Here is a 563821-nt window from a genome sequence, read left to right on the forward strand (position 1 = left end):
CCAGTCTGACCTCCCGGGATGACAATTCAGTCCAAGTGACAGCTCCAGCCATTGTATGGCACTGTTATTAGAGTAGTGTATGGAGCTGTTATCTGGCCACTGTTGGTATTATTTGGAGCACCGTATGGTGGTATTTACATAAGCATTGTGTAGCACTGCACAATACTGGGCACAGTAAAGTATATTATTTTGGTTTACCAGCACTGTGTCATTTAGACAACAGTATAGTACTGTTATATGGGCACCATGCTGTATGACGGTGATATACTGGCTCTATGTTATGTAGTTATTTCTAGACTGTATGACAATATACCATATGAGGGGATGGGGTGCTAACAGAAGGTACTACACTGGGCACCATGCAACTTCAAATATAAGTCCCTGTAACTACTACAGTCAACCGTTCAGGATAGTCCAACAGTGTACTGTGTGCTGTTGCATGGCGCCATTATTTGAGCACTGTATGGCGATATTATTTGAACACTTTATGGCATTATTATTTAAGCACTGTATGTTGGTATTATTTGAGCACTGTATGGTGGTATTATTTGAGTACTTTATGGTGGTATTATTTGAGCACTGTATGTTGGTATTATTTGAGAAGTGTATTTTTGAGCAATCAAGGATGATAGTATTAGAGTACTGTATGCTGGTATTATTTGAACACTGCATGGCAGTATTATTTGAGTACTGTATGATGGTGTTATTTGAGCACTGTATGTTGGTATTATTTGAGCAGTGTATGTTAGGATTCTTTGAGCACTGTATATTGGTATTATTTGAGCACTGTAAATTGGTAACATTTGAGAACTGTAAATTGATATTTTTGAGTAATCAATGGTGATATTATTTGAACACTGTATGGAGGTATTATTTGAGCATTGTATGCAGGTATTATTTGAATACTATAGGCCAGTATTATTTGAGCTCTGTATGGCGGTATTGTTTGAGCACGGTATGATGGTGTTATTTGAGCACTGTATGATGGTGTTATTTGAGCACTGTATGTTGGTATCATTTGAGCACTGTATGTTAGGATTCTGTGAGCACTGTATGGTGGTATTATTTGAGCAGTGTATGTTAGGATTCTTTGAGCACTGTATATGTAAAGGATCTGCCAGACAAAGCTTCTGTGTCGACGCCCGTGGGTAATCAGTCTGCACCAGCTCCTAAAGCATCATTTACACGAGCGTAATATACGCGCGTGCGACTCGCGTGCTTTTCACGGGTGTCGTACGCACCTATATTAGGCTATGGGGCAGTGCAGACAGTGCGTGAATTTTGCGCAGCGTGAGTGCGTTGCGTAAAACTCACGACATGTCCTTTCTTTGTGCGCTGTTCGCGCATCACGCATCCATTGAAGTCAATGGGTGCGTGAAAACCACGCATGCCGCACGGAAGTACTTCCGTGCGAACTGCGTGGTTCGCGCAACAGCTGTCAAACTCTGAATGTAAACAGAAAAGCACCACGTGCTTTTCTGTTTACAAACATCCAAACGGAGTGTCATAATGATGGCGGCTGCGAGAAAATCTCGCAGCCATGCATCATACACAGATGACACACGCAGCTTTTAAGTGCCTTTTGCGCACGCAAAACGCCACGTTTTTTGCGTGCGCAAAACACACACGCTCGTGTAAATCGGGCCTAAGGGGGGATTCACACGAACGTGTATTGGGTCCGTGCAGGCCGCGTGGTTTTCACGCGCCACGCACAGACCAATACAAGTCTATGGGGCAGTACAGACAGTCCGTGCTTTTTGCGCAGCATTTGTCCGCTGCGCAAAAAGCGCGACATGCTCAATATCTATCGGATTTCGCGCATCACGCACCCATTGAAGTCAATGGGTGCGTGAAAACCACGCAGGTCGCACGGAAGCACTTCCGTGCGAACCGACTGAAACAGCGCACCAGCTGTCAAAAGGATGAATGTAAACAGAAAAGCACCACGTGCTTTTCTGTTTCCAAACATCCAAACGGAGTGTCTTTGAGATGAGCGAACCCGGACAACCGAACCGAACTTCACCGGGTTCGGCCGAACTCGTTTTGGCCGAACCCGGCAAAAAAATTTCCGGTACGCGACGTCAGGAGATAGTCACTGTCCAGGGTGCTGAAAGAGTTAAACTGTTTCAGCACCCTGGACAGTGACTTCCGATCCCAATATACATGAACGTGTTTAAAAAAAAAGAAGTTCTGACTTACCGATAACTCCCGGCTTCTTCCTCCAGTCTGACCTCCCGGGATGACAATTCAGTCCAAGTGACAGCTCCAGCCAATCACAGGCCAAGCACAGGCTGCAGCGGTCACATGGACTGCGGCGTCATCCAGGGAGGTGGGGTCCGATGTCAAGAGAGGCGCGTCACCAAGGACGCGTCACCAAGGCAACGGCCGGGAGGGAAGTTCTTGGTAAGTACGAACTTTTTCTTTTTTTTTAACAGGTTTCTCGATATTGTGATCGGCATTCACTGTCGAGGGTGCTGAAAGAGTTACTGCCGATCAGTTAACTCTTTCAGCACCCTGGACAGTGACTGACGTCGACTAGACTCATCTCTATGATGGCGGCTGCGCGAAAATCACGCAGCCGCGCATCATACACGGATGACACATGCAGCTGTCAAGTGGTTTTTGCGCGCACAAAACGCCGCGTTTTTTGCGCGCGCAAAAACGCAACGTTCGTCTGGATCAGCCCTAAGTCTGAGAGAGTGACACGATCTTCTACCAGTCAGGCTGGGAGGCTGAGGAGTGGGAGAGCCTATCACAGCCTGGCCAGACGGAGCTAGCTCCTGCCCTCTGTCTATTTATACCTGCATTTCCTGCTCCTCCTTTGCCTGTGATTCTTTCCTGTTTCCTGGCTCTGCTGCTCCTGCTATGATTATTGACCTTGCTTCATTTTTGACCCTGGCTTTACTGACTACGCTCCTGCTCTGTGATTTGTACCTCGTGCACTCCTGGTTTGACTTGGCTCGTTCACTACTCTTGTTGCTCACTGTGTTGCCGTGGGCAACTGCCCCATTTCCCTTAGCTTCTGTGTACCCTTGTCTGTTTGTCTGTCATGCACTTATTGAGCGTAGGGACCGTCACCCAGTTGTACGCCGTCGCCTAGGACAGGCCGTTGCAAGTAGGCAGGGACTGTGTGATGGCAGGAAGGAGGTGAAGGGAAAGTGAGCCCTAATCTACCCACCGCCCTGTCCCTGCCTACTTGCAACGACCCGCCCTAGGCGACGAGGTACAACTGGGCGGCGGTCCCTACGCTGTCTAAGTGCACAGGAAAACAAACAGGGAACACGCAAGGGAAGGGGCAGTAGCCACGGAACGCCACGAGGAAACGGAGCGGCGAACGAACAGTCAGGACCAGGACGAAGTGAGTAACCCGAGCGGGCACGGAGACAGAAGCAAGCCAGGGGCAAAGCAAGCAAGACAAGGGGAACTGCAGCAAGGCAGAAGCACGGCAGAAGCAGGCTGGAGCAAGCAGCAGTGGGGCCAGGAATCCAAAAGAATAACAAGCAATGAGGAAGAGAAAACTGCAGGTATAAATGGACAGGGGGCGGAGCTAACTCTGACTGACCAGGCCGCGATAGGCTCTCCCACTCCTGAGCCTGCCACCCTGATTGGTGGGAGCCGGTGTCAGTCTAAGAGGTCTGGCCTCAGGTGTCGACTGATTAACCCTGGGAGTCTCCACAGACGTAGTGCCTGGCAGATCCATTACAGTACTCCCCCTTTTATGAGGGGCCACCGGACCCTTACTAAGAGGACCCGGTTTAGTGGGGAAGAGAAGGTGGAACCTCCTGACCAATACCCCAGCGTGAACATCTCGAGCAGGTACCCAAGTCCTCTCCTCCGGCCCGTATCCTCTCCAATGGACCAGGTACTGGAGGGAGCCCTGGATCATCCTACTGTCCACAATCTTGGCCACCTCGAATTCCACCCCCTCAGGGGTGAGAACGGGAACAGGAGGTTTCCTAGAGGGGGACCAGGACGGGGAGCAGCGTTTAAGGAGGGAGGCATGAAAGACGTCGTGTATGCGGAAGGATGGGGGCAGCTCCAGACGGAAGGATACAGGGTTGAGGACTTCAATGACCTTATAAGGCCCAATAAATCGGGGAGCAAACTTCCTGGACGAGACCTTAAGGCGCAAGTTCCTGGACGACAACCAGACCAAATCCCCGACGACAAACCGGGGGTTAGCAGAACGTCTACTATCTGCCTGAATCTTTTGTGCGCTCTGGGACGCCTCTAGGTTCTTCTGAACCTGGGCCCAGACAGTGCACAGTTCCCGATGAACATCCTCTACCTCAGGATTATTGGAACAACCAGGGGAGATGGAGGAGAACCTTGGGTTAAACCCGAAATTACAGAAAAACGGGGAGACCCCTGACGAGTTACTGACCCGGTTATTCAGGGAAAATTCAGCAAGGGGAAGGAATGAGACCCAATCGAATTGACAGTCAGAGATGAAACACCTTAAATATTGTTCCAGGGATTGGTTGGTCCTTTCCGTTTGGCCGTTAGTTTCGGGATGGAAGGCGGAGGAGAAGGACAGATCAATCTCCAACTTTTTACAAAAGGCTCTCCAAAATAAGGAAACAAATTGTACCCCTCTGTCCGAAACGATATTGACTGGGGCCCCATGGAGACGCAGGATGTGTTTCACAAACAAAGAAGCTAACGTCTTGGCGTTAGGTAGCTTCTTAAGGGGCACAAAGTGGCACATCTTGCTGAAGCGGTCGACTACCACCCACACCACCGACTTGCCCTGAGATGGAGGCAAATCGGTGATAAAATCCATGGAGATATGGGTCCAAGGTCTCTGGGGAATGGGCAAGGGACGTAGTAGGCCCGCAGGTCGGGACCTAGGGGTTTTGGACCTAGCGCAAACCTCACAAGCGGCGACGTAAGCCCTAACATCTTTAGGCAACCCAGGCCACCAATAGTTTCTGGTAATGAGGTGTTTGGTGCCCAAGATGCCAGGATGACCAGATAGAGCGGAGTCATGGTTTTCCCTGAGTACCCTCAGCCGGTATTGCAGGGGAACAAACAGTTTGTCCCCAGGGGCGTTCCCGGGAGCTGCACCCTGATCAGCCGCGATATCAGAAGCTAAATCAGAATCCGTGGCAGAGACGATTATACCAGGGGGTAAAATACAAGCGGGATCCTTCTCGGAAGGAGGATTCGCCATGAAACTACGTGACAGAGCATCAGCCTTAATATTCTTGGACCCAGCCCTATAGGTAACCAAGAAATTAAATCTGGTAAAGAATAGTGCCCACCGAGCTTGTCTAGGATTAAGCCTCCGGGCCGATTCTAGGAAAACCAGATTCTTGTGATCCGTAAGGACCGTTACCTGGTGTCTGGCCCCCTCCAGGAAGTGCCGCCACTCCTCAAAAGCCCATTTAATGGCTAGAAGTTCGCGGTTGCCAATATCATAGTTACTCTCCGTGGGCGAAAACTTCCTAGAGAAGTAAGCACAGGGGCGGAGATGGGTGAGGGAGCTGGTACCCTGGGACAAGACGGCCCCCACTCCCACCTCGGAAGCGTCAACCTCCACAATAAATGGCTCCTCTTGGTTGGGCTGAATCAGCACGGGGGCCGAGATAAAGCACTTCTTGAGAGTCTCAAAGGCCTGGACGGCCTCAGGGGGCCAATGGAGGACATCAGCACCCTTGCGGGTAAGGTCCGTAAGAGGCTTAGCAAAGACCGAGAAGTTGGCAATAAATCTCCTGTAATAGTTGGCGAACCCTAAAAAACACTGTAACGCCTTAAGGGAGGCAGGTTGGACCCATTCCGCCACAGCTTGAACCTTGGCAGGGTCCATGCGGAATTCATGAGGAGTGAGGATTTGCCCTAAAAATGGTATCTCCTGTACCCCAAAGACACATTTTTCAGTCTTAGCAAACAGATTATTCTCCCGAAGGACCTGGAGCACCTTCCTGACATGCTCCACGTGAGAGGACCAGTCCTTGGAAAACACCAGTATGTCATCAAGGTACACAACAAGAAAATTACCCAGGTACTCTCTCAGGATTTCATTAATAAAATTCTGGAAGACAGCAGGGGCGTTACACAACCCAAAGGGCATGACCAGGTATTCGAAATGACCCTCGGGTGTGTTGAACGCAGTTTTCCACTCATCCCCCTCTTTGATGCGGATAAGGTTATATGCCCCCCGTAGATCGAACTTAGAAAACCATTGGGCTCCCTGAACCTGATTAAAAAGATCCGGAATCAAAGGAAGTGGGTACTGGTTCCTTACAGTGACCTTATTCAGGTTACGATAATCAATGCACGGCCTAAGACCACCATCCTTCTTCCCCACGAAGAAGAAGCCAGCACCTACAGGAGAAGTCGAGGGGCGAATGAAACCCTTGGCCAGGAATTCCTGGATATACACCCTCATGGCTTCACGTTCAGGACATGAAAGATTAAATATCCTACCCTTAGGAAGCTTGGCACCAGGCACCAAATCGATAGCGCAATCGTAATCTCTATGGGGGGGCAACACCTCGGAGGCCTCCTTAGAAAACACATCGGCGAAGTCCTGAACAAACTCAGGAAGCGTGTTTACCTCCTCCCGGGGAGAAATAGAGTTAACAGAAAGACATGACGTAAGACATTCATTACCCCATTTGGTGAGATCCCCAGTATTCCAATCAAACGTGGGATTATGCAACTGCAACCAGGGAAAACCTAATACCAGATCAGACGATAATCCCTGCATCACCAGTACAGAGCACTGCTCCAAATGCATGGAGCCAACAAGGAGTTCAAAAACAGGAGTATGCTGAGTAAAATAACCATTAGCAAGGGGAGTTGAGTCGATACCTACTACAGGGATAGGATAAGGTAAATCAATACAAGGCATCTTTAGAGACATAGCAAATTCCACAGACATGATATTAGCAGATGAGCCAGAATCCACGAAAGCACTGCCCGTGGCAGACCGGCCAGCAAACGAGACCTGAAAGGGAAGCAAAATTTTATTGCGTTTCACATTAACGGGAAATACCTGTGCGCCCAAGTGACCTCCCCGATGATCACTTAGGCGCGGAAGTTTTCCGGCTTCTTATTCTTGCGCCTGGGACAGGTGTTCAGTAGATGCTTGTCGTCCCCACAGTAGAAGCAGAGACCGTTCATTCTGCGAAACTCCCTACGTTGTCGAGGGGACATGGAGGCCCCGAGTTGCATAGGTACCTCCGAGTCCTCCGTGGAGGGGCGAGGAGGCGGGACCTCGGGGGGGATCGCAGAAAAGTCAGAGGGGAGCACACTGAAGCGTTCTAGCTGACGTTCCCTGAGACGTCGGTCAAGTCGTACTGCTAGGGCCATAACCTGGTCAAGGGAGTCAGACGAGGGGTAGCTAACCAGCAGATCCTTCAGGGCGTCAGATAATCCTAACCTAAACTGGCACCTTAGGGCCGGATCGTTCCACTGAGAAGCTACGCACCACTTCCTAAAATCAGAACAGTATTCCTCAACCGGTCTCCTACCCTGACGTAAGGTCACCAGCTGACTCTCGGCTAAAGCAGTCCTGTCAGTCTCGTCGTAAATGAGTCCGAGGGCAGAGAAAAAACGATCAACAGAGGAAAGTTCAGGGGCGTCAGGAGCCAAGGAGAAGGCCCACTCTTGGGGCCCTTCCTGGAGTCGGGATATGATGATACCCACCCGCTGGTTCTCGGAACCTGAGGAGTGGGGCTTAAGGCGGAAATATAGTCTGCAACTCTCCCGGAAGGAGAGAAACGTCTTACGGTCCCCTGAAAACCGGTCAGGTAACTTGAGGTCGGGTTCTAGAGGTGAGGTGGTGCGCCCAACCCTTTGGGCCAGGGCCTGGACCTGTAGGGAGAGGCCCTGCATCTGCTGGGTCAGGGTCTCAAGGGGGTCCATGATAGCGACAGCGTAGGAGAAATGGTAGACTAGGTAAGGGCTTGTTATTCTGTGATGGCAGGAAGGAGGTGAAGGGAAAGTGAGCCCTAATCTACCCACCGCCCTGTCCCTGCCTACTTGCAACGACCCGCCCTAGGCGACGAGGTACAACTGGGCGGCGGTCCCTACGCTGTCTAAGTGCACAGGAAAACAAACAGGGAACACGCAAGGGAAGGGGCAGTAGCCACGGAACGCCACGAGGAAACGGAGCGGCGAACAGTCAGGAACAGGACGAAGTGAGTAACCCGAGCGGGCACGGAGACAGAAGCAAGCCAGGGGCAAAGCAAGCAAGACAAGGGGAACTGCAGCAAGGCAGAAGCACGGCAGAAGCAGGCTGGAGCAAGCAGCAGTGGGGCCAGGAATCCAAAAGAATAACAAGCAATGAGGAAGAGAAAACTGCAGGTATAAATGGACAGGGGGCGGAGCTAACTCTGACTGACCAGGCCGCGATAGGCTCTCCCACTCCTGAGCCTGCCACCCTGATTGGTGGGAGCCCGTGTCAGTCTAAGAGGTCTGGCCTCAGGTGTCGACTGATTAACCCTGGGAGTCTCCACAGACGTAGTGCCTGGCAGATCCATTACAGACTGAGTGGCGGGTAGATTAGGGCTCACCTGTCTGTCTCCCTACCCCGTCATTACAGTATATTGGAATTATTTGAGCACTGTAAATTGGTAACATTTGAGCACTGTAAATTGTTTTTTTGAGTAATCAATGGTGATATTATTTGAACACTGTATGTAGGTATTATTTAAATACTTTATGCTGGTATTATTTGAGCTCTGTATGGCAGTATTATTTGAGTACAGTATGTTGATATTATTTGAGCATCGTATGTTGGTATTATTTGAACATGGTATGTTGGTATTATTCGAGCAGTATATGGTGGTTTTATCAGAGCACTGTAGGGCGGTATTATTTGAGCACTGTAGGGCGGTATTATTTGAGCACTGTATGTTGGTATTATTTGAACACTGCATGGTGGTATTATTTGAGCACTGTATGATAGTGTTATTTGAGCACTGTATGATGGTATTATTTGAACATTGTATGATGGTATTATTTGAGCACTGTATGGTGGTATTATTTAAGCATGGGACTTACTGCTAAGGCATTGTGTGTCACTGCAGTTTAGGCATTGTACAGTATATCATTTTTGCAGCATATAGTACGAATATTTAGAAAGTGTTATGGCACTGTGATAGGGGCACCATGTTGCATGGTGCTTATAAATAGGCACTGTTTGGTATTATTATTATTTATGCACTGTATGACAAAAAAAACACCATATGAGGCAGAAGGTACCGAAAAGGGTACCATCCAACATGGCAACAGTTCTCTGTTCTGATGCATGAGCTAATATTGCATGTGGACAGAAGTTGTCCTGATGGAACGACTCCTTTAATTATAATAATAATCCCACACTCAGACTATGCTGTGTCAGCACGGCTCAGCACATTGGATATTCTCATAGAAATACATTCCATTCATGGGAGGGCGGAATTCTGCATTAATCATGTCCCATTCTATGGCATATTGGAACTTGCAAGAACTTAGCAAATAAAGGAGGACAACACTCCCACCAATATACGGAACTGCTCTATTAGCTTGACAAAACAAACAGAAAATATAAGCGTGAAGCCAATTGGACTATAATGACATGTGTGTGTTTAGGTAAAGAACGTCGCCTTGTATTCTGATTCCCACACTCCAGTAATGTACGGGCTCGGAGCACTTTAACCAGTGTCATATCTGGAATCTATTTATAAGACATGGATGACCGGACGCTGCACATAGTATAGAGTTTTAATTATGTGCATTCTGATCTGATGTCGTCTGTTTTAGATGTGTAATACCAATATTTTGCGCTAAAAGAATGGTACACGCCATTGATAAACCTGGCTCATTATACGTCTTCTTGTATGAACACTCGCGTTTTCTTTAAAAGGTGTAAAAAGTGTCTAAAACAAACAATAAAATTGGTGCACGGCATGTATACCAGTTTTTGGACGCTGTTTTGCATTTTTTTGTGACACATTTTTTTATATCTTTTTATAGAAAATTGTAAAAAAAAAATAGTAAAAAAAAAAGGTTAATTTATTTATAAAATGCAAATTCACAATAAAATAAAGTATTAGCATGTTTGTTTTGTTCATTTTGATATATAACTCGGGTGATCGGGGCGGCTATGTCGATAATTTGGGTTGGCACTGGTGGTGTATTTTTTTTATTTTTACTTATTTTTGCATGTATATATTTTATTTTACATATTATGTTCCCTAAGAGATCTGGTATGACCAGGAGGTTGTTTGCCCACCGGTTTGGCTTAGAGCCATCTCTTAGAGCGTTATCTAAATAGTCTCCACAGTTTTCACCATTTAACCCCCTATAAAGGGATCTGGTCTTCGCTATGGAGGAAGCTACTAGGTCGCTACCTCTTGAGGTGGTGCCAGCGGAGTAGCTGCTGGCCAAGCGGACTAGAAACAAGAACTTGCAGATGGTACCTTAAAGGGTGGAAAGTTCAGGCTTGACACCGACAGTAGGAGGCAGACTGACAGCTGGCAGCTGGATGGAAGCTGATAGCTGATTGCTGGACACAGGCAGACAGTGGATAACTGGATACTGGCTGACCACAGGCAGCAATAGTGGACTGGACACAGGCTGGTAGCAGATGACTGGATACGGGCTGACAACATATATCAATAGCGGACTGGAATAAGATTCATGCACGAACACTCATAGGATACAACTAGGTTGCTCAGCAACCAGGTAAATAGTGGAGGTGCCTTAAATAGTCCAGGAGCAACAGGGATTAAATGGGTGAATTTTGAATTTCACAAGCGCTGGCCCTTTAAGAGCTGGCCGGCTCACGCGTGCGGGCAGAGCAGACCAGCAGATGCCGGCGGTCTGTCCCTCCCCGGGGACCGCTACCAGGTGCGGGAGGTGCCACCGGCGTTAAAAGGTCATAAAAGATCACTGAGGAACATTCATGCTTTCTTTTTAGATAGATAATAAGATGATAGATAATAAGATGATAGATGATAGATAGATAGATAGATAGATAGATAGATAGATAGATAGATAGATAGATAGATAGATAGATAGATAGATAGATAGATAGATAGATAGATAGATAGATAGATAGATAGATAGATAGATAGATGATAGATATTATGCAGTTTTCCACTGTAACTGGGATAGATAGATAGATAGATAGATAGATAGATAGATAGATAGATAGATAGATAGATAGATAGATAGATAGATAGATAGATAGATAGATAGATAGATAGATAGATAGATAGATAGATAGATATTATGCAGTTTTCCACTGTAACTGGGGAATCCATATGAGCCACAGATACAGAGAAAACTGCCCACTATTGTAACATTAGTCACTGGTGCTGAACTGGGTCTGGGGGGGCACCTGCAGATCATGCAATCATTGGGTCCAGTACAATAGGAGAATCAAATGGTCTATTTATGTTTGTTTTTCTGTTATTTACTTATAAATATATATATGATATATACTCGCAATCCCACCAAATCCTATGTTTCATTCTATACCCAGGAACACCAACCCACAACAATTTCTACATGGTTTAAAATTGTATCAAACCAAGGTTGGCTACTCTCATGGGGGTTTACAAATTTTAGTCCCATAACAAATTTATCTACTGATTTGGCCCAGGCCCCAACAGAGGCCAGTGAAAGGGGTTCCCACTAAAGACATTGATGGCAACACTAGGATTCGATCAGGGGATTCCTACTGATATGACCCTGTCAATGGCTAGACCAGTGACAGTGGTGCTAGGAACGCACTGTGACACTTTAGCTCCTGTTGGCTCTACTCATTTCGTAGGCCACAAAGTCGACACAATATCTTTAGCCACAATACTAATTGCGTTTTAAGTTTGTACTTGGATAAGACTCGCGTTTGTTCAATCCTTAAAGAGGTTCTCCGCTATGAACAATCTCTACTTGTAAGAAGGGTGCCTTGACAATAAGCTGTTTGCAAAGTGTCGCCCTGCTGGGACCCCCAGTGATCAGCTGTAGTCTTTGTGGAAACCTGGCGGTAAGAGTTCAACTTCCCTGCAGCGCCTCCACAGGAGAAATTAAGGATTACACAGTGTCCATTCACATCAATGTGTTGCTGTGTAATACAGGACAGGACAGGTCCTCCAGAGCGAGAGACACTCTTTATAACCGCTTTCCACTTTTGACCAAGAGATGATATTACCCCAGAATTCACTAATAGGGTGTATGATATGAATCATTTTATCCTGAGTTTTATTTACATCCCACCACAGGGCAAGCATACAAACACAACCATGCGCCTTGAAGCTGAAAGCACTGAGCTGGAAAACCTATTGTTGTATTTCGGAAGGCAAAAAAAAAGGTGCAGCACAAGACTAAAGAGACTTCTAGCCACAGCAAATGCAAAGTGCAGTCATTATCCTAATAACATTCCTGTATCAATTCACTCGTGAAATCTACCATTACAAGAATTAGGCAGAGAATTTTTTTTTTTTTTAAATAGCAAAAACATTCCTGACGCGTTTTGCCCAATTTAAGCCTGATGACTGTAACGGTGGCACTTTCCAGGAGAGTATTTAATTATAATATCTATAGTATATTGGATAGTATAAAGCCATTGAAAAACCCCACAACTTTATTTCAAAGACTTTATATGAAATAAATGTTTATATGAAGAGGTGAGCAGAAGCCTAGACAGAGGGGCCGCTGTGGATATAGTGTTTTTATGAAGAGGTAAGCAGAAGCCTAGACAGAGGGGCCGCTGTGGATATAGTGTTTTTGGACTTTGCAAAGGCATTTGACACTGTCCCCCATAGACGTCTAATGGGTAAAGTAAGGACTATAGGTTTAGAAAATAAAGTATGTCATTGGATTGAGATTTGGCTCAGGGACCGTATCCAGAGAGTTGTGGTCAATGATTCCTTCTCTGAATGGTCCCCAGTTATAAGTGGTGTACCCCAGGGTTCAGTGCTGGGACCACTATTATTCAACTTATTTATTAATGATATAGAGGATGGGATTAATAGCACTATTTCTATTTTTGCAGATGACACCAAGCTATGTAATATAGTTCAGACTATGGAAGATGTTCATGAATTACAGGCAGATTTAAACAAACTGAGTGTTTGTGCGTCCACTTGGCAGATGAAGTTTAATGTAGATAAATGTAAAGTTATGCATCTGGGTACCAACAACCTGCATGCATCATATGTCCTAGGGGGCGCTACACTGGCGGATTCACTTGTTGAGAAGTGTGAAAGTGAGTAAAATATGTTTATGTGACTCCATCTTGTATGAAAGAATCCATCTTTTGTTTAAAGAGTCATCTGTTTCTTTAAAATAAGTATATTCATGCTGGAATCATGTGAATAAATAGGTTTTTATTTCTTGGCTAATGTTATGATTCATTGTTATGGAGAATATAGCTGAATATTTACCAGTATTTTCGAGTCTGCCGCCCCATACCGTCTGGGAATACAGTTTGTTTACCATTTTTGTTATGGGCAATAGACTGGCGATATAGCAGCTGTAGGGGTCATCATAACCCTTCAGTCCGTGACGTTTCATGTTATGAGAAGCTGTTGTCTTACAGTAAGTTGCCATAGAATGCCTTTCTTGCTTGTGATTGGTTCAGCACGACTGACTCCCCATTATACGCTATTGGCTGAGCCAGAGCTAACGTCACATTGTAAACGATTGGCTGAGCTCAAGCCTACCCTCTTTTTAAAAGATATTATTGTAATTTAATTTTATCAATGAAGCAGAGAAGCCTTTTTGAGTATACAAAGTATTGTCCCTTTGTGTCTTACTTCTCTCCGATATATTGATATAACTTAAGGATTTGGATCTGGGGTAGTGTACTGACTAAAACTGTCTAAAACTTCAGTCTAATATATTTTGGCCAGGAGTGCGTCAATAATAAGGATCTAGGTGTACTTGTAGATCATAGATGAAATAACAGCACAATGTCAATCAGCTGCTCCTAAAGCCAGCAGGATACTGTCGTGTATTAAAGGGGTTGTCCAGGTTAGGGGCTGGTTTTTATACTGATGACCTATCCACAACATAGGTCATCAGTATATGATTGTGGGGGTCCAACACCTGCACCCAGCACCAATCAGCTGTTCCGGCTGCCTCCGTGCACCAGTAGGTATGCAGGGGTTGGTGCCGGAAGAAGATGGCTCCAGTCACAGTATAGCGGCCGTGCTGCAGTACTGAAGCTGTACTCCTGTTCAAGTGAATAGGATCAGAGCTGCAGTACTGCAGCACGGGCGCAATACAGTGGTCGGAGGGGGGCCTCAACTTTTTCTCTAACGGCTTTTGAAGAATATTTGCAAAGTTGCATAATTTTTTTAATATTTTAGTTTTAATGGAGAAAAAAAAACAATTGGTTACAAAAAATTGACGTACCCTTTATTTTTTATTTGCTGAAACCGGATTAACCCTTTAAGTTGTATTTGTTACATAGAAAAGAATGTAAAATAACTTCAAAAGGAGCAAATCCAAAATAAGTTGATGTTTTTTTCTGTCGCTTTTGAGGATTTTGCTGTGATCCCTTGTTACAATTATAAAATATGACTTTCCCGAATGTGTATGGTTCGGTGAAGGGCGATGTGGAACAGACTGTTTTCATTTGGCACAATCCGTAGGCAGAATCCCCGCTGGAAAGGAATCAGCAGGAATTTAGAAACAATAATACTGCCTGGAATATGGGAATCGGAGACATATTTCCCATCTGCCCTCACTGTCATGTGCTGTAAACAGAACATCTAGAAAAGGATATTCTGTGGAGGATATTCTCCAGCCACATCTGCCTCTGATGAGTTTTCTTTAGGGAGATGTCCCCAGATTTTGTTAGTCTAGTGCCTGTGCAGAATAATAGGGAATAATTCATAAGATCATGCACAAGTTCCATTGCTAACCGCTCGATACAACTTGAAACGACAACTCAAGATTTTGTTGAACATTTGGAAAAAAAATCGTCATTATTTTACACAATCCAAATTATAAACAACAATGTCATAGGCTATTAACTCCCTAAAAGGGTTATCAGCTCAGGACAATACTTAAGGTTCCCCGACAATAAGCTGATCATAAAGTGTCTCCTGCTAGTAACCCCAGAGATCAGCTGTAATCGAAGTAAGAGTACAATTTCCCTGCAGCACAACCACAGGTGAAATAAAGTATTACACTGTGCTCATTCATATTAATGTGTTGCCTGTGTAATACAGGACAAGACAGGTCCTCCAGAGCGAGAGAGACACTCTTTATAACCGCTCTCCACTCTGCCCAAGAGATGAAGATACTGAACAGGGGAACTTCCATTCTTTAAACTCGCAATTCACTTATAGGGTGTATGTAAATGTATTTTCTAAACTGGACACTCTCATTAAGGACCTAGGATTTTAAAAAAAATTCTAGTTTTTTTATGACTGCATTTAAAAAAACATAACTTTTTTATTTCTCCATCCAAGTAGCTGAACGAGGGCTTGTTTTTTTGCGGGATGAATTGAAATTTTAGTGGCACCATTTTGGCTTTTATTTAAAGAAATAATTTGTTTTTGTGTCTTCGCATTCCAAGGGACATATTCTTATTTATATTCTTGGACATAGATAGATAGATAGATAGATAGATAGATAGATAGATAGATAGATAGATAGATAGATAGATAGATAGATAGATAGATAGATAGATAGATAGATAGATAGATAGATAGATAGATAGATAGAGAGAGAGAGAGAGAGAGTGATATGAGAAGGATAGATATGAGAAGGATAGATATGAGATAGATAGATATGAGATAGATAGATAGATAGATAGATAGATAGATAGATAGATAGATAGATAGATAGATAGATAGATAGATAGATAGATAGATAGATAGATAGATAGATAGATAGAGAGAGTGATATGAGAAGGATAGATATGAGAAGGATAGATATGAGATAGATAGATATGAGATAGATAGATATGAGATAGATAGATAGATAGATAGATAGATAGATAGATAGATAGATAGATAGATAGATAGATAGATAGATAGATAGATAGATAGATAGATAGATAGATATGAGATAGATAGATAGATATGAGATAGATAGATAGATAGATATGAGATAGATAGATAGATAGATATGAGATAGATAGATAGATAGATAGATAGATAGATAGATAGATAGATAGATAGATAGATAGATAGATAGATAGATAGATAGATAGATAGATAGATAGATAGATAGATAGATAGATATGAGATAGATAGATAGATAGATATGAGATAGATAGATAGATAGATAGATAGATAGATAGATAGATAGATAGATAGATAGATAGATAGATAGATAGATAGATAGATAGATAGATAGATAGATATGAGATAGATAGATAGATAGATAGATAGATAGATAGATAGATAGATAGATAGATAGATAGATAGATAGATAGATAGATAGATAGATAGATAGATAGATAGATAGATAGATAGATAGATATGAGATAGATAGATAGTGTCAAGGAAGCCCCCTTCAGGTAGACTGTGTTTGTCAGAAGCAAAATGGACTTCCCTTCTTTGTTGAGTGGTGTTCAAATTAATGTCGGCCTTGAGAAATATATACGGGCCCTCTGTACATCAAATCAGGCACAGCAGTCATGATTGTCTGTCAGAATATCTCTCTGATTTTACTGGCAAGTATAACACATATATAGGACAAAACCACAATTACTCAGCAAGATGTGGTCAAGCTGTTTGCTGAAATGTACAGATAAAAGGCGGGGTCTGTCTAAGATGTCTGACCACCCAAGATAAGCTAAGCAGAGAAATATTACACAAGTCACGCAATGCGAGATAAACATCGTCCTGACACATAGGCATAAAAAGATATTACACATAGAATAATATGAAAATTAAATAATTGTTCATCCTTCCTTATTAAACCCTCCTGTTTTTCATATTCATTCTCATTGTCCAGCTACTTCACTTGGTGTTTCCATCAAATGGGACCTGGGTCCATTCACCGGTAAATGATCTTGAATATTACTTCAGGACATAGGGTATTGGTCGTCAAAACTTTTCGGCTTAGGTTTGTGATGAACAGTCTTTTTAGTCTTCTTACATATCATTGGTACTAAAGAAATGACTAGTTTAACAAATATATATAATACTAATATAATGAGTAGTATGTGTGTCTGGGCACTGCATTAACATTTACATCTTCATGTGGTATGATGCACGTGGCAGGTGTTAGATAACCAGTGTACATGTACCTGTAAAGTTACTTGGGAGCCATTTATACGCCTGGTGTTCGCATACAATATACATGTTCTTTGGTACTCCTACGACTGACCCGTTAAATAAGTTTGACACCCATTTGGCTACCATGTTACCCTCTAGTACAGAGGAGAAGGCTGTAATGTTGGTGGTATTGTTAACATGTAATAGCAAGACTTCCCTGATCATTTGTAAGGTGGTAGTTACGCAGGGGGGCATCTGCCCTAACGTGGCATCAATTCCTACACACTGAGTATCGATGGAACTGGTACCATTGCATTCTGTGTAGTTCATTAATGAAAAAGGTATTCTGCCACATTTAATGTGTATACAGCTGCAGGATGAGAAGCTAGGATAACAGGCAAGGTCCACTCACACAGAAGCCTGAGGCGTCTGTGCCACCTTTAGGGGTGGACCACTCCTGTTAAACAATATCCAGGGCTCTTCCATCCATGCAGCTACTGGCAATGGTACATTTTTATCCTTATTTTTCTTTCCCTGTCAGGGTAGTAATTACAGTATTATTACACAGTTCTCTGATTTCATTCAAGGTGACAGGGATGGCAAGGTAGGGCATACTTTTGGAGTTAACAGGGCTATGAGTACAAATTCAACAATCAGTCAGGTTATCCTGGCCCTTCAAGGTCTGATATAAAACTTGGTGGTGCTTGATGAATGTATTGTCCCAATCGTCCTTATTTAGGTACAGTGGCAGTGTGTTGACTAGCATCAGGTTCAGGAGTGTCACTACCAGGTACCACATCTTGGCTCACTATCTTCTTGCAGTGGCTAGCGTGTATCCAAGTGGCTCTTCCTTGGAATTTTACTGAAGTAGCGGTCACCAGCTGCACTTGATGAGGTGCTGTATAGCGAGGCTTGTGCGATCGTGGATCTTTACCACAACCCAATCTCCTGGTTGCAAGAAGTGGGTTCCTGCAAGAGAGTTAGGATCTGGAATAGAAGACAGTGTCAATTTGTGCACTCTTTCGAGTTGTTTATGTAAGGCCATCAGATATTGTGTCATCTTATCATAATTACTCTGCAATTGTTGCGGAAAATATAAACCAGTCTTTGGAGGACACCCAAAAAGAATCTCAAAAGGGGAGAGTTGATCCTTTCCCCTTGGGGTGCTTCTTACAGAAAACAGGGCCATAGGCAAGCATTTCGTCCATGGCAAGGAAGTCTCATCCATGGCTTTCTGAATTTTCAATTTCAATGTTCCATTTAACCTTTCTACTTTGCCGCTACTCTGCGGATGGTATGGGGTGTGAAATGCTTGCTCTATTCCTAGGCTTTTTAAGATCTTCCCCAGTAACTCCTGAGTAAAATGTGTTCCTCTATCGCTTTCTATGGTCTCCGGGACACCAGACCTGCATACTATTTCATTTAGTAGCTTATCCGCTGTGCTAGCAGCATTTGCTTTTGACACTAGAAAGGCTTCAGGCCATCCTGAAAACAAATCAATACAGACTAGGACATACTTATATGGCCCCACCTTAGGTAGCTGTATGTAGTCCACCTGCAGTCTCTGAAAGGGGTAGTAGGACTTGGGTGTGTGTTTTGCTGGTGTTTTTACTACCTTTCCTGGGTTGTGCTGTGCACAGATCATGCCGCTTTGTACATATTTTGCTGCAGCATGCTGGAATCCCAGGGCGTGCCAGGTTCTAAGTACTAATTGACTCATGGCTCCTTTAGAGCAGAGTGTCAGGCCATGCGCCAGGGCACACATCATGGGAAACAAGCTTTGGGGCAGGCATACATTACCCTTTACACGCCATAGCCCTCCTTCACCTTTAACAGCCCCCACCTCCTGCCACAGTTTATGCTCCGGGGTCGGTGCTTGGGTTTGGAGAGCACATAGCAATTCCTCCGTGACAGGGGCCACCTGTTGGACCGTGAGCACGGGGAGGGTAGCAGCGGCGGCTACTTTTGCTGCTTGGTCGGCCAGTGCATTGCCTTCTGACTGGCTATCACCATTGTGGGTGTGCGCTTGTACCTTTATTATTGTTACCTTTTTAGTCAGCTGTAGGGACTCTAACAGTGCTTTAACTGCGTCTGCATTTTTTTATAGCTTTACCAGCTGAGATTAGGAAACCTCTAGTTCTCCATATAGTTCCAAAGTCATGATATTCACACACAACCCTTTGCCCAACTTACACGCTTCAGTGAGTGCTCTTAGTTCCGCCTCCTGTGCAGAGCTACTGGAGGGTAGGGACTGTTGTGTGACTAGCTTACCATTGTGGACTACTGCATACCCGGTGAGAAAATGTCCTTTGTCTTCACTCCAGTATCGTGCCATCTACAAAATACTCAGCATTAGGGTTAGTGAGTGCAACATATCACTATCCCCCTTTTGGTCCAAATTCAGTGGAAGTAGGGTACCTGGATTTAGGACCACACAACGTTTTATGGTAATGTTTGGGGAAAGAAGAGTGAGCTCAATCTTTGTAAGTCGTGCAACAGACAAATGCTTGGTTTTTACAGTGCTCATGAGCTCATGTACGGCGGGGGGTACCTGTTTCCTGAGCGCATATGTCAAAAGTGACACAACACAAAAGCAAATATTGCAATAGACAAGTGGTGGAGTGTTTGGGGGACCACTTATCCAACAGCTCTTTCATTGTACGGGTGACAATATCAGGGGAATGTGCTGTACCCTGGGGAAGCACCATCCAGAACAATCTGGAGACAGAGGGATAGAGAAAAATACACAATTATCAGTTTCCTTCACAATAAATTAGCAAGGTCATTTATGCAGACTGTGCTAGTTGTATTTCATTTGAGGAAAAGAGAGCAGCAATTTACGTCACACACTGCTCCCCCCCCCCCTGCGTTTCACAACTTCCTTCATTATTTTTTTTGTAGAACTAGAAGCCCCAGCAAACCAAAATGCTGAAAGGCAACTAAGTCTCTGCTATATTTATAAGAGCTAACTTTAATTATTTAAACCTTATAGATAAGGTAAATTAAACGTCAGTCTATTTACACAATCTTGTACTTCAATTCAATGTTCTAGGACTTTTTACACAATATTTTTACATATAATAATGATTTAAAGTTCAATTAATTCAGCTCTCAATCTGGATTGAGAAAAACATCTCACATCAAACAGTACACAATTTAATTTGCTCCTCAGACCAGTCTGCGACACACACACTCTGTATACACGGACACACACACACTGTATAAATGTCTACGTCATACTTCTCTTCATAATCCACATTACTCACTACAATATACCTAGCTGTATTAGTCTTAATCACTCTTATCAAACTCTATGTTAATCTAATAATTCTGCTTTTCCTATCAGTTCATTGTCTTTTACCAGCCAGCATTCTGTTCGATGAAAGTTTTTCATCTTGAACTATATAAACAACTTCCTTTTGACATTCCTGATCATTTTAACATTGTCAGAACCTTCTACCGCCTCCTATGATTGGCAATGCATTTAATTTACCATTACTTCCTATCATCATTTGTCTAAACATTCTTTTTACAGTTTTTGACCACTTCCTCACCTTTCTTCAAGCGTTCCACACAAACCCACTCCCATCATTTTAAACATCCTTTTGCAATCTTTCACGGCATTTTTTCCTTTCAAACTTTCTACTATATTGCAGGCTGATACCCATGATCACACCGGTGGGCAGTCTTACTATCTCCTGACCCCATTTCCTAGGGATCACAGTTCCTTTCCTCAAAAAGAACTGACCTTGTGAGGACCTTACTGTCCTTCACGTTCCAGTGGTTTACCACTTATATATATACTCCTTATATATATATATATATATATACAATCTCCTACGCTGGGAGATTATTCCAAGCCCTTTTACTCAGGGACTTTGTGAGGACCTTACTGTCCGTCACTTTCTAGTGGTTTACCTCATATATATATTCCCTTATATATATGCAATCTCCTACGCTGGGAGATTATTCCAAGCCCTTTTACTCAGGGACTTTATATCAACTGGGCCGCAGTTGAGTTATTTACCACTTCAATATCACTGTTGCTAGTAGTAAGACTACAAATCCTAACACCATGCCTTCTGTACAATCTATATCAACCAACAAATCTCATACCATTCACACAGCAGTGGGTCTCATTCATAGGCATTTGAGTAAGGGCGTTTCTGGGACAGTGTGGTAATTATACTATTAGAACACCTTTTTAGCGGGAGGTTGGAAGTTATACTACTTCAGAACCTTTGGTTCCTAGGTTGTTATTTTACAACGAGGAGAATGTTCCCGGGCTAGAAGGAATTTTCCAGTATTGGCCGCTATTGACGTAGTGGAGGCAGTTATCAGAGGGAACGACGGGGAATGCCCCGCGGCTATCAGGTCTTTCCGTCCTCCAGTCAATTCATGGGGCGTCCTCAATACTGTATTATTACCTTCTTTTTACTATTCATACTTGTTTCTCTAATTTGGGTTTGACAGAATACTTGACTGTAATGTATATTGGGACTATAACAGCCTTTCACAATTATTTCCTCTAACTTTTGTCCCACAGAATCTGTCAGAGCATGCAGATTAATAATGTATTTTTACAATTAAGCCTTCTACTGACCCTCTCGTTTCCACATGTACACAACAAACACACACACTGCAGGAATTAGGTGTTAAGTGCAGGTTTCTTGATTAACATTATATACATTTGCCACTAAAAGATGCTAAACAGTTCTATGAAGATAATGAATATACACAATAACTGAAATTATTAAAATATATATTCTATACTGACTACTATAAAGATACCTTGGGCTCTTTGTTGCTTTCTAAAAGATGCTACAATCCATCTACTCCAATCTGCTTTGTCATTTGACTGTCATTCTGGATTTACAATCCCCTAGTAAGCTTACACCATTTTAACAGGTGCTTGCTCACCCATATGCCATACCTCAAAATTCATCTTCTCTGGTGGGGTCAGAGAAGCCTGCGGACGCCCTACTCTGTAATCTGGTGATCGGCCAGACCCTCGTTTGCCGTGACTGTTGCCCATAGCCCTGCTATGATGGAGGGGACTCATACCCTTCTCTCTCAGTTTTTATTTTCACTAACAAACACTATGGCTATTGGCTGTTAGGGAAAGTCCCACACTACGTATCTCGTACGTACCCATATACACTATCCAACTGAGCCAAATTACAACCAACTAAACAATAATCCCACAAAGGATCTGCTCATTATATCATCTATATCAAACAATCTAAGACAGGTATCTTCTAAGCAGTATGATTTTTCATGAGGGAGACAAGCCAGGAGCAGCTTCAGGACACGCGCACTTTTTGTCCTTCTGCTGCTCAGGCAATGGTTAATATTTGTGCGTTTAAGTTGTAGTGCTCGCTGATACCAAAACACAACTCTAGGATAGTGTGCTGCCCATCCAAGATGGCCACAGCCAGGTCATGTAAGGACTATCCCAACCTCACACTGCGCAACTGTACAAATGTTATACAAGTTTATCAACGCTCATACAATCATACCAGACCAACTCAACAAAGGACCTGACTCTTACTGGAATCTCTGTGCGGGGACACAATTACCCAGAGTCTTACCGGATATTCTGGCAGAGTATTTGAAACAGGTATTGTAACAAAAAGTAGTTACTTACCGCGCGGTTTTGGTTTCAATGACTCTTCCAGATGTTCCGGACTAGCAGACGCTAGGAAACGTTCCTCCGAGAGATCCCGGGTTTTCGGCACCATTTAAACTGTCAAGGAAGCCCCCTTCAGGTAGACTGTGTTTGTCAGAAGCAAAATGGAATTCCCTTCTTTGTTGAGTGGTGTTCAAATTAATGTCGGCCTTGAGAAATATATACGGGCCCTCTGTACATCAAATCAGGCACAGCAGTCATGATTGTCTGTCAGAATATCTCTCTGATTTTACTGGCAAGTATAACACATATATAGGACAAAACCACAATTACTCAGCAAGATGTGGTCAAGCTGTTTGCTGAAATGTACAGATAAAAGGCGGGGTCTGTCTAAGATGTCTGACCACCCAAGATAAGCTAAGCAGAGAAATATTACACAAGTCACGCAATGCGAGATAAACATCGTCCTGACACATAGGCATAAAAAGATATTACACATAGAATAATATGAAAATTAAATAATTGTTCATCCTTCCTTATTAATACATAGATAGATAGATAGATAGATAGATAGATAGATAGATAGATAGATAGATAGATAGATAGATAGATAGATAGATAGATAGATAGATAGATAGATAGATAGATAGATAGATAGATAGATATGAGATAGATAGATAGATAGATAGATAGATAGATAGATAGATAGATAGATAGATAGATAGATAGATAGATAGATAGATAGATAGATAGATAGATAGATAGGTCCTCCTGAGAATTAACACCACCATCATCCTAGACCTCAGGTCCGATATCTTGGAGTTACTCTTGACTCTGATCTGTCCTTTCTTCCTCACATCCAATAAATTGCCAAATCCTGTAATCTTCCCCTATAATACATCTTTCATATCCGTCCCCCCCTCAATCCTGGCTCTTATCATTTCCCACCTAGACGTCTGGGACTCTCTACTAATTGGCATTCCACTAAACATACTAGATTTTGAATATTTGTAATTTTTCTTGTTTGTTACTTCCCGATTGTAGAGATCTACGGAATATCTATATAATAGCTTATAAAAAAATATATTTTATAGTTGCTGCAGATTTGTGGGATGAACATTTATGCTGCAAATCTTTTATTTCACCACCTTCCACTGGTGATCTCTGGGATTTAGAGCTGGTGCCTGTGAAGAACACTGGAGCCTTCTGAATTCATCATGTCCATGGTACCATCCTGAGAAGAGGTCTACTTTGTGACATAGCATGTAATCCTGCTGGAAAGAACCTATAGCAGGTCCTCTTAAAGGGGCGCACAATGATCCGGCAGGCAGTGGTATTTAAAGGGTAAGTAAACTTTCAAAAAACTTCTGCCGTGTTGTGGGGACATGTCAAAAGTTTTGATCGGTGGGGGTCTAAGCACTGAAAACCCCACCGATAGCTTAACTGAAGTGGTAGAATCGCTCGGTTGAGCCACTTTGTTTCTACTCGGCTTTTCTCGGAAAGCCGAGCAGTTGGTGTACAGACTTATATTCTTTCTATTGAGCCCGCACACCAATTGCTTGGTTTTCTAAGAAAAGCCGATCAGAAATGAAGCAGCTCATCACTCACCCGTGCTCTTCTGCTGCTTCCTTTTAGCGATCGGTGGGGGTCTCAGCGCTCCTACCCTCACCAATCAGGACTTCTGACATGTCACTATGGCGAAAGAGAATTTTTCTGAAAGTTTAGTTACCCTTTAACCAATACTCAGGGTTAAGCAGCCTAATTTGTGGGGTAGTAAAGCTTCTTAACTCCCTTGCACCACCCTTACCACCATAGACACAAGGCAAAAAGAATCTATAGACATGTTATTTACAGCAAAGTCTCCCCCGATGCAGCAGAAATCGATGTCCCGGTGTCCCAGCAGTCCATGAGGTGACAAGTGAAGGTTTTGCATGTCTGACCACAATGTGATCGAGAAATCAAAGCAGCTTAATTATAAACTCATTTGCATTCTAATTTGACTGCTTTTCCCTCGTCCTATATGTAACTTCTTTTCTCCAAACATTTTGCGACCTAAATCCCTTGTCTTCCATTCTCTAAAATGAAAAGTGAAGCAATTATGTTAATATTCCATTAAAAATCTTCTGTTTTGTGTCTACAGCTCCACTGCAGACCTATGTGTCTCCATGGTAACAGATAACAACCCTGTGTAGTCTGTCACGTACTTCCTGCTAGTTTACCAAAGCTAAATAAGCAAGAAGCAGGTGACAGATAGATTGCAGGATCAGACTACACAAGGTTTGCTTGTTGTCTGTTACCATGGAAACACAAAGGTCTGCATTGCTGAAGAAACAAAACGGTGAGAAGTGGAATGTTTTGCAAAGTTGCTTCATTTTTAATTTTAGATTCTAACCTTAGGCATTATGCAGAGTATGGATTCATAATCTGCCTATAGAAGATCTATAGTCAATGAAGTCTAAATATATGGATCACTATCAGTATAATGTCTATGGGGAGAATCCTGATCTGTAGCGTCTCTATTTGTCGGTAGCAAATGAGAAATGATTTAGGGTTCCATAAACAGAGAAAAGATATATAATTTGCTGCCAATTCTGAACCTTGGTCGTGGTAGGGCGGTATTATTTATATTTAGAGCAATTATTTTTGGGGTGATTCTAAAGAGAGACACATGTTTCTAATAAAAAAAATACTTGTATTTTGCCCTTACATTAGCAACCTTAGCAGACTGGGACAGGGTCAGCAGAGTCATCTCATTATCATTAGAGGACAGGGCCAGCATAGTCATATCATTATTATTAACGGTCAGAGTTATTTAATTACCATTAAAGGGTAGGGGTAGCAGAGCACGGGCATTTAATGGGGTTTTCCTATCTTGGACATTCATGGCATATTCTGGGACCCGCACCTATCGCTAGAACGGGCCCCTCTGACCCAAGTCCTACCTTCTCTTGCTCTCCGGCCTCTGACTGGTGAGGTGGTCGGGAGCCTGCAAACAGCCCAGCTCAATGTGCTACTCTGTTTCCTTACTCCAAACCACTTTCTCAGACAATGGCTGGAGAGCAGCGGGTCCGGGACAAGGTAGGACGGGTTCAGGGGGCCCCATTCTAGAAATATGTGCTGTGACCCACAGGTTGTCCCGCATAAATGTCCAAGATAGAATAATACTTTAACGGCTCTGTTGTACTACTGGGGGCCCAGATAAGGTGGGAAAGCAAAACTATACACAAACTAATAAAATAATGTATGCAGCTTCCCTGTCACTCTCTGGGGGAGAGGCTGTACTCCATCACTTCCTGGAGAATGTAATAATCTATGAGTTTTCTCCGTCAATTGACTCCCATACATTGCAGCTGCCATAAAGCACACGCCCTGCTGCACTGTCTATACAGACAATACAGGAAAGCTGTTTCTCCAATATGTCTGACCCTTTACAGACAATACAGAAAGAGCAGTGGCGTGCCCCTCCCCCATATGCCCGGTGGCGCCGCTAGCAGCCATTATGGCTGCAAAGCGGTATCGCCGCTACTACGGGGCCTGCGCCGCCGAGCCTCCAACAAGTATTGGCCGGGCGACACAGGCCCTCTCATGCCCGTAGGCGTCGCTAGCACCGGAGGGGCCCCGGTGTGAGCGACAGCCAAATACATGTATTAGCGCTGAATGGCCGGGCATGTTCCCGACCATTCAGCGCCTTACAATGACGCTGATTGGCGGGGCAAAATGACTTGCCCCGCCAATCAGCACCTTTAAACGAGGCTAGCGGCTGGATGATGTAATCGCGCCGCTTCCATGCTTGAAAGGCGCTGATTGACAGGGAAAATCATTCTGCCCTGCCAATCAGCATCATTGAACGACGTGCCGTTCAGCTCCAGCAGATATGCTCAGAAGAGAGCAGATCTGCATTGCCATCGGACTGCGCCGGAACAGGATCATGTGAGTATGTAAAGTTTTTTGTTTTTTTCTAATAAAACTGTGAGTGGCATTATAGTGGGGGCTCTATCTACAGGGGGGGGTCGTCTATATGTGGGCCACTATATACAGGGGGGTCTATATGTGGGGATGTGGGGCATTATCTACAGGGGGGTTTATATATGGGGATGTGGGTCACTATATACAGGGGGGTCTATATGTGGGGATGTGGGCCACTACATACAGGGGTGGTCTATATGTGGGCCACTATATACAGGGGGGTCTATATGTGGGGATGTGGGCCACTATCTACAGGGGAGGGTCTATATATGGGGATGTGGGCCACTATATACAGGGGGTCTATATGCGGGCCAATATCTACAGACGGGTCTATATGTGGGGATGTGGGCACTCAGGGGGGTTCTATATGTGGGGCACTATATACAGGGGGAGCTATATGTGAGACACTACAGGGGTGGGCCTTATGTAGAGCACTATCTATAGGGGAGCTATTTTTTTAGGGCAGTTTCTATAGGGGTGGGCTATATGTGGGACACTATATACAGGGGTGGGTTACCTGTGGGGCACTAGCTACAGGGTGGCTATATGTAGGGCACTGTCTACAGAGGTGGGCTATATGTGGGACACTATATACAGGGGGAGCTATATGTGAGGGGGAGCTATACATGATACATTCCCTTTAACAAGTATCACCACACCCGTCAAATAAAATTACATCTGATGCCAATGAGGATTCGTCTTGATCTGTTGTCTAGTGTCAATTCTGCTCCATGTTTATGATATTGACTATTTCCTCCTGGTTATAGTGATAAGTTCATAGGCGACAACACCCACAGGCAGCCATTATAACTCCATATGGGGTTATCACGTATGCAAAATCATCAATGATGCACCTCTCCCTGACTCCTCTCTGCTGCACTGCCAATTAGTCCCACTTCCTGTGCACTGCTACTTGTACGCTTATGGCTGTGAATGGGTTTGTCAAGGTTTTGAGTATGATCTCTGAAAACCTGATGATGCCAAGAGATTCCCTGTTCACTGCTCAAGCAAATGTGAGTAAGCTGCAATACCAGATTCAGCCTTTGTACCAGAGGGGCGCTATTTCAAGAAAAAAATTTATATTTTTTTTCTAATATCAAACAACCTTTTTAATTATCAAATCCGGACAATGTATTTTGGAATCTTTTACATTATGTACACATTTTGTTTCCTATAATGTTTTTTATATACATTTTTTTAATTAGCTGTGGGGCGATGTGGACCTAATTGAAAAAAATTCCTATACCATCATATACCGATTTCTTCCTAATATCCTACATTTCAGATTGGGAACAATTAAGGAGGTAATTTGGCTAGAGGATTGGGTTTCAGACGTCCTTTGTAAAGGGCATTGGGGAAGACTTCTGCGGCAGCAATCTACCTCCCAGCCAGAGAATGAAGGTCTGGATTATTGATGCTTCTGGGGCACAAAGAGTAGACTTTTTTCTCTTTTGGGTCAATAAAGATAAGGATATACTGGCAAGTGTTGCTGATATTTTGAGATTTTATTACATTTAGTGGCCCTTTAAGTGTCCATGAGGGGGCAGATAAGAAATGGAGCTGAGCTTTGTGATATTGTCATCATGACACCAGTCTAAACCACTTGGCACCATTGGGATTTACGTCTAAACCTCCTTAATAAAATCATAACTTCAACATCTGGAGAATATTTATTGGAGTGACTGTTTATGAGAGGCGAGATTTACAGCATTATTATTACTGTTATTGCATTGTGAATTTTAGTTCTGGGACGTCTTGCCAATTTCTTAAGTAAGTACGATGCTGAGAGAGTAGACTGCTGGATTAAGAAGAGTCCGGCCCTTAATGAACGGCTCATTCTGAGATACAGCAAAGGAAAAAACGGAAATATTTCCTGGTGATTAATTGAGTACATTTTCCCTTTCTTGATACTTTATCAAAATAAGTCAAATTCTTTTTTTTTCCCTCCAGAGCGCAGATTACATGTAGAATGAAGGAGTACAGAGGACGTTGTATGTCATTGGTATGTCCTACAGGGTCAGTCATGCAGATTTATTTGATAAAGAAAGTCTCTATCTATCTATCTATCTATCTATCTATCTATCTATCTATCTATCTATCTATCTATCTATCTATCTATCTATCTATCTATCTATCTATCTATCTATCTCATATCTATCTATCTATCTATCTATCTATCTCATATCTATCTATCTATCTATCTATCTATCTATCTATCTATCTATCTATCTATCTATCTATCTATCTATCTATCTATCTCATATCTATCTATCTATCTATCTATCTATCTATCTATCTATCTATCTATCTATCTATCTATCTATCTATCTATCTATCTATCTATCTATCTATCTATCTATCTATCTATCTATCTATCTATCTATCTACCTACCTATCTATCTCATATCTATCTCATATCTATCTATCTATCTATCTATCTATCTATCTATCTATCTATCTATCTATCTATCTATCTATCTATCTATCTATCTATCTATCTATCTATCTATCTATCTATCAATTCAAAGAAGCTTTATTGGCAGGACCAAAAACACATTAGCATTGCCAAAGCAAGTAAGAAGTAAGGGAATGAGGGATAGGGACTGAGGGATTGGGGGATAGGGACACATCTAGGGTCGGGGTATACAAGTCCATGGCATATCATGTCTCTCTCAGTCTATGGCATGCAGTGACATATTGTGCCGCTATGCCCACTGTGGTTTCCTCTTCACCCAGCAGGATGTAGAGTTTCTCGTCCTCTTCCATGGAGCTGAAGTCCGGTAAGAGATCAGAGAGTCTCCTGAAGTGAGTGTCCCTCACTGCTGAGTATTTGGGGCAGTGTAGCAGGAAGTGTGCCTCATCCTCCACGGCCTCCTGGTCGCACTGTTGGCACAGTTGGCTCTCCCTGGGCTTGTAGGTTTGTCTGTGGCGCCCGGATTCGATGAGCAGGTTGTGGGCGCTCAGTCTGTAGCGGCTCAGGATCTGTCTGTCTCTGGGGTTTGGCAGTTTCTCCAGATATGGTGCCAGTTTATATTCCCGCTGTAGACTCCGGTATATTGTCAGTTTCTGGGATGTCTTTATGTCGTTCCTCCAGTCACTGATATACTCCTCTTGGCCCTCGTTTATTGTCTTCTTGATTTCGGCTTTTGTGAGGCCGCGCTGAGTGACATTTTCTTCAGGCCGGGTCAGGGTGAGATGTTCTGGGGGGCCTGGTTTACCTGGGGCCTCTTGGTGTAGCAACGCTTTATAGTGATAGGAACTTTGCCTGCTGCTGTGTAGATGGGCCCAGAATGATAGCGCCCTCTTTTAGATTTCAAGATGTAGTGGAAATATGCCTAGCTTGGCTCGACAGGCGCTACTTGTGGTGCTCTGATAGACTTGGGAAAGATGTTTGCAGAATTCCAGGTGGAAAATTTCTGTTGTGATGGAATCCCACCTTGTCCAGTTTGGGTATGTGTCCGGACCCCAGACTTCACTGCTATACAGAAGGATTGGGGCGATGATGCAGTCAAAGATTTTATGCCAGACGGTCACTGGTGGTTTGAGGTGATAGAGTTTTCTTCTGATGGCATAGAAGGTTTTGCACGCCTTGTCTGTCATCATCTCTATGGCTTGTTTAAAGCTTCCTGATTGGTTGATTTCTAGGCCCAGGTAGGTGTACCTGTCGGTCGCTGTATGTGGGCCGTTGTTTAACATGAAGGAAAGATGCTTGGGGGGTTCTGAGTTCCTCCTCTGGAATACCATGATGTTCATTTTCTTTGGATTGATGGGTAGTGCCCACGTGGAGTTGAATGAATTTCTCCAGAATTTTGAGGTTGTGGAAAGGCCTTGTAGGGTTGGTAGAAGGTCATCTACATATCTATCTGTCTATCTATACAAAATATCAAATTCATCGAAATACATTACATCACACAATGTACGTGACTCAATGCATCTGTGAGACAGCAGCCCCCGAGAGTAACTAAATAAAATGATGAGCGTTCCATTCTTTTTTTGTAGCTGGAATGTTTTTAGGAAAGCGACACAGACTAATGGATATTCTTAGGAGATGAAGGATTTTCCTTGGCTTGTCCAGCATGTATTTTTCTTGTGCAATAGCAAATGCTGTCATTGTAGAATTTACCACTAACAACCCCAAAAAAATCTCCAGGTGACGCAGTGTCGGCAAGCTTATAGGTATGTATCAGGTGCTGCCTTGGATACATGAGTTGAGTCCTCGCTGCCTCAGGTTCTCATTGTAAATGGCCTCCATTGTATCTTAAGCTTCAAGTATCTGGCTTTGAAATTAGATTCTCAAGAGGGATCCAAGTGTATGAAAATCTGCGCCCTTCAAATTCAAACTTCTTCTCCATTTATAATGTGGATTTCTTTATATTACTGTGACCTCTTCCAGGACTGCAGGTCCCTAATATTAGGATCATGCTGTCATTTATTTTCCTTCTGTTATTAAGGCTTTTACGACTTTCTTTTCTGGACTGACACATCTTGTTGCCTGAATTTGAGATTCACAATCCTTTATACCATGCTTTCCAACTCGATAGAGGTCTACGGGAAAAAGGGGAGCCCTTCCGGACTCCTAAAAATACAGATAATACCTTCATATACTAATTTATCCCCAATCCTGTACTTTTCTTTATGCCCGGGTCCTGCAAATAATTCCCTCACACCGGTGGGTCTGGTCTTGGGTCTATATTTATTTAGGGGGTCTGGTCTTGGTTTTGTATATAATTAAGTGGTCTGGTCTGAGGTCGATACAGTAGTCTGTATTATATGATCTCTTCTTTCTACAATATGTTAGTGATTTTTGGGATTTTATTAGTTAAATGACAAGTTATGTGATCTTAGAGACTGATTTGTATTCAATGGCTCGGTAAATATTAATCAACTGAAAGTTCCTCTAACCATAACCCTAACCCAAACTCTAGCTCGCCATATATCTATCTTTATGCACTAACCCTCACTGTCCCAAACAATGTCCCTTATGGGGTAAATAAATCTGCAGACACTGTCCCTAACATAACACCAGGAAAACACTAGAAACCAGAGCCACTGAAGAAAAAACCCAAAACAGATCCAAAACTCAGTAAAACCAGGCGAAGCAGAATAGAGAACAAAAGAGACAGGATGAAACTGAACAACCTAACAAGACCAAACACGGAAGCAAACAAGGACTGAGGAAATACAAGACATAGATGGAAAAACACAAGACTAGGCTGGTAACACACATACTTACACAAAGTACAGAGAAGCACAAGCAAACACACATGGCATACACTATCGCCGATGCGGCCATGGATTCTTAAGGAGAGTCAGACCAATCAGGTTGCTCTCTCGAAACCAGCCACAATGACTCACATCACTGTGGTCATCTCACCTGCACAGATGAATCAGTCCTAGCAACTGCCCCCGATGCTGATTAATAGCTAGGAGGCGACGAACGTGCAGGAACAGACCTGCCGCTCGTAAAAGCCATACACATAACCCTAGCCATAATCCTATTCATAACCATAACCAAAATTCAAACCATACTCCTAAAGATACAGGTATGTTCACACAGGGCGGATACGCTGAGCAAAAGCACACAGCGTATCCGCCCTGGTTGCCGCAGGGAACTCCAGCCGATAAACCACACCAAATTGTGGTGCAGTTTTTCGGCCAGAATGTCCGCTGCGGAAAACTGCACATAAAAATGTTTTTTAATATTTACCCGTAGCCATGGCGACGTGTCCCTCTGCCTGTCCTGCTCCCTGTCCTCCTGGGATAACGTTTCATCCCATGTGACCACTGCAGCTTGTGATTGGTTGCAGCGGTCACATGGAATGAAACGTAATCCCAGGAGGCCGGCCTGGACGAATAAGCACAGAATTTGCAACTTCTGCTATTTGTTGTGGGTTTTACCTCCCCATTAAATTCAGTGGGAAAAACCTGCAACAAATAAGCAGAAATTACGCAAATACAATTGACATGCTGCGGATTAAGAAAAAATGCACCGCATGTAAATTTTTTATCGTTTTGAGCAATTATGCAGCTTCTGAATGAGATTTGTTCAAATCTCATCCACTCTGCTGCTACTGTATTATGCTCCGGATTTCCGAAAATCCACAGTATTTACGCTATGTGTGAACCCGGCCTAACCCTAAGCCCAACTATAAATCTAACCATAACTATAGCCCTAACCTTAACCATAATCCTATTCATAACCCTAACAATAACCAAAACTATAATCATAATCCTAACTCTGACTATAACCCTAATCATAACCCTAACCTAATGCTGACCATCATCATAACCCTAACCATAATCCTAACTATAACCATAACCATAACCCTAACTGTAAGGCTGGGTTCACACGTGGCGGAATTTCACTTAAATTCCACTGCGGACACTCCGCAGCGTTAATCCGCAGCGGAGCCATTTCTCCATTGACTTCCACTTTAATTTAGCAGTGTTCGTTTAGACGATGCGTAAAATTCCGCTGCGGAGCATAGGCTGCGGAGCGGAATTTGGTGTCCGCAGCATGCTCTGTCTGTTGCGGAGGTGTGGCGGACTGTTTGCGGACTCATTGCGGAATTTCTCCATTGACTTCAATGGAGATTCTAATTTCCTCAATGAAGTCCGCAGCTGTCATGCACATGTTATGTGTGCTGCGGATGCGTTTTGCTTTTTTAACTTGACATTTCTTCATTCTGGCTGGACCTATGTATTTCTAGTCTACAGCCAGACTGAGGAAGTCAATGGGGCTCCCGTAATGACGGGAGCGTTGCTAGGAGACGTCAGTAAATAGTCACTGTCCAGGGTGCTGAAAGAGTTAAGCGATCGGCAGTAACTGTTTCTGCACCCGGGACAGTGACTACCGATCCCAATATACAGCAACCTGTCAAAAAAAATAGAAGTTCATACTTACCGAGAACTCCCTGCTTCTGTCTCCAGTCCGGCCTCCCAGGATGACGTTTCAGTCTAAGTGACGGCTGCAGCCAATCACAGGCCAATAACAGGCTGCAGCGGTCACATGGACTGCCGCGTCATCCAGGGAGGTCGGGCTGGATGCCGAAGGAGGGACGCGTCACCAAGACAACGGCCGGTAAGTATGAATTTCTTTGACTTTCACAATGGAAAGTGCTGTCCCTTCTCTCTATCCTGCACTGATAGGGAAAAGGGAAGTACTTTTCCCGCAGTCCGCAGCAGCTAGTCCGCATCAATTTACTGCACATTTTGTGCAGATCCGCAGCAGAATCTGCAACGCAGATTCTGTGCGGCATTGATGCGGACAGTTGCGGAGGAAATCCGCCACGTGTGAACATGCCCTAACCCTAACCAAAAGACTAACCATAACCCTAACCGTAGCTCTCACCATAACATAACCATAATCCTAACTATAACCCTAACCATACTCCTAACTTTAACCATAACCCTAACCATATCCCTAATCTTAATAATAAACCTAACCATAACCCTAACCATAATTATCCTAACTATAACCCTAACCAAAAGACTAGCCATAACCCTAACCATAGGTCTCACCCTAACATAACCATAATCCTAACTATAACCCTAATCATAACCCTAACTGTAACAATAACCCTAATCCTAACCATATCCCTAGTCTTAATCATAAACCTAACCAAAACCCTAACTCTAAACATAATCCAAAGCATTAATGTCACCAAAACCATAAACAGAAACATATCCATATTCATAACCATAATCCTTGGCGAAGAATCCATCAAGACAAAAAATGGAGCACTAGAAGTGAGTGAAACTTGGGTTGGGTATGAAGATAAATTAATAAAAATACTTCCCGTAATTTGTAGGAATTCTCCATTTTCTGTGACCAAAGAAATTATAGTATTCCCTTTAACGGACAATGTAAATCTTAAACCACAAACAGCCATGTAATCCATATTCCAGGTAATGGCTATGTCAATCCAATTTGAATAGACAATGAAGAGCAGGTGTATTTAAAGCAAGTGTGCGCACAATAGCGAGTAGAATTTATTTCAACTGGCGCGTGACATTTTGTAAATATAAATGCCTCCCGAGCTACAAAGTTCAGTTTTCATAAATACATAGCGGAAGGATGACATGGTCCGTAGGTGGAGACGTGATGTGGGAGGAACATCAATCATTATTTGTCTGTTATTACATCACAATGTTCTATTCTGTTTCTCGTCATACCCAGGTAAAGAACCAATGCACCTATAGGATACCTCTTTCCCACCATTGCCGTTTGGGTCGAGGCACTCCAGATACCGGCCACCGCGCATACCTGTGTGGCCAACATCCCTCCCCTATGACTTTGGTGCTGTAAACTAGTCTGGTGATAGATTAGCTGAAGAGCGTCTAGTAAAGGTGGAACCAGAATACATGAGGAAAGTTTGGAGGTACGGTTGCTAGGGGAAATGACTAAAGAAAGTCAAATAAAAAATGTACTGATAAAGGTAAAACAATGAGTCGGGGAAACAGGAAAAAGTAGACGTAGTCAGGCTCCTCATGGTCGGTAACGGAGGTCGAGCAGAACCAGTATACGGCAATGTGGAGTTAGTCAGGGAAGTTGGGTAACAACTGGTGAGGTCAATAAAAAGAAATGTAGAATAGCACTCAATAAACACAAGAAAAATATTATAAACATATAATGTATGTGTATGTAGTGTATTTGAAAACTATTTCACTAAAAATTATGAATTTTTTTTTCTTTTTCAGCTCTCTTTCCAGACATAAATGTGGCAGCTCTCTGTTTCTCTCCCAGTAGGAACTCACAGCACTATCTCAATCACCATTCAAGATTTCCACCAACTCTTCTCACTATAGCAGATGACACTGCCGGGTCTACATAGGAATGTTTATATCTGGTGGTGTCACTCAATGATAGCGGCCTCTGTTGCTAGGCAACTACCTGAATTAGCAATCACATCACTTGTAAAAGGTATCCGGTACTGAGTCTGAAGGATTTACCAATGAATTATTACAATTGTGAATGCTACAGTTGCTTTTTAGCTCTGGAACTAATGAATGTAACATTGTATTTATTAGATATAATCCAGGGTAGCTAGGCCTATCTAATTATGATATGTGAAATTAATCCTATACATCTGGATTGCAGAGATTTTTGGTCTTCTCAGTTCTGGTGACTATGTGATGATATGTACATGTAGACATAAGTGACATGTATGAATCCTGCACATCCTGAACTTTTATAAGGTGTCTTCTTGGGTAAAACTTTTAGCCATAAACATGAATTTGTATGTATTTTTTTTACAAAGCTTAGAATTTGGTGCAAAATTGAATGATGGCGCCCTATGATTGTAAAGTGCTGGCTGGCATTTTCACAATGTGCCAATGTGGCAAGTGTCTACTCAAAACAATATTGGTATGGGGTTATATGATTTTTTTTTAATTATACAATATATGTTTTATTTGTGTACAGATGTAGCTGTCTTTATCTTGACTTTTAAACGCATTAAATACTCAGTGTCAAGAACCTTTAACTTGACCTGTTCAATGGCTTTTGTTGTGTGGTATCATGCTGCAGCAAGTTATCAGAGTCAAGATAAACTTTGGCTACATCTGTATATAAAATGTGAAATTTGACCCAAATTTTAACACTATATTTATAAGCCCCATTGACTTTATTAATACAACAGATGCATGACACCTAGCTGCAAGTTTGCAAGTGTGATAATCAAAAACTAAAGTAATGGACATTACCATATAGCCCTCTCCTAAAGTGGAAAAAAAAAATGAAAAACACCCGAGTACAGTCCTGTCAACCTGACCCAGTTTCATTGGTAGCCAAACAACAGCCACCCGCCACCTTTCTCTCCCAGCACTGGTCATACACTGGAAGATGTCACTTGTCACATACACCATCACAGTGCCGGGCAGATAGTCCCATTTATTTTAGGGACCACCCAGACAATCCAGGAGAGTAGACAAATATGGTGAAGACCCAGGAAGTATATTTCTAATATCATCTTATACCTCCCTTATGGCATCATATGACCTCCAAACTGGTCATTTTTTTTGTGGGATTGTTCAGCGAAACGAACCAACAAGGGTTTCTACAAATATGGCTCAAATTGTTTACAATTTTTCTGGGGTGGATTGTGAGGGTTCCTGTGCAAATTTGAGACGGGGCTTAAAATGTCCTAAGGGGATTCAAACAATGGAATGTATGCATGTATACTTCAGATATCATGTGCTAGTATGCTAGCAGCATATACTTCACATACTTCCCAACATTTTAGTCCCCATTAATGGGACAGTTTAAAGCCTGATCCGCCAAGAAACGCCCACAAAATCTCCAGGAAATGTCCACTTTTTGGCTTCCTTTGAAGCTTAAAAATGGGAAGATTGGGAGGTATGACTTCACACTCCTGAGAATGTTACTATAGTGATTGACAACCTATGTCGGATATATAATAGATATTTAGAATGAGTGTCCACCCCACTGTTCGGCTACATTCACACGGGGCAGATACGCTGCGTAAAAGTACACAGTGTATCCGCCCTGCGGTCGCAGGGAATTCCAGCCGAAAAACCGCACCAAATTGAGGTGCAGTTTTTTGGTCGGAATGTCCGCTGCAGAAAACTGCACGTAAAAAAAACCACAAAAACAAACATACTTACGGTCTGACTTCCTGCAGCCCTGGCATGACGTTTTATCCCATGTGACCGCTGCAGCCTGTGATAAGACGTCATCCCAAGAAACCGGCCTGGATGAAGAAGCACAGAATTATGGGTAAGTATAAAAATAAAAAAGTTGTGAGTTGTGTTTTCTGCGGCAGAATCATAGCTTTTCCGCCGCAGAAAAACGCAACATCTGCTACTTGATATGGGTTTTACCTTCCCAATAAATTTAAAGGGGAAAACCCGCAACACAGGAGCAGCGATTACGCAAATGCAATTGACATGCTGCGGATTAAAAAAGCTCATCCGCTCTGCTGCTACTGTATTATGCTGCGGATTTTCAGCAATGAAATCCGTGGTGGAAAATCTGTAGTAATTTACACTACGTGTGTAAAAATCCTAAATAAGATGGCATTCGGGCCGTTTCTCTCGGTGCAAAACATCTTAAATTTAATGTAACCAGTCATATCAGTAAACTACAATATAAATTGACATCGATGGGAGGCAAAGAAAGTTTTCGTTCCAATTTTGGCGCGACCGAACAATGCCGCAAAACCATGGCAAACAGTGTGCAGGCAGGTAAAAATCTGCCTCAAAATTCCTGAAGGAATTTTGAGGCAGATTTTCCCCTTCAAAAAACTCAGTGTGAGCACCAAATTCCTTCCTGACGCCAAATATGACAATCAGAGTAAATTCCTGGATAAACGTCCCATCTCTAGATCTAGTACCTATAACTTAAAGTATTATACTGTATCTTTCAAGAAAAGCGCCCAGGCCACTCTTGAACTCATACAATAAGTCAACAATCACAATATCCTGTGGTAGAGAGTTCCACAGTGTGACTGCCCTTACAGTGTAGAGGTTCCATAATGTGACTGCCCTTACAGTAGTGGTTCCATAGTGTGACTGCCCTTACAGTAGAGGTTCCATAATGTGACTGCCCTTACAGTAGAGGTTCCATAGCGTGACTGACCTTACAGTAGAGGTTCCATAATGTGACTGCCCTTACAGTAGGAGGTTCCATAATGTGACTGCCCTTACAGTAGAGGTTCCATAATGTGACTGCTCTTACAGTAGAGGTTCCAGAGTGTGACTGCTCTTACAGTAGAGGTTGTATAGTGTGACTGCTCTTACAGTAGAGGTTCTATAGTGTAACTGCTCTTACAGTAAAGATTCCATAGTTTGACTGCTCTTACAGTAGAGAGTCCATAGTGTGACTGCTCTTACAGTAGAGATTCTATAGTGTGACTGCTCTTACAGTAGAGATTCCATAATGTGACTGCTCTTACAGTAGAGAGTTCCATAGTGTGACTGCTCTTACAGTAGAGCTTCTATAGTGTGACTGATCTTACAATAGAGATTCCATAGTGTGACAGTTTTTACTATAGAGGTTCCATAGTGTCACTGCTTTTACAGTAGGAGTTAAATAGTGTAACTGCTCTTACAGTAGAGTGTTACTGTAAAGGGTTTGCCTGACACAGGTTCTGTGTCGACGCCCGGGGTTAATCAGCCTTCATCAGCTCCAAGGTCTGATAGAGTGACGCGATCTGTTACCACTCAGGCTGAGGAGAGGGAGAACCTATCACAGCCTGGCCTGACGGTTCTAGCTCCCGCCCTTGGTCTATTTATACCCTCATTTGCAGTATGTTCCTTGCCTGTGATTCTCTGCTTTCCTGGCTCTGCTATTCCTGCTATTTACCTGATTGACCGCTGTAACCTTTTTGACCCTGGCTTGCATGACTATTCTCCTGCTCCGTTTGCTACTACGTACTCTCCTGGTTTGATTCGGCTCGTTCACCACTGCCTGTTGCTCACGGTTTTCCGTGGGCAACTGCCCCTACTTCCCCTTTGCTTCTGTGTGCCCTTGTCTTGTGTTGTCTGTCTTGCATTTACTGAGCGTAGGGACCGTCGCCCAGTTGTACGCCATCACTTAGGACGGGCTGTGCATGTAGGCAGGGACTGAGTTGCGGGTAGATTAGGGCTCACCTGTCGTCTCCCCTCCCCGATTCATTACATAATCACAGGCCCTATACCTTTTCTTACCCTGGTCCCTGACTCTACTATGGATCCCCTTGAGGCCCTGGCTCAGCAAATGCAGGGTTTTTACCTACAGGTCCAAGACCTGGCTCAGAGGTTCAACCAGCGTAATGCTACCCAGGTAGTACCCTTCACCTCACCTCTTGAACCCCACCTCAAGTTGCCTGACCAATTCTCAGGGGACCGGAGGACTTTTTTCTCTTTTCGGGAGAGTTGTAGACTCTATTTCCGATTAAGAACCCACTCCTCAGGTTCTGAGAGCCAGCGAGTGGGTATAATTAGGTCCCTGCTCCAGGACAGCCCCCAGGAATGGGCCTTATCCTTGGCTCCTGACGCCCCTGAACTTTCTTCCGTTGACCTTTTTTTTTCTGCTCTCGGGCTCATCTATGACGAGACTGACAAGACTGCATTTGCCTTTGCTGGTGACCTTACGTCAGGGTAAGAGACCCGTTGAGGAGTACTATTCTGACTTTAGGAAGTGGGGTGTAGCTTCTTGGTGGAATGACCTTGCCTTGAGGTGCCAGTTTAGATTGGGTCTGTCGAACGCCCTTAAAGACCAGTTGGTTAGCTATCCCACCTCTGACTCTCTAGATCAGGCTATGGCATTAGCGGTACGTCTTGACCGACGTCTCAGGGAACGACGACTTGAACGTTCTGGTGCCTTCACCTCTGGCTCCCCTATGTTGGCTCCAGAGGTTACGCTGCTTCGTTCTTCCACGGAGAACTCGGATGAACAGATGCAACTCGGGGCCTCCGTGTCTCCCCAACAACGTAGAGATTTCCGCAGGAAGAATGGTCTCTGCTTCTACTGTGGGTATGACAAGCATCAATGGATCTCCTGTCCCAGGCGCAAGAATAAGCAGCCGGAAGAACTTCCGCGCCTAAGTGACCATCGGGGAGGTCGCATGGGCGCACAGGTATTTCCCGTTAACATGAAGCCTAATAAGATCTTGCTTCCCTTTCAGGTCTCTTTTGATTTAAGGTCTGCCACCGGCAGTGCCTTCGTGGATTCAGGGTCTGCTGCTAATATTATGTCTGTAGAATTTGCCATGTCTCTAGCTATGCCACTAATTGATTTGACTAAACCTGTCCCGGTAGTGGGTATTGACTCCACTCCGTTTGCTAATTATTACAGGAGATTTATTGCTAACTTCTCGGTCATCGCTAAGCCTCTTACGGACCTCACTCGTAAAGGTGCTGATCTCCTCCACTGGCCTCCGGAGGCGGTCCAGGCTTTTGAGATCCTTAAGAGGTGCTTTGTCTCTGCCCCAGTGCTGATTCAGCCTAACCAAATGGAGCCATTCATCCTGGAGGTTGACGCCTCCGAGGTGGGAGTGGGTGCTGTCTTGTCCCAGGGTACTAGGTCTCTCACCCATCTCCGTCCCTGTGCCTACTTCTCCAGGAAGTTCTCCTCCACTGAGAGAAACTATGACATTGGCAACCGTGAACTCTTAGCCAATAAATGGGCATTTGAAGAGTGGCGCCACTTCCTGGAGGGGGCTGGGCACAAGGTAACGGTTCTTACTGACCACAAGAATCTGGTGTTCCTTGAATCTGCCCGGAGGTTAAACCCGAGACAAGCTCGATGGGCGTTGTTTTTTCCGAGATTCAACTTTGTGGTTACCTTTAGGGCTAGGTCAAAAAATATCAAAGCTGATGCTCTGTCGCGTAGCTTCATGGCCAGCCCTCCTCCTGAGGAGGATCCCGCTTGTATTTTGCCCCCAGGTATAATCATATCCTCTGTGGATTCAGACTTAGCCTCCGAAATTGCGGCTGATCAAGGTTCTTCTCCCGAGAACCTTCCTGAGAACAAGCTGTTTGTTCCCCTGCAATTCCGGCTAAGGTTGCTCAGGGAGAATCATGACTCCGCACTATCTGGGCATCCTGGGTACCAAGCACCTCATTCCCAGAACCTATTGGTGGCCTGGGTTGTTTAAAGACGTTAAGGCCTACGTCGCCGATTGTGAAATTTGTGCTAGGTCCAAGACTCCTAGGTTCCGACCTGCGGGCTTACTATGTTCTTTGCCCATTCCCCAGAGACCTTGGACCAATATCTCCATGGATTTTATCACCGATCTGCCTCCACCCCAAGGCAAGTCGGTGGTGTGGGTTGTAGTAGATCGCTTCAGTAAGATGTACCACTTTGTACCCCTCAAAAAACGACCCAATGCCAAGACGTTAGCTACCTTGTTTGTCAAACACATCCTGCGTCTCCATGGGGTTCCGGTCAATATTGTTTCGGACAGAGGGGTACAATTTGTTTCATTGTTTTCGAGAGCTTTCTGTAAGAAGCTGGAGATTGATCTGTCCTTTTCCTCAGCCTTCCATCCTGAAACTAATGGCCAAACTGAGAGGACTAATCAGTCTCTAGAACAATACTTAAGGTGTTTTATCTCAGACTGTCAAAATGATTGGGTCTCCTTCATTCCCCTCGCCGAATTTTCCCTTAATAACCGGGTCAGTAGCTCGTCGGGGGTCTCCCCCTTCTTCTGCAATTTTGGGTTTAATCCACGGTTCTCCTCCATTACACCTGGTGGTTCCAACAATCCGAGGTAGATGTCATTCATCGGGAACTGTGCACAGTCTGGGCCCAGGTTCAGAAGAACCTTGAGGCGTCCCGGAGCATCCAAAAGACTCAAGCAGATAAAAGACGTTCTACTAACCCCCTATTTGTGGTCGGGGATCTTGTGTGGCTATCTTCTAAAAATTTGCGCCTTAAAGTTCCGTCCAAGAAATTTGCTCCCCGGTATATAGGGCCGTACAAAATCATTGAGGTCCTCAACCCTGTCTCCTTCCGGCTGGAGTTACCCCCGTCTTTTCAGATACACAACGTGTTCCATGCCTCCCTCTTGAAAAGCTGCTCCCCGTGCTTGGCTACATCGAGGAAACCTCCGGTCCCTGTTCTCACTCCTGATGGGGTAGAATTCGAGGTAGCCAAGATTGTGGACAGCAGGATGGTCCAAGGCTCCCTCCAGTACCTGGTCCATTGGAGAGGATACGGGCCTGAGGAGAGGACTTGGGTACCCGCCCGGGATGTTCACGCCGGTATATTGCTCAGGAAGTTCCATCTTCGGTTCCCCAACAAGCCAGGCCCACCTAGGAAGGGTCCAGTGGCCCCTCATAAAAGGGGGGGTACTGTGAAGCGTTTGCCTGACACAGGTTCTGTGTCGACGCCCGGGGTTAATCAGCCTTCATCAGCTCCAATGTCTGCTAGAGTGACGTGATCTGTTACCACACAGGCTTGCAGGCTGAGGAGAGGGAGAACCTATCACAGCCTGGCCTGACGGTTCTAGCTCCCGCCCTTGGTCTATTTATACCCTCACTTGCAGGATGTTCCGTGCCTGTGATTCTCTGGCTTCCTGGCTCTGCTATTCCTGCTATTTACCTGATTGACCGCTGTAACCTTTTTGACCCTGGCTTGCCTGACTATTCTCCTACTCCGTTTGCTACTACGTACTCTCCTGGTCTGATTCGGCTCGTTCACCGCTGCCTGTTGCTCCGGTTTTCCGTGGGCAACTGCCCCTACTTCCCATTTGCTTCTGTGTGCCCTTGTCTTGTGCTGTCTGTCTTGCACTTACTCAGCGTAGGGACCGTCGCCCTGTTGTACGCCGTCACTTAGGACGGACCGTGCAAGTAGGCAGGGACTGAGTTGCGGGTAGATTAGGGCTCACCTGTCGTCTCCCCACCCGATTCATTACAGTTACATAGTGTGACTGCTCTTACAGGAGAGGTTTCATAGTGTGACTGCTCTTACAGGAGAGGTTTCATAGTGTTACTGCTCTTACAGGAGAGGTTTCATAGAGTGACTGCTCTTGCAGTAGAGGTTTCATAGTGTGACTGCTCTTACAGGAGAGGTTTCATAATGTGACAGCCCTTACAGTAGAGGTTCCATAATCTGACTGCCCTTAAAGTAGAGGTTCCATAATGCGACTGCCTTTTCAGTAGAGGTTCCATAATGTGACTGCCCATACAGTAGAGGTTCCATAATGTGACTGCTCTTACAGTAGAGGTTCCAGAGTGTGACTGCTCTTATAGTAGGGAGTTCCATAGTGTGACTGCCCTTACAGTAGAGGTTCTATAGTGTGACTGCTCTTACAGTAGAGATTCCATAGTGTGACTGCTCTTACAGTAGAGAGTCCATAGTGTGACTGCTCTTACAGTAGAGATTCTACAGTGTGACTGCTCTTACAGTAGAGATTCCATAGTGTGACTGCTCTTACAGTAGAATTCCATTGTGTGAATGCTCTTACAATAGAGATTCCATAGTGTGACTGCTTTTACAGTAGAGGTTCCATAGTGTCACTGCTTTTACAGTAGGGGTTAACTAGTGTGACTGCTCTTACAGTAGAGTGTTACATAGTGTGACTGCTCTTACAGGAGAGGTTTTATAGTGTGACTTCTCTTACAGGAGAGGTTTCATAGAGTGACTGCTCTTGCAGTAGAGGTTTCATAAAGTGAAAGACGTAAAGTGAAGACGTAGAGGATGCCCCATTGTCATTGTTGCAGGCCTAGGTGTAAAAAGATCATTAGAAAGATCTCTGTACTGTCCAGTTATATATTTGTACATTGTAATTAGAACACCCCTAAGCCATCTTTTTTCTAAACTGAATAGCCCCAGGTTTGATGACCTTTCTTGGTACTGCAATCCGCCCATTCCCTTAATTACCTTGGTCGCCCTTCTCTGAACCCGTTCTAGTTCAGCCATGTCCTTCTTATACACAGGTGCCCAAAATTGTACACAATATTCCATATGTGGTCTGACTAGTGATTTGTATAGAGGCAAAATGATGTTCTTGTCATGAGCATCTAGCATCTAGGCCTCTTTTGATGCATCCCATGGTTTCATTTGCCTTTGCAGCAGCTGCCTGGCACTTGTTTCTAAAGGTACTGTCCACCAATATCTCCAAGTCTTTTTCAGTGTTCGTTTTACCCAGTGTTTTATATTTAATATATATTTGATGATTACTTATCAGTCCATAGATCTAGTCAAACATGTCTTGGTTCCATGAAAACAAACTTCTAACCAGTCTATGTCAATATTGCTCTAAGCTGAGGACATAAAACCTGCACAAAAACAACACAAATCCCCAAAAATGTACAAGTAACGTTTTGTATCACGCATGTGAACATAACCCCTGTGTGCTGACATGTCACTGTGACGACTTGCCCTTGACACCTTAAGTGATTACATTAGCCAACACGCATAAAATCATAGCGTAAAGGCGAAGAGACATTACGGGAAATGGACAGGGCATAACAAGCAGTATGTAAACAGCACCTAATGTAGCTTAGTAAATGTGCTACCACACACCACAAAATGAACAAACAAAAAAAGAAACAGAGTGCAGAGAGGAAAAAGCCTGTGGTGCATTACTGTTGTCATACATAAGTATTATTTGTAAGAAGTTCGGACATTTTTACAACTTGTTAAACCACACTAGGACAAACTGACGACGTCCGACTCAAAGAAAACACCCACAGGTTTCACATATCACATTACTTTACAGGTACAATAATTAAAGGGGTTGTCCAGAATTTAAAAAAAAAATCTTTATATTTAAAAACAGCGCCACCCTTGTCCATTGGCTGTGTCTGGTATTGCAGATCAGCCCAATCACTTGAGTACTGCAATACCAGGCACAGCCTGTGAAGAATAGTGGCACTGTTTCTGGAAATAAAGCAGACCCTTTACTTGGCATACCAGATTCTATGCCAGTTGTAATGGCGGCTCTACTGGTGGCCACCCAACGCTCTTAAAAACAGATAGGACTAGGATCAGAATTTTTATTTTATTATATTTATGTGTTTTAAGGAGTAACTAATATTTATAGTCAATAATAAAAATGAATCCAATCTTGAGATCATGCTCGTTGACATTAGTAATGAGAACTTTTCAAATTTCTATTGGAAATGTCTAATTTACCATATTTTTCGAACTATGGGACGCACCTGACTATAAGACGCACCCAGGTTTTAGACAACAGAAAATAGGAAACGTTATATTTTACTTCTTTTACAAAGAAACAACTATTGGTTAAAAAAAATAATTTGTTCAGTTTCACCACATTCTAAGAGCCATAACTTATATTTTTCCATCGTTTGAGCGGTGTGAGGGCTTAGTTTTTGCGGGACGAGCTGTAGTTTTTATTAGCACCATTTTGTTGGTACATACGATTTTTTTATCACTTTTTATTTCATTCTCTTTAGCACTATGGTGAACAAAAGACAACGATTCTGGGGTTTTCAATATTATTATTTTTTTTTACACCGTTCACTGTGTGAGTCAATTATTGCTAAATTGTAATAGTTTCGGACTTTTACGGATGCAGCGACACCAATTTATTTTTTTATTTTTTTTATTTTTACATTGTGCTTGGGGAAAATGTGAAAAGAGTTGTTTTTTTTAACTTTTCATTTATTTTTACACTCCTGAAAATGTATCTAACTTTTTTTTTACACATTTTATTAGTTCCCCTAGGGGACTTGAACCAGCGATCATTAGATCATGTAAGCAGGAAGTGGGCGGAAGACAGCGGAGCCGAGTAAGATAGAACGGGGCTTAGGGGGCCCCGTTCTGGAGATATGCGCGGGTCCCAGAGGTGGGACCCGCATCTGTCTGACATTTATGACATATCCTGTGGATATGTCATAAATGTCCTTCATGGGAAAACCCCTAAAAATGCCGCGGTCGCTATTGGCCACGGCATTTAACTAGTTAAATGGCCAGGAACAGCGCCATCACTGTTTCTAGCCCTTAGTGCAGCGTGTCAGAAGCTGACACCTGCAGTGTATGGAGCGGGCTCAGTGCGCGAGCCGGCTCCATACATCATCCCCTCCCCGCTCCATGATGTGCCAGCACATCACGAGTCGGGAAGGAGTTCAGTAAGGAGCGGTCAGGAGGCCCGACACTGCCGGGTCCCCTGACTGCCGACTATAAGACGCAGGGACTTTTTAGCAAGATTTATTCTTATTATAGTCTGAAAAATATGGTAATCATTTTTAATTCTTAGGTCCAGTTGCCATTTTTGAGCTGTTTTCAAATATGGGTGGAGCTTAAAAGAACAATTCAATCAAAAATGATCTGTCATATTGTTTGACTGTATCTGCCTCCTATACTTCCTGTTACAGTATGGTTTCCACATTGTAGTAGCTGGTGGCTATTATCTCTATGGCAAAAAAAACTCCTACACCTGGAAATCTGATCTCAATACCAGTTGCACACAACCAAGTGCAACTCGGGCCATTTTTCACGGCATCCGAGTGGCACCCGATACTTTTCACGGACCCATTCACTTTAGCGGGAAAGAACATGTCCAACATGGCCGCTGTGGATATAATGTTTTTGGACTTTGCAAAGGCATTTGACACTGTCCTTCATAGACGTCTAATGGGTAAATTAAGGACTATAGGTTTAGAAAGTATAGTTTGTAATTGGATTGAGAATTGGCTGAAGGACCGTATCCAGAGAGTTGTGGTCAATGATTCCTACTCTGAATGGTCCCCGGTTATAAGTGGTGTACCCCAGGCTTCAGTGCTGGGACCCCTATTATTCAACTTATTTATTAATGATATAGAGGATGGGATTAATAGCACGATTTCTATTTTTGCAGATGACACCAAGCTATGTAATATAGTTCAGTCTATGGAAGATGTTCGTGAATTGCAGGCAGATTTAAACACACTAAGGCCTCATTTACACGAGCGTGTGCGTTTTGCGCGCGCAAAAAATGCAGCGTTTTGCGTGCGCAAAAGGCACTTGACAGCTCCGTGCATCATCCGTGTATAATGCGCGGCTGCGTGATTTTCGCGCAGCCGCCATCATAGAGATGAGGCTAGTCCACGTCAGTCACTGTCCATGGTGCTGAAAGAGTTAACTGATCGGCAGTAACTCTTTCAGCACCCTCGACAGTGCATTCCGATCACCATATCGAGTAACCTGTTTAAGAAAAAAGAGGTTCGTACTTACCGAGAACTTCCCGGCCGTTGCCTTGGTGACGCGTCCTTGGTGACACGTCCTTGGTGACGCGCCTCTCTTGACATCTGGCCCCACCTCCCTGGATGACGCGGCAGTCCATGTGACCGCTGCAGCCTGTGCTTGGCTTGTGATTGGCTGCAGCTGTCACTTGGACTGAATTGTCATCCCGGGAGGTCAGACTGGAGGAAGAAGCCGGGAGTTATCGGTAAGTCAGAACTTTTTTTTTTTTTACACGTTCACGTATATTGGAATCGGAAGTCACTGTCCAGGGTGCTGAACCAGTTTAACTCTTTCAGCACCCTGCACAGTGACTGTCTCCTGCCGGGTTCGGTCAAAACGAGTTCGGCCGAACCCGGTAAAGTTCGATTCGCTCATCTCTAAGACACTCCGTTCGGATGTTTGTAAACAGAAAAGCACGTGGTGCTTTTCTGTTTACATTCAGTTTGACAGCTCTTGCGCGAATCACGCAGTTCGCACGGAAGTGCTTCCGTGCGACCTTCGTGGTTTTCACGCACCTATTGACTTCAATGGGTGCGTGATGCGCGAAAAACGCACCATTATAGAACATGTCGTGAGTTTTACGCAACGCACTCGCGCTGCGCAAAATTCACGCATCGTCTGCACTGCCCCATAGAGTAATATAGGTGCGTACGACACGCGTGAAAAGCACGCGCGTCGCACGCGCGTATATTACGCTCGTGTAAATGAGGCCTAAGTGTTTGGGCGTCCACTTGGCAAATTAAGTTTAATGTAGATAAATGTAAAGTTATGCATTTGGGTACCAACAACCTGCATGCATTATATGTCCTAGGGGGAGCTACACTGGGGGAGTCACTTGTTGAGAAGGATCTGGGTGTACTTGTAAATCATAAACTCAATAACAGCATGCAGTGTCAATCAGCTGCTTCAAAGGCCAGCAGGATATTGTCGTGTATTAAAACAGGCATGGATTCGTGGGACAGGGATGTAATATTACCACTTTACAAAGCATTAGTGAGGCCTCATCTAGAATATGCAGTTCAGTTCTGGGCTCCAGTTCATAGAAAAGATGCCCTGGAGTTAGAAAAAATACAAAGAAGAGCAACGAAGCTAATAAGGGGCATGAAGAATCTAAGTTATAAGGAAAGATTAAAATAATTAAACCTATTTAGCCTTGAAAGAGACGACTAAGGAGGGACATGATTAACTTCTATAAATATATGAATGGCACATACAAAAAATATGGTGAAATCCTGTTCCATGTAAAACCCACTCAAAAAATAAGGGGGCACTCCCTCCGTCTGGAGAAAAAAAGGTTCAACCTGCAGAGGCGACAAGGCTTCTTTACTGTGAGAACTGTGAATTTATGGAATAGTCACCGCAGGAGCCGTCACAGCAGGGACAGTAGATGGCTTTAAAAAAGGCTTAGATCATTTCCTAGAACAAAAAAATATTAGCTCCTATTTGTAGAAATTTTTCCCTTCCCTTTTCCCGTCCCTTGGTTGAACTTGATGGACATTTGTCTTTTTTCAACCGTACAAACTACGTAACTATGTAACTATGTAATATCTTTCCACGGATTTCGGATGGGACTCGGGCGGGTCGTGTGCAATAGGCCTAAGTACCTGATCGTATACAGGTGCCTATTGGTAGGTACAGTCATGTGACAGTTACTCCAGTATAACGGACTTACTTTTGGGATGCTACCTGGGAACTTAAGCTGATGACACATCGGGATCCTTTTGCGGTCTGCATAACATCTTGGCCGCACATTTCACCCTTAACCCTGTTTCACCCAAACCCTTACACCAATGCTCCCACATTGCTGTGCATGCCCGCTCGCTTTCTGATAATGTGATCCAGAGAATTGGTATTTATGCTCTAAACTAAAGGAAAAATCCCGCACAGCTCCTGTAAAGTCTTTGTTTGTGCAAATTTATCGAAAAATAGAGCAAAAGCATTAAATAAGTAGAGCCTACTGTTTTTTTTAGAAATTGTTACAGTATTGTCTGTTTCCTCGGGAATAAACCTAAATCCCCAGTGCTGAAATCTAAGGGTATGTTCACACGGCGGGGGTCCGTAACGGCTGAAATTACGGGGATGTTTCAGCCTGAAAACATCCCCGTAATTTCAGCCGTACCGGCATGTGCAGGCGCTTGAACGCCGCGTCAATTACGGCCGTAATTAGCGCTGCTATTCATTGGAGTCAATGAATAGCGGCTCCAATTACGGCCAAAGAAGTGACAGGTCACTTCTTTGACGCGGGCGTCTAGTTACGCGCCGTCATTTGACAGCGGCGCGTAAATATACGCCTCGTGTGAACAGACAAACGTCTGCCCATTGCTTTCAATGGGCAGATGTTTGTCAGCGCTATTGAGGCGCTATTTTCAGACGTAATTCGGGGCCAAAACGCCCGAATTACGTCCGTAAATAGGCCGTGTGAACATACCCTAAGTCTTACAGGAAATTGTTGGGGTAATTTACAGAATTATATGATTTTATTTGCTTATTTTAGATATTTTTTTGTATACTATTATGAGCTTGTATTACTTTGTACTGGGGGTGGAGCTAAAATATAGTTCACAAGATTTTATTATTGTATCCCAATTATCATCACTTTACAGACCGGTTGCAGATTAATTACTAATATAATCGGGTTCAGAACCACATAAAGTATCGGGTTAAAGTGTAGCTACGGGTATGTTCACACAGCTTATTTTCAGCCATTTTTCGGGCCATAAATGGCCTCCAACAGCCGTAAATCGGAAGCAGAATGAGGCGTATTTTTACGCGCCCGTTTTGAAAAACAGGACGTGTGAAAAAACGGCCGCAAAAAAGAAGTGCATGTCACTTCTTGAGCCGTTTTTAGAGCCGTTTTTCATTGACGCTATAGAAAAACAGCTCCAAAAAGGGCCGTAAAAAACGCAGCGAAAAACACGAGTGGCTTAAAAAACTTCTAAAAATCAGGAGCTGTTTTCCCTTGAAAACAGCTCCGTATTTTCAGATGTTTTTGATTTTTGTGTGCACATACACTAAATGTCTAACAAACTTCTGAAATGTCATAGTCACATGTCAGAAGTTTTGATTGGTGGGGGTCCCAGCAGCGAGGCCCCATCAATCGCTAAAACGAAGCAGCTGAATCGCTCGTGTGAGCGCTCAGTCGCTTCATGTCTGTTCGGCTTTTTCCGTAAATGAATGTATCAGTGTACGGACTCAATAGAAACATCTGATACGTCACTATGACATGTCAGAAGTTTGTTAGACGTTTAGTTACACTTTAAGTAAAGCCTTAGGACTAGTTCACACTGAGTTTTTTGGCGCGGTTTTTGACGTGCAAACCGGGCAAAAAAAAGGCAGAAATCTCCTTCCATTGATTTCAATGGGAGGCAGAGGCATTTTTTTCCAACGAGTGTACTTTACCGAAAAAGAAACGTCATGCCCTTTCTTCAGGCGTTTTCGCCTCTGACCTCCCATTGACATCAAAGAGAGGCAGAGAAAGCAGTTTTCGTGGAGGTTTTTTCCCGCGGCGCTCAACGGCCATGGCCAATAAACGCTGCGAAAAACGCTAACAAAAAATGCGGCAAAGAGAGTGCAGGCATGTCAAAATCTGCCTCAATATTCCTGACAGAAATTTTGAGGCAAATTTTTCTGCCTGCAAAAAAGGGTTTTTGCATGAAGACAACAATTTCCCCAGGCGATCATAGCTGACCCAAGATGTTTCTCAGGCCGAACCTTCTACGATCAACTGATCGCCAGGTCAGCATTAGTTTCACAAGATGTTGCATTTATGATACAACGCCTTTAAACCTCCTTCTAGCATCTTTGTAGCCTATTGTGTTTTACCCTTCTCCTATTTTCCTTTAGAAGTCAGGTCCTTTTTACTCTGTACATTGTTGCTATATGGAAACCGTCAATAAGCAGGTTAGCGGTTGCTCCTGGTGAGGAGGATGCCAGCTGCCAAATCTCGGCAGAGAATTAATAGAGAGGTGGCCGCGGCCTTTCATTCATTTTTATGGGGGTTAAGGAAACATAATCATGCTCGGTTGTTTCCATAACTCCCATAGCTAAGAATGAAGAGAACAATACACGTGTGCGGCCACCTTTACATTCATTCTCCACCCGAATGCACTAAATAAATTTGGGGGTTTAATGAATGGCGCTAAACTAGGTAGACAGGCCAACATGAAATATGCCGTTTATGCCAGGTTTGGGCGTAAACTGCACCAGAAAAAAATTGCGTATGATAAATTTGCGGTATAATTTACGACTCTTTTTATCGCTTGCTTAATTTAGAAAGTGACAAGAATAGTGGGCGTGGTCAACAAGGAGAAGTACTTTAGGGAATATTTATTAAGGAAGACCTGTTACCTCTACTGAGATGTCTTTTTTAGTAACTACTTGCATTCCTAATAAAATAACAATTCTGGAACATTGTGCAGTTCCTCTGTTATTCCTCCTGAAAATGTATGAATAAATTGAAAACTGGGTGTTACCATTCCCCTTGTCAAAGGGGCGTGTCCCTACAGTCTCATTCTGTCAGCACTGATTGGACAGTGTCGGTCTCTGTTGGGACACACCCCCAACTGGTAACACTCAGTTGTCAATTTATTCATAAATTTCTAGGAGGAATAAGAGAGGCACAATGTAGAATTCGATGAAAATATGTTCCAGAATTGTTATTTCATGGAAAATGCAAGTATTTACTAAGTCAGACATGACAGGAGAGGTGACAAATCCCATTTAAGAAAAATAAATGAAAGTAGGGCAAATCATAGCAGCCTCCCTCTCTATTTATATTCATGAATTGTGAGCGTGACCACACTAGGACAACTATCCTCACAGTAAGGAAATGAGGAATTACTTAATGAGTCATATTCTCAGTATTAGTAGTGATGACCCATTGAGGGACCCAACAATTACTGTACATCTCATGAACTGGACGGTTGTGTTTATACACAAGAATGTTATAGATTTTCACATGTTTATGTTACGAGGGACACATGGATTTGATTGGAGTCCGCATGATATGTCCATGTCTCTGTAGGGTCGTTCTCCATGTAGAAGTCTTGATGTTTCTTTAGCATTTGCTCTTCCTCTTACTATATGACTGATCTATATATATATATACAGTACGTCACGTAACGTTCTTGTGGTTTCGAATGTGCAATTTCTGAAGTGGGAATTGGAAAATTGGATGGTGAACATACTATTGGTTTGGGTGGGGTTTAGGGGGCCCCATTCAGAAGCTATAGGGGCTTGTAGTGCAGTGGGTGGGCTTCTTTGGATTCATAGTTCATCCTACTGAAAGGCCAAGTATCGGTTAAGGCCTTCCAGTCGCGGAAAGATGACAAGAAGCCCAGGTTCCTTTTATTAAGCCGGGAATCTTTACAAAAATGGCCACTTCTCTACGGAGAGGCATGGTCCCTTTAAGGTTTCAGCAAATTGGCAGTCATTTCAGGCAATGCGGCAATGGTGGCTCACCAGCTTGGTTACCTTTGGACAGACCATAGGCTGCTCCCTGTCATTTTTAAAGCCCAGTCCTTTCTCTCCAGGCCTACTGCAGTACTGGTCGCTGTTGTTGGGAGTCCACAGTCAATATCCACCGATCTTCTCAGCAACTCAATCACGAGGCAAATTCCATCCATTATATCCAAAGCTGACTCTACTTGCCACATCTATAGACCCTCTCAGGCTTCAGGGCCTACTCGTGCCCGCTGCCACAACAGCATTCCTGCTGCTCTATGGGCTTCTCCAGTTATTCTCCTCTTGCATGTGGCCTCCTCACCCATTGGGACAAGGGTCTGGGGACCTGGTACTTCACACAGGTCTCAGAGCTGGGATTTATACCAATCACACAGTTATGGCATATCCTGTGGATATGCCATAAACGTGTGTGAGATGGGAATACCACTTTAAGGCGCAGTAACATACCATCACAATTTTCGTCCGGGACGTCTCTGCCAGCGCAGCCTTCAGTATGGAGAGTGAGCAACCATTACCTGTACTAGTAGAAAAGAGTAGTCCGCTTCACTGACTTGAGGACTGGCACAGATCAGAATATGTGACCACAGGTCCTGTGCACATAACAACACAACAGTACCACATCAGCATTATACTGCATGGGAGCTGATATGGGGGAATTATACTGTATGGGGGGGCTGATATTTGGGGCATTATACTGTATGGGGAGCTGATATGGGGGGCATTATACTGTATGGGGAGCTGATATGGGGGCATTATACTGTATGGGGGCTGATATTGGGGCATTATACTGTATGGGGAGCTGATATGGGGGCATTATACTGTATGGGGGCTGATATGGGGGCATTATACTGTATGGGGGCTGATATGGGGGCATTATACTGTATGGGGAGCTGATATGGAGGGGCATTATACTGTATGGGGAGCTGATATGGAGGGGCATTATACTGTATGGGGAGCTGATATGGGGGGCATTATACTGTATGGGGGCACTATGCTGTATGGGGAGCTGATATAGGGGGCATTATACTGTATGGGGGGCTGATATGGGAGGGGGCATTATACTGTATGGGGAGCTGATATGGAGGGGCATTATTCTGTATGGGGAGCTCATATGGGGGGCATTATAATGTATGGGGAACTCATATGGGGGCATTATATTGTATGGGAAGCTCATATAGGGGGTATTATACTGTATGGGGGCATTATACTGTATGGGGGCAGCTATGTGGGGCATTATACTGTGGGGGCTGATATTGGAAGCATTTTACGGCATGGGGCTGTTATGGGGGACATTATACTGTATGGGGCATTATACTGCGTTGGGGCAGCTATGGGAGCATTATACTGTGTGGGGGCATTATACTATGGGGCTGTTGGGCAAAGCATCTGGGCATAGGCACGCGCAGGGTTCTGATGATGGTGGTATTGGGGAGGGATAGGGGGGCCCAAGCTGAATTCTTGCACCTGGGCCCATGAGCCTTTAGCTACGCCCCTGGACCAGTATTATAGATGGCACATGGTAGGTGGGAGCCATGTTACAGATTTTACATTGGGGTCCTGGAGCTTCCAGTTACGCCTCTGGTATCAAGACTTGATTTTTATATATTTAGATTTCTATGTGTAGGGAGAAGTTATCTTGCGGGTTATCACCATGTGACAAGATGTCAGTTCACTTTTTCACTTTTGACCCCCACCATGTGTTTCTGCTAGAGACGCACGTACATTGCACATTCACATTTCACATTCACAATTATAGCTCGAAACCACCCAAAAAACGAGTAACGTGATGACTTATCAGCAAAATAAAGGGAAATGACACTTTCTATTTAAAGCATGCATGAGTGAGGGGTGAGATGAATGCATGGATTCAATTGTGTACAGATGTAGCAGAGCTCGGAGCTGCATTTATTATGTAGGTTGGTTGAGTTTGTCATTTGGCACAGTGTGCCATGATATCACATAGTGTTATGAGTTTTCCATTGGCCTTCAGGTAAATTAACACATATAATGGAGTAAAAACGAAACGGTTAAATAACATATTCAGCGTTACTACACCTGTATAAATGGGAGAATTAAAGCTTAAGTGGAAGGGCTGAGCTTAAACTTTAATATCGGTGCCATATGAAGCTGACAGTGGAGTAGAGTGCAAGCCAAATGTGCATGATGATTCCAGACAGAGAGATGAGTGGCTCCCAGAAACCTCTGGTGCCACTTATCTCAGGGCATAGAATAGAATTGGACAGATATAATCCAACCTGTCCTGTAGATTATGTTGGGAATAAGAAGCTCAACAATAGGCAGCTGTACTGTACTTACTCTCCGCGCTCCGACCGCCTTCTGCCCACCACACAATGAGTCTCTCGGTAGGGCTGGCAGGGATATCGGGCAGAGAGTGCGGCCGACCGACCTGTCAGAGCACTAATCCCCTGCGTGCTGGTTGTAGGGACAGTTATCAGTGCTAGATTCCCTAATCTGGTTTTGCTATTATTGAACTTGAATTTATTGTTATGACTTGCTTCTTTTGGATTATACCCTGTACAGCAACTCAGCTCTGCTTCATCACCATTACTGAAACCTGAATTGCCTGAGAAGCCTCCTGACCAGTGCTTTTGAACAATGCACCTAGCTCTGCTATTTCACTGTTAACGAACTCTGGATTGCCTGACAACCCTTCTGACTACTGTTCCTGTACTACACACCCAGCTCTGCTACATCTCCATTACTGAACTCTGAATTGACTAACAACCCTCCTGACTACTATTCCTGCACTATGCACCCAGCTCTGCTATATCGCCGCTATCGAATCTTGAATTGCCTGACAACCCTTCTGACTACTGTACCTGTACTACGCACCCAGCTCTGCTACATCACTGTTACTAAATCTTGGATTCCCTTTTGACCCTCCTGACTACTGTTCCTGATGTTATCCAGATAATCAACCCTCGGGCTATCTAGAGGCAACCAAGTCCTGGGACCAGCGGAATACCTCGACTCTAACCAAAGTCATGGGGTAAGAGGGTGCTATAGGTGAATTGTGCCACTTAGTTTATTCTTTCTCTGAGTATCATAGGACCCAGAAAATAACTATAGGCCACCGTACCATAAACTTTTGTTAGTTGGGTAATCGGTTGTCAGGCAGAAGTTCAAAATTGGCAGGATAATGAGGCACCAAGGTAATGTCAATGGCAAGCAAATATTTGTACGGAAGATATGAGACAGGACCAAGGTCAAAGAATGACAATGAAGGTCAAAGGCCATAGAAAAAAAATAACTAAAAAGAGTGATTAAATGGTATGATAGACTCCTTACTAGTGGAGATATATAAATTAAAATAAGTGAATGTGTGTGCTTAATCACTATTCCTTTTTATCTAATTTTTACAAAATTCTGTGTGTAAATGATAAAATTCTGTCTGCCTGGAGCCACCACTAGAGGGAGCTAAGGTGCTCACTGTATACTGTATACATTAAACTCCATAATAACGTAGCACAGTAAGCTTCTGAGCTCCCCCTAGTGGTGGCTGCAGGCAGAAGACATTTTTTCATTTAACTCAATCTCCAGGATTAGAGCTCGCTATATCAGAAAAATGGAGAGTATATATATATATATATATATATATATATATATATATATTAGAAAATGAATCAGCACAGAGTGGTGAAATTTAAAAATGACATGGTGCTATATGGTGGACACCTGCCGATTGAGCAAGAAAACCTGTAATAAGTCACTTTTTAGTTAAACCAAAGTTCATCCTTCAAAAAGGCAATGAAGTTTAATGAGTAACTGAGGTGACTGGATGTAATTCTTTTAGATCTTGTAGATCTTGGTCACATGATTGTCCAAGTCGCATGAAGGTGTTATAAAAGACAAAAACGTCCTCCCGGTAATAACTAAACTGAGTAATCTAAAAATTAATCTGACACGGAGTCACTGGTCTATATAAAGGGTAATACTGTGTGAAGGGACATGAGGCGAGGAATGGGCTTTATAGCAGAACACGTTAAAGTTTTCGGTAGAAAAGTTCAGCATTGGAATATAACTGCAGCGGTGTAGGACTGGATATATCCTCTACAGGAAGGATGTCAGGTGCACGGCATAGATCGATTTTACAGGATACAAGTTGCTCCATTCTTCTTCTCCGATGGGACCCCCACATAAGTCATAGTTGCCAACTCTCCTGTAATGTCCTAGACTCCCGTAAGAGAAGACAAAGCTCCCGGGCACCGCATTCTCTTCAAAACATACTCACCTCTGCCCGTTCCTGCAGTTCCCTTCACCGCCGCATGCTGCCACAGTCAATGTCCTGACATCGGGACCGGCACCAGGTGTTGTCTGCGGCAGTGCCCGGGAATAATGAGGACTGCAGGAACGGGGAGAGGGGAGTATCTGCACGCCTGGTCTGATGTCTGTATTTAGAGGGTCTGGTCTGGGTTATGTATTAGTTTAGTGGTCTGGTCTGGGGACTATGTTTGTTTAGGAGGTTTGGGGTCTGTATTTGTTCACGGTTTATGTATGGTTTGGGGTCTGTATTTAGGGGGTTTGGTGTCTTTTTTTATTTAAGCGGTCTGGGGTCTGTATTTGTTTTAGGGGGTCTTGTCTGGGGTCTGTATTAGTTTAGGTCTCTGGTCTGGAGTCTGTATTAGTTTAGGGGTCTGGGGTCTGTAAATGTTTTAGTGGGTCTGAAGTAGTTCAGGGTTCTGGCCTTCGGTCTGCATTAGTTTAGGGGTCTGGTATGGGGGTCTGTATTAGTTAGGAGGGTCTGTATTAGTTTAGGGGTCTGGGGTCTGTATTAGTTTAGGGGGTCTGGTGTGTGTATTTGTTTCGGAGGTCTGTATTCATTTAGGGGTCTGGTGTCGGGTCTGTATTAGGTTAGGGGTCTGTTCTAGGGTCTATTTATTTAGGGGGACTGGGATCTGTATTGGTTTAAGGGTCTGGTCTGTATTAGCTTAAGGGCCTGGTCCAGGGTCTGTATTAGTTTAGGGGTTTAGTCTGGGGTCTGTATTAGTTTAGGGGTCTGGTCTGGTGTCTGTATTAGTTTAGGGTTCTGGTCTGGTGTCTTTAATAGTTTAGGGGTCTGATCTGAGGTCTGTATTCGTTTAGGGGGTCTGGTCTGGGGCTTGTATTAGTTTAGGGGATCTTGTCTGAGGTCTATATTAGTTTGAGGGTCTGGGGTCTATTCATTTTTCAACTTTCCGAATCTTCCTGATGCCATTTCAAAAGTTGGCAAGTATGACATCAGTCTGTTATATTCTGCAAGAGATGTGCAGAAGGATGAACAAGCCCCACCCACACTGACCTGTCACCATCATAGCATGGTGACATGAATCACCACCAGGAGGGCTCCTGCCCGGGACCTGCTCTTCTTTATGTGTAAAAATATGTTTTAAAGTTTCTCCTGAAAAAATGTACTACTGAAACATGATTCTCAGGACCACCCTCCATCTATACAGAACGTCCCCTATTAATCACATCATAATCTTTGTTATTATCATTGTACACAGAGGACACATCATCTATAAGATCTAATAGGTTATTTGTGATCATCCCATAAGTAATAGATCCTAGTGGTAAGTGATCGCCCCGAAGTCACCTCCAAATGGGGTTGTCTTCTGCTGGGGCTCATTATTGAGTTAGCGCTTAGGCACCCCCGGAGGATCCTCTTGTAGTCCACAGTTCCTCCATAATAGAATATACTGGCCCTCCTGATATTGGCTTTGTATATAATGTATCTTATATTCTTACATACGATTATCTCCACTTATTAAATAATTGTTAATTAGTAACCTGATATTTACAGAGAATATTAGTCATTACTATTCAAATAAAAAATCTGACTCATTCCTCATATCATAAAAAATTCCAACCTTATTAAATTCACTTGCGAAAGTTTTTTTCCTCCCGTAGTTAGAATCAATTCAATGCCTTACAAGGATGGTCTCACTACAGACATTAACGCCCGGATCAACAGGGGTCCGTTTAATGTGACCCCCGCTGATCAATAGAATGAAGTGCCACTTTAGCTCGGCACAGCTTTTTTACAAAGGTTGTAAACAAATACAGACGAGACCCGCTAACAAGGTTGCATGGTCGGCCAGCTTCCCTGACTGATGAGAGCCCTAGAGGTCAGACCGCCACTGATCATGATATTATAGCATATCCTAGTGAAAATTATAAGAGGGGAGTACCCCTTTAAATGGGTTGTATGTTATTGAGAACACATAGCTACCTACTACCAGGAATAGCACCACTCTGGTCCACAGGCTGTGTCTGGTATTGCAATATTCAAGAGAACAGGACTGAGTTGCAATACCAGACACAGCCTTCAGACAAGTGTGGCGCTGTTTCTGGAAAAAAACGTTTTTTTTTCTAGTCTTATACAACCCCTTTAAGCGGTCTTAGCTAAAGGAGTAAGTAAAGAATCAATACCAATAGGGTGTAATGCCTGGGGAGCCCATGGACCACCCGGTCCTATAAGAACAGTAGTGTGGGCAGGAGAGTAGCGTGATCACTTTTCCTGCCGCCTGCGTAATAATCTAATCCCAATTGATGGAGCTATCTCACCCTACAAATAAATGACATTAACTTTACATTATATATATTGATCCCATATATTGTGGTGTCCATAATAATATCCCACATATGATGGAGCCGTTAGATGGAGGTACCAGGTGCAGGTTTTGCTGGGGGCTGCACCTCAGTATTTAGCGGTCATAGTAACGTAATGTTGTGAGGCAATAAATAACACTCTGCTGCACAGTGACTTGCACGCGGTTCTGGATTATCGTCAATAAGAAAGGGAAACGTATTACATGACATCTTAACATTCCCCAGCAGATCACTAGAAATGCACTGTCATTACGTCTGCAGCCCGGAGATAATCACACGTTATATTACGCCGAGATATTTATAGTATATTCTCCGGTCACTATCTGCCGCGGTCACAGTTTGGGATATTTATATATATGTTTTGTACAAAACTATAGAACCTCTTTCCATAGTTGCCACCTTTTTATATCATTCAAGGAGCACTTGACTACTGAGCCGGGATGAAAGCCATAGCTGGACTTTCCTTTAAGATTTCGTTTTCTGCCAGCCTTGTATCTACAGCAGAGTGAATTTTTACCCCCACATGCCCCATCAGCCTCCGACAGCTGTACCCTTGGTGACTTTTATTTTATTTCACTTACCCCTGCTCAGTGGGGACCTGGGTGCACCATAAAAAGGTAAACCTGCAGAATAAGAAATTAAACAATGTATCAGTAATGTAACTTATCAGTAACCGCTTATCTCATTCATTAGGTAAACACAAAATCCAATGAAGAGTAAAACGAAAGATTTTCTGAAACTTTGGGAGCGGCAAAAAATATGGCCATAGACATAATAGCAATAAAAGGGGGCAGATCATGGACTGTGGGGGGCTCTGGACAAACATTGTGTAGGGGCTGCTCCCCTTTTAGGAAACATTCAGGAAGAATAGTCTTTCTACCGTAAAGTGTCCAAATCATAGCACCATACAGTTCCCATAGAATCATAGTGTTGTATTCCAATTGGCATTAAGGTGGCTCAGTGGTTAGCACTGCTATCTTGCAGCATGGTGGATCAGTGTTTAGCACTGTTGTCTTGCAGCAAGGTGGCTCAGTGGTTAGCTCTGTTATCTTGCAGCATGGTGGCTCAGTGGTTAGCACTGTTATCTTGCAGCAAGACGGCTCAGTGGTTAGCTCTGTTATCTTGTCGCAGGGTGGCTCAGTGGTTAGCACTGTTATCTTGCAGTAGGGTGGCTCAGTGGTTAGCACTGTTATCTTGCAGCATGGTGGATCAGTGGTTAGCACTGTTATATTGCAGCACAGTGGATCAGTGGTTAGCACTGTTATCTTACAACGGGATGGCTCAGTGGTTAGTACTGTTATCTTACAGTAGGGTTACCACAGTTATCTTGCAGCACAGTGGCTTAGTGGTTAGCAGTGTTATCTTGCAGCATCGTGGCTCAGTGGTTAGCACTGTTATCTTGGAGCATCGTGGCTCAGTGGTTAGCACTGTTATCTTGGAGCACGGTGGCTCAGTGGTTAGCAGTGTTACCTTGCAGCATAGGGGCACCGTGGTTAGCACTGTTATCCTGCAGCTCAGTGGTTAGCACTTTTATCTTGCAGCATGGTGGCTTAGTGGTTAGCACTGTTATCTTGGAGCAGGGTAGCTCAGTGGTTAGAACTGTTGTCTGGGAGCACGGGGCTTAGTGGTTAGCACTGTTATCTTGCAGCATCGTGTATCAGTGGTTAGCACTGTTATCTTGGAGCACGGTGGCTCAGTCTTAAGCACTGTTATCTTGGAGCAGGGTAGCTGTAATGTCAGGGTAGGGAGACAGACAGGTGAGCCCTAATCTACCCGCCACTCAGTCCCTGCCTACTTGCACGGCCCGTCCTAGGCGACGGCGTACAACTGGGCGACGGTCCCTACGCTCAATAAGTGCATGACAGACAAACAGACAAGGGTACACAGAAGCTAAGGGAGATGGGGCAGTTCCCCACGGCAACACCGTGAGCAACAAGAGTAGTGAATGAGCCGAGTCAAAGCAGGAGTGTACGAGGTATCAAACGCAGAGCAGGAGAGTAGTCAGTAAAGCCAGGGTCAATTTGAAGCAGCGGTCAATAGTACTAGCAGGAACAGCAGAGCCAGGAAACCAGACAGAATCACAGGCAAAGGAAGAGCAGGAAATGAAGGTATAAATAGACCGAGGGCGGGAGCTAGCGCCGTCTGGCCAGGCCGTGATAGGTTCTCCCATTCCTCAGCCTACCAGCCTGAGTGGTAGCAGATCGAGCCACTCTATCAGACCTAGGAGCAGATGCAGATTGATTAACCATGGGCGTCGACACAGAAGCTGTGTCTGGCAGATCCTTTACAGTACCCCCCATTTTATGAGGGGCCTCTGGACCCTTCCTAGGTGGACCTGGCTTATTGGGGAACCGAAGATGGAACCTCCTGAGCAATACCCCAGCGTGAACATCCCGGGCGGGTACCCAAGTCCTCTCCTCAGGCCCGTATCCTCTCCAATGGACCAGGTATTGGAGGGAGCCTTGGACCATCCTGCTATCCACAATCTTGGACACCTCGAATTCTACCCCTTCAGGGGTGAGAACAGGGACCGGAGGTTTCCTCGAGGTAGCCATGGACGGGGAGCAGCGTTTCAGGAGGGAGGCATGAAACACGTCGTGTATTTGAAAACTCCAGCCGGAAGGAGACAGGGTTAAGGACCTTAATGACCTTGTATGGCCCTATATACCGGGGAGCAAACGGACGGGACTTTAAGATGCACATTTTTTGAAGATAGCCACACCAGATCCCCAACCACAAACAAGGAGTTAGCAGAACGTCTTCTATCTGCCTGAGTCTTTTGTATGCAATAGGAAGCCTCTAGGTTCTTCTGAAACTGGGCCCAGACTGTGCACAGTTTCCGATGAACTACATCTACCTCGGGATTGTTGGAACCAACAGGTGAAACGGAGGAGAACCATGGATTAAACCCAAAATTACAGAAAAAGGGGGAGACCCTTGACGAGTTACTGACCCGGTTATTAAGGGAAAATTTGGCGAGGGGAATGAAGGAGACCCAATCATATTGACAGTCGGAGATAAAACACCTTAAATATTGTTCTAGAGACTGATTAGTCCTCTCAGGTTGGCCATTAGTTTCAGGATGGAAGGACAAGGAGAAGGACAGATCAATCTCCAACTTTTTACAGAAAGCTCTCCAAAACAATGAAACAAATTGTACCCCTCTGTCAGAAACAATATTGACAAGAACCCCATGGAGACGCAGGATGTGTTTGACAAACAAGGTAGCTAACGTCTTGGCATTGGGTAGTTTCTTGAGGGGCACAAAGTGGCACATCTTACTGAAGCGGTCTACTACAACCCACACCACCGACATGCCTTGAGATGGAGGCAGATCGGTGATAAAATCCATGGAGATATCGGTCCAAGGTCTCTAGGGAATGGGCAAAGAACATAGTAAGCCCGCTAGTCGGGACCTGGGAGTCTTGGACCTAGCACAAATTTCACAAGTGGCGACGTAGGCCTTAACGTCTTTAGGCAACCCAGGCCACCAATAGTTTCTAGCAATGAGATGCTTGGTACCCAGGATGCCTGGGTGGCCAGATAGTGGAGAGTCATGATTTTCCCAGAGTACTCTTAGCCGGAATTGCAGGGGAACAAACAGCTTGTTCCCAGGAAGGTTCCCGGGAGCTGAACCTTGATCAGCCACAATTTCGGAGACTAAGTCAGAATCAACAGAGGATATGATTATACCTGGGGGCAAAACACAAGCAGGATCTTCCTCCAAAGGAGGGCTGGCCGTGAAGCTACGCGACAGTGCATCAGCTTTAATATTTTTAGACCCAGCCCTATAGGTGACCACAAAGTTGAATATAGTAAAAAACAACGCCCATCGAGCTTGTCTCGGATTTAACCTCCGGGCAGATTTTAGAAAAAACAGATTCTTGTGGTCGGTAAGGACAGTTACCTGGTGCCTAGCCCCCTCCAAGAAGTGGCGCCACTCTTCAAATGCCCATTTAATGGCTAAGAGTTCGCGGTTGCCATCGTCATAGTTACTCTCAGTGGGCGAGAACTTCCTGGAGAAGTAGGCACAGGGACGGAGATGGGTGAGGGACCTGGTACCCTGGGACAAGACAACACCCACTTGCACCTCGGCGGCGTCAACCTCCACGATGAATAGCTCCATTTGGTTAGGCTGAATCAGCACTGGGGTAGAGATAAATCACTTCTTAAGGATCTCAAAAGCCTGGACCGCCTCCGGAGGCCAGTGGAGTAGATCAGCACCTTTGCGAGTAAGATCCGTAAGAGGCTTAGCGATGACCGAAAAGTTAGCAATAAATCTCCTGTAATAATTAGCAAACCCCAGGAAGCACTGTAACGCCTTCAGGGAGGCAGGTTGGACCCATTCAGCCACAGCCTGAACCTTGGCAGTGTCCATGTGGAATTCATTAGGAGTGAGGATTTGACCCAAAATTGGTATCTCCTGCACCCCAAACACACATTTTTCGGATTTAGCAAAGAGTTTGTTTTCCCGAAGGTCCTGGAGCACCTTCCTGACATGCTCAATGTGGGAGGACCAGTCCTTGGAAAACACAAGTATGTCATCAAGGTACTCTACAAGAAATACCCCCAGAAAGTTTCTTAAAATCTAATTTATGAAACTCTGGAAGACAGCGGGAGCATTACACAACCCAAAGGGCATGACGAGGTATTCGAAATGACCTTCGGGCGTGTTATACGCCGTCTTCCACTCATCCCCTTCTCTGATTCGGATAAGGTTACAAGCCCCCGAAGATCAAACTTAGAGAACCATTGGGCCCCCTGAACCTGATTGAAGAGATCAGGAATCAAAGGAAGGGGATACTGGTCCCTTACAGTGACCTTATTCAAGTTTCGGTAATCGATGCACGGCCTAAGACCACCATCCTTCTTCCCTACGAAGAAGAAGCCAGCACCTACCGGAGAAGTAGAGGGGCAAATGTAACCCTTGGCCAGGCTTTCCTGGATATATTCTCTCATGGCCTCACGTTCGGGACAAGAGAGATTAAAAATCCTACCCTTAGGGAGCTTAGCTCCTGGTACCAAATCGATTGCGCAATCGTATTCTCTATGAGGAGGTAACACTTCGGAGGCCTTTTGAGAAAAAACATCAGCGAAGTCCTGAATAAACTCAGGTAGAGCAGTGGCGGATTAAGTAGACTATGGGCCCTGGGCTGTTACCCAAACTTGGGCCCCCCTTCTCCCCCGCCGAGCCGTAACACTACCTTTTTGTGCAAGCATTAACAAATGGGTGTTACGATTCCCCTTGTCAAAGGGCTGTGTCCCTACATACTGACAGTCTCCAACCATCGCTGACAGTATCACACTGTGCAGGGACACATCCTCCTAACAAGGGGAATGGTAACACGCATTTGTCTATCAGTCCTGGACTGCACAAAGACTTTTAGTGAAACACAAGGATTTCCTATAATAAACATGTCAGGAGAGGTGACAGATTCTCTAGAAATCTAGTGACTCACATGTGACGACTCCTCAGATTCTGGTAACTTTTTTCCTCTTTTCTTCTCCATCCGGTCCAGACTTCATGACGACTTCTCCCGGCCATGACCCATTTCTGCAGAATTTGCCACTTAGAGGTCTTCTGTTGCTCACTTTTCCAACATTTCTACACCTATAAACGAAAATAAAATGATCATGGTGCCACAGACTGTGCCTCTAAATATAATAGCACCAAACACTGCGCCCCTGAATATAATTGTGTCAAACACTGTATAGTAAAGCACCACGTGCACAAAGGCCCCTGTAGATAGCGTCACACACATCCCCCTGTATATAGCGTCACACACATCCCCCTGTATATAGCGTCACACACATCCCCCTGTATATAGCGTCACACACATCCCCCTGTATATAGCGTCACACACACATCCCCCTGTATATAGCGTCACACACACATCCCCCTGTATATAGCGTCACACACATCCCCCTGTATATAGCGTCATACACATCCCCCTGTATATAGCGTCACACACATCCAACCTGTATATAGCGTCACACACACATCCCCCTGTATATAGCGTCACACACATCCCCCTGTATATAGCGTCACACACATCCCCCTGTATATAGCATCACACACATCCCCCTGTAGATAGCGTCACGTCACACACATCCCCCTGTATATAGCATCACACACACACAGCCCCACCCCTGTATATAGCGTCACACACATCCCCCTGTATATAGCGTCACACACATCCCCCTGTATATAGCATCACACACATCCCCCTGTATATAGCATCACACACACATCCCCCTGTATATAGAGTCACACACATCCCCTGTATATAGCATCACACACACATCCCCCTGTATATCACATCACACACACCCCCCTGTATGTAGCATCACCAGTGGCGGATTAAGTAGACCATGGGCCCTGGGCTGTTATCCAAACTTGGGCCCCCCTTCCTCACCGCCGCCCTGCCGCGCCGTAACTATTTTTAACACTACCTTTTTGGGCAAGCATTAACAGTGTTACGATTTCCCTTGTCACAGCGCGGTGTCCCTACATACTGACAGTATCACACTGTGCAGGGACACAACCTCCTGACAAGGGGAATTGTCTATCAGTCCTGGACTGCAGAAAGACTTTTTGTGAAATACAAGGATTTCCTATAATAAACATGCCAGGAGAGGTGACAGATTCTCTATAAATCTAGTGACTCACAGGTGACGACGTCTCAGATTCTAGTAGTTTTTTTCCTCTTTTCTTCTCCATCCGGTCCAGCGCTCATGACGACTTCTCCCGGCCATGACTCATTTCTGCAGAATTTGGCACTCAGACGTCTCCTCACTTTTCCAACATTTCCACACCTATAAACGAAAATAAAGTTATTATGGTGCCACATACTGTACCCCTAAATATAATAGCACCAAACACTGCGCGCCTGAATATAATAATACCACACACTGTAAAACACCACATACACACAGCCCCTGTAGATATTACACACCCCCATAGATATCGCCATACACAGCCCCCTCTATATATCACACATCCCCCTCATAGAGAGCGTTACACACAGCCCCCTATAGATAGTGCCATACAGCCCCCCTGTAGAGAGCGCCACACAGCCCTCCCCCTCTTGTAAATAGCACCAAAAAGCCCCCCCTATAAAGAGCGCCACACACATACCACTGTGGATAGCACTACACAGCCCCCCTTGTATATAGTGCCACACAGCGCTCCCCCTTGTATATAGTACCACACAGTGCTCCCCCTTGTATATAGTACCTCACAGCGCTCACTCTTGTATATAGTGCCACACAGCGCTCCCCCTTGTATATAGTGCCTCACAGCGCTCCCCCTTGTTTATACTGCCACAAGGTTATGTACACATTTAAAAACTTTATATTATAATTATATATATATATATATATATATATATATATATATATATATATATATAGTATGTGTGTGTATCAGTGTGATTGATTGATTTTATTAAAAAATATTTTTACTTTTTGAGATACGGCTGCTTTGTATCCTGTATCCGTCAGGTCAGCAGGACTGACAGGATCAGTGACACGCAGGATCCACCTCAAATCTATCACATCTAAGATTATAATTTAGCGCAGGGCCCGTTTCACTGAACCCGTCAGTCCTGCTGACCTGACGGATACAGGATACAAAGCAGCTGTATCTCAAAAAGCGAAAATATTTTTTAATAAAACGTAATTACAAAGTTGCACCAAACACACATTTTTATAAAAAATAAATAAAACCGACGTGATTTTTGCGACGTTTTTTCCGTAGACAATGCAGGTTTCGTTTTTATACACACCTTTTTTGCTATTTTACAATTTTTATCCATAAAGTTTGAAAATAATAGTAAAAAAATAAGCTTTTTTACGTTTCAGCTATTTTTTTTGGTAATAACATAGTTTTACCCTAAAATAGACCTTTTATTTGTGATCGTCATTGTCTACCGTAAATTTTAATATATTACATGTCTATATTAGGGTAATTGGGTCAGCGCTAGCGTTACAACAATGATTGGCGGGGGGAACGTTTTTTTTTGGGGTGGGTATTTTATGTGTATTTATTATTTAATTTTTTTTTGCACTTTACTTTATTATTTTTTTATTACTATGGTCTGTCCCTCAAAGGTCAAAGAAGACCTTTGGGGAACTTTATATATTTTTTTTCTTTCTTTTACACCATGTTTTTCCACTGTAACTGGGGCTGCACAGCAGCCCCAGTTACAGGGGAAATCAGCCCTCTCATAGTGACGATTGTCACTAATAGGGCTGTGCTGGGTCTAGTAAGACCCAGCAACAGTCTGCCACTAACGGCACCCGGCGATCATGCGACCAGTCACATGATCACCGGGAGGAATAGAGACAGCGTTCATTGAACGAAAGCTGCTTCTATCTTCTCCTCAGGGTCCCCGGCAGACCCGACATTCAGCTGCCCGATCGCGCGGGCAGCAAGTTCAAACCCGAGCCGTAGAAAGTCTATGGCTCGGGTTTTAAGGACCCGTCCCTGACCGCTGGCCGTAAAGATACAGCCAGTGGTCGGGAACCAATTGGGCAGGATAAGTCAACTAACCTAAGCGCCAGTGACCGGCGCTCTTCTCTTGCAGCTTTGGAGTAACAGAACAGCCGTCCGTTGCTGTTCTGTTACTCAATGGCGGCACCCGCACTGTCAGGGAGGCGTGTCCTACCCCTGGATCCCGGCCAATTCCCTGCTCCTCCCCATCTTCGGCAGTTAGCAGCGCTAGCGCGCTGAATAGGTTTACAGGACGATGTGCGGTTCGGGCTGCCATGGGCCCCCTGGGAGCCTCGGGCCCCGGGCGGCCGCCCGAATCGCCCATATGATAATGCACAACTGAGGTAAAGTGTTCACCTCCTCAGGGAGAGAAATAAAATTAACAGAAAAACATGACTCCATGCATTCATTACCCAATTTGGTAAGATCCTCAGTATTCCAGTTAAACGTGGGATTATGCAACTGCAACCAGGGAAGGCCTAAAACCAAATCGGACGATAATCCCTGCATCACCAGTACAGAGCACTGCTCCAAATGAATGGAGCCAACAATGAGTTCAAAAACAGGGGTATGCTGCGTAACATAACCATTAGCAAGTGGAGTGGAGTCGATACCCACTACCGGGACAGGTTTAGGCAAATCAATCAATGGCATAGCTAGAGACATAGCAAATTCCACAGACATAATATTAGCAGAAGACCCTGAATCCACGAAGGCACTGCCAGTAGCAGACCTACCACCAAAAGAGACCTGAAAGGGAAGCAAGATCTTATTAGGTTTCATATTTACGGGAAATACCTGTGCGCCCAAGCGACCTCCCCGATGGTCACTTAGGCGCGGAAGTTTTCCGGCTGCTTATTCTTATGCCTTGGACAGTTGTTCACTTGATGCTTGTCATCCCCACAGTAGAAGCAGAGACCATTCTTCCTGCGGAGCTCTCTACGTTGTTGGGGAGACACGGAGGCCCCGAGTTGCATTGGTTCATCCGAGATTCCTGTGGAAGAACGAAGCAACGGAACCTCATTAGCCATCATGGGGGAGCCAGAGGAGAAGGCACAAGAACGTTCAAGTCGTAGTTCCCTGAGACGTCGGTCAAGACGTACCGCTAAAGCCATAACCTGATCTAGAGAGTCAGAAGAGGGATAGCTAACTAATAGGTCTTTCAGGGCGTTCGACAGACCCAATCTAAACTGGCACCTCAAGGCAGGGTCATTCCACCGAGAAGCATCGCACCACTTCCTAAAGTCAGAACAGTACTCCTCAACGGGTCTCTTACCCTGACGTAAGGTCACCAGCTGACTCTCGGCAACGGCAGTCTTGTCAGTCTCGTCATAGATGAGCCCGAGAGCAGAAAAAAAAGGTAAACAGAGGAAAGTTCAGGGGCGTCAGGAGCCAAGGAGAAGGCCCATTCTTGGGGGCCGTCCTGGAGCCGGGACATAATTATACCCACTCGCTGGCTCTCAGAACCTGAGGAGTGGGGTCTTAATCGGAAATAGAGCCTACAACTCTCCCGAAAGGAGAAAAAAGTCTTCCGATCCCCTGAGAACCGGTCAGGCAACTTGAGGTGGGGTTCAAGAGGTGAGGTGGAGGGCACTACCTGGTTAGCATCACGCTGGTTGCATCTCTGAGCCAGGGCTTGGACCTGTAGGGAGAGACCCTGCATAGTTGTGTAGGAACCAGGGTAGAAAAGGTATATGGGGCTGTGATTATGTAATGTCGGGGTAGGGAGACAGACAGGTGAGCCCTAATCTACCCGCCACTCAGTCCCTGCCTACTTGCACGGCCCGTCCTAGGCGACGGCGTACAACTGGGCGATGGTCCCTACGCTCAATAAGTGCACGACAGACCAACAGACAAGGGTACACAGAAGCTAAGGGAGATGGGGCAGTTGCCCACGGCAACACCGTGAGCAACAAGAGTAGTGAACGAGCCGAGTCAAACCAGGAGTGTACGAGGTACCAAACGCAGAGCAGGAGAGTAGTCAGTAAAGCCAGGGTCAATTTGAAGCAGCGGTCAATAGTACTAGCAGGAACAGCAGAGCCAGGAAACACAAGAATCACAGGCAAAGGACAGGCAGCAAATGAAGGTATAAATAGACCAAGGGCGGGAGCTAGCTCCGTCTGGCCAGGCCGTGATAGGTTCTCCCACTCCTCAGCCTACCAGCCTGAGTGGTAGCAGATTGAGTCACTCTATCAGACCTAGGAGCAGATGCAGACTGATTAACCACGGGCGTCAACACAGAAGCTGTGTCTGGCAGATCCTTTACAGTAGCTCAGTGGTTAGCACTGTTATCTGGGAGCAAGGGGGCTCAGTGGTTAGCATTGTTATCTTGCATCATGGTGTATCAGTGGTAAGCACTGTTATCTTGGAGCATGGTGTATCAGTGGTTAGCACTGTTATCTTGGAGCACGGTGGCTTAGTGGTAAGAACTGTTATCTTGGAGCAGGGTAGCTCAGTAGTTAGCACTGTTATCTGGGAGCAAGGGGGCTCAGTGGTTAGCACTGTTATCTTGCATCATGGTGGATCAGCGGTTAGCAATGTTATCTTGCAGCACTGGGGTCCTCGGTTCAAACTGACCATGCGATTTGTATGTCCTTCCCGTGTTCTTGGGGGTTTCCTTCAGGTTCTCTCGTTTCCTCCCACTCTCCAAAAAGATCCTGATAAGTTAACTGTCTTCCTCTGAAATAGCCCCAATGTCTGACAAGAAGTAATCAGATTGTTAGCCCCATTGGGGACAGGGACTGAAGTGAATGATAACAATCACTGTATAGTTCTGTAGAACAGGTTGGTGCTACATAAGCAATGGGAAAGAAATAAAATAGTAATAATTGTATAGTGTCTAAATAGAAACACCTTGGAAAACCTAAATTAAAGGGCTTCTCTGCTTTGAAAAAGCTGTTTGTTAGATTGGTCCAGTTACAGTAAGCTGATCACAAAGTGATCCCCAGTGATCAGCTGTAATTTGTGGGAAACCTGACAGTAAGTGTTTCATTTCACTGCAGCGCTACCACAAGGGGAAATGAAACATTACACAGTGTCCATTCATATCAATGTGTTGTTTGTGTAATACAGGACAGGACAGGTCCTCCAGAGAGAGACGCTCTTTATAAGCGCTCTCTACTCTGTCCAAGAGATGAAAATCCCGAACAGAGGACTCCCCTTTATAACTCAGAATTTGTGCGTATGAAAGCGGGTTTTCTAAACTGGACAACTCCTTTAAGCATAAAATACTGAATGCTGAAGCCATCTATGTGCATTTCCATTACTGTTCCCATTCCAAACAACTCCAAAGTAGTGAAATGGTTAGATAGATAGATAGATAGATAGATAGACAGACAGACAGACAGACAGACAGACAGACAGACAGACAGACAGACAGACAGATAGATAGATAGATAGATAGATAGATAGATAGATAGATAGATAGATAGATAGATAGATAGATAGATAGATAGATAGATAGATAGATAGATAGATAGATAGATAGATAGATAGATAGATAGATAGATAGATAGATAGATAGATAGATAGATAGATAGATAGATAGATAGATAGATAGATAGATAGATAGATAGATAGATAGATAGATTCTGCTGTATATTTGCAGTCACAGGTGTTCCTGCACCTGCATACACATTTTATATCATTTAGTTGGAATGTGCTGTTCAAATTTTTGTTGTGATGTTTATGTGATCCATGTATGTGGGGTTAGTGACTGCCTCCATTTTTTGATCTTGCACTCCTCCCACTCTGCCCTGGGTGATTTTAATCAGTTCAATGCTGGATCCTACCATCCCCAGGTATATATGTAGGCTTAGTCCCAGTTCTGGGTGTATGTGCAGCGTAGGTTCCCACCTTACAGAGGTCGCCTTGTAGTGGCAGGTGGGCAAACACTTTTTGATCAAAATGTGCACTAAGAACCTCCCTATTTGTAAGTAGATTTAGCTTTAGTGCATATTTATTTATATTTAGTGGTTTAGGTGGCATTAGTGTCGCAGTGTGCTGTCGCCATTCTTTTTCTGATAGATAGATAGATAGATAGATAGATAGATAGATAGATAGATAGATAGATAGATAGATAGATAGATAGATAGATAGATAGATAGATAGATAGATAGATAGATAGATATGGCCCATCAGGTGACTCATGAGCTCGCACCCATCACAGACTCTTCCAAATCAAATTTTAAAATGAGAAAATTTGATACCAATTAGTAGAAGATCATAAATAATCCAGACGAATGAACCTGCCACTGGCTGAGATGTATCCGTGGCATCATAAACCCCTTATGTGCCACATGAGTCATGCGTGACGCCAGCACTGAGATGCGTCATTAGGCAGCAGGCTAGAGATCACCACTACGGAAGAACTTCATTGCAATGTGACTTCATGAAACATTTATTTCTTAGCGGAGCTTAATCTTATTACCAGGAAAACATTGGTAATAGGTTTCTGGGCAAAAATAATCTATAGAGAAAGATTAACACAGAGAGACGCTGCGGATCGGACCCGTTATTAAAATCAATCCCTTGTGTCACCCTGCGTACTACATTACAACCATGTGTCACCATTATTATCCCCGGTACATGGGCTGGAAATAAAGGAATTATTGCAGAAATTTTTCCCAGGGCACAATTTTATTATTTACGTGGGTAGAACACCCAAGTGATGATAGTGATGATGCCACAAAACAACTAAAAGCTCTTCACTGCTAATAATGTACTAATAAATCCCTAAAATAGGAGAGAACGGCATCTTTGCGCCTTCAGATCTGCAGCATTATGGGGTCACTTCCAGGAATCATTAGTAGCAGAGTTTGGCTTTTCCTCACCCAGTTTTAAGTCTCCTACACAGCTGTTTCTGTTACAGTGTTTCAACCTACATACAGTGGAGGAAATAAGTATTTGATCCCTTGCTGATTTTGTAAGTTTGCCCACTGTCAAAGACATGAACAGTCTAGAATTTTTAGGCTAGGTTAATTTTACCAGTGAGAGATAGATTATATAAAAAAAAACCTGAAAATCACATAGTCAAAATGATATATATTTATTTGCATTGTGCACAGAGAAATAAGTATTTGATCCCTTTGGCAAGCAAGACTTAATACTTGGTGGCAAAACCCTTATTGGCAAGCACAGCAGTCAGACGGTTTTTGTAGTTGATGATGAGGTTTGCACACATGTTAGATGGAATTTTGGCCCACTCCTCTTTGCAGATCATCTGTAAATCATTAAGATTTCGAGGCCGTCGCTTGGCAACTCGGATCTTCAGCTCCCTCCATAAGTTTTCGATGGGATTAAGGTCTGGAGACTGGCTAGGCCACTCCATGACCTTAATGTGCTTCTTTTTGAGCCACTCCTTTGTCGCCTTGGCTGTATGTTTCGGGTAATTGTCGTGCTGGAAGACCCAGCCACGAGCCATTTTTAATGTCCTGGTGGAGGGAAGGAGGTTGTCACTCAGGATTTGACGGTACATGGCACCATCCATTCTCCCATTGATGCGTGAAGTAGTCCTGTGCCCTTAGCAGAGAAACACCCCCAAAACATAATGTTTCCACCTCCATGCTTGACAGTGGGGACAGTGTTCTTTGGGTCATAGGCAGCATTTCTCTTCCTCCAAACACGGCGAGTTGAGTTAATGCCAAAGAGCTCAATTTTAGTCTCATCTGACCACAGCACCTTCACCCAATCACTCTCAGAATCATCCAGATGTTCATTTGCAAACTTCAGACGGGCCTGTACATGTGCCTTCTTGAGCAGGGGGACCTTGCGGGCACTGCAAGATTTTAATCCGTTACGGCGTAATGTGTTACCAATGGTTTTCTTGGTGACTGTGGTCCCAGCTGCCTTGAGATCATTAACAAGTTCCCCCCGTGTAGTTTTCGGCTGAGCTCTCACCTTCCTCAGGATCAAGGATACCCCACGAGGTGAGATTTTGCATGGAGCCCCAGATCGATGTCGATTGACAGTCATTTTGTATGTCTTCCATTTTCTTACTATTGCACCAACAGTTGTCTCCTTCTCACCCAGCGTCTTACTTATGGTTTTGTAGCCCATTCCAGCCTTGTGCAGGTCTATGATCTTGTCCCTGACATCCTTAGAAAGCTCTTTGGTCTTGCCCATGTTGTAGAGGTTAGAGTCAGACTGATTAATTGAGTCTGTGGACAGGAGTCTTTTATACAGGTGACAGCTGTCTTTAATGCAGGCACCAAGTTGATTTGGAGTGTGTAACTGGTCTGGAGGAGGCTGAACTCTTAATGGTTGGTAGGGGATCAAATACTTATTTCTCTGTGCACAATGCAAATAAATATATATAATTTTGATAATGTGATTTTCTTATTTTTTTTTTATATAATCTATCTCTCACTGGTAAAATTAACCTAGCCTAAAAATTCTAGACTGTTCATGACTTTGACAGTGGGCAAAGTTACAAAATCAGCAATGGATCAAATACTTATTTCCTCCACTGTATGAAAAAGATGATCATTATCACCTGTTTGGAATAATTGGTTAATAATATGCCTGACTTTTATCCTACAAAATCCATGACTTTTATGCAAGTGTACCTAGAAGAATTGATGCTGTTTTGAAGGCAAAGGGTGGTCACACCTAATATTGATCTGATTTAGATTTCTCTTCTGATCATTCACTTTGTTTTTTGTTAATTGATAAAAGAAACTATTAACACTTCTATTTTTGAAAGCATTCTTACTTTGCAGCATTTTTACACAACTGCCTATTTTTGCACAGTACTGTATATACTGTAGCTGTCTCATTTTCTGTTTGTTTTAACCTGTTGCCGACACAGGACGAGAATGCTCGTCCTGAGCGGCGGGTACTTGGCGCATTAGGACGAGCATTCTCGTCCTGTGTGACAGCCGTCTATGCGCGTGATCGAAAGCGGGGCAACGGCTGTAATACACAGCCACGGCCCCGCTCTGACAGCGGAGAGAAGAGAAACATCATCTCTCCGCCGTTAACCCCTTGAATGCCATGATAAAAGCTGATTGCGGCGTTCAAGGAGGGGAACCTGCACTTTGATCGCGTCACAGAAAATAACTGTGACGCGATCAAAGCCCATAACTTGTATGGCCAGACAGCCCAGGGTCCATTGAAGGACCCCAGGGCTGTCTGAACATATTTCCTGTTGTTAGGGCATACCTCAGTATGCCCTAACAACTGCCTGTGTACAATCAGTACACAGGCTAATGTACTGGTATATAGATCTATGCCAGTACATTACAGTTACAAAATAAAAATAAAAATGAAAAATCCCTTTATGGGATTAAAAAAAAAAGTTAATTGAATGTAAAAAAAATAATAATGCTAAATAAATAAATAAAAAGTAAAAAAAATACACAGAAACACATTTTTTTATAATAAATAAACTTTTTAAAATATAAGTCCCAAAATATGAAATAATATAGACATATTTGGTATCGCCACGACTGTAACAACCTGAACAACAAATGTATAACATTATTTATGATGATCGGTGTATGGTGTAAAAAAAAAAAAATGAAAACTGCAGCGGAACTGCTTTTTTTCTGCATTGTCGCCAAAATAAAAATCTATATAAATTAAACGATAATGTATTTGTACCAAAAAAATTTACCTACATGAAGTACAACTCGCCCCGCAAAAAACAAAGTCTCATACAACTACATCGTACAAAAAAGAAAGAGTTATGAGCGTCGGGATGCAAAAAGGGAAATATAAAAAAATTGTTCTGTCCTCAAGGCCAAAATTGTCCGTGTCCTTAAAGGGAATGTGTCGCTAGAAAAATATAAATATTTTTTTAGTTAAACTGTTAGTATATAAATGATTACAAATTGTTCTAATTTTTTACATTTTTTTCACAAGTCAGGAAATATTATAAATTAGATTCTAATTTATAACATTTCCATGTGCTGGTCACTAGAGGGTGCAATTCCCAAAATTGCAGCATTGGCATGTGGTAAAGCAACCTCATTGCTTTATGCTGCAAAATTGGAGAAGACACACTCACTCTAGTGTCCTCAAACAATCCCCCCTCCTTTCTCCTGGCTAGTGCCAGGAGGAAGGAGGGGGTTGAATGTTCAAACCTCCTACACTGTGTGCCGCCATTTTTTGAGCGAATACACAGTGTAGGAGGATTAGATACAGTGGTAATCACACAGTATAGCACGAACATACACACACATCACATACACAAACATAACTTACCTGCTCCTGCCGTCGCCGCTGTCGCTGCCGCTGCCTCCGCGCCTAGTCCTTACTTCTGAACATATGGACGGAAGCCGCGACCGGAAGTAGTCATCTAACTGTCCGGCCGCGGGCTTCCGGTCCACATGAAAATGGCGCCAGATGTCGCTCTGCCGAAGTCCTTCCTTTTGGACTGCGTGGGAGTGGCGCATGCGCCGTTCCCACACAGACGGCGTACGCTATAGTGAATGGAACGGCTCCCGTTCGCATTCTCTATGGGGATGTATGTGCCGTATTCCATCTCTGTATGTGTCGTTAATCTTTTGTTGGCCTTGGTTAGATTCCATATTTATGATCTGTGTGACTATACTTTAGTACTTTGATTTAGTACGTTATGTTGAATATCTTCCATCTGTCATCCTAGAGATTAGCTCTCAGCACATGCCACAAATCTATTATGAGTTAAAGGGGTCTTCCACTTTGGACAATCCCTTTTCGTTAGAAAGGGTCACCTGACAAGAAGAGATAATAAACACATTGATGTCACTCATAGGCGTAACTTGAAGCTTTTGGGCCCCAATGCGAAACCTACCATGTGCCATTTATAATACTGGTATCTTCTTATGGTGGACAAAGGATTTTGGGCCCCCTTTGGCACAAAGGCTCTGGTACTACTGCTACCTATGCACCCCCTATACAGTAGCTACATCCCTGATGTTACTGTACAGGGTTAAGATAATAAACACAGTGAAGTCACAGTACAGGGATGATAAACACAGTGATGTCACAGTACTGGTATAATAAACACTATGATATCACAGTACAGGGATAATAAACACAGTGATGTCACAGTACAGAGATAATAAACAGCGATGTCACAGTACAGGGATAATAAACACAGTGATGTCACAATACAGGGATAATAAACACAGTGATCTCACAGTACAGAGATAGACAGCGATGTCACAGTACTGGGATAATAAACACAGTGATGTCACAATACAGGGATAATAAACACAGTGATGCCACAGTACAGGGATAATAAACACAATGATGCCACAGTACAGGGATAATAAACACAGTGATGTCACAGTACAGCGATAATAAACACAATGATGTCACAGTACAGGGATTTTAATAAACACAGTGATGTCAGAGTACAGGGATAATAAACACAGTGATGTCACAGTGCAGGGATAATAAAAGAAAGTGATGCCACAGTACAGGGATAATAAACAGTGATGTCAGAGTACAGGGATAATAAACACAGTGATGTCACAGTGCAGGGATAATAAAAGAAAGTGATGCCACAGTACAGGGATAATAAACACAGTGATGTCACCGTACAGGGATAATAAACAGCAATATCACAGTACAGAGATAATAAACTCAGTGATGTCTCAGTTCAGGGATAATAAACACAGTGATGTCACCGCACAGGGATAATAAACAGCGATGTCACAGTACAGAGATAATAAACACAGTGTTGTCACAGTACAGGAATGATAAACACGGTGATGTCAGAGCACAGAGATAATAAACACAGTGATGTCACAGTACAGGGATAATTAACACAGTGATGTCACAGTACAGAGATAATAAACACAGTGATGTCACAGTACAGAGATAAAAGTGAAACTCTGGTTTACAGGCACCCCTTAATATAAGATACTCAACTTGAGGTGCTGCAAATGTGCAAAGATACAGGCCGGGCCGCATTTCGGTCTGTGCTGCCATACAAAGCACCACCCTCTTCTAATGAAATGACTCTGCTCTGCTTCTATCCCAGTCTATACAGCAAAGCTGACAAGTAAGCTGCAGAAAACAGGAAGTGTAAGGTTATTGTGTTTGCTCTAGAGGCCAGAACTGCAATATTTCAAGATTTTCTTTATATAGTCACATAAGAAAAATTAAAACAAGCATTACAAATTTAAAAAAATATGTTTATAATAAACACCTGGTTTAACCCCTTCCCGCACCTTGACGTAACTGCACGTCAATGTGTGCAGTAAGTTCGCGCACCTTGACGTGCAGTTACGTCTGTGCTCCGATAGTTAACCGCCGCGCGGCGCTTCACCGCAGCCGCGGTTAACTGTGCGGGGTGTCTGCCCTGCATTCCCCGTTGCCGATCAGCGGCCCATCGCCGCTGATTTCAGCAGTTAACCCCTTCGATGCGGCGGTCGATTCCGATCGCCACATCGAAGGATTTTAGCGCCGATCGGCAGCCCCCACGTGAAATCACGGGGGCTGGCGATGGTACCCATGGCAACCGGACGCCAGAAAATGGCTTACGGGCTGCCATGTACAGAAGCCTATGAGGACCAGCCAGAGGCTGGTCGTCGTAGGCTTCCTGTCAGTGTGACAGTTACGTCACAATGACAGTTAGAATACATTACACTACGTAGGTAGTGTAATGTACTCAAGCAGCGATCAAAGCTGCAAGTCTAAGTGTCCCCTAGTGGGACAAGTGAAAAAAGTAAAAAAAAGAATAAAAATGTTTTAAAAAAAGTGTAAAAATAAAAGTTATAAGTGACATAAACAAGAACTGCTTTTTTTCCTATTATAAGTCTTTTATTATAGGAAAAAAATGAACACGTAAAAAAAAAGTACACATATTGGGTATAACCGCGTTCGTAACGACCCCAACTATAAAACTATAATATTATTTTTCCCGCACGGTGAACACTGCAAAAAAAATAAATGAAAAACAATGCGAGAATCACTATTTTTTGGTCACCACCCCTCCCATAATATACAATAAAAAGTGGTCAAAAAGTCGCATGTACGCCAAAATAGTACCGATACAAACTACAACCCGTCCCGCAAAAAACAAGCTCTTACACAGCTTTTTTGACTGAAAAAGAAAAAAGTTATGGCTCTCAGAATACGGTGATACAAAAAATAAATAATTTTATCGAAAAGTCATTTTATTGCGCAAATGCCACAAAACATAAAAAAACTATATACATCTGGTATCGCCGTAATCGTATCGACCCGCAGAATAAAGTAAAATGTCATTTATAGCGCACGATGAAAAGTGTAAAAAAAAAAGACATTAATTATTTTCTAAATAAGTTATTTTATTGTGCAAACGCTGCAAAACATAAAAAAAAACTATATAAATATGGTATCGCCGTAATCGTACCGACCCGCAGAATAAAATATAATGGTAATTTATAGCCCAGGGTAAACGCCGTAAAAAATAAATCAAAATCATTGTCAGAATTGCTTGTTTTTGGTCACCCGGCTTGCCGAAAAATGGAATAAAAAGTGATCAACAAAATCACATGTACCCCAAAATGGTACCAATGAAAATTACAGATTGTCCGGCAACAAATAAGCCCTCACACAGCTCCGGTGGTGAAAAAATAAAAAAAGTTCCGGCTAACAGATTATGGCGATGCAAAATGTGCAGAGCGTTCCAAAAGCGGATAAGATTGGGCGCCATTTATTAGTGCGACACCGTCCACAGATCTGCGGATTATTATTTATTTACCCCATTATTATACCCTCTTATTATGCCCGTTTACGTCCACCGATATGGCATCGCCATACCCGGGAGAACCCGGTTAATATTTTATGAGGCATTTGTGGCACAAACTGGGCACAACATATAGTGCACTAAAATGGCATATCAGTGGAAAATTGTAATTTGCACTCTGCGCCATCCGCTGCGCATTAAACCCTTCGTGCACCATGACTTAATAGCATGTCGTGGTGTGGGATATATGGAGCGTCTCACGCGCTGAGCCCGCGCCATACGCTGCGGGTGTCAGCTGTGTATTACAGCTGATACCCGGGACTAACGGACAGAAACAGCACTCACGCTGTTACAGAAGCCTGTAAAAATGACAATATACTGCAATACATTAGTATTGCAGTGTATTCTACCAGTGATCTAACGATCGGTGGTTCAAGTCCCCTAGGGGGACTAATAAAATAAGTAAAAAAAAAGTAAATAGTTATTATTAGTGGAAAAAATTAAATAAATATTTAAAGTCCAAAAATAAACCCTTTTCACATTTTTTCTCTAAAGTAATGTAAAAAAATAAAAAAAATACACAAAATTGGTATCGCTGCGTCCGTAAAAGTCCAAGCTATTACAATATACCATTATTGAACTCGCACGGTGAATGCCGTGAAAAATAAAGAATTTTAAACGGCAAAATCGCAGTTTTTTGGTCACCTTGTGCTCAAAAAGTCTTATGTACCAAAAAATGATACCAGTAAAAACTACAGCTCGTCCCGCAAAAAAATAAGCCCTCACACCACTCTATTGAATGAAAAATAAAAAAGTTGTGGCTCTCGGAAAGCGGGGAGGAAAAACTAAAAAGAAAAAAGCAAAACATGGATCAGTTCGGAAGGTGTTAATCACTTTCTAATGAAAAAACATTTATGACCACATGTGAGGTATAGCCGTACTCGGGAGAAATTGCTTTACAAATGTTGGGGTGCATTTTCTCCTTTAACTTTTGTGAAATTGAAAAAATTCAACATTTTAATGGAAATCATATTGATATTAATTTTTTCGGCCTAATTGTAATAAATTCTGCAAAAGACATGTGGGGCCTAAATGCTCACTATACCCCTAGATAGATTCCTTAAGTGGTGTAGTTTCCCAAATGGGGTTACTTTTGGGGGGCTTCCACTTTTTCGCTCTCTCAGTGGCTTTGCAAATTCGACATGACACCCAAAAACTATTCCAGCTAAATTTGAGCTCCAAAAGCCAAATAGCGCTCCTTCCCTTCTAAGCCCCGGTGTGGATCCAAACAGTAGTTTATTACCACATATGGGGTATTTACGTAATCAGGAGAAATTGTTTTACAAATGTTGGGGTGCTTTTTCTCTTTTATTCCTTGTAAAAATTAAAAATGTCTTTTTCTTACAGAAAAAAAGTTGATTTTTACCTTTACAGACTAAGTCCAATGAATTCAGCAAAACAACTGTGGGGTCAAAATGCTAACTTTACCCCTAGAAAAATTCCTTGAGGGGTGTAAATTCCAAAATGGGGTCACTTTTGGGGGGTTTCCACGGTTTTCATCCCTCCAGTGCATTGCAAACCCGACACGGCACTGAAAACTATTCCAGCAAAATCAGAAATCCAAAATCCAAATGGTGCTCCTTCTCTTCTGAGGCCTGCTGTGGGTCCAAACAGCAGTTTATTACCACATATGGGGTATTACTATAATCGGAAGAAATTGCTTTACATATGTTGGGGTGTTTTTCTACTTTTATTCCTTGTGAAAATTAAAAATTTCTACGTTTTTTCACAAAAAAAGTAGATTTTCATCTTCACATACTAATTCAAATAAATTTAGCAAAAAAACTGTGGGTTAAAAATGCTAACTATACCCATAGATAAATTCCTTGAGGGGTATAGTTTCCAAAAAGGGGTCACTTTTGGGGGGTCTTTACTGTTTTGGTACCACAAGACCTATTCAAACCTGACATGGTGCCTAAAATATATTCTAGAAAAAGGAGGCCCCAAAATCCACTAGGTGGTCCTTTGCTTCTGAGGCCTGTGTTTCAGTCCATTACCGCATGTCACGAAGCGGGTTAGTGGACCCACTAGACCGTACCGCTGTAGCGGGAAGGCAGCTGGCCAAACCACAGGAAACCCCAGAAATACAATGTCCTGCACAAGGGTACCTGAATAGTCCAAATGGTGGCCGCAGCTCTGGCACAGATGAGATGGGTGCAGCGGTTGGCGCCAAACGTGGCAGATTACACAGGAGCCGCAAGTTGCGCCAGACGTGACGGATTCCTCCGGACGTGGCAGATGACACAGGACGTGGCGTATTCCTCCGGACGTGGCCGATGACACAGGACGTGGCAGATTCCTCTGGACGTGGCAGATGACACAGGACGTGGCAGATTCCTCTGGACATGGCAGATGACACAGGACGTGGCACGACTAGATACTAAGAAACAGCACGGGAAACAGGAACGGGGAACAAGGCACGGGTAACAACAAGAACGGGAAACACTAAGGGACCATTTGCAAGACAGACTGGGAAAACTAACAATGCTCAGGCAAGGATTAGAAGGCCAGGGGCCTTCTTATAGACCAGGAAATTGTGGCAGTTGATGATGAGGACGATTTCCTTATTGCGCGCACTGGCCCTTTAAGGCCGGGCGCGAGCGTGCGCGCGCACCCTACGGGACACAGCCAAACGGAGCGGAAATGAGCGCTGGCGTCTCCTAGGAGGGAGACGGGGACCAGCGCTCACAGATCCATGGCTGCGGGCATCGGGAGGTGAGTGAACCAGACGGCCCGCGGCCATGGACGCTACAGTATCCCCCCTCTTACGCCCCCTCTTCTTGGGGCCAGAGTGAGAGAGGAACTTTTTAATAAGAGCAGGGGCGCTGAGGTTCTCTTCTGGCTCCCAGGACCTCTCCTCAGGACCAAACCCTCTCCAGTCCACCAAATAGAAAGTCCTTCCTCCTACCCTTTTGCAGTCCAGGATCTCCTTTACCTCGAATATATCAGAGGGACCGCAGGAAGCAACTGTGGAACTAGAAGTCTTGCTGTAGCGGTTCAGGACCACTGGTTTCAGGAGGGACACATGGAAGGAGTTAGGGATTCTGAGGGTAGGAGGCAGCCGCAGCTTATAGGAGACAGGGTTGATGGCTTTGGGCAAAACAAGGAAAGAAATATATTCAGAATGAAGTACTCCAACCTGGAGCTTCAACGGTTTGGTTTTAGAGATAATGGGATCAGGCAGAGGCAGTCCATTAACTGAGGCAACAGCCAAAGATGTCTCCAGGGGAACTGTGGGCAACTGAAGATGATCCACCAGCTCTTTCTGGATGAAGTTTGCAGCAGAGCCAGAGTCAAGATAGGCAAAGACTTGATGCGTCCTCTCGCCGGATACCAGGGTCACAGGAATAGTCAATTTGGTAGTGAATGCTCTGTTAGGCTCCGTTCCACCTAGGGTCGTCTCTCCAACCAATCCTAGGCAATGGGGTCTCTCCGGCCTCTGGGGACACAGACGCACAATATGGCCTCCATGGCCGCAATACAGACAAAGTCCAGAAGTGCGTCTGCGTTGTTTCTCCTGGGTGGACAATTTGACATAATTGCCCTGCATAGGATCCACTGGTGGGATGACTGAGGGGGATTGTGGGACAGCAGAATCCAGCCTGGGGAGTTCTCTCCCCCGGAGAACCTCTTGGGAACGTTCCCGGATCCTCATGCCGACACGGGAGGCGAGTAGGATAAGATTGTCCAGGGTGGATGGCAGATCACGAGCAGCCATCTCGTCCTTGATCCCTGAAGACAGTCCCTGCCAGAATGTAGCCACCAAAGCCTCGTTGTTCCAGGTCAATTCAGCAGCCAGGATACGGAACTGGATGGCATACTCGCCCACGGAGAGGTCTCCCTGATGTAGGGTCAGCAAGGATGCAGCAGCCGAAGAAACTCTCCCAGGTTCCTGAAAGATCGAGCGGAAGGTCCGTAAGAAGCACTGCAAGTCCCGGGTCTCAGGTCCCTGATGTTCCCAGAGAGGATTGGCCCATGCCAGGGCTTTGCCAGTAAGGAGAGAGATGATGAATGCGATCCTGACGTCATCTGAACAGAAGGACCTGGCATGTAGTCTAAAATGGATCAGGTACTGATTCAAAAATCCCCTGCAGGACCTCGGATCTCCGTCATAGCGTGGAGGTAGCGGCAAGAAACACAGGGGGTTGGTACCGGTACAGACAAGAAGTGTAGCAGGCGGAACCGCAGGAACGGGTACGGTGACGACTGTGGTTGGAGCGAGCAACCGATGGGCTATGGCGTTCACCGACAGGAGGAGCTGGTCTTGTCGTGACTGGAGATCCTCCATCTCAGCCAGCATGGCTTGTGTCGTCAAAGTCTCAGGTTGACCAGCGGGGTCCATGGCCTGAGCGTACTGTCACGAAGCGGGTTAGTGGACCCACTAGGCCGTACCGCCGTAGCGGGAAGGCAGCTGGCCAAACCACAGGAAACCCCAGAAGTACAATGTCCCGCACAAGGGTACCTGAATAGTCCAGATGGTGGCCAGGAGCCGCAAGTTGCGCCAGACGGGGCGGATGCCTCCGGACGTGGCAGATGACACAGGACGTGGCGGATTCCTCCAGACGTGGCAGATGACACAGAACGTGGCAGATTCCTCTGGACGTGGCAGATGACACAGGACGTGGCAGATTCCTCTGGACGTGGCAGATGACACAGGACGTGGCACGACTAGATACTAAGGAACAGCACGGGAAACAGGAACGGGGAACAAGGCACGGGTAACAACAGGAACGGGAAACACTAAGGGACCATTTGCAAGACAGACTGGGAAAACTAACAACGCTCAGGCAAGGATTAGAAGGCCTGGGGCCTTCTTATAGACCAGGAAATCGTGGCAGTTGATGATGAGGACAATTTCCTTATTGCGCGCACTGGCCCTTTAAGGGAAAGTCATCCTGCCCAGCCAATCAGCGCCTTTCATAGACGCATCGTTCAACCCCCAGGAGACCTGCGCAGAAGAGTGCAGGTCTCCATGGCTGCCGGACGGCGTGGGAGCGGGAAGAAGGTGAGTTTAAATAGTTTTATTTTTTTATTTTTTTATTTGTAATAAAAGTTTGGCTGTATCTGCGGGGGGGACTTTGTCTACACGCGGGGGGCTTTATCTAGGGGGGGTGTCTATCTACAGGGGGCGGGCTATATACAGGGGGACTATATCTACAGGGGGTGGGCTTTATATAGGGGGACTATATCTACAGGGGGTGGGCTATATACAGGGGGACTATATCTACAGGGGGTGGGCTATATACAGGGGGACTATATCTACAGGGGGTGGGCTATATACAGGGGGACTATATCTACAGGGGGCTATAACTACAGGGGGGGCTATATACTGGGGTGGGCTATCTATGGAGCACCATATACAGGGTGGGCTATAGCTACAGGGGGGCTATATAGTATATAGCCCCCTGTAGATATAGCCCACCCCTGTATATGGTGCTCCATAGATAGCCCACCCAGTATATAGCCCCCCCTGTAGATATAGCCCCCTGTAGATATAGCCCCCCTGTATATAGTCCCCCTGTATATAGCCCACCCCTGTAGATATAGCCCACCCCTGTAGATATAGCCCACCCCTGTAGATATAGCCCAGCCCTGTATATAGCCCAGCCCTGTATATAGCCCACCCCTGTAAATATAGCCCACCCCTGTAGATATAGCCCACCCCTGTAGATATAGCCCAGCCCTGTAGATATAGCCCACCCCTGTAGATATAGCCCACCCCTGTAGATATAGCCCAGCCCTGTAGATATGGTCCCCCTGTAGATATGGTCCCCCTGTAGATATAGCCCACCCCTGTATATAGTCCCCCTGTAGATATAGCCCACCCCTGTATATAGTATCCCACAAATAGCTCCCCCTATAGTGCTCCACAGAAAGCCCACCCCTGTATATAGCCCCCTTGTACATATAGTCCACCCCTGTATATAGTGCTCCACAGATAGCCCACCCCTGTATAATCTTGTGGAGCACTATATACAGGGGTGGACTATATGTACAAGGGGGCTATATACAGGGGTGGGCTATCTGTGAAACACTATATACAGGGGTGGACTATATGTGGAGCACTATATACAAGGGTAGGCTATATCTACAGGGGGGCTATATACAGGGGTGGGCTATCTGTAGAGCACTATATACAGGGGTAGGCTATATCTACAGGGGGCTATATAAAAGGGTGGACTATTTGTACAAGGGGGATATATACAGGGGTGGGCTATCTGTGAAACACTATATACAGGGGTGGACTATATGTGGAGCACTATATACAGGGGTGGGCTATATCTACAGGGGGCTATATACAGGGGTGGGCTATCTGTAGAGCACTATATACAGAGGTGGGCTATCTGTAGAGCACTATAGGGGGAGTTATTTGTGGGGCACTATATACAGGGGTGGGCTATATGGGGGCACTATCTACAGGGGGCTCTATGGCAGGCACTATCTGCAGGGGGCACAGTGTGTGTGTGTGGGACACGGTGTATGGTGCTATTATAATTAGAGGTGCAGTGTATGGCACTATTATATTTAGGCGTGTAGTGCGTGGTATAATGATAACTTTATATTTATTTATAGGTGCAGAAATGTTGGTAAAGTGAGAAGCTGAAGACATGTGAGCGGCAAACTGCAGAAATGGTCTGTGACCGGGAGAAGTCATCATAGAAGTCTGGACCGGATGGAGAAAAAGAACTAGAAACTGAGACGTCACCGGTGAGTCACTTAATGTAAATGTTCATTCTGCCTCTAATCAGTACTGTAGTCACTGTATGATCTGCAGCGAGATGATGGGTGGTGTGATTATGATAGGATTTATTTTTTGTGAAAATACATCTCCCAGCATATCCTTACCATTGTTCGGGCCATGCTGGGAGCTGTAGTTTTACGCCGTACAAACCTATACGGCAGGGGTTGCACTAAATTGAGCTGTATTTGTTCTGGGGCTGTATATATGTACCGAGCTTGGTTCTGGGGCTGTATATATGTACCGAGCTTGGTTCTGGGGCTGTATATATGTACCGAGCTTGGTTCTTGTGTTGTGTATAGAACCATATTGCTTGTAAAATGTACAAATGTTTTTATGCTCGCGTTACATAAAAAGAAATGACACGTCGATTGGTAGAGAAAACAAACACGGCGAGGGGGAAGGAGATGTCGGGAAAGAGGTTGGGGGGGGGCGCCATACTGAATCTTTGCCCCGGGTGCTGGAGAACCTAGCTACGCCTCTGCCCGAAGCGGTTAAATAATCTGTCATTTTCTGATGATAAATTCCTTTAATTGTCACATAGAAACAATGTACAAACCAAACCATGTTCTGCTAATGCCTGACAAAAGAACAGGACTGGCCGTGAGGGTAAATGACCTTCTGCCCTCTCCTACCATACATGTTACCATTACAAAATGCCTTCTCTTATGGCTCCATCTTCACTTTTAGGAATCTTCTTGAGAACTTCGTCTTCACTACAAGTACACACAGGATATTGTGAATCTGAGGGACAGGACGGCTTGTTTCCATAACTTGTTCTCAGAATTGCCTGCTTTCCAGCATCAGTTCAAGGAGGACGTGTAAAGTCTTGTAAAAGGATAAGCACGTTTATGCCTCTCCATTTTAATAGTGTACAGTCCCAATAGAGCAGCACTAGATCTCCTGCCAAGAAAAGCACGCCTCGGGAGAAAGTGCCAAATCTCAAATTAATCTGCAAATCATCTTCTTCTCAATCAACAATTGCAGGGTGTGTGTTATTTGACAATCTCACATATGCATTTCCACAGAACTTACAAATTCTGTTATCTTTCCCAGCATGCAAAAACGTATTTCTCGTCAAACAATAATAAGAGTCACGCACAGCTAAAAAGTCACATAGACTTAACTACTCTCCTGATACGTCCAGGAGACCCACTAAAATGGAGAGATCTCCTGGACTCCCGGACCCCATTAGAGCTGGTAAATCTCCTGGGCACTGCGGCTTCTTTAAATTATACTCACCTCTCCCCGTTCCTACAGTCCTCTTCACTCCTTGGCATCACCACCACGGTTTTTGGTCTGGGGTGTGTATTAAGGGGGTCTGTGTTCTGTTTCTGTTTAAGGGGTCTGGTCTGGGGGGTATATTTATTTAAGGGTCTAGTGTCTGTATTAGTTTAGGGAGTATGGTCTGGGGTCTATTAATGGTCTGGGACCTGTATTTATTTAGCGGGTCTGGTCTAGGGTCTGTATTTCTTTCGATGTTCTGGTGTCTGTATTAAGGGGGGTCTGGGGGTCCGTATTTCTATAAGGGTTTGTTCTGGAGTCTATTTATTTAAGGGAATGGTAGTTCCTTAGATAGTCTGGTCTGGGGTCTGCATTTATTTAGGAGGTCTGGTCTGGGGTCTGTATTAGTTTAGGAGGTCTGGTCAGGGGCCCAGCCAGAATTATGAAAAATAGGGGCCCGTCGCTTCTCAGCAACTTTACACATTTCATTGAGGGCCCCAGCGTTAGTCACTTGGAGAAAGGAACGGACCCTGAAGTAACTAATGCTGGGGCCCTGAGAGGACTTACAATAGGGGAAGATGCAGCATGAGAAGCTCCGTGTGGAGAGATCCCACCCCCCCCCCCGCACTGTGTAAATAGACTAAGGCCTTATTCAGACGGCCATGTTCGGTCCATGTTATATGGACCGTGTATCGGACATATTTCCCGGACCAACCACAGTTCAGGGAGACGGGCTCCTAGCAACATAGTTATCTATGACGCTAGGTGTCCCTGTCTCTCCGCGGGAAAACTGCCCCGTACTGTAATCATGTTTTCAGTACGGGACCGGGGACAGTATTCCCGCCGAGAGACAGCGTTATAGATATATATGTTGCTGGGAGCCCGGCTCCCTGAACTGTGGTTGTTCTGGGAAATACTGCCGATATACGGTCCATATAAAACGGACCGAACACGGATGTTTCAACAAGGCCACTTCAGAAGTGGCGGATTTGTCTCCTATTTCTTGTGCGGATTGCGCACTGAAAATTCACTACAAATGTTCACGAACTTGTGCGAAATGGCCGTTTTTCACGGCCGTGTGGGACCCGTTCTCACGGATCCCTCATAGACTTGAGTCTATTGAGGGATCTGTAAAAACGGACATAAATGGGACATGTACTATTTTTTCACGGCCCTTTACACGGTCAGTTAAAACAACGGCTGTGTAAATAGCCCCATAGAAATACATGCAGCCATGCAACGGCCGTCACACACATTTAACACGTTTGTCTGAATAAGCCCTAACTCATTTTCAAAACCCCATCCACATGCAGCAGAAAAAAAATCTGCATGGAATTTAGGACGTGCTGATGATTATTAAATCCTCATCATGCCTATTATATTGCAGAATGGGAACCTATTTTACCCTTTATGGTATGTTCACACAGCAAACAAAAAACGGTCGTAAATTACAGAGCTTTTCAAGGGAAAACAGCCCCTGATTTTCAGCCAATTTTTATGCATCAGGCATTTTTTGATGCGTTCTTTACAGCCGTTTTTTAAGCTGTTTTTCTATTGAGACAATAAAAAACTGCTCCAAAAACGGTTCAAGATGGGACATGCGCTTCTTTTTTATGGGGTGTTTTTTTACGCGTAGTTTTTACAAACGGCCGTGTAAAAAAACGCCCAGTGGGAACGAAACGCCGTTTTTCCCATTGGAATATATTGGCAGATGTTTGGAGGCGTTCAGCCGGCGTTTTTCGGGGCGTTTATGGCTGAAAATAGGCCGTGTGAACATACCCTTACAATGCAAAGGGTTCATTTGCTGCAAATCCCTAGCAAAATCTGTAAGGCTACACGCACACGTTGAGGAATTTGGTGCAGAAAATCTGCATCAAAACCGCAGGTAAAGCTGCAGGTAAAATCCGCACCTAAGGACTTGTCCACACAGAACGGAATTGCTGAAGAAAATTTGTGCAGAAATTCCATGGAAAGTAGCAGATGTTCCGCTGCAGAAAAAAACGCACAATTTCCTGCATTTTTTACTGCAGAAAATGGTGCGTATTTTGCTGCGCTTTTCACAATGTTGGGGGATGGTGACATCTCCTTTGAAAAACGCAGCAACTCAGTCACTTTCCACAGCAGGAATTGACATGCTGAGGTCTGAAAAATACGCACCACAGGATAATTTCTGGTCGGAATTTTTCCGCAGCGTGTGGATGAGATTTGTTACATCACACCCACTTTGCTGCTACTGTATTTTACTACGTATTTGCCACCCGCAATTCCAGACGGAAAAAACGCAGCAATTCTGCAATGTGTGGACAAGCCCTTATAGTGCATTCTTAGGTGCAGGTTTTATGCTGCGGACTTGTTATTTTTGATTTTTTTGAAACTGGTCAGATACAATTTGCAAGCGGAAACACAAAATAAACTGACATGCTGCAGATTTTAAAATAAGCACCGCAGGTCAATTTATATGCAGAAAAAATCTGCGACGTGTAGATGAGATTTCTTGAGCTCTCATTTACTTTGCTGGTCCTGTATTACACTTCGGATCTACCGCACGGAAATACATGCGGCAAATCCCCACGTAATATGCATCGTGGGCATTTGGCCTAACAGAGTTTTTTAAAATTCATCTTAAGGCCCCGTTCACACGTGTTGGATTTGATACGGATTTCAAAGACAATCTGCATCCCATGCATATGAAGTTTCCGCAAACCCAGTTCACATTCTACGAAAAATTTTCCACGTGTATATTTGTCCGCACCATGAAAAGAAATCCACCACAGCAATAAGAAGAATGCTTCTTATTTTGCACGGAAAAGCCGAGGATAAGCCCTTTGAATGACAAGGGGACTAGTTTTCGTGTATATCTGCTACACACTTGTGCCACTTCTGCGGCAGAAATCCTAGGGTAATACTCAGATTTTTGCTGCGTAAAAACACATTGGACTTTAATGGCAACGTAAGAAAGTTAGTGCTCCGTATATCCTCACAAGTGCTTCCCCCTCTCTTAACGCCCCCTTCACATCGTGTTATTGCCCTACATTTATTGTAGAGAAAATCTCCTAGTGTACACTATAAACAACGTAAACAAAAATTCACAGGGCTCCATTATGCCCTTTTAGCCTCCGTCGGGCTGGTAGACGTCGGTTTGCCTTATTTTTTAAGGATGGAATAGCAGAGTAGACTTTGCTATTCCATCCTGAGAATTTCCACAGAAAAACGTATACCGCTCCTGAGATTAGTATGTGGACAGTGACGTCAGGAGCTCCCCAATGCTGGAGTCCCCAGACAGAGCGTCACAAGTGCTCTACCCGTGGACTTTGTCCCCGGGAAAGCTCTTGACAACACTGTCCATATATGTAACGCGACGTGAGGGGATTCTCCAGGGCCGGAATCTCTGGCCAGACCGTTGCCGACGCTTCAGCCGTGTACTCAGGCTTTGCAAAGCCAGAGTCCCTGGGCAGAGCGCTAGTAGAAGCTCTGCCCGGAGACTCCAGCCCTGGGAAAGCTCCAGACTACACTGTCCATTTATGGACAGTGACTTCAGGATTTTCCACAGGGCCATTCCCAAGGCGACGTATCAGACATTATGCCATACAGTCGGATACGTTTTGGCTAAATAGAACAAAATTCAGAGCATTAACCGGTCACTGCCTGCTCCATGGTTTCCTTCACTGTAATTGACATCAGCACCAAAATCAGTTAATGCCAATAACGTACAAACGTGAGCCCCACACTTTCCATTGCCCATCCCCGGTAATGGAGACATCTTGGCTGTTTGGGGCCCAGAAATTCTTCATGGCGGCCCGGGGTCTGGTGTCTGTATTAGTTTAGGAGGTAGGGTCTGAGGTCTGTATTAGTTTAGGAGGTCTGGTCTGGGGTCTGCATTAGTTTAGTGGATCTGGTCTGGGGTCTGTATTAGTTTAGGTGGTCTGGTTTGGGGGTCTGTATTTCTTTAGAAGGTCTGTTCTGGGGTCTGTATTAAGGGGTTCTGGGGATTGTATTTCTTTTAGCGGTCTGGTCTGGGGTCTGTATTTCTTTAGGGGGTCTAGTCTGGGGTCTGTATTAGTTAGGGGGTCTGGTCTGGGGTCTTTATTAGTTTAGGGGATCTGATCTTGGATCTATTTATTTAGGTGTCTGGTTTCTATAAATATTGAGGGGTATGGTCTGAGGTCTGTATTTCTCTAGGGGTTCTGGTTCGGGGTCTGTATTAAGGGGGCCTGTGGTCTGTATTTCTTTAAGGGGTCTGGTGTCTATTTAAGGGAACTGTGTTTCTTTAGGGGGTCTGGTCTGGGGTCTGCATTTCTTTAGGGTGTTTGGTCTGGGGTATGTATTAAGGAGGACTAAGGTTTGTATTTCTTTAAGGGTCTGTATCTCTTTAGGGGTTCTGGTCTGGAGTCTGTGTTATGGAGGGTCTGGATCCTGTATTTCTTTAAGGGGTCTGGTCTGAAGTCTGGTCAGGGGTCTGTTTCTTTAGGTGGTCTGGGTTCTGTTTCTGTTCAGGAAGTCTGGTCTGGGATCTGTATTTCTTTAGGGGTTCTGGTCTGAAGTTTATATATTTAAGGGAACTGTGTTTCTTTAGCTGTCTGGTCTGTATTTACAGGGTCTGATCTGGAGTCTGTATTTAGGGGGTCTGGTCAGGGGTCAGTATTCATTTTGGAGTGTAAAAAGGGGTTCATATACACTATTTGTGATTCAAATGCTGTAGGTTGAGGGTGCGTCCTTCATAAATGGGTTCAATGAAGATGAGCACATTGGGGGCAGGTTGATTAATAATGTCTTAAAGTTAGACAGCATAAAATTAGACCAAATAAGCAATAATTTTGGCGCATCTTGCTAGACATGATTTCGTTCTTACGCCACCTCTTGGGGCATTTTATGACTACTCCTAGCCACACTAAAAGATGTCTAGCGAGACGAAAAAAGGGCCTAAAACACATAATAAATTTATCAAACTGAATTTTTTTTTTCTGCATTTTGCTTAGTTAATCTCCCCCATTGTGTCTGTATTTTCCAGCATTGTGGAATAATATATTATGTAAATAAATACTGTAGTATACTGACCTCATCAGAGTATTGCTCAGACTTGTCTATTCCTCACCCGCACTCCTATTGGTAGCTTATACAAAGTGCATTATTCAGTAGGGGGCGATCATGAACACAGGAGGAAGCTCCTCGCAATAAAAAAAAAAATACAAATAAATAAGTATTAGGTCCCATGCACTGAATATGGGATCCATAGAAATCTATTAGTCCATACTGTACCTGCGTGTGCATTGTTTCCATAAGAGAATATGTGGTGTACAGGTATTGACGCAATATAGTAGTAGGCCGAACTCTTTTTTGAGTCAACAGGAATTTTAAAAGGAGATAAGCAGCAACAAAGGATATTTGTTGCTTATCTCTTGGAGGGACTAAATTATTTTAGAAGTACAACTTTAATCTATCTCATTCTTGTTTCCCCCAATGGTAGCAAAGCTGGGATTGTAAACCAGGCCCATTAAACATTAGATTGTCTGAAGATCCTGCTGAAGCCATGAAAATCTGACGACTAAAGACTATGGCCAGACTTACACCTCGCAGAAAGTCACTTATTTTCATTTATAAAAAAAAAAATATAACATAGTCTCTCTGTGCTAAGAGAAAACATATTCTCCAGTGAGTAAACCTCTATGGCCTTGTGTGACACCCATAACCGCGGACCGGGGTGATTACTTACCCCCCGACGGCTGCAGCCATGGATCAGTGAGCGCTGGCCTGCATCTCCTCCTCAGGAGACACCAGAACTCACTTACGCTTCACTCTGCTGTGTCCCATAGGGTGCGTACGCTCGTGCCCGGCCTTAAAGGGCCAGCGCGCACCTGAATAGTTTGTCAAATTAGCCCATGATCACCCTGGACTATAAGAAGGGCCCTACCCCTTCCTTCATTGCCTGAGTGTTGTTGTGTTTACCCGTGTTAGTCTTTGCAAATGGTCCCTTAGTGTTTTCCAGTTCCCAGAGTCCCCGTTCCTGCTACCTGTATCCCGTGCTACCTTGTTCCTGTGCCATAGAGAGTTGGAGTCGTGTTGTGCCGTATACTATGCCTGCTGTGTTACACAACGCCTGGTGTCTGCCTGCTGCCAAGGTCCCATCTGAGCGTAACCATCGCTACTGTCTGAATTACCACAGGTACCCTTATTCGAACTATAGGCATTTACTTGGTATCCTGTTGGCCAGCTGCTATCCCACTACGGCGGTACGGCCCAGTGGGTCCACACACCCATCATGACACCCTGTAAGGGTGTATACAAACGTCACGGTCATATTGCAGTTTTTGCCGCTATTGATGCAAAATACTGTATGTAGTCTATGTATTCTATGTATTATATTCCTTTTGTATTGTATGTGTTCTATGTATTCTATGTATTATATTCTATTGTATTGTATGTGTTCTATGCTAGTCTCTATATTCTGTTTTCTTTGCTGTTGTATTCTATGAACTCTATGCTATTGTATTTTTTGTATTCTATCTTGCTGTATTCTATGTATTCTATGCTAGTCTATGTACTCTATGCTATTGTATTATATGAATTCTATGCTATTATATTTTTTTATGCTAGTCTATTTTATTTTATGCATTCTATTTTATTATATTCTATGTATTCTTTGCGATTGTATTTATGTATTCTATGCTAGTTTATGTATTCTATTATAATCTATGTATTCTATGCTATTAGAATTTTAGTTTTTTTATGCTAGTCTCTGCTATTCTATGTATTCTTTGTTGTTGTATTTTATGTATTCTATGCTAATATATTCTATGTAATCTAGGCATTTTATATTCTATGTATTCTATGCTAGTCAATTTATTCTATGTATTCTATACTATTAAATTGTATGTATTCTACGCTAGCCTATATAATCTATGTATTATGTTATTATATTCTATGTATTCTATGTTAGTCTATTGTATTCTATTCTAGTCTATGTATTATATGTTATTCTATTCTATGTATTCTATGCTACTGTATTCTGTGTATTATATGCTGTTATATTCTATGTAATCTATGTATAATATTTTATTATAATGTATCTATGTTTTACTAGGTCTATGCTATTCTATGTATTCTGCTATTATATGTTATGTATTCTTTGCTATAATATTTTATGCGTTCTATTTTGTTATATTCTATGTAATCTAGGTACTCTATATTCTATGTATTCTATGCTAGTCTATGTATTTTATTCTATTATATTATATGTATTATATGCTATTATACTCTGTTATCTAGGCTCTCTATATTCTATATGTTCTAAAAATGTAATGCTATTATATTCTATGTATTCTATGCTAGTCGATGTATTTTATGTATTCTATAATAGTCCCTGTTTTCTATGCTATTATATTTTATGTATTCTACGCTAGTGGATGTAGTCTATGTATGCTATGCTAGTCTCTCTTTTCTATGTACTATATGCTATTCTATGTATTCTATGCCTATGTCCTGTTTTACATATATACAACACATAAACAAATAGAAGTTATGTGAAAGTTCACTGACTCTCATGTGACTAACAGTGACTCAGACTTATTGTTAATGTACTACGAATAAGAACCTAAAAGTAAATCTTAAAGTTAAATATTATTTTCTGATCAGCAAAAAGACAGCACAGAAATAGAGAAAGGGCAGTCGATGCAAGGAGCATCCGTATCCAGAGGCATAACATCACATTCCTTGGCCCCAACGCAAAAATCTGGAACAGGGCCCCCTCTGCATGTGCCATTTATTATACTGGTGTCTTCTTATGTGGCATAGAGGCCTTTGGGCCCCCTTAAGGCCCTTTTACACTGGGCGATTATCGGGTGGACGAATGTTCATAGAACGCTCGTTGCCGATAATTGCCCTGTGTAAACATGGGAACGATCAGCAGATGAACGGGCAAACGCTCGTCAAACGCAAATCGTATGGGGACGAGCAAACGCAAATCGCTCGTCCCCATACCAGCGCTTTGTGACAGGAGCAAACGACCGCCGATCAACGAGCTGCCTCGTTAATCGGCGCTCATTGCACCGGCCAAAATTGGCCTTAAGGCCCCAGAGGCCCAGTGAGACTGCTACCTCTGTTCCGCTAATTCCTACATCCCTGACAATATACTTAGAGAAATGAAGCCCAATACAAGATGTTTAAGGAGAATATATTGTCAATATGAATCACATTATGTTAGAATTCAACATATTTTATGAGGGAAACATTTTGGGGGGAGTCGTCACATTGCGAAACCCATAACTTTTTTATTTTTCCGTCTAAATAGCCGTATGTGGGCTTGTGTTTTGTGGGAAGAGTTGTAGTTTTTATTACTTCCATTTTGGGGTACATTTAATTTAAAGATTTATAAAAAATTTTAGGGGGAAATGGGAAAACCATTCTTTTTTTATTTCGTTTTTTTACACCATATTCTGTGCGGTATAAATAACAAGTTAACTTTATTCTACGGGACTTTACGATTGCGGCTTGCTCTATATGTATGTTTTTTATTGTTTACTATTTTTAAGAAACAAAAAAATGAAAAAGAGTTTTTGTTTATTTTATTTTTATGTCATAGTTTACTCTGATCCCAGCAGTTATAGCAGGAGTCAAGCTGTCAATCATAGCCAGGATCTTGCTGTTGATCGCACGACAACAGCTTCTATGCCTCCCGCAGTCATCATAACGTACTTGTACGTCATCTGTACAGTCGTACCTGTCTGGTCATCATGACGTACCTGTATCTTGTGCACCCTTTACGTAAGGCAATCCAGCAAGAACAGATACATAATTATGCCTTAATGGGTTAAAGGGGTTGTCCAGGATTAGAAAACATTGCTGCTTTCTTCCAAAAACAGCAGCATACCCGTTTACAGGTTGTGAGAGGTTTTGCAGATCAACCACCTTCACTTCAATGCAGCTGAGCTGCAATACCAGACCAAACCCATAAACAGGTATGGCGCTGTTTCTAAAAAGTAAAGCAACCATGTTTTTCTAATCCTGAACAACCCCTATAAGGTCACCTATACTTCAGAGTTATTTCTCTTGCAGTCCCGGCAGAGGACCTCATATAACCAGTGCTTACCACGTAACGTGTCCATGTCATAGCAACTGCAGAAACTGGGATAGTTCTCCAATTATTGTTCCATATGAATGATTCATCTTATTTATTGCTATATTTTTTAGCGTTCCATAGATAGAAGAATGTTCTTTACAACAGATTTGTTGCATAACATAAATCTGAAGGTAATTGGCTGCAAGTCTTGTTGAGCATGATATGTATATATACATCTATATATAGCCACCACTTAACAAGCACATAGCTGAAATTGTTTAGCCGGACATGATTATATCACCTTTCTAGAAAGTTACCGATGATGTCATCAGGTATCAGGATGAAATCATTCCATGTACACAGGCCATGATGTCATTGATAATGTATTATCGATATATATTTTGCAGAAGAATACAGTAGTGACATCTATAATAAAGTTATCCTACCAAAATGAAAGACTTTGTAGGAGATTAGATAAGAGATAAAAATTAAAAAAGTGCCACTTCTGTCTATAGCTGTTCCTGGTATTTCAGCTTTGCCCCATTAGAATAATTATAGCGGGGTGCCACGCGTGTCTTTGATGAGACAACACCTTAAAAAATGGGATAGGGCTGTCTCTTTTGGACAGCTCCTGTGCATATGCTCTATTTGATTTGATAGAGGTAATAGAGGGGTGGTCGTCTGATTTGAGCCCCTTTTTTTAGCCAGAGAAGAGAAATTTTGCAAAGACCACATCCCACTAGTATCCACTCATTACATGGAGACTTCAAATGGAGCAGTGTAAGGCTATGTTCACACGCTTAGCAAATAACGTCTGAAAATACGGAGCTGTTTTCAAGCAAAAACAGCTCCTGATTTTCAGACGTTTTTGTAGCAACTCACGTTTTTCGCGGCGTATTTTACGGCCAGTTTTGGAGCTGTTTTTCAATGGAGTCAATGAAAAACACCTCCAAAAAGTCCCAAGAAATTACCTGCACTTCTTTTGAAGCAGCGTCATTTTACGCGTTGTATTTTGACAACGACACGTAAAATGATGCCTCGTGGGAACAGAACACCGTGGGCAGATGTTTGGAAGCATAATGGTGCCGTTTTATCAGGCGTAATTCAAGGCGTAAACGGCCCGAATTACATCTGAAACCACTGCGTGTGAACATACCCTAATGCTTGTTTGACCTTCTCGATCAATATGCACCAGTTTGACCCAAACTGCAGAAGTGGACATTCTTGCCTTTTCTTACATGTTTTACCCTGAAGCTGTGTACTTTCTTGTGATAGATATAGAGACAGACAGACAGACAGACAGAAGCATAACCGGGTGACAACATCAGAATACAGTAGTCAACAACCGTAAAATAGAGTTACAAGTAGAGTTAGAGATAGAAGTACAATACAATTTTACCAGAACAATCAATTTCGTGCAGAGTAAATACGTGTAGTAAGATACATACACTTGGTGAAGTAAGAACAAGCAAGTAAAGGATAAGAATCACGAGGCACAAAATATCACTGAGTGCAATAGCAAGTATAGGGGAGACATAGAACATGGAATACACCTACTGTATCTATAAGGCATCGCAACAGCATGGGAGCCAACCTCGAGGCAATACCCACCGGATTGTATCTTCTCCTACATTTCACACTATGGGTAAAATAGTCACCCACAAAAACAAAACACATTGCGAAATAAAGCGATTTCTGGTATAAGTAGTCTACAGGTTAAGTATGAGAAGAGGGAAGGGGCATTGAGTATTGTACTTTGGAATACCTAAGAGTGGACATGGTATATGAGTCGAGCCACCTGTCCAAATCCTAGTAAATTTCGCTGTAGAGTCTCTATGTGCATATATGGCTTTTTTTATACCATAGAGATGTGCTGACTTAAATTTTTCATTGGTGAACGGTGGGCACACGCTCAACCATTCAAAATTTAGCAACACATTACCTAGCTATAAAGAGTGTTTCCAAGAGGAACAGTCTGTCATAAGTAGAGGGGTAATTTTCAGTGTATAAGGCGTCGTTCACATCTGCGCTAGGGCTCCGTACCGAAATTCCGTTTGAGCTTTCAAAACGACGGAGCCCTTGCACAACGAAACCATTGGCACCGGATCTGTCACCATTGAAATCAATGGTGAAGGAAACTCAAACCTATGGTTTCCATTTGTGTCTGTCAGGGCTCTGTTCCGTCGGAAAGCTTCGACGGAACGGAGCCCTAGCGCAGGTGTGAACAAAGCCTAAGAAAAGAAGACAGGTTTTAGGGTCCTCCGTGACCAGCATAACCATCGTATCATGCAGAAATACAATGACCTGGGACCAAAAGCCCCTGAGCGCCAGGCAATGTTAGAATAGGGGAGAAACGTGCTAGGGGTCACATAGGACTTATGGCAGAGGGGGAGAGGGGGCATCCCTGGAAAGTCCGCCTAAGCAAAGGGAAACTGTCTGCGGTATACCCATTCACCCTCACTCTGGCAGTCGGGTTAGCATACAGTAGCTGTACCCACTTGATGAAGGTGCTTCCAAATCCCATTTTCCTCATGGTTGCCCATAAAAAGGATCACTCTATCGAGTCAAATAGTTTGTTGGCGTCTAAGGAGAGGACAGCCTTCGTTATCATTATTCATTTCAAGGGACGTAAAAAGACGTCTTAGATTAAGGGCAGTGGAGTTCCCTTGCATGAACCCAGTCTGGCCCGGTCTGTATAGTCTGAAGTATAACCGATCAGAGACGGTTTGCTAGTAATTTGGATAACAATGTAATGTCAGTTTGAAAGAGAGAAATAGGTCTGTAGGAGGAACAGAGGGTATGATCCTTCCCCGTCTTGGGTATGGTGACTATAATGGCTTCTGACATGGAAACCGGTAGGAAGCCCGCCGCAAATGCCTATTCAAACAGGTGTTCAAGCATAGAAGATAGACAGTTTGAGTATTGTTTATGAAATTTTCCAGGGAGGCCGTCAGACCCTGGAGATTTATTATTTGGGAATTTCGGATACGGAAGATGACTGACTCTATTTCCTGTTGCGTCAGAGGCTGGTCCAGGATATCTCTAGGTTCTTGGGAGAGAGTGCTACGGTAGGTTCATGTGGGTTAGGGTTAGGTTTTAGATAGGAGTCGATGTCAGCTGTGGATTTGGTATTATATGTAGCATAGACCACCACTGCACCAACAGGAGAAATTTGGCCAAAGGGTTTGATTGGCCATGTAAACCAGCTATTTCCCACAACGTTCTCCCTGCTCAGATAGTTCCCGTCTGATGGCAAAGGATCTCACATGCTTCTTATCTCACTGAAGTTTAAACTATGCAAAAGGTAGAAAGGAGCCACACAGACTTACGCCCCTATTACACCGGCCGATAATCGTCCGGAGCAGCGAGCGCCGATCAATGAGACATCGTTTATCGGCGCTAGTTTGCTCCTGTCACACGGAGCTATGGATGGGGACGAGCGGTCGTTACTCGATCGCTCGTCCCCATAAATTATCATGTCGGCAGCGCGTCTCCCTGTTTACATTTATGTGCTGCCGACAACGATATTTTACTTTTTTAAAACGATACGATGAGCAGATGATTGAGCGTTTGCTCGTTCATCTGATCGCTGCCTTACACAGGGCAATTATCAGCAAGGAGCGTTCTATGAACGCTCATCTGCCCGATAATCGCCCAGTGTAAAACCCCCTTTAGATTCAGAAGATGGATTTTGTGAAAGTTCAGCTTGCAACACCAGACCTGTCAGCTTTAGAAGCGTAGACTCTGCGAAGAATCTTCACAATGAATTCTGTTTCTTACAGAAACATCTACTCTATGTCCATTGACCAATTTAAGCACATAGATTTCATACGTTCCCTGAAGAAACAAAGAGATTAGCCTCATGTACTGTGTGAAATTACTTTCCATGCCCCACCCAAAAAACTTTTCTGACACTTCTTGTGCGTGATAAAAAAATAGCCCAGTTACTTCCACATTCCACAATGACACAAGCCGCTCCACAACACCCACACACTTACCAGTTCACAGCTGGACTTTGCTTCTCCTTATTTATTTATCACCTGACATATAGTCACATATGCATTACCATATCTGCTCTTCTGCCCGAAAACACTGCAAGTATCAGTAACATGTCAGGACATATGTCCTAATAGCAAACATTGACAGAGATCATAAACTTTCTTGAAGGAACACTAGTTCAATTCTTAAAGATCATCTAAAGGAAGTTTAATAGAATTCTATATTATAATTAATTTCATGGACACGTCCTGGTGATAAAACCAGCCATTTTCTGGTTGTCTCTCCAATGGATAATTAAGCTGGTCTTACATATTAAGATGTTTCACCGTTATCTATGACTGGGAGCAGTGTCAGGCTGAGGCTCCTTGGGCCCACCAGAGGAGATGATTCTGAGGCCCAAAGTTCATCTATACAGAACATGTGCACATCCCCTATAATTAAATTGTAATCTTTGTTGTTATCATTGTACACATATGACATCTCATGGAAAAAAATCGAATAGGTTATTTGAGAACCATTCCATAAGAAATAGATCCTAGTGACAAGTGATTGTCTTCAAAGTCACCTTCAAATAGGATTGTTTTCTGCGGGAGTTTTGGGGCCCATAATTGTATCAGAATCTGGGCCCACCAGAAGATCCTGGTACTCCGGTGGGCCAGACCAAACTTGACTCAGAGATGTCACTTGATTGATCTTGCTGGTACATCAACTATACTGCGGGTCTTTTTTGTCTCCAAATTTTTTTTCCATCATCTCCTTATAATCACCCGATTGTTAGAATTACTTGATCACCACAAAGTGTTCTATTATTAATATGACATCACAGTGGCCCAAAATGTTGATCTGTGTATAGTAAACTGAGGAGAAGGACCTCTGGTGACCAAAATGGTTGGCTATGATTGCATTTTTTAAATTTACCATCACAAGAAAAATAGCTTTGTATCGTGGTAGACATGTATAAACACCAGAAAGCAATGTGAACCCTTAGTATGTATTATCAAAGTCAAATGTCATGTCATGCCCAAACTTATAGTCGATTATGCTAGACCACACAGTAAAAAAAAATGGTATGCCAGCACATAGCTCCCTGAAGTTTTTCAAAAGGACAATCCATTATCATGTTGGTTCAGTAGGCCATATTCATACGTTCAGCATATGCGCCAGCATACGCTCCGGCAAATATGACAAATGTACACTGCAAACACAGTGTCTGTAGAGACAGAGAAATCTGTGTTCATGTCCTCAGTAAAAGGTGCCACTCAATTCTCTTCCCTGTTTTTCTAATGCTCTTCAGGTTTCAGCCCTTGACTCATCATTTTGGTTCCAATCATCAAATGTTACAGTAAACTATGTCTTCTGGATCTCATCTCCTGGCATATTTGCTCTTCTGCTGTGAGACTACTAAACCAGATATGCTCCTGACTACGACTACAGTATTGCTGTTACTGTGTAATGAAAGCTATTGGAATTCTGGGAAATCTTTGATTGTACATACCTTCTTGTGATGATAAAGAGTAATAAAAAAAATTACTAAAACTACACCCCCTCCCCCCAGTCTACCTGGCATCAATACAACTGTGGCAGAACAAGGTCCATAATAATAAGGATACGTACAGTAGGCAACTACATATGATGCTAAAATGGGATTAGATAAATAATGGTAAGGCTTTTTGGACTTTCTGCAAGAGGATTCCCAGTTTGTGGTTCCCAGATTAGTCTCAGCAAGACAGTGTTCACAGTTGGGCATATGAGCAGAGTCCTAATGAGATAATATACCAACGAAGGTGTCGGAGGTCATACCAGAGATGAGGACCAGCACTGGAGTGTGTAAAATTAGATGACAAAGCAAACCCAAAAGCTATAAAGGACCAATTTAGTACTGCTACATCTGTATAGTTGGTCACTAAACCTAAATGAAAGCCTCAAATGTCTCATTTCATAGCCCTTCTGACACTCCAAATTAATTTAGAAGAGCAATACTCTAATATGATGAAGCCATCAGCTAGATTTAGGCTCATGTTCTTAAGAAGGTTCCAACACTGTAGCAAAAACATTACTGATGTCTGAATATACACTATATAAACAAAAGTATGTGGACACCCCTACTACTTACAAAGTTCAGGTGTTTCAGCCACACCCTTTGCAAACAAGTACAAAAAAATCAAGCACACATTTATGCAATCTCCATAGACAGATATTGCTAGTAGTATGGATCGTACTGAACAGCTCAGTGACCTTACACGTGGAACTGTCAAAGTATGCCATCTCTGCCACAAGTTAATTGGTGAAATTTCTGATCTGCTAGATTTGCCCTGATCACTTGTAAGTTTTATTATCTTTAGATCTGCCCTGGTCATTCTCTGCTAGATCTGTCCCGGTCACCTGTAAGTGCTATTAATATCTGTTAGATCTGACAATCACCTGTGTGTTGTTGTTGTTGTTGTTGTTGTTGTTGTTGTTATTATTATCAGCTAGATCTGCCCTGGTCACCTATAAGTGCTATTATTATCTGCTAGATCTGTCCTGGCCACCTGTAAGTGTTATTATTATCTGCTAGATCTGCCCCGGTCACCTGTAAGTGTTATTATTATCTGCTAGACCTGCCCCGGTCATCTGTAAGTGTTGATATGATTATCTGCTAGGTCTGACCCGGTCACCTGTGTTATTATTATTATCTGCTAGATCTGCCCCGGTCACCTGTAAGTGTAATTATTATTATCTGCTAGATATCTCCTTGTCACCTGTAAGTGCTATTAAGATCTGATAGATCTGCCCTGGTCACCTGTAAGTGTTTTTGTTGTTATTATTATCTGCTAGATCTGCCCCGGCCACCTGTAAGTGTTGTTAATATTATCTGCTAAATCTGCCAGGTCATTTGTAAGTGCTTTTAATATTTGCTAGATCTGACCTGTGTTATTATTATCTGCTCGATCGGCACTGGTCACCTCTAAATGATATTAATATCTGTTACATCCGCCCAGTCATCCGTAAGTGTTATTATTATCTGCTAAATCTGCCTGGTCACTTGAAAGTGCTATTAATATCTGCTAGATCTGTCGCGGTCACCTTTAAGTGTTAATATTATTATCTTCTAGATCTGTCCTGGTCACTTGTAGGTGTTAGTATTACCTGCAAGATCTCCCCGGTCACCTGTAACTGTTATTATTTTCTGCTAGGTATGCTCCGTTCACCTGTAAGTGTTGTCATCACTAGCTGCTAGATATGCCCTGGTCATCTGTTAGTGTTATTATTATCTGCTAAATCTGCCCCAGTGCTATTATTGCGAAGTGGAAGCGACTATGCTTATCTTTTCTTGTTGCAATTTCAGAGAGTTGTGTTTACATTACCTCTCTAGCCAATCACGTTCTGCCTTGTCACGGCTGCACAATAGCATGCCATCTGAAGGCAGTGCGTCACCATCTAGGTTGGATTTCACGGGGACTGATCACGGAGGTAAAGGCATGCTGGGCGGTGCTACTACTTGACTCTGATGCCCACAACAAAAGGCGTCGGTGGTTGCTGAGTGGTGGCGGCGAATCAGAATGCCTGCTTACAACACACACCCCCGGGGAGAGTATGCTTAGGGTAGGGGATAGACCGGCATTAAAAAGCATGTGGAAGCATATGTTTAATGATGACGTCAGATACCTTGTATTGGCGCCTAGCAGAACTTGGGCAACAAACTCTGCCATGATTCTTCCTTTTCCACTACAAGTTTGTTAATTTTGTGAGCCACAGCTCAAATTTGGAATAATAAATCTTTCCCATTATGGAAGAGGAGTCTAATGGCTTAATCTCCCCTGATGAATCCAGGCCACGAGGAAAAAACGCGTCTGTAGAAAAACAGTTAAAGAGTGGTTCCGTGAAGTTTCCTGGTCTATTGCATTAGGAGCAACCCACAACAGGATGCCTAGGGGGGTGTAACGTCTGTGGTCACTGACCACGAACTCCTTCCATCCAGTTGACGCCATTCTCTCCAGAGATGTCTGCACAAACGGCCGTCCTGTTCCACAGTGACCACCAGGGTGCGCTCACGAGCTCAGTCCAGACTTAAGAAGCCAAAGCGCATGTAGGTGGGAGATTGAGTTGATTGCTCCCAGAGCACCCTGGGCTATAAGAAGGTCCCAGCCCCTTCTTCCCATGCCTGAGCGTTGTTTGTTGTGTCCTAGTTTGTCTATGCAAATGGTCTCCTAGTGTTTTCCAGTTCCCAATGTTTCCGTACCTGTATCCTGTATCCCGTGCTATCCTGGTCAAGTGCTGTGCTGAGCTGTAGTCGTGCTGTGCTGAATACCACGCCTGTCCTGCTACACCACTCCTGACGTCTGCCTGTTGCCTAGTCCCAGCCGAGCCTGCCTTGCTACAGTCCGAGCTGCCACAGGTACCCTATACGAACTATAGACTGTTTCCTGCTCCATGTTGGCCAGCTGCCATACCGCCAAGGCGGTAGGGTCCATGAACTCAACGTGACAGTGGGTAAACAAAACCCCAGAAAAAGCTCTATATTTTTATATATAACACTATCTATGATATGGGAACTATCTAAATATAAGAAGTGGAACCTAAACTCTTTTTCAGTTGGAATATATGTGGCTAACCTGTCAATATATCTTGCGAATATTGGGAGGAAATACAAAAATGATACCATTAATTGGCGCTTGTGACAAGGGAATACTTCAATGTATGCAAAAATCTGATTTGTATATATATATATTGTTTATATACATCTTTTATGAATTTTCTACAGTAAAAGTTATGTTTCAAAAGAAAACTCCAGTCCAATGATTTTTCTGATTAATTGTTGAGGATACTTTTTGGGATCAATCCCTATAGTGAGGGATCATTACTACTCTTTATGCAATTTCAGAGTTTAATTCCCATTTAATGTGCATAAAAAGGAAACATTTTAGCCCTACAAGATATTTCTCAAGTCATACGGCCTTGTATAACTGAAACTTCGCCTTTCAATACAGATGTACAATTATATTCAGATGGCACTATAACTTTGAATTGCCACACGAAAAGGGGAGTCCGTTGCCTTGGTGTTTTATCACTTTGGGTAATGTTAAAGGGGTTTTCCAATCCTTTTTTTTTTTTTTTTTTAATATATTAGTGCACTCTGACTATCTTTTTCTTGATAATAAATGGTTTTAGTAACATTACTCCCTATTGTTTACCTTGAGAGGTTTGTTTTGCTCAGTAAGTTCATTCCTCTTCTCTTCCTGTGTTTCTCCTCCCTGCATGCACTGCTCTAGTCCCAGCATGCAATGTGCATGCAGCAGTGCACTTGCTCCGCCTACTACACCCAGCTCTACTAACTTCTGCAATCTCAGTCTTCATTTTGGTGCTCTCATTCTATTACTGATAGCACAAGCTGAAATCACTGGATATCTGCGTTTTTAACCTCTTAACGCCGAAGGGCGGATATATCAGTCCTCTAGTTCGCGCAGGAGGAGGGATATATCCGTCCTGTGATGGCGCGGGTACTGCCAGTGTACCCACGCGATCAGCGGCAGGAGCACTGCTGTTATACACAGCCTGGCTCCTGCTGCAACTGCGGGAATCGAAGCGCGCTCTGATTCCAGCAGTTTAACCCATTAAATGCCGCTGTCAATAGTGACAGCGGCATCTAATGTGTTTGACAGAGGGAGGGAGCTCCCTCTGTCCCCCCATCGGCGCCCCCGCAAAGAAATCGCGGGTCGCCGTCGGGTTTCCATGGCAGCGGGGATCTAACAAAGACCCCCAGGTCTGTCTTCAGCATCTGCCTGTTAGGCGATGCCGGAGACATGACCTAACAGATTGCCTGTCAGTTTTACACTGACAGGCAATAATGCTTCCGTATACTAAGTATACCAAAGCATTATATATGCAATCGGCACATCGCATAGTGAAGTCCCCTGATGGGACTAAAAAAAAAAAACTGTCAATCCGTTAAATAAAGTTGGTGAAAAAAAAAAAAATAAATTACAGTGAAAATCAAATAAAACTACTTTTTTTGCCCAAAAAGTGTTTTTTTTAGTAAAACTGTCAAAACAAATCACACATACACATATATGGTATCCCCGCGATCGTAACAACTTGAACAATAAAATTAACACATTAATTAAACCGCCGGATGAACGGCGTCGAAAAAAACAACGGCAAAATTCGCTCTTTTCTCCCATTCCCCCCATAAAAAATTAAATAAAAATTAATCTAAGTCCTATGTACCCCAAAATAGTACTAATGAAAACTACACATTGTCCCGCAAAAATCAAGCCCACGTACGGCCACATAGACGGAAAAATAAAAACGTTACGGCTCTTGGAACGCGGCGATGCAAAAACAAGTAATTTTTTTCTAAAAGGCTTTTTATTGTGCAAACGTAGGAAAACATATAAAACCTCTACATATTTGGTATCCCAGTAATCGTGCCGAGCCATAGAATAAAGTTAACATGTTATTTACGCTGCATAGTAAACGGCGTAAATTTATAACGTGAAAATTAATGCTGGAATTGCTGCTTATTTTCAATACTCTCCTAAACTAAAGTTAATAAAAGTTAATCAATATATTATAAGCATCTAAAAATGGTACAATTACAAAATACAACTCGTCCCGCAAAAAACAAGCCCTTATACGGCTATGTCGATGGAATAAAAAAAAAGTTACGACTCTTGGAATGCGACCGCGAAAAAACAAAAAATAATCCTTGGTCAAATGGCCCGGTCATTAAGGGGTTAAACGGTTTGAAGAGGTCTTCTGGTACCAAAACAGTGGAAACCCCCAAAAGGTGACCCCATTTTGGAAACTAGACCCCTTGAGGAATCCATTGTAGTTTTCTTGGGGTGCATGCGGCTTTTTGATCAGTTTTTATTCTATTTTTAGGTGGCGTGGTGACTAAAAAACAGCAATTCCACTATTGTTTTCTTATTCTATTTTTGTTACAGCGTCACCGTGCGCTATAAATGACATATTCACTTTATTCTGCGGGGCGATACGATTAGGGCTCATTTACACGAGCGGGTTATACGTCCGTGCAACGCGCGTCGCAGGGACCTATGTTAGTCTATGGGGCCGTGCAGACAGGTGCGTGATTTTCACGCAGCCTATGTCCGCTGCGTGAAACGCACGACGTCCTATATTTGTGCACTGTTCGCACATCACGCACCCATTGAAGTCAATGGGTGGGTGAAAACCAGGCATGTCGCACGGAAGCAATTCCGTGGGACGCGCGTGATTCGCGCAACAGCACTGTAAAGGATGAATGAAAACAGAAAAGCACCACGTGCTTTTCTGTTTACAAACATCCAAACGGAGTGTCATAATGATGGTGGCTGCGCGAAAATCACGCAGCCACGCATCATAAAGGGCTGACACACGGAGCTGTTAAGTGCCTTTTGCGCACGCAAAACGCCGCGCTTTTTGCTTGCACAAAACGCACACGCTGGTGTAAACTCGGCCTTACGGTGACACCAGATGTTTATAGTTCTTTTATGTCTTATGGCGTTTGCACAATAAAATACGTTTTGTAAACAATCATTCACTTTTTGTGTTACCTTATTCTAAGAGCCAGAACGTTTTTATTTTTCCATCAATAAAGCCGTGCGAGGACTTATTTTTTGCGGAACGAACTGTAGTTTCGATCAGGACCATTTTTAGGTTCATGCGACTTTTTGATCTCTTTTTAATACATTTTTTGGGAGGTGAAGTGACCAAAGAATTGTGATTTTGGTACGGTTTATTATTATTTTATTTTACGGCGTTCACCGCGCGGGATAAATAACGAAATTATTTTGTAGTTCAGACCGTTACGGACGCGGCGATACCAATTATGTATAGTTTATTTGTTTTATATATTTTTATTAATAAAAAAGGACTGATAAGGGAAAAAAAGGGGATTTTTTTTAACTTTTATTTTCTTATTTTTACACATCTTTTTTTTTACTTTATTACTTTGTCCCACTAGGGGACTTGAGGGCAGGAGGCCCTGATCGCTATTCTAATACACTGCACTACATGCGTAGTGCAGTGTATTAGAACTGTCAGCTACTCACTGACAGCAAGCATAGTGGGTCCTGACTTTGTCAGGACTCACTAGGCTACCGTAGATGGCATAGCCGGACGCCATTGTTTGGTGTCCGGTTGCCATAGTCACCATCGCCGGCCGCTATCGTGTAGCAGGCCGGCGATGGTAACTTAACCCCTAAAAAGCTGCGATCTCTATTGATCGGTCTAGCGATCGGTCCCCGCTGTAGGAGCTGCGGCAGCTGCTGTACGAGACAGCAGCTGTCACAGCTCCTGCACCTGTCGGGAAGACGGCCGAAACGGCCGTTATTCCCGCAACTTCATATTCCGTCGCTAATTTATAAGGGGTTATAATTTCACAGAGCATGCGCGGTGGAGTGTGCTAACCACGCATGCTCTAATGAGATAAAGAAGCACGTGGTACGGTTACGTCATTTGTGACGTAACCGTACAGTGTGAAAGCCGGAAACCGGAAGCAAGGCAGAAGACCAAATGGACGGGTCTGCACAGGAAGTGCAGATTTTGCATTACTAAGGGGGCGGTGACGGAGGAGGATATACGACGCTACAGCCATCTGATGAAACGTAAGTACATTGTAAAGTTATATATTTTTCATTGTTTTATTTAAATAAATGTAATTTTTGAGTTCCGGAAAACCCCTTTAATGCTGCAGTATACAAAGACATCTGAGACACGAGTCGATTCCAACTTTGCGGTAACAGTTTGGGGTTTGGCCCTTTCCTTTTCCAGCATGACTGCTCTCCTATGTGCACAGCGAGCTCCACAAAGACATGGGGTGAGGAATTTTGGCGTGAAGGAACTTAAGTAGCTGCACCATGCCCTGACCACAACCCCATCCAACACCTTGAATTAGAATGGCGATTGTGAACCAGACCTTTCCCCAATATCGTCACCTGACCTCTCAAATGCTCTTTTGGTTAAATGGGCACAAATTCTTATAGACACACTCCAAAATCTTGAAGGAATTCTTCCCAGAAGAGTGAAGGCTGTTATAGCCGCAGAAGTGGCCTAACTCCATATTAACCCCCATAGAATAGCATGTCCAACAAGCTCATATAGGTGTGATGGTCAGGGCAGGGTCCACATATAGTGTAGGTACAGTTGACTTCATCATATTTGGTGTGCTGCTCTTCTTTGGTAGAGTATGTCGACATCTCCATAGCACTGGGTAGATAAGATTCATTAGGAGCTGTTGTCTCCTTATCTGTCGCTACCGTCAGTAGCCTGAAGGTAGATAAGGGTTACCCAGAACTTGTATCTATGAGGTTCGGATTCTAAGAATTCTTCGTTGTGTGGACATAAAAACACTTTAATTAATAGTTTGTTACTAGTGAAACACAATGAAAACACGACATATAATTATACTGAATTGTTTGACAAGTCACGCAGTAGATGCTTCCGATTTACTTCCATCCAACTTCATACAATAATTTTCCTCTGTTGTCCGGTCTTTGCAAATGATCATATTAGTCATTTGTGAATTTTTTATCCTAAGATCAGAATACTAATAATATGCTCGGGGCTGCGCTTATGGTTTCTTGACTGGATACGTTAATAGGATTTGGCAGCCATTATAACATTATCCCAAAGCTTTACAGCGTACCTAACTTTTCAGGTGACTTTTCAGAATGAGCTGTCAGATGTGTGTACATGAGGAATAATACTATTTCTGGCCATTATATGACTTGTATATGACCCTATTTAGCAGTTTTCCCCTCTGCAGGCTTTATCTATAATTATCAGTTGTCAAATTCTCCTCTCCTATCCCTATTTATCCCATATATAGAAGCTGCAGCAGCATGGAGGACATTATACAGCAGTACTGAGTAGGGTAGCTGAGAATTCAGCACTGGGGTGACAAAGAAATTTTATTAGCAGCCTGTGTGTTTCTTACTCTTCTCTTGCTTCTTCCCCCTGCTCCGCCCCACTCCTCTCCATAGACTTGTCTAGGCAGTGTAAACAGATAAAAACAAGGACATTTATACAAAAACACCGAAAAAGGCCATACTTACAAATGGACACAGCCAGGTCAGAAACGCCAATGAAGGAGAGTGAGCAGGTGCTTTAAATAATAATAGCCACTCCCACTGGTCTTGAGGGGAGTGGTGTGTGGTGCATGGGATGTGTAGTAAGAAATAATAAATGAATAGTGTGTGTGCAAGTGTAATAATGTAAGTGAAATATAGGGGGCAGTAATGAGTAAAGTGCCTAAAAAATAAATGAATAATGGGATGCAAGTGTGTGAAACATGGAGGGATAGTGTGTAAGTCATGAGGCGCAACGTGTGTAGCCAGGTAGAAGCCTATTTGTGACGCCTTGATAATTCATAGAGCGGGCTACCCTGCTTGCTATGCCAAACAACAACACACCATGCTCTCCCAGCATCAAAGACCCGGCTGTGTCCAAAAGAAGCGAATATAAGTAATAATGAAAAATATCTGGGGTATTAGTGATCATTTTGGCCAAAAGGACGCAAGCTCGCAATCCACGACAAGGATCCCCAGACTTGCGAGTCCCTAACTCCCTAACTGGAGCGAAAAGCTCCTGATGTACAGACAAAACAGATAAAAACAAGGACATTTATACAAAAACACAGAAAAAGGCCATACTTACAAATGGACACAGCCAGGTCAGAAACGCCAATGAAGTCGAGTGAGCAGGTGCTTTAAATAATAATAGCCACTCCCACTAGTCTTGCGGGGAGTGGTATGTGGCGTTTCTGACCTGGCTGTGTCCATTTGTAAGTATGGCCTTTTTCGGTGTTTTTGTATAAATGTCCTTGTTTTTATCTGTTTTGTCTGTACATCAGGAGCTTTTCGCTCCAGTTAGAGAGTTAGGGACTCGCAAGTCTGGGGATCCTTGTCGTGGATTGCGAGCTTGCGTCCTTTTGGCCAAAATGATCACTAATACCCCAGGTATTTTTCATTATTACTTATATTTGCTTCTTTTGGACACAGCCGGGTCTTTGATGCTGGGAGAGCATGGTGTGTTGTTGTTTCGCTTAGCAAGCAGGGTAGCCCGCTCTATGAATTATCAAGGCGTCACAAATAGGCTTCTACCTGGCTACACACGTTGCGCCTCATGACTTACACACTATCCCTCCATGTTTCACACACTTGCATCCCATTATTCATTTATTTTTTAGGCACTTTACTCATTACTGACCCCTATATTTCACTTACATTATTACACTTGCACATACACTATTCATTTATTATTTCTTACTACACATCCCATGCACCACACACACCACTCCCCTCAAGACTAGTGGGAGTGGCTATTATTATTTAAAGCACCTGCTCACTCGCCTTCATTGGCGTTTCTGACCTGGCTGTGTCCATTTGTAAGTATGGCCTTTTTCGGTGTTTTTGTCTAGGCAGTGTGTCTGTTTGCTGACTCACTCCCTCTCTGCTCCATCCTCCTGCTCCACCTTCCCTCTCCATAGACCTGTATAGGCAGTGTCTCTGTGTATTTTTCACCCCAGTTATAAGTGGTGTACCCCAGGGTTCAGTGCTGGGACCACTATTATTCAACTTATTTATTAATGATATAGAGGATGGGATTAATAGCACTATTTCTATTTTTGCAGATGACACCAAGCTATGCAATATAGTTCAGACTATGGAAGATGTTTGTGAATTGCAGGCAGATTTAAACAAACTAAGTGTTTGGGCGTCCACTTGGCAGATGAAGTTTAATGTAGATAAATGTAAAGTTATGCATCTGGGTACCAACAACCTGCAGGCATCATATGTCCTAGGGGGAGCTACACTGGGGGAGTCACTTGTTGAGAAGGATCTGGGTGTACTTGTAAATCATAAACTAAATAACAGCATGCAGTGTCAATCAGCTGCTTCAAAGGCCAGCAAAATATTGTCGTGTATCAAAAGAGGCATGGACTCGCGGGACAGGGATGTAATATTACCACTTTACAAAGCATTAGTGAGGCCTCATCTAGAATATGCAGTTCAGTTCTGGGCTCCAGTTCATAGAAAGGATGCCCTGGAGTTGGAAAAAATACAAAGAAGAGCAACAAAGCTAATAAGGGGCATGGAGAATCTAAGTTATGAGGAAAGATTAAAATAACTAAACCTATTTAGCCTTGAGAAAAGAATCTATGTAATAGCCTACCGCAGGAGCCGTCACAGCAGGGACAGTAGATGGCTTTAAAAAAGGCTTAGATAATTTCCTAGAACAAAAAAATATTAACTCCTATGTGTAGAAATTTTTTACTTCCCCTTTCCCATCCCACTTCCCCTTTCCCATCCCTTGGTTGAACTTGATGGACATGTGTCTTTTTTCAACCGTACAAACTATGTAACTATGTACTCCTGCTTCACTGTCCATAGACTTGTATGCTGCGTGTTTGTGTCTGACTTGCTCTCTCTCTGCTCCCTTCTTTTTCTCCCTCCTCTCCATAGACTTCTATTGGCAGGCAGTGAAATGACACACCATTCTATAACCAGGCATTGATTTTGCTTGACAACAGGGTGTAAACAGCAGATTACAGGCAGGTAGACATCTGTTTGTTGCAAGAAATTTATGACTGCATGCGTCTTCTTTGATAAATCTGTCGCCACATACATCACTTACATTAACTTTTACCCTATATTATGGCCCATCTGTGCTATATGGGGCCCTCCCTTCTATGTACGCCAATGACTGTTACTTACATATAGCACGTAACGCTTCACATACAAACAGCGCTACATGTGCCTGGGCAGTTTCAGGAGAGTTACACTTAGCACATTCCTATACAGGATTCCTGACTCTATATATTACTATGTCTACAAAGCAAAATGTTATAATATATCAGTCAACAATTTTAGATTTAAGTGGTATTCATCAATTAATATTTTACAATATAATTTCTGTATTAATTCCTCATGATTTTCAAGATCTCTGCTTGCTGTCATTCAGTAGGAACCTTCATTGTTTACTTCCAGTGGCTAAAAATCAGTCCTGGTCATGTGATGGGCACACAGCTGCTGGGCTCGTTACAGTTACATTATGTGTATCAGAGCTGTGTCTTCGATTGATGCCAGTACCAGTGTGTCCATCAGGCTGAGTGACTGCTAATTTTCTTATCATTTATAGTAGATGGTGCAATTCTCCTTATAAAAAGGATCTCAGCTGCTGCAGAATCTCTTTTTTTTTTACCAGCAAGGGGGAGATTCCTGATCACCATTGATTGATTAATATGAAGCATCTTAATCAGAAGGTGAGCAGCTGAGGTGTGTATTATGAGGTTCTGCAGCAGCTGAGGTGTGTATTATGATGTTCTGCAGCAGCTGAGGTGTGTATTATGATGTTCTGCAGCAGCTGAGGTGTGTATTATGAGGTTCTGCAGTGACTAAGGTGTATTGTGATCTCCTGCAGCATCTGAGGTGTGTGTATTATGATGTTCTGCAGCATCTGAGGTGTTTGTATTATGATGTTCTACAGCATCTGAGATGTGTATTAGGGGGGATTCACACGAACATGTATTGGGTCCGTGCGGGCCGCATGGTTTTCACGCGCCACGCACAGACCAATACAAGTCTATGGGGCAGTACAGACAGTCCGTGCTTTTTGCGCAGCGTTTGTCCGCTGCGCAAAAAGCGCGACATGCTCAATATCTCCGCGTATTTCGCGCATCACGCACCCATTGAAGTCAATGGGTGCGTGAAAACCACGCAGGTCGCACGGAAGCACTTCCGTGCGAACCGACTGAAACAGCGCACCAGCTGTCAAAAGGATGAATGTAAACAGAAAAGCACCACATGCTTTTCTGTTTCCAAACATCCAAACGGAGTGTCTTTGAGATGAGCGAACCCCGACAACCGAACCGAACTTCATTGGGTTCGGCCGAACTAGTTTTGGCCGAACCGGGCAAAAAAATTTCCGGTACGCGACGTCAGGAGACAGTCACTGTCCAGGGTGCTAAAAGAGTTAAACTGGTTCAGCACCCTGGACAGTGACTTCCGATCCCAATATACATGAACGTGTAAAAAAAAAAGAAGTTCTGACTTACCGATAACTCCCGGCTCCTTCCTCCAGTCTGACCTCCCGGGATGACAATTCAGTCCAAGTGACAGCTCCAGTCAATCACAGGCCAAGCACAGGCTGCAGCGGTCACATGGACTGCCGCGTCATCCAGGGAGGTGGGGCCCGATGTCAAGAGAGGCGCGTCACCAAGAACGCGTCACCAAGGCAACGGCCGGGAGGGAAGTTCTCGGTAAGTACGAACTTTTTCTTTTTTTTTAACAGGTTTCTCGATATTGTGATCTCCATTCACTGTCGAGGGTGCTGAAAGAGTTACTGCCGATCAGTTAACTCTTTCAGCACCCTGGACAGTGACTGACGTCGACTAGCCTCATCTCTATGATGGCGGCTGCGCGAAAATCACGCAGCCGCGCATCATACACGGATGACACACGCAGCTGTCAAGTGGTTTTTGCGCGCGCAAAACGCAGCGTTTTTTGCGCGCGCAAAAATGCAACGTTCGTCTGAATCAGCCCTTATGATGTCCTGCTGCAGCTTAAGTGTGTATTATGATGTTCTGCAGCAGCTGAGGTGGGTATTATAATGTTCTGCAGCAGCTGAGATGTGTATTATGATGTTCTGCAGCAGCTGAGATGTGTATTATGATGTTCTGCAGCAGCAGAGGTGTGTATTATGATGTTCTGCAGCAGCTGAGATGTGTATTATGAGGTTCTGCAGCAGCAGAGGTGTGTATTATGATGTTCTGCAGCAGCTGAGGTGGGTATTATGATGTTCTGCAGCTGCTGAGGTGTGTATTATACGGTTCTGCAGCTGCTGAGGTGTGTATTATACGGTTCTGCAGCAGCTGAGGTGTGTATTGTGATGTTCTGCAGCAGCTGAGGTGTGTATTATACAGTTCTGCAGCAGCTGAGGTGTGTATTGTGATGTTCTGCAGCAGCTGGGGTGTGTATTATGAGGTTCTGCAGCAGCTGTGGTGTTTATTAGGTAGGCTCCTAAATTGTACTTTGAATTTACTCAAAACAAAGGAGAAGAGGTAGAAGCCAAAACTCCAGCTGTGAGACATCCTATAGGGCTCCAGTCCTGGCAGACACTCACAGAGCGTTTTGCCAACAATGCTATTATACAGCGAGAGGCAATTATTCCTTCCTGAAGACCCCGCTCACCATGTCACCATACATGACAGAGTTAGAGGAAAGTTACTGTAAACTGTCACCTCCACGTCATGAACACATATAATAAAGTTGTGAGGAGAAACGTACAACTGGATATTATCACTTTCATCATGCATTTGAATGGAACGTACTTCCTAAAGGGGCTCCGTACCAATAGTGATTGATGAATATCTCCAGGATATGTGATGTCCGACCTCTGTGACCCCACCGATCAGGAGAACCAAGGAGCCACTTTAGCTTTTACCAGACACAAAGCTTCTATCAAGCTGCAATACCAGACACAGCACACAGATGAAGGTGGCGCTGTTTCTAGTAAAAGCCAAAAGAGGCACAGCATCCACAGTAGACCACTTGGCTTTTTGACAGTACTTCCTACTAGTTTGCCTATAAAGGACTGTGCTAATTATTTCCATTTCTTATTTGTAGTTTACAGTCCACCAATGAAACTGGTAAGGGTTTTCCAAAAAAGCCAACAGAGTGATGATCGAAGATGAGCACTTTACTCTTTGATAATAGTCGGAGACTATGGGGCCCACATACAGTTCTGCACAGGGGCCTTCTGCTGTTTATGTCCACCACTACATGGAGTTTGTACGTTTGCCTCATACTTGGATGGGTTTCCTCCAGGTTCTCTGTGTCGTTTTTTACCAATTGTTTCAACTTTCACCAAAAAGTGGATCCTTGAGCCGCAATTGGTTTGACGTTGGCTGAACTGAAGCGTAGAGTCTAAGGAATCGCCCCGATCTTTACCTTCAACCCCCTTAGGAAGTATGGTCTTCCTCATTTGGATTCCCAGGTCGTGGTCCCCAGAATAGCCACCAATTAGGGATGGTAACGCTTGTTAGGAATATCTGAAGCAGAAGTGAATTCAGAAACCATGGTAAGGATGAGACGGAAACGTAGACAAGAGACAAGGTTGCAGAACAGACTACAATTACCCGGTAACAATCCAGAAGGAACAAGGACAAAACTAAGGTCAAAGTAAGGCTGGGTTCACACAACCTATTTTCAGACGTAAACGAGGCGTATTATGCCTCGTTTTACGTCTGAAAATAGGGCTCCAATACGTCGGCAAACATCTGCCCATTCATTTGAATGGGTTTGCCGACGTATTGTGCAGACGACCTGTAATTTACGCGTCGTCGTTTGACAGCTGTCAAACGACGACGCGTAAATGGACTGCCTCGGCAAAGAAGTGCAGGGCACTTCTTTGCCACGTAATTTGAGCTGTTCTTCATTGAACTCAATGAAGCACAGCTCAAGATTTACGAGCGTCTCAGACGGCTCGCAAAATCCGAGGAGGAGCATTTACGTGTGAAACGAGGCAGCTGTTAACAGTCTGTCTTTTCACACGTAAATGCCTCTCATCGTGTGAACATACCCTAAGAGTCTAAGTCAAGCCACAATAAGAACAATACCTCATCCAGGACAGATTCCATTTTAAATAGATCGACAGGCTTGACTTCAACTGAGGCACGGCAACCCAACACAGCCGTTGGCTACGAGGAGAATGCCACTGGAGCGGAGTGAGGTAACACCAATGATATACTGATAGATTCAATGACTTTTTGATATTTTGGCCAAGGTACTTCTGCATGTCCGAGAACTTCGAGAGTAGGTCCCACTGAGGGCCGAGCACAGTCTATGTACAGAGTAATGGAATATGCTGGAGCTAATCAGAATATGGTCAGGGTTGACTTATTTGACCATGGTTTATAGACTTTTTTTTTTATGTGACACCCCATATAATATTTGAGCACCCCAATCATTTTTATTACGCATTCACTAGAAACAATGATAGGAGAACATATCCGGCATTTAGAAATAAAGTCACCAAGGACCAGAATGTTCCATATCCTCATTTCTGGTTCTGTCTTGCAGATTTCTTTTGGACGTCCCCATGTTAGGCGGGTCTACAGCTGATCACAGGTCTTATGGCCTTAAGCCTGCCTAATTGGCTGTTTATCAGTAGTAGCTGAACAGTAAAATGCGATCTTCAGCTTCAGGGATCAGTAGATCTTGGTGGTAAAGGGGTTTTCGAGGAGTATAAAAATATGGCTGCTCTCTTAATAATAAAAAAGTGCCATATATGTTCAAAGGTCGTGTGTGGTATTGCAGCTCAGCCCTATTCACTTTACTGGTGCTGAGCTGCAATACCAGATACAACCCATGGACAGTTGTGGCACTGTTTTTGAGAAAAAGCAGCAATTTTTTCTAATCCTGTAGAAACCCCTATAAGGCACCATTGAAAGCTTTTTGCCTTCTGGCTCCTAAACAGAATAATGAAGACAGCCTCCTTCTTGTGCTTCAATGGTAAGGAACAGTATAACTGAGGAGCAAGTGCAACAAGTATTGCACAATAAGTAACTAATTATGACTGCTATTTCTGATATGATTTTCCCTGGGGCATGTAAAAAAAGGAGCACCCAAAACAGTCTTTTTGGGTTTCTTAGGCGCTAGGAACTAAATAAATCACATCTAGAAATATCCTAATATTCTATAATTTACTGGTTTGACTAGTCCTAACATATTAGTTGGCAAATCATTTAATTCTAGACTCTACAAAAAGTTGATCCTATACTGAAAAAGTTTTCCCACCTCTGGTGTAAAAACTTGCTATGCCTAGAGCCCTGCAGCACACTGAAATATATCAAAGCTTTACAGGCTGCCTATTGACATTGATAGGTATCTATTTACAATGCATGTAGTCTGAGATGGGCCCTCTATTAGTTAAAGATGCACTAAGAGGACAAATAACCAGAGGATATCTACTGCAGATACCAAAGAAAGGCTGAATACATTGACATGATTGGGTTATTAAAATCTGACCCGTTGGGGTTATTTGAGGACAAGGGTTAATAGACTCTTCTCTGATAAATATATTACAAGAAAGGTAATAAATCATAACCATCTGATCCATTATATGTTACATAGCCTATGGCTGAGGTATGCTGCATCATGGGGAAGCCAACGAAGTGATATGTGATGCCTCTTCTGTGTGGATCAGAAGTGACGAGACGCCATGACGGCAGGAATCCCTCCAGAGATATCTATCTACTTATTATCCTTTCATTCTAATAACAGGCACCAAGATTGTAGTCCTGTGGTAAATGATGCAGTAACCCTCCGGCCGTGTTCACACTCGCTCCTTTCGCATGTATTTCTATAGGATTCCTGTACGGAGAATATATCCATTATTAATTGTTTCTTCATCAATAAGACCTGTCGTATTTTTGGCACCTATCACAAGTTAACTTCACATTTTTATTGTGATGGAAAATTATTGCAGTTGTGTCTTGGTCATGGTAGACTCGCAAATTTACTGCAATTCACGCGATCGCTAAAAGGCCATAAAGGGGCCTTAAAGGGGTATTCTAGTTTTATTAAATAAATGTTATTTTTTTCTATAATAAATAAATACATTTTTGTGCATAAAACATAATAAATTGAACGCCACTTTTTCGCTGCAATTTGTGCCAGAATTCTGGCACATTTTGATTATTAAGCCCCCCCCCCCCCTCATTAAATACAAAATTGTGGCACAAATGTCATCAGCTTTTACTACAGAAAATGACTCCTCCGCCCATTAGTGTAATAGGAAAGAAAATGTAGTAACAAGCTGCATGCACTATGTAACCATGCACTGTGACCTACATAATAAAAGTTCCAAAGTTCTACTGCCAAGTGTCGTGTTGATGCAATAAATCTTCTGTACCTAGGATACTGCCCAATGGAGAAAAATAACAACATGATCAATTCAAAAATCACAGAAAATCCATTCTCCTTGAGTCTTTCTTCTCTTCTATGGAGCTTAGAGACATCCTGTATACATTTATAGCTCACAGGTTGATTTCTGCCATTTGTTGCATAGATCCCCTGAATATGGATGAATTTTCGTTAATGTATACCTCACAGGCAGCTTAAAGGGAATCTTTAGGATCCATAAGTCGGCGCTGATTCGTTTTATAATAAATTGTTACGGTGATCTGAGCTCTGTTTGTCTGATACAAAGCTCCAAATCCTCTGTATAGACCTAGAGTTACATGATAAAACTCACACTGACTGTAGCGACCATACTTATGATTGAGTTCAATGTATAAAACTGTCTTCAATAAGCTCTTTGGCTCCCTCTAGTGGTGGCTCCAGGCAGACAGAATTTTATCATGTAACTCTATTGCTGTGGGAAGGAAAGCAGGGGTTTTGGAGTTCTGTATACCAGTCATTATAAAAAATAGATTATGAAATTAATTTAACTTTAGAGATTTGATATATAAGTAGCAAATATATGAAAATATTGGGTATTTATCAATCTCCAGAATCCCAAATCAATGTGTAACTAAAACATTGATGGCCTTGTAATGATGGGGTAGGGAGACAGACAGGTGAGCCCTAATCTACCCGCCACTCAGTCACTGCCTACTTGCAACGACCCGCCCTAGGCGACGGGGTACAACTGGGCGACGGTCCCTACACTCAATAGGTGCACGACAGACAAATAGACAAGGGTACAAAGAAGCCGGGGAAATGGGGAAGTTGCCCACGGGAACACCGTGAGCAACAAGCGAGGTGAACGAGCCGAGTCAAACCAGGAGATGAGCGAGGTACAAAACGCAGAGCAGAAGAGTGGTCAGTAAAGCCAAGGTCAATAACAAGCAGAGGGTCAGTAGTTCAAGAAGCTGCAGCAAGGCCAGGAAACCAGCAGAGAAGAATCACAAGCAAAGGAGGAACAGGAAAGGCAGGTATAAATAGACAGAGGGCAGGAGCTAGCTCCGTCTGGCCAGGCTGTGATAGGCTCTCCCACTCCTAAGCCTGCCATCCTGAGTGGTGGAAGATGGAGTCAGTCTCACAGACATAGAAGCAGGTGCAGACTGATTACCTATGGGCGTTGACACAGAAGCTGTGTCTGGCAGATCCTTTACAGTACCCCCCCTTTTATAAGGGGCCACCGGACCCTTTCTAGGTGGACCTGGTTTATTGGGGAAACGAAGGTGGAACCTCCTGACCAATACCCCAGCGTGAACATCCCGGGCAGGTACCCAAGTCCTCTCCTCAGGCCCGTATCCTCTCCAATGGACCAGGTACTGGAGGGAGCCTTGGACCATCCTGCTGTCCACAATCTTGGCCACCTCGAATTCTACCCCCTCAGGGGTGGGAACAGGGACCGGAGGTTTCCTCGAGGGAGCCAAGGATGGGGAGCAGCATTTAAGGAGGGAGGCATGAAACACGTCGTGTACTCGAAAAGACGGGGGCAACTCCAGTCAGAAGGAGACAGGGTTGAGGACTTCAATGACCTTGTACGGCCCTATAAACCGGGGAGCAAACTTCTTGGACTGGACTTTAAGGCGCAAATTTTTTGACGATAGTCACACCAGAACCCCGACCACAAACAAGGGGTTAGCAGAACGTCTTCTATCGGCCTGAGTCTTTTGTATGCTCTGGGACGCCTCTAGGTTCTTCTGAACCTGGGCCCAGAATGTGCACAGTTCCCGATGAACGACCTCTACCTCGGGATTGTTGGAACTACCAGGTGAAACGGAGGAGAACCGTGGATTAAACCCAAAATTACAGAAAAAGGGGGAGACCCCTGACTAGTTACTGACCCGGTTATTAAGGAAAAATTCGGCGAGGGGAATGAATGAGACCCAATCATATTGACAGTCAGAGATAAAACACCTTAAATATTGTTCTAGAGACTGATTAGTCCTCTCAGTTTGACCATTAGTTTCAGGATGGAAGGCAGAGAAGGACAGATCAATCTCCAACTTTTTACAGAAGGCTCTCCAAAACAATTAAACAAATTGTACCCCTCTGTCAGAAACAATATTGACAGGGACCCCATGGAGACGCAGGATTTGTTTGACAAACAAGGTAGCTAACGTCTTAGCATTGGGTAGTTTCTTGAGGGGCACAAAGTGGCACATCTTACTGAAGCGGTCTACAAGCCACACCACCGACTTGCCTTGATATGGAGGCAAATCGGTGATAAAATCCATGGAGATATGGGTCCAAGGTCTCTGGGGAATGGGCAAAGAACATAGTAAGCCCGCTGGTCGGGACCTGGGAGTCTTGGACCTAGCACAAACTTCACAAGCGGCGACGTAGGCCTTAACGTCTTTAGGCAACCCAGGCCACCAATAGTTTCTGGCAATGAGGTGCTTGGTACCAAGGATGCCTGGATGACCAGATAGTGCAGAGTCATGATTTTCCCTAAGTACCCTTAGCCGGAATTGCAGGGGAACAAACAACTTGTTCTCAGGAAGGTTCCCGGGAGCTGAACCTCGATCAGCCGCAATTTCAGAGACTAAATCAGAATCAATAGAGGAAATGATTATACCTGGAGGCAAAACACAAGCAGGATCTTCCTCCAAAGGAGGGCTGGCCATGAAGCTACGCGACAGTGCATCAGCCTTAATATTTTTAGACCCAGCCCTACCCTTAGGGAGCTTAGCTCCTGGTACCAAATCAATTGCGCAATCGTATTCTCTATGAGGAGGTAACACTTCGGAGGCCTCTTTAGAGAAAACATCAGCGAAGTCCTGAACAAACTCAGGTAGCGTGTTCACCTCCTCAGGGGGAGAAATAGAATTAACAGAAAAACATGACGTCATGCATTCATTACCCCATTTGGTAAGATCCCCAGTATTCCAGTCAAACGTGGGATTATGCAACTGCAACCAGGGAAGGCCTAAAACCAAATCGGACGAGAATCCCTGCCTCACCAGTACAGAGCACTGCTCCAAATGCATGGAGCCAACAAGGAGTTCAAAAACAGGGGTATGCTGTGTAAAATAACCATTAGCAAGAGGAGTGGAGTCGATACCCACTACCGGGACAGGTTTAGGCAAATCAATCAATGGCATAGCTAGAGACATAGCAAATTCCACAAACATAATATTAGCAGAAGACCCTAAATCCACGAAGGCACTGCCGGTAGCAGACCTACCACCAAAAGAGACCTGAAAGGGAAGCAAGATTTAATTACATTTCATATTTACGGGAAATACCTGTGCGCCCAAGTGACCTCCCCAATGGTCACTTAGGTGCGGAAGTTCCTCCGACTGGTTATTCTTAAGCCTAGGACATTTGTTCACTTGATGCTTGTCATCCCCACAGTAGAAGCAGAGACCATTCTTCCTGCGGAACTCTCTACGTTGTTGGGGGGACACGGAGGCCCCGAGTTGCATAGGTACCTCCGAGTATTCTGTGGAAGAACGAAGCAACGGAACCTCGGGAGGCATCATGGGGGAGTCAGAGGAGAAAACACAAAAACGTTCAAGTCGTCGTTCCCTGAGACGTCGGTCAAGTCGTACCGCTAAAGCCATAACCTGATCTAGGGAGTCAGAAGAGGGATAGCTAACTAGCAGGTCTTTCAGGGCATTCGACAGACCCAATCTAAACTGGCACCTTAAGGCAGGGTCATTCCACCGAGAAGCTACACACCACTTCCTAAAGTCAGAACAATACTCCTCAACAGGTCTCTCACCCTGACGTAAGGTCACCAGCTGACTCTCGGCAAAGGCAGTCTTGTCAGTCTCGTCATAAATGAGCCCGAGAGCAGAAAAGAAAATATCAGCGGAGGAAAGTTCAGGGGCGTCAGGAGCCAAGGAGAAGGCCCATTCTTGGGGCCCGTCCTGGAGCCGGGACATAATTATACCCACCCGCTGGCTCTCAGAACCAGAGGAGTGGGGCTTTAAGCGAAAATAGAGCCTACAACTCTCCCGAAAGGAGAAAAAAGTCTTCCGGTCCCCTGAGAACCGGTCAGGCAACTTGAGGTGGGGTTCAAGAGGTGAGGTGAGGGGCACTATCAGGGTAGCATCAGGCTGGTTGTCCCTCTGAGCCAGGGCCTGGACCTGTAGGGAGAGGCCCTGCATTTGCTGAGCCAGGGTCTCAAGGGGGTCCATAGAGTGTCAGGACCAGGGTAGACTAGGTATATGGGCTTGTGATTATGTAATGATGGGGTAGGGAGACAGACAGGTGAGCCCTAATCTACCCGCCACTCAGTACCTACCTACTTGCAACGACCCATCCTAGGCGACGGGGTACAACTGGGCGACGGTCCCTACACTCAATAGGTGCACGACAGACAAATAGACAAGGGTACAAAGAAGCCGGGGAAATGGGGAAGTTGCCCACGGGAACACCGTGAGCAACAAGCGAGGTGAACGAGCCGAGTCATACCAGGAGATGAGCGAGGTACAAAACGCAGAGCAGAAGAGTGGTCTGTAAAGCCAAGGTCAATAACAAGCAGAGGGTCAGTAGTTCAAGAAGCTGCAGCAAGGCCAGGAAACCAGCAGAGAAGAATCACAAGCAAAGGAGGAACAGGAAAGGCAGGTATAAATAGACAGAGGGCGGGAGCTAGCTCCGTCTGGCCAGGCTGTGATAGGCTCTCCTACTCCTAAGCCTGCCATCCTGAGTGGTGGAAGATGGAGTCAGTCTCACAGACATAGAAGCAGGTGCAGACTGATTACCTATGGGCGTTGACACAGAAGCTGTGTCTGGCAGATCCTTTACAGGCCTATCATGAAGTGAATGGGGCTGGGCTGCAATACTAAGTCGATCAGATGCGCACCAACGTTAGCGAAGTGTCGGGATTGTGAATAGACATCACGTCCTGGCTGGAACCAATGTCTATTCACTCTCAAGGCACTTCAGTAGAGTTAATGTGGGTGTATGTGACAGCACAGCGTGATCTTGCGAGATCACTATGTTCTGATTACATGAATGGAGAGAAGTCTATGACGCTGATTGGTCACTGATTGGTCAGCGTCATACACTCCTCTGTACAACGCCCACTTGGTCAAAAAGTAAAACACGCCCAGTTGTCCATTAAGAAACTCATTAACATAAAGCTAAAATAGGTCATAACTCAGTCAAAAATGATCGTTTTTCGAAATAAAAAACACTGCTGTAATCTACATTACAGCGCCGATCATATTATGTACAAGATAGGGAACTTATAATGTGGTGACAGAGCCTCTTTAAGCTGCAATGACCTTGCAGGATTATGAATCTGGACCTTTCCAAAATTAGCGAATGCAGACTTGTATAAGGATTGTATAATACAGTGGTCTCCAAGATGTGGCTCTTTATCTGTTGCAGTACTACAACTCCCAACATGGTACTGGTATAGAGCATGCGCAATGACCTGCATTGCTTGTTACTATTGCAATAGGAGATAAATGCTCCTTCATATGGGCTGACATGATGAGATGAAAGTAAAATGCAGAATCACAATGTGCTGACGGAGGGATCTGTGTGATATTAGAGGAACAGGATAGAAGGGTGTGCTAGTTCTGAGGGTGTTCCAAGCCTCGTCATCTGTACTGCGAGCTGCGGGCAGGACTGTGAGTGCTCTCACTACAATGTGTTCAGTCAAGTATACCGACAAGCTTGAAACGCATACAAGTACTTGCACATTCACTGTCTGCAATCAGACTTATTACAATGAACCTTAATGTATTCTACCAGGGTGTAACGATTGCTCGGGGGTCATTCGCTAAATCTTGCTACAATGTACCTTATAGGGTTTTTTTTTCAGTTTGACGTAAAAAAAAGCTTAATCATTATTAGTTCTTCAGGTTTATAATGCACTTTGTTTTTCAGTTGGTGACCATTTTTAATATTTATGCTTGCTGTCAGAGAATGGAAATTTTCTGGTGAACTTCCAGAGGATTAAAAGCTATGCCAAACTAAGGGTACGAACACACACATCGTAAACACTGCGGATTTTCCGCAAAAGATTAATTGCGGAAAATCCACCTCGTATTACTATTTCAACAAAACACGCCCCCACACAGCGCAAAAAAGCCGCCGAAAAAAACGCACATATACTGACCTGCGGTGTGGTTTCCTCAAACGCAGCATGTCAATTAATGCTGCGGAATCGCATCTCTTGCGTTGCGGGTTTTCTCATGGAATTCAATGGGGTGCTTAAACCCGCAACTAAGTGGTGTGTGTTGCGACATTTGCAGCGGAATCGAAGCAATTCCGCTGCAAAAATCGCAAGTAATAAAAAATAAAAATAAAGTTAGACTTACCCACAGTTCTCTGCTTCTTCTCCAGTCCGGCCTCCTGGGATGACCTTTCATCCCATGTGACCGCTACAGCAAATCACAGGCTGCAGCGGTCACATGACCTGCAACGTCATCCCAGGAGGCCGGACTGCGCGCAGAGAAGAGGTAGGGGGTAAGTATGAACCTTTTTTTTTTTTTTTCCGGCGCTGCTTTACGCAGCGTAAATTACGGCGGAAATGTGGTGCAATTTTTTGGACAGCGTTCCCTGTGGGGTTCAGAGCGGATACGCTGCAGAGTTTCACACAGCGTATCCGCCCTGAACATGCTGTGTGTGTTCCTACCTAGTAATGAGAGTTTTCTTAATTATGTGCAGTCTAGGCAATCATCGCTGAGCTAATCAGTAGCACAAATCTCTCTCCTGTCGACTGCGCTATTGTTTGCGCCAGAAAACTGAAAACTTACGGAACGAAAACAAATGGAAACCATTTGCAATGGAAACATTACCATTAAAATAAATGGTAATGCAAACGGAAGTTATGGTTTTCGTTTTCGTTTGCCTTTCCACTGATGGGTTCCTCCAACGGAAAGGTCTAGCGGAACCCATCAACGGAAGGGAGACGCTGATGTGAACGAGCCCTTAGAAGTCATTATGGGGTATTATACTGGGTGGGGAGCACTGTGGGGTATTATACTGTGTGGGGAGCACTATGGGGCATTATACTGTGTGGGAGCACTATGGGGTATTATACTGTGTGGGGAGCACTATGAGGCATTATACTGTGTGGGGAGCACTATGGGGTATTATACTGTGTGGGGAGCACTATGAGGCATTATACTGTGTGGGGAGCACTGTGGGGTATTATACTGTGTGGGGAGCACTATGGGGCATTATACTGTGTGGGGAGCACTATGGGGCATTATACTGTGTGGGGAGCACTGTGGGGTATTATACTGTGTGGGGAGCACTATGGGGCATTATACTGTGTGGGGAGCACTATGGGGCATTATACTGTGTGGGGAGCACTATGGGGCATTATACTGTGTGGGGAGCACTATGGGGCATTATACTGTGTGGGGAGCACTATGGGGCATTATACTGTGTGGGGAGCACTATGGGGCATTATACTGTGTGGGGAGCACTATGGGGCATTATACTGTGTGGGGAGCACTGTGGGGTATTATACTGGGTGAGGAGGCACTATGGGGTATTATACTGTGTGGGGAGCACTATTGGGCATTATACTGTGTAGGGAGCACTATGGGGCATTATACTGTGTGGGGAGCACTATGGGGCATTATACTGTGTGGGGAGCACTATGGGGCATTATACTGTGTGGGGAGCACCATGGGGCATTATACTGTGTGGGGAGCACTATGGGGCATTATACTGGGTGAGGAGGCACTATGGGGTATTATACTGTGTGGGGAGCACTATAGGGCATTATACTTTATGGGGAGCACTTTGGGGAATTATACTGTGTGGGGAGCACTATGGGGCATTATACTGTGTGGGGAGCACTATGGGGCATTATACTGTGTGGGGAGCACTATGGGGCATTATACTGTGTGGGGAGCACTATGAGGCATTATACTGTGTGGGGAGCACTATGGGGCATTATACTGTGTGGGGAGCACTATGGGGCATTATACTGTGTGGGGAGCACTATGGGGCATTATACTGTGTGGGGAGCATTATGGGGCATTATACTGTGTGGGGAGCACTGTGGGGTATTATACTGGGTGAGGAGGCACTATGGGGTATTATACTGTGTGGGGAGCACTATTGGGCATTATACTGTGTAGGGAGCACTATGGGGCATTATACTGTGTGGGGAGCACTATGGGGCATTATACTGTGTGGGGAGCACCATGGGGCATTATACTGTGTGGGGAGCACCATGGGGCATTATACTGTGTGGGGAGCACTATGGGGCATTATACTGGGTGAGGAGGCACTATGGGGTATTATACTGTGTGGGGAGCACTATAGGGCATTATACTTTATGGGGAGCACTTTGGGGAATTATACTGTGTGGGGAGCACTATGGGGCATTATACTGTGTGGGGAGCACTATGGGGCATTATACTGTGTGGGGAGCACTATGGGGCATTATACTGTGTGGGGAGCACTATGGGGTATTATACTGTGTGGGGAGCACTATGGGGTATTATACTGTGTGGGGAGCACTATGGGGTATTATACTGTGTAGGGAGCACTATGGGGTATTATACTGTGTGGGGAGCACTATGAGGCATTATACTGTGTGGGGAGCACTATGGGGTATTATACTGTGTGGGGAGCACTATGGGGTATTATACTGTGTGGGGAGCTCTATGGGGTATTATACTGTGTTGGGAGCACTATGGGGTATTATACTGTGTGGGGAGCACTATGGGGCATTATACTGTGTGGGGAGCACTATGGGGCATTATACTGTGTGGGGAGCACTATGGGGCATTATACTGTGTGGGGAACACTATGGGGAATTATACTGTGTGAGGAGCACTATGGGGCATTATACTGTGTGGGGAGCACTATGGGGCATTATACTGTGTGGGGAGCACTATGGGGCATTATACTGTGTGGGGAGCACTATGGGGCATTATACTGTGTGGGGAGCACTATGGGGCATTATACTGTGTGGGGAGCACTATGGGGCATTATACTGTGTGGGGAGCACTATGGGGCATTATACTGTGTGGGGAGCACTATAGGGCATTATACTTTGTGGGGAGCACTATGGGGCATTATACTTTGTGGGGAGCACTATGGGGCATTATACTTTGTGGGGAGCACTATGGGGCATTATACTGTGTGGGGAGCACTATGGGGCATTATACTGTGTGGGGAGCACTATGGGGCATTATACTGTGTGGGGAGCACTATAGGGCATTATACTCTGTGGGGAGCACTATGGGGCATTATACTGTGGGGGGAGCACTATGGGGCATTATACTTTGTGGGGAGCACTATGGGGCATTATACTTTGTGGGGAGCACTATGGGGCATTATACTGTGTGGGGAGCACTATGGGGCATTATACTGTGTGGGGAGCACTATGGGGCATTATACTGTGTGGGGAGCACTATGGGGCATTATACTCTGTGGGGAGCACTATGGGGCATTATACTCTGTGGGGAGCACTATGGGGCATTATACTTTGTGGGGAGCACTATGGGGCATTATACTTTGTGGGGAGCACTATGGGGCATTATACTTTGTGGGGAGCACTATGGGGCATTATACTGTGTGGGGAGCACTATAGGGCATTATACTCTATGGGGAGCACTATGGGGCATTATACTGTGTGGGGAGCACTATGGGGAATTATACTGTGTGGGGAGCACTATAGGGCATTATACTCTATGGGGAGCACTATTGGGCATTATACTGTGTGGGGAGCACTATGGGGCATTATACTGTGTGGGGAGCACTGTGGGGTATTATACTGTGTGGGGAGCACTATGGGGCATTGTACTGTGTGGGGAGCACTATGGGGCATTATACTGTGTGGGGAGCACTATGGGGCATTATACTATGTGAGGAGCACTGTGGGGTATTATACTGTGTGGGGATCACTATGGGGCATTATACTGTGTGGGGAGCACTATGGGGTATTATACTGTGTGGGGAGCACTATGGGGCATTATACTGTGTGGGGAGCACTATGGGGCATTATACTGTGTGGGGAGCACTATGGGGCATTATACTGTGTGGGGAGCACTATGGGGCATTATACTGTGTGGGGAGCACTATGGGGTATTATACTGTGTGGGGAGCACTATGGGGCATTATACTGTGTGGGGAGCACTATGGGGCATTATTCTGTGGGGGGAGCACTATGGGGCATTATACTCTGGGGAGCACTATGGGGCATTATACTGTGTGGGGAGCACTATGGGGCATTATACTGTGGGGGGAGCACAATGGGGCATTATACTGTGTGGGCTAAACTTGGTGTGTATAAGCGGGGGTTGGGCAGGGTACAGACGTGGATTAACACTAAAAAAAATTGCCGGGCCCGCTCCACATGCGGCATGAGTTGTCCCTCTTTGAAATACTTGAAAGTAGGAAGTTATGGTAATAAATCCATTGTCTGACCAGGGTGCTACAACAGCATTACCTACAGTGACCTGTACAACTAACCATATCCGACCTGACATTGAATGCCCTCAAGCATTTACCAGCTCCATGTAAGGTGAGCTCTGTGATATAAACAGCCTGGACTCCAGACTGGTACATTGTAACAAACTACCAGAGAGATGTGTGCAGCTGCTGATTATGTATTTATATCACACAGAATTGTCTGGACTGGAGACAAATGTAACAGCTTCTCAGCTGAGAGCAGGACTAGCTATGTACAGGTTTACTGCCTCTGAAAGTGATCAGTCACATTCACTGACAGCAAACAGAGATCTTGAAAATGTTGGCGAATTGAAACACAAAGTCTATTAGAAAGTTGTAGAACTTTTTCACCACAGGAAAAAGCAGTAAATGGGCCACAGCACTAAACCAGCGCTGCAGCCCCTTCATTCTTGGGGATCCCAGCGCTCGGACCCCGATCATATCCTAGTGACATGCCATCACTTTATAAGATGGGAATATCCCTTTAAGACTACGTGTGCAGGGAAACGCTCAGCCTGCGGGATGCACATCACTGATTCGTTACGATGTTTATTTCACAAGGATTAAGACGCCATATTTAGCGCAAACATTTCAAAGACAATAACAAACAGGACTGGAAGTCGTTATAATAATTGTTCTATTCCCATCGCAGCGGTGACAGAAGGAATTCTACATTATCCGTGGTGCTAATGTGAAGATTACACGAGGCGAGTTAATGCGCTCGTCCCCATACGACCAGGTGATTGAGAAGGCGATTATTATATACTTATAATAAACCGATCTGTTGAGAAGTAATTACTGGTGGCCACAATATAAGGAGATAGTGAACATGTGAGTATATATATATATACCGTCTGTCATATATCAATGGCGGGCCTTCCATAGGGGCTGGTCACTGCTGTGTGGGGAGGCGGACTGGCACCAATCTGATATTCCTATATATATATATACTGGTATGGTCCTCCACTTGTTTAGTAAGAGGGATGAGGGGTTGAGCGAATAACCGTGACCCCATACCAGGAGGAAAGGCGATTTTGACTTTGTTATGGGACACCCCCCCCCCCCCCCCGCCCATCACTGTTTTATACATGAGATAGATAGATAGATAGATAGATAGATAGATAGATAGATAGATAGATAGATAGATACAGAAAATTCTAGATTTTACCGGAATGATGAACTAAGATCTCAGAAACAGGAAGTGTTATCATGGGGATATAAACATGAAGTCTAAAAATGCTGTTTCCAAATGTCGCTTTCAGTTGGATACCAGGCGGAGTGTACATCCGCTTATGACAGCGGCACTCTCAGCATATATCTTCTTGTAGTTCTCCTTTAAGGAACCTTTATTGGTTTACTACCGAAATTATAACATGAATTCCACAACCAGCTGCAGTCCACAAGATTGCATGCAAGTCAATGTATTATTTTGGACTGCAGCTGTAGCTCAATAGTTAAAAACAATCAGTAGCGCTACAAAAATTCTCAGTGCCGCCCTGGCCTTATAGCTTTTTTAACCCCCTGCTTGTATTTTCTAATTAATGTTTAACTTGCCAGGCTGGGTTCACACTGTGCGTTCTTTTGCATTTTTAACATGCATTGTTTTTTTTTAGGTACTTGAACAGTGTGTTCCCAGCCCTAAAGGGGCACTACAGCAAAATAGTACATCAGGGCTTGCAATTAGGACAGGGTGCAATTATTTAATATAATCCCAAATCTGGCTACACAGACTATACAGCTAGACTGCTATTATAGGGGCGCTCTAGACTACACAACAAGACTGGTGTTATAGGAGGAGCTCCAGACTAAACATCCAGACTACTGTTATAGGGGGAGGACCAGATTACGCAGCCAGACTACTGTTATAGGAGGTCCAGACTACACAGCCAGACTACTGTTATAGGGGGAGGTCCAGACTACGCAGTCAGACTGCTGTTATAGGGGGAGGTCCAGACTATGCAGCCAGAATGCTGTTATAGGAGGAGGTCCAGACTACACAGCCAGAATACTGTTATAGGGGGAGGTCCAGACTACACAGCCAGACTACTGTTATAGGGGGAGGAACAGATTACGCAGTCAGACTGCTGTTATATAAGGAGGTCCAGATTAAACAACAAGACTGATGTTATAGGAGCTCCAGACTAAACATCCAGACTGCTGTTACAGGGGGAGGTCCAGACTACACAGCCAGACTGCTGTTATACGGGGCACTTCAGACTACACAGCCAGACTGCTGTTATAGGAGGCGCTCCAGATAATACATCCAGACTGCGGTTATAGGGATAGCTCAAGACTACACAGACAGACTGCTGTTAGAGTGGGAGGTCCAGACTACATTGCCAGACTGCTGTTATCAGGGGCACTGTAGAGCATAGAGCCAGACTGCTGTTATAGTCGGAGGTCCAGACTACACTGCCAGACTGCTGTTATCAGGGGCACTGTAGAGTATAGAGCCAGACTGCTGTTATAGGGGGAGGTCCAGACTACACTGCCAGACTGCTGTTATCGGGGGCACTGTAGAGTATAGAGCCAGACTGCTGTTATCGGGGGCACTCTAGAGCATAGAGCCAGACTGCTGTTATAGGGGGAGGTCCAGGCTACACTGCCGGATTGCTGTTATCGGGGGGCACTCTAGAGTATAGAGCCAGACTGCTGTTATAGGGGGAGGTCCAGACTACACTGCCAGACTGCTGTTATCGGGGGGCACTCTAGAGTATAGAGACAGACTACAGGTTACTGGATGTGACTTACTGCATTGCCTAAGAACCACGTTTGTATGCAGCGTCAGATTGTAATGTGTAACAGAAGATGTCATATAGCTCTAGCATGATCCTATGAGGACTATCTAGGCAGATTTCTAGTTTGGAAAACTGTTTTCTTTCAAGAAACAAATAACGTCTGTTGTCCATTCAATTTACAGCTAATGCAAGGTCGGCATATCACATGATTCTCTAGGGTACATAAATGCCAAGCTATTCAATTTACATTTCAGCATCAATAAAACATGGGAATAAATTAATTTCTTCTGTAACTTCACAAAATAAGTGTAAGCAATAAATCGCGTTGTCACGTTGCTCACGGAGGCAGGAGACGAATGTTAATTGAGCTGCAGGTCTGAGCAGGTGGCTAGCCGTGAATGTAATATAAAGAGACATTGAAGTTGTAGGGTAACGGGAACATTTGCTGAGAGGCCTGGCACAAGATATTAAAAATAAGCATGAATATACAAAGACAATGCAAAGTGGATTTATAGCCTATAAATAGAAGGTTAGCGTGTTACTGAGGAACATAGCCAGAGGGAAATCCAAATGTCATCCTGATGTACACATGTACTCGTGTGCAGTATCAGGTTACAAGCTGCGGACGCAGATTAGGTGTGCGGGATTAACACCTCAAGGCGAAATTATCTTCATTGGCCTTAATGTTTATCAAATCTCAGGTTTATGGAACGAGTCGTGTTTGCTTTTTACCTCTTTTATTATGTAATTGAGCATTTCCAAAATGAGGCAGAAAATTACAACGGAGTTCGCAATTTTACTGACTGCATAAACAAGACATCAACTATGGCAAAGGGCTAAATTGCACCTTCTTGTAAACTGAAAGATCCGGCTGATACTGCACATAGATATTAAAGAGGAACTCCACTTTGGACAATGCATACTTATTAAAAGGATCTCTTGACAATAAGCTGATCACAAAGTGACCTGCTGCTACCCCAGCGATCGATCAACTGTAATCTGTGTGAAAACCTGGAAATAAAATTCAGTAATGTTCAATTTCCCTTCAGCGCCACCACAGGGGAAATTAAGGATTACATTGTGACCATTCATATCAATGTGTTTCTGGGTAATACAGGACAGGACAGGTCCTCCAGAGCTAGAGACGCTCTTTATAACCTCTCTCCACTCTGGTCACGAGATGAGGATTCTGAACAGATGATCCCCCTCTATTAACTTCTTTAGCTCTGTATATACAACAGAAGAAAGAGCAGCTGATGTAGCCGCTGCCAGTGCTGTTAATATATCAGTTGATATACTGAATTGGATAAATGTAGATATGGTCTAAGCTAAATTAAATAAAATAAATGTACACAAGACCCCGGGACCAGACGGGTTACACCCTAGAGTTCTTAAAGAGCTTAGTTCAGTTATTTCTGTCCCCCTCTTCATAATATTTAGAGATTCTCTAGTGACTGGTATAGTGCCAAGGGACTGGCGCAGTGTAAATGTGGTGCCTATTTTCAAAAAGAGCTCTAGGTCTTCACCGGGTAATTATAGACCAGTAAGCTTAACATCCATCGTGGGGAAAGTGTTTGAGGGGCTATTGAGGGACTATATACAGGATTATGTGACAAAAAATTGTATTATAAGTGATAGCCAGCACGGTTTTACTAAGGACAGAAGCTGTCAAACCAACCTGATTTGTTTTTATGAAGAGGTGAGCAAAAGCCTAGACAGAGGGGCCGCTGTGGTTATAGTGTTTTTGGACTTTGCAAAGGCATTTCACACTGTCCCTCATAGACGTACTATAACGATTCTCACCGGTTTGTTTGTGGATCCTCTGTGTCGTCTGGGAGATGGTGCTTGGAACCCAGGGCAGCGCTTGGCACAGCGGGATAGAGGCGGTTGGATGGTAAGGCAGAAGTCAGGACAGGCAGCAGATGTCGTAACGGGTATGGATAGCAATAGGTCAAGTCAAGCGGCAGGCAAGGATAGTCAAGATCAGGCAGAGGAAACAACGGGAAATCCAGACAAAGGCAGTAGGGAAGGAAACCGAGAACCAGGGTACAGGGAAACTCACTAAACTAAATAACAGCATGCAATGTCAATCAGCTGCTTCAAAGGCCAGCAAGATATTGTCATGTATTAAAAGAGGCATGGACTCGCGGGACAGGAATGTAATATTGCCACTTTACAAAGCATTAGTGAGGCCTCATCTAGAATATGCAGTTCAGTTTTGGGCTCCATTTCATAGAAAGGATGCCCTGGAGTTAGAAAAAATACAAAGAGCAATGAAGCTAATAAGGGGCATGGAGAATCTAAGTTATGAGGAAAGATTAAAAGAATTAAACCTATTTAGCTTTGAGAAAAGACGACTAAGGGGGGACATGATTAACTTATATAAATATATTAATGGCACATACAAAAAATATGGTGAAATCCTGTTCCATGTAAAACCCCCTCAAAAAACAAGGGGGCACTCCCTCCGTCTGGAGAAAAAAAGGTTCAACCTGCAGAGGCGACAAGCCCTCTTTAGGCTGGATTCACACGAACGTGGCGTTTTTGCGGACGCAAAAACGCGGCGTTTTGCGCGCGCAAAAATCACTTGCCAGCTCCATGTGTCATCCGTGTATGATGCGCGGCTGCGTGATTTTCGCGCAGCCGCCATCATAGAGATGATTCTAGCCAACGTCAGTCACTGTCCAGGGTGCTGAAAGAGTTAACTGATCGGCAGTAACTCTTTCAGCACCCTCGACAGTGAATTCCGATCACCATATCTAGCAACCTGTTAAAAAAAAAAAGAGGTTCGTACTTACCGAGAACTTCCCGGCCGTTGCCTTGGTGACGCGTCCTTGGTGACACGCCTCTCTTGACATCTGGTCCCACCTCCCTGGATGACGCCGCAGTCCATGTGACCGCTGCAGCCTGTGCTTGGCCTGTAATTGGCTGCAGCTGTCACTTGGACTGAATTGTCATCCCGGGAGGTCAGACTGGAGGAAGAAGCCGGGAGTTATCGGTAAGTCAGAACTTTTTTTTTTTTTCATCGTTCATGTATATTGGGATCGGAAGTCACTGTCCAGGGTGCTGAAACAGTTTAACTCTTTCAGCACCCTGGACAGTGACTATATCCGGACGTCGCGTACCGGAAATTTTTTGCCGGGTTCGGCCAAAACGAGTTCGGCCGAACCCGGTGAAGTTCGGTTCAGTTGTCAGGGTTCGCTCTTCTCAAAGACACTCCGTTTGGATGTTTGTAAATAGAAAAGCACGTGGTGCTTTTCTGTTTACATTCATCCTTTTGACAGCTCTTGCGCGAATCACGCAGTTCACACGGAAGTGCTTCCGTGCGGCATGCGTGGTTTTCACGCACTCATTGACTTCAATGGGTGCGTGATGCGTGCAAAACGCCCAAAGAACAGACATGTCGTGACTTTTTTTCAGCGGACTCACGCTGAGGAAAAACCACGGACATGTCTGCACGGCCCCATAGACACATATAGGTCCTGCAACGCGCGTGCAAATCACGCGCGTTGCACGGACCTTTTTCACGTTCATCTGAATAAAGCGTTACTGTGAGAACGGTAAATCTATGGAATAGTCACCGCAGGAGCCGGTGACAGCAGGGACAGTAAGTAGATGGCTTTATAAAAGGCTTAGATCATTTCCTAGAACAAATAAATATCAGCTCCTATGTGTAGAAATGTTTCCCTTCCCTTTTCCCGTCCCTTGGTTGAACTTGATGGACATGTGTCTTTTTTCATGTGTCTTTTTTATAGAAAAAAGTGGTTTTATTTTAGTTTTTAGTCTAATCTTTTATTTATTTATTGTTTAATAAACTTTAACTGTTTTAGTTGGGTTTTTTTCATAGTCCCACTAGGGGACCTTACTATGCGATCTTCTGATCGCTTATATAGTGCTTTGGTATACTTAGTATACCAAAGCATTAATGCCTGTCAGCGTAAACTGACAGTCAACCTATACAGCCAAGGCAGGCCTGGGGGCCTTAGTTAGGCCCTTGGCTGCCATGGCAACCCGTCGGCGGTCGGCTATTGCATTCGCGAACCGCCGATTGCTAACAGAGGGAGCGCCCTCCCTCTGTCAAACAACTTAAATGTCACGGTCCCTACTGACGATCTCCTTCAGGTACATGCACGGCGGATTGCTGCATTCTAAGCCGTTCATGTACGTGATTCTGCGCCATCGGCTTAAAGAGAGTCTCTCACCAGAAATGTAAACTAGCAGCAGGTTTATATAGAGTAGGCTCTCCTGAATCTAACGTTTATTTCACATGGGTGCCTCCATGATTGACAGGGGCCCGGCAGTGTAATAGGCACGTTCACGCCTGACCCCGTAGTCTCCTGAACGCGTGCGCAGCTCTGCTTCATAATCGGCGAAAAGTCATCCCACCAGGTTATCTATTTACCATATATACACCTTTGTAGGTTATATGTTGTTGTATGTGGGCACTATTCAAGGACGAAGGGCTGTTTTTAGCATATACCTATTGAAAGTTGTGTTTTATAAGAAGTTACTGCTAAACTAGTGATCCTGTTCCCGACAAAAGGACCCCCTTTTTTTTATCGATAAGAAATAAGTTCTGTGAAAACATGGCCATAGATGTAGGATGAAGCCATGGTCCAAAGTGCATTCTGATTTTTTGTTTTTTTGTTGGACCATTTATCGGGAAGGTTCACAAATAAAAATATAATTCCCACAATACGATCATTCATATGGTGGGAAACATTGTTCACGTCTGTTGCCCCTGAACATGTATAAAAGGTCGTTACCGGAGGCCAACAAATATCTGTCTGATTTCTCAAAATGTTCATGTGTACTTTTCAAGTCAACTGACTTATTCTTGTAACCATAATCTGACAATACAGTCTGGGCAAATCCTCACGTTTGTAAAAACTAGACCTCTATCTGAGCATTTTTATGAATCAAACGTATAGGAACTACTCTAAAACCGTACCAGCCATTAGAACAGCTGAGCCGTGGGTCTAACTGTAAAAGTTCAGTTCTCTCTCCCCCTCTCTCAGCAAGAAATCCCAGCATGACCTCAAGCACCAATCAGCAGTTCAATTACATCCAGCCAGTCAGTGTCTTAAAACCAAATCCTTGCCTCTCTATGTCTGCGAAGCTGAAGAAATTGCTTTTTTTTCTTCTTCGTTTTTTCTCTCACTGTCTTCCAAGAGCCATAACTTAAGTTGAATCAAAAGGGCGAACTTGAAAGAAGGTCCGAAAAATCTTCCCGACAGATTGAAAGTAAGAAAGGTTAGAAACCAATTGTTTTGGGCATCAGACGTTGTTATGGTCATTGTTACGTTGATGGTCAGCTTTTCTTTCTGGTGCATTACCTAATCTTTATGTACTCTGTACATTGTAATAACCATGGAAGTAGATGACGGAGCGGATCATCTGTACAATGTAATAACCGTGGAAGCAAATGATGGAGCGGATCATCTTTAAAGTTCTCCATTTAGCATTGTCCCAGCAATGCCTGAAGCTATTACAATTCCTATGGGAGACTACTCTGATTCCCACAGCCTAGTGCAGAAGGCCAGCTTTAATGGCCCCGGGGGAGGCTATCACCATCAATAAGTTTAGGTTTGATTCTATTTATTAGTGCAATTTTACAAAGGCGAATGTCCCTTTATCTCTTCTCTATTCCTTCCCAGCTCCTTTTTGCTAAATCAATAGGATCTGTAAAAATTGAAACGTTCACTGACCGGCATTTTCTGTGTAGTCCCGCAGTTTACATGGGTAAACATTTTTGTTAAATTAGCGCAATCACCAGTCAAAAAACTATATGGGGCCCCGTATTCTCCACTTATGTATACATTACAAAAATACTTTTCCAAAAATATCCCTTTCATACAGAGCAGCCTATATGTCAATCTGTAGGTAAATAAGTTCTGCTCCATCTGGGGGGGGGGGAGAATTTTACTCATAGTTGCAAGATCCCCCTTAGGCCAGGTTCACACAGGGCAGTTTTTTTTGTTTTGTTTTTTGCCAAAGCCAGCACTGGACTCCAAGGTAAGTGTTATACGGGTGTATTTCTTTGCTCATGTTATGACCCCAAATCTTGGCACAACCGGCGGTCTGATGACCCAAACCAATAGCATCATAGGGAACTGAGATGTTGGGACTCATCTATGATACTGTTTGTTCGGGACATCAGACCTACGGGATTTGCAGGCAAAGTACAGGGTCGCAGAAATGCGCAGTTCTACGCTTGTATGAAACTGGCCTGAGGGGAAGAAAAGTATAGAGGACAATATAAATGTACTTCTTTTTTGTGTCTGCTTGTTTTTATGGCTAAAAATTACGCATTAAAAACTGCAGCGTGTGAACCTGGCCTTACTGCATGTGCAGCATTAGGGTTCAGACACATGTAGTGGTTATCATATACAGTTACCACAACCTAACAGGAATTTCAAATTATTGTTAACTGCAGGTAAATCTAAATTTTACAGAAGTTCTACCCATAAAAACTGAGCGGATGTTAACAATAATTTGAAATACGCGCTGATTTATGGTAAAACAGCAAGTTTCACCTCAAACGGACGGGCCGCTACGTGTCTTTTTACTTAGTAAATGGGAATTTATAAAAACCTTATATACACACATTAAATTAGTCACAGCTGTTTTACGGATAGTTGTCAATCAAAACAATTGTAGGAAAAAATGCGGTCAAAATGGCATGTTAACTTTATTCTGCGGGTCAATACGATTACAGCGATACCAAATTTATATACCGTGTTTTTCGGACTATAAGACGCAGTTTTTAGCAAGAACAAATCTTGCTAAAAAGTCCATGTTTCTTATAGTCGGCAGTCAAGGGACCCATCTGCGCCGGCCCCCTGACCGCTTCCCTTTCTAACCCCTTCCCGACCCGTGATGTGCTGGCACATCATGGAGAGGGGGGGTATGTTTGGAGCAGGCTCATGTGCTAATCCCGCTCCATACACTGCTGTTCCTGGCTGTTTAACTAGTTAAATGCCGCATTTATAGGGGTTTTCCTATGTGAGACATTTATGACAAATCCACAGGATATAGTCCAAAAATAAAGTATTTGAAGCAGCACAAATCCCAATATCAGGAGCGGTGTCACGATGTAAAATGAGACAAACCCAGTCTTATGTAGTGTAATCCTCAGAAAAAGCGTGGTTGAACAGCAGCACACGTCTCCCAAAGGCTTGAGAAAGACCCTCCACTTGTCACGGGTCGAAACGTTGCCATTTGTTACTGGATGTTTGACCAATAAAAGAACATATTGATTGAAATTTCGGATGCAGGTCCCACCTCTGAGGGTCCCACATCTATCTCTAGAACCGGTCCCCCTAAACCCCGTTCTATTTTACTCGGCTCCGCTTTTTCCCGGCCACTTCCTGTTTTAGGTGGTCGGGAGTTATTGAAACAGTCGAGTGCTCACTGAGCTACGCCTTTTCCGTAACTCCCATAGAAGGGAACCGGTAGCTACGTAAACAGCGTACATGGTCGAGTTACAGAAACACCGTATCTCGTTGAGATATGCTGTTTCTGTAACTCCCATAGAAATGAATAGTAGTTACGGAAACAGTGTAGCATGCTCTGCTGCTTCTGTAACTGCCATTCACTACTATGGGAGTTACGGAAACAGTGTAGCTCAGCGAGTTACGCTATTTCCGTAACTCGACCATATACGCTGGTTCTGTAAGGGCACGTTCAGATGTGGCGGAATTGCTGTGGAATTCCGCTGCGGACAGTCCGCAGTGGAAATCCGCAGCAGACAGATTGTCCATTGGTTTCAACACCTTTTTAGTTAACTTCGTGCAGACGTTTTGCGGAAAACTCCGCTGCGGAACATAGGCTGCAGTGCGGAATTTTCAGACCGCGGCATGCACTGTCTGTTGCGGACTTGTTGCGGAATTTCCCCATTGAGTTCAATGGAGTTTCACAATTACGCAATGAAATCCGCAGATGTAATGTGTGTTGCGGATTTGCTGTGTGTTGCGTTGCGGATTTCAATCAGGAACAGGATATTTCATCATTCTGATGAGGAAGAGAAAACCTCCATTTTCGGCTTCCAGGCTTATTACATGAACCCAGAGCTATTACCATGGCCAGATATAGGCGGATGGATATGGAAGTGTCCACTCTTATTAACCTTGTAAGTAACTTTACATGTTTATGTCATGTTTTCACTAGTTTACTTGTATGTATGATGTCTGAATAGCAGCAACTGCAGTATGTAAACATTATAACCAAGATAAACATCTAACATATAGAACATTATTCATAAGTACAAATCAAACTTCAATATGCACTTGTTTTTCAGGTACATAACCATCCCGAAATGTGGGACACCTCCAGTGCAGGGTATAGTGAGCGCAACACACGGGATCAAGGCTGGACCTATGTGTGTCGAGGTCATTTCAGCCAAATCCGCAACGGAATCCGCAACGCGGATTATGTGCGGCATTGATGCGGACAGTGTCTGCAGCAATTCCGCCACGTCTGAACATGCCCTAACTCATCCATGTATTGCCGTGTATTGTACCAGCAATCTAATGATCAAGTGCCCTAGGGGAACTAATAAAATGTGTAAAAAAAAAAGTTACATACATTTTCAGGAGTATAAAAAACAATTCAAAGTTTAAAAAAAAAAACATTTCCCATTTTTCCCCAAGCACAATGTAAAAAATAAAAAAATTTTAAAAAATTGGTGTCGCTGCATCCGTAAAAGTCCAAACTATTACAATATAGCATCATTTGACTCGCGCGGTAAACGGTGTAAAAAATAAATAAATTTGAAGCCCCAGAATCGTTGTTTTTTTTGGTCCTCATTGCGCTGAAAAGATTAAATAAAAAGTGATAAAAAAAATCGTATGTCCCAAAAAATGATGGCAATAAAATCTACCGCTCGTCCCGCAAAAAATAAGCCCTCACACCGCTCAATCAATGAAAAAATATAACAGTTAGGCGGGATTCACACGACCGGGTCGTTCCCGAGCCCGAGTGTCGGCCGGTAAAATCGGCCATTTTGCCCGGCCGGTTTGCATAAAGTTATGCATCCGTGCCGGGCCGGGCAGATCCGGACAGTGACATCAGCGGCAGCTCCTGAAGGGGAATCCCCATGTGTTCGGGGATTCCGCTTCAGGAGTTTCCCCTGATGTCACTGCCCAGATATGGACAGAGACATCAAGCGCTCTGTCCAGGAGCGGAATCCCCGAAAACACGGGGATTCCGCTCCTTCAAGGAGCTAAAGTGCGGCTAGCACATAGCAGAGCGGGGAGATACCTCCCCGCTCTGCTATAGTGGCGTCGCTACAGTAGTAGCAGCCGCAGCAGCAGCAGCAGCTGCTGCTACTACTACTAGCGGCGCCATCGAAGGTGTCGCCGAGCCAGGGTGCTTTTAACAAGCAGGGGAAGGGAGCCAGCGCAGCGCTCCCTTCCACCTGCTGTACACCCCGGCCCTGCAACACAGTGTACAGCGATGCCATTCGTCAGAATGGCATCAACTCCTCCTCCTCACATTCACTTTGCGCTGTGAGGAGGAGGAGATAGAGCGCAAGCGCCGGGAAACCCGGCCATCACTCGGAACACATTCCGGTGATGGCCGTGTAATACCCGGCCCCATAGACTTGTATGGGAGCCGGGCGGCCGGGTGCCCGGGCAAAGATAGAGCATGTCCTATTTTTTGACGGCCGGATTTTCCGGCCGTCAAAAAATCGGTCGTGTGAATAGCCCCATTAGGGGTCTATCATTCCTAATGCAGCCGGGTGCCGGCCGATTTATGAACGGCCGGCACCCGGCCGGGAAACCCTGCCGTGTGAATGAGGCCTTATGGCTCTCAGAATGTGGTGAAACAAGAACAATTTTTTTTTTAACAAATATTTTTTTCTTTGTAAAAGAAGTAAAATAGGATTTTTATTCCTATTTTCCGTTGTCTAAAACCTGGGTGCGTCTTATAGTAAGGTGCGTCTTATAGTCCGAAAAATACGGTAGTTTTTTAATGTTTTACTACTTTTAGAAGGAAAAAGCTGATTGTTAAAATTAAAATTTGAGTTTTGTCGCCACATTCTGAGAGCCATAACTTTTTATTTTTGCGTCGATTTAGCGGTATGAGGGCTTATTTTTTGCGGGGCGAGCTATAGTTTATATTGGTACCGTTTCGGGGTACACGAGACTTTTTGATCACTTTTTATTTAATTTTTGTGGGAGATGAAGTGGCCAATGGACATTCACCATGCGGACTAAATAATGATATATTGTAATAGTTTAAACTTTTACAGACGCGTCGATACCAGTTATGTTAGTTTTTTATTTTTTTTACATTGTGCTTGAGGGAAAATGGGAAAAGATTTTTTTTATTTTCTTTTATTTATTAAAAAAACTTTATTGTACTGTTTTTTACACGTCCCCCTAGGGGACTTTAACCAGTGATCGTTATTAATGTATTGCAGTATATAGTGATTCCGACAGTCTCCTATGAAGCCCTGGAACGTTGGAACGTTACAGGGGGTCGCCACCTCCTGTTTTTAGGCATTTAACGGGTTAAGCTAGCAAGATCCCGCTCGTTACCCGGAAGTGTCGGCTGTAACACACGGCTGAGACGATCATCCTATGGACCGGGCTCAGCCCGTGAGATCGCTCCATACTCCCCACCCAGCGTGCGCCCTGTATATCCAACGGATGTCGGGAAGGGGTTGATTTTACTTTTTTTTTTTTATCCCATAGGGGTATTTTTTATTTTTTTAACTTTATTGTACTGGAATATATCTATATACTGATAATACACAGGCAGTTTTTAGGGTGTACCTAAGTATACTCTAAGGGTATGTTCACACGGCTTATTTTAGTTTTTTGGCCCGTAAATGTCCGAAAAATCGAAAGCAGAACGCCTCTAAACAACTGCCCATCGATTTCAATGGGAAAAACGGCGTTCTGTTCCGACGGGCCGTTTTTTTACACAGCCGTTTTTAAAAGCGGCCAAGTAAAAAAGCACCCGCGAAAAAGAAGTGCATGTCACTTCTTAAGCTGTTTTTGGAGCCGTTTTTCATTAACTCTATAGAAAAACAGCTCCAAAAACAGCCGAAAAAAACACAGCAAAAAACGCGAGTTGCTTAAAAAAACTTCTGAAAATCAGGAGCAGTTTTCCCTTGAAAACCGCTCCGTATTTTCAGACGTTTCTGGTTAAGTGTGTGAACATACCCTGACAGGAAATATGGTCAGACAGCCCTGGGGTATTTCAATGGACCCTGGGCTGTCAGTCCATATATGGTATGTCCCTCAATTGCTTCACCTGGTATTCCCTGTGACACGATCAAGGGGGATCCCCTTTTCATTTTCCCTTTGAATGCCACGATCAGCTTTGATCGCTACATTTAAGGGGTTAACGGTGGAGATCAGAGATTTCTCTGATCTCCGCTGTTAGAACGAGGCTGCGCCTGTGTATTACAGATCTATATTATTACAGATTTATACAAGTGCTGAGTTGTAAAAATCCGTAATCTGACACCCATAGGAATCTACGGGCCATACTGTGCCTCCATATACCCCCTATTATACACAGAGATTTGCGGAGGTGATTTGGCGGAGAGGACCGGTCGAGTTCAGAGCGGGAGTTGGTTGTGTGATGATATCTGGAGGGAAGAACGGTTGGAAGGTGCCAAGTTGGACAGAGCTCTTTAGGTTGGGGATAGGATTTTTAATGGTCTTCTCATGTGGCCGGTGAAGGTTCTGAGAGACAGGTGGTATCTGAGAAGATACTCGAGAGGTGATCTAGGTCAGCAGCAACGTTTCGAAAAGATTGGATGGATACCGCTCTCACAGAGGTGGGTGTAGAGCAACCTTACTAGCCTTTGTGGAGAGCAAGGACTCGTGTGAGGAAGGTGCAAGAAATTTTATATAAATTGAAGACTGTCGGAGGTGGTGGCCTGGTGGATGTTATTCGAGAATAAAAATGTTACAACTTAGCAGTAAGGAGTTAGTGAGAAGTTGTCTACAGAGACTGATATTTCAGATGCGGTAGGATGTTAAGAGGAATATATATGTAGGAGATATGATCATTTTTGTCTCTTGAAACCGAGAAGCCACAAAGGTTGAAGCAGCTGATAGACAATTAGACAAATGATTGGGGTCAAGATTATATGCAATGTATTTACCCAAACAACTGAAGTGCCCGGAAAAATACCATACTTATCATGGGTTCTGCCCCCCTCAGACTGGATGTGTTTAGAGATCCGATTGCTCCAGGCACAAATGTAAAAATCTTAGATAGGTCATGGGTAGAGATGAGCGAACTTATGAAAAGTTTGGTTCGGCTAGTTCGCCGAATTTCACGAAAAAGTTCGATTCGGACCGAACTAGTTCTGACCGAACCTGTAATTTCCGTGTGCCGAGCATGGTACTGTCCAGGGTGCTGAAAGAGTTAATGGGCTTCACTAACTCTTTCAGCAACCTTGACAGTACCATGCTCGGCGCGCAGAAAATACAATTTTAATGTATCATACTTACATTCCTCCTGTCCGGCCTCCAGCGATGACGTTTCATCCATGTCGCCGATCGCTGCAGCCAATCACAGGCTGTAGTGACGGTCACGCACGTCACGTGACTGCCTCTGCAGCCAATCACAGGCTGCGTAATGGTACGTAATGGTAAGAGCAGAGTTCACAGCAGCACAGAATATTTCAGGAGAGGAGCGTGCAGCTTCTGTGCTGCTGTGAACTCTGCTCTTACCATTACGTAGCTCTCAGTCTGTTACCTCTCCTCCACTCCTGTCCTCAATAACACCTTCACATGATTGGCAAGTCACCACCCCGCACAAGATCCGCACGCTCATCTCCTGAAATACTCTGTGCTGCCTTAAACTCTGTGGACAGGTCAGGATCCTGTTTCTTTTAAATGCTGCTGGGGAACCCGCTCGATCCACTATATAAGGCTGCGCTACAGTGCTTGGGAATAAGTGACTGGGGCAGAAGAGCATGGAGGCGCAGCCTTATATAGTGGATCGAGCAGGTTCCCCAGCAGCATTTAAAAGACACAGGATCCTGACCTGTCCACAGAGTTTAAGGCAGCACAGAGTATTTCAGGAGATGAGCACGGCCGGGCACGGCCGGCCACGGGCAGCCGGTCGTTTTTCCGAGCCGTGCTCCCATTATAAAGTATAGGAGCACGGCCCGTAAAATAAAAAAATAGAACATGTTCTATCTTTTTAACGGCACGGGCACCTTCCAGTGGGAAAACGGGAAGGTACCCGTGGCTAACAGAAGTCTATGGGCCCGCTATTTCGGGTCGTAATTACGACCCGTAATAACGGGTGTTTTTACGGTCGTGTGCATGAGGCCCCGTAATGACGGGTGGCTACATGTGTGCACCCGTCATTACGGCAGCGTTGCTAGGCGACGTCAGTAAATAGTCACTGTCCAGGGTGCTGAAAGAGTTAACTGATCGGCAGTAACTGTTTCAGCACCCTGGACAGTGAATTCTGATCAGAATATAGAGTAACCTGTAAAAAAAAAAGACGTTCATACTTACCGAGAACTTTCTGCTTCCTCCAGTCCGGTCTCCCGGCCGTTGCCTTGGTGACGCGTCCCTCTCGACATCCGGCCCGACATTCCTGGATGACGTTACAGCCCATGTGACCGCTGCAGCCAATCACAGGCTGCCGCGGCCTCTGCAGCCAATCACAGGCTGCAGCGGCCTCTGCAGCCAATCACAGGCTGCCGCGTCAGGAAAGAAGGTCGGACTGGAGGAAGAAGAGGGACTCGTCACCAAGACAACGACCGGGTATGTATGAAATGCTTTTTATTTTTAATCAGCAGCCTCTTTTCTCTATCAGTGATTGATAGAGACAAGTGGCTGCCGATTTGTATAATATTTTTGACCGGGTTCGGTCAAAACGTGTTCGGCCGAACCCGGTGAAGTTCGGATTCGCTGCGAACCGAACTTTTCCAGATGTTCGGACCGAAACCGGGTTCGGTTGTCCCGGTTTGCTCATCTCTAGTCATGGGGCCGAGTTGTTAACATAGAGCAGATAAATCTGGAATTCTGGACCTTTGTCAGAGACCCCATTAATCTAGGACCTAGGGGAGAAGAAATGATAGATATGCCAATGAGTTGAGAAGCATCTAAGAAAACGGCAAGAAATAACATGCCCAAAGATAAAGTAAACTGTAATCTGATGCCAGATCCCGATATAGGATAAGCTCTACTTACTGGGAGGTACCTATAGCGCTGCCTACAGGGGTGTCGCTATAGGGGGTGCAGAGGTGGCAGTCGCACCCAGGACCTGAAGTCTTTCCTCCGTCAGCCTGATTCATGAATATAATGCTAGAAACAAGGAGCTGCCAGAATTACTGTGACACGAAGCATCCATTAATCCATTAAGTCTTCCATTCTTGGGTCTTTTCTTCCATCTTCTTCTACACAATCCTCACCTATGGGAAAATCTTGTTGCAAATTGACATACTTACAACTTATCAGAAGAATAATTACTAAGGTGTTCTGCAAAAAATCCTATGTCCAACTTCCCAACCAAATTTTTTCCTCCAATGCATTTTAAAATTAAAAATAAAGCAACAAAAAAAATATCCTGCTGTTTTGTGTCTGCAGCTCCTATGCAGATCTATGTGTCTCCATAGTTACAGACCACAAATAAAACCTGTGTAGTCTGATCCTGCAGTCATACTCCCTTCCATCTGTCCCCTAATTTTTCATAACACACATTTGGTAGATTAGCAAGAAGTAGGGTATTCATGGAAGAGAGTAATACATGTCTGCAGGATCAGACTACACAGTGGTTGTTTGTAGTCTGTAACCATGGAGACACGTAGATCTGCATAGGAGCTGTAGACACAAACAATAAGAAGATTTTGTCCACTATCCCAAAAAAAATTGTATTCATCTAATGCATTTAAAATGAAAAATAAATGAAAATTTGTACATTTTGTCTTCACTAACAATCTCCTACCGTTTTAGGCCTCCAACTGCCATGCAGTCTTCTGCATCTCCATGGTAACAGACAACAAACAAACCCTGTGTAGTCTGATCCAATAGTCATACTCTCTTCTATCTGTCCCATATTTCTGACTAACATACACTTGGTAGATTAGCAAGAAGTAGGGACAGAAAGGCAGTATGACTGCAAAATCAGACTACACAGGGTTTGTTTATTGTCTGTTACCATGGAGATGCAGAGGTCTGCCATGGGGCTGTATACACAAAACGGTAGGACATTTTTAATGAAGACTACTTGAAAGGTTGCTTCATGTTACCTTTTTCGATGCATTGAATAAATGAAAAAATTGGTTGGGAAGGTGGATATAGGAAACAAGGAGCTTCTGTGTTTTTCAGTAGATTTCACATGTATCCACGACTTTCATAGAGATATTCCATCCCAGAACAGAAAGGTAAAGCAGTTAAAAGGCTTCCAGTGCATTCATCACACTGCTATGTCATGTCTTCTCTCCCCCATACAAGGATTATATTCTCTTCAGTGGGTCACAATTTACCAGCATGGGTCATAATGTGTGCAGTAAATTATGTTAAGGCAACTCACACCACATCTGTCATGTGCTTGTTATATCAACATACTCATTCACAGGGTCTCCTGTAGGGGGCATCATGCAGCTTGTGTTGCAATCAGGTCTGCAGGCAACTCAGGTCGCGGTCTCCTGCTTTAGTGTCCAAAGCAGAAGGTTTTCTGTAAAGTGTTTGTCACCCAATGTACATAGCAAAAAAACTAAATTAGCACCAGTGCCAGTCTGGTGCTAGGGCCCTTCCTCCACCAAAATGAGCATAGCCCCCATAACCCTACTCAACCCGGTCTAGACTCAGGAGAGAGGAGCCCAGTGCGTAACCATCCCTCTCCAGAAGTACCAACTAAGGAAATTACTATTTGGGGCACTTCTCCCCTACATGAACCCCATAGCAATTGCCTTAGGTACTGGCTGTGAGTACAACCTAAATTTGGGGTCCATCAGAAGATCCACTGGTGGACCCAGGTCCTGAATAGGGTTTAGACACAACACAACCCAGGAGCTTAGCTATAGGGTGTACAGTGGTAGCCATCGGGTCCTGGGCCTACGTACCTGAAGGGGCCTAAAAAAGTATTGTAAATGACCCATGATAGGTAGGGCCTATGAGCCCACAAGGTTCAAGTTAGGCCTCTGATTCAGTCCATAAGGTCCAGCAGAGGACAACCCCATATCAAAAACTTACACTGTAATGCATCACATGCTGTTGGGGTTTATTACTTGTTTTTTAGGATTATTTTACCTAATTAACCCATTAATGCATAGTGGTAACATCATTTTTTATTTCCTCGGGGGTCACTAAACCAAACCTAGGGGGTGGAACTAAGAGGCGACCAAATGAGCAAACCACAAAGCCTGGGGGGACTCACGACGCAGAAACTCTGAAAAAGAGGAAGGTGGGATAACTCTGGACGTTAAAGGAGCAGCACAGAGGACCTCCAGCTATGGCTATACAACTGCTATGTCCCACTATGGTTTTCCTGAAACCAATTTTTCCACTTTCAGGCTGTCAAAGATGAGAAACAGCACTGAATTCAGTGTAGAACCTAAGAGGAGATGCAGGTATCTGCAGCCACCACTAGGGGGAGCTTACTGTACTCAATAATAGCACTGTATGCCGTGAGCTCCCTCCCCCTAGTGGTGGCTGCAGGAAGACAGAAATGTAACATTTTGCAGAGGATTTCTTGTATCAAAAAAGCAGAGCTCCGAACGCTATCATGGTGTATTAGAAAAACAATCAGCTCACAATTTCGGACCTGAAAACGGTGATAAAAGGTGTACTTATTTTTTTTAATTAAATGTATCCTAATAATTTATCTATTTTCATAGTTTCGTCAGCACTGGTAATACCTAACACCATTGCCGGGAGAGTGGTACTTTCTCTACATAACAGCTCAGCCAGGCATGCCAACTAAAGGTGCCACAGTAAGCTTCACTCCGCTGCTTGGCATCTATCTTGCTTCATTTGCACAAATCTAGGTTGGTAAAGGAAGGAAATCAGATTTCCTGCACATCTGCCTCTGCCCTTTATAGACAAAGTCCCCTATAGGTTTCATTATTATAGAATCAGTACTAAACTGGTAGAATTTACATAGTTTACTGGAATATACCCAGACTGCTCACCACGGGGATACCAACGCACTTAGAGAGGCGATTTGCTCAAAACATTTTCAGGAAACAAGTTGAACAGCACATCATCGACCCCATAGGCCACAATTGCCCCTGACCCCACCATAGAAAGGGTCGTATGAGATTAGAAAAAAGATCCAATTAGCAGAAACAGCGCCACTCTTATCCACAGGCTGTGTCTGGTATTGCAGCTCATCGACATTTAAGTGAATTTGGCTGAACTGCAATACCAGACACAACCATGGTCAAGAGTGGTGCTGTTTCTGAAAGAAAATTCCATACAAACCCATTAAAGGGGTAATTCCATCTCAGACATTTATGGCATATCCACAGGATAGGTGCGGGTCCCACCTTTCCGCTGACATAGCCAGTTTTAATTGTATCTGTTTCTTGGAAAGCTGAGTGACAACCAATATGTCTACCAGTACGGACGCCACATTGGTTGCCAAGTAGGAATCCAAAGCCGCAAAACCCCCTAGTCATTCATCGATATGGGAATGAGCCATATACTGTATCATCCCTCAATAACGACGCACGGGTGCCATTCAGGGGCCTGGAAAGCTGGGTGGCATCTGCTGTGGGTGCTGTAATGGTGGAGATATTGGTTGTCACCCAACTTTCCCAGAGACAGATATAACTTTCTGGGATTTCTATCTAAAGGGGGGATTTTGACATTTTATTTGGATAATGTTCAGATTCGCGATACGAGCTTCCGGCGCCTCGTTGAACGTTTTCACGTTATTACGGCTGCGATGTAATTATAATGTCCCTGCTGTAAACACTGTATCATTGTGTCACCCCATAAATCATTGATGAGTCCTAGAACCTCATAAAACTGTCACCCTATGAATAATCCCATATGTCCCATATGTCCCATATACAGTGACTTATGGCCCGTAGCCATGTGCGTTCATTACCAGCCCCTTGTGGTGAGCGCTGCTTTATCGGTGACAGTGAAAGCATGACACACGCTGGCGTCACGCCGCCCTCACCCATGTCACCAGAGGCCCAGTACCGTAATGCCTATTTGTTTTAGTAGCTATAAAACCCCAAAGATGCCATCCCTAGGTGTCCCCGTCACACGATGCTTTTAACCCTAAACCTACCAGATATGGGAGATTATTTAAGCCACAATGAGGAGGAAGCGTGTTCAAGATGTAGCAGAGTTGAGTTTGTCAGATATATTAGGGATTTTTTGGATTAGGGAGGGAAGATTTTTAAAACCTACTATATTATCTTAATGGTCTATTCACACGCTGCGGTCAAATTTTTTGTAAAATTGAGGCAAAACGCTGCAGATTTGCAAAAATCATGGGAAAAAAAATGCGTGAATAAGCCCTAGGGGTCTATTCACACAATGAGATCAAATTGTAGTTTATTGCCACAGTAGCTGCGAAATGCTGCGGTTTTGATGCATTTTCATGATGGACGTAGCAAAAAAAGCGCAGTTTGACCGCACCGTGTGAATAGACCCTAAAGGGGTTATCACATCATAGACAACCCCTATCATCTGAGCCCCCGGGCCAGGTTTCTGTAATACATGGACAGCCCGAGTCCGCCAGAGCTCTCGACAGGTTCATCAAGAGGTTCTTGAGCAGGAGACCCCCCCCCCCCCCCCCATATACTGTCAATACGGACAGGGATTGTCCAGATGGGGCAAAAGAAATCCACCCAAAAATATAAATTGTCATAGAATAGTAAAGTTTCGTTGCGGCGCCATTTTTGCCCTACAGAAAGTGCAGCCATATTGGTTGTCACTTTTGCATGGAGTTTGTATGTTTTACACACAGATGTAGCAGAGTTGTATTTGTTAACTGTAATTTTGTGCACCTTATAGAAAGCTACAGATAACACATCACTGCGCATTGACCTCATGACAAATCCAGCTCTGCTACACCTGCATCTAAGTGTCATCGGATCATTAATAATAAATATATCTATAGACAATGACGCATTAGACAATCACTTTTATCTCTTGTGTTGCTAAGTTCATGTTCACATGAGAATCCACAACTTCCCTCTGCGCAGTTACCCCCAGCCCCTCACCCACCCTCGTAAACAGTATGCAGGACACATACAATAAAACAACTCACCATACTAATACCAGCTCCTTACCCACCTCTCCCCTAAATCAAAGAATCATCAAGACATTGTCCTCTTATAGAAAAGCTGGGTGACAACCATTACAGCTCCTGCAGAGGCTGTCACCCAGCTTTTCCAGTATCCTGACAAACACATTTGCAGTGAAATGGAAGAAGTATCACATTTTTACCACTGGGAAAGCTGTGTGACATCTTGTGATGGCAATACCCAGCTTTCCCAGACACAGATTACACCACAACCCAATGATTTATATTGACTGGATGGTTCAGATCTTATGGGGGGGGGGGGGGGTATGAAATAAAGTGAGGATCAATGCAAACTCTTAAAGGTACAGCAGCACAAGACAAAGTAATAATTGGGGGGAGGGGGGAGAGTCTGTAGCCGTCATTAGTGAAGGCTACACGTGGAGATAAGCCCCAGATGGTGTATATAGGGGGGGGGGCAGCAGATCCCAGTGACAGGAGGCTGGCAGGGGAGCTGCGTACTGTCTGCTGTTCACTGACATCAATGCTACCAATCACACAAGGAGGGGGAGGAGGAGGAGAGCTGGAGACCTCACCCCTCTTGAGTAACTTCAGCAGAGAAACTTGGAGCAGAGGCTCAGAAGTGTGTGTTCTAGCAAGAGAGAGCATGCCAACCTGACACCCAGCAGCAGGATACAATGACATGCCAGTCTGTGCCTACTGCACACACCATGCATGGACTGCCAGGCTGAGAAGACACCTTGCCCCTTGCTACTGACTGGTACTTACCTTTACACATTGCATTATTGGAATAAGACCTGTGCCAACTGAAGACCCTTGGAGATGCCCCTCTTCTGGATCTAACCTCATACTGGCTACAATACAGAGTGGCACCATGTATACAGAGGAGAATATTACAACAGCAACTCCAAATGACACCTTCCTGGGAGGCCAGGGCAGCAGACCCCCCACCATCCCAGCTGTCATGTTCATTTTTGGGGTGGTGGGGAACCTGATTGCCATTATTGTCTTGTGTAAATCCCGCAAGGAGCAGAAGGAGACCACTTTCTATACCCTGGTGTGTGGACTGGCACTGACTGATCTGCTTGGCACCTGCTTGGTGAGCCCAGTGACCATAGCCACCTATATCCAGAACAAGTGGCCGGGTGGCAATGCCCTGTGTGAGTACAGCTCCTTCATCCTGCTCTTCTTTGGACTGTCTGGTCTCAGCATCATCTGTGCCATGTCCATTGAGAGGTACCTTGCCATCAACCATGCCTATTTCTATAACCATTATGTGGACAAGAAGCTGGCAGGACTCACCCTCTGTGCCATCTATGTGTCCAATGTGGTCTTCTGCGCACTGCCCAGCATGGGTTTAGGGAAGTCTACATTACAGTACCCCAAGACCTGGTGCTTCATAGACTGGAGGACCAATGTGTCCACCCATGCCGCCTATTCCTACATGTATGCAGGCTTCAGCTCCTTCCTGATCATGGTCACTGTGCTGTGCAACGTGCTGGTATGCGTGGCCCTCATACGCATGCACAGACAGTTTGTGCGCAGGACCTCCTTAGGGACAGATACCAGGATCACCGACTTCAGGAGACGGAGGAGCTTCAGGAGAATGGCCGGAGCTGAAATCCAGATGGTGATCGTTCTCATAGGCACCTCCGTGGTGGTTCTCATCTGCTCCATCCCTCTTGTGGTGAGTCCCGGGCGTGCAAACCATGTGCTCCACAATAAGACCTGTCAGCGCCTTGGATCACATGTAAATTCTGTTCTTCTTACTTCACATGTATCTTCTGTTCTTCTTCCTTCACATGTATCTTCTGTTCTTCTTCCTTCACATGTATCTTCTGTTCTTCTTCCTTCACATGTATCTTCTGTTCTTCCTTCACATGTATCTTCTGTTCTTCTTCCTTCACATGTATCTTCTACTCCTCTTCCTTCACATGTATCTTCTCTTCTTCCTTCACATGTATCTTCTGTTCTTCTTCCTTCACATGTATCTTCTGCTCTTCTTACTTCACATGTATCTTCTGTTCTTCCTTCACATGTATCTTCTGCTCTTCTTACTTCACATGTATCTTCTACTCTTCTTCCTTCACATGTATCTTCTCTTCTTCCTTCACATGTATCTTCTGTTCTTCTTACTTCACATGTATCTTCTGTTCTTCTTACTTCACATGTATCTTCTGTTCTTACTTCACATGTATCTTCTGTTCTTCTTCCTTCACATGTATCTTCTGTTCTTCTTACTTCACATGTATCTTCTGTTCTTCTTACTTCACATGTATCTTCTGTTTTACTTCACATGTATCTTCTGCTCTTCTTCCTTCACATGTATCTTCTGCTCTTCTTACTTCACATGTATCTTCTGTTCTTCTTACTTCACATGTATCTTCTGTTCTTCTTCCTTCACATGTATCTTCTGCTCTTCTTACTTCACATGTATCTTCTGTTCTTCCTTCACATGTATCTTCTGTTCTTCTTACTTCACATGTATCTTCTGTTCTTCCTTGGCATAGTATCTTCTATTCTTCTTACTTCACATGTATCTTCTGTTCTTCTTCCTTCACATGTATCTTCTGTTCTTACTTCACATGTATCTTCTGTTCTTACTTCACATGTATCTTCTGTTCTTACTTCACATGTATCTTCTGCTCTTCTTACTTCACATGTATCTTCTGTTCTTACTTCACATGTATCTTCTGTTCTTCTTACTTCACATTGTATCTTCTGTTCTTACTTCACATGTATCTTCTGTTCTTACTTCACATGTATCTTCTGTTCTTCCTTCACATGTATCTTCTGTTCTTCTTCCTTCACATGTATCTTCTGTTATTCTTACTTCACATGTATCTTCTGTTATTCTTACTTCACATGTATCTTCTACTCTTCTTCCTTCACATTGAGGCACTTGATGCATCTTCTGTTCTTACTTCACATGTATCTTCTGTTCTTACTTCACATGTATCTTCTGTTCTTCTTACTTCACATTGTATCTTCTGTTCTTACTTCACATGTATCTTCTGTTCTTACTTCACATGTATCTTCTGTTCTTACTTCACATGTATCTTCTGTTCTTCTTCCTTCACATGTATCTTCTGTTCTTCTTACTTCACATGTATTTTCTGTTCTTACTTCACATGTATCTTCTGTTCTTACTTCACATGTATCTTCTGTTCTTCTTCCTTCACATGTATCTTCTGTTATTCTTACTTCACATGTATCTTCTGCTCTTCTTCCTTCACATTGTATCTTCTGTTCTTCTTCCTTCACATGTATCTTCTGTTCTTCTTCCTTCACATTGTATCTTCTGTTCTTCTTACTTCACACGTATCTTGTTCTTGTTCCTTCACATGTATCTTCTACTCTTCTTCCTTCACATGTATCTTCTGTTCTTCCTTCACATGTATCTTCTGCTCTTCTTACTTCACATGTATCTTCTGCTCTTCTTCCTTCACATTGTATCTTCTGTTCTTCTTCCTTCACATGTATCTTCTGTTCTTCTTCCTTCACATTGTATCTTCTGTTCTTCTTACTTCACACGTATCTTGTTCTTGTTCCTTCACATTGTATCGTTCTGTTCTTCTTCCTTCACATGTACTTTTCGGTTCTTCCTTCACATTGTATCGTTCTGTTCTTCTTCCTTCCCATTGTATCGTTCTGTTCTGGTTCCTTCACATCCTTTCTGCACTTGATGCATCTGCTGCTCTTGACTATTCTGAGTGATATGAGCTCCTTGTACTAGCTCAGCCTCTCAGAGACTCAGACCCAAGAAATGTCATTCTAAGGACACGTTCACACGGCAATATTTTGGTCAGTATTTTGCTGTTTTGCATCAGTATTTGTAAGCCAAAACCAGGAGTGGATCCTATTCAGAGAAAAAGTATAATGGAAAGATCTGCACCTTCTACATGGATTGGACCGACTCCTGGTTTAGGCTTATGATGCAAAATACTGCCATGCGATGGTGATCTCTGGCTCTGTTCACACCACTTTTAGCCATACAGTTAGCAGTATACATATACTATCTAATATCGATAGGCTTCCACGGGGCGGTATATACATTTGGTACATTTACATCTGGATAACTTTTGTCTTCCACTACTGAGTAGTGGTGTAGGCTGCTACGCTCTTCAAAACCACAAAAGACTATACGCTTATATAATGGTAGTCAATGTACAAACATATGGGTATACATTTGTAGGGGAAAAATAGATGGGAAAAAACCCTTTACTTCCCCTTTAAATAAAAAAAAAACCCAGATCTGTCACACAGACGCCAACTGTATATGATGATCCGTTCCAAAAAGTGTACATAAAACACAATTATACGCCTGTTATCGGGCACAAAGGTAGCGTGAATCGTTGTGAAAAATTATTTAACTCCTCTGCTGCCAGGAGACTTTACATAGAATGTCGAACCATCGTCAAGTGTATCACAAGGATAGAGTATCATTAGTCGTGACTTTTGTCAATCTGTAGAAGTTTCGTACCCGTTTCTGCAGTAAAAACTCTAAATCTGTAACTTGTCCGTAGAGAAGACGACCTGAAGCTGCAGAATTAGAGAAATGTTGCAGAACCTCATGTTTTAGCATGTAAAATATGCAGAACTACAAATCCCATCATGCTCTGACAAGTCAAACTTTATTTTACTTTCCCGAGAGATAATGGGCAATCTTCACTCCCAGCATTTATAGACTTCAAGTCTCAGTGTATACATATATGTATATACATATATATAGGTCCTAGAATATTCCTACAATTTTTTCTTCTTACCCCTTGAAACACCCTTGCAGAACTGGACAACATCCATAAATTTTCACCTAGACTAAAATTCACACTAGATCCCTACAAACGTCACAGGAGCACTCAGCTCAGAGAGAAAACTGAGTTGGTTTAGACTAAATCCTGCTTTGATCTGACACTACGATCTCGCTGGTAGTTATTAGACCATGCGGTCAATTCTGTATGTGCCACCCTGTGTGCCGGGCAAGTGTCATTGTGACTTTCATAACTACAGTCATTTTCCGAGTATACACCTGCTATGGAGATCAGATTTTATCGTAACTTATATCTTGTAATTATGGTCAATGTGACCATATGTAGTTTAATGCAGTCAAAGGGGTTAAAAAAAAAGTGCAATTTTTTTCCCGAAATAGCGCCAGCCTTGTCCATAGGCTGTGTGGGGTATCGCAGCTCAGTCCCATTCAAGTGACTAATGAGCTGTCATCTGAAAGAAATTGCAATATTATAAGATAAAATCTATTTTGTATGTGTGACAGATACAGCTCTGCTACATCTGTACAGAGCTAGAGCTACACAGCTAATTGTAGGTTGCAATGTCGCATAAATGCAGCTTTGGCGGCCACATTGTCGACGTGCTGCGTGTTTCCGCTGGCGCTAGCTAATAGCGGCAATGAGTGCCTGCTACTATACTCTATGGCGGGGCTACTGGCAATTTAATGTGTTGTCTTACCCTGACGTACACCATACAGCCACACATACACTACACCCACATCCATGTTAGTTGGTCATGTGACCCCTATATCTGATTTATATTACATATTGGGAGATTGAGCAAAACTGGGGCAGTTGCCCATAGCAACCAATCAGATTGTTTCTTTCATTTTTAGACAGGCTTCTGAGAAATTAGAGCTGGAATCTGATTGGTTGCTAAGGGCAACTGCTTCACTTTCAGTTTGCACCAGCTTTGATAGAGCTCCCCCATTGTATTACTTGCTATGAGTATATTTGTGCCCCCCGTTATGCCGCCCGGTTCTGGATTGACCCGGTACCGTTTATGTTTTACTTACTAAAAAATTTTGAAATTCACGGATGATGAGGGATGTTTAGGAGAAAAGTCAAACTGGCTTCTCCTGTTGGTGAAGGGTAAGAACCTGTTCTGTGGATGTGGTGACAGAAGTCATTTTCTCGTCCTGCCAGTTCGCCAGCGTCATTCCACCTCATACAGATGACAAGACGGGCCGGGAATCTGGGATTTCGCCAACTGGGATATTAGGAAGCAAAACTAATGAAAACATACTAAAACATACATCAGGGAGAAGAGTTGCACTAAAGGGGTAGTCCAGTCTCCAGCATTTTTCGCCTATCCACTGGATCACCAGAACAAGGGACCACCGCACAGCGCTCAACTGTTTCCTTCAGCCCCATAGACTTTAAATGGAGTGGCACCACGTATGCCCTGCCTCCGCTCCATTTAAACTCCTTCTAGCCACCGTCTTGCGGCTGGGGGGAGCAAGGGACCAGGTTCACCCGTTCTTGTGATCGTTGGGGGTCCCAGCGGTTGGACCACCAGCGATCTAGTATTTTTTACCTATCCAATTCTAGAGCTGGAATACCCCTTAACGTGGGGCGCAAATTGTATACCACATGCCCAGCTCATTTATATAGGAAACACCCCCAACCTACAGCACTTGAATCACAAGTGAATGTGACCCCCTTCCTCACACCCTAAAATAAAAATGCAGAACCGGACCAAACCCCCTAAACAAATAGGGACCCCAGAATCCCTTAATACATACAGACCCCCCCCCCCCCCCCCAGACCCCTAAACTAATACAGATCCCAGACCAGGCCTCCTAAACTAATAAAGACCCCAGACTAGACCCCCTAAACTAATACAGTCCCCAGACCAGACCTCTAAACTAATACAGAACCCAGACCAGACCCCTAAACTCATACAAACTCCAGGCCAGACCCCCTGAACTAACACAGACCAGACCCCTAAATCAATACAGATCCCAGTTCCCTAAATAAATAGTCCCTAGACCAGACCCCTAAACTAATACAGACTCCACACCAGACCCCTAAATTAATACAGACCTCCTAAACAAATACACACACCAGACCCCCTAAACTAATACAGACCCCTAAACTAATACAGACCCCCTAAACTAATACAGATCCCAGACCCCTAAACTAATACAGACCCAGGACCCCTAAACTAATACAGTCCCAGGACCCCTAAACTAATACAGACCTCCTAAACTAATACAGACCCCCAATCAGACTCCCCAAATAAAAAGAGACCCTCCAGACCCACTAAATAAATACAGAACACAGACCAGTCCCTGCATATACTCCCGTCTCCTCACTCCTGGGCGCTGCTACCGGCCCTGACGTAAGGAGGTACCTGGGTGTGAAGATGACTGCGGGAACTGGGAGAGGTGAGTATTTAGTCAAGATGCGGCACCCTGGAGACTTGACAGCTCTTTTTTTCCTGGGAGCTTTCAAGAAATTCTGGGAAAGTTGGCAAGCATAAACCAAAGGAAACCCAGACTATGAATGTGTATAATCCTACTCTTACAGGTTTAGTAAGGAAATAGTTGCCCCAAAACCTGTGACATAGAGCTAATTGATAAAATTCTAAGCTGCCTGCAGTCACCACTAGAGGGAGCTTACTGCATACGGTATATAACAGTATGCAGTAAGCTCCGAAGCTCCCTCTAGTGGTGACTGGCAATAGCCAGAATTAAATTATTTTACTATGCAGCGGATTTGGACCTCTGTATCAGGAAAACAAAGCTCCAACCATGATAAAGATATATTAATAAATTAATGGTCATAGCATATTGGACCTTTTTAGATCGTTTCACGCTAGCTCCAAAGGTTTAGTCATCATTTAAATTAATAGAAAACTCAGCTTTTCAGCTTTTTCATCTCTTTTTCTGGCAGGTTGCACAGATTTTCTATGGAACACATAACTTTCCAGTAGCTATTCAATCCTCTATAACTATTTAGTAGCGCAGATAATAATGGGCATGATTGTAAGTGGCCGGAGGGCTGAAATCTCTTCCAATACAGCAATTTCCCTTATAATTCTGAGTATAATTTCATCCAGCTGCACAATGCTGTCATCCATTCACGTATGTGTTAAGAACGTCTCGATTGTGGGTATTCCATTCTTACACGTTACCTCCTATATTATGGAATTAAAATCAATGCCAAAATCTTTCTATTTACCAGGACTCGTGCCAGGCCTTTCCCAATTTAACATCCTTAGGTTGTACACGAGTGACAATATTATAGTGGGGTGGGGTCGAAAACAAAAAGGTCAAGAATATGATAAAATTGGCATCGGGAACTAATTACAACAAATTAATAAAAATCTTCATCGGGGAGTTTGGGCAGGAACCGTAGGTTGAGTCACGTCAGCATTTTTCGCCGTTGAGTCTTCACCAGTTAAGAAAATAAACCACAAAAATATTTAAGCACCATGACAACAATAAATGAAAAAAGGGAGCGCTGTGAAGGATCTGCACCTCAGTGCGATCATACAACTGCTGCAATGGGAATAATTTGCTTTACAGCTTTTAATCCCTTGTTGTTTTCTATTGCAGTAATATACTGAGATAGTGTCGGTTCTCATCAATAGAAGAATGACCCCCATCCCTGCCCAAAAACATTCAGTATTGACCAGCGAGTCCTGTTTTGTCCCCTTGGATGATGATTAAGATGATATATGGTGTTCTCACAGAGAGTTGGGTTCGATATCTGCCCATACAAGTAGATCAGGCATCCCAAAAATGCTTGAGGGTAAGTAGTCCATAATGGGCTACTTATATTGTGACGGCAAAATTTGACAGATACAGAAAGGGGACATAATAATGTAAACTCACATATGTATAAAACAGTCGAGTTAGACCTAGGACTAGGATTTTGTATACTATTGTATGGTTAAACCTTAAAGGAATTTTTAGAAACCCATGTTCATACACCCTATTAGTGAATTCGGAGATAATAGAGGGGGGTCCGTTGTTCAAGATTCTCATCCCTTGGTCAGAGTAGAGAGCGGTTATAAAGAGTGTGCCTCTCTCTCTCTCTCTCTCTCTCTCTACCTCTCTCTCAGACAACACAATGATATAAATGGGAAATGTGTAATACTTCATTTCTCCTGTGGTGGCGCTGCAGGGAAAATGAACAGTTACTGCCAGGTTTCACTATAAATCACAGACGATCGCCGGGGAGGGGAACACTTTGTGATCGCTTATTGTCAAGAGACCATTCTAACAAATAGAGATTGTCCAATGCGGAGTACCCTTAAAAAAGGTTACTATGCCTAGGGGGGCAGTGCATGACAAAGAGCTTCTTTCAGTGTTCTTTAAATTATTTTGTTATGCTCCACCCCTCAGGCCCTCCACTAGGAATTACACAGTGTAACAGTTTTACCTGTACTGTTCCTTTAAGGAAAAACTATCCCCCAAAAAATGTAATTTAATAGTCCCTGATTATTCCGAAATAGAATAAGTTGCTGTAAATTATATAGGAACTTCCTCTTATTAGTGGTAATTGCTTCATGTAAATAATCATAATATTCTGAGGTGAATGATAAAAATCACTGACGAAATTGATTGGTCACCCTAAACATTGATCCCCTCCCCCAGACATGCAGGGAAGGTTATAGTTCTGCTCGTTAGGTGTATACAGCAGCCATGATGAATGGAGTCATATGGTTACTCAGCGTTCAGTTTTTCAATACGTTGTATTTTTAGCTACCAGTTTATTTCTGACCAAACAGGTCGGCTGTGGCATCAGGGGTCAGGGGTATCCTGACTGGTCATGCAGGTTTGATTGGTATCTGTAGGGTCATCTGTAAAGGCAGAAATGTGAGAAATGACTGATAGGTGGCAGTAACCCAGGTATCAGGTCATCTGTCCAGATTATGATCAGTCCGTAGCCTTAGGGTATGTTCACAAGCTGCATTAGGACACGCTCTGTCTTCTTCTCACTGCACGTATCAGCTCTCGTCTGGTTTTGAGATGAATTCTCTTATTGGCCTTAATGGAGGAAAAATACAACATAATAAACAGGTATAAATGTAATAAAACTGATGCTAGGATGAAAAAACACAACTGCCGATTGCAGTATTACATTTGTGGTGCAGTAGGGGTGTAGTTTGGTGCCACACGACTACATACTATTTTTGTTGGATGGTACCTGTTGTAGTACCTTCTTGGTGCCCCCCATGTGGTGCGGTGTTAAACAATTATAAACACTATATAGCCATATGTTGGTCAAATAATACTGCATATACAATGCAGCTATCACCACCATACTCTGCAAAAATAATATACTGTACAGTTCCTAAGTAACAGTGCCACACAATGCCTAAGTAAATACCCCATACAGTGCTTAAATAATACCGACATACAATGCACTAATACTACCAACATACAGTGCTCAAATAATACTGCCCTACTGTGCTCAAATAATACCACTATACTGTGCTCAAATAATACTGCCCTACTGTGCTCAAATAATACCGCCCTACAGTGCTCAAATAATAATGCCCTACTGTGCTCAAATAATATCGCCCTACAGTGCTCAAATAATACTGCCCTGCTGTGCTCAAATAATACCACCATACAGTGATCAAATAATACCACCATACAGTGCTCAAATAATACCACTATACTGTGCTCAAATAATACCACTATACTGTGCTCAAATAATACTGCCCTACTGTGCTCAAATAATACCGCCCTACAGTGCTCAAATAATACTGCCCTGCTGTGCTCAAATAATACCACCATACAGTGATCAAATAATACCGCCCTACAGTGCTCAAATAATAATGCCCTACTGTGCTCAAATAATATCGCCCTACAGTGCTCAAATAATACTGCCCTGCTGTGCTCAAATAATACCACCATACAGTGATCAAATAATACCACCATACAGTGCTCAAATAATACCACTATACTGTGCTCAAATAATACCACTATACTGTGCTCAAATAATACCACCATACAGTGCTCAAATAATACCGCCCTACAGTGCTCAAATAATAATGCCCTACTGTGCTCAAATAATATCGCCCTACAGTGCTCAAATAATACTGCCCTGCTGTGCTCAAATAATACCACCATACAGTGATCAAATAATACCACCATACAGTGCTCAAATAATACCACTATACTGTGCTCAAATAATACCACTATACTGTGCTCAAATAATACTGCCCTACTGTGCTCAAATAATACCGCCCTACAGTGCTCAAATAATACTGCCCTGCTGTGCTCAAATAATACCACCATACAGTGATCAAATAATACCGCCATACAGTGCTAAAATAATACCACCATACAGTGATCAAATAATACCACCATACAGAGCTCATATAATGCCAACATACAGTGCTCAACTAATACTGCCATACAGTGCTGTAAAAATACTGCAATACAGTGCTCAAATAATACAACCATAAAACGCTCAAACAATACCACCATACAGTGCTGACATAATACCACCATACAGCACTGAAATAATACTGCCATACAGTGCTCAATTAATACCACCATACAGTGCTGAAATAATACCACCATACAGTGCTCAAATAATACCAACATACAGTGCTCAAATTATGCCAACATACAGTTCTCAAATAATACTGCCATATAGTGCTCAAAAAATGTTGCCATACCGTGCTCAAATAATGCCATCATACAGTGCTCAAATAACACCATCATACAATGTTTAAATAATACCACCATACAGTGATCAAATACCACCATACAGTGCTCAAATAATACCACTATACAGTGCTAAAATTATACAACCATGCAGTGCTAAAATAATACCGCCATACAGTGCTCAAATAATACCGTCATACAGTGTTTAAATAATACCGCCACACAGTGACCACATAACAGCTCCATATATACAGTCATCTAATAACAGCGCTATACAATGTCTAAATAATACTACTATACAATTAATTTTAAAGTTCTATTTCCATCTCAGACATTTAGTGACAGGATGTGCAGGTACCATCTTTGGCACCTGCGACCATGTAGAGAATGGGAGTCCCTCGACCCGACGGTGAGGCACATGTGCCCAGCTCTCTCTATTCACTTCTATGGATGTTACCGAAACAGCAGAGCAAGAGTGCACACCCACCTTTCCTTTCTGTCTGGGGAACCCCCGTTGACCAGAAATGTGCAGGTCCCAGAGGTTATGACATAACCTGTGGATATCCTAAATGTTTGAGATGGGAATAACCCTTTAAGAAGAGTGGTTGTCACAAGATTAGGCCATCAGTGGCGCCCCCTTCAGCAGGAGAAGCTCATACGCCCTATGTGACCAAACAAGTTGCATACCCCTGCAGCCCTGACTATCACCGTGGCATAAAGGATTCACCATCTTTTCCAAAAACTCATCCTAGGTGACTAACAGTAGGCCGCCAGGTCATTATTTATCGTTACCCCATGTGCCCGGAATGTTTTTGTACGTTTCCACATGCAGCCTGTGAACATATAGACTCATCTCCGATTTTTACTTTTCTATTTACCTCGCTATTTTAAGTCATAGCAGAAATTCCCCCATGAGAAGTCACAAGTTCAGTGCAATTCATCCTGCAGACATTGTTTGCGTTGGTCAATCAATGATTTCACCCGCGCGGGCAAATATTAACTCAGCCCGGTGATAAGAGTGGCCTCCAATGATAGCCCCATCTTGTGATTAATACCAACGCAATATCTGAACAGCGATATAGTGTTTATGATAGGACGTGTACATATTGTTGTGTGCACCCGGGACTGCGGCCTGCCAGCCGGGCAGCTGTGTCAATTTGTTTTCGGTTATGTGTGATCTGTTTAACCTTCCGCCCGGAGAAATAGTCACTGGTCGAGGCTGAGGACACTTTATCTATTAGGATTTCAGCCCTGGACACCCCAAGAGAAACCTAGATATTTGGTAGCTGGGAACATTGCTATGCCAGGCACTTAAAGGAACAATACGGGCGGGAGCTTGAGGGGGCGGAGCATGACACAGGTTTCACGGAACATGCTCCGCCCCTGCACTAATCATAACCCAGAGTTTTCTGGGTTCCCAGAGCAGAAGCGTTACTTGAAGCTCTTGGGCCCCAATGCAAAATGTGTAACAGGGTCCCTCACCTACCATGTGCCATTTATAATACTGGTGTCTTCTGATGGGGCAGAGGGGTCCTTTGGATGTGAGTGTTCCTTTAAAACATATCTCCACTGCAGTAACTGCCTACACCTAGTTTCATTAGTATTACAAATGTTTGCAAGATCAATGTTTTTCTCAGACCCCGTTGCTTATTTTATAGGGTGTGTTTGTTTTCCAGTTTCCTAGCAACCACTTGACTTCCTGTCTGGGTGACTACCATTTCCCTCCATGTAACTACTTGTCCTGAAGTAGTCACAGGAAGTTCTATGTACAGTAGAATAGATTAGACCAGGGGTGTAACTATAGGGGGTGCAGAGGTCGTGCTTGCTCTCTGGAGTCAATACTATAAATGATGTGTGATAGTTGGGTGGGGGCTGTTACAGATTTTGCATTGGGGCCCGGAAACTGTAAGTTACGCCTCTGCATTAGGCTTCTGTCAGCAGATCCTGATGTTTTCGCTGCCACTGACTTCATGTTATTCGTAAACAAAGCGTCACAAGTTGCGACAAGTCCCAGAACGGCAGGGATAATATTAGTAGGATTTATTGCAGTTCCCATGTTTGTGCCCCGGGGTCACACTGCTCATTACTATATGTTACTGCTGCAACCTGTAGATTACAGGTACTAAAACCGAATACACATTTAGGCCTCATGCACACGGCCGTGCCCGTAATCACGGGCATGGCTGGCCGCCGACGGCCGTGGGCCGCATTTTCGGGCCGTGCTCCCATACAAAGTATAGGAGCACGGCCCGTAAAATACGAAAACTAGGACATGCTCCATAATTCCCGGCACGGTTCTACGGCACGGACACCTATCCGTTGCGATACGGAAAGGTGTCCGCGCCCAATAGAACCGAACGGGTCCGTATTACGGTCCACAATTACGGAGATTTTTTACTGTCGTGTGCAAGGGGCCTTAGTCATATGCAGATTAGGTAATGGGGGAGGGGACAAATCTCTCTGATGGTACAATCTACAACTAGAGGCTCCACGCAAAAGGACTGCAACTAGCGGCCCCTGGCAATGCGGACCCCTCACCTGATAAAGAGTGGCTTATACCAGTCACATATACATATACATATACATATACTCTGTATATATATATATATATAGAGATGTTCTCAGAACCGGAGACATGCAACATAAAGTAGTGACACTACAGCCAGCCTCTCCCCAGCCAGAAATGGCTGATAACAGGGAACAATAGCAACACATCACAAACAGAGATCAAATAGATAAAAGAAAATGTACTATCTTACAAACAGGCGGCTCATCTATGACTGTAACAACCTCATTGTATAATTGCTAGTCAGGTACAGACTTGCTGCTCTAACCCGCCCTCCGGAGTTACCCAGATTAAGATATAGTAGAGCTGAATGCGTTATCTGATTTTTTTGGAGGCTGCACGATTAGTGCATTGTGAGAAATCAAAGATAACGCAGTCCTATGTGGTATCATAATCACCGGTGCCAAATGACAAACTCAGCTCTGCTACATCTGGTAAAATTGTTGCCAGACACGTATCAGGATGCAGCGGGGTCTTCAATGTATTTAATGACAGAAAGAAAACCAGATTGGGATTCTGTGCTTCCTGCATTTACATCGGCTTCTGGAAATGAACCCCTGGCATCCGCGAGTTTAATTCAATCTGTGTTAGATGTGTCTGCCCCGGTAACGTCTTTATCTCCTTTTTTATAGATTTTAGTAGAAAATACTGTGTATGGAAGGGTCAGCGTCTGGTGACTTGGTAATACATGGAGCCGTAGGGTGTGTAGCTTTAATTATTTGTCTGCATTGCTCATCAGTTTAAGAGATGTAGCAGAGCTAAATTTGTCACTTAATCTTTTAAGGCTGCAGTGTTAGTACATCATGATGCCTCAAGTTATTGTAGTCGATTGAGAACTCAACTCGCTATGATTTGTGCTAGATGACAAACTCAGCTCTGCTACATCTCCATTTAAGAAATTCATTTTTTTAATTGCATTTTCCCTTATATGTTCATACTCTCACTTCTTATTATGGCTCATTGTCTCGAGGGACCCCAGGCCCTGGTTCTGCCATGCTCTTACCGGGAAATGTTCATGTAACATCGCTCTTGCAGGGATCAGCCGAGGTCATAAAACAGCCCCTGATGTCAGGTTGAAAATTCTTGAACTGTGAACTTTTTTTTTTCTTGTAATTTTAAAGAGGTGCGCTGGCCTTTCACACTACACATTGTATACAGCGGAGACGCGTGGGGTATACATGACTCAATGCAAATTCTATTCTGAAATCCAGTATAGCGGCTTATGTGCAGCCGTTTATACCCCACCTGGATGCAGCGACCTCCTCGTCTGGTCAAGGGACCCCTGATCTCCTGAAAAGTGGGGAACCCGGAGGTGGAAACCCATGTGGCAGATATTTATGGCATATTCTGTGGATGGGAATATCACATCAAATCTTTTTTACCTGGGCTCTTTAAAAGGTTCCTCCTGATGTCTCATTAGAAAAACAGCTTCTTCAATGGAGCTGAGCTGCAATACCAGACACAACCCATGGACACATGTGGCGCTGTTCCCAGAAAAAAGCAGCTATGTTTTTCTAATCCTGGACCCCTTTAATGTCAGAGGAATCATCAGTGGGAGTATTTCTTTATATAGAGGATGGGGGTTACACTATTTGATGCAGACGATGAAGGTGTCATGAGTAACGTTGGATTTTAGGAGGTGGACCATAATTCATTTTTGAACATTGAATAGAATTAAAGATGTAGCAGAGCTGACTTTGTCACTTACACCACCATGAACCTGGGGCTGTATAATTTGTACATCATGATAATTCTATGAACTAAAGGGAAACTCCTCCAGCACTTTGGGATGCCTGTCCCTAGAACTGGAACAAGGGGCATTAGGCCTCCTTCACACAGAGTTTTTGGTGCCATTTTTTATTTTTTCATTTTGTATATGTTTTTTTGACGTTTTATAGAGAAGCCTATGAAAAAAACACCCGAAAAAACGCCTACACCCAACCGAGAACGCAAATAAGCGTTTGTGTGAATCCATCCTTAAGGTGGCCACACGCATTAGATGACTGTTGACCAATTCCACCAGTTTCGCCAGGACCGGCTGACTATCTAATGTTTATGGGGTTGTCCCGACTCTCCCCGATGCCAGATGTTGGGGAGGCAGAAGGATCGGGCATGCATTAGCGAGGCGTACATGTGTATGGGGGAGATGGGAGGAATAGCTCTTGGTCGAAGTGTATTGCTACCTTTAGTGATCATACATTACTTTTTTTTAGTACTTTTTGTTGTAATGTGGGGGATGGGTAGAATGGGGGAAGGAAGGTGGTAAGAGAGACAATGTCTCCCTGCTGGAGATTTTCATCAAGATTAGACTTCAGGCGAAGCTATTACATTAACACTTTCTGCTAGAAAAAAGAAGTTGTGCCAAATGACAAATTCAGCTCTGCTATGTCTGCTTAACTTGCATTCTCTCTTTGAGTACTGCAGCTTTGTGCCAGAAAGCCTCATAAAAGAGATAATATTTCATGATGAGATAATACATTTTCTACCTCCGTAACTACTGCATGTAATGGAGACCGCGGGGTGATATCTGTAATCCGCACACAAACAATAATGAAATGGGTGGAGCACCATAAGTGATTTTTGTTCTATTTGTCAAAGGCATAGATCACAAATCACAATATGGAGAACAGTGCGGCCTGGCCGAGACAATTCATTCCTTGTAATGCTTCATTGCAGCATACAATTCATTCTTAGATTTTCCCTGCAAACCCAAGAGGATCAGCAAGGATTTGCAGAAGCTGCCACCTGTTGGTCACTATGACACATAACATCCATTGCTGATGCTTCACTTTCGGATGGTGTATGAAATGTCAAAATGAATTTCTAGCCGTAGCAAGGAATGAGTACAAAATCGCTATCATACAATATGTACTGTGCTCTTAAAGGTTTCCGGAACTCGTCGTACGTTTCTGCAACACTCAACTATACGTGCTCAATCAACTCCCTATTATATCAGTTGGTGGAGGTCCTACCTGCTCGACCCCTCCAGCAATATGACCCTTAGGACATGTTTGATTGACCTGTTGCAGAAAACCCTCTGTATTACATATCCATAAACTACAAAACCTTTTAGGGGAAGAGAGATTAAAGGATACGTCCGTCTTAAACTACCGTTTTGTGTATACAGCTGCAATGCAAACCCATTGTGTCTCCATGGTTACAGACTAAAAAATACTCTACCTTCCCTGTGCCTTTGCTACAACTGTCGGTAGGTTAGTAAAAAGAGGGGGCAGAGGGAGTGCAGTAACACATGACTGCAGGATCAGACTACATAGGGTTTGTAGTCTGTAACCATGGAAACACATAGGTCAACCTACGAGCTGGTGACACAAAGTGAAAAGAGCTTTTTAATCAAGACAAAATTGCTTCCTTTTATAGTTTAGATGCGTTGGAACAATACCAAAAGCCACTAAAACAGTCCAGCTCTGCGGATCAATGCCTTGTCTTGGTCTGAGGGCTATTTATCTTGTGCACAAAGACAGAGGAATCTCAGCCCATACATTCGACAGGTTCATAGGATGGTCACAGCTGTGTGGTTTATAGGTAATCTCAAGATACAAGCTTTCTGCCACCGCTTGAGCTGCAGAAATGAAGCAATTAAACTGTTCAGAAACTAGAATTTAATAGAAGTTCCAAAAATGTTGCCAGATTCTAGGGAGGGCACATGGGGCACGTACCCTGGGGCCTTCACCACTTTGGCTGGCCACGCATGCATGTGGCTCTCCTTTCAAGTCGCTGGCTTGGCTGTGTCCATAAGGGTATGTTCACACGAGGGCGTCCGTAACGGCTGAAATTACGGGGATGTTTCAGCCTGAAAACATCCCCGTAATTTCAGCCGTAACGGCATGTGCAGGCGCTTGAACGCCGCGTCCATTACGGACGTAATTGGCGCTGCTATTCATTGGAGTCAATGAATAACGGCTCCAATTACGGCCAAAGAAGTGACAGGTCACTTCTTTGACGCGGGCGTCTATTTACGCGCCGTCATTTGACAGCGGCGCGTAAATTACGCCTCGTGTGAACAGACAAACGTCTGCCCATTGCTTTCAATGGGCAGATGTTTGTCAGCGCTATTGAGGCGCTATTTTCGGACGTAATTTGGGGCAAAAACGCCCGAATTACGTCCGTAAATAGGCCGTGTGAACATACCCTTATTGGAGGGGAGATTTACTCTGGAGGACCCGGCACATGCATACATTACACTGCCTATCGATTTCAATAAGAACTATGTAATACTAAACTCCACCTGTGGTGGCGCTGCAGGATTATTGAACACTTACTGCTGGTTTCCGCTGCAGATTACAGCTGATCGCTGGGGGTGTAATCAGTTTATTGTCAACGGATAGCCTAGCAAAATGGATTGGCCAAAGCAGTCAACCCCTTTAAATCTCCAGATCCTTTGATAGTACTCAGCACAGATGGGCACAGTGTACAAAAAGATTAAAACCTTATAATACAGTAGATTTTCTTGTCTGGGGTTGCCTTGTTTTTTGGCTCTAGACTTCAACTCAGGACTCTGTGTCTACACAACAACCTCAGAACAGTTTTCTGGTTGTGAGCAGATCTTTGGTCCAGAAAGTTACTTTGGGATTATGACATCATCATGTATACACCATAAATCTAGAAACCAAGAAATGGAGAAGCTACATCTCTGGATACGTCCGGAGAACCAGCTCAGGCACATACTCAATATTGATTGTTAGACCTCTCTTCTAAAAATAAATGTTTCCATTCTATGACCATCATCCACTTAGCAGTTATCGTCTCTTACAAGTCTTAGTTCTCCCGGAACACTTCTGGTGCAGGATCTATTGGTTAAAGCAATTAGAGAAGCATCTCATTTTTGATGGCCATCTTCTCAAGGAATTAACAAGCAGTGAACGTGGAGACAGGAATGTAGATACTAATCCTGAAGTTATTCTGAAGTCCACACCTTATCTCATTTGGCATAAAATATCTGTGGTCAACAAAGCAACAGAACGAAAGTTTAATCTCTCGAAGGAGGTCAGTGGAGGATGAACCCAGGAATAGCCTATCCTGGGTTCATCAAGTTTAACCAGAAGGGAACCTAAGGGTATGTTCACACGGCAGCCTCCGTTACGGCTGAAATTACGGAGCTGTTTTCAGGAGAAAACAGCTCCGTAATTTCAGACGTAATTGCTCGTCCTCGCATTTTGCGAAGCGTCATTGACGGCCGTAATTTAGAGCTGTTCTTCATTGAATTCAATGAAAAACGGCTCAAATTACGTCCAAAGAAGTGTCCTGCATATAATGTATATAAGTGTCCTGCACTTCTTTGACGAGGCAGTAATTTTACGCCTCGTCGTTTGACAGCTGTCAAACGACGACGCGTAAATGACAGGTCGTCTGCACAGTACGTCGGCAAACCCATCCAAATGAATGGGCAGATGTTTGCCGACGTATTGTAGCCCTATTTTCAGACGTAAAACGAGGCATAATACGCCTCGTTTACGTCTGAAAATAGGTCGTGTGAACCCAGCCTAAGGGTACTCTAGTGAGCTCATTTTTTACTCTTAGGGTATGTTCACACGGCAGCGTCTGATATGGCTGAAATGACGGAGCTGTTTTCAGGAGAAAACAGCTCCGGAATTTCAGACGTAATGGCAAGTACAGGCGGTTTTCGCCGCGTCCATTACGGACGTAATTGGAGCTGTTTTTCCATGGAGTCAATGGAAAACGGCTCCAATTACGTCCCAAGAACTGACAGGCACTTCTTTGACGCCGGCGGCACAGTAGATCGTAAAACCCATTCAAATGAATGGGCAGATGTGTGCCGACGCTTTGGAGCCGTATTTTCGGACGTAATTCGCGGCTAAAACGCCCGAATTACGTCCGTAAATAGGGTGTATGAACCCAGCTTAAGGGTATGTTCACACGTAGTGACAAAAAACGTCTGAAAATACGGAGCTGTTTTCAAGGGAAAACAGCCCATGATTTTCAGACGTTTTTCAGAAGTTTTTTGAGCAACTGGCGATTTTTGCTGCGTTTTTTACGGCCATTTTTGGAGCTGTTTTCATTGGAGTCTATGAGAAAACGGCTCCAAAAACGTCCCAAGAAGTGTCCTGCACTTCTTTTGACGAGGCTGTAATTTTACGAGCCGTCTTTTGACAGCGACGCGTAAAATGACAGGTCGTTAGCACAGTACATCGTAAAGCCCATTGAAAGTAATGGGCAGATGTTTGCCGACGTATTTGAGGCGTGTTTTCAGACGTAATTCGAGGCGTAAAACGCCTCCAATACGTCTGAAAATAGGTCGGGTGAACCCAGCCTTACACTTGGCATGTCGATAGACAAGCACATTCTAAAGATCTGTTAACATAGCGTTAGAGTCCTAGGTTCAGCATATGAGACGCAAAAGCTCCTGGGGGATACGCCGAAACACATACATACGACAGTCTTTTGGTATTGGCCAGGTGGATAGAGGCCTATGGATACGAGCATAGTAGACTACACTATTCCATACAGAGGGATGCAGTACTTTGGGAACCTATGGGTGATGTATGCCACTGTATTTTTATAGAGTGACATACACAGTCGCGGAAATCTTCCCCACGAATACCTCCAATGGAAGGCTATAACACTGTGTGAACGGAGCCTAGGCGATTATAAACCTGAAAGAAGCTTCATCCGATGGTCACGAGCTTGAACTGTACACATTGAGGTCTAACCACGTACTAGGCTTGTATTCGGATATTATATAGTTGTCAGGAAGTTTTCTTAAGGCCCTTTTATACCGGCCGATAATTGTCCGGTGCAGCGAGCACCGATCAACAAGATATCGTTGATCGGCGCTCGTTTGCTCTTGTCACACGGAGCTATGGATGGGGACGAGCGGTTGTTTACACAGGGCAATTATTGGCAATGAGCGTTATGTGAACGCTCGTCTGCACGATAATCGGCCAGTGTAAAACCCCCTTTAGGTTTCCATTCTTCAAAATGTCAGGATTCAGGTGCCCCTTTAACTTTGCCTCCTCCCGAAGTATTAGGTTCTCTTCTTCTGAGCTCTTAGATATACATAGTTCTACTTGACTTCTAGACCACAAATTGAATTTACAGTCTGATTGGTACAGAAATCTTTGTCTGGTATTTGTTAGTACTTAGAAGAATCGCCTGCGGCCCATTCCATTCAACTATATTTAGATTTCAGACATTTCTACTTTGTTAAAAAGGTGATTTTGTTCCAGCTCGGAAGACTAAATGACATGTTTTGTCTATGGCAAATAAGCTCGGCCAGGCAGATGGTCATGCGTCATGCCAGTCAATATTGTAAAAGCTTCCTTATAAAATGGTCAGGATGTAGACATGTTGTACGTAGAGGCTTTGTAGCGGTATATTGTTGGTGATCTGAAGATAAAGTGGTTTCATACCCCATAAGCAAATATAAAAGCATGCATTGTCTTACATGTTCCTTCAAATTCTGTTCCCCTTCCATCTGATCTCAATAACCCAGAGCTGGAACTTTCTACCTCACTCTGTCTTCAGCCAGAACTAATTTTGTATCATTCTTCTATCTCATGCAGGTACGGGTTTTCGTCAACCAGCTCTATCAACCACCAGTAGAGAAGGACATGTCGAGCAACCTGGATCTGAAGGCCATCCGAATTGCATCTGTGAATCCCATCTTAGATCCATGGATTTATATACTTCTTAGGAAGACAGTACTTAGCAAAGTCATTGAAAAGATCAAGTGTCTCTTCTGCCGGATTGGCAGTGGCAGGAGGCCACACTCTGCGGGAAGCTTCAATTGTACAGAAGGAAGAGCCTCCTCGGTTCTTTCAAGTCATTCTCCTTCCTTTGTATCTAGAGAGCTCCGAGAAGTTAGCTCCACATCCCAGACTTTACTTTACCCTCTTGAACTAAGCGATGGTAGCTTCAGAAGCAGCACAGTTTTACCAGGGGCTACTATGGCTATAAATCTTCCAGGAGCTCCCGATAGGACGTTACGTGGCTCTGACCAGTCAGTTTCTTCTCAGGGTCCAGACTCTGAGCAAGTACTTCTAGTAAACGAGACTCAGCCAAGAGATGTCACTCAGAATGGTACCTCAACCAAGGGAAACCCACTTCACGTCACTTTTCCTCATGAAGCATTGAATGTATCAGAAAAACGTATATAGCAACTTCAGGTTGTATGCATTACACATTCAGATCATGGTAACCAAGAGAATGTTTCAGCTACGTCAAGGACACGGTCTTGTAGGAGCTTCTTCTTCTCTCTTTCATGTGGTCCATGTCCATCAGAAATCTGATGATTCTTGACAAAACCGGAGATCAGAGATGGTGTGAATGCAGTCGTCTTCACAAATACAAAAACATTGCTCTAGGTTCTTGGGTTTGGAATTGAATATTCCATTGGCACTTTCGAAATCTGATCCGTTCCACCTTCACTTAGAAGGTGGCTGCTTTACAGGAGATAGACGATCAATTGTAAGACTCCTGACACTTTCACCGACAAATCAAATTTGTCTCATAGATGATGAATGTCTATGTGTCTAGCTAAGCTTTAAAAAATGTGAATTTTTATGGATGAATCTATGTATGTATATGGGATTTTAATGTATTTATTGTCTTCTCCATGAGAAGGTTTTTAGATCCAAATGTCTAGTTTAAGAATTGTAAGGCAATATCCTCCTTTTTCAAGAATATTGCTAGAAATATGTCCTAAAAAATAAGGTTTTGCACTAAATTGTGACACTTTTTGGTAATGTGCAATGATAACAGAGGCCAGTTGTGGAGTTTTTGCACGTCAACACTGTAAAACAATACAAATATTTCTGTCTACCCGAGCAAGTGGGCATTGACATAGGATCATTCGAATGTAATCCAGTCCTTCAAAGCCTTGACATCAATTGACCCAACTTGGCAGCATTCTGTTGACTATTAGGTGGACTACAACATAGTTAGATGCCCCAATGTAAAATTTGTAACATACCCCCACCTATCACGTGCCATTTATTATACTAGTGTCTTCTTATGTGGTAGAAGGGCCTCTAGGCCTCCTTAGACTCCAGAGCCTGAGGAAAACTACTACCTCTGCACCCCCTATAGCTACGCCCCTGGGTTGCAAAAAGACACATGTCCATCAAAATTAGTCGAAGGAAAGGTGATAATATGGATGTAGGGAAGGGGGAAATTTCACAATTTGGTTTCCTCCTACAAGGCAGTAGCTAGCTGAGGTCCCTCTTCCAAAGCCTTCTATTTTTACTTAGAGTTCCCCAAGTGGTACTTGCCTTTGCTGCATAGACTCAACCACCAAATAATCCGTCAGGGGACACCAATCATTTCTCGATTTACTTAGAATTTCATTTAAAAAAAATTATGAAATCCAGACAACAGAGATACCCAGTGGTTGCCGGGCTTTAAACAAACCCTTCTTCTACGTTGTGTTTAGATGGTGAGGTCCTTTAATCAGGACTGTCCTCTATTATCTGCAGAAAAGAACAGATGGAAGTCATGTCAACTGAGCTCACGGCTCTGCAGGATCATCAGAATCCATTGAAAGAAATGGATATCTACCGATTTGTGATACTTCAGACGCTTCCCAGTAGTGGTACCCCTGTGATCAGGTTTTCCCTTAAGTCCCGAATAAACTACAATAAACTGCCAAATCTGTATATGAGCCCTCTATACCAGTACTTCGACATTAGGACATAAGGTTACCAAAGTCCGCTCCAATTGTTTTATGATTTACGTCAGAGAAAAACGATCTTATGTTGTGCACGACGTGTGTGATAACCATTAAACCTGTGTACACAAAAAATGCCTCTATGTGATATTGATCGATATATTGCTTATAATTGTGTCATTTACCTATTAAGTCCAGGCTGCAGTTGTCCTGATGCAATTAATGTCTCATATGTACAACAGTCAGAGAATGTCCTAAACTGTATTTATCCGCTACACTTAGTGGCGGCAGATGAACATCATTCAACCACGAAAGCTGCGAACAAAATCACTCAGTGACCACACGTTGAGTAACTACGTGTACAGAAGTAATCACAATAAGAGACTGCCTCTCCATGCTACACAGACTTGTTTTAGGTCCCTCCCACAACATGAAGCATGAGAATGAGAAGTCAGACATGCAAGACAAGGGGGGAAATGTGCCGAAAAAAGAATGGAAATGCTTCATACACATTTTTGTGGGTGATTTGTTTTTGCAGCAAAAGCTGTGGACAGGTTTACATCACTAGAGCCAGGACCCATACTCCACCATTAGCTAGGGCACCCCTGTCCCCAGTCGGCTTCCCGCGCCAATTTTGCAGAGGGTATTCCACCATTTGAAAGAATGTAGCACAATGCATTCCCTGCCCATGTGCCGTCCTCTCCCTGTTACATTTTTTTAGGCCTCCGTTTTAAATATCCATTGAATATTGTGCATTTAGGGTTAATAGAAACCCAATCGTGCCAGGTCTGGCCCTACATAGATTGTCCAAACGAATGAAGCGCTCACTGAGTTGTGGTTGAAGCGTGTTTGATGAATCCTTTCCAGGAGGTTTTGAGGGAATGTTATCACCCGAGCATGTTCTGTTGCTTTCCGTGGCCATGTGAATTGCTTTATTGTAATTGCATTCTGAATCTGTATTCGTCAAACTGTTTTATCGACCAATAGTTTATTTTATGGGGGGGAGGGAGGTCACAATAAAATTACTTTTGTTGAACTCATCACTTTCTGTGCAATGACTCATTTTTCAGCCATGTTCCTGACAAAAAGATTAGAAGACAATGTTTTGAGCCTCCAAACTAGCTTTCGAAAGAAGATGTTGGTTATGGCAATGGTGTAGTAGCAGGAGGGTGCACCGTCCATGTGGTGAGAACTCCACCTCTCCTGACCGCACGTCCCTGTACTCTTACAATATCTAGTTCAGAGAGGTGGCGCCATTTCAGTTTTTGTTTAATGCATCAAAAAAGCTACGAGCACCCCTGGGTAGGAGACACAAACAATGTAAAAGTGTAAACGTTGCAGTAGGGCGACGGTTGTCCTTCAGAACAGTCAATGAAAATTGGGTGCAATGTTAGATTTCATTTTATGGGAAGGGAAAGCAAGTTGCGAGAGTCAAATATATTAAAAAAACACTTAATTTGGCCCAAATCCTGAACCACACGAGGGGAAGGTCTCACCGCGCATAAATAAGTGTTGAGCTTCAGCCTCTTCGGACCACCCATTTCCATATGCCCTGATGTGGCGTTTTAAAATGGTCCCCCCCCCCCCCCAGTAAGGACTCCTGTATTAGCCTGAGCTGAGAGCTGCATTACATGGACATCGATTGATATTAATGGGCACCATAAAACAATCGGGAGCTGAGCGGCTCGCCCAGTGTGAACAGCAGTGGGACCTTCTCAATTAAAAACAGTTGTCCAAAGAGGACCACCTATTTTATAAAAGAGAAATTAACCTAAATTCTAATTCTCTAACTTGAAGACCGAAATACATGGTAAAAATATCCAGACGAAAGCTAATTTTCTGTCTCTGGGAACGATCAGGCTCCATTAAGAGGTGTTAATAGATGATCCTTCTGAGGACAGATGAGTTAAAGGGGAACTATCTGGACAACATGAATTTTATTATGTCTGGTGTAAAGCAAATTTCGGCATTCCACCATCATACCAACAAGTCACAATGGTGGTGGTAGTGTGATGGTGTGGGGATACATTGCTAGCTCGTGACCTGGACCATATCTGTCAACCTTTGAATCTGCTCTACCAGTCAAGCACCAGCTCCTACCCAAGAGACCTGGGTGCGAGAGGGGAGCGGTTTCTAGCTGTTTATAGGAAATACAGACCCCTGACCAAACCCCCTAAACTAATACAGACTCCAGACCCCCTAAATAAGCACAGATCTCAGACCAGACGCCCTAAACAAATGCAGTTACGCCAGACCCCCTAAACAAATAAAGACCCCAGACACATAACACACAGAGATCACACTCTCTGTGGAACCTTGCTGCTCTGCCCCCGCTTCAAAACCTGAACACATATGGTCATGTGGTCACAGCTCCTATATATCTGCGACTTTAGGGATTATTGTACATTGCATGCTTTACGGCAAAAAAACATGGCTAATAACTTTTACTCAATAAAAACAGTTTTAGTGTGAAAATGTCTTTTTTTTTTTTTTTTTACGTAACTCTTTTTTGTATTTTTCAAAACTTTTTTTAACTTTATTTTTTGTCCCTGGCTACCATAGCAACCCATTGACACCCCACGCTCACATCGTGGGGGCTGTCAGGGGAAAAAAGGGAACTCCAGGTAGTGCAGATTTTATCTTCATCAGAGTTATCGCCAATCTTGGGTGTAATCACAGGATGTATGCGGTCAGTTACAGCCGGCTCCTGCGGGTAATGATGCGGGCACAGCTCCTAAGCCCATGCCATCACTTAACTGTATATATACACCAGAATGCAGGAATTACTGTGACGTACATGTTCATCGAAGTGCAGGAAGGGGTTAAAGAGATAAGAAATACCAACAGTTTATCTTTAAATTTAAGGGGGCAGTCACCTTTTAATATGGGTGATATAGTAGTTTAATCATTTTATCAATTTTTTTTTATCTACAAATGGTATGAGCCATGTATAAATCATATTTGCCAACTTTTGATAGGGAGACATTAGGGAAATGTTGCATATAAAGTTTTCAGCCGAATGCCCTGCCCATTTATATGGGACACGACCCCAAACATACAGCATTTGAATCGCAAATCCCCCTTCACACATCCCAAAATAAATACAGACACCAGACCCCCTCTAATCAAATACAGACCCAGATCCCCTCAATAAATACAGACCCCCAGATCAGACTCCATAAATAAATACAGATCCCAGACCCCTTAAAGGGAAGGGTCATGAATTCTTTTTTTTTTATCATATTGCTTTTAATATGATATTAACATAAATTTTATTTATTTATATTCTCGTGTTCTACTTTTTACTTTTTCTTACTTTTACTTCTCTATGGGGGCTGCCATTTTTTTTCATCTCTGTATGTGTCGATTAACGACACATACAGAGATGGAATACGGCACAAACAACCCCATAGAGAATGCGAACGGGAGCCATTCCATTCACCAGGGGCGGACATACCGCATGTGCAGCCGGTGCAGCTGCACAAGGGCCCCGCGTGGGAAGGGGGCCCGTTCCTCTGCTGGCCGACTCAGTTCTCAGCTGCGCGATGCTGAGGACTGAGACAGAGGCCCGTGGACAGTAGCTGCGAGCCCATCAGCGGGCCCCCCGTGGACAGTAGCTGGGCAAAGAAAATGTGGGCAAAGAAAATAAAAAAACTATACTCACCTCCTCCCTCGCCTCCGTTCACCCGCCGCAGCCCCCATCCTCCTGTCTCGGTCTGTGTTACAAGTGTACAAGGCTGCACTGGTGACGCGCTGCCGATGGCACGTGACCGCTGCTGCCAATAACTCCTCATTGGTGTGCTGCTGAGGACAGTAGTTCCACAGCAAATCGCTGTTGAGGGCATTGATTGGCTGCAGCGGTCATGTGCCATCGACCGCGCGTCACCACAGCAGCTTTGTAAACACAGAAAGGGATAGGGGCTGCGGAGGGGGAACGGAGGCGCCGGAGGAGGTGAGTATAGGTTTTTCATTTTCTTTGCCCACATTTAGGGACTTAGTTTAGATAAGAATTTAACCCGGAAAAAAATGTGTTACTTGTGTTCTAAACTGGTAATAAAATGTACAATATAAATCTTCCTTCATAATTTTTATTAGTAAGGTTTATTTTTATATGCATATATATGTTTAGGTAACTTTGTCGGTATTGGGGGGGGGGGCGGGGGGGCCCTGGCACATTATCTGCACAGGGGCCTTTTGCAGTCTGTGTCCGCCACTGCCATTCACTATAGCGTACGCCATCTGTGTGGGAATGGCGCATGCGCAGCTCACATACGGACCAAAACGAAGCTCATTCGCAGAGCAAAATCCGGCGCCATTTTCATGTGGACCGGAAGCCGCTGCCGGACAGTAAGATGACAACTTCCGGCCGCGGCTTCCGGCCATATGTTCAAGGAATGAAGGCCCAAAGAATAGAGGCGGCGGCAGCAGGAGAAAGTAATTTATGTTCGTGTTATACTGTCTGCTGAGCACTGTATCTAATCCTCCTACACTGTGCAGTCGCTCAGAAAATGGCGGCACACAGTGTAGGAGGTTTGAAGATTCAAATCCCTCCTTGTCCTGACACTAGCCAGGATAAAGGAGGGGGGATTGTGTGAGGACACTAGAGAGAGTGTGTCTACCCCAAATTTGCAGCATAAAGCAATGAGGTTGCTTTACCACATTGACCATGCTGCAATTTTGGGAACTGCTCCCTCTAGTGGCCAGCACATAGAAATGTTATAAATTAGAATCTAATTTATAATAATTCCTGACTTGTGAAAAAATGAAAAAAATTAAAACAATGTGTAATCACTTAAATAATAATTGTTAAACAAAAAAAAATGAAAACATTTCTAGCGACACATTCCCTTTAAGAAGACCTGCAGTAGAAACACAACTTTCCTTATCTTCATCCCCCACCTGACTGTATACCACACGCTACACATCTTTTATGTATTCTGTACTTACTTTTTGAACTGCTGCCTTGTCTGCGCTTTCAAAAAGCCTCTATTGATTCTTACATTTCCCCAGCTTTCTCTTCTCTCTGCTTTGCTATCAATCCCATGATGATTCAGCAAAGCAACACATGACCAGCTAATTACCATACCATTTCTGCATACTGGAGGACACTGATTATCATTCTCTCTATATTCCCCTAAATAAGCTGAGAAGCCATAAGTATACAGACAGGGAGGCTGCACTATATTCTTCTACATTATACCTGTGTGACAGGAACCTGTCTAAGTATCAGTGGTAACTGATGATAGAAGTTTCTGTCCCCACCTGTGCAAAACTAGTGTGGTACAGGAACTGCTGAAGTCTGTGATGGGTGACACATAGATCTCCAAAGACTAAAGTAGAGAAAGTAGTCACCGAGCCGGATTCATACTGCTGCTAAGCCACCGTCCCAGTTTGATATATAGAGATATAAATAACAGGTAAGAGACTGACACATCGAATACCAGAATGGGAAAGTTTAGTTTTGTCCGGAGTGTCGTTTTAAAATACAGACCCCAGACCAGACTCCCTGAAAAAAAACAGACCCCCATACCGGAGCCCACTTAATACAGACCTCAGACCAGAGCACCCTTAATACAGACCACAGACCAGACCCCCCTTAACACAGTCCCCAGACCAGATCGCCTTAAAGGGTAACTAAACATTCAACAAACTTCTGACATGTAGCGGTGTACAGACTCAATAGAAATTCTATGAGCTCGCACGCCCTTACATCAACTTTCCAGAAAAAGCCGAACAGAAACTAAGCGGCTCAGCGCTCACACAAGCACTTCTGCCGCTTCATTTTAGCGATTGGTGCTCGGACCTTCACCGATCAAAACTTCTGACATGTCACTATGACATGTCAGAAGTTTGTTGAATGTTAAGTTATCCTTTAATATAGACCCCAGACCAGATCCCCTTAATGCAGACCACATTCACACATACACACCTCTCCCTGTTTCTGCAGTCCTCTTTCGCCACCGTTACAGACAAAGTCCTGACCGCAGCGTCCAGGAGTAAAGAGGACTGCAGGGACATGCAAAGGGGAGTATAACTTAAAGATGCGGTGCCCGGGAGATTTGCCTGCTTTTCCGGCACCTTCTGGGAGAGTTCGCTAGTTTCGTATATGTCTATGCTTTACAGATCTTTTATGTACTGTACAGATGGAAAAAGTAGCCCGCTGCGGAGGATGAGTGTGGTGATTCTTCCACGTCTGTCAATGGTCTGTCCATAAGAGATAAAAGAAATGTTCCATATACAAACATACACAAGCTCCAAGGCAACAGTTCTTTAAACCACATAGAATAGATCCCTTAAATAGTTCTTCCCTTGTACTTCACTTATTAATGTTATTTTTTTTGTCTGTTTGAGCTTTTGCTTTTATAAATGAGATTGACATATAAAAGACTTGTTGAAATAGCAGGCGGCAGCGGCGTGCAGGGCACCTGCTTGTCCCTGACAGATTTTCAATGGGTTCTGATCATTGATCTGACACAACGCGTTTCATTTATTTTCCATTTGTCTTTAAAACCCTTCACTACGAGGAGTATAGGACAGAAGACAGGCAATGAAGTCAATATCCCCATGACATATAGGACTGTCTGCCTGGATAGGTTTACTGTGTCCGTTACTAACACAATAGACACATTGCGCTGGCCATACATGAGTGATTTCAGGCAGACATTTTCTATATGTTTTCTCTGCCATTTTCTCTATGAGTTGTCGTCCACAGTAGGTCTTTAAAGGTTGACGTACTGGGCGACAGTGGCACAAGTTAAAACGAAATATTGCCGGTTATTCTCTGCCTTGATCTGTGGCCTAGTCCGTACGTCTTTTGGTGGGATGTAGATCTGTCATTTGGCATGAACAACTTTCCAATATGGCAGATCAACTTGAGTTGGCACCTGTCACAAAAACGACCAGAAAATGGTCTAAAACTGCCTTTTTGGCTGCCAGAAATCTCTAGTGTTTGGCCGACTTAAAGGGGCTCTCCATTTTGGATAATCCCTACTTGTTAAAGGGGTCTCGTGAGAATAAGCTGATCACAAATTGTCCCCCTGTTGGGACACCCAGTGATCAGTTGAGATCTGGCAGTAAGTGATCAATTTACCTGCAGCGCTACCACAGGGGAAATTAAGTATTACACAGTCCATGGGTTGTGTGTGTAATACAGGACAGGTCCTCCAGAGAGAGAGAGACGCTCTTTATAACCGCTCTCCACTCTGATGAAGAGATGAGGACCCTGAACAGAGGACCCCCTCTATTAACTCACAAGTAGGGTGTATGACAATGATTTTTTTAAACTGGATAATCCCTTTAAGAATGACTATGTTCTGTAGTCAGGAATATTCACACCCTTCTTGCCAAGGGTTATTGGCAACGTCTGCCTGCAATTCACATTTTAACGGCAACAATCTCCATAAATATGTGACATTATAAAGATAGAGTGGGTAGGTGCAGTCACCCCACTGTCCATCGCCACCTTATTGGTAGAAATAGAGAAGTAGATATGTAACTAAAAATATCTGCGACAGAATTTTTTTTGTTAAAACGGGATTATAACTCAGTAGATCACTCCCAAATGAATTTATAGTCATTTCTGTGAATATTGCTAATGTAACAATTAAAAGGGTTGTATGAAAACAGCTCCACACCTCTCCATAGGCTGTGTCTGGTATTGCAGCTATACCCCATTCACTTCAATGGGGATCAACTGCAATGCCACAGACAGCCCATGGCCAAGAGTGGCGCTATTTCTGGAAGAAACTCTTGTCCATTGGTGGTGTCTGTTATTGACGCTTCTTTTCTCAGCCTGTGGGGATCAGCTGCATGGCTGCTTGTTTCTAACCTTGTACAAGCTGTAATGGAATATGAGCAGGGTCTCTTCAAACACAAACGATCACTAGGCTCCTAAGTGGATTACAAGTTTTGAGAAGGATGAAAATGTGTTAAGTCACTAATACAATTATTTCCAACCCTACAACCATGGAGAAACCCCTGATGTTTTTTTGGGCCCCTCCAAGGAACCCTACTTCTATTTCTTTCTCAAGGAAGCTTGGTGTATGGGCACTGTAGCATTTTACAGTTGCCCAGTACTGTATTTGGTCCCAGATCTGTTGACTGTTTTACCAAGGATCTTTGTGCAGGATATAAGTATTCCATCCCAACTATGAAAGTAATGGGTATTGCTGCTTTCTTCTGAGGAATCACTGTCCAGATTCCAGGGAACCCTGTTGGAAAACCCTTCTATAATAGGTGAATGAAGCAGAATACAGAACTTGCTGATCCTGTAACAGGCACTCAGTGGTGTAGCTATAGGGGTTCCAGTGGTCGCTGTTGCGACCGGGTCTCTAAGCCTGGGGGGCCCACGGGCCCCTGTTGCCATACCACATGCTTGTTAAATAAATCTTCTGTGCCGTGAAGCCAGCACTTCCTGGTTACGGTCACATGGTACACTTAGTGTACCATGTGACCGTGTTGTCACGTGACACGTCTTCCAGCCTGTGCAGTGGAAGAGCCGGTGCGGAGGACTCCAGGTGAGCTGCAGAGTCTGTATTGTATTGTAATGTATTTTGTTGTGTTGGCTTGTAATGTATTGTAATTGTAATGTCAGGGTAGGGAGACGGACAGGTGAGCCCTAATCTACCCGCCACTCAGTCCTTGCCTACTTGCACAGACCGTCACAGGCGACGGCGTACAACTGGGCGCTACGATCACTATGTGCACGACAAACAAAACAAGACAATGGCACACAGAAGCAAGGGAAGAAGGGCAGTTGCCCACGGCAACACCGTGAGCAACAGAGTAGTGGACGAGCCGAGTCAAACCAGGAGTGTACGAGGTAACAAATGCAGAGCAGGAGAATAGTCAGTCAAGCCAGGGTTAATATGAAGCAAAGGTCAATGGTAATAGCAGGAACAGCAGAGCCAGGAAACACAAGAATCACAGGCAAAGGACAGGCAGCAAATTAAGGTATAAATAGACCAAGGGCGGGAGCTAGAACCGTCTGGCCAGGCTGTGATAGGTTCTCTCACTCCTCAGCCTACCAGCCTGAGTGGTAGCAGATCGAGTCACTCTATCAGACCTAGGCACAGATGCAGACTGATTAACCACGGGCGTCGACACAGAAGCTGTGTCTGGCAGATCCTTTACAGTAATGTAATGTAATGTATTGTGTTGTGTTGCCTTATAATGTATTGTGTTGTATTGTGCTGTATGCGGTGGAGAGGGGGGGGCATTAAATTACAGCCCCCCCCTCCTCTCTCCACCGCAAATACAATACAACACAATACATTACACACTGTGGGTCGCGTCCCCCTGTGGATTCGTGTGAAGACCTCCTGGGGGTCGCGAGTCACTCACTGAGGTCCCGGTTCCATTCAATGCTGCAGCAAGGAGCTGACGTCTCCTTGATCCAGCATTCACTGTGCCCTGAGCGGCTCGACACAGGCTGGCGGGATGTAGCGACATCATCGCGCCTGTCTGTGCCGAGTCAATGATAGCACACACCGGAGGAGGCGAAGGATCCTCCACCCGGCAAGGGAACGGGGATAGGTAAGTAATTATGCTTTTTTTCTATTATGCACATATGGGGCATTATACTGTATGGGGGGCTGATATTGGGGGGGATTATACTGCAATGGGGGCTGATATGGCATGGGGGGCTGATAAGATAGGGGGGCATTATACTGCATGGGGGCTGATATGGGGGAATTATACTGTATGGGGGGCTGATATGGGGGGCATTATACTGCATGGGGGCTGATATGGGGGAATTATTCTGTATGGGGGCTGATATAGGGGGATTATACTGTATGGGGAGCTCATATGGGGGGCATTTTACTGTATGGTGAGCTCATATGGGGGAATTATACTGTATGGGTAGCTCATATGGGGGGCATTATACTGTATGGGGAGCTCATATGGGGGTCATTTTACTGTATGGGGAGCTGATATGGGGGCATTATACTGTATGGGGAGCTCATATGGAGGCATTATATTGAATGGGAGCTCATATGGGGGGCATTATACTGTATGGGGAGCGGATATGGAGGGGCATTATACTGTATGGGGAGCTCATATGGGGGGCATTATACTGTATGGGAAGCTCATATGGGGGGCATTATACTGTATGGGAAGCTCATATGGGGGGCATTGTACTGTATGGGTAGCTCATAAGGGGGCATTGTACTGTATGGGGAGCTGATATGGGGGTATTTTACTGTGTTGGGAGCTGATATGGGAGCATTATACTGTATGGGGGATGATATGGGGGACACTATAATGTATGGGGGCAGCTATGAGGGGCATTATACTGTGGGGGCTGATATGGGGAGCATTATACGGTATGGGGCTGTTATGGGGGGCATTATACGTTATGGGGCATTATACTGTGTGGGGGCAGCTATGGGAGCATTATACTGTGTGGAGGCATTATACTATGGGGGCTGCTGGGCAAGGCGTCTGGGCATAGGCGCGCGCAGGGGTCTGATGATGGTGGTGTTGGGGAGAGGTAGGGGGGCCCAAGCTGAATTGTTGCACCCGGGCCTATGAGCCTTTAGCTACGCCCCTGCAGGCACTAACTTATGGTGCATTATGATTCGCTGATGTAATATGTGTGTCAAGGAAGCAGGGTGAAGAAACGGAAAGTAAAGTGACAGTGACAAAAAGGTGCAGAGCATGATCCCATATACCAGGAGAAGAGATGTCGGCATAATCGTGTCACTGGAATGGGGTCGAGCTGCAATACCAGACACAACCTAAATACAAAAGTGGCGCTGTTTCTAGAAAAATAAAGCAAACCCTTTATCTCTGTTATTTGACTGGCCAAGGTTTTCCCTGGCAACATCAGTTGTTTGCAAGAGGTTTCGGGAGCTGGACCTACATCGATCAGGTGATCGCTGCGGAAGCTCCCATATGAGAAGAGTTGTCTGTGATGAGACAATCCCTTTAAATGGATCGACAATCTTCCATATCAAATGGCAATATTTATAGCTGCATCAGTCTTAAGAGAGACACTACAAAATGCTGAGTAAATCATTTGCCCAATTCTATCTCCTGAACAAACAAAATTTGTCATTAATGATGGCGATGGCGTTCATCCTGTTTACTGGATCAATCTGGTGTCTATGAAAAAGATTACCCAGAATACCACAATGTAAACATTTACCTTATAGAATTTCCTTGTGTCAGTAAAATTTCGATGGAATTATCTCCATAGTGTAATCAAAAGAAGAGTGTTTTTCTTTGAACCCACTTGTGTATATGTTACAGATGTAGCAGAGCTAAACATGTTATAAAGGTTGGAGCAGCATTGTCCCTGTATTGCGGTCAGAACATAATGATCACTATGAGTTATGCCAATGACAAACTCTTCTCTGCTACAATTGCACGACATATGACTATACTTAGGTTTAATTTAAAAAAAACAAAACAGAAGAACTCATTTTTTATGGGCAGGGAGGGTTTTAGGGGGAACTTTATTGGGCAATTGCCAGGGGGCCCCACTTCTTAAGAGGACAGAGCCCACAGTAGTTCCAGAAGTCTGGTAGAGCGTTCATTTACAGGTATCGCACCACCTGACTGGCAAATCAAAGCTGCACCCTGTAATCTGTCCAGGGTAGAAAGAGGAAACCTGGAGAGGCGGGTAAGAGGAAGCCTGGAGAGGCGGGTAGGAGGAAGCCTGGAGAGGCGGATAAGAGGAAGCCCGGAAAGGCGGGTAGGAGGAAGCCTGGAGAGGCTGGTAGGCGGAAGCCTGGAGAGGCGGGTAAGAGGAAGCCTGGAGAGGCGGGTAAGAGGAAGCCTGGAGAGGCGGGTAGGAGGAAGCCTGGAGAGGCGGGTAGGAGGAAGCCTGGAGAGGCGGGTAAGAGGAAGCCTGGAGAGGCGGGTAAGAGGAAGCCTGGAGAGGCGGGTAAGAGGAAGCCTGGAGAGGCGGGTAAGAGGAAGCCTGGAGAGGCGGGTAAGAGGAAGCCTGGAGAGGCGGGTAGGAGGAAGCCTGGAGAGGCGGGTAGGAGGAAGCCTGGAGAGGCGGGTAAGAGGAAGCCTGGAGAGGCGGGTAAGAGGAAGCCTGGAGATGCGGGTAGGAGGAAGCCTGGAGAGGCGGGTAACCACTGCACACAAGACATTTAACCCATAGACCACCAGGGTTTTTACATTTAACCACTCCATTGTTTTTTGGGTTTTGTTATTACGGCGATACCAAATTTATATATCTTTTTTTATGTTTTACTACTTTTACAAAGAGAGAACTATTTGTGTGAAAAAATTGGTTGTGTGTCGCCATATTCTGAGAGACATAACTTTTTTATTTTTCCATCGATTGGACGATGTGAGGTCTTGTTTTTCCAGGATGAGCCTTCGTTTTTATTGATACCATTTTGGGGTACATAAGACTTTTTGATCACTTTTTATTCCGTTTTGTGTAGGAGATTAGGTGACCAAAAAAGAGCAATTCTGAAGTTTTTTAATTTATTGTTTTTACAGCGTTCATCTTTTGTGTTAAATAATGTTATGTTGTAATAGTTCGGATTTTTAAGGATGCAGTGATACTAAATATATATATATTTTTACATTATTTTTGGGGAAAAATGGGAAAAGGGTTTTTTATTTTCATTTTATTTTATATGTATATAAAATAAAATTTTAAATTTCAACTGGTTTTTATGTATACTTATTGTATTGCAGTATATTGTGTTTTTTACAGGCTCCTATTAAAGGGGTTGTCCACCTTCTAACAACTGATGACCTATCCACCGGATAGGTCATCAGTATATAATCGGTGCGGGTCTGACACCCAGACCCCGCACTGATAAGCCGCTTCGGTGGCCTGCGGGCACCGGATGTAATGGGCGCATAATGCTATTGACGGTGCCCAGAAGCAGTGGCTCCGTACATAGCATAGCAGCCGTGCTGCAGAACTGCAGGTCTGCTCCTTTTCACTTGAATAGGAGCAGAGCTGCATTACTGCATCTCATCCGCTATTCCGTGGCCGGAGCCAACTACTTCCAGCATGTACGTCCGCTGCACGGAGGCATCGGACCAGTTGATCTGTGCGGGGTTCGGGTGTCGGATCCCCACAGATAATGTACTGATAACCTATCCGGTGGATAGGTCATCAGTTGTCAGAAGGTGGAAAACCCCTTTAAATCCTGCCTCTGGCAGCGCTTAATATGAGAGGTAGGATGGCAGACTTGGGTGCCTTCAGTAGGCCCCCAGGTTGCCATGACAACCATCGGTACCCTGCAATCCCGTCCCGGGGAAGGGGCGAGGGGCTGTCGGAGAGTACTAACTACTTAGAAATGGGATGAAAGGTCATCCCAGAATGCCGGCCTGGACAGAGAACAGAAGAAAGCGTAACTATGACAACGGAGAACAGGGTAAGTATTCGTTTTTTTTATTAATTGTACACAAAAAAATGTTTTGCTTCTGATTTACGATTTTTTGCGGCAGAATTGCAGTTTTTGCGGCGCAAAAATTGCAACATTTGCTGTTTGTTGCTGGTTTTACCTCCCCATTGAACTCAATGGAGAAAACCTGCAACACAAGAGAAGTGATTACGCGGCATAAGTTCCCATGCTCCGGAATAAAAAAAGAGTTTCCTTCTGGCATCTGTCGGACCAGTATACATTGATATATCTTCTTTTAAACTGTATGAAATAGCGCAGACTATGCTATTACATACAGAGGCATCCCACAAAAAAACATATCCCGTGTGGTATATACTTTTTTTTTTAACATAGAAGCCTATGGGCAATGTATGACACTCTGTATGACTATACAGCAGCAAACGTCAGAGGTATATGTGGGGAAATCCCCCGACATATACCTTTGACGTGCACTGCAGTGTGAACAGAGCCTTATATAGTCATGGCCAAAAGTTATGAGACGCAAATTTTGGTTTTCACAAAGTATGCTGCTTCAGTGTTTTTGGATCTTTTAGTCAGATGTACTAAAGTACAATTATAAGAATATCATAAGTTTTTAAACTTTTATTGACAAATACATCAAGTTTATGCAAAGACTCAATATTTTACGATGTTGGCCCTTCTTTTTGAAGACTTCTGCAATTCACCCTGTCATGCTGGATATCCGCTTTTGGCCACCCATTCTTGTCTCATCAGTGCTTGGAGTTTATCACAATTTCTGTGTTTTTGTTTGTCCATCCGCATTTTAAGGCTTGACGACAGGTTCTCAATGGGATTGAGATCTGGGGAGTTTCCTGGCCATGGACCCAAAATGTAAATTTTTTGTTCACTGAGCCACTTAGTTATCCCCTTTTGTCTTGTGACATGGTGCTCCATCATGCTGGAAAAAGCATTATCACCAAATTGCTCCTGGATGGTTGGGAGAAGTTGCTCTTGGAGGTTGTTTAGATGCCATTCTTTACTCATGGAATTGTTCTTAGGCAAAATTGTGAGTGAGCCCACTCCCTTGGATGAAAAGCAACCCCACACATGAATGGTCTCTGGATGCTTTACTGTTGGCATGACACAGGACTCATGGTAGCGCTCACCTTTCCTTCTCCGGGCAATCATTCTTCCAGATGTCCCAAACAGTCTGAAGGGGGCTTCATCAGAGAAAATAACTTCACCCCAGTCCTCTGCAGTCCAATCCCTGTACTTCCTGCAGAATGTCAGTCTGTCCTTGATGTTTTTCTTGGGGAGAAGTGGCTTCTTTGCTGCCCTCCTTCACACCATTCCAGCCCCCAAAAGCCTTTGCCTCACTCTGTGTGCAGATGCACTGACATCTGCCTGCTGCCATTCCTTAGCAAGTTCTGCGCCGGTGTCGAACCGATCCTGCAGCTGAATTCACTTTAGCAGACAGTTCTGTCCCTTGCTGGGCTTTCTTGGATGCCCTGAATCCTTCTTAACAGCAATTGAACCTCTCTCCTTGAAGTTCTTGCTGATCCGATAAATGGTTGATTTAGGGGCAAGCAGCAATGTCTTTGCCTGTAAAGCCCTTTTGTTTGAAAGCAATGATAACTGCACGTGTTTCCTTGGAGGTAACCATGGTTAACAGAAGAAAACAATGATTTCAAGCACCATCCTCCTTTTAAAGCAACCCTTTCTCCTGAGCTAATGAGAAACTCACGGAAATTATGTTAGCAGGTCATTTGTGGCAGAGCTGAAATGCAGTGGAAATGGTTACGTTAATTTTCATAGCAAGGAATGACTTTGCAATTAATTGCAATACATATGATCACTCTTCATAACAATCCAGAGTTAATGCAAATTGCCACTATAAAAACTGTAGCAGTAAACTTTGTGAAAACCAAAAACCATACATGAACCAAAAACAGCATGAATAGTCAAGACTTAGCTAATTCACAAACATCTTTGCAAAAATTTTTTAATCCAGCTCTCCAGACCCTGCATGATCTACTTTTTAGGTTGCTAAAATGTATTGTTGTTACATGAATAGCAATTTTTTAAGCAAAATTCCACTTGTTCGACATATTATTTTTTTCTGCAAATTCCCGAAAGAAGGAGAAACTGCACATCGATGATATTCAGATGTTCTGTCACTAGAAATATCCGATAGCGTGGCATCACATGCTCATGATTGAGCACCACCAGATGCTTTGTGTCCGAGCACGAGTTCATTTGGGGAAATGGTGGGGGTAAGTACTCAACTGGATCTTCTGTCTAGAGTATATCACAGGACACGACAGAAGATTTATGCAAAGTAGTAAAAAGTAGCGCAATAATCACATAGATCAGGCCTATAACAATGTGAATAAGAGAGGTCATTGTACGAAGAACCATGTGTTTTGTTAGGACTACAGTTACTATCATGGATGACACAACAAGCATAAGAGTCGGAGTAACGAACAAAAGTGTGGAGAGACAACATTCTCGCAGAGTGAATATATACAATGCATTCGGAAAGTCTTCAGACCCTTTCAATTGTTTTGTTATGTTGACGCCTTGTGTTAAAATAATAATTCTAGTTTTTCCCCATCATTCTGCACTCAATACCCCATAATGACAAAGAGAAAACAGAATATTAGTTCTTTGCTAATTTAAAGAAAAGGAAAACTAAAGTATTACATTGACATAAGTATTCAATCCCTTTACTCAGGACTTAGTTGAAGCACCTTTAGCAGTGATAACAACCTCCAGTCTTCTTGAGTACGATGCCACAAGGTTTACATGCCTGTATTTGGGATTTTCTGCCATTCTTCTCTGCAGATCCTCTCAAGCTCTGTCAGGTTGGATGGTGACGTCGGTAGACAGACATTTCCAGGTCTCTCCAGAGATGTTCGATTGGGTTCGAGTCAGGGCTCTGGCTGGGCCACTCAAGGACATTTACAGAGTTATCCCTAAGCCACTCCTGTGTCGTTTTGGCTATGTGCTTAGGGTCATTGTGTTGTTGGAAGGTGAACCTTCGGCCCAGTCTGAGGTCCACAGCACTCTGGGTAAGGATTTCATTAAGAATATCTCTGTACTTTGCTCCATTCGCTCTCTCTCTCTCTCTCTCAACACTCACCAGTCTCCCTCTCCCAGCCACTGAAAAACACCCCCACAGCATGATGATGCCAACACCATGCTTCACTGTAGGGATGGTATTGGGCAGGTGATGAGCAGTGATGGTTGACCTTCTGGAAGTTTCTCCCATCTGCACTCAGGATCAGAAGAGCTCAGCCAGAGGGACCATTGGGTTCTTGGTCACCTCTTACCAAGGCCCTTCTCCCCCAATTATCTAGTTTGGTGGGGCAGCCAGCTCTAGGAAGAGTCCTGGTTGTTCCAAACTTCTTCCATTTAAGAAATATGGAGGCCACTGTGCACTAGGGAACTTTCAGCGCAGCAGAAATAGTTTTGTACCCTTCTCCAGATCTGTGCCTCCACATAAACCTGTCTCTGAGCTTTACAGGCAGTTCTTTCCTCCTCATGGCTTGGTTTTTGCTCTGATATGCATTGTCAGCTGTGAGACCTTATATAGACAGGGGTGTGTCTTTCCAAATCATGTTCAATTAAATTAATTTAACACAGTTAGACTCCAGTCGCAGTGTAGACAATGTCAAAGATTATCTAGTGAAATGGAAGGCCCACAGAGCTAAATTTCAAGTGCCATAGCAGAGGGTCTGAATACTTATGTCCATGCAAAATTAGAGTTTTTCATTTTTAATAAATTTGCAAAAATTTCTAAAATTCGTTTTTTACTTTATCATTATGGGGTATTGAGTGCATATTGATGGGGACAATTATTTTTTCTATTTTAGCACAAGGCCTCAATATAACAAAATGTGAAAGGGTCTGAAGACTTTCCGAATGCACTGTGTATATACATAGTAAAACCTCTCCAAAAGACCACCTCTTTGACCGACCCCCTTATCCAGAGAATATTTCCTGTTAAAGATTTTCTGTTCCACCATATACTATGGCTCCCCTCTCATTCCTGGTCTCCAGCATGGCTCCCCTCTCATTCCTGGTCACTAGCATTGATCCCCTTTTAATCCTGTCCTCAACATGGCACCCCTTTCATTCCTTGTCTCCAGCATGGCACCCCTCTCATTTCTTGTCTCACCATGGCACCCCTTTAATTCCTCTTCCTCAGCAGGGCATCACTCTTACTCCTGTCCTTAGCGAGGCACCCCTCTCATTCCTGAACCCCAGCATGGCTTTCCTCTTACTTCTGTCAGCACGGCACCTCTCTTATTCCTGTCCCCAGCATGGCACCCACTCTCATTCCAAGTCGCCAACATGGCTCCCCTTTTTCTAATCCTCAGCATGGCTCCCCTCTCAATCCTAGTCCCAAGTATGTCTCCCCTTTTATTATTATACAGTACACCAGCATGGCTCCCCTTATTCTTAGACCCCCAATTAGGTTGCTCTCTCCATTTACCACCACATTACTAAACTTGACAACTCAGTGGCAATCTGCAGGCTCCCTTGCTCAGCAACTGTATGAGCTGTTCAGTGCAGTGTGACGACGCGTGCTGCACCTTTCCCTTCTCTGACAGCCTCTCTCCTCCTTCCACGGTGTTGGAGATGCTCCTCATTTCTCTGCTCCAGTGATGCAGTTTGATACTGGAAAATGTGCTAAAAAAAAGTGGTCTTTATTCGGAATACGGGTGTGCCATGGGTGGTCTGCTTATAGATGGGAAGCTTCTGTGGACTATAATGGTGAGAAGATCCGTCACAGAAAAATTCGGACTGGATGGGGGTCATCCCAAAGGGGTGGTCATTTGGGGAGGTTTCACTAATATATATATATATATATATATATATATATATATAACTGCAACCAGTATACATTGGATACAGACCAGAGCGAGGAAACAGTTAAGGAATTTTATATGTTTTTTTATTCAGTAGTGTGTTTACTTCTGCCTGATACCATTAATCTAAAGTACGTCATAGATATCTCAAGCTCATTCTGACATCAAGGAGTGCGTCAGTATAATTCTATACATATCTGGATGTACAAGAGCACACAGTATCTGTCAGATATGGATGTCTTCAATACAGACAATGCTTTATAAAAGCAAGGGGCGTAACTAGAAAGTGCTGGGCCTCATAAACTTTTGAATGCCCCAGAAATCCACAGTGTATGGCAAAATACTACTCAATCGAAACCTACAAATGGGATCACACTCAACACATAATATATCAAGAATCAAATACTTTAGTAAATTGTTACATATTAAACATACAATGACCACTAAAATGAGAAATATTATATGTGCCAATATGTATCATCAACAGTATAAAGACTATAAAGACATGGGGGGGTACAAGTGAAATAAGGCATACAGACCAAGAGGGCAACCACCCTACCATGGGGACTTTGCACTTTTATAGATGTACTTTGCATACCCTGAAATCCAGGCATCCATATTTCCTTGCAACTACCACATTTAGGGCTCATGCACACGGCCGTAGATTTAATCCGTAATTACGGACTCATTCATTTCTATGGCCGATTGACACCTTCCCGTATATTTTCGGGAAGGTGTCCGGGCCGTAGAAAGTTTCCGTAAAAAATAGGACCCTATTTTTTTTATTTTACGGACCGTGCTCCCATACTTTATAATGGGAGCACAACCCGCAAATGTGTGTGACTGTCCACGGCCGTCATGATTATGGTCACGGTCGTGTGCTTGGGGCCTTAGAGCGTGCAATCTCCTTTTATTGTATGTTTTAATATGTAATAAACTAATAAAGTATTTGATTCTTGTTATACAGAAGTAGTCATCTTTGACTTGACTTTTACCGTGTTAAATACAGTGACAAGAAAGTTTAACTTGACTTTTCCATTGGCTTAAGCGATAAGTTATTACACCGAAGGAAGTTAGAGTCATGAAAAGGATTGCTACATCTGTATTATGTGTTTAGTGTGAGGCCATTTGTACGTTTACATTAACCAGATGCATGCGAAAGTTAGAGGTTTCACTTCTGTGAAACTACAACTCCCAGCATAACATGACAACTGACGAGAACACGCTGGGCCAGTAGTACCACACACATCAGCTTCATAAGTAAAAAATGCAGGATGGGGTGAAGGCATGAAACGCATCAAACCCCAGACCAGACCCCAAAATTAATTCACATGCCAAATAAGACTCCTAAATTAACCAGACCCCAGACCGCTCTTGGGTTTTCTCCACTTTTAGGCCCTGGCACGTAAGCTCCTGACGCTGGATCGGACCTGGAGGATCAGACATCCTAAATATGACGTGCCAGGTGCTTTAAATAGCACAACATTAAAATCCAAATCTCGACTATGGGCGCTGCTTTTCTGACTTTGGTGAAGGCTCTGTAGAAACAGCACTCGTCCGGATCGGCTTCTTCTCTAGTGCACTACTGGGCAGTACAGACAGGGAAATATATAAAAATCGAGAAAATTGTTTTTGGGGTGGCAGGAATGACTGCTTTCTAGGTTCATATAGTCAGAGAGACATGATCTCAGCAAGAATATAAAAGTTTATCATTGGTATTTTGAGTACTGTAAATTAACCCCTTCCCGACATTTGCCGTATGGGTACGCCATGGAAAGCAGTGACTTCCCGCATCTTGCCGTACCCATACGCCGAATGTTTGGGACTGGCTCAGAAGCTGAGCCGGTGCCATCATCACCGGATCTCAGCTGTATCTTACAGCTGAGATCCGGCTGTAACGGCGGGGACTGAAATTAGCTTCGATCCCCGCCATTAACCCCTTAAGTGCAGCGCTCAAACGCGATCGCTGCATTTAAGGTGTTTGCAGCTCATCGGAACCCCAGCAATGAAATTGCCGGGGTTCCGGTGGCTGCAATGGCAACCAGAGGCCTAATACTGGCCTCCCGGTCTGCCTAGCACGGAAACCGGTCAAGATCCGCCCGGCGGCGGACCCCGATTGCCTTCCGTAGCTGCCGGCAAGATGGCGCCGGGTCAGTTGCTGATCCGGCGTCATCAGCGGTGGAAGTCAGCTGTATGTTACAGCTGACATCCACCTGTAACGGCAGGAACCGAAAGCGATTGCTGATCGTAGCGGTTACTAGCAGATCGCCAGCCCTGACAAGCAATCGGGACTGGCGACTGCTGCTATGGCAACAGGAGACACAATGGTCTCCTGCTCTGCCATTGCGGAAGCCGATTAGGCTCTGCCGGGAGGCGAAGCCTAATCGGCTTGCTGTCAGTGAATAACTGACACATCTAATACATTGCACTACGTAGGTAGTGCAATGTATTAGAAAAAAATAAATCTGACAGCTGGACCTTCAAGTCCCCTAGTGGGACTTGGGAAAAAGTGTAAAAAAAAGTATAAAAAAAGTGTAAAAAAAAAAAAGTGAAAAAAATAAAAGTTTGAAAACAATAAAAGTTTCAAGTAATAAAATAAAACACAATCCCCCTTTTACTCTTATCAAGTCCTTTATTATTGAAAAAAAATAATAAACCATACGTATTTGGTATCGCCGCGACCGTAACGACCTGAGGTATCAAAATATTATATTATTTATTGCACGCTGTGAACAGCGTAAAAAAAACCTGTAAAAAACTATATCAGAGTTTCTGTTTTTTGGTCACTTTGACCTACATATATTGGTATAAAAAGTGATCAAAAAGTCGCACGTATTCCAAAAATGGTACCTATAAAAACTATAGCTCGTCTCACAAAAAACAAGCCCTCATACAACTCCGTCGACAAAAAAAATAAAAGGTTATGGTTCTTACAACTTGGCGACAGAAAAAATACATTATTTTTACAAAAGTAATTTTATTGTGCAAAAAGTTGTAAAACATAAAAAAGTCCTATAAATTTGGTATCGCCGGAATCGTACGGACCCGCAAAATAAAGTTAACATGTCGTTTATAACGCATGGTCAACGCTGTATAAAAAAAACTAAATAAAACTATGCCAGAATTGCGTTTTTTTTGTTTACCTGGCCTCCCAAAAAATAGGATAAAAGGTGATCATAAAGTCGCATGTACCCCAAAACGGTACCAATAATAACTACAGCTCGTCCCGCAAAAAACAGCCCTCATACCGCTACGTCTATGAAAAAATAAAATTAGTTATGGCTCCAATATGTCAGAAAATAAAAAATATGCAGTTGTGCTGCCCGAGGGGAACATTTCTTCTGTTTCAAGAGGCGATTTATCAAGGACCTAAAATTAGGGAACCAGGAAAGGGAGGGCCCAAACATATCCGCTGGAAGCGACGGTTCCCATATTATACCAGGACAACACTTCCCAGCAAAATTCCCCAAACTGCAAAGGCGCGGAGTGTGGATCAAAAGGGGGATAATAAAGGACGCTATATATCAGTGTGACACTGGCCTGTGCAGAAAGGATTGTGTCACAGCGTAACACACATCTATGGATTATTTTATTGTTTTTTTTTTACCCCATTATTATACCGCCTGACTATGCCCCTTATATACTCCGCCCGGCTTACATGTACCGCCACATTATAAACAGAAACACCAGCAATACTCAAACAAATCTACTACCAAGCAAAATCCGCTCTCCAAAAGCCAAATGGCGTTTCCTCCCATCTGAACCCTACAACGTCCCCAAACAGCAGTTTCCTTCCACATATATGGCACCGTCATACCCGGGAGAGAACCCTTTTAGCAATTTTTGGGGTGTGTGTCTCCAGTGGCATAAGCTGGGCACGACATATTTGCCACTGAAATGGCATATCTAGGGAAAAATATAAATTTTTAATTTGCACCATCCGCAGTGCATTCATTTATGGAAAAGACCTGTGGGGTGAAAATGCTCACTACAGCCCTTAACAAATGCCTTGAGGGGTGTAGTTTCCAAATGGGGTCACTTCTCAGGGGTTTCTTTTTATTATTTCACATCTGAGCCTCTGCAGTTGTGAACCAATACTTTTTAAATCGCCAAATTAGGCCTCAATTTTACATGGTACTCTCTCACTCCTGAGCCTGGTCCAATGTCCAGGCAAAAGATTAGTGCCCCATGTAGGGTGTTTCTAAAACCAGGAAACCCAGCATAATAATTAGAGAGCTGTCTTGTTATGGTGGCACAAGCCGGGCACCACATATTGTCCACATATCTGTGGAAAAAATCCCATTTTCACTCTGCAACATCGAGTTCACACTAATTTCTACAAAACACCTGCAGGGTTAAAATGCTTACTACACCACTAGGTAAATGCATTGAGGGGTGTAGTTTCCAAAATTGGGTCACTTCTGGGGGATTTCCACTGTTTTGGGCCCACAGGCGCCCAGAAACCAATGCAGCAACATCTGCACTCCAAATGGCGGTCCTTCCGTTCTGAGCCCTGCCGTGTGCCCAAACAGCAGTTTATGACCACATATGGGGTATTGCCGTACTCGGGAGAAATTGCTTTACAAATGTTGGGTTCTTTTTTTTTCCTTTATTTGTTGCGAAAATGAAAACATTTGCGCTAAAGCTACGTCTTATTGAAGAAAAAGGATTGTTTTTATTTTCACTGCCCAATTCTAATAAATTCTATGAAACATCTGTGGGGTCAAAATGCTCACTACACCCCTAGATGACTTTTTGGGCGTTTTCATTGTTTTTTCCCCTCAGGGGCTTTGCAAATGTGACCTGGCCTCCGCAAACCATTCCTGCTCAATGTGATCTCCAAAAGCCAAATAGCGCTCTTTCCCTTCTAAGCCACGCCGTGTCTCCAAACAGCCATTTATTACCACAAGTGGGGCATGGTTTTACTCGGGAGAAATTGCTTTACAAATTTTGTGGTGCTTTTTCTCCTTCAGTCCTTGTGGAAATGAGAAAAAATAAGCTAAACCTACATTTTCTTTGAAAAAATTTAGATTTTTATTTTCAGGGCCTACTTCCAATTATTTCTGCAAAAAAACTGTGGGGTCAAATCGCTCACTATACCCCTAGATAATTTCCTCAATGGGTGTAGTCTCCAAAATGGGGTCACTTGTGGGGGGTTTCCACTGTTTTGTCTCCTCAGGGACTTCGTAAATGTGACAAGGCCTCCGCAAACCATTCCTGCTAAATGTGATCTCCAAAAGCCAAATGGCACTCCATCCCTTCGAAGCCCTGCCGTGTGTCCAAACAGCCATTTATTACCACATGTGGGGTATTGTTTTACTCGGGAGAAATTGCTTTACAAATTTTACGGTGCTTTTTCTCCTTCAGTCCTTGTGGAAATGAGAAAAAATTAGCTAAACCTACATTTTCTTTGAAAAAATTTAGATTGTCATTTTCAGGGCCTATTTCCAATAATTTATGCAAAAAACCTGTTGGATCAAAATGCTCACTATACCCCTAGATAATTTCCTCAATGGGTGTAGTTTCCAAAATGGGGTCACTTGTGGGGGGTTTCCACTGTTTTGTCCCCTCAGAGGCTTTGTAAATGTGACATGGCCTCTGCAAACAATTCCTGCTAAACTTGAGCTCCAAAAGCCAAATAGCGCTCTTTCCCTTCTCAGCCACGCCGTGTCTCCAAACAGCCGTTTATTACCACATGTGGGGTATTGTTTTACTCGGGAGAAATTGCTTTACAAATTCTACGGTGCTTTTTCTCCTTTAGTCCTTGTGGAAATTAGAAAAAAAATCGCTAAACCTACATTTTCTTTGAAAAAATGTAGATTTTAATTTTCACGGCCTACTTCCAATAATTTCTGTAAAAAACCTGTGCGGTCAAAATGCTCACTGTACCCCTAGATAATTTCCTTGAGGTGTGTAGTTTCCCAGATGGGGTCACTTTTGGGGGATTTTGACTGTTTTGGCACCGCAAGAGCCCTTCAAACCTGACATGGTGCCTAAAATATATTCTAACAAAAATAAGGCCTCAAAATCCACTGGGTGCTCCTTTGCTTCTGAGGCCAGTGCTTCAGTCCAGTGGCACGCTACGGCCACATGTGGGATATTTCCTAAAACTGCAGAAACTGGGCAACAAATATTGAGTTGCATTTCTCTGGTAAAACCTTCTGTGTTATAAAAAAAAATTGTACAAAAAATTTATTTCTGCAAAAAAATATGACATTTGTAAATTTCACCTCTACTTTGCTTTAATTCCTGTGAAATGTGTAAAGGGTTAAGACATTTTCTAAATGCTGTTTTGAATACTTTGAGGGGTGAAGTTTTTAAAATGGGGTGACTTTTTGGGGGTTTCTAATATATAAGGCCCTCAAAGCCACTTCACAACTGAACTGGCCCCTGTAAAAATGGCCTTTTGAAATTTTCTTGAAAATGTGAGAAATTGCTGCTAAAGTTCTAAGCCTTGTGATGTCATAGAAAAATAAAAGGATGTTCAAAAAACAATGCCAATCTAAAGTAGACATATGGAGGATATTAATTAGCAACAATTTTGTGTGGTATATCTGCCTGTCTTACAAGCAGATACATTTAAATTGAGAAAAATGCTAATTTTTCGCAAAATTTTGGTGTTTTTCACAATTAAATACTCAACATATCGAGCAAATTTTGCCAGTAACTTAAAGTCCAATGTGTCACGAGAAAACAATCTCAGAATCGCTTGGATAGGTGAAAGCGTTCCGGAGTTATTACCACATAAAGTGACACATGTCAGATTTTAAAAATGAGGCTCGGTCAGGAAGGTCAAAAGTGGCTAAAGAGGGAAATGGTTAAATGTTTCTTGAAAAACAGAAGTCCACAAAAAAACCAAAAACATGACAAAAAGAAGACAAGTACACATTGAGTTGAGACGTACAGTTGTTTATTGGATCAAATGGGAATTTATTTACTGAACTTTTTGTTTTTAGAGACACTTTTATTGGCCTGGATGATCTCTAGAAGCTGGCAGGTTACGGGAGTGTTTTTTTTTACTCTAGCAGGGGGACTCCTCAATGCTTGGCTGCCAGTTTTTGTGAAACCCTATCCCAACTGTAGAGCCTAGTGGTCTACAACATATGGCTCCCCAGTTCTTGTACCTGAAAGCTGTAACGAAAGGTTGCGGACTACTGGGCATGGACCATTTATGGTCTATTAGGTTTTTACCCATTGAACACCTTATGAGTTGAGGCCCCCATAATATTTAATATATAGAATATAAAAGTTAATGATTTCACTAATATACAGTGTATTTACCCACAGAATCTTACCTATGAACACAACCAAGGCCAATATTCGTTCACCTTGAGAGTCTTCAGAAAACGTACACACAAGAACACATACATCAAACAAGCCATTCCCAAGCCTCAGTATGTACAAAGATTATTAAGTCTTCTTCGCAGCCATAACTTGTTTGTCAGAGGCTTTTTTCTTCTTCGGCTTCCAAAAAAACCAAACTGCCTTGCAAGGGCTGCACTGGAAATAATCACCTTCAAAGAAAATCAGTCACCAGAACAGACCCCTTAACCTTACGGCATCTGTTAAATGCCCTCAGAAAAACAAGCTACAAGCTATCGGGTACAACTGCACCCACTACCGCCCTACCCAACACCAACTACCTCAGTCAAGCCATCTTGCTTGAATGAGTAGGACCAGATGGTTGCATTCCCAATACTTCGTTTATAATGAGCCACGGATGCGGCCACCTGGTCTCACTCATCAGAATGGTGTCACTCAGCTAGCTTTATTTTCTTAGGGCATCTAGGAGATGCCCTAAATTAAGTGGGTCTGAACTGGTAACAGATTTTTTTTAGGGGCATTTCCATTTTTAAGCCTTATGCACGCTACCATATTATGTACAACTTACGTTGTAGTATGGGCCATTTCTTACATCTCTATGCCTCCACTGTATGAATCCAACGGAAAACAAATTGTGGCATGTTCCATTAAATGCCATATTATGGAGGTATAAGGAAGCTTGCCTCAAGGGCAGAATACCTCCATAATACAGTGCACATAAAGGCTCCATATGGTGGCACAGAGAGTATCTACAGATCTGTAATACAGAGCCACAGGGACTCCAAACATGACTCTACTATGCGCATGAGGCCTTAGTATTTTTTTTTCAGGTCATTCAGACATATTAGAAACTCAAATCAGTGGGTATCTGGGAGTTGGGACCTTGCCCAATGTAGACATGGTTACACCGATCTACTCAATGAAATGTATGGGAGCTATGGAAACCTACAAAATAGAGAATGCATTGCCATGCCTACAATGAAATGAATCCTGTAGGAGTTTCTTTGGGACATTGGAGAGAGTCTCACCACGTAGGCTTCCACAGATGTGACCTTCTGAAATGTATGAATGACTGGTTAGAAAAAAACAAATGGAAAAAAACTTTTTATAATAAGAGTGCCACAACCCCAGGCTATAGGGCAAAGCTAAAGATTGTATAATGATGCTCATCCCATAAAGTGATATCTTTCTGTGTACAAATATATTAGTCCCTTTCCTTCTAAAGCCCCATGATGAAGGACGGTTCAATGACACAGATGAAAACCATGCTTTCAATAATCAAATTATCGAGCTTTGATAAACAATTTGGAGTCCTCGGAGGTCGAGGCGTTGTCTTTCGTTGGTTCCTGATTTGTCACCTTTCCTGATGAAGAAACAACAATGGTTTTACTATTGGCAGAAGCCACTTTTTGTATCCGTGATATAGCATCACAGGCCGCCACCACCTCATCACTCTCAAAGTCATAGTCTGGGATTAACGCCTGTTCAATACTGAAATCTGTTTGGTTCCTCTCCAGAGCTTCTGCTGCTCCAGCTTCTTTCTTCTGATGGAGAAGCTTTCGAGCCCAGTTCAGATCTTCATCCCATAACTCCACATTAGAAGGGCAGATGTGAATTCCAATCTACATTGCTTTCTAATACAGTGGTGGGGTATTTTGAGGAGTGGTGGGCGATGCAGCTGTTGGACCTCACCAATCTGGAAGTGACGGCATTACTTCTCATGGAGGGAAACCCAATTTATTGGAGGTATGTTTTAATATTGAAATGAACACAAGGAGCAATAGAATACAAAATATACCCCCGACATAAGGATTTGTCAGTCTATTTCCCTAGTCTGTAGATAAAAACCTGTAACTCAATCATGAATGCATATTTGTCAACAGGTTAAATACTGGCCTGCAGCAATGCGGAGCTTCTACAAGCTGGTAATAAGAGCGTCCCACTCATTATATTCTCAGTAACAGATCAATGCTTGGTGGCAGTGGTTTTTGTCACCACGGTTTGAGCAAGTACAGAGATCACATTTCTCACAAGTCCCAAAATTACTATGCGAACACCTAATAATCCAGTGTTTGCCATAAGCTTACTCCATGAAGAGAGTGGATAACATCGGTCGATCTGATAGTAATAGCCATACAGCAACGTCCTACCGGGGACAAGGCGTATTTTACTAGAGCAATGGATAGTCCCCAATTCTGAAGGCAGAGCATATTCACTCACATCAGTCCCTGTCCTTGAAGGACTCACAATATAAAGTTCTATACCTCAGGATTAAAGACTAAGAACAATTGAAGCGACCGGAATCAGGACGGGGTGCAAATTTGTAATGTACAACCCATCCCAATTCTGACTGAGCAGATATCATGGGGTCTCATGGGGTTAGACACGTTACAATTGCGGTTACTTACTCCCTTACATTATGTACTCCCGGGTTTGGACGTGGCGGTTTTCTTTAACACGGGTTGCTGCTGCATTTACAGATGAACACTTGCTGGATGTGACTAAGCAGATCTCCAGTTTTCCCCCTTGTTAAGCCACATGCGCGGCAGTTAACCGATTATCGTCTTTCTTTGTGATTTCGTTTCTTGTGGTGGGCTTATGCGTATACATAGAAGGCAATCTGAACAAGCCAAGCTGCGCCATAAAGCATGGAGCTGGCAAAAATATCAAACTGAGCATTGAATAAGACAGAAGGTGGATAAAGGACTACCTCAGAATCCATAAGACACAACGAATCACATCATTGCCACTAATGGAGCAGAGCGAATATGAAGCTAACCAGTCATCAATGAAGAAAAAAAAATAAAAAGCACATAAGCATGACCCAAAGAAAGTGACTGATATAATATTTTCAAGCCCACAATCCGCTTCTTCCCCTATAGTAAGATCAGTTCCATCAGCTTCTCTGAATCCCTTCCCCAGTAGAATCAGTTATCAGCTTCTCCACACCCTTTTTCCCACCGGTAGGGTCAGTTCCTTTAGCTTCTTCACACCACCTTTCCATATAGTAGAACCAGTTCCATCAGCTTCTCCGAATCCCTTCCCGTCCAGTAGAATCAGTTATCGGCTTCTCCACACCCTTTTTCCCACCGGTAGGATCAGTTCCTTGAGCTTCTTCACACCACCTTTACCTATGGTAGAACCAATTCCATCAGCTTCTTTGGACCCCCTTCCCCTGAAGTAGGATCAGTTCCACTAGTTTCTCCACATTCCCTTCCTGTCCAGCAAGATCTGTTTCAGTAGCTTCTCCACAACCTTTCCCCTCTGGTAGGATCAGTTCTATCAGCTTCTTTGGACCCCCTTCCCCTCCCGTAGGATCAGTTCAATCACCTTCTCTACAACCCCACTCCTTCCCTTAAGATCGGTTCTTCCATTAGTTTCACCAAACCCTCTTCCCCCCCAGTAAGATCTGTACCATCAGCTTCTCCACACACCCCTTCCCCTCTGGTAGGATCAGTTCCATCAGCTTCTTTGGACCCCCTTCCCCTGAAGTAGGATCAGTTCCACTAGTTTCTCCACACTCCCTTCCTGTCCAGTAAGATCAGTTCCATCAGCTTCTTTGGATCCCCTTCCCCTGAAGTAGGACTTGTTCCATTAGCTTCTCCACACCCTTTCCCCTCTGGTAGGATCAGTTCCATCAGCTTCTCTCGACCCCCTTCCCCTCCTGTATAAGTAGCTTAATCTGTAAAAGGAAGGAAAATTAGGTGATAAAACGGGATGACCACCTCACCATTAGGCATTTTTCAATGGCAGTATTTTGATTGGTATTTTGCTTCAGTATTTAGGGGCCAAAGCCAGAAGTGGAAAATAAACAGAGAAAAGTATGTTTTGGACCCACTCCTGGTTTTGGCTTACAAATACTGATGTAAAATACTGACCAAAATACTGCCGTGTGCAAGTGGCCTAAAATAGACGTTCCTTAAAAATATTTCAAAAGTAAAAATTATTTGACAAAAACAAAAATGCTATTTGAACATTATGCTTGGTACCAAGCCAGGATATCGACGTTGCTATAACCTTGACTTGTACAACCGAACAGAACAATAAAGAGATGGAAAAACAGTCATGCCTAAAACGAAGGTTAGTCAAACACAATGACTTCCCATTTTAGGCTACGATACTGTGTGTAAATAATCCCAGAAAGGAAAATGCACGGTGCTGGTCGCGCTAGGCAACTGAAAAGCCACAAATGAGGTTTTATGAACTTCTAAGTAGATGAATCATGTTCACGCTGTCATTAGAAAACCATTCACTGACCATCAGTATCAAAGAATGTATATAGAAGGACCGCTCCCAACCAGAGGTACACAGGGCTGAAGCTCCATAGCCAAGAGACAGTGTTTGATTAAGTCCTACAAATATCCGTCCAAAAATTTCTCTGTAGGTGCCGACACTGGACACTAGAGATAATTTCAGCTTTTTTTGTCAGAGTAAGAATTACACAATTGCTTTGTGTCCACAGAATATCCTATGCTTATATTTGGTAAATGTCAGTCAGTGCTTTTTTAATTTTTTTTTTCTCAAGAAAATCAAAGGGATTACAGCGCAAATCTTAAGATCAGATGACATCATGCATCACAGAGACCTTTTTTTAAGGTTGAATACTGGTGCAACCTTAAAGGGGTTGTCCAGGCTGGGGGCTGTTTTTTCTACTTATGACTTATCCACAGGATAGGTCATCAGTATATGATCGGTGGGGGTCTGACACCCGGACCCCGCACCAATCAGCACCGGCTGATCGAAGATATGCAGGGTCAGTGCCGGAGGTAGATGGCTCTGACAACAGTATAGCGGCCGTGCTAGGTTACTGCAGCTCTACTCACTTACACCGACCTTGCATAGTTTCTGGCGCACGGAGGTAGCCGAAACAGCTGATTGGTGCGGGGTCTGGGTGTCGGACCCCCACCGACCATAAACTTATAACCTATCCTGTGGATAGGTCATCAATATAAAAAACAGCCCCCAGACTGGACAAACCCTTTAAAGTGAAACTCCACTAGTCTCTTTAATACAGATCTCAGACCAGAGTCCCCTTGAAGGGGATGTCCAGGATTAGGAAAACATGGCAAATTTATTTCTTCATTTATCTTTATAGCGCCTGGAGTTTTGTTTTCCTAATACAGAGCTCCAAATCCCCAGCATAGACTTGGAGTTAAAAGATTAAATTCCTGCTGCTTGCAGCCACCACTAGGGGGAGCTTAAGAGCATACAGAGTTATTGTTGCCTTCAATGTATAAACAGTAAGCAGCAAGCTCCTGAGCTCCCTCTAGTGGTGGCCAAAGTCAGAATTGTATCATGTAACTATTTATGGAGGGGATTTGGAGCTCTGTATTAGTTCATAACATATATATATATATATATATATATATATATATATATATATATATATAAACAAAGTTCAGGGACTATATGTGCTGTCATATAGTGATCTGTCATATGAGGGAGACATTCCTATTTTCATTAAGAGTTTAAAATAAGGAGCTAAAATAATGAAAAACAAAATGCCCATTTTGTCCACATTTAGCTCTGTATTTATGTCTATATTCTGTCAGTGTTTGTTCCTTAATGTAAAAGTCAGGCACAAAAATATATTTTTGTAAAATTGACCCACATGGATCACTTAAAAGGCATTTTTGAATTTCATGTAAATAAAGTTTATTAATAATAATGAAAAGATCTACAACTTTCTATTAGACTTTATGTTCCAATTTTGAAGAACTCTGTTTGCGGTCAGTGAAAGTGAACATTCTTGTTTATATCCAGAGGAAATGTGCTGCTCACACAGGCTTGTCAGAGTTCTCTCCTGTAAGTAGCCATGCACATGTAAGAGAAGAATTGTGGGCTCTTCTTGTCACCACGTTCCATGTTTTATTACCATGTCAGTCATTTATACAACAGATTTCTTCTTCCTCTTGTAGCCGATACAGGAAACAGCTAAGTTTCCATTTGTCATACAAAGCAGCTATGAAACCATCACTTGGTCACAGTGTCACCAACGCCTGATAACAATGCATAGTCCCTGCTTACCCTCCTCGTTCCATCTCTTCCCTCTGTCGTTCCTCCTGTCATTTTGATAAACTGCCTGAGAGTGAAAATCCAGAGAAATCAGCTAAGACAGTGCTACAGCTATAATCATTCATGAACTTTAAAAAGTCTTCCCACTATAGATATGTATGGCATATCAATTACATATACTATAAATGTCTGATCTTTGGTGGTTCAGCTCCTAAATAGGGGTGCTTAATTCCCCCTTTCCGGGGTGAAAGTTGGACATGTGTAGTCACTCTATATCCAACTTTGCAACTTTTTTAAAAGGGACATCAGAGCGTTTCTGAAAAGCGTTCCATTATGTCCCAGCCATTTATATAGGACATGCCCTAAACCTACATACTTTGAATAACAAAAAGTGCATATGACCCACTTCATCACACCCCAAAATGATTACAGACACAACACCAGACTCCCTTAATGAATACAGATCCCATACCCCCTAAACAAACACAGAACCTAGACAAGAACCCTTGCTGGTGGAATCACTATACACATATTACATGACTTATCCTGTACTGATCCGGAGTTACATCCTGTATTATACTCCAGAGCTGCACTCACTATTCTGCTGGGAGTCACTGTGTACATACATGACATTACTTATCCTGCACTGATCCTGAGTTATATCCTGTATTATACTCCAGAGCTGCACTCACTATTCTGCTGGTGGTCACTGTGTACATACATGACATTACTTATCCTGCACTGATCCTGAGTTACATCCTGTATTATACTCCAGAGCTGCACTCACTATTCTGCTCTTGGAGTCACTGTGTACATACATTACTTATTCTGTACTGATCCTGAGTTACAGCCTGTATTATACTCCAGAGCTGCACTCACTATTCTGCTGGTGGAGTCACTGTGTACATACATTACATTACTTATCCTGTACTGATCCTGAGTTACATCCTGTGTTATACCCCAGAGCTGTACTCACTATTCTGCTGGTGGAGTCACTGTGTACACAGATTACATCACTTTTCCTGTACTGATCCTGAGTTACATCCTGTATTATACACCAGAGCTGCACTCACTATTCTGTCGGTTGAGTCATTACATTACATATCCTGTATTGATCCTGAGTTACAGCCTGTGTTCTAAAAATTGTGGCATACTCCAAAGCATCCCGCATTAAAGAGACACTCACCCTTCGAAGCGTTGCTCCTAGTGTTGGATACTCTACCTCAAAGAGCTATTCGATATTACTTACGGACCCATACTGCAACCAGTACACTGCCGTAATCCTATACCTACAGTAGCTTGTCCATCCTTGTATATATATACAAAGCAGTCTGATGTCGGCTCATGCTTGGATGATCACATCTATTATTCTGCTCTTCACTGCAAGTCTTTCATTATGGACTCCATAAAACGTTAGTAAATTTTCACGACTTTCACAGCTGCATTTGTATCTCTTCCCATTGTGGTCAGATTACTTAAACCTGCCTGGAAGAGTGAACGACTGTTCATTGTAAGAAACCTCAAAAGCTTCTGGGAAGCTAAAAGCCTGAAGATCTTGGCCGTGCCATACAGCTGAGTAGCTGAGAGACTACAATGCTCCACTAAGTGTACCCACTGGGAAAACCGCCAAAAGGCATTAACAGGTCAAATAATACAGTTTGTAAATGTAATAGGACTTGGTGTCTACGGCTTCTACTTTTGTTTCGGAAAACAAAGCAAAATGCTAAAGTATTAAATATAGATGAGACGCCAAAAGAAGCTGGTTTAACCCTTCAATCACCTGGGAACGGAAAAGCGTTGATCTTTATACAGAACTTTCTCTAGATTGCCGTTGAATTTTCTTTATGTATATATAATTTTTTCCCCCCATTCTTTAAATTCTATCAAGTTTCATAGGGATTGCATGTGAGTAGCTCCTCCAAAAGTTCTCCATTGGATAGAGGTTTGGACTCCTGGACCCTCCAGGATATTGAAGTTTAACGTTTACATTGTTGTGTATATTTTTAGTTTTTTCATCAGAGGTTCCGGTATTTTTGACGGCAAGAAGAGCTTAGCTTGCAGCTTTGTGCTTTGGTCGAATATAGCAGAACCTCGACCGAAATCTAATAGGCCCCATTATCCATTATAAGTCAATGTCCAAGGGAGCCCTTGTCTTCACCCTCAACCCTATCATTGGAGGTTTGGTCTTTGCTGCAGGGCACTCTCCAGGTCGAGGTCCTCAGGATACTCTCGGATCACTGGTAACTGTTCTACAGGAACAAGCAGGCAAAGTTGATTTGAGGAAGACGGCAGCAGTACAAGGGAGCAGACAGGATAGAAGGTCACAGGCGTAACCAAAAGCAGGGATCAGAAGTCAGTAGCCGAGACATCTCAACAATATATAAGCGGAGTCAGAAATAGAGCAAGGAGTCAGGGGTAAGTGACTTTATCGGTGAATGACCAGTGCCCTGGTAACAGGACAACCAGTACAGAGTGCCACGAAGAGCAGTGCGGAGCCAGGAGAGATACTGTAAATTTGGAGTATATTTAGAGTCATTGCGTCAGTTCTCTTGCAGACTGCAGCAGGTTTTTTTTGCTGTATTTTTCTTTACTTTACCCCCCTACCTTCACATGCCTAACAAGGCCTTCAGCAGAGAAGACTCCTCACAGCTTTTTGCTGCATCATTATGTTTTTAGCTTTGGTATTGTCTTGGTGTGGTGCAATGTTTAGCTTATGTCACCCAGGACCAAAAAGCTCTATTTAGGTCTGGTCAAACCATTATAACCTGATGAAGCACACAGGCAGCAGTTTTTTGCACATTCTCACCCATCTCAGCCGTACAAGCTTGTCAACCCATCACTGATGTTTTTGATCTATGGTGGCCTACCTCATACATGAACACTATTTGACTATGTGACCTTCAATTGGCTATTCCAGTGAAAATTTAGGTGTGTTATAGTAACGGGAAGACTAGAACTGAGCGACTGAATGACCAGAACAGAGCGCCAGAAGAGATAATGCAAGTAAAAGTACATTTGGATTATGTTTAGAGCTATTGTGTCAGTTCTCTTGCAGACTGCAGCAGGTTTTACTAGTTTGTTTTTCCTGTTTTCTCCTTTACTTTATCCCCCTACCTTTACATGTCTACCAAGGCCTACAGAATTGAAGCCTCCTCACAGTTTATCGATGCATCATCATGCTTTTGGTACTGGTGTGGTCTTGGTGGAGTGCAATGTCACCCATGACCAAAAAGCCCAAGTTCCGTCTTGTCAAACCATTGGTACCTGATGGAGAACACCGGTAGCAGTTGTATGAACATTCTCTCTTATATCCATCTTATCAGCCGTAGACGCTGGTCTACCCATCAGATGTCTTAGGTCCAAAACCAATGGACTATACCAGGGAAGATTTAGGTGTGTCATAGTAATGGGGGAGGGGGTGAATAGTTTTGCATGTAATAATTGTAATGAATGTAGATCACTTGGTAAAGATTTGTTTAACTTATCTATTAAAGAGCGGTCAGTACCAAAAAAAACCATGAAGGGGTGTGAATAATTTTTTATAGGAACGATATATGTTTGAACTGTGCATAGCATTTATGTACAGAACCTGGCTAAGGCTGGGTTCACACGACCATGTTACATCCGTAATGGACGGAACGTATTTCGGCCGGAAGACCCGGACCGAACACACTGCAGGGAGCCGGGCTCCTAGCATCATAGTGATGTACGATGCTAGGATTCCCTGCCTCTGCGTGGAACTACTGTCCCGTACTGTAATCATGATTACAGTACGGGACAGTTGTCCTGCAGCGAGGCAGGGACTCCTAGCATCGTACATCACTATGATGCTAGGAGCCCGGCTCCCTGCACTGTGTTCGGTCCGGGTCTTCCGGCCGAAATACATTACGGACGTAACATGGTCGTGTGAACCCAACCTAATAATATGTAATCTGGTGGCAGCTAGTTTGTAATTGCCACTGGTTATAATAGAAATCCTGCTGTTCCTGTACTTCCGTTTTTGACTGGTATTGTGCAAATAGGAATCGTTCTTTATGACAAATATTTGCTTGGTGTTTGTGCGCCAACTTATAGCTATGTCTCTCATAGAGCAAAGCCCATCAGGGAGAATAAACATGCTGCATATTAGAAGTCTTGTTACACAGTAGGAGTATGTTGTACACATGGCGTTTTTAGGCTTCCATCAGGGTTCCGGTATTTTTGACTGCAAGAATAGCTCAGTCAGCAGCTTTGTTATTTGGTCAAAAATAACATAACCCGACCCCAATCTGAATAAAATATCAGTAGAATGTGGCTGGGCTGTTGCATAAGGAGTGACTGGGTGACAACTGCAGATCTCCTTGGCCCTGTGTATTCTGCTGTTGTCACTTAAAGGGAATGTGTCTCTAGATTTTTTTTCAGTTAAACAATGAGTATATAACGGATTACACATTGTTTTAATGTTTTTACATTTTTTCACAAGTCAGAAAATATTATAAATTAGATTCTAATTTATAATAATTCCATGTGCTGGCCACTAGAGGGAGCAGTTCCCAAAATTGCAGCATGGTCACTGTGGTAAAGCTGCAAATTTGGGGTGGATACACTCTCCTCTAGTGTCCTCACACAATCCCCCCTCCCTTCTTCTGGCTAGTGCCAGGCAGGGGAGGGGTTTGAATGTCTTCAAACCCCCTACACGGTGTGCCACCATTTTCTGAGCGACTGCAGAGTGGTAGGAGGTTCTAAAGCAGGGGTCTCAAGCACGCGGCCTGCGGCCGCATGCGGCCCCTGGGGCTGTCATCTGCGGCCCGCGGGACACAGAGCCGCTAGTATCGGCTCTGCTCCAAGACTCTGGAATTCCCTGACATCGCTGTCCACATATGAACAGCGATGTCTGGGGGTTCCCCAGAGCCGGAGTCCCGAGCAGAGCGCTGGTGTCGGCTCTGCTCCGGGACTCTGTGGAATTCCCTGACATCGCTGCCCATATGTGGACAGTGTGTCAGGGTCTTCCCCAGAGCCGGAGTCCTGGGCAGAGCTCTATTATCGGCTCTGCTCCGGGACTCTGGGGAAGCCTCTGACATCGCTGTCCATACATCGACAATGATGTCAGGGGCTTCCCCAGAGCAGGAGTCCCAGTGATGTCAGGAGCCCAGCTGGAGTCCCAGGAAGAGCCTACTAGCGCTCTGCCCGGGACTCCAGCTCTGGGGTTGCCCCTGACATCTCTGTCTATATGTGGACAGTGATGTCAGGAGCAGAGCTTGAATCCCAGGCAGAGTGCCAGAAGCGGCTCTGCTCCGGGACGCCAGCTCTAGGCAAGCCCCTGACGGCACTGTGGCAGCATCAACGGAGGGCACACTGCAGCAGCATCAACGGAGGGCACACTGCGGCAGCATCAACGGAGGGCACACTGCGGCAGCATCAACGGAGGGCACACTGCGGCAGCATCTATGGAGGACACACTGCGGCAGCATCTACGGAGGGCACACTGCGGCAGCATCTATGGAGGACACACTGCGGCAGCATCTATGGAGGACACACTGCGGCAGCATCTACGGAGGGCACACTGCGTCAGCATCTACGGAGGGCACACTGCGGCAGCATCTACGGAGGGCACACTGCGGCAGCATCTACGGAGGACTCTGCGGCAGCATCTACGGAGGACTCTGCGGCAGCATCTACGGAGGACTCTGCGGCAGCATCTACGGAGGACTCTGCGGCAGCATCTACGGAGGACTCTGCGGCAGCATCTGCATTTAGCGACACTTAAACTGGAAAGCTGGGGGTTGAAATAAATATCTAAAATTTTAAACCTAGCGGATAAATATCTAAAATTTTAAACCTAGCGGTATTATTCTAGTAATATAGTATTATTATTCTAGTAATATAGTGTTATAGTAGTTCAAATAACTAATTGATTAACAATAATTTTGTATTGTATCAAATTTGAAAGTAATGCGGCCCGTCAACTTCCCATTTTTTCTATATGCGGCCCACTTACCCGGCCGAGTTTGAGACCCCTGTTCTAAAGTGAGCAGCGAGGAGAACAGCGAGGCGAACAGAACGGCAAGGCAGTAAGTAATTATGTGATGGGGTAATTAATGCGGAGATGGGGTTGTTAGGAGCGGTGGCACTAATGCACATGATCGTAATGGGGCCGTGTCACCATGCTACAGGTACTGTAGGCAACGTAGACATTTATGATGCTAGGAGTCCCTACTTCCCCTGTTCTGCATTGTATCTTTTTGTTCAGTACGTGGGGAGGCCGAGACTCATAGCATCATATACAGGGAGGCTGTGTGGCATCATATATGGGGAGGCTGTGTGGCATCATATACGGGGAGGCTGTGTGGCATCATATACAGGGAGGCTGTGTGGCATCATATACAGGAAGGCTGTGTGGCATCATATACGGGGAGGCTGTGTGGCATCATATACGGGGAGGCTGTGTGGCATTATATACGGGGAGGCTGTGTGGCATCATATACGGGGAGGCTGTGTGGCACCATATACAAGGAGCCTGCGTGGCATCACATGCAGGGAGGCTGTGTGGCATCACATGCAGGGAGGCTGTGTGGCATCACATACAGGGAGGCTGTGTGCCATCATATATATGGAGGTTGTGTGGTATCATATACAGGGAGGTGTGTGGTATCATATACAGGGAGGTGTGTGGTATCATATACAGGGAGGTGTGTGGTATAATATACAGCGAGGCTGTGGGGCATCATATACAGGGAGGCTGTGGGGCATCATATACAGGGAGGCTGTGGGGCATCATATACAGGGAGGCTGTGGGGCATCATATACAGGGAGGTGTGTGGCATCATATACAGGGAGGTGTGTGGCATCATATACAGGGAGGCTGTGGGGCATCATATACAGGGAGGCTGTGGGGCATCATATACAGGGAGGCTGTGGGGCATCATATACAGGGAGGCTGTGGGGCATCATATACAGGGAGGCTGTGTGGCATCATATACAGGGAGGCTGTGTGGCATCATATACAGGGAAGCTGTGTGGCATCATATACAGGGAAGCTGTGTGGCATCATATACAGGGAAGCTGTGTGGCATCATATACAGGAAGGCTGTGTGGCATCATATACAGGAGGTGTGTGGCATCATATACAGGGAGGCTGTGTGGCATCATATACAGGGAGGCTGTGTGGCATCATATACAGGGAAGCTGTGTGGCATCATATACAGGAAGGCTGTGTGGCATCATATACAGGGAGGTGTGTGGCATCATATACAGGAGGTGTGTGGCATCATACACAGGGAGGCTGTGTGGCATCATATACAGGAAGGCTGTGGGGCATCATATACAGGGAGGATGTGTGGCATTATATACAGGGAAGCTGTGTGGCATCATATACAGGGAAGCTGTGTGGCATCATATACAGGGAAGCTGTGTGGCATCATATACAGGGAAGCTGTGTGGCATCATATACAGGAAGGCTGTGTGGCATTATATACAGGGAGGCTATGTGGCATCATATACAGGGAGGCTGTGTGGCATCATATACAGGGAAGCTGTGTGGCATCATATACAGGGAGGCTGTGTGGCATCATATACAGGGAGGCTGTGTGGCATCATATACATGGAGGCTGTGTGGCATCATATACATGGAGGCTATGTGGCATCATATACAGGGAGGCTGTGTGGCATCATATAGAGGGAAGCTGTGTGGCATCATATACAGGGAGGCTGTGTGGCATCATATACATGGAGGCTGTGTGGCATCATATACATGGAGGCTGTGTGGCATCATATACAGGAAGGCTGTGTGGCATCATATACATGGAGGCTGTGTGGCATCATATACACGGAGGCTGTGTCCTCACAGGCTGATCCAGGTGGATGATTTATGGCTATTGCCAACCAATAATCTCTGCCTCTTCCTGCAGTGGGTTGGAGATTGCACATCGCCCGTGACATGCATGCTGCTGCAAAGAGAACAGTCCGAAGCCTGACCTGTGCCTTAGGCCAGCATCCTGACTAAATTCTGCCAGTAGCTACAACACGCATCGGGGAGCAGAGAGCTGCAGGTCCGTCCTAGTGAGCGGTCGAATGGGCCAGACAAGTTCTATTGAGTTCTACTGTGTCCATACAGCAGCTTACAAGGACAGACCTGCAGCAGCTAACAAGGAGAGACCTCCCACCACTGTGACAGCTTCCTGCGCCCCTGTACATGTAGTTGCTGCTGGCGGAGGCACAACTCTCCGCACCCCAGTCGATCAGCTGTTTAAAGGATCTGCTTCCCCTTCATCACTCATACTGCAAGACGCCGACACATTCGTAGTGGCGGTTCACAGTATTACAGTTTCCTCCCGTGGCGGAAACCCCTTAAGGACTTGGCCTTAGAACGCAGTTTATTTTGTTTGTTTCTTTGTTTGTTGCATAACCGCATTTCGAGAGCCATAACTTTTTTATTTTTCTGTTGACGTCACTGTATGAGGGCTTACTTTTTGCCGGACTAGTTGTATTTTTTAATTGCATCATTTTAGGCTACATATAAGTTTTATTAATTTTTTTAAGGGCAAAACTGCCTTGCCAACGTGTGATCGCATTGCGGGGGTGTTGATGGGGTGACATAGGGAGCTTTCTGTCCTAATATTTAAAGAACACAGTCACTATTGATGGTAAGGGAGTTATCGGAGGATTACTTGGATTCCAGCCATTGCATCGGGATGTTAGCTGTGTAGCGCCATTCCCATGACGTCAACGTAGAGTACAGTGACTATGGCGTACAATTATGGTGCGGTGCAGGAATGAGAACCAAAAGGCATTTATGGTATAAGTACATGTGGGGGCGGCACCACTCATGGAGTGAAAAATTCCTTCCCGTGGCTGCTGTAATAAAGGAAAGGAAGTATTAATTTGTCAATACATAAAGTAAGAAGAGATCCAATTCCCAGAACGTTCTGCACGGAGATGCATTTTGCTAATAGCCGGTGGTGGAAGCGCTAATTAATGTGTGATGAATAGACGCACGTTCCTCTCTTCAGCACTTATTTCAGTAATAGATACTAGTGAGCTAATGTGGAGAAGTTACGAGCAAGGATCGCAGTATGTTACATTACTGAACGATCTTACGATCCGTATGTCAGGTACAAAACTGTGATATAGGAAACCATTCACTAGAAGGGTCGGATAGAATCATAGTTGTATAGGGACATGGGTAACAAGGTTGAAAAAAGACACAGGTCCATTAAGTCCAACCTATAATCCTGCAGTGTTGATCCAGAGAAGGGCAAGAACCCACATGAGGCAGTTGTCAATTGCTTCATATTATTGAGAAAAAATTCCAAATATGTCAATCAGAATAAATCCCTGGATAACGTCCCATCTCCAGTAATCTGGTACATATAAATGTAATATTTTTTTCAAGAAAGGCATCCAGACCCCTCTTGAACCATCACAACATGCCATGATTTTAATTGCCTTGACAGCAGCTGCCTGACACTGGGTGCTAAAGTTAAGATTACTGTCCACCAATAGCCCCAAGTCCCTTTCACCAAATTTATCACCGTGGCGCACCCAGCATTATAGATTTGGCACATCTTGCTAGACATGTTAGACACTTACCTCTTCCTTACATCACCTATCGGCTGGTGTACTTTACACCAATATTTTGCTCTAAAAACGGTGCACGCCGTTTATAAAACTGGTGCAATTTATGACTTCTCTTCTTCTCTAGACACTTTTCAAAACTGTCGAATGAGGTGTAAAAGTATCGAAAACACATATTTGGTGCACACCATGTATGCCATTTTTTTGTGCAATTGTTGTACAACATCTAATTCACATTTTACATCTAGTAACTGCATATTTTTTACGTCTTTCTATGTTTTTGTTAACCCACAGCATGCCCTATTTGTCGCGATTTCACTTCAATGACGAAAACCACAGAATTGAAACGGATCGTGGTTCGTAGATTCAATACAGCATTAGAAAAAATATGATCAATGTTGAAACTCTCATAATAGACCAACTTTTTGGTAATGAAGGCTCTGGGCTGGAATCAAAAATTCTATGCAAATGGCCACTGGGGAGGAAAATCATCATATTTCAGGAAAGATATTAGTTAAACAAATAGAGCCCATGCAAATATGGACCAGTTAGATCACCTTTTACATTTCCCGACCTCAACTAGAAAAATTAGATCCAGAAACAAATTTTTGCTTTGGGTAACTGCCCCAGTTTATACCTACATACGTTTTGATCTGAGGCCCGCTGCGGTTTTGCCTCCTAGGTTTTTTATAAAAATGGATCCTTTTATACTCAGCACAGTTATCACTGAGATCATTGGCTCAACAAGTTATAAAGCAACATCCACACATGTTTGGAAGACGTTTCAGACATTTTTTTATGCTCATTGACGTTAACACAAAAACTTTTGCTCCAGTGCATTCCAAAAACTTCCAAAAATTGGCTGCTGAAAATAACACAATGGGAACAAACCCAAAGTAGCAAATATGTTTTCTGTTTTTAAATGGTTTTCTTCCAAAATGAATGAACATTGGCAATATTCTACAATTGAAAAACTTTTTCCATCATTATATTTAATGTGGATGTTTTGTTGGTAATTTGAAATGTGAAAAAAAAAAAGATATTTAAATCTGCCTCATAGACATTAGTTATTTTTGTCAGCTGATCCTGTCGGAAAATGATCATCTAATGTTTAAAAATCAGGATCCGCATTATTATGTCGCTCTCTTTGGCCCCCAGTGTTCTCTTCTGTAAACTTGTTAAAGGCTATATCCACCTTCCCAACCTTTTTATTTCTTTGTCTAAAATTAAGCAAATAGACTTCATTAAATATCTCCTACTGTTTTGTTTAGAGCTGCTATGCAGATCTATGCGTCTCTATGGTAACAGACTACAAACAAACCCTGTGTAGTCTGACCCTGCAGTCACACTCCCTTTCATCCATCCCCTACTTCTTGCTAATTAACTAAATGTAAGACGAAGGGGTCAAATAGTGTAACGGCTACCGCCGTTCCTCACCTTTGGCTTCTCGCCAGCGTCTCCCACCTTGGAGACACCAGCTTACGCGGCCGTCCTGCTCTGGACTGTCTCCTAGGGTGCACACATGCAAAAAGTTCCCTAACCAATCCCCAGATCATCCTGGACTATAAAAAGGGCTCCGCCCTTCCACTCCTTGCCTGAGCGTTGTTGTTGTCTACCCACATTCGTATTGCAAATGGCCCCTTACTTGTTTCCTACTCCCAGTGTTCCCGTATCCTGCTTCTTGTATCCTGTTTCTGTGTTGTTCAAGCCTAAGACTTTAGTTGGAGTGTGTCATCTGCGACCACGTCGAGCTCAATCTGTGCCAAAGCCTCTGCTACACCTCGAGTCTGTCTGGACTCTTACAGGTACTCTAGTGCTAAAGACTTTACATTGACTTTTCATAGACTGATTGTTGGCCAGCTGCCACGCTGCTACGCTGGAGCGGCCTAGTAAGTTTACATACCCCAGGATCGTGACAGATAGAAGAAAGCATAGTAGCAGGATCACTCCGGTTAACAGGACTGTAGGACAGAAATGGAAAACGGGGTAAGATTTTGGTTTTGTTGTAGGTGGAGGGCAAACTAGATGCTTCTGCATTGGCTCCAAAAGTCAACCCACAGAAGAATCTACATGACACATGTATTTATCATACATAATTTTTTACGGGTGTAACGTGGTTGTTGGTTGGGTGTCCTTCTTGCAACGTCTTTGTCTACCCATGGGGTGTAGCAGCAACTAGTAGGAACTAAAAAAAAAGACGTTCGGTGGCTCACAACACGATTTGTTGTATGTAACTTTCATTATTTCCAATATAAGTTCCCCCGAGGCTCAACATCTGTTGTATAATATAAATTGTATTGCACCTGCTCTCTATGTGAAAGAAATTATGCAGAGCACTGGTGTAAGATGAAATAGATCGCATGGAGATGCCACAGAAATAAACACCCGCTTTTCCGGACTTTTATCAAGGTGATATAATGCAGAAGATCCATACACACAGATATATGCACATAAATCGTGCTATTGGACCTGGAGTTAGTCGAAGTAATGGAGCTTCAGCGTCAGTGGTATCTGGAGGGAACGTGTTGCCATGAAACTGAGCGTAAACAGAGTAACAAAGACGTCAAAGGTGTGTTCCGATTATTAATGGTGGTACTACAAAATAATATATATTATCTCAGGATAGTTAATTCATGGCTGTACATAGGATGTCCATAAAGCACGGCTGTTATTGCTGTAACTATAGTTAAGTTATTAGGAAAAAAAAACTACATAATAATAAGAATAATCACTAACTATATAGCGTCAACATATTCCGTCACCCAGCCAGTATCTAAGCCATGGTTATGTGACATAGGTCTCCTTGAAGAAATTAAATTTCAAGGCACGCTAAAAACTAGCAATGTTGGGAGCAAGTGTGATGGTTTGGGGCAGTGAGTTTCACAGAATGGGTGCAGCACAGGAGAAGTCCTGTAGACGGGAGTGAGAGGATGTAGTAAGGTAGGATGCGAGCCGTAGGCCATTGGCTGAGCTTATAGGTTGGTAGATGAAGATAAGAGCAGAGATGAATGACGGTACAGAGTTGTGGAGAGATTTGTAGACTAGGAGAGGAGGAGAGCCATGAATATAATTTTGCAAGAAACAGGTAACCAATGTAATAAGCATCAGAGGACAGCGGCGTTAGTATAGCCACTAGACACAGAGATCCCCCTGGCTGCTGATTTCATGATGGAGGGAAGTGTGGAGCCATTCTAATAAGTGAAATGCCAGTTAGAACGGAGTTGCAGTAGTCTAGGTGATAAAGGATCAGGGCCTGGATTAGTGTTTTTTCGTAGTGTATTTTCTTTTTTTTTTTAGGTAAAGACAACAGGATTTGGCAATGGGTTGAATGTGAGGAAGAATGGACAGATCAGAGTCAAGCATAACTCCAAGGTCCTGATGTCTTTGGTGTTACAGGCAGAGATGGAAAGATAAGGTTTTGGAGAAGAAGATGATGGAGAATACAGAAGGAGTTCAGGTTTAGAAATATTAGGTTCGAGATATGGCGAGAACATGACAGCAGGGACAGGAGACTGACACTCAGTAGAGCAGTAGTAAGGTCCTCTATTTAGTTGCGAAATCAAAAATGCTGATAGTCTTCCCAACTGGGATCGTGTAGAGGCTAAACAGGATGGGCCCCAACACTTAATCTTGGGAAACTCCGACAGAGACATTAAGTGGAGTAGAAGAGAAAAAAAACAGCACAAGACACTCTGAAGAGTGTGAAAACCAGGATAGGACGGTGTCGTTGAGGTCAAAGGAACGGAGAGAGCAGAGTATTTGAACATCTATGGTGTCAACCGCAGCAGATAGATCTAGAATGACTAAATGGGAGTATTGACTATTGGATTTGGCCAACAAGAGATTGTTAGATACTTTGATTAATGCATTTAACTGGTCACCAGTGCTCAGAAAGGTCACAGAAGTCACATCGATGTCTCACCTCCCCTCCTAAATTACTAGAACCCATGGATGTGCCTCTAAAGAAGAATCGGACTGAAATTTCATAATAGTCTATATCAGGAATAGAATTGAATAGTAATTACGTCATTATACTTTTATGTCCAGTGGTCGGGTCAGCAAATGTCAGGGACTTAGCTATAGGAGGTGTAGGAGGTACCAGTCTGTTAAGTCTATGGCCGCGGTCCGTCGTTCTGACTTACCCTCCGACGGCCGCGGCCATGGACACGTGAGTTCTCTGCAGCATCTCCCTCCTGTGAGACGCCGGCACTCAATTCCTGGATCTGAGACTGTCTCGCGCAGGGCGCGCGCGCACGGCCTTAAAGGGCCAGTGCGCGCACAATTGCAGGAAGTCTGCAGTCAGTCCAGAATGCTGCTGGACTATAAAAAGGGCTCTGCCCTCTTGATCATTGCCTGAGCTTTGTTGTGTACCTAAAGTTTGTCTTGCAAATGGTCTCCTAGTGTTTTCCAGTTCCCAGTGTTACCTGTTCCTGCTGCCTGTACCCTGTATCCTGTGCTACCGTGCCTCTGTGCCGTCTAGAGTTGAAGTCGAGTTGTGTCTTCCGCTGAATCTACTGTGTCACACCCCGCCGGGTGTCCGTCTACTGCCCACTGGGCCCAGACCCCGCGCCGTGACACAGTCGCACACAGATTTTAATGTCTGAAAGGGCCCAAAGGCCCTATGCCACATAAGAAGACGCCAGTATTATAAATGGCGCATTGTAGGTAGGGATCCCCGTTACAGATTTTGCACTGGGCCTATGGAGCTTCAAGTTACTCCTCTGGCAAATGTCACGTTGTTTCGGATTTCATAAAAATGTATTACAGATATACTGTATGTAATAAGGCTTATTTAATGCCACCATGCAAGCAGTATGCCGATGATGCCAACCGAAACAGATCAGATGAATAACTTCATGAGGATCCCGTGAACCAGAGAACATATTTGGTAACAGATTGTAGTAGATTGGTGTTATTTGGAATTTGTCTTGTGTTCCACTCTAACAGACATATCATGGCGAGTAACCGGTCTCTTCTGTCTTCTTCTATAATTAAAGATATCTTGTAATTAGGAGACGGTATTTCAAGGACTCCGCTCCAGTTTTAATTGAGTAAAGTTATTGATCTTCAGTCTTACGTTCATATAGATGTTCTAGATGTGAGAAAATCCATTCTTGCTTTCAACTCGAGAACGGAAATTTGTAACCACAACACTAGGACATCTCATTCTTTCAACTGATCAAAATGTCAAAAACATAATCCATAAATCCTGGGTCATAACATGATATTATCCGGGACCTAAAACACTATAACCTTGGTCTTACAACGTGAAGTCCCCAAAAGCATAACCATATCAATAACTGTTCACTGATTGATAACGTAATGCTTGGAGGGCACAATCTCCAGGAGTGGAGCATCACATTTGTTTGGTACGTTTTTGGAGCATGGATGTTCCTCTGGTGGCCCAGAATCCTAAAAAGGTGCAATAAACTACAACCCGGTTGCATTAAACTTACACAGTGGAAATTTTTTATGTGTTTTCATGAATTACGAGCAGAAGCAATCCTCAACAAAAGCCAAGAACTCTAGGAGCAACCAACTATGCAACCAAACATCTGCTAATCCCTCTCTTTATTCAGCTAATGGAAGTACTTCAGGAAAAAGCACATGATGCAATTTCCTAATATACCATCCAAATTGAAGGTAGGATATCCCACCGATCGGGAAAAGTCCAAACACTGTGACACATGGCAACTGCTAGAACTAAGTGGCAGTAATGCTAGCACAATTAGTCTGGTGCTGACTGCAACGCCAGTGGCGGGTGCCACTACTGTCGGCAGCGGATGCCACTACTATTGCCGGTCCCCGCCGCATGGTCTCGTAACTTCCTCGCCGACTTCCTGGTTCTGCTGTCTGGCCTAGCTGCCGGCATCTTCACTATGCATCTCCTCCTGCTCGCGGAGATGCATTCCTTAGTGCGCGCGCTCTGGCAGCCTCTTAAAGAGCCAGCGTGCACGCATTGCAAAACTACACAAACCAATCCATGATTGCTCCTGGACTACATAAGACATCTCCTGAGGTCACCTGGTGCCTGAGCGAATGTGGTGCAACATAGTTGTGTCCTGCAAAGGTTCCTGTTTGCATCCTGATTCCAGTCCACACCTGTTCTCTGTTATCAGCCTGTATGCAGCTATCTGCTACAAGCCTGTATGCAGCTATCTGCTACCGACCTGTATCCAGCTATCCGCTACCAGTCTGTGTCCAGCTGTCCGCGGCAAGGCTGTGTCTAGCTATCCGCTAACAGGCTCTATCCAGCTACCTGTAATAATTTCGTATCCTGTTACCCGCCATCAGTCTGCATCCCGTGGGCTACTGCTAGTTACATAGTTCGTACGGTTGAAAAAAGACACATGTCCATCAAGTTTAACCAAGGGATGGGAAAAGGGAAGGTAAAAATTTCTGCACATAGGAGTAAATATTTTTTTGTTCTAGGAAATTATCTAAGGGCCTGTTCACATCATCGTTCGCTTTCCGTTCCGGGGTTCCGTCGGAGGTTTCCGTCGGGTGAACCCCGCAACGGAAAGTGAAAGTGAAACCACAGCTTCTGTTTCAGTCACCATTGATATCAATGGTGACGGAAACATCGCTAATGGTTTCCGTTCGTTACGATTCCGGCAGGTTTACGGTTTTCCGACGGAATAAATAGCGCAGTGTGGTTTCACTTTCGATTTCCGTTGCGGGGTTCACCCGACGGAAACCTCCGATAGTACCCCGGAAAGGAAAGCGAACGGTGATGTGAACAGGCCCTAAGCCTTTTTAAAGCCATCTACTGTCCCTGTTGTGACCAGCTCCTGGAGTAGACTATTCCATAGATTCACAGTTCTCACGGTAAAGAAGCCTTGTCGCCTCTGTAAGTTGGACCTTTTTTTCACCAGACGGAGGGAGTGCCCCCTTGTTTTATGAGGTGGTTTTACATGGAACAGGATTTCACCATATTTTTTGTATGTGCCATTAATATATTTATATAAGTTAATCATGTCCCCCCTTAGTCGTCTCTTTTCAAGGCTAAATAGGTTTAATTCTTTGAATCTTTCCTCATAACTTAGATTCTCCATGCCCCCTTATTAGCTTCGTTGCTCTTCTTTGTATTTTCTGTATCAAACTACCTGAGATGAGTCTGAGGCTTAATAAATGTTAAGAACTGTGTCTTCTGATCCGCATCCATCCGCCAAGGTACCATCTGCCGATGCCTTTACCCTCCGTGTACTACACCATTGTATCCTGTTCCGCTGGGCCAGCCGCTACACTTCGATCACCTCAAGAGGTATTGACATGGTAGTCTCCCCGGAGTGAAGTCCTGATGAGGATACTTAGATAACGCTCTTAGAGGTGGCCCTAAGTCAAACCGGTGGAACAAAACGGATTGCAATCCAGAAACAAGGTGAGGGTCAGGTTCAGAATAAGGAGTAAAGAACCAATGCAATCACAGGGATGCTCCTTAATTCACAGACGAGGGCTGTCAGCTGGATTACTCTTTAAATAAACCGCCAGATCTGACATCTTTAGTGAGCGCCGGTCTCTATAGCAATGTGATGTGGCCGGTAGTTGGAGGCAGGTAGTGGCAATGGCAAGCCAGAGGAAAACACAGGAGCGAGCAAGGGCGAGGCTGGTCGAACAGCATACCAGATTTTTCAGGACCTACGTAGTCTAAGCTGTATGGGTGGCCATACACATGAGATTTCTGTCAATGGATCCTACCAATTTTGGCTTGGCCTCCTGACAATCCCATGTCTACTGGGGCAGCCAATGGATGTATTTATGGTGGAATCCGGGAAGGTTTGGTTGACAAATATCTTATTCTTAGCCTAATTTTTTTCACATTATCACTTTTAGCCAAGATTAATAGCAGATCGTTCTGTTTTTATTAGATATTAAATTTTCAGACAACCATAAAGCTACAATATGTATTATACGTTACAGCCCTGCCACACTATTTCTTACAGAAATTATCAACTCATCGAGTGATTCCTTTACACATGCAGAATGAACAGTTAATAACGGAAGACGCTGATCTCCGAGGATCAGACCTACAGTGAAGGAAGTATTTGATCAATTTTACCAGTGAGAGATAGATTATATTAAAAAACAGAAAATCATTATATTATATTTTAATATAATCTATCTCTCACTGGTAAAATTAACCTAGCCTAAAAATTCTAGACTGTTCATGACTTTGACAGTGGGCAAACTTACAAAATCAGCAAGGGATCGAATACTTATTTCCTTCACTGTATATGACTGAAATGTTTAGCCATTGTCGGATCATTACTCCTTGTGGGCATGGGACATTGGGTATTCAGAGTGGATGCTGTATGGAAGGATGGGCACTGTATGTGATCGTTGTATTCCTCAGAAGTAGCCATGTGTTCACTATTAAGAATACTATACAGCAAAATATGGATTTTATCTATCATTTGTGTTCATGTTGACATTTTAAAAAAACGTCCACAAATGTGTAAGGCATGAGCTGATCAAGTCAAGAAAAAGGTGCACCCTGATGCATTGCTCTGAGGCCAAAGAACTTTGGACACTTTAAGCAATATATATTACCACTCAATGCTGTTCTAGGAGATGCATGCCATCAGGTAACGTGAATTTCATGATATAATACACTATATGGACTGTGAGTGGTATTATTACAAAGTGGAAGCGTTTAGGAGCCAAAGTAACTCAGCCACGAAGTGCAGACCATGTAAAGTTACAGAGCGGGGTGGTGAGTGCTGAGGCGCATAGTGCATAAAAGTCGCCAACGCTCTGCTGACCCAATAACTGCAGAGTACAAACGCATGGGGGCTGAGTAGCTGCATGCCAGCCTTACATCACCAAGCACAATGCCAAGCGTCGGATGGAGGGATGTAAAGCCGCCGCCACGGGACTCTGGAGCAGTGGAAACGTGTTCTGTGGAGTGACGCTTCTCCATCTGGCAGTCTGATGGATAAGTCTGAGTTTGGTGAATTCCAGGAGAACGTTACCAGCCTGACTGCATTGTGCCAGCTGTATAGTTTGGTGGAGGAGGGATAATGCTATGGGGGTGTTTTTCAGAGGTTGGCCCTTTAGTTCCAGTAAAGGGAAATCTTAATTCTTCAGCATTACCAAGACATTTCGGACAATTGTTGCTTCCAACTTTGTGTGAACAGTTTGGGGTTCGGCCCTTTTCTGTTACTCATGACTGGGCCCCAGTGCACAAGGTCCATAAAGACGTGGTTGGGGGAGTTTGGAGTGGAAGAACTTGACTGGCCAGAGCCCTGACCCCAACCCCATCCAACACCTTTGGGATGAACTAGAATGGAGATTGTGAGCCAGGCCCCCTCCCCCAACATCAGTGTCTGACCTCACAAATGCTCTTCTGGATGAATGGGCAAAAATTCCCCCAGACACACTCCAAAATTTTGTAGAAAGTCTTCCCAGAAGAGTGGATGCTGTTTTACTACAAAGAAGGACCAACATATTAATGCCTATGGATTGAGAATGAGATGTTAGTGTAATGGGCAGGCCAGTATAGTGTAGCTATATAATATGCTTGGCCAGTGACCAATCCCAAAAATATAGACCAGTGGTTTCCAAACACATGCTATTCCAAACCCTATTACCAGTTCATTGTTGATGAACCCCCTTCTAGCATATGGCAGGAAAAGCACCCTATATAATGCTACATTCTAGCCAAGGTTTGGAGGCTAATTTGCTTGTCCCCATGAAAAACCTTCTTGGGCAGAATGAAATCTGTTTGTCATCCCCACTTCTCGGGAACCCTGGTTGTAAAACACTGCTTTAAAATGAATGTCCACCTTTTATCATCAGGTCATAACCTGCATAGACAAAAACGGAGCTGCGTTATAAATATAAAGATAAATTAAGAAATTAGATTCGAATTTTTTAACCTATTTCGATATACCCACTCATACTCAAAAATGGACTACCCTAATGTACATTGTAGATGATTTGTCCAACATTTATCCACTGTTACAGTATGGTTTCCACACTATAGAAGCCCATTGCTGTTAAATCTATCAGGGCCGGTTTTAGGTTGGATGGCGCACTGTGCGGTACCTTCTATTGGCGCCATATCATATGTTGTACTATCATACAGGTTACAAATAACCATACCAGTGCCAAATTAGCGTCATGCTGTATGGTGCTTAGAGAACAGCGCCAAACGTTGGCCTGTGCTATACAATATGTCAAAAATGTCGCTATACAATATTTAGATTAGTGGCGGTCACAAGCCTCGGCTGCCAGGCCATCAGTGGATCCATCATTAGGGACAGCTTATACACCCCGTGGGACCACACAGGTCACACACCCCTAAGGCCAAGCCTTGATCTTCATCACATACTTTCCCACACCAGATATATATAAGCTATAGGGATATAGCCTTTCACTTCATAGGTGTCAACTTCACAAGGTCACGTCACAGCTGAGCTTCAGCATGGAGAAAAAAAGATTTAGAAAATGTTAATGGGAAATGACGCATTATGTGTCCGAAATGTCAACTTTGATGGTGGCTTCGGGGGTCTTGCAAATGGAAAACAATGTAATGACTGGAGTTTTTTTTTAATGTAATCCCGAAACACAGTAGACTGGAGACTGGTACATGTAGAATCCTGGTGCCATACTATAAAACTTAATGTGTTATTAATCGAATCAAGACTGGCACCACGTATGACACAGCTCCCTCAATCAAATTGATCAGAACTTGAATCTGAAGCTGGCACCATAGATAGCAAAATAAGACAACAGGTGGCAAGTTTGTTTCACACATAGTCTTGATCTGATTTTAGAGTCTTCAGTACAATTCATGGAAATGGGTCTCCTATAATAGGTCTACTGATTTACTGGCAGATTCTACTGCCAATTGTCACCAGGGTTAGCATAGAATTGTCACTAATGTAAGAACAGTACACTTAGCATTAGTCACTATACAGCATCACTGGTACATGGCATCATACTGGCAGAAGAATTAGACCCATACCCCCAGCATTTGACGCCAGGCTATCAACCATTTCTCTAGTACTTATAGGCTAGACATATAGCACCTGCAGTAAACATTGCAGAGCTGCCCTTTGCACCATTATAATATCACTGTATTACTTACTATTAGGTCATAATAAACTTTTTTGATTGGTTGGTTCTTTAAGAAGGTATTTTAATAAATACAAGTCCGTCACTACACATAGACTTTAATGGAGACTGCTGTGCACATCGCCGGTCCCCGGCGCTTTATGTATACAAAGTGGATAAAGCAGTCCATAATGAATTAGGCTCTGTTCACATCTGAGTTGGAGGCTCCATTGGGGCCTCCATCGCAGATATGGCAGAGATTACTGCAAACAATAGCGAAGCATGCTGCGCTTTTGTTTCGGGAAAATCCATGGACACTCTGAGAGAAAGCCGACAGGACCCATCAAAGTCAATGGGTTCCTTCGCTCACTGGAGGTGTCCGTTGTGGCAACGGAACCGACGCTTCCGGCTATTCCCTTGTTCTGCTCCTCTGACTGAGCAGAACAACGGAATACCCAGCGCAGGTGTCAACTAGCCCTGATCTGTGATGACACGTAGGGGGTATTTCCAAATTGCTCAGGGATCACCGTAGCTCCCAGTCAACAAATAGAACAATAAAGTGACACTGACCCGCTCTGCACATGTTCTGCACATATTTGCACATAGGATATTTATAGCCTCCGAGCACGCTCAATATTCTGAGTGCATAAACCTGATGTTATAGTAATCAATGACCGATCCTATAGACTTCGTGGAGCAGCTGTCAGGATCGGAGGAATGCTCTTTAACACAGTCTGCCGGAGCTATAAATACAAGGTGGAGCTTTGCCTATTAAAGATCAGCACAAGTAAAGCAAACATGACCCCGCAGTTAATGGATTGACATGCCCAATAGTCTGCTACCATAATGGGGCAAAAATAGAAGCGCTCACAAATGGAAAGAGTCTCACCTTAAAATAAGAAAGTCAACAATAAGTAGAAGTCCTTAAAGGAAAATTCCATTCGAGAAAAAAAAATCAGCTACCACATAGTGTCCGTATATGTACATTGTAAAGACTTTGTGCTTCCTGTACTCACTGGAACAGTATGGTTATGCGGGTTTTGCCGCAGATTTTACCCGATGCAGTCAAAGGGTGAGATTTCCGCACAAGAATAAGCACCCTGCAAATTTGAAAATAGGCACCATGCTCATATTTACGCGCAGAATTTTTCCATTACGCGTGGCAGGGAAACCTCATCCACATGTATTGTACTGTACATTGCTGTGGATTTGCGGTACGGACCCTCCATCTGAAATCCACGGTAAATCCTCCAAGCCTGAACGTGGCCTAAATTTGCTTACTTTTTCAACAAAAGGAAGATAATAATTGATTTCAAAGTCATATTGTTATAGATTATTCTGTGGTATTTCATCGCTTTTATCTTTATATTCTATGTGAATCAAGATCAGATATTGAAAAATCCCTGTATGTTAAAAACAAAAAAAAAAGGTTCTAAAAACAGGTGCTTTGATAGGCCCCAGATTGTGACGAACAGAGAGAGAACATGGGAATCCCTAGATCATTACTGACTGTGGCATCTAGAGGGTTAAGTGGTCAGTATCTGAATTTACCCTGGGAGCGCGACGGTCAAACCGTGGTTCCACCAGGGCAGCCGTGGAAGCATTTGGACATGCTTGTAAGTCCAAATACATTAAAGGGGTGGTCCAGGATAACTTGGCTTCTTTCTTTCAGCGCCGCACCTATCCACAGGTCTGGAGTGGTATTGCAGTACACTGAGCTGCAATACCACACACAACCTGTAGGTAGGTGTGGGTCCGTTTCTGGAAGAAAGAATCCAAGTTCTCTTGGACAACCCCTTTAAAGCATTTGACTTCAATGTAGCTGAACTGTAATGTCAGATGCAACCCATGGACAGGTGTGGCGCTGTTTCTATAAGAAAGTCATGTTTTTCTAATACTGGACAACCCCTTTAAAGGGGTAGTCTCATCACAGACAACTTCTTTCCTTTGGGAGCCAGCGTGTCGATAAGCTGATTTTGATTTCGCCGGGGGACCAGAGCCCAGCCAAACATTGGCGGCTTGAGTCAGCCAGAGGGGGGGCTCTGTAAGAGTGGCTTTCCATTCTGGCTCATAGATGGGATCCCGAGCTTGGGTTGTGGGCAATAGGGCATATGTACAGAGGTTTTCTTCATGAACCAATCTCTTGAACACCTTGCACATTTGGGAGTACTGGGACGGACCTATGTTATTAGTTTCTAGTGGGAGCTTCCTGGACCCCTGTGTGACATGAGAGGATGGGATATGGTGGTAAAATCGCATTCACACTGGGGATCTGCATGCACAGAATTTGTCTAATTTGTTGAGGTGATGGAGAAACTCGAAAATAAAGAAGTTGCAGAGGATTCAGTCTTCAACCTCAGACAATTTTATGGCAGCCTGTGTCTACAGCACCCTGTGCAGCATCCTATAGGCTTCTCTATTCTACTGACAGTGCTGCAGGACAATAGCGGAACCTCTCCCCAACGCTGCCCTGTTCAATCCCAATAATAGGATTATACTACATGAATTGTGCATGAGAAACTCTCTAAGACAAGACTCGATTCGTCACTTTTTGTGGTCGATTGACTTTGGAGTAGCACCAAACATTAGATTTCCATATATTATATAGATATAATAGGCCCTGCTATAGGGGAAATACCCTGCCATACTTCCTCTCTGCTTTTCCTTGAGTAACCACATTGACATTTGAAGACAAAGGTAAGAGAAAGCCAAAAGGGGGAAAACAACAGATCTAGAGGAAATCACATACAGTCCCGTGCTTTGTATGTACAGGTAGCAGAATGTAGAGTTTATAAAAGGGTAAGGTCTAGTTTTGGATTGGGATTCTTTTGGGCCACCAGAGATGATTTCTGAGGACCACCCTCCATCTATACAGAACGCCCCCTATTAATCACATCGTAATATTTGTAGTTCTCATTGTACACACAGGACATATCATCTATAAGATCTAAAAGGCTATTTGAGATCATCCCATAAGAAATAGACCCTGGTGGTAAGTGATCGCCCCGAAGTCACCTCCAAATAGGGTTGTCTACTGCTGGGGCCCATTATTGTGTCAGAGCGGGAGCCCTCTGGAGGTACTCTGATGGGCCAGTCCGATCCTGAGGGATGGTTTTCAACTTATATTCACGGCATCCAGTGATATTCGCTGCACGTGAACGAGGAGTACTCAGGCTACCCCCATAGACATGAGATTGAGATTGGCGGTATCCGCTGACAAATATATAATGTCTACAGCAATCTTAAAAGGGGTTTGCTCATAAACACTTATCACATAAGCGTCAGGATCCCGATCCTGAGAACGGGGGTCTGCATCAGTCCACAGTGAGAGCCTTTATCTCCAAATGGACAAGAGGTGGAACAGTGGTAAATTTTTCCAAGAGTGACCAACCTGCCAACACAGAGGAACTTTGAAAAAGCTGCAGGCCGATAGGACAAGGAGGAAGAAATGGGCAAAAGTGTAAAGTAGCAAAGAGCAAACCACTGCCGATCAAGAGAGTAACATTCACTTGAGAGGAGATATGTTGGAGTTCCCAAAACAGCGGGAAAAACCAAATCAGTGTTGTGGCCCCTTCATTCTCAGGATCAGTGGGAGTCCCAACAGTCGGACCCACACCGATCAGAAAGTGACGGCACATCCCAGCAATATGCCATAACTTTCTGGGATGGGAAAACCCCATTAAAAGAGATCTAGTCTGGTCATGCAGTATTATTTTTTCCATCAAAACAACGGACACCACAGCGTTACCTAACGGACCCCATAATAAAAGTCAATGGGGTCATTAAATGACAGATCCGCCATTGCGTCTTTGTTTCCATTACAATTGGAACCCATGCCGCAAATGTGAACAGAGTCCTACTAGGAATCATAAGCTCTGCACTGTAACAACATACGATTTGTCCAATTAGGATAACCCCTGTCCATATGCCCAGAATGAAGAGCCGCTCTGTAAGGCCCCATACACAAGACCGAAGATTTCGTCTGTAATTACGGACCCATTCATTTCTATGGCCGACGGACACCTTCCTGTATATTTACGGGAAGGTGTCCATCCTGTAGAAACCTTCCGTAAAAAATAGGACATGTCCTATTTTTTTTATTTTACGGACCGTGCTCCCATACTTTAAAATGGGAGCACGGTCTGCAAATGCGGACGACTGTCCACAGCCTTCCGTGCCCATAATCATGGACCGTGGTTGGGGACACGGTCGTGTGCATGGGGCCTAAGACCTGGCACGCCCTTATATTACATGGATTTCTATTTATTCAAATGAGTACCATGTAATGCTACATCTATATGTACAAATGTGAGGCTGGCCGCAGCTTCCCCCTCTGATAACAGATGATCCTGGGGGGCAGGGGGGGGGGCGAGAGAAGACGGCTTTCTTAATGAAAAGTGACTGGATAGAGAAGAATTTTTAACGACAATAAAGGGTTGAATTTACCATAAAAACAGATGAATGGAATAGTGGAAAAGTTGTGTATAAAACCCCACTTGTAATATAATAGATAAGGCTTAAATCAGGCTTCAAGTAAATGGGGCTGAGTTGACCCAAGAGGACACGAATAGGCAAGAAAGGTGCCGATTTAGGAAAATAAAGCATTTGATGACATCATCACTTGACATGCTGCAGAGGGTCTGGTATAACTATAGAGTTATGCAGCTTTTCTCTATAAATAAGGCAGCCCTGACAAGGTGAGTCTCTGGTTGTACAGCTATAATGTAGGAACACATCTGAATGACGTCACATTTTTGGGGCAGGTGGGCTCACGCAATTTGATCAGAATGTGCGCTAAGAACCTTGTATTTATAGCTATAGTAAATACAACAGCAATGCAATTAGAAATATTAAACGTTTGCATATATCTTAGCGTCTTCGTGTTTTCTTTTGCATGGCAGTCGCAGCAGACTTACACCTGCCCATTTATTTCAATTTGTCTGAAGGTTCTCACTAACTTTGTCTTTTGCCTTAACCCATCAACTATGACAGGGTTAAGCCCATGCGTTCATCTCTTAGGAGCGGAGTCTTGGTCTTCCACCTAAACCTTCTAGAAAATGCAAAATATACAAAGGTCGTGAAGGAAATTACTCCACGTGGTGAAAGTTAATGTGAGATACGGCTGCATTAAGTTCTGGCAAGCGGCTCTATAAGCCATTACAGCCTGGAAACTAGGCCAGGCTTATATTACAGCTGCATACAATAGCATCTACGTCCTAGTTATGGAAAAATCACATTGTGGTAAATGTCTCATAAAACAGCAGCAGAAGTGTGGAGCACTGTGGCCGCGCATCATGTTCTCACTCTAATGGACCAGCCACATTAACAGATTTCTACATGGCTGCAATTACATACGTGTAATTAGAGTTCCTACCGGAGAAGTTCATCCATATATTTCCAGGAGAAGGAACAGAGGAACAGCACCACACAAAGTTCTTAGGAAAGATGCTCCAGAATTGTTATTTCATGGGCAATACAAGAAGATTACATATCCTCGATACTACACCACGCAGGAGAGCTGACAGATCAACTATACTACACCACACAGGAGAGCTGACAGATCCTCTATACTACACCACACAGGAGAGCTGACAGATCCTCTATACTACACCACACAGGAGAGCTGACATGTCCTCTATACTACACCACACAGGAGAGCTGACAGATCAACTATACTACACCACACAGGAGAGCTGACAGATCAACTATACTACACCACACAGGAGAGCTGACAGATCCTCTATACTATACCATACTGGAAAGCTGACATAACCTCTATACTACACCACAAAGGAGAGCGGAGAGCTCCTCTATACTACACCACACAGGAGAACTGACAGATCCTCTATACTACTCCACACAGGAAAGCTGACATATACCCTATACTACACCACACAGGAGAGCGGACAGATCCTATATACTACACCACACAGGAGAGCTGACATATCCTCTATACTACACCACACAGGAGAACTGACAGCTCCTCTATACTACACCACACATGAGAGCTGACAGCTCCTCTATACTACACCACACAGGAGAGCTGACATATCCTCTATACTACACCACACAGGAGAACTGACAGATCCTCTATACTACACCACACAGGAGAGCTGACAGATCCTCTATACTACACCACACAGGAGAGCTGACAGATCCTCTATACTACACCACAAAGGAGAGCTGACGGATCCTATATACTACATAACACAGGAGAGCTGACAGACCCGCTATACTACATCACACAGGAGAACTGACATGTCCTATATACTACACCACACAGGAGAGCTGACAGGTCCTCTATACTACACCACAAAGGAGAGCTGAGAGCTCCTCTATACTACACCACACAGGAGAACTGACAGATCCTCTATACTACTCCACACAGGAAAGCTGACATATACTACACCACACAGGAGAGCTGACCGATCCTATATACTACACCACACAGGAGAGCTGACAGATCCTCTATACTACACCACACAGGAGAGCTGACAGATCCTCTATACTACACCACACAGGAGAGCTGACGGATCCTATATACTACATAACACAGGAGAGCTGACAGACGCGCTATACTACATCACACAGGAGAACTGACATGTCCTATATACTACACCATACAGGAAAGCTGACAGATCCTATATACTACACCACACAACACAAGAGAACTGACAGATTCTCTATATTAAACCACACAGGAGAGCTGACGGATCCTATATACTACACCACACAGGAGAGCTGAGAGCTGCTCTATACTACACCACACAGGAGAGCTGACAGATCTTATATACTACATAACACAGGAGAGCTGATGGATCCTCTATACTACACCACACAGGAGAGCTGTCAGATCCTATATACTACATGACACAGGAGAGCTGACAGATCCGCTATACTACAGCACACAGGAGAGCTGACAGATCCTCTATACTACACCACACAGGAGAGCTGACGGATCCTATATACTACATAACACAGGAGAGCTGACAGACCCGCTATACTACATCACACAGGAGAACTGACATGTGCTATATACTTCACCATACAGGAAAGCTGACAGATCCTATATACTACACCACACAACACAAGAGAACTGACAGATTCTCTATACTACACCACACAGGAGAGCTGACGGATCCTATATACTACACCACACAGGAGAGCTGAGAGCTCCTCTACACTACACCACACAAGAGCTGACAGATCCTATATACTACATAACACAGGAGAGCTGATGGATCCTCTATACTACACCACACAGGAGAGCTGCTCTATACTACACCACACAAGAGAGCTGACAGATCCTCTATACTAAACCACACAGGAGAGCTGATAGATCCTCTATACTACAACACACAGATGAAGTGACAGCTCCTCTATACTACACCACACAGGAGAGCTGACAGAGCCTCTATATTACACCACACAGGAGAGCTGACAGATCCTCTATACTACACCACACAGGAGAGCTGACAGATCCTCTATACTACACCACACAGGAGACCTGACAGCTCCTCTATACTACACCACACAGGAGAGCTGACAGATCCTCTATACTACAGCACACAGGAGAGCTGACAGATCCTATATACTACACCACACAGGAGAACTGACAGATCCTATATACTACAGCACACTGGAGAGCTGACAGATCCTATATACTACACCACACAGGAGAGCTGACATATCCTCTATACTACACCACACAGGAGAGCTCACAAGTTCTCTTTAAAGCTCATCTTTTCCAAGTTTCATAATGTACAATATTAATGCTCCTGCATCCATTTTTGCAAATTTAATCCAAAAGATATTGTGACTTCTTTTGCAATCTTTTCATCTTTTCATGCTTTCTTTTGTGTCAGTGATTTGTACCTAAAACAAGTCTGTGAGGCAGGAAGAGGAAGTATTTTGCACAGCAGACAAAACATTCTGTGATCACTGTACGTACTGAAATGGTAGTCACCGTAACAGCTAGATATGTGTTTGCTAGGTAACGTGAAGTACCACATAGATTCAAATAGGAACAAAAGGCAAACATAAAATCTATATAACTGAGTAATGTAAATATAATTGTAACTGTGCAGTGGATTTAGCTAAAATAAATGTATTTCTGTGTCACTTCGTAGAACACCAAAGAAACGTCTATCGACTTACCATTGCTATTTCTCCTAGTCCCAGCTGTGCCCGTCCCAAAGTCTGCCAGGCCTCAACAAACTTTGGGTTTCTGCTGACTGCTGTTTGAGCGGCTTGCACTGCAGGAAATATTTCCTGAAGACTCAGAAGAGACTGAAAAAGAAAAAAAGAAAAAAGAATCATACAATTTTGATATTGTTTGTGTATATTGAAGTAGCTTCTTTTAACAGAGACTTTTTGCATGGATACACTTATTTGCTAAGTGCATACATTCATGCAGCACAATTCTGCCAGTAGAGGGAGCAAACTGAAGACAGATGAGTTTTTTCACAGGCTTATTGAACAATGGGAGTTGTATAAATCTGTATTTGGCTTGCTCCCCCTAGTGGCCATCTTGTGCTGAAAAAAAGTCTGCTCAAATAAACATTCATTTATGAAATCACAAAAATAATAATAGTAACACATTTTATTTTCTAGCAGAAAGCACCCTGCGCCTTGATGTGCCCCTATTTAACCATTTAAGTTCTGATGCAGATAATTTATAAGCTCAGAATTGGATGATATAATAAACGTGGTATTTTTCAGTTGATACACAAGTTATGTTATTGATCACCAAGGATTTCACAAGAACATTGCATGAGAAACGCAGCAGTCACGTACTCCGGACCCATATTCTGCGTGCTGTCCCCAAGATTTTTTAGAGCATATAGGTGTCATAGAAGGGTTACCCCAGATTGGGATTACCCCACTGTTCTCCATCTCTCATTTGAATGCTTTCCAAAAATTTCATATGACATTAGATTGTGAGCCCCATTGGGGACAGGATCTGTTGTGTAGAATATGATCATAAATAATGGGTAGTAAATTTATCACATTGCAATATTTAAAGGGGGTGTAAAAGATTAGGAAAGCATGGTAGCTTTTCCAAAAACAGTGCCACGTCTGCTCTCAGGTTGTGTGTGGAATTGCAGCTCAACTTCATTCACTTCATTGGCGCTGAGCTGCAATACCATAGACAGGGGTGGCGCTGTTTTGGAAAAAGGTAGCAATGTTTTATTCAAATCCTGGGAAAACCCCTTTAATCTATTGTTATGAGATCTGGCCCAAGCCATAAAAATATTATAATATGCCTTATTTGGGCATACTGATCTGATATAATTCATAGGGGGGTCCATTCATAGGGGGGACTTTTTTACATACAGTAGTCAGGGAGCCGCATCAAGTTCTGGAGGCAACTGGTCTGCATGGAAATAATTGGACGACCCCATGTTTTGTTCATAAATATCAGCTGATGGCGGGGAGACCAATCAGAAATCTACATAATACAGTTTGAGATTTTTCAAAACCGGCAAATTTGTAGTGAAAAGTGGGCAGAGCTTCAGTGCTGCGGTCAAGGAAACTCTGTTATCAAGCTTATCATTTATCAAACTTGTCATTTATCAATCTTGTCATTTATCAGAAGTATTATTTAGAAAAGTGCTGGAGAACTGCGTTCGGTCAACGTTGGCATTTATTTCTGCCAATGGCAGATTCAGAAGCAGGTTGTGTGTCTTATATGTGGCTGCTATAAGTAGGCAGGTGGTCTCGGTTCCCGAGGTGGGATGGGGCCTCCACTAACCTTTATCCGGCCCTACCTATTAGATTAATCCACCAAGTAATGTCTGATATTACAAACCTTTCCTCACTCCCGCCACCTACTCTGCAGAACCGGCTCCTCTTCGGAGGAGCCTGGCTTGCAGAACAGAAGTCAAGAGCGAGGCAAATTAAGTACATAAAGGGGTATGGTCTGAGGTCTGAATATTGGTGTCTGGTCTGGGGTATGGTCTGAGGTCTGAATATTGGCATCTGGTCTGGGGTATGGCCTGAGGTCTGAATATTGGCATCTGGTCTGGGGTATGGCCTGAGGTCTGAATATTGGCATCTGGTCTGGGGTATGGCCTGAGGTCTGAATATTGGCATCTGGTCTGGGGTATGGCCTGAGGTCTGAATATTGGCGTCTGGTCTTGGGTATGGTCTGAGGTCTGAATATTGGCGTCTGGTCTGGGGTATAGCCTGAGGTCTGACTATTGGCCTCATGTCTATGGCCTAGGGTCTGAATATTGGCGTCTGTTCTGGGGTATGGCCTGAAGTCTCCATGGCCGTAGCCGTGTGCACGGTCCGTGATTACGGCACGGACGGCCGTGGAGTGTCATCGCAGACCGTGCACACAGAAGATGTGCATTTATTTCAATGGGACTGGACCGCAATTGCGGACTGTAAAATGACTTGTCCTGAGTTTTTATGTTCTGCATTTGCGGCCCCCACACGGTCCATGTTAACTACGGTCGTGTGCATGAGCCCATAGAAATGAATGGGTCCACAATTTATCCGGATTTTTGCGGATGAACTGCTGACGCAAAAAGACGTTCGTGTGCATGAGGCCTGTGTGTCTCCATGGTAAGCGATTACAAACAAACCTTGTGCTGCTGTCATACTCTCTTCCACCGACCGAATGTCGGTGAGCAAGAAGTAGAGGACAACGGAAAGGGAGTATGATTTCAGAATCAGACTATACAGAGCTTGTTGGTAGTAAGTAACCATGGCGACACATCGATCTGTGTCGGAGCTGTAGGCAGAAAACAATAGATTTTTAAATTAAGAATATTTGTGAAGTTGCCTCATTTGTTTTTATTTGAGATGAATATTGGCAGATATGCGTTAAGTGTTTAGAATTTTGTATTTTTTAGCAGAAACACCACCATCGCTCTCCTGCTATTCATTTTACAATTTTATTAGGTCCAAATATGGATTGTTAAAATAATTACTGGTTTGGGCATCAACTTGACATTCAAGGAAAAAAGTTAGAGGTCCAGCACACGATGTGATGTGAAAAAAATACAAAACTGTTTATTTACGTCAAAATTAAAACAAGAAATTAAAAAATCCCGGGAGAGAATGCCTACGCGTTTCAAACTTTTCAGTTCTTAATCATAGCTACTCTCTGATGTATAGCGTCTGCTTTTATGGATCAGATATTGGGAAAAACAAGGAAATGGGAGTGCTTAGAATTAACCCCTTCAAGTAGATTTTCTATTGGGTACACCGTTTCTTTGCACATTTTTAGCAGCATACTAAACAGAATCACAGGAAAGGAGACCAAGTACAATGCAAACAATTGAATAAACAATATGAGTGGGGCATTCTATTATATTAGATGCATATGTACTCACCTCTTTAGATTAAAAGATACAAAAAATACAATCTATTTATGTGTCTCCTGGAAAGTTGTGTCTTTTCACAAATTAGTCCATTTATAAATCAGGTGCTTGGATAGTGAGGCAAGGGGTGAATGCGCTGCCAAATCGAGCAATTAACCCTTTATGGTACACAAACTTATTATTATATGGGCAATATGAAACTTTTTTTGAAACCACGTTTAAGGTATCTATGTGAATTGGAATAATAGGGAAAGGGAAGTTCCTTAGATGAACGAATGCAAAAAGCTATAGACGGTAATATTAGTTGGATTCGTGTCAATTTCCAATACAACCCTCTCCAAAGGGTTGTATTCACACTTGCCATATAAAAACGAGTTAATCAACTCCCTAGCCTTATAGTTCATTGGAAATAGACACGACGTAGCTTTCTTGCCCGTGCACCGAATAATCATGGAATGTGGCGTCTTTACTTCGAATGACCAATTTTTCTTGTATATCAACTTGACATTCCCAAACTTGTTAGCAATCAGCTAAAATGTAGACGAGCCTCGGCCCATATGGAAATGATCAATTATGGGCTTTTCCACCCACACAGGGTTTCGCACCTCCAGTTTACGTAGTGTCTTCGGCCTCTCCCTGATTAAATTCACTCCGCCTCGTCACATCACACACAGCAGGGTTCAGATATTTCTACATTCCTCTCAACTTGATTTTTTAAAATAATTTTGGGATTAAATATAGAACATACAAGAAACGAGAAAAAAACTTTACAGAGAGCGACAGGAAAAATTGGTTGCAAGAAGACGAAACATTTAAGTGTCTCTAGCCGTATGTGGTCAAAATATTCAGTCATTTACAACTCCCTGCTCCGCTACCACAGATACAAAAATAAGTGTATGAGAACTGAAAGTGGGGACCTGATTTTTGCTTTTTTTATGGTCTACTAAATTAAAGGAAAGGTTTCATCAGAAAATGACTGATAATTTAAATTAGGATTTTATTATAAACATATATTTTCAAATTTTCTTGTTTTTACGTGACTATATTTATAAAAAATAACTCTTGAAATATTACAGTTGTCACACTGGTCACTGACACTTCCTGTTTTCTGCCACTCTCTTGTCAGCTTTGCTGTGTAGATTAGGATAGGATGAGCAGAGTCATATCATTATCATTAGAGGGTGGGCAAGTTAATGACAGCTTGATTGTACTGCTGGAGGTCTAGATAAAGTAAAATAGCTACACTAAACAAAGAGATAAGACTGACATTGATTTGCGCTATAATTTTTGCCAGTTTTCTGGTGTAAATTATAGTAAATGTATCGGGCTGTGGTGGCCTCGTCCTGTCCAGCTAAGAGTGCTTAATAAATTGCCCCCCTTTTTTCTCTTCTACAGACAAACATCTAATTAATCTCACCCCAAGCAACAATTTGGGACATATATATATATATATATTTTCAGCAGCCACTACTAGAGGGAGCTCAGAGGGGTTTTCTCATAATCAATATTAGGTGATAAATATCTGATCGGCTATCTCCGGCAGCCCCATAAAAAATGAATGAAGAGATGGCCTAGCATGCGCGGCTCCACTCCATTCATATGACTTGCACAGGGATGGCCAGGTAAACGCGTTCTCGAGATCGGTGAAGGTCCCATCGGTGAAATCCCCACTGATCAGAAACGATCACCTATTCTGTGGATAGGTGATTAATATTGCTTATGGGAAAACCCTACTGCATATTGCTGTATGATTGGGTTCTACATATAAATCCGTTGACCGTTAGCACCCTCTAGTGGTGGCTGCTGGCGGGCAGAATTTTATCACTTGGCTATGAGTTAGAAAAACGGAGCTCCGACTGCTATTGGGTCATTCACTTTGAGAGGTTTAGCCAACATACAGCTGCATTTGCACCCATCTGCTATCTAAACCGGAGTACAATAACCTGCTGTGGAGGCCCTGTTTTTGGTATACAATGCCTGGTGGAATAGGGGCCACCGGTGATCCATGAACACAAAGAAGCTTAATAATACGTTAGGCTTAACATGCTAAGAACATTTTCAGACACAAAAAATAATAATTGAATCATAGAAAAGTGAATTGGAACAAGAAGGCGGCGAAGCCGTTAGGAGCGAGACAATAACACAAGAGTAAAACCAATCTCAGCGATGGATTATGAGATCTGTAAATTTGGAAACGCGAGAGGCGTCGTCTGCTGTAATAACACAACAAATAGTATTTGCTAACGTCTCCGGATTATCAATATAATAAATCAGATTACATCCGCTAATAACAGTTCTCTCAGTGGCAGCTTAGCGCTACACGGGCTCATGCGGGCGGCTCACAATGAACCGTTGCAGCATCAGATTTGCTTATTGGTGGAATAATAAAATACACATTGACAATTTATGGCCAATAACCTTCTACATACTGCCGGCTACTGGTAGGAGCGCAGAAGATATACAATGACAATGTTAATTATATTCCTATAATGCTAGTGCCATGCCGAACCATTATCTACCTCGTAGAACTTTTATTACCACATAGATTTCTCCCAGGCTGTGCCATCCATATGTAATATGTAGTTTGTTCTACCTCAATATATAGTGACTTGCCATTGAGTACCGACCAATGACATACAAATGAGTGAGAAATATGGATAGAGGAGAGAAGTAAGCAGGTGGGTGACTGAGTGACCAGAATACTTAACTCTGTAACTCCAAAATGGCTGACAATGGTCACAACTTTCTGATCACACGGACTATAGGAAGAGCAGCTCTGGAGGAATAACTGTCGCCAATTAAAGGAATTCTCTGGTTTAGTAAACCCATTTTTAAAGTGAAATTAAAGTCAACAGGGGAGGGTCAAGCATTAAGGATCCTCCTCTATTAGCCAGAGAAGAAAGCAGATACAAAGAGTGTCTTTCACTCTGGAGGACACGGCACATCTGTTCATTACACATCACATTGATTTAAATGGGCCGCTTGCAATACTGAAAGTTCTTTGAGGAGCGGTGCAGGGAAATGGAACACACTGTCGGTTTCCCTTACAGAATACAGCAGATCACTGATGGTTCCAACTGGAGATTATCCTTTGATTCACTTGTCTAAAGCAGAGAAAATCAGCTCTGCTACATTACTATTTCATGAGATACAGGATGACGTATTTTATTTCTATATATTCACTTCTAAAGCGTACATAACAGTCATAACTTCAGAGAAAAATGCATGATTTTTAAAAGGGGGGGGGGGGGGTTCCAAATACTTTTTAAACCAAGTTATTTTTTGCCACTCTCCTGCTGCCCTCTGGTTTTTACGCTACGAGTATTGGTCTGCACATAGCCACCATCCTAGCCCTTTGTATTACAAGCGCTATTATAAAGGGCTAGGCTAGTGGATATGAGCTGACCACTACTTGTAGCACAACAACCAGCATAGATAGTGCAAACACTCTGTGCCCCCTGTAGATAGTGCCCCTTGTAGATAGTGCCACAAAGTGCCCATGTAGATAATGCCACAGTGCTCATTGTAGATAGTACCACACTGCCTCCTGTAGATAATTCCACAGTGCCTATGTAGATAAGGCCCCTGTAGTTAATGCCACACTCGCCTTTCCCGGTTCCTACTCTGCCCTCTACTCCAGCAACGCAGGACTGGTGTCCAATGACTTGGCCGGCTCCAGCTGAACGACGAAGGCAACTCGGTGACATCGCACCGCCTGTATCACAAGAAAAATCGCTGGTGAGGAAAGGGAACCGATGGTTCCCTTGCCCCGCCACCACTGTCAATTGTAGGTGAGGGACTCTCTGAGCAAAGAGGAGAGCTGGGCCCATGTTACAGGGGAATTTCCTGGCAACTGGAAAAAAAACCCTGTATGCGCTACTGGTCATATAAGCATATACATCAGGGGCAGACAGAGGCAGCAAAGGGCCCATGTGGAAGAATAGCATACATGTAATCTAATTTACAGTAGGAAGCTGTTCAGGCTGGCAGCGGCCCCCTTGCCAGATAATACACCTCGTTTACGTCTGAAAATAGGTCGTGTGAACCCAGCCAAAGAAGTGTCCTGCATATAATGTATATAAGTGTCCTGCATATAATGTATATAAGTGTCCTGCATATAATGTATATAAGTGTCCTGCACTTCTTTGACGAGGCTGTATTTTTACGCGTCGTCGTTTGACAGCTGTCAAACGACGACGCGTAAATGACAGGTCGTCTGCACAGTACGTCGGCAAACCCATTCAAATGAATGGGCAGATGTTTGCCGACGTATTGTAGCCCTATTTTCAGACGTAAAACGAGGCATAATACGCCTCGTTTACGTCTGAAAATAGGTCGTGTGAACCCAGCCTAAGACACAATACCATCCATGAGTTTTATTGAAAAACTAATAATTAAATGTTTATGACACTTAAATCCAATGTGCATAATAATTTGGAACACGGTGTACATATAGAACATACAGTAAGGTAATTTGTGCATCAGACTGAATCCTTAAAAGTAAGCACTGTGCGGGGGGAGGGTTTCCGATTAAATGCCAGGCGGAGAATTCATTGCCAGGGTCTTGGAGAGCTGAAACAAAGTCAGGGACTTGTTCATGGAGACACAGCCAGAGGTACGGGTGGAAAATAGACCAAATTCTCCAAAGAAACTCATCACTGAATATTTCCTAAAAACAATACATGCCCAGAATAATCCAGCGCCCAGACAGCGATCCCATCGTTACGGTATGGCAGCTTTACTAACATAACAACCAAATTATTTCCCGCTATTCTATTAACATTACTATTTATTTTACTACTGTTATACAGGAAATTAAGTATTGCCGTAATCGTTCTGACCCACAGAATAAAAGTTCACATCATTTTTCTCACACGGTGAATGCCGTAAAAACTGAATCCAAAATCAATGGGAATGGATTGTTTTTTTCCATTCAACCCCACAGACACCCCAAAATCTTGTAAAAGAGTGGAAGCTGTTATAGCCGCAAAAGTTGCCAATTCTTTATTAACCTCCATGGTTTTGGAATGGGATGTCCAACAAGGTCATATAGGGGTGATAAAGAATAGAGACCATTGTGTCCAATGTGCCAGACCATAGAAGCGGCTATTAACCCCTTCCCGACATATGATGTACATGGGGGCGGGTAGTATGAAGCAGGCTCCAATCCACACCCAGTCCGTACATTGCGGGTGTCAGCTGTGTATTACAGCTGACACCTTGCTCTAACAGCCAGGATCAGAGATAACCCCATTCCTGGATGATTAAGCACTTAGATGCCATAGTCAATAGTGACCTCATCACCTAAGGTGTTAGACAGAGGGCGCCCTTCTGTCACCCCATCACCCTCCCATGATGAGATTTCAGGGTGCCGAACTGCCGATGGGTTGTCATGGCCAGACGCAGGGCTTAATAAGAGAATGCAAAATACACAAAACCCTGCAATACATTAGTATTGCAGTATATTGTTCAAGCGATCAATGATTGCAAGTTCAAGTCCCCTAGTGGGACTCAATTATTATTATTTTTTTTTAAATAAATGGAATAAAATTTGAAATAAAAAAATGATTACAAGTTAAAAAAGAAAACAAAAAACTTTTCCCATTTTTTAAATAAATGAGTAAAAACAATAAAAAAATTAACATAAGTGGTGTCATCGCATCTATAAAAGTATAAAATATTAAAATATCATGTTATTTATACTGCAAGGTGAAGGCAAACGCAAAAAAAAGACAGAATTATTGTTTTTGTCATCTTGCCTCCCCCAAATATTAGGGGAAAAAAATCATCAAAAAGTCACATGTACCTCACAAATGGTACCAATAAAAACGACAACTTGCAAAAATAAGCCCTCACACCGCTCCATCGACGGAAAAATAAAAGAGTTATGGGTCTCCGAACATGGCGTCACAAATTGTTTTTAACTAGTGAAACATACAAAAAAGGTACATAAAAAATTGGTGTTGCCGTAATCGTATTCGATTTTTATCGCACGGTGAACAACGTGAAAAAGAAACCCAAAAAACCAATTGAGGAATCAAGGTTTCTTTTTCCTTTGCACCCATGAAAATATTTTTTAAAAGTTTCTAAGTTTACTACAGGGTACATTAAATGGTGCCATTAAAAACGACAACTTGTCCCGCAAACGGAAAACCAGCATTCGGCTATGTCGATGGAAAAATAAAAAAAGGTGGGGGAGGAAAAAAACTAAAAAAGTAAAATGGCTGTGGAGGGAAGGGGTTAAACTATGGCGAAACCTATACTGACACGTGAACGCTGTACAAGAGAAGAAGATGATGAGCGGTTCTGCTGCAAAAAGAAAAGTTCCCAAGGCGTCGATGTTTTAGGCAATTATCTACGAAACAACAAAACACTGATGTTTAGTACATTATATTCTCATATCGTTCACACAAGACAAATAACATTGATTTGTTTTTGTGTTTGTTTTTTTCTTTTTTATTTCGTTGCTTGAAACAAAAAATGTTTCTATGAGTCACAGCGTGCTTCTATCTGGCTTTATTAAGGTCGCTGGGCGACTCTCATAAATTTCATGGGAACTCTCATTACAACAGTTTTTTTCCTACGGTAATATTTCTTAACCAGCATTGACTTTACTTCTAAAAAACCAGATGAAACTATTCCCGACAAATCCCAAGTGGCCGGTACTGCATTCAAAATTGGCGGTAGCCCGTGGGCAAAATGAGTAAAACTGTCATAATACTTCCTAAATACTTATGTCTTACACTGCCAAAATGTTAGTACCGCCACAGTGTCAAATAAAAATTCAACAATATGGGTCTTGAACTAAACGGCAATACCAGGCACAACCACAACCAAATGTATGGCGCTATGGGTGTCTCCTTCATTCTGTTGATTGGCAGGGGTCCTGGTGGGTCAGATACCCACTGATGAAATAGGATAAGCCATCAATATAGAAATCCCAGAAAAACCCCTAAGGCTACTTTTCACCCGAGCGTGACAGATTTACACACGTAAAAAAGGCACGGAAATCTGGTCCGGCTGCGTTGCGTTATGCATCAGTGTGCTTTGCGCGTGGCTTGTGTTTTTTACGTACTCGCAAAGCACTTTTTTTTAATGGAATTGATGTGCAAATCACGGACAGCACACGAATGTGCATCCGTGTTCTTTCTGTGTTTTTCACGCACCCACTGGCTTCAATGGGCGCGTAGGTGCGTGAAAACGCAGCAATATAGGACATGCAGTGAGTTTCACACAACGGACACACAACGGACACACTCCATTGAAATCAGCGGGTCCTTGTGCTGTGAGTGATTTCCACGCACAGCACATGGACGAGTTTTACGCTAGTCTGAATGAGCCCTGAGGATATGCAACTCTGTGTGTAAATTCAAGTTTCGAAACAAGAATTCTAAATTCAGTTCTCTCTGCTGTTTATTAGCTTCATTCACTTCCACGCAGCATGGAATAATCATTTCTTTATGGGGCGGAATAAGAAGAGACTTTGATTACTTCATCAATTATGACAAAAGGATAGATAGATAGATAGATAGATAGATAGATAGATAGATAGATAGATAGATAGATAGATAGATAGATAGATAGATAGATAGATAGATAGATAGATAGATAGATAGAGAGGTAGAGAGATGATAGATAGATAGATAGATAGATAGATAGATAGATAGATAGATAGATAGATATGAGATAGATAGATATGAGATAGATAGATATGAGATAGATAGATATGAGATAGATAGATAGATAGATAGATAGATAGATAGATAGATAGATAGATAGATAGATAGATAGATAGATAGATAGATAGATAGAGAGGTAGAGAGATGATAGATAGATAGATAGATAGATAGATAGATAGATAGATAGATAGATAGATAGATAGATAGATAGATAGATAGATAGATAGATAGATAGATAGATAGATATGAGATAGATAGATATGAGATAGATAGATATGAGATAGATAGATATGAGATAGATAGATATGAGATAGATAGATAGATAGATAGATAGATAGATAGATAGATAGATAGATAGATAGATAGATAGATAGATAGATAGATAGATGCCGACATATACTGGCGCACACTTTTGGCATACGCAAGTGCATGGAGCCCTATAGATACATTCAGCCTGTGCACCAAACATATTAAAATAACGAGATGTGAATAGAGCCTAACACGGCAGACAATGATAACTTTCAGTTAGTGAATTAAGAGGAGGGGTCTGAAAAAAAACATCCGTGCTTTGAAGGGATAAGCTCCCCAATGCTACTAAGAGCTCTGGGTGGTTTATATTTTTTACATGACATGCGCTTTAACGGGGCTGTCTCATAAAAAACAACCCTTTTTCAAAAAGAATCCAGCTGTTATTGCGGAGGGGAGCTCCGGTCACCCCCACACATTTCCCTGCAATGGCTGCAAATGTAGCAGTACATTACATCAAATGAATGGCCGTCTAAGAAAAGCAAGAACGCGCCAAGTCCACCAGGGCGGCTCTCCATCCTGGCTCATACAGAGGGGTCCAAAGAGAGGAACCCCCCTCTTTTATGACGTGCATATGCCCTAAAATAGTCAAAATAGAAAAATAGGATTAAAAATGAAGATGGCTATGAATCGAATACAGACTCCCGATGCTGTTATTTATACGTGCCCTGTGTCTTCCACGTAACATGTGAAGCAATACAAGTTCAACATTTTCTTTCTAAATCGTACACTTTTGTTTTATTAAGGTCATTCGAATACTTTCATAAATTTCCTGCAACGCTGATGAAATGTAAACGCTTATGACTTCCTTCCAAGAGGTTCCTAGTCATTTCACTTTATTTCGAGGTGTTAAAATTTATTTTGATGAGAGTGAGATATTCTCGCCTGTTCTTCTCCTTGGGTCAAGCAGCGCACAGCAAATCATTTGCACTGTGTATATAAGGAAAGCAACAAATCCGTAATTAAAAGAGAAGTCAAATGTATGCAAATCGACTTGTGAGCCGTGTAATAGGAAGTCATGACACGAAGAAAGTAAATGAGGAAATTATAAGACGCTATTAAAAGATCAGCAGTGTTAGAACATAAGGAGTAGCGTGAGGGGCTGAGATTACGTTTTATGGTTCCCTGCGTGGTGCCTTCTGCCGGCGCCTGTCACCTTATATGGTATTCTGTCATACAGTGTACAAATAAACATACCAAAAATATAAGCTTCATATAGTATGAAATACTATACGGCCATTCCATATAGGTGCCTAAATAATAATATTATATACATCATATACAGGGGGAAAAAAATACTGCACAGTGCAAGAGTGCCACACTATGCTTAAAAAAGACCTCCAGTAGAAACACAACTTTCCATGTCTGCACCCCCCCCCCCACATGACTGTATACCACACTCTACACATCTTTTATGTATTCTGTACTTTCTTTTTGAACTGCTGCCTTGTCTATGCTTTAAAAAAGCCTCCATCTTGATTCTTACATTTCCCAGCTTTCTCTTCCTCTCTGCTTTGCTATCAACCCCATGATACTTCAGCACAACATCACATGACCAGCTAAATACCATACCATTTCTGCATGATGGAGGACACTGATTATCATTCTCTCTATATTCTCCTAAAAAGGCTGAGAAACCATAAGTATACAGACAGGGAGGCTGCACTATATTCTTCTACATTATACCTGTGTGACAGGAACCTGTCTAAGTATCAGTGGTAACTGATGATAGAAGTTTCTGTCCCCCCACTTGTGCAAAATAGTGTGGTCCAGGAACTGCTGAAGCCTGTGATGGGTGACACATAGATCTCCATAGACTCAAGTAGAGAAAGCGGGTCACCAGGCCGGATTCACACTGCTGCTAAGCAACCATCCCAGTCGGATATATAGAGATATAAATAACAGGTGAGAGACTGACACATGGAATACCAGAATGGGAAAGTTTAGTTTTGGCCAGAGTGTTCCTTTAAGAACAGGGGATGTAAACTTGGCAGCCGTCAGTTATTGGTGAAAGGGGGGGGGGTGTATACTTGGCAGTCGTCAGTCACTGGTGAGAGTAGTGGGATGTATACTTGGTAGCCTTCAGGTGCTAGTGATGGGGGGGATTATGCATGCCAGTCGTTTGTTAATAGAAAGAGGGGGGTATGAGTACCTGGCGGCCTTCAGTTACGTGTGAGAGGGGGAAATTTATACATGGCAGCCGTACTGGTGAGAAAGGGGAGTGTATAAATGGCAGCCGTCAGCTACTGGTGAGGGGGGAAATTAATACTTGGCAGCCGTCAGTTACTGGTGAGAGCGGGCGTATACTTGGCAGCCGTCAGTTACTGGTGAGAGGTGGGATGTATACTTGGCAGCCGTCAGTTACTGGTGAGAGGTGGGATGTATACTTGGCAGCCGTCAGTTACTGGTGAGAGGGGGCGTATACTTGGCAGCCAACAGTTACTGGTGAGAGGGGGATGTATACTTGGTAACCATCAGTTACTAGTGAGTGGGGAGCGGATGTATACATGGTAATAATCAGTTACTGGTGAGAGGGGGATGTATACTTGGCAGCCGCCAGTTACTGGTAAGAGGGGGTACCTGGTGAGAATCACTTACTAGTTTGTGGGGAGCGGATGTATACATGGTAATGATCAGTTACTGGTGAGAAGAGGGATGTATACACGGCAGTAACTGGGGACAAGGAGGGGATGTATACATGACAGCCATCAGTTACTGGTGAGAGGGGGAATATACACATAGCAGCCGTGAGCCGTCAGTTACTGGTGTGTGTATACATGGTAGTCGTCAGTGACTAGTGAGAGGAGCTGGGGAGATTAACTCATAACTGAGTTTTTTGTATGTTTACAAGCTGCTCTTTAGCCAAACAGATCAATACCTTTTGTGCCATTTGGGCATATAGTGCAGCGGACCTGCAGAAGGACACTAAAGAAAGATGACCGTTCCTCTTTAAGAAAAAAAACAGTGCCACCCATCACATCAATACTGCCGATAATGAGACACCACTACCTGAGGTCTACCTTACGGTTTCTCAGTAACTTTTTTATTACAGTTACTAAATTAGTTCTAGACAGATATTTCTTAAGACATGCATATACTATATATATTCCAGTCTTATGGAACACAGCTGGAGAATAGAGAGTCTGCTTTAAAGGTTTATGTGGAAAATATCAGAGTCTACTCCGCTACATCAAGCGATGTCAAGTGTCGCGGTCATTCCACTCATTCTTCGGTCTCTGTTTATGTATTAGGTGTCATGGTGACCAGTCAGATGGTTTGCAATAGGAGGCAGGTGGGGCCCTTGAGCCTCCGGGAGACCTCACAAGTGTAAATATAGCGTATACTCATTAGACTAATCTCTTAATCCCTATACTTTTATCACAGTAATTGCTTGTGACCTCTGTTCTATCTGACACTAAGCAGCAGATTATTATTTATTATTATTATTTCCAGGGCGCTGTACATATGAGAAGGGATGTAAGTACATGACCTGAGACAGTAAATACAACAAGTACAATAAACATGAGCTTAATAATTGACAAACTGGTAGAGAATGAGTGAGGACCATGTCCGCCAGGTTTTACAATCTACAATGGAAGGGGAAAGGAGTCAGAAGGTGCCGGAAGAAGCTGTTCATCCGGTAGAGTAGTGGCAGCAGGGTTATTGCAGGTTGTAAGCTATTATGTAGAGGTGGGTTTCCAGGTCACTTTTGAAGGTTTGGATGGTCGAAGAGATTCTGAGGTGTTGGGTAGAGAGTTCCAGAGTATGGGCGATGGCCAGGAGAAATTTTGAAGACGATGATGTGAGGAGCAGATAATAGGAGAGCAGAGCATAACGTCTTGCGAGGACTTGAGATTACGTGTGGGGAGGAATCGGGAGATGAGGGTGAAGATGTATGGAGGGGACAAGTTGTGGAAAGCCTTGTATGTCGTTGTTATTCTTTTGATCTGCATTCGCTGGGCAAAGAGTAACCAGTGAAGAGATTGTAAGAAGGCAGAGGCTGAACAAGGGGAGCGGTGGATTAACCTGGCAGCAGAGTTGAGGGTGGATTGGAGACCTGCAAGAGTGTAAGATAGGAGGCCACAGAGAAGAAAGTTGCAGTAATCTAGGCAGTGTCACGATCCTGGGGTATGTGGACCCACTAGGCCGCTCCGCCGTAGCAGAGAGGCAGCAGACCAAACAACAGTCTATGCAAAAAGTCTTTAGCACAAGGGTACCTGTAAGAGTCCAGACAGACAGGAAGTGTAGCAAAGACTTTGGCACAGATGGTTCTTAGTGTGGCAGATGATACCAGACGTGGCAGATGGTACCAAATGTGGTAGATGACACACACACACACACACACACACACACACACAAACACGACTCCAACAATAGGCTTAGTCTCGGGAACAAATACAGCAACAGGATACGGGAAGCAGAATACGGGAACACTGGGAGCAGGATACAACTAAGGGACCATTTGCAATACTAATATGGGTAGACAACAACGCTCAGGCAAGAAGTGGAAGGGCACGGCCCTTTTTATAGTCCAGAGTGATCTGGGGATTATTGGGTAAGGCTTTGCATGTGCGCACCCTGGAGGACATCGCAGAGCAGGACGGCCGCCTGTGCTGGCGTCTCCAAGGAGGGAAACGCTGGCAAGAGGCCAGAGGTCTGCGGTCACGGCCGTCGGAAGGAGAGGGACGGCGGCGGTCCATGACCGTTAACAATCAGGAGATAATGAGGGATAGATAATGTACTAGCTTTTTTGTTGATTCGAAGTTGAGGAAAGAGCAGATTCGAGAAATGTTTGTGAGGTGAAGGCGGCAAGGGCTTGGATGTGTGGTTTCAAAGGACAGGACAAAATCAAAGGTTATCTCAAAGTAGCGGACTTTTTAGATTGGGGAAAGTGTTTAGCCATTAACTGTAATTGATAGTTCTGGTAAGGGAATCGAGTGAGATGGGGGACAGATGGTTAATTCAGTTTTCTCCATGTTGAGTATAAGGAAGCAGGCGGAGGAGGATATAGCGGTTAGATACTCTGGGACTCTGGATTGCAGATATGTAATAGCCCAAACCCCTTGGTCTTGATTTCTTTGATCTCGAAACATTAGTTATCAAAATGATTGTCGGGTGGCTACGGTGTGTCAGGACCATGGCAGGCCTTATGTTAGAGTCACAGTGCCCTGTGCTCTACCTTCGCATAAAGTGTACTGCCATACTGTAACCATACCAAACAGTGCCTAAGTATAAGTGCCATACAGCAGGGCTTCTCAATCTTTTTCTACTGGGACTTCACCAACCAGAACATGGTGATGTCTGGGCCTCACCATTGGCCCAAGTACACGCTTCAGTTAAGTAGCATTGTTCCACAATGTAAATATTGTCATACAGTGCTCAAATAATACCAACATACAGTGAGCAAATAGCAGCTTAGTACCTAAAGTCAACTAATAACAGCGCTATACAATGTCTAAGTAATAGTGCGACACAATTATTAGGATTGTTGGTGATCGCAAGCTTTAAGTGACAGGATATCTCTGCACCTTTAGCAGGGGCAGTTTATACGCCCTGTGTGACCGCACAGGTAGCATACCTCTAAAGCCGGACCTAGTCAGGACATGCCTCAACCTCTACACACAATAGTGATTAGTGCACCATTAGGAAGTATCTTGAAATGTATTTGGGTTTGTGTATTACACCTTATAATATCCATCATAGTACAATCCCAGATATTAAAGGTTGTCCATCTAATATCACTTCATAAATAAATTGCATTATCATCATCTTGGCTACAGCCTGTATTAAAAATTCACTTACTTCAGTACATCAATTTTCGAGCACAGTCATCGACCACTGGGGAAGATCCTTAACTCGTTTTATCCATTTAGAGCATAACCCCACCTAGTAATGAGAATTATGGGCCAGGAAATCTTTTTATCTGTACTCATTCCCCTTGCTTTTGGTCCACATGGTGCATATGTTTTACAAGTTCGGCGGGTCCTGAAGAATCCCGCCTCACAATTAGACTCCCTAGTCCTGGAGCCTGAGTGGGCAGGTATGTCTATCATTGACCATAGGGTCTGTTTATTTCATGTAAAATTAAAATGCATGGCCTCCAGTAAGCTACAGCGGCAGGCTTCCAGCGGGAAAGGGTGTTAGTTTGGGCTGTTCGTAAAATAGCCGTCAAACAACTGTTGGTTTGACCAACAGTTATCTCCCCCAGGCTCGCCCACGCTCTGCCAAACGTGCATGTTTATTCAATTAGGGACCCACTGTCTGAACGTTCTGCCAAAGTCTTATCTGCTAAAAACAAAAAAATCAGACATTCAAAATCCGACATTTCCAATCCTCTTCTTCCCCAACATTTGACATTAAGGGATAGTAGGCTTAAACAATGTAATATTAGTAAAATCCTTTAATATTCTTATGTGTGGGTAACTTGAGGCTGATTTGTCTCTGGCTGGGAGGCAGTTTGCTGTAGTAGAAAGCTTCTCCCACTGCTTTGGTTGCAATGGAGATTAAGGAAGGATCAGTCTTAGCTCTTTACAAAGTCCTGCCTCCTCATGATGCTGATCAATTTTTCCCCAAAAAAATCTAAGGAAAAATGTATTATTCTGAAGAGCTACTATTTTTATGGCCAGGGAAAGAAATTGACGAATGACCACAGAGTTCTCTTTATGTCGGTTCTGAAGGCAAGGGATAGCTAATTCAGGCTTTCAGTTAAAGATCCCGTAAAGATCAGCATAAAGACTTCTTCTTTAATGGCCTTTGTTAGCAAGCCAGCAGTCAAATCTGCGGCCACTACCTAGAATTCCACACAAAACTGGGGCTCCTTGGGTCCACAGGACATATTATCAATAAGGTTTAATAGGTTATTTGGAAAGTAATGGCAAGTTATTGGCTCCAAAGTCACCTCCAAATGTGGCTGTCTTCTTTGAGGTCTTCATTGTGTCTGAATCTCTGGGGCTCATATTTGTGTCAGAGCCTGGACGTACCGGGTGATCTATCGATACTCTGGTGTGCACTGATGACTATAATTTGACGTTTTTGAAAGTGGGTATGGGGTGGAGGGATGGCAGAAATGTCGTTTTTAATTAAAATGGCTGTCTGGTACAAAAGAAACAAAAAAAAACAACATTTTATTATATGACTAATTAGGCAATTCTGAATAGCTATAGGAGGGGTTCCCTATTAGCCGTAACCTTAGTTGAAAGACCCGGCATGTTCATGCATTACACGTACAGCCCATTGATTTCAGGAACTGTAAAGCAATGCAGGGAAATTGAACACTCACTACCAGGTTCCCCCATAAGACATTCATAAGGTTTGCCATTAGCAGGATCTAGATTAGGGGATCCAGAAGTTGGCACTTGGCCTTTTTCTTCATCTACAGGTGGGATGTCTAGACATAAATTAATCACACAGGAGTGAATGCTAAAACTATTTCCGTACGTTCCTCCTGTGATTTCTCCGTCCTCTTTGCTGACTTCTTGCTGATCAGTCTCTTGGGAGTGCTTGTATTTTTTTGCCATGTTCGGCGTACTCACTCACTCATTGGAATCTGCTGGCAATTGGCACATCTTCTACACAACTTCCCAAGGGTCTTTTCAGTCACAGCTTTATCCGTTTCTCTGCATGTAACCTTACATCTATTGCTTGTGTTGGTGCTATGACACATTGCGCAGAATGTTTCCAGATATCTGTCACAAATTTCCCAAATTCGGTCTTGTGTTGCAAAACTGCATTGAGTGAGCTACAAAACATCTTAGCCCATCATTGGAGCACCGTGGCTCCTTCATGCAGCTGATCGGCGGGTAGTCAGAGTAGGACCCCCACCAATCAATATTGATGGCCTATACTAAAAAATCAATAAAATAAAAAAAATAAAAATTAAGACAGTAATGCCCAACCTATTTAGAATGGGAGAATCTCTAAAAAAAATTCCCCTCCTGGAGAACCCCTACAATCACCCCATCCCTACTATAAAAGTGACAGCTCTTGCGGTTGTGGTTGTTAGGAAACATCCGTCACTTTACGGTTGTCATGACTACTAGCCAATATTCACGGTGGCCCTGGTTTTTGGTGAAGCCAATCTTATTTCTCGGTCTGCATCCTATCCAGGTCAAGGGTGAAGTATTTGAATCTGCTCAGTTTTCTCATTGTTACTTGTGATTTTCTTATGTTTGCATGTGTCTGATCAAGCTCCTGATTACTCCCTGTATTACCTTGACGGTTTGGACTCTTTGAACTGGACCTCGGCTTTGTCTTTGGATTTTCCCTCTGCTCACCGATTTGGACATTCTGCTCTCGGCTGGTTTTGATCTCTGCAAGTCCTGGTACTCTTCTGTTTTGAGATTTGGACTTTTAGTATGTCCTGATTATGAACCCTGTTTACTGATTACCCCTCTGGTTTGTCTGATTATCCGTTCTGGTATTGCCTGCATTGCACCTCCTGTCCAACACTGTATTCTGTAAATGCAACCTGGGTTCTATGCAGCCAAATCCAACCTGCCTTGCGGTGGGCTCTGGTGAAAACCATACAGTAGCCTTAGACTCTGCTGTCCAGAGTGGTGGCAGAGGTAGCGAATTTACCTGCACGCTTGATCCACACAGTCTCCAGCTGAGTTTGGGGAATTGCTTAAACAGCTATTCCATAAACTTGCACTCTGGGAATTTGCTTCAATCGTGATTACTTGACAGTGGTCTTGCAGGGAACCCCTGACTCCAAGAGCCTCTGGTTCCTTGGTAATCCTGGTTGATAAACGCTATGAAACACAATGCTCAGAAAGCACCTTTATTCTAGCAATCAGTGGGGGTACCAACTCAAAGATGTCATAACAAATGTTAAATTAGATTAAGAGCACTGGCTATCCTCTTGGATGCAGACAATATGTACGGCACCTCTCCATGGTCCTGCCCATCACTGGCAGCTTCCTGCTACTCCTGTGCTGCGTCGCCACTCTGCTGATCCCAAGGATCTCTGTGCCTGCCCACGTCCCATTACTATGGCAACTGACATGATCCGATGACATCAGTCCAAACAGGACATTCAAAGGGACAACGTCCTTCAGACCTTGCTCGAACCTCAGGTCAGTCTTGATGTAGCAAGACCCATGCCTGGCATCTTGCTGTTATTGACCTCAACTCGCCTGACTTTGACTTGAACATCCATGATACTTCTGTACGACTTGTACTGTCTTTCCAGCATGTAACCTAGGCTCTCCTGACCTACCAATCCCCTCTCTTTGTTGCATCACTGCCTAACATCCTTGGCAACGTACCTGCTGCCAATCGGTGACTACTCCGGGATTAGGGGCATTGGGTACCAACCGGGAAAGTCCATATTCCGTGAGAGGGTTGCGGCTAAAGAATGGGAGGGTTGTTTAGACTCTGTGCCCCAGTTAGTCAATGGCATATAAGTTCCACTATCTCAGTGATTTTTGTAACACATGCAGTCCCTCTCTGCTGCAGCACCAGGCTTGTTTAACTTTGTGGACTAAAGAATAGTTTGAGACAATCCCCATGTTTGCCGGGTCACTTGTGATCTATCCTGACATGTATAACTAGTCATTTATGTTTGAATCACTAAAACCTGCATCTACATAGTAAGGAGCCTTTTCCTTATTCTAGGGTGACTTGATAGCACCCCAGTAAGTCCTATACGTGCATCAGAGCTGTGGTAACTTATAGGTATACAATGGTTGTTCTACAATTAAAGCAGATTCAGGTCCTGAAACCAATGATAAAGACGTCATATGTTGTTCTCATTTTCATTAGTAACGGTTCTGCTTCTTTCTCGGTTATGTGTTTATTACTGACCAGCACCGGGGTTACTTCCTGTAAGATGAACATTAAGAACTTTGTGGGCTGCCATTCTATGTTTACGTACAGCTTTTGCTTGTCAATAGGATATGTGCATGCTTATCACCTGCTGATCAATTTATGTACAGAGTAGGTTTACTTGTTTATAAATAAGTGTTACGCCGCTGGTGGTGCTCAAGACCGCAGAACCAGGAAGCGCTATAACATGGGTAAAGCAAGCATCATCACTGACAGAAATGAAAGGCACAAGTATCTCACCAGTGGATGAGGAGAACCGAACTCCGAGGGCAGTAGAAGATGGAAATGATGCACAAATGGAGTGGGTGGCAGATGACCAGCATGCAAGCAGATAACAGACAAATAGACAGTGAACAATAGTTTACAGCACTCACTGACCCTATCTGAATACTATCTCACAGTAGGGCAACACAAAAGCTTGGCAGCAGACCAAACACACAGAAAAGGAAATCTAACCAGTGGAACTAGGATCCCAGGATGCACATCAAACCACTATACAAAAAACAGAACCCTCAGAGGACCAACAGGTCCCACAGTACAAACAAACAAACAAACAAACACAGACAGACAGACAGACAGACAGACAGACAAGGAACATAGTCACAAACAAGAATCTGGAATTAGAAACAGTATAACCAGAACCTAAGTAATCCACGGTTGAAGTATATATAGGACCAAGAAATGGTACTCCTCCCTAATCAACCTGGCAAAGCTAAATTGTGACTAAATCCAGATTCAGACCAAAGGCATTGCCTAGCAATGCCCAAACACAGAGATAACAGAATTGTTGATTAGCAGCAGTCCTGCTGCTAATCGTAACAATAAAAGACCAAGGTCACCGTATAACGATCTATTGTTTTGTTCCTAGATCTGCTCAGTCAGGCTGTCATCACAAATGACGGATACATTCCAGCATTCATTCCCCTTTTTAGTTCTCTCCTAAGGCTTTTTAGTCATCTTGGAAGCAGCAGTTGCATTTTTCTAACCGTGGGAGGGTCAGCTTGTATGTCTGCCTGTTTCTAACCCTGTACAAGCTGCAATGTAACATGACAGGATTTCTTTGCTCACAAGCTATCACTGGGCTTCATCTTGGACTACACGGTTTGATAAGGAATAATAATTGTTATCTCTCGAATAGCGTAATGAAGCGCTATCTGCATGATCAATTCATAAGGACAGACCAGTCATGTACTGGCACTTTATTCATGCTGCATTATAATTGGTTAATGCAACATAATTGACATGGGAGCATGAAGTGAGATGATCATATCTACCAGGAGAAGAAATGTGGGAATAATCTTGTCAGCTCTATAGGCCACTACTACTAGGGTGGCTGACCAATGATATATTGTGCAAATGACAGAAATAAGGAGCAGAGTTTAGTTAGGTCTTGTGGACTCTTCAAAATTGGGCATTTGTTTGCCCTAAATATGCCTTTGAATACCATGTCCATAAAATTATACTGTGAATATCGATATATAGATTTATGTATATATATATATTATACAAATATTTATACTAATCTTGCATTAATCCCAATCTATATAATGTATTATAGATAAGGGCATATGTACCATAGAGGCAGCCCATGTGGCTGTGTGGAGTGAGTCCTTGGAGAGAGGTAGCCTGGTCTTGGTTAGGCCCCATGCACACTACAGTATTTTTCATCAGTAATTACGGACAGTAAATAATGACAGTAATTACGGACCCATTCATTTCTATTGGCCACGGACACCTTTCAGTATTTTTACTGATGGGTGTCCGTGGTGAAAAAATTATAGAACCTGTCCTATTCTGGTCAGTAATTACGGAAAGGACTGCTGCCAACTGTTGCGGGATGTTTGTCTGGAGACGTGTGCTGTTGTCCAACTACTAGCTCTTAAGGATCACTCTGATTGGAGTCACTTTACTTTTTGATTCCTCTCCGGCCCAAACCGCCATGTCTCTGCAGAGTTTGCTGCGGAGACATCTTTGGTTCCTTACTTTTCCAGCACCAACCGACTCTTCACACAAATTCCCTATCTTGCTGATACCCAACTTGACCCCATTACTGTACCTGCTGTGGCCCCAAATACTGTACTGCAGAAATAAATAATAATAATGCCACACAAATAGTACCCCCAAAATAATAGTGTCAGACAGGTAGTGACATATAGTGACCCAGATGGTAATAGTGCCCTAAATGGTGCCCCATTCAATTATAGTGCTCCAAGACAGCAATGATGTTTTTTTGTTGGGCCCTTTAACATAGTAAACTGGGCCCTGAAAGAAACATTCGTACTAACTTGAGGTCTCTTCCAGCCAGTGCATTTAGTGACTTGGCGCAGGCAACATGATGCAGTGACAATAATGAGCTTCATTCCCATGGATGCTTGTGGCCCATTAGATAGAGAGAATGATGGGGCAGAGCACCAATGGCTCTCTGCTCCACCATAGTTTGCAACTATAACCGCGTTCTGAGAATGGAGCTGCCGCCAGGAGGCCCAGGGCAGTTAAAGCAGCCCTGGCACCAACTCCTGAGTCATATCATGAAGTGGGAGTTTCTGATCTAGGTGGATTTACTCATTTTCAATGTTCTGTCATTTCTAATATTATGACCCCATTATAATAATACAGTTGTTTTTGATTATTGGCGGTGGTCATCTCGACGACGTAAACAAGTCTACATATGTATCACCCGCCTGCAGTAATGAAGACGTCACAGGTTCTTCTCAGCTGCATTACTTACGGTCCTGCTGCTTTTTCAGATACATGTTCTTTACTGACAGATCCGGAGTTACTTCCTGTGAGACGTACACCGAGACCTTTGTGGTCTACCATACTATTTTGTATATGGCTTGTCGTCGTCAGTACTTGTGCATTGTTATCACCTTATCCTTCTCAGCCTAAATTTTTTGTGTAAAGTAGCCCCAACATTTTGTGTTTCATTTTCACATCATTTTCAAAATCTCTGCACTTGTTGTCAGTGAATGGAAATATTCTTGTTTACAAAAATCTTGTCCAGATCATGCCCAAGGAGCTTAGCTTGATATAGTGTATCAGAGCTAACTCTTGTACCTGGATATGATCAGGACAGTTTTTCAATCTCTAGGTGTAAGCGAGAATCTTCAAAAATGTAGGTAAATCTGGAAACCCGTAAAAAAGCATGTGTACCTAATATAGTGGATACTACACTGGTATATACACAGATCAGCCATAATAGTAAAACCACCTGCCTAATATTGTGTAGTCGCCCTCGTGCCATTAAAACAGCCCTGACCCATCATAAATTGGACTCCACAAGACCTCTGAAGGTTCCTGTGGTATCATAGACTTTCTATTGAGCTCATACACTGTTCCGAGGAAAGCCGATCACAAACAAAGTGGCACAGCGCTCACCCGAGCACTTCTGACGCTTTGTTTTAGCGATCCGTTGGGGTCTTAGTGGGGGTCTCAGTGCTTGCCCCCCTATCAATCAAGACATGTCAAAACTTTTTTTTTAAATTTCGTTACCCTTTAAGTCTTGTAAATTGTGAGGTGCGGTCTCCATGGATCAGACTTCTTTTTTCAGCACATCCCACAGAGGATTGATCGGATTGAGATCTGGGGGATTTGGAGGCCAAGTCAACACCTTGATCTCTGTCATATTCCTCAAACCATTCCTGAACAATGCAGTGTGGCAGGGACATTATCCTGCTGAAAGGGGGGACTGACATTAGACAATGCCACTACCATGAAGCAGGATACTCTGTCTGCAGTAATGTTTATGTAAGTGGTACGTGTCACTTACCCGATTACCAGACTATCACACTGCCTCCGCCAGGTTGTCTTCTTCCCAAAGTGCATCCTGGTGCCACCTCTACCCCAGGAAAGTGACGCACATGCACCCGGCCATCCACATGAAAACGTGATTCATCAGACAAGGCCACCTCCTCCCATTGCTCTATGGTCTAGTTCTGATGCTCAGGTGCCCATTGTAAACACTTTCAGAGGTGGACAGGGCTCAGCATGGGCACACTAACCAGTCTGAGGCTGCATCGCCTCGTATATAGCAAGCTCTGCGTGATCTGACACCATTCTGTGGGATCTGACCAGACGGACTAGCCTTCCCTACCCACACACATCAATGAGCCTTGGGCGCCCATAACCCTTACTCCAGTTCACTAGTTTTTCTTCCTTGGACCACTTTCTGTAGGTACTAACCACTGTATACCGGGCACACCCTACAAGACCGGCCGTTTTGGAGATGTTCTGACCCATTCGTCTACACATCCCAATTTGACCCGTCACAGTCGATCAGATCCTTGCATTTGCCCATTTTTCCTGCTTCCAACATCAACTTCAAGAACTTACTGTTTACTTGCTGCAGAAATATCTCCCCCCCTAATTCACTTCACCGGTCACTGGATATAATGTTATGGCTGAACAGTGTACACTCTCTTGTAATGTTATGGCTGATTGGTGTATACGGTCTTGTATTAATCACGCTTTCCATAAGTCACATAGCACATGCAAGTGAGTATTTAATTTAACCCCTTAACGCACCATGACGCAAGTGTACGTCATGATTTGCCCTGCATTAAGGCACCATGAAGTACAGTTACGTCATGGTGCTTTTCCGTCACCATGTCAAAACACATGGTGACAGAACAGTGACATCGGCTGTCATAGACAGCCAACAGTCACTGTGACTCGTCGGGGGAACAATTGCGGCGCGGCGCCGCCAGCGATCGCTGTGATTGGTCAGTCAGTAGAGACTGACCAATCACAGTATTGCAGCATGGTTACCCGGCTAAAAGAGCCGGGTAGCCACGCTGGCCAATCGGCTTTTGGCAACAGGAGGCCTAACAATGGCGCCCCCGTCTGCCAAGTACGGCGACCTGTTAAGCCCCGCCTGGAGGCGGGGCTTAAAAGGTTTCCAGCCGTAGATGAAAGATGGCGGCGGGCTCAGAAGCTGAGCCTGCGCCATCAGCCGATGGATGTCAGCTGTTTGTTACAGCTGACATCCTGCTGTAACAGCAGGGAATGGAGCTAGCTCCGGTCCCTGCCATTAACACCTTAGATGCCACGATCGCGGCATCTTAGGTGTTTCCAGGTGACCGGCATCGCTGCGATGTAGTCGCACGGATGCCGATCGTTACTATGGGAACCGGAGGCCAACAATTGCTTCCTGGTCTCCCACGTACAGAAGCCTATTAGGCCCCGCCCGGAGGCGGAGCCTAATAGGCTTGCTGTCAGTGAATAGCTGACAGCTCTAATGCATTGCACTACGTGGGTAGTGCAATGTATTAGAATAAAGATGACAGCTGCAGGTCTTCAAGTCCACTAGTGGGACAAAAAAAAAGTTATAAAAAAGTTCAAAGTTAAAAAATTTAAAAAACTTTTAAAACCTTTTTTCCTATAATTAGTCTTTTATTATAGGAAAAAAATAAAACCGTTAAAAAAGTACACATATTTGGTATCAGCGCGTTCGTAACGACTCAATCTATAAAACTATAATGTTATTTTTCCCGCACGGTGAACACTGCAAAAAAAAATTAATAAACAATGCTAGAATCAATATTTTTTTGGTCACCATCCCTTCTAAAGTATAGAATAAAAAATGATAAAAAAGTCGCACGTACCGCAAAATAATACCAATAAAAACTACATCCCATCCTGCAAAAAAGAAGTCCTGACACAGCCTTGTCAACGCAAAAATAAAAAAGTTATAGCTCTCAGAATATGGTGACACAAAATATATTTTTTTTTTTTAAAAAGGGATTTATTTTTTTTGTGCAAACGCTGCAAAACATAAAAAAAACCTATATACATCTGGTATCGCTGTAATCATATCGACCCGCATAATAAAGTAAAATATCATTTATCGCCCAGGGTGAACACCGTAAAAAAAAAAAAAAAAACATTGTCAGAATTGATGGTTTTTGGTCCCTTTGCTTGCCAAAAAAATTGAATAAAAAGTGATCAAAAAAAAAATTAGAAAAATCGCACGTACCCCAAAATGGTACCAATGAAAACTACAGATTGTCCCGCAACAAATAAGCCCTCACACAGCTCCGGTGGAGAAAAAATAAAAAAGTTCTGGCTCTCAGAATATGGCGATGAAAAATGTGCAAAGTGTTCCAAAAGCGGATAAGATCGGGCACCATTTATCAGTGCGACACCGGCCACATATCTGCGGATTATTATACCCTCTTATTATGCCCTGATGTTCTCCGCACAGATTACATATACCGCCACATAATAAACTGAAATACAAGCAAAACCCCTAACAGAACAAATACCAAGGAAAATCTACGCTCCAAATATCCAAATGGCGCTCCCTCCCTTCTGAGCCCTGCAGCGTGCCCAAACAGCAGTTTACGTCCACAGATCTGGCGTTGCCATACCCGGGAGAACCCGCTTAACGTTTTATGAGGTATTTGTCCTCAGTGCCACAAACTGGGTACAACATATTGTGCACTAAAATGGCATACCAGTGGAAAATTGCAATTTTCACTTTGCATCATCCACTGGGCACTAATTTCTAATGTAAAATCACCTGTGGGGTCAAAATGCTCACTACACCCCTTAAAATGCCCTAAGGAGTTGTAGTTTCCAATATGGGGGTCACTACTTAGGGTGTTTGTTTTACTATTTGACTTCCGAGCCCTTCAATTGTGGGCCGATGCTGTGAAAAATCACCAAAATAGACCTTAAATGCACATGGTGCTCTTCACTTCTGAGCCCTGTCTTGTGCAGGCAAATGATAAATGCTTTGAGGGGTGCAGTTTCCAAAATGGGGTCACTTCTTGGGGCTTCCACTGTACTCTGGTACCTCAGGGGTTTTGCATATGCGACATGGCGCCCAAAAACCAATACAGCAAAATCTGCATGACAAATCGTGCTCCTGCCTTTCTGAGCCCTGCCGTGTGTCCAAAAAGCAGTTTATGACCACATGTGGGGTATTGCCGTAATCGGGAGAAATTGCTTTTCAAATATTGGGGTTCTTTTTCTCCAGCATCCCTTGTGAAAATGAAGACATTCTACAATTTAGTGGAACAAAATGTAGATTTTCATTTTCACAGCCTAATTTCAATAAATTCTGCAAGAGACCTGTGGGGTCTAAATGCTCACTATACCCATAGATAGATTCCTTGAGGGGTGTAGTTTTCCAAATGGGGTCACTTTTGTGGGGTTTCCACTGTTTTGGCCTCTCAAGGTCTTTGCAAATGAAACATGGTACCTGAAAAGCAATCAAGCAAAATTTGAGCTCCAAAAGCCAAATGGTGCTCCTTCCCTTCTGAGCCCTGCTGTGGGTCCAAACTGCAGTTTATTACCACATATGGGGTATTGCCGTACTCAGAAGAGTTTGCTTTACAAATGTTGGGGTTCTTTTTCTCCTTTATCTTTTGTGAAAATTTAAAAATCTGAGCTAAAACGACATTTTATTAGAAAAAAGTTAGATTTTCAATTTCACTGTATAATTCCCATAAATTCAGCGAAAACCGTGTAGGGTCAAAATGCTAACTATACCGCTAGAAAAATTCCTTGAGGCTTTGCAAACACGACAAGGCACCGAAAACCATTCCAGCAAAATCTGCGCTCCAAAATCCAAATGGCCCTCGTTCCCTTCTGAGCCCTGCCGTGGGTCCAAACCGCAGTTTATTACCACATATGGGGTATTGCTGTAATCAGGAGACATTGCTTTACAAATGTTGGGGTGCTTTTTCTCCTTTATTCCTTGTAAAATCGAAAACATCGTATGTTTTTTCAGAAAAAAAGTAGATTTTCATTTTCACAGACCAGTTCCAATAAATTTAGCAAAAAATCTGTGGGCTAAAAATGCTAACTATACCGCTTGAAAAATTCCTTGAGGGGTGTAGTTTCCAAAATGGGGTCACTTTTGGGGGATTTCCACTGTTTTGGCACCACAAGACCTCTTCAAACCTGACATGGTGCCTAAAATATATTCTAATAAAATAAGGCCCCAAAATCCACCAGGTGCTCCTTTGCTTCCGAGGCCGGTGCTTCAGTCCATTATCACACTAGAGCCACATGTGGGATATTTATAAAAACTGCAGAATCTGGGCAATAAGTATTGAGTTGCGTTTCTTGGGTGAAACCATCTGTGGTATAGAAAAAACTGTATTACAAATGAATTTCGTAAAAAAAAAAATGAAATTTGTAAATTTCACCTCTACTTTGCGTTATTTCCTGTGAAATGCCTAAAGGGTTAAAATACTTTCTGAATGCTGTTTTGAATACTTTGAGGTGTGCAGTTTTTAAAATGGGGTGATTCATGGGGACTTGCTTATATATAAGGCCCTCAAAGCCACTTCAGAACTGAACTGGTCCCTGAAAAAATAGCCTTTTGAAATTTTCTTGAAAATGTGAGAAATTGCTGCTAAAGTTCAAAGCCTTGTAACGTCCTAGAAAAATAAAAGGACGTTCAAAAAATGATGCAAACATAAAAGTAGACATATAGGAAATTTTAACTAGTAAATATTTTGTGTGGTATTACGATCTGTTTTACAAGCAGATACATTACAATTGAAAAAATGAAGATTTTTGCAAATTTTCTCTAAATTTTGCTGTTTTTTACAAATAAATATTGAATTTAACGACCACATTTTTTCAGTATCATAAAGTACAACATGTCACGAGAAAACAATCTCAGAATCGCTTGGATATGCAAAAGCATTCTGCAGTTATTACCACATAAAGTAACACGTCAGATTTGCAAAAATCGGCTGTGTCCACAAGGCCAAAACAGGCTTAGACACTAAGGGGTTAAAGTTATTTCTAAATTCTGATCCCTACTCATCAATCCATTTAGTTGAGAAATCTCACGATAAAACAATGACAAGTAAATATCTATGGCCAATGACACAGCTACACTTATTCGACAGAAATATGGCCGTTCTGCCTGTATTCATTCATTGATGCCTCTAATTGCCCTTCTTATTATACAGATAGCACATCGCTTAGCATCTTCCTCATTCCTGCACTATTTCCATTGTCTAGATTGTTTATACTCTGAATCTTCTCATGCTCCCTGTTACCTGAATGAAGTCCGGGTATCATGGAGAGAGAGTCTCTACTGCAACAATTATAATTTCCAGTGACCACTTCAGTACACGTAGCGAATGGTGGTCACCCAGACAGGAAGTCAGATGGTTGCTAGGCAAAATAAAGTACCACAATCGTCAGAATAAATAACAAACACAGCTGCATAAAGAGAAACAAACAGATTGCTTAGAGGGGTTGTATCAATTAGAAACTAATGAAGTCCCCTCCCCCCCCCCGGCGATCAGCGGTTATCGCCACATCTAGTCATACATTCCCTCCCCGCGGCAATTACATAGATGTGCTGGTTTACCAAAGCAGATAGTTCTGGGAATAGCAGGGGTTCCTGAGCAGGGGACCCCATTCTACGACATCCATATTCCTTAATAGAGCATATGGAAAGGGTTTGCCACCGGGAGGCATCCCACTTTAACCCCTTCCCTCTTTAGCCACTTTTGACCTTCCTGACAGAGCCTCATTTTTCAAATCTGACATGTTTCACTTTATGTGGTAATAACGTCGAAATGCTTTCACCTATCCGGGCGATTCTGAGATTGTTTTCTCGTGAAACATTGGACTTTAAGATAGTGGTAAAATTTGGTCGATACATTCAGTATTTAATTGTGAAAAACACGAAAATACAGTGAAAAATTGCAAAAATTAGCATTTTTCTCAATTTAAATGTATCTGCTTGTAAGACATGCAGTTATAACACACAAAATTGTTGCTAATTAACATCCCCCATGTGTCTACTTTAGATTGGCATCGTTTTTTGAACGTCCTTTTATTTTTCTATGACCTCACAAGGCTTAGAACTTTAGCAGCAATTTCTCACATTTTCAAGAAAATTTCAAAAGGCTATTTTTACAGGGGCCAGTTCAGTTGTGAAGTGGTTTTGAGGGCCTTATATATTAGAAACCCCCAAAAAGTCACCCCATTTTAAAAACTTCACCCCTCAAAGTATTCAAAACAGCATTTAGAAAATGTCTTAACCCTTTACACATTTCACAGGAATTAAAGCAAAGTAGAGGTGAAATTTACAAATTTCATATTTTTTTGCAGAAATACATTTTTAATACAATTTTTTTTATAACACAGAAGGTTTTACCAGAGAAATGCAACTCAATATTTTTGCCCAGGTTCTGCAGTTTTAGGAAATATCCCACATGTGGCCGTAGCGTACTACTGGACTGAAGCACCGGCCTCAGAAGCAAAGGAGCACCTAGTGGATTTTTGGGCCTTATTTTTGTTAGAATATATTTTAGGCACCATGTCAGGTTTGAAGGGCTCTTGCGGTGCCAAAACAGTGAAAATCCCCCAAAAGTGACCCCATCTGGGAAACTAGACACCTCAAGGAAATTATCTAGGGGTGTAGTGAGCATTTTGACCGCACAGGTTTTTTACAGAAATTATTGGAAGTAGGCCGTGAAAATTAAAATCAACATTTTTTCAAAGAAAATGTAGGTTTAGCGATTTTTTTTCTCATTTCCACAAGGACTAAAGGAGAAAAAGCACCGCAAAATTTGTAAAGCAATTTCTCCCGAGTAAAACTCTACCCCACATGTGGTAATAAATGGATATTTGGACACACGGCAGGGCTTAGAAGGAAAAGAGCGCCGTTTGGCTTTTGGAGCTCAAATTTAGCAGGAATGGTTTGAGAGGCCATGTCACATTTACAAAGCCCCTGAGGGGACAAAACAGTGGAAACCCCCCACAACTGACCCCATTTCGGAAACTACACCCATTGAGGAAATTATCTAGGGGTATAGTGAGCGTTTTGACCCCACAGGTTTTTTGCATAAATTATTGGAAGTAGGCTGTGAAAATGATAATCTAAATTTTTTCAAAGAAAATGTAGGTTTAGCTAATTTATTCTCATTTCCACAAGGACTGAAGGAGAAAAAGCACCGTAAAATTTGTAAAGCAATTTCTCCCGAGTAAAACAATACCCCACATGTGGTAATAAACGGCTGTTTGGACACACGGCAGGGCTTAGAAGGGAAAGAGCACTATTTGGCTTTTTGAGATCACATTTAGCAGGAATGGTTTGCGGAGGCCATGTCACATTTGCAAAGCCCCTGAGGGGACATAACAATGAAAACGCCCAAAAAGGGACTCCATTTAGGAAACTACACCTCTTGAGGAATTCATCTAGGGGTGTAGTAAGCATTTTGACCCCACAGATGTTTCATAGAATTTATTAGAATTAGGCAGTGAAAATAAAAACAGTCCTTTTTCTTCAATAAGACGTAGCTTTAGCGTAAATTTTTTCATTTTCTCAACAAATAAAGGAAAAAAAGAACCCAAAATTTGTAAAGCAATTTCTCCCGAGTACGGCAATACCCCATATGTGGTCATAAACTGCTGTTTGGGCAAACGGCAGGGCTCAGAAGGAAAGGACCGCCATTTGGAGTGCAGATGTTGCTGGATTGGTTTCTGGGCGCCTGTGGGCCCAAAACAGTGGAAACCCCCCAGAAGTGACCCAATTTTGGAAACAACACCCCTCAATGCATTTACCAAGGGGTGTAGTAAGCATTTTAACCCTGCAGGTGTTTTGTAGAAATTAGTGTTCACTCGATGTTGCAGAGTGAAAATGGGATTTTCTTCCATAGATATGCCAATATGTGGTGCCCGGCTTGTGCCACCATAACAAAACAGCTCTCTAATTATTATGCGGTGTTTCCCGATTTTAGAAACACCCTACATGTGGCCCTAATCTTTTGCCTGGACATATGACGGGGCTCAGGAGTGAAGAGTACCATGCGGAGTGAAGGCCTAATTTGGCAATTTACAAAGTATTGGTTCACAACTGCAGAGGCTCAGATGTGAAATAATAAAAAGAAACCCCTGAGAAGTGACCCCATTATGGAAACTGCACCCCTCAAGGCATTTATTAAGAGGTGTAGTGAGCATTTTCACCCCACAGGTCTTTTCCATAAATGAATGCGCTGCGGATGGTGCAAATTAAAAATTTATATTTTTCCCTAGATATGCCATTCAGTGGCAAATATGTCATGCCAAGCTTATGACACTGGAGACACACACCCCAAAAATTGTTCTCCCGGGTATGACGATGCCATATATGTTGAAGGAAACTGCTGTTTGGGCACGCTGTAGGGTTCAGAGCCGAGGGAGCACCATTTGGCTTTTGGAGAGCGGATTTTGCTTGGTACTAAATTTGTTTGAGTATTGCTGGTGTTTTATAATGTGGGGGTACATGTAAGCGGGGCGGAGTATATAAGGGGCATAGTCAGGTGGTATGAAAATAAATAATAATCCATAGATGTGTGTTACGCTGTGAAGCAATCCTTTCCGCACAGGCCGGTGTCGCACTGATAAATGGTGTAATTTCTTATCCCCCTTTTGGTCCATACTCCGCACCTTTGTAGTTTGAGGAATTTTGCTGTGAAGTGTTGTCCGGGCACTGTATGTTTGGGCCCTCCCTTTCCTGGTTCCCTAATTTTAGGTCCTTGATAAATCGCCTCTTCAAACTGAAGAAATGTTCCCCCCGGGCACAACTGCATATTTTTTTATTTCCTGACTTATTATAGCCATAACTAATTTTATTTTTCATAGACGTAGCGGTATGAGGGCTGGTTTGTTGCGGGACGAGCTGTAGTTATTATTGGTACCATTTTGGGGTACATGCGACTTTTTGATCACCTTTTATCCTATTTTTTGGGATGTCAGGTAAACAAAAAAATGCAATTCTGGCACAGCTTTTTTCGTTTTTTTTATACAGCGTTCACCATGCGTTATAAATTACATGTTAACTTTATTCTGCGGGTCAGTACGATTCCGGTGATACCTAATTTATAGCACTTTTTTATGTTTTACAACTTTTTTCACAATAAAATTACTTTTGTAAAAAGAATGTATTTTTTCTGTCGCCAAGTTGTGAGAACCATAACGTTTTAATTTTTTTGTCGATGGAGGTGTATGAGGGCTTGTTTTTTGCGGGACGAGCTATAGTTTTTATAGGTACCATTTTTGGATACGCGCGACTTTTTGATCACCTTTTATTCTAATATTTGTAGGGCAAAGTGACTAAAAAACAGAAACTCTGGTAACGGTTTTTACGGGTTTTTTTACGCTGTTCACCGCGTGCAATAAATAATACAATATTTTGATACCTCAGGTCGTTACGGTCGTGGCGATACCAAATACATATGGTTTATTATTATTTTTCAATAATAAAGGACTTGATAAGAGTAAAAGGGGGATTGTGTTTTATTTGATTACTTGAAACTTTTATTGTTTTCAAACTTTTATTTTTTGCACTTTTTTTTACACTTTTTTATACTTTTTTTACACTTTTCTTCAAGTCCCACTAGGGGACTTGAAGGTCCAACGGTCAGATTTTTTTTTTTCTAATACATTGCACTACCTATGTAGTGCAATGTATTAGATCTGTCAGTCATTCACTGACAGCAAGCCGATTAGGCTTCGCCGGGGCCTAAATCGGCTTCCGTAATGGCAGAGCAGGAGACCTTTGTGTCTCCTGTTGCCATAACAGCAGTCGCCAGTCCCGATTGCCTGTCAGGGCTGGCGATCTGCTAGTAACCGCTACGATGCAGCAATCGCTTTCGATTGCTGCATCGAAGGGGATAATGGCAGGGATCGGAGCTAGCTCCGGTTCCTGCCGTTACAGGTGGATGTCAGCTGTACAGTACAGCTGACTTCCACCGCTGATGACGCCGGATCAGCTCCTGACCCGGCGCCATCTTGCCGGCAGCTACGGAAGCCGGTCAGGCTCCGCCGCCGGGCGGATCTTGACCGGCTTCGGTGCTAGGCAGACCGGGAGGCCAGTATTAGGCCTCCGGTTGCCATTGCAGCCACCGGAACCCCGGCAATTTCATTGCTGGGGCTCCGATGAGCTGCAAACACCTTAAGTGCAGCGATCGCGTTTGAGTGCTGCACTTAAGGGGTTAATGGCGGGGATCGAAGCTAATTTCGGTCCCCGCCGTTACAGTCGGATGTCAGCTGTAAGATACAGCTGAGATCCGGTGATGATGGCACCGACTCAGCTTTTGAGCCGGTGCCAAACATTTGACGTACATGTACGGCATTTTGCGGGAAGTCAATGCTTTCCATGACGTACATGTACGGCAAATGTCGGGAAGGGGTTAAAGGAATGTGTTACACTATGTGTGTTCAGGTACTGTACTGGTGTTCGGGATTTACCGAACAGTATCAGAATCGATCTCATTCTCTGTATCTGATGGAATCTGTATTAGCAGATGCGATCTTTATGTGTACAGACAACACAGTGGATCATTATCACTCCCCCTCAGCAAGGACAGGGTGCATCACTGATGTCCTGTCTCCTAAGGCTTGCTACCACAAATATTTGAAATAGTCCTTTCCCCCCCCCCCACTGTATGGTGGTATTATTTTAGCACTGTATGGTGGTATTATTTTAGCACAGTATGGTGGTATTATTTTAGCACTGTATGTTCGTAATATTTGAGCACTGAATGGAAGTATTATTTGAGCTCTGTATGCGTATATTATTTTAGCACAGTATGGTGGTATTATTTTAGCACAGTATGGTGGTATTATTTTAGCACTGTATGGTGGTATTATTTTAGCACTGTATGGTGGTATTATTTTAGCAATGTATGGTGGTATTATTTTAGCACTGTATGGTGGTATTATTTTAGCACTGTATGGTGGTATTATTTTAGCAATGTATGGTGATATTATTTTAGGACTGTATGGTGGTATTATAATTTTAGCACTTTAGGACTTCCAGGAACAAAGGGTCTATAAATGGCAACGACGTGGCTCTTCTACGCTAGTACGGTCGGAGTCTGTATCCTCACTTGATAGTGCAGCTTCTGGGACTTCACAAGGGAGTCAACCAATGAGAACCAGGAGATATGAAACCAGATGTACTCCAACAAAAAGAAAATTCAATCCCTCTGATGAAAACGCAGGAGGTGAATTGAAGGTAATTAATCTCTCTGATAGAACACTTACTCCCAGCCAAACTTCGGTGCTCTCGTTGGGGCTTACATTTTGCCCTGTATCGGCCTTTGATGACTTTACAGCCATCAAAGATGTGTTTTTGTTTGCACGCAAACTCATATACAAAAAATATTTTTCTAAAAACGATCCTTATAATTTGTTTTCAGCACAGAAGGAATTGGAAGCGGTCCGGGCGCTAGAATCTTTACTTCAGCAGCAGGAGGGTACTCGTATAGAATTGGATCGATTTTTATCCATCTTGAATACCAACACACAAAACATCAAACTAACAAGCGTAATTAGCCAAACCACCATGGATTTCTTGGACATTAAAATAACAGTACAAGACACAGGTAAGCTTAGCACTACTATTTTTAGAAAGTTGACAGCTGTCAACTCTCTCTTACACGCATCGTCTTTTCACCCCGCCCACCAAATACGTGCCATTCCAACCGGGCAATTTTTAAGGGCAAGACGTGTATGTGACTCTGACTCTAACTTTGAATCCCAATGCCTGAGGACCCGCTTTTTACAACGCGGGTACCCCAATTTTGATATTGAGAAGGGATACCAGAGAGCACGTCACACTAACCGTAATAGTCTTCTCACCCAACATAAACACAAAAGAAAGGATGACACGGTGAGACTCATTACTCCCTACAACACACAATGGGTGGAGATGAGGAAAATTGTGACTCGTTTTTGGCCTATACTGCTCACTGATCCTGATCTTAAGAAATATCTACCCTCTAAACCTCCAAAAAAAGTAAAACCCTGGGTGACCATTTGGTCCGTAGTCACTATAGTATTCCCAATCTGGGGGGCGTGGCTTAGCGGCGTATGTGAGAGGAAGCAGGAACCGGGGCTCCCGCTGCCGACACCCTGGAAATCATCCTGAGACTCCAGTATACTAACGCGGACATACCTGTGGTGACAGGGGAGAAGACGGTGATCCTCCAGGTACAATTCTGGATCCGACTGAGGCTGTTATGACCCGGTCCAGGAAATCTAAGGCGGCAGAGGACGGTGAGCTGGGGCTGCAAGATGGCGCCGACATGTGCTCGTATGCAGAGAGCAGGGATGTGAGAGGGGCGGCAGCATCCAGGCTGGAACGCTTTGCCAGGAAGGCCCCTATGAAACCTGAGGCAGCTGGAGGAATGTCGGATGGAGGGAAGGAGCAGGCTGGCCGCTCAGGCTCGAGATATGAGCCGCTGCGAGCACAGATGGAGTCAGAGGAGGAGGAGGAAAATGGAGGAGACGCTTCAGGAGGAGGATGGGATGGAGGCATGCAGAACTTGGACAAGCCGGGCCCCACGCTGGCAGATGTTTTTTCGGCGGTAAGCCTGAGTAATACTACGCTGGCTAAGCTTACTTGCCAGGTGGGGGGAATTAAGGAGGATTTGTCTATTATACGCCATGACTTGCAGAAGGTGGCAGAGCGCACAACAGCGGTGGAGGGTCGAGTCAGCGACTTAGAAGATAGCATGCTGCCAATGAGACGAGATGTAAATGCGGTGGCGGAGGATGTAAAGTATCTCTTATCTAAAGCTGATGATTTGGAGAATCGTTTAAGACGAAATAATGTGAGGATGGTGGGAATCCCTGAAAAAGTGGAAGGGTCTAATCCGGATTCCTTTTTTGAAAAATGGCAACTGGAGGTTTTTGGAAAAGAGTCGCTGACCCCATTATTTGCAGTGGAAGGAGCCCATAGAGTACCCACACGTCCTGGTCCACCTGGGCGGCCACCGCGACCTGTTCTGGTAAAGCTGCTCCATTATAAAGATAGAGACATAATTCTTCGACAGGCCCGGGAAAGGCAAGATATTCGGGTGAACGGTGTGAAGGTGTCTTTTTATCCGGATTTCTCTGCAGAAGTCCAGAAGCGGAGGATGCAATTTCTGGACATAAAAAGGCGGCTGAGGAACCATCGGGTTCAGTATTCTATGCTGTATCCTGCAAAGCTTCGGGTGGCGGCATTGGGATCCGTGCAATTCTTCGAAAATCCGAAAGATGCACTCAGATGGCTGGACAGTCATGATGATCGCCTACGGCAGGATCGAGAGGAAGCGGCGGCGTGATCAACAGGCGGATGGTTAAAGAAGGGACTCTACTATGAAAGGACGAAGATGAGTTACATGAGGGCATAAGGCCTTGTTTTTATGCATTTTTATGTTGGTCTAAGTTTGGGCTGCAGTTCATGTGTCATTGATGGTTGGAGGTGAGGAAAGTGCTGTCAGTTCAAGGGCAGACTGAGATGTTGGAGTCATTAAAAATACTAATTGTTTATTGAGGAGGAGGTAGCGGGAAGCTCTTGGTTTTGAAGGTTAAAACTGTAGGGGAAAAAGAATGTGTCTCTACAAAGTGAGTGGGAAGCTGTATGGTCATAGTGGTGAAGTTTTCTTCGCCAGCCCGGGCCCTCTTAGGAGGGTATGTTTATGGATAGTTGGGGGGGTTAGGGTGGGGGGAGGGGAGAGGTTTTGGAGGGAAAGGGAGTTTGCAACGCAGTACGCACTAGAGGTAATGGGAATAGCCACTGTCAAAAGCAAGAAATGTCCAGATGGGGGGTAGGGTAAATTTGTTGTCCTGGAATGTGAGAGGTATGGGGGAGATAGCTAAAAGGCGGGCTATATTTGATTACTTGAAAGGGCAGTCCGCTGGAGTGATGGGCTTACAGGAAACTCATCTTACTGCTGATACGGTGCAACAGATACATAGGGTATGGATACGGCACAGCTTTCACTCTTTTCATTCTACATACTCGAGGGGGGTTAGCCTCCTAGTGCATAGAGATGTGCCGTTTAGCTGTTTAGACTCCTTTAAGGATAGGGATGGGAGATATGTTGGGGTGCATTGTAAATTGTTTAATTGGGAATGTATACTTGTGGTGATGTATGTGCCTCGCCCGTACTCTGTGGTACCAATGAGAGAGGTGTTGGAGAAACTGGCTGGCTGGCCTATGATACCGACCATATTGATGGGAGATTTTAATAATATAATGGATAAAGGGTGGGATAAATTGCCAAACGGGGGGGGGGGAGATGTTTGTCTGACAAGGTTTGGTAAATACATGACGGAAGTTGGGCTCACAGATATTTGGCGGGCAAAGTGGCCGTATACTACGCAATAATCATGTGTATCATCTACATATGGATCGCTGTCCCGAATAGATTTAATGTTTAATAATGGAATGGGGATGGAATGTGTGGAAGGGGTGGAATATTTGCCACGATCGCTGTCTGATCACTCTCCAATGTTGCTAAAGCTCCGAACAGGTTTACAGACGGGGGGGCTGAGAATGCACTGGAGGCTCAACCCATTTTGGATACGCTTGGTGGGGGAGGAGACCATAACCATGAGCTTGAGAGAATACTTCGAATTTAATAAGGGTACGGTTCCTACAGATATTCTATGGGATGCTATGAAGGCGAATATAAGAGGGGTGTATATAAGGGAGATTACTCACATAAAAACTAAGACAAGGCAAGTGGGTCAACATTTGACGGACCGGGTGACAATAACAGAGGTGAGCCACATTACCAATAACACTGCGGAAACTTTAGCCCAATGGAAGGCGGCTCAAAAATTGCTTAGGGAACATCAGATGGAGCAGGCAGCTAATAAAAGATTGTTTTTGCAACAAAAATACTATGAGGAGGGCGAGATGACGGGCAGATTGTTAGCAAATATCGCACGGCCGGCGCGGGAGAGTGCGTTCATACATCAGTTACGGACAGCAAATGGGGCTCTGGTGGAGGAAACAGGGGATATATTAGGTGTGTTGACATCATTTTATAAGGAACTATATCGCACTAAGGTGGACTATCCGGAGGATCTTCTGTCAGAATATCTGGCAGAAATGACATGGGTTACTTTGGGGGAGGAAGAGAAGGAGGGGTTGGAGGAGTCAATTACTTTAGAGGAAATACAGGAAGCGGTGAGTTCTATGGCGAATGAAAAGGCCCCAGGGATAGATGGTATACCCACTGAATTGTATAAAACATATGGAGAGACGGTTCTGCCAGAGTTACTGGAGGTGTTCCAGGATAGTTTCGCCAGAGGGCGTTTACCGCAGACAATGTATGAAGCTGCTATAGTTGTGATTCCTAAAGATGGGAAAGATCGGACGCAACCTGACTCTTACAGACCGATATCTCTGTTGACCACAGACATAAAAATTTTAGCTAAAATACTAGCTAATAGGTTGTCGAGAGTAGTGACTACAATAGTAGGGATGGATCAGTCGGGATTTATGCCAGCACGTTCTACAGCAGTTAACTTACGTAGACTTTTCTTAAATTTGAAGACAGATGCTCCGGATACGCGGTGTAGAGCGGTGCTGTCGTTAGACGCCGCCAAGGCGTTTGATAGTGTGGAATGGGGTTACTTATGGGCTGTATTGGAGCGGATTGGCTTTGGACGGAATTTTATTAAATGGGTGCAATTATTGTATAAGGAACCGGTGGCTCGGATCAGAGCAAATGGAAGGATGTCGGACTCTTTTAGGTTGGAGAGGGGGACGCGACAGGGGTGCCCACTTTCTCCGTTACTGTTTGCACTAGCGATTGAACCACTAGCAAATATGGTAAGACAACATCCGGGGATAGAAGGGTTTCGTTGTGGAGAGTTGGAGGAGCGTATAGCACTATACGTGGACGATATACTGTTGTTCCTGGGGGAGATAGATCATTCATTGCCAGTGATAATGACGATATTGGAGAGGTTTGGCAGGTTTTCAGGGTTAAAAATTAATTGGAGTAAGTCAGTGTTGTTACCACTCCAGCCAGTAAATACGCCATTGATGATTGGAGGAATTGAAGTTCCGTGTGTACGGAAATTTAAATATCTGGGAATTACGGTATCAGCAAGGGTGCAGGACTTTGTCGAGTTGAACGTGATACCATTAATGAATAAATTAACAGATAGGACCAAAGTCTGGCTTGGGTTACCGCTGTCAGCACTGGGACGAGCAAATCTCATCAAAATGATTCTGATGCCCCAGGTTCTCTATATTATGCACAATGCCCCAGTGTGGTTGCCTAAATACTGGTTCAGGAGAATACATAATTTGTTTAGGGACTTGGTGTGGAAAAGGGGGATCCCCAAGATAAAAATGGAAAAGCTACAATTACCAGCAGAACAGGGGGGGTTAGCTATTCCAAACGCGTGGATATATTATCTAGCAGCCCAAATACAACACTTTAAAGGATGGAAGAATAGGGAGGAGTGGAACTCTAGTGGGAAACTGGTATACTATCTGGGTCAGAGAACGAATTTATTAGAGGCCATGGAGTCGCATAAATTACGGAGGGAGCCGAGAGGGAAACCGACTCTGCTACTACTACATAAAGTTTGGTGGGAAAGTAAGAAGATATTGGGGATTGCAGGATGCTCCAACTATATGCCTTTATGGGATAATCCATATCTATGGGAGTTTAATATTTTGGAAGGATTTCAGGATTGGGAACAAGCAGGGATCAGATATGTGCACCAGATATACGAAGGAGGTACTCTTAAGCTTTTTGCGCAGCTACAGGAAGAGTTTGGACTCTCACATAGGCGGTTCTACCAATATCTTCAGCTCAGGCATGCGATGCAGACACAAGAGAGGATGGTGGATTTGAGTTGCTCCACTATGGGAGGGATGGAACGGGTGCTGGAGGCCCAGGACACTAAGGGGCTTATTTCGGTGCTATATAGTATGCTACTTACCAAATTCCTAGGAGATCCGTTGGTGGAGACTAGACGTAAATGGGAAGAGGATGTAGGGACTATAGCGGATGAAGAATGGGAGGAATTAATCGGATCGCCCAAAATAATCTCTATTAGTGTAGCACACAGGAGGTCGCAACTCTTTCTGCTGCATAGGGTATATAGGACACCTAAGGTGATGTGGCAAATGCGAATTAGAACAACAAAAGAGTGTCCCAGATGTATGTTTGATGGAGCAGATATAAAACATATGTTTTGGAGTTGCCCGAGGCTGAATGTATATTGGAAAGCAGTTAAGGGAATGGTATCTAGAGTATATGGTAGAGATTTCCCACTGGAACCTAAGATCTTTTTATTGGGTTGTATGGGGGAGGAAGGAGGAGATGGGGTAGAATTACTGGCTATAAAAAAGGTTCTGTACCATGCTAGGAAATTAATTGCAAAATATTGGCTGCAGGCGGATCCCCCGGAGGTGTCTGAGCTAGTTGGATATGTTAATCACACGGTATCACTGGAACACCGAATATATCTGAAAAGAGGGGCAATACATAAATATGAGAAGCAATGGAGTAAATGGGTGAACACTTATAGTAATGCGACACATTAGATGAGATTTGAAGGTGGACTGACGCATATATATGATCAAGGTATGGTGGGATCACTGTCTGGCATACAGGAAGGATGGAGGAGGTGGAGGGACTTGGCGAATCAAGGAACAGAGGAGGTACTGCGAGGGGGGGGGAGTTCGGTTGTTAGGGTTAGGGAGGGGGATATATGTACTGGTACAACTAATGATGATGAAATACAAAGTGTAATGTAAATTACAGGAATTTTGTTCTAAGCACAAGATGTTATGCTGTTACTTTGCTTTTTCTCCTGTTGATTGATTTCTTTGTACTTTATCAGAAATGAAAAGGATGTATAATTCATGTTGTATTCTCAATAAAAACTTGTCTGATTTAAAAAAAATAGTATTCCCAATCTGAAGACCTTTCTGTTTGGTTCTAAAGGACCAACATGGGGATCTTTCTCCTGTGGCCACTGCTCAATCTGCAAATCGATTGTAAGAACTAACACATTTTCTGATTCTGAAAACAAAAAAAGCTTCAAAATCGTACATTTTATTAATTGCAGTACAACGGGGGTGGTCTACATGGCTACTTGTCCATGTGGTCTCTCCTATGTAGGCACGACTACAAGAGAGTTGAAAATGAGAATCCAGGAACATGTCAGGGACATTAAAAAGGCTGGGCTCATTGAGAGAAACAATTGGGACGAAAAAGACAAACTGAAGTCCATTCCCAGACATTTTCGTGATTTTCACAATAATAGTTGGTAAGATCTAAAGGTTCATGGTATTGATAAAATTATTACCGGATCGCGTGGAGGGGACACCTTTCGGAAATTAGAACGTATCGAGTGCAAATGGATTACAAAATTGAAAACTAGCTCGCCTCTGGGGTTGAACGAAAAAATGTCTTTTGCCTCCTTTTTATAACTTTTCCTATGGTCCCATGGCATCATTCGTTTTTAATCTATAGATGTATATATATTGCATTTTGAGTTGTGATAGGTTTGGTTTATTTTCAGTGTTACTCTCTATATTGTGCTGGCCCTTTGTACTTGTTGGTATAGTGATACCTTGAGTTTGTTCTTGACATTGTCTTTTGTATTTCCATAGGATTTGCTGTTGCATCTGGCATCCACCCATTAGAATACCAGGATTTTGTACTACATACATCAAATATTTTGTGTTCAAAATCGTCAATTAGTTTATGCATTATTGCCTTTGTGACATATTTTTTGTAGCTTCCTCAGGGGGTACTCAGCATATATATTCTTTATACGCTTGTTTTAAGCGTGTTTATTATATATCGGGTGGATTCGGCCCAATAATGCCTTACTTATTGTTTTTTTTAATCTATTTTTATCTATATATATATATATATATATATAATTATTATTCAATAAATATATATTTAATACTATTACACATTTTTAAGTAGCTTTGTTCGTGCCATTTAGCACACTTCCCATAGGTATGGTCATAATTGGCCTATTAAATGATATTTCACTGTATAATATATATATTCTTTTTATATACATTTTTATTGTATTCATATACGTCACATTTTTTCACTTCATATTTATATATATTTTTATGTACTACCACTTAATATATTATATTTTTTGGGATAATTCTATTTTATATATAATATTTACTTGATTGCTATAATACTATTTACATTTTTGTTTATTTTCAATATACTGTGATTAACAATTAATTGATTTACTTTCAGGTGTTATTTTTCACGTGTGTATCACTTTATATATATTTTTTGTATTAGTTTTTTAATAAAACTATTATTTTTTCACTTTGCACGTGTGGTCACTCACTTTTATCACGTTTTATTGCTTTATTTATATATATTTATTCATACATTTTACTTATATTTATAACTTTTTATTTTATCATTTATTGCTTATTAGATTTTTTTGGGTCTATATAGTTTTATGCATACAAACAACTGGTTTATTTATTATATATATATATATATATATTTTTGCACATATATGCATATGAAATCCAATGTTCTTATAATTGTATAAAACAACCAGTGTACCATGAGTGCACCACACTCATCTCATTATTGTCTTTATCATTTATATGTCTTGTGTACGTATTTATGCTATGAATATATCTTGTTTTATTATGGTTGACCCTTATTGGCACATTGTCTTGTGTAATCTTTTTCTTTATTGTTTGGTCCCGAGTGTTGTGCGTATACACTGACTGTCTCTAACGGGCCATTGCATTTCATACATATTTATTTTGCCCTGATGTCTATAAGGCTGGGTTCACACGACCTATTTTCAGACGTAAACGAGGCGTATTATGCCTCGTTTTACGTCTGAAAATAGGGCTACAATACGTCGGCAAACATCTGCCCATTCATTTGAATGGGTTTGCCGACGTACTGTGCAGACGACCTGTCATTTACGCGTCGTCGTTTGACAGCTGTCAAACGACGATGCGTAAAAATACAGCCGCGTCAAAGAAGTGCAGGACACTTATATACATTATATGCAGGGCACTCATATACATTATATGCGGGACACTTATATACATTATGTGTGGGACACTTATATACATTATATGCAGGACACTTATATACATTATATGCGGGACACTTATATACATTATATGCGGGACACTTATATACATTATATGCGGGACACTTATATACATTATATGCAGGACACTTATATACATTATATGCGGGGCACTTATATACATTATATGCGGGACACTTATATACATTATGTGTGGGACACTTATATACATTATATGCGGGACACTTATATACATTATATGCGGGACACTTATATACATTATATGCGGGACACTTATATACATTATATGCAGGACACTTATATACATTATATGCGGGACACTTATATACATTATATGCGGGACACTTATATACATTATATGCGGGACACTTATATACATTATGTGTGGGACACTTATATACATTATATGCGGGACACTTATACATTATATGCGGGACACTTATATACATTATATGCGGGACACTTATATACATTATATGCGGGACACTTATATACATTATATGCGGGACACTTATATACATTATATGCGGGACACTTATATACATTATATGCAGGACACTTATATACATTATATGCGGGACACTTATATACATTATATGCGGGACACTTATATACATTATATGCAGGATACTTATATACATTATATGCAGGACACTTATACATTATATGCGGGACACTTATATACATTATATGCGGGACACTTATATACATTATATGCGGGACACTTATATACATTATATGCGGGACACTTATATACATTATATGCGGGACACTTATATACATTATGTGCGGGACACTTATATACATTATGTGCGGGACACTTATATACATTATATGCGGGACACTTATATGCATTATATGCGGGACACTTATATGCATTATATGCGGGACACTTATATACATTATATGCGGGACACTTATATGCATTATATGCGGGACACTTATATGCGGGACACTTATATACATTATATGCGGGACACTTATATACATTATATGCGGGACACTTATATACATTATATGCGGGACACTTATATGCATTATATGCGGGACACTTATATGCATTATATGCGGGACACTTATATACATTATATGCGGGACACTTATATACATTATATGCGGGACACTTATATACATTATATGCGGGACACTTATATACATTATATGCGGGACACTTATATACATTATGTGCGGGACACTTATATACATTATGTGCGGGACACTTATATACATTATATGCGGGACACTTATATGCATTATATGCGGGACACTTATATACATTATGTGCGGGACACTTATATACATTATATGCGGGACACTTATATGCATTATATGCGGGACACTTATATACATTATATGCAGGACACTTATATACATTATATGCGGGACACTTATATACATTATATGCAGGACACTTATATATACATTATAAGCGGGACACTTATATACATTATATGCAGGACACTTATATACATTATATGCGGGACACTTATATACATTATATGCGGGACACTTATATACATTATATGCAGGACACTTATATACATTATATGCAGGACACTTCTTTGCAACGTAATTTGAGCCGTTCTTCATTGAACTCAATGAAGAGCAGCTCAAGATATACGAGCGTCACAGACGCCTCGCATAATACGAGGAGGAGCTTTTACGGCTGAAACGAGGCAGCGGTTTTCTCCTGAAAACAGGCTGTCATTTCAGCCGTAAAAGCCAGCTAGCGTGTGAACATACCCTTAGGGTATGTGCACACGTAGTGACCAAAAACGTCTGAAAATACGGAGCTGTTTTCAAGGGAAAACAGCCCCTGATTTTCAGACGTTTTTTGAGTAACTCGCGTTTTTCGCTGCGTTTTCGGAGCTGTTTTCATTGGAGTCTATGACAAAACGGTTCCAAAAACGTCCAAAGAAGTGTCCTGCACTTCTTTTGACGAGGCTGTATTTTTACGCGTCGTCGTTTGACAGCTGTCTAACAACGACGCGTAAATGACAGGTCGTCTGCACAGTACGTCGGCAAACCCATTCAAATGAATGGGCAGATGTTTGCCGACGTATTGTAACCTTATTTTCAGACGTAAAACGAGGCATAATACGCCTCGTTTACGTCTGAAAATAGGTTGTGTGAACCCAGCCTTACTGCTACATGGTCTTTGATTACATCTTTCCCTGCCTGTTCCAGTTTCAAAAATGGCAACCATAGTATGACACGTCATACTCTTGTGTCTACACTGCCCTCTCGTGGCGCCTTTGTGCTCACGTCTATGCGCGTGCGTACTCGCGCCTCGAGAGCGCACACATCGGGCATTTATCGGCAGTATCTGCCGTTCACCGAGCATCATTCAGGTAATTAGATTCCGTTGGTCCTAGTGATATGTACATCTACGATATCATCTGTGTTCTAATAGTATCCACCTGCAGCAGCAGGCCACTATTGGCCTTCTCTCAATCAAACTCCTCCCACTATCCTGTATAAATGGAGCGTCATTCACCTCTCCTGTCAGTACCCCTTGATAAAGCTACCGCGAAACGCGCGTCGGGGCTCATGGTGTGGTGTTCACCCTAGGATAACTATGACTTATTCTGGTTGGTATAGTCCTTGGGACCGGGTTTGAACCGCGATTACTCCCTGGACATTTTATATGTTTACACTCACACACATACCAGTGTGTGTTGTGTGCTTCCTTCTCTTTATACTCGCTGTTGGTTTATTATCTGTCTTATTGTACTGGCATGACAGTTTGCATCACACTTGTGGTCTTTGGGATTTTTCCATAAATAGCATGCCTTTCTGAGCTCTCTCTTATTGATTTTTCTCCTCTGAGTATATGCCATTTGTCATAGCCTTGGTGCTCCCCACATCTATGTATTTTAACCATTTGTCCTATTTTAGGTATTGATGGCCAACATGTTTTTATATGTATTTCAATAAAGCAGTGTGATTATTACAAGGTACAAATTTGTACTTTGTTTCTATTTTCTTCCTTTGTGGATGTGTGACAGGTCCACATGTACATTTATAGGTATTCATTCATTATTTTAGCACTGTATGGTGGTATAATTTTAGCACTGTATGGTGGTATAATTTTAGCACTGTATGGTGGTATAATTTTAGCACTGTATGGTGGTATAATTTTAGCACTGTATGGTGGTATAATTTTAGCACTGTATGGCGGTATTAATTTAGCACTGTATGGCGGTATTAATTTAGCACTGTATGGGTGTATAATTTTAGCACTGTATGGCGGTATTATTTTAGCACTGTATGGTGGTATTAATTTAGCACTGTATGGCGGTATAATTTTAGCACTGTATGGTGGTATTATTTTAGCACTGTATGGTGGTATTAATTTAGCACTGTATGGCGGTATAATTTTAGCACTGTATGGTGGTATTATTTTAGCACTGTATGGTGGTATTATTTTAGCACTGCATGGTGGTATAATTTTAGCACTGTATGGTGGTATTAATTTAGCACTGTATAGCGGTATAATTTTAGCACTGTATGGCGGTATTATTTTAGCACTGTATGGCGGTATTATTTTAGCACTGTATGGCGGTATTATTTTAGCACTGTATGGTGGTATTATTTTAGCACTGTATGGTGGTATTAATTTAGCACTGTATGGCGGTATAATTTTAGCACTGTATGGTGGTATTAATTTAGCACTGTATAGCGGTATAATTTTAGCACTGTATGGCGGTATTATTTTAGCACTGTATGGCGGTATTATTTTAGCACTGTATGGCGGTATAATTTTAGCACTGTATGGCGGATATTATTTTAGCACTGTATGGTGGTATTATTTTAGCACTGTATGGTGGTATTTTTCTAGCACGGTATGGCGGTATTATTTAAGCACTGTATGTTGGTTTTATTTGAGTACTATATGGCGGTATTTACTTAGGTCACTGTATATTGGTATTATTTAGGCATTGTATTGTAGTATTTATTTATGCATTGTGTTATACTGCACGCAGTTCTTTTTTTAGCTGCACTATTAAAGAAGTAAAACTGTGGCTAGAGAAGTCCGGAATCAACAAATTCATAGAAACAGTAGATTTTAAAAACATCCACATGTATTAGCAAGCCGATATAAGGTCTTTTGAGTGTCTTTAAGAAGACGGTCAACTCTGTGTGACCCTGTCGTGCTGTCCACAAGATAACGAACATCAATCTTTTCCTCACACCAAAGAGGAGAAATTAGACTACAGCTTAAATACAATTTACTCCATAACTATATTTCACTCTTATTGAAATTCTAGACTTGTGTCCTAGAAGATTAGATCAAAATCTCGAATTAGGATCAATGTTCCTCATATCTCCACGTCTCTTACTCTGGAGGTCATTAAAATAAACTCCTGCCAATGTGGCTTAGTCATACCAGCCGTGTGTTCCTTCCAAAACTCTTAGCCTACAACGTCTTCGGGCCTCGGTGGACGGAAGCCAAAAAAAATTATGATTTTATGACACTCTCCCCAACCAGTCATGACCACAAATTCTTACTGTGAGGTTTACAAAAGATCCCAAGAGTTTCAGGCTTTAATATCTTAAGCACTACACATCTTTTCTTCTCCCCTGGACTCATCATCAAGCCTCGAATAGAACACAATAGTAGTTGTACCGTTTCCTGACTTTCCGGCACGAGAAATGAGTTACCGGAAACTTTTGACTCATATTTGTCATTTACCGTACCGGGCAGACAACCTAATATTTGCTTTAAAAAATAATAGCATTTAACATCTCCAATTTCAGGACTGGACGTCTCTCTTTCTGTGGTGGATAATTGTTCCTAAAATGTTATCAAAGGAATGCTTTTAACTTGCACCTCCGGTGATGTACAGCAGCTCTTCTCTCTGTATACAAAGCCCGGTGCTGACCACGCTTGACGTGTAAATGAACAGGCTGCCGTATATCATTCTAGACAATGAGGTATAACAGCCTCATAGGTAATCAGGGCAACCGCTGATGGTGTTTACATTAGTAGAGAACAAATGGCATCACCGATAGAATGCCAAAAATTTCTTTTTCTTCAAGCCAATTAATCCTGATGAGAAGTTATCAATATGTGGAGAAACCTTATTAGACAAAATGTACAAAAAATAATAATAATTTATATCGGTGCCCTAATAAAATCGGGATACGACTGCCACTTGTTACCATGGGTACAAAGGTTGCTAAGAGAAACGTAATTACTATATTTTTTTAATTTATCTTTCAAAAACTGTGTAAAAAAAAAAAAATTTTAAAAATTTGATCTGTGTTTTTGACTGTAAATGATGAAACAATACATGGTGGTATTTTCGAAAGGAAAACGAAATATATTATAACATTGTATTCGAACTTAAGCATTACAACGCTCAGTATTAGAGCATTCGTTTTGTGACACTATTATGGAGAACAGTGGCTAATGCTTTTTTATGGTAACTGTGATGTAATATAAGGGAACCGTGTCTGACACGATTACGTGGGCACATGGCTAACACTTCCAAATTACCCATAGTTGACAAATTTTAAGACGGGACATCGAGGAGATTTCGAAAAGTGTAACATGGAAAAATGTTTCCCTTATGCCCCGCTGTTTTATATAGAACACGTTCCAAACGACAGCATTTGATTCAAAGATAGTGCTTATGACCCCCCATTTATCACCACCAAAATGAATAATGACCCCTAGACCAGATCTCCTAAACAAAATACAGACCCTAGACCCCCTAAATAAATATAGATCCCAGATTAGATTCCTGAATAAATACAGACCCAAGACCAGAACCTAATACAGACCCCCAGAATACAGACCTTAGACCCCATAAATACAGAACCCAGACCCCCTAAATAATTAAAGATCCCAAACTAGCATCCTGAATACATACAGACCCTAAGACAGAACCCCAGAACTCCTAAATACAAACCTCTGAACAGACCTTTAAATGTCCGGACGCCATTGCAGACAATGTCCGGAACGCTGGCGCTGGTGTCGGTTTGTTGTCTGCCAGCAGCCCCTGGCATATAGAGGTCTACAGGAATGAGGAGATGCCAATATATTTTAGAAAATGCGGGGCACCCGGGAGATTTCCCAGCTCTTCCAGAAGTATGGGAGATCTCCTCTTTTTACGAGACTCTCCAGGGGAGTTGGCAGGTATGAAATGACCATGGAGGTCCAAGACGGAGGTCAATTCTTTTACCTTGACCTGTATTTTTTAGATGTGTGAATCGTACAATAATTTTTGCCCTCACAATGAGAGGCAATTATGGGTAAAACATTTCATGTAAATGTTGTCTTGAGCATATTCCAGTGCTGGCAGCTGCGCCCTCCTTCCAGGAAGACTCTGGACTTACAGAAATAAAATAATTTGTCTTCAAGGCCTGAAATGAATCAGGGATTTGTCCTTGCAGCCAGCTATAATATTACAGAAAATGACCCCACTACTATAGGTAAGCGCATATGCCTGGTGTGATCCATGGATATAGGATGATCCGAGAATCCCACAATCAATAGGTTCCTCTGACTCGTGTTACTGGATCTGCTTGCAGACATGGGCAAAGATGTAATATAGATGCAGCAACCCTGCATAGAGAATACTAATTTACAGGCTTAGGGTTGATCCATGTAGAAAACTGTAAAATGACCCCCTATAGGACTATAGGTTTAAAGGGATATTCCCGTTTCAGTAAATAAATGTTATTCCTTTTATAACGAAAAGTTATAAAATTTTGTAATTTCCTTTCTGTATCAATTCCTCATGGTTTTCAAGATATCTGCTTGCGGTCACTCAATAGGAACCTTCATTGATTACTCACCGTGGATGAAAATCTGTCCTGGTCATGTGATGGACACACAGGTGTATGGCTCGTTACAGTATAGTTCTTAGCTCACAAGTTCCTACATTAAAATCACATAATTTTTCTGTTTTATCTCAAGCACCCAGTTCATGGAACATAAAAGGAATGGTCATTATTCATGGGTGCACAGAGGCGATTTAGTGGTGCAAGAAATCATCATCAGACTGTCTTTATAGGGGAGGTCCAAGATTAGAAAAACATGGCTTTCTACCAGAACAGCACCACACACGTCTGTGGGTTGTGTCTGGTATTGCAGCTCTATTGAAGAAAATAAGGCTTAGCGGTAATACCACACACTACCCATGGATAGGTGTGGCACTGTTTTTGGAAGAAAGCAGCCATGTTTTTCTAATCTTGGACAACCCGTTTGTCTCATCTTGCAGAGGGGCTCTCCGCTCTGGCTCATTAAAGGGGGATTGCGAGCGGGGGACCCCCTTCTATGACATCCATATGCCCTAATAGGGCATATGGACAGGGGCTGTCTTTATGAGACAACCCCTTTAAGGCCTCATGCCCACAGCAGAGCCATGTGCACAGAGGCACACGTTCCGTACTATGGTGCCATAGGCACACGGGGTGCCGCCGTATGGTGCTCTGTACAGGGTCATATTACAGAGATATTATGCCCTTGAAGAAATGCTTCCTTATACCTCCATAACATCATGCCACAAATTTTGCATTTCCGTAAGAATTCTGAGGATTCTGAGAGGTACAATAGGGCCACATACACTTTTATAGGTGCCATACACCAAGGTTGCACAGAGTATGAGACAATATTCTGGATTCTTTGATTTTCAAACTTTAAGGGGTTGTCTCATCAGAGACAACCCCTTTTTCTGTGGAGTCAGCTGATCAGCCGATTGGCGCGGGTTCAGCTCCCGTCCCCTGAACATATCGCTTACTTTGCCAGTTGAAACTGCGGCCAGCTAGGAATTTCCCCTGCAGTGGCCATTCAGGTAAATGCCATCCACATAATACATGGACGGCTTGAGTCCGCCAGGGCGGCTCTACGATCTGGCTCAAAGAGTGGGGTCCCAAGCAGAGAAACCCTATCTATGAAGTCCATGTGCCCTAATAAAAAAAAGTATCTAGACTACATAGAGCTGAGCTGCAGACATATTGCACGGTCTTGGTTAATTCCTACACTCATGTTTTGCAAGTTGAAGCGCCTCTGGTAATATCCAGTCCAAGATGAAGAACTGTCAACTAAACCTACAGGTCACATCATCTGATCATGTGAAGGCAGCAACATACTCAATATATGACATTAGTCCAATGAGATCTATTGTACCTGAGCCTTCATCTCATACAGAGGAGCATCTTCTGGTGTTAAGTGGATCCCCTCATCCCATTTCTTTATAGCCTCCGAGTGCCTAAAAACACAAAAACAGCAATTCAAATAACGACATAAAACTCTATAGACATAAAAAAAACAGATAAACTAATCATGATCATAAGAAGGAGAATGCACCGTATTCATTTAACCAAAAGTAGACAGGATGAAAATATTTTAAAATTAGATCAGATCCCCATGGAGAACTAAACTTTATTCTAAAGGGTTACCCATCCAAGATCCAGCGATGATCTTCCAGCCACCAGCCGGGTCAAGTTGACAAAGCAACCGTTGCCTTCTTTTGGCGTAAAGGCTTGCCTATGAATTAAGGTACTTTCTGTTGAAGTAGTTTATGGTCTTGCCTCTGGATTTCGCCTTCGTCCTGCTCCGTTGAATTTGTCACTTCGTACTGGTAGTTCGACCTCCAGGCCCTTCTTGTGATCACATCTTCGTCTAATACACAGGTTTGTCGCATCTTGACCGCTCTTCCGGTGACAACCTCTGGTAACATTCCTGACTTTGCCTCTGTCTTGTTCCAGGCGTTTCTAACAGCATACCCGCTGCCAATCACTGACTATTTTGGGGACTGTGACCTGAGACCTCCTAGCAGGGGTTTAGGGTGAAGAACGGGGAGTTCCCTTGGACTCCACAACTCAACTAAACCAGTGCCAAACTGACTGCAGCTCAAGGATCCACTTTTCTGGTGAGAACCGTAACACAAAGTCCCAAAAATGTTACCCAAAAATATTAGAAAGAAAATAAAGATTAAAGAAAAGAAAGCCATAAGCAAAAAATGACAATATATATGGCAGACACCAGACACATTACTATTATTTATATCCAACTATATTCATACACAGATCGCCATTTACATCAGTCCCTGTGCCCAGTGGCACTCAGAAACTAATTTCCCTATAACACACTGGTGCCAATTACATAGGAAGAAAAATAATGTTTTTGAAGTGTAAGAGAAAACCGGAGGAAACCAACAAATTCACGAAAACCTGCAGCTCTGAACATGATGGATATAAGAGTGTTACATTCATAATGACTATATATATATGGCTGACACCTTCAAAAACCTTCTTTTTATGTGCAAATCTCACGCTCTGCAAGACCATCCAGATTCCCCAACTTACAATGTAGCAAGACTTGAATTGCAAGATGGTTTACACCATTATTTATTTATATGATCTACTATAGAAAGCCATTCATAAAATATAGCTACTGGCCAAACTATCTCCCCCGACCTTACCATAAACATGCATGCTCGGCCGAGACTCCTATGTCGCCTCCGGGCCCCTCTGTTCTCTCAATACACTTCTGTCCCACTCCAGACCCCTCTTTCTCCCTCCAGCCCTTCTGTCCCCCTCCACACCCCAACTAAGTTCATCTAGACTCCTATCCCCTCCAGACCCCTCTGTCCCTTCCAGACATATTTGTCTTGTTCGGACACCTCTGCCCTCCTCCTTAACCCTCTGCCCCATCCAGACATGTGTCCCCCTCCAAACCCTGCTCCAAACACATTCTGTCCCCTCGGTTCTCTAAAGACCCTAAGTCCATCTAGACTCCTGTCCTCTCCAGACCCCTCTGTCCATTCAAGACATATCTATCCTATCCACACCCCTCTAAACTCCTCCTGACCCCTCTGTCGTTCTTCTGACCCCTCCAGACCCTTCCAGTAGCGATTTGTCTATCGACAGAACAAAGGATCAGATATGTTGTAATCCAACATAACCGTTCACCGTTTTCCCCAACATCTGCCATAAGGGAACAGTTGGGAGGCCATCATTAATCGAATAGGTATGGGCAGCTTTACACAGAAAAATAATGGGAGTTACCAATTGTCAGAATCCATTCTCCACTTAATCCCCAATATCTGGCATACTGTCCAGTTACTATCATATGTCCACCATGCCCGGTTTACTTACGGTACCACTGCAATAGACCAACATATTCACTCACCATACTGCAGAAGGACTGGTGCTGCTTAATATTAAGGGAACGCAATTCTTAGGGGAAGGGGTCACTGGACCCCAGAACTAGAGGGAAGAGTATTAGGTGAACATTTCCTACTTTGAAACTGGGACAAAGCCAGAAAGCCCTGCACTTATTCCGGGGTTTACTCTAGGTTGGGTTGTTTAGCGCATAGGCATGGAGGGAGCTTGCTGCTGCAGAAACCTTCCCCTAATGCTCTGCTTGTAGTGGAGACCAAGAAAGCAAAACCCTGCATTTTCAAGCTGAAAAAATCGTAACCGAAGTGGTGAGAGAACTTATGGCAGCATCATTGGTGCGTTGTGAAGAGGATCTACTTCGCTCTGCTGCATTGGTATTTGTCAATGTTGAGAATCATTCATAATCTGCATGACATATTAAAAAAACCTTACTGTAACTCGTTCCGGGAATAGACGTCGCTGTGCCACGACCTCGCTCACAGCCTTTGGTAAATATACCGTACCTCAATCGCAGAGCGCAAGATGGTCGAACCTACACATATACAGATTTGTACTGAGGCCCTGGCCTGGAAATGTTTTCAAGGTTATAATGCCGGATGCAACAGTCTCTATCCTGCTCCCCTCAATTTTACAAGCGTATAATATTTCTGGAGACGGACTCATCATCCTCAGTGTATTCCCTGGTGAGAAGACTTCACATTCCGATTCAATGCTATAATCTTTTTCCAAGTTCGTTATTATCAGATCTTACACAGGCTCATACACAGCAAGTTAATGAAGATACACAACTAGCTAAAAGCACCCCTCAATCACAAATAAAAGCTTGCCACCATATCCAGACAGGTGCAAAGATAGCAGTGTTGAGTTTGTCAGATGTAGCAGCGCTGAGTTTATAACCATGTGTCATGTGGAGTATATCTGTATGTACAGTGCGTCCTGCTTCTTTTAAGAGAGAGCTGTGGAAAATCTATATCAACAAAAAAAAAAATATATATATATATATATATATATATATATATATATATATACACACACACACACACACACACACACACACACACACACACACACACACACATATATATATATATATATACACATATACACACACACACCCAAATATAAATACACACACACATACATATATATATTATATATATATATTCCATTGAAGTTACAGGACTACTGTAAAAAGTTCTTCTCTGCCTGGGTCCCTATGACAACACCTTCTGTCACATGCTCTGGCAGCTCAATGCTGACTGCAACAGTGAGTAACTTTCCCATGGCCCTTAGAACATAAGGTTTAGAGCAGGTCATGCAGGGGCAGGAGAAGCTCTCTTGGTGCTCATGGCAGATATTTCAGCAGCATGTGTGCCCCTGCCCAACTTGGCCCCGTAAAGTTCAGCACGAAAGCTGTCAGATGAAAAATCATACGTTAAATTGAACTAAAGGAAAGCGCTCATCGGACCCAGGAACCTACAACATTATCAGCCGCTACGACACAATGGTTGTCCAAAGACATTTGAAAGCAGAGCTTTGGGGTTTATTAAATGCATATATTGTGTCCTCCACTCACCCCCCGGCCCTACATGGCCACTTATCCCTCGTCCCAGCTTTGTAGACATGTACATCATCTTCTTACTCGTAATATCTTGCATAGGACACCATCCTAGGAGAGTCGCTGATTTATTTAGGCAGCAGTATAATACTGGTCATAGTTATTATTTTAGGACTCCGCCGGCAATCTACGTCTATGGGACCATCAAAAAATCCCCCGACGTCTGCCGTCGGGAAAGCAAGGATCTGATAGGTTGGAATTTTACCTTTGTGATTCTTTGATTACTCCATAAACCCCCTCTCCCATCCCCCATTAAAATATGCACAGCTTATCCTAATCTACATGTTAATGGAGGGGTCTGGTAGACTGGGGTCGGCTGGATTGTCATTCAACAGATGGTATCTCGTGTCTATGGTCAGCTCCAATCGGTGAGACAAATTTCTGCTCTTGGGACTCCTATACAGGGTCAGCCTTAAATTGGATAATGCCCTTTGCGGTACTTTATGTTGGTGCCCCCCACCTTGTCATACGGTGTGCAACTACCTTTACCATACAGAGCATCATGCAGGATGATGCCTCAAAAAAAGCCAGTGCCATTTATTGGCCAAATCACCATACAGTTGTCTATATAACAATGCTATACAGTGCCACCACCATACACTGCAAAATAATATACTGTACAGTGCCAAAGTAAATACGCCATACAGTGCTCAAATAATACTACCATACAATGCGGAAATAGCAGCTCCCTCTCTAAAGTAATCTAACAACAGTGACATACAATTCATTCGAAGATTCCTGGTGGCGCCACCCTTCAGCTGGGATAGCCGATACGCCACCTATGTGACCGCAGACATCGCACAACCCTAAGGTTGGCCCTGCTCTTATACAAAGGTGGCACATAGGGGGCCTCATCATTCTCTCTCTGAGAAACGAGAAGTGTCAGGTCGTCAAACAAAGATTTTCTTAAATCCTTCCCATGTTCCCGATTCTGAAAAACTGACAAGACCAACATGTAAACCCACCATGATTGGCAGCGCCCCTACCCTTTGCTGCCAAAGTCAACATGCAATCACCAGCCCTCTGTTTACAGAGAAATGAAACAAAAACCAAAATTGTCGGTATTCGTTTTGGAACATTTCCTCATTTTTGTTTTGTCTGGTAAATGATTTTTAGGCATCAGGCCTTTCAACCAAATGTTACAATAATTCAGAAAAATATTAATATTTATACAAAGTATAAAACAAAATTTAAAGGGGTTGTTTGGTTTAGAAAAAGCCTTTTCAAAGGGTAAATAGGGTGTCCCCAGTTCAGAACTCTCATCTATCAGCCGGAGCAAAGAGCGGCTACAAAAGAGCGTTTCTCCCTCTGGAGGACCCAGCACATTCATGCATTACACGGACGGCCCATTGGTTCCAATGGCAACTGTGTAATACTTCATTTCTCCTGTGGTGGTGCTGCAGGAGAATTTAACACTTGTTACCAGATTCCCGGATAGATTGCAGGAGGTCACAATAGCAGGACACAGTTTATTCCTGCGGGGGGTTAATTCCAAGGGATTGTTCAAAGTGTGCATCCCCTTTAATAAAAAAGCATGTGCCCCCAATACCGAATATTACAAGAAAATATAAATCCTTATTCTTCCATCAAGCATTCGCTTTGGCTGTTTGACAGTCCTGTTTCTAGGATAAGCGGAGAGCGCCAGACTTTGTATAGATAATAGCGCAGAATAGTATCATCCATAGTTTACTGGAAGTTTTTCTTGGTTGGTTAGCAGGCACATATGATCATCTCACATAAACCTAGATCACATGATATATCACCAGTGCTTGGCTATGGTTTATTATGTCTGTACTTTATATATTATACATGTTGTTATATAGTTGATGTTTTTAAGGATAGGGGCTTATATTTCAGGGTCATGCTTGACGCAAGTGTGTGGGGGCTCATAGACCCTCTGTCTGCATCATTAATCAAACAAGGGACTACCCCGGCAGTCTGGAGAAATGTATTTTATTCTCCTTATCATCCCGTTACCAATGTTTCTTTTTGGGTTATACAAGTATCAATCCTAAAACTGCGGATCTGGGTAATGTATGTAATTATCTGGGCCGCTGCCCAAAGATGAATGTGTATATAACTCTACAGGCTCAGCAAGTCAGCAATAGATAGTATACAAAGTACAGTGTAGACTGTGGGGTATCGTGATGGTTAGGGGCAATGTCTACAAGAGGTACACACGATTCCAACAAGAAGGCTCCTCCGGCCCGCGGATGTGGCAGGTGCGTCACAACGCAAGGTTCAGAATTCAAAGGGGTGGTTGCTTAGCAACGGGCACTGTACAGAAAGGATGACTACACTAAACTCCTTTCCATGGGGTCACAGAATAGACACTCATTTCTGTCTTATTGGCTGGGCCTTATTTCCGATTGTATTCAGCAGTTACTTGCCAGTCAGCTGAAACGCTGATGACGTATCCATGATGCAGCAATAGCCCCATCTTATATATACTTATTTTTATTTTATCCCATAGGGGGCCATGGGGAAAAGGAATAAATATGTATCTTCAATTCCTTTTAAACATTCAAAGTAGGAAAAAACCTGGAGAAACCAGTGTTCTAGAGCGCACATGTCAAACATAAGGCCCGCCACCTCATATTATTTGGCCCGCGAGGTCCGCTGCATGTAAAAACTGGAATCCGGTTTTTACACGCAGCGCCAAAACAGCAGGACTTAAGTTTGACATTAGTCCCTGCGCACGGCAGCCACGGGTGGATTGGCCATGTACTTTACCGGGAATTTTCCTAGTGGGCCGGCCACTCCACTGCTTAGGGGCCGCTCCCCTGTACAGTCCTGCATACATTGTGTATGTGGGCACCGAACCGTGATATAAAGCAAACTCCACATACACAGATGTATGTAGGAGCCTCCGTCCACTGTCTGCTTGTTACAGTGATTTCAGGACCTTTAGGAAAGAACATCATGTGACGATCACGTGATCAAAGGTCAAGACAAATCACTGCAGCTTCAAGACTGGACACAGCAGAGAAGAAAACCTGAGAAAGGTAAGTGTTAAATAAAGAGTGTGTGCGAATGTGTATGTATATATATTTATTTTGTTTGTGATATGGTGTCTCAGGTTATTTAACAACATGTTTCGGCCTCATGGTTGTCTTCAAAGGGCTGATTGTAATTGTACGACTGTATAAATGTAACTAGTCCTTAACAGTTAAGCGAGCGGTTACAGTCTTACAAATACAATCGGCCCTTTGAAAGCAACCATAAAGCTGATGTGGCCCGCAGTGAAAATGAGTTTGACACCCCTGTTCCAGAGTCACTTTCCTACATGGTCTTCATTAGCACCATCCTGTTTTCCAGTCTTTCGGATGATCCTAGACTAAAATCTTAATAGGGACTATTTTTTGCTGGACTGTTGGGTTCTGAACTAGAGATATTGGTTTATAGTTTATTATTGATCCTAAAGTCTAAATTGAAAAAACACAATATTACCAGAAATGTATCTGCAGCTTTAAAAACATTTGCACACGTGGCATTGGGTAACAGGCTAAGGCTATGTTCCCACTTGCATTCATAACGGAAGTAACAACTCCCTGCCGAGTGCGACAAATACCACTGGCACCCAATAGACCCAACGGATTGACTAACAATAGGGTCAGTTAGGTTCCGGCCTGGTATCTGTAATTTTCACAGGAAAAATATGACTGACTCTCCGACACAGATATGAACAGAGCCCAACCTATTGTCATTCATTCTCTTCTTATGTGCAAAGCAGTGCACACCTTTGTCAAGGACCGACTACTGTCGTTATCCATGGTAGACATCTCTACTCTCATAGCCAAGACTTCTCCCGTGCTGCTCCTCTCCTTTGGAATGCTCTCCCCCGTTCCATAAGGCTATCCACCAGCATACAAAGCTTTAAGAGAGCTCTAAAAACCCATCTCTTCAAGTAAACCTACCACAATACCTAATAAACTATATCACTCGTTCCCCGCCATCTACCCTACACTTCCTCCTTGCCTTACAATGTCTCCACCCATAGCACTTCTGATCACAGAGGACCCCACTGGGGGCTGCTCCACTTAGCTGAGTCTGCACTCATGTATATACCTTAATGTCATCTTGTTTGCTGATATTGGCTGGTTCAGTACTGCAAGAAAACCCCTTGTTCCTAATGTATCACCCCCTTTCCTGGTAGAGCATCAGCTTGTGAGCAGGGCCATCACTCTGTATGTTTATATGGTAACATAGTGTCTGATGGTAATTGTATGTCCCTCTGCCCTGTATCAGATTGTACAGCACTGAAGAAAATGTTGGCACTTTCTAAATAAGATCTTATAATAACAATTTTAACATACGTGGAAGGAAGGAAAAATAGGTTTTATTGAAACATATGGACGTGAGCTACCATAAGACGACTAACCGTCACCGGCTTCCACAGCAAAGAGCAAACATCAGCAGACGTAATTATACTGCAGGGCGCAGAGGAGTCATTTTTCCTACATTAGACGTCCAGATGACTCGTTCTGTATGGAAGGATAAATATAAAATCTCAATATGCTTTAAGTGGTTCGGATCTCTTTATGACGAGCACCAGACAATGCCCACTCAGCATAACCAAACATTAGTGAGGGTGCTTCCTGTTCTTAATGGAATTTTATCATACAAGTGGTTAACGTGTTGGTTTTCTCTGTGTGGGATGTACATTAGATGGAAGCGGCTGATAAGAAAAAGCTCATAACACTCTACTTATACTGTAAAACTAATTAGGACATGCTTGGGCTTCTATACTGCCGGAAGTCAGTGCTCTAACCAAACGCTAAGGCAGATAAAAGACCAGTAAACTAAACATAAAGGCCTCTTATAAAAGTCTCATAAAAAGCTTAAAATACTCCATGCCAACAAAGAGAGTTAAAGGGATTGTCCCATCTGGGAATATCCCTGAGCGGAGGATCTTCTCTACGGGTCAGATCAGACAGTAGTTGTAAAGATTCCCCGCTCTGGTGGACTCAATGCAACCCCAAGTAACATAAGCTGCCATACTGAGCTTTCTCCGGGACGAATAGTGGATTGCCATGGGTTAGAAAAGCCAGACCCACAGTGATCAGTTGATCGATGATTTATTTTATTTTTTAAATCAACAATAACGTTTATTGAAGATTTACAATGAACAAACAACACATTGTGAAATCATGGACTTGCAAAATGGAAAAGTACATAGGTAAAATAAGCCCAGCATATAAAATGTATGCACGTAATTTGTGTTGTATGAATAGGAGTCAATGAAGGAGAAAAGAAAATATAACAAAAAGCTTAACAACCTATAAACACGTTATGTCAGACACGGATAGTTATCCGGAACGCCGAAATATAATAAAGGCCGGCCTCCTGGCTCGATGAACTGAAGGACAATGAGCCTACAAAAAATTAAACTTGGTGTCGTGTGCCAAGTCACTAGTGCATATATACAAATGAGGCCAAAGGGCTCTGACCAATATGGGTACATAGTAGATAGAATGTCATTGAATATTTACATATTTCCTTCTCCCTCGGTCGGAGGGAGAAGAAAATCTCTCCGAATCAATAAATAGGAGACATAATCATAGGGTCATGAGGGACAGCAACTCCATGACATCACACAAGAATTAAAAGACTTGTTCCCAGCAATCTCTTAGAGTAGGGCATGTCCAAAACAGGTGGAAAAAAAGAGTCAGAAGACTCTCCACACTTGGGACAAATATCTGGAAAACTAGGTATATATGTAGGCTTAGTCCCAGTTCTTGGTGTATGTGCAGCGTAGGTTCCCACCTTACAGAGGTCGCCTTGTCGTGGCAGGTGGGCTAACACTTTTTGATCAAAATGTGCACTAAGAACCTCCCTATTTGTAAGTAGATTTAGCTTTAGTGCATATTTATTTATATTTAGTGGTTTAGGTGGCATCAGTGTCGCAGGGTGCTGTCGCCATTTTTTGTCTGCTGAAAACTAGGTTTAAACTCGCCAAGTCTGCTGGTAGTCATATATGCTCTTTGAATAATGTATAACTGGGACCTTCTTTCACGGTGATTTGGAGGTACCTGCTTAGGGTAAGCCAGGATCAATCGACCATTCCTCATCTGTGAGGCCCCCCACATCTGCCTCTTACCTAGATCTAGTCGGAGGGGAAGTACTCTTGTGGCGAAGTGTCAGCAAGTCCCCGTAGGGGATAGAAACCGCTCTTTTAAATCGGCGACACCAAGTAAGTTTGTGGGGTAAGAAAAGTAATTATTACAAAAATCACACCAGCAAATTGGGTTTGAATCGCATGTCTGAGTTGTAAATAATAGAGTTGAAGATGAGGTGAAGAGAAATTTTGTCTTGGAAAGATTGAAGTATACCCTATACACAAACATCCCCCATGAAATACACCACCTTGGACCTCCACCCGGCAACACAAGGCAAATCTAAGAGTTCAGGGAGAGAGCGATTATGCCATAGGGGTGTGACCGATGGGGTGGCTTTAACATAAAGAAAGGGTTGTCTTGATGGGACAACCCTTTGAATGTAACGCTTTCTATTTGATTCTTTGCCCAAGAGCGCACCTGGATGCCAATCCCTGGCTAGCAACAGTCAGTATTCAGATGACAGCTTCAGAACGGTGACGCAGAGTTGCCCAACGGAGTGTAGCTAAATTGGACTTGCTAGTAGTTGTGGAAACTTTTCGGAGCTGGAGCTGGAGCACAGGAAATGTCTGAAATCAGACGAGAAAACTTTCCCAGAGATTGTTAAAGGGTAACTAAACTTTCAGAAAACTTCTGACATGTCATAGTGACATGTCAGAAGTTTTGATCGGTGGGGGTCTGAGCACGGAGACCTCCAATGATTGCTGAAACTAAGCGGCAGAAGCGCTCGTATGAGCACTGAGCCGCTTAGTTTCTGACCGGCTGTTCTTAGACTTTCTATTGAGACGGTAAATCAATTGCTCGGCGTTCCGAGAAAAGCCGGTCAGAAACAAAGCGGCTCCAGCACTCACCCGGCCGTTTCTGCCACTTCGTTTTAGTGATCGTGGGGGTCTCAATGCTCGGACCCCTACCGATTCAAAAAACTTCTGACATGTCAAAGTGACAGGTCAGAAGTTTTAAAGTTTAGTTACCCTTTAAGGGGTCGACTACCCTCAGGCGCTAAGTCTAAGGAATACTCCCGTTTCTTAATCGTAAAACCTAAACCCCCTGAAAGAAGGTGTGTCGATAGGAGTCTCAGGTCACGGTCCTCGGGTTAGTACCCAATAGACAAACAAAGCTGCAGGTAGCGGGCTTGGTCAGAGTCGTGCTCCAACAGATTTGGGGCGATAACAGGCAGTCAACTTAAAAACCAGAAATCGGTAGCAAGAGATAGAGTAGGGGGTCAGGCCAAAAGGATGATACACAAGTAATCAGGAATAAGTCAGGAAATTTACCACCAGGGTTGATAACCAAGAAATGACACCAGGCAGGAGTTCCCCTTTACAGATTTCAGGAGGATAACACCACATGCAGTGGCCGGGTCTTGATCCTGTGACTGGAGTCATGATAAGCAGTGTAAGGAACAGTGGCGTCGCCTTGGCAACGGATCTGGTCAGCCAGCGGCTCCGGATATTAAATATTTTATGTTATTATGACCTCTGAAGTAGTAGGCTGTTACTGTGTTTTAGAGTATATGTAATGGTTTACTTACCATACAAGAAAGATAGATTGTCAGATTTTGCCCTTTAAGAGGTATTACCATCCCAGAACTGTACAGGTCCAGGTCCCAACTCTAAAACCTGCACCTATCTTTAGAACTGGGGTTAAACGACCCCCGGCCTGTCCGGGGAAGCAGCCACCATGTCCAGATGGAGAATGAATGAAGAGGCCATATTTCCTTGTATTCTTCGCCTGGGTGTGGCAGCCAGTGGCCACCGCACCAGGCAGGACAGGGATTCGGGTACCCCTCTTCTTTTCTAGCTCTCATCTTGCAAAGACTCTACGAAGGGCTAGGGAACAGAATATCAAACATGATGGTATCTAATGGGAGAATAAATATTCGACACCTTGCAGTTGAGCGGCGTCACAACTTCAGATCATTACTAATAAGGGAGAAGTGGTGTCTGGAGAACCAGTCAACTAAACTCATTATCGGGATGACATCAATAAGGTAATTCTGAAGACAGAGCACATAGGCAGTTATCATATGCGGGAGTCTCGGAGGATATCAGGCAAAGTATCCAAGAAACGCTGATATTAAACTACAGTCATACGGAGAATAAATGACTTCTCCCCTCAGAGCGCTGTGCTGAATCACCATAAGGAATATGATTATTCTCCTATTACCGATCCAGTGTTCCTTCCAAGTTGAAGTGTGACTAACCGGTGTGCTGAATACGTCAACCATAGACCACTAATGTATATTTAAAATAAAATAAAAAGGATACTGATGTATCACAGACCAAACAAATGCCAAAAGGGCACTCTTCTGACATTTGTTGGGTTTATAGGGGTCTATGGACACATTCAGAGTACTTAGTCCCTTGTGAAACGACCCTTAGTGAATTCTGACTTAATAGAGGGGAGTCCTCCATTGAGGACCCTGATCTATTAGCTGGAGCGTAGAGTGGCTACAAAGAACGTCGCTTTCTCTGGAAGACCTATCATGTCTGTGCATGAGTCAGACAGCCAGTACATTTCGATGGACATCATGCAATGTTCCTGTGGTGGCACTAGCTGGTGGATCCCTCCAGAGATTACAGCGGATTGTTGGGGTTCCAGCAGCAGGACACCCTGTCCAAAGCGGACATCTCCTTTAAAGCCACATGAATGGTACAACGATTAGGTGGGGATCAAGAATCTCCAAACCCAAGAAATAGCCCTGGAATATGAAAAGTGACAATTGCTCTGGTTGCTATTCTTTGATGTCCATAGGGGGACAGCTAACCACATAGATGACCTACATTTGATAAAAACGACTTCCCTTTAAACATGAAAAGGTCTCAGGGTAAGAGAGAAGGGTGGATGACCATTGGTCATTATGATATTTCTAATTATATTCTGTAGCCAAGGTCTGACATAAAGGTATTGGCGGCCGTACACTGTATTGATTTTTCTGAAATCGTATTATTTTAAATTGATTCCATTAACTATATTATAAAGGTTAACAAAGGGTAGACCACAAAGTATAAAGTATTGAAAAGACATACTGGAAGTAGTGGGAAATATCCCGGCCACTACATCATTTAGGACCCTTATTTTTTGTCTACCTTTTTTTCCATGATGCATCGATTTCCAGCTGCCACTTTCTAAGGCCTCGTTCACATATGCGTTGGAGGCTCCTTTAGGGGCCTCCAACACAGATTATGACGAAAATACAAGAAACTATAGCGCAGCATCGTTCGCGGTACAACAAGAACATAAAAACCCGACACTACCCATTGAAGTCAACGGGTTCTGTCGGCCGCCGGTGGTGTGAGTCGTGCAATGGAACCGTAGCTTCCGTTTTTTTTCAATTGTTATGCTCCTTTGATGGAGCAGAACAACAGAAAGCTGACCTCAGGTGGAAACCCAGCATAAATCTTTTCTACTCCGGTAGGAGCTTAGTGCATACAGCGTACACCAATGTTTGGAAAGATACGGTATACTAACTAACATTTTCAAAAAAAAAAATGCAGGATTATTTAAAACTCGCCCTGTTTTGCTCGGGAACACTCCTTAACTGCCTAAAAATGCCTCCCTTTAAAAGCAAAGTGGCATAAATCCCAGCCCTTTTGTTGTCCAGTTTATGGGCCAGTCCTGTCAAAATCAGGATTGTTGGCGAATATGGTACAGTAATTTGGGTGGTAGGTCCAGCATTTAGACATCCATTTACATCCTAGTGATCACACTGGGCACAGCAGTTGCGCCCACAGGATTACTTGTGACCGTTTAACCTCAAAAACACTGCGATCAATAGGGATTGCAGTGTTAACTCAAATAGCGACATCAAGCTAAAATGAAGTTTTGACAGCCAATTGGGTAAAAATGTAAAAAAAAAAAAAATCATCTCAACTTATAAATATCACAAACTGCTACATTGTGGAAACCATACGGTAACGTAACCATTTTTCTCGAATTAAGTGGAGTTTTCCTTTAAAGTGTAAATGGAATATTAAAAAACTTTTGACATGTTATAGTGACAGGTCAGATGTTTCGATCGATTGGGTCCAAATACTGAGTCCCCCAACGATCGCTAAAACGAGGCGGCAAACGTAAGCCTTTTTTTTTTTAAGTTACTTATTTCTATTATATTTTTAAGTTTTTTGCTGTATTTTTTCTTTCTTCCACATGGTGGAAAGTATTAAAAATTAAATAATAATTTGACATGTTTTCCTATGTTGGCCACCAGAGAGAGAACTTCCCAGAATTACAGCAAGGTGAATAAGGCAAAGCATCCTGACTCACAGCTGCCGTAAATATGGGAGGGAATCTCACCCCCCCCCCCCTCCTACAAGCCAGGAAAAGGTGTCTTCAAATTGCTAAGCAGTGTCCGGCAGCCATTTTGGGTGTGATTCTGCAGCTGGCAGAAGCTATTGGACACACCAAAAGGCTAAGGGTATGTGCACACGATGAGAGGCTTTTACGTCTGAAAAGACAGACTGTTTTCAGGAGAAAACAGCTGCGTCGTTTCAGACGTAAATGCTGCTCCTCGTATTATGCGAGGCGTCTTTGACGCCTGTAATCTTGAGCTGCTCTTGATTGACTTCAATGAAGAACGGCTCAAATTACATTGCAAAGAAGTGTCCTGCACTTCTTTGCCGAGGCAGTCAATTTACGTGTCGTAGTTTGACAGCTGTCAAACGACGACGCGTAAATGACAGGTCGTCTGCACAGTACGTCGGCAAACCCATTCAAATGAATGGGCAAATATTTGCCGACGTATTGTAGCCCTATTTTCAGACGTAAAACGAGGCATAATACGCCTCGTTTACGTCTGAAAATAGGTCGTGTGAACCCAGCCTTAGGGTATGTTCACACGCTTACTAAATAAAGGGAAAACAGCTCCTGATTTTCAGACATTTTTTAATCAAACTCGTGTTTTTGGCGGCGTTTTTTACGGCCCGTTTTTGGAAAACGTCCCAAGGAGTCATATGCACTTCTTTTTGGCGGGCGTCTTTTTACGTGCCGTTTTTTTAAAACGGCCGCGTAAAAAACGCCCCGTCGGAACAGAACGCCGTATTTCCTATTGAAACCAATAGGCAGATGTTTGTAGGCGTTCTGCTTCCGATTTTTCAGCCGTTTTTCAGGACATTTACGGCATGAAAAATGGCTGAAAACACTGCGTGTGAACATACCCTTAGGCCTTATTCACACGAACATGTTTAACGTCCGTGATACGCGCATGAAAATCACGCGCGTCGCACGGACCTATGTTAGTCAATGGGGCCATTCAGACATTCCGTGGTTTTCATGCAGCGTGTGTCCGCTGCATAAAACTCACGATATGTCCTATACAAGGGCATTTTTCGTGCATCACGCACCCACTGAAGTCAATGGGTGCGTGAAAATACATACACACACTGAGCACTGCTACACAGACACACACACACTCAGCTCTACTACACAGACACACAGTCAGCACTGCTACATACATACACACACACACTCAGCACTCCTACATACATATACACAAACACACTCAGCACTGCTACACAGACACACACACACTCAGCTTTACTACACAGACACACACAGTCAGCACTGCTACATACATACACACAGTCAGCACTGCTACATACATACAGACACAGTCAGCACTGCTACATACATACACACAGTCAGCACTGCTACATACATACACACACACACACACACACACACACACTCAGCTCTACTACACAGACACACACAGTCAGCACGACTACATACATACACAGTCAGCACTGCTACATACACATACACTTAATACTGTTACATACATACACACACACACACACACACACACACACACACTCAGCTCTACTACACAGACACACACACTCCGCTCTACTACATCTGACAAGCTTAGCTCCGCACACCATCCACACTGAGGATATATCTAGCGACAGGGGGGGGGGGCGGCCCGTCGGGTGGGGGGCCCGCCAGGGCTCACGAGAGCGGGGGTCAGTGAGAGAGAGAGACAGACACCCACCTTACCTGCAGTGCAGCTGGTCTTCATAATGACGCCTGCTATCTCCCTACAAACCGGCTTTTCTGCTGTGTGACTGCGCAGTACAGAGCCAGATAGCAGAGGTAATTGTGTCCTATGCATTGTAGCTGCCGTATTCCATCTGTGTATGTGTCGTTAATCGACACATACAGAGATGAAAAAAATGGCAGCCCCCATAGAGAAGTAAAAGTAAGAATACATTAAAAAGTAGAGAGTGACAACACAAATAAATAAAATTTTTGTTTACATTATATTAAAAGCAATATAATAATAATAATAAAAAAAAAATCATGACACCTTCCCTTTAAGGGTCATAGAAGAGGAGATGTACTTCCAAAAAAAAAGTCTTACTAATGGATTATAATGTCTAGTCTAGTTGGATCCATCGCTCAGACCACTTACTCATAACAGGATCCAAAGAAAACAGAGAAAGTTTAAATATAAAAGTTCAAAGTATGATGGGGAACATAGTGTTCATCAAAGTAAATTCCTGTTTCCGTTCTACAAGTCCGTTTAGCTATACGGTCACTCATTAGACATATGCTTACGCATTATAAGGAGAGGAAAGACATACTAATAATACATTACATCAGGAGTGTAGCTAGGAAAGGGCAGGTGCCCCAGGTGTTGGATGCCAGGGGGGTGTCAATAAGCTACTTTGCCTTGGCAGGGGTATTTGGATACAGGGTTAGGACCGAAAACTGAACCCTAGCCCCGGGTGAGGGAAAGCCTAGCTATGGCTATACTGCAATACAAACACATGTTATATGACTCCACTGCCGAAGCGATCTACAAATAATATCATTAGTAATACACGTCTTTGCAGAATCCATGTTCATTTTTCGAGTGTATTTTGTAGACTGAAGTTTATACAATTGCCTAGCAACCACCTGGGTGACTACTATCTTATCGCATGAAGCTACAGGCGCAGAGCGAGGTAGTCACAGGAACTGCCATCTGCTCAACAATCCACTTCTATGCTTCACAACTCGAAGAATAAGAAAAACTGTTAGAATTGATGGACTATGTAGACCTAAAGGAAGGCTGTATGATGAATGGATAGTAGTCATGTAAATTAAAGGGATTGTCTCACCAGAGGTAACTGCTTTTAGAATGCAGCCGTGGAGAACAGAAGATTTTATGGCCAGCCAGACTGTTCTGCCCACGGTCGCGGACCGCCGGCATATTCCACCTACCAGCAGCCGCGACCGCAGACCTCTGGTACCTGGCCGGCATCTGCTCCCACTGAGACGCTGGCACACACTGCTGCTGTTGCCTGTAGGGTGCGCGCGCTCGTCCCCGGTCTTAAAGTGCCAGCGCTCGCACAAGCAACTTCATCCCTGACCAATCCCAGGACACTCGGGACTTAAAGAACAACTCTGCCCACTTCCAATTTGCCTGAGCTAAGTTGTGTCTTCCCAGTGTTTGTCAAGCAAATGGTTCCTTAGCTGTATCCTGTATCCGATGCCCATGCCAAGTCAAGTTTCCAAGGCGACTTCAGTGTTCAAGTCCAGCGTCTGTGCCAAGTCAGTTGTTCAGCACAAGCCAGCTTCCGATAGTCCGGCACAAGCCAGCTTCCGATCATCCGGCACAAGCCAGCTTCCGATCATCCGGCACAAGCCAGCTTCCGATCATCCGGCACAAGCCAGCTTCCGATCATCCGGCACAAGCCAGCTTCCGATCATCCGGCATAAGCCAGCTTCCGATCATCCGGCATAAGCCAGCTTCCGATCATCCGGCATAAGCCAGCTGCCGATCATCCGGCATAAGCCAGCTGCCGATCATCCGGCATAAGCCAGCTGCCGATCATCCGGCATAAGCCAGCTGCCGATCATCCGGCATAAGCCAGCTGCCGATCATCCGGCATAAGCCAGCTGCCGATCATCCGGCATAAGCCAGCTGCCGATCATCCGGCATAAGCCAGCAATCCAGGTACTCTTGCTCGTGACTGTTATAGACATTTTGTTTGACCAGCTGTTACTCCGCTATGGTGGAGCAGCCCAGTGGGTCCACATACCCCTTAGCCGTGATACAGCCATTTAACCTGTGGCGACCACTACACGGGATATGTAGTATTACCTGGCGGCCATTCAGATGCCACGTAATACATTGACGTCTCGAATTTACTATAGCAGCAGCCGTTCTTACAGAGCTCTCCCTATGGGCGAGAGACCCCTCTGTATGACATCCGACAGAGACTGCCTTCATGAGACAATTAATTTATGGTATAGAGAAATCTTCAGGTCTACTCTATCCCATCTAAACTTTCCAATGTCTTGGGCCATCAGAGCAGCTGTAGTGCAAAAACACTGGACTATCCTTGCTCGAATGTTTCCATAACTCCCATAGAACATGCGCCGCCGCCACTCCATCCATTCTCCACATGGACGCGTCGTAACATGGGACCCCCATACTACACATGGGTGGAACTTGCACCTATCAGACATTCATGTCACATTCTGTGGATATGCCAAAAAAGTCTGAGATGGTAAAATCCCTTTAATTAGGAGAAAAATGAGATGATTATTTGTATTAAGGACGTGCCTCCCAATTATAGGAATTATATGACCGTAAAAGACAGAAATTTGTGGTTAATGAAAATATGTAAAGTCTAGAACAGTAAAACTTAATTGAGGAAACATTAAAATATGATATTTAGCCGCCTGGGAGAAAGAGTCTGAAGAAGGCGGCCTACCCATGGGGATTCCAAAAAGCTCAAGATGCAAACATTACTACTGAGAAAGTAGCGGGCGTGAACTTCTGGGTCGGGGTAAATGAAGACAAAAAGGACACGGTCAGGATTGTGTTCTCCATAAAATGTCATGAACTGCGGAGAAACGTCAGAAAATATGGAAATGAGCGCCATATTGATTACTGGACGGAGCCGGTTTCTCCCATAATCTCCGACAGTTTATTTGAAGAATAGGTGCAGTTCTGCAATGAATATTTTTATTGCTTCAATGCAGCTAAAAAAATTAAAGTCACTTTATAAATAGTCTTTATTAAAAATCTTTTTTTTTTTTGGGGGGGGGGGGGGTCTCCAAGACATTTGGGGAGAGTAGGGAAGTATGGGATATCTTCAATGACAAGAATGATTTTCCATTTGGAACTCTTGCAAATATTATTCATGTCCATTGCTGCACTATTTGTGTTTAAATTCTCTGCTTGCTGTTAGTGAATGGATACACTGTTATTTACATCCAGGGGCTGAAAACCTGCCCTGATATGTCCTACTATTTCTGTTACAGCTCACAGAGGACTCCATGAAACAACGTAACACACTAAGCTGCAATAAGTTGAGGTAGGATGGCTGTTCAGTCTCTGGATAGATGTAAGAATGTTTCCATTGACAGAAAGCAGAGATCCTGAAAATGGTGGGAAATTGAAACATAATATTTTAGAACATTTTGAAGCAAGCGCCTTAAATTTGTAACAATTATAATGACATATATGGGCAGCTTTATAGATAACACAAAAAATTAAAGGGTTATTCCCAAGTTGAGTCATATTTTTTTTATAATGCATCTTAATCTGAAATTAAATTCTAAATGTATTGTTAAAATTGTTTTAAAAACTCCTTCCTTAACTACCTTTTTTTACAACTTGATAAGTCAGCTAGTGCTGGTTATCTTTTATAAAAGGGGGCGTGAGCAGCACGATGTCAATCAAGCCGCTCCGCACTGTGCGCACTCCCGATGTTGCTAGATAATCTAGTTCTAGCAGCATCTGGAGAATGATCGACTCAACCAGGCATTGTAAGCGTGGTTGAGACGAAACACCCCCCCCCCCCCCATTCCCTAGATAGTTTTATAGTAACACCTTGAATTTCAACTCACCCACGCCACTCCTCACTGCAAACCCCTGCCACACTTCTCGGTAACAACCCCCCCCCCCCCCCTTCGCGGAAAGCCACTTCCACCACCCCTCACGATAAGCTGCATCCCCCTCCCCCCCCGACGGCAACACTCCCCCCCACCTGTAACAAATGGTCGCGGCACCACCCCTCTTGATCAGCCCCCTCGCTGCAACAATGTCCCTCCTCTTTTCAGCCCCCTGTCCCCCCTTTGCAAACCCCCGTTCCCACCAGTCGCGGCACCACCACAACCACCCCCCATCGTGGTAAACACCCACCCCAACTCACGTCTACTATGCAGTACCTGGAGCCGACCTCTGATGCATCCACACGAGTGGTGGCCGGGCCGGTCTATAAGTCGCATGCACTGATATGCGTGTACACGATAACACTGACATCCTCTCCTAAGGACGGAGAGGATGTCATTGCGCAAGCGCGGCCACCACTAGAGGTGGCCGGATCCCTAGGAAACGAGCAATAAACAAAGGGGCTATGAACAAAAGTTTAACATGAAATAACGGGAAAAGTAAATACTTTTGAAAAATAAAAGTAATTAAAAAAACATATATCTTTACATGCTTGAGCTAAATAAATCGATTTTAGAAAGATGGGAATAACCCTTTAAGGCTGCAGAGGAGGATACCCAGGGAGGGAATAGGGAAAGGCTGTAGAGAAGGACACCCAGGGAGGGACAAGTGGAATACCGTGGAGAAGGATACCCAGGGAGGGGACAAGCGGAAGGCTGCAGAGGAAGTAGACACCCAGGGAGGGACAAGTGGAAGACCTTAGAGGAAGACACCCAAGAGGGACAAACGGTAGCTTTTCTGCAGAGGACACTAGAATTTGTCAGAAACACACCGCAATGTTCTGCTTTATTTTGTTAGAGTAGACAAATGTTTTAAAGCCAGACATGATGGTAGGTGTGGCCTACTCTTTGGGCGGAGTCTAATGCACTAGGCAAACTGTACCTATAGGCTTAGGGCTGCAAAAAAACTAAAACTAAACTAAAAACATACAAAACAAAAATCCAGGCCTGTCAAAACCCAAAGAAGAATTATTTTCTCTGCAGATCTTTGACCCACTCAAGTAGATTGACTTCTCTTGGGGTTCGAGTTCCTCGAAATCTGCTGTGACACAATAGAGAAATCCCTGATCTGTTCAATCCCATCTCTGTTGTTCAAATTGATATTTATGGAAGAGCTTAAGAGCCGTCCAAAAAGACTTATGAGGCAAACTGAATCGTTTGATAAATCTTTCACCCATGATTCATGAGTCATCTTTATTAAGAAAGGCTTCATGCTGTGGAGAGCGGTGCAGGAAGCTAATGCTTTACTATATAAATGTCTACATCAGTAACCAAGGCAAATCAATCTTGGAAGTCAGTGTAACCAACATTAAGTGTTCAGACTGATGAATAATAAGAAGAACGTGTCTAAGCCGAGACCAGCTCCGGACAGCGGCGATGTAGCTGGAACAAGACATTATGTATAATGAGTTTACAATATCTAATGGAACGCTTATCTGCATCTGTGAGCTGAAGAGCAGATGACAAGGATCACAACGCATTTCGGGAGCAGCCTAACCTTTTCATCAACTAATGTTCTAGATATAAAAAATAAAAAAAAAGACTAATGCGAGCTGGCAAAATCCTTTTCATCTTGATAATAAGTCAGTTTTATAAGGCCATACACGAGGAAGTAATATACACCTTCTTACGTTTCTCACCGAAGTAGTCGCTTGGCGGTAGGTGCGCTGAGGGAGTAGCTGAAGTGGAGTCAGGAATGGAGCAAAGGGTCGATACCACAAGATCGGTCAGGATACGTCAAGACAAAGTCGTAGTCAGAGGATGGGCCAGGAGGCAGAACCAGAAAAAGAACAACAGGGACCAGGCGATAAATTCAAAGGAGCAAGACGGGAGCGTAAGCCCAACAAGGTCAGAGTCAGGAACAAAGCAAATCAGAAATGTACCTAAATTTACCAGTTATGGTTGTCAGCTTGATTCCTCTTTAAATAAACCGCCAGGCCTGACATTATAACCAGGCGACACGGGTGTAGGCAGGGAGTAGACCAAAGGGCGTTGATGCGGTGAGGAGGGATGAGGCTGGTTGCATAGCAACAATATGCCGCCGAAGGGTGTAGGTAATTGTGACATGCTCCAATACATGGCGTTTTATGGAGTGTAACGGCCACGGACCGCCGCCACCCCTTAGCTGCTTATGGCCGCGACCACAGAACTATCCCTGGAGACGCCAGCACATCTGGCCGCTCTGCCCTACAGTGACCACTAGGGTGCCGGAGCGCACTAATACCCGGCCTTAAAGGGCCAGCGCGCGCACATGTAAATAATGAATTATTTCCAGATCACCCCGGACTATAAAAAGGGCCCTGCCCTTTCACTCCTTGCCTGAGTGTTGCAGTGTATTCCCATGTTAAATGGTCCCTTAGTCGTATCCTGCTTCCAGTGTTCCCGTGCCCTGCTACCTGTATCCCGTGCTGTGTTTGTTCTTGAGCCGCTTCTAGTGTTGGAGTGGTATTGCGTCATCTGCCCAGCCTGCTGTCATACACTAGGTCTGGGGTCATCTGCCACGCCGGATATCGTCCGACACGTTTGGCGTCATCTACCTTCAAGTCCATCTGTGCCTAAGCTTCTGCTACTGTCTGGACTATTACAGGTACTCGTGTGCTAGGACATTGCATAGACTTTTCTAGACTATTTTGCCAACTGCTACTCCGCTACGCCGGTGCGGCCTAGTGAGTCCACATACCCACGGATCGTGACATGGAGGTATTTTATCATAGAAGCATTGCTCACTACTAATAAGGAACCCTAAAGACTCTTTGTGCTGCTATACAGGATCAGTGCATGGGTTTTTGCCTTGTACATAGACCCCTTAAGGAGTTTTCCCACTATACGTGATGACATATTGCTAGGGTATGCCATAATTTATTGATCGATGGGGGGACGACTGCCAAGACCCTCATATATCCTCAGAATGTAGAGGCACAATGCTAGCTGAAAGCTGCAGCTCTTTCACTTGAATGGGGCTGCGTTGCAATTCCATGCACAGCGGGCGGCGGGGAGCGTCACTGTTAAGGAGAAATGCAGAGAGGACCTTCGTTCCCCCGACTCAGCAGGGGTCACATACATAATGTTATAGTATTTCCTAGCGATATGCCATAACATTAAAACAATGGAAATACGGTACCTCTTCAAGAGCATACCCTTTAAACTCATACAAAATATACAAGCAAATATAAGCTCTTGACTGCTAGCTGGTTTCTTGTTATATTTGTTTTTTGAAAAGCGGAGTGAGAACCAAAATGCTTGCGCTTACAATTCTCATTGGTTTTCTCACCAGTTCTAGATGGCAAATCTTGTTAGTTATGCAGAGACGCAAGCCCCTTTCCCCACAGAGATATCGCTGTATAGTTAGGCATAGTGGTCAGTCAGGAAAGTTAGGTGACAACCGCTATATAAGCTTATGGAAAACTGGGAAGGGGGAACCAGATTAAATAAAAAGGGTATTCCCATCAAAGACATTTATAGAACATCCGTGTCTGGGACACGCACCTATCTGAAGAATTGGGGTCTGCTGACCCAGCTACTGAGGAGAATGGAGAATGAATTGAGTAGAGGTGGCCACGCATGTGCACATCTCTCTCCATTCACTTTGATAGGTGTTGCATTAAAGTGTTCCTACACTTTCATAAAACTTCTGACATGTCATAGTGACATGTCAGAAGTTATGACTGGTGGGGGTCCGAGCACTGAGACCCCCACTGATCGCTGAAACAAAGCTGCAGAAGCGCTCCGGTGAGCACTGTGCCACTTTGTTTCTGATCGTCTCCCATTGGAAAGCCGAGTGAACTCAGACTTTCTATTGAGCCTGTACGCCACTTGCTCGGCTTCCGAAGGAAAGCCAAGCACAGCCGATAAGAAACGAGGCAGCACAGTGCTCACCTGAGCGCTTCTGCCGGTTCATTTTAGCGAACGGTGCTGTGACCCCCACCGATCAAAACTTCTAACATGTTACTAGGACATGTCAAAAGTTTTATTAAAGTATAGGTACAGTTTAACAACTACGAAAGGTGAGACCCGTACCTATCAGATATCCTGTGTATATGCCATAAATGTCTCAGATGGGTAAAACCCTTAAAGAAATGGCTCAAGACAATTTTTAAGTACTTTCAAGGAATTAAAGCAATTGTACAGTTTAAAAAACCATTGTCATACAACCTACAGCATTAGGGAATTCTGAGAAATGGATGGAGTCCACTGTACGGAATCCTCATCTCTTGGTCAGAGTGGAGAGTGGTTATAAAGAGCGTCTCTCTCTCCCTCTCTCTCTCTCTGGAGGACCTGTCCTGTCCTGCATTACACATTGATATGAATAGACGCTGTGTAATGCTTAATTTCCCCTGTGGTGGCGCTGCAGGGAAATTGAACACTTACTGCCTGCTTTCCTCACAGATTACACATGATCGCTGGTGTCCCAGCAGGAAGACACTTTGTGATGTGCTTATTGTCAAGGGACCTTCTAACAAGTAGGTATTGTCCAAAGCGGAGAACCATTTTAAAGCCCTCTTTTTGATATAGAACATGAACAATGCCAGCGCTTCCTAGTTTAATTTTCCTTTACCGGACAGTACAGTTGGTGTACACAGCGTGTTCCAGTAACTGTCTAATGCGGTTACTTCTACATTACCGCCTGCTGATGTTACATCCACAATATTAAATATTTAGCACTAAACACATTTATACGCCGTTCTCGCTGCAGCACATTCATTTGTAATTTCAAGCAAAGATTATGTTATTTTTATGCCGAAGATGAAAATGGAAAAAGGATTATGAAGTCGTTTATATCAGCGATAGGACCGGAGACTCGAGCAAAGAATGAACCATAGGAAGACTTAACACGGTCCAGCAATAATCAACGGAGGACAGGAACCCCCACTAAATGGCGGAGAATAAAGAACAAAATAAGTGCTGTAACCCACAAGACCCATTCTACCTAGAGGGTATGTATGTACGCACCTAGGGGGTATGTATGTACGCATCCAGTGACACTGTTAGATACCAGAGGCGTAGCTATAGGGGATGCAGAGGTAGAAGTTGCACTCGGGTCCTGATGGCTGAGGGGGTTCAAAGGCCCTTCTGCCAAATAAGAAGACACCAGTATTATAAATCACACATGGTAGGTGGGGCGACTTTTACAGATTTTTCATTGGCACCCAGAAGCTTTAGCTCTATTTATTCTGCATTTGCAGTGTATGGTTTTTTTCCCCAACGTATAACTCACACGAATGCGACTGTATGGCGTCCAGTGACTCCCATTATACAAAAATGTGTACCATGCGGTATAAGTTTTTTTTTTTTTGCAGAATGCCTCTATATGGAATAGCGTAGTCGACAGTTTAAAAAGTGCACACATTAGAATATGTATATCAAAGTCCGCGCCAGAACTTTACTGTCAGTCCAACGTGACCTCAATGACATGGCTAATGTGCTGGTGCTGAAGGACATGGACTGCTGCTGTGGACTGTTGACATGTGCTACGGATCCATTGCACAAAGGGATGCTGGACTTTCAAGTGAGGGCCTGTTATTTCAGCATAGGGCTAATTTTTTGCATGCTCAATATGCAGACTTTACAGTCCATCAAGTGCCAAATTAAAAATGTTCTATGGCAATCTGGCCGCTCCTACAGCTTCTGCAGGCTCTTGATTGGCACATCTGCCTAGTTACGCAGTGAAACCGGAGTGGTGTTCCCTCTTCTTCCGGTGATCACGTGTGTTCCTTTGGAAACTCCAGTTGCCTCCAACACCCTAAAAACCTATGAATTAGTTGGGATTTGTAAACCTTCTAAACTTTCCCAAAAAGTTTTTAAAGAGTTATGCAGACGTATACTGTGGAAACAAATGACACGAGGAGATCTTATAGAAGACCTTATTTACACAGTGTCAGGATCTCATGACAATGGTGCTTTAAAAAAACCAAAACACTTTCCTGTGTAATGCTTAATTGCCCCTGTGGTGGCGCTGCAGGGAAATTGAATACTGCCAGGTTTCCCTTACCGATTACAGCTGATGGATAGGGAACCCAGCAGAAAGACACTTTGTGATTAACTTATCATCGGGGGACCTTTGTAGCAATTAGGAATTTCCAAAGTGGACAACCCCTTTAACAGAGACCTTAAAAAGTTACTTTAACTGTCCAAGATGATCCAGCAAATAGTCAGTAGATATTAAAAGGAGTTCTCTGCTTTGGATAATTCCTACTTTTTAGAAGGATCCCTTAACAATAAGCAGATCAAATAAGTGTCCCCCTACTGGGACCCCCAGCGATCAGCTGTAATCTGTGATGAAACCTGTAGGAAATGTGTCTGTTTCCCTGCAGTGCCACAACAGGGGAAATAAAACATTACACAGTGCTCAATCATATCAATGTATTGTCTGTGTAATACAGGACAGGACAGGTCCTCCAGAGAGAGAGAGAGAGACGCTCATTATAACCGCTCTCCACTCTGCCCAAGAGATGAGGATCCTGAACAGAGGAGACCCTAATAAAACTGACCTGTTACACATTCACACCCCGATTTAATGAAACAGGAAATACAATTCCCCTCCGAGCTACCAAGTCACACCGGTAGGTCACTATAATTAATAATATTATAACCACGGCTCTATTTCCCCATTAGGACAAAAGTTTATATGGAGGGATTTACATTGGTCACGGAATAAACCGAAATGACAAAACAAATATCCGTTTGGTGCATCTTCTAATGGACTGTTGTTTACATGTCTATTGTGGAATAGTTACTTTTTTCTGTAAACTAACCCCCCAAATGCTAGAAGCCAATCAATCAAGTAACAGATGCGACCCTTCTTGGGCCACAGCTCATTGCTTTAACTGGAAAATAGCTAAAAATTAGGTCAACAAAAGATGACCACCCCTGTGAGAAATCCATTCACAGAATATATACAGGCTGCCATAAACAGCAGCTACAGGGAAGTGCTAGGGAATCCAATTTCCAAACATCAATGCAGGCAGAGGCGTAACTTAGAGCAGAAGCTCCTGGGAACCAATGCAAAATCTGTAACAGTGCCACCATCGACCATGTCCCATTTACAATACTGGTGCCTTATTATGTGGCTGAGGAGCATTTGGCCCCTTCAGGCACCAGGGCCCGTGTGTGACAGCTACCTCTGCACCCACTATAACTACACCACTGCCCTGGTGCATGCATGGACTAGACGCAGGGGTCTCAAACACACCGCATGAGGCCCCTGAGGCTGTCATCTGCAAGCCGAGGGGCACCGAAGCTCCCTCGAGAGAGGATAGAGCAGGCCGAAGGTCGAGTGCGCTGGCGCATGGTCCATTTCCTGCGCTGGATCGTTGGTGGTAGGTGAGCAATGGCCACACAGCCCCCTGTAGATAGAGAATCCCTCCTGTAGATAGCACCCCACACACCCCACCCTGTTGACAGCGCTACTCCCCCCCCCCCTCCCTGTAGATAGCTCCATTGAGACTCACTCTAGGAGTGGGATCCCCAGCCAGAGTGGGATCCCTAGCCTGCTGGAGCAGCCCCTGAAGTCACTGTCTATATATAGACCGTGATGTCAGGGGCTTCTCCAGAGCCGGAGTCCCAGAGCAGAACCTATACTAGCGCTGAGGGGCCTGGCAGTGGGCTTATTCCCCACCCACCACTGAAAACACATGCACGACAGACCGAGCATAATATTTATGGTGGAGTCAGGAGGAATAGTTGTTGGCCAAATGAGTTTTTAGCTGAAAGTTAATTTAAGTGTATGACAGCTCTATTGTAAATAACGTAGGATAGTAACATTATACTCTAGATACACAGGTAAGGCAGCTCCCCTGTCATTCCCTGGTCTCTGGGGGAGGGGCTGTATTCCATCACTTCCTGGTGACTGTAATAGTTTATGACATTTCATTGCAGCTGCCATAAAGCAAACACCCTGCTGCTCTGTCTATACAGACAATACAGGAAGGATGTGTCTCCAATATGGCCGCCCCTAGGAAAGGTTTTTCTTCTCTTCTACTGGCTGACCTCTAATGAATGAATCTAAAACTAAATAAAAGGAGAGATTTTTATTAAAAATACATTCTTCAGGTTGCCTAGCAACCACAGGTCATTTAGCTTTGATGACCACTCTTGCAGTTCACTGAAGTGCCCTCCAATTTCCACCAAGGACAGTGAGCACCTTCATCAGGCGGAAGGAATGAAATCAACACTGCGGTCAGATACAGAAAAGAAGAGACCGTGTAGGAATCGGTGGAGGAGGAGGCTTTTGAAAAGTTTACAGAGATTGTCTTTAAGCCATAAGAAGACCGTTGATGACCATCTTCTGACAACATGGCTCTATAATGGACTTCTCTTACATCCTCAGGCATGCGGATTATGTGAAGAAATGTATGGTTCAACCTCATTAGCTAAAATAAGATTTGCGAAGATGAAGGGAACGTTCACACGCTTACTAAAAAACGTCCGAAAATACGGAGCGGTTTTTCAAGGGAAAACAACTCCTGGTTTTCAGACTTTTTTTTAGCATCTCACGTTTTACATGGCGTTTTTTTTACAGCCGTTTTGAGAGCTGTTTTTCTATAGAGTCTATGAAAAACGACTCCAAAAACGGCTCAAGAAGTGACATGCGGGCGTTTTTATAAACGGCTGCGTAAAAAAAACGCCCCGTCGAAACAGAACGCCGTTTTTCCCATTGAAATCAATGGGCAGATGTTTGGAGGCGTTCTGCTTCCCATTTTTCGGCCCAAAAACGGCAGAAAATAAGCCGTGTGAACATACACTAACAGGTGATGAGCATTGGGAATGAAGTAACTGATGTGACCAGATTATCCGTAACACGTAGAGCAGGAATTTTCTCATTTTCGGAAGCAGTTCGATTCTGGTGGTTACTGAGAAAACTGGTTAAATGGCCATTTGGGCAAAAAGGATTTTTGGGATTAGGTCTAAAATTGATTTCTTATTTGCAAATGGATGCACACAACGGTGGTCACACAACTCTGATTCCTCATAGAAACCATGATCCAATTACTCTAAAGATGAATGCACTTCATGAGGTCTCCAACACAAGGGAAAACTATGGTTACATCCAGGAATTATCCAAAAGGAGTCGCTTGTTGTTTTATTCCCCATTGTCGCATGATGGATTATATGTCAAATTTACTTGGATCATGAACTTTTGTACTTTATTTAGTTTTTTTAATACTAAAGCAGTTTGTAAGGGGGAAAAGTGGGTTTTTCATTTTTTTTTCACATTTTTTTTTTCATTAACTTTATTAAACTTTTTTTTTTTTTACCTTTTTACTAGTCCCACTAGGGGACTTTAATATGCGATTCTCCGATCGCTATTATGCAGTGTATTACTGCCTGTCCATTTAACACGGACAGGCATCTGCTAGGTCATGCCTGCGGTATGATCTAGCAGGCATTCGCTACAGGCAGACCTGGGGGCATTTATTAGGCCCCCGGCTGCCATCGGAGACACAGACACTCGGCGATCTTATCGCCGGGTGTCGGTGGGAGAGAGAGGGATCTCCCTCCCTCTCTCCAAAACCACTCAGATGCGGTGCACGCTATTGCGCACCGCATCTGAAGGGTTAAACGGGTGAGATACTATTATCGATCTCACCTGGTCGAGCAGGGACGCCCCCAGCCCTCAGCTGCCTCTGGCAGCTGAGAGCATGGAGATTTGACGGCTCCCTGCTCTGTTTATTTATTCTGATGCAGCGCCGTAAAAAAGGCATATGCATCAGAATAAAGCCAGTTAGTGGCCGCCGTGAAAAGGCGTATTGGCGGTCACTAACGGGTTAAGGGGTGGTCTCAAGACGACACACCCTGTCCATATGCCCTATAAGGGTACATCAACATAGCCAATTGCTACTTCGCCTGGCAAAATCAGCTGTTTGCCAGAGGTGTGAGAAGTTGGACCCGCAGAATTGTGATTGCCATCACGGTTTCCATCTGAAAAAGGGGTTGTCTATGTGAAACACCCCCTTAATGCACCCAGATACTAAATCTCAACATTGGATTTAAGGGGTTGTCTCAATGACAACCCCTGTCCACATGCCCTATTTGGGCATATGGAAGTCATAGAAGGGGGTCCATCACTTTGGACCCACTTCTAGGAGTCAGAAGGGAGAATCACACTGTAAAAGCGGCACCTGGAATGGGGGACCCGATGCATCCATGACTTACATGCATTGCATTACATGGATGACCACTTTTTTTAAAATGGGAAGTCAGAACAGCTAATTGCCAAGAGTTAGAGAATCGGGACCTACAGCGATCGCGACTTCTTTTTAAAAAGTGGTTGTTTCCGTTAGACAGTCCCTAAAGCTTACATGCAGTTCTATAGATTATACCAAATTAGAACTCAGCCCTGCTACATCTTCACATACAAAGTCGAGGATTGTTCCGTAGACTCCAGCAATTTTCTGCTTCTCGCCGTTTCGCTCAGAGTATAATATTAATCATTACAGATAATCTGGCTTTACAGGGGTTGGTTTGGGTTCACTTTCCAAATCCTCAGAGATTAATGGAGACGATTCTAGGAGTGAGCCACGTGACTCACAGTAACTGCCGATCCTTAATCACTCAATTAGTCTTTAATTCCAGCCGTGAAATATCTGCAGTTTCTACATCATGAACAAAGCGTAAAGTGAAACAAGACACACTTCCATTTATATGGATTTTGTCCAACAAGGTAATGGATTTGCTTAAGAAATAGATTATAAACCGGCACTGGAGGAAGGCATTGTCAGGCAGCAGAAGCACATCTCCAGCAAGTCTTGGGGAACAGGAAATTGAGACGTACCTAATGGGGTTGTCCAGAATTAGAAAATATGGTCTGAATTTTTTTTCCCCCAGAAACAGCGCCACTCTTGTCCATGGGTTTTGTCTGGTATTGCAATTCATCTTTATTTACCTGTACGGAGCTGAGCTGCAATAGCAGATGTGGCCGCTGCAGGGAAAATGTAGTATTGGATGACAGCCATTCAGATGAATGATCATCCATGTAATACATGGAAGGCTATAGCCCTCCAGAGCAAGAGCCGGGGCTATCTGTACTATTAAATATGTACACCCAAATGATACCTAAAACTTTGATTCTTCCCGCATAAAATAAGGCCTCATACAGCCGCGACAATGAAAATATGAAAAAGTTATGGCTGCCGAAATAAGGCGGCTGAGGCAACAACTAAAAACCTGTACTGCGTCATTAAGGCCCGTTAGGGGTTAAAAAAAACGTCTCAACCACAAGCACATATAGCGGAGATGACTGATGCATCCTCATGACTTCTTAACCTGCTACAATTACATTTTGTTTCACCAATATATTAAAACCAGGCACTGCCATAAAGCGAGAAGTTTCCCGTTCCTGGTACTATAAACGATTTACCAATTATCAGCCTGGAATTAAAAATGGTGTCACCCCAGTCACCAAGGAGCGAGCGGCAGCTGCTGCAGCACGAGATGTCGGTCCTCTTCCTCCTCTAACAGATGCAGGGGCCAGTGGTTGACACTATTATCTTACAGCGCTGGGGTCCTGGGTTCGAATCCATCTACGGGCAACATGAAGTTTGCATGTTCTCCCTGTATGTGCTTAGGTTTTCTCCGGGTTCACACTCCATAAACCCCAATGGGGACAGGGAAGAATATGAGTGATGACAATCTCCATACAGCGCTGCGGAGTGTGTTGGTGGCATATAAATAAATGTAATAAAAGATGAGAATGGACAGGATTAGCTCAATATGAGAGTAATTGGGAATCACTCCATCAGCAGAATTATGGATAGAAAACAAAATCTCCCTTCACTTTATTTATGTAGTCCATGGGCGGAAATACCTCTGTATATAAAGGGGTCCACAGACACTGCATCACCCCAGTCAGACAATCACAGAACTGCTATAAATTTCTTAGCTGCTCTGTGATTGGCTGATGATGAAGTATCGGTATATCTGAGCCGTCTACAGACATAGTTGGAAGGTAACCTCTTCAAAGGGAGTAAAGCTGGCCGTACATGTCGGTCGATTTCGGCAGACCCAGCCAACCATCTGTGTCCTGACTCTCCCCCGGCTCCAGATGTTGGGGGAGAGAAGGGTCGGGCATTTTGAATCTCAGAATGCCCGATCCTCTTGTTCATTTGGAGAGAAGCCCATGCCAGAGGAGTCTGGGAGCGGCTTTCTCCCTTTTCCATATTGAAAACACATGCACGCTCGGCCAAATTAAGCGAGCATGTGTATGGGGTTGACGTTAGAAATAGTTGTCGGACGAATGACTGTTCGGCAGACCGATATCTCAAGTGTATGGCCAGCTTTAACCTATCAGGGATGTTATTAACCCCTTCACTACGAGGAATGTTACCATGAACCCCTTCAATGTCCTAGACCACCAGGGATTTTACCATTAACTATTTCACTGACCCTAACTACCAGGGATGTTACCCATCCCTGCAGGAGAATGAAAACATTTGTCAGTTTTTCGGAGAGAATGCAAAAATTATATATTTTTTTTACCGTCATCATGCATTTTAAAGAGACAGTGTCATGATTTATTTATTTTTATTCATTTGTGTGTTTTTATTGCATAAAATATTATATTTAATTTTTCACATACAAAGTTTTTTTTATTACTTTACTGGGGGCTGCCATGTTTTATTTCATCTGTGTATGTGTCTTTTAACGACACATACACAGATGAAATATGGCAGTTACAATGCATAGGACACAATGAACGGCAGCCGTTCATTGCTTCTGCTATCTGGCTCTGTACTGCGCAGCCGCAGTTCAGAGCCACACAGCAGAGAAGCTGGTTTGTAGGGAGATAGCAGGCGCCATTATGAAGACCGGCTGCGCTGCTGGTAAGGTGTGTGTGTCTCTGTCTGTCCCTCTCCCTCTCACAGACCCCCTGGTGGCCCCCACCCGGCGCCCCCCCCCCCCACACATGCTGTAACTGTGTGTGTCTCTTTATATAGCAGTGCTGAGTGTGTGTGTGTAGCAGTGCTGTGTGTCTGTGTGCAGCAGAGCTGAGTGTGTGTCTGTATGTAGCAGTGCTGAGTATGTGTGTATAGTAGTGCTGAGTGTGTGTGTGTGTGTGTGTGTGTGTGTGCAGCAGAGCTGAGTGTGTGTCTGTATGTAGCAGTTCTGAGTGTGTGTGTGTGTGTGTGTAGCAGAGCTGTGTGTGAGCTCGCGCAGCAGAGATGTGTGTGTGTAGTGTGCGCTTGCGCAGCAGAGATATGTGTGTGTGTGTGTAGTATGCGCAGCAGAGCTGTGTCCTATTTTTGTGCAGCAGAGTATGCACGGGTGCCAATTATCCTTCATAGCCGCTTATCAGCTGTTTTGAACAATCAGCGGCGAGCACCCCCCCCCCCCCCCCACACACACACATGCAAAATCAACTGTAATCAAGCGTTTTTTATGCGGTTTTTGGCACATAAAACGTGCAAAAAAAACGTGTCAAATGCACGCCGTGTGAACCTGTCAACTGAAAAGTCATTCACTTCACTTTCATCATTCTAAGGGTATGTTCACATGCAGTGTTTTCAGCTGTAAACGTCCCGAAAAACGGCTGATAAATCGGAAGATTAACACCTACAAACATCTGCCCATTGGTTTCAATTGGAAATACGGTGTTCTGCTCCGACGGGGCGTTTTTTATGCGGCCTTTTTCCAAAAATGGCACGTAAAAAGACGCCCGCCAAAAAGAAGTGCATATCACTTCTTAGGACGTTTTTGGAGCCGTTTTTCATTGACTCTATAGAAAAACAGCCGTAAAAAACACGAGTTTGATTAAAAAATGGCTGAAAATCAGGAGCTGTTTTCCCTTTGTTTAGTAAGCGTGTGAACATACCCTTAGCCTTTTGGTGTGTCCTATAGCTTCTGCCAGCTGCAGAATCACACCCAATATGGCTGCCGGACACTTAGCAATTTGAAGACACCTTTTCCTGGCTTGTAGGAGGGGGGGGAGTGAGATTCCCGACCACATTTACGGCAGCTGTGAGTCAGGTTGCTTTGCCTTATTCACCTTGCTGTAATTCTGGGAAGTGCTCCCTCTGGTGGCCAACATAGGAAAACATGTCAAATTATTATTTAATTTTTAATACTTTCTACCATGTGTAAGAAAAAAAAAATAGAGCAAAAAACTTGAACAATATAATAGAAATAAGTAACTTACTTTAAAAAAAAAAAAAAAAAGGTTTAATTCGCGACACATTCCCTTTAAATATGAGAAGATGTAAGTTGCAGAAAAGCTGGCCCCTCTGTTCTTGCACAGAGACCCTCAGCTGTCTGTGTGCCCCTCTGATGTAATCTATGGTAATCCAGGCACAAATAAAACATGACCATGAAGACACCACTTTAGTCCTTCTGCTGCCAAACCCTCTTTGTTGTTCCGTGCGGTCTTCATCTCTAAAGTTTGCCCTCTCTTTACATATATCGTATTTTGCATTTTACACGAGACAATATTTCAAATACTATATGCGTATATTTGGATCATGATGTTCTGCAGCAGATTCCACCTGCAAACTCCTAATAAGCCTGGACAGAGAATTCTGTCCCCCTATAGAGGAAGGGAAGGTGACAACATGAAGAGTTCCGATGCAGTAGCTCATATCATCCCACTGTTATAAATCATAGACGTGCAGATTCATAAAGTGAAGGAAATAAATATTAGCTGCCGAAAATCTAGCCCTGATGTAAGACTCATCACTGGTAGTTAAAGGGGTAAGACACACCACCCAAAAAAGGAGAAAAAAAAATGTATATGGTTACCGATTCACATCTTCTTCTAAAAACATTGCTAACATAAGTCGAAAGCATGTCTATGGTCCATATTCCATCGGTGTCAAGAAGCAGAGGCGTAATTTCAAACTCTTTGGCCCCTCACATGCACCTACCATGTGCAATTTTTAATAAAGGTGTTTTCTATGTAGCAGAGGGGCATTGGGGCCATTTCGGGCACCAAGGTCTGGCTGCAACTGCTACTTTTGCACCCCAACCGTTCTGCAACTGTCCAGAAGAAACTGGACAACTAAAGTTTATCGGAACACCAAAAGCATGATAATAAGACATCAAGACCACCTCATCGGTAACCACAAGCTCAGCAATTCTTAGCAAGTGTTTTTGAAATATGGCGGACATGCTATCATCACTGGAGACTTTCCGGCAGCCCAATGCTATAATACAGACACTTCTTGACTTTTGACTGGAAGTCTCTGCATATTGGGTACTTTCGAGACTGGATGTAAGCAGCGTACCATAAAAGTTACCCAAGACACTAATACTTCTGCACATATCCACGCCATCTCCATCAGAGAAGTCATTTTACACAAATAGCCTGACATAAATCAGGCTGCATTTTAATGTCATCTGTGGTTCCCTGGGGAGAACTTTCCAAAAACATTACATATCTGTTTTATATCTGTCAGGTTTCCCATAGACTACATAACTCCTAATCCAGTATAATTTGTGTGGCTGCCACAAATAAAAATAGTCCACCAATTAGGAAGGAGAACGAAGAAACAAACTGATATTTCCAAATGAGAGGCGAGTATGGACATCATTGGAGACTCTGAGCGTCACGGTCTTTTCAAGAGCAGTAAATTAGATTTGCAGCTCAGTGGGTTAATAGTCCACTTCTGACCTTTCCGAAGTAATCATAACTGGTGAAATATATTGGTATAATAAAGCATGGGAACCAGTGATTACAGGAGACAGGACATGACATTTAACATGTATTGTAGAATTAGTTATACTGTAACATCACTTTAGCAGAGCTTTCCTGGTTTTAGAGCACCATCATACCCAATGCCAAGCCTCCTGTGACCCTACCAGAAGAGGAAGTCAGACACGGTATTAAATCACAGTCATCGTCCTGCTTTGGACAATGCCAATTTGTTAGTAGAGTCCCTTGATAATAAGCTGATCACAAAGAGTCTACCTGCGAAGTCCCTCAGCGATCAACTGTAAACTGTGGGGTAACCTGGCAGTAAGTGTTCAATTTCCCTGCAGCGCCACCGCAGGGGAAATAAAGCATTACACATTGCTGTCTGTGTAATGAGGGAAAGAACAGGTTCTCCAGAGTGGGACATGTTCTTTGAAACCGCACTCTAGCCAAGCGATAAGTATCCTGAACAGAAAACCTCCCTCTACTACCTCAAGAAACACAGGTAAAAAATGACATAGAAAAGGACTTAGGAATTTTAGTTACTACTAAACTTAACTGTAGCAACCAATGTCAGACAGCTGCTGCAAAGGCACATTAGATCATAGGGTGCATCAAAAGGGGCACAGATGCACATGACGAGAACATAGTTATACCACTTTATAAGACCGCACATGGATTATTTTAAATAGTATTGGGCACCGGTGAACAAGAAATATTAGCGCGCTTGAGCAGGTTCAAAGATGGGCAACTAAAGTAATAAATGGAATGGGTGGACTACATTACCCAGAAAGATTATCAAAATTAGGGTTAGAAAAAAGTCTGAAAAAAGGCAGCTGAGGGGCGACCTAATAATTATGTATAAATATATGAAAGGTCAATACAGAGATCTCTCTCATGATCTATTTTTACCCAGAACTGTAACTATAACAAAATACATTCTCTACATGAGAAAAGAAGGTTTCTACACAAACATAGAAGAGGATTCTTTACTGTTAAAGCAGTGACACTACGGAACTCTCTGCCAGAGGAAGTCAATATGGTGAATTCACTGAAACAGTTCAACAGACGCCTGAACTTCTTTCTTGAGTGTAATATTACATTATGGTTAATGGATCATTGTAGATGGGTCATTGATTCAAGGATTTATACTGATTGCCCTAAGATGGAAAATTGGCTTTGGGGTTTTGACTTCCTCATGATCAACATTGAAGAATAATAGGCTGAACTGGATGGACATGTGTCTTTATTTGGCCTTGCAAACTATGATGATGCCTACACTTTTGGTGCCCATGCATTCTGTTTTTAAACCAGGGGCATATGTGCCATAGATACATCCTGCACAGCTGCTATGGGGGCCCAGTTCATTCTCACCTACAAATTATTGAAATATGCTGGAATAGGGAACTGGATGGAGGGGTTCATTGGCAGAAATCAGCGCCATTAAGTGGGGGGTTTACTTTGTTGCTTTTTTTTTTTGCTCTATGCGCACACTATGAGCCCCTGAAAACTTCAAACTATAGGAAACTGCCAGATTAAAGGGGTTGTGTGGGGACTGAAAAGTATTCGTTTACTCACTGCTGTATATGAGTACACTCACTAATATACATTCCGGTCCCCCATCACGCTGATTCTAAGATTTTTATAGATTTTTATAGCGCTGGCGGGGCATCAGAAGTCGAGTGGCACAGCCTTTCTTCATGATGACACGACTCTTGGTCATGTGACCGGCCCCGCTGTACACAATGTACAAGAAAGAGCAGTAGTACAGAGATTACATAGAGTACAGTGGGGCCGGTCACATGACGACGAGTCGTGTCGTCATGAATAAAGACTTTGCCACTAGACTTCCCGTCCCCCACCAGCGCTATAAAAATCTATAAAAATCTTTTAATCAGCTCGATGGGGACCGGAATGTATATTAGCGAGTGTACTCATATACTGCATTGAGTAAACTGCTAAGGCCTCGTGCACACTTCCGACACATTTTTCACGGCCGTTTGTGACGGATCCGTGTGGCCGTTTTAGCGGCCGTGTGCACTCCGTGTTTCCGTTTCCGTGCGCCGAGCATGGTACTATCCAGGGTGCTGAAAGAGTTAATGGGCTGCACTGATCGACGGTAACTCTTTCAGCACCCTGGACAGTACCATGCTCGATGCTCGGAAAATCCAATTTTAATGTAATAAAAAAAAAAAAATGTCATACTTCCTTTCCGGGCTCCAGCGATGACGTTTCATCCATGTCGCCGCTGCAGCCAATCACAGGCTGTAGTGGCGGTCACACACGTCAGGATGACGTCAGAAGGCCGGCCTCCAGGGATGACTCTTCATCCCACGTGACCACCTCTGCAGCCAATCACAGGCTGCCGCGTCAGAAAAGAAAGTCGGACTGGAGGAAGAAGAGGGACTCGTCACCAAGACAACAACCGGGTACGTATGAACTGATTTTTATTTTATTTTTAATCAGCAGCTTCTTTTCTCTATCAGTGATTGATAGAGACAAGTGGCTGCCGATTAGTAATATTTCTGTTATGTTTTTCTGCCTGCTCGGCTGTTGCTAGGCAACGACTCGGTCACACACGGACGGCACACGGATGCCTTCCGTTTTTTTGACGGCCCCATTGACTTGCATGGGCCTCACGGTCACGGAATCTCGGACCAAAGTAGGACATGCTCTACTTTGGATCGGAATCAAGCAACGGGACCGTCAAAAAAACTGAAGTGTGCATGGCCCCATTGAAATGAATGGGTCAGTGTGCTAGCTGTCAGAAAAACGGCTAGCACCCTGAAGGAAAAAACTGAAGTGGGCATGGAGTCTAATACTTTTCTGTCCCCACATAACCCCTTTAATGCTTTATCTAAACTATCGTAATGAAATAGTCGAAACGCGAAGATAAACTGCTGCTTTGGGATGTTAGCAGAAGGAACAGAAGCGTAGTTAGAAATGGAGACTAGGGTCGACACCAAAAGAGCGGTCAGAAGAGCGCAAGTCAGTGGACGAGACGAGGACGCAATCAAGAGGTCGGGCCAACAGCTGGAACAGGGAGAAGTGAGTAGCTATTTCCCTGATAGATATTGATAGGTCATAAATGTTTGCGATGGGAGGAAAACTCCTTTGAAGAATAAGAAAAACACATGATCAAATGGAATGGTCCACAATATAGTAATATGTCCGTATTTATGTCTCAATTGATATAATTTCCATATAAAATCCAAGTTTACGCTCGATTTACGAAGTTCCTAGTGGATGTATTTCTCGATATGCACACAGTAATCCTATTCGAGCGTGGTGTTCTGCATTACTTAACCATAGACAGATGTTTTCCAGTTGTGTCTGATCTTCACCCTTAAGAACCATGTTTAGCTTTGCCTGTACAAAAGGAAAAGATGAATGTCTGACATATCAACACATAAATCTCGGATTAGACGGCTTCTGTTGTGGTTCACAAGGCAGTGGAGGTAGGAAGAGAACAACAATGTCTGGCTTGCATCTCCTATGACAAGTCAAGAGAGTGATAACTCAAGGGTTAGGTATGAAATTAAATAATGTGAGGGTTATGGAATTAGCGGTTAATCTGTAATGCTGAACCATGAAGAGGCAGCTTGTAATGTAATACAGTCTATGAAAGAGGTTTACAAATTACAAGCCGACTTAGACACACTGAGTGAGTAATCTGCATGCACTATATGTCCTAGGGGGGAGTAAAACTGGGAGAGCCACTTGCAGAGACGGATCTGGGTGTATTTGTAGATCATAGCGTAAGTAACAGCACAATGTCAATCAGCTGCAACTAAAGCCAATCGAATTCTGTCGTGCATTAAAAAAAAAGGCATTTAGGTACAGGGACATCATTTTACCACTTTACAAAGCATTAGTGAGGCCTCATCTGGAACATGCAATTCACTTCTGGGTACCAGACGACCTGGAGTTGGAAAAGGTACAAAATAAAACAACTCACCTCATAAGGGGCATGGAGAATCTTAGTTATTAGCAAAGGTTGATAGAAAGACATTTATTAAGTCTTGAAATTAGACGTCTAAGGGAAGACATGATAACTTTGTACATCAGTTATAAATATATGAAAGGCCCACACAAAAAATATGGTGAAAAGCTGTTCTGAATAAATCCAATTTAAAAGACAAGAGGGCGTTTCCTCCGTCTGGAGAAAAAAAAGGTTCAAATCTCCAGAGATTACGGGTTTCTTTATTGTAAGAGCTGTAAATGAGTGGAACAATCACCTTATGAGCTGCTCACAGAAGTAACAATAAATGGCTTGAAGATATGAAAAAATTATTTCTTAGAACAAAATAATATCAATACGTAAATGTATAGAATTCTTGTGAATATTGATCCAGTCTAATCGCCATTTGGGGGGGGCGGACATTTTTTCTTTTAAGACATATTGCCTCAGGCCTTAGCAGGTTTTTTTTGGCCTTTCTCTAGAAGGCAAGATTTCAGCGCCACATCTGGCACTGTTTTTTTTTTTTTTTGCGGATCTTGTGTCTGGATCTGCGGGTGGAAAATCTGCAGGCAACGCTGAACATTTGTCGCATGGAACTAAGTATACTCAATCTGTTCTGCATGTTCACCGCAGATATCATTCTTTTCAATGCAGAAAGGGTGAAATCCACAGCAAAATCTGCATGTAACACGCCATACCAGCCTTACAAATCGGCATCCGCTGTTGATTGTGCAGCACATTCAATATACTTACCATTCAATGTACTTACCCATAAATACAAAGGCCCCCTAGCGGAGGTAGTGCATATGATGAGAACCCTTTGGAATTACCTGGATTTCTGCATGGATTACTAATAAAATGTAATCTGGTTGATATCTAAGTCACAACTATAGACAAACACAATCTAACTAAACTAAGATCACAAATACAGTAGTTGTACTTGTTCAAGTCTTTTATCGAGCACATTGAGTAAACAGCCACAGCGCAGGGAGAAAAAGTAAGTGAACCTCTGTGTTAATGACTTCTCCAAAAGCAAATTGGCAAGAGGTAGATTGCAAGTGTTTACAGGTGCTGGGCCCATTTACTAAAAGAGACACACAAAGCCTGGTTACTGACAAATCTGTTCTTCTCAAGAAAGATTGGTTAATTTAAAACGTATCTTTTAGAAAAACTCAGAAGACGTGTTCTAGAAACACATGAATCTGGAAAAGGCTACAAAAGCATTACTAAAGACCTGAATGGAGGGAGCATAATGGTGGAGGGAGCGTCATGGTGGAGGGGAGCGTCATGGTGGAGGGGAGCGTCATGGTGGAGGGGAGCGTCATGGTGGAGGGGAGCGTCATGGTGGAGGGGAGCGTCATGGTGGAGGGGAGCGTCATGGTGGAGGGGAGAGTCATGGTGGAGGGGAGAGTCATGGTGGAGGGGAGAGTCATGGTGGAGGGGAGCGTCATGGTGGAGAGGAGCGTCATGGTGGAGGGGAGCGTCATGGTGGAGGGGAGCGTCATGGTGGAGGGGAGCGTCATGGTGGAGGGGAGCGTCATGGTGGAGGGGAGCGTCATGGTTAGGGGCTATATTGCTGCCCCTATATTGGGGCCTGGACTCCCCGATCATTTGAGGGGACAATAAAAATAAGGGGGTATCAAAACATTTTACAGGAGAATATAAGGTCAGCAGTCCATGACCTCAAGATGAAGAGACGTTGGGTGATGCAACAAGAGACAATGACCTAAAGCACACAAGTAAATCAACTAAAGCATGGTGGATGTAGAAGATTTGTGCTTTGGAATGCCCGAGTCCTAACCTTGAAGGCTATGAACACCTTCAAAAACATTATATTTTTGATTATTGCAATGTAATTTGCATTTTATATTATAATATACACACACACACATATATATATATATATATATATATATATATATATATATATATATAATAGGAATTAGACCTACCGGTAATTGTATTTCCAGGAGTCCATCATGACAGCACTACAGGAGGTTGCCCTATTGACCTCTGTAGGGACAGGAAGACAGAGAGGTTAAAAGGCCCCTCCCACCACCCACTTGCCAGTGTTTTTCAATTACTACACAAGGATGGATGCAACCCTATTTTATTTCTAGGGATAATAACTGACATGTTCATTGCACAAATCAGAATTCAATAAGGGAGGGAATGTAATGGTGCTGTCATGATGGATTCCTGGAAATACAATTACCAGTAGGTCTAATTCCTATTTTCCAGTACATCCCTCATGACAGCACTACAGGAGCAATACCAGATTATAATGCTCAGGGCGGGACTACGGATTGAAGGACTTTCCGTCCAAAACTTAAATCCGTATCGGACAGAACATCGAGCCTATAATGTTTGCAAAACGTATGATGGTTTGACCAAGTGGCAGCTCTGCAGATTTGGTCCATAGAGGCTTCTCTTCTTTCTGCCCAGGATGCCGAAACTGCCCTCGTTGAATGGGCTCTGATGCCTTGTGGGGCACATAGTCCTTGGGACTTGTAGGCTTCTTGTATGGTGGTTTTTACCCATCTCGCTAGAGAGCCTTTTGAGGCTTTCTTTCCTCTATTCTTTCCCCCAAACAGGACAAATAGATTTTTATCTTGTCTCCAGGAGGAGGTTCTATCCAGATACTGAAGAATTGTTCGCCTGACATCCAGGCAATGGAATTTTTCTTCTTGTTGGTTTTTTGGATCTGGATAAAAGGAAGGTAGAATTATTTCTTGTTCTCTATGGAAAGCAGTAGATACCTTTGGAATAAATGAGGGATCCAGCTTTAGGATGATCTTATCCTTTTGTACCTTTAGGTACGGTTCTATGACTGACAGAGATTGGATTTCTCCAATCCTTCTTGCTGAAGTAATAGCGACTAAGAATGCAGCTTTTAGAGTTAAAAAGTGCATACTAATTGTGTCGAGCGGCTCAAAGGGGGGCTCACAAAGAGTCGTTAACACCACATTCAAATCCCAGGTAGGAACGGATTTCTTTAGGGAAGGTTTCAGTTTAGAGACCGCTTGAGTGAATCTTCTGATCCATCGATGTTCAGACAGGGGAGTATTAAAAAAATTTCCTAAGGCTGAAATCTGTACTTTTAAGGTACTAGGGCTAAGCCCTTTTTTGAATCCCGATTGTAAAAAATCTAGGATTTTCGCGATGTTGGGAGAAAAGGGGTCTGGTCCTGGGTCTCCATACCAGGAACAGAATTTCTTCCAAATTTTTTGATAGATTTTTGAGGTAACTTCTTTATGACTTGATAAGATAGTTGAAATTACCTCATCTGACAGACCGTGGTTCCTCAAGATCTGCCTTTCAGGATCCAGGCTGACAATTTCAGAGTTTCTATTCCCTGAAAGAATAAGGGACCCTGGGAGAGAAGATTCTCCCTGACTGGGAGCATGATAGGGTCTTCCAACGCTAGCTTTTTTACGATTGGAAACCAACTTCTTTTTGGCCAATAGGGAAGAATAATGATGAGCTTTGTCAAATCTTCCTGGATTTTTCTTAATACCATTGGTATTAGAGGAAACGGAGGAAAGGCATAGGCCAGATCCATGCCCCAGGGTTGGGACAATGCATCTACTCCCAATGGGTTGTCTCTGAGATTTAGGGAGAAGAATGTCTCTACTTGGGAGTTTTTCCTCGTGGCAAACAGGTCTATTTGTGGATAACCCCACCTTCGGGTTAAGGACAGAAAGACTTCCCTGTTTAGGGACCATTCTCCAGGGACTCCCTTGTCTATGTTGTTTGTGCAGAGCCACCACAGGAGGGAGGATTTCACAGTCTCGGAAATTTGAATTCTTGAATTCAGGGAGTTCTGTTTTCGATCCCACTGGGACAAGATCAGATTCTGTAAGGGTCTGGAGTGAAATTGACTCCATGGAATAGATTGGATGCAAGACGTCATCATTCCCAACATCCGCATACATTCCCTTATGGAACAGGCGTCTTTCCCCAAAAATTTCCTTACTTCTGCCAGTAGGAGTATTTGTTTCTCTCTTGGGAGGAAGGAATGTTGAAGGGAGGAGTTTAGTAGTACTCCTAAGAAGACCTTCTGTTTTTGGGGAGGAAGACTCGACTTCTGAAAGTTGATTATCCATCCCAATTCCTGTTGTAGGGAAAGAACCTGTGACCGATGACTGTCTAAGATAGACTGAGTATCTGCCGTCAACAAGAAGTCGTCGAGATATGGTATAATTACTATACCCTGACTACTTATGAATGCCATGATCTCTGCCATAATTTTTGTAAAAATTCTGGGGGCGGAGGAAATGCCGAAAGGGAGGCAGACAAACTGGAAGTGGAGAATGGAAGGACCGTCCTGAATTACGAATCTGAGGAATCTCTGGTACGCGGGGTGGATAGGAACGTGATAATACGCATCCTTTAAATCGATCGTACACATTGATGCCTCTTCCCTTATTAGAGGAATAGTCGATTTGATAGACTCCATCTTGAATTTTCGATATTTCACCCATTTGTTTAGGACCTTCAGGTTGATTATTGTCCTGTAGGAACCGTTTGGTTTTTTGACTAAGAAGATTTTTGAATAGTGGCCTTTGCATATTTCGTTGTGGGGAACTGGAGAAATGGCTCTCAATTTGAGTAGTTTCTGGACGTCCTGGATAAGGATCTGATGAAGGTCTTTTGCTTGGTACTGGGTTATTAGAAATTTCTCTGGAGGAATGGAGGAAAATTCTATTTTGTACCCTTCTTCTATGATCTTTAGAACCCAGGGGTTCTGGGTTATTCTCGACCATTTAGGATAAAATTGTAGGAGTCTTCCTCCTATGCTCTTGGCGTCATTGCTTTGAGGGCTGGAATGAATTATTTGTGTTAAGGAGATATCCTCGACCCCTTTTTCCTTTGGGGTAACTCCAGCGACCGGACTTCGCTTTCCCGCTGTATTTCTGTAAGGTAGGATCCCTCTGTTGGCGAAACCTCCCAAACTGAGGGGGTTTTTTTGGTTTCTCTTCAGGAAACCCCTTTTTCCTATCTGCTGCATTCTCCAGCATGTTATCGAGGAGAGGACCGAACATCAGAGACCCTGTAAACGGGATAGAACACAATTTGTTCTTGGACTTCGTATCTCCTGACCACATTTTGAGCCATAATGCTCTTCTAGCAGCATTTGAGAGAGCCCCATTCCTGACAGCAAATCTAATAGATTCCGCTGAAGTGTCTACCAAGAATCCGGTTGCCATTTTTAGTAAGGGTAGAGATTCTAATAGATCTTGTCGTGATGTCTTCATCATCAAATGGGTCTCCAGCTGGTTTAACCATATAAACATTGCTCTTGCTACTGATGTGGCCGCGATATTAGTCGAGATCAAAGCAGAGGAAGATTCCTACGCTCTTTTCAGTAGCCCGTCTGCCTTTCGGTCCATGGCGTCCTTCAACTGCGAGGAATCTTCAAATGGGATTGCGTTTTTTTTTAGCAACCCTGGCTACTGGGACATCTACTTTTGGGATCTCATCCCAAGGTTTAGTGTCTTCTGGATCAAAGAGAAGTCTGTTTTTAAAATCTCTTGAAATGAAGAGCCTTTTTTCTGAATCTTCCCATTCAGTTGTCACCATTCTTTTGAGATTTTCATTTATCGGAAAAACCTTTGTTTTCTTTTCCGTTAGACCTCCAAACATCTCATCTTGGATGGTATGTGGTTGGTCTTCTTCGGGAATATCCATGGTTTCCCGTATTGCTTGAATTAAGGTATCAGACATCTCGGAAGAGAAGAAATTTTTTTTCTCTTGAGTGGAAGAAGTTGAAGGCAAGAGTTCCTCTTCTTCTTCTAACTCACCCTCCGATAGGTAATAACACTCCTGCTCCGAGTCAGACCCCTGAGAGGGAGGACAATATTTTTGATCCACTTCCATCCGTGGTCTTTTTGCCCGGGAGTGGGAGGGAGTTTCTTGAGGAGGGGCGAGGGAGGCTACTGACTGACCCACTTCTTCACGAATCATAGCCCTAAGTTCAGACATGAACGTTGGTTGTTCCTCCTTTAGTATTTTTGCAATACAATCCGGACACAATTGTTTCCTATGTGACTCTGGCAATTTTTTTGCACAAGTCGCACATTTTTTAACCTTCTTTTTATCAGTTTGTCTCTGAGAGGAATCTTTATCCTAGAGAAAACAGAAGGTAGGTAAAGGATGGTGTACATACATAAGGAGTCATAACCCTTACCCCAAGGGTGAGACTCACGTGACCCTGGGACATATCTGGAGTTCCATCAGGACGCAGAAGTTCCATACCGCGACAGGTAACATGCAATGCAATATGCAATCCACAAAAATAATCCAAGTTAGAGTTATCAGCTCTAACTACATACCTGTGCGTGTCCCTTTAAATGCGGGCGTTTTGAATTTCCCGCCTTCCAAGATGGCCGCGGACCGGAAGTAGCCCGACGTCATTTCCGGTCGGCTATTCGTTCTTTCCTTGTAGTGCAGCGAGGATCCCTGCCGGTGCGTCCACGTCTATGGAGCTGCCGGTCCCCGCCTGGTCCGCGGCCAGGCCGAAGCCTGCTTGGGAATCCCCAGCCCCCACACACTACCCGAACCCTGCCTAGGATTCCTCCGGTAGGTGTCCCAGGGTGGGAGCTAAGGGACCCCTCGTTCGAGGGGTGTTAGCCTGGGCTTTAGGGGGAAGAGAAGGGGGAGTGCACAGACCCCCCGATCTTGCCCCCTGCCCGAGTTTCTTTCCTGCAGTAATACAGGAGCGACGCCTCTCTGCTCCTGACCCTGTGGGGACAGGAAGAACACTGGCAAGTGGGTGGTGGGAGGGGCCTTTTAACCTCTCTGTCTTCCTGTCCCTACAGAGGTCAATAGGGCAACCTCCTGTAGTGCTGTCATGAGGGATGTACTGGAAATATATATATACATAAACACACACATACACCTATATATATATATTTTATACCACTCAGTAAACGTTCTTTTTTTTTTAACATGGGAGCCTATGTGTGACAAATGCCATTGTTAGGCATCCGTCACAGGTATACCCGCTCAACGTATACGTCAGGAAGCTACAGTAACATAACTGTCCATATATGGACAGTTATGTCACTGGAGCTTGCTGCACAGCCACTCTGCCAGGGGACTCCGGGCCTGGATACACTCCTGACATCAATGTCCATATTTGGACAGGGACATCAGGAGCTTCTTTAGGGCTGGAATTTCCTGGCAGACAGATTATTGACGCTTCCTGTGCCTGGAAACATCAGCCCTGGGGAAGCTCCTGAAGTCACGTTCCAAATATGGAAATCGATGTTAGCAGTGTATCTAGGGCCGGAGTCTCCGGGAGATGTATCGCACTGTTTGCCCTATAGTGGGATATGTTGCAGCATTTCATCTTAGAAATAAGTTGGGAGGACTCCTGACATATACCTCCGACGGAAGGCCAAAACTCGATGTAAAGAGGTCCTAAGCCGACAAGTAACTGGTTCGTCGGACTGATCACTGAATGGCTCTAGCAGCTTGTATTGTAAGACATACAAGCTGCAGAAGACAAACGGTGCAATATTTTTTTTTATTAAAACCAATTGTAAATATGTTTGTTTTTTTAGAAAAATACATTCAATAATAAAAAAAAAGGTGTCCATATCCTCTAACCCTATCGAAATGCTGTGACATAACCTGTAATCTGGCATCCCAGAAATATTGATGAACTGAAACCCATTTGTAGGAAGGAATGGTCCAAAATTCCTCCTTAACGTTGTGTAAATCTTATTTGCAGCTACAGGAAACATTTGGTGGAGGTGATCGCTGCTGAAGACGGGGGAACTACAGGTTATTCAATTCAAGGGTTCACTTACTTTTTCTCCCTGCACTGTGGACATTTACTTAAGTGCTCCATAAAAAAAACATAAAACAGTGCAACTTTTTGTGCGTTTTTAGTTTGTTAAATTGTGTTTGTCTATAACTGTGAATTAGAAAACAATCAGACCACATTTTAGAAGTAATCAAATTCAGGTAATTCCAAAGGGTTCACTTACTTTTTCTTGCAACTGTAGATAAACCTGCCCCACTCTTATGTCTGGTGTTGGGACAGGGGTGGTGCTGGTCAAAGGGATTTTCTATAGCGTTCTTTAGATCCCGATGCAATGTAGCGCCCCTTTAGTGTAAAACTTTTGCCCAGATAGTTCCTTTATCATTCTACACTTTCTGGTGCAGGATATACAGCGGGATGTCGAGAAGAATCACTTTTAATCTTCAAAGGCCATGTAGTGTGCATACTTTCTAGTCGCCAAAGAGATTGTTTAAAACAAAAGGGCTTAAACTGTCGTAAAAGTTATAAAAACATTAAAACCCTGAAGGTGTGAACAGCAGATATGACATAATAAAGATACCTAAAAACTGGTGCTTAGGAGGGGGGGAAAACGTCCAATTCTGTAAACAAGCGAGAATGAAGTAGATGCAATACTTGTCTTCCTCTTTATCCTCACCAGTAAATTGTATATACTTTTCTACGCCCATCCAATATATATTTGAATAATCCAGCACCCATTACAGGTATTTTACTGTATGTCCTTTACAAGGGATATGTGTACCTGTGTGACTATGACATTTACTGGAGTTGGAGTGATTTGTGCTAAATGTGTTAAAAGGTTTACGTCTCTTAAAAAATTTGGCACATTTTCAACTGTCTGATAGTCAGCAAATAAAATATACGCCTGCTATGAGCAAAAATTAACAAATGTGGCTGAAACGACATCTCCTTGGAGACCAAGTCCACTTTCTTGTCTTTAAATTTGGGCAAGCGACAAAAAAAATGTTCCGAAAAATTTGTCACGGGTCATTGTTTGCTACTTTTTTCGGAGCAGCTTAAGGCAAAAACTGGTGTAAAGTGCTTAGTAAATGTAGGCAAACCGTAAGGTGATCAAAATATATTTCCCACTGCTGTGATCTCCAGCGATCAGCTGTAATTTGGGAGGAAATCAGGCAGCAAGTGTTTAATTATCCTGCAGCACCACCACAGGAGAAATGAAGTATCACACAGTTCCCATTGAAATCAATGTGCTGTCCTTGTAATGCACAGACATACCAGGTCTTCTAAAGCGAGAGATGATCTATGTAGCTGCTCTCTGTCCTGAATTCACTAATAGGGTATTTTAAAATGCTTAGGATGGCACTTAGCTCAGGCAAATATAGTTTTACATCAGTCATGTTTTATGTTATTTTATATCGTTTCATATTATTGATATATAGGGTAATACTACAGCTTGTCCGGTCAGATTGTCCTGCTGACACAAGCGAATTGATGTGTTTTGCCCATTTAAGCATGAATATAAGGAAAACGGTTCACCAGTGTGTATATATGATCAAAACTAAGTCAAACTCACTAAAATACATAATCAGATATTATAAAAGGAACAACAACTCCCCCCTCCTTGACTTCTATTTACAGATAGGACATCCATAGTAGACCTGACAGGTCTGCTTTACAGGATATGTCCAACTTCGCAACCGTTTTTTTTGTTTTGTTTTTGTTCGTTTTTTTTTAGCTCTAAAGCATCTAGAATGAAAAATGAAGCAACTTTACAAATAGACTTGATTACAAATTTTCTACATTTTTTGATCTACAGCTCCTATACAGACCTATGTGTCTCTATGGTAACAGACTACAAACAACCCTGTGTAGTCTGATTCTACGGTCACAGTCCCATATTTCCCCCACAACTTGCTAACCTACCAAATGTATATTAGCAAGGAGCAAGGGACGGATGGAAGGTATTATGACTGCAGGATCAAACTTCACAAGGTTGTCTGTTACCATGGAGACACATAGATCTGCATAGGAGCTGTAGACAAATTTTAAAAAAATAATAGGAGAACTTTAATCAAGACCATTTGCAAAGTTGCTTTATTTTTAATTTCAGATGCCTTGGGACAATAGAAAATTGGGTTTCTAAAAGTGGAGAAACACTTTAGGGGGTTTTCCAGAAGAGTGGCATCTATGAAAAAAAGGCCTTTCGCATATGATAATAAACAACAATAAAAGTAGGACAACTGAGCGTTGACTTAAAACAATATATACAGGTTACAGAATGCTATGGTGAAATTTATACGTTTGCGAAATGCAGTGACTTGGTCTAAACAGCGTAAATCTTGCTCTTTCTACAATGCTTTTAGTAGGTGCCACGGTGTCCTCTATGACAGATAATGGTGTCTCGGAAGACTGCAAATAAAGTGTCATCCAAACTCAAGTCTCCAGCTAGTCTTAATCACTAAGTGACATTTAAAGGGATTCTTCAAAAACACTTTTAAGACATGTCAATCAGACATTACCATTACCGGCACTGGTATCAGTCATTTATGAGCCCAGGGTTATTATTAGGAGCTGTCAAGACTTTTTTTAAAATGTAAACCATATGAATAATGTATTTGCATAAAGTTCTGTAGTCTGCAGTATTCTAGGTACAAAGCAATATGGAAGCAAGGGGCGTATAAAATCATAGCTAGGGAGATATTCAATCCAGGAGTCTGCATGACAACTCTTCTGGGAACTGTAAGGTGGGACCTGACTGGTAGTCACCAGCAAAAAATGGCAGGTATAGAATATGCGTATATAAAAAAAAAAAAATAGTTAAAAAAAAATTTATAGAAAACCATAGAAAATTTATATATTAGCACGTGGGTGTTTGCTGTGGTGTTTTCTGTAGACCGAAAAGGATGTTCGATCAGGGAACATGTGGCATAAAACTAGTTCCATGCATCTGACTGGGGCTGTTTCGGCAACGTGTGGATATACCCTAAGGGGAACCCCTTCGCCCAGCGGAAACAGCTTATCACTGGAAGTTCTAGCCGACCCATGGCAAATAGCGAATCTCCCGCTTTTAGAGAAGGGCATATCCAGACTGGACAACCACTTTATGCCATTCATTGACAGTAGAAAAGGAACAATTACGATCTTATATGCCGTCAGTCCGATATTTTTTGCTGTTTATTTGTCCCGGATGACAACCCGTAACAGATAACCTTGAAAAAGACACTTTGGACTAACGATTGGACATTATAATGGAGCAAGTCTCTGACACATCTGGTCTGGTGGCATATATACTGTATCTGACAATGGTCGCAGTGGCATGGTATTGGGTATAACTACAGTCATAAAACCGCACAGTGAAGACAGATGTCATCTAAACTCTACTCCCAGTACCCAGTATTACTCTAAGGGAGGCCACACACAGACTAATGTTGGCCAATCCTGCAGATTCCGGCGGGACCGACCATTATATGTGTATTAGATGTCGGGAAAAAAGAAAAAAAAAAAGGTATGGGACATGTTTAATTTCAACGTGCCCGATCCTTTGTTATCAAGGGAGATAACTTGCCGCCAGAGGTGTGGGGCATCAGCTTATTCCCCTCTCCCCATTGAGAACACATGCGCGCTTGGCTGAACTGAGCATGCATTTGAATGGGAACGTCGGGAGAAATAGCCATCGACTGAACTGCATGGCCATACAATAGCGATTTCAAATGGCCATCTCCCGTACGACTGGCCGTTCACAGGTCAGTCTGTGAAGTTTTTTTTGTTCTGGATGACAATGTCATAAGTTAAAACGACAAATCGCCGATATCTGCCATAAACAACAGACATAAGTCAGCATTTGTCACGCTTGTTCGTGTCACAAAAATTCGATTAGAGCAGACAGAAAATGGTCTATATCTACGTTTACAGCCATCAAAAATGGCCATCAAAAATCTGTAGTGTGGCCAACTTAAGGCGCCATGTAAACGGCAGAGCTATGGACTGGTAGGCACTCCGCATGCTGCCGTACGGTGCTTCCATACAGCTCCCTAGGAACAACGCTTCCTTAATATCCCGTAATACGGCATCCACGAGAGCATGCACCAATGAAAACAAAAAGGAAATATAAAAAGGACTTCTTTTGGGCGCTCCTGTATTTTTTATAGAATCTTCAGATCTGTCATGCCATGCCAAACCCGTCATAAACTCCAAGGGCAAGCACACTGTGGACCATAGAGTCAAAGACTCATCACGTATCAAAATTGAGTTGTGCCGATGAACCTGCACAACTCAAAAGGGTGAGTTATCATAGATATCTATCCTGCACGTAAAGTTCATTTTAAATGTACCCCGACGTTATTACCTTTGAGGAGCGCCGTTTCTTTTTCCATTTTTTCCCCCCAAACCAATGAAAAGAGTACAAGCTCTGTGAAACAGGGAGCCATAACACGGCTATGTGCATGAGCCCAGGTACACCTGTACAATATTTGATCGGATTACCAGAGTCTAGGAGATTAATTACAAAGTATTAGGAATCAATTGCATGTCAAGCATACCTCCCAGGCTGCGGTGATTCACTCCATAATCCACAACCCAGGTCTGACGTACAAGCAGTGGTAACTTCTGAAAGGTGGAACGATTTCCAGCCGGCATAACGTCCCCGAAGCTATTGTGTGCCTTTAATTTACATGATTAGATTTTTCTTTCTTGTATTATAGACTAATAGAAAATGAGCACTGGAAACGTGATGAGCCCAGCTAGGGCTTTTAGGGATCATTCTTGCACTAATGACTTTCCGTGCGGGGAATAGGGATTATCATCAAGTGTCATTGAGCTATTTATTGAAAGAGTTAAACAATCCCGGCACAATGAAATCTGGCAGGTGCTGAAATATCCACTATCCCGGCTCATAAATTTCTCCCTTTTTATCCATATATGTCTTTTTCATACAATGACATTTCTTCCCATTGTGTTATAAAATTAGTTTGCCCCGTCATTGTCTCATGTCTAATTAACAATGGACGTCACTGGAGGAGGTTTTCGGTTTATAGCCGCAGTTGTTGCCGCCAGAACAAAATTACATAACTACAATTGCGTATTGAGGAAATGACAAGAAAGAGCTGAGAACATCTAATGAGTAACATGCAGAAAAGGTAAAGAGAAGATATGTGGGTTAGGATGCTTTCCTGGCCATGAGAGCATACAACTACAAGATGTTAAGAAATAGTGCAAAACACATAATTAGAAAACAGAGACAGAAAGAGAATGGTTAAAATGCCAGGAATAATAAAGTAAACATAGAACGATTAGAATGGCGAAAGTGTAAAGTGAACATAGAATGAATATAATGCGAAGTGTGTAAAGTAAACAGTCATTAGAATGCTTAGAATATAAAGTGAAGATAGAACGGTTAGAATGCTGAGAATATAGAGTGAACATAGAACGATTAAATGCTGACAATAGAAAGTGAACATAGAACGATTAGAATGCTGAGAATTTAACGTGAACATGGAACGGTTAGAATGCTGACAATATAAAATGAACAGGGAACGATTAGAATGCTGACAGTGTAAAGTCAACATAGAATTATTAGAATGCGGACAATAGAAAGTGAACATGAACGATTAAATGCTGACGATAGAAAGTGAACATAGAACCATTCTATGTTCACTCTATATTCTCAGAATTCTAATCGTTCTGAGAATATAGAGTGAACATAGAACGGTTAGAATACTAAGAATATAGAGTGAACATAGAACGGTTAGAATGCTGAGAATATAGAGTTAACATAGAACGGTTAGAATGCTGAGAATATAGAGTTAACATAGAACGGTTAGAATGCTGAGAATATAGAGTGAACATAGAACAGTTAGAATGCTGAGACTATAGAGTGAACATAGAAGGCTGAGAATATAGAGTGAACATAGAACGGTTACAATGCTGAGAATATAGAGTGAACATAGAAGGCTGAGAATATAGAGTGAACATAGAACAGTTAGAATGCTGAGAATATAGAGTGAACATAGAACGGTTACAATGCTGAGAATATAGAGTGAACATAGAAGGCTGAGAATATAGAGTGAACATAGAACTGTTAGAATGCTGAGAATATAGAGTGAACATAGAACAGTTAGAATGCTGAGAATATAGAGTGAACATAGAACGGTTACAATGCTGAGAATATAGAGTGAACATAGAAGGCTGAGAATATAGAGTGAACATAGAACAGTTAGAATGCTGGGAATATAGAGTGAACATAGAATGGTTAGAATGCTGAGAATATAGAGTGAACATAGAACGGTTAGAATGCTGGGAATATAGAGTGCACATAGAACAGTTAGAATGCTGAGAATATAGAGTGAACATAGAACGGTTAGAATGCTGGGACTATAGAGTGAACATAGAATGGTTAGAATGCTGAGAATATAGAGTGAACATAGAACGGTTAGAATGCCATGACCAGCCTTCTTAGAATACATAATTTATCAGCTTTCTGTAGGTGCTGGCAGCTGACTGACCTTTGTGATCTTCCTTGCACTGCTGAACAACTATGAATGGTCAAAGGCCTCACTAGAGCTACAGTGCCAGAAATACCCCCCAAAATATAAGAAACATCATTTAAATGAATCCTTCCATGAGAAAATATTGTCATATAACATTAATTATAACTGAAAAGATGCTTTTGTAAAGTGAACACAACTAGAGCGCTGAAGGTGTAAAGAGAGTGTACAGCAGTTAGAATGCTAAGACAGTAAAATGAATATAGAATGCTTAGAGTGCTGTCAAACGAATAAGAGACTATGCAATGGTTAGTATACTGGGGCTATGGGATGCAATCACATGCGGAGAACATAACCAAGGTGAAGAGAATACATCATAGGGCACACACGTCTGAAGGATAGTAAATGACAAACAAATGATTATTACAATACGGTAATTGCAACAGTTAATAGAACAAACAATGGTTACCGTGTCCGGGCAATAAAGAGGATACAGGACATTCAGTACATTAGATATAGTGTTTCACAGATTCCAGAAATGTCAGTAAACAGAAGATAGTCTGATTAGAAAGCTAAATACTATCCAGCAATAATGTTTATAATGTAACAGTAAAGAATAGATATAGTGACTAAAATGTGGAGAAAGCAAACTAAAAATGTAGTGAACTGAATGTTGAGGAATTGAATAGACGATACAGTAGGGTGCAATAATAACATAAAATGGTTCAAAGGGTTTTCAGGGACTTAGATATTGATGGCCTATCCATAGGATATTTGATCGGTAGAGGGGACCCAATCCCGTGACCCCTGCTGATCAGGAGAAAGAAGTCTCCGTGGCCCCTTCATTCTCTACACACAGGCACAGTGACTCGTCCATACTGGTGGCTGTGCCTGGTACTGAAGCTCAGTCCCATTCAAGTCCTTCATCTATCAAATCTTTTAAGGTTAATATTAAAATGACAGCGTACAGAGTGTATGCAATGGTTAAAATGCAGAGAAAGTACAGACTAGATACAATGGTTAGAATGCAGAGAGAGCACAGACTGGATACAATAGTTAAAATGCTTAGAAACGACAGAGTGTATACAGAGAGTGTATACAACAGTTAGAAAGCTAAGAGAGTACAAAGTGTAAGCAATGGTTAGACTGCAGAAAGTAGAGACCAGATACAATCGTTAGAATGTAGAAAGAGTACAAACTAGATACAATGGTTAGAACGCTGAGAATAGAGTTGATGAAATGGTTAAAAAACGGAGAGTGTGCAGAGTGGATAAGGTGGTTAAAATGCTAAGAAAGTACAACGTGGAAACAATGGTTAGAATGTGGAGAGAGCACAGACTGGATACAATGGTTAGAATGCTGAGAAAGTACAGATTGAATACAATGCACAGCGAGTACAGAGTGTATAGAATGGTTAGAATGCTGAGCATAGAGTGGATACAATGGTTAGAATGCTGAGAGAGCACAGAATGGATACAATGGTTAGAATGCTGAGAACACAGATTAAATACAATGGTTAGAATGCAGATAGTACAGAGTGTATACAATGGTTAGAATGCTGAGCATAGAGTGGATACAACGGTTAGAATGCTGAGAAAGCTCAGAGTGGATGCAACGGTTACGATGCTAAGAGTACAGAGTGTAAACAATGTTTCGAATGCTGAGAGAGTATAGAATGGATACAATGGTTAGAATGCTGAGAGAGTATATAGTTTATACAATGGTTAGAATGCCAAGCATAGAGTGTATACAATGGTTAGAATGCTGAGCATAGAGTGGATACAACGGTTAGAATGCTGAGAAAGCTCAGAGTGGATGCAACGGTTACGATGCTAAGAGTACAGAGTGTAAACAATGTTTAGAATGCTGAGAGAGTATAGAATGGATACAATGGTTAGAATGCTGAGAGAGTATATAGTTTATACAATGGTTAGAATGCCAAGCATAGAGTGGATACAATGGTTAGAATGCTGAAAGTACGGACTAGATACAATGGTTAGAATGCCAGGAAATTACTAAGTGGATATAGTGGTTATAAAAACGGAGAGAGTACACAGTGGAAACAATAGTTCGTTATACCAAACCCATCAGTGCACAAAATCATAATTAAAGAATTCCCAATTGTCTGATATGTAATAGATACATGTATACGTCATAGATACATGACCATGATGAAGCGCGTGATCTCACCAATGAGTTCCAGAAAAAAAGAGCTCTATAGAAGCCTTAAAGTGCCATGGTCATAACCCCCCCCCCCCCCCCCCCCCACAAAAAGTGCCAACAGTAGCCAGAAGGAGGCTCGGAAGAGCACCGCAGCCTCTTCATTGGATCAACCGTGGGGGTCTCAGCACTTGAAACCCCCCAATCAAATTTGGACAACTTTTTATATACCTTTATGACACACCAAAAGTTAAAAAAGAAAAAAATAAGTCAGTGACACTTTAAACCCTTTTGGCACTGCTCAGATTTTATAAAAGCAAAAACGCATAATTCTATTACACTAGCTGGGTTTATATTTAGGTCCTGTCTGACATTCAATGACTTGTTATGTTATTACTTTCAGAAAACACAAGTGAAATTACCGTCATTTGTGCTGACAGCGGGCAGGTATACCAATGCTACCCAGACTGGATGGGCCCAATTATCCCATCGGGGTAATTGTATTTAATCTGTAAGCAGCACTATGAGAATTGTCTTTGCAGCGCCTGTAACGTATCAGTCCGGTTTAGGGTTTGCGGTCAATGCTATGACTCAATCTGTTGTCTTATAATACTAACAACGCTGTTTACTGCACAATTATATAAGAATTCATTATAATCGTTACACAGGGCGAGATGTGACATGAACGGATGAAAGTAACGGCAATAAACTATTTTGCCTCAAGTCTATGGATCAGTCAGAACATTGGATGGGAACCCATTCATGTGCTACACGCATTTTGTGGATACATTGCTAGGAGACGCCTGCGAAATCGGATCACATGACCTTCCTATGGGTGTGAACCGCGAAATACGGATGACACATGGAAATGTGGCTGTAATATACGGACATATGGAATGGTTGCACTTGCTGGTCCTAACATCCCTTAAAAGGGGTTCCCTCATGAAGACAACCCAGTTTTTTTTTAAGTTTTTTTTTAATACATTCTTATTTTTCTTATTTTAAATTATTGTAATACAAACACAATGGAGAATAAAACCGAATAATACTCCACACCATACCCTACAAATTCCCAACCCACCCACCAGATTCAAGGAAAAAAAAAAGAAACTCATCTACACCACACATCAATTCCAGGCACCCCAATGACAACCCCTTTTTTATTCTTTTTTTAAAAAAGAAGCCGGAAGGCCAATCATCTGATCGCCGTGTGCTTGGCTACTCTGCCCCCTGGTGTTCAACTGTTATCACCCCGGGAAGCTACAGCCGGACCCAAATTTCCCTTGGAGCTGAATAGCTGTCCATGTAATATCTGCCGGAGCGGAAGCCGATCTTAAAGAGTAGCTCTCCATTCTGGCACATAGAAAGGGTCCTAATCGGGGGCTCGTGCTCCTTTAAGAAACTAGAGCGACTTTTGATACTGCAGCAATTATGGGAGAAACTATTCCTTTGTGACCTCCCTAAAGACTAAAACAGAAACAGATGGAAAGACTTTAATATTATTTCATTATTTCCCCAAATATTCTCGTGATGCAAAAAAAAAAAGTAAAAAATATCATATTTTGAAAAAAAAAATTTTTTATTTAGAGCTGGATATTCAATTAAAAAAACTTAAATGTGAATAAACATCTGGATTTATGGTAAAAGGTCGGCAAATTTCCAACTGGACCACAAACTGAACAATCTTTTCACACATAATTTCACTTTCCAGTAATACAGTTTTATAGTACAATTAGAAAGGTTATGGAAATGGGGATCAAAACATAATCATTTCCTTTTAACATTATAATGGACTCAACAGTAGCAGATGAGGGATTCGGACAAAATCCTTCTTATTTAAAGGGATAGGCATACTTATTCTGAATGGAAGAAGATCTCACAGCATAACTGGCTAATATAGAGCATTAAAGTGACCCCCATGGAGATGGTCAGTTAGCATCGTATATATCATCAGGGCTGTAGCTCAGAATTGGTGATGTGCATGAATAGAGCATGAAGAGCGGATCGATCAACCATCGGACCCACCTCGCAGCCTATGATCTCACTGATCGCGGCCAGTCGATTCATCAGTTATAAACACTGCAGCAATTGATGGCAGTAGGCATTTGGATAACATGATTCTCATAATGGCAGACGCTTGTCCAAAGAAAATACATGTACATTGCAAAAAGTTGCCCAAAGTGGAGCTTAACAGTTAAGAGTTGTTTAACTTAGGAAACCCATTTTCAGTTACACTATTCTGTACTTCCAAGTTGACAGAAGGGGAACCAGCATGCCCAACTATTATGTAGAGTGGAGGGTGGCTACAAAGAGGGTTTCTCACTCTGGAGGATCCAGCATTTCCATTCATTACTTTGACAGTCCATTGACTTCAATAGGAAAAGTGTAATGCTTCATTTTTCCTGTGGTGGCACTGCAGGCAAATGTAATATTCCCTTCCGGGTTCCTCCACAGATTACAGATGTCTGCTAAACAACAGCATGCAATGTCAATCAGCTGCTTCAAAGGCCAGCAAGATATCGTCGTGTATTAAAAGAGGCATGGACACGCGGGACAGGGATGTAATATTGCCACTTTACAAAGAATTAGTGAGGCCTCATCTAGAATATGCAGTTCAGTTCTGGGCTCCAGTTCATAGAAAGGATGAAAAAATACAAAGAAGAGCAACAAAGCTAATTAGGGGCATGGAGAATCTAAGTTATGAGGAAAGATTAAAATAATTAAACCTATTTAGCCTTGAAAAGAGACGACTAAGGGGGGACATGATTAACTTATATAAATATATTAATGGCACATACAAAAAATATGGTGAAATCCTGTTCCATGTAAAACCCCCTCAAAAAACAAGGGGGCACTCCCTCCGTCTGGAGAAAAAAAGGTTCAACCTGCAGAGGCGACAAGCCTTCTTTACTGTGAGAACGGTGAATCTATGGAATAGTCACCGCAGGAGCTGGTCACAGCAGGGACAGTAGATGGCTTTAAAAAAGGGTTAGATAATTTCCTAGAACAAATAAATATCCGCTCCTATGTGTAGAAATCTTTCCTTCCCTTTTCCCGTCCCTTGATTGAACTTGGTGGACGTGTCTTTTTTCAACCGTACGAACAATGTAAGGCCTCATGCACACGACCGTAGCCGTGTGCACAGCCGTGATGTTCGGGTCGGCCGGCTGTGGACTGTCAGCGGACTGTCAGCCGCAGACCGCCCGCAAATCGCGGGACATGGCCGCCGCCATTGTTTTCAATGAGCCCGGACCGCAGAACCGGGCCGTAATAAGACATGCCCGTTCTTTCTGCGGTCCGGGCTCCCGGGCCGTGCAAGGACCGCAAAAACTACGGTCGTGTGCATGGCCTCATAGAAAAGAATGGGGCCGCAATTCTCCCGTGGATTTTCGGGGGTATTGTGGCCGCAAAAACACGGTTGTGTGCATGGGGCCTAACTGTTGAAAGTCTCAACAGCTGGACTTTCTTTGAACATAAGTCAACCTCTTATCTAAACGCAGTCCTGCTGCCAAACAGCCGCTATCTCTGGGGAAAGCTATAGGTGGCTTCACATTTTATCTGCAGTGGCCACTACAGGAAAAATGTGGTATTTCATGGCAACAAGCAACAATATAATACATAATCCAGAGTGAAGGCCCCTCTTTGCAGTAGCACTTTGGCCTGACAAATACCCTCCTTTATTATGTGCATGTCCCCTAAAAGGGGATATGGAAGGGTTATTCTGATGGGACAAACCCTCTAAGAATCGAGGCACATATACATGGAGACAGGCAGAACTAATGGAGAGAAGGTGCCCATACGCACTGCTGGGGCATAGAAATTGCCATAAAAGAATGGAACTGAGTATTGTCACTTATTTTTATATACTTTTAGATTACTGCAGTTTATTGATTTGCTTGAAAGTAATAGAAGAAAAATAAAGTTAGATAAGAAGCTGGAGGCAAAAATAATTCAGGAGAATAAAGGTTAAATAAGGACAACTTTACACTCACGTTTAAGGTCAGGGCTCCATGGCCTTTATACACATATGACAGCATGACATTCGAGCAGCTCTGTCCGGAGTCCCTTGGGAGCAAGTATAAAAAAATACTACAACTACCAACTGGTTTATTTCCTATACAGACTCTCGGGATGACTCACGACCAGGGTCGGACTGACCCACCAGAGTACCAGTGGATCCTCCGGTGGGCCCAGGCTATAACACAATAATGGACCCTAAAGGTCCATCAAAAGTCAACCCCATTTAGAGGTGACTATGGAGCCAACCACTTGCCACTAGGGTCTATTTCACAAGAGTTGATTCAGATATAAACTATTAGACCTTATTGGTGAGGTGTCCTATGTGTACAATGATAATAACAAGGACTATGTTCTATATAGATATAGAGTGGCACACAAAATCATCTCCTCTGGTGAACCCAACGAACCCTAGTACGACGCTGCTCATGACAACACTGCTCTGACGTCATGTTGTCCGAGGGTGATGTCCGAATTGTGCTGTTCAGGTCAGTGAAACTTTAGGGGCATGAACTGCTGCATAATTCTGCACAAACGCTAGTGGTGAAATGGCCAGAATTATGGTGGAGCTTTGAAGAGATTGTTGAAGCTACTCTTCTGGTTCCCCCTTACTACGCCTCATTTTCCTCAGTCTATGAGTGAAATTACCAAAGACTCTTCCAAAGAAAAAGCATCCCCGAAACACTGATATCTACAAGTGGGTCACTCTACCTTTTGGAGGAGTCTCTTGTTTGGCTGAGATGAGCTATTTTGCATACTCTTTCCCATGAAGCATTGCCTGTAAATAAGTCTCCATACACCCAATAGGTATTTTCAATGAGAGACCATACACCCTCCCCTTAGTTACTGTTGGTTACGTAGTTTGTATTCTTTAATGATTCTGCCATTGGTGCAGTTCTTTCTGCACGGACTCCCTGCTGAGCCTGTAATATACTTGTGCTTATACACAGCAGCCAATCTGAAGAGGCCGAGTTGCAGAGAGGAGGGACAAAGCAGAAGCCTGAACCAATGATGGGAGAGGAGGTGTGTCTCAGACCACCTCAGACTCCCTGTAGACACTGAAGATAAACTGTAGTCACAGATCACAGCTCTACCCTAATGATGTTAAGCTAAAAAGGAGTCAAGCAGCAAGTGGAGAATAAATAGCAGGTAAGCATCATCTATACTTCTATAGCTACTGACTTACATAGCATTTTTTAGCTTTGAACTTTACATCTGCTTTAATGTGTAAATCTATAAACTTCATGAACATTGAGATGACTGTGGACCATTCTTTAACTATTCTACTCTGGCATTAGATACCTGCTAATAGGACTGCAATGTACTTCTGGGAGCTGTAAAACAGCTGCCCCAATGTGTGTACAGTATCCTAAATTAGATAAACTATATGGTCCTTGTCCATTGGCTAAAGTCAAGATCTCACAAGGCGGACTGTGGCTGAGAAGCTGGTGAATGTGCTATGTAATGATCCATGGCTGGACTTATGAAGCCGCAGTCCTGTAGTGTTTTACATATCGGACTTCTATTCTACTTAGATTTCTCGTTTTATTTAACCTGGCAAAGTAATACTGCCATCCACGAACATTTAGACTACATTCACACGGCAGTGAAAAACGGCCGCTTGATGTTTCGGAACATCGTTTCAGAACAATGAAGTTCTATGGGTGTATTCACACGGCCGATCTTTTCTAACGGCACGTGAATACTGGCCGTCAAAAAAATAGGACATGTCCTATTTTTGGTCATTTTCACGGTCAGGCGGCTCCCATAGAGCTCAATGGATCCATTTTTACTGGCCGTTTTTCAGGAATCAATTCTTATAACGGCTGGTAAAAACGGATTCTGGCCCAGGATTCCCTGGACACTGCGCTACTTTGAGCGCGGAGCCCGGGGAAGCCCCGGACATCACTGTCCATTTAGCCCGACAGTAATGTCGGGCTTTCAACAATGGAGTCCCTGGCCTGAGCATCTCAAGATCTCTGGCTGGGGACTCCTGTCTTGGGAAAGCCCTTGACATCACGGTCCATATATAGACAGTGGCATCAGGGGCTCCCTCTTACCCCCCCTGTAGATAGCACTATCCCTGTAGAAAGCACCAACCCCCCCCAGCAGACAGCACCCCCCCCCCCTCATAGATTGCACCCCATTTTTCTGTAGATAGTGCCACTGTAGCTCCCTGTAAGAGCGGAATTCCTAGCTACCAGACCCCGCTCTGGCCGAGGATTCCCCTCCAGGAGAAGCCCCCGGAGTCACTATTCATATATGGACAGTGACGTTAAGGGGTTACTCCTGGAGCATAATCCCCGGCCAAAGTGCTGCCGACGATATGGCCTGTGACTCCCCTCCTGGAGAAGCCCCTGGTGTCACTATTCATATATGCCGACGCTCCGGCAGGGGATTCCACTCTTAGAAGGAGCCCCTGACGTCACTCTCCATATATGGACAGACGTCAGGTGCTCAGTCTATGCGCTGAATCCCCAGCCAGTTTTCAGTGGCCATTTTTTTTCACTGCCGTGTGAATGTAGCCCAATACAAACAGGATTTACAGTCCTCCCATTAATAACCCATCATTAAACATACCCTCCGGCAGGGAGACAATGGGAAAGATTAATAGTGCCTCAAGCTTAGACCGCGTAAAAATGTGCAAAACATCAAAATGGAGCATGCCACTTAATAAACATGCTGCAAAGACTGTGCACCAGGGTGGGACTGGCCCACCACAGTGCCAGAGGATCCTCCGGTGGGTTCAGGCACTGACATAGCAGAAGAGAGCCCAATTTGGAGGTGACTTTGGAGCAGTCTCTTACCACTAGGGTCTATTTCTTATGGGATGATCACAAGTAACCTACTAGATAGTATTGATAATATGTCCTGTATGGACAATGATAACAAAGATTATGATGTGATTATTAGGGGACGTGCATATGTTCTGTGTAGCTGAAGGGTGGGCCTCAGAATCATCTACTCTGGCAGACCCAAGGAACCCCATTTTGTGCCAGAAAATTGTGTAATAAAACTTAAGAACCATCACCATCCCCCTTCTACTCTTCCATGTTGAGGAAGAGCAGCCATCTTTCCCGAGTAATGTAAGGAGTGATTGCAATAGATCGTTATATGCCACCAGATATAAAGGAAGCAAATCTGCTTGATCCTTATAACATCGAGATCTAGTGGTGTCGCCTAATGCCACCAGTTACTAAGTGGCACAGCCCAGCAAGCATAGGGCAGAAAGCCATTATTCATGAAGGTCTACTAAAGTGTTTCCAACCAGTTGCTCTGGAGCCACGTGTGTCTCCTGCATGGCTCCCCAATTGGTGGTACCAGGGATGTCACAATATTACAGAAGCTTGGCACTGTGGTCCAAATCATATGGCAGTTAAAGGGGTTGTCCCAAGTTGATAAATGGAGCTATAAAGCTCCCCCATGTAAAAATAAGAAGAATTCTAATTACCTGTCCGTCGTCCAGCGATGTCGTTTTCTTGATATCGTTGATTGAAGTTGCGGTCGGTCCCTCTTTGTATCCTGCTCGTTGCCTAGGTTCCCGGCCACCGCTATTTACCTTTAGCGGTGGCCGCGCATGCGTAATGACATCCTCTGCGTCCGGAGCAGAGGATGTCATTTACTCATGAACGCGCATCCCGGCGCATCTCGGCGCATGCGCAGGAGATGCAAGGAGATGAAGTGGAAGGCACCCGTCGCGAGAAGTCTGCGCTCCGCTAAAGGTAAGTGTGTGTGTGTGTGTGTGTCTGTGTTTGTGTATATATGGGTGTGTATATATGGGTGTGTTTGTGTACATGTGTGTGTGTACATGTGTGTACATGTGTGTATATATGTGTGTGTGTGTGTATATGTGTGTGTGTGTGTATATGTGTGTGTATATGTGTGTGTTTGTGTAATATATGGGTGTGTGTTTATATGTGTTTGTGTATATGTTTGTGTGTGGTTGTTTGTGTGTGGTTGTTTGTGTGTGTGTGTGTGTAGGTGAGTATAAGTATCGGTATTGTTCACATTGCTAACTTTTTTTTAATGTTGTTGCAGATTTTGATGTACCGATTGGACTACATCTTCGATTCGTTGGACTACTGCGTAGATCTACGTTTTTTGAACATTTTAATAAAATGGTTAACGAGGGTTTTGTTGGGGATTTCTTATTTCAATAAAAAAAAATTGTCTTTGTGTTTTTTTTTCAAACTTTATTAGTGCCTAGATAATGACAGTTGGCTGATTGACAGCGTCCATTATTAAGGCGGTACTTAGTGTTAGCTGGTGCAGAGGCTAGCACTAACCACCCATTATTACCCCGGTACCCACCACCACCAGGGGTGCCGGGAAGAGCTTGGTACGATCCAGTACCCGACCATCTGTTGTGATGGTCGGGTACTGGGGCGGCCGTAGGCTGGTATTATGAGGCTGGGAAGGGCCAAAATCAGTGGACCTTCCCACCCTTGTAATGCTAGGCTGCTGCTGCTGTGTTGTATCGGGCTGGTTATAAAAATGGGGGGGACCCCCACGTCGTTTTTTTGTAAAATTTAACAATAGACGTTGGGTCCCCCACATTTTTAATAACCAGCCATATACAAGGCCGCAGCAGTCTGGCATTACACGGGTGGGAGGGGCCACTGGTTTTGTCCATTCCCAGGCTAATAACACTGTGTTGTATGTGGCTGGTTATGATAAATTGGGTGGAACCCCATGTCTTTTTAATAAAAATAAATAAATAATAAAAAAAAATGACGTGGGGTCCCCCCCATTTTTATAACCAGCCCGATACAACACAGCAGCAGCAGCCTAGCATTACAAGGGTGGGAAGGTCCACTGTTTTTGGCCCTTCCCAGCCTCATAATACCAGCCTGCGGCCGCCCCAGAGCCCGACCATCACAACAGATGGTCGGGTACTGGATCGTACCCAGCTCTTCCCGGCACCCCTGGTGGTGGTGGGTACCGGGGTAATAATGGTGTTTAGTGTTAGCCTCTGTACCGGCTAACACTAAGCCTCGCCTTAGTAATGGATGTTGTCACTCAGACCGCGGCCATTACTAAAGTGATAGTAATAAAACTTGAAAAGAAAAGACAAAGATATAGATAAAATATTTTATTGAAATAAAGCACCCCCAACACAACCCTCATTAACCATTTTATTGATGAAAAAAAAAAAGCGTCATCTAAGTAGTCCTCGAAACCGACGTAGTCCAACACCAAACCTGTAAAAAATCAAAAATATTTAAAAAAAAAATGAAATAAAACATGTCGTAGGCTTACTTTCACTTTCATGTGTGATACTGACTGTTATACCATGTATAGAAGCCTGCGGCAAAGTTGGCTTAGATACAGGGCACCAGCAGACAGTATCATACATGACCATACAGACATATATACAAACAAACATACATACATGCAAACATACATGCACGTATACACATACAAACATGATAACATACATACATGAAAACATACATACAAACATACATACATGCAAACATACCTACATGAAAACACATACATGAAAACATACACATACAAACATGACAACATACATACATACATGAAAACATACATACATGCAAACATACATGCACATATACACATACAAACATGACAACATACATACATGAAAACACATACATGAAAACATACAAACATGACAACATACATATAAGAAAACATACATACAAGAAAACATACATACATGCAAACATACATGCACATATACACATACATGCACATACAAACATACATACAAGCAAACATACAAGCAAACATACATACATGCAAACATACATACATACAAGCAAGCAAGCATACATACATACATACATACATACAAGCAAACATACATACAAGCAAACATACATGCACATATACACATACATGCACATATACACATACAAACATGCAAACATACATACATACAAGCAAACATACATACAAGCAAACATACGTATATGCATACATACATGCAAACATACATACAAGCAAACATACATACAAGCAAACATACAAGCAAACATACATATATGCAAACATACATACATGCAAACATACATACATGAAAACATATACATACATACATACATACAAACAAGCAAACATACATACCTACAAGCAAACATACATACAAGCAAACATACAAGCAAACATACATACATGCAAACATACATACAAGCAAGCATACATACATACATACATACAAGCAAAAATACATGCACATATACACATACATGCACATATACACATACAAATATGCAAACATACATACAAGCAAACATACAAGCAAACATACATACAAGCAAACATACATACAAGCAAACATACATACATGCAAACATACATACATGAAAACATACATACATGCAAACATACATACATGCAAACATACATACATGAAAACATACATACATGCAAACATACATACATGCAAACATACATACATGCAAACATACATACATGAAAACATACATACATGCAAACATACATGCACATATACACATACAAACATGACAACATACATACAAGAAAACATATACATACATACATACATACATACATACATACATACATACATACCAACATACATACAAAAATAAACTCACCTAAGACGTTCCCACGAAGAGCTGAAAGGTCCCGTCACTTTTCTTCTCCCATTCACAATAACATAGCGGTGGGCGCAGATGAAGTAATCACGTGGGCCTGATATGATTACGTCATCTGCGCCACAACGCATTGTTACTACCGTATGAATGCGAGCGGCGCCAAGAAGAAGGAAGATGGCAAGTGACGGGACCGTTCAGAGCGCCGTTAGAACGTCTTAGGTGATTATTATTTTATTTTATATATTTTTAGTTGTTCGCCGGGTGCTGATGCAGCACCGATGCAGCGGGTACAAAAATGTAGTGACAGGGTGGGGGAGGGAAAAGTGGCTTGCCGAAACGGGGTGAGTGCAGTGTAGTGTAGTGTAGTTGACATTCACGGTAAGTTCGTCTCAATCGGGCTTACCATGCCCGCTTGAGACGAACATTCTCCCGATGTTGCTAGAACTACAGTATCTAGCAACATCGGGAGCGCGCACACTGCAGAGCGGAGCGGCTTGATTGACATCGAGCCGCTCACGCCCCTTTTTAGAAAAGATAACCAGCACTTGCTGAGTTATCAAGTGTAAAAAAAAAGGCACTTAGGAAATGAATTTTAATTTTTTTTTAACACCAAATGTTTTAAAATTCATTTCCTGCTTAGAATGTATAAAAAAAAAAATTTGAGTCAACTTGGGACAACCCCTTTAACCAGGGTAAGATACCTGTGACTTGGTCATATCTTTAATAGGATTTTTCCATATGTCGTATTTTAAATTGTAGCTTGCAAGCTCGATAAGGTTGAAAACCTCTGGGCACCAGGCTATAAAAAAATAATCAGTTGGGTACCTTTGGATCCTGTGCAAAAAAATTAAGGAGCTAATTTGCGCATTTGCAACCATTTTAAAGCCCTGATAAGTATGACTGCAATGGGAAACGTCTGGTAATATGTATATATTAGATTTATAAACTTCTGTAGACGGGTAATCTGTTACCATTAAGGCCGGAACACCCCAAGCCGGTGGGACACCATAACCTATCTAACTGTAGCACAGGAAAGGCAATTCCCCGTAACTGGCACTGCCGGTGTAACTCCTGGCGGAGCCGCATTCCAGACTCCTGGGAAATATATTACTGTCGGCTGCTGGGAAATATTTAAGTTAAATTTCACAAGACGTTATATGTGATGCAGCTCACAGCAAACAACTAAGTCACATTTCATTTTAATCTATGAATGATAAGAAGCAGAAGTCCTAATTCTGAATAATAAATTTATTTAGAGCACATCACAAATGTATGGTGCACTATCCCATGTTTTTACTGCCAGGAATTCTCAATAGTACCCACAATGCCGTGCGGTTCCCAGACAACATTCCAGCCGAATAGTTTGGTTAATATTTATTCTGAAACAGACTGGAAACTTCTCAAAGTATAAAAATCCTTATTCTGAAAATAGTTAAAATTTACAGACAAGTCACCTTTAATAGTCTACTCAATGCCAATAGGCTCCCAAAAAGTCACTTAAAGGGAAACTATCTGCAGAAATTGGCTTGTTATTAAACCCTATTTTGAGGATAAAAATGTTTGACTATGATTTTTTTTGTGATCATCCCTGCAAAAACAATTGTCATAATTCTATAATATTACAGTTTTTGCATTGCCTATAGCGCACAATTCTTCATTTTACATATGGGCATTGCTATTTCTTGCATATGATTCTTTATTTACGTCATATGTTCAGACCACTTATGGCTATCACAGCTAAAAGTAATATCCTTTCAGCACCGCCGAGGAGCAGGTCTCAGACGTGTGTCAAGGACCGTCCTATCACTCTCTCTACTACCTACAATACAGAGTGAGAGGGTGGTCCTTTGCCACCATGGCAGGTTATACATCAGTGCTGGGTGGGGCGACTTGAAACTAGGTAAAAATATACATTTTCACCCGAATATTTCTATAAGAGTGTATCCTCATTAATTAATTTAATACATTTTCTACCGGATAAACTTTGAGTGAAGTTCTTTTTAGCTGATCAATGTAAAGGCTATGTACGCCTTTGAAATAGATATTTTTATAAAAATAAAATTAAAAAAATTATCAGTGTGATTGATGCAACTTTCAAAATACTTTTCATTAAAAATTATTTTTACTTTTTAAGATACAGCTGCTTCGTACTCTGTATACAGGCCAGCTGTATCTTGCGCTGAAACCTGTATCTGTCAGGTCCGCGGGACTGACGGGTTCAGTGACAGTGGGTCCTAGATGTCTCTGACACGCAGGATCAAGCGGTTACCGATCACATCTAAGTTCATTACTTAGATGTGACTGATTGCAGGTGGATCCTGCATGACCAGCTTTCACTGAACCCGTCAGTCCTGTGGGACTGACGGATTTAGGTCTTAGCGCACGATACAGCTGCTCTGTAAACAAGGATACAAAGAAGCTGTATCTCAAAAAGTACAAATTATTTTTAATAAATGTATTTAAAAAGGTTGCACCAATCACACTGATGAATGGGGAGGTTAATGCGCATTTACTTACATAACACTTACGGAAACAGTTGAGCAAGCGGGCCCAACGGTTTCTGTTAGTACTATAGAAATGAATAGAGAGAGCTATGCACATGCGGGGCCCTCTCTCCATTTATTTTCTGTCTGTAAACGGCTAGATAGGGGTCAGGGGCCCCCCTTCTGGAGATAGGTGCACGTCCCAGAGCCGACGCATCTATCAGACATTTACGGCATAGTTGGGAATACCCACCACTTTATAGAACTTCTTGACCGTTTTTTTTTTTGCCTGGCCAAGTGGACAAAATCATTAATTTATTTGAAGAAATAAAAATTTTCTTATGCGTATTGAAATTATTTGTGTGTAGTATCTGGAAGATTCTTGGCGGTAAATTTTGTAACGTGCACCATAAACAACATATGGTGATGTGTGAGGTAAATTACAGGGACTTCTTGTTTTCTAACATTTCCCTTTTCATCTGTGCAGACTGAATGTTACTCGAAGGGATATCTCTATCACCTCTAGAGGGGAAGGGTACACTAACTGAATGACAGGTCTACTTGTGCTGCAGGAGACTAGACAGCAGGATCGGAATGACATTGGATGGTGCCCGTCTGTCAGCACCCACCGCATATGGTGTACTGTCATACAGTACACAAATAACCACACAGTATGGTACCTAAATAATAGTGCCATATATGTCAAAATAACACTTATGTATAGTTACCTACATAACAATGCTATACGGTGCCGCCAGCACTATATAAGTTATACTGCAAACATAATGTACTGCACAGTGGCCAAGTAGCAGTGCCATACAATGCCTAAGCAAATACCGCCATAGAGTGCTCAAATAATACTACCATACAGTGACTGAATAACAGCTCCATACATAAAATAAATCTAATAATAGTGTTATACTATGTCTACATAATACTGCAGTAAGGGCACTGCTGGACAGAAGCCTCAGGTGCCATGCCAACTGTGACATCCCTTTCAGCAGAGGTGGATGATGTTCCTTGTATGGTGGCATATGGCCGTCAGAGGGGCTTCTCCCATGGGGTGGCCTGACAGAGAAGTTTGCTGGCCTTTGCCGAAGCCTTGCCGGTGGCAGAGTATTTGTCAGCTGTCTGCCGGGGCTGAGGAGATAGTCAGCCAGGAAGTGGGAACCGATGGGTGGATGAGCTTGAGATGAGGCTTGGTGATTGTAGTCCTAGGAAAGGCTGGACTACTGGAATAGTAATTGGAAAAGTCAGTGGTGTAAAAGCCTCAAGAGTTAGGGCCCTAGTGGAAAGACTATCTTAAACCTGGATTGACTGAAAGTGTAGGAGACTTGGGGAAGAGTCTGTAGACCTCCAGTTAGAACTTTCCACCGGGCGTGTCAGGGGTAGAATATTGGATGGCGGAGGCCTGGAGACACAAGGGCCTAGAGGTTAAGCAGGGAAGGTGGAGATAGAGTGCCTGGAGTATACGAGACGACTGACAAAAAGGCAGGAAAAGCGGTGAAGGAGGCGCAAGGTGTGGTTTATGGAAAACAAGTAGAGACCTGTAACAGGGGAAGCTCTGCTTTATAAAGTGTTAAATCTGACAAACAATATCCATAGGGGTGAAACAATTTTTACCTAGACCAAATATGGTTTCATGAAAGATAATAACTTATTAAAAGCAGAGACTCATTTTGCTTTTATAACAGTGTATGAAATGAAGTTTTTATTATCTTTCATTGAAAATTTTTTGTCAAGAACTAATTTTTTAGTCCCTATGGATACTGTTTGTCAGTTCCGGTGCCTATTGGACCTAATTAACGGGAAGGAACACATATATTGGTGCTATATAAAAAGACTTAGACGAATGGAATAGATTTTCAGTCACAGGACTTTCTGCAACCAAATCTGCAGCGTGTGACTGCACCCTGAGTGTTGTACCCATTAACTCCTTATTGACCAGGAATTCTTTTTCATTTTACATGATCGCATATCAAGAGCCATAACTTTTTTTATTTTTTCATCGACATAGCCGTGTTGAATTTTTCAATGGCCCTATTTTTGGGTACACATAACATATTGATTTACTTTTATTCTAGCATTGTTTTCAGCAGTTTAAATTTAGGCCGTTCACTATGCGACATAAATTACATGTTGGGTCCGTATGATTTTGGCAATACCAAATATGTGTACGTTTTTTCTTTTTCACAAAAACACTTTCAAGGCTATCAAAACGTTTGAAGACTTTTCTTTTTTTACTTTTTGAGATACAGCTTCTATGTATCCTGGATACATAGAAGCTGTATCTTGCCCTGGAACCCAAATCCATCAGGTCAGCAGGACCTACTGCTTCGGTGACATCGTCTCCTGCGTGTCTTAGGCGGGATTCACACGACCGGGTCGTTCCCGAGCCCGAGTGTCGGCCGGTAAAATCGGCCATTTTGCCCGGCCGGTTTGCATTAAGTTTTGCATCCGTGCCGGGCAGATCCGGACAGTGACATCAGCCGCAACTCCTGAAGGGGAATCCCCATGTGTTTGGGGATTCCGCTTCAGGAGTTTCCCCTGATGTCACTGCCCAGATATGGACAGAGACATCAAGCGCTCTGTCCAGGAGCGGAATCCCCGAAAACACGGGGATTCCGCTCCTTCAAGGAGCTAAAGTGCGGCTAGCACATAGCAGAGCGGGGAGACATCTCCCCGCTATGCTATAGTGGCGTCGCTACAGTAGTAGCAGCCGCAGCAGCAGAAGCTGCAGCTGCTAGCGGCGCCATGGACGGTGTCGCCGGGCCAGGGTGCTTTTAAAACAAGCAGGGGAAGGGAGCCAGCACAGCGCTCCCTTCCACCTGCTGTACACCCTGGCCCTGCCACACAGTGTACAGCGATGCCATTCGTCCGAATGGCATCAACTCCTCCTCCTCACATGCACTCTGCGCTGTGAGGAGGAGATAGAGCGCAAGCGCCGGAAAACCCGGCCATCACTCGTGACACATCCCGGTGATGGCCGTGTAATACCCGGCCCCATAGACTTCTATGGGAGCCGGGCGGCCGGGTACCCGGCCGAAGATAGAGCATGTCCTATTTTTTGACGGCCAGTTTTCCCGGCCGTCAAAAAAACGGTCGTGTGAATAGCCCCATTAGGGTTCTATTATTCCTAATGCAGCCGGGTGCCGGCCGATTTATGAACGGCTGGCACCCGGCCGGGAAACCCTGCCGTGTGAATGAGGCCTTAGATGTGATCGATAACAGGTGGATCCTGTGTGTCGGGCCGCTGTCACTGACGGATCAGTTTCGCTGACCTGACCGATTCAGGTTTCAGTGCAAGATAGAGCTTCTATGTACAAAGTCTTCAAAAAGGTTTCTATATCCTTTAACCCCTTCCCCCTGCTTGCAATCTGGGCCCTAATGGCCAAGCCATTTTTTAAATTTTTCCATTGTCACATTCGAAGAGATATAACTTTTTTATTTTTACGACGACATAAGGTCTTGTTTTTTGCGGGACAAGTTGTATTTTTTAATAGCACCATTTTGAGGTACATATTATTTATTCATTAACTTTTATTAACTTTTTTTTTTTTTTGGGGGGGGGGGATAGAAAAAAATCTGAAATTTCACCACTCTTTTTTTGCGCCCTAAATCTACGTAGATTATCATGTGGTATAAATAACACAATAACTTTATTCAGCGGGTTGTTACGATTGCAACGATACTAAATTTGTATAGTTTTTGTATGTTTTACTACTTTTACACAGTGAAAACACTTCTTTTTCAAAATTATTTGTTCTTGCGTTTCCATATTTGAAGAGCCGTAACGTTTTTATTGTTCCGCCGATGCAGTTGTATGAGTGCTTTTTTTTTGCGGGACGACTTGTAGTTTTTATTGGTACCATTTTGGAGAAGATGCGACTTTTTGATCACTTTTTCTGTCAGGATTAACAGAAAACAGCAATTTTTCCATTGTTTTTTATTTTATTTTTTACGGCGTTCACCGTGCGGGTTAAATAATGTAACCGCTTTATAGTCGGGGTCGTTGCAGATGCGGCGATACCAAATATGTGTAACTTTATTGCTTTATTGTGGGTTTTTTTTAATAGTAAAGCATTTTGTAAGGGGAAAAAGTGGGTTTTTCATTTTTTTTTTCACTTTTTTTTTAATTACATTTATTCAACTTTATTTTACTTTTATACTAGTCTTACTAGGGGACTTCACTATGCGATCCTCCGATCGCTATTATAATGCACTGCAATACTTTTGTATTGCAGTGTATTACTGCCTGTCGTCTAAAACGGACAGGCATCTGCTAGGACATGCCACCGGCATGACCTAGAAGGCATTTACTACAGGCAGACCTGGGGGCCTTTATTAGGCCCCCGGCTGCCATCGGAGACACAGACACTCGGCGATTTTATCGCCGGGTGTCGGTGGGGTGAGGGAGCTCCCTCCCTCTCTCCAAAACCACTCAGATGCTATGCGCACTATTGTGCACCGCATCTGAGGGGTTAAAACGGGTGAGATCGATACGGATATCGATCTCACACGGTCGAGCAGGGACGCCCCCAGCCCTCAGCTGCCTCTGGCAACTGAGAGCAGGGAGATTTGACAGCTCCCTGCTCTGTTTACTTTATTCTAATGCAGCGCCGTGGAATGGCGACGCTGTAGAATAAAGGCCATTAATGACCGCCGTGAAAAGGCTTATCGGCGGTCATTAAGGGGTTAAACAAAAATTATTTGTTTTTAATTGCCGCGTTCAAAGAGCCATAACTTGTATTTTTCTGTTGATGTATGGGTTTGTTTTTTGTGGGTTGAGGTGTAGCATTCATTAATAGAATTTTGGGGTACGGCAATTCTGCCATTGTTCTTTTGATTTTTTTTTTCTGTACAGTGTTCACCCTGTGGTTTAAATAACTTATTAAACCTTATTGTTTGGGTCGTTACGATTGCGGCGATACCATATATGTGTACTTTTTATACTTTTACAAAATAATACCACTTTTTATAGAAAAAAATTGTTTCATTTCTACGGTGCATTTTATTTTATAGTTTTAAATAAACTTTATTTAACTGTATTTATTTATTTTTAGTCCCACTAGGAGACTTTACAATACAAACTGCTGATCGCTGATATAAAGCTTTGGTATATGCAGTAAACCAAAGCATTAGGCCCTGTTCACACAGAGTTTTTTTTGCAGGCAGGCATATCTGCCTCAAAATTCGTTCAGCGATTTTCGCTGTGTTTTTCACCTACGGCCATTATGTGCCGAGGGCAAAAAACGCAGCGTAAAACGTTTTCTCTGCCTCCCATTGATTTCAATGGTAGGTCAGAGGCGGAACCGTGGCAATAAATGGCATGCTGCTTTTTTTTACCGCGAGCGGCTAAAAACCGCCACGGAAAAAAAACTTCCCCAATTGAAATCAATTGCAGGCGTAAAAAAACTTACTGTTGATCAGTGCAAAATGGACAGGCAGTCTCTTAGGAATAATATGCATACAGTCAAAAAGGTCGGGGGGCCTTTGTTAGGACTCCAGCAATACATTGGCAGCCTGCGTTAGCGGGCCACAGATGGATGACAGAGGGAGCACCTTCCCTATGTTAAACCACTTAAATGCCGCGGACAGACTTGACCGCGGCATTTAATGGATTTAATGGCCAGGATCGGAGGTTTCTCAGATTCCGGCCATGGAAACGGGAGTCCGACTCATTTACAGCCGGGCTGCCCACGCGATCACCATCCCGTATATGTTTGTCGGTATTCAGGAAGGAGACCCTTCCCGTGACGTGGATGAGAAAAAAAATAATAATATATAAAAAAGATGTTTTTATTAATTACAAATCATAATAAATACACATTATATATCCCCGTAACCGTTACAACACATACAATAAATTTTAAACCTAATTGTTCAGATAACAAACTGAGCCACGTCCTTGAAAGAGTTAAATCTGAATAACCCTGCACCCAATGGCCTGGAAATCCCGCTAATCTATTATACAATAAATGCAGCCTTGACGCCGGATTAGCAGGAAATAACCTCATAACGAGTCCTGGGAATGCTCTCCTCGGCGGGGGGTGACTTGGTCTTATTAGGTCAGATCAGCAGTGGTGACAGTTCAATGTCAGTATTGACTTCAGCATAAGAGCAGAGAATCCGAGTTTCCGGGGATTGCATGCTTTATGGGTACATATCGTTTTCTGATAATCTGGAATTTGCGATATAATTACAGTTGCCAATATTGGAATTGCTGCAGTTACAATTGTGAATGATCCGAATATATCTTTCTCCTGTAGCCCAATAGCAGCTAGAAGCTGTTTTATGAGTCCTGCATCTGCAGCTCCATAAGCAGAATACAGGCTGTTGTAAACAGTCCTCTCAATTCCATTGGGAAACAGAAGATTTTTTAATTCCTTCTATTCAAAAAGGAAACAATAGTACAACAATGGCAACCCTGTATTTTAAAGACACAGAATGGAAGTTCCCTTGTATGATGGGAAACAAACACAGAGAAGCAAAATCCACAAGACAACTTACAATGGGCGTTGTCTCGTTTTGCAACCATTTTATTATTAGCTAATGTTTCTAACAGAAAAAAAAAAGGAGGAAATTTTGTAAACAGATCCTTTACCGTTTTTTTGTATACAGCTTCAGTGCAGATGTACAAGTCTCCATGGTTACAGACTACACATAAACCCTGTGTAGTCTGATCTGCAGTCATGTTTTACTTCCTTCCATTTTTCCCCTGTAAGTTATCAAAAAGACATAGGGGACAGATGAAAGGGAGTAAGTAGAACATGACTGCAGGATCAGACTACACAGGGTTTATGTGTAGTCTGTAACCTTGGAGACACATATTTCCTTATAGGAGCTGTAGAGACAAACCGGTAGGAGGTTATTATTTCTTTAAGAATGGTAAGATTCTGAAATATTCTTGCCAATGTGTGGAGGTTTAAATAGAAGCTGAGAACATCTCCCATGAGATAATGACGCTATGATGAGCTTTAAATCATCCAGATGGAATAGCTCAGGTAATAGGCGAAATCTGATAGTGTTTACAAGAAGCAAATTATGCGAAAACGAAGCGGCAGGACGAAGGATCATCCGCATAGAATCTGCAGCCTATTGGAACAACACCTTATATTAAAGGGAAGGTGTCATAGTTACATAGATAGTACGGCTGAAAAAAGACACATGTCCATCAAGTTCAACCAAGAAATTTTTATTTTTTTAGCATATTGCTTTTAATATGATATTAACATAAATTTTATTTGTGTTCTCATGTTCTACTTTTTAATGTGTTCTTACTTTTACTTCTCTATGGGGGCTGCCATTTTTTTTTTCATCTCTGTATGTGTCGATTAGCGACACATACAGAGATGGAATACGGCACATACATCCCCATAGAGAATGCGAACGGGAGCCGTTCCATTCTCAGAAGTGTACGCCATCTGTGTGGGAACGGCGAATGCGTCGCTCTCACACAGACCAAAACCAAGCTCGTTCGCAGAACGAAATCCGGTGCCATTTTCATGTGGACCGGAAGCCGCTGCCGGACAGTCAGATGACGACTTCTGGCCGCGGCTTCCGGCCATATGTTCAGTCGCAAGGAATAAGAGCATAGACCAGCGGAGGCAGGAGCAAGTAATTTAAGTTCGTGTATGTGATGTGTGTATTATGTTCGTGTATGTTCGTGTTATACGGTCTGCTGAGCCCTCTATCTAATCCTCATACACTGTGCAGTCGCTCATAAAATGGCGGCACACAGTGTAGAAGGTTTGAAGATGCAAACCATTCCTTCTCCTGGCACTAGCCAGAATAAGGGAGGGGGGATTGTGTGAGGACACTAGAGAGTGTGTCCACCCCAAATTTGCAGCATAAAGCAATGAGGTTGCTTTACCACATTGACCATGCTGCAATTTTGGGAACTGCTCCCTTCTAGTGCCCAGCACATGGAAATGTTATAAATTAGAATCTAATTTATAATATTTCTTGACTTGTGAAAAAATAAAAAAATTAAAACAATGTGTAATCATAATAATAATTGTTTAACTGAAGAAAAAAAAAAAAATTCTAGCGACACATTCCCTTTAAAGCTTATTTCTGCCCCGAATAGGGTGGAGTTCACAGATTTCGCTGCAAAACCTGCGTGAGTAAATGCAGATTTTGTTGTGGATTTCACCCTATGGGTGAATTCACATGCTGCGTATTCTTAATGTAGCTGGGAAAAATCAGCGCAAAATTGGGGGGCATGTTGCGGATATGCATAGGGTGAAATCCACTGCAAAATCCACATGTAACACATGCGGATTTCGTCACGGTTTTGCTGAGAAGTACACAAGCCTTCCGCATTCCAAAGAAATGTGAAAGATCTTACAAGAAAGACTTCTTGCCAGAGATGATCTTTCACGTGCTATTACAAGTATATATATATATATATATATATATATATATATATATATATATATATATATATATATATATAAAGTAGAGGAAAACACAGCACTCAATGCAAACTGAACATCAGGCCATGTGCACGTTACCAGTAGAAGGACGAATCAATTCCTTGGATTAGAATACCAAAAAGACAGAAGAGCAAGTAACAGCACCAGGACTCCAGCGTTGGGGAGATGTTAGTTTATTCACCAATAGGTGGAAGAATGAGCAACGTTTCGGTTCACACCTTGAGAAAGGTTCAGGTGTGAACCGAAACGTTGCTCATTCTTGCACCTGGTGGTGAATAAACCAACATCTCCCCAACGCTGAAGTCCTGGTGCTGTTACTTGCTCTTTTGTCTTTTTGGTATATATATATATATATATATATATATATACTGTACATGTGTATATATATATATATATATATATATATATATAGTACATGGCTGGGAGACGGGTGCCCTGTGCCTCCTCAGCTCTGTTTACTTTGTTAGCTGGCTGCCCCAGTCTCACTATGTGCCCAAATCACAATGGTAAGGACAAACTGGTTCAAGCTAATCCCTCAGTGTGACAAGATTAGATCTTTAAACAAAGTGAAAAGAGCACCTAGGGTGTTTAAAATAAAAAGGAGCAAAGTAAACTATCTGTATAAAACACCTATTATCAGCCCCTGTGAAGACTGCATGGTGCCTTTACATGAGCAGACACTTGGGGGAATTTATAAATCGTTCTACGCCAGTTTTCTGTCGTAAAAATTGCAATTTGTGGCAAAAAAAATTGACTTCAGCAGCATTTACGTAGCTGACGGCACTCTACTAATGTGGACGGGGCTTAGTGAAAGGGGTCGGGCCTTCCATGGCTCAACAAATTCACACCAGGTCAAAAATTGGTCGATTTTACTTTCTGGCACACAAACGGTCAGCGATGGGCCTCATTTATTAGAAGACAAGTGTCTCTTAATAATTTACGCTGCTCTTACTCCAACGCTATTATATGAAGTCTGGCATAGGAAACACCAGTCTTTATAAGTTCCCCCATAGTGAATATGCAAAAGGCGAAACAAATATTCTAAGAAATATGCGAAAAGAGAAGGTTACTTTTAAACACTCACCACCCCCTCCCCAAAAAAATGTGCCAGGTATCTTTTGTGCCCAATTAGTATGCAAAGGGAAGGCATCTATACAATGAAGTAGGAATGTCCACATGACAGCCCACATGCAGCCTGGGAGCTAGCAATGCAAACAACCCCCTTCACGGGTTTCTATTGATATCATTGAAATAGAATAGCCAAGGTTGTAAAACCACAGGCTGTCTGGACATGCTGGGAGTTGTAGTTATGCAACAGCTGGAGAGACACAGGTTGAAGACCACTGGTATAGATTATAAATTCAGCAAATCTGTAAATGCTTAGCTTTCAGACCGTGACTTACAGAGTTGGGTTCACATTTCTATGCATCCCCTGCTGGTTCGGTGTCTTACAAAGCTTGTTCTGGTGATTTATATTTCAGGAATTATATTCTTTATAGTATACAATTGTTAGCCGAGGGCCAACACAAGCCTCCAGCTGCAGAGCTTTTACCGTGCTCATTGGGTGGCGTGCCGTGGCATCACCAAGACAACAGAACACCATGGCTTGCCTCTGCTTGTGCTGCTCAAGTTCAGCAACAAGATCGGGACCCAGCGTAGTGTGACATCACTCCTCCTGGATCTTAAAGGGGAACCACTCCAGTATTGCAGTGCTTGCCAGCCCTGGTGGTGAGTTTCTTGGTATTTTCCGGTTGTTCCCGGTGATTTCCTGTGGTGGACCCAGCTTTTGTCTTGACTTTGCTTGATGTGATATATCGGGCCTGACCCCGAGCTTGCCTCCTGATTTTAAATGCTGGACCAGATGTTGCGCACCTGTTACTGACCCGGATCTGTTTTACCAGAATATAATTCACACCCGCGATCTTTAGCCTGATCGGCTATTGGGAACTATCCTGGGAACTTTAACCTGGGAATTTTACTGGCAGTCCATATCTACTTGTGGGGGTTTAGGGTTAAGAACAGGGGATTCCTAAGAATCTGGACCCAAGTTAGCCAGAGATAACTCAATAACGGTCATTCATTATTTCTACCAGCTGCTAAACTACTCTTGAGGTGTGCGCAACTTTTTCTCCAACAAGTCTGCATAGTGCCACTGCTTTACCGCCTTCCAAGTTACAAATACAGTAGCCAAGGATCGGCATCTAGGCATACTCTTGAGCTTATAGTATTATACGGAGCATAACGACAGCAATTTGATGAACGAACTCTCCCAGAATGTAGTGCTGAGCACTGGAGTATACTACAGGACGTAACTACAAGACAAGTAATATAATACATGGAAACAGTGACTCCACCAGCAGAATAGTGAGTGCAGCTCTGGAGTATAATACGGGCTGTAAGTCAGGATCAGTACAGGATAAGTAATGCATGTACAGTGACTCCACCAGCAGAATAGTGAGTGCAGCTCTGGAGTATACTACAGGATGTAACTCAGGATCAGTAATGTAAAGTATATACACTGACTCCACCAGCAGAATTGTGAGTGCAGCTCTGGAGTATAATACAGGCTGTAAGTCAGGATCAGTACAGGATAAGTAATGTAATGTATGTACACAGTGACTCCACTGGCAGAATAGTGAGTGCAGCTCTGGAGTATAATACAGGATGTAACTCAGTATCAGTACAGGATAAGTAATGTAATGTATGTAGACAGTGACTCCACCAGCAGAACAGTGAGTGCAGCTCTGGAGTATAATACGGGCTGTAAGTCAGGATCAGTACAGGATAAGTAATGCCATGTATGTACACAGTGACTCCACCAGCAGAATTGTGATTGCAGCTCTTGAGTATAATACGGGCTGTAAGTCAGGATCAGTACAGGATAAGTAATGCCATGTATGTACACAGTGACTCCACCAGCAGAATAGTGAGTGCAGATCTGGAGTATAATACAGGATGTAACTCAGGATCAGTACAGGAGAAGTAATGTATGTACACAGTGACTCCACCAGCAGAATAGTGAGTACAGCTCTGGAGTATAATATAGGATGTAACTCAGGATCAGTACAGGATAAGTAATGTAATGTATTTACATAGTGACTAAAATGTACTGTGGAAGATAAGGGTTCATCAATGTTACATATTACTTAAAAAGGAAACCTTTGCTATAATATAGGATTATGGAATTGCAAAATGATATATTATCACTGTACTGAATGTGAAGGCTGAGTGTTTATGAGAAAATCTATTTCCAAGGCTGCTTCTTAACTTTGGATAACAGAAGTAAATGCAAGTTCAAGTGTGTCAGGCCACAATGCCAATTATTACAATATTACTCAAACAATCATTTCCATTTTTCCTTAATCTCAATTTATAAACAGAGCTTTAAAATTGAATCAAAGAATGGAAAACTGGGGGACCGAAGTACACAGGAACATAATGGATCCACTAAATCTGTAACAATAACAGGCAATCATCTGTCAAAAAAATATATATATAAAACAATTATCATATAAAAAAAAATAAGAAAACTATGGTGGCGCCAGTTTTCAAGAGTACTCATTGTATGTAGACAGTGGTGTGAAGCGCTGTGTGAGGTAAACCATCCACAAAAAACAAAATGTTCACGAAAACTATTGATTACAATAATTTCCAGGTCTGTAGCCGGCTCAATGATTAGGATCTAGCTGGTAACGGGGTGTACATACGTTACAAAATTAGCATATTTATCAGTTTGGTGTGGTTTCCCCTTCCCGAATTAGGCCACGTGTAAGCATTGGCGGAGCAGACCTATTTTTCTTATTGCATCTCCCGTTTAGTGTATTCTGCAGGTTGCAGGAGTTCAGGTTTCCTAGTAACAGTAATGTTTCTTCTTTGGTGACCACTACTTCAGCAGATGATGCTCATAGGAAGTTCTATCCATCACTGTAAATGAGACCATCGAAAAAAGGCGTATGATCTTCTGACACTCGTATTCATCTCTGGCCCATGCTCGCCCTGCTCTTCTGCCGAAAAGAGAGATTTGCAGCCTATCGGCAAGGGTATCAGTGTACAAAGTTACAAAGAGGTCGGACCGCCTTCTGACTTGCTTTTAGTAAAAAAAACAAAAAGGGGGGCCTATGGTCCAACAACCTCTGTAAGTCTCGATTGTTCTATTAGTATAACACATACTGTGTAGGCTGTCAGTCCGTGCCCTGTAACCAGGCCCTTTTGCGATCTGCGTGGATTTAATGTAACTTTTGGCCCAGATTCAGAAAATAAATCCTTGAAGAAGCAGAAACAACCAGCGATCAAGTATTAATATTGGGGAGGAGGGACTTCTGGTGGCTGTGCATTTCTCCTGCAGCAGCCACTGCAGGGAAAATGAGGTATTGCACGGCACTCATTCATATTCATTGTAATATACTGTATAATTGTGTAGTCGTTGGCATTGTGAGTGGTGATGTTATGCTTGTGTGCAGCGACTATGAAGACCCATTTCATGAAGATACGGACACATTGTTCTGGTGCTGATGTCATTTCTAGAGGCAGTGTGGATCTCTGTAGTGAGTGATATACCATAGGAAAGAAGATTTTTATGCACCACATGCTTCAGCACTTGGCGGCTACTCTCTAAGGTTACGTGGTCTATCGGTTTATATCTGAGCGGTTGTTACATCTAGAGGTTGACACTTCACAATAATAGCACTTACAGGTGACCGGGGTATAACTAGCAGATAATAATAATACTTACAGGTGACCAGACAGATCTAGCAGATAATAATTACACTTAGGCTGGGTTCACACGAGCATGTTACGTCCGTAAGGGACGGAATGTATTTCGGTCGCAAGTCCCGGACCGAACACACTGCAGGGAGCCGGGCTCCTAGCATCATAGTTATGTACGACGCTAGGAGTCCCTGCCTCTCCGTGGAACTACTGTCCCGTACTGAAAACATGATTACAGTACGGGACAGTTGTCCCACAGCGAGGCAGGGACTCCTAGCATCGTACATAACTATGATGCTAGAAGCCCGGCTCCCTGCAGGGTGTTCGGTCCGGGACTTGCGGACGAAATACGTTCCGTCCATTACGGACCGAACATGCTCGTGTGAATCCAGCCTTACAGGTGCTTGGGGCAGATCTAGCAGATAATAATAACAAAGATGACCGGGGCAGATCTAGCAGATGATAATATTAGCGCTTACAGGTGACTGGAGCAGATCTAGTAGAAAATAATAACATTTACAGGTGACCAGGGGAAAATTTAGCAAATCAGAAACTTCACAAACTGATTTCTGGCCAAGGTGGCATCCTATGTGAAGTTACTGAGCTTTTCAGTATCAGCCATATTACTAGCAATGTCTGTTTTAGGAGATTACATGACTGTGTGCTTGATTTTATGCACCTGTTTGCAATGGTTGTTGCTGAAACACCTGAACACATTAACTAGGAGGGGGGCACATACTTTTAGCCATATAGTAGGGTTGGGCAATTAATCAGAAAAAAAAACTAAACCAAAAATCTGCACAGATTACCAAGGTCATCTTGTGCATTTCGTTATATATAGTAGATCAAGGGACCGTCAGTTCCCTGCTCTGCTATTCACCGTATAATGCTGGCCACTCACAGCTCAGGGAAGACTGGCGCGATGACTTCACTTTTTAGGCAGCCTATTGGTCCACAGCATCCTCAATGCCCACGCGCCATGGCGAGTAGAAAGTGGCCGCCATAATGGTATATACACAGATGATGGGGGTTATATACAAGGATGATGGCGGGTTGGTATATACAGAGATGATGGGAGTCCCTGCATATTACCCCCATCATCCCTCTATATATCAGTCATCATCCCGGTATATAACCCCAATCATTCCTGTATATTACCCACATCATCCCTGCATATAACCCCCATCATTACTGCATATAACCCCCATCAACCATGCATACAGGGATGATGAGGGTAATATACAGAGATGATGGTGGTTATATACAGGGACACCCATCATCCCTGTATATAACCCCCATTATACCTGTATATAACCCCATCATCCATGTATATACCATTGGGGTGGGCACTGTCCACTCGCCGTGGAGCGTGGGTATTGAGGCTAAACAATTAGTAAATGGGGCGAGCATTGAGGACACCATGGACGAATAGGATGCTTGAAACGCTGGTAAACAGCTGAATGAAAATATGCGCTGAGCCACGCTGACTGGAGGAGCAAAGGGATCTCCTTCACTCGTCGTTGGAACGGGGTTAGGTGAGAATGTATGTTATTTTTATTAGGCACTATTGGGGCTGTGCAGGGGCATTATACTGTGTGGGGGCAGCTATAGGGACATTATACTGTGTGGGCTCAGATATAGGACAATATAATGTGTGAGGGGCAGTGTCATGGGGCATATTATATACAGTCATATACAGCAGACTCGGGATAAATATAAAATATAAATTAAATGGAGCGCTGCATGCAAAAAGGGATGTGGCCTAAAAATGTTTATTAATATCGAGGTTACATGTTTAATTAATCGTGATTTTGATTTAGGTCTTAAATCGACCAGCCCTACCCTATAGTATATATGTAGGTTATCGCCGAAGAATGATCATACAGTTTAATGGAGCACCTTTTGACATATATATTATTCATTCCGCACATTTCCATAATCCTCTCTTATGTAGTAAATATAAATGATAATTAATAGGTGTTCACAGATGTCACGGTATGGGAAATTCCACTGAACCTGACATCTATTTACAGTACGAAGGAGAAGAATAGAAATGCAGGAACTCGTCTCCTATGGGCTGAGAAAAGCTGGATTTGCATATGAGATACATCCATCATCATACGTGTACACGCTGTACTGTAGGTGTGTTATATGGCTGATAAGGTCACAGTGATAAAAGGAAATAGAATAAAAAATTACCAAATGTTTTTTCAGTTTGTTACTTACAAAAGTGTTTCATGGATAGAACGCTCAATCAGCCACCTGATTGATTTTCAGTGAGCTGCTTCACTGTAGCGTGTTGTTCAGCCCTCGCGCACCTTGGTAGCCGACATTCACCTCTCACATCAATGGCACATGGTGCTCCGCCGTTTCCACGTCGGTTAATCCCAATGGTGCCATTTGTCCAATCACGATACACTTACACCACAGCAGCACGCGAACAGTTCACAAACTGCGCTGTTTGAGAAATAATGCCACCCTTGGCCCGAAAGCCAATAATCATCCCTTTTTGCAACTCTGATAAATCGCCCCTTTTACCCATGGCAACTAGTCATATGTGTTCGGATAACCTATTGCACACCTTATATACCCACCAAGCCAGCCCACTACACATCACTTCCTTTATGGGCTACGCGCTGCCGACGTCTAAAGTAGGAGGTGCTCATAATAATGTGATTCGACTGTGTACATTAATAGCCATACCTCCTTCTTGGAGGGTCTGATTTTGGTTATCAATCATGTCCAGGGGTTGGGATCAGTGGCGGATCCTCATATGGGCGGTTCGGGCGGCCGCCCGGGGCCCAAGGCTGCACGGGGGTCCATAGCCGCCCAAACCGCACACAAGTTAAAAGAAACTATCCAGGGCTGCTGCCGGCCGCATTCTAGCAGTCATCGGTCCCACGTGCGGATGAAGAGGAGGAGGGGGGGATGTGCAGGGGGAGTCAATTGCGGCCAGGGAACAGGGGCACAGCACATCAGCTGTAGAGAGCAGACTGTCAGAGATTGTGATTGGCAGGTTCTGGAGTCTTCCTGACAGTCTGCTCCTCTGTGCTGCTGTACACTGTCCCTCCTGTCTAAACCTCCAGCAGCTGCCTGATAAAGGCAAAACTGCAACCAGAAGGTGAAGGACCTGTGGTGACGTCACAGTCACAGTCACATGATTAAGGTCCTGAAGGCTGCTAGAGACAAGCACCGCAGAGGAAGAGACTGGTAAGTGTGTGTGTGTGTGTGTGTGTGTGTGTGTGTGTGTGTGTGTGTGTGTGTGTGTCATAACGTAAGTCTATATAGTGTGTGCTGTGTATATAGTGTGTGCTGTGTATATAGTCTATATAGTCTGTACTGTGTTTATAGTGTCTATAATGTAAGTCTATATAGTGTGTGCTGTGTATATAGTCTATATAGTGTGTGCTGAGTATATAGTGTGTGCTGTGTATATAGTGTGTGCTGTGTATATAGTCTGTACTGTGTTTATAGTGTCTATAATGTAAGTCTATATAGTGTGTGCTGTGTATATAGTCTATATAGTGTGTGCTGAGTATATAGTGTGTGCTGTGTATATAGTGTGTGCTGTGTATATAGTGTGTGCTGTGTTTATAGTGTCTATAATGTAAGTCTATATAGTGTGTGCTGTGTATATAGTCTATATAGTGTGTGCTGGGTATATAGTGTGTGCTGTGTATATAGTGTGTGCTGTGTTTATAGTGTCTATAATGTAAGTCTATATAGTGTGTGCGTGTAGTGTGTGTGGTTTGAATATATAGTGTGTGGTGTTAGTGTGAATTGTATATAGGGTGTTTAATTTCTAATTTTTTGTGTGCAAAATAATTTCCCACCCATAGAGCCCTCTGCAGTAAGTCAGATGCTCAGAACCCCCCCTGCAGTATAATCTCCCCCATAGAGCCCTCAGTAGTTATTATACTGCAGGGGGGGGTCAGAGCGTTTGATTGACTGTTAAGGGTTCTATAGGGGAATAACTCTTTCCCCCCTAGAGCCATAAGGGTGGATTTACACAAACGTGTAATACGTCCATGCAACGCGCGTGCTTTTCACGCGTGTCGTACGGACCTATGCTAGTCTATGGGGCCGTGCAGACTGTCAGTGATTTTTGCACAGCGTGTGTCCGCTGCGTAAAACTCACGACATGTCCTATATTTCTGCGTTTTTCGCGCATCACGCATCCATTGAAGTTAATGGGTGCGTGAAAATCATGCATGCCACACGGAGGCACCTCCGTGGGACGTGCGTGATTTGCGCAACAGCAGGCAAACTATGATTGCAAACAGAAAAGCACCACGTGCTACAAACATCCAAACAGAGTGTCATAATGATGGCGGCTGCGCGAAAGGCACGCAGCCGCGCATCATATGGTGATGACACACGGAGCGGTTAAGTGCCTTTTGCTCGCACAAAACGCCGCATTTTTTGCATGCGCAAGACGAACACACTCGTGTAAATCCGCCCTAAGTGTCAGACGCTTAGACCTTCCCATAGGGCACTCAGCAGTCAGTCAGATGCACTGGGGAGGGGTGTCTGACTGCTTAAAGGGTAACAAACTAAACTTTTTTTAAAAATTACATGTCATAGTGACATGTCAAATGTTCTAATCGGTGGGGGTCCGGGCACTGAGACCCCACCAATCGCTGAAACAAAGTGGCAGAAGCGCTCAGGTGAGTGCTGTGCCACTTTGTTTCTGATCGTCTTTCCTCTGATAGCCGAGCAAGCGGTGTACGGGCACAACAGAAAGTCTATGAGTCCGTACACAGCGCTGAGGAAAGACAATCAGAAATTAAGTGGAACAGCGCTCACCCGAGCACTCATGCTGCTTTGTTTTAGTGATCGGTGGTGGTCTCAATGCTGGAACCCCCATCGATCAAAACTTCTGACATATCACTATCACTATGACACGCCAAATGTTTTTTAAAAGTTTAGTTACCCCTTGGGGACTGAATTTATTGGTTTGAGTTAATGTATGGGCCTGGGTCTTAATTTGCTTAGGGGTCTGGGGTATAAGACAATTTATGGTGTTTATTTCTGAATTTTTATGTTGCTATAGACGCTGAAAATGGCTAAAAAATCAAGGGGAAAAGATTTCTCATCAGGAAACCCTGCAGTCATCAGGAGAAGTCGCCATAACGGTCTGTGTCAGATGGAGAAGAAAAGAGAACGACCCATCAGTGAAGACATCTCCTGTGAGTCATTGCATTTATAGATCTGTCACCTCTCCTGACATGTCAGTTATCGGAAATCCTTGTATTCCACATAAAGTCTTTGTGTGCCCAGGACTGATAGACAAATGCGTGTTACCATTCCCCTTGTCAGAAGGATATGTCCCTACACAGTGTGATACTGTCAGCGATGGTTGGAGACTGTCAGTATGTAGGGACACAGCCCTTTGACAAGGGGAATCGTAGCACTCATTTGTCAATGCTTGCACAGAAAGGTGGTGTTTAATATAGACACGGCGGCGTGGCAGGGCGGTGGTGGAGAAGGGGGCCCAAGCTTGTGGAACAGCCCAGGGCCCATGGTTTACTTAATCCGCCACTGGTTGGGATCATTTATTTGGGATGTTTTTATCTTGTGTGTTTCTCCTGTTTGTACACCAGAGCTTCAGCCCCAATAGACCCAGCCTATTGATTCTGGGTTTGATCGAAGGAAGCCGCCATGTTTTTCTAATCTCAAACCCTTTAAAAGGGGTTTTCTACTTTAGGAAACCCATTTCTATGCATCCTATTAGGGAATTTTGAGTTAATGTTAGGGATCTGCCAGGTACTACGTCTAGGTATACTCCTGGGATTAATCAATCCACACCTGAGGCCAGACCTGTTCGACTGACACCATCTCCCACCAACCAGGGTGGCAGGCTCAGGAGTGGGAGAGCCTATCGCGGCCTGGTCAGTCGGAGTTAGCTCCGCCCCCTGTCCTTTATTACCTGCCGTGTTCTCTTCCTCAGTGCTTGTAATTCTTCTGGATTCCTGGCCTCACTGCTGCTTGCTCCAGCCTGCTCCTGCCGTGCTTCTGCCTTGCTGCAGTTCCGCTTAACCTGCTTTGCTTTACCCCTGGCTTGCTTCCTTCTCCGTGCTCACTTTGGTATACTCCACTTCATCCTGGTCCTGACTACTCATTCACCGCTCCGTTTCCTCGCGGCGTTCCGTGGCTACTGCCCCTTCCCTTGCGTGTTCCCTGTTTGTTCTCCCGTGCACTTAGACAGCGTAGGGACCGCCGCCCAGTTGTACCCCGTCGCCTAGGGCGGGTCGTTGCAAGTAGGCAGGGACAGGGCGGTGGGTAGATTAGGGCTCACTTTCCCTTCACCTCCTTCCTGCCATTACATAATTACAAGCCCTTACCTAGTCTACCATCTCTCCTACGCTGACGCAATCATGGACCCCCTTGAGACCCTGACCCAGCAGATGCAGGGCCTCTCCCTACAGGTCCAGGCCCTGGCCCAGAGGGTCAACCAGGGTGACGCTGCCTTAGTAGTACCCCTCACCTCACCTCTAGAACCCGACCTCAAGTTACCTGACCGGTTCTCAGGGGACCGTAAGACGTTTCTCTCCTTCCGGGAGAGTTGCAGACTGTATTTCCGCCTAAAACCCCACTCCTCAGGTTCCGAGAACCAGCGGGTGGGTATCATCATATCCCAACTCCAGGAAGGGCCCCAAGAGTGGGCCTTCTCCTTGGCTCCTGACGCCCCTGAACTTTCCTCTGTTGATCGTTTTTTCTCTGCCCTCGGACTCATTTACGACGAGACTGACAGGACTGCTTTAGCCGAGAGTCAGCTGGTGACCTTACGTCAGGGTAGGAGACCGGTTGAGGAATATTGTTCTGATTTTAGAAAGTGGTGCGTAGCTTCTCGGTGGAACGATCCGGCCCTAAGGTGCCAGTTTAGGTTAGGATTATCTGACGCCCTGAAGGATCTGCTGGTTAGCTACCCCTCTTCTGACTCCCTTGACCAGGTTATGGCCCTAGCAGTACGACTTGACCGACGTCTCAGGGAACGTCAGCTTGAACGCTTCAAGGTGCTCCCCTCTGACTTTTCTGCGATTCCCCCCGAGGTCCCGTCTCCTCGCCCCTCCACGGAGGACTCGGAAGTACCTATGCAACTCGGGGCCTCCATGTCCCCTCGACAACGTAGGGAGTTTCGCAGAATGAATGGTCTCTGCCTCTACTGTGGGGACGACAAGCATCTACTGAACACCTGTCCCAGGCGCAAGAATAAGAAGCCGGAAAACTTCCGCGCCTAAGTGATCATCGGGGAGGTCACTTGGGCGCACAGGTATTTCCCGTTAATGTGAAACGCAATAAAATTTTGCTTCCCTTTCAGGTCTCGTTTGCTGGCCGGTCTGCCACGAGCAGTGCTTTCGTGGATTCTGGCTCATCTGCTAATATCATGTCTGTGGAATTTGCTATGTCTCTAAAGATGCCTTTTATTGATTTACCTTATCCTATCCCTGTAGTAGGTATCGACTCAACTCCCCTTGCTAATGGTTATTTTACTCAGCATACTCCTGTTTTTGAACTCCTGGTTGGCTCCATGCATTTGGAGCAGTGCTCTGTACTGGTGATGCAGGGATTATCGTCTGATCTGGTATTGGGTCTTCCCTGGTTGCAGTTGCATAATCACACGTTTGATTGGAATACTGGGGATCTCACCAAATGGGGTAGTGAATGTCTTATGTCATGTCTTTCTGTTAACTCTATTTCTCCCCGGGAGGAGGTAAACACGCTTCCTGAGTTTGTTCAGGACTTCGCCGATGTGTTTTCTAAGGAGGCCTCCGAGGTGTTGCCTCCCCATAGAGATTACGATTGCGCCATCGATTTGGTGCCTGGTGCCAAGCTTCCTAAGGGTAGGATATTTAATCTTTCATGTCCTGAACGTGAAGCTATGAGGGTGTATATCCAAGAATGCCCGGCCAAGGGTTTCATTCGCCCCTCGACTTCTCCTGTAGGTGCTGGCTTCTTCTTCGTGGGGAAGAAGGATGGTGGTCTTAGGCCGTGCATTGATTATCGGAACCTGAATAAGGTCACCGTAAGGAACCAGTACCCACTTCCTTTGATTCCGGATCTTTTCAATCAGGTTCAGGGAGCCCAATGGTTTTCTAAGTTCGATCTACGGGGGGCATATAACCTTATCCGCATCAAAGAGGGGGATGAGTGGAAAACTGCGTTCAACACACCCGAGGGTCATTTCGAATACCTGGTCATGCCCTTTGGGTTGTGTAATGCCCCTGCTGTCTTCCAGAATTTTATTAATGAAATCCTGAGAGATTACCTGGGTAATTTTCTTGTTGTGTACCTTGATGACATACTGGTGTTTTCCAAGGACTGGTCCTCCCACGTGGAGCATGTCAGGAAGGTGCTCCAGGTCCTTCGGGAGAATAATCTGTTTGCTAAGACTGAAAAATGTGTCTTTGGGGTACAGGAGATACCATTTTTAGGGCAAATCCTCACTCCTCATGAATTCCGCATGGACCCTGCCAAGGTTCAGGCTGTGGCGGAATGGGTCCAACCTGCCTCCCTTAAGGCGTTACAGTGTTTTTTAGGGTTCGCCAACTATTACAGGAGATTTATTGCCAACTTCTCGGTCGTCGCTAAGCCTCTTACGGACCTTACTCGCAAGGGTGCTGATGTCCTCCATTGGCCCCCTGAGGCCGTCCAGGCCTTTGAGACCCTCAAGAAGTGCTTTATCTCGGCCCCCGTGCTGATTCAGCCCAACCAAGAGGAGCCATTTATGGTGGAGGTTGACGCATCCGAGGTGGGAGTGGGGGCCGTCTTGTCCCAGGGTACCAGCTCCCTCACCCATCTCCGCCCCTGTGCTTACTTCTCTATGAAGTTTTCGCCCACGGAGAGTAACTATGATATTGGCAACCGCGAACTTCTAGCCATTAAATGGGCTTTTGAAGAGTGGCGGCACTTCCTGGAGGGGGCCAGACACCAGGTAACGGCCCTTACGGATCACAAGAATCTGGTTTTCCTAGAATCGGCCCGGAGGCTTAATCCTAGACAAGCTCGGTGGGCACTATTCTTTACCAGATTTAATTTCTTGGTTACCTATAGGGCTGGGTCCAAGAATATTAAGGCTGATGCTCTGTCACGTAGTTTCATGGCCAATCCTCCTTCCGAGAAGGATCCTGCTTGTATTTTACCCCCTGGTATAATCGTTTCTGCCACGGATTCTGATTTAGCTTCTGATATCGCGGCTGATCAGGGTGCAGCTCCCGGGAACATCCCTGGGGACAAACTGTTTGTTCCCCTGCAATACCGGCTAAGGGTACTCCGGGAAAACCATGACTCCGCTCTATCTGGTCATCCTGGCATCTTGGGCACCAAACACCTCATTACCAGAAACTATTGGTGGCCTGGGTTACTATTGGTGGCCTAAAGACGTTAGGGCTTACGTCGCCGCTTGTGAGGTTTGCGCTAGGTCCAAAACCCCTAGGTCCCGACCTGCGGGCCTACTACGTTCCTTGCCCATTCCCCAGAGACCTTGGACCCATATCTCCATGGATTTTATCACCGATTTGCCCCCATCTCAGGGCAAGTCGGTGGTGTGGGTGGTAGTAGACCGCTTCAGCAAGATGTGCCACTTTGTGCCCCTTAAGAAGCTACCTAACGCCAAGACGTTAGCTTCTTTGTTTGTGAAACACATCCTGCGTCTCCATGGGGCCCCAGTCAATATCGTTTCTGACAGAGGGGTACAATTTGTTTCCTTATTTTGGAGAGCTTTTTGTAAAAAGTTGGAGATTGATCTGTCCTTCTCCTCCGCCTTCCATCCCGAAACTAATGGCCAAACGGAAAGGACTAACCAATCCCTGGAACAATATTTAAGGTGTTTCATCTCTGACTGTCAATTCGATTGGGTCTCATTCCTTCCCCTTGCTGAATTTTCCCTGAATAACCGGGTCAGTAACTCGTCAGGGGTCTCCCCGTTTTTCTGTAATTTTGGGTTTAACCCAAGGTTCTCCTCCGTTTCCCCTGGTTGTTCCAATAATCCTGAGGTAGAGGATGTTCATCGGGAACTGTGCACTGTCTGGGCCCAGGTTCAGAAGAACCTAGAGGCGTCCCAGAGCGCACAAAAGATTCAGGCGGATAGTAGACGTTCTGCTAACCCCCGGTTTGTCGTCGGGGATTTGGTCTGGTTGTCGTCCAGGAACTTGCGCCTTAAGGTCCCGTCCAGGAAGTTTGCTCCCCGATTTATTGGACCTTATAAGATGATTGAAGTCCTCAACCCTGTATCCTTCTGTCTGGAGCTGCCCCCATCCTTTCGCATACATGACGTCTTCCATGCCTCCCTCCTTAAACGCTGCTCCCCGTCCTGGTCCCCCTCGAGGAAACCTCCTGTTTTCGTTCTCACCCCTGAGGGGGTGGAATTCGAGGTGGCCAAGATTATGGACAGTAGGATTGTCCAGGGCTCCCTCCAGTACCTGGTCCATTGGAGAGGATACGGGCCGGAGGAGAGGACTTGGGTACCTGCCCGTGATGTTCACGCTGGGGTATTGATCAGGAGGTTCCACCTTCTCTTCCCTACTAAACCGGGTCCTCTTAGTAAGGGTCCGGTGGCCCCTCATAAAAGGGGGATTACTGTTAGGGATCTGCCAGGTACTACGTCTAGGTATACTCCTGGGATTAATCAATCCACACCGGAGGCCAGACCTGTTCGACTGACACCATCTCCCACCAACCAGGGTGGCAGGCTCAGGAGTGGGAGAGCCTATCGCGGCCTGGTCAGTCGGAGTTAGCTCCGCCCCCTGTCCTTTATTACCTGCCGTGTTCTCTTCCTCAGTGCTTGTAATTCTTCTGGATTCCTGGCCTCACTGCTGCTTGCTCCAGCCTGCTCCTGCCGTGCTTCTGCCTTGCTGCAGTTCCGCTTAACCTGCTTTGCTTTACCCCTGGCTTGCTTCCTTCTCCGTGCTCACTTTGGTATACTCCACTTCATCCTGGTCCTGACTACTCATTCACCGCTCCGTTTCCTCGCGGCGTTCCGTGGCTACTGCCCCTTCCCTTGCGTGTTCCCTGTTTGTTCTCCCGTGCACTTAGACAGCGTAGGGACCGCCGCCCAGTTGTACCCCGTCGCCTAGGGCGGGTCGTTGCAAGTAGGCAGGGACAGGGCGGTGGGTAGATTAGGGCTCACTTTCCCTTCACCTCCTTCCTGCCATTACAGTTAATATGAGAGTTCCCCCTTCAGGATCCTCATCTTTTGGACAGAGTGGAGAGCGGTAATAAGGAGCATCTCTCCCTCTGGAGGTCCTGTCCTGTATTACACAGACAACACATTGATATGAATGGACACTGTGTAATACTTCATTTTACCTGTGGTGGTGCTGGAGGGAAATTGAACCCTTACTGCCAGGTTTTCCAACAGATTTCTGCTGATCGCTGAGGGGCCCAGTAGTAGGACACTTTGTGAACTCTAAGGCCCCATGCACACGAACGTAAAAACGCCCGTAATTACGGCACGTTTTTACGGGCCCATGGACTTCTATTGGCCACGGGTACCTCCCCGTATGCTTACGGGAAGGTGCACGTGCCGTTGAAAAATATAGAACATGTCCTATTTCAGACCGTAATTACGGCACGGGCAGGCTCATAGAAGTCTATGGGGCTCCCGTAATTATGGGTGACTACGTGTGTGCACCCGTAATTACGGGAGCGTTGCTAGGCGACGTCAGGAGATAGTCACTGTCCAGGGTGCTGAAAGAGTTAAACGATCGGCAGTAACTCTTTCAGCACCCTGGACAGAAACTACCGATCACAATATAGATCAACCTGTAAAAAAATAAATAAAAAAATAAAGACGTTCATACTTACCCAGAACTCCCTGCTTCTTCCTTCAGTCTGGCCGCCTGGGATGATGTTTCAGCCCATGTAACCGCTGCAGCCAATCACAGGCTGCAGCGGTCTCATGGACTGCCGCGTCATCCAGGGAGGTCGGGCTGGATGTCGAAAGAGGGACGCGTCACCAAGACAACGGCCGGGTAAGTATGAATTTCTTTTACTTTTACTGCGGAAAGGGCTGTCCCTTCTCTCTATCCTGCACTGATAGAGAGAAGGGGCTGCCGATTACTGCAGTGTAATTTTGCAGCGAAAACGTGCCCGTAAATACGGGTGGAATACGGGTGACACCGGACCCATATTTCCGGGCACGGGTCCGTAAATACTGGTGCAATACGGGTCGAATACGTGTGGCCAAGGACCCGTATTTAAGGGAGGGAAAAAAATACGTTCGTGTGATTGAGGCCTTACAAGTAGGGTCCAAAACGGACAACCCCTTTAAGCTTGTTATTTATACTAAAGCAAAACTCAACTTTCTGCTCTGCCGCTAATTCCTCTATCCTTGTGCACAGCAGCTGCCTATAATAATTAATGATTAGTAATATCTCACACGGACAGTTGTGGCCGGGTCGGGAAATTAAAGTCTATTGCAATCACAGCAGTCATGTGCAGAAGAGCGAGAATTGCTCCAACTGTGTATTAAAACTAAAACAATTATGTTCAGTGAATTAAAGCCGCGGTTCTTATTTCACATGGAGTCGCAGATCAGACCTCATTGTGAATGTCACCTGGAGATCAGAAAGATTGTATCATTAAAAGACTTGTCAATTATTTACACATTCCTATTCCATCCACTGACCCACAAGCCGTTATATATCACTACTTCCCTATATTTCTGTTTCGTCGGGTGAACCCCGCAATGGAAAGTGAAACTGAAACCACAGCTTCCGTTTCCGTCGCCATTGATATCAATGGTGACGGAAACATTGCCAATGTTCCGGCAGGTTTCCGTTTTTCCGACGGAATCAATAGCGCAGTCGACTCCGCTATTGATTCCGTCGTTAAAACGAAAACCTGCCAGAATGGTGACGAACAGAAACCATTAGCAATGTTTCCGTCACCATTGATATCAATGGTGATGAAAACGGAAGCTGTGGTTTCAGTTTCACTTTCCGTTGCGGGGTTCACCCGACAGAAACCTCAGACGGAACCCCGGAACGGAAAGCCAATGCTGATGTGAACAGGCCCTTCTACTGCAGATTACTGACACTACATTGCATAAGTAATCCACTGTATGGGTAAATACAATTGCTTTATGGTTAGTGCTATGTTTGCATCAGCACTGGTCTTTGTTCTTTTGACTTTCCTTTGCTTTTTGACAGCAGGAATAACATTTTCTGCCATGCTGGGCTAGTTTTAAGGGGTGGCAAACTGGTCATCTGCCCAAGATCCCCATTTACTTGGGTGAGCCCAGGGACTAGAAGTCCCAGAGCAACCTAAGAGGGGAGTGGAAAAACATTCCACTCCATGGTCAGTTCTAGAGTTAATTTTCTGCTTGACAATAGATGGAACTGCACAACTGCACTATCCTTATTGCCCCCTGCTCTGCACAGATCTGTATGGTCAGTACCGGGCTGAAAGACAAAACTAAACAATTAGCTTAAGACAGGCTGACCTCATCCTATTACAGCAGAACTTCACTAGAGATGAGAAACAAGTAACCCCTTCACTGCCCTAGACCACCAGGGATGTTACAAATAACCCCTTCACTGCCCTAGACCACCAGGGATGTTACAAATAACCCCTTCAATGCCTTAGACCATCAGGGACTTTTTAATTACCCATTCAATGACCTAAACCACCAGGGACTTTACCAATAACCCCTTCAATACCCTAAGATCACCTTGGAGTTTACCAATAACCCCTTTAATGTCCTGGACAACCAAAGACTTTACGAATAACCCTTTGAATGCCCTAGACCACCAGGGACTTTAATATTATCCCGGTCACTATTAAGGCATTGAATCGAAGCATTATTTGGATACTGAATGGCAGTTTTTATAGCATTGAATAGCAAGATGGTATGGAAAATATACAATAATGTGAGCACTATATGGCAGCATTATTTGGATACTGTATAGAGGTACTATTTTGTCACTGTATGTGTAATGTCTGCCATCTACTCCCGCCACCGTATACTGGCTCTGGACATTTTCTGGCTCCAGGTTGGCGCCGCGTCTCTCCTACACTCTGCTTTGCTTGCGGCCTCTCACACTGCTGGCGCTTACCTACTGGCTCCATTACTGCTTCTACAAGTAATTTCTTATCTATTCAAATATACGGTTATTGACCCTGCCTGAACTTTACCATCCATGTCTGCCGCCTGTCCTGAGCCTTAGCCTGTTCGTCCTGATGACAGTCTGCCGCCTGCCCTGATCTCTGGCTCCGATAATCTTGAGTGAAGCTCGGCCGCCTGCCCTGATCTCTGGCTCCGATAATCTTGAGCGAAGCTCGGCCGTCTGCCCTGATCTCTGGCTCCGATAATCTTGAGTGAAGCTCTGTCGCCTGCCCTGATCTCTGGCTCCGATAATCTTGAGTAAAGCTCTGCCGCCTGCCCTGATCTCTGGCTCCGATAACCTTGAGTGAAGCTCTGCCGCCTTGTCCTGATCTCTGGCTCCGATAATCTTGAGTGAAGCTCGGCCGTCTGCCCTGATCTCTGGCTCCGATAATCTTGAGTGAAGCTCTGCCGCCTGCCCTGATCTCTGGCTCCGATAATCTTGAGTGAAGCTCGGCCGCCTGCCCTGATCTCTGGAACGATAATCTTGAGTGAAGCTCGGCCGCCTGCCCTGATCTCTGGCTCCGATAATCTTGAGTGAAGCTCTGCCGCCTGCCCTGATCTCTGGCTCCGATAATCTTGAGTGAAGCTCTGCCGCCTGCCCTGATCTCTGGCTCCGATAATCTTGAGTGAAGCTCGGCCGCCTGCCCTGATCTCTGGAACGATAATCTTGAGTGAAGCTCGGCCGCCTGCCCTGATCTCTGGCTCCGATAATCTTGAGTGAAGCTCTGCCGCCTGCCCTGATCTCTGGCACCGATAATCTTGAGTGAAGCTCTGCCGCCTTGTCCTGATCACTGGCTCTGATAAGTGAGAATGAACGTCTGCTGCCTGCGGTGACCTTGAGTGAAGCCTGCCGCCTTGTCCTGATCTCTGGCTCCGATAATCTTGAGTGAAGCTCGGCCGCCTGCCCTGATCTCTGGCTCCGATAATCTTGAGTGAAGCTCTGCCGCCTTGTCCTGATGACTGGCTCTGATAAGTGAGAATGAAAGTTTGCTGCCTGCGGTGACCTACGCTACAGTTCTGACATTGCGTATAGTCCGACGTCTGTACCATGCCTGTTTACGTCGGACGTTGCCAACAGAGATAACTTTGGGAGTAGCGACCTGGGGATCCTAGCAGCCAAGTCCACATCTCCGTATAGAGGCTAACGGGTGAAAACCTGGTTATCTCTTAGACTTCGCTCCCCAAATAAGCCCTATGCCAAGTCTGTTGGCAACACAGTGGGTTCACACCGTCCCCTGTAGGCCCTTTGACAGTAATAACTTCTACGAACCCTGTGACAGCATGGCGGTTTTATCTGGGAACTGAATGGCTGTATTGTGTAGGTACTTTGTGGAAGTATTACTGGCATTGTATGGGTATTGTATACAGTATAAATATATTTTTCTATACAACTGGTCCTGCTACAGCGTTATTCTAACCATGAAAAACCAAAAAACACAGAAATGTAATAAATGCCATAGTAAGTCAATGGGATCCCTCATGATTCATTAGGATCCATTGTGTGGTAAAATTCTTGAAATCCAGCATTTGAGAATACAAAAAAATCTAAAGTTCAGTCCAGATACCAGGTTAAAGGCATTTTACTGTTTTCTTTTTAGTTAAGTGCACATTTATCTAACCGCAGCCTCATAACGACTCGTAAGAAGCTGCGACCTCTTCACAAGTGCCTCTATGTACAATGCAAACCGCACTAAACAAATAAACGTGAAAAACTACTGGTCCCATATCGGAGCCTGGCAACTCCCATCTATGAAACAGCAGCAAGCCACACACTGCAAGGAACTGCAGAGAAGTAATAAAGCGCTGACTTCCCCCTACCCTACATATGACCAAGCCAGACAGAAAAGTCTGTACCTGCGCCATAAATCTTACAATCTAAGGTATGGAGCCATAAAATGAGCAACAAAAAGGGTGCGGCGTAAAAAAAAAAATAAAAAATGAAAATGGAAAGTTAAGCTGCCCATATAGACTACCGGTTGTATATCAAATTGTTTACGTGCGTGACAACCCCCAAAAACAACCTCTTCATAAAATAGGTCCAGAAAAAAAAAGGTAAGGACATTTCACACATGCAGCCAAAATTGTTTTTATTGCTCCGATGCATCCAAAATAAAAATAAAAACGAAGCACTTTTACAAATCGTCTTGATTAAAAATAACCTAACATTTTGTGCATGCAGTTCCTACAGAGAGACCTGTGTCTCCATGGTAACAGACTACAAACAAACCCTGTGTAGTCTGATTCTGTGGTTATACTCCATTACATCAGTCCACTACTTCTTATTAACATAAATTTGGTAGGTTAGCAAGTAGATGGAAGGCAATATGACTGCAGGATCAGACTACACATGGGTTGTTTGTAGTCTGTTACCATGGAGACACATAGGTATGCATACGAGCTGCAGACACAAAACGGGAAGAGATTTTTAATCAAGACCATTAGCTAGGGAATAGCTGAACAATTGGTGGTGCGTGTAATATTTACCTAGTATGAAATGAAAGAGGCAAAACACACCCGAATGGTGTCATTTTGTATCATAGTGACATCACAAGTGGCATGCAGCTCTTTTTTTACAGGGCGTTTTTTTACGCGCCGTTTTTACAAACGTCCCGTGGGAACGAATTGTAGTTTTTCCTATTGAAATTAATGGGCAGATGTTTGGAGGCGTTCAGCCTCCGTATTTTTAGCTGTTTTTGGAGGTGTTTACGGCCTGAAAAACGGCTGAAAGTAGGCCATGTGAACATACCCTAAGGCTATGTTCACACAGAGTTTTTTGCAGGCGGAAATTCTGCCTCAAAATTCCATTTGGAAGTTTGAAGCAGATTTTCCTCTCCCTGCACGCCGATTTTCGCGGCGCTTTTCGCCTGCGGCCATTGAGCGCCGCGGGCATAAAACGCAGCGAAATACGCTTTCTCTGCCTCCCATTGATGTCAATGGGAGGTCAGAGGCGTAAACGCCCGAAGATAGGGAATAAGACGCCTCCGCCTCCCATTGAAATCAATGGGAGGTATTTTCAGGCCGTTTTTGACGAGTTTTGCAGCGCGGTTTCCGCGTCAAAAGACTCTGTGTGAACATAGCCTAAAGGTAAAGCGGACCATACATAGGTCAAGCTTTGCGCTCAAACTGACGATCTGCAAAGCATAGGGCGATCGAAGGGGAGATCTTATTGTCCAATACTCCACATAACACCATTTGACAGGTTGATAAATCTCTTGTGTGGGACAATCACCATTATGTCTCCAACAAGAGTTGTTACCCAGCTTTCCCAGACGCCTGAATGCCAAATCTGCAGACTTACAAAACAACACGGGTGTGGGCGTTACATAACTGGGCAGGTTTTCCGTATGTGACTTTAGTGACAATCGCTCAGCTCTGCTACATCTGCACTAATGCCAAGATTTACTCTGTTGTTGGACGCGATCTCATAATAGAACAGAATATATTCAGGAGCAGCACTCACAGATGCCGAGTCCATTTAGTTATTTTTGAGAATTTTGTAATTCTTCCAATTAGCAACCTGAGACGTGACACGGAGAATGTGTGGAAAAACTGTGAAGCAGCTCATTTACGGGAGCGTGCAAACTGGGCACACAAATTCGATTTTTCACATTGGCAAATCTAATTACGCTGCCCGCATCATTACCAGATCTGGACAATGCATCATCGTGGGTCGTCACGGGCCGGGGCTCGAAAGAAACAAAAGTGGTTCAAATGTAGCAGAGCCAAAAGGGACATTGCAAAAATAAAATGATCATTTACGTTATGGAAATGCTCTATATTTGCTTTATAAATAGACCGACTGCCACCTTGGTGGTCACCCAGCTTTCCCCGGAACAGATATAAGAGCATAATCTGTTTTCTCCCAACATGCCCGATCCTTCTTACCCCTGGTTGGGACCCCCCCCCATGCACTTTTGCATAGCCAACATGTCCCACCAAAATCTGGGATTTGGCAGACTGCGCACGGGCACCAGTTATAGGGCATTTCCCAACTATTTACAATACTGGTGCCCTCTTATGAGGCAGATGGACCATTGACTCCGGCACCAAAGGATAATGGGAGTCGTAGTTTCATATCACTATTAGGACACTAGTTGGAGACCACTGCTCTAGAGTTCAGCCATTGAAGTAATATCCATCGGTCATCTCGTCCCAATTCTATCCCCTCGGCTGTTTCTGTAACTCCCATTGATCTGTATGGAGCGACAGAGCACACGCCACCGCTCCATACAGACTCCTCCTCGCCATGGTCGTGCGGGTGTTAAGGAACGGAGGACTCAGGACCCCCATACTAGTGATCGGTGGGGCCTCCAGGGATCAAACATTTATCACCTATCCTGTGTAGGCAAAACCCTTAGTTTTTGACCCTCCAAAAATAAAAAATAAAGTCCTTTAATATTCTATTCATCTTTCCTGGTTATATCTGTTTCTAGGAAAGCTTGGTGACAACCAATGAGGCTGCTATTACATCTCCGACACCAGCTGACAACCAGTTTTCCTACATTCCCGGATTGCGAATCTGCAGCACTAAAAGCCAAATCACTGCATAACCAGGGAGATAAGCGGTTCAAGAATCCGGGAATTAGTCGTTTAGGTTTGATGGCAAACTTGCACAGAGGAGCAACAGTGACACCTTCAGGTCATCAGGAGTCCTGCACATGTAAAATAGCTGGTGCCTTAACCATCTAGAGTAAATATAATTATTGCTCATATGTTTAAAAGTATTGCTCCAGTCCATACAAGCACTATATGCGACCAGGGCAGTCGTGTCATTGTAGGGGGTGCACCCGGGCCCTGGTGCCCGAAAGGGACCAAAATGTCTCACTGCCACATATGACACCAGTATTATACATGGCACATGGTAGGTGAGGGCAGTTACAGATTTAGCATTAGGGCCCAGTCGTTTCCAGTTACGTCTCTTCGATAGTAAACTGTACAACTTAAAGGGGTTGTACAAGATTAGAAAAACATAGCGGCTTTCATCCAGAGACAGCGCCACATGTGTGCATGGGTTGTGTTTGGCTTTGCAGCTCAGCTCCATAAAAGTGACTAGGACTGCGCTGCAATACCACATACAACCTGAGAACAGGTGTGGCGCTGTTTTTTTTTTTTTGTCTTTTTTGTTGTTTTTTTTAAAGGAAAGCAGCCATGTTTTTCTAATTAGACACAGTTGCTTCAGGCCCATGAATATAGTTATGACAGGAACAATGTTGAGGATGCCCACAAAATACTGGAACTTTAAAAAAGAAAATTTCAACTGTACCACCTCCCTAATTGAAAAATTGAGGCAGTAATTCTTCCTAGTGGTCGGAACTCTATTTTTCTAAGACAGAGCACCAAATTCTCTGCATAGACATAGATTTAAATGACAATATTATGTCCGCCTGCAGTCACCCCTAGTGGTCTCGGCAGTATATTACAGCTGAAACCTCGCTGTAACAGCTGGGATCGGAGATAACTCGCCATTTAACTACGAAGTTGGCGCAGTAAATAGCAACCGCAGCATCCAAGTCGTTAGACACATCATCTTCAGCAAAGGTCAAGGAAGAGCAACTGAAGAATCATATAGTGTCGACCTCTGTAAAATGATCCTCCGAAAAAAAAAAAAAAAAAAAGTATGAAAAAGTAATTGGAGTGTCATCAAAAAGGCAAAAACGGGATAGCGTTTATAGCAGCGCCGTGAACCGACGGCAAAAATCAGCTGGCGTTTTACACGGAACTGAATTGGAGACCGCAGCACAAATGCCTGTACAGGGCTTTAGAATTCACAAAGTCTTGTTGCCAGAAAATAATGAAAGTCATCCCATAAGGATGGAACAGCCCCACAGAAGAGATTTATGAGCTGAAGAGCTGACACTTACACCGGCGGCTCAAGTGTTCCTACAATTCTGCAGCGCTCGTGAGATCCTTTTACAGCCGGGATGTTCTCATTGAGAATACTGATGAGCTCCATGTGAAGAGTTAGGGTATGTGCACACACACTAATTACGTCCGTAATTGACGGACGTATTTCGGCCGCAAGTCCAGGACCGAACACAGTGCAGGGAGCCGGGCTCCTAGCATCATAGTTATGTACGACGCTAGGAGTCCCTGCCTCTCTGCAGGACAACTGTCCCGTACTGTAATCATGTTTTCAGTACGGGACAGCAGTTCCACGGAGAGGCAGGGACTCCTAGCATCGTACATAAGTATGATGCTAGGAGCCCGGCTCCCTGCACTGTGTTCGGTCCGGGACTTGCGGCCGAAATACGTCCGTCAATTACGGACGTAATTAGTGTGTGTGCACATACCCTTAGTCAAAAGCATTAATCGGGGCCAAATCTTCTTTTTTTATGTCAATTACCAAACTTCTGCAATAAGAACGCTTCATATAAAGAGGAAAGGAAAACGAGAGAAAGTTTTGGGAAAGCTGAATGTGAGATGGTCCTTGTGGTGTCTGGTCCAAAATAAAACTCCCACACGATGATCCAAAAACTCTGCATCAAAAATGTACAAGTCATAATATCTTCTGTTCGAGAAATTATATATATATATAACATTGATGATCTGGTTACAATGGCATCTGACAGGGGGTGGGAGACATCAGGCAGCAAGTCAACAGTCGTCAGTTCCTGAAGTTGATGTCGGAAGCAGAAAAATGGGCACGTGTAAGAATCTGAGCGACTGTGACAAGGGCTAAATTATGATGAGAGACGACTGGGTCAGAGCATCTCCAAAACAGCCGGTCTTGTGGGGTGTTCCCGGTATACAGTGGTTAGCACCTACCAAAAGTGGTCCAAGGAAGGACAACCGGTGATTGAAGACAGGGTCATGGGCACCAAAGGCTCAATGATGCAGCTGGGCAGTGAAGGCTAGCCCATCTGGTCCGATCCCACAGAAGAGATACTGTACCACAAAGTGATGAAAAATATACTGCTGGCTGTGATAGGAGGATGTCAGGACACGCAGAGAATTGCAGCTTGCTATATGGGGCTGCATAGCCGTAGACTGGTAAGAGTGCCCATGTTGATCCCTGTCCACCACCGAAAACGCCTACAATGGGCACCGGAACACCAGAACTGGACCATGGAGCAATAGAAGAAGGTGGCCTGGTCTGATGAATCACGTTTTCTTTACATCATGTGGACGGCCGGGTGCGTGTGCGTCACTTACCTGGGGAAGAGATGGCACCAGGATGGATTATGGGAAGAAGACAAGCCGGCGGAGGCAGAGTGATACTCTGGGCAATGTTCTGCTGGTAAACCTTGTGTCCTGCCGTTCATGTGGATGTGACACGTACCACCTACCTAAACATTGCTGGAGGAAAGTACCCCCGTTCATGGCAGCTGTATCCCCTAATGGCAGTGCCCTCTTAGAAGGAGAATGCCCCCGCTACACCACAAACATGAGGGACATGACAAAGAGTTCAAGGTGTTGACTTGGTCTCCAAATTCCACAGATGGAAAAACAAAGCCGATCCATGGAGGTCGCACCTCACAAGTTACAGGTCGTAAAGGATCTGCTGCTAACATCTTGGTGCCAAATACCACAGGACCTTGGGAGGTCTTCTGGACTCCATGCCTCGACAGGTCACAGCTGTTTTGGTGGCACGAGGACGACCTACACAATATTAGGCGGGGACCGGTTGTTTCTTTTTGGATTGGGAATGTGAACCTATTACTCTATATTCACATTTCGAGCCTGGCTTTAAGATCTGCTCTCGGGAACTGAACAGATTATTACACTTCAATAAATGTTATTTATAGTGTTCCAGAGAACGCCTGTAAGTCCAGGTTCATAGTAAGAACGCTTTTCTCAATTCAAATTTAATACATTTCCCAAACTTGCCGACGTTTAAATCCCAAATCTGAATCCTTGCTCCGTTCCGTCCAGGAAAACTCCTCAAATTGCCTGGAAGCGCCCCATTTTACTGCAATTTAGGACAATCCCACAAAATCGGGACAGTTGACTGTTTTTCTTTTGTTGCCATTTGAAAATGAGAGGTTTTTTTTCATCTAAATTTATTTTTAGAAAAATCTGATTAACAACACAGGCAAAGATGGGAAATTTCAGAACTTTACTGCGTTTCCCCTTCTTTCACATCAGAACAGTGCTAATCCAGCTTGGGTCATTTGAGAAAGACTGGTTGCTATGGTGTGTATGCATAGCAACTACAACCTTCTATAAGGGGTTATCAAGTATTCAGATCACGGCCAAACAACCTCTTAACAGAGCAGGAAAGGAGCAACCTTGGCTTATTAAAGCCCAGACTTATTCGTTCTCTCTCTTTCTTACTGCCATATTAGTCCATTTTTTTGTAAATCTAGACAGGTTTTATATCTAACTCTACTCTTGAAAAATCTGATCAATAATGCAGGCGTGAGGACTGGCATGGCATGACTGCGCCAAAACTTATTTTCTCCTTCTCTGATCTCAACACAGTGGTAATCCAGCTTAAAGCTGAACAGCTATGTCATTTGAGACGGACTGGTTACTAGGTTTATAGGAGGTTGTCAGGTAAAACATCCCTAGCAACCAGTCTGTCTTGGATTTCTCAGAATTGTCACTGAGTTAAAGGGGTTTTCCCACAAAACACAGGATAGGGGATACATGTATGATCGCTGGGGGTACGGAGATAGCAGTCCCGGTAGTCCCATAGAAATGGATGGAGCGCTGGCCGAGCATGGAGTACTTCAGGGGACTTTTGGTCCACTGTTCTCATCGCTGGCGATCCCTCAGATAGGGGATACATGTGTATGTGGGCATTAAGGGCAGAGAACGGGCAGGGTACACTAAAATTTGACTGGTAGTAAAAATCCTTATTCCCGTGCTGCAAAAACAAAACACAAGTGTACAAAGATTTTAGAAAAATGCTGCGGATATTACGAATCGGTTACAAATTCCCTGTGGAAATGCAGCAGAATTTACCCATTGCATGAGAATAGGCAGAATCTGCCGCAGAATCCCCATGCTAATACCTAGGTATTCCCACGCAGATTTGGGTTATTTTGCCCGCTATGAGCAGCCGTAAGTTTGCACCATAATTTGGGCCATCTCATCTAGGCCAGTGTTTTAGAAATTTTTAAAATTGGGCGAGCGAGGAGAAAACCTGCAAATTTTACAGCTATAATGTTGTACATCAACATTGAGATTTCAGGGGCAAATTTTAGGCCAAAACCTGACGTAAATCGCTTAATACACGTGTGCCCATATGTGTTACGTCAACCACAGGATTAGGCACAAAATATACAGCTCTCAGATTGAAGAGTAAAGTCCTATTGCAGTAGTAATCAGATTTTTTGAAAGAAAAAATAGAACAAAAATGAATTTAACCGGTAGGTTCCAAGTTTAGGAACTGAGGATTTTGTGGTTTGGTCAATGACCAAGCAAATCTGCTCCAAGACGGGGAAAAATAATATATCTTTTTATCACTGGTGCCGGAACGTTTTGCCAGATGAAACCTCAGTCGAAGTTGGCCGAACAGTGTAGACGACGCGTTTGTTTTCTTCATGTTTTCACTTAATTTTATTGCTAAATACGATGAGACGTTGTACAAGCAGCGGCAAGACATTTCCGATGATAGATCAGCGGACCCTGGTGTCAGCAGCCATTAATTATGTGACCCCTGAACATTACCACAACTTTGGGGGAAGTTTAGGTCAACCCTGGACCAAGGAGTTGGGTTGTCCTCTGTCAAATTGTAAAAAAACTGCTTTTTGGGCGACAACCAATATGGTCGCCATTACAGCTGTCATTGTGGTTGTCAGCCAACTGTCCCAGAATAACGATAGATTTGTGGTAAAGGAAATGTTGGGTGATAACCCACATGGGAGCTATAATAGCAACTCGAATATTTTTTTTCAAGGGGAATGTCTCATGTCTGTAATAAGATGTCAATCTGTAGAAGAGAAATAATGTGTTTGTTCTGTTTATAACGTTTTGTAGGTACAGTATATATTTTTTATTTTTAAAACTTTTCCTGGGGACAGCCATATTGGAGACACACCTTTCCTGTATTGCTTTATGGCAAATAAAGTAAATGGGGGTCAATTGCCAATGAAATGTAATAGATTATTACAGTCTTGAGGAAAAGATGGAGTATAGTCCTCTCCATCAGAGACCATAGACCATTATCTTTGTGTGTGGTGTTACTCTCCTGCCTTATCTAAGCCTCGAGCTGTACACCTGATCATGAGTCACAACCTGTATTATATTCCAGAGCTGCACTCACTATTCTGCTGGTGAAGTCACTGTGTACATACATTACTCTGTACTGATCCTGAGTTACATACTTTATTATACTCCAGAGCTGCAATCACTATTCTGCTGGTGAAGTCACTGTTTAGATACACCTGCAGAATAGTGAGTGCTGATCTGGAGTATAATACAGACTGTAACTCAGGATCAGTTCAAAAATAGTAATGTCATGGATGTACACAGTGACTCTACCAGCAGAATAGTGAGTGCAGCTCTGGAGTATAATACAGGATGTAACGCAGGATCAGTACAGGATAAGTAATGTAATAAATAAATATAAAATGTTATAGAAAGACCTAGATAAGCTGGCAGCATGGGCAAAAACATGGCAGATAAAATGTAATGTTTATAAATATAAAGTAATGCACTTAGGATGCAATAATAGTATTAATTCATATACAATGAATAGTGAGTGCAGCTCTGGAGTATAATACAGGATGAAACTCAGGATCGGTACAGGATAAGTAATGTATGTACACAGTGACTCCACCAGCAGAATAGTGAGTACAGCTCTGGAGTAAAATACAGGATGTAACTCAGGATCAGTACAGGATAAGTAATGTAATATATGTACACAGTGACTCCACCCGTAGAATAGGGAGTTCAGCTCTGGAGTATAATACAGGATGTAACTCAGGATCAGTACAAGTTAAGTAATGTAATATATGTACATAGTGATTAGATTTTGTGGATCTGTATATAAACTGTAAAATTGTGTCCAAGGATGGACAGGCACTTTAAAAGCACTATTCATCTTTTCCTTATAATACCAGTGCTAAATACTCCGTTCTGTGCTGCAGCCCTTTTCATTCCGATGATGGGTGGGGTGCCGGGAGTCAGACCCCTGCCGATCAAATATTGGCGGCCTAAGCTGAGGATAGGCCATTAATATTTGAGTCCCAGAAAACCCCTTTAACTTGACAGGAGGCCTATTTCTTTTTTTCATTATTTTAGGGGAAATACTCTGTAATTCTATGTCACAGTCATTGCAGGGATACTGCTGGTTACCGAGTCACTGGGACCTCAGATCTGCCGGTATTAATCCCTTCCCGACATTGCTCTATATATACGGCGCAAGTCGGATGGGGGAGTATGGAGCGTGTCAGTTGTATCTTACAGCCGCCACTTTAGTGTAATGAGCCGTTAGAATGAGGGGGCGGCCCCCTCTGACGTGCCATCGCCCTCGGGTCTGCCATCTTTGTACACCCATTAAACCCTGCCAGAGGAAGGACTTAATAGGTGCCAGTGAGATTCACGATATATACTGAAATACATTAGGCTTGCAGTATATTGTATAAGCAATCCAACAAGCGCTGGTTCAAGTCCCCTAGGGGAACTGGTAAAAAAATATGTTAAAAACAAGTAAATAAAAAAACAAAAAAAATACCTTTTCCAATTTCACCCAAAAGCTATGTAAAAAATGAACATAACTGGTATCGGCAATTCCGTAAAAGTCCGAACTATCACAATATAACATTATTTAACCCACAAGGTGAACGCCGTAAAAAAAAAAAGTCAGAACCGTTGTTATTTGGTCATCTCATCTCCCACAAAAAAATGGGATAAAATGTGTTCAACAATTCTTATGTAACTCAAAATAGTACCAATTGAAACTACAGCTCACCCCGCGAAAAATAGGCCCTCACACCGCTCAATCAACGGTTATGTCACTCAGAATGTGGCGACAAAACACAAATGTTATTTTTAACAACTAGTTTTTCCTTGTAAAAGTAGTAAAATATAAAAAACTATACATATTTGGTATCGCTGTAGTCGTATTGACCGGCAGAATAAAGTTAACATGTCGTTTTTACCACACCGTATAAACGAAAGCCCCCCCAAAAAATGGAGGAATCAATGTTTTTTTTACATTCCACCCCACAAATAATTTTTTCACGTTTCCTAGGAAATTTTATGGTATAATAAATGGTGCCGTGAAAATCTACAACTCATCCTGCAGAAATCAAGCCCTCATATGGCTTTATCGACGAAAAAAATAAAAAGGTTTTGGCTTTTGGAAGGTGCGGAGGAGAAAACAATAATGAAAATCCGAAAAATGGCTGTGGCGAGAAGGGGTTAATGGCAGGGCTATCAGACTCCCCCATCCCTTTGAGAAAAAAAATGACTGCGAAAGTAAAGACATTTTAAGTTTCTGAAACTTACTAACAATCAGTTCGGCAGCCAATTCCTACAGGAAACCAGAACAGCTTCCATACCGCCGTACGAAGATCCCAAACAAAGTCTTCTACTGCCCCCAAGTGGTTAAATGGGTAAATAACACATTCTAGCGCTTGACCTGTATACTTGTATTGTATGTCTTGTATAAAGCTACGCTCTTGACGTGTGACTCCACTAACCTCAGGCGGTTTCCTCCAATGTTCCCCTAGAAAAGTTTTTCTCAACCTTTATGAGCCTTGTACCCTCTCGTCAGAGAAACGTGAACCAAGTGTCCCCTGAGCTACGGTCCATCGAGATCTCAAGTAGATGTACTCAGCCGGCCGCACATTACATGACGATGTTGCCATTACTGCAAGTACATGTATAAATTAAAGATGACGTCAATGGTTAGGTTCACAGTTTTCCCATAAATATTACCGCCATACAATGCCTTCTTATTATCCAAAATACAGAGCACAAATAATACTCCCCCATACAGTTATTAAGGCTGCCATTCAGTGCTTATTTAATGCCAATATTCACAGTACAATTAATGCGCCTAATTAGTGGTTAATTCATGCTGCCACCCATAGGACAATTAATCCGACCACGCACAGTACAATTAATGCTGCCAACCAACCCCAGTAGAATCCATGCCGCCACTCACCCCTAGCACATTTCATGCCGCCACTCACCCCTAGCACATTTCATGCCGCCACTCACCCCTAGCACATTTCATGCCGCCGCTCACCCCTAGCACATTTCATGCCGCCGCTCACCCCTAGCACATTTCATGCCGCCGCTCACCCCTAGCACATTTCATGCCGCCGCTCACCCCTAGCACATTTCATGCCGCCGCTCACCCCTAGCACATTTCATGCCGCCGCTCACCCCTAGCACATTTCATGCCGCCGCTCACCCCTAGCACATTTCATGCCGCCACTCACCCCTAGCACATTTCATGCCGCCACTCACCAGCAGCACATTTCATGCCGCCACTCACCCCCAGCACATTTCATGCCGCCACTCACCCCCAGCACATTTCATGCCGCCACTCACCAGCAGCACATTTCATGCCGCCACTCACCAGCAGCACATTTCATGCCGCCACTCACCCCCAGCAGCACATTTCATGCCGCCACTCACCCCCAGCACATTTCATGCCGCCACTCACCCCCAGAACATTTCATGCCGCCACTCACCCCCAGAACATTTCATGCCGCCACTCACCCCCAGAACATTTCATGCCGCCACTCACCCCTGGTACATTTCATGCCACCACTCAACCCCGGTACAATTCATGTCGCAACTCATTCACAGTACATTTGATGCCGAAACTCACCCCCAGTACATTTCATGCCGCCACTCACCCGCAGTACATTTCATGGCGCCACTCACCCGCAGTACATTTCATGCCGCCACTCAACCCCAGTATATTTCATGCCGCCACTCACCCGCAGTACATTTCATGCCGCCACTCAACTCCAGTATATTTCATGCCGCCACTCACCCAAAGTCCATTTCATGCCGCCACTCACCCAAAGTCCATTTCATGCCGCCACTCACCCAAAGTCCATTTCATGCCGCCACTCACCCAAAGTCCATTTCATGCCGCCACTCACCCAAAGTCCATTTCATGCCGCCACTCACCCAAAGTCCATTTCATGCCGCCACTCACCCGCAGTGCATTTAATGCCGCCACTCACCCGCAGTGCATTTCATGCCGCCACTCACCCGCAGTGCATTTCATGCCGCCACTCACCCGCAGTACATTTCATGCCGCCACTCACCCGCAGTACATTTCATGCCGCCACTCAACCCCAGTATATTTCATGCCGCCACTCACCCGCAGTACATTTCATGCCGCCACTCAACCCCAGTACATTTCATGCCGCCACTCACCCAAAGTCCATTTCATGCCGCCACTCACCCAAAGTCCATTTCATGCCGCCACTCACCCAAAGTCCATTTCATGCCGCCACTCACCCAAAGTCCATTTCATGCCGCCGCTCACCCAAAGTCCATTTCATGCCGCCACTCACCCAAAGTCCATTTCATGCCGCCACTCACCCAAAGTCCATTTCATGCCGCCACTCACCCGCAGTGCATTTCATGCCGCCACTCACCCAAAGTCCATTTCATGCCGCCACTCACCCGCAGTGCATTTCATGCCGCCACTCACCCGCAGTGCATTTCATGCCACCACTCACCCGCAGTGCATTTCATGCCGCCACTCTCCCGCAGTACATTTCATGCCGCCACTCAACCCCAGTATATTTCATGCCGCCACTCACCCGCAGTACATTTCATGCCGCCACTCAACCCCAGTATATTTCATGCCGCCACTCACCCACAGTATATTTCATGCCGCCACTCACCCGCAGTACATTTCATGCCGCCACTCAACCCCAGTATATTTCATGCCGCCACTCACCCAAAGTCCATTTCATGCCGCCACTCACCCAAAGTCCATTTCATGCCGCCACTCACCCAAAGTCCATTTCATGCCACCACTCACCCAAAGTCCATTTCATGCCACCACTCACCCAAAGTCCATTTCATGCCGCCACTCACCCAAAGTCCATTTCATGCCGCCACTCACCCAAAGTCCATTTCATGCCGCCACTCACCCGCAGTGCATTTCATGCCGCCACTCACCCGCAGTACATTTCATGCCGCCACTCACCCGCAGTACATTTCATGCCGCCACTCACCCGCAGTACATTTCATGCCGCCACTCACCCGCAGTACATTTCATGCCGCCACTCACCCGCAGTACATTTCATGCCGCCACTCACCCGCAGTACATTTCATGCCGCCACTCAACCCCAGTATATTTCATGCCGCCACTCACCCAAAGTCCATTTCATGCCGCCACTCACCCAAAGTCCATTTCATGCCGCCACTCACCCTAAGTCCATTTCATGCCACCACTCACCCAAAGTCCATTTCATCCCGCCACTCACCCAAAGTCCATTTCATTCCATTTTTTTGCTTAATTTTTTTATTTTACCTGTCTAATGGAAGGGGTGGGGGGGTAGTCTGAATAGGAAGGAGCAAGGTAGGGGCCTAGCATAGGTCTCTACCTTGCTACACCCCATAGAGTGAAGTCTACGCCAGTTGACTTCCACTATAATTGACACCAGTTTTCTAGCGATAGATATAATCAATTTGTCAGACCAACTTTTCCCGAAGCCACGCCCCTTTACCCAAAGTCTCGAGGGTGGTGCAAAATGCACTGCAAATTGCTACTATTTGGCCCCTTTGCGTCTTTTCTATGCCAGAAAACCTGCGTACAATGGTTGATAAATTACCCCCTTTGAGTGAGTGCTTGTTTTTAGACCCCCCCCCCCCCCCGCCGAGTGTCACTGGACCCCACTTTTGACACATGATTAATCTCCCGACAATCAGACATTAAAATGTATATTGTAGGAATAGCCTTTTAAAGCCTTATTAAAAAAAAACTGTATTGGGGCCTATTCACAAGCAGCAGTTTTGTCACGGTTTTTGCAAAAAACCGCCACATATAAATAAGACCAAACACAGATTTTTGTGATGCATATCCAAATGTTCAGACATTCATACATCCAAATATAGAAAACCATGGAAAACACAGAGACCTAAAAAATGCAGAATTTCATTACGAATGATCACTACAGATTTCTACTCGTGATAATTACAAAGAACCATTCACACACCAACTAAATAATGTCTCAAAAGACTGAAGCCAATACAATCGATACATATTAAAGTCATTTAAAGGGACACTCACTGAACTTTCAGTCACCCTTATCTTATACACATCTATTATTTCCTGTTATCAGCCATTTAAGGCTTCGTTCACATCTGCGCTAGGGCTCCGTTCCGACGGAGCTTTCCGTTGGAACGGAGCCCTTACAGACACAAACGGAAACCATAGGTTGATTTCAATGGTGATGGATCAGGTGCCAATGGTTTCCGTTTGTTTCCGTTGTGCAAGCGTTCCGCCGTTTTGAGGGAATAGCGTAGTCAACTGCCCTATCTTCCTGTGCTGTGAAACTCCAGAGAATTTACATTCATATGTGTCAGTGATATGTGTTTCCTCATCAAAATTGTGAGAAATATATCAAGAATAGTTCTAAATGAGTCCCAGGTGATTAGCCATATTGCTCCTCCGCCTCACAATCCTGTATCTGTCTGTAAGACAACTGGCTGCAGCAGGAGCCCTCCCTCACTCTTCTGTTTGCAATAGGAGACCAGGAAGCCCGCCCCCTTTGTTAAGCCACACCCCTTCCACCATCTATCAGGAACTTGTAGAAAACACTTCAGACTGACAAATACTTTTTCTTGTTTACCTTTAGCATTTATTTCTAGGTTTAGTATTCCTTTAAAGCACAAATAAGAAAATCTAAGGACGTAGCAGTGAGATTGTTATTTAGTGTGAAAGAGACCTTATTCCTTTCGCTGCCGTGACAATTTTTGCCGTTTTTACACAAATGAAACCTGAAGTATAAATAAAAATCATTATACCCCATATATTTTCCAAATGTAAACCTTAAAACATTGTAAAAATGACACACAACACTTTACAGTCATTGGCACCTTCATGCAGTTTTGTACCAAAGTGTAACATTGTGTAAAAAAATGCATAAAAAAATCATGTTTGTGGCTAAATGTCTGACAACCGCAGAGTTACTGAAACACACAACATCTGCTACATATAAAAGTTCAAGATGTGCAGAGTTCATACATGTCACTTATTTCTATATCTATATGCACATATCTTCACCAGAACTGAAGAGAACAAAAATTTTCGTGATCCAGATGCCGGTAAACATGCGAATCATGGTAGAAAAAAAAAAGACCCCCTAAACATGACAAACAGAAAGCACATATCCTCGCTCACTGGTAAGAGGGGCAAAAATATGAAGGAAAGTTCCTGTATCTAGCTTGTACATCCCAGTTGAGGAAAGTGCTTAAAGTCATGACGAATTACATACACACTTGTGTCCAGTGAAAGCGTTAAAGGGATTGCCCCCTTTTGAAACATCCCTCCTTATTAGAAGGACCCTTGACAATAAGCATATCAAAAATTGTCCCCCTGCTGCGACCTCCAGCAATCAGCTGTAATCTGTGGGGACACCTGGCAAAAAGTGTTCAATTTCCCTAAAGCGCCACCACAGGGAAAATGAAGCATTACACATTGTCCATTCGCATCAATGTGTTGTCTGTGTAATACAGGACAGGACAGGTCCTCCAGAGAGAGAGACGCTCTTTATAACCGCTCTGCACTCTGGTCACGAGATGAGGATCCTGAACAGAGGACCCCCCTCTATTAACTCAGAATTCACTAATAGGGTGTATGACAATGGGTTTTCTAAACTGGACAATCCCTTTAATGCATGATGTTATTTATTCCATCTCTTTGAACATGGTGATGACACAAGACAAGGGATAAATGTAGATGGCCATTGCTCATACCTTCCATTGAGGGCCAATAATGCTCCTTCTTCCTTCAGTCGTTTACTTTTTGAGATATTGTCCTCGAGGAGAAGTCCTTTCTTGCGTTTAATGGAATGGAGCCAGTCCACATCATCACTCTCAACGCCAGCAGCCTCATCAGCAGACTCCTTTTCAAAGTTCTGAGAGGTCACCTTAGATACTCTCTCACCAATCTTTCTCTTCCATCCAAACGAGGCCATTTTGCTGACTATAAAAATCATCAGACAAGATAAGAAAATCCCAGACACCAGACATCAATAAAACGCCATCTTTATTTATCCATTCAAGACGAAAAATATAGAACAGTAATAATAGGTGACATTTCTGTCATACAGGAGTTAAACGGGTTGACTAGTTTACGAGATTAATTAGCAAACACCCTATTAGGGAATTCTAAGTTAAACAAGGGGGGGGTCCTTTAATCACGAGCTTCATCAATAAAACAGATCGGAAAGTGACTTCAAAGAGCGTCTCCCTCTCTGGAGGACCCAATATGTCTGTACATTACATGGACAACACATTGATTTCAGTGGCAACATTGCAATGCTTCATTTCTCCTGTGGCAGCGCTGCAGGGGAATTAAACACTTACTGCAGGGTTTCTCCATTAACCCCCTAAAGAGGCCCTGTCACCACATTATAAGTGGCCTATCTTGTACATAATGTGATCGGCGCTGTAATGTAGATTACAGCAGTGTTTTTTATTTTGAAAAACGATCATTTTTGACGGAGTTATGACCTATTTTAGCTTTATGCTAATGAGTTTCTTAATGGACAAATGGGCGTGTTTAACTTTTTGACCAAGTGGGTGTTGTACAGAGGAGTGAATGACGCTGACCAATCAGTGACCAATCAGCGCCATACACTTCTCACCATTCATTTATACAGCACATAGTAATCTTATTACATCACTATGTGCAGCCACATACACACACATTAACATTACTCAAGTGTCCTGACAATGAATAGAGATCACTACCAGCCAGGACGTTAGGTCTGTTCAGAATCCTGACACTTCTGTAGCGTCTGTGTGAGATTTACAGCAAGGCAAGCGTAGCCTCGTTTTAAATGACAGGTTACATCGTAATCTCGCGAGATTACGCATGCCTTGCTGTAAATCTCACAGAAACGCTACAGAAGTGTCAGGATTCTGAATAGACATCACGTCCTGGCTGGAGGTAATGTATATTCACTATCAGGACACTTGAGTACCGGTAACGTTATAGTGTGTTTACGTGGCTGCACATAGTGATGTAATAAGATTACAATATGCTGTGTAAATGAATGTGGAGAAGTGTATGACGCTGATTGGTCACTGATTGGTCAGCGTCATACACTTCTGTCCACAACGCCCACTTGGTCTAAAAGTAAAACACGCCCAGTTGTCCATTAAGAAAGTCATTAGCATAAAGTAAAAATCGGTCATAACTCCGTCAAAAATGATCGTTTTTCTAAATAAAAACCACTGCTGTAATGTACACTACAGCGCCGATCACATCATGTACAAGATAGGCCACTTATAATGTGGTGACAGAACCTCTTTAACCCCTTAGTGTCTAAGCCTGTTTTGGCTTTGTGGACACAGCCAATTTTTGCAAATCTAACATGTGTTACTTTATGTGGTAATAACTCCAGAATGCTTTTGCCTATCCAAGCGATTCTGAGATTGTTTTCTCGTGATATATTGTACTTTATGATACTGAAATAATTTTGTCGTTAAATTCAATATTTATTTGTAAAAAACACCAAAATTTAGAGAAAATTTGCAAAAATCTGCATTTTTCTAAATTGTAATGTATCTGCTTGTAAAACAGATTGTAATACCACACAAAATATTTACTAGTTAACATTTCCTATATGTCTACTATGTATGCATCGGTTTTTTTAACATCCTTTTATTTTTCTAGGGTGTTACAAGGCTTAGAACTTTAGCTAGAATTTGTCGCATTTTCAAGAAAATTTCAAAAGGTTATTTTTTCAGGGACCAGTTCAGTTCTCAAGTGGCTTTGAGGGCCTTATATATTAGAAAGTCCCCATAAATCACCCCATTTTAAAAACTGCACACCTCAAAGTATTCAAAACAGAATTCAGAAAGTGTTTTAACCCTTTAAGCATTTCACAGGAAATAAAGCAAAGTAGAGGTGAAATTTACAAATGTCAATTTTTTTTAATGAAATTCATTTGTAATACAGTTTTTTCTGTAACACAGAAGGTTTCACCCAAGAAACGCAACTCAATACTTATTGCCCAGATTCTGCAGTTTTTAGAAATATCCCACATGTGGCTCTAGTGCGGTAATGGACTGAAACACCGGCCTCAGAAGCAAAGGAGCACCCAGTGGATTTTGGGGCTTCTATTTTATTAGAATATATTTTAGGCACGATGTCAGGTTTGAAGAGGTCTTGTGATGCCACAACCGTGGAAACCCCCCAAAAGTGACCCCATTTTGGAAACTACACCCCTCAAAGAATTTTTCAAGAGGTATAGTTAGCATTTTTAGACCACAGGTTTTTTGCTACATTTATTGGAACTGGTCTGTGAAAATGAAAATCTACTTTTTTTCTGAAAAATGTTTTCGTTTTTACAAGGAATAAAAGAGAAAAAGCACCCCAACATTTGTAAAGCAATTTCTCCCGATTACGGCAATACCCCATATGTGGTAATAAACTGCTGTTTGGACCCACGGCAGGGCTCAGAAGGGAACGAGGGCCATTTGGATTTTGGAGCGCAGATTTTGCTGGAATGGTTTTCGGTGCCATGTCGTGTTTGCAAAGCCCTGGAGGGACCATAACAGTAGAAACTCCCCAAAAGTGACCCCATTTTGGAAACTACACCCCTCAAGGAATTTTTCTAGGGGTATAGTTAGCATTTTGACCCTACACGGTTTTTGCTGAATTTATGGGAATTATGGCGTAAAATTGAAAATCTAAATTTTTTCTAATAAAATGTCGTTTTAGCTCAGATTTTTTCATTTTTACGATAGATAAAGGAGAAAAAACACCCCAATATTTGTAAAGCAAACTCTTCTGAGCACATCAATACCCCATATGTGGTAATAAACTGCTGTTTGGACACATGGCGGAAGTTAGAAAGGACGGAGCGCCATTTGACTTTTGGAGCTCAAGTTTTGCTGGAATGGTTTGCGGCCCCATGTCACATTTGCAAAGCCACTGAGGCGCCAAAATAGTACAAACCCGGCAAAAGTGACCCCATTTGGGAAACTATACCCCTTGTGGAATTTATCTAGCGGTATAGTGAGCATTTTGACCCCACAGTTTTTTTGCTGAATTATTGGGATTATGCAGTGAAAATGAAAATCTACATTCTTTCCACTAAAATGTTGAATTTTTTTCATTTTCACAAGGAATAAAGGAGAAAAAGCGCCCCCAAATTGTAAACCAATTTCTCCCGAGTACGGCAATACCCCATATGTGGTCAGAAACTGCTGTTTGGATACACCACAGGGCTCAGAATGGCAGGAGTGCTACTTGTCATGTAGATTTTGGTTGATTGTTTTTTGGGCGCCATGTCGCATTTGCAGAGCCCCTGAGGTACCCGTACAGTAGAAACCCCTGAGAAGTGACTCCATTTTGGAAACTATACCCCTCAGGGTAATCATCTAGGGGTGTACTGAGCATTTTGATCCCACAGGTGTTTCATAGATTGTATTAGAATGAGGCAGTGAAAATGTAAAATTTTTTTTTTTTCCAAAAAATATGTAGTTTTGCAGCCTATTTTTTTTTCCACAAGGGGTAATAGGAGAAAAAACAACACATAATTTGTTACCCAATTTCTCCCGAGTACGGCAATACTCCATGCGTGGCCCTAAACTGCTGTTTGGGCACATGGCAGAGCTCAAAATTGAAGGAGTGCCATGTGGCTTTTAGAGCACAGATTTTGCTGGACTGGTGTAGGGGCGCCATGTCGCATTTGCAGAGCTCTCTTAGGTACCAGAGTAGAGTGTAAAACCATGAGAAGTGACCCCATTTTGTAAACTACACCCCTCAAGGCATTTATCATTTGCCTGGACATATGACAGGGCTTAGGAGTGAAAGGCGCATGTGAGACCTATTTTGGTGATTTTCGCAGCATTAGCCCACAATGGCAGGGCTCTGGGGTCAAATAGTAAAACAAACCCCCAAGTAGTGACCCCGATTTTGGAAACTGCACCCCTGAAGGCATTTTGACCACACAGGTTTTTTTTTTCTATAATAAATGAATGCTCAGTGGATGGTGCAAAGTGAAAATTGCAAATTTTCACAGGTATATGCCATTTTAGTGCACAATATTTTGTGCCCAGTTTGTGCCACTGAAGACAAATACCTCAAACTGTTAAGCGGGCTCTCCCGGGTATGGCGATGCCATATATGTGGAAATAAACTGCCCGTTGGGCACGCTGCAGGGCTCAGAAGGGAGGGAGCGCCATTTGGCTTTTGGAGCGCAGATTTTGCTTAGTGGTAGTTCTGTTTGGGGTTTTGCTGGTATTTCAGTTATGATGTGGGGGCATATGTAAGCTGTGCGGAGATCATCGGGCATAATAAGAGGGTATAATAATGGGGTAAATAAATAATATTTCATAGATATGTGGCCGGTGTCGCACTGATAAATGGTGCCAGATCTTATCCGCTTTTGGACACTCTGCACATTTTGCATCGCCATATTCTGAGAGCCAGAACTTTTTTTTTTCTCCACCGGAGCTGTGTGAGGGCTTATTTGTTGCGGGACAATCTGTAGTTTTCATTGGTACCATTTTGGGGTACATGCGATTTTTTTGATCACTTTGTATTTAATTTTTTTTGGCAAGCAAGATGACCAAAAACCTGCAATTCTGTTTTTTATAAAAAAATAATTTACGGCGTTCGCCATGCGCTATGAATGACAATTTTACTTTATTCTGCGGGTCGGTACGATTACGGCGATACCAGATGTATATAGTTTCTCTTATGCTTTGCAGCGTCTACACAATAAAATCCCTTTTGTTTCAGATAATTAATTTTTGGTGTCACCATATTCTGAGAGCCATAACTTTTTTATTTTTCCGTCAAAAAAGCTGCGGGAGGGCTTGTTTTTTGCGGGACGGGCTGCAGTTTTTAATGGTATAATTTTGTGGTACATGCAACTTTTAGATCCCTTTTTTTATTCTGTTTTGCGACAGGTAGTGACTAACAAACAGCGATTCTGGAATAGTTTTTTATTAAAAAAAATTACGGTGTTCCCCGTACAGGTAAAATAGCGTGATATTTTTATAGCTTGGGTCGTTACGGACGCGGGGATACCACATATGTGTACTTTATGGTTTTTTTCCCTATAATAAAAGACTTATTATAGGAAAAAAGGCTGTTCGTGTTTTTTGAAACGTATTTTTTTCATGAAACTTTTTTTTTACTTTTTTACAACATTTTTATTAACTTGTTTTAACTTTTTTTTGTGTCCCACTAGGGAACTTGAAGGCATGAAGCCCTGATCGCTATTCTAATACACTGCACTACCTACATAGTGCAGTGTATTAGAGCTGTCAGCAAGCCTATTAGGCTTCGCCTCCCGGCAGGGCCTAATAGACTTCCGTACTAGGAAGCGATTGTTAGGCTACGGTTGCCATAGCAACCATCGGAACACCCGCGGGTGCCGATGGTTGTCATTAGCAACCATAGTGTGCGATCTAATTACTTAGATGCAGCGATAGCTGCATCTAAGGTGTTAATCGGCCGGATCGGAGCCTAGCTCCTGTCCTGGCCGTTAGAGCACGATATCAGCTGTGATAAACAGCTGTCACCTGCGCCCGTGGCAACCATCGTGGTTGCTGACAGGCTACAAGACACTTTGATGCATCGATCGCGTTGATCGATGCATCGAAGGAGTTAATCAGCCGGATCAGAGCCTAGCTCCGGTCCTGGCCGTTGCAGAGGGGTGCCGGACAGCTGATTACCGGCGGTGATAGCGCTGGCTCAAGCTGAGCCAGCGCCATCACAAACACCACGTCATGGAGCTGTGATTGGTCAGTCTGCTTTGACTGACCAATCACAGCGATCGCCGGCAGGAGACCGCTGTGAATGGTCCCCTGCCGTCTTACTGTGCCGATCAACTGTCAAACAGTTGACGGCACAGTTCTGTCACCTTGTCCTTTGACAGGGTGACAGTTTTTAGCCAGGACGCACCGGTACGTCCCTGTGCCTTAAAGCACTTCAATACAGGACGTACCAGGGCGTCCTGGTGCGCTAAGGGGTTAAGGATGCAGCCAAGTTTGGCCTTATGGCTCAGAGCCCATTTTTTAAAATGTTTAAACCTATCCAAGCGATTCAGAGACTGTTTTCTAGTGAGACATTGGGCTTTATGTTAGTGGTAAAATTTGGTCGATATATTCAGTGTTTATTTGTAAAAACGTGCAAAATTTCGAGAAAATTTTGAAAAAATTGCAGTTTTCTGAATTTAAATGCATCTGCTTGTAAAAAAGATGGTTATACCACCCAAAATAGTTACTAGTTCACATTTCCCATATGTCTACTTTAGATTGGCATCGTTTTTTGAACATTCTTTTATTTTTCTTAGATGTTACAAGGATTAGAACATAAACAGCAATTTCTATTATTTTCAAAGAAAATTTCACAAGCCTTTTTTTCAAGCTACCTGTTCAGTTCTGAAGTGGCTTTGAGGGGCCTATGTATTAGAAAACCCCATAAAATACCCCATTTTAAAAACTAGACCCCTCAAAGTATTCAAAACAGCATTTAGAAAGGGTTTGTTTAACACTTTATGCATTTCACAGGAATTAAAGCAAAGTGGAGGTGAAATTTGCAAATTTCATTTTTATTCAATTTTTTTTCTGTAACACAGAAGGTTTTACCAGAGAAATACTACTAAATGTATTGTCCAGATTCTGCAGTTTTTAGAAATGCCCCACATGTGGCTCTAGTGCGCTCGTGGACTAAAACACAAGCCCCAGAAGCAAAGAAGCACCTAGTGCATTTTGGGGCCACTTTTATATTAGAATATATTTTAGGCAGCATGCCAGGTTTGAAGAGGTGTTGAGGTGACAAAACAGTAGGAATCTCCAAAAATTCATTTATGGGTGTTGTTACCATTTTGACACCACAGTTTTTACACAGCACGTATTTGAATTGGGCTGTGAAAATAAAAAAAATAATTCATTTTTTCCAGTAAAATATAAATTTTCATCAAAATTTCTTATTTTCACAGGGAACAAAATACCCCATTTGTGGCGCAAAACTGCCGTTTGGGCCCATGGGAGGCATCAGAAGGGAAGGAGCGCTGTGTGCGGATTTTGCTGGATTGGTTTTCGGGTGCCATGTCGCATTTGCAGAGCCCCAGAGGTATCAAAGCAATGGAAACCCACCAGAAGTGACCCCATTTTGGAAACTACGCCCCTCAAGGAATTCATTTATGGGTGTTGTGACCATTTAGACCCCACAGTTTTTTCACAGAATTTATTTGAATTGGGCTGGGAATTAAAAAAATAATTCCATTTTTTCCAAAATGTCTTATTTTCACAAGGAATAAAATACCCCATTTTGTTGCCCAATTTGTCCGGAGTGCGGCAATACCCCATATTTGGCGACAAACTATGGGCCCATGGGAGGGCTCAGAAGGAAAAGACCACCATTTGGCCTACTGGGGATTTTCTTGTGCGAAGTCATGTATGTAGTGTGTAGGTGTAGTGAGCATTTTAACCGGAGACATACACCCCATAAACTATAAATGTGGGTTCTCCCAGGTATGGCAATACCCTCAATGTGGCTGTTATCAGCTGCTTGGGCACACAGCAGGGCTCAGAAGGGAAAGATGAGGGGGATAAGCTGTGCGGAGGGCATCAGGGTAAGTAAAACTGGGGTAGATTAAAAATCAAGTGATGTATGATAAATTTTAAAACACTTGTATACAGAGCCCTGGTTTTTCGCATTTTTATATTGTGTCCTCCCTTATCCCCCTCTTTGAGTAGAGACTTTGCACCTCTTTTGATTTTTTTCCCTTCTTTTTGGGGAACTTCTCCTGGAAAGTGTTGCCCTGATACGATGCGTGTGGCCTCGCTTCCAGAAGTACTGGGGTTTCCCCCATCTTGGTCCCTGAAAAATTAGTTTCTTGATAACCACCTCTTGAAATTCCAGGAAAGTTCCCCTCTGGCCTGCACATCGACGTAGCATGTACACATTGTACAATGCCATCTGTATGATGTGCACGGCCAGCTTCTTATACCACACCGCATGGCGCTGTAGGGCTTCAGGGCTTGATCTGACAAGTCCACCCCTCCCATGTACCTATTGTAGCCCAGGATGCAGTCTGGTTTAGGGGTCTCTGTACTAGTACCTCGTACAGGTACATGGGTACTGGTGTGGCCATGTATTGTTGTCAATACAAGGACTTCTCTCTTGTCTTGTACTTGACACACAATATGTTGCTGCCGGATTGTGCCCTGCTCTCACCCCTTCTTGTTTGCCCTGCAGAGTCTTAGGCCTCATTCACACCGCCGTTTTGGGCCGTTTTTCCCGGCCGGTTTGCATCCGTTTTGCATCCATTACGATTCCGTTCCGGGTCGTGTCGCCGTTTTTAACTGCCGATTTTGACCCGTTTTGCATCCGTTTTTTTCCCTGTCCGTTTTAAAATCGGATGAATTTCATTTAAATTTGTTGCCACACACAGCCCTTTGTAGATAATGCCACCCAGCCCCCTGCTGGTAATGCCACCCAACCCCCTGCAGGTAATGCCACCCAGCTCCCTGCAGGTAATGCCACCCAGCCCCCTGCAGGTAATGCCACCCAGCCCCCTGCAGGTGATGCCACCCAGCCCCCTGCAGGTGATGCCACCCAGCCCCCTGCAGGTGATGCCACCCAGTCCCCTGCAGGTGATGCCACCCAGCCCCCTGTAGGTGATGCCACCCTGCCCCCTGTAGGTGATGCCACCCTGCCCCCTGTAGGTGATGCCACCCTGCCCCCTGTAGGTTGCACCCATCCCCCCCTTCCAGGAGAAGTCACTGACTTCAATGTCCATATATGGACAGTGTAGTCACTGACTTCTCCTGGAGAGGAATTCCCTGCCACAGGTCGGGAATTCCGCTTCAGAAGTGAGTGACGTCACTGTGTCCATATATGGACAGTTTGGTCACTCACTTCTTCTGTAGCAGAATCCCCGGCCACAGGGTCGGTGATTCCGCTTCAGAAGTGAGTGACTTCACTGTGTCCATATATGGACAGTGTAGTCACTCACTTCTCCTGTAGCGGCATCCCCGGCCATAGAGTCTGGGATTCCGCTGCAGAAGTGAGTGACTTCGCTGTGTCCATATATGGACAGTGTAGTCACTCACTTCTCCTGTAGCGGAATCCCCAATCCCCGGCCGGGGATTCTGACGCCTACAGGGAGCAAAAAAAGACCCTCCTCCTCCTCACATGCACTCTGCACCGTGAGGAGGAGGAGAGAGAGCACGAACGACGGAATACATGGCCATCACTCGGGACACATGTCTTCAATGGGAGCCGGGCGGCTGGGTAAACGGCCGAAAATAGGGCATGTCCCATTTTTTGACGGCCAGGTTTCCCGGGCCCTCAAAAAATCGGTAGTGTGAATAGCCCCATTAGGTGTCTATTGTTCCTAATGCAGCCGGGTGACGGACGATTTATGAACGGCCGTCACCCGGCCGGGAAACCCTGTCGTGTGAATAAGGGCTTAGGGAGCCCTCTCAGATTTCTTCTAGCAGTGCCGCAGGACTGGAAGCGAGGCAGTTGAAGAGTGGGACGCTGGTATAAAAATTATCCAGGTAGAGGTGGTGACCCTGGTCCAGCAGTGGGTGCACCAAATCCCACACAATTTTTGCATTAACTCCCAGTAAGGGGGGGCATTCTGGGGGCTGAATACTGCTGTCCTTCCCTTCATATATCCTAAATTTGTAGGTGTACCCTGATGCCCTCGCGCAAAGCTTATACATCTTCATGCCATACCGTACCCCCTTACCCGGCAGGTACTGGCGGAATTGAAGCCCCGCTTTAACCCCTTCCCGCAATTTCACGTACAGTTACGTGATGGGAGATGGTGTTTTCCCGCAACTCCACGTAATTGTACGTGAAACAGATGGAGCTGGCTCAGGAGCTGAGCCAGCGACATCACCGCCGGGTGACAGCTGTATGTTACAGCTGTCACCCTGAGGTATCGGCCAGGACCGGAGCTAGCCTCCGATCCGACCGATTAACCCCTCACATGCTGCGTTCAATAGAGATCGCAGCATGTGAGGAGTTTATAGCCACCGGCACCCCAGCAACGTGATCGCTGGGTTGCCGGTGGCTGCAAAGGTGATCGGAGGGCTAATGCTTACCTCCCGGTCTCCCAGTAACGGAATTCTCCTATGCCCCGTCGGCGGCGGGGCCCAGGAGGCTTCCGGTACCATCGGCAAGATGGCGCCGGCTCAGCTTCCGGCTCAGAAGCTGAGCCGGCGTCATCAGCAGTGGGTGTCCGCTGTATGTTACAGCGGACACCCTGATCTATCGGCAGGAACCGGACCTAGCTCCGATTCCTGCCATTAACCCCTTCAATGCAGGGATTCAATGCAATCGCTGCATCAAAGTGGTTTGTATGAAATCGGCAGCCCTGCCATGCGATGGCAAGGCTGGCGACTGTTACTATGGCAACAGGATGCCTAACAATGGCTTCCTATCTGTCATTACGGAAGCCGATTAGGCCCCCGCCCGGAGGCGGAGCCTGATCGGCTTGCTGTCAGTGAACAACTGACAGTTCTAATACATTGCACTACATAGGTAGTGCAATGTATTAGAACATCAAACAAACAGTTGGACCTTCAAGTTCCCTAGTGGGACTAAAGAAAGGTGTAAAAAAAAAAAAGTGTAAAAAAAGTAAAAATAAAAGTTGTCAAAAATACAATAAAAGTTTCAAATAACACCACAAAACACAATCGCCCTTTTTCCCTTATCAAGTCCTTTATTATTGAAAAAAATAATAAAGCCATACATATTTGGTATCGCTGCGACCGTAACGACCTTAACTATAAAAATATTATGTTATTTATTCCGCACAGTGAACGCCGTAAAAAAAACAAACGAAAAAATACTGACATAATTGCTATTTTTTGGTCACTTTGTCTACCAAAAATTGAAATAAAAAGTGATCAAAAAGTCGCATGTACCCAAAAATGGTACCTATAAAAACTATAACTCGTCTCGCTAAAAACAAGCCCTCATACACCTCCGTCGGCGAAAACATATCTGCTCGAAGTGAGGATGCCCGTATTATACCAGGACAACGCTTCCCAGCAAAATTCCTCAAACTGCAAAGATCCCGAGTGTGGACCAAAAGTGGAATAAGTAAGGACCATTTATTAGTGCGACACCGGCCTGTGCAGAAAGGATTGCTTCACAGCGTAACACACATCTATGTATCATTTTATTGTTTTTTTTTACCCCATTATTATACCACCTGATTATGCCCCTTATATACTCCGCCCAGCTTACATGTACCCCAACATTATAAACGGAAACACCAGTAAGACTACAAACAAAACTACTACAAGCAAAATCCACGCTCCAAAAGCCAAATGGCGCTCCTTCCCTTCTGAACCCTACAGTGTGCCCAAACAGCAGTTTACTTCCACATATATGGCATCGCCAAACCCGGGAGAAACCTTTTAACAATTTTTGGGGTGTGTGTCTCCAGTGGCACAAGGTGGGCACCACATATTGGCATATCTATGGAAAAAATCCCATTTTCACTCTGCAACATCGAGTGCACACTAATTTCTGCCAATCACCTGTGGGGTTAATATGCTCACTACACCCCTAGGTGAATACCTTTGCAAATGCGGCATAGCGCCCATAAACCAATCCAGCAAAATCTGTACTCCAAAAGCCAAATGGCGCTCCTTCCCTTCTGAGCCCTACTCTGTGCCCAAACAGACCACATATGTGGTATTGCCGTACACAGGAGAAGTTGCTTTACAAGTGTTGGGGTGTTTTTTTTTCATTTATTTGTTGAGAAAATGAAACATTTTCAGCTAAAACTACGTCTTATGGTATAAAAAGGATTTTTTTTATTTTCACTGCCAATTCTAATAAAATCTATGAAACACCTGAGGAGTCAAAATGCTCACTACACCCCTAGATGAATTCATCAAGGGGTGTAGTTTCGTGAATCGAGTCACTTTTGGGGAGTATCCACTGTACTGGTACCTTAAAGGAACAGTGTCACCACAAAAAATTTTTTAATATGTTAAAGACGTTAGTGCTTTATTAAAAACGTTTGGATTAATTTGTGTGTTTGTGTGTTACTTTTTTTTATTTTTACACTTATCTTCCCTATGGGGGCTGCCATTTTTTTTACCATTTCTGTATGTGTCGATTAACGACACATACAGACATGGAATACGGCAGCTCCAGTCCCATAGGGACTGCGAACGGGGCCCGTTCCATCCACTATCATGTACGCCGCTGTGTGGGAACGGCGCATGCGCCGCTCCCACACAGTTCAATTTGAAATGCGCGCCGCCCGGCGCCATTTTCCTGTGGACCGGAAGTCGCAGCCGGACAGTAAGATTACTACTTCCGGTTGCGGCTTCCGGACTTGTGCACATGGAGCAGCGGCAGCAGACGGAGCGGATGGACCGGAGGGAGCGGCGGCGGCAGGAGCAGGTAAGTTATTTCTATGTATGTTCGTGTTTCAGTGTGTGTTTACTACTGTATGTAAACCTACTACACTGTGTGTTAGCTCAAAAAATGGCGACACACAGTGTAGGAGGTTAGACCGTTCAAACCCCTCGTTTCTCCCGGCACTAGCCAGGATAAAGGAGGGGGGGATGCTGAGAGCTCACTAGAGCGAGGGATTTTTACCCAATTTTGCAGCATAAAGCAATGTGGTTGCTTTACCACATGCAATGCTGCAATTTTGGGAATGGCTCCATCTAGTGACCAGCAATGGAAAATATTATAAATTAGAATCCAATTTATAATATTTTCTGACTCGTGAAAAAAAAATAAAAAATTAGAACAATGTTTAATCACCTACACACTAAATGTTTAACTAAAAAAACATGTTTTGCTGGCAACACATTCCCTTTAAGAGCTTTGCAAAAGTGACATGGTGTCAAGAAACCAATCCAGCTAAATCTGTGCTCCTTCTCTTCTGATCCTTACCGTGTGCCCGAACAGCAGTTTATGACCACAAATGGGGTATGGCCGTACTCCAGAGAAGTTGCTTTACAAATGTTGGGGGTTCTTTTATTCCTTTATTTGTTGAGAAAATGAAAAATTTTGAGCTAAAGCTACGTCTTATTGGAGAAAAAGGATTTTTTTTATCTTCACTGCCCAATTCTAATAAAATCTATGAAACCCCTGTGGGTTCAAAATGCTCACTACACCCCTAGATGGATTCTTCAAGGGGTGTAGTTTCCTAAATGGAGTCACTTTTTTGGTGTTTTCACTGTTTTGGTCCCCTCAGGGGCTTTGCAAATGCGACATGGCCTCCGCAAACCATTCCTGCTAAATTTGAGCTCCAAAAGCCAAATGGCGCTCTTTCCCTTCTAAGCCCTGCCGTGTGTCCAAACAGCCTCTTATGACCACATGTGGGGTATTGTTTTACTCGGGAGAAATTGCTTTACAAATGTAGTGGTGCATTTTCTCCTTTTAGTTCTTGTGGAAATTAGAAAAAATTTGCTAAACCTACATTTTCTTTGAAAGAATGTAGATTTTCATTTTCACAGCCTACTTCCAATAATTTCTGCAAAAAACCTGCGGGGTCAAAATGCTCACTATACCCATAGATAATTTCCTCAAGGCGTATAGTTTCCAAAATGGGGTCACTTTTGGGGGATTTCCACTGTTTTGGCGCCGCAGGAGCCTTTCAGACCCGACATGGTGCCTAAAATATTTGAGGCCTGCGCTTCAGTCAATAAGTGCACTAGGGCCACATGTGGGGTGTTTCTAAAAACTGAAGAATCTGGGCAATAGATATTGAGTTGCATTTCTCTGGTAAAACTTTCTGTGTTACAAAAAAAATAGATAAAAAAATAATTTCTGCAAAAAAAAAAAAAAGAAATTTGAAAATTTCACATCTAGTTTGCCTTAATTCCTGTGAAACATCTAAAGGGTTCCGAAATTTTCTAAATGCTCTTTTGAATACTTTGAGGGGTGAAGTTTTTAAATTGGGGTGACTTATCGAGGGTTTCTAATATATAAGGCCCTAAAATCCATTTCACAACTGAACTGGCCCCTGTAAAAATAGCCTTTTGAAATTTTCTTGAAAATGTGAGAAATTGCTGCTAAAGTTCTAAGCCTTGTGATGTCATAAAAAAAAATAAAAGGATGTTCAAAAAACAATGCCAGATTGCCTGTCTTACAAGCAGATACATATAAATTTAGAAAAATGCTAATTTTGGAAATTTTTCGCTACATTTTGGTGTTTTTCACAATTAAATACTTAATGTATCGAGCAAATTTTGCCAGTAACATAAAGTCAAATGTGTCACGAGAAAATCTCAGAATCGCTTGGATAGGTAAAAGCATTCCGAAGTTATTACCACATAAAGTGAAACATGTCAGATTTGAAAAAATTGGCTGCGTCCTGAAGGCCAAAACAAGCTGTATCCTTAAGGGGTTAAAATCTACCAAGGACTCCTAAATAGAAATACACTTCTCGGGGGTGAATGCTGGGAAAACCGGGCACTGGAACGGTCTAATAGGGGTCTCCGTTTATACAAACGGTCAAAACTGGGGTCACCTCGGGGTGGGCACGGCTCATTATCAGTATAATGTAAGAAGCAAAGTATTGCCTCATTTATTTATTTTTTTAGGTTCCAGTTCAGTTCTGAAGTTGCTTTGAGGGGCCCATATATTAGAAACCCCTATCAAATACCCCATTTAAGAAACTAGACCCCTCAAAGTATTCACAACAGCATTTAGAACGTTTATGAACCCTTTATGTTTTTTCGAAGGAATTTAGAGCAAAGTAGAGGTGAAATTTACACATTTCATTTTTTTATCAGAAAATCCTTTTTTTATTCCATTTTTTTCTGTTACACAAAATGTTTTACCAGAGAAACGCAACTTAATATTGCCCAGATTCTGCAGTTTTGAGAAATATCCCACATGTGGCCCTAGTGCGGTAATGGACTGAAGCGCCGGCCTCCGAAGCAAAGGAGCACCTAGAGGATTTTGAGGCCTCTTTTTTATTAGGCACCATGTCCGGTTTGAAGAGGTCTTGTGGTGCCAAAACATTGGAAACCCCACAAAAGTGACCCCATTTTGGAAACTAGACCCGTTGAGGAATCCATTGTAGTTTTCTTGCTTTTTGATCAGTTTTTATTCTATTTTTAGGTGGCGCGGTGACTAAAAAACCGCAATTCTACTATTGTTTTTATGCTATTTTTTTTACGGCGTTCACCGTGCGCTATAATTGACATATTCACTTTATTCTGCGGGGCGATACGATTACGCCGATACCAGATGTTTATAGTTTTTTTTATGTCTTATGGCGTTTGCACAATAAAATACGTTTTGTAAACAATCATTCACTTTTTGTGTTACCTTATTCTAAGAGCCATAACGTTTATATTTTTTAATCAATAAAGCCGTGCGAGGACTTATTTTTTGCGTAACGAACTGTAGTTTCGATCAGCACCATTTTTCGGTACATGCGACTTTTTGATCTCTTTTTATTCCATTTTTTGGGAGGTGAAGTGACCAAAGAATTGTGATTGTGGTACGGTTTATTATTATTTTCTTTTACGGCGTTCACCGTGCGGGATAAATAACAAAATAATTTTGTAGTTCAGGCCGTTGCGGACGCGGCGATACCAATTATGTATAGTTTATTTGTTTGTTTATATATTTTTATTAATAATAAAGGACTGATAAGGGAAAAGGGGGGATTTTTACTTTTATTACTTTTATTTTCTTATTTTTACAATCTTTTTTTACTTTATTACTTTGTCCCACTAGGGGACATGAGGGCAGGAGGCCCTGATCGCAATTCTAATACACTGCACTACATGCGTAGTGCAGTGTATTAGAACTGTCAGCTACTCACTGACAGCAAGCATAGTGGGTCCTGACGTTGTCAGGACCCACTAGGCTTCCGTAGATGGCATAGCTGGACGCCATTGTTAGGCGTCCGGTTGCCATAGCCAACATCGCTGCCCGCTATCATGTAGCGGGCCGTCGATGGTGGTTTAACCCCTAAAAAGCCGCGATCGCTATTGAACGTGGATTTTAAGGGGTTAATCAGCGGGGACACAGCGATCGATCCCCGCTATGGGAGCTGTGGCAACCGCTGTACAAGACAGCTCCTGTATGTGTCGGGAAGACGGCCGAAATGGCCTTTCCTCCCGTGACGTACTATTCCGGTGCTGAGCGCGAACGGGATGGTTACCATGACGGAATATACGTCACTGAGTGTCATGGGGTTCGTTAGGTTAATACACGATCAACAGAGCCAGAGACGACAGGGCAACTCCAACAGGGTTTATTGCATCCAATGTTGACAGAACAAGTCACGTTCAATGCAGGAACAACACACAGTCCACAAAATAAGTAATCCCAGGAACATCTTCAGAGTGCTGGCCTCAGCTTCAGCTCTCCTTCAGGTCTAAATCCAGAAGATCTCCATCCTCCCCAAGACAAGCCCTTATATCCACTCAGGGGGAGTAACATCTTTTCAGTTTCACTGTCTGTATGTGAGTTGTGGTCCTTTGTGCTATCATGTGTAATGCCACAGCAGGGATGAGGACACAATGGGGGAGATAATTGGATCACCTTTGTTTGCTGGTCTGCACCTGAGCTGAATATAACTGTGGTGCCTCCTGATGACCCCCTGTGGGGACTGGACAATGACAACACTTTAGGTCTTGTGGACTTCACCTCTGACTTGTCGGATTGTCCATAGGCTGGAGACGCGACCTGTGGTACTTGATTAGAGAGTCATCCCTCTCTGCTGAGGACTCACAATAAACCACACATAATGCACCATCACAACCTCTCCCCTCATATAATAAGTGAGCTGGCCATGTGGCCTACACAGGCCGCTGGCCACCTCACTCATAAGCCACTTATTACAGTTCAATAAGAACAGTCCACAGGCTGTAAAGAAAGTCCAGTGCACATGTATATCCGGGGCTAAGAGCAATGTCTGGAAACACAATCACAAAGTTCAAGACACTTCCACAAAAGTTCCACGTCATCTGTTCACTTTGGAAGAGCTGATCCGGTGGCCTCCAGGACAGTCCAGCTCGTGAGATGGAGTCTCTGGGGTCTGGAGGTTTCTTGGGACCTTTTATCCAGTTTACAGGTTTCTGCAGGCTCCGAATCTCCCATCCAGACACTTTCCTCCCCAGTGCATCCCACCACCATATATTCGGTAATGCTGGCCGGCTATCTGACCCATCACCCAGGCAAAGATCATTCCAGAAAATACAGTCACTGTTCAGAATTGTAGTGAGTCCAGAGAAGTTGGTGGCAGAAGATGGGGAGATAGAAGTCCAATCGGTTTGAGAAAACAAGGGCCATGGGCATATTTGAAAAGGGTCTGAAGTCTCACCATCATGAAGGTCATCACTGCTGTTGGGACCAGTGTCTTGTTGTCCTTCGCAGCCTTGCTCCTCCAACACTCCTTCCACCATAGAACTCGCTGACACTCCAGTGTCATCCTCATCCATGTTGGAAGACTGTGCACTTGGAGAGGCCATACTGACCGTAATATCCACAACATCACTGGACAAAGACAAATCAGACCTCAAGGTAATAATACAGCTGGATTCCTCAACCTCTTGGAAATCCTGGGGTGAAGGGAATGCAGGAAACACATCGCCAGGAGAAGCACAAACATCATTGCTCACTAGTGGGGCTGTATCGTGTGACTTAACCTCAGTTGGGCTTTCAGAACTGGCACTGGTGATCTCAGTGCCAAAGGTTTCAGGAGGTCCAGTGCTAGTTATATCGCCTGTGTCCTCATCATCCACACCAGTGCTAGTTATATCTCCTGTGTCATCATCCACACCAGTGCTAGCCACATCTCCTGCATCTTCATCATCCACAGGACCCGTTTCTGCAGATACATTGACATCCCCTGTATGCACTCCTTCCGGTCCTGAATCAAGCCCAGAATCCTTTACTTCCTCCTGGTGCTCCCATGTCTTATGGTATAAGCTGCCCACAGACGTCACATCACTCACCTCAGGACACTCTGGAGCTTTCTCTGGAGATCTGTAGCGATCAGAGCCTGGAGCAGCAGCACAATCCTTATAACACTGTGCTGGCCGTTCACACCATGTTTGCGGCACCTCTCGCTCCGCTGTTGCCAGACACCAATTCCAGTCCCAGTCCCAGAACTTATCATCGTTGGAGGCCAAACATCCCAGAGCATCCATGGTCTCCTGGTGCAACTCCCGAGCTCGCACAAGAACTTGTTCCTTCCTTGCCATAGTCAGAGACTTATCCCAAGCCCAACATTCAATGTCTTCTGTAAACTTTGGTCCAAGGCAGTCCATTGCCTCCTGGTAAAACACAATTGCTCTCCTCACGATAGACATCCTGGTGTTAAGACCTCTGTCCATCTCTCCTGCACTCTGTTGATCCCACTTCTGACACCAGTTGTCATGGGGTTCGTTAGGTTAATACACGATCAACAGAGCCAGAGACGACAGGGCAACTCCAACAGGGTTTATTGCATCCAATGTTGACAGAACAAGTCACGTTCAATGCAGGAACAACACACAGTCCACAAAATAAGTAATCCCAGGAACATCTTCAGAGTGCTGGCCTCAGCTTCAGCTCTCCTTCAGGTCTAAATCCAGAAGATCTCCATCCTCCCCAAGACAAGCCCTTATATCCACTCAGGGGGAGTAACATCTTTTCAGTTTCACTGTCTGTATGTGAGTTGTGGTCCTTTGTGCTATCATGTGTAATGCCACAGCAGGGATGAGGACACAATGGGGGAGATAATTGGATCACCTTTGTTTGCTGGTCTGCACCTGAGCTGAATATAACTGTGGTGCCTCCTGATGACCCCCTGTGGGGACTGGACAATGACAACACTTTAGGTCTTGTGGACTTCACCTCTGACTTGTCGGATTGTCCATAGGCTGGAGACGCGACCTGTGGTACTTGATTAGAGAGTCATCCCTCTCTGCTGAGGACTCACAATAAACCACACATAATGCACCATCACACTGAGCATTAAGGGGTTAAAGATGCTGGGACCCCCAGCGATCAGATGTGATCTGTGGGGAAACATGTCAGTTAAGCCTTATTCGAATGTGTCCGTTTTGCGTCTGAAAAAACGCACCGTTTTTCATGCGTTGCAGTTCCGTGTGCCATCAGTATTTGTTCCGTGACATCAGTTTTTCACGTCAGTGTTGGTGCATATTTTTATTACTCAGCCTTTCTTTATTACGGACGGATGACGTCCGTGTGCTGTCCGTGATTTTCACGCACCCATAGACTTCAATGGGCGCGTGGTCCGCAAAAACTGACTAGAATAGGACACGCAGTGAGCTTCACGCAGCGGAAACATGCTGCTTGAAAAATCACTGATGTATTGCATAGGTCCGTGTGCTGTCCGTTGTTTTAACGGACACCACACGGACGTATACAAAATTCGTTTGAATAAGGCCTAAGAGTTGAATTTCCCAGAGCCACGAGGGTGGAAACTAAGAAAAACAGTGTCCAATTATACCAATGTGTTGTCTTTGTAATCGAGGACTCCATTCAACCGGCGTATGCCAAAGGAGGAATACGGTACAAAAAAACGTATGCCGTGTGGTGTATATATTGCTTGACTATGGGGTCTTATTGGTGACATAGGCCACTGTATGTCTGTACAATGGTATACGTTGCTGACTTCCATCAGAGGTACATGTCGGAAAAACCTCCTGAGATATACCGCCAACGGAGGGCTCAGACATAATGTGAACACAGCCTTACTGAAAAGTGGGGGTCGGACCTCAGGTACCTCCAAGGATCACTAGACTAAAGCGGCCACAGTGCTAGTAAAGCACCGCAGCCACTTAGGATTTTTCTAGAGAAAGTAGAGGGGACAGATGGAAGGGAGTGACACATGACTACAGACAGGGCTAGTACGTAGTCTGTAACCATGGAGACACATAGAAAACATGCAGTTAATGTTTCTTTTGTTACCTCGCAGGATAGGTGATACATGTGTAATGACTGGGGATCCCACCAATCTTTCATTTTTGGTTTTCCATCACACTTTCATTTATTTTTTTTCGTTGACATGGCGACATTGTTTCTCGCAGGATGAGATTTTTTAATTAATGGTAACAATAATGTTTGCTTTTTTTATTGCGTTCATCATTTTTTACAATAAATGGGGAAAAAAATTGACTTTTAGTTTGTATATAATTTATCAATTTTATGAAAACCTTTTTTTTTTTTTTTTTTTTTTTTTTTTAAGTACCCCTAGGGAAATTTACCGTGTGAGCCATAGATCGCTCATGCAATACACTGCAGGCTTAAACGGGTTATGTGGGGACCAAACATGATTAGCAGTGTAGTCACTGCCGTATGGGAGTACACGGCTAATATACATTCCGGACCCCCCGTCTCACGCAGGAGATCTAGTTGCACGGTCTTCCTTCATGAGTATACGACTCTTGGTCATGTGACCGGCCCCGCTGTACTCTACGTACGAGCAGGAGAAGTACAGCCGTACTACTAAATACATTTCGGATCACCGTAATCGTAACAACGCGCAGAACAGAAATAGAAAAAAATTCACATATTAATTACCGGTGAGAAAGAAGTCCGAAAAAAACGGATGGCAAATTTGCTGTCTTTACCCCATTCGACCCTCAAAAAAAATGAATATAAAGTATATTATGCCATTGAAAACGACAACCAGCGCTCTCACGGCTACGTGGACTGGAAAATAAAAAAAAGTTTTGGATCTTGGATAAAAATAAAATAATAAATAATATTTGCTGCATCCTAAAGACCCAAAATAGGCCAGCCCATAAGGGGTTAATGTGTAGATCTGTTTCCATAAATAGATGATTGAATAACATGGGGACATTTTGTGTTTATTTTGCTGCTGGAGCTTTATTAAGGTAAAGATGGACAATCCCTTTAAATCCAATCTCCATATAGCACAGCAGTATACAGGCATGCACGTGTGTATATGTACACATATATACGACTGACTACAGACGTGCTCCCTGCGATTACCTTTAGTTGCTGCTTAGTCGCTTCCTCCTCCGTGCAGCGCAGTGGTGAGATAGCTACATGGTACGGCTAAACATAAAAACCAATAGGAAACCAGAACTAAATTGGGAAGATAAACGTATGGCATACGCCTTTCCTTGGGTTAACTCACTTTCGGCCGCGTCTGTCCTCTGTTTTTAATTTCCAGCCAATCCAGCTTATTGTAGGAGTGACGTAACAGTCACGTGTAATAGAACGGGCACGTGACTACTTACAGCCAATCATGCCGGGTTGCGCTTGTGCAAAGGTTATGTGTGGACTAAGGGGGGTCCTGGTAGTGGGCAGAGGATGACGGATTACTGGACAGTGACTGGACTGTGTGTGGGTGATTCTGCCTTCCATTTTATTATGGGTGCCCATGAGTGAACGCCAGTGTAGAGCGATGTAGTGGTGATCCCCATGGCAACTAATCAGATGGCTGCTTTCATTTTATAAACGTTGCAGAAAGACAGGCTGAATCTGATTGGTTGCTATGGGCAACAAGATGATTGCTTTCATTTTCTAAACGTTGCAGGATGAATCTGATTCGTTTCTATGGGCAACAACACTATGTTTCTTTCTCTCTTCAAGAAATGTGGGGACCCTCGAGACCGCCAACAGATCACCCCGATATCTATATAATGTTTTTACTTGTGCTACTTTTTAACCCCTTAAACCTTAATGACCAAGTAATTTTTTTACGTTTTTCCATCGTCGAAGAGCTATAACTTTTTTCGTTTTCCGTCGACATAGCCGTATAAGGTCTTGTTTTTTGCGGGACAAGTTGTATTTTTTAATAGCCCCATTTTGGGGTACATATTATTTATTGATTAACTATTATTAAAGGGAATGTGACGCTAGAAAATTTTTTTTTTTAGTTAAACAATTAGTGTGTGGGTGATTAAACATTGTTTTAATTTTTTCACGAGTCAGGAAATATTATAAATTAGATTCTAATTTATAATATTTCCCAGCGCTGGTCACTAGATGGAGCAATTCCCAAAATTGCAGCATTGCATGTGGTAAAGCAACCACATTGCTTTATGCTGCAAAATTTGAGAAAACTCACTCGCTCTAGTGAGCTCTCAGCATCCCCCCCTCCTTTATCCTGGCTAGTGCCGGGAGAAAGGAGGGGATTGAACGGTCAAACCTCCTACACTGTGTCGCCATTTTTTGAGCTAACACACAGTGTAGAAGATTTACATACAGTGGTAATCACACACTAAAACACAAACATACACAGAAATAACTTACCTGCTCCAGTCGCCGCCGGTCCGTCCGCTCCGTCTGCTCCCTCCGCTCCAAGTGCACAAGTCCGGAAGCCGCGACCGGAAGTAGTAATCTTACTGGCCGGCCGCGACTTCCGGTCCACAGGAAAATGGCGCCAGACGTCGCTCGGCCGAAGAACTTCAATTTGGACTGTGTGGGAGCGGCGCATGCGCCGTTCCCACACAGACGGCGTACACCAGAGTGGATGGAACGGGCCCTGTTCACATTCTCTATGGGGATGTATGTGCCGTATTCCATGTCTGTATGTCGTTAATCGACACATACAGAGATGGAAAAAAAAATGGCAGCCCCCATAGGGAAGATAAAGTGCAAAAATAAAAAAAAGTAAAACACAAACACACAAATAAATAAAACATTTTTTATTAAAACACTAAAAGCAAATTGATATAAAAAAAAATTTTCACGGCACCCGTCCTTTAACTTTTTTGGTGGGATAATATCATTTTGCCACTTTTTTATGTCTTAAATTTACACTGTTTACCGTGTGGTATAAATAACATAATAACTTTATTCAGCGGGTCGTTGCGATTGCAGCGATACCAAATTTATATAGTTTTTTTATGTTTTGTTACTTTTACACAGTAAACACTTTTTTCTAAATGATTTGGTTTTGTGTCACCCGGGGTTGCCAACCTCCACTTCAGGAATTTCTGGACAACTGAGCTAAAAATCACGGACAGACCAACATTTTTACGGACACAAAATCATTGACTGTGCAGTGTGCTAGGCGTGACTCACCAATCACCGCACGCACCAATCACCGCGCCACTTGTAGCTTTCCCCCGCTAACGCAGGTGATGTTTTCCCTAATTAGGGTATGTTCACACACTTAGGCCTCATTTACACGAGCGTAATATACGCGCGTGCGACGTGCGTGCTTTTCGCGCGTGTCGTACGCACCTATATTACTCTATGGGGCAGTGTAGACGATGCGTGATTTTTGCGCAGTGCGAGTGCGTTGCGTAAAACTCACGGCATGTTCTATAATCGTGCGTTTTTCGCGCATCACGCACCCATTGAAGTCAATGGGTGCGTGAAAACAACGCATGACACACGGACGCTCCTGCGTTGCATGCGCGAAAATCACGCATCACTTGTTATGTCCATGAAGAACAGTCTATAAAGCTGGACAAAGCAAACAAAAACCAGGAAGTGCTTGCGTTTCCACTGCGAGTGGGAAGGGCTAGTGACTGGAGACTGTGAAGGTATCTTCCACTGTGAACATCTGCTGCCATGCCGCGTGGGATGGACGTGGAGCGCCTCCTCGTCCTGGTCCAGGGACATCCAGAAATTTGGGACACTCGCTCGGAGGCGTACCACGACCGGACGGTCAAGGAGGACGCCTGGGAGGTGGTCGCAAGGGAGCTGTTCGGCCAGGAGTGGGAGAGTGCACGAACCCGTGACCGCAGTCGGTTGGGTGAGTACCAGGCATTTTCTGGCAATGCATGTCATCCCTTTTGAAGAACTGGGGCCCTGTATGTGTCTGCGCATTTTCAAGAGGAACTTTTGTGGAGCAGGCGCATCACCGTGTACCACGTCATTGGCAGTGCAGGGCCCCTGATTTAAGTGAGAGGTCATAGTTCTGATGGCGTGATATTTGTTTTTTTACTCCAACAGTCCAAGAGATCAAAACACGATGGCGGAGCTGCCGTGACCAATTCCGGCGTGAAATGGGTGAAAGGGGACGCAGCGGGGATGGCGCATCTCGCAAGCGACCCTATATGTATACCAAACAACTGATGTTCTTGATGGACATCATGGAGATGCGCACGTAAGAGTTTCTGCCATTGCATGTGTCTAATGTGTGTTCGCCCATGTCCTGTTTGCCATCGTGTTGTTGTAGGCATTGTTATATATTCTGTTCTAACGTAATTTTCTCATTCTAGAACCACCGACAATTTGGAGGATACCGCAGAGGAGACAGACGTGGGAGAGTCTCTGCCGGAACCTCCTGCTGCCCATGTCCTGCCCCCTAGCCCAGAGCCGACACCCCTGGAGCCCGCCCCTGGCCAGTCTGCACGGGCCGTCGGCTCTCCGGCAGAGGAGCGCCCCGTGCGTGCCCGCACTCGCCAGGCCCGTGCTCAACAGGCCTCCGCAGCGGGGCAAGTAGATACCCGGGTCCTGGAGTATCTAAGGCGAGCCGCTGATGATGACGGGAACGACGCCTTTGGCCGAAGCATCGTTCCCCTCCTCCGGCTGGTCCCCATGGACCGTATGGGCCGTCTGCAAGCGTCGATCGTGACGTTGATCGACACTTCCAGACCGCCCCACAATCCAAACGTGTGCTTCACGGCCATTGAACAGTGGCGCAGTTCAGCCATGCCGGCCACCACGCCCCAGGTGCCGGGCCCATTCCACCCAGGCCCCCAGATGCAACGCCCGCATCCGTATATGCGCCCTATGGCTCCCCACTTCCCTGGCCCAACATACCCCGGGCAACATCAGCACCACTATGCTGGCGAGGAACAACCTACACAGCTCCAGGTCCAGCATAGTGGTGCTAAAATTTAGACCTATTTGTCCCCGGGCCACCAGTACCAACACCTTTGAGTGTGTTGGAGGCCTGATTTTTTTTAACGCCACTGTTGTTTTTGGTGCAGGGATGCCAACTCGCCATCCTCTTTTTTGTTGGATGTATAGTATACACCATGTTGGTGTTTTTTGTTTGAAGCAAAATGTTTGGGTTTTTGCAAAACCCAGTATTAAAAACTTGCATGTTGAATGGTTAGATTTCGTGTTGGTTTTCATTTATACCCCTCAACACAATGTTTGGGCCACATTTCCTTTGCCTATACCCTCGCACACCTCTGGGATTTGGATCCAATGCATACACACGTGATATGAGGTTTTATTTAATCACTCGGGGTTTGATATGGTTTGCAAGAGGTGCAGACGTTTAGGTGCTGTCATGGGCCCAGAGGCAAACTATGTACACTACCAATTGGACTTTCCAAACTTTAGCCCACAAAACATTCTATCTCCAGAAAGAAGGTTGCCAACTTTATAAAGTCCTGCCCAAACCCCGACAGATGTAAGGTCGCAGCCCGCGTCAAGACTCCTCTTGTTTTGCAAGTCCCTAACCCAACAACAACCACGAAAAACAGAAAAACCCCAGGCCACATGTGACGTGTGTAGGGAAGCCGACAAACAACAGAGAACCCTTCAAAGGTCATCACGCACCCACGGTGCGGCTCCAGATCGACACTCAAAATATGCCGCCAAAGTATCCCTCACGCGAAGCCAGGATGAGAGAGATCGGCCGAGAGGAATAACCGGGACACTGAGGCTGCTGCCTGCATGTGTAAGGATATTTGCTGCATCAAAGGTAGCATCATTAAAGCAGCAGAAGTTATGCAGAGCGACACACAATTCTCTAACACGTGTCACATTCGGCATGGACAATTGCATTGTCGTCCCAAAGACACGCCACCTGCGCGGCATAATGCCAAAGCCACATTCCACACATCGACGAGCTCGGCAGAGGCGGAGATTATGGTGCTAAACCTGCTTCTCCCAGCAAGCAGGGGTTGGGCCAGCTGGCCTATTTGTAGGCTGGCTTGCCATGAATCTCCTCTGCGTTTTTGACGCGCGTTGAAAACGCTAGTCGTGCGCGCGTTTAAAACGCACCAACGCTGCATATACGCAGCCAAAACGCAATGCCAACGCGCGCAACACGCGGCGTTTTTTGCGCGCGCAAAACGCACACGCTCGTGTAAATGAGGCTTTAGGCTGGATTCACACGAGCATGTTCGGTCCGGAACGTATTTCGGCCGCAAATCCCGGACCGAACACACTGCAGGGAGCCGGGCTCCTAGCATCATAGTTATGTACGATGCTAGGAGTCCCTGCCTCTCCGTGGAAGTACTGTCCCGTACTGAAAACATGATTACAGAAATGCGGCCGAAATACGTTCCATCCTTTACGGACCGAACATGCTTGTGTGAATCCAGCCTTCACAAAAACCGGCTGAAAATACTGAGTTGTTTTCAAAGGGAAAACAGCCTCTGGTTTTCAGACGTTTTTTAAGCATCAAGCGTTTTATTTGCTGCGTTTTTTACGGCCGTTTTTGGAGCTGTTTTTCTATTGTCAATGAAAAACAGCTGCAAAAACAGCTCAAGAAGTGAGATAAACTTCTTCTTACCAGGCGTTTTTTTTTACGTGGCCGTTTTAAAAAACGGCCGCGTAGAAGACGCCCCGTGGGAATGGAACGCAGTTTTTCCCATTGAAATCAATGGGAAGATGTTTGGAGGCGTTCAGCCCCCTGCATTTTTAGCCATTTACGGTCCGAAAAACGGCTGAAAATAGGTCGTGTGAACATACCCTTAGAGTCATTCACTTTCCCTTTTTTTCACAGACCACTGTGACGACTTATTCCAGCCACGACTCGCCTCTGCAGAATTTGACACACAGACATGTTGGTTTCTTGCTTTTCCAGCACGCTCCCCACCTATACCCCATCCTCTAAACAAACTCGTAATCCACAGTGCCCCAGATGGTAATAATGATCCCTCAGTGCTCAACACAATAAAAGTGCCCCATCAGTAACCGTGCCCCTGTATAGTGCCACACACAGTCCCCCTTGTAAATAGCGCCACAAAGCTTCCCCTTGTAAATATTGCCACAGCTTCCCCTTGTAGATAGCGCCACACCGCCCCCCCTTGTAGATAGGCCACACAGTCCCCCTTGTAAATATTGCCACACAGCCCCCCCTTCAAATAGCTCCACACAGCCCCCTCCTTGTAAATAGCGCCACACTGCAAACAGAGCGGTAGTGGTAGCCTACCGCTACCACTCTCAGGTTTGCCTGGCGTGACTCGCCGAGGTGGTCATGCAGCGGAGGTCCTCTTCTGACTGGGATTGGTGACGGCCCGGGAGTGGACCAGTCCAGTCACATGACCTGAGTCACCTGACCTCATGTCACTGACATAAGGTCAGGAGACTGGATTGGTCCACTCCTGGCACCGACCTCACTTGGCAGCATGTTTTCAGATTCCGCAGAATCTGAAAATATGCCAGGCCGCGGCCTGCATTCCTTTGCACTGTACATGTACATTTTGGCGCACGCGCAGTGCAAAGTTCCGGGAGAATGCAGAAAAATCCAGGACAGTGCTTTTTTTCTGCCGGACGCTACAGACGGCAGAAAAAAAACACCAATTGTAAATTTACGGATGGTTGGCAACCCTGGTGTTGCCATGTTTTAAGAGTCATAACTTCTTTATTTTTCTACCGATGCAGCTGTATGAGGATTTTTTTTGCGGGAAGACTTGTAGTTTTTATCGGAACCATTTTGGAGTAGATGCGACTTTTTGATCCCTTTTTATCAAATTTTTTTAAAGGCAGGATTCACAGAAAAGAGCAATTCTGGCATCGGTTTTTATTTTATTTTTTACGGCATTCACAGTGCGGTTTAAATAATGCAATTTTTTTATAGTTGGGGTCGTTACGGACGCGGCGATACCAAATATCTGTAACTTTTCACTTTTTTTCATAATAAAGTATTTTGTAAGGGGAAGAAGTGGGTTTTTATTTTATTTTTTTTACATGGGATTTGTATTTATTACAAACTTTCTTAAACTTTTTTTAACTTTACTTTAGTCTCACTAAAGGACTTTACTGTGCGATCTTTTGATCGCTTTTATAATACACTGCAATACTTCTGTATTGCAGTGTTTTATGTCTGTCAGTGTAAAACATGGCCTAACAGGCATTTACTAAAGGCAGACCTGGGGGCCTTTGTCTGCCATAAAAACCATCTGCACGCTGCGATTGCATTGCGGAATGTCGGTGGGGTGAGAGAGGGAGTCCCCTCCCTCTAAAACCACTCAGATGCTGCGGTCGTATCTGAGGGGTTAAACATGATCGGAGACCTACCCCTAGCGGCCGACGTAGAGACACTATATGCCGCTCCTAAGGGGTTAATTATTTGAGTTTTTTGTGTTTTTTTTTGGCTGTTTAGCCAGAAAGATAATTCCCCCAGATTGCAGTTACCTGAGAGCAGTGCTTAGTGGGAGCTCAGCTGACAGACGGGCTAAGCTGGCCATACACAGTTTCCCAACCTATTGATTTCAGTCGGCAATCTCATGTCATTTCAGTCGGCTGCCCCTAACTAATACCATACGAGATGAGGGCGCCACCATGATGTGCACGGCAGCGCAAGTAAATGGGATATCAAAGCTCTAAACAAGAATTCACGCCAACTGTAATAAGAACATTAGAAAACCGCAGCAATTCACTGTAAAATGTATGCAGTTATTGACTGCCGCAACGTGAACTGCTGTGAACCCAGACTTAGGCCCCATGCACAGGCCGTAAAAATCGCCCGTAATTATGGTCCGCAATTACGGACCCATTCACTTCTATTGTCCACGGACACCTTCCCGTGTATTTATAGGAAGGTGTCCGTGCCATAGAAACCTTCCGCAAAACATGTCATCTTTTGCTTTGTACGGACCATGCTCCCATACTTTAGAATGGGAGCACGGCCCGCAAATACGGACGACTGTCCGTACCCATAATTACGGACCGTGATTATGGGCACGGTCGTGTTCATGAGGCCTTAGTAATATATATTAGTAAAAGCTGCAAAGTTATGGAAATAGCCGATCCCGTTTTGCTATGCTGTTTCTGGAATTTCCATTGAAACAAATGGAAGTTAAGGAAACAGCATAGCACAGCGGGCTCGGCTGTTTCCGTACTCACGGACACCTCGTAGGATAGGGGTTAGGGGCCCCCGTTCTAGAGATAGGTGTGGGATATGGATCCTGAGGATATGCCATAAATGTCTGAGGTAGGAGTACCACTTTAAATTATATGTATACCTGATCCTCACTTAAACCAGGGACCCCCCCCCCCCCCTCCCCTCAACAACTCTAAACCCCATTCACACGTAGCTGTAAAAATGAGCACGGAAAAACAAGACTGCCGCAGATTTCTTTTAAAAACAGAGCAATCTCATGTGTCTGGGGGCCTTCTGACCCTTCCTCAACAGCAGATGAAAATATTATGGCATTATGTTGAGTAAAATGCCAATTCAAGGTTACAGGGTGAAGCCCACGGCAAATTCTGCATGAAACACGTGGATTTTGTGGCAGATTCGTGACAAATTTGTGCCCTAGTGGGGTATTAGGGATTTAAGGCTATGACTTATTTGCGTGATTCTAAGTAAAGGAGTCAAGAGGGTGGAGCCTCACTCAAGGACAACCTCTCAAGCTCATAATTGGAAGGCTGTCAATCACTGTGAGGCCCCACCGTCTAGACCCATAAGTGCTGTTTCAGGGGGAGGGTCATAACTTTTTTCTTTTTCATAATCTCAACCCCCTTTAAAGGGAACTTGTTCGTAGATTTTGACCACCCCCCCTTACAAACCGCTATATAGGGACAAGAGAGTACATGAGTACCAGCAATAACAAAGCAAATCTTAGAAAATGAAGTTTTCATGACTGCTGCGCTGTATGTAAATTATTTTACAAGTATCCGCTGGGCGTTTCTTCAGCAGGGACGTGTCCTGCGATCTCGGTGGTAACTCCTCCCATCTTGCCTTGATTGACGTCTTGAGTCCTGCATCCTCCACTGTCCCCTGCAAAGATGTCAATCATGCCAAGATGATACGCTTCATGGCTGTTACAAAGCAGTGAGGCTGCATTCACACGAGCATGTTCGGTCCGTAAAGGACGGAACGTATTTTGGCCGCAAGTCCCGGACCGAACACAGTGCAGGGAGCCGGGCTCCTAGCATCATAGTTATGTACGACGCTAGGAGTCCCTGCCTCTCCGTGGAACTACTGTCCTGTACTGAAAACATGATTACAGTACGGGACAGTTGTCCTGCAGCGAGGCAGGGACTCCTAGCGTCGTACATAACTATGATGCTAGGAGCCCGGTTCCCTGCAGTGTTTTTGGTCCGGGACTTGCGGCCGAAATACGTTCCGTCCATTACGGACCGAACATGCTCGTGTGAATCCAGCCTACGGGCTTATTCACACGAACGTGTTTTACGTCCGTACTGCACGCGTGATTTTTATGCTCGTCGCACGGACCTATGTTACTGAATGGGGCGGTTCAGACTGTCAGTGAATTTCACGCAGCGTATGTGCGCTGCGTGAAACGCACAACATGTCCTATATTTGGCCGTGGTTAGGGCTGCCCGCACCCATTGAAGTCAATGGGTGCGTGCAAATCGCGCACGGAAGCCCTTCAGGGTGATTCGCGCAACAGCAGAAAAATAAATGAATGAAAACAGAAAAGCCCCACGTGCTAATCTGTTTGCAAACATAAAAACAGAGTGTCATAATGATGCCGGTGGCGCGAAAATCACGCAGCCGCGCACCATATGCTGATGGCACACGGACCTTTTGCGCGCGCAAAACGCACACGCGCATGTGAATCCAGCCTAAGGATGAATGTAGAATAGAAACAGTCCATCAGCTGCAAGACCGTAACGCTGGTACCACTAATAGGAGACGTTATACTGTTCTAACGCTTAACCCCTTCCCGCCGCAGCCATTTTTTATTTTTTCCGGCAATAGGGTGGCATGAGGGCTTATTTTTTGCGGGAGGAGTTGTAGTTTCTATTGGTAGCATTTAAAGTACCATATAATGTACTGGAAAACTGAAAATAAAAATTATTTTCAGGCTGAAATTTGAAAAAACTGAGATTCCTAAATTTTTTGGGGGGGTTTCGTTTTTACGGCTTTCACTGTGTGGTAAAAACGACAACTTAACTTTATTCAGTGGCTCAAAACGATTACGGTGATACTAAATTGTTATTGTTTTTTTATATTTTATTACTTTTAAAGAAAAAAAAATTTTTGTTTAAAAAAAACTTGATTTTGTGTCGTCACATTCCGAGAGCTATAACCAATTGAGCTTTTTAATGCTTATTTTTTTTTACGGCGTTCACCATGCGCATTAAATAATGCTATATTTTAATAGTTCAGACTTTTACGGACGTAGCGATACCAATTTTGTTAACTTTTTTAATTTTTTATATTTAGAGGAAAAATGGGAAAAGGGTTTTTTCTTTGAACTTCTCATTTATTTATTTTCACTACTAAAAACGTAATTTCCTTGTTTTTTTTTTGTTTTTTTTTACACATTACATTAATCTCTCTAGGGGACTTGAACCAGCGATCGTTCGTTTGATGGTACAATACACTGCAATACTAACCTATACGTTAGTCTGTAGCTAACGTATTGTAGTATATTGTCATTTTTACAGACATCTCTGGAGACCTGCCTCTGGGCTGCCATGACAACCGTTGTGGGGCGGTTGAAGTGCTGTCGGAGGGGCTGCCCTCCTCTTTTTAACGATTGACCGCAGCATTTTAGGGGTTAAACAGCTAGGAACAGCTGTTCCTGGCAGTTAGTCCCGGGTGTCAGCTGTAAAACACAACCAACACCCGCAGCGTATAGAGCGTCAAAGAAGACCTCCAGTAGAAACACAACTTTCCATGTCTGCACCCCCCACCTGACTGTATACCACACTCTACACATCTTTTATGTATTCTGTACTTTCTTTTTGAACTGCTGCCTTGTCTGCGCTTTATAAAAGCCTCCATCTTGATTCGTAGATTTTCCCAGCTTTCTCTTCCTCTCTGCTTTGCTATCAATCCCATGATGCTTCAGTACAGCATCACATGACCTGCTAAAGACCATACCATTTCTGCATGCTGGAGGGGACACTGTTATTATCATTCTATATTCTCCTAGGAACCAGTCTAAGACTCTGTCGCCCCCACCCGTGTAATACTAGTGTGATACAGGAACTGCTGAAGCCTGTGATGGGTGACACCTAGATCTCCATAGACTCAAGTAGAGAAAGCGTGACACCGAGCCGCTGCTGCTAAGCAACCATCCCAGTCTGATATATATATAGAAGCAGCAAGGAAAATAACAGATGAGAAACTGACACATTGAATACCATAGTGGTACAGATGGGAAACTTGAGTTTTGGCCAGTGTCATCCTCCAGAGAGTCATTGGGATGTGGTCTAGTAGCTTCGCATGGACAGAACTTAGAATAACAGTGCCACACTTTTCCATAGGTTGTGTCTGGTGCTGCAGCTCTGTTCTATTCAAGTAAATAAGGATAATTGGGGCGTAGCCTAATGAGCAGCGGGAACGGACGCATGAGTCTGTAGCTCCGCACTGAACCCATGCTCCATTGATCCTGCAGATATCCTACCTGTCTTCAATCTATATGCTGACGGATAGGTTGTGGCATTGCAGAGAGGGAAGAATGGGCCCCACACGCGGCTGAAAAGCTTCAGGAATAAGCCAGATGGCGGCCGCTCTCCCATGCCTCAGCGTTCACACGGGTCGGATACTACTTCTAAGTCTACTGCTCCCGGCACCTCTGCAACTGGAGAGACTAAACCTACTCTGAAAGAAGTCTCTGAGAAACGGCGATATCCTCCTGTAAGGGTATGTTCACACGATGAGAGGCATTTACGTGTGAAAAGACAGACTGTTAACAGCTGCCTCGTTTCACACGTAAATGCTCCTCGTAATTTACGAGGCGTCTGAGACGCTCTGAGACGCTCGTAAATCTTGAGCTGTGCTTCATTGAGTTCAATGAAGAACAGCTCAAATTACGTGGCAAAGAAGTGCCCTGCACTTCTTTGCCAAGGCAGTCAATTTACGCGTCGTCGTTTGACAGCTGTCAAACGACGACGCGTAAATGACAGGTCGTCTGCACAGTACGTCGGCAAACCCATTCAAATGAATTGGCAGATTTTTGCCGACGTATTGTAGCCCTATTTTCAGACGTAAAACGAGGCATAATACCCAGCCTGACGTGAACCCAGCCTAAGACTTCTCTGATCGGTAGGCTGGAGGAAGTAAAAATAGACATAGGCCTGATTAGGCAGGACATGCGTACCTTGCAAGAGAGATTGACCCATGCAGAGGAGCGCATATCTGGCCTGGAGGACAGGGTGGCTTCTATTCCTGAGGCCATCGCAGCTTTGGAAATGGCTGCTGAGTTATGGAAACAGAAGTCTGATGACTTGGAAAACTGATTACGCCGGAATAATATTAGACTATTGGGCCTGCCTGAAGAACAGAATCCGGTGGACTTTATATTAAAATGGCTGCATGATTTATTTCCGGAGGCGAGCTTCTCGACTGCTTTTGCGGTGGATCTGGCACACCAGGTACTGGCTAGACCATTACCGTCAGGTGTACCTCCTAGAGCTATGCTGGCACGCCTGTAACAGCAACGACCGTGACCTGATCTTGCGACTGGCTCGTCAACTGCCGGAGATTCGTTTTAATGGAGCTGCAATTTCTATTTTTGCCGACTTCAGTGCTGACCTACAAAAAAGAAGCGCTACCTTCATGTCGGTTAAAAGGATGTGAGATCTGAATATCTCATTTTCTATGGCAGACCCGGCGAGACTTCGGGTGGTTCATGGAGACCATTCCTTGTTATTTGCAACTCTGAAAGATGCTGATGAGTGGGTGAGCCGACAGCGTAGATCATCTCAGCGCTAAATATTTTTCCTCAGAATCTATGCATCAGTTCACACTGGCAAACCGGATGGGACTAATTTGCTGCCACAAAAGTGCTCTTAACGTCCATTGACTTTGGTATCTTTTTATATTGATGATAATGCTACTGGCTTCCTCCCTCTCATGATCCTGGATTACAGTTATTAATGTATATTAAGACACATGGGTTCTTCCCCCGTACATGTCCGACCAGTGACAGGCGGGATACGTTGACATTCTTAATGTCTTCTCGCTATACCGAATGTGAATATGTCGGGTTCTACTGTTTTTCTCTTGGTATTATACCGGTTTGGCCTCGGAGAGGTCTGCTCTTTCACGGTTGTACTATGGACAGATGCTACGTTTATGTTATGTACTATGTCATGATTTTTAAAGCTGAGCCCTCCATTTTGCTTTTGAATTATCATATATTCTCTGGCGAAGACCAACATTACGTCCTGGAACATTCGAGGGATGAGATCCACTAGGAAAAGAAATATGATATTCTCACAAGTACGTAAATTTTCCCCGCATAGTCTTTGTATTCAAGAAACTCATGTGACCACAAATGCCATAAGGGTCTTGAATAGACCAGGGGTTCAATGGTCCGGTCATTCATACCATTCCTCTTACTCACAGGGTGTATCTATACTAATACACAAATCTCAAATGGGAGGTAGATAATATTAAAACAGATACTCTCGCTCAGTTTTCATAAATAATTCCCCTTTCGTTATTATAGGACTTGATATCCCCCCCCCCCCCACCCCACGACCTTAACTGTAATTCACCAAGTTGCAACTTTTGCAGCATCCTACCCAACTGCTAAATGTATGGGAGACATTAATATGGTGATGGATAGATATCAACCTTCTCAGACATTAAACCCAAGATTGATGCAAAGCTCGCCCTTTAAACTCTTGATAGAGGCGCTGGGATGAAAAGATCTGTTCCGTTTCGATCAACCTTTGACAAGTGTATTCTTGCTCGTCGCTGGGACATCACGATCTCGTATTATGTATTTGGCAACACGTTGATGGCGCTGTCGCCACATGTCCAGTATCAGAGCAATCCCGTTTTGACTAGCCATCATATCTGCCCCACCTAGACCTAGGGGATGGAAGATTCATCCCGTTTGACTGAAAGCCATAGGTACACGGTAGGATCCCTGATCAACTTTCAATGTTCATACAGGATCATAGTTCGTTTTGAGAATTTTGGTATTAAGCGGGACACTCTTGAGGCGCTGCCTCAAGCCCACTATTTATTTTTAATGCCTGCTGCAACAGGAATGGAGGACTTAGCCACGAAGTGTGCGGAATTCGAAACTATATATGTGGCGGATCCATCTGATCTTTCTCGATAGAATTGGCTCACCTCTGGACGGCAATACTTGTATCTACAGGAGAGCGAATAGGAAAATTCTCTTTATGAAACAAACCTACTTTGAACTAGGCAACCAGTCCAGTAAACGTTTGGCTTAATTGATCGGCAAAATACTCAGTCCACCTCCATTCTTAAAATCAGAGATGCTGATGGAACGATTATATTGGACAATGCCGATATATTTTTCCCAATACTATAGGGATTTATACTCCTCTCGTGTTATATATACCCCTCCTGAATTACATTCGTATCTCGAGGATATCCGGTTCCCTGTACTGTCTGCACCTGATAAACAGTTAGTAGATACGGACATAACATTAGATGAGGTATCGAAGGCTATTAAGGATTTCGCTAAGGGTACATCGCCCGGCCCTGATGGCCTACCGGTGGAGGTTTACTGCAAATATCTCAGACATGTTACCTCAGATATGCATGCAATGTTTCCACATTCACTAGCAACGGCATCCTTACATGACTTGCTAAATGATGCCACTAATGTGTTAAAACCAGACAAGGATCCATTGGATTGTGGATCCTACAGACCTCTATCCGCAACAGCGACTATAAGGTTCTCACTAAAACTTTGGCGAATAGGCTGAACGTAGTTATACATACAATTAAATAATCCCCATCAATCGGGCTTTATGCCTGGAAAATCCACATCGACTAACATTCGAAGGGTGCAGGTAGTGACACAGGTTGGGATGGCTTTGCAGAAGGCGTGGGCGCTAGCCTCCTTGGACCCTGCCAAAGCGGTTGATTCAATTGAGTGGCTGTACGGTGACAGAAATATTACATTGCTTTGGTCCCCAGTTTATAAGAGGGACTGCCACATTGGTCTCTTGTCCCCATATTTTCAGCTGGCTAGAGGTAGTAGGAAGGGATGCCCCTTATCCCCACTGTTATTTGCCATATCTATAGTGCCCCCGACCTTACTTCTACTTGATACAGAGGATTTTGACAGTTTGGTGGGAGGGAAGACAAAATTGGAGTATATGCAAACGACATGGTTCTATTTATGTGCCAGCCTATCGCAATCACCGTAATTGGGCTCTTCTCCGGTCTACACATAAATTGAGATGTCCTATTTTATGCCATCGGGGATGGGCACCGGTAATATGTGGACTTAGAGTGACTGATAGCTTTAAGTATTTTGAGATAATAAGTAAAATTCCTGGTCCGGACACAGATGACAACATATGACCCTTGTTGGATTATATTAAGACCAAGTTTAAAGCCTGGAGCTCATCCTCTTGCATGTTCCTGGTCGCATCAATCTTATTATAATTATACTCAGTCGATTCTTATATATCTTGGAACGTGCGGCAGTACCTGTTCCTATGTCCTTCTTTAAAAGTATTCACGTGGTTTGCCTCTTATATGGGGACGAATATGTCATCCACTTAGCGTTCTATTTAGATATTCCCCATTTATGGCCGATATCGGAAGGCTCGACTATAGCATCTAGGAAAATTTGCCCCATTACAGAGATAAGAGGTACATTTTTCAGAACAAAAAGAAAAAACTTCACTGAAACCAGGCAGGGAGCTGACTAAAGGCGACAGGTCCCCTTTAAGAACACATTGAGACTTGCCTGCAGCTTCCCACACTTCCCTCCATAACCATGTGGTCCTGGAATAGCCCTTTAAAATTTAGATCAACTAAATAAACCCATGAGCTGTAAGTCATGACCTCAAACGGGCAGAACGTCTGTAGAAACGTATTCTCCATAAGATACTAGAAGTAAATAGGATCGCAACCAGATATCCTGCCTAATTCCCTACACGGTCAGGGGCCCAATCACATTACACCTCACATTGCTGCACAACCATACATAGTGAGGAAGACTACGGCGGCTTCTCTACTGCCCCCTGCAGTTCAGTTTTCAGCTATACCAGCATCCATTGGGTGTGTTAAAGGGGATGGGGTGACAGTGGGGGATGGGGATAGAATGACTGTCTAAAGGCTTAGATGCTGCGGTTGCTATTGACTGCAGCATCTTAGCAGTTAAACTCCCTCTACCAACTATGACATAAATGATCAAAGGTCAGTAAGGGGTCAAGTTCTTAATGTATCTTTGGAGCGGTCAGAGCAGTTTGATACAGAGCTCTAAAATCCCTGCGGACAGTTAAATGATAAATTTCTTCATGCATGTAGCCACCTCTAGGGAGAGCTCATGAGCTGGGTACTCAACTCAACAGTATGCAGTAATGCTCCCCTAGTGGTGACTGCAGGCAGATATATAATGCTATATGGCTATGCAGGAGATTTGGAGCTCTGTATTAGAGAAACGATCTGACCGCCAAGATATATTAAGAAATTAATATATGCAGAATTCAGGATCTATTTAGATAAAGAAACATTGTGGACATTAACTTTAAAGCTAGCCGGTCACCATCATTTCACCTATTGAACTCACCCCTCACTGGCCGCTGCTGTCAAAAGCTTATTGCCGATATCCCCCCTCCTAAACGCCGACTGTAAATAATGGTCTGCAAACATTCCGTGACTTTCATGGTAATAATCCGGCAGTCTCCTTCAAGAACTGGCCCGCCCTGAATGCCGAAATCTGGTCTGAGATCGCACGCTTGCGCCCTTCCTGTATGGCCCGATACAAAATCTTCATCCAGGCCTCAAATCTAGTTACTGCGCACGCACCAGAACACCGATACACAAGTGCAGGATATCATGTGTGCTGGGGGAGGGGGTGAGGAGCTGTCAATCAAAAGTAAGGAGGTGGGGTGAACTTAAAGGCATTAGGAATGAATATATGCTCATTAGCATATGGTGCAGGAACATGAATAGTAACGGTACAGAGACTACTTAGAATAATTATTTTTATTTAATTGACTCCCACTACCACCTGGTACTGCTGGTTTAATAGGTGGCAGGTCCCCTTTAAGGCTGAATTCTGCCCTGTGCCAAATATTAAAAAAAAATTAAATAAAAAGTACCTGTAGGTCTCAGCGTTTCCAATCTGTAAATGACACCAATACAGCGACATTGTAGTTGGATTGTATTTTGTTATTTTTAATCAAGATTTTTTACATAAACAAGTGAATGCCAACCCAAAACCTGCGAGGAATGTTTCATCTATCACCAATAAAAAAAAATCACCAGTCGCATGACATTCTGCATTTAGCCAAATATTAGAAACTTGTGGGAAAAACTGAAACAAAAAAAAAAACCTCCATGCCATTTGTACAAATTCACTCAGTCATTAACCCCCCGATTTCCAGATACAATGTCCCGAAGCTTCCAGCGGCCATCGCGATATGTTTATACCAAAATTAATGCGAAATGAAAAAACATGAAAAACAGAAGTAAAAATTTAAACAAAACCACGGTGTCCCGAAATAAGCGACAAGCCCAGTGTTCAATAAAATGTGCAATTAAAAGTTTGTCAACCTGAAGGAGACATTATATACAATACATTATACTTCTGGTGACGAGTATCTATTAAAAATAATAAATCACACATTCAAGGGGTCGTCCAGGATTAGAAAAAAAAAAAAAAAAAAAAAAAAAAAAAAAAACTCTGCTGATTTCAGCAACAGCGCCACAACTGCCTACAGGCTGTGTCTGGTATTGCAGCTCCGCTCCATTCAAGTGAATCTGGCTGAGCTGCAATACCCCACACAACCTGTTGACTGGTGTGGTGCAGTTTTAAAATAAAGCTGCCATGTTTTTCTAATCCTAGACAACCCATTTAAGCTTAACTGTTTGAGTTAAAGTCTTCTGATCTATGTGCAAATAGCATTTCTGATGTTGCTTTCAGCTCTGTGTATAGTAGGACTGGATTAAAACTGGAAGCATTTGGCTACAAGTTACTGCATGTTTATTGCTGGATATGAAATAGTTAAGTGCCTCGCCTACCGCGCTAGTATCTTTATTAAGTTTGCACACATTTCGAAGAACTCTATAGTATGGCTTCCTGGTCGAGGGACCAAGTCAGTGTTGGTGGAATCTACAGATGAGGTCAGGGATGAAGGGACAGAACCGTCGGACGACTTTGTTGGGGCTTCTGCATCGGAATCTGATTTCTGGGACGGGCGGGATCCGGACAGTCTTCGGGAGGCGCCTTCGGACTTGGTTTCTGTTACTTCCTCTGTTTAGAGAAATTAAAGTAATTAAAATAGAACAGAAAAACTCCCGTCCCGCTGCAGTTATAAGGAGTACGTCCCCGATGGATGGCTTCAGTATTACTAGAGGAAGAACCGTGAGAAAAAGGGTGTCAACTGCGCAAAGGATTGGAATGGCTGGTCTAGGATCATGTGACTATTTATAATTCTATACAATCCCTTTAAAAACATGGCTGTTCTTCCATAAACAGCACCACACCTGTCCTCTGTTTGTATTGCAGCTTGGCCCAATTGAAGTGGATGGGGCTGAGCCGCCTACTACACAACCTGCACACAAGGCTTTTTTTCTAATCTCGACTTCAAAAGATGGTGTTTAGATGTAACTGGTTATATAGCAGTCACCTATATCCGCATAGCTCTATGCAAAATGTACCCACCATAGTGGCACATACTACTGTGTGGAGGGGCGGCACTGGCACGCCATCACAGCAGGATAACACGTGGTATCGATATCACTCAGTCACTTAATACCTGTGGGCTTAATTATCTCATACATGACCACCCCATGTAAATTATCCGGCGAATGGCAGAATATATTCATGTATCACGGCCAAAGAGAACTCTGTACCCCTTGGTGCGTTGCACATAATTAAAGTGAACGTGGCAAGTGTTGGGTCACAGCAACCTGCGAGTCCCAGTCACAATAAGTCTTACATTTCTTGGGACTGTAGGGTCACAATAAACTGCAGCTCGCAACACAGCCCCATTCACCTTAAGGCCAAAGCAGTCATGTAGTCCTAGCCTTAGTGTGGATGAACGCGACTGTTCCGACCTCAACTACATTGAGCAGTTTTGGATGGTGTTGAACACAAACTATGAGCCCAGCATTATCCAACATGGTCAGTCCTCACTAGTGTTCCCTGCAGCCATGCTCCAAAATCTAGTGACGTTTGGGTCTCCACTTAAGTGTGGCCATGTGGTGCCCATCCATACCCGCAAAGGGGGGGGATAATCCTGGAATACTACAACCTGTGCAGGTACCATGTCTTCTTACTGAAGAACCTTCCTATAGCGACACATCTTACCGTCAATACTGCGGAAGTCGAGGAGGTACGTTCTGCTGTCCACTTGGTATAGCTGCAGGCTCATTTTCGTGTACATACTAGTAACTGGATTTTTTCTCCTGACTCGTAGATAGTATGGATTCACCACCTACAGGATCCAAGCACAAGAAGCGGTCAATATAAAAGACATGTAGCGCCAATACTGCAGGTTCAGTAGTTTAGTCTGTGCATACATTAAAGGGAAGGTGTCAGGATTTTTTTTTTTTTTATCATATTGCTTTTAGTATGATAAAAAAAAAAAAAATATTTGTGTTCTACTTTCAACTTTTTTCTTACTTTAACTTCTCTATGGGGGCTGCCATTTTTTTTTCATCTCTGTATGCGTCAAACAACGACACATACAGAGATGGAATACGGCACATACATCCCCATAGAGAAAGCGAACGGGAGCCGTTCCATTCAATATAGTGTACGCCGTCATGCGCCGTTCCCGCAGAGTGCCGCTCCCACACAGACCAAAACAAAGCTAGTTCGCAGAGTGAAATCCGGAGCCATTTTCATGTGGACCGGAAGCCGCTGCCGGACAGTAAGATTACGACTTCCGGCCATATGTTCAAGGAAGCGAAGGTGCAAGGAATAGGAGCAGAGGCGGCAGGAGCAAGTAATGTGATGTGTGTGTATGTTCGTGTTATACTGTCTGCTGAGCCCTGTATCTAATCCTCCTACACTGTGCAGTCACTCAGAAAATGGCGGTACACAGTGTAGGAGGTTTGAAGACATTCAAACCCCTCCTTCTCCTGGCACTAGCCAGAAGAAGGGAGGGGGGATTGTGTGAGGACACTAGAGCGAGTGTGTCTACCCCAAATTTGCAGCATAAAGCAATGAGGTTGCTTCACCACATTGACCATGCTGCAATTTTGGGAACTGCTCCCTCTAGTGACCAGCACATGGAAATGTTATAAATTAGAATCGAATTTATAATATTTCCTGACTTGTGAAAAAATGAAAGAAATTTAAACAATGTGTAATCACTTAAATACTAAAAATTTTAAAAAAATAAATAAAAAAATATAGCGACATTCCCTTTAATGATAAAGCTCTGTCTGCAGCTACCACTAGGTGGAGCTTTCAGAAGATGGTTTTCAGTATTAAATGAGCTCCCCCTAGTGGTGGCTGCAAGAAGGGGTATTCCATTTTTTTTTTTTTTTTTTGTGGTTTTTTTTTTAAATATTTTATACATACACATCTATACACACACAGGTCACCTGTCTCGGTGATATAGCTCAAACCCCCCTCAAAAATATATAATTAAAGGGTAACTATTACATGTCAGCTCAAAAATATATAATTAAAGGGTAACTATTACATGTCAGAAGTTTTCTGGAAGTTTAGATCACTGGGTGTCTGAGCACATCGTCCCCCACCGATCGCCCAAGCTCTTCTGCGGCTTTATTTTAGCGAACGATGAGCCACTTGGTTTCGGATTTGCTTTTCTCAGAAAGCACGTACACCAACTGATAAGCTTTTCTTGGAAAAGTTTTTTGTAAGTTTAGCTACCCTTTAACCCATTTTATTCCAATCTTCTGTGTCGATTAGCTTACACTTTTAACCCCTCCCCACATTTGGATGTACATTCAAAAAGCCATGTACACATTTGGTAGCATTTGATTTTGTGTTAAATCAATGTATTTGGATTAAGCAACTTCTAAAAGCACTTCTATTACAGTTTTTTTTATTTTAAGATACAGCTACTATCTGTCCTATATACATAGAAGCTGCATCTGTCTGTCAAAGCGGTTTCCGTCAGTTCAGCTGACACACCGGATCCAACTAATAAGTTATGAACTTCAATCTGATCATTAGGAGCTGGATCGAGCCCTATGGACACGTAGAGCACCAACCCTAGGACTGGAATGCCTTTAGAAATGAATGGAAGTTAAGGAAACTAACAGCCTTAGGCCTCATGCACACAAACTTATTTTTTTCCTTCCGTAAATACGGGTCCTTGGTCACACATTCTTCCCGTATTCCACCGTATTTACGGGCACGTTTTCGCTGCAAAATTGCACTGCACTAAATCGGCAGCCCCTTCTCTCTATCAGTGCAGTATAGAGAGAAGGGGCAGCCCTTTCCGTAGTAAAAGTAAAAGAAATTCATACTTACCGGCCGTTGCCTTGGTGACGCGTCCCTCTCTTGACACCCAGCCCGACCTCCCTGGATGACGCGGCAGTCCATGTGACCACTGCAGCCTGCGATTGGCTGCAGCGGCCACATGGGCTGTAACGTCAACCCGGACTGGAGGAAGCAGGGAGTTCTGGGTAAGTATGAACGTCTTTTTTTACAGGTTGATGTATATTGTGATCGGTAGTCACGGTCCAGGGTGCTGAAAGCGTTACTGCCGATCGTTTAACTCTCAGCACCCTGGACAGTGACTATTTACTGACGTCGCCTAGCAACACTCCCTAGTCTATGGGGCTCCCGTAATGACGGGTGACTACGTGTGTGTACCCGTAATTACGGGAGCCCCATAGACTATGGGCTGCCCGTGCCGTAGTTACGGCCTGAAATAGGAAATGTTCTATCTTTTTCAACAGCCCGGGCACCTTCCCGTAAGCATACGGGGAGGTACCCGTAGCCAATAGAAGTCTATGGGCCCGTAATTATGGGCGTTTTTACGTTCGTGTGCATGGGGCCTAACAGTGAGCTTGACTGTTCTGTTGTACTCCAGGACTACTCCTCACTCAGTGGCCGGAGCCCAGCGACAGAAGGTAGGACAGGAGTAGGGCTGGGTGGATAGGACTAAAGTCAAAATCACAATTAATCAAAGATGTAACCTAGATTACGATTAAAGAAAAAATGTAGGCCACACCCATTTTGCATACCACACCCCTATGTGCATGCTACGCAATTGATTTATCCCTGAGCCTGCTGCATACAACTGTATATAACATACCCAGACACTGCCCCCACAATATATTGCCCCCCTAGTGCTCCCCACACACAGTATAATGCCCTATAGCTGCCCTCTCTGCCATAATAGTACCTAAAACACACAACCCCGTTCCAACGACGAGTGGAGGAAGTCCCTCTGGTCTGTGTGGCTTGGCGCAGACAACACGATTACATCACTGCCTCACACCCGTCTATCGCCGGATGCTCATGGCTTGGTGCATAGTGAATGGTAGCAGAGACCTTACAGGTAACCGGTCCCTCGTCTACCATTAGATTCAACTATCTGCGTCCTGAGGATGAGGATACAGTTAAAGGCGTCTTCCAGCCAGTAAAAATTGCTAATAGGCCAGGATCAGAATTTTGGGACACCTCCCACCCCCCCCTTCACTTCTTGCTCACCGAGTCCTTGATGCGTATTTAGTGGCGATTCACAGGTATTGCAGCCTTCTCTCATTCCCTTCAATGGGAGAAGGCTGTAAATCGTTGCTAAGCGCATGTTGACGAATCAGTGAGCAAGAAATAAACAGCTGATCGGCAGGGGTCCCGAAAGCGACCTTTCAGCTATTGATGACATCTGTTAATTGCGCTGAATTTCGGTTTAGTTTTATTACTTGCCCAGCCCGACAGGTATAGATAGGCCATAAATGTCTGAGGTGGGAGTAAGCTTTAAATTATATGTACCCCTGACCCTTACTTAAGCCAGGACACCCCCCCACCACCAGTCAGGCTGGTACACGTATGGAGTCACAAGCATATGTTAAAGGTATAAGTCAGGACGGTCCCGACACCACTGGTATATACACACAGTGATGTCATGAGCTTACCAATAACGGAGCCCCCAGGCCGAGCATCAGCTGCACACTGCCCAGACTTCTGTCCTGGGGAATCTCCAGACATCACTGTCCATATAAGTACAATGACTTTAGACATTTTCCCAGGGCCAGTCCCGGGGTGATGTATTCCACTGAATACCATGCAGTAAGATACGTCTGACCTTCTGCCAGGAGTCCTACCAAAGCATACCTCCGTCAGAAGGCCAGAACGCAATTTGCCTTGGTATACAGAGCACTATTGACTGTCAGTAATGAGTAGACCAAAAGCATTACAGACATCAAACCAAGTTTCGAGGGCCGTAGTGGGGGGGGGAGGATTCCTGACCCATAGAACAGGGATCAGCAATTACTCCAGCTGTTTTGAAACTACAATTCCCAGCATGCCCTGACAGCCTTTGGCAGTCATGCCACACAGAGTAGTAGTTCCACAGCAGCTGGAGTGCCGAAGGTTGCCGACCCCTGCCATAGAATAATGTTAACCTGTTATTTATGAAGCATGATGGACAAAGAAAAACCAAAACATGTATCCCCCAAAAAAAAAAAATTTTTTTTTTATGCACCCCAAAATGACACCATTGAAAAACCCAACGCGACAATAAGTTTTAACTGTCAAAAGACAGGAACGCAAGAACAAAAAAAAATCCTGCGGTCCTGGTCACCAAAATAGGCCGTGTTGTTAAGGGGTTAAACAAAGCTAATATTGCCTCCTTCCAATGGTGACCCCTTACCTTCCACTCATAGTCCAGCTGCTTCATCGCTCGGCACACCTCCGCCATGATATCATTCGGCCGGCTCTGACTTCTAATTCCCAGATGCCACTTTGCTCTTCTCACCCCAACCTGATGTTTCGATTTCTGGGGGTTCAGCTCATCGAGTGTATGTCTCTGTCGAGGGGACTCCGCTACCAAGAACGGCACTCTTTCTGGATGGGGACGGGGTGTGTGAGGTTCATCAAAAGTATCCGGGGGGCTTGTAGCCAAGTAAAAATCTTTGGCCTCATTCATTATGCGCCGGTTGTCTATGATCAGATGATACGCCACCGCGAGCGGGTCCTGGTGATTGCGGCTGTACAGACAGCTGAGCACCTCTTCCTCCGTACACTCGCACTTCTCACACACCTCCTTTAAGGCTTCATCGTCAATCATATTTGTACTGTAGGTGGGGTCCTCGGGAAATAGGTACTTTGGGAGATCCTGCTTAAACCATTCGTGTTCTCTAGATAAAAGAAAAAAAGAAGAAGAAATACAAGTTTCAAAAAAGTGATCCAATAAAAAAATTGTTACCCCAACACCATCCATAAAGACTGGATATCAACACCCCCACCCCGGCAGCCAGTGGCATATTCACCATAGGGGCAGACCACCCCATTGCTACAGTGCCCAAGGAGAGACTGAGGCCTGGTTTTTAACTCCTGATTCCCTGCATACCCAGCTCTACTACATCTCCGTTGCCAAATCCTGGACTGATTATCCTCCCCACCAGAACTACGTGCTCAGCTCTGCTATTCCGCTACATCATACTCCTGGTACACGTATAGACTATGCTTTGTTGTTGCCCATAGCAACCATATAATTAACCATCCCTACTTGACCGGTCGCTAAAACATTCAGAAATTCAACCACCGTTTGGTGGCACTTAAATCTGGCACTAACCAAGTACCCTAGAGCCCAACCTAAGTTGCGAACAGGGGAGGCTACAGACGAATTGTGCCGCCCGGTAGGTTCTCTGAACATAGTAACAATATCAAAACATTCAATGCACGTGGCCTCATGTAGAAGCTTATTATAGTCGCAGATCTTTACCTTATAAAACTTCTAATTATAATCCGAATTACTTAATTGCGTTACCGAATGTCCTTGATTGTTGCTCTTTTCATAGGATCGACCTGTAACATGTGCTTCAGGAGGCTGATGACTGGGGGGTTCAGATACTGAGGGGTGTAGAAGATCCCATCACAGATCTTCTTAAAAAGTGTTGGCACGTGGTCATCATCAAACGGGAGGGTCCCACACAGCAATGCATAGAGGATGACCCCACTGCTCCATATGTCCACTTCTGGACCAGCGTATAGTCTGCCATGCAAAACAGTGACGTTAAATTAGACATTAAAATGATCTGCACATCCATAGTCATTCCTGCTCCAAAGCAGCGAAAATAAAACGGTTATAAATTTGTTATCACCAAATGTCTGTCGTGTACAGCATAAAAAAAAAAAAACCTTCGAGGGGTTGTCCACTACCAGACAACTGATGAACTATCCACCGGATAGGTCATCAGTATATCATCGGTGTGGGTCCAATACCCGGACCCCGCACCGATCAGCCACTTCGGTGGCCTGCGGACACCGGATGTGATTTCCCATTATGTGCTGTAAGAGACAGAGGCAGTTGGCTCCGTACATAGCGGACGTGCTGCAGAACTGCAGTTCTATTCACTTGAATAGAAGATCTGCAGTACTGCAGCTCGGCCGCCTTTCAGTGGCCGGAGCCAACTGCTTCTGCCATGTACGTCCAGTGGACAGATCAGTTGTCCGGTAGTTGACAACCCCTTTAAGTTTCACACTGGCCTCACTTCTCCCTCTCCCTGCCCAGTGGTCAGCTCAGCTGCTGCTCCTCCTCCCTATCCCTGCCCAGTGGTCAGCTCAGCTGCTGCTCCTCCTCCTCCCTATCCCTGCCCAGCTCAGCTGCTGCTCCTCCTCCCTATCCCTGCCCAGTGGTCAGCTCAGCTGCTGCTCCTCCTCCTCCCTATCCCTGCCCAGTGGTCAGCTCAGCTGCTGCTCCTCCTCCCTATCCCTGCCCAGTGGTCAGCTCAGCTGCTGCTCCTCCTCCCTATCCCTGCCCAGTGGTCAGCTCAGCTGCTGCTCCTCCTCCTCCTCCCTATCCCTGCCCAGTGGTCAGCTCAGCTGCTGCTCCTCCTCCTCCTCCTCCCTATCCCTGCCCAGTGGTCAGCTCAGCTGCTCCTCCTCCTCCCTATCCCTGCCCAGTGGTCAGCTCAGCTGCTCCTCCTCCTCCCTCTCCCTGCCCAGTGGTCAGCTCAGCTGCTCCTCCTCCTCCCTCTCCCTGCCCAGTGGTCAGCTCAGCTGCTCCTCCTCCCTCTCCCTGCCCAGTGGTCAGCTCAGCTGCTCCTCCTCCCTCTCCCTGCCCAGTGGTCAGCTCAGCTGCTCCTCCTCCCTCTCCCTGCCCAGTGGTCAGCTCAGCTGCTCCTCCTCCCTCTCCCTGCCCAGTGGTCAGCTCAGCTGCTCCTCCTCCCTCTCCCTGCCCAGTGGTCAGCTCAGCAGCTGCTCCTCCCTCTCCCTGCCCAGTGGTCAGCTCAGCTGCTCCTCCCTCTCCCTGCCCAGTGGTCAGCTCAGCTGCTCCTCCCTCTCCCTGCCCAGTGGTCAGCTCAGCTGCTCCTCCCTCTCCCTGCCCAGTGGTCAGCTCAGCTGCTCCTCCTCCTCCCTGCCCAGTGGTCAGCTCAGCTGCTCCTCCCTCTCCCTGCCCAGTGGTCAGCTCAGCTGCTCCTCCCTCTCCCTGCCCAGTGGTCAGCTCAGCTGCTCCTCCTCCTCCCTGCCCAGTGGTCAGCTCAGCTGCTCCTCCCTCTCCCTGCCCAGTGGTCAGCTCAGCTGCTCCTCCCTATCCCTGCCCAGTGGTCAGCTCAGCTGCTCCTCCTCCTCCCTATCCCTGCCCAGTGGTCAGCTCAGCTGCTCCTCCTCCTCCCTCTCCCTGCCCAGTGGTCAGCTCAGCTGCTCCTCCTCCTCCCTCTCCCTGCCCAGTGGTCAGCTCAGCTACTCCTCCTCCCTCTCCCTGCCCAGTGGTCAGCTCAGCTGCTCCTCCTCCCTCTCCCTGCCCAGTGGTCAGCTCAGCTGCTCCTCCTCCCTCTCCCTGCCCAGTGGTCAGCTCAGCTGCTCCTCCTCCCTCTCCCTGCCCAGTGGTCAGCTCAGCTGCTCCTCCTCCCTCTCCCTGCCCAGTGGTCAGCTCAGCAGCTGCTCCTCCCTCTCCCTGCCCAGTGGTCAGCTCAGCTGCTCCTCCCTCTCCCTGCCCAGTGGTCAGCTCAGCTGCTCCTCCCTCTCCCTGCCCAGTGGTCAGCTCAGCTGCTCCTCCTCCTCCCTGCCCAGTGGTCAGCTCAGCTGCTCCTCCCTCTCCCTGCCCAGTGGTCAGCTCAGCTGCTCCTCCCTCTCCCTGCCCAGTGGTCAGCTCAGCTGCTCCTCCCTCTCCCTGCGCAGTGGTCAGCTCAGCTGCTCCTCCTCCTCCCTGCAGTGGTCAGCTCAGCTGCTCCTCCTCCTTGCAGTGGTCAGCTCAGCTGCTCCTCCCTCTCCCTGCACAGTGGTCAGCTCAGCTCCTCCTCCTCCCTCTCCCTGCACAGTACGGATTCGCTTCATGTTGACCCTGCACTCAGTGTACACAGCACAAGCTGGAAAGCGTCAGGAAGAGTTATTCTGTAGTGAGGCCAGTGTGAAAAAGAAGGTTTCTTTATATAGTGAATATCACATACAGTAAGTGACCGACGCATTTGGTGATCGCTTTATTGGCCATTTATTTTGGCTACTTAGGGGCAGGAAGGAACAATGGGTGCACGAGAAAGCATGCCCACTATACTCTCCCATAGAATTCAACAAGTCGTTTTATCAAGATAAAGCGATTTGCTTTAAAATAAACATACCTTCCTGATATTACTTCTGGTGCAGCATAATTGGGAGAGCCGCAGCTCGTCCTCAGAAATTCTCCATCTGCCATCATGTTTGAGAGACCTGAAGAACAAGTACAGATCACAAAATGAGAGGTGCAATCCATTACAAGACCCAGCCGGTCCTGCTCAAACCCATAAAAATGGACTCGTTGGAAAACACAGCGTTAAACAGTGTATTCCAGATGATGGCAGCTCTCTGGTTGCAGCAGCAGCTTCAGTTGTAACAGAACGGTGCTGTGACGCGTTGAAGGATATTTTCGCAAAGCTCGAGAACAGTTTTGCGCTCTCTATGTGATGGCATATCACTTTCTGATCGGTGAAGGTCTGACCTCTGGGACCCTCTCCAATTCTAAGAATGAAGGGGCTGCAGCCCCTTCAAGGTTTTCCCTGGAGAGCAGCGCTCTGCGTGTGCGAGACTTAAGCACAGCCCCATTCATTTGAATAGGGCTGTGCCAGTTTCAATAGCGCTGCCGCGAGGGAAAAATAGTGAAGGGGCTGCAGTGCTAAGCCAGGTCAATTTCTGGAGGTCAGACCCCCCACCGATCAGAAAGATGGCATATCCTAGCGAAGCTCGATCACTTATGGCAGATGAGCCACTACTGGAGGGGTCTGGCAGCAGCTCATTCCCTTTCCCCACTTGGACAGCCCAAGCATATAGGTTTATTGGGGGAAGAGATCGGCCATAAGCTCTAACGTATCCGGCCTTAGTCAAGTACAAGATCTGCTTACCGCAATATGGGCCAACTCTTACCGCCATTCCAATACTGGGACTTACCGAAGTCGGCTATCTTCGCATTCATGTGAGCGTCCAGAAGAACATTCTCTGGTTTCAAGTCTCGGTGCACCACCATGTGTCTGTGGCAATAGTCCACACCAGAGAGGATTTGTTGGAATAAACGGCGAGACTCTTTTTCATCCAACTTCAATAAATAAAAAACACATGTAGAATAAGGACAGAAATGAAGACCCCAATAAAGACCCGCTGCAGTCAGATAGGACCCTTCTCCCGCCTGCTCCTTCACATTTGCATATGAGGCTCTGTCCCTGCATGAGGCGCTATTCTTTATGCCACAACTATGGATACCATGACTGAACCCATTAGAGGTCAAAAGGGTCCATTGGTTTCATTACATAACGATCTAGCACTACGTTGTGGCTTTGGTTATAAATGGAGGCCACCATGCAGATGTGAACAGAGCCTTATAGGGGGCACTTAAAATACCTTAAAGTATGGATGTAGGGAGGTGTGGATGGGTTAAAACCCCACACATGGGGGGCGTGGCCTAGCAGCAGATGTAAGAGGACGTGTGTGGCTGGAGCTCCCGCTGTGTCCATCCTGAAAGTACTGATTATCCCTGTTTTACCCGGTAATATTCACCGACCTGGAGGCTGGAGGAGTCGATACCGCTTAGCACAGCTGCAATGACCCGATCTAAGAAACAAAAACGCCGCCGGCGAGTCCGGGGCCGAGAAGACAAGATGGCGCCGAGGAGACTGAATGCAGGAGCAGGCACATGCGGTCTGAGGCGGCAGACAGGCTGGAGAGATTTACAAGAACCCCTCGTGTGAGCGGATCTGCAGCAGGCAAGCCGCCGGTGGCTAGCAGTGGGAAGGCAGACAGCATGGCCTCAGGCTCCGGGTACTCCGTGCTGGGAGAGGACACAGTGAGTGAGGAGGAGGAAGAGCTGGGGAGTCAGCGGCGGGACAGGCGTGTTGAGGAAGATGGAGGCAGGACGCATAGCAGGAGAGACCAGGTGAAGGAGCCTTCCCTCAGATATACTCGCTGCGGTGAAGCAGAACTCCTCCATCTTATCTATGCTGACTGGGCAGATGGGAAGCCTGAAGGAGGATATTCTGCTGTTACGTAATGATTTACAGAAAGTGGCAGAGAGAACCACAGTTGAGGGGAGAGTGTCTGAAGTGGAAGATGTTCTGCCGGAGCTCAGGCGGGATGTGCAGTCTCAGTCCTTGGCGGTGGTGGCCCTGCAGGCTAAGGCGGATGATTTGGAAAATCGGTTACGCAGAAACAACGTGCGTTTGGTAGGAGTGCCGGAAAAAGCGGAGGGCAATAACAGAGTACCTACCAGGCTGGGACCACTGGGGAGACCCCCGAGACCGGTCTTAGTGAAGCTGTTACATTACAAGGACAGAGATAAGATCCTGAGGAAGGCAAGGGAACGGCAGGATATCTCCATCAATGGCGCCAAAATATCCTTTTATCCGGACTTCTCTGCGGAGGTGCAGAAGAAGAGGCTGCAATATTGGGATGTAAAGAAGCGTCTGAGGAACTTGTCCATACCATATTCCATACCATATTCCATGATGTATCCGACTAAACTGCGGGTGGTTGCATTTGGGACTGCTTCATTCTTTGAGAACCCCAGAGAGGCTGCCAGATGGCTGGATGGCAATGAGGCACGGTTGCGGAGACCGGCTGGAGAAGAAGATGCGTGAAAGCCTGCCTGGGCGGTGAAGTCTGGAGCCATGTTGGCGTTTACGGGACTGTAGCACATTATATGTTCTTATGCAGTTCTCCGAAGTGTGTGAACACCCATGTCTGAAACACAGCAGGGTGGTATCCTTTTAACAGAGTGGCCGCACTTGATGACAATGTTATTGTGGGATTGTTACTGGGTACCTAATGTATCTGTAAATTCTGCTGAAAGGTGTGGGATTGTTTATTACATGCGAATAGTAGTGGGAGCCAGCGCTCACTGGAAGTGGTGAGAAAGTTAAACGGTTCAAAGAGAGATGCCAGTAGGGCATGTCAAAAGTTAGCACTATGGTGCGTTTCTTCTGGATAGGAGAGACAGTACATGTCGCTCTGACCCTTTTCGGAGGGGAGGTTTTGTTGGGGGGGGGGGGGGGGGGAGGGGAGGAGGGAGGGAACGCACGGCCTAATATCTTGACTGGAGCAGGCTGGAGGAGTAACAGATTTCCTAAAGATATGACGCCTGATGGGATCGGTTAAATGTCTATCCTGGAATGTCCGGGGAATACGGGAAGTTAAGAAACGACAGGCAATCTTTAACTGGGTTAAACAACAAAATGCCCTGATAGTGGGGCTGCAAGAAACGCATCTGACTAGAGAATCTGTGTCCTTATTGCAGAGAGTGTGGATCGCACATGGGTTTCACTCCTTTCATACGACTTATTCTAGGGGGGTGAGTTTGCTGATACACAGGAGTCTTCCCTTTGTCTGTCATTCGTCCTTTTCTGATGAGGAGGGGAGATATGTGGGAGTGCATTGTACTATATATCACTGGGAATGTATTCTAGTGTGCTGTATATACCTCCGCCTTATTCTAGCATTGTACTGAAACGAATTACGGAGAAACTCTCCAGGTGGCCTGAGGTACCGCTAATCGTGATGGGGGATTTTAATGCAGTGATGTCTGAAGGGTTGGATAGGTTTAATAGGGGAGGGGGAGGGCAAAGGGGTGAGCTGACCGCCTTTGGAAGATTAATGGAGGAATTGGGTTTGCGGGATATTTGGAGAGATAAACATCCAGGGGTGAGGCAGTACTCGTGTGCATCATCCACATTTCAGTCTCTTTCGCGAATAGACTTGGTAGCATGCACAGCTTCAGCAGTGCCGTACATAGCACAAATAGAATATCTACAGAGGGCGTTGTCAGATCACTCTCCGATGGCGGTGACGCTGGAAGCGGGTGTAAGGCCCACCAGGAACCCCGGGAATTGGAAGCTAAATGCGTTTTGGCTAAAATTGATGGATGGCGGGGAAATACGGGACTTGATAAAAGAATATTTCAATTTTAATACTGAGTCAGTGCCGCGGGGAGTGTTATGGGACGCCATGAAAGCCTGTTTGAGAGGAGTATTCATTCAACATATTAAACGAATAAAAACTAAATCTAGGCAACTGGGAGAAAGTCTAGAGGATCGGGTGACAGAAACAGAAGGGAGACATATAGAAGAGGGGTCCGAGGAGACACTTAGACATTGGGTGGAGGCACAGACGCTGTTAAAGAATCACCAACTAGCAATGGCGGATAACTGATTATTCCTTAAAGGAACAGTGTCGCCACAAAAAATTTTTTATATCAGTTTGATGTTAGTGTTTTATTAAAAATGTTTGTATTTGTGTGTTACTTTTTTTTATTTTTACACTTTCTTTCCTATGGGGGCTGCCATTTTTTTTCCATTTCTGTATGTGTCGATTAACGACACATACAGACATGGAATACGGCAGCTCCAGTCCCATAGGGACTGTGAACGGGGCCCGTTCCATCCACTATAGTGTACGCCGTGTGTGTGGGCACGGCGCATGCGCCGCTCCCACACAGTCCAATTTGAAATGCGCGCCGTCCGGCGCCATTTTCCTGTGGACCGGAAGTCGCGGCCGGACAGTAAGATTACTACTTCCGGTCGCAGCTTTCGGACTTGTGCACTTGGAGCGGAGGTAGCAGACGGAGCGGACGGACCGGAGGGAGCGGCGGCGGCAGGAGCAGGTAAGAGATTTCTATGTATGTTCGTGTTTGTGTGTGTTTACTACTGTATGTTAACCTACTACACTGTGTGTTAGCTCAAAAATGGCGACACACAGTGTAGGAGGTTAGACCGTTCAATCCCCTCGTTTCTCCCGGCACTAGCCAGGATAAAGGAGGGGGGGATTCTCAGAGCTCACTAGAGCGAGGGATTTTTACCCAATTTTGCAGCATAAAGCAATGTGGTTGCTTTACCACATGCAATGCTGCAATTTTGGGAATTGCTCCATCTAGTGACCAGCACTGGGAAATATTATAAATTGAATCCAATTTATAATATTTCCTGACTCGTGAAAAAAATAAAAAACATTAGAACAATGTTTAATCACCCACACACTAATTGTTTAACTAAAAAAAAAATACATTTTTTGCTAACACATTCCCTTTAAACAGAAATACTATGAAGGGGAAACGGCGGGGAGATTACTCGCTAGGATTGCAAAGCCGCATGGGAGTAATAATTTCATTCATGGCCTTAGGAGGGAGGGGGGGGCGGGTGGAGACAGACACGGGGCAAATCTTGCAAATATTTCAGCGGTTCTATATACATCCAAAGTGCATTACGACACACAGCAATTGGACGAGTATCTGGGAAACATTAATTTGCCTACCCTGGGCCGGGAGGACCGTGAAAGCTTGGAGGCACCTATTTCACTGGAGGAGTTGGAACAAGTGATAAGGGATATGGCAAATGAGAAAGCTCCGGGTCCAGATGGGTTACCAGGGGAAATCTATAAGGAATATGGGATGGAATTAGCGCCACAATACTTGAGTACTTTGCAGGATAGCTTTGACAGAGGTAAACTACCAGACTCCCTATATGAGGTGACGATAGTGGTTCTCCCAAAAGAGGGGAAAGACAGTCAATTACCGGAGTCCTACAGACCAATATCCTTGCTGACATCGGATGTCAAGATTTTGGCAAAGATATTGGCGCTGCGGCTGAACAGGGTGGTACAGCATGTTGTGCATGAAGATCAAGCGGGGTTCATGCCCTCCAAATCGACGGCTGTCAACCTCAGGCGGCTGTTTCTAAATCTTCAGGCGACACCGGATGAGCAAGGAGGAAGGGCGGTGCCAACGTTAGATGCCGCAAAAGCGTTCGATTGTGTAGAATGGGGGTACTTATGGCGAGTAATAGAAAAGATGGGATTCGGCCCTAACGTCGTGAAGTGGGTACAGTTGCTGTATGTGGCCCCTACAGCCCGCATACGGGTGAATGGTGCATTGTCCAAGAGATTTTCGCTGGCCCAGGGTACGCGCCAGGGGTGCCCACTGTCACCATTGCTGTTCGCCTTGGCGGTAGAGCCACTGGATAATACATGAGGATCCTGTACAGAGACCCCCCCTCTATTAACTCAGAATTCAGGTTTATGGAAATATGTGGTCTAAACTGGACAATCTTTTTAAGTGAATAGGACTGAATTGCAGGTTCTGCATAGTGCCAGGAGGGTGCAGCACTGCACAGAGGACAAAAAAAAAACAAACAAGTCACTGATCTACCAGCACTGCAAGCTTCGTGATAGGTGGGAGTGATCAGTGAGGTGTGACATACCCTGGCAAACCCCTTTGACCTGTGTAGAAGGAACAGAGCAAAACTTTGTAAACTTCTTAAAAAATTATAATATATATATATATTTAGCACATTGCGCAGGGCCTAACACAAGCTTCTGTATGAGCAATCACTGTAAAGTAAAATTAACCACTTACCTTCCCGTTCTTACATATATAATCAAAGAGTTCTCCGCCAGCAACATACTCCATTACCATAAAGATATCGGTCGGCGTACTTATCACTTGGTACCTGAGTAGGGAAGACGGGTAAAATTGTTAATATTTATTAAGTGCAGGCGCAGTCTCTACAGCAAGATTTATGAACATGTGAAATGCTCGATGTAACTTTCAAGCCTTCCCTAAACATCTCTACACTGCTCCTAGCAGCCTGCAACCACAAGGGGGAGCTCCTGTACACAACCACCCTTTTTTACTTTTCTATACCACAAACACGATGGCCACTTTATTAGAGACCCCCCATCTAGTAGAGCGTTAGACCTCCTTTGGTCTTCAGAACCGCAGCAATTTGTGGTGGGACAGATTCCAGTAAATGACATCCTTCTACAGGAATACTGGCCCAAGTCGACAGGATGGCCTCTCCAAGTGTCCTTCCACCACAGGGTAAACAGCTGTTATGAAGGGGTTAACTTGGCCGGCCACAATGCTTAGGTAAGTCCTACTGTTCAACCGACCATCCACATATATCAGAGGAGCCAGGGTGGGCCGAGAAAACACCCCCACCAGCCTGGACAGAACAGTGACAGAAAGGGTTCATGGTATCATGCTGCTTGTACCAAATTGTGATCCTCTATCAGCATGCTTTTCTGGAAATAGCGCCACTCTTGTCTGTGGTAGTGTCTGGTATTGCAGCCCAGCTCCATTAATTTGCTATTTTCTAGTCCTGGACAACCCATTTAAAAGGGGTACAAAGTCAGACATTTATGGTATATTCACAGGACCTGTCCTCATCTCCAGAACGGGGGTCTTAAAATTGCTTGACTGTCGAAATTGTACGAAACAATCCATTTAAAATATCCATAAAATCTATGTCCATCCCACTTTACAAGGAAATTTGTCACATTAGGTGGAAACAGACTAGGACTCGGACCCATAACCAGGATTCAAGAACGGCCATCAATACTTACAGCTTTATTATATGAGGATGTCTGAAAAGCTTCAGATTCTGGATTTCCCGGCGAATCTTCCCGACCACGTCCAGACTTCTGATCTTCTGTCTATTCAGGATCTTCACCGCGACCTTGTGGCCTGTGAGTTCATGCTTCCCGACTAGTGAAAGGAAAAAAAAAAAAAAATGCAATATTTAAGGATATTTTTCCATAAAAAAAAAATAAAAATAAAAGGTTTAGCATAAAAATCAGATTGACCCCTTCATGACAATTGCCGTATATGAATACAGCAGGGGGGTATGGAGCGGGCGCCCGCACCATAAGTTGCGTATGAAACCGCCAAAACGTCAGTGCAACGGACAGGATCATACGCGAGTGGGATCGCACTGGTTTAACCTTTTTGATGCCTTGGTCAATAGAGACCACAGCATCTAAGCAGTTAGTAACAGCAGCGTCCCCTCTGACATGGCAGTCTGAGCGCCTAATGATAATCCTCAGGTCTGCAATCATTTTGCTTCTATTAAGACCTCAGAGGCTGGACTTTATAGATGCCTGTAGAAAAAAAAAAAAGTAGTGTTCAAAAATCACTAAAAATATTTGTCGGGTGAAATTGGGGAAAAAAAACAAAAAACGTTTTCCAGTGTAGTTGATGGTACAATAAAAGGTGCCATGAAAAAAACGACACGTCCCACAAAAACCGAGCCCTCATATGACTAGCCCACAAAAAAAAAAAAAAGTATATATATATACAAATAAATATATGGGAAGTTAAACCTAATTCCCTTTCAAGGTGAGGGGTGAAGTGCAGGTTCCACTTTGAGGTCCTTTTGGAATAACCTTTTATAGCTGCTGCATATGGATCTCTACTGACTTTTCTATGGCGCACACGTGATCGATCGTCTGTGTGTTCAGGGGCACGTAGGTTGGAAGCTGAAATTGCCACCTGCATTGTGACAATGTAACAGGGAACTGATACAAGTGCAGGAACCGGTGTGGCAATATCCAGATAAAAGGAAAAGGACAAATACATGAGATAAGAGGGAGATCATAAAACGTCTCCAATGTGACCGCCGCAGAACTTCTAAGCACTGATCAGACATTACGAGATATCCCCTCCGATAGAAGCGGCCCTTAGACGTCACATTCTGCAGCTAGAAAGTGCCAATATGCAACACTCGAAAGTAGGGTTGTCACGATACCAGAAGACACCGATACTTTGTGTAGTATTGCGATACTCGATACCAAAACGATATTTCGCCAATATATAAAAAAAAAAAAAAAAAAAAAAAAAGGTTCTGTTTTCTGAGGACACGCGGTGAGATGAATTTTTAACCTCCATGTTCCTCAGTCATAATGGACAACATTGGGTTAATGTGTGAGGTACATGATGGGGTTAATTATCATTGATGTGAGGCACACGGAGGTCCTAAACTCATAACACCTCACAAGTGAAAGAAAAGTATTTATTTTACAACAGCGTAAACATAAATGACGCTATAAACGTGTTATGGTCGTGACGATTCCATGTGTAGATTTTATGTATTGAGACTTATTTCAATGTTTTGTTGTAAAAAATGTGTGGTTTATTTAACATTTCCGTTTTTATTTTTAAACTTTACTGTACTGGCATATACTGTATCTATATTAGGGATGCACAATGCATCGCAACTTCGATACTCTGCATCCCCAAACGGTTCGATACCGTTGTTTCATGTAATTCGATACTTAGCTGTGCGGCCGCACAGCTAAGTATAGTAACACATGAATGTATGAGAGCGGGGCTGCGGCCATGCAATACAGTCATTGCCCTGCTCCCGAGTCCTGACAAGTGCGCCCCCTTCAGGATGATGCGATGTGGCCAGCGCTGCACTAATGAGCGGCGGCACTGAAGACAGAACATGGCGGGCGCACTGCAAATCACCCCCATGTTCTGTCTTTGGTGCCTGAACCGCCGCTCATTAGTGCAGCGCCGGTCGCATCAACTCCTGCTGACCGCGCGCGCACTTAGCGTCAGGAGCGGGGCAATGACTATTAGGGTATGTGCACACGTTGAGCAACTCGCTGCGTTCTCTACGTCCGTTTATGGAGCTGTTTTCATTAGAGTCTATGAGAAAACTGCTCCAAAAACGGCCAAAGAAGTGTCCTGCACTTCTTTGACGAAGCAGTCAGTAAATGACAGGTCGTCTGCACAGTACGTCGGCAAACCCATTCAAATGAATGGGCAGATGTTTGCCGACGTATTGGAGCCGTATTTTCAGGCGTAAATCGAGGCATAATACGCCTCGTTTACGTCTGAAAATAGGTTGTGTGAACCCAGCCTTACACAGCCCCGCTCTATAACGGCAGAAAGAGAAACCTCTTATCTCCGCCGCTATTCTCCTAAATGCTGCGATCAAAGCAGACTGCAGCATTCAGGGGAAAGTGAGATGGGGGATGCCCCTGGATCGCGTCACAGGAAATTCCTGATTGAGGGACATACCATATATGGGCAGACAGCCCAGGGTCTATTGAAGGACCCCAGGGCTGTCTTACCTAGGTATGCCATAACAGGGAATATGGTATGTCCGAACAACTGCCTGTGTACTATCCGTACACAGGCTAATGTACTGGCATATATCTGATATATTCCAGTACATTAAAGTTTTAAAAGAAAGTAAAAACAAAAAGTTATTTAAATACAGACCTTTTTTTTACAACATACATTAAAATAAGTCTCAATACATAAAATACACATATTCAGTATTGGCGTGGCCGTAATAACCTGCACAGCAATTTTTTTTGTGTCATTTATGATGTGTATGCTGTAAAAAAAAAAAAAAAAAAAAAAAAAAGACTGCTTTCTATCACTTGTTGTGGGGCGTGTGGTGTGATGAATTTAACCTCCATGTGCCACACATTAATAGTAATTAACCCCATCATGTTTCTCAGTCATAATGGGTTAATTACTATTAATGTGAGGCACAACAAGTGATAGAAAGCAGTCTGTTATTTTATTTTTTTATTGTTGGCAAAGTATCGTTTTGGTATCGAAATCGCAAATACTACAAGAAGTATCGGTATTGAAGTCCAAACTTTGGTATTGGGACATCCCTAATCTATACACTGATAGGCATGTCCTAACTGCCGCCTGTGTACCATGTCCTAACAGGAAATATTGTCAGACAGCCCTGGGGTCCTTCATTGGACCCAGGGCTGTCTGCCAATATATGATGTGTCCCTCAATCTCCTCAGATTCCCCTCTTTGATCGCAGCATTCAGGGGAATAGCGGCAGAGATTACATTTCTCTGATCTCCACCGTTAGAGCGGGGCTGCGGCTGTGTAATACGGCCATTGCCCCGCTCCTGACAAGTGCGTATGCGGTCAGCATGAAGTGATGGGGCTGGCGCGGCACTAATTAGCAGGCAATGAAGACAGAACATGGGGGTGTTTTGCAGTGCAGCGCTGGTTGCATCACATCATGCTGAACGCACGGGCACACTTGTCAGTAGGGCAATAGCTGTATCACACAGCTGCAGCCCAGCTCTGACTATATTCATGTATTACTATACCTAGCTGGGCGGCCACACAGCTTAGGATCGAAATACATAAATTGACAGTATTGAACCCTAGAGGGTGCACGGTACCGAAACCGTATTTAAATTTTGATGCATTGTGCAACCCTACTCGGATGACTACCTAAGATGTATGGGGGGGCCCGCTTACCCTCCATGACGGCAGATTTTGGGACGAACTAATCAGGTATATTGGATTTGAACGTGCCCGATCCCTTTCCTCCTGAGCGGAGATTAGCTGCTAGCAGGCGCCCCAAAACGATTATTCCATTCCCACCATTAAACAAAGACCGAGCCAAGTGTGCCTGCTAATGGGGGGAGGGGGGGGGGTCAGGATAAATGACGGTTGGTCAATTATTTAATGTGTGTGACCACCTTAAAGGTCTTTAACATACAATTCTTTGCCCCCTGCTGGCAGCTGAGATGGTTTTGAATAAAAGATCAATTGTGAAAATTTTTATTACCATCTTACGAAAATGAACGGTCTCCTTTCTAATATGGTTAATACCATTGTAGAACAGGGGGGGGGGGGGGGACAGGAGACATGCAGACATGTTCCGAGCCAAACGTCCAACTTCATTGGGGAATCTTCCATCGTAACTCTGAATAGTTACATTGAAATTTGAAAAGCACCTCTGAAAAAATTGCATATTTTAGATTTTGAACTCTGATGCCTTAAAGAGGCTCTGTCACCAGATTTTGCAACCCCTATCTGCTATTGCAGCAGATCGGCGCTGCAATGTAGATTACAGTAACGTTTATTTTAAAAAAGCGAGCATTTTTGGCCAAGTTATGACCATTTTTGTAGTTATGCAAATGAGGCTTGCAAAAGTCCAACTGGGCGTGTATTATGTGCGTACATCGGGGCGTTTACAACTTTTACTAGCTGGGCGTTAGGAATGGGAGTGTATGATACTGACGAATCAGCATCATCCACTTCTGTTAGTTACCACCCAGCTTCTGGCAGTGCACAGACACACAGCGTGTTCGAGAGATCACGCTGTGACGTCACTCACAGGTCCTGCATCGTGTCGGCCACATCGGCACCAGAGGCTACAGTTGATTCTGCAGCAGCATCAGCGTTTGCAGGTAAGTAGCTACATCGACTTACCTGCTAACGCCGATGCTGCTGCAGAATCAACTGTAGCCTCTGGTGCCGATGTGTCCTCGCTCGTCTGACACGATGCAGGACCTGTGAGTGACGTCACAGCGTGATCTCTCGAGAACACGCTGTGTCTGCACTGACAGAAGCTGGGCGTTCCGAAGAGACGTGGATGATACTTCTCATCAGAACGCCCAGCTAGTAAAAGTAGTAAAAACGCCCCGATGTACGCACATAATACACGCCCACTTGTACTTTTACTGTAAACACGCCCAGTTGTACTTTTGAAAGCCTCATTTGCATAAATATAAAAATGGTCATAACTTGGCCAAAAACGCTCGTTTTTTAAAAATAAAAACGTTACTGTAATCTACATTGCAGCGCCGATCTGCTGCAATAGCAGATAGGGGTTGCAAAACCTGGTGACAGAGCCTCTTTAAGTACCAGATATTCAGGCATGGTTTTCTTTATGCCGATCAGGTGGAATAAGTTACGTATTAATTTCATAGTTCAGGTTGTTACAAATGCAGCAATACCAATTACAGGCAGGTTTTTCCTTTTTTTCCCCATAATAAAACATTGTGTAAGGGTATTAAAAAACCAAAAAACAAGCTGTAAAACGACTTCGATACCACGGTCAGCAAAAAATAAAATAAAAAAAGTGACAAACAAGTATGATCTTTAATTGATAATGGTAAGGGATACCATGAATAAAAAGTTCATGTACCCCTCACCCACCTTGGGGTCATATGAAGCCATACTGGTACAGCAAAAGATTACACAGATCCCCTCTTACTGTACGCCCTGACAATGTCCCCCCTGCTCTTCACAGGCTGAAGTGAGAGTTACAAGTCCAGTATATGCAGCTCCCGCTTCAACCTAGACTAGATTCTTGGCTGTAAAACACTAAGACTGCAGTTCTAGCACCGTTTAGTTCAGCAGCTCCCCATGCACTTAAATGTTTTTTTAATTCTTCAAGGTGGTCGTATTAGGGACAAATATACACATGCTTTTATACGCATGTGTCCCCAATATGACTACTTTAGCAGGATGTGTGAGATTTATGGCAACCACAATGAATGTTAGGCTAGATTCACAAAGGCGCTGTGCATCTCGGACATGAAAAACTGAAGTTTTTCACGTTAGAGCTGCATCCGTGCTTTGCGGGATGCGATATCACGCATCCACCATAGGCTATAGTATCGAGGGATGCGTAAAGAGATAGGACATGTCCTATTTTCTCTCAGATCCTTCACACGGCCCGTTGAACACATTCGTGTGAATAAGGCCTAAATGGACAGAAAAGTGTCCATGGACTATTACAGCCTCCAGGAAGTGATGGAGTACAGCCCCTCCCCCAGGGACCAGGAAGTGATGGAGTACAGTCCCTCCCCCAGGGACCAGGAAGTGATGGAGTACAGCCCCTCCCCCAGGGACCAGGAAGTGATGGAGTACAGCCCCTCCCCCAGGGACCAGGAAGTGATGGAGTACAGCCCCTCCCCCCAGGGACCAGGAAGTGACAGATAAGGCTGTGTATAATGTTACTCTGCCTGAATCTAAAACATCCAGCAGTACAATAAAAAGGGGTTATCCGAAGACCAAAAGTTTCAAAAATTGCTATGCATTCATATTCTAAAAGGGCACTAATAGTGTACTTTATCTAAAAGTTCGGTATTAAATGGTGCCGCTCAAACCCAGTGTCGGCACGTCATCTATATTAGAAAAGCTCCAGGATATCCGGGAACAATCCACCAGGTTTGAACGGCACCATTTAGTACTGAATTTTTAATTAAAAGTAAATTAGTGACTTTTTTTATTTTTATATAAGACAAATGCAAGGTAATTTTTTCAATTTTGTCCCCGGATAAACTCTAAGCTCTATTCACACGAAGACCGGGTCCGAGCGTCAGACGATAACAGCCATTTGTGCCGTTTTGCATCTGTTCTAGATCGGGTTTGTTTTTTTTAATAGTCGATTTTGACCCGTTTTGCAACGGTTTTTAAAACGAATTCATTTCAATTGTCAATTTGACAAAACGCCACACACTGCCCTCCGTAGATACTCTACACAGAACCCCCCAGGAATGCAGCGCTACACACCTTAGCAAGTCAGAATAGCAAAACTCCTTCTCACATGCACTCCTGCCGCTCGCTCTCTTCCACAGCACGAAGACACTGCCGTCACGTGGAACACTCAACGGCAGCGCTTTACACTGACTCATACTTCTCCTGGCTGAACGGCTCCCATAGAATGGCTCAAAATAGGGCATGTTCCATTTTTGACAGCCCGGTTTACCAGGTGAATAGCCCCATTTGGGGTCTATTCTTACTGTGGCCGAGTAACCCTGTCGTGTGAATAGGGCCTTACCCTCCAACGATGAGAGGACACTGCTCATATTGTCCCAGTCTATGCAGCAAAGCTGACAAGTAAGCTGCAGAAAACAGGAAGAGTCAGCCTATTGTGTCTCTAGTGGTCAATGTGAGAACAGCAATATTCCCAATTTTTTTTATTTTAAACATGGTAAAAAATAAATAAAAATAAATCTGATTTAAAAAGAGTACCTGCTGCTTCACGGGAATTTTAAGAATAAGCCGACGTGTACACAAGTAATAACTGTGCAGCTGTTGTGACTCCAAGCATGACTGTCAGCTGGCCAGATTTTGGACGTCGATACCGATAGTTTGTGTAGTATTGAGATTCTCAATACCAAAATAAAAAAATAAATAAAAAAAAAAAAAAAAGTCCTTCCATATTCTGATGTTAGCCATTTTGAACGCCTACGTGCCTCACATTAATATTAATTAACCCCATAATGTTTCTCAGTCATAATGGACAACATTGGGTTAGTGAGGTACATGATGGGGTTAATTACTATTCATTTGAGGCACATGGAGGTACTAAACTCATAACCCCTCGTGCCTCACATTAATAAGTGAAAGAAAGCATTTTGTTTTTGACATCGTACACGTCATAAAAAGACGCTATAAATTTGTTATTACAGCTATGACAATACAGAGTATATTTTATGGAGAAACATTTTAAATGTTTATTGTAAAAAGTGTATATTTTTCACATTTTTTTTTAAACTCTAATGTACTGGCATATCTCTATATACTGATATTACACCGGCAGTTGTTAGGACATTCCAAAGTACACTGTAACAGGAAATCTGGTCAGACACCACTGGGGTTCTTCAATGGACCCTGGCCTGTCTGTCCATATATGGTATGTCCCTCGATCGATCCCCCCCTTCCCATTTTCCCCTTGAATGTTGCAGTCAGCTTTGATCGCGGCATTCAAGGGAATAGCAGCGGAGAGGTGGTTTCTCTGATCTCTGCCGTTAGAACGTGGTTGCGGCCGTGCAATACAGCAATTGCCCTGCTCCTGACAACAAGTGTGTGCGCGCAGTCAGCATGAGGAGATGCGGCGCCAGCACTGAAGACAGAACATGGGGGTCTTTTGCAGTGCGCCCGCTCATTAGTGCAGCGCTAGCCACCTCACATGCTGACCGTGCACACACTTGTCAGGAGCAAGGGAATGGCTGTATCACACAGCCGCAGCCCCGCTCTAAGTAATTTCATGTATTACAATACTAAGCTGAGCGGCCGCACAGCTTAGTATCAAAATACACGATTTAACGTTATTGAACCGTTTGAGGGTGCGCGGCATCGACATCGTATTGAAATTTCAATGCATCATGCAACCCTACTCAGGAGCATAAATTCTCTGACAGTTGATAGAACGTCTTTACAGGCATCCATGGACCCCTATAGAGTCCCTGCAACCACGGGACATGTGAAGCTGGTTTCTCTACTGCAGTGTTACATGAACCGGAAAATGTAAAATGAAAAGGCCAATAAAGTCAAAATCCCACTTCCAAATTTATAGATTGTAAGCTCTTTTGGGCAAGGCCTCTTATATGACAACTGGTCGAGCGGTGAATCAAAGAAAAAAAAAAATTGACAAAAGGCGCCACATCATGCAAAACTAATGAAGGATGGATGAGTGAATAACGGAAGAAATGCCACTCACTTTGTAAAGTTGTGCAAATTTTAAGGTCCTGTGGTTGTAGGCAGAGGTGAATCGTAATGCCGGCTGGAGCGATCACCAATCTAGTGGGCGTGATGAACCACTGCAGTCCATGAGTTAAAAAAACAGGGGAAATAAGGCCTCATGCCCACTTCAGTTTTTTTCCTTCATGGTGCTATCCGTTTTTGTCACTGATAGCACCCTGACAGTAATTTCAATGGGCCCATGCACACTTCCTCTACTTTTAACGGAACGGATCAGTCAAAATAACGGATGTCCTACTTTGGTCACTGATCCCATGACCCTGGGGCCCATAGAAGTCAATGGATCCATCAAAAAAAAAAACAAAAAAAAAAAAAACCATGGACGGCACACAAGGCTTCCGTGTGCCGTCCGGTTTTGATGGATCCGTTGCCCTAGCAACGGCAGGGCGTGCCAAAGTTCAGACAGACACGTGACCAGTTCAAATAATGTTCAATACCTATGTTGTTTTTTTAACGGAAACACAATGTCAGTTTGAAACAAACACGGATTACACACGGATATCATAACGGACACACGGATCTTTGAGAAACTGCCGTGAAAATGGTGATGGGAGTGTGCATGAGGCCTAATCGTGCTGCCAATACACAGATCAATGATAATGCAAAGCAGGTTAACAACTTCCAGACCGGCCATTGACTAAGCAGGCGGGCGGTCATCAATTAACTCTGCAGGGCCGTTCAAGAACGTCCTGTAGATAGCTTGTTTGCCGGTCTGAAGCGGGATTTAGCTGCGTAATACAGCTGCCTCTAGACAGCTGACATCACGGAGCTCTGCCCAGAGACCAATCAGTGAGGTCTCTGGGCATGTGATCATTGTGACAACTGTCACAATGATCACTATACTTTCCCCATCGTCACAGCACGCCACCATTTATTGCCCTGTGTAGGTAGTGCCACACAGCCACCCTCCCTGTGTAGGTAGTGCCACAGCCACCCTCCCTGTGTAGGTAGTGCCACACAGCCACCCTCCCTGTGTAGGTAGTGCCACACAGCCACCCTCCCTGTGTAGGTAGTGCCACACAGCCACCCTCCCTGTGTAGGTAGTGCCACACAGCCACCCTCCCTGTGTAGGTAGTGCCACACAGCCACCCTCCCTGTGTAGGTAGTGCCACACAGCCACCCTCCCTGTGTAGGTAGTGCCACACAGCCACCCTCCCTGTGTAGGTAGTGCCACACAGCCACCCTCCCTGTAGTCATTAGCATAAAGCTAATAAAAAGGTCATAACTGTCAAAAATGATCGTTTTTCTAAATAAAAACCACTGCTGTAATCTACATTACAGCGCCGATCACATCATGTACAAGATAGGCCACTTATAATGTGGACAGCCTCTGAGATATTATAGTTGACCCACTTTGCATCATGGTTGATTTACGTAAATGTCGGCAGCACTGGTATTTCACCTGCCTGTTTTTTTCCTTTCTACTCAACTTGTTGAGCTGTCCTTCAGTTTTAGTGAGGTGCTACGTGATTAACAAATACAACTGTCATTACAGCTCCCACAGGTATTATCACCCAGCTTTCCCAGACTCCTGAATAATCAATTTGCAAACGGGACACGAGTGGGAGGGAGAAGCCGAACTCGCAGGCTCTATGAGCGGGCAGGGGAAAGCAGAGCAGGCTCTGAGTAGACAGAACCCACCCCATCTATTGCTAGCTGCCCACAGATACACACCTGAGAGCAGCATCAGCTACTTATAAGAACCCAAAGACTTTAAAATTTCCCATTTTCTTATTTTAGGAGGAAAGCAACTTAATGTGATTGTCAAGTAAAAATACAAGCAAAACCTCCATATTCCTTAACCCCTTCAGACTGCCATACAAGTTCCAACTGCCGATGCCCCATGCAGTTGTAACGTGTATAGAACGTTGGCAGCCTGGAACTGGGTTTAATGAATGCAGTGCTGCACTCATGTCTGCCTGGGCTTTAAGAGCCCCGGAATACACCCCCCCACTGAAGATCGTGCCACACAACTATGCAAAACACCCTGTACATAGCGCCGCGTACGCTCCCTCTAGGAGGGAATCCCCGGCCAGCGCTCTTGCCACTGATTCCCCTCCTAGTGGGAGACCCCAAAGTTGAAACATCCCTGCTGTAAATAGTATAAACCCCCCCTGTAGCTAGTAGCTAGCCCCCCCCCCCCCGCTGTAGATCGCACTGAGCCCCCCTTCCCACTGTAGAGAGCGCCACCTAAACTCCCACTAGGAGCAGAATCCCCAGTGTCAGATCACTCTGTGCCAGCCTGGGATTCCACTTCTAGAGAGCCCCTGACGTCACTGTCCATCATCAGGGCTCTCTAGGAGCAGAATCCCTGGCCGACATTCTGACCGGGCCTTCTGCTACTGGAGCAGCACCCGGGCACACCATCCATATATGGACAGTGACGTCAGGGGCTACTACTGGAGCGGAATCCCCGGCCACAGCCCTGCTGATGCTCAGGCAGGGGATTCAGCTTTTAAGAGTTAGCCCCTGATGTCACTGTCCATATAAGGACAGACATCAGGGGCTCCCCCTAGGAGCAGAATCCCCAGCCAGAGGGATTCTGCTCCTACGGGGAGCTACAGTGGTGCCGTCTACGGGGGGAGGTGCCATCTACAGGGGTGTGGCACTGGCAAATGAGCACTACCTACAGGGGACCCTGGCGCTATCTACATGGACACCGTGTGTGGCACTATCTACAGTGGGAACGGTGGCACTATGTGGGCAATGTGGCACGATCTATAGTGGTATTGTGTCACTATCTAAATGGGCAATGTGGAGTTTTTAGGTGGCTGGGACAAAAGCCCTAACAGAAAAAAAATAAAAATGAATTTTAACGTCCATGAAAAACAGATGGCAAATGGCAGTGAAAACGGTCAGACGGCCGGGAAATGGATTCAAATTAGACACTGATGCAAAACTGACAGTCGATCCGTGGTCCACTGCTCTTTCACGTCGTGTGAATATAGCCCTATAGCCCTCTTCACTCAGCGATTCAGGCTGACAGGAAGAAGGCGACCAATTGTTACAGAGCTGTACAGTGTGGGTGCGTATATACATACAAATAGATAAAAATATGTACAAAAATTTCAAGTGTTTTCACTTTGTGATGTGTCTGCACATAATAAATGTAAAAAAATGGAATTAAAGAGGCTCTGTCACCAGATTTTGCAACCCCTCTCTCCTATTGTAGCAGATCGGCGCTGCAATGTAGATAAGAGTAACGTTTTTTGTTTTTTTTAAAAACGAGCATTTTTGGCCAAGTTATGACCATTTTTATATTTATGTAAATGAGGCTTTATGTACAACTGGGCGTGTTTACAGTTAAAGTCCAACTGGGCGTGTATTATGTGCGTACATCGGGGCGTGTTTACTTTTTACTAGCTGGGTGTTCTGACGAGAAGTATCATCCACTTCTCTTCAGAACGCCCAGCTTCTGGCAGTGTAGACACAGCCGTGTTCTCGAGAGATCACGCTGTGACGTCACTCACAGGTCCTGCATCGTGTCGGACGAGCGAGGACACATCGGCACCAGAGGCTACAGTTGATTCTGCAGCAGCATCGGCGTTTGCAGGTAAGTCGATGTAGCTACTTACCTGCAAATGCTGATGCTGCTGCAGAATCAACTGTAGCCTCTGGTGCCGATGTGTCCTCGCTGGTCTGACACGATGCAGGACCTGGGGCAGGAAGTGACGTCACAGCGTGATCTCTCGAGAACACGCTGTGTGTCTGCACTGCCAGAAGCTGGGTGTTAACGAAGAGAAGTGGATGACACTTCTATACACAACGCCCAGCTAGTAAAAGTAGTAAAAACGCCCAGATGTAACACACATAATACACGCCCACTTGGACTTTTACTGTGAACACGCCCAGTTGTACTTCAGAAAGCCTCATTTACATAAATATAAAAATGGTCATAACTTGGCCAAAAATGCTCGTTTTTAAAAAAAACAAACGTTACTCTTATCTACATTGCAGCGCCGATCTGCTGCAATAGGAGATAGTGGTTGCAAAATCTGGTGACAGAGCCTCTTTAAACTAATCTAGAAAATGAGACTCGTAAGTCTTGTAAAAAACAAAGTAGAAATAGTTGTGATATTCAAAGCGCTTTTAAAGATAATCGTTTCAAGAAGTGCATATCAAAACTGGAAAATTTGACCTGGACCCAGGGGCATTAATGACCCTTGGTCATGAAAGGGTTAAACAGCGCACAGGATTTCCATTTTGGGAGCTATGAAGTTAATGCCTCACAATAAAGGCCCTATTACACCGGCCGATAAAGCAAGCCGCGATCGAGAGATCGTTGATCGGCGCTAGCTTGCTCCTGTCACACGGAGCTATGGATGGGGACTAGCGGTTATTACTCAGATCGCTTGTCCCCAAACGTTGTCATGTCGGCAGCACGTCTGTTTATACAGGGAGTTGTGCTGCTGACAGATATTTTACTTTAAACGATACAATTAGCAGATGATCGAGCATTTGCTCGTTCATCTGCTAATCGCTGCCCTGTTCACACATGAGGATCGGTAAGGAGCGTTCTATGAACGCTTATCTGTCCGATAATCGCCCAGTGTAAAACCCCCGTAACAGTCATATTACAAAGCTTTAATCTTTATCTTCTGGAGATTCCAGCAATGTTATACAATCAGTACATTAAAGATGAGGAAAAATGTTTTGGGGTCAGCTTTTAGTGTATTTTTTATTCTACGTTTTGTACATTATAGGGGGCAGCCATATTGCCTGAGCTGCTGCTCTGATGTGTAAACAGGAGTTCAGATATTGGGTTTACAGCAGACACCTGAACCTCAGAAAGTTAGAAGATAACTATGGGATAAAGATAGTCTGTGCAATACTCTCATTCAACCATCGGCCAAACGGATAGAAAACAAAAGCCTAAAACTTATGCTCCTGTCCCTTTTGAAGCCAGCATGCATGCTTAGGGAGGACTGGCGTCAAGTCTCTGCCCCAACAGTGGTCTTAGGTCTGGATCATATAGTGTTTTTGCCTTCCGGAGGTTTTGGAGTCCCAACGTAGACCTCCGGCGCAAGGTGGCAAAGTTTCCCACTGTATAGTCATTCGTGGGATACATCTCCCCAACTTCTGGGGCAGAGCACTACTTGAAGCGCTGTGCCCGGGAAAGCTGACATCAGTCTATGTGAGGCTAGGGGCTTTGAAACCCCAGAATGCCCTCTCAGAGCACACACAAGCCCCCGATGTCACCATCTCTATACAGACAGGGGCTTCTCCAGTGCCGAGGACATGGCCAGAGCACCTCCAATGCTCTGTGAGTTAACTCTGTAGTTGAAAGCTGCTATCATTGTCCATATATGAGGAGTGACATCAGGGGCTTCCCCAGTGCCAGAATCCCCAAGCTGAGCAGATTCTCTTCCTAAGGACATTGGCACAGTTCCCCCGAGGTATATGTTTAACATATAACTGATTGATGCCAGTGTATGGCATCCGTCACATATAGGCTCCCATGTTTAAAAATAAATAAAATCGGATATACCAACCCAATGGAGGCCAAGAGGACTCCCCTTTGCCCTCCTATGGGCTGATTAAGTCCTATGGAAACATTTAGCTAGACAAAAGACTAAAAAGCTATGTAAATTATGCTCATGATTGTCACCCTAAAGGAAGCCATACAAGACAGGCAAAAATCAGCCAAACCTGGTGATTTCGGTGGGATTGGCTAAAAATATGATGAGTACAGAGACCGACTGTCGGGTGAAAGAAGGATTAGGCATGTTGGATTTCAGCACGGCTGATCCTTTGTTTTCATGTGCAAAAAGTGACTGCCATGTGGTGTCTGGCAGCAGCTTATTCCCCTCTTCCCATTAAATTAAGTATTCTCACTTGACCAAGTAGATTATGGATATTACTGGTGAAGGCGGGAGCAAGAGGTCAACCTAAGAGTTTGTCAGACAGCCATCTAAAAGATAAGGGCACTTTAAAGAGGGTGGAGCTTAGTCAAAAGGGAGGGATTACCTTGCCTGACTTGCATATTGCAGGCAGCAGTGGTGAAAGGTCAGAGGTAAAATGTAAGAAGGGAGGGGGAGGGGGACAAAAATGCCTCCTGGGACGCACAGGAGACCAGATTTTTCTGTGCACACTTAAAGAGGATGTCACCAGATTTTGCAACCCCTAACTCGTATTGCAGCAGATCGGCGCTGCAATGTAGATAAGAGTAACGTTTTTGTTTTGTTTTTTAAAACGAGCATTTTTGCCAAGTTATGACCATTTTTATATTTATGTTAATGAGGCTTTCTAAAGTACAACTGGGCGTGTATTATGTGCGTACATCGGGGCGTTTTTACTTCTTTTACTAGCTGGGCGTTGTGTATAGAAGTATCATCCACTTCTCTTCAGAACGCCCAGCTTCTGGCAGTGCAAAGACACAGCGTGTTCGAGAGATCACGCTGTGACGTCACTCACTTCCTGCCCCAGGTCCTGCATCGTGTCGGCCACATCGGCACCAGAGGCTACAGTTGATTCTGCAGCAGCATCAGCGTTTGCAGGTAAGTAGCTACATCGATTTACCTGCAAACGCCGATGCTGCTGCAGAATCAACTGTAGCCTCTGGTGCCGATGTGTCCTCGCTCGTCTGACACGATGAAGGACCTGTGAGTGACGTCACAGCGTGATCTCTCGAGAACACGCTGTGTCTGCACTGGCAGAAGCTGGGCGTTCTGAAGAGAAGTGGATGATACTTCTATACACAACGCCCAGCTAGTAAAACAAGTAAAAACGCCCCGATGTACGCACATAATACACGCCCAGTTGTACTTTAGAAAGCCTCATTTTACATAAATATAAAAATGGTCATAACTTGGCCAAAAATGCTCGTTTAAAAAAAAAAAACGTTACTCTTATCTCCATTGCAGCGCCGATCTGCTGCAATACGAGATAGGGGTTGCAAAATCTGGTGACAGAGCCTCCGGCACTTTTAACTTAACAGGGTTAACGTTTCAGGAACGCTGCTTCTATTCGTCACATTTATGATCTGGACTTCAAGGGGAAGCTGCTGAAGGTAAAGGGAACGCTACAAATCATGAGTAGCGTGCCTGAAAATCTTCCTAAAAAAGGGAGAGAGACACTCCTGATCGGAAGACCTCAAATGTTACTACACTTCTGAATGACAAACGCAATGTATTATGGACTCCCAGTCCTTAAAGGAAAGGTGTCAAGATTTCTGTTTTTTTTAAATAATTTATGTGTTTTTATTTAATAAAACCTATGTACTTTATTTTTGGTCAAAAAATGTTTTTTTTTTAGATTTAAACTTTCACTTAACTGGGGTCTGTCTTTTTATTTCATCTGTGTATGAGTCTCTTAACCGCCGCCACCAGGTGTACCAGGAAGTACCCGACCATCTGTTGTAAGTAATAACCACCAGCATAGTCTATAGGACCTGTACACTCCACTAGGTTTATGTCACACAAGGGGACTGGTTCTTTGTTACTCTCAGCAGCTACAACTCCATTAAAACCGATAAAAGCAGGGTGCCCGTTTTCCAGATAGTCGAGGAGACCTATACATACCAGGACACTCCATAATTGCCCAAGGTGGGAATACCCCTTAACCCCATCCCGCTCCTGGATGTCATGGTAACTGCATCGTTCGCGCTCCATGACCTAATGGTATGTCCCGAATTCGTTCAAGAGCTGTAATATCGGCCGTTTCCGACAGCAGGCTATCACAGCTCATTGTGTTGGGACCAGTCGCGATGGTCCCACCTAGCCGATCGCCGCGATTGGCTAGTCAGTGACTGACCAATTGCAGTGATCGCTGTCTTCAATTCCTCTCCCTGACATCAGTTCCTGCTGCAGCCGCCCTGAACATCTGTTGGAGTTCGCGAGACATTCAGAGCGGTTGTGAGCAGAGAAGAACTGAAGTTATAAAAATAAAAAAATTGTTTGCTTCCCACCTTCTCCATCCACTACCCACTCCTGTTCCCTTCCACCTTGTGATCTATCACTGACAACTTCAGTCTTCAGGACCAAATTTCTTGGTCCCTGGGGATCCTTTTTTCCTTTTGTTGTCTATATAAAATATAGAAAACAAAAAAAAAAAAAAAGAAGTTATTTAGACAATTTAACTAGTTTGGTATTCGGGTTAGTTAGTGTCAGGGAATAATCAAAAAGCATAGTTGGGTATAGCGTCAGGAAATCTCAGAATAATCTTTATAGGTTTAGTGTCATGGAATAGTCGTCGTAGCTAGGTTAAGCATAGGGAAGTTCACAAAATCTAGTTAGGTTTAGTGTTGGGAATCCTCGCCCTAGTTAGCTTTAGGCCTCATGCACACGACCGTAAAAACTCCCGTTATTACGGGTCATAATTACGACCCATAATAACGGGCTCATAGACTTCTATTGGCGACGGGTGCCTTCCTGTTTTCTCACGGGAAGGTGCCCGTGCCGTTGAAAAAAATAGAACATATCCTATTTCAGGCCGTAATAATGACACGGACAGTCCATAGAAGTCTATGGAGCTCTCGTAATGACGGGTGGCTACATGTGTGCACTCATTACGGCAGCGTTGCTAAGCGACGTCAGTAAATAGTCACTGTCCAGGGAGCTGAAAGAGTTAACTGATCGGCAGTAACTCTTTCAGCACCCTGGACAGTGACTACCGATCAGTATAAACCTGTAAAAAATACAAATAAAAGACGTTCATACTTACCGAGAACTTCCTGCTTCCTCCAGTCCGGTCTCCCGCCTGTTGCCTTGGTGACGCGTCCCTCTCGACATCCGGCCCAACGTCCTGGATGACGTTTCAGGCCATGTGACCGCTGCAGCCAATCACAGGTCAATCACAGGCTGCAGCGGTCACATGGACTGCCGCGTCATCCAGGGATGTCGGGCTGGATGTGAAGAGAGGGACGCGTCACCAAGACAACGGCCGGGTAAGTATGAATTTCTTTAACTTTTATTACAGAAAGGGCTGTCCCTTCTCTCTATCCTGCACTGATAGAGAGAAGGGGCTGCCGATTAGTGCAGTGCTATTTTGCCGCCAAAAACGTGCCCGTAAATACGGGTGGAATACGGGTGACACCGGACCCATATTTACGCCAGTATTTACGGGTGGGAAAAAATACGGTCGTGTGCATGAGGCCATAGGCTGGGTTCACACTGAGTTTTTGCAGGCGGAAAATCTGCCTCAAAATTCAGTTAGGAAGTTTGAGGCAGATTTTCCTCTGCCTACACGCCGATTGTGACTTTTTTCGCCTGCGGCCATTGAGCACTGCAGGCATAAAACGCTGCAAAATACGCCTTCTCTGCCTCCCATTGATGTCAATGGGAGGTCAGAGGCGTATCCGCGCAAAGATAGGGCACGTCCCTTCTTTCTAGCTTATGGTGCTAACAGTATATCACCAAGAACCCCACATCATTTTATGCCCAATACCACAGGTGGACTCCTGTAGACACAGCAGAGTTGGGCAAGTTCTGGGGACTGCTCTTGAACATGGGGCTTCTGAAATAGCCGTCCAGTAGGACCTACTGGAGCACAGACTTGTTATACCACACCCCGATGTACCGTATGGCCATGTCCAGGATGCGTTATGAGGCAATACTTCGCTTCCTACATTATGCCGATAATGAGCCGTGCCCACCCCGAGATGACCCCAGTTTTCACCGTTTATATAAACGGAGACCCCTATTAGACCATTTCAGTGCCCGTTTGCCCAAGCATACACCCCCGAGAAGTGTATTTCTATTGATGAGTCCCTGGTACATTTTAAAGGGATTCAATTCCGTCAGTACCTGCCGGGCAAGTGGGCAAGGTTTGGCGTGAAGATGTATAAGGTGTGCGAGAGTGCATCCGGGTATACCTACAAATTTAGGATATATGAAGGGAAGGACACCAGTATTCAGCCCCCAGAATGCCCCCCCCTCCCTTACTGGGAGTTAATGCAAAAATTGTGTGGGATTTGGTGCACCCTCTGCTGGACCAGGGTTACCACCTCTACCTGGATAATTTTTATACCAGCGTCCCACTCTTCAACTGCCTCGCTTCCAGTCCTGCGGCATGCGGCACTGCTAGAAGAAATCTGAGAGGCCTCCCTAAGACTCTGCAGGGCAAACACTCAGAAGGGGTGAGAGCAGGGCACATTCTAGCAGCAACATATTGTGTGACAAGTACAAGGACAAGAGAGATGCCACACCAGTACCCATGTACCTGTACGAGGTACCAGTACAGAGACCCCCAAACCAGACTGCATCCTGGACTACAATAGGTACATGGGAGGGGTGGACTTGTCAGATCAAGCCCTGAAGCCCTACAGCGCCATGCGGTGTGGTATAAGAAGCTGCCCATGCACATCATACAGTTGGCATTGTACAATGCGTACGTGCTACGTCGATGTGCAGGCCAGACGGGAACTTTCCTGGAATTTCAAGAGGTGGTTATCAAGAAACTAATTTTTAGGGACCAAGAAAGGGGGGGGGGGGCACCCAGTACTTCTGGAAGCGGGGCCACACGCATCATACCAGGGCAACACTTTCCAGGAGAAGTTCCCCAAACTGGTGGAAAGGGAAGGAGTCAAAAGAGGTGCAAAGTCTGCTATAAGAGGGGGATAAGGGAGGACAACACATCAATGTGACACGTGTCCCGAAAAACTAGGGCTCTGTATGAAAGTGTTATAAAACTTACCATACATCCCTTGATTTTTCATTTACCCTGATGCACTCCACACAGCTTATCCCCCTCATCTTTCCCTTCTGAGCCCTGCTGTGTACCCAGGCAGCTGATAACCGCCACGTTGAGGGTATTGCCATACCCGGGAGAACCCACATTACAGTTTGTGGGGTGTGTATCTCCGGTGGCACATGCTGGGCACACTATCGGACACTGAAATGGCATATATGTATAGAAAAGTGCAAATCTCACACTGCACCATCTGCTGCGCATTATCTTTTATACAGTACCTGTGGGGTCAAAATGCTCACTACACCTCTAGATGAATATCTTAAGGGGTGTAGTTTATAAAACGGGGTCACTTCTCGGGGGTTTCAACTGTACTGGTACCTCAGGGGTTCCGCATACATGACTACACACTAGAAAAGCTCCAGTAGTCAAAATGGTGGTCCTTCCTTTGAGCCCTACCATAGGCCCAAAAAGCAGTTTATCACCACAAATGGGGTATTGCTGCACTCAGGACAAATTGGGCAACAAAATTGGGTATTTTGTTCTGTGTGAAAATAAGAAATTGATTAAAAAGGACATCTTATTGGAAAAAGTAATTTTTTATTATTTTTTTTATTTCCCAGCCCAATTCAAATACGTGCTGTGAAAAAACGGTGGGGTCAAAATGGTCACAACAACCATAAATTCGTTTGAGGGGTGTAGTTTCCAAAATGGGGTCACTTTTGGGGGATTCGTACGGTTTTGGCACAACACCTCCTAGAGCAGGGGTCTCAAACTCGGCCGGGTAAGTGGGCCGCATATAGAAAGAATGGGAAGTTGACGGGCCGCATTACTTTCAAATTTGATACAATACAAAATTATTGTTAATCAATTAGTTATTTGAACTACTAGAACACTATATTACTAGAATAATAATACTACATTACTATAATAATAGCGCTAGGTTTAAAATTTGAGATATTTCTCCACGTGCTTATTTCAACAATCCAGCTTTCCAGTTTAAGTGTCGCTAAATGCAGTCCGGCGGCTCAGTTAGCACACATGTCAAGATTGGGCAGCCCCTTTTTGGATGCTGCCGCAGTGCCCTCTGTGGATAATGCAACACACCCGTAGATAAGGCCACAGTGCCCTCTGTAGATAAGGCCACAGTGCCCTCTGTAGATAAGGCCACAGTGCCCTCTGTAGATAAGGCCACAGTGCCCTCTGTAGATAAGGCCACAGTGCCCTCTGTAGATAAGGCCACAGTGCCCTCTGTAGATAAGGCCACAGTGCCCTCTGTAGATAAGGCCACAGTGCCCTCTGTAGATAAGGCCACAGTGCCCTCTGTAGATAAGGCCACAGTGCCCTCTGTAGATAAGGCCACAGTGCCCTCTGTAGATAAGGCCACAGTGCCCTCTGTAGATAAGGCCACAGTGCCCTCTGTAGATAAGGCCACAGTGCCCTCTGTAGATAAGGCCACAGTGCCCTCTGTAGATAAGGCCACAGTGCCCTCTGTAGATAAGGCCACAGTGCCCTCTGTAGATAAGGCCACAGTGCCCTCTGTAGATAAGGCCACAGTGCCCTCTGTAGATAAGGCCACAGTGCCCTCTGTAGATAAGGCCACAGTGCCCTCTGTAGATAAGGCCACAGTGCCCTCTGTAGATAAGGCCACAGTGCCCTCTGTAGATAAGGCCACAGTGCCCTCTGTAGATAAGGCCACAGTGCCCTCTGTAGATAAGGCCACAGTGCCCTCTGTAGATAAGGCCACAGTGCCCTCTGTAGATAAGGCCACAGTGCCCTCTGTAGATAAGGCCACAGTGCCCTCTGTAGATAAGGCCACAGTGCCCTCTGTAGATAAGGCCACAGTGCCCTCTGTAGATAAGGCCACAGTGCCCTCTGTAGATAAGGCCACAGTGCCCTCTGTAGATAAGGCCACAGTGCCCTCTGTAGATAAGGCCACAGTGCCCTCTGTAGATAAGGCCACAGTGCCCTCTGTAGATAAGGCCACAGTGCCCTCTGTAGATAAGGCCACAGTGCCCTCTGTAGATAAGGCCACAGTGCCCTCTGTAGATAAGGCCACAGTGCCCTCTGTAGATAAGGCCACAGTGCCCTCTGTAGATAAGGCCACAGTGCCCTCTGTAGATAAGGCCACAGTGCCCTCTGTAGATAAGGCCACAGTGCCCTCTGTAGATAAGGCCACAGTGCCCTCTGTAGATAAGGCCACAGTGCCCTCTGTAGATAAGGCCACAGTGCCCTCTGTAGATAAGGCCACAGTGCCCTCTGTAGATAAGGCCACAGTGCCCTCTGTAGATAAGGCCACAGTGCCCTCTGTAGATAAGGCCTGAAACCCCTGTCCTAGAGCCACATGTGGAACATTTCTAAAAACTGCAGAATCTGGACAATACATATTTTGTGGTGTTTCTCTGGTAAAACCTTCTGTGGTACAGAAAAAAAAAATGGAATAAAATGGAATTTCTGCAAGAAAAATAAAAATGTCCCCTCCACTTCGCTTTAATGCCTGTGAAACACCTAAAGGGTTAAGAAACTTTCTAAATGCTGTTTTGAATATTTTGAGGGCCCCCCAAAGCCACTTCAGAACTGAACAGGTACCTAAAAAAAAAGGCTTTTGAAATTTTCTTAAAAATATGAGAAATTGCTGTTCATGTTCTAAGCCTCGTAACGTCCAAGAAAAATAAAAGAATGTTCAAAAAATGATGCCAATCTAAAGTAGACATATGGGAAATGTGAACTAGTAACTATTTTGGGTGGTATAACCGTCTACCTTGCAAGCAGATGCATTTAAATTCAGGAAAATTTACTTTTCCAAATTCTGTAAATTGTGCTATTTTTCACACATAAAACAGGGAATATATCGATTAAGTTTTACCACTAGCGCAAAGCCCAATGTGTCACGCGAAAACAATCTCAGAATCGCTTGGATAGGTAAAAGTAATCCAAACTTTTTACCAGTAAAAGTGACATGTCAGATTTGAAAAAACGGGCTCTGAGCGTTAAAGAGGCTCTGTCACCAGATTTTGCAACCCCTATCTGCTATTGCAGCAGATCGGCGCTGCAATGTAGATTACAGTAACGGTTTTATTTTTAAAAAACGAGCATTTTTGGCCAAGTTATGACCATTTTTGTAGTTATGCAAATGAGGCGTGCAAAAGTCCAAGTGGGTGTGTTTAAAAGTAAAAGTCCAAGTGGGCGTGAATTATGTGCGTACATCGGGGCGTTTTTACTACATTTACTAGCTGGGCGTTCTGACGAGAAGTATCATCCACTTCTCTTCAGAACGCCCAGCTTCTGCCAGATCACACTGTGACGTCACTCACAGGTCCTGCATCGTGTCGGACGAGCGAGGACACATCGGCACCAGAGGCTACAGTTGATTCTGCAGCAGCATTGGCGTTTGCAGGTAAGTAGCTACATCGACTTACCTGCTAACGCCGAGGCTGCTGCAGAATCAACTGTAGCCTCTGGTGCCGGTGTCCTCGCTCGTCCGACACGATGCAGGACCTGTGAGTGACGTCACAGATCTGCACTGCCAGAAGCTGGGCGTTCTGAAGAGAAGTGGATGATACTTCTCTTCAGAACGCCCAGCTAGTAAAAGAAGTAAACACGCCCCGATGTACGCACATAATACACGCCCACTTGGACTTTTACTTTTAAACACACCCACTTGGACTTTTGCAAGCCTCATTTGCATAACTACAAAAATGGTCATAACTTGGCCAAAAATGCTCGTTTTTTAAAAATAAAAACGTTACTGTAATCTACATTGCAGCGCCGATCTGCTGCAATAGCAGATAGGGGCTGCAAAATCTGGTGACAGAGCCTCTTTAAGGCCAAAACTAGGCTGCGTCCTTAAGGGGTTAAAGAAACCGTTGAATGACACTAAAGGGAATGGGGGTAAATTTAGCAACTTTTCTTTGCCAGTTTTTTGGTGTAGAAAAGTTGCAAAGAGCCCGAGAAGTCGTAATTGGGGTTGCAAATTGTAAAAAACGGCATGGATTTTAAAAGGGGGCAAAGCCTCAGCAGCCCAACAGAATTGGAATTTACACCCAAAAACGGTTATACACTACAGTGGAAATCTACGCAGAGTCCTCGCAGTGTAGATTTTACTCTGTGGGGTGTAGCGAGGTAGAGGCGGATGTCAGGCCCCATACATTGCCCTGCGCTAATCATACTACCCCCAAACCCCTCATGGAGGCAATTTGAGGAAGAGAAAAAAAAAAAAAAAAAAAACGCTCACAGCTCCTCTTCTCCCCTCCAGGCTCCCTCTGCACGTTGCAGCTCATACGAGGTCCTGACGCTGCCATTGTACGTGACGCAACACGGATGTCATTGAGTGCTGCGTCACATATAAGACCCTGAAGCCGCTCAGCGTCAGGACCTTACATGTATCCACAAGATATCCCACCACCGGCCATAGCATCCAAACAGGAATAACGGGTGAGATGGCACCTCACGCTCCATAACTCCCATAGAAATGACTGGAGAAACAGCTGAACTCGGGTGCTGCCACCTCTACATTCATTCATTGCCGGGATGCAGCAGGACAGGGGTTGGCAGGGGGTGCCCCCTGTTCTGGAGAGAAGTTTGTGACCCCTATTAAACATTAATGGCATAGCCTATAGACCTGCAATATATTGTCCAGGATCGGAATACTCCCAGTGATAAGAAGACATTTCTTCCATAGTTCAGCCCTTTGCGCCGGTGTCTGGGAAGAAGTTGATAAACCTGAAGTTGTCACAATACATCTCCAAGGAGCAACGTCTCATACAACACACTGGTGGAGGGCAGTCGTCCCGGTCACTTGTGGGGTGCACAGTTACAACTCCCAGAATTCCATGCAAAAGACGTTGAGGAGCGACTGAAAATGCCACATACGGGAGGGTTGTCCACAAATTAGTTATGTTCCCGTCACCGCTCCTCGCAGAAATAACATGCATGTCAACGTGAAGAATCACCGCCCGCTCAGTAATATTCACTGCAGGCCTCTCCTTTATGGTAATGGCTTCACCTGTCAATGCAAAGAGGATGCAGGAAAGCGTCAACTGAGCAATGCTGCAAACGTGACAACCAAGATGGCGGTGGCGATCCAGCTGTCACATGATAACCACCACAGCACAGTGTTATTTGTTAGTTCTGCTCCAACTGTAATACAAGCCACGGATACAAAGTTACCGCTGGCGCCCAACAGAGTTTGGTTGTGGCGTCAAATCAGACAGAATTTACAATGGATTCTACAACGCAAACGAAGCCGTAATCCAGCCAAAGCACCAGTGGTCGTACCGGGACCTCAGTAAGTCAGGTGTATTGTACCCGTGTTCAACTATCTGTATTCTGGATATAAGAACAGAGCTTACAGAACCATAGGGATCTATAGAAATCAGGCATCCTGTAAGATTTAATCAGTAGAGATTCGGATGATAACATCTGGACGACAAATGGTTAAAGAGGGTTTACCACAAGGACGCCCGCCAAACACTACAATGGGGGTCCACGACTCCCTTGTTCAGGCACGGCAGTGTCAAGCGGAGGAGTTTGAACGGCGCGTTGATAAAGTGTGCGCTCATCTAATCTATTCGAAAACTATGGGGCTGGTGAGAAGAGCTGAGCACTATGCCTGGAGACCCCGTTCTAGTAATCAAGGGGGTCCCGGCTACGAAGCACATACAACTCTGACCTTTTCTGTAAGACCGGTAATAGAGATAAACCAACTAACTCCGCACAAATAGAGTTCGGTCTAAATTTCAGATTCACCGAAATCCGTAACATTTGAGGCTCGTGACACACTAACTGGTGGCCACCGGCGAACCGGCCACTTCTCACAACTTACAGAAAAAGAAAGAAAGAAGTCAAAATAAAAGTACCCAATTTCCGACCTCGCCTGGTCTCCCGTAGCCTTGCTTCCTTACAAGGGAAGATTACGTTTTGTGACCACGTGACGGCGCAACCAACCACAGGCGTCATGGGTGGCACCGCAAGTGCCCCGATTGGCCTGTTTGATTCAGATGTCTCCTAGGATTAGATACAACTTGGATACAGTCCTATAAAGACATCAGAGAGCCAAACAAGGCAATCGGGGCACTTGCGATTCGCAGCAAACTTATTCGGACTGAATAAAATTTCAGGAAATTCGCTCATCTTTAACATTCATTTAGTGGGAAACCCTTTAAACGTGGTTGCAATACACCGGACTGAATGAAGCAACGAGCTGTATTTCTACATAATCTGTATTTCCCAATACACTGGAGGCCGAATCCGCCCGATAGAAGGTCAGCAGAGGATAACACACATATTCCCAATCGCTAGAACATGTATATGGAGGCAATGGAATGCGGGGGATGGGGCACTACCTTCACAGGACCCCCAAAGGGGACAGGCTCTACAAACCACAGCTTTCATGCTAAAGGCCCCAACTTGATTTTAACAACTACTGTGCACAGTCCCTACAGGAAATAAATCCCCCCCCCCCCACTTGGGATCAGCACGTTATCGGGCGACAGTCATAGGGACACAAGCTGTTAACTCCGGACAACCACATTAAGCTGCCCAAGCACGGGGCAACTGGTCACCAATCGGATGAGCGCCCTAAGGCAGACGCAGCGCAACCAACATGGGCATTAAAGGGGTCCCGAGCGGACACGCGTAACATATAGACTGCCATTCATCAAGTTGTCAGACATGCAATTCTACTTTCCTCCTGTAGTGGCCGCTGTAGGGAAAGCGTCTGGCTGGTGGCAGCTTTCCAGATGTTTGCCAGGTGACAAGCAGTATGGCCGCCCCCTCCTGTAGTCACAGCCCTAAGTTTCTTAAAGGGGATGTCCACTTTTCACCACCGCAGACCACCATGACACAACAACTCGCAGGAACTATTGAAAACCGCCAATGCAAAGGGAGAATTTGTCCAATAACGTTTAACTGTCAGGCACAGGCCGGCGTCTATAGCTCGCCATTGACTTCTACGTACAAACATAACAAGCAGTCACAGTCATAACGTACGCAGCTACAAAGCCAGTAATAAAAGTTATTACACCTCACCACTCCCACTGTCACCCATTCACCCCCTCAGCCACCAGAATAAACCCTCACTAGGCTACAAAACCAAGCCCCACCCCACCAGCGACTCACCTTTGACTTTGCCGAAAGTGCCCACCCCCAGCGTGTCCCCCAGAATATAGTGGCCGATCTTCATCCTGCCGTCATGATGCTTCTGTTTATCGGCCGCCATCTTCAGGAAGGAACTGAGGCTGCGCATTGCGCGCTCCCGACTGCCGAGGAATGAGGAGGCGCACAAGGGCGGAGCCACGGATAAACAACGAGGGCCGGGCTACGGAGACGCAGATTATTTATCAGCCAAGGATAGGCCCTGATTGGACAATTAGAGAAGGGGCGGAGTTACCAGTATGTCCTCGTAAACAAGCGTCCGCGCTGTGCAGTGTGAGGTGCAGCGTGCTGGTGAAGCGGCCAGAGGTCACACACCCGCCTCAAAAGCCCGCCAATTCTAGTCGGATCCGGTGTGGACACAGACGTGACGATTATGTTTATGTTTTAATTTACCACAGCGAGTGCGTTATTTTTTTAGCAGTTATTTAACCCTTTAGTGAGACTTGTAGTTTCTTAGGATCCATTTTGAAGTAGGTATCGCGCTGGGAGGTACAAGTTGCCTAGATGTCTGTTATTGCGAAACGTAATTACGGTCCGCAATTATGGATACATTAATTTATAATGACCACAGACTCGCGAATATTTGTGGGTCGTAGAAAGCCTCCGCAAGAGATGGGACAGGTCCTATTTTTTGCCTTTTACTGACCGTTCTCCAGTACTTTATAATGGGAGCATGGTTCGCAAATATTACGGGCACGGTCGTGTGCGTGGGGCCTAAAAGTTAACGTGTGGGGCCTGTGACGCTTTAACGCTTTCGCTGCCAGGACAATTTTCACACTTTCGACTTGTAGAAATAAAACCTGAATTATAAAAAAAAATCCGTATTTGCGGTCCGTATCGCCCATTCTAGTGTATGGCTATGCAAAAAAAAAACACTCGGAAACCAACGGGATCCGTGTTTTGTGGTCCGGGAAACGGTTGTGTGCATGGTGCCTAATTTTGCGTAACGGAGACACGGATTCGTAAGAAAAAACGTGTGCATGGCCTATAGGGATGAAAAAGTTTACCTAAAGGATTAGCGTGGACTGAATGAGCAGGTTCCCGAGTTCGTCCTGGCCCGTACCCTTCTAGTGTATGAAGTACGGGACTGTACCCCTGACTCTTCTGGATCCACAATCCTTCGAACCCCAAATTCCATGTCTCTGGAGGAGGAGGTTTCCTGAGTGGATTAGATGGAGATACAAATGTTTGTGAAAAACATCATGAATTTTAAAAGAAGGAGGAAGAGCCGGGAGAAAAGACACAGGGTTAATAACTCCAACAATTCGTATGGACCAGCAAACCTAGGAGCGAACTTACGAGACGGTACTTTCAATCGTAGGTTCTTATAAAGCCACGCCCTTTGTCCCACACTGAAGACCGGAACCACCATACGTTTTTTCGTCCGCATGTTTTTTTTCAATTAACCCCTTAGTGTCTAAACCTGTTTTGGCCTTTAAAGAGGCTCTGTCACCACATTATAAGTCACCTATTGCCTACAGAAGGAGATCGGTGCTGTAATGTAGGTGACAGTAATGCTTTTTATTTAAAAAAACGATCTGTTTTCACCACTTTATTAGCGATTTTAGATTTATGCTAATGAGTTGCTTAATGCCCAAGTGGGCGTATTTTTACTTTAGTGGGCGTTGTACAGAGGAGTGTATGACGCTGACCAATCAGCGTCATACACTTCTCTCCATTCATTTAGTCAGCGCATAGGGATCTTGTAAGGCTGGATTCACACGAGGTCATTACGTCCGTGATTGACGGACGTATTTCGGTCGCAAGTCCCGGACCGAACACAGTGCAGGGAGCCGGGCTCCTAGCATCATACTTATGTACGATGCTAGGAGTCCCTGCCTCACAACTGTCCCGTACTGAAAACATGATTACAGTACGGGACAGTTGTCCGGCAGCGAGGCAGGGACTCCTAGCATCGTACATAACTATTATGCTAGGAGCCCGGCCACCTGCACTGTATAGATGTGTGTTAGGGGGGATTCAGACGAGCGCGATTTGCGCGCGTGCAGGCCGCGTATTTTCTGCGCATCACGCACAGCACTATAGAAGTCAATGAGGCAGTTCAAATAGTGCGTGATTCTTGCGCAGCGTTTGTTCGCTGCGTACTATACGCGACCGGTTCAAAAACTCTGCGTATTTCACGCATCACGCACCCATTGAAGTCAATGGGTGCGTGAAAATCACGCGCACCACACGGAAGCACTTCCATGGGACGAGCGTGATTCGCGCAACAGCAGTGAAAAGGATGAATGAAAACCGAAAAGCACCACGTGCTTTTCTGTTTCCGAACATCCAAACGGAGTGTCTTTGCGATGAGCGAAGCCGGACAAGCGTACCGAACTTCACCGGGTTCGGGCAAACTCGTTTTGGCCGATCCCGGCAAAAAAATTATCGGTACGCGACGTCAGGAGATAGTCACTGTCCATGGTGCTGAAAGAGTTAAACTGTTTCAGCACCATGGACAGTGACTTGCGATCCCAAAATACATTAACCTGTAAAAAAAAAACGAAGTTCTAACTTACCGATTACTCCTGTCTCCTTCCTGCAGTCCGACCTCCCGGGATGACACTTCAGTTCAAGTGACAGCTCCAGCCAATCACAGGCCAAGCACAGGCTGCAGCGGTCACTTGGACTGCTGCGTCATCCAGGGAGGTGGGGCCCGATGTCAAGAGAGGCGCGTCACCAAGGACGCGTCACCAAGGACGCGTCACCAAGGCAACGGCCGGGAAGTTCTCGGTAAGTAGGAACTTTATCTTTTTTTTTTACAGGTTTTTCGCTGTTGTGTTCGGCATTCACTGTCGAGGGTGCTGAAAGATTTAGCTCTTTCAGCACCTTGGACAGTGACGGGCGTCGACAAGCCTCATCTCTATGATGCCGGCTGCGCGAAAATCACGCAGCCGCGCATCAGACACGCATGACACACGCAGCTGTCAAATGGTTTTTGCGCTCGCAAAACGCTGCGTTGTTTGCGCGCGCAAAAACGCAACGTTCGTGTGAATCTCCCCTTACTCTGTGATCGATCCTTTCTGCACAGGCCGGTGTCGCACTAATAAATCTCCTTCCTTATCCCCCTTTTGGTCCACACTCCGCACATTTGCAGTTTGGGGAATTTGCCAGGAAAGTGTTGTCCTGGTATAATACGGGCGCCCTCGCTTCCAACAGATATGTTTGGGCCCCCCCTTCCCTTCCTGGTTCCCTAATTTTAGTGCCTTGATACATCACCTTTTGAAACAGAAGAAATGTTCCCCTCGGGCCGGCACAACTGGATATTTTTCTTTCCTGACTTATTGGAGCCTTAAAGAGGCTCTGTCACCAGATTTTGCAACCCCTATCTGCTATTGCAGCAGATAGGCGCTGCAATGTAGATTACAGTAACGTTTTTATTTTTAAAAAAACGAGCATTTTTGGCCAAGTTATGGCCATTTTTGTATTTATGCAAATGAGGCTTTCTTATGTACAACTGGGCGTGTTTACAGTAAAAGTCCAAGTGGGCGTGTATTATGTGCGTACATCGGGGCGTTTTTACTTCTTTTACTAGCTGGGCGTTCTGACGAGAAGTATCATTCACTTCTCTTCAGAACGCCCAGCTTCTGGCAGTGCAGACACAGCGTGTTCTCGAGAGATCACGCTGTGACGTCACTCACTTCCTGCCCCAGGTCCTGCATCGTGTCTGCCACATCGGCACCAGAGGCTACAGATGATTCTGCAGCAGCATCGGCGTTTGCATGTAAGTCGATGTAGCTACTTACCTGCAAACGCTGATGCTGCTGCAGAATCCACTGTAGCCTCTGGTGCCGATGTGTCCTCGCTCGTCCGACACGATGCAGGACCTGGGTCAGGAAGTGAGTGACGACGCAGCGTGATCTCTCGAGAACACGGCTGTGTCTGCACTGCCAGAAGCTGGGCGTTCTGAAGAGAAGTGGATGATACTTCTCGTCAGAACGCCCAGCTAGTAAAAACGCCCCGATGTAACACACATAATACACGCCCACTTGGACTTTTACTTTAAACACGCCCACTTGGACTTTTGCAAGCCTCATTTGCATAAATACAAAAATGGTCATAACTTGGCCAAAAATGCTCGTTTTTTAAAAATAAAAACGTTACTGTAATCTACATTCCAGTGCCTATCTGCTGCAATAGGAGATAGGGGTTGCAAAATCTGGTGACAGAGCCTCTTTAACCTATTTTATTTTTTCATAGACGTAGTTGTATGAGGGCTCTTTTTTTACGGGACGAGCTGTAGCTTTTATTGGTACCATATTGGGTTACATGCAACTTTTTGATCACTTGTTATCCTTTTTTTGGGAGGCAAGGTGACAAAAAACGGCAATTCTGCCATAGTTTTTTGGTTGTTTTTTTTTTATACAGCGTTCACCATGCGTTATAAACGACATGTTACCTTTATTCTGCGGGTCAGTACGATTCCGGCGATACCTCATTTATAGAACTTTTTTATAACTTTTTGCACAATAAAATTACTTTTGGAAAGAGAATGTATTTTTTCTGTCGCCAAGTTGTGAGAGCCATAACTTTTACATTTTTTCGTCGATGGAGCGGTGTGAGGGTTTGTTTTTTGCGAGACGAGGTATAGACTTTATAGGCACCATTTTTGGATACATGCGACTTTTTGATCACTTTTTATTTCAATTTTTGGAAGACAGTGACCAAAAAAACAGTAATTATGGCAGTGTTTTTGAGGTTTTTTTTACGGCGTTCACTGCGCTGGATAAATAACATAATATTTTTATAGTTTAGGTCGTTACGGTCGCAGCGATACCAAATATGTATGGCTTTATTATTTTTTACAATAATAAATGACTTGATAAGGGAAAAAGGGAGATTGTGTTTTATTTTATTACTTGAAACTTTTATTGTATGTTTTACAACTTTTATTTGTACTTTTTTTACACTTTTTTTTTAGTCCCACTAGGGGACTTGAAGGTCCAACTGTTTGTTTGATTTTCTAATACATTGCACTACCTACGTAGTGCAATGTATTGGAACTGTCAGTTGTTCACTGACAGCAAGCCGATCAAGCTCCGCCTCTGGGCGGGGCCTAATCAGCTTACGTAATGGCACAGGAGTCCATTGTTAGGGCTCCTGTTGCCATAGTAGCAGTCGCCAGCCTTGCCTCGCGTGGCAAGGCTGCCGATTTGCTACAAACCTCTAGGATGCAGCGATCACAATGGATCGCTGCATCGAAGGGGTTAATGCCAGGAATCGGAGCTAGCTCCGGTTCCTGCCGATAGATCGGGGTGTCCGTTGTAACATACAGCGGACACCCACTGCTGATGACGCCGGCTCTGCTTCTAAGCCGGAAGCTGAGCCGGCGCCATCTTGCCGATGGTACCGGAAGCCTCCTGGGCCCCGCCAACGATGGGGCATAGGAGGATTCCGTTACTGGCGGATCGGGAGGTAAGTATTAGCCCTCCGATCGCCTTTGCAGCCACCGGCAACCCAGCAATCACGTTGCTGGGGTGCCGGTGGCTATAAACTCCTCACATGCTGCGATCTCTATTGAACGCAGCATCTGTGGGGTTAATCGGCCGGATCGGATGCTAGCTCCGGTCCTGGCCGATACCTCAGGGTGCCAGCTGTAACATACAGCTGTCACCCGGGGGTGATGTCGCTGGCTCAGCTCCTGAGCCAGCTTCATCTCCATCACGTACAGTTACGTGAAAAGGCGTTAAGCCACCAGTTTTAATCACGTAACTGTACGTGATTGGGCGGGAAGGGGTTAAGCAACTCATTAGCATAAATCTAAAATCGCTAATAAAGTGGTAAAAACAGATCGTTTTTAAATAAAAAAGCATTACTGTCACCTACATTATAGCGCCGATCTCCTTATGTAGGAGACAGGGCACTTATAATGTGGTGACAGAGCCTCTTTAAAGAGGCTCTGTCACCACATTATAAGTGCCCTATCTTGTACATAATGTGATCGGCGCTATAATGTAGATTATATTAGTGTTTTTTTATTTCGAAAAACGATCATTTTTGAGTTATAACCTATTTTACCTTTATGCTAATGACTTTCTTAATGGACAACTGGGCGTGTTTTACTTTTTGACAAAGTGGGCGTTGTACAGAGGAGTGTATGACGCTGACCAATCAGTGACCAATCAGCTTCATACACTTCTCTCCATTCATTTACACAGCACATAGTGTTCTAGCTAGATCACTATGTGCATCCACATACACAGACAGTAACGTTACTCAAGTGTCCTGGCAGTGAATAGAAATCACTACGAGCCAGGACATGATGACTGTTCAGAATCCTGACACCTCGGTAACGTTTGTGTGAGATTTACAGCAAGGCAAGCGTAATCTCGTTTTAAATGACAGTTTACAGCGCAATCTCACGAGATTACGCTTGCCCTGCTGTAAATCTCACACAAACGTTACCGAAGTGTCAGGATTCCGAATAGACATCACGTCCTGGCTGGAGGTGATGCCTATTCATTGTCAGGACACTTCAGTACCGTTAATGTGTGTGTATGTGGCTGAACATAGTGATCTAGCTAGAAAACAATGTGCTGTGTAATTGAATGGAGAGAAGTGTATGACACTGATTGGTCAGCGTCATACTCTTCCCTCCACAACACCCACTTGGTCATATAGTAAAACACGCCCAGTTGTCCATTGAGAAACTCATTAGCATAAAGCTAATATAGGTCATAATTGATCATTTTTCTAAATAAAAAACACAGCTGTAATCTGCATTACAGCGCCGATCACATTATGTACAATATAGGCCACTTATAATGTGGTGACAGAGACTCTTTAAGGATCAGACCATTTTTTTTAATCTGACATGTATCACTTGAAGTGGTAATAACTTTGAAATGCTCTTATTTTTTCAAGCGATTCTGAGAGTGTTTTCTCGTGACAAATTGGACTTTAACCCCTTCCCGCCGGATCACGTATATAAACGTCATTAAAATCGGTGGCTTACCGCCTTTTCACGTAAATATACGTCATGGAGATGAAGCTGGCTCAGGAGCTGAGCCAGCGACATCACCACCGGGTGACAGCTGTATGTTACAGCTGGCACCCTAAGGTATCGGCCAGAACCGGAGCTAGCCTCCGATCCGACCGATTAACCCCTCACATGCTGCGTTCAATAGAGATCGCAGCATGTGAGGAGTTTATAGCCACCGGCACCCCAGCAACGTGATCGCTGGGTTGCCGGTGGCTGCAAAGGCGATCGGAGGGCTAATGCTTACCTCCCGATCAGCCTGTAACGGCATCCTCCTATGCCCCGTCGTCGGCGGGGCCCAGGAGGCTTCCGGTAACATCGGCAAGATGGCGCTGGCTCAGCTTCCGGCTCAGAAGCTGAGCCGGCGTCATCAGCAGTGGGTGTCCGCTGTATGTTACAGCGGACACCCCGATCTATCGCCAGGAACCGGAGCTAGCTCCGATTCCTGGCATTAACCCCTTCGATGCAGTGATCCATTGTGATCGCTGCATCCTAGAGGTTTGTAGAAAATCGGCAGCCTTGCCATGCGATGGCAAGGCTGGCGACTGCTACCATGGCAACAGGAGCCCTAACAATGGACTCCTGTCTGCCTTTACGTAAGCTGATTAGGCCCGCCCAGAGGCGGAGCCTGATCGGCTTGCTGTCAGTGAACAACTGACAGTTCCAATACATTGCACTACATAGGTAGTGCAATATATTAGAACATCAAACAAATAGTTGGACATTCAAGTCCCCTAGTGGGACTAAAGAAAAGTGTAAAAAAAAGTGTAAAAAAAGTAAAAATAAAAGTTGGAAAACATACAATAAAAGTTTCAAATAATAACACAAAACACAATCGCCCTTTTTCCCTTATAAGTCATTTATTATTGAAAAAAATAATAAAGCCATACATATTTGGTATCGCAGCGACCGTAACGACCTGAACTATAAAAATATTATGTTATTTATCCAGCGCAGTGAACGCCGTAAAAAAAAAACTCAAAAACACTGCCATAATTACTGTTTTTTTGGTCACTGTCTTCCAAAAATTGAAATAAAAAGTGATCAAAAAGTCGCATGTATCCAAAAATGGTACCGATAAAATCTATACCTCGTCTCGCAAAAAAAACAAGCCCTCACACAGCTCCATCGACGAAAAAATGTAAAAGTTATGGCTCTCACAACTTGGCGACAGAAAAAATACATTCTCTTTCCAAAAGTAATTTTATTGTGCAAAAAGTTATAAAAAAGTTCTGTAAATTTGGTATCGCCGGAATCGTACTGACCCGCAGAATAAAGGTAACATGTAGTTTATAACGTACGGTGAACGGTGTATATAAAAAAAAAAGTGGCACAAGCTGGGCATGACATTTGACACTGAATTGGCATATCTAGGGAAACTATTTAATTTGTACCTTCCGCAGCGCAATCATTTATGGAAAAGACACGTGGGGTGAAAATGCTCACTACACCTCTTAATAAATGCCTTGAGGGGTGCAGTTTCCAAAATGGGGTCACTTCTCAGGGGTTTCTTTTATTATTTCACATCAAAGCCTCTGCAATTGTGAACCAATACTTTATAAGTCGCCAAATTAGGCCTCAATTTTACATGGTACTCTTTCACTCCTGAGCCCTGTCGAATGTCCAGGCAAAAGATTAGGGCCACATGTAGGGTGATTCTAAAACAGGGAAACACCGCATAATAATTGAGAGCTGTCTTGTTATGGTGGCACAAGCCGGGCACCACATATTGGCGTATCTAAGGAAAAATTCCCATTTTCATTCTCCCACATCGTGTGCACACGAATTTCTGCAAAACACCTGTGGGGTTAACATGCTCACTACACCCCTAGGTGAATACCTTGAGGGTGTTGTTTCCAAAATGGGGTCACTTCTGGGGGGGATCCACTGTTTTGGTCCCACAGGGACTTTGCAAATGCAACATAGCGACCAGAAACCAAATGCAGCAAAATCTGTACACCAAAAGCAAATGGCGCTCCTTCCCTTCTGAGCCCTGCCGTGTGCCCAAACAGCATTTTACGACCACGTGTGGGGTATTGCCGTACTCCAGAGAAGTTGCTTTACAAGCGTTGGGGTTCTTTTTTTCCTTTATTTGTTGAGAAAATTAAAAATTTGGAGCTAAAGCTACGTCTTATTGAAGAAAAAGGATTTTTTTTATTTTCACTGCCCAATTCTAATAAAATCTATGAAACACCTGTGGGGGCAAAATACTCACTACACCCCTAGATGGATTCCTCAAGGGGTGTAGTTTTCTCAATGGAGTCACTTTTTTGGCGTTTTCACTGTTTTGGTACCTCAGGGGCTTTGCAAATGCGACATGGCCTCCACAAACCATTCCTGCTAAATTTGAGCTCCAAAAGCCAAATGGCGCTCTTTCCCTTCTAAGCTCCGCCGTGTGTCCAAACATCCGTTTATAACCACATGTGGGGTATTGTTTTACTCGGGAGAAATTGCTTTACAAATGTTGTGGTGCTTTTTCTCCTTTAGTCCTCGTGGAAATTAGAAAAAATTAGCTAAACCTACATAATCTTTGAAAGAATGACGATTTTTATTTTCACGGCCTACTTCCAATAATTTCTGCAAAAAACCTGCGGGGTCAAAATGCTCACTATACCCCTAGATAATTTCCTCAAGGGGTGTAGTTTCCAAAATGGGGTCACTTTTGGTGGATTTCCACTGTTTTGGCACCGAAAGAGCCCTTGAAACCTGACATGGAGCCTAAAATATTTTCTAATAAAAAGGAGGCCCAAAATCCACTGGGTGCTCCTTTGCTTCTGAGGCCGGTGCTTCAGTCCATTACCACACTAGGGCCACATGTGGGATATTTCTAAAAACTGCAGAATCTGGGCAATAAATATTGAGTTGCATTTCTCTGGTAAAAACTTCTGTGTTACAAAAAAAATAGAATAAAAATGAATTTCTGCAAAAAAAAAATGAAATTTGAAAATTTCACCTCTACGTTGCTTTAATTCCTGTGAAACGTTTAAAGGGTTAAGAAACTTTCTAAATGCTGTTTTGAATACTTTGAGGGGTGAAGATTTTAAAATGGGGTGACTTTTTGGCGGTTTCTAATATATAAGGCCCTAAAAGCCGCTTCACAACTGAACTGGCCCCTGTAAAAATAGCCTTTTGAAATTTTCTTGAAAATGTGAGAAATTGCTGCTAAAGTTCTAAGCCTTGTGATGTCATAGAAAAATAAAAGGATGTTCAAAAAACGATGCCAATCTAAAGTAGACATATGGGGGATGTTAATTAGCAACAATTTTGTGTGGTATAACTGCCTGTCTTACAAGCAGATACATTTACATTTAGAAAAATGCTAATTTTTGCAATTTTTCACCAAATTTTGGTGTTTTTCACTGGTAAATATTGAATTTATCGACCACATTTTTCCACTATCATAAAGTCCAATGTGTCACGAGAAAACAATCTCAGAATCACTTTGATAGGTAAAAGCGTTCCGGAGTTATTACCACATAAAGTGAAATATGTCAGATTTGAAAAAATGGGTCTGGTCCTGAAGGCCAAAATGAGCTTGGTCCTGAAGGGGTTAAGTTAGTGGTAAAATTTGGTCGACACATTCAGTGTTTATTTATGAAAAACACCAAAATTTGGAGAAAAATTGCAAAAATTAGCATTTTTTTTAAATTTAAATGTATCTGATTGTAAGACAGATAGTAATACCACACAAAATAGTTACTAGTTTACATTTCCCATATGTCTACTTTATATTTGCATCGTTTTTTGAACATTCTTTTATTTTTCTAGGACGTCACAAGGCTTAGAACTTTAGCAGCAATTTCTCATATTTCCAAGAAAAATTCAAAAATTTTAGGGACCGGTTCCATTCTGAACTGGTTTTGAGGGCCTTATATACTATAAACTCCCTATAAATCACCCATTTTAAAAACTGAACTGTAATTTTTTTTGCAGAAAATCAGTTTTGATCCATTTTTTTCTGTAAGGCTGGGTTCACGACCTATTTTCAGGCGTAAACGAGGCATATTATGCCTGAAAATACGGCTCCAATATGTCGGCAAACATCTGCCCATTCATTTGTATGGGTTTGCCGACGTACTGCGCCGACGACCTGTCATTTACGCATCGTCGTTTGACAGTTGACTGCTTCGGCAAAGAAGTGCAGGACACTTCTTTGAAACGTAATTTGAGCCGTTTTTCATTGAAGTCAATGAAGAACAGCTCAAGTTTATGGGCGTCAAAGACGCATCGCATAATGCGAGGAGGAGCTTTTACGTCTGAAACGACGCAGCTGTTTTCTCCTAAAAACAAGTCTGTCTTTTCAGACGTAAAAGCCACTTATCGTGTGCACATACCCTTACATCCATTTTTTTTTCAGTTTTACCAGAGAAACGCTACTCAATATTTATTGCTCAGAATAGAAATATTCCACATGTGACCCTAGTGTGGTACTGGACGGAAACACAGGCCTCCGAAGCAACGGAGCACCTAGTGGATTTTGGGGCCTTATTTTTATTAGCATATATTTTAGGCACCATGTCAGGTTTGAAGAAGTCTTGTGGGACCAAAACAAGAAAACACCCCAAAAAGACACCATTTCGCAAACTACACCCCTCAAGGAATTTATCAAGGGGTATAGTGGCCATTCTGACCCCACAGGTATTTTGTTGAATTTACACCATGTTCCAAATTATTATGCAAATGTTATTTTTCGCTGATTTTCCTAAATAGTCGATGCAAATGACAGTCAGTATAATCTTCAAGCCATCAACCGTTGGAGTATAATGCGAATTTTATTGAACAAATCTAATGATAACAGATTTTTTTTTAGAAGTAAAAAACTCAAAATGCACTGTTTCAAATTATTATGCACAACAGAGATCAAAACATTGTAAAGGTTGTAAAGAGAACTAAAATGGTCATTTGTTGAATTTGCAGCATCAGGAGGTCATATTTACAGAAATCAAAAGCTCTTTCAATCAAAAAAAACTTAACAAGCCAAGTTACATGTTAACATAGGACCCCTTCTTTGATATCACCTTCACAATTCTTGCATCCATTGAATTTGTGAGTATTTGGACAGTTTCTGCTTGAATATCTTTGCAGGATGTCAGAATAGCCTCCCAGAGCTTCTGTTTTGATGTGAACTGCCTCCCACCCTCATAGATATTTTGCTTGAGGAAGCTCCAAAGGTTCTCAATAGGGTTGAGGTCAGGGGAACATGGGGGCCACACCATGAGTTTCTCTCCTTTTATGTCCATAGCAGCCAATGACACAGAGGTATTCTTTGCAGCATGAAATGGTGCATTGTCATGCATGAAGATAATTTTGCTACGGAAGGCACGGTTCTTCTTTTTGTACCACGGAAGAAAGTGGTCAGTCATAAACTCTACGTACTTTGCAGAGGTCATTTTCACTCCGTCAGGGACCATAAAGGGGCCTACCAGCTCTCCCCATGATTCCAGCCCAAAACATGACTCCGCCACCTCCTTGCTGACATCGCAGCCTTGTTGGCACATGGTGGCCATTCACCAACCATCCACTACTCCATCCATCTGGACCATCTAGGGTTGCACGGCACTCATCAGTAAACAATACGGTTTGAAAATTAGTCTTCATGTATTTCTGAGCCCACTGCAACTGTTTCTGCTTGTGAGCATTGTTTAGGGGTGGCCAAATAATAGCTTTATGCACACTTGCAAACCTCTGGAGGATCCTACACCTTGAGGTTCGCGGGACTCCAGAGGCACCAGCGGCTTCAAATACCTGTTTGCTGCTTTGCAATGGCATTTTAGCAGCTGCTCTCCTAATCCTATTAATTTGTCTGGCAGAAACCTTCCTCATTATGCCTTTATCTGAACGAACCCGTCTGTGCTCTGAATCAGCCACAAATCTTTTCACAGTACGATGATCACGCTTAAGTTTTCTTGAAATATCCAATGTTTTCATACCTTGACCAAGGTATTGCACTATTTCACACTTTTCGGCAGCAGAGAGATCATTTTTCTTTCCCATATTGCTTGAAACCTGTGGCCTGCTTAATAATGTGGAACGTCCTTCTTAAGTAGTTTTCCTTTGAATGGGCACACCTGGCAAACTAATTATCACAGGTGTCTGAGATTGATTACAATGATCCAAAGAGCCCTAAGACACAATACCATCCATGAGTTTAATTGAAAAACTAATAATTAAATGTTCATGACACTTAAATCCAATGTGCATAATAATTTGGAATACGGTGTAGTGTAATTAGGCTCTAAAAATGAAAATCTATGTTTCTTCTAATAAAATGTCGTTTTAGCTCAGATTTTTCCATTTTCACAATAGATAAAGGAGAAAATGAACCCCAACATTTGTAAAGCAAACTCTTCTGAGTACGACAATACCCCATATGTGGTAATAAACTGATGTTTGGACCAACGGCAGGGCTCAGAAGGGAAGGAGTGCCATTTGGCTTTTAGAGCTCAAATTTTGCTTGATTGGTTTTCTGGTGCCATGTTTCATTTGCAAAGCCCATAAGAGGCCAAAACAGTGGAAACCCCTCAAAAGTGGCCCCATTTGGGAAACTACACCCCTCAAGGAATCTAGTGGTATAGTGAGCATTTTGACACCACAGGTCTATTGCAGAATTTATTGAAATTAGGCCATGAAAATCTACGTTTTGTTCCACTAAATTGTAGAATGTCTTCATTTTCACAAGGGATACTGGAGAAAAAGCACCCCAACATTTGAAAAGCAATTTCTCCCGATTAAGGCAATACCCCATATGTGGTCATAAACTGCAGTTTGGACACACGGCAGGGCTCAGAATGGCAGGAGCGCTATTTGGCATGCAGATTTTGCTGTATTGGTTTTTGCCCACCATGTCGCATATGCAAAACCCTGAGGTACCAGCGTACAGTGGAAGCCCCAAGAAGTGACCCCATTTTGGAAACTGCACCCCTCAAGGCATTTATCATTTGCCTGGACAAATGAGCATGCGCACCATGCGCATTTGAGGTCTATTTTGGTGATTTTCACAGCATTGGCCCACAATTGCAGGGCTCGGAAGTCAAATAGTAAAACAAATCCCCAAGTAGTGACCCCCATATTGGAAACTAGACCCCTTAGGGCATTTTAAGGGGTGTAGTGAGCATTTTGACCCCAGAGGTGATTCTACATTAGAAATTAGTGCCCAGCGGATGGTGCAAAGTGAATATTGCAATTTTCCACTGGTATGCCAATTTAGTGCACAATATGTTGTGCTCAGTTTGTGCCACTGAAGACAAATATCTCATAAACTGTTAAGCGGGTTCTCCTGGGTATGGTGATGCCATATAAGTGGACGTAAACTGCTGTTTAGGCCCGCTGCAGGGCTCAGAAGGGAGGGAGCACCATTTGGCTTTTGGAGCGCAGATTTTGCTTGGTAGTTGTTCTGTTTGGGGTGTTGCTTGTATTTCAGTTTATAATGTGGGGGCATATGTAATCTGTGCAGGTTACATCAGGGTATAATAAGAGCGTATAATAATGTGGTAAGTAAATAATAACCCGCATATGTGTGGCCAGTGTCGCACTGATAAATAGCGCCCAATATATTTAGAATACTGCATATTTTTCGAGAGCCAGAACTTTTTTATTTTTTATCCACCTTATTTGTTGCGGGACAAGCTGTAGTTTTCATTGGTACCATTTTGGGGAACACGCAATTTTTTGATTACTTTTTATTCCATTTTTTGGCAAGCAAGGTGACCAAAAACCAGCAATTCTGACAGTTTTTTTAGTTTTGTTTTTTTTACAATGTTCACTGTGCGCTATAAATGACATTTTACTTTATTCTGCGGGTTAATATTATTACGGTGATACCATATGTACATCGATTTTTTATTTTTGTTTTGATTTGCAGCGTTTGCACTTAAAAATCCCTTTTTTGAAAAATTATTTATTTTTTGTGTCCCCATATTCTGAGAGCCATAACTTTTTTATTTTTGCGTTGACAAGGTTGTGTACGGACTTGATTTTTGCGGGACGGGATGTAGTTTTTATTGGTACTATTTTGGGGTAAGTGCGTCTTTTTGATCACTTTTTATTCTATACTTTAGAAGGGATGGTGACCAAAAAAATAGCGATTCCGGCATTGTTGTTTTATTTATTTTCTTTGCGGTGTTCACCGTGCGGGAAAAATAACATAGTTTGGATTGTTACGAACGCGGTGATGCCAAATATGTGTACTTTAACGTTTTTATTTTTTTTCCTATAATAAAAGACTTATTATAGAAAAAAATGCAGTTTTTAATTTTTCTAATAGGCTTCCGTACGTGGGAGACCAGGAAGCCACTGTTGGCATCCGGTTCCCATAGTAACGAACGGCATCTGTGCGACCACATTGCAGCGATGCCAGTCTCCTGGAAACAACTAAGATGCCGCGATCGCTTTTGATCGCGGCATCTAAGGTGTTAATGGCAGGGAGTGGAGCTAGCCCCGTTCCCTGCCGTTACAGCAGGATGTCAGCTGTAACATACTTGGCAGACAGTACTTGGCAGACAGGTGGCCATTGTTAGGCCTCCTGTTGCCAACAGCCGATTGGCTACCCGGCTCTTTTAGCCGGGTAACCATGCTGCAACACTGTGATTGGTCAGTCACTGTTTTGACATGGTGACAGAAAAGCACCATGACGTAACTGTACTTCATGGTGCCTTAATGCAGTGCAAACCATGACGTACAGTTGCATCAAGGTGCGCTAAGGGGTAAATTGGGCATTCTTCAGGTTCGATTAAACCTGAGCTCAAACTATGCACAGTTTATTTGATTCAACTTCCACCTCAGTGTTATCACTAGAAGAGGCGGAATATGAACCAAAACAAGGATAGAAACCATAATTACAGATAAACGGCGAGGTATCAAGCGAAACATGGTAGCGATAATTTATAGCAAATTCTGCTAATGAAAAATACGAGACCCATTCAGCCTGGTTATCCGCAATATAACACCTAAGTTACTGTTCCAAGGTTTGATTAGAGCGCTCGGTCTGACCATTAGTCCCAGGGTGAAAAGCAGAAGAGAAAGATAACTGTACACCAAGTTTCTTACAGAAAGCTCTCCAGAAGTTAGCCACAAATTGTACAGCTCTATCAGAGACAATATTTTCCGGAATACCATGCAGACGAGCCACTTGATCAATAAATAATTTAGACAGAGTTTCGGAATGGCAATGGAATGAAATGACACATTTTACAAACGGTTCATCACAACCCAAATGACAGTTTTCCCTTCAGAGGGAGGTAAATCGGTGACAAAATCCATAAAGAGATGAGACCAAGGTTTCTGTGGAACAGACAATGGCAGCAGTTCACCCATAAGACGAACTCGAGGAATCTTAGCGCGAGCGCAGACATCACAAGCGGAGACGAAGAAACTAACATCACGAGATAAAGACGGCCACCAGTAGAGCCGTGAGACAAATTTTTTTATATCAGTTATTCCTGGATGACCACACAAAACAGAATCATGTAACTCATTAGCAAATGAGGTACAAACTATCTCCCAGCAGGAATGATTTGCGGAGCGAGTTCCTGACATTCTTTAATTTCAGTTGCAAGATCGGGCGATGTTGCAGAAACCACTATCCCTTTAGACAAATAGGTTCAGGATGAATGTCGGGACCTGTGTGTAACAGAAACTTCTACATAATGTGTCAGCCCTGACATTTTTAGACCCAGGTGTGTAGGTTACTATAAAGTCAAATCTGGTAAAGAACAAGGCCCATCTAGCCTGTCTGGGATTGAGTCTCTTAGCTGATTCTAAGAAAATCATGTTTTTATCGGTAAGTACAGTAATTTCATGTCTAGCCCCCTCCAGAAAGTGGCGCCATTCTTCAAATGCTCACTTAATAGCAAGAAGCTCGCGATTACCTATATCATAATTTTTATCAGTGGCAGAAAATTTGCGAACAAAAAATGCAAATTAGTCAGTACAGAAGATCCTGGAGACAACACAGCCCCACGCATATTTCTGAGGCATCAACCTCAACAATAAAGAGACTAGAAAGGTCAGGTTGAACCAGTACAGGCGCTTCCGTAAAATAAGGTTTCAAAGGCGGAGACCGCACCAGATTTCAAATTTACAAAGTCAGATCCCTTTTTTCGTATGATCCGTCAAAGGTTTGGCAATGGTGGAAAAATTATGAAGACATTTTCGGTAATAATTAGCAAAACCCAGGAACCTCTGCAGAGCCTTTAATGAAGTGGTTTGAACCCAATCAAGAACTGCCTGAACCTTAGCGGAGTCCATACGAAAATTTTTAGAAGACAGAACATACCACAAAAAATTTACTTCCTGAACTCCAAAAAGACACTTTTCAAATTTCACATAAAAGACAATTTTTCCTCAGTACTTGAATTACGGATCTTAAATGTTGAACATGAGCGGACCAATCAGAATAGAACACAAGAATATCGTCCAGATACACAACAACAAAACATTCAATACAATTTCTGAAAATATAATTTACAAGATACTGCATAACAGTTGGAGCATTACTTAAACCAAAAGCCATGACCAAATGCTCATAATGACCATCTGGAGTATTAAATGCTGTCTTCCACTCATCCCCTTTGCGGATACAAACCAAATTGTAGGCCTCGCGTAAATCTAGTTTCGAGAATAATTTGCCCCCTGAGATCTGATTAAACAGGTCCAGGATGAGTGAAAGAGGATATTGATTCTTAACCGTAATCTTATTCAATCCACGGTAGTACATACAGGGTCTGAAACCGCCATCTTTCTTTTCAACAAAGAAAAAACCTGCCCCCACTGAAGTGGATGGACGAATATGACCCTTGTGGAGATTGTATTTAATATAATCTTTCATGGTCTGTCTTTCCAGAGCAGAGAGATATAAATCCGCCCCTTAGGAAGCTTAGCATTAGGGAGGAGTACAATAGGGCAATCATACGGTTTATGAGGAGGTAGAGATTGACAACCGATTTCGGAAAAGACATCTTCAAAATCTTGAATACTCTCCGGCAACGTTAGTGCGTTACAAGATACATTAGTAGTAGACAAGGACATGCAAGATTCCTAACATTTAGAATTCCACTTTATCAAATCTGCTTTTACCCAATCAATAACAGGATTATGAGCCTGTAACCATGGAATACCCAATATTACCTCAGTAGGCAAACTTTCTAGGATAAAGAAAGAGATTAGTTCAGTATGCAAGGTACCCACTTCCAAAGTAACAGTGGAGAACTTGACCGACCCCTGAGAGAGAGGGGTATTATATATAGCAGACACTTTGACAGGGCTACTTAGTTGAACGAGGAGAACAGACAATTTTTTTAGCAACCTGAAAATCCCAAAAATGAGCCGCAGAACCACAATCTACAAAAACCTGACCAGAAATACAAACATTATTAACCCCTTAACGACCGGCGTATAGTGTTTTTACATCGGCCGTTCACGGTAGTTCTTCTGAAGCGACGCGTTTCCACGTCGGCACTTCAGAAGAACTTTCCCCGCATCTTGCGGGGTGCTGCTGAAGCCTGGGCTGTTAGTAACAGCCTCGGGCTTCAGGGCAACGATCGGAGACGACAGTCTCCGATCATATTTAACCCCTCAGATGCGGTGCTGAATAGCGAGCGCCGCTTCTGAGTGATTTTAGAGGGAGGGGGCCCGTCTCTCATCCCACTGGCCTCCCCGCGTGCATCGTGGGGTGCTGATGGGTTCTATGGCAGCCTGGTGGCCTAACAAAGGCTCCCAGGTCTGCCTTTAGTGATTGCCTGTTCGGATATGCCAGAGGCATGGCCTAACAGGTGCCTGTCAGTTTTACACTGACCGGCAATAATACACTGCAATACCGAAGTATTGCAGTGTATTATAATAGCGATCAGAAGTCTACACAGTAAAGTCCCCCAGTGGGACTAAAAATAAAGTAAAAAAAAGTTAAATAAAGTTTGAAATAAATAAATGTCCCAAGTAAAAAAAAAAAATAAAACCACTTTTTCCCCTTACAAAATACTTTATGAAAAAAAGTTACACATATTTGCTACCGCCACGTCCGTAACGAACCCAACTATAAAATTATTACATTATTTAACCTGCACGGTGAACGCCGTAAAAAATATAATAAAAAACAACAGAACTGCTGTTTTCTGTTCATCCTGCCTTCAAAAGAATTTGATAAAAAGTGATCAAACCGTCGCATCTACTCCAAAATGGTACCAATACAAACTACAAGTCGTCCCGCAAAAAAAAAAAGCACTCATACAGCTGCATCGGTCAGAAAATAAAAAAGTTATGGCTCTTAAAATATGGCGACACAAAAGCAAATAATTTTGAAAAAAATGGGTTTTACTGTGTAAAAGTAGGAAAACATAAAAAAATCCATATAAATTTTGTATCGCCGCAATCGTAACGACCCGCTGAATAAAGGTATTATGTTATTTATACCACACGGTAAACGGCGTAAAATAAAGACGCAAAATAAATGGCGAAATTTCTGTTTTTTTCTACTACCCCACTAAAAAAGTTATTAAAAAGTACCCCAAAATGGTGCTATTATAAAATACAACTTGTCCCGCAAAAAAAAAAGTCCTTATACAGCTATGTCGACGCAAGAATAAAAAAGTTATAGATCTTTGAATGCGATGATGGAAAACGTAAAAAATTGCTCGGTCATTAAGGTTTAAAATACCTTCGGTATTAAGGGGTTAAACAATATATTAACAGACAAAAATATTTTTTGAGAAAATTTGGGAAAAATCTGACTGCCAGGGTTACCGGGGGCCATCTAGGCTCTGAAGTTTTCCTAAACTGGACGTTTGGGAACAGTTCTTGAGCATATGACCAGCATCCCCACAATAGAAACACAGCCCTCTGCGTTTCCGGAAAATTCTTCGTTCTTGAGACGACATCGTGGAGCCTAACTGCATGGGCTCCTGTGAGACAGATTAAGGGATCTCAGTGCAGGTAAGAGGAGAGGCCATTGCTGAACTTTCTTGCGCTCTCGTAGATGTCGGTCAAGACGCACAAGGAGTCATGATTTCCTCTAAAGCCGAGAGCGGAGGGAAATTTACCAGAAGATCTTTTATGGTTTCAGAAAGTACTCGGCGGAATTGACATTGAAGCGCTGTATCATTCCACTGTGAAGAGACGGACCACTGTCTAAATTCCGAGCAGTAGTCTTCGACAGGACGCCATCCCTGCTGGAGAGATAACAGATTGGCCTCAGCCACTGCAATGATATCTGGTTCACCATATAATAAACCTAGGACCGCAAAGAAGGTCTGAACATAAAAAAATTCAGGGGCATCAGGTCCCAACGAAAAGGCCCAAGTTTGAGGTTCTCCCTGCAATAGAGAAATGAGTCCAACTCGTTGATGCTCAGTTCCAGAAGAAAAAGGCCTTAGTCGAAAATAGAATTTGCAACTCTAACGAAAGTTAGTGATAGACTTACGATCACCGGAAAAACGATCAGGTAAGTTCACTTTAGGTTCAACCGGAGTTGCAGCTGGAACGACTGCTTGGATCTGCGCAGTTTCATGGTGTTGTATCCTTTCGGACAGATCTTGTACCAGCTGCATCAGACCGTGCATGTGCTCCACCAGGCCATGCATAGGTTCCATAGTTGAAAAGACAATTTTTAAAGGCTTGTGATTATGTCAAGGAGTCACTACATGAGCAATTCCCCAGAGTGCAAGTGTATGGAATTGCTATACAAGCAATTTCTCAAAGACAGCTGGAGACTGTCTGCATAAAGCGTGCAGGTAAATCAGCTACCTCAAGTCCGTCACCACTCTGGTCAACAGAGTCTAAGGCTACTCTATGGTCTTCACTGGAGCCCACCGCAAGGCAGATTGGATTTGGCTGCATAGAACCCAGGTTGCTTTTACAGAATAGGAGGTGCAACTGCAGGCAATAACCAGCAGATTACAAAACCAGGAGATACTAAAAGTCCAAATTGCAAAACAGAAGAATACCAGGAGTAGCCGAGGTCAAAACCAACCGAGAGCAGAATGTCCAAATCAGTGAGCAGAGGGTAAATTCAAAGCCAAAGTCTAGTTCAAAGAGTTCAAACAGTCAGGGTGATACAGGGAGTAATCAGCAAGCAGAGTACAAAACCAGGAGATACTAAAAGTCAAAATCGCAAAACAGAAGAATACCAGGAGTAGCCGAGGTCAAAACCAACCGAGAGTAGAATGTCCAAATCAGTGAGCAGAGGGTAAATTCAAAGCCGAAGTCTAGTTCAAAGAGTCCAAACAGTCAGGGTGATACAGGGAGCATAGAATAGAAAGAAAGGATTGATCCAGCGCTGTTTGAAGATTAAAAGGGATTCAATGTTCCCACTTTTTTTGACATGGAAAATAGATTAAAAATGGAAGGAGACACAGTATCAAGGTGGTTTCATGCGGGTAAGTGCCCGAGCCTATGCGTTTCGAACACTGACAGTGTTCTTATTCATGGCATTTTTTTAAAATTAATTAATTATTTTTTTCCTGCTATTTTTTATCTATTTTCCATGTCAATAAAAGTGGGAACATTGAATCCCTTTTAATCTTCAAACAGCGCTGGATCAATCCTTTCTTCCTATTCTATGTTATCTACCGTGGGCCGTCGCGGGGATCCAAGCGAGGTTTGAGTGTGGGACGCAGGATTGGTGAGCTGGAGGCTTCCTCCCTTCACTTTTTTCTCTCCATTTGATACAGGGAGTAATCAGGAGCTTGATCAGACACATGCATACACCAGAAATCACAAGCAACAATGAAGTAATCCACCCTTGGCCCTGATAGGTTTCAGAATGAGAAATAGGAGTGGCTCTGCAACTCAAACCAGTGCAACTCAGAAGCATGACTAGTAGTCATGACAACCTAAAAGTGACAGACGTTTCCTAACACTGACATCACACAAATTTTGTGGATTCAAAATCTGCGTCAATAAGTGACGAATAGGATTTTGGCTGTATTGGATTTTTGGGTGCCATGTTGCATCTGTAAAACACCTGAGGTACCAGAGTACATTGGAAGCACCCTATAAGTGACCCTATTTTGGAAACTACGTTGTCGGCAGTGAAAGGTTTAAAGGGTGAGTCCCATCAATACGTCCTCTTTTTAAGTTAAAGCTGGTCTAATGGTTGTGGTTATGGCTCCTGAAACCCCCATCGAACGGCTGATATCGCTGGTGGAAGCCGCGTCTGGTTACACATTGAATTGTAATGCCGGGTTTAGCAACCATGTAATACTTGGACAGGACTCATCTATGTTGTCTATATACCCTAATAGGGCATATATTGCGCTCAGTCACATACACCATGGAAATTTCTCTGTATGTTGCATACGTCATGTATAGGCCCCTATTTTAAACGTATAATAAGCTGTATCATTTTTTTGCAGTGACCCACTTTCTTATACCGTTAAAAAAAAAGTATATAGGGGCAGTGGCTTGATACTCCTCCCGTTGAATTCTCATGGGCAAATCTGGGTAAACCCAGTCCAAAACCCTGGGACCACCTCGACAACCATCTGAAGTCAGCCAGCATTATACCAGCCTGTACTCTCTGAAAAGTGACGATAAGGCCTACTCACCTCTACACAGTCTCTGCCACCGGCCTTGTCAGGAACAACCCAGCAGTCCGATCTGAAATCTCCACAGACATGTCCCTGCCCCCTACTGGGGACCTTATGTTATCTGGCTGGGAATTGGCCCCTACTAAACCCCGAGTACTGGAACATGTCTGACTGTGGTTTCCCACCTACTATCACGGAGGAGGTGTCCCACTTACAAGTTGAGATCCCACCCGTGGATATTTCTGCTCTGAATCCACATGCACTGGACTTTTTTTGGGGCAGCCCCAATGCCCCTTCTCTCCTGCCCCGGGATGGATTGTAGATGCTGCAAGAAGACAGAGTGGTCACTCATCTGATGGCCCTCTTCCCTTCAAAACAGGACTTGGACTCTCTGGTTTCAAGGGTTCAGCTGGCTGTAAATCAGCTGAAGTTAAGGCAGACTTGAACCTGACGATCACAAATAAGCAATCGCATAGAGAAGGCACTAGACTCTCTTCCTCTGCAAGTTGTCCAAACTGGCGGCAGGATAGTCCTACTATGACTCATGCCCAAAAGTTCCTAACTTGGAAATGTCCACCTTACTCTACTACTTAATCTGTCAAGTTTAAAAAAGTTAATAAAAAAAGCGTTCACATTGGAAAAAAACCCCCCTAATAATAATACACATGTATGGTATTGCCGGAATCGTAACGATCTATGCAACAAAGTTATCACATTATTTAAACCGCGCAATAAATTGCTTAAATACAATGCGAAAAACAACAAAATAATTTTCTTTTGTTTTCTATTTTTTTCCCAAATATATAATAATACAAGTAAAACAATAATTTATAAGTACCCTAAAAGGCTTCTATTAAAAAACATGACTTTAATAAAGAAGACCTCAGACCTACAGCTACATCGACAGAAAAATAAAAAAGTTATGACCCTTCGAAAACGGGGAAATTAAAACTATTTTTTTTCATGAAAACTGCTATTATTGTGCAAAAGTGGTAAAACCTAAAAAAAAACTATACATATTTGGTATCCCCGTCATCGTACACAAAAAAAAGTCCTGATACAGCTACATCGAAGGAAAAACAAAAAAACATGGATTTCGGAACGCAGCAACGCAAAACAGAATAAAATCCTGCAGTCCTGAAGGCCAAAATAGGCTCTGTCCTGAAGAGGGTAATATGTTCCTGCCAAACATACGTTAATTACCCCAGCCATCAATTTCTCTATGTTCTACCCTGGCCCTATCTGCTTTTGCATCTTCACTGAAATATTTCTGCACCTGGATGATGATCCGAAATGTACTAAGGGAGGCAGATACATGTAAAACTGAACTGGGGGGTCTCTGTTTTTGGAGCTGTAGCGACATCATAAGATATAATCTATACATATTTACTAACTCTATGCACGGGAGAATTAGAGGATACATTTTTGGGGTAATTATTAATGAGTAAATAAAGATGGGTTCTCTAAATTAGATGGCCCCTTTGTTTTTTTTAAAAAAAACATTCCTTTTTGGCCAAGTTATGAGCTATTTTATATATATGCAAATGAGGTTTGAAATGGACAACTGGGCGTTATTTTTTTTCGTTATGTCCAACTGGGCGTGTATTGTGTTTTTAACTGGGCGTGTTTACGTGTATGACGCTGACCAATCAATGACCAGTCAGCGTCATACACTCATCTCCATTCATTTACACAGCAGTGATGTGCAGCCATATAAACAGAGATTAACGTTAATCAAGTGTCCTGACAATGAATACACATGAAATCCAGCCTGGACGTCATGTGTATTCAGAATCCTCACACTTCTGAATCTTTTCTGTGAGATTTCTAGCAAGGGAAACGAAATCTCGCGAGATTACGGAGGTAAACGAGATTTCGTTTCCCTTGCTGGAAATCTCAGAGAAAAGAGTCAGAAGTGTCCTGATAATGAATACACATGACGTCCAGGCTGGATTTCATGTGTATTCATTATCAGGACACTTGATTAACGTTAATCTCTGTGTATGCGGCTGCACATCGCTGCTGTGTAAATAAATGTAGAGGAGTGTATGATGCTGACTGGTCACTGATTGGTCAGCGTCATACGCGTAAACACGCCCAGTTAAAAACACAATACACGCCCAGTTGGACATAACGAAAAAAAAAACGCCCAGTTGTCCATTTCATAGCTCATTTGCATAAATATAAAATAGCTCATAACGTGGCCAAAAATGAACGTTTAAAAAATAAAAAAAACGTTACTGTTCTCTACATTGCAGCGCCGATCACATGCAATAGGAGATAGGGATTTGAGAATCTGGTGACAGAGCCTCTTTAACTGGAGCTTCTATAACTATATAGGTAAGCAAGAACGCTATAGAGGCATAGGTTCCGTGATATTTCACTTGACTGATGCCTCCATTACTGCAGCCAGTATTATTTCCACTCTCCTTCACCCCGCAGCACACGTTATCGATCGAGGAAAAGAAGAATGTAATAACACATGGAATCAGTACGAGTGATATTTTTTATTTTGTGTGATATGCGAGCTATGTATTGCAAGCTGTAATGTCTAAGGCTCTGAGCACACTGACATCATGCTTTATTTCGTCATGTTTCCATTGCATACTCTGCTGCACTATTCTGCCGTTACAAAGCAGGAAATAGAAGGACCCATAATAGGATAAGCAATGGACTGACAATGATCAGGAGTGACTGCAGCAATTCTCAGGCAGAATGCTGGGACATAGTGAAGGCTGCAGTCCTGAGCTGCACACGCTATGTGACATGGCACTGTGCTGCTAAAGGGTATGTATATTTTTGCAACCAATTTTTTTTATTGCACCAATGCATCTCAAATTAAAAAAAAATCAATAATTTTGCAAATAATCTTGATAAAATAAACCCTACTCTGTTGGCCATTCAGCTTCTATGCAGTCCTATGTGTTCCATTGGCTGTTGCAATACCGATATATTCTTTCCTAAAAACATTGCTTCAAGGGGAGAATAACCCCCTAATACAGCACTGGAGCACCATACAGCAGAATACAGTGTAGGGACTCCCTGGGCCACCTTACCTAAGTTAGAATGAAGTGGGGGGCAGATGGAAGAGAATAACACATGAATGCAGGCTCAGACAACACAGTAGTCTGTAACTATGGGAGGGCTGTGTGGCACATAGGTATGCATAGGAAAATAAACAATAGGACATTTCAAAGGATTCTTCATTTTTTATTTTAGAATCATTGGAGCAATAAAATTTTGTTGTGCAAAACTGCACATTTAATTTAAATATCAATGGGTGATGGATTTGAAAACCGATGGAAATTGATGCAAACTTATGCCAATTGGTCATCAGTTTTTTTTTGCGCAGCAACTGCCATTCAAAATCAACTTTTTCCTTAAAGCCTACTTTAAAAAAAAAAAAAGTTAATACCATGTTATGGAATTTGAAACAACTTTTTAATTGTTTTTTATTAAATAATGTTTTTACAGTTTGTTTAGCTATATCTCATGGTCAAAGCCGAATCGGTGAACGCTGGTCCTGCATGTCTCTGACGCGCAGGATCCATCGGTTATTGATCACATCTAAGTTCATGAACTTGGATGTGATTGATAATAGCTGGATCCTGCGCGTCAAAGACATGCAGGCACAGCCAGGGTTAGGGGGGGGGGGGGGCAAACTTGGCAATTTCCCAGGGCCCCACCATCTTAGGGCCCCCTGCCTACTATAGCAGCCATAGTGGTGGCTGCTACTACTGGGACCGAGGCATGAGGGGGCCTGCGCCACCCGGCTGGCCCTGGTGCTAGCAACTGCCACTTTTACTTGTATCTGCATCCTCAAGACGCAGATACAATAGAATACTATAGGCACTACATACATGGGGGAGGGCTGTATGGCACTATATACAAGGGGACTGTATGGCACTATATACAAGGGGACTGTATAGCACTATATATAAGGGGGGCTGTATGGTACTATATACAAGTGAAGGGGCTGTATGGCATTATATACAAGGGGCAGTACTGTATGGCCCTATCTACAAGGGGGGCTGTGTGGCGCTATTTACTAAGGGGGATTGTGTGGCACTAAATAGGGAGGGAAGGCTGTATGGCACTATATACAAGGGATGGGACTCTATGGCACGATATACAAGGGAGGGCTGTGTGGCACTATCTACTAAGGGGGGCTGTGTGGCACTATCCAGGGAGGAGGGCTGTGTGGCACTAAACAGGGGGAGGTCTGTGTGGCACTATCTACAAGGGGGAGGGCTGTGTGGCACTATCTACAAGGGAGGGGGATGTGTGGCACTATATAAAAGGGGGAGGGCTATGTGGCACTATCTTCAAGGGGAGGGCTGTGTGGCATTATCTACAATGGTGCTGGGTGGCACTATACAGGGGGAGGGCGGTGTGGCACTATCTAAAAAAGGGGGGCTGTGTGGCACTATCTACAAGGGAGGGGGATGTGTAGCATTATCTACTAAGGGGGGCTGTGTGGCACTATCTATAATGGAGGGCTGTTTGGCACTATCTACAATGGGGGGCTGTGTGGCACAATCTGCAAGGGGGGCTTGTGGCACAACCTACAAGGGGGGTCTGTGTGACACTATCTACAAGAGGGGGCGCTGTGTGTGGCATTATCTACCAGGGGAGGCCTGTGTAGCACTATCTACAATGGGGGGCTGTGTGGCACTATACAGGGGAGGGCTGTGTGGCACTATCTACAAGGGAGGGGGTAGGTGTGGCACTATATACAAGGGGGTGGGCTGTGTGGCACTATCTACTAAGGGGGGCTGTGTGGCACTATACAGGGGGAGGGCTGTGTGGAACTATCTACAAGGGGGGGCTGTGTGGCACTATATACAAGGGAGGGGGGATGTGTGGCACTATATACAAGGGGAGGGCTGTGTGGCACTATCTACTAAGGAGGGCTGTGCAGCACTATACAGGGGGAGGGCTGTGTGGCACTATCCACAAGGGGGGCTGTGTGACACTATTTACAATGGGGGGCTGTGTGACACGATCTACAAGGGGGGCTGTGTGACACTATCGACAAGAAGGGGCGCTGTGTGTGGCGCTATCGACACGGGGCGCTGTTCACAAGGGGGGCTGTGTATGGCGCTATTTTCAAGGGGGGCTGTGTGGAATTATCTACAAGGGGCTGTATGTGGCGCTATCTACCAGAGGGGGCTCTGTGTGGTGCTATCTACAAGAGGGGCTGTGTGTGGCGCTATCTACAAGGGGCTGCGTGTGTGCCACTATCTACAGGGGGCTGTGTGTGGTGCTATCTACAGGGAGCTGTGTGTGGCGTTTCTGTCTCGACGCCCGTGGTTAATCAGTCTGCATCTGCTCCTAGGTCTGATAGAGTGACTCGATCTGCTACCACTCAGGCTGGTAGGCTGAGCAGTGGGAGAACCTATCACAGCCTGGCCAGACGGTTCTAGCTCCCGCCCTCGGTCTATTAATACCTTAATTTGCTTCTTGTCTTTGCCTGTGATTCTCTCTTGTTTCCTGGCTCTGCTGTTCCTGCTAATACTACTGACCTCTGCTTCATATCGACCCTGGCTTTACTGACTACACTCCTGCTCTGCGTTTGGTACCTCGTACACTCCTGGTTTGACTCGGCTCGTTCACTACTCTTGCTGCTCACGGTGTTGCCGTGGGCAACTGTCCCATTTCCCTTAGCTTTTGTGTACCCTTGTCTGTTTGTCTGTCGTGCACATATTGAGCGTAGGGACCGTCGCTCAGTTGTACGCCGTCGCCTAGGACGGGCCGTGCAAGTAGGCAGGGACTGAGTGGTGGGTAGATTAGGGCTCACCTGTCTGTCTCCCTACCCCGACATTACATAATCACAGGCCAATATACCTTTTCTATCCTGGTTCCTACACTACTATGGACCCCCCTTGAGACCCTGGCTCAGCAAATGCAGGGTCTCTCCCTACAGGTCCAAGCCCTGGCTCAGAGGTGCGACCAGCGTGATGCTAACCAGGTAGTGCCCTCCACCTCACTTCTTGAACCCCACCTCAAGTTGCCTGACTGGTTCTCAGGGGACCGGAAGACTTTTTTTCTCCTTTCGGGAGAGTTGTAAGCTCTATTTTCGTCTTAGGCCCCACTCCTCAGGTTCTGAGAGCCATCGAGTGGGTATAATTATGTCCCGGCTCCAGGACGGCCCCCAAGAATGGGCCTTCTCCTTGGCTCCTGACGCCCCTGAACTTTCCTCCGTTGATCTTTTCTTTTCTGCTCTCGGGCTCATTTATGACGAGACTGACAAGACTGCCTTTGCCGAGAGTCAGCTGGTGACCTTACGTCAGGGTAAGAGACCGGTAGAGGAGTATTGTTCTGACTTTAGGATGTGGTGTGTAGCTTCTCGGTGGAATGACCCTGCCTTGAGGTGCCAGTTTAGATTGGGTCTGTCGAACGCCCTGAAAGACCTGCTAGTTAGGTATCCCTCTGCTGACTCCCTAGATCAGGTTATGGCTTTAGCGGTACGACTTGACCAACGTCTCAGGGAACGACGACTTGAAAATTTTTGTGCCTTCTCCTCTGACTCCCCCTTGATGCCTCCCGAGGTTCCGTTGCTTCATTCTTCCACGGAAGACTCGGATGTACCTATGCAACTCGGGGCCTCCGTGTCCCCCCAACCCCCCAACAACGTAGAGAGTTCCGCAGGAAGAATGGTCTCTGCTTCTACTGTGGGGATGACAAGCATCAAGTGAACAACTGTCCTAGTGCTCTGTACTGGTGATGCAGGGATTATCGTCCAATTTGGTTTTAGGCCTTCCCTGGTTGCAGTTGCACAATCCCACGTTTGACTGGAATACTGGGGATCTTACCAAATGGGGTAATGAATGCATGATGTCATGTTTTTCTGTTAACTCTATTTCTCTCCCTGAGGAGGTGAATACTCTACCTGAGTTTGTTCAGGACTTCGCTGATGTTTTCTCTAAAGAGGCCTCCGAAGTGTTACCTCCTCATAGAGAATACGATTGCGCAATCGATTTGGTACCAGGAGCTAAGTTCCCTAAGGGTAGGATATCCAATCTCTCTTGTCCCGAACGTGAAGCCATGAGAGAGTATATCAAGGAATGCCTGGCCAAGGGTTACATTCGCCCCTCTACTTCTCCGCTAGGTGCTGGCTTCTTCTTCGTAGGGAAGAAGAATGGTGGTCTTAGGCCGTGCATCGACTACAGGAACTTGAATAAGGTCACTGTAAGGAACCAGTACCCTCTTCCTTTGATTCCTGATCTCTGCAATCAGGTTCAGGGGGCCCAATGGTTCTCTAAGTTTGATCTACGGGGGGCTTATAACCTTATCCGCATCAAAGAGGGGGATGAGTGGAAGACTGCGTTTAAAACGCCCGAAGGTCATTTCGAATACCTCGTCATGCCCTTTGGGTTGTGTAATGCTCCGGCGGTCTTCCAGAATTTCATAAATGAGATTTTGAGAGATTACCTGGGGATATTTCTTGTAGTGTACCTTGATGACATACTGGTGTTTTCCAAGGACTGGTCCTCCCACATTGAGCATGTCACGAAGGTGCTCCAGGTCCTTCGGGAAAACAAACTGTTTGCTAAGACCGAAAAATGTGTGTTTGGGGTGCAAGAGATACAATTTTTGGGTCAAATCCTCACTCCTCATGAATTCCGCATGGGCCCCGCCAAGGTCCAGGCTGTGGTGGAATGGGTCCAACCTGCCTCCCTGAAGGCGTTACCGTGCTTCCTGGGTTTCGCTAATTATTACAGGAAATTTATTGCTAACTTCTCGGTCATCGCTAAGCCTCTTACGGATCTCACTTGCAAAGATGCTGATCTCCTCCACTGGCCTCCTGAGGCTATCCAGGCTTTTGAGGTCCTTAAGAAGTGCTTTATCTCGGCCCCAGTGCTGGTTCAGCCCAACCAAATGGAGCCATTCATCGTGGAGGTTGACGCCTCCGAGGTGGGAGTGGGTGCTGTCTTGTCCCAGGGTACCAGGTCCCTCACCCATCTCCGTCCCTGTGCCTACTTCTCCAGGAAGTTTTCGCCCACTGAGAGTAACTATGCTATCGGCAACCGTGAACTCTTAGCCAGTAAATGGGCATTTGAAGAGTGGCGCCACTTCCTGGAGGGGGCTAGGCACCAGGTAACGGTCATTACCGACCACAAGAATCTGGTTTTCTCAGAATCTGACTGGAGGCTAAACCCGAGACAAGCTCGATGGGCGTTATTTTTTACCAGATTCAACTTTTTGGTCACCTATTGGGCTGGGTCTAAAAATATTAAGGCTGACGCACTGTCGCGTAGTTTCATGGCCAGCCCTCCTTCGGAGGAAGATCCTGCTTGTATTTTGCCTCCAGGTATAATCATTTCCTCTATTGATTCTGATTTAGTCTCCGAAATTGCGGCTGATCAAGGTTCAGCTCCCGGGAACCTTCCTGAGAACAAGCTGTTTGTTCCCCTGCAACTCCGGCTAAGGGTACTTAGGGAAAATCATGACTCTGCACTATCTGGCCATCCAGGCATCCTGGGTACCAAGCACCTCATTGCCAGAAACTACTGGTGGCCTGGGTTGCTTAAAGACGTTAAGGCCTACGTCGCCGCTTGTGAGGTTTGTGCTAGGTCCAAGACTCCCAGGTCCTGACCAGCCGGCTTACTATGTTCTTTGCCCATTCCCCAGAGACCTTGGACCCATATCTCCATGGATTCTATGACCGATTTGCCTCCATCTCAAGGCAAGTCGGTGGTGTGGGTTGTAGCAGACCGCTTCAGTAAGATGTGCCACTTTGTGCCCCTCAAGAAACTACCCAATGCTAAGACGTTAGCTACCTTGTTTGTCAAACACATCCTGCGTCTCCATGGGGTTCCTGTCAATATTGTTTCTGACAGAGGGGTACAATTTGTTTCATTGTTTTGGAGAGCCTTCTGTAAAAAGTTGGAGATTGATCTGTCCTTCTCCTCGGCTTTCCATCCTGAAACTAATGGCCAAACGGAAAGGACTAATCAGTCTCTAGAACAATATTTAAGGTGTTTTATCTCTGACTGTACACATGATTGGGTCTCATTCATTCCCCTCGCCGAATTTTCCCTTAATAACCGGGTCAGTAACTCGTCCGGGGTCTCCCCCTTTTTCTGTAATTTTGGGTTTAATCCACGGTTCTCCTCCGTTTCACCTGGTAGTTCCAACAATCCCGAGGTAGATGTTGTTCATCAGGAACTGTGCACAGTCACAGTTCAGAAGAACCTAGAGGCGTCCCAGAGCATACAAAAGACTCAGGCAGATAGAAGACATTCTGCTAACCCCTTGTTAGTGGTCGGGAATCTGGTGTGGCTATCTTCTAAAAATTTGCGCCTTAAAGTCCCGTCCAAGAAGTTTGCTCCCCGGTTTATAGGGCCGTACAAGGTCATTGAAGTCCTTAACCCTGCCTCCTTCCGACTGGAGTTGCCCCCGTCTTTTCGAGTGCACGACGTCTTTCATGCTTCCCTTCTTAAACGCTGCTCCCCGTCCTTGGCTCCCTCGAGGAAACCTCCGGTCCCTGTTCTCACCCCTGAGGGGGTAGAATTCGAGGTGGCCAAGATTGTGGACAGCAGGATGGTCCAAGGCTCCCTCCAGTACCTGGTCCATTGGAGAGGATACGGGCCTGAGGAGAGGACTTGGGTACCCGCCCGGGATGTTCACGCTGGGGTATTGCTCAGGAGGTTCCACCTTCGTTTCCCCAATAAACCAGGTACACCTAGAAAGGATCCGGTGGCCCCTCATAAAAGGGGGGGTACTGTAAAGGATTTGCCAGACACTGCTTCTGTGTCGACGCCCGTGGGCAATCAGTCTGCACCTGCTCCTATGTCTGTGAGACTGATTCCATCTTCCACCACTCAGGGTGGCAGGCTTAGGAGTGGGAGAGCCTATCACAGCCTGGCCAGACGGAGCTAGCTCCCGCCCACTGTCTATTTATACCTGCCTTTCCTGTTCCTCCTTTGCCTGTGATTCTTCTATGCTGGTTTCCTGGCTTGCTGCTGATGCTTGTACTACTGAACCTCTGCTTGTTATTGACCTTGGCTTTCTGACCACTCTCCTGCTCAGCGTTTTGTACCTCGTTCTCTCCTGGTTTTACTCGGCTCGTTCACTACTCTTGTTGCTCACGGTGTCTCCGTAGGCAGCTGCCCCGTTTCCCTAGCTTCTGTGTACCCTTGCCTGTTTGTCTGTCTTGCACTTACTGAGCGTAGGGACCGTCGCCCAGTTGTACCCCGTCGCTTAGGACGGGTCGTTGCAAGTAGGCAGGGACTGACTGGCGGGTAGATTAGGGCTCACCTGTCTGTCTCCCTACCCTGTCATTACATTAGCGGTATGTCTTGACCGACGTCTCAGGGAACGACGACTTGAACGTTTTTGTGCCTTCTCCTCTGTCTCCCCCATGATGGCTCCCGAGGTTCCGTTGCTTCGTTCTTCCACGGAAAACTCGGATGAACCAATGCAACTCGGGGCCTCCGTGTCTCCCCAACAACGCAGAGAGCTCCGCAGGAAGAATGGTCTTTGCTTCTACTGTGGGGATGACAAGCATCAAGTGAACAACTGTCCTAGGCGTAAGAATAAGCAGCCGGAAAACTTCCGCGCCTAAGTGACAATCGGGGAGGTCGCTTGGGCGCACAGGTATTTCCCGTAAATTTGAAACCTAATAAGATCTTGCTTCCCTTTCAGGTCTCTTTTGAGGGTAGGTCTGCCACCTGCAGTGCCTTCATGGATTCAGGGTCTTCTGCTAATATTATGTCTGTGTAATTTGCTATGTCTCTAGCTATGCCATTGATTGATTTTCCTAAACCTGTCCCGGTAGTGGGTATCGACTCCACTCCACTTGCTAATGGTTATTTTACGCAGCATACACCTGTTTTTGAATTCATTGTTGGCTCCATTCATTTGGAGCAGTGCTCTGTACTGGTGATGCAGGGATTATCGTCCGATTTGATTTTAGGCCTTCCCTGGTTGCAGATGCATAATCCCACGTTTAACTGGAATACTGGGGATCTTACTAAGGGTATGTGCACACACACTAATTACGTCCGTAATTGACGGACGTATTTCGGCCGCAAGTCCCGGACCGAACACAGTGCAGGGAGCTGGGCTCCTAGCATCATACTTATGTACGATGCTAGGAGTCCCTGCCTCGCTGCAGGACAACTGTCCCGTACTGTAATCATGTTTTCAGTACGGGACAGTAGTTCCACGGAGAGGCAGGGACTCCTAGCATCGTACATAAGTATGATGCTAGGAGCCCAGCTCCCTGCACTGTGTTCGGTCCGGGACTTGCGGCCGAAATACGTCCGTCAATTACGGACGTAATTAGTGTGTGTGCACATACCCTAAATGGGGTAATGAATGCATGACGTCCTGTTTTTCTGTTAATTTTATTTCTCTCTCTGAGGAGGTGAACACTCTACCGGAGTTTATTCAGGATTTTGCTGATGTTTTTTCTAAAAAGGCCTCCGAAGTGTTACCTCCACATAGAGAATACGATTGCGCAATCAATTTGGTACCAGGAGCTAAGCTCCCTAAGGGTAGGATATTTAATCTCTCGTCCCGAACGTGAGGCCATGAGAGAATATATCCAGGAAAGCCTGGCCAAGGGTTACATTCGCCCCTCTACTTCTCCAGTAGGTCCTGGCTTCTTCTTCGTAGGGTAGAAGGATGGTGGTCTTAGGCCGTGCATCGATTACCGAAACTTGAATAAGGTCACTGTAAGGAGCCACTATCCCCTTCCTTTGATTCCTGATCTCTTCAATCAGGTTCAGGGGGCCTAATGGTTCTCTAAGTTTGATCTTCGGGGGGCTTCTAACCTTATCCGAGTCAGAGAAGGGGATGAGTGGAAGACTGCGTTTAACACGCCCGAAGGTCATTTCGAATACCTCGTCATGCCCTTTGGGTTGTGTAATGCTCCCGCGGTCTTCCAGAATTTCATAAATGATATTTTAAGAGACTACCTGGGGGTATTTCTTGTAGTGTACCTTGATGACATACTTGTGTTTTCTAAGGACCTGTCCTCCCACATTGAGCATATCAGGAAGGTGCTCCAGGCCCTTCGGGAAAACAAACTCTTTGCTTAATCCGAAAAATGTGTGTTTGGGGTGCAGGAGATACAATTTTTTGGTCAAATCCTCACTCCTAATGAATTCCGCATGGACCCTGCCAAGGTTCAGGCTGTGGCTGAATGGGTCCAACCTGCCTCCCTGAAGGTGTTACAGTGCTTCCTGGGGTTTGCTAATCATTACAGGAGATTTATTGCTAACTTCTCGGTCATCGCAAAGCCTCTTATGGATCTTACTCACAAAGGTGCTGATCTCCTCCACTTGCCTCCGGAGGCGGTCCAGGCTTTTGAGATCCTTAAGAAGTGCTTTATCTCTGCCCCAGTGCTGATTCAGCCTAACCAAATGGAGCCATTCATCGTGGAGGTTGACGCCTCCGAGGTGGGAGTGGGTGCTGTCTTGTCCCAGGGTACCAGGTCCCTCACCCATCTCCGTTCCTGTGCCTACTTCTCCAGGAAGTTCTCGCACACTGAGAGTAACTATGACGTTGGCAACCGCGAACTCTTAGCCATTAAATGGGCATTTGAAGAGTGGTGCCACTTCTTGGAGGGGGCTAGGCACCAGGTAACGATCCTTGCCGACCACAAGAATCTGGTTTTCCTAGAATCTGCCCGGAGGCTAAACCCGAGACAAGCTCGATGGGCGTTGTTTTTTACTAGATTCAACTTTGTGGTCACCTATAGGGCTGGGTCTCAAAATATTAAAGCTGATGCACTGTGGCGTAGCTTCATGGCCAGCCCTCCTTCGGAGGAAGATCCTGCTTGTGTTTTGCCCCCAGGTATAATCATATCCTCTGTTGATTCTGACTTAGTCTCCGAAATTGCGGCTGATCAAGGTTCAGCTCCCGGGATTCTTCCTGAGAACAAGCTGTTTGTTCCCCTGCAATTCCGGCTAAGGGTACTCAGGGAAAATCATGACTCTGCACTATCTGGCCAACCAGGCATCCTGGGTACCAAGCACCTCATTGCTAGAAACTATTGGTGGCCTGGGTTGCCTAAAGACGTTAAGGCCTACGTCGCCGCTTGTGAAATTTGTGCTAGGTCCAAAACTCCCAGGTCCCGACCAGCAGGCTTACTATGTTCTTTGCCCATTCCCCAGAGACCTTGGACCCATATCTCCATGGATTTTATCACCGATCTGCCACCATCTCAAGGCAAGTCGCTGGTGTAGGTTGTAGTAGACCGCTTAAGTAAGATGTGCCACTTTGTGCCCCTCAAGAAACTACCCAATGCCAAGACGTTAGCTACCTTGTTTGTCAAACACATCCTGCGTCTCCATGGGGTTCCTGTCAATATCGTTTCTGACAGAGGGGTACAATTTGTTTCATTGTTTTGGAGATCTTTCTGTAAAATTTGGAGATTGATCTGTCCTTCTCCTCGGCCTTCCATCGTGAAACTAATGGCTAAACTGAGAGGACTAATCAGTCTCTAGAACAATATTTAAGGTGTTTTATCTCTGACTGTCAATATGATTGGGTCTCCTTCATTCCCCCTCGCCGAATTTTCCCTTAATAACCGGGTCAGTAACTCGTCAGGGGTCTCACCTTTTTCTGTAATTTTGGGTTTAATCCACATTTCTCCTCCGTTTCCCCTGATGGTTCCAATAATCCCGAGGTAGATGTCGTTCATCGGGAACTGTGCACAGTCTGGGCCCAGGTTCAGAAGAATCTAGAGGCGTCCCAGAGCATACAAAAGACTCAGGCAGATAGAAGACGTTCTGCTAACCACTTGTTTGTGGTCGGGGATCTGGTGTGGCTGTCTTCAAAAAATGTGCACCTTAAAGTTCCGTCCAAAAAATTGCTCCCCTGTATATAGGGCCGTACAAGGTCATTGAGGTCCTTAACCCGGTCTTCCGGCTGGAGTTACCCCCGTCTTTTCAAATACACGACGTGTTTCATGCCTCCCTCCTGAAACGCTGCTCCCCGTCCATGGTTACCTCGAGGAAACCTCCGGTCCCTGTTCTCAACCCTGAAGGAGTAGAATTCGAGGTGGCCAAGATTGTGGACAGCAGGATGGTCCAAGCCTCCCTCCATTACCTGATCCATTGGAGAGGATACGGGCCTGAGGAGAGGACTTAGGTACCCGCCCGGGATGTTCAGGCTGGGGTATTGCTCAGGAGGTTCCATCTTCGGTTCCCCAATAAGCCAGGTTCACCTAGGAAGGGTCCAGTGGCCCCTCATAAAAGGGGGGGGGGGGTACTGTAAAGGATCTGCCAGACACAGCTTCTTTGTCGACGCCCGTGGTTAATCAGTCTGCATCTGCTCCTAGGTCTGATAGAGTGACTCGATCTGCTACCACTCAGGCTGGTAGGCTGAGGAGTTGGAGAACCTATCACAGCCTGGCCAGACGGTTCTAGCTCCCGCCCTCGGTCTATTTATACCTTCATTTGCTTCTTGTCTTTGCCTGTGATTCTCTCTTATTTCCTGGCTCTGCTGTTCCTGCTAATACTACTGACCTCTGCTTCATATCGATCCTGGCTTTACTGACTACGCTCCTGCTCTGCGTTTGGTACCTCGTACACTCCTGGTTTGACTCGGCTCGTTCACTACTCTTGTTGCTCACGGTATTGCCGTGGGCAACTGTCCCATTTCCCTTAGCTTCTGTGTACCTGTAAAGGATTTGCCAGACACAGCTTCTGTGTCAACGCCCATGGTTAATCAGCCTGCATCTGTGCCTAGGTCTGCTAGAGTGACTCGTTCTGCTACCACTCAGGCTGGTAGGCTGAGGAGTGGGAGAACCTCATCACAGCCTGGCCAGACGGTCCTAGCTCCCGCCCTTGGTCTACTTATACCTTCATTTGCTGCTTGTCCTTTGCCTGTGATTCTTTTGATTCCTAGCTCTGCTTTTCCTATTGACCTCTGCTTCATATTGACCCTGGCTTTACTGACTACTCTCCTGTCGTGTCGTGCACATATTGCGCGTAGGGACCGTCGCCCAGTTGTACGCCGTCGCCTAGGACGGGCCGTGCAAGTAGGCAGGGACTGAGTGGCGGGTAGATTAGGGCTTACCTGTCTGTCTCCCTACCCCGACATTACAGTAATGACTTATATTGTCTGCAGAGCTCCTGTGTAGAATTGGCATCTACCACTATATGGTCACTATATGGTGGTAATATTGGTCTTTGCATAGTGGTTTTTATTCAGTAACAGTATTGGGACATTATTCAATCACTATGTGGTTATGGTGTGGCGGTATTATTCAGTAACAGTATTAGGGTATTATTCAGTCACTTTATGGTAATGGTGTATTGGTATTATTCAGTAACAATATGGTGGTATTATTTAGTCACTGTGGTTATGGTGTGGAGGCATTATTCAGTAACAGTATGGGGGTATTATTCAGTAAATGTACGGGGGTATGATTCAGTAACAGTATGGGGGGTATTATTCAGTCCCTATGTGGTTATGGTGTGGAGGCATTATTCAGTAACAGTATGGGGTATTATACAGTCACTATGTGGTTATGGTATGGAGGCATTATTCAGTAACAATATGGTGGTATTATTGAGTAAATGTACGGGGTATTATTCATTAACAGTATGGTGGCATTACTCAGTCACTATGTGGTTATGGCGTGGCTGTATTATTCAGTAACAGTATGTGAATATTATTCAGTCACTATGTGTTATGGTATGGAGGCATTATTCAGTAACAGTGTGGGGGTATTATTCAGTAAATGTACGGGGGTATTATTCATTAACAGTATGGTGGCATTACTCAGTCAATATGTGGTTATGGTGTGGCTGTATTAGTCAGTAACAGTATGGGGTATTATTAAAGAGGCTCTGTCACCAGATTTTGCAGCCCCTATCTGCTATTGCAGCAGATAGGCGCTGCAATGTAGATTACAGTAACGTTTTTATTTTTAAAAAACGAGAATTTTTGGCCAAGTTATGACCATTTTTGTAGTTATGCAAATGAGGCTTGCAAAAGTCCAAGTGGGTGTGTTTAAAAGTAAAAGTCCAAGTGGGCGTGTATTATGTGCGTACATCGGGGCGTTTTTAATACTTTTACTAGCTGGGCGTTCTGATGAGAAGTATCATCCACTTCTCTTCAGAACGCCCAGCTTCTGGCAGTGCAGACACAGCGTGTTCTCGAGAGATCACGCTGTGTCGTCACTCACAGGTCCTGCATCGTGTCAGACGAGCGGGGACACATCCGCACCAGAGGCTACAGATGATTCTGCAGCAGCATCGGCGTTTGCAGGTAAGTAGCTACATCGACTTACCTGCTAACGCCGATGCTGCTGCAGAATCAACTGAAGCCTCTGGTGCCGATGTGTCCGACACGATGCAGGACCTGTGAGTGACGTCACAGATCTGCACTGCCAGAAGCTGGGCGTTCTGAAGAGAAGTGGATGATACTTCTCATCAGAGCGCCCAGCTAGTAAAAGTAGTAAAAACGCCCCGATGTACGCACCTAATACACGCCCACTTGGACTTTTACTTTTAAACACACCCACTTGGACTTTTGCAAGCCTCATTTGCATAAATACAAAAATGGTCATAACTTGGCCAAAAATGCTCGTTTTTTAAAAATAAAAACGTTACTGTAATTTACATTGCAGCGCCGATCTGCTGCAATAGCAGATAGGGGCTGCAAAATCTGGTGACAGAGCCTCTTTAAGTCACTATGTGGTTATGGTGTGGTAGTATTCAGTAACAGTATGGGGTATTATTCAGTTACTATGTGGAGGTGTTATTCAGTATCAGTATGGGATATTATTCAGTAACAGTATGGGGGTATTATTTAGTCACTATGTGGTAATAATGTGGCGTTAGTATTTGGACCTTATAAATGTGAGTTGTAGTCAGTAACAGTAAGCGGGTAAAATTTGATCTGGAATAGTGGTATCTTTTAATAACTGTATATGTATATAGACAATTTTTGTGTGTTAGAGGGGGGACATATGCTTTGGGGCTCGCAACACTCCTGGACGCGCTAGAAATCAGCGATGCAGTTCTCTGCACACCGACTTCTGAATTGACTGCATTATTGATACAATAATTCAGCATTTGTGGCCCCACTTTTAACTTTGCCCAGGGCCACACTTTCTCTAAAACCGGACCTGCATGCAGGACCAGCGTTCACCCGTCAGTCCCGCTGACCTGGCGGATTTGGCTTTGACCATGAGATACAGCATCTATGTATACAGGATACATAGAAGCTATATCTCAAAACGTAAATATTTTTTTTATAAAAAAACTATTCAAAAGTTGTTTAACCCCTTCCCGCTTTGGCCACTTTTGACCTTCCAGACAGAGCCTCATTTTTCAAATCTGACATGTTTCACTTTATGTGGTAATAACTTCGGAATGCTTTCACCTATCCAAGCGATTCTGAGACTGTTTTCTCGTGACACATTGGACTTTATGTTACTGACAAAATTTGCACGATACATTCAGTTTTTAATTGTGAAAAACACCAACATTTTGTGAAAAATTGCAAAAATTAGCACTTTTTTTAAATTTAAATGTATCTGCTTGCAAGGCAGGCAGTTATACCACACAAAATTGTTGCTAATTAACATCCCCCATATGTCTACATTAGATCAGCATAATTTTTTTAATATCGCTTTATTTTTCTAGGACGTTACAAGGCTTACAACTTTAGCTGCAATTTCTCACATTTTCAAGAAAATTTCAAAAGGCTATTTTTACAGGGGGGCAGTTCAGTTGTGAACTGGCTTTGAGGGCTTTATATATTAGAAACCCCAAATAAGTCTCCCCATTTTAAAAACTTCACGCCTCAAAGTGTTCAAAACAGCATTACAAAGTTTCTTAACCCTTTAGACGTTTGACAGGAATTACAGCAAAGTAGTGGTGAAATGTACAAATTTCCTTTTTTTTTTTGCAGAAATTTATTTTTAATCCATTTTTTTGTAACACAGAAGGTTTTACCAGAGAAATGCAACTCAATATTTATTTCCCAGAGTCTGCAGTTTTTAGAAATATCCCTCATGTGGCCCTAGTGTGATAATGGACTGAAGCACCGGCCTCAGAAGCAAAGTACCTAGTGAGTCTTGGGACCTCCTTTTTATTAGAAAATATTTTAGGCACCATGTCAGGTTGTTTGAAGGGCTCTTGCAGTGCCAAAACAGTGGAAATCCCCCAAAAGTGATCCCATTTGGGAAACTAGACCCCTCAAGGAAATTATCTTGTGGTATAGTGAGAATTTTGACCCAACAGGTTTAATGCAGAATTTATTGGAAGTAGGCCGTGAAAATTAAAATCGACATTCTTTCAAAGAAAATGTAGGTTTAGCTAATTTTTTCTTAATTCCACAAGGACTAAAGGAGAAAAAGCACCACCACATTTGTAAAGCAATTTCTCCCGATTAAAACAACAGCCCGCATGTAGTCCGAAATGGCTGTTTGGACACACGGCAGGGCTTAAAAGGGAAAGAGAGCCATTTGGCTTTTGGAGCTCAAATTTAGCAGGAATGATTTGCGGAGGACATGTCACATTTGCAAAGCCCCCGAAGGGACAAAACAGTGGAAACCTCCCACAAGTGACCCCATTTTGGAAACTAGACCCCTTGAGGAATTTTAACCCCACAAGGGTTTTATAGATTTTATTAGGATTGGGCAGTGAAAATAAAAAAAATACTTTTTCTTCAATAAGGCGTAGCTTTAGCGCAAATTTTTTCATTTTCTTAATAAATAAAGGAAAACAAGAACCACAACGTTTGTAACGCAATTTCTCCTGAGTACGGCAATACCCGATATGTGGTCATAAACTGCTGTTTGGGCACACGGCAGGGCTCAGAAGAGAAGGAGCGCCATTTAGCTTTTGGAGTGCAGATTTTGCTGGATTGGTTTCTGGGCACTACGTAGAATTTGCAAAGCCCCTGTCGGACCAAAACAGTGGAAACCCCCCAGAAGTGACCCCATTTTGGAAACTACACCCCTCAAGATATTCACCTAGGGGTGTAGCGAGTATTTTAACCCCGCAGGTGTTTTGCAGAAATTAGTGTGCACTCGATGTTGCAGAGTGAAAATTTTATTTTTTCCATAGATATGTCAATATGTGGTGCCCAGCTTGTGCCACCATAACAAGATAGCCCTCTAATTATTAAGCTGTGTTTCCCGGTTTTAGAAACACCCTGCATGTGACCCTAATCTTTTGCCTGGACTATCGACAGGGCTCAGGAGTGAGAGAGTACCATGCGAAACTAAGGCTGGGTTCACACGACCTATTTTCAGGCGTAAACGAGGCGTATTATGCCTTGATTTCCGCCTGAAAATACGGCTACAATACGTCGGCAAACATCTGCCCATTCATTTGACGTACTGTGCCGGCGACCAGTAATTTACGCGTCGTCGTTTGACAGCTGTCAAACGACGACGCGTAAAATGACTGCCTCGTCAAAGAAGTGCAGGGCACTTCTTTGAAACGTAATTTGAGCCGTTTTTCATTGAAGTCAATGAAGAACAGCTCAAGATTACGGGCGTCAAAGACGCCTCACATAATGCGAGGAAGAGCTTTTACGTCTGAAACGACGCAGCTGTTTTCTCCTGAAAACAGTCTGTCTTTTTCGACGTAAAAGGAAGCTAGCGTGTGCACATACCCTAAGGCCTAATTTGGCAATTTACACAGTATTGGTTCACAATTGTAGAGGCTCTGATGTGAAATAATAAAAGAAACCACTGAAGTGACCTCATTTTGGAAACTACACCCCTCAAGGGAATTTATTAAGGGGTGTAGTGAGGATTTTCACCCCACAGGTCTTTTCCATAAATGATTGCGCTGTGGATGGTGCAAAGTAAAAATGTTAGTTTTTCCCTAGATGTGACATTTCAGTGGGAAATATGTCATGCCCAGCTTGTGCCACTGGAGACACACACCCCAAAAATTGTTAAAAGGGTTCTCCCAGGTATGGCGATGCCATATATGTGGAAGTAAACTGATGTTTGGGCACGGTGTAGGGTTCAGAAGGGAAGGAGCGCCATTTAGCTTTTGGAGCGTGGATTTTGCTTGGTAGTAGATTTGTTTGGAGTTTCACTGGTGTTTCAGTTTATAACGTGGGGCATATGTAAGCTGGGCAGAGTATATTAGGGGCATAGTCAGGTGGTATAATAATGGGGTAAACAATAATATAATCCATAAATATTTGTTACGCTGTGAAGCAATCCTTTCTGCACAGGCCGGTGTCGCACTGATAAATGATGTCCTTACTTATCTCCCATTTTGGTCCACACTCCCGAGCAAAATTCCTCAAACTGAAAAGGTGCGAAGTGTTGTCCTGGTATAATACAGGCACCCTCGCTTCCAGCAGATATATTTGAGTCCTCCGCTTCCTGGTTCCCTAATTTTAGGGCCTTGATAAATCGCCTCTTGAAACAGAAGATATGTTCCCCTCGGGCCGGCAGAACTGCATATTTTTCTTTCCTGACTTATTGGAGCCTTAACTAATTTTATTTTTTCATAGCTGTAGTGGTATGAGGGCTGTTTTTTGTTTTTTTACCATTGGTATCATTTTGGGGTACATGCAACTTTTTGATCACTTGTTATCCTTTTTTTTGGGAGGCAAGGTAATCAAAAAACAGCAATTCTGCCATAGTTTTTTAGGTTTTTTTATACAGCGTTCACCATGCGTTATAAATTACATGTTACCTTAATTCTGCGGGTCAGTACGATTCCTGCGATACCTAATTTTTTGAACTTTTTTTATGTTTTACAACTTTTTGCACAATAAAATTACTTTTGTAAAAAGAATGTATTTTTTGTGTCGCCAAGTTGTAAGAGCCATAACTTTTTCATTTTTTTGTCGACGGAGCTGTCTGAGGGCTTGTTTTTTGCGAGACGAGTAATCGTTTTTATATGTACCATTTTTGGATGCATGCAACTTTTTGATCACTTTTTATTTCAATTTTTGGAAGACAGTGACCAAAAAAAAAGCAATTCTGGCATTATTTTTTAAATAGTTTTTTTTATGGCGTTCACTGCGAGGGATAAATAAAATCATATTTTTATAGTTCAGGTCGTTACGGACGCAGCGATACCAAATATGTATGGTTTTATTATTTTTTTTACAATAATAAATTACTTGATAAGGGAAAAAGGGCGATCGTGTTTTATGTTATTACTTGAAACTTTTATTTTTACTTTTTTTTTACACTTTTCTTTAGTCCCACTAGGGGACTTGAAGGTCCAACTTTTTGATTGATCTTCTAATACATTGCACTAGCTATGTAGTGCAATGTATTAGAACTGTCACTTATTCACTGACAGCAAGCCGATCAGGCTCCGGTCGGGACCTTATCAGCTTCCATAATGGCAGACAGGAGGCCATTGTTAGGCCTCCTGTTGCCATAGTAGCAGTTGGCAGCCTTGCCATCGCATGGCAGGCTGCCGTATTGCTACAAACCACTTTGATGCAGCGATCGCATTGGATCGCTGCATCGAAGGGGTTAATGGCAGGAATCGGAGCTAGCTCCGGTTCCTGCCGATACATCGGGGTGTCCGCTGTAACATACAGCGGACACCCACTACTGATGATGCCGGCTCAGCTTCTGAGCCGGAAGCTGAGCCGGCGCCATCTTGCCGATGGTACCGGAAGCCTTTTAGGCCTCGCCGCCGAGCAGGGCATAGGAGGCTGTAAGTATTATGCCTCCGATCACCTTTGCAGCCACCGGCAATCAAGCGATCACGTTGCTGGGGTGCCGGTGGCTAAAAACTCCTCACATGCTGCGATCTCTATTGAACACATCATCTGAGGGGTTAATTGGCCGGATCGGATGCTAGCTCCGGTCCTGGCCGATACCTCAGTGTGCCAGCTGTAACATACAGCTGGCACCCGGCGGTGATGGTGCGGGCTCAGCTCCTGAGCCCGTACTATCACCGCGACGTAATGGTACTGCGCTTTGTGGGAAGCCCTTCCCGACAGCGCCGTACATATATGGCGGATGTCGGGAAGGGGTTAAAATCCCATAAGTTGTTTTATTCAAAAAATTTAAAAAGTGCACAAAAGGTTTACATAGGTTTTAAGAGAAACTGTTTTATAAAGAGAATCTATAAGGTTAATACGGTATTGAGCTTCAGCGGGATGCTAAAAAAGCACATGCCTTATTCTAATGTGGCGCCTCCCAGATTGGCCGTGACCAGGTGATTCTTCTTAGTCAACAATGGCTGGAGGTGCGCTAATTAGCATGCACCGCTTTGTCGCCCTGTTCAGTGGGTGCAAAAGCACATTACTATGAACATCCTATAGGTTTATCTGGTGGCAGAAAGAAATCCCGTCTCTGAGTAGGGCAGAGCACTAAGCTCTCACTCAGGTATGTATAGTAAAGCGCTACCTGCCGCTTAGTAGCTGAAATGTTGATTTTTGAAGAACACACACTGTAGTATGTCTTCTTAGGATGCATCTTCATACGACATATTTCTGTTTTACGTATATTTTTCTTTGAAAATCTGGATCCTTTGGGATACGTTATATGAAAAGTCAGCCCTGGATCCCGAGAAAAGACCATAGGACCGGTCTGATCAAAATGCCTTCAGTTAGACTTAGGCCCTTTAAACATCATGTTTGTGATGTTCGTTTTGCGTTCATGCCAGGAAAGTTCCAGGCGTACACGTGTGTCTTTTTGGCCTCTGTCTGGCTGGTATGTCAGCATACTGTAAAAAAAACAACAGTATGGATTAGCATAGTAGACCAGTAAAAAAAAGTCTTAATTATTTTTTTAAGTGGAGACTATGGGTGTTGGATGCCACTGTAAGACATCCATTTAAAGTATAAACTCCAGTGACGTAACTCCCAATTTATGAACAGTTATCACTGGAGTTTCGCCAGCTGGAGATAGGCGTGGAGCAATATTTTGGCAAGTCAGCGATGTCCTATACAAGAGACAATACAAATACAAACAACATATACAGCATGATCAAAATCTGGCATGTATAGTTGTACAGTGTGGCATCGATCATTGCTGTCACGGAAAACACCCCCAAGTTAAGTAAATTCGACTATGTACAACCCCCCATAAAGCTCCCCCCATGATGATCGGCTCCGCGGCTGGTGGGTTGAAGGATGATGATGGAGAAGCTCAAGAGAAGTGGAGCGCTGGGGAGGAAGTCAGAGACCTGCTAGAAGAACACTAGGGAGGAGGGTAAACAACCAAGAGAAAGCACGCTGAAATGGGATAGTCCCAGCTCGGAGACAGCTGTCTGCATAATGAGCGGCCTTATCTCCCGCAATGACCAGTTACAACACGTTCAGTGCATGTATGTGGCACTGTTGCTATAGAGAGCGGGAGGGGACTGTATGGACGATGTATTCAACTAAATGCCTATACAGTGGGATACGTCGCAGCCTTGCATCGGAGGTACACGTCAGGAGTCCTCACGACGTATACCTCCAAAGGAAGGCTCTTAACGTGATGTAAACAGAGCCTTAGGTGTATACCTGAAGTGGTCGACTAACTGTCTAACAGTCACAATAGTTGCTGGCTGCCATTCAGTAGCCTCATTCATAAAATGATAAAAGCAAGCCCAGTGCCCAGACATAGAGATGCCAATAGTGCCCGTGAATTGTTCCAAATTGAAGTGGTCACATGAGAACACATAGTGGGTACAGAGTGGTGACATCCTACAATGTAGTGCCCACACAATATTGTAGACCAAAAAGTAGTGCCAGCAAATAATAGCATCCACGTGGAATAGTCCATAACATTGTGCCAGCTACATAACATTGTCCGTAGTGCTACAAATGTGCCCATATAATGTAACACTTATCTCCTCCACGGTCCTGCACTGCTCTCTATAGGCAGGTACTAGATGTACGTAGATTTCTATTCCTTTGCTAATCTCCACATTGAGAGATTAGCACTGGAGAATTCCTTCAGACGGGTGATCTGTGATGGATCTCTTTTAGTGTGGTGGTCCAGGGAAGTGCAGGGAATCTGGGATATTACGGCTACAACCTTGTAATATACTTCCCATTCAAATGATTCTTCTGCCCCCAGGCACTAGTATCCCTCCATACAGTGTGATGAATAAATCATAGTGACAACCGGTATTGTCTGAAGCTGCACCACACAGACTTCCTACTCTGCCTGACCCCTGCCTGCACCCTGCTCATATTACTGAGTGCTCTCTGCTTCATTTCGGCTGCTTTCTTCTGCATTTGGACCAGAAGGCAGAGGAAATTATCTGTAATTCCTTTGCAGCCATTATTTTCCAATTTTTTTAATCTTATTTTACATGTTTATTTTTTTATTTTAAACAAATACATTATGATCTGTCTCACTATGATACAGGCTGTTGTTAGAATAACACTGTGCCCTAACAGCAGGCTTAGTGAACAGACAGAGCTGGGGTGCTTTCTAGGTTACCAGATCTGACTGCACAGGGGTTCCCCAATCCCTGATCATGTCAGGTTAGGTCTGTCGTTAGGGCAGAAGCTCGGCTGTCATTGTGGAGGGCTTATGCTACAGCGCCATAAAAATACAAAAAAGGCCTAAAAAAAGGCATATCACTTCAGATACATTGCTTCAAGCTTCTCCTTGGTTGCCTCGGTTGACAAATTTTTCAAAGAGGTGTGGGTGGCCACAACTGCTTGCAGCACAACTATATTCAACAAAGTGTTCCGATGTATTTCAAGGAATGAGGTGCAAAACTTTTTCCACCTGCCCGATTTCCTTGCCAAGCCGGCACTGGCCACACAGCATCGAGGGAATGCACAGAATCCATGGGTTCGTCGTCCTTCTGCCTTTCTTATTCCCTTCTGGAAAAAATCTCTTAACGAACACAGGAACTAAAGAGGCTATATAGTGCCCCATGGAAACTAGGATGTTTTTATATATATATATATATATATATATATATATATATAAAAGCTGGAATTGCCAAGTGGCCAGAAACTTACAAGTGGACACTTAAATACTATGTAAACCTTTGAATGGCATTTGTTCAACTTTAGAAATAGTTTTTCTTAAAAATAATTTTTACTTTTTGAGATACAGCTGCTTTGTATTCTGTATACAGCTGTATCTTTCACTATGACCTGAATCCGTCAGTCCCGCACACCTGACATGTTCAGTGTCAGCGGGCCCTGAACATCTAAGTTATGAACTTAGATGTGATGGATTACAGGTGTGTTAGACGCAGGACCCGCTGACACTGAACCCGTCAATCCCGTGGACCTGACGGGAGCAGGATTTGGTGAACGATACAGCTGCTCTGTATACAGAATATCGAGCAGCTGTATCTAAAAAAAAAGTAAAAATAATTTTTAATAAAAACTTGCACCAATCACACCACACTGACTGACCTGTTTATAAAAAAAAAAATTTATTCAAAGGTTTACATAGCTTTTAAACCTTAGTAAATCTTCCAAACTTCCTTAAACTTCAAACCGTTGAGTACACAAAATGATATTGATTTTCTTTGTAAAATTTCAAGAACCTTTAATAATTAAATTTGATGTCGATTCTTTGTGATGGCATACAATAATGACTCCTAATTTACGTTGTCGGATGCATAACCACTTAGTAGGGTAAAGGTTCCGTTCCAGACTATGAACAGTAATGGTTTCCTGTGGTGAAAGTTACAGCTCCATGCCATTATCCAGCGGTCGTTGATCTGCAAAGTGGCCAGCAAAGCCAAACAACGCAGGAGCCCATAGATATTTGGTGCCATGTGCTGCCGAATGCTAGTGAACAGATGGAAAGTAAGACCTAGCTCTCTTTTCCCTGTGATCTGTCCTATTAAAGGATTATGACGCATTCAGAAGGTCCATGAGTCATGAAATCCATGTGTCAACTACGCCTCCGCAATAGACGGTACCATAGAGGGTCACTTAAATGTATTTTGATAACCTTGCATTTATTTTACAGGAGAGAAGCCGTGCCTTTAGACTATCACAGGCTCATTTTTGGGACTGAAAATGGTTCCAGATTCTATCCCTTAGGCCTTGTACACACAGTGCAGGTTTGATGTAGATTTTGCATTTTTTTTTTTTTTAAACCTCCTGCAGTTGAACTGAACCCAACTTAGATCACCATAGAACTCTATAGTGATCTAAATTACAGTCCTGGCCAAAAGTTTTGAGACTGACACAAATTTTGGCTTTCACAAAGTTTGCTGCTTTAGTATTTCTGGAATCTTTTAGTCAGATGTTTCTATAATATACTGAAGCACAATTATCAGAATTTCATAAGCTTTTAGACGTCTATTGAACCATACATCAAGTTTATGCAAAGACTCAATATTTACGATGTTGGCCCTTCTTTTTCAAGACTTCTGCAATTCACCCTGTCATGCTGGATATCCGCTTCTGGCCACCCATTCTTGTCTCATCAGTGCTTGGAGTTTATCACAATTTCTGTGTTTTTGTTTGTCCACCCGCTTTTTAAGGATTTACTACAGGTTCTCAATGGGATTGAGATTTGAGGAGTTTCCTGGCCATGGACCCAAAATGTAATTTTTTTGTTCACTGAGCCACTTAGTTATTACTTTTGTCTTGTGACATGGTGCTCCATCATGCTGGAAAAGCATTATCATCACCAAATTGCTCCTGGATGGTTGGGAGAAGTTGCTCTTGGAGGATGTTTAGATGCCATTCTTTATATATGTAAGTGTTCATAGGCAAAATTGTGAGTGAGCCCACTCCCTTGGATGAAAAGCACACATGAATTGTCTCTGGATGCTTTACTGTTGGCATGACACAGGACTCATGGTAGCGCTCACCTTTCCTTCTCCGGGCAATCATTCTTCCAGATGTCCCAAACAGTCTGAAGGGGGCTTCATCAGAGAAAATAACTTCACCCCAGTCCTCTGCAATCCAATCCCTGTACTTCCTGCAGAATTTAAGTCTGTCCTTGATGTTTTTCTTGGAGAGAAGTGGCTTCTTTGCTGCACTTCTTAACACCAAATCAGCCTCCAAAATCCTTTGCCTCACTGTGCATGCAGAGGCACTGACACCTGCCTGATGCCATTCCTGAGCAAGCTCTGCACTGGTGTTGAACCAATCCCGTAGCTGAATCCTCTTCAGGGGATGGTCCTGGCGCTTTGTGGACTTTGTTGGGCTCCCTGAAGCCTTCTTTAGAGCAATTGAACTTAAAGTTCTTGATGATTCGATTAATGGTTGATTTAGGGGCAATCTTATAAGCAGCAATATCCTGGCCTGTAAATCCCATTTGATGCAAAGCAATGAGGACTGCACGCGTTTCCTTGGAGGTAACCATGGTTAACAGAAGACAATGATTTCAAGCACCATCCCCCTTTTAAAGCAACCAGTCTGCTCTTATAATTCAATCAGCATGACAGTGATATCAGCCGCCTTTTCCTCATTAACCCTTTCTCCTGAGCTAACGAGCGCATTGAAATAACGTTCGCAGGTAATTTTGTGGCAGAGCTGATATGGAGTGGAAATGGGGTTCTTGTGATTAAGTTAATTTTCATGGCAAGGAATGACTTTACAATTAATTGCAATTCATCTGACCACTCTTCATAACAATCCAGAGTTAATGCAAATTGCCACTATAAAAACAGAATCAGCAAACTTTGTGAAAACCTTAGTTTGTGTCAGACTCACAACTTTTGACCAGCGCTATAGGTTCAGTTGATCCGTGGAAAATCTGGCTGTACTTCAACATGCCCAATCCTTTGTTCCAGTGTGAGTTAAGGCTCTGCCAGAGGAATCTGAAGGGGACGGCGGAGTCTGGCAACGTCTTTATCCTTCCAATTAAATAAACTTACATGCTTGGCCAAGATATCGGCCAAATGTGCGCTTAGCCAATAGCTATCTAAAGTGTATGGGCACCTTAAATGCCTTACCCTATTAGGGCATATGGACATCATATAGCGGGGTACTCAGCTCAGGACCCCCGTCTATGAGCCAGAATGGAGAGCTGCAATGAATGACTGTCTACGGGTCTGGGGGACTCAATCCATCCTTGTATTATAAGGATAGCTATTCATCTGAATGGCCGCCATGTAATACTACATTTCCCCTGCAGCGTCGACTCTTCTGTCTCAGTAGAAGCTCAGGCAAAACCCTGGAGGTTATTTCATAAAGCAACGGTTTCCAATACAGCGGGGACGTAATGCTTATGACCTACAACTTAACCACCAAGGAGGAATACGGAGGTAAAAATATCTCAATAGTCAGTGAATTCATGGCAGAATATGGTATCTGGTCACCATGGATAAAATCAGAGCATATTTTCTTTCTATGAACAGCCTATGATGTAAATAGGACAGCGGCGTGACCCTAGGGACCACTGGATTCTCTTTCCAATATTGATCCCTCCATACCTTGTTTCCCTTTTTGCATTCCAGCACCTCTCCTGACGTAATATTTTTCAAGACACCTTAAGATTGTGTCCTGGAACGTTGGAGGAATTAATGACAAATTTAAACAGGGACTACAGTTAAAGCACTTGACTACCATTCAGTTTTTTCCAGTTACTCTCCTTGCTAGTCCACAAAGCCCTCCAGTTCACCAGTATCACTATATACGGGTTACCGTGTGATACCCACTTCACCACTTTTATTGTTGACATTTTTATCCTGTCTCTGGCAAATGTTCAGTGATATTATATTGTTGGTGGCGGGTTCTGGTCCTTCCTCACTTCAGTGACTTTAATTTGCGCTTCCTTCCTGAGTTAGATCAGTTGGGGGTTCTATAAGGGGCTCCTCTCCCATGGTAACTTGGGCTTCCACCTACCATCTAGAAGAGCTTTGACCCTTCTGCCATCCTCTCACATGAGCTTATTCCAGTCACTTCCCAGATCATCCTCCCGTATAGACTTGACATATAGAAATGTGGCCTCTCTCGGTTTAGGTTCTCCATACCTGCCTTGTAGGATATCTGACCTCTCCCCTTTGATGATAACTTTGGGAATATGCATATCCCGAGATTGAGCCCTTTGTGGCTTACCTGTCAGGAAGTTATGGGGTCCCTACAGATCGAGATACCTGGGCTTTGGTTGACTAACTCGGGCACAGCAGCCTTTGGGGAAGCGTGGGACACCTTCTAGGCTTATGCTAGAGGGGTTCTCATACCAGTCATCTCTTCTCATAGGCATAGGCACAATCGGCAGAATCTACATTCTGAGAGCGAATTGAAATATTTTAGAACTAGAGATCCATTGGCCTCCCATTCCACGGTACACTTTTACTTACTGAAGTTATGAGGGAAAAAAACCCTACTCACGATAGCGTGTTAGAACATGGCAATAGGAGTGGCCTACTTTTGGCTAGGGAGGACATGGCCCCCATTGTGCAGATTAGCTCCAGAGGCAGACAGTCACTGATGCCCTTATCAATCATATCTTGGCCCACTTTAAGAAGAGCTGTATTCTATGCGATGTCTCTACACCCAGTCTGAATTAGACAAATTCCTATACTTTTATTGCTCTTGATGGGGGAAGACGGCAGAACTTACGGCAGATTAAATTCTTAAGGCACACACTCCTTTCCTAATGAGAAGGAACCTGACTTAGATGGCTTGCCCATTGACTGGTACCAAGACCATGCTGAGCCCATTGACACTTGTCTACAGGTTCTCTATCGTACCCTACCAACTGAAGGAGCCCCTTCTATGCGTGATATCCACATCACTCCTATTCTGAAAGGCATATTCCCATCTAAGACATTTATGGCATATCCATGCGAAAAGCTATAAATGCAGGTCCCAGTTCTTGGACCCCCACCTATCTCCAGAACAGGGGGTCATCAAATTCCCATCCTGACTGCCGTTTCTAGGATCAATGGCTCTCCCTTGTTTCCCATGAGTTACAGAAACAGCCAAAGAAGCAGGCTCGTCCATTTCCATAACTCCCATAGAAAACTATGGAGACAAATATATATGCCTCTTGATTGATTCTCTGCCTGGATGCAGTGGTTTCATTTGGTGGCCAAGGGGTCAGACTTCTAATGATCCCTGCACACATTACAGAGTATGTTCTAGAGCTTATGCTTTCTCAGCCTGAACGCCCAGTGCCAAGACACTGTTCAGACAGGCATAAACCATCAATGGTCCAACTGAACTTAGATTATGCAGCAGAACCTGCCACGTGTGAACCTACCCTTAAACCTCCCAAAGTTTTTTTGGGAATTTCAGGAGGTCTTAGATCTGATTGCTGCAGCCATAACACGAATGCTACAATGCAAGTGCCAAGTTACCATACTGATGCAAAAAAGACAGCCACGGTAAAGCAGCCGTAGACCCAATTCAAACGGTGCTTATACAGATACTAAAATGCAGCTGCAAGATCGGGACTACCACGTTTCAAGTGAAGCAGACTTAAAAGGAACCGGTCAGGCCTCAAAACTGCTGACCCTGACATAGGGGAGCATTTCAAGTTGCATGACAGAAATCTGCGTTAGATTCACACAGCACGGCCACATTGCAGCCATCTGATTGGGTCCCCTAGGTTGCTAAATACTCACATCTAGGATGAATCTGGAGATAAAGAACATCCGCACACTTGTGTCAAGTATTTATGATCTTTATATGACAGGCTGTAGCATCACCGGAGGGCACACACTAGTACACCACTAGCAGGATTTTAAAGCTTGACTAAATGAGTGAATATATATACACACCGTCATAATCTGTATGCAGCTAACTAGGCCAAATTGTAGAAGATGTATTAGGCTGTAAATATTATATAGTTAAACTGGCCTATAAATCCCACGTAACAGTGCAATGAAAGTAATCTGCTGCATTCCCACAACGGGAAAAGCATCCTGCAGAAATGAGAAAGTCCACAGAACCAGTTCAGATTCTTAGTTTGCTCCAAAACAGATGCCGCTGCTAAAATTTCCTAACAAATATGATGTGGACCCAGCCGTAAAAACGTGTGGTTCAGTAAACATGAGAATTACTCTTTTAGGGTATTTAGATTTCTTACAGGGGACTTCCACATTCAAGACCTGCATCATTTATTCAGAGCAGGTACAAAAAGTGTCAAGGACCTGGCCCGTCCATTCATTACAGAGCCCATTGATCTCAATGAGAACTGTAATGCTTAATTTCCCCTGTGGTGGCACTGCAGAGTAACTCCTTAGCTGCTCCATTGTGGATTGGCCCAGATACAGACACCAAGACTAGATATTGACATATTTGAGATATTGACGTCCAGCCTGAATGTCGTAGTTCTAGGCACAGCACAACCCATTTATGAAAACGTTCTACCACTTTCCTGCTATAAGAATCATTGAAAAAACAAGAGCTGTTGCTACATCTGTCAAGTGTACATGTGTGGGGTGGCTAGAGGACTCTCCAGTCACTTGAATAAGTGCAAGCTTTAAGAGGCTCTGTCACCAGATTATAAATGCTCTATCTCCTACATAATCTGATCGGCGCTGTAATGTAGAGAACAGTGGTTTTTATTTTGAAAATCGATCATTTTTGAGCAAGTTATGAGCTAGTTTAGATTTATGCTAATGAGTTTCTCAATGGACAACTGGGCGTGTTTTTACTTTAGACCAACTGGGCGTTGTACAGAGGAGTGTATGAGGCTGACCAATCAGCCTCATACACTTCTCATTGTTCCAGCCCAGCTTCTTTCACTGCACAATCACACTGTAACAATGGGCTGGAACAATAAGTGTATGACGCTGATTGGTCACTGATTGGTCAGCCTCATACACTCCTCTGTACAACACCCAGTTAGTAAAAAGTACAAACAGGCCCAGTTGTCCATTAAGAAAGTAATTATCATAAATCTAAAATTGCTCAAAAATGATAGTTATTCAAAATAAAAACCATGGTTATCTACATTACAGTGCCCATCAGATTATGTAGGAGATACATAAGGGTAGGAACAAAACGTATCCAGTGCGGATACACTGCGCAGCGTATTGGCCCTGATCACCGCAGGGAAAGCCGTTCGGTAAATAGCACCACATAGTGATGCGTTTTTCCGGTGGAATTTCCGCTGCGAAGCGGCACCGAAAACCCATTCATACTTACCCCCTCCCGGGAGGACGTTGCACACCATGTGACGCTGCAGCCTGCAATCGGCTGCGACGGTCACAAGGCCTGTAACGTCATCCAAGGAGACTGGACGGAGAAGCATGGAACTCTGGGTAAATATAATTTTTTATTTTTTTTTAAACTTGCTATTTGCAGCACATCTGTTTCTGCCGAAACACACTGCTTTGTTGCAGTTTTAAAGAGGCTCTGTCACCAGATTTTGCAACCCCTATTGCAGCAGATCGGCGCTGCAATGGAGATAAGAGTAACGTTTTTTTTTTTTTAAAAACTAGCATTTTTGGCCAAGTTGACCATTTTTATATTTATGCAAATGAGGCTTTTTAAAGTACAACTGGGCGTGTATTGTGTGTAACATCTGGCCGTTTTTACTTGTTTTACTAGCTGGGCGTTGTGAATAGAAGTGTATGATGCTGACGAATCAGCATCAGCCACTTCTCTTCGTTAACACCCAGCTTCTGGCAGTGCACAGACGCACAGCGTGTTCTCGAGAGATCACGCTGTGACGTCACTTCCTGCTCCAGGTCCTGCATCGTGTCGGACGAGCGAGGACACATCGGCACCAGAGGCTACATCGAATTACCTGCAAACGCGGATGCTGCTGCAGAATCAAATGTAGCCTCTGGTGCCGATGTGTCCTCGCTCGTCCGACACGATGCAGGACCTGGAGCAGGAAGTGACGTCACAGCGTGATCTCTCGAGGACACGCTGTGTGTCTGTGCACTGCCAGAAGCTGGGCGTTGTGAAGAGAAGTGGATGATGCTGATTCGTCAGCATCATACACTTCTATTCACAACGCCCAGCCAGTAAAACAAGTAAAAACGCCCCGATGTACGCACATAATACACGCCCACTTGTACTTTAGAAAGCCTCATTTGCATAAATATAAAAATGGTCATAACTTGGCCAAAAATGCTCGTTTAAAAAAAAAAAAACAAACGTTACTGTAATCTACATTGCAGCGCCGATCTGCTGCAATACGAGATAGGGGTTTGAAAATCTGGTGACAGAGCCTCTTTAAGCACACTTATGGAATTCAGAGGCTAAACCCGCAACAGAAGATTTGCGTATCCACAGAATGGACATGCTGCGGTTGAAGTAACTGCAGGTCAATTTATGTGCCGTGTTTTCAGCGGATATTTAGCGCAGTGTGGGGACGCAATTTGTTGGCATCTCACCCACACTGCTGGTACTGTAAAACGCTGCAGATTTTCCACAATTAATCCCTTGCGGAAAATCTGCAGTGTTTACGCTGTGTCCCTACCCAAAAGGGGTTTTCCCAGAATCAAAACACCACAGGATAATTTTCTGATCAGTGGAGGTCCAACTGATCATGTGAGCGGGGATCCCAAATCCCCATTCCTTCTCACTGTACCCCAAGCAGTGAGGAGCAGCTTTAGTAGAGCAGCAGTCACACAGCCACCGCTCTATGAGAATGAAAGAAAGTCGAGCACTAGGCCGCTGTCATCATTTCCATAGACTTTAGACCTGCTAGACTGAAGCTCCATTTAAGCTCCTCCTCCTCACCGCGGTCGAGCAGTGGGGGATGGGGGCCCGAGACCTGCATTCTTAACAATCAGTGAGGCTCTCAGCAATCATGAAATTACCACCAATCCTGTGGATCCTGATAATTTATGATTTGAAGTAAACCCCTTTAACCAGCTCTCGGATGAGAACCCTGTCTAGTCACCTCTCTACTTTCTGTATCTCAGTGCAGAGAGGGGGCATTGGTATTACAGCGCCAAACTCAACACCCCAATTACTGTGACCGGCAAGTGATTGGATGACATTCAGCCCAGATGAAAAGCTGAAGATCAGTGGCGTTTCATCATTTCCCAGGAGTAATACTCCCACCAGATGCAGCCGACTTTAAGATCTGAAAAACCAGATGGCGACCAAAAGTGTCAGAAAGCATGTAATACACAAACCAAGGTCAGGAACAAGAGGGGCAGATACTTTTTTTTGCCACGTTTATTTTAACAAATTTCTGTCCTTAAGATGAGCTGGAAGCTGCCACTGCGGCCCTCTTGGGTTTGGGTGTTGTGCCTTCGCGGAATCCATTTCTGTAGGGGGGAGGAATAGACACGTGTTAGCGGCAGCGTCACAGACGGCAGAGGCGGACGAGCAGAAAAGCTTATCTCAGACACAAGAGGAAATCACTGGAAGTCATATGTTCAGACATTTATTGTGAAAACATCATCGATAAGCAGCAGGGTTATATACAGAGGAAAGCAGACGGGTTTTACAACTCTGGACGATTCCTTTAACGCGGTTAGAATATAAGGACAATCTTCACGTGATTATAGGACCAAAACCTGACAAGTCTGATACCAGCTCTGATGTAGAAATAGAACATACTGCCAGATCTACAATGCGGAGGCGAGACAGAACCGCTTCACTAGACAACCCCTCCCCCACCGGCTCTGGTGTCATTGGCAGTCTGGATTCTGAAAGATCAGCAGCCGTTCTCTGTACCCATCCGTGTTTAAAGGGGGCGACTAATGATGGATGTTAGTGGAAATAATCCTGGGCGATGCCGTAAACGACAGCACAGCTGTCCATGGGCTGGCCTGCAATACCAGACACAGACAGATGTGGCACAGTTTGTGGAAATAAGCAGATAACCCATATTTTCCATCCTGGACAACCACTTTAAGGCTATGTTCACACAGAGTTTTTTTGATGCGGAAGCCGCGTCGCAAAACGGCCCGAAAAGGCCTCCCATTGATTTCAATGGGAGGCGGAGGTGTCTTTTTCCCACGAGCGGTAAAAGTATCGCGGGAAATAGGGACATGCCCCATCTACGGGCGTTTACGCCTCTGACATCAATGGGAGGCAGAGAAAGTGTATTTCGCTGCGTTTTATGACCCGCGGCACTCAACGGCCGCAGGCAAAAAAAACGCCGCCAAAATTGGCGTGCAGGGAGAGGAAAATCTGCCTCAAACTTCCAAACGGAATTTTGAGGCAGAAATTCCGCCTGCAAAAAAACTCTGAACATAGCCTAAGAAATAGCAGTATATGAATAGAAAAAAACTGCAATTCCGCCATGGCGTTTCGGTCTAATTTTACAGCATTCACCAAGTGTTAAAACGGTATGCCAGCGAAGCCAAAATTTATGATTTATTGCAAAAAAAATAAAATAAATTTGCGCCACCCTACTCTGAGAGCCATGACTTCTTTTTCTGTTGATGTAACAGTGTAAGGCTATGTTCACACGCTTAACAAAAAAACGTCTGAAAATACAGAGCTGTTAACCTCCTAATTTTCAGCCGTTTTTGGAGCGGTTTTTCTATGGAGTCAATGAAAAACTGCTCCAAAAACAGCTCAAGACGTAACATGCACTTCTTTGTCACGGCCGTATTTCAAAATGGCTCGTAAAAAAACACGGCCCGTCGGAACAGAACGTTGCTTTTCCCATTGAATTCAATGGGCAGATGTTTGGAGGCGTTCTACTTCCGATTTTTCTGAGGTTTATGGCCCCGAAAATAAGACATGTGAACATACCCCAAGTGCTTGTATTTGTGGGACGACTTGTAGCTTTTATTGGTTCCATTGTGGAGCACATGGGCTGACAGAAAGGGCCCCCCCCCGTCTAACTGCTTAGATGCCACAGTCGCTATTGACCGCAACATCTAAGCAGTTCTGATCCCATCCGTTAGTGTGAAGTGTCAGCTGTAACACACAGCTAACACTCGTGGCATAAGGAGTGAGCCCACTCCATACTTTCCGGGCCAACTATGACATACATTTACATCGAACTTCAGTGAGGGGTTAAGGGATTGTCTGGCATAGAAACCCTGTTTTCATACACCCTACTAGGCAATACTGAGTTAATGGCGGGGTGCTCCGCTCCGGATCCTCATTTGACAGGAGCGCGGTTCGTCCCTTACACTGCAGGATCCACCATGGTTGATTATGACAGACACCCATGTAATTCTTCATTTACCCTGTGGTGGCGCTGTAGGGGAAACTAACACTTGCTGCCTAATGGAGCTTACAGCGGATCACTACGGGACCATTCCAACCAGTAGACAAACCCTTTAATAAGAACTTTAAAAGATAATGGCTGATAACCTGCAAACAGTAACGTAGCAGAGTACAGAGCCTTACCTGAACCTGCGGTACACGACCTTCAGATGTCGCATACGGCCAGTGCCAGTGGTGTTGCGTCTCTTGGCCTTAGCACTCCAGTTGTCTAAAAAGGAATGAAACGTAAAGAGATCACATTGCCGGGACGTCACAGGACGTTATCTATAAGAGGCAGCTGGTGTTAAAGGGGATGTCCAGTTTAGAAAACCTGTTGTCAGGTACCCTATTAGGGAATTGAGATAATGAGAGGAGGGGGGTCTCTGATCAGGATCCTCGGTTACAAAGAGTCCCGCTCTGGAGGACCCATCCTGTATTACACAAACACATTGATATGAATGGACACTAATGCTTCATTTACCCTGCGGGGGCATTGCAGGAAAATTTCACAGTTTACCCCACAGATCATAGCGGATTGCTGGGGGTCCCAGCAGCTTGTAGGTCAAGGGACCCTTCTAAAAAGTAGGGTTTGTCCAAAGCAGAGAACCCCTTTAACCAGACCAGGAAAGAGTATAGACATCCAGTCTGTTAGAAGACTTAGGACCAGAGCGATCATCCCAGGGACTGAAGTCAGCGGCAACTAGAACACTAGAAGAACTGTCAGATGTGAATGGTCACCAGTTTATAGCTTTAATATTGCAGTCCGAGAGTTACACCAATAGCAGCCGGGGGGGGGGGGGGGGGGGGGGTGTGTAGCAGATAAACAAGGAACGGTCAGTAGGTGACAATCCAACCCCCTGCACCAAGTGCTGGACTTAAAGGGGTTCTCCAAACTATAGTAGGTCCCTACAAGCTCGCACTGAGCTTTAAAATATACTGCATGGCAATGTATCATTAAGCACCGCATCACATGACCACAACAGGCACACGCTGGCTGCCGCGGTCATGTGATGCTGGATGTAGGAGGTTATAAGGGGGTCAGAAAACCCCATACTGGATACAGAACTCCCCATAGGAGAAGCGGTACCATGTCTTATACCTACACCCCCCAACCAATGCGATCACGTGTTAGAAAGTCACCCCCTCTTGTGAACACGAAGGACCCCGTTACCACCGATACTCACACTTTCTCTTGCGCTTGGCGGGGTATCCACACTTTCCACAGGTGGACTTCTGTAGATGGTAGGCCTTGGATCCGCAGCGACGGCACAGAGTGTGCGTCTTATTGCGGCGCTTTCCGAATGACGATGTTCCCTTCGTCTAAAGTAAAAATACAAAAGAAACGTTTTAAGATGGCGAATAAAACAGAAAAAAGTGCGACGGCGAGAAAACGAAGCATTTATCTCAGTAAGAAAGCGAAATCACAGAGTGTCATATGTTCAGACATTTATCTTAGAACATCACTGATAAACGCACCAGGACGGACGCCAGCGCCGCAAAATTAAGGCAGCGACCCAATTGGTTAATACGGGCAAGTAGACCAGGAGACGTCTCCCCCAATGACGCATCAAGCGCTTCCGTTTTTCCATAGGAACGGAAAAAACAGAACACGACGCAGATGTGAACACAGCGTAAACTGTAACCCTCTAAATCTGAAACCGGGCAACAGCACCCCAAAAGCCGCCAGCAGCCACAGGGCGACCCCGCTGCCCGACACTTACTCTGCGGTTTCCAAATTCTCCATAGACAACAACAAGTTTCCCTCCTATGACCCCCCCATATCCTGGATCAACCCCAGCAACAAGTCACTCACCGCGGCGTACACTGGGTGACAGTTACACCATGTTAGCAAATCACAATCAAGATACCCAGAATCCCCCTGGTGCCATGCACTGTACACAGGCAGGCTGCAGGTCGGGGCCAGTAGAGCCAGGCCATGCAATGGGGCAAACGACCAACAACCCATAGAGGACGCTCCAGCAGCAGCCATTACATTGTAAGGTCCGGGTAGTGCCCATAGTAACCATTCACCGCAGACACATCGGATCCCGGGGCCTCCACACAACCGGGGACTAAAGCCGCCATCCGAGCCGCAACCCGCACTAATAATCGATCACAGGCCAAAACCCCGTCCATTCCTCCCCGCAGCCAGGATGACGGCGCCCCGCCATGACGGGACGGAGGCAGATGCAGGCGGATTGCGCTGCCCGGACACCATGAGACTCACCATCTTCCCCAGCGGCCGATACGATAGAGACCGGAACTGGGGAAAGACTTCCGCTATATCAGCCTCAAGCACTTCCGGGTCTGCGATGTAGGTCTGACGTCACGTGACATGCTCACAGCGCCATCTTTGAAACTGGCAAAATGGCCACATCTACCCACAGAAATTATAACGATCCTGAGCAGCTATAAAAATGCTCTGTCCCTGATACTACCCTCATATTACATTTTTAGGCAGCGACTGAACTGATCCTCTCGTCCAATAAGATGTTTCAGTTAACGGTCCAGATCCAGGGTATTTTTGGCTCTCAGGAGCAGACGCAGTAAAGCCGTTTTTATTGCATGTTAGTTTATGGATGTGATTTTTGTTATTTTGTGACCATGCAAGGTTTTTATTTTGATCATTTTTATGATTTTTTTAGAATATTTCGGCTTATAGTTTTAAAAAAATAGAACGGTGACAATTGTTACGAGGATATATTTACACGGCAAAATTTTCACTAGGATTCCAATGCAGATTTCACACTTAAATCCACACGAAATCCATGGGAATCTGTTCGGTAGTTCATACGGTGCATATTTTTTTGCTGCGATCGGGTAGTCACGCGCAGATTAGCCCTATTCAATGGTGATCCGCGGCAAATTAATCTGCAAATCGGAGGCAGAAATCAGAGGGTCAGAGCCTCTAGATAGGTCCAGCGGTTCCCTCCTGCTACTGGCATCCTGCAAATCATGTGACTATGAGGACCAATAACAGGACTACGTACACAGCGCTCATCGGCCCACGTGTGCTCGCTCTATTCAAAGACTATGGGAATGACTGAAACAGCCGAGTACAGCACTCAGCTGTTTACGTTAGTCCCATACACATTGAATGGAGCAGCGGGCGCATGCTCGACTGCTGCTCCATTCAATGTCCTCCTCACTGCGTGTAGGGGGGGGTGCAGTGAGGAGAATCTAGGGGTTTGGAACCCCCGTTCTCGCAATTGGTCGGGGTTCGAGTGCTGGGGCCTCCAGCGATCAGATAACGATGACCTATCCTGCGGATAGGTGATAATTGTCGATTCTGGGACAACCCCTTTAAGCCCAGCATTAGAAAAACATTCTTCTATAAACAGTGCTATACAAGTCCATGGGTTCTGTCTGGTATTGCAGCTCAGCTCTATTTAAGTGAATGAAGCTGACCTGCAATACCGCACATAACCTGTGGACAGATGTGGCGCTGTTTTTTAATGAAATCAGCTATGTTTTTTTAATCCTGGACAACACCTTTAATAGGAACAGAAAAAAGGCAGACCTGGGGGGCATTCATTAGGCCCCAGGCTGCCATGGCAACCATTGGCACCCTGCGATTGCGATGCAGGGTGCCAATGGGGTGACGGAGATGGCCCCCTACTTATTAACGGCCTAGATGTCGTGGTCGCTATTGAGTTGTCAGAATAGGCTCTGTTCAATTCTCTAGCAGCGCCACCACAGGAGAAATGAAGCATTACACAGTGCCCATTCACATCAATAGACTTTCCATGTAATGCAGAGAGTTGCTGGGTCCTCCAGAGAGGGAGACGCTCTTTGCAGCCGATCTCTTTCTGGTTAATAGATGAATCTCCTGAACGGGCGACCCCCGTCTATTAACTACAAATTCTCCACTGTAAAAAATGTTGTATTCTCTCATGGAGATCTATTAGATGCCCTAAGAAAATGAAGCCGGCGGGCGCATTATACCCAGGAAGCAGTCTCCACTGTTGTTGGGCTGACATTTGGGAGTGCATGTTATTCTAATCAGCCTGCGGCTGACAGAGCATGCTGGGAGTTGTAGTTTACCAGTAGCTAGAGAGCAGGCGCAAACCCACTGTTCTGATACATCATGTAAGCACATGTTCAACCAACAGAGGGCACTATAACAGAGCAAATGGATGTTATAATTCAAAATCAGTGTGAGGTGTAAGAAGTTCTATTAGGGCCTGTTCACATCAGCGTTCGCTTTCCGTTCCCGGGTTCCATTGGAGGTTTCCGCCGGGTGAACCCCGCAACGGAAAGTGAAACCACAGCTTCCGTTTCAGTCACCGGAGTCGACTGCGCTATTGATTCCGTCAGAAAACCGGAAACCTGCCGCAATGGTGACGAACGGAAACCATTAGCGATGTTTCCGTCACCATTGAGATCAATGGTGACTGAAACGGAAGCTGTGCTGTCACTTTCACAGGCCCTTAGGGTATGTTCACACGCAGAGTCAAAAACGTCTCAAAATACGGAGCTGTTTTCAAGAGAAAACAGCTCCTGATTTTCAGAAGTTTTTTGTGCCACTCGCGATTTTCGCAGTGTTTTTCGCAGCGTTTTTTACAGCAGTTTTTGTAGCTTTTTTCAATAGAGTCTATAGAAAACGGCTAAAAAAACGTCCCAAGAAGTGTCCTGCACTTCTTTTTCGCAGCCGTTTTTTTACAAGTAAAAAAAGGCAGTGAAAAACGCTCCGTAGCAACAGAACGCCGTTCTCCCATTGAAATCAATAGGCAGATGTTTGGAGGCGTTCTGCTTCCAATTTTTCGGCCGTTTTCGGGCGTTTACGTGCCGAAAAACGGTCGAAAATAGGCTGTGTGAACATACCCTAAGGGTATGTTCACACGCAAACGTAAAATACGTCTGAAATTACAGAGCTGTTTTCAGGCGAAAACAGCTCCTGAATTTCAGACGTAATTGCAAGTACTCGTGTTTTTCGCTGCGTCAATTACGGACGTAATTGGAGCTGTTTTTCAATGGAGTCAATGAAAAACGTCTCTAATTACGTCCCAAGAAGGGACATGCACTTCTTTGAGGCGGCCGTCTTTTTACGCGCGGTCTTTTGACAGCGGCGCGTAAAAAAAAAGCCTGTCTGCACAGAACATCGTAAGACCCATTGGGCAGATGTTTGCAGACGGTTTGCAGCCGTTTTTTCGAACGTAATTCCAGGCGTAAAACGCCTGAATTACGTCCATAAATAGGGCGTTTGAACAGACCCTTACAGCTAAACTAATGGGTGCAAATGTACCCAAAAAATTAGAGGCCTATAGGCTGCAATGCAAGTAGGCAACAGCCTCAGCCCTTGTAACCAAAATGCTGCAACTGCATTTCAAGTGAACCGCAGGGGTCCGGGTCTTGTAGCCTGAGGGCTGATTCAGACGAGCGTGGCGTTTTTGCGCACGCAAAACACGCTGCGTTTTGCCTGTGCAAAAGCCACTTACCAGCTCCGTGTGGCAGCAGCATATGATGCGCGGCTGCGTGCTTTTCGCGCAGCCGCCATCATTAAGACACGCCATATGGATGTTTGTAAACAGAAAAGCACGTGGTGCCTTTCTGTTTACATTCATCCTTTTGACAGCTGTTGCGCAAACACGCAGTTCGCACGGAAGTGCTTCCGTGCGGCATGCGTGGTTTTCACGCACCCATTGACAACAATGGGTGCGTGATGCGCGAAATACGCCGAGATATTGAACATGTCGCGCTTTTTACGCAGCGGGCAAACGCTGCGCAAAAAGCACGTACTGTCTGTACTGCCCCTAAATACGAGGTTGATGGTGCCATGCTCCAGCATTACTCGACTGACTTAAAGGGGTTGTCCAGAATTAGACAAACATGGCAACTTTCTTACAAAAACAGCGCCACACCTGTCTGTAGGATGTGTCTAGTATTGCAGCTCAGCTCCATTGAAGTGAATGGGGCTGAGCTGCAATACCACACACAACCTGTGTACAGGTGTGGCGCTGTTTTTATAAGAAAGCACCCATGGTTTTCTAAACCTGTACAACCATCAGGTGTGAGCAGAATGTCAGCGGTTTCTCACATGCACCTTGCTCTTCCAGCTTGTCCGGATTCTGTGGAACGCCAAGGACACACTGACCTGAGATCATGTTTAAAAAACAACCAATTTCCATAAAGTATAAATTTAAAACAAACATAATGTTAAAGAAAACGTACGGGTTTCCAACGTTAATAATATTTATAATCACCGTCGCCACACTCGCAATAAATTTACTCACCATTTTCAAGATCTCTGTTTGCTCTCAGTGAATGAGAACACTTGTTTACATACACAGACAGAAAACCTGTACATATCTAGTCCTGCTCTCAGTAGATACAATTGTCTCCAGTCTAGACAATGCTCTGTGAGCTGAACAGCCTGGACTCCAGACTGATACATTGTAGCAAACTACCAGAGAGATGCTGATGTGTTTAGCTCACAGACCATTGTCCAGACTGGATACATTTGTAGCAAACCCTCAGCTGAGAGCAGGACTAGCTATGTACAGGTTTACTGCCTCTGAATGTAAATAAGAATATTCAAGTCATTGACCGCAGGCAGAGATCTTAAAATTGGCAAGGAATTGAAATATAAAGTATATTAGAATGTTTCAGAATTTTTCATTATAGAAAGATTAAAGGGGTTGTTCATGCACGGGTCGGTTTTTCATACTTATGACCTATCCACAGGATGGATCATCAGTATATGATTGGTGGGGGTCTGACACCCGTACCCTTCACCTATCAGCTACTCTGGCTGCCTCCAGGCACCAGATGTTATGCAGTGGCCGGTGTCGGAAGCAGTTTGCTCCGTACACTATATAGTGGCCGTGCAGCAGTACTGCAACTCTGCTCCTATTCACTTGAGAGACCGCTCTCCTCCCTGGCTAAAAGATGAGGCTCTTGAACGGAGGACCCAGGGGCGTATCTAGGAAAGACTGGGCCCCATAGCAAACTTTTGACTGGGGCCCCCCCTCCCCTGGGTGTCACACAACCCCCCCTTGTAGATAGTGCCTTTTTTACAGCCCCCCCTGTAGATAACGCCACACGCCCCCCTGTAGATAACGCCATACAGCCCCCCCTGTAGGTAACACCATACAGCCCCCCCTGTAGGTAACGCCATACAGACCCCCCTGTAGGTAACGCTATACAGCCCCCCTGTAGGTAACTCTATACCGCCCCCCCTGTAGGTAACGCTATACAGCCCCCCTGTAGGTAACGCTGTGTAGCCCCCCTGTAGGTAACGCCATACAGCCCCCCTGTAGGTAACGCCATACAGCCCCCCTGTAGGTAACGCTATACAGCCCCCCTGTAGGTAACGCCATACAGCCCCCCTGTAGGTAACGCTATACAGCCCCCCTGTAGGTAACACTATACAGCCCCCATGTAGGTAACTCTATACCGCCCCCCCTGTAGGTAACGCTATACCGCCCCCTGTAGGTAACGCTATACAGCCCCCCTGTAGGTAACGCCATACAGCCCCCTGTAGGTAACGCCATACAGCCCCCTGTAGGTAACGCCATACAGCCCCCCTGTAGGTAACGCCATACAGCCCCCCTGTAGGTAACGCTATACAGCCCCCCTGTACGTAACGCCATACAGCCCCCCTGTAGGTAACGCTATACAGCCCCCCTGTAGGTAACGCTATACAGCCCCCATGTAGGTAACTCTATACCGCCCCCCCTGTAGGTAACTCTATACCGCCCCCTGTAGGTAACGCTATACAGCCCCCCTGTAGGTAACGCCATACAGCCCCCTGTAGGTAACGCCATACAGCCCCCTGTAGGTAACGCCATACAGCCCCCCTGTAGGTAACGCCATACAGCCCCCCTGTAGGTAACGCTATACAGCCCCCCTGTACGTAACGCCATACAGTCCCCCTATAGGTAACGCTATGTAGCCCCCCTGTAGGTAACGCCATACAGCCCCCCCTGTAGGTAACTCTATACCGCCCCCCTGTAGGTAACGCTATACAGCCCCCCCTGTAGGTAACGCCATACAGCCCCCTGTAGGTAACGCCATACAGCCCCCTGTAGGTAACGCCATACAGCCCCCTGTAGGTAACGCCATACAGCCCCCCTGTAGGTAACGCTATACAGCCCCCCTGTAGGTAACGCCATACAGTCCCCCTGTAGGTAACGCTGTGTAGCCCCCCTGTAGGTAACGCCATACAGCCCCCTGTAGGTAACGCTATACAGCCCCCCTGTAGGTAACGCCATACAGCCCCCCTGTAGGTAACGCTATACAGCCCCCCCTGTAGGTAACGCTATACAGCCCCCATGTAGGTAACTCTATACCGCCCCCCCTGTAGGTAACACTATACAGCCCCCCTGTAGGTAACTCTATACCGCCCCCCCTGTAGGTAACACTATACAGCCCCCCCTGTAGGTAACGCCATACAGCCCCCTGTAGGTAATGCCATACAGCCCCCTGTAGGTAACGCCATACAGCCCCCCTGTAGGTAACGCTATACAGCCCCCCTGCAGATAACGCCATACAGCCCCCCTGTAGGTAACGCTATACAGCCCCCTGTAGATAACGCCATACAGCCCCCCCTGTAGGTAACGCTATATAGCCCCCCTGTAGGTAACGCCATACAGCCCCAACACCCCAAAAAAATCCGACCTATAGTGTGTCCTACAAAATACATGTATCCCCTCTCCACAGGATCTCCACAGGACAGGGGATACATGTGTGATCGCTGGCAGCGATAAGGAGAACGGGGGACTGAAAGTCCCCCGAAGTTCTCCATGACTAACCTCGGACTTCTGGCGTCTGCGCAGCTCAATAAAAATGAAAGGAGCGCTGGTCACGCATGCGCACAAGCACGACCGGCGCTCCATTCCTTTCTACGGAGCTGCCGACACAGACGCCGGAAGTCAGAGGTTAGTGATGGAGAACTTCAGGGGACTTTCAGTCCCCCGTTCTCCTTATCGCTGCCAGCGATCACACATGTATCCCCTCTCCTGTGGAGATCCTGTGGATAGGGGATACATACATGTCTTTTGTTTAATGGCAGAGCGGGGAGATACCTCCCTGCTCTGCCGTAGTGTTCAGTGGCGTCGCGCTGTAGCAGCCATAGTGGCTGCTAGCGGGCTCCTCCGGCCATGGTGGGGGCTTGTGCCGGCGGGCGACACGGGCCCCCTCATGCCGCGGGCCCCGTAGCAGCCGCTATGGCTGCTACAGCGGTAGTTACGCCACTGGGAGGACCCCTTTATTAATTCTCTAATAGGCTATTTTAAATTGTTTTTGACAAACCAGACAACTCCTTTAGGCTGGGTTCACACGACCTATTTTCAGACGTAAATGAGGCGTATTATGGCTCGTTTTACGTCTGAAAATAGGGCTCCAATACGTCGGCAAACATCTGCCCATTCATTTGAATGGGTTTGCCGACGTACTGTGCAGACGACCTGTCATTTACGCGTCGTCGTTTGACAGCTGTCAAACTACAACGCGTAAAATGACTGCCTCGGCAAAGAAGTGCAGGACACTTATATACATTATATGCAGGACACTTATTTACATTATATGCAGGACACTTATATACATTATATGCAGGACACTTATATACATTATATGCAGGACACTTATATACATTATATGCGGGACACTTATATACATTATATGCAGGACACTTATATACATTATATGCAGGACACTTCTATACATTATATGCAGGACACTTATATACATTATATGCGGGACACTTATATACATTATATGCAGGACACTTATATACATTATATGCGGGACACTTATATACATTATATGCAGGACACTTATTTACATTATATGCAGGACACTTATATACATTATATGCAGGACACTTATATACATTATATGCAGGACACTTATATACATTATATGCGGGACACTTATATACATTATATGCAGGACACTTATATACATTATATGCAGGACACTTCTATACATTATATGCAGGACACTTATATACATTATATGCAGGACACTTCTATACATTATATGCAGGACACTTCTATACATTATATGCGGGACACTTCTATACATTATATGCGGGACACTTATATACATTATATGCAGGACACTTCTATACATTATATGCAGGACACTTCTATACATTATATGCAGGACACTTCTATACATTATATGCAGGACACTTATATACATTATATGCAGGACACTTATATACATTATGTGCGGGACACTTATATACATTATATGCGGGACACTTATATACATTATATGCAGGACACTTATATACATTATATGCAGGACACTTATATACATTATATGCAGGACACTTATATACATTATATGCAGGACACTTATATACATTATATGCAGGACACTTATATACATTATATGCGGGACACTTCTATACATTATATGCAGGACACTTATATACATTATATGCAGGACACTTATTTACATTATATGCAGGACACTTCTATACATTATATGCAGGACACTTATATACATTATATGCAGGACACATATACATTATATGCAGGACACTTATATACATTATATGCAGGACACTTATATACATTACATGCAGGACACTTATATACATTATATGCAGGACACTTCTATACATTATATGCAGGACACTTATATACATTATATGCAGGACACTTATATACATTATATGCGGGACACTTATATACATTATATGCAGGACACTTATATACATTGTATGCGGGACACTTATATACATTGTATGCGGGACACTTATATACATTATATGCAGGACACTTATATACATTATATGCGGGACACTTATATACATTGTATGCGGGACACTTATATACATTATATGCGGGACACTTATATACATTATATGCAGGACACTTATATACATTATATGCAGGACACTTATATACATTATATGCAGGACACTTATATACATTATATGCAGGACACTTATATACATTATATGCAGGACACATATACATTATATGCAGGACACTTATATACATTATATGCAGGACACTTATATACATTACATGCAGGACACTTATATACATTATATGCAGGACACTTCTATACATTATATGCAGGACACTTATATACATTATATGCAGGACACTTATATACATTATATGCGGGACACTTATATACATTATATGCAGGACACTTATATACATTATATGCGGGACACTTATATACATTATATGCAGGACACTTATATACATTGTATGCAGGACACTTATATACATTATATGCAGGACACTTATATACATTGTATGCGGGACACTTATATACATTATATGCGGGACACTTATATACATTATATGCAGGACACTTATATACATTGTATGCGGGACACTTATATACATTATATGCGGGACACTTATATACATTATATGCGGGACACTTATATACATTATATGCAGGAAACTTATATACATTATATGCAGGACACTTATATACATTATATGCAGGACACTTATATACATTATATGCGGGACACTTATATACATTATATGCAGGACACTTATATACATTATATGCAGGACACTTATATACATTATATGCAGGACACTTATATACATTATATGCAGGACACTTATATACATTATATGCAGGACACTTATACATTATATGCGGGACACTTATATACATTATATGCGGGACACTTATATACATTATATGCGGGACACTTCTATACATTATATGCAGGACACTTCTATACATTATATGCGGGACACTTCTATACATTATATGCGGGACACTTATATACATTATATGCAGGACACTTATATACATTATATGCGGGACACTTATATACATTATATGCAGGACACTTATATACATTGTATGCAGGACACTTATATACATTATATGCAGGACACTTATATACATTGTATGCGGGACACTTATATACATTATATGCGGGACACTTATATACATTATATGCAGGACACTTATATACATTGTATGCGGGACACTTATATACATTATATGCGGGACACTTATATACATTATATGCGGGACACTTATATACATTATATGCAGGAAACTTATATACATTATATGCAGGACACTTATATACATTATATGCAGGACACTTATATACATTATATGCGGGACACTTATATACATTATATGCAGGACACTTATATACATTATATGCAGGACACTTATATACATTATATGCAGGACACTTATATACATTATATGCAGGACACTTATATACATTATATGCAGGACACTTATACATTATATGCGGGACACTTATATACATTATATGCGGGACACTTATATACATTATATGCGGGACACTTCTATACATTATATGCAGGACACTTCTATACATTATATGCGGGACACTTCTATACATTATATGCGGGACACTTATATACATTATATGTTGGACACTTGTATACATTATATGCAGGACACTTATATACATTATATGCAGGACACTTATATACATTATATGCAGGACACTTATATACATTATATGCAGGACACTTATATACATTATATGCAGGACACTAAAAGCATGACCACACATGGCGGAATTCCTCCGCAACTGTCCGCATCAATGCCGCACAGAATCTGCGTTGCAGATTCTGCAGCGGATCTGCACAAAATGTGCAGAAAATTGATGCGGACTGGCCGCTGCGGACTGCAGGAAAAGTGCTTCTCTTCTCCCTATTCAGTGCAGGATAGAGAGAAGGGACAGCACTTTCCCTAGTGAAAGTCAAAGAAATTCATACTTACCGCCCGTTGTCTTGGTGACGCGTCCCTCTTTCGGCATCCGGCCCGACCTCCCTGGATGACGCTCCAGTCCATGTGACCGCTGCAGCCTGTGCTTGGCCTGTGATTGGCTGCAGCCGTCACTTACACTGAAACGTCATCCTGGGAGGCCGGACTGGAGACAGACGCAGGGAGTTCTCGGTAAGTATGAACTTATATTTTTTTTTACAGATACATGTATATTGAGATCGGTAGTCACTGTCCCGGGTGCAGAAACAGTTACTGCCGATCGCGTAACTCTTTCAGCACCCTGGACAGTGACTATTTACAGACGTCTCCTAGCAACGCTCCCGTCATTACGGGAGCCCCATTGACTTCCTCAGTCTGGCTGTAGACCTAGAAATACATAGGTCCAGCCAGAATGAAGAAATGTCATGGTAGTAAAAACAATACGCTCCGCAGCACACATAAGATCTGCGGACTTCATTGCGGAATTTTGACTCTCCATTGAAGTCAATGGAGAAATTCCGCCATGAGTCCGCAACCAGTCCGCCACTGCTCCGCAACAGACAGAGCATGCTGCGGACACCAAATTCCGCTCCGCAGCCTATGCTCCGCAGCGGAATTGTACGCATCGTGTAAACGAACACTGCTAAATTAAAGTGAAAGTCAATGGAGAAACGGCTCCGCTGCGGATTAATGCTGCGGAGTGTCCGCACCGGAATTTAAGTGAAATTCCGCCATGTGTGAACCCGCCCTTATATACATTATATGCGGGACACTTATATACATTATATGCAGGACACTTATATACATTATATGCGGGACACTTATATACATTATATGCAGGACACTTATATACATTATATGCAGGACACTTATATACATTATATGCAGGACACTTATATACATTATATGCAGGACACCTTATATACATTATATGCAGGACACTTATATACATTATATGCGGGACACTTATATACATTATATGCAGGACACTTATATACATTATATGCGGGACACTTATATACATTATATGCAGGACACTTATATACATTATATGCGGGACACTTATATACATTATATGCGGGACACTTATATACATTATATGCAGGACACTTATATACATTATATGCGGGACACTTATATACATTATATGCGGGACACTTATATACATTATATGCAGGACACTTATATACATTATATGCGGGACACTTATATACATTATATGCGGGACACTTATATACATTATATGCGGGACACTTATATATATTATATGCAGGACACTTATATACATTATATGCAGGACACTTATATACATTATATGCAGGACACTTATATACATTATATGCGGGACACTTCTATACATTATATGCGGGACACTTATATACATTATATGCGGGACACTTATATACATTATATGCAGGACACTTATATACATTATATGCGGGACACTTATATACATTATATGCGGGACACTTATATACATTATATGCAGGACACTTATATACATTATATGCGGGACACTTATATACATTATATGCGGGACACTTATATACATTATATGCGGGACACTTATATACATTATATGCGGGACACTTATATATATTATATGCAGGACACTTATATACATTATATGCGGGACACTTATATACATTATATGCAGGACACTTATATACATTATATGCGGGACACTTATATACATTATGTGCGGGACACTTATATACATTATATGCAGGACACTTATATACATTATATGCGGGACACTTATATACATTATATGCGGGACACTTATATACATTATATGCGGGACACTTATATATATTATATGCAGGACACTTATATACATTATATGCAGGACACTTATATACATTATATGCGGGACACTTATATACATTATATGCAGGACACTTATATACATTATATGCGGGACACTTATATACATTATATGCAGGACACTTATATACATTATATGCAGGACACTTATATACATTATATGCGGGACACTTATATACATTATATGCAGGACACTTATATACATTATATGCGGGACACTTATATACATTATATGCAGGACACTTATATACATTATATGCAGGACACTTATATACATTATATGCAGGACACTTATATACATTATATGCAGGACACTTATATACATTATATGCAGGACACTTATATACATTATATGCGGGACACTTATATACATTATATGCGGGACACTTATATACATTATATGCGGGACGCTTATATACATTATATGCAGGACACTTATATACATTATATGCGGGACACTTATATACATTATATGCGGGACACTTATATACATTATATGCGGGACACTTATATACATTATATGCGGGACACTTATATACATTATATGCAGGACACTTATATACATTATATGCGGGACACTTATATACATTATATGCAGGACACTTATATACATTATATGCGGGACACTTCTATACATTATATGCGGGACACTTATATACTTTATATGCGGGACACTTATATACTTTATATGCGGGACACTTATATACTTTATATGCGGGACACTTATATACTTTATATGCGGGACACTTATATACTTTATATGCGGGACACTTATATACATTATATGCGGGACACTTATATACATTATATGCGGGACACTTATATACATTATATGCAGGACACTTATATACATTATATGCGGGACACTTATATACATTATATGCAGGACACCTTATATACATTATATGCAGGACACTTATATACATTATATGCGGGACACTTATATACATTATATGCAGGACACTTATATACATTATATGCGGGACACTTATATACATTATATTCAGGACACTTATATACATTATATGCGGGACACTTATATACATTATATGCGGGACACTTATATACATTATATGCAGGACACTTCTATACATTATATGCAGGACACTTCTATACATTATATGCAGGACACTTATATACATTATATGCAGGACACTTATATACATTATGTGCGGGACACTTATATACATTATATGCGGGACACTTATATACATTATATGCAGGACACTTATATACATTATATGCAGGACACTTATATACATTATATGGGGGACACTTATATACATTATATGCAGGACACTTATATACATTATATGCAGGACACTTATATACATTATATGCGGGACACTTATATACATTATATGCGGAACACTTATATACATTATATGCGGGACACATATACATTATATGCAGGACACTTATATACATTATATGCAGGAAACTTATATACATTATATGCAGGACACTTATATACATTATATGCAGGACACTTATATACATTATATGCGGGACACTTATATACATTATGTGCGGGACACTTATATACATTATATGCAGGACACCTTATATACATTATATGCGGGACACTTATATACATTATATGCAGGACACTTATATACATTATATGCAGGACACTTATATACATTATATGCAGGACACTTATATACATTATATGCAGGACACTTATATACATTATATGCAGGACACTTCTATACATTATATGCAGGACACTTATACATTATATGCAGGACACTTATATACATTATATGCAGGACACTTATATACATTATATGCGGGACACTTATATACATTATATGCGGGACACTTATATACATTATATGCGGGACACTTATATACATTATGTGCGGGACACTTATATACATTATATGCAGGACACCTTATATACATTATATGCGGGACACTTATATACATTATATGCGGGACACTTATATACATTATATGCGGGACACTTCTATACATTATATGCAGGACACTTATATACATTATATGCAGGACACTTATATACATTATATGCGGGACACTTATATACATTATGTGCGGGACACTTATATACATTATATGCAGGACACTTATATACATTATATGCAGGGCACTTATATACATTATATGCGGGACACTTATATACATTATATGCGGGACACTTATGTACATTATATGCAGGACACTTATATACATTATATGCAGGACACTTATATACATTATATGCGGGACACTTATATACATTATATGCAGGGCACTTATATACATTATATGCAGGACACTTATATACATTATATGCGGGACACTTATATACATTATATGCGGGACACTTATATACATTATATGCGGGACACTTATATACATTATGTGCGGGACACTTATATACATTATATGCAGGACACTTATATACATTATATGCGGGACACTTCTATACATTATATGCGGGACACTTCTATACATTATATGCAGGACACTTATATACATTATATGCAGGACACTTATATACATTATATGCGGGACACTTATATACATTATGTGCGGGACACTTATATACATTATATGCAGGACACTTATATACATTATATGCGGGACACTTCTATACATTATATGTGGGACACTTCTATACATTATATGCAGGACACTTATATACATTATATGCGGGACACTTATATACATTATATGCAGGGCACTTATATACATTATATGCAGGACACTTATATACATTATATGCGGGACACTTCTATACATTATATGCGGGACACTTATATACATTATATGCGGGACACTTATATACATTATATGCGGGACACTTATATACATTATATGCGGGACACTTATATACATTATATGCGGGACACTTATATACATTATATGCGGGACACTTATATACATTATATGCAGGACACTTATATACATTATATGCAGGACACTTATATACATTATATGCGGGACACTTATATACATTATATGCAGGGCACTTCTATACATTATATGCAGGACACTTATATACATTACATGCGGGACACTTATATACATTATATGCGGGACACTTATATACATTATATGCAGGACACTTCTATACATTATATACATTATATGCAGGACACTTATATACATTATATGCAGGACACTTATATACATTATATGCGGGACACTTATATACATTATATGCAGGACACTTATATACATTATATGCAGGGCACTTATATACATTATATGCGGGACACTTATATACATTATATGCGGGACACTTATGTACATTATATGCAGGACACTTATATACATTATATGCAGGACACTTATATACATTATATGCGGGACACTTATATACATTATATGCAGGGCACTTATATACATTATATGCAGGACACTTATATACATTATATGCGGGACACTTATATACATTATATGCAGGACACTTATATACATTATATGCAGGACACTTATATACATTATATGCAGGACACTTATATACATTATATGCAGGACACTTATATACATTATATGCAGGGCACTTATATACATTATATGCAGGACACTTATATACATTATATGCGGGACACTTATATACATTATATGCAGGACACTTATATACATTATATGCAGGACACTTATATACATTATATGCGGGACACTTATATACATTATATGCGGGACACTTATATACATTATATGCAGGACACTTATATACATTATATGCGGGACACTTATATACATTATATGCAGGACACTTATATACATTATATGCGGGACACTTATATACATTATATGCGGGACACTTATATACATTATATGCAGGACACTTATATACATTATATGCGGGACACTTATATACATTATATGCGGGACACTTATATACATTATATGCAGGACACTTATATACATTATATGCGGGACACTTATATACATTATATGCGGGACACTTATATACATTATATGCGGGACACTTATATATATTATATGCAGGACACTTATATACATTATATGCAGGACACTTATATACATTATATGCAGGACACTTATATACATTATATGCGGGACACTTCTATACATTATATGCGGGACACTTATATACATTATATGCGGGACACTTATATACATTATATGCAGGACACTTATATACATTATATGCGGGACACTTATATACATTATATGCGGGACACTTATATACATTATATGCAGGACACTTATATACATTATATGCGGGACACTTATATACATTATATGCGGGACACTTATATACATTATATGCGGGACACTTATATACATTATATGCGGGACACTTATATATATTATATGCAGGACACTTATATACATTATATGCGGGACACTTATATACATTATATGCAGGACACTTATATACATTATATGCGGGACACTTATATACATTATGTGCGGGACACTTATATACATTATATGCAGGACACTTATATACATTATATGCGGGACACTTATATACATTATATGCGGGACACTTATATACATTATATGCGGGACACTTATATATATTATATGCAGGACACTTATATACATTATATGCAGGACACTTATATACATTATATGCGGGACACTTATATACATTATATGCAGGACACTTATATACATTATATGCGGGACACTTATATACATTATATGCAGGACACTTATATACATTATATGCAGGACACTTATATACATTATATGCGGGACACTTATATACATTATATGCAGGACACTTATATACATTATATGCGGGACACTTATATACATTATATGCAGGACACTTATATACATTATATGCAGGACACTTCTATACATTATATGCAGGACACTTATATACATTATATGCAGGACACTTATATACATTATATGCAGGACACTTATATACATTATATGCGGGACACTTATATACATTATATGCGGGACACTTATATACATTATATGCGGGACGCTTATATACATTATATGCAGGACACTTATATACATTATATGCGGGACACTTATATACATTATATGCGGGACACTTATATACATTATATGCGGGACACTTATATACATTATATGCGGGACACTTATATACATTATATGCAGGACACTTATATACATTATATGCGGGACACTTATATACATTATATGCAGGACACTTATATACATTATATGCGGGACACTTCTATACATTATATGCGGGACACTTATATACTTTATATGCGGGACACTTATATACTTTATATGCGGGACACTTATATACTTTATATGCGGGACACTTATATACTTTATATGCGGGACACTTATATACTTTATATGCGGGACACTTATATACATTATATGCGGGACACTTATATACATTATATGCGGGACACTTATATACATTATATGCGGGACACTTATATACATTATATGCGGGACACTTATATACATTATATGCGGGACACCTTATATACATTATATGCAGGACACT

General features: G+C 43.9%; 5 protein-coding genes, 1 long non-coding RNA gene and 2 other non-coding genes across 10 annotated transcripts in view; 3 read left to right on the plus strand and 5 right to left on the minus strand.

Moving 5' to 3' along the window:
* Nucleotides 1–34960: 34960 nt before the first annotated feature.
* Nucleotides 34961–36002, plus strand: LOC142747864 (uncharacterized). The gene is made up of 2 exons (XR_012882078.1): nucleotides 34961–35153; nucleotides 35473–36002. It is a non-coding gene; the product is annotated as an uncharacterized LOC142747864 (long non-coding RNA).
* Nucleotides 36003–152613: 116611 nt separating this feature from the next.
* Nucleotides 152614–176663, plus strand: PTGER4 (prostaglandin E receptor 4). Its single transcript, XM_075855000.1, has 2 exons — nucleotides 152614–153676; nucleotides 173519–176663. Exons 1-2 carry the CDS (start codon nucleotides 152864–152866, stop codon nucleotides 174110–174112), a joined length of 1407 nt encoding a protein of 468 aa, XP_075711115.1. The 5' UTR covers nucleotides 152614–152863; the 3' UTR covers nucleotides 174113–176663.
* Nucleotides 176664–200712: 24049 nt separating this feature from the next.
* TTC33 (tetratricopeptide repeat domain 33) lies at nucleotides 200713–424111 on the minus strand. The gene is made up of 7 exons (XM_075847598.1): nucleotides 423958–424111; nucleotides 402759–402987; nucleotides 288892–288973; nucleotides 235925–236056; nucleotides 207140–207224; nucleotides 204664–204806; nucleotides 200713–202764 (listed from the first exon to the last, which is right to left on the minus strand). The coding sequence occupies exons 2-7, from the start codon at nucleotides 402977–402979 to the stop codon at nucleotides 202426–202428; spliced, it is 1002 nt and encodes a 333-aa protein (XP_075703713.1). The 5' UTR covers nucleotides 402980–402987; nucleotides 423958–424111; the 3' UTR covers nucleotides 200713–202425.
* Nucleotides 424112–425001: 890 nt separating this feature from the next.
* On the plus strand, nucleotides 425002–427928 carry LOC142747886 (uncharacterized). Its single transcript, XM_075855006.1, has 3 exons — nucleotides 425002–426679; nucleotides 426880–427033; nucleotides 427149–427928. Exons 1-3 carry the CDS (start codon nucleotides 426496–426498, stop codon nucleotides 427771–427773), a joined length of 963 nt encoding a protein of 320 aa, XP_075711121.1. The 5' UTR covers nucleotides 425002–426495; the 3' UTR covers nucleotides 427774–427928.
* Nucleotides 427929–441139: 13211 nt separating this feature from the next.
* Nucleotides 441140–485595, minus strand: PRKAA1 (protein kinase AMP-activated catalytic subunit alpha 1). Of its 2 annotated transcripts, none has more exons than XM_075842312.1 (9): nucleotides 485395–485595; nucleotides 458940–459081; nucleotides 457951–458044; nucleotides 452508–452655; nucleotides 451706–451793; nucleotides 448915–449139; nucleotides 447796–448282; nucleotides 443304–443430; nucleotides 441140–442244 (listed from the first exon to the last, which is right to left on the minus strand). In XM_075842312.1, the coding sequence occupies exons 1-9, from the start codon at nucleotides 485519–485521 to the stop codon at nucleotides 442009–442011; spliced, it is 1674 nt and encodes a 557-aa protein (XP_075698427.1). In that variant the 5' UTR covers nucleotides 485522–485595; the 3' UTR covers nucleotides 441140–442008. The 2 variants fall into 2 exon arrangements, with proteins under 2 accessions (XP_075698427.1, XP_075698436.1); XM_075842321.1 differs by having other exon boundaries at nucleotides 452508–452652; nucleotides 485395–485594.
* Nucleotides 485596–541831: 56236 nt separating this feature from the next.
* The window catches only part of RPL37 (ribosomal protein L37), a 40398-nt gene continuing 18408 nt past the window's right edge, over nucleotides 541832–563821 (minus strand). The window contains exons 1-4 of one of the 2 annotated variants that reach the window (XM_075842339.1): nucleotides 546092–546196; nucleotides 545049–545184; nucleotides 544009–544093; nucleotides 541832–541961 (exon numbers count right to left, since the gene is read on the minus strand). In XM_075842339.1, coding sequence (XP_075698454.1) covers nucleotides 541892–541961; nucleotides 544009–544093; nucleotides 545049–545184; nucleotides 546092–546094 — 294 coding nt within the window. In that variant the 5' untranslated portion in view covers nucleotides 546095–546196 and the 3' untranslated portion in view covers nucleotides 541832–541891. Of the gene's footprint in view, nucleotides 541962–544008; nucleotides 544094–545048; nucleotides 545186–546091; nucleotides 546197–563821 lie in introns of those variants that run through there. The other variant, XM_075842347.1, reaches the window with a different exon arrangement.
* On the minus strand, nucleotides 542030–542107 carry LOC142722914 (small nucleolar RNA SNORD72). The gene has a single exon (XR_012875192.1). It is a non-coding gene; the product is annotated as a small nucleolar RNA SNORD72 (small nucleolar RNA).
* LOC142722922 (small nucleolar RNA SNORD72) lies at nucleotides 545261–545337 on the minus strand. Its single transcript, XR_012875193.1, has one exon. It is a non-coding gene; the product is annotated as a small nucleolar RNA SNORD72 (small nucleolar RNA).

Source organism: Rhinoderma darwinii, chromosome 1 (genome assembly GCF_050947455.1).
Source record: "Rhinoderma darwinii isolate aRhiDar2 chromosome 1, aRhiDar2.hap1, whole genome shotgun sequence".
NCBI classification, from domain to species: Eukaryota; Metazoa; Chordata; class Amphibia; order Anura; family Rhinodermatidae; genus Rhinoderma; species Rhinoderma darwinii.

Coding starts and splice junctions, on each gene's coding strand:
- PTGER4 (XM_075855000.1), top strand. CDS start 152,864: ATGTATACAGAGGAGAATATTACAACAGCAACTCCAAATGACACCTTC. Junction 153,677..173,518: donor TCTGCTCCATCCCTCTTGTG/GTGAGTCCCGGG, acceptor TATCTCATGCAG/GTACGGGTTTTCGTCAACCA.
- TTC33 (XM_075847598.1), bottom strand. CDS start 402,979: ATGGCCTCGTTTGGATGGAAGAGAAAGATTGGTGAGAGAGTATCTAAG. Junction 207,225..235,924: donor GACTAGGAGAAATAGCAATG/GTAAGTCGATAG, acceptor TTTCACTCTCAG/GCAGTTTATCAAAATGACAG. Junction 202,765..204,663: donor TCTTACTGGACAGGAAGGGA/GTGTGGAGAAAC, acceptor AAAGCAATGTAG/ATTGGAATTCACATCTGCCC.
- LOC142747886 (XM_075855006.1), top strand. CDS start 426,496: ATGCCGCGTGGGATGGACGTGGAGCGCCTCCTCGTCCTGGTCCAGGGA. Junction 426,680..426,879: donor CCGTGACCGCAGTCGGTTGG/GTGAGTACCAGG, acceptor TTACTCCAACAG/TCCAAGAGATCAAAACACGA. Junction 427,034..427,148: donor GACATCATGGAGATGCGCAC/GTAAGAGTTTCT, acceptor TTCTCATTCTAG/AACCACCGACAATTTGGAGG.
- PRKAA1 (XM_075842312.1), bottom strand. CDS start 485,521: ATGCGCAGCCTCAGTTCCTTCCTGAAGATGGCGGCCGATAAACAGAAG. Junction 458,045..458,939: donor CATCCTCATATAATAAAGCT/GTAAGTATTGAT, acceptor TTCCCTACTCAG/GTACCAAGTGATAAGTACGC. Junction 442,245..443,303: donor CGACTTCCGCAGTATTGACG/GTAAGATGTGTC, acceptor TTCTCTAAACAG/AGGAAGTAACAGAAACCAAG.